Raw genomic sequence first — 576,716 nt, forward strand, 5'->3', positions numbered from 1 at the left:
TGGAAAGGAGGAAAAAATTATTAAAAGAGATTAGGCCTTCTCTCCTAGTTTTTTTGATAAAAGCATTTCTAAAACATTTTTAGAGAACAATCATTGTTTCTTCTTGAAGTACATGGTGGAATGAGCCTTTCACTTTTTAAAAGAATCCTTGGCAAAATAGTTTAACTGAAGGATTTTAAATTGCCATCATCTTGAATGCTCAGAATTCCTTCTGTTATCTTCTGAGAACTCTGACATCTATAAATATATATATATATATATTTTTTTTTTTTTAAGGCATAGCAGTTGAGAGCTGCTGCTGAAGAGACATTCCTTTATTTTCTGATGATCCTCCAAAGCCGCCTGTGCTGTAAGTCAACGATGGAATAATTGTAGTCTGGATAAAGCTTTTAGTGCTGAGCATGAAAAAATAAGCAATAGGAATGGGGCTAATTTGTCTCTCCTCTTGGAGAAGGAAGACTCTTGTGGCCCAGTTGCCATAGTGTCAGCCAGAACTGATTTGCAAATGAAGGGTCTGAAACTCTAGATGAGCGTATGGCTGCTCCAAGAGTTCATCCCATAATTTTCTCTGTGCTTTTGTCTGTTTTACTGCTCAGGGCTATGGCTAGGTGCCAGCAATATGACAGCAAGGGGTGAAAACTGCCAGCAAATCCATTTTGGGCTTAGCTATGAGTCTCCCAGGTGAAAAGTGTTAGCTAACTGAGTCTGACTGAAGTGTCAGGCTCCTTCTCCAGAAGGTGACTCTACCTGGGATGTCATTGAGGAAGGGAAGGATCTGCCCTGGATTTTTCTGCCCATTTGCAGTGGGATGTTGCCTTCAGCTTTTGAGCCTCCATTACCAGAGCAATCCATGCTCCATGTTTTTCTTTAGAAAGACATTCTTGACAGATGGAGTTGGATGGTTGGGGTGTGGAGGGAGAGGAACATTTTGGCCATCTGTGATGAGTCTCTGTTTTGCCTTCTGCCAAGGTGCCCTGATGTGCCAGCAGCAGGGATTGGTGGTCCATCAGGACAGCAGTGCCTGGCTATAAACCTCTCATGGATTGTGAGGTAAGGAGAAGCTTTGTTTCCCAGGAAGAAGCTCCACCAGCTATGCAGCCACTTGATCCTTGTGACCTTGTGTGTCACCATCTGCCATGGGCTCACAGGTGAGAACTGTTTGCTTTTCTTGGAGAGATGAGTTTAAAGGTGAAGCTGATTGTTGTCATAAGTTTATTGCTATTGGTTTGTTGTACCCCTTTGGGGCTTATTGCAGTGTTATCCTATTCATACCTATTCACAATTCTCCTTTGGTGTTTCAAAAATTCCTTCTGGCTAAGTTCTCTGTGGTGCTGCTTAGGGCAACTCTGTCCCTTTCTAATGAGCAGCAATCCTCTAGGTTTGAGGACTGAGATGTGACATGGATGGCAGTTACTTTGATTTATATTGTCAAAGGGAAGGTTAAAAAGCTGTTTTGATGTATTTTGTAAACAATATTCCAATTCCCTGATGGGAATGTGTTTTTTTTTTTTTTTTTTTTTTTCTGAAAAGATATGTTCTTTTGTTTTGCTACATTGTGCAGACCTTTAACGAAAAGTCTTTGGAAGCCTTCTGAAGAGAAGGGGCTGGATGTATTTGTGTTGTCAGCTGTCCCATGTAGTAGTGCAGGCTGGTGTGATGGGAGAAGGTCACTGCAGAATCTCAGGTTTCACAATGAACAAACCAGCTGAGCCACACCTGTGAGTCTGTGATTTGCTTGCAGAGATCCAGAGTAGCAGAAGGAACATTTCATAGGATGTGAGCCTGCTTTTGAAGATTCATTTTTTCAGTTTTTCTTATCCAGACATGCTGTTTTAGGACAAGTGTTTAGCTGCATGTGTTCTTTGTGGGGTGGTGAGTGAGCAGTGAAGGGGATCAGGTGTAGCTGGGAGTGCAACCAAATACCAGTCCAATAAACCAGGTCTTTTGGTTCTGTGAAACCATGCTAAAATTATTTCTTTTCCTCTTGGGAAAGGATGTTTGCAAAATGTGGGATTTCTGGGAATTCTCCCTTCTTCATGGGTTAAACCACAAGTAGAGCAGCAGCTGTGCTCATCTAATGTGCTGTCCATGCAGCTCCACCCTTCACAGGGTGTTCCCTGCATGTGAAACCAAGTCCTGGACTGAGCAGTGTCTAATGGCACTATAAAAAAAATCAGTTTTAGACTGAAGCTGCTAAAGTTGGGGAATACATCTGCGCCTCCTGTTAGCTTCATATCCTCACTCTGTTGTTCATCAGACTCTCTGGACAAGACATTGGGCATTTTTTTTTTTTTTAATAAGAAGTGAAGATGCATCAGTGGGACTGAAGCAAGCCTGGAAGAAATTTGGGAATGATATGGTTTCTGTGTTTTCTAAATTTTTGTAGGGTTTTTTTTTTTTGTTTTGTTTTTTTTTCCCCTTGGTGACTGGCCTCCTTTAATAACTGAGGGTCAAGACAAGTCTGCTCAACTTTATATTGAGATGGTTTGGGGTATCATTTAACCCTGCATAATTTATATTCTATATATAAAATAGGTATTTATAGTTAACAAGTTTCATATTAATACAGAGACAGTAATCCTAACAAATCCCTTTTCTTTCAATTACTAAGCAAAATACAGGCTAAAATCCTTACTGATTCGGGGGAAAAAAAATCCTGCAGATATTTCTTGGCTTTATGTCCTGGTGTTTGTTACCAGTCATTGGCACAATCAAAGAGCTTCATTACAACAGCTGAAACCAGAGTCTCTAAAATGTGCAGTGGTATGTTTGACCTGGTGTTAATTGTACTTGTCAGTGGTCTTTAAGTGGCAGAGTGAGGGCAGATGTGTTATAGATAGCTTTCCTGAGCCAAGATTCAGTAGCAGAACAGGATGTGGTTTTCATAAAGGGAATTCCTGCATCTGACAAATCAACTTCAGGTCCTGGAAACCAGCACCCACAAAAATGGACAGTCCTGGGGTTTGCTTGGATGCTGGAAGGCAGCAGCAGATCAGGTATTGTGGGGCTGGGGGAGGAGGGGGTGTGAGCACCAACCTGGTGCATTTAGCTTGGAAGCAGGAGTGCTGAGAGGATGCCTTGTCCTTAGGCAGGATGTCTTCTGCTGGGAATGGGGTCAGCTGCCTCACAATCTCCTGACCGTGTGAGCTCCAGATTGCAACCTGGAAATGTGCAGCTTAAACAGCAAGGCTTCTTGTTTCTGATATTTTTCCCAAAATGTAAGAAAATTCTGCTGTGATGAAGGAAAATGAGGCTTTTATGAGCCGTGGATCCAAGGTAATCATGGCTGCAACCTCCACTGTCGTGTTTTTTTTCCAAAATGCATTCACATTTCCCTGGTCTCCTAATGATTATCTGGGCAGCAGTGTGCACGAGATGCATCTGGTTCTGAGCTCCTTGTGGGGTTTAGCTGGTCATATTTCCATGATTGTGGGACAGTTGAATAGTTTTTGCTTCCCTTGTCTTGATGAACATAAACTAGACTTTATTCTTTTTCTCCTTTTTTTTTTTTTTTTTTTTTTGTGCCCCCAGCCTACCCAATTGACAGCAGCTTTATTTTTTAAGCTCAGTTGAGTCTGATCAAGGGGTATAAAAAGTGGGAGATGGGCTTTGATCTTTTTACAGGGATGGAGAAATCAACAATCACCATTATCTTTGGAGTTAGGTCTTGAGGTTAAGAGAATAAAGGTCAATATTCTCATCTCAGAAAGATGAAATTAATATTACTTTGTCAGTATGTGGACTGCTATTGCCAGGAGGAAATACAATTATTAATCTCCTTTGGGGGTGTGTGAATAAAAACAGCACCTGATTACAACATCTATATTCAAATTAGAATTCAAGCACGCTCCTATTTTGAGTAGTGTGGAGCAAACTGCACAGAGAAATCTGGAAGTTACTGGGCTCAATGCACAGGTAACTGAGTTAAATTCTGTTCTAGGTGTTACCTTGGAGGTTCTTGCCTGCCCCTCCACATCTCTGAAATACAACACACAAGCCAGAGCACTTTGCAGTAACATTGGGGCAGGTTCCTGTAGTGGCTGATCTATTAATCTGCACGTGTAGCAACCCAAAACCAGAGATCAAGGGAATTACAGGGACCCATTCAGGGCTGTTCCTGCCTGGAAAAAGTGAATTTGGTCTTGTAGGGACTCATACCAGTTCATGTATGAGTGTCTCTGGAGCACTGGGGGGGTTGAAGCCAAGCTGGCTGCAGGGAGGGGCACAGCTTGCTTGAGCTGCCTGGGTTTCCTTTTAGATTCCTTGTCTAAGGTTTTGTCTTCATTCTGGAGTCTCTTCACATATTTTGTAAGTCAATAATAAAGCTTGTAAGAAAAGGTGTATTGGGAGAAGGAATATGCTGTACAAACCTGGATCTTGTATTTTTTCTGTGGTCCCATGGCTCCTGCTGGCCAACAGATAGGACTCTGTAGCTGCTCCAGTGTCACAGAATGAGCTGTGCCTTTCATTTGGCTTGTCTTGGGTTTCAGGGGAGTAGATGTTGATCCTGTGTTTGCTCTGCACCCCATGCATAGCTTGAAGTTCTCCTAGATGCCTTGTGACCACAAGTTTTTCCTGAAAAATGGAATAGGACACCTTTTTGGCAGCCTGTAAACCATGGAAATTTTGCTGAGATTTTTCTGTGAAAGAGGAACAATACAATCTCAACATAGAAGTTAATTATAGCAATGGAAATTTTTCTTAAAGACTTTCTGATGTGAGGCTGGTATTGCTTTTCAGCAGGATAGAACGCTCAGAAATGCCACTTCTAATGAAAAATGCTTTAGTGGCAAATACTTTCCACAGTGTAATGGTTATTCTTGGGTTTGTCTGAAGCATATTGAACCTCTGTATTTCTTTGTGGAGTTGTGTAACATGGTTTGGCTCTGCCTCTTCACTCTTGCTCAAGTGCAGTGCTGGTCTAGGTAAGGTGGGTGCCAGAGAAGTCATGGGAACTGAACATGCTAATGTGTGCTCAGGCTGTTTTATACTGAGCTGCTGTATGGAGTTAGACAATTCTGAACCTTGGAATAAGGGATATTTGCTTCTGCTACCTTGGCCCCTCTGAAATCATATCCCTTATTTTCATCTCTGTCTTAAACTCCATCTAGATTGAGCTACTCCTGATATACCTGGGTTTAAATAGGTGATAATTCTGCTAAGACTTGATCCTGTAGGCTGATTGCCAGGGGAAGATTGCCAAGCAACAGGTCTTGTCTTTCACAGATACAAACCTAAAGCAGTGTTCTGGCAACAGAGCACTTTTGTTTTTTCTCTCTGTAATGATGATGTTATTGAGGAGAGGGCAGAAATCTTCATACAGCTGAGGTATCCCATCTGTTCCTATCCTGTTCTATCTCTGAAGAGTCCAAACAGTACTTCATTTTGTGTGAAACTTGCTGATTTCCCTCTCTTCTCTGGAAATCTCTGTAGCTATGGATAAGGAAGGCTTATGCTGGCTTGGGGGGTGTGAAGCAAGTGGCCAGCCTGGGACAAGGTATCAGGTTGCCACTGGCACTAATAAAAGGACTGATAATCTTGTCATGTTTTTGAATACTCAGGCAACTTCTGTCCTTAATAGAGAGGGGAAGGGAGTGAAGAAGGGGCTGGCCATAAGTAAGTTCACCTGTAAAATAAAAGAACTCAAGGGTTTTGAGGTCACTATGATGCTCTCTTTGGGATCTCACAGTATTGTGGGAATTTAGAGGCTGTGGCCAGAGCTGGCACAACTCTAGCACTGTGCTGTGCCTGGCAGGCACCTGCCCTTGCTACCCCAGAGGGAGGGAGGTGGTGGGATTCTGCCATTTGGTGCCATGACTGTAAGTGTCAATGGGGTCAAAGGGGGGTAGATACAGTGATGAAGAAGTTCAGCAGTGGCTGTTGATCATTCAAAACTTTACTGCATAGGAAGTTGTTCAGAAAGTGACTCTGGACTCAGATGGACCTTTGCTCTTTAGTGTTGTGGTGCCTAGTCTGGGTCCTGCTACAGCACTGAGGCAGCCCCTTTTTGGCAGCTGAGACCTCATCAAAGGGTGGGTTTTGGTTCACAGCCAAGTCTCTCATCTGCATCTCCTGGAGGACCACTAGATGTGCTCTAGGTGTGTCTAGGATCACTGTAATGGCCAGGGTGTTGAGAGACATCCTCTTCCTTCTGAGCATCTTCATGGCTGGACATGAATGTGAGAGACCTGGGCTTTCAATGGCCTGTGGCTTCTATTTCCAACACTACTGTTCATGTTGACTAGTCTGACGTTTAGCCCTAGAACCAGAGCCCAGCACTTCTCAGACCACAGCACCAAATCTGAGCCCTGTTTGCTTTTCTCTTCTGGGCCCTGTGAGTCTGGTGTGGTCTGAGGGAACCCTTTGCTTCTGGAGGGTGTGGATGGACAGTCCAGGCTTCAGTCCCTCCTGGCTCTGTCACCAAGTGTCTCTGCAGAGTCTGGGGTGCCTCTCTCTCTGCTGAACTTTGGTGGGGAAAAAGAGTTTATCCATGCCTGAAGAATTGTGTCAAGCTCCTGCTGCAGGAACAAATTAAGGGTGAATCCACCAGTTGGAGGCCTGTTGTGGCAGAGGCTTCTGTTTACTGCCTGAGAAGTTATAGGCTCAGCAACATGAGTTATGGAGCCTTCTCTAGCACCCATAAATCTTGCAGGAGAATCAGAGTCCTCAACCATGTACCCACCCAGGCTAATACCATTCCTTGCAGCTGGAATTAATCATGGCATTAGGCAAACAACGGGGGTTCATTAGGACCAAAGGTGACTTTAATTTAATTGAAATATAACTTGGCAAGTAAGGAGGAGATCCAGTTCACAACACCTAATGGGAGGTCTGGGTTATATATGGAAAAGTTAATGGCCGTAAAAATATCCAAACAACATATTTGTGCACGTGTTCCAGTAAAAGTCTGAGCCAACTACTTTTTAATGGTTTGGGTTTTCAGATGTATATATTCATGTTCTTAAAATAAGAATAAGACTATATGAGTGTGCACAGCATAGAAATATGAGGTGAGGGCATGAGGGAGAGGAGCCTCATGGTCAGGACAGCATTGGTGAAAGCCACCTTCCTCCCTGTGCTGGAGGAGGCTGCTGAACATCTTCAGTCCCCAGAGGCTTTGTCTGTGCCATGGATGTTACAGCCTGGCTCTTGGAGGCTGGGGAATACAGGTTCTCACCTGGTTTTTGTGGTGCTTTGGGTAAAGGCACCATACAAGCATCCCCAAAAATGGATGTTTGGAGTTTTTGGCAGTTTCGTGTATTTAGATTTCATACAACTACATGAGCCCAAGAAAGAAATGAAAACCCGTTAAATAATGATATTAGCCTTCCCTTGTGAATGACCACCCACATCCCCCAAAATAATCATATTTAAATACCTGTAAAATCAGCCTGTAAATCAGCATGACAACACGGGTCTTTTAACCTTCCCTCCCTCCTGTAAAACAGGTCCTCCCATTTCTGCATACACACAGCCTCATAAATTGACTCCTCCATAAAATATTATTTATATTTTATTAGGTAAATATATGACACTATGCACACATCGGTGGGCTGTGACTTCATAGGACCAGCCTGCAGATTTTCTACTATGTAGCTTTATACCAATTTTATACCCCAGGCTGTTTTTCATAGAGAAGGGGCCATCTATATTTTCATGGGCATGAAGTCTGTATATCCAGCAATGAATGTGAATCTCTCCTTTGGAACAGACCGCTGGAAATAAAACTATATGCCCACAGGTTTTTATTATTTTTTTAATTCCCCTTCTCACTGGTATTTTTCCTTCCCCTCAATTGCTCATGAAAGAGCTCATCTGATGCACCATGATGGAATATTTTCTTGTAGTTGATTTCTCAAGAGCTGGCCAGTGCTGGCAGTGTGATGACAGCATTGTGGAAGCTTGTGAGGTGCTTGGGTTGAGAACCACAGAACATTAAGGTTGGAAAAGACCCTTCAAGGTCACAGAGTCCAACCTTTACCATAACACTGCCAGGCTCACCACTCAGCCATGCCCCTAAGCACCACCTGAACATCTTTGTGTTTTTTGAACACTTCCAGGAACAATGATTCCACCACTTTCCTGGGCAGCCTGTCTTTATGCTTGACCACCTTTCAAGTGAAGAAGTTTTTCCCAGTGGGTTAGGAGTGACTAGTGAAAGAGTATTTAGGAATGGAAAGAAAAAAAAAGGTGGAGTGGGGGGAAAACAGAAGCAAGATAGAGGACAGAGGAATAAAAGGGTCATGCAGGAGATTTTAGCTCGGTGTTGTTGCTTTGGGCAGGTCACTTGGGATGCTCCTATGCTGGAAGGGACTGCAGTGAGGCGCTTGGAGAGTGCACAGGCAGGCGCCGGGTAGGAAAAGAATCCATCTCTTGATGGCTAGGCTGAGATTGCCATGTGGTTCTGCTTAGATGGTGCCTCTTGGGGTTTACTCTGTCTTGCCTGTGTGCCTGTTTCTCATTTCAGCAGTTTCTCTGATGGTTTTATCTCCACGTCCTTTGGGTTTTGGACTACTGGGGGAAAGACAGCATTTTCACCAGCTGACTTGAGCCTTCAGCAGGGCTCACCTTGTAGTCAAGCTGGCTTTAAGAATTTCCTTTTTGGTAAAGCAGCTCTCTCAGAAGTTTTCTAAAACCCCACACTTTGTAAGCAGGAAAAGAAAACTGAGATAAAGTGACAAATGAAAAACTCACTGCAGACAGGAGATGGTGAACTTCCAAGCCCCAAGGGGAAGAGAGGGAGTGAATGTTCACAGTGAACCCCTTTCATTCTTGCCACAGCAGATGAGAGATAGGCAGTCACTTCTACTCTTATCTCTGGTTTTAGCACGGAAATGTGTCTGCCAGACACCTCCTCCCTGTGCTGGAGCTGTCTCCAAAGGGATCTCCCCAAAAGGGGGAGCTTTTAGCCCACCATATGGTGTGTCCCCCACTGGCTGCCTGTTTCCCTGGGCTGGAGACCCTGCTGGACAAAAAGTGTGTTCTGCACCTGGAGGTTACCCCCAAAACTTGCCCATTCTCTCTGGCATGGGGGAAATGAGGTGTCAAAGCAGCCACATTTCACCTTGAAAGCCATGGCTTGGGTTCCTTCTTATCAGACCTCTGCCACCCCTTAAGACCTGGAAAATTTTCCCCCAGAGGAGGTTACTTTTCTTCTGTTCCTGCAGGGAAACAGCAGCACGGGGAGGTGAACTGACTTTAGGTGTCTGTAGGGTCCCACATGACAGCTCTTCCCACGCCTCCTCCTCCTGACATCTGTTAACATCCCTGTCTGTATGGTGCCTCAAAAGGCCAAAATGCCAAAAGAAGTGTGTTTATTTTTAACTGCGGATGGCATATTTGACCTTCCCCAGCACTTTTTGGCACCTTTGTCTTGACTACCTTCACATGTGTGACCCAGCATCTGTGAAGCAACCTTACAGGACTTGACTTGAGCTGTCAATCAGTGTGTGGGAGCCTGGTTCTGTCACCTTTCCTGGCCTGGAGCTGCCCATGCCAGCCCTGCCCTCTGTCCCTGTGCCAGCTGGTGCCTGGCACAGCCCCCTCTGCAGCACACTGGCTCCATGCAGCCTCTGTGCTTGGTGCATGGCAGAGGGGGAAAGCAGAACAACCTGTGCAAAACCTCTGTAGTGGGGGTGTGCTGTGGGTTCAGTGCTGTGGTGGCCTGGTGGTGGCTTGGTGTCCTTCAGCTTGGCCAAGAGGCCAGGGAGAGTCAAAGTGAGCCAGCTGGTTGTTCTTAGAAATTGCCTTGGAGGAAATCTAGGTTTCAGCCCTGGTGTGCTCCCCCAGAACTCCTTTGTGCTGTCACTGGAAGTGTGGTTCTCCCCACAGGCATTGCTCTGACTCCCTGCAGCCTCCAGGGTTAAATCCTGGTTTTTCCTGAGCCACTGGGCAGACAAGGCTGTGAGAGGCACCACAGCCCAGGCAGGGATGGAGTGAGGAGTGGATTGAATGAGATGCTGAGATCCCAAATGTACCCTGGCTCCTCCAGTCTTCACCCTCAGCTTTCTCACAAGGATGGATGTGACTATTGTTGCAGGCTTGTTTCTGTGCAGGTCTGGGGGCACTGAAGGGTGCTGGGCTCAAGCCCAAGCTCTTGCTCACATTCTGGGGGCTGAACATTTCTGTCCTCACCCCTTTCTCACTCCCCAGCCTGGACTGGCTACTCACTGAGCAAAGCCAGCAGTGAGGCTGAAAACCAAGGAGTTGATGTGGCTCAATTTGCTTTCCTGGGCTTCTGTGCAAAGCAGCATTTGTCAGAAGGTAAATGAGGTAAACTGGTTCCTAATTAGTCTGCACAAAGGGTCTAATGCTATAAATGTGGAGTGAGCACTATAAATCCAGCTTGGAGCTGGCTGCACAGTAATTTCCCTGTATAGACAAGCCTCAAGTCACAATTCATTATGGCTCTGCTTCATAGACCCTACGATGTTGTGCTTCCCCTTTGCTGAGGGCAGATTGTCAAGCTGTGACCCTGCCTTAGTTAATTAACCTTCAAATGGGATTTATTTTCCCTTAGTTACTTGTGCGTGCACACATTTGGTAATAATGACTGTCTGCTTTCCTTGCACTCGCTAAAAGGGGAGTCATTTGTTACAGTTTTTTACCAGGGGTAAAAAAATAAAATAAAAAAAAAATAAAAATCCAGGCCTCAACTTTCATGGAAAATTGATAGCTTTATGCCAGAAAGAGACAGTTCCATCACAGCCACTTCTTCAGCTGTCTGCAAATATTTGAAACCCTGAGATATTTAATGTTTTTCAGATGGCGATAAATCTGCAATAGTGTGGGCTCGCTCGAGCTTAGTGAGAGATGAAGTGAGATAGGAGAAAATGCATGAGCCAGCACGGGAGAGGTATTGCTGCTCACACTTCTGCTGATGTCAGGACAGGTTTTCAGGACCTTCCAACATACCAGCTGGCTTCTCTTCACCAGGGAAAAATATACACAAATGTGAGCTTCCAGTTCATTTCCCATCCAGTTGTGAGCTAAATGTTTGCTTTTCTTTGTCTTCTCCCCCCCTCCCCTTTTATTATTTTTGCAATCTGACATTAAAAATATGAACCTACAGCTGGGGAAGAAGAAATGTTACTGGCTGAAACGGAAAGCTTTTTTTTTTTTTTTTCATCTGTCAAGCCTGAGATATTGCTCAGGGTTTGTTTGTTTAACCTTTTGTTTGCTGTTCAGAACCTTGGTGGCAAGTTGCAGAATGTGATTTGTTTGCAGATGTGTTGGTGTCTAACATTGGGGTTTTTTTTAAGGAGGAAAAAATAGTCACATCATCTCCATGTGCTTTGCTGGAAGCATTGCCTCTGCCTGGGGTAAGCTTGAATATCTTTCCCTGTTCCTCTCACACACCTGATGTGCCTGGGGGTTGGTCTGTAGGGAGCTGCATGGTCCAGGAGAAGGCTCTGGGATTGGCAGAGATCTTGAGGGCAGGAATGAAGTCTTATCTGTGGCACATCCATCAGGAATGAGTGCTGAGAAGGAACAGGAGAAGATTCTGTCTGGCTTTTGAAATGCTGGGGCTTTGTGTGTCTCAAGCATAGCAGAGTGGTGTCAAGCTGGGGAAATATGGTGAGGTGCAGATGCTTTACTGAGCAAATTGTCATAATCCCCCAGAAATATGGATGACAAGCTGCAGCAGAGCCTGGTAGCACTGGAACAGGAGGCCACCTGAATATTTTCTTATTTATTTTCCTTTAAAAGTATGGAGTAAAGCAGTTATTGCAGAAAATGCTGCTTAATTTGTTGGGAGAAATCAAAGAGCAGTGTAGTTCTCCAGATACCAGCACCTTTCACAGCAAGTGAAGGAGTTGTGGGTGATGCCAGTGGGATTGTGTGTTCTGAGCAGCCTGGAGTGGCAGAGGGACTGGCAGAGTTTGGGTTTCTTGCTTTCAGCCTGCCATGGCTAAATGCAGCTGCGATTCACTGATGGGTTTTGTCCAAGTGTCTGTTCGTGAAGTTTTAAAGAGACAGAAACACCTCAGCAATTTGATTTTGGCAAACAGCTGGGAGCCAAGTGTGGAACAACAACAAAAAAAATCCCTGTAAAAATCAGGGAAAATGCCTGCAAATTTCCACACATTTCACAGAGGCGGTGTGGTCTCGGAGGCAGCAGGGTGGTCTGGATGTTTTAGCACTGGTGTAGAAAACAGGCGCTCCTGTGCTCAAATGCCAGCTCCACCACTGCCGGGCCATTTCACCTTGGCAAAGGCACTTGACCTTTCCAAGTCTTGGTTCCTCTCTTCTTCCCTTTCCCCATTTTTTTTTTTCACTTCAAACATGAGAATTAGTGGCCCCAAATCTGGGTGGTGGCCAGCGTGGGGCTGGCACAGCCAGGGAAGGTGGGGAGAAGGTGGCTGAGTTCCCAGGTTCCAAGGGGGGCCAGGGGCTGGGGATGTTCCAGGAATGAAGAGCATTTTGACCTCGATGGAGCCCCTGACCCTGCAGCACAAGCTGTTAATGCTTTGCTGCCTCCTGCCTCCCTGCTCTGCTCAAGGATCCCAGGGAAGGGAAGAGGTTTTTCCAGCACCCGGGCAGCCTGGGTTTGGCAAAGCCCCTGCAGTCTCCACACCCTGCTTTTACATATTCATGCCTATCCAAAATGTTCCCTTCTGGGCTGGACTTTCCCAGGCTTCACCTCTGCTCTGTGAGCTCATGAATCATGGGGAAGGAAACTCTTTTGAAAAGGGTGAAATTTTTTTGGGCAGAGCTGCAGCAGCTAAAATGGCACAATGCTGTCTGCAAAGGTGGGGTGGAAGGGGAACAGTTGTGGGGAGGTGCAGGGGCTGGTTGGGCTATGAATTTGGGCAAGGGAGATGAGAAAGCAGCCCAGGCATCCTGCCTGTCCTCTTTCCTATGCAGTTGCCTCCTCTGCCTGTCTTCTTACTGACAATCCCAATTTCTTTGCTGTTGAATGAATGGAAAAGCTCCAATAGGAATTGATTCAGGCCCTAAATTTTGAGCTCTCTGAGGACATCCAGAGCCTACTGCCAAGTTCAGCACAGCTTTGTAAAATGTGCATTTCAGTTACTTTTTCTTTTTTTCTCTTCTGGCGTTTCAAGAACAGGATTAGGAATTTAGGTGAGATAACCTAGGAGAAACAAGAATAGTTGGTAGCTCAGGTGTGCCAAAATTGAGGATAAGTTGAATACTTTTTTTCTCCTGCTTATTGTCCTGCTGGTGCTTATGGCACAAAATCTGCAGCTAAGAAGGACCTGCTGTGCTGAGGATTTTATTCCCTTTCTGCCAGTGAGCATCCCTGAGTGGTTGCTGGCAGAGAGCTGCCAGGCCCCTGAACAATTGTAAATCAGAGCCCCTCTAGGGACAGTTCAGATTTGCATCCAGAGCTGCTTTTGGTGTCACTGAGTCCAAAGGATGTGAGGTGCTGTCTGTCCCTCCTCTCTTCTCCTGGGCTTGCCCCCATTGCAGTTACTGCAGAACAAACAGGGTGTGTGGTGGAGGGAACACTGCTCTTTTGACTGAGTCCATCTGAAGTGGAAACACCAACATAAATTAAGGCTTCTGACTTTTTAAAACTTGCATTGGTTTGAATCTGGACTTAACTTTCCCTTCTTCCATTATTCAGTGTAACACTGACCTAGCCACAAGTCAGGCTGCCTTATTTCAGTGTTGGCTCCTGCCAACTCCACTGAAAAGTGAATATCTGGAGACCTACCTAGCAGAATAGTCAACGAATGCTCCATGTAGCTCTTTTGGGAACAAATATTATTTGCTTTCCTAGATCCACCCAAATAATGTTGTTTGTTCTGCATAATTGGCTTAAAAAGAACTAACTGTGTATCATCCTAATGCTATGAAAATGTACTATAAGTAACTATGGAAAGTTCTTGCCTGTTGGATTCAGAGTATGAGCTGCATGACTTGAATTTTAATAATGATCTTTGCTCAACAAAAGTGCCTTTTTCTCTGATGAGGAATCCAACACGTCTGTATTTCCCAATTAATGCATTTCCTGGAAATTTCCACTTTCTTGTAGCTTGCTGTTCTAGGGCAGTTAAGCAGAAAGCAATAATGAAGTATTTTTTTGCAAGATGATGTTATTTTTACAGGCTGTAGCCACAATGCTTTTCTTGAAGTTTTATGATATATAATTAATAGCAATGGGAACCAAAATACTTTTCCCAAGGATTGAAATGATTCTAATATGTTTCGTAGCATGCTTTTTATCCTTTCTCTTATTTCTTTGTATCCAGGTCCAGCAAAGCACTTAAAGAAAGCACTATGAGAATTTTTTGACAACCCATTTCCCCCTTGCTGTCCCCTAACCCCTGTTTGAAAACTGAAGCCTTTGTCAAAAACGAAATTTTTAACAGAAAGTTCCTGCTTTCACTGTGTTTTCTGTGAGAAGTGTTTTCTTCCAGCAGCACTTTGGTAAAGAGATGAAAATGGGATAAGGGGGTGGCTCCAGGCTTTACTGTGTTGGGAGAAGTGTGGGGTTTTGGCCAAGGAGCTGGGGATCTGGTTCTCTTGCAAGCCTTGGTTTGGGCTGCTCAGGTTTTCTGAAGAGCACAGGAGTGGGTGGAGCAGGGCTGTAACACCCAAGTCCTTGTAAAAGGCAATGCTGGTTTGGTATGCATGGGTTCTAGCACAGAGCTCTGGTTCCCTCTGCAGTAGCCCTGGGGTTATCTACCATGGGATGATCCACAGTGTGCCAGATTGGTGTTGGAGAATGCCATGGAGCCAGGATCCACTTTTTGGCCCCTTTGTAGAGTCAGCAGGGGCTGGCACATCTCTCATCCTTGGCTTTCCTCCTTGTTTGTTGCAGAAAGAAATTTCCAGTAGATGAAAAAAATAGTTCTTGAGATGGGAAATTGACTGGAGGTCTGCTCTTGTGTGTAATCACAGGCTTAATTTTCAGCCATGGGACCCCACTGCTTTGAGGTCTGACTTGCTCCACTCTTTATAGCAGCCTTTAGTTCTAGGTGAGGTGCTTGCACCTCATCTTGGACATGTTTGAAACCAGTCAGCAGCAAATGTATCTGAATACATGTGACATCTTTCCATTTCCTTGGGTGTAGGGAAACCCCACTATCTAGTGAGCTTTATAGGCTTTTAGCCTGAGGGTTAGGGGTTTAAAATTCCTTTAAGCTACCAGACCCCTCTTTCTGGAGAGGAGCATCAAATGCTGATGCTACTTAAGATGGGAAATACATGGTTTTGCTCTAGGCATTTAAAGGAGTGGCTGAGCCTGGCAGCACTGCTGAAGGAACAAGAACCTTGCACTGGAGAGGCAAAGAGTTTCCACTGAAAGCCTGTCCCACTGTGCTGAGCAGCCCCTTCTCCATCTCGTGGAGCTGCAGCCCCTGGGGACACTGTCCATGTTATAAATGGACTCTGTGGCCTCTCGTGTGCACCCAAGGGAAGCACAAGCAGGGCTGTATGAGTATTTTGACAACTTTAAATTAACACACCATAGCTGCTTAAGTGTTATGACAATGTTCTGTGATGACAGGTCTCAAGGGACGTTTAATGCTTTGGAACAAGCCAGTCTCTGGCCCGAGGTGTCCCAGGTTAGCTGGGGTTGCACCTTTGATGGATTTGACCCTGTAAGTTCAGTGGTTCCAGCTGGCTGTTTGCAGGAGTTAAACTCTGGCAAATGATCGACTCTGAGCTCAGTTGGAAAAGCTTGTGAAATGAAATCACAGTGCTTTGCCCATTAGGCTTGGGATGAAAAGCGAGCCTGAGAGCTGCCAGTGGCTCATATTTCATGTGCAGAGATTTACTTGTATTAGTTAAGATTGCGATGAGTTTGAGAAAGAGAGAGGGAGACAATTTGTAAGCCAACACAGAAATAATACTTCCCTATAGTAAGTATGTAATGAGAACTGGTGCTTTTATTGGATTGAATAAGTTCAGATTGTTTTTAAGATATACATGTTTTGAACAGTGAACTGTATCACTTGTGATTGACCTCCTGTGTTATTTTTACATCACTTCTTATTTCTCTACATCTTGAGTTTGCTTCTGAGACTTTTGTTCCTATTCCTCTGCTCTTTTCCTTTCACACCTCTTCCCTTAATCTTTCCTGCTCTGGCTTTGGAAGTCTGTTTCCTTTTAATGGACATCTAATATTTGTCATAGTGAGTGCACACTTTGCACTAAGCAGGTCTCTAGGATGTGATTACAGCTCATGTAAGCAAACTTGAGCTGGTTTTAATCAGACAGCAATGTACCCACGGCATCAAAGAGCCCTAAAGATCCTTGCCTGTGCTGTGGTTTGCAGCAGATACATTGACCACTGTCCTTCATTGCCTTGGTGCTTGCTGTGGAGCTCAGGTCATCTGGCAATTAGATCTGGTAGAAAGAGCAAATTCATCTACAATGCTGGGTCTGGCAGAGTCCCCACCACAGTTGCATGCCACAGCCCTGCCTGGCTGCTGACAGATTTCCCTGTAACTTCGAGGTTTTGGCTCTTGAATCTAATGGTTGAGGTCAAGAATTTAATTAAACTGTGGATAGAAGAGAGCTGCCCATCTACTGGATTCCTTCCAGAGCAAGTGAGCTCTCTCACAGTCAGCAAGGGAGGCTATTTCAACTTATTTAATACTCCTTGGCTTTGGATGTTACTTCCTCTTTGGTATGGGATTTTATTTTTTCCATGCTTTGCATTTGGTGACTAGAACAAGACACAGATCCTTCCAGTTTCTTTGGGAAATGGTAGATATATCTCAAAGCAGGGAGCCAGCTGTTGGGCTTGGGCAGGTGATTTCAGACCCACTTGCTGTGAAATCAGGGCTTGGGTACTTTAATTTTGGCCTCATTTTCTGAATGAGCATTCATCCACACCTATAGTGGATATGCTGGTGGTATACCTGTAGATGGAGCATTAAGAGATCAGAAAATTCCTCAAATCTCCTTCACAGCAGGACCAGGTACCAAACTGGTTTTAAAGAAGGTTAAATTGAAACTGTTGAAAAGCTGTTGAAGAACTTCTGACAGAAAACTGGGATTTCAACCAAGAGGATTTGGTTCCCCTGAGTAATTTCTGGTTTTCATCAGACTCTGATCATGCAGTCTAGTTTCCACATACCTCCATTGTTCATCAAACTGGGCAAGCATGGAATATTTTTTGCCCCAACAGCTTTTGCCAAAATTTCTGTTTTACATATATGTATGTAAAAAAAAGAAAGTGGGTTATTCTTTTAGCCAGCTCTCCCTTTTCTCCCTTTGTGTGCACACAGCCTCTATGACACACCATGTTTAGCTAGGATATCTCTAGGTGAGCTCATTCCTGTGCTGGATAACCACAGAAAGTGAGAGGAAAGCAGCAGTGTCCCTCTAGCAGAGTGCCCCTCCAAGGATTTGGAGAACAGTTAAGAAGCAATCAGCTACAAGAGGAAGAGCCCAGGAGAAATGAGAGTAGAGGGGGTAAAATTTGCCTTTGACTGTGACTGTGGCAGCAAAGCCATACACTTAGATCTGCTGGGAAATTGCTGCCAATGGGTGAAGAAGTGGAATGAAACTCCCTTCAGGGAGCAGAGCTGCTGTTCCCAGCATGAGGGACCTGAGTGTTCCAAGGCAGAGGTTCTGATCTGATCCCTTGTGTTTGGGCCACACTTGTATCCACATGAGCAGCTCACATCCCTGTGCTGCCTGTTTTGGGGGAATACCCTCTGCTCAGCTGGAATCTGGAGGTAGTAGGTAAAAACACACTTCCCTGTGTTTCTTAGGTTGAAGTCTTCATTAGGAATCTCTTCCACAAACATCTCTTGCAGGCTGTTTTCAGACAAAGATGCTGCCAGGGGTTTGTGGTGCAGGTCACTCCAGACCTGGTGATGTTACCCTCGTCCCTGCCCCTCGCTTTGCAAATGTTTTTCTCATTTGTTCCATGGTGACTTTTGAACTGCCCCTGTTTTAAGACTGAAATGAGAGAGATAAAATGTTTTTAATTTTAATTAAAACAAAGTTTATTTTATTTCATTAGCTAGCCATGTTATTTCAGGGCTTGACAGTAAAGTTATATGTTACCCTGTGGGTACTTCTAATTGTGTTACGAGGTTTCTAGTTCATTCTGTCCAGAACAGTTTGACTCCTGTACTGAGCTCCATCCTCCTGCAGCCTTGAACCAGCACAGCTAATGAAAAACACTCCAGTAATAACACAGGGCTCTCAAGGGCTCCAGATAATTAGGGAAAGGTACTATTAATTTTACTGGAAGGCAAGCTGGCTGAGCTCTGAGAGCCTACTGCTAAAGATACCAAGAAATAGGGCCTGATCACTTTGGAGGAAAGATAAGAATGTGGAAGCTGGTCAAAGTAAACCTACAGATCTAGAGAAAACATTCTGTTAGTAAATGTCAGTGTAGGACTGGTCAGACTGAGGCAGCCTTGGTCTATGAATTCCTGTGAGTGAGGCAGGAGGTGAGATCCTCTCCTGCCATGCTGTTGGGAGGAGCATTCCCAATGGTGCAGCTTCTGAGAGACCAGTGAGAAAATACCAAGCTCAGAGCAGAAATTGGGACTGTCAAGGCTTGTTTTTTTTTTTCCCTTCTGTATGTTAAAATAGTTCCTGCTCTATTTGGGCCATTCCTGGACACCTGGTCCCTCTGTTGCCTGTGGCAGCATCAGCACAATACTCTTGGCAAAGAGAGATAGGAAACCAAGAGGAGGCTGCTGGGGGTCATGCTCCCTGCAAAAGCCTTTTCCCATTCATTAGGAGTTACAGATTTGCTTAAATCCCCATCGTAAATCCTGGTATCTCGTGCAGTGTGAACCCAGGGTGGCTGTAAAACACTTCTGCAGGAGGACCTGAATGGAGAATTACACCGATTTAGAGGTGTTTTGTCTGCTGTCCCTGGTATAGCTGCTGCAATCTGCTGCTGAGGCTTTGGTGCCTGGAATTTATTTGCTCCAGCAGAGAAGGTGCAAAGGGAGAGGCGTGACAGTTTAATTCTTCTCTTGTGTTCCTTGCACAGTTATAATGTTTTCAAGAAAATGTTTAATAGGCGTTTAAGGCTAAATGAATCATGTGTGAAATGGAAGGGTGTTTTAAAGATAGTTGGTGAAGCAGGATAGAGGAGGTTCTTGTTCCCTTACTTTGTTCCCTTACTAGGGATCAGGACTACAGAAGGCAGATAGGAGCCTAATTTCCAGTGAGCCAGCCAACTATCTCTGACTCAGTGGGTCAAATCTCTTTGTTTCCCTTCTGTCCTGTTTGGTAATGCATGGGGAGGTATTATCTCAAGCTTAGGTAGTGCATCAGCTGTCTTGCTAATTTCCCTCCTTGCTTTTCTTGTTGGTTGGCATTGCAGACTTACATAATTTTGTAAAAATATGAAATTCTTTTAAGTTGTTTGATCCAGTTTGGATTTCCAACTGGATTGCACTGTGCTTAACCTTCAGTATGTTATTGTTTTAGTAGTTTTGTCCAATATGAATAACACCTTATACCATAACATCCTCAGTGGATGTAGAAGGAAGTTCCAGAAAGAACTGGAAAGGGTTCCAGGAAAGTCAAGCTGTATGGCTTGTTTGATTTTTCAGTTTAGCCTCTTAAAGTAGCCAGAGAAGGGGGAATAAAAACATTACAAAGGATACGTTGCTGGATAAAAGATATTCCATTACAAACCCTGTCAACATTAATAACTTGCATCTCTTCAACAGTGCTCCGAGCTGTCAATAAGAAACAGGAATCAACCAAGATTAAAACTGATCTGTCAGAAAGCAGATTGTATCAGAAAGATAATAGAATCAAATTAATTTATGATGAGGAGATTTCACAACAGACAACGAGGCAATACTGAAAACCACAGTCCAATGTAATCCCTTTGAAGAAACGTTGTACTTATTACAGCTGTGATGATTGCAAATGTTTGGTTTAAAAGTCTGTGTTGCAGTCTGGAGGAAAAAACCCAGGCTATTTATGGTCTCCAGTTTTTAAAGATGGGAGCTAAAGAAAATAAGCCTGGAGAAATATGAGCTGAAGCTTAATATTTCCGTCTTCATTTAAGAAGGGGTGGTTAGAAAATAGACCTGCCAGCCTGAAGGAAATTTGGATGTGTCAACATTTTGTTGGGTTTTTGAAATTTTTGGTTCCTGGTTAAGATTAAAAAGTCAAAATAACCTGTTTCCACTGAATAAGAATTTTTGATGTAATAGTGTCAAAATATTTAACTCTGTCATTCTCTTCACAAAGTTAAACTGCTTCAAAACAATTATTTCATTTGCAAAGACCATTTTGACTTGGAAAAGCATAATTTTAGACTCAGCTTGGTCCAGGATACCTCACTTCTGAGTGGAAAGTGAAACACCTTGTTTTGAAAGGATGCTTTTGATTTTATAACTCTGTTTTCCTAGAATTTGCCATTTTCTCTTGTTTGGAGAATGGGAGGAGGAAGAAGTCAGCTGGAGTAAACAATAGTTTATGGTGGCGGGAGGAAAGAAAAGAGATCTTCTGGTAATGCAAAATTAGGGTTATATCTGTACCCCTACTTTAAATTTTCTCAGTGGTTAATGCACATGAAGAAGCCAATCCCCCATGGTTTGAGATCTCCCTTTGTTACTCCCCTTGATCCTGATCTTCCCTTCCCAGTCCATGACACTAGAGAGGGCACAGAGTGGGGCTGCCTTTGGAGTGGGATCAGTTGGTGCTGTCCAGTATGATTGGGAAGGTCTATGACTCATTTTTATTAGTCCTGGGCTTGCCTTCATAAACCTGACAGAAGGGCTTGCAGGGTGAGCACAGTGATAGACTCAGTCCTGCCCTCTTTGCTGAGCCAAAGCAAGTGAGGTACAACCAAAGCAGGCCTTGGATGTGCCTTGCCTTTTTGCACATCCTGCATCATCCTGTTTGGCAGAGGACAGATATCCCCTTTGCTGTACCTGAGTGGGACCCTGAGTTCTCAAACAGCCCAACACTGACTTTGAAGCCTGAGATGTGCCAGCACTGCCCTCTCCCAAAGGGGAAGGGGCTGGGTGCTATTGTGGCAAGGGCTGTTCCCACACCTGCATGCCTGGAGGCAGGTGAGAAGCAGGCAGGTGGTGGGGATGGGGTCTTGGTTTTGCTCTGATTGGCACCATGACCCAAGGAAGTCCAGATCTGTGGTTTAGGGAACAAGAGGATGGAGGTCTGGAGCTGCCCTTCCCATGCCAGTGATGTGTCTGTTGATGTGAGAAGCCCTGCTTGCTGCTTTGGAGCAGGTGCTGTGTGGGGGGAGGCAAAGCTCCCTCCCCTTCCTCCTCCACCCTCTTTCATCACCCTCAAAGGGACCTGTGCTCCAGCTGAATTGAACTTCCTCCAGTGGCTCCAGATATGTTTGAGGAGCCTGTCTCTTCTCACCACCCCATCCTCTTTCTGCTGCAAGTTTCTGCCATCAGTGTTGCTGGATGTGAAAAATCTGCGGCTGCAATCAAACTGAGACGTGGGAGCACCCAGGACAGAAATCAGAGGGGGAAAATGTGTCCCTTCTCCCTCCCCCCCTGTGTTGCTAACAAATCAAAATAAGCAACCTGAATTTAAACTGTGCTTTTAAAGGGATAAACCCCTTGGTTGCCTGTGCGTGTGCTGGTGCCTGCCAGGCTGTGTGTGGGCACTGTCCGCAGTGCACTTAGCACCAACTCCCCTCCGGCTTAATGACAAGTTCTCACTTTGTTTGTTGCTGTTTGTTTTGTTTTGTTTTTTCTCCTTCCAGCCAAGCTGACATTTAATTCTGCCTCAGCCAGTTAAATATAACCCTGAAACCTGTGGGTGAGAAAATGTGGCTCTCTGTCACGCTCATTTCAGAGGAGCCAATTAGCAATGGTGATCCTTGGGACTTGGCAGCCTCTTCCCAGGCACCTGGCAGCCCTGGCCCTGCCTGTCATTCTTGGGGTAATGTGCTAGGAAATGGTCTTGTGGTTTACTAAGAAAAGCAAAACAAACTCCCTCTTCCCCGCCTTTGCAACCCAACAACCTGTGGGCATAATTGATTTGCAAGATTTGCAGTCAGGATGTGGCTTTGTTGCAGATGAAGCTGGTGAATAGCCTGCTCCTTGCTGGCTCTTTGCCTGATTCTCCTCGGTCCAGCAATTTTCCACTTTCAAAGCCATCCAGTTTGGAGGTGCTCTTCCACCTCACCCCTTCTTTTACCAGCTTAATTCCCCTTCCCTCTTTCTCTACTGCAGTGCTGGTATTCTTCCTTTGCCCCTGTGAGCTCTTTACCAGGAACTGCTGTCCTCCCAGGTGGAAATACACCTCACTCTGTGCTGGGTCAGCCCACAGGTGTCCAGCCCAGTGCTGTGTGTGGGTCTGCTTGCTGAAGTTGGGAAAAATGAGGTGAGAGTGATTCTTCTCCTGATGCTTCCTCTGTGCTGGAAGTTTAGCAGTATGGTGGGGTGGAGTCAGTGATGGGCCTGGTATTGAATTTGTCTTGTCTTCTTTATATTTTTTATTATTTTAACTCAACTCTGAAAGGGTTCTTGGTCTCCACAATGCCCTAGTTAAGACTTCTGATGCTCGTGTCCATTTTCCTGGTTTCTTCAGCAGTGACTCTTTTCTTTCAGCACTGTGAGAAGCTGGTTGATTTTGTTCCCCAGTGTACTGTGTGGTTTGCTCTCTCTGCATGGAAAACATCAGAAGCTATGTCAGTGCAAATGCTCTTTTCTGAGTTTGCAGGTAACAGGATTTAAAAAAAAAAAAAAAAAAAAAAAAGGCAGGAAAGCTGGGCTAGTTTAAGCTGTTTATGGCTGGTTTATGCAGATCCTTGCCATGTCTGAGCCAGGGCTCTCTATTTCCTGCCCAGAAATGCTCCTCCCTCACTCCCTTATGCTTTCAGGATCTGCAGTTTCATACTTCTGGCGTGACTCCTGCCTTCTCCCCCTGCTGCCAAGCTGAGTATGGTGCAAGGTGAACCTCCAGGGTGAGGACACCTGTGTTGTCCATTAGGTGCTGGTGAATGGGGACAGCTGGGGCTGCCATCAGCCCTCTGACCCGTGTGCAGTTGGCTCCTGGTGGTGATCACAGAGCAGGCAACACAATGGCAATCCAGCAAACAGATGAACATGTGATATTCATAAAAGAGCAGGGGTGATTCCCTGTCTGCTGCAGCAGGAATCAAGGATTAACTCCATGCTGTTCTCTGGGGTTGAGCTGCTGTCTGTTATCACTTCTTATCTGGCAGTACCGTGTGCTGCCACATAATATCTATTCTTGTGTCTTGCTGGTACCTGGCTATGAAGTGGTGTGATCCAAAAACCTCTGCAGGTGAGGGAGATGGAAAGGGCTGCCTGAAACCACCTGGATACACAGAGTGCCCACAGGCATTAATCGGTGTGGAGACAGAGATGGTTTGAGGGCTCTCTGAACCCATCTCCAGTTTTTAATGCACATATGGAGAATGGCCCAGCTTTGGTTTTCTGACTTAAAATGAGGCATGATGGATATCTTGTGCATGGTGCTTAGCCATCATCATCACTTCTGTGTTTTACATTTGGCTGTGGATTGTCTTCAAAACACTTGCAGCAAAATAGATCTTCAAAACAATGTTTCCTTTTAGTGCTGAGACTTATTTTCCTTGTGCTCCTTTGATTTTTATCTTCTCCACATTCTCTGTACGTCACCCTAACAAGTCGTAGAGGCTGGACAGTGTCCATATCACATCAATACTGAATTTCATTATATACAAACATCAATCTGGCTCTGGGCTGCCTTTTTAAACTGTCATCCAACCTGGTGGTATTCAGTTTCTGTTTAGGTCTGACCGTGGAAAAGCATCGCTTCAAAGCTTGTTCCCCATAATGTTCAGATCAAAACAGTTCCTCTGTGTGTTTATAATAAAAATATATTTTCACCAGCTCTTGGGAGCATTGACATTTTCATCAAGGCAATTTTCTATGGCCCCAATCCATCACAGCACACGAGCTGTTCCATTGGTTCCAATACGACTACTCATTGCTTAAAGTAAATTGTTTGCTTAAAAGCTTGTTGGATCAGGGCCTATAAGCGAGAAAAGATTGCTGATTAGCAAGCACATTTGTTTCTGTTGTGGGATTTGATGGCAAATTAAGGACACTAGGAGGATTCAAAGATTAATACCTCTGTATTTTGGGAAAGAAATACTTTAATACTTTCACATTATCGAGGCCCTGTAATAAACAGAGATTATGCAAATGGGACACTAAACACCAAATCCCAGACATTAATGGGGTTCAGTGAGAGCAAACTGAAGGCAGAATTAATCTCTGAGAGAACTAAATGGCTATTTTCATGCTTATGAACTTAGCATACTTTCAACTCCACCTTAATGAAAGACACACTCGGCTCACTGTTAAAAGAGGCACTTAAAAGGTATTAGAGGCATAAGTCCAGCTGTTACAAACTCCAATAAATTTGGATTAGGTCTCCACTGTTTGAATTGCGTGTGTGGGTGCCTGACCTCAAAGCAAGTTGCTGGTTTTTTAACTTATTGATATATAGCATTACATCAGGTTAATTACGGCTCGCTGTATTTCATGTCGTCTCGGCACAGACCCGTGTGCATCGTGCCACGGAGAGCAGGGATTCGGGAGCCCAGGGAGGGCTGGGGTGTGCTGGCCACCCGCCCACAGCAGCCCTCCCTGGAGATGGATGCTTTGCAGAGGCGGTGCTTGGTTTTACAGTACACAACTGGCTCCCTGCCCTCCCTTCTCCACCCCACCCCATCCCATATTTTCATTCCCTGGGGTGACTTCCCTTCACCTCTCTTGATAACAGAGCATACTTTAAAATTTTTATTTTGGTGTGTTGGGGCAAAATGCCCGTTGTTGTAAGGCAGAATGAAGGGCTTGAATTGATGGGGCTTTATGAATTTTGTCTCACTGGATCAAATATTTGGTCCTTGTGCTGTTTTGCTATGAATTCCTGGCCACCCATGAAAGGGATCGTGGATGGGTAGAGCACGTTCAGATTTATGGCTGCATCTGTGTAGATGGGTTGAGATAACAGCAAACCTTTTGCTCTGAAGGCACTGCAGCCACCACGACAAAAGAGATGGCTTAAAATTGCATTTCCATTTAAAGTAACACCAAGCAGCCAGCCCAGCCATGTGAGGGAAATATAAAGCTCTGCGATAGGGAGCGAATGAGGAGAGGGGGGGAAAAAACCTGGGTAGCAAGTAACTAAAATAGATGAAGTGGAACAGTTGGAAGTCCCAACTTGAGTGACAAGGGAGAAAGAAGAGATCCAAAGTCAGCAGCAGATGACTCCAGTCTCACATCCCATCTCTCACCCCCCTCCTCCTTTGCCACTGTTGCCGCCGCTTTCCCACCGAAGGCAAGGAAAAAAAAAAAAACACCCAGAACGTCTTTTCCAGATTTGGGGGCTGAGCGGCCTCACATGTTGACACAGCAATAATTTTTAATGAGAAATTTTTAGTATTTGTGTGGGAGAAGTTAGTGTTGTGTACACAGATGCCTCTCCGGCCACCACGCCGCGGCCCAGCCCGGCCGCGTCCCCTCCGGCACGGCCCGCGGGGTCCCGAGGCAGATTCCTTTCAGGCAAAGGGAAACATTTAGGCTTGCTCACCTTTGAACTGCATGCGATGGTGTTTACCTTGGCAAGACAAAGTGGCAGTTTTACAGATATTAAAAACAGTCCTGAGGGGAATCTGGAGGCCTTCCTATATTTTAATCACCTAATTTAGCCAGCCTGAGGACTCGGCTGGAGGGAAAATGTGTGGCAAATCTTGCTTTGTTTTATCTTTTAAAGAGGAGATTTAACAGAAAATAGCCCAATGCTAAAACAAGAAGGGAGAAAAATAATGTGCATTCTAGTTTTTATTCCCTTCCCTCTGAAACAAAAAAAAAGTGGGAATTCTCATATTAATCCATAGCACTTCCACGCTCCATATGGTTTCTTTTTTGGCATTTCCTGCTGGGCTGTGCTCTACCTCAGCTAACCCCGCTCCCCTTGCCCTCCCCGGGTGCGTTCCTCTTCTAATTTGATTTCTACCTGTCAGAAAAGATGGGTGCAAATGGCTTTTGCCCCTATCTTGAGGCAAGATATCCCTTCCCTGCCAGCACTCCCTCTGGTGTGCACGATTAAAAAGAAAATTGGGTTTTTGTGGGGGAAGAGATTCAAAGGAGTCATGAGTGATGTCTGAAGTTATGCTGAGGTCAGGACCTTGCTTATTGATTTTCTAACACAGCAGAACCACGTACAAAAGGAAGAGACCTCCTTGCCTCCCCCTGATCCAAGATACTCCTCCAGCTTGTAAAAAAAAAAAAAAAAAAAAAATTAAAAAGGAAAAAAAAAATAATCTGGCTGCAAGCAGTCAGGCTTCAACCGGCCTGTCAGACAGCTCTCTGCAGGAACACAATCCATGTTGATTTTACAGAGAAGGTTGTTATCCACATTTCACCACTGATTTATTGTTTTTTAACCAGCTCCTTATGCTAGACTTTTTTTTTTTTTTGTTTTTTCTAAAAAGGTCCTTTTGCACTTTGTGAGTGAGGACATTCACTGGTGGTGGGATGGAGGTGGAGGTGCTGGTGCCCTGCTCTTGCCAAGCTGTACAGGGGGAGCGCTGCCATCCTCCAACCCCTGCCACCAGCCACCTGTGATGCTCTCCTGAATTTATAAATGCTGTGGCTGAGGTCCAGTAACACACTCTTGGGTCGCTCTGCCCGTGGGGCAGCCTGGCTTTGAGATGCTGAGAGCTCCTCAGTTGCTTCAGGAGTAGGATGGGTATGTTGGAGACAGGTCTGAGGAAGCCCTGCAGAATTAAAATGGCCAAACACGTCCTGTTGCCTACATCTGCAGAATTCATTAGGCGAGCTTGATTGGCCTTTGTTAAACAAAGATGGGATAAGGTTTCATACTTTTTCTGTGGGAGTCGAGCTAGAGTTTCAGGCTGATGATTTAGTCAGGTGTAAGCATGAAGTTTCCAATTTAGAGAAATAAATCTAAAGTGATTTTATTATCCTCTGTTTTACCCTGACACCCTGCTTCACCCCGACTCCCTGTCAGAGCATGCATGACGTGTTTATACAGGCTGCACTGTAATCGACTGGCAGCCAATATAACACGAGACACAAAATGCATCTTCTGCCTCACACAGGCTTTGGTAGCTTCTATATTTCATCATCTTCCTGCTCTTCTGCTGAAAACTCTTCTTTTCTCTGAATCCCTTGTATTCTGCCTGGCAAGAATTGTGTGCCCCAGCTCCACGGAAAGAGCTGTCAGTGAGCTGAGGCATGGAGTTCTGGATCTCCTTGTGTAGCCACAGCTTTGTTTTGCTTCATTCCATGCATCTTCCAGGGAGATCCTTGGATCAGACTAGGCATCCTGTGGCTGGAGTAATTTTAACAAATGCGTGTGCTTGAAACACCCCCCAAAATATTTTTTTAATGGCAATCGGTAGAATTTGAAATATAAATTTTCTTGTTTACTTATTTTGTGTGTTAGGAGCAAATATTCTAAGAGAACTCTGTGGTAAGATGTTGACAGAGTATACTCATGAAAAAAAAATTATTATTAAATTGGCTGAAAATACCTGTTTTCAAAAGTTATTTACAGTGGAAGCAATTTAAAAGTACAGATAGCAATGCTGGGGGGAAGAAAGCAAACTGCTTTGGCCAGGTTCTCTGATCCTGTTGATTAGGAGCCTGTGCAATTTAGTTATTAGTTAGAACATAAGGACACAAAAAGCAATAGGTCAAATTCATTTCTTCATCTCAGATATATCCCTGTTGACTTCAGTGAAGTTCCTTTAATGATGAATTTGTCCTGCTGGCTCAAAGATAAAAAGAGAAGTTATTTTTGTTTAATATTTCAACAAGGGGAAGAGGTTAGCGAGGGAATTCGGTTTGCACAAGTTGTGTTTTTCCATGAAGTTTAGCAAGGGCAGCCACCACCTAGCCAGCTCTGTTGTATATTTGTCTTTTTGAGGGCTGAGTGCTTTCTCTATGGACTCTCCCAAGCCCTTGCAAGGCAATTTTTGCCAGACACAGCCCGCAAAGGACACTTGCAGCCATGGTTTGTTTGTGTTCCTGCGAGCAGGGTAGGGAGCTGCCCTCCTTCAGGTGCCTGCTGATCTGATTTCATTTCTGGGCAGAGGCAGAGCTCTGTCTATCTGTCTGTTGTCCCTGGCACCGCAGCAACTGAGTGCCACCACCTGGTGCTCCCAGCAACGTGCCTAACCCTGGTCCCAGTGTGGTTGAGCTTTTCCTGGGTGAGTCTCTTGTTGCTGGGCTTGTGTTTGCCTTAATGCACAGTTTTGACTGATACGATGTCCTTGGCTGTCCAATCCTTTTCTCTTGTGCTTTAGCAGGAGTGAGTTCAGGTTTTTTCCACCTCCTGGCTGAGGGCAGAATAGTGAGAGAGGCCAGGATTCCACAAAACTTGGGAATGCCTTTGGAGGCTGTGTGAGGCAAAAGCCAGCTCCAGCCAGGCTGCTTCTGCTTGTACCTAGACTGTGTGGAAGAGCAGGATTCCACACTCCAAGCCAGGCCAGGACTCTCATGTATGACAGGCAGATGTCTGAGGAGGCTTGGCTTTCTTGTGGGACCAGACTCTGGGTGAACTTGGTGATGTGAGAATCCCTGCTCTGTCTTCCCCGGAGCAGACAACTCGTGCTGTGGTGTTTGGCTGTTGAGGTGTGTCTGCACGGCTGCTGAGCAGCGTGGGCTGAGTTTATGGGTGTTGGACAGGTGTTCATGGAGACTTGTTTCACCACCTCATTCTTGCTCCAGAGAAAATGGCCTCTTGCCCAGGCAAGAAGTCAAAAGCTCCACTGGTCACTCTCCATCCTGGGGTTCAAGGAACCTGGCAGGCTTCCTGAAGACTTGGCCAACAGTGGCCTCTCTGCTGTGAGCAGTATTGCTTTTAAACCTGGGAGGAAAATGTTTTTATGAAAAAGAAGGAAACCTTTCCCGTGCTCTTCTCATTATTGCATCCCTGGGTGCTTTCCAGAGTCATTCAAAACCGTTGCAACTCAACAAATGGAAACACCAAGTAGCGCAGTGTGTGGTTTGGCAAACTTCTCAATCTAAAGTAACTTCTAGGGAGACCCCAGCTTTCTCCAAGGAAAAAGGACTTTTAAATAATAATGTTTCTGGAAAAGGGCTGCCATTTTTTGAGATGCTAACCTGAGTGTGGTTAGTGACACAGCAGTGTCACTTTATTTCCCTCGTGGCTCACTGTCCCCCGTGTTGGCCATTGTCCATGGCTACCTGTGAGAAGGGCCTCAGTGGTGGGGAAACTGGGAGAAAGTTTCTTAGGAGAACAAGCTCAGGTTTTGGCTGTGCTTGCATTTACCCATGATGAATGCTGCTATTCATCCCTCAGTTCCTGTAGCATGTGGAATTCTGGATGTAGGATGAGGGTCTTCAGGCATGGGATTTCATTTTGCCCTCGTTCCTTGATATGAGGATTGACAACCATTCCTGGATCTGCTAGTTGTGTGGGCCTCATGGCTGCCTCTGCCCAGGACAAAAGACTTTTGGGATAGAAAAGGGGAGAGCAAGAAAGCCTAGAGAAAACAGATGTGAGGAGTTGAATGAGAAGTTAGAGGTTAAAACCATGATGTAGCCACATGGCTGTAAGGGAGAGGGTGGAGATAAGAGCTGGCAGCATATTCATGTGGTGCTCCCCTGCACTGACCCAGTGTCACTGCCCTCAGCATCTCCTGCTGTCCTGCTTCCTCCTGCCTTACCCAGTAGCCTCATGCCAGCATGTCCCTGCTGCCACTCAAGTGGACGAGCACTGGGCTGGGAGACCACACGTGAACTTCTTGTGAGGTACAGATGTTACAGAGTCAAAGCCTGGCCACCCTTGGTCTAGGAGGGACTTGGGTTTCCAGTGCCCCAGAGAAGCAGGAAGTGCAGGAGACATGGATATCATGAGAAAAGAATCGATAGTCCCCCCTCAGCCTGACCAAATATTGATTTTGCCATTCAGTTCGTATCGTTTTTCAGCGCCTCGCCAGCCCTCGGGGTGGGAGCTCCTCTCACAGCCCCACCAGGGGTGTTTTGGGAAGGGAGGGGGGCAGAGGGACCAGACCCCTCACTGGGCAGTGTGAGGACAAGGATCAGTCACCTCCTAAGCTGCCCTTGGCTGGGGGAATGGCAGTGATGGGGAGGGAGCTTTGCTCACCCACTTGTCCCCAAAATCTCCAGCGCCATCCTGTTACTAACGCTATTGAGGGAGCTTATGTTGGAAGAGATTTACAGTCTTGCCTTCCCTGTCAAGTGCCCCCCACTGTGCTATGACTCTACTCTGTGTTTAAGGCTTGATATAAAATCCAGGGAATGCAAAGGATCTTCCTAGCTTTCGTCAGTTTTGGAGCAGACACTTAATTTCCAAATCCAATCATTAATAAATGCAGCGATTGGCAACCACAATTCAGCCTTCCCCAGCAATTCCTGCTACCACAACTTTGCAGGAGTGCTGCTATCCAAACACTCACAAATTATGATTTTTAACTCAAAATTGTATCTTCCACTGCTGGAGGTAAAACTATTAATATATAAATAAAGGCTAATTCTGTCCTGGTTGTTTTTCTTCATGAGGTCACCAGTCCCTGAGGAATTATAAGCAAAATAGCAGAGTGCCTAACAAGAAATAGAAAAAAATCATCTCTCATGGCATGAAAAAGAAAGATGTTTGGAATGTTTTTAAAGGATGTTCTTTAGCTTTCTTTGGTTGCAGCTTCTACCACATATATTATGTTTTCCTGGGATTGAAAATGACAGTCTTCTGTTGCTGTTGCTAAAAGCTGGACTTGCTGGGAATTATGTAGCCAGTTGATTTTTTTTTTTTTTAAATTGTAGCTGATTTATATGTTGATATAATGACGCAAACCCACTTTGAATCCCCATTAAAACAATAATTTTCAACAATTCTGTGGTCTCAAGGAAATATTGACTTGTCATCTTCACAAATCTTTGGCTTAATTATTAGTTATGTTACCTGATGGGAAAGTAGTCTGTAAAACAGGAAAAATGGTGCATGGACTTTTTTCAGACAGCTTTGGGTAGTATTTCTGTACAAACCAAAAACCAACCAGCCTTGAAAAAACTATCAAAACACCAATAAGTATCAGAGTTTTGTGTGCGTTCATATGATGTAAGCCACCTGTTGCAAGGAAAAACTGGGCTAATTTTCAAATTCCCATCTGGATGCATTGGTCTTTTCTTAGCAATGCTGCATGTTAAGGCAAGGTGCTTCATTCAGGGAGTGGTGCAGGTACCAGGGAGGGCTGTAGGATCCCCACACCTGAAAGTTTCCAATTCATGCTCTGCTGTTGGCCATAATCCTCCTGAAAGGGGGAAATGGGACCAGGCAATCTGCTTTTACCCTTTCCAGAAAACATATCAATCCTTCTGTGGTCCTTTAGGGCATTTTCCAGGCTGTCTTCTGCTGTCAATTAGCTGGCCCTAGGGAATGGGGGATTGAGCTGCCCCTGGGTACTGTTGCTGTCTGTCCATGGCTAAGAAAGCACCCACAGTGGTCATTGCTGTGATTTATGGTATGACAGAAGAAAATTAGAGTGTGAATCCTGGCCTTGGACTGATCTTCTCATTCCATGCCCCTTTTGATGTATGCTGGCAGAGTGAGGAGTGAGAAAGTCCTAAGCCACACTGTTCTTGGCTATCACAGTGCCTGTGACCAGGCATGGGGACAGCTGAACTGTACCAGCTCCTGTGGTCAGCTTTTATTTGCCTGCCTGAGTTTTAACCCCCCTGTAGACAGAGCCCATATTCCAGGATAATCCTCAGCATCATAAATTACCTGTGCAGATGGGACCCAAAGGGAATATTAGAACAGAGCAGGGGGAAAAAAATCAAGGGAAAAAATGTACCTGTTAGGCAATGTGAACCTTTGTGCAGCCTTCATTAGTACCAGCAGGGTTATAGTTACTTCTAATCATTCAACTAACTGTACTAGTGCAAACTTTCAACTTTTCACCCATTTAAATTGGAAAGGTCTTTAAAATATTTACTATTACTTTAAATCATGCCATTTAAGGTCAAAGCAGAAGCATTTGTTGGGTTCATGCAGGATCCCGAGTTGTTTTCTTACCTGGAGGTTGAGACCTGGTGGAAAGGCCTGTGTTTCTAATTTTGCTGTGCTATTTGGTTACTATGAGATGATGGGAACACCATTATGGCTCTGCTATTTTCTATTTCTTAATTGGTTGCTCATACACAGGTCTGGCTGGAGCTGAAAATCTCAGGGAAAAAGCCATTAACACCTGCATGTTTGACCTGCAGTTTATAAATCAGAACATATGTTTTCATATTTCTAACCCCCAAAACACAGAGAAATGTGTTAGTGGATATTTGCAGCACACTCTGATGCATGTTGTCTTCCCAGTGTCAGCAGGCCAGAGTGTCAAAAGGTATAAATCACTGTAATTGCATGGATTTTGCCTGGGGTCTAGCACTGATTGATGTCTCTCCTAAGTAAGATATTATTGGGGATGTGAAACATGCACACCTCTTAACCTGCTGTATTAGGGCTGCAAAATGCCACTCTTGCTCTCTGTGTGTGTGGAGTGCATTTAGCAGTCTTGGTGGATTTCTCTGTGTTATTTGAGTGATGACTGCCATCCTGGATGGTTTATTTAGCTTGCTATTGTGACAAACACTTCAGCAGATAGTTTTATCCTGTTGCAATCCCTGTTGAAATTGGCAAGGCTGACTTTTGCACTAGCAGTTCATCCCAGTTTAGCTGAATGGGGTCATTTACAAATCCTGTGAAAGCATGGTGGGAGAAACGCTCTCCTCTTTCCAACCCAAAGCAGACCTACCTAAGCATTGCTCTGAGCTGCCTAACCCATCCTGTCCTTCCCTCTTGTGATGCAAACACCTTCTGCAAATGAACTCCCTGCTCCACTTTTATCATCCCTTGGAGTTGCTCCTGGTGCTCACTGATACTGTGAGAAATCCAAAAACTCCTGCAGGCTTTCAGTCTTTTTAACACTGGTGGGTTTTTCATATGAGGTGGCCCAAGGAAAATGTGGAAAATATGCTTGTAGGGCTGGACTGAAAAAATAAGGGTGGCAATTGCTGTAACTTGGATCAGAGCTGGAGAAGTGGGATGACTTCTTCAGGGTGATGTCTTGAGATCACACCACCTTCCAGAGAGGAAAGATTGGGTCACATCTCTGAGCTGAAAACTTTCATCTGGAAGAAAATAGCAATTTGCATTACATTCAGATTTGGTTTTGTATTTAGGTTGTACATATCAAAAATATCCCCTATTAGTGGATCTGTGTATCACAATTTAAAAAAAAGAGTATATATTTTTGTGTATAAAAAAAGACATTAACAATCTGCTTGAGAGTATTATACCTTTAAAAAGTTTCTACCCCCATTATCTTGTTATTTTAGATAACAAAGATGTTAGGGGATTCTTGAGCAAGGATTTAAACAAACAAACAAAAAAAAAGTAGAAACTTTAGGTTGGTGGGTTTTTTCCTGCTTTTTCCTACTGTAATGGTACTTGAAAATCATTTTAATGGTTAACTTACCCTTTAAGACCAAAAGTTCCAACTTGAGTCAATGTACTTAGCTCAAAATCCCTGTAGAGATTCAGGTTTCTTGCTCGAGCTGCCTGGAGTGGTGAGTTCAGGCCTTTGCAGTGATTGTCAGCAAGGAGAACATTAATGGAGTATTAGAAAAATGAAGTCCTCGACCCCTCCTCCCCTTCTGGCTGGTTGTTTCTACATGGTGGGAAGGAAAACATTTTCCCCGTCAGCCATTTACTGTGCAACAGGGGGAAACTGTCAGCTTGCTATGAGCAAACCCCTGCAAGATAAGTCAAAATGATTTACCCTGTAAATAAAGTGGGCTGTTTTCTTTACTTGGAAGAATCGCCCATGTGGCGAGACTTCCTATGGGAGGGGATGTGGTTGGCCCTTCACATTTATCCACTGTGTTTGTCTTTTTTGAAAAAGCAACATTGGAAAGATTAACAAGTCTGTCACTGAAGGAACTGATATATCAAAGCTGTGCAGACAAAGCAGGCCATTCATTCCTTACGTTTCTGAAATCTCACTTCCAGTGCAAACCAGGTCTTCCCATTTAGATGCAGATGAAAGGAGGGATTTCCCTCTTCCTCCTTCTCCCCAAAGTCTCAGGGATTTTTATGTATTTATGTGTGCACATATATATTAAAATGTGTGTGTGTCCATGTGGACATGCTCACTCTGTGCTTTGCATTGGAGCCCTCCCAGGCTGGGGAGTTATTTGCCACTCTGGGAGAGGCCACAGGGGTGCAGGGGATGGGAGCAGCCAGAGTGTAGTACTAGACTTGAGGGACCACTATTCCCATGGACAGCCAAAGAAATTTAAGGTCTCTCAATATATATTTTTAAATTTAACCCTGAGAGGGCTTGGGGGTGAGGAGGGATATAAGAGAGGAACATTGATGTAGAAAGGGACTGGATGTCTTAAGAGTCCCCCAGGATTTATGGTACACGGAACATGTGCACGCAGATCATATTGATTAGGGTGTATGCACTGGAGAGGAAAAATTCACTTATCAGGCTGCAGGATGTTCTGAGATTTCTGATGTGGTGTTGGGTCCACATCATCATTTCTAGGGAGGAAAAAGGAGTATATAAAGGACAACCTGGAGATGTGGCAGTCCCAGCTTGCAATCATTGCTTAGCAGATGGACATGCTTTCTACAGGCATGGCTTCAGATATTTTCATTTGTTCACTTTAGCTGCTCACCTGTGTGTATATGTTCTTCCACCTAAGGCAAAGAAACACATGAATGTGGTTTTGCTCTCAATGCCAGAAATGGTGTTTTTTCAACTCTCATGTGCATAAACAGCTGGTGTCCAGAGAAGGATCTCAGCCCTGAAAAATAAACCAACAACCCTATTTAAAATTGCCATATGCTTGTGAGCATATTCAGCAGAGGCAAGAGGATGAGTGCAGCCTGCTTTTCAGGGTGTCACTTCTGTCACTTTCTGGGAAAAAACCCTCTGCTGAGAGGTGCTGCATCCCCAGGTGTGCTTGACTCCATCTGGAAAGCAAAACTCTGCTTTCCACGGACTCTTTTTTCCATTGGCCTGCAGAGCTTCAGCCAACTTCCCCTACACCCTTGTTTATGCCTCAGGCAGGGCAATGCACGTGTCCCAGGCTGGGGAGGTGTTTCTTTGATGGTTGTTGCTGCTGGAGAATGTCACCCAAACAGGAACGTTCTGTGTGTGGTGCTGCAGCAGGTACTGACCCTTCTCTGTCCCAGTCAGGTAGGAAAGCCCTCTCTACAGGGACAGCTCACACACAGCACAAAAATATTCAATGCTGTGTCAACACTGGACCTTTATTTATTGCACCTCAGTCAGTGCAAACTTCAGTGACAGGCTTTTATATGACCTTGGGCTATATTCTTACCTGAATAAATGGAAAGTGTTTCTCTTTGGAACACCTGGGGTTGTATTTTATATAAAATATGTACATTCTGGAGAAAACAGTAAATATGGCCATGAACTCCTGAGATCGAGTTTCTTCATCAAACATGCACCACTTCCCCAAGGTAAAAAAAAAAAAAAAAAAAAAAAAAAAAAAAAAAAGCCCAGAAAAAATGCTGAAGCTTCCCTGTACAAATGACAATAAAATATGATTGCCAGGCACAATTCCATCAAGTTTTACAACAATTGCTTTTGAGCTGTTAAGTATGCTGTGCTTTAGTCAAGGATCTTGTGCTTTTGTACACAAGCCTCATGTTTGGTGACATTGAACCTTCACATGCAGATACCGATTATTCAAAAAGGGGGGGAAGAAAGAAAACATGGGAAAGCTACTTTACATTTGTACTGCAGATTGTTCCCTTTAATCTGCAATCAGAACAAAGACTCACTCAGTTTTTATTACAGTCCTCTTGGAGGCTGTTAGCTACAGTGTGAACCTCTCTGGGGTTAAAGTGTAGAAAAATTGGGAGATGCTTGTGGTTTTGACAGAGAAGTGGAAGATTCCACTGAGAGAAAGGTTGGTACCTCTGTTGGAGAGTAACAGGAGACAGTGTTAAGTGAAAGATGTTAGCTCATTTACAATCACTTAAGTTCAATTTACTCCCTGAGGTCACCATCCTGTGGAGTTCTGTGCAGGCTTTATGCTTTTCTGTATGAATAGTTCTGCTGGAGTCCTCAGCTTAACCAAATCATTATCCATGAGGATGAGCCAGGGCAGGGTGAGGGAGGTGCTGCTATTGTTAGCCAGGTATACATAATACATACCCTGCTTGTATTGTCCAGAGCTGTGGCTGAATACCATGGGTTTCACTTGGAAGTACTTCTGGGTTGTTTTGGTTTTTCTTCTGAGCTTTTCCATTAGACCTTTTATATTGCCCTCCATATCCAGCACTTTGGCACCTGCCTATGGGAGCAGGTTTCTGCAACAGGTGCCTCTGTTACTGGGTTAATACAGCAGTGGTTTTGGCCAAAACACCTGTTGATGAGTCAGGAGAAATGACACAGAGCTCATTTTTAGGTTTGCTCTAAATTTTCTGGCTCAGAGAAGTTTTTCTCGAGTAAGAAGAGAGTGGGAAGTCATTGCTGGATGCTGTTCCTGTGTGGCAGGGAGCTGACCTGTGTTACTGGCACAGTGAGTGGGCACAAAGCATCCTTGCACCTTTTTATGAAGCCTATCTGCATGGGGTGGGGGAGAGCAGTCAGCTTCCAGGGGCTGGGCTGGAGGAAAGGCATTGCTAGTGCCTGCATCCCTCTTCCCAGCAACAAGAGCACAGCCATGGAATAAATTCCATGGGAGTGTCTGAGAGCGCTCAGAGGAAGGCTGCTGTTGGCTGAGGAGCACCAGAAGCTGTTACAGTCACATGTGGGCCCACACTGGATGTGGGAATGTCTATCCATGGTAAGTGGGACCTTCCAGACCAGGCTGGCAGCTGAAGGGTGGGACCAGGAGAGTGAGCCCCTCTGCACTGGGAGCTACCTGGGTCACAGAAGGGTTTGAATGGCAGGGTTACTTTGAGTGACACTTTTTATAGTTCCTATTTCCTTCTTAATTCTGTCAATCATGAGGGGCAGAGGATAAGCAATTATTTTTCTTACCGTGCCTCAGTTTCCCTTGATCATGTTTAACATGCACATGCTTTCCCCATCTGAAGCTCAGGGTATAATGACATTGTTAATTAGTCCCACTGTTTGTGGCACTGATTCATGTACCATATTTCAGACAAGAGTAGCTAATAATCCATTCTGGACTTCTGTTAATGAGCTGCATTTTGTTGCAAGAAAGGGTTAAAACCATCCAGAAAAAAATCCCCTCCTTTGTAACCTTTGTTTCAAAATCTTGACAACCCAAGGATGTTTGCTTTTCTCCCTGAAGGTTAAGTTGTCCTAACAGGTGCTAATTTTGTGTTTTCTTATGGAGATTTGTCCATATTAGAAGCAACTGTGAGCAAACAAAAAAGCCAATTAGAGTGCAAGGGTATTCTTCCTCCTCCTTGTTTCCGTGTAGTCCCCAGCTATCTTTATTGGTCACCTTAAGCCATAGACTTATCCTTTCAAACCTTCTTGAGATTCAGTAGACTTGTGCCCTCTTTGGGGAAAAAAACATCCTTTTAATGTCATGGGAAAAATACTGTCATGGGCAAGTAGATGATCCATGCTAACTGGGGTTTGTCATCAGCTTTGGCAATCTGTGTAGCAGGGTTTGAGATTAATGGAGCCAAAGACTTTAAGCAAATATTGTTGGCGTGTAGTTAAACTGTCAAGAGAGCAAGAAAAAGACTTGCTCTGCAGCCACTAAATAAAGATTTGTATTCACCAAACACAGTGAACCTTTTATTAGCAATTATTTGCAGCTCACTACCTTCCAAAAAGGAAACAATTCGGTGTAACTTATTGTCAAGGGTTTATTTGCAGTTTGGTGCTTTTTTTCCCCCTCCTTTTCTTGCTCTCTATTTTGAGACTTTAATTTGAGCAGCACTGAAGCTTTATCATCTCTGTTTTCAAAACTCTATGGGCCAAATCTTTTGTGTCATAAAGAGTTCATTTAATTTCAGAAAGATTTGAGTCTTTGGCCAAATTTGTAGACTGTAAAAATAATAAATCCCCTCCCCCGCCAAAACCCCAAAAAACAAAACCTCACACTGAAATTCTCCAAATCCAAATAATGGCTATTAATTATTACAACATGCTAACATAAGGTCCAGAATGTTTTCTTCCATGTATTCAGCTATCTAGTTTGTGAGATGTAATAAACCAGAACAGCGCATCAATTATAATATTTTATGATTATTTTATACTCTTGGCAAAACACTTGTGCTGTTATCTCAAACCTTATTAAAGCTCAGCTGATTAGAGGTTGAAGTTTTTACATAAGTTATTGATGTTGTTTCTTTTATTCAAACATTTTCATAACAAACTAGCTAGGAAAATATTTTTTTTGGCCAGAACCTTAAGATGAGAGACTTGTGTTGAAGGTAAGAGTATGCAACTGTTTGTTTGGATTAAGAATGCTGAACAAACAACTCCCTGCATCTGTCTTTGAAACTGTTCTCTAGCACAACACACTTAGAGTTTCTGAAAAGAGACCAACCTCTTGTGCTCAGAAAATGGGCTGTTTAAAAATCACCTGTGTAGATTGCTCATGGCTATCAGACTCCTTGGTTGTACAGTGGCTGTTTAGCTTCTCTTTCACAGAAGTTTCTAATATATCTGCTGTCTTAAAAATCCAATGATTCTGCTCTTTCCCTGAAGTAAAACCAACCTGCAGTGGTGTGGCTTATCTGCTTTTTTGGCACTTCTGCCTCCCTGTTTCCCCTTGCCCACTGGGTCTGCTTTATATGGGAAAATGGGTGTAGGGATGGAGAGATGTCACACAGCTTTCCTAAAGTCCTACAGGCAGCTTGTGACAAAAGAGAATTGGATCCAGGTCTCCTGGACTTCTTGGCCACCCTCTCAGGAGTGCTTGGTTAACAAGGAACAGGAGACAAAACTGTTGGAAAACTGGTGGTTGAAGAAGTACAAGTGTTGGCATCAAAGCTATGCAAGGAAAGGCGCCCTTCCTGTGAACAGAATTAGAAAACTCTGTGTGCCCAAAGCTTGTTTTCTTTAGCTGTATCAGCTGATCCAGGAAAAGATTATTGTTTAGAAACCTTGTCCCTCTATTTTCAGACCATCATAGCTACAACAACACAACTCACTGGGAGAAACTATTCTCTGCAGAATTATTTTTGGGTCAGTATGTAAATTTCTGGTTCTGCCTTTGAATGTTTCTCTACATTCTGGGAAAAATCTAGAGCCAGCCTATTACAGAAATGCCACTTAATTTTCCTTCATCCTTTTGACATGGAAAATGCATATCTGATGGAGGTTATTTGTTTTCACTTGCCATGTGCTAAGAAAGTTTATACATTGCAAGTATTACCAATCTAAACAACACAGGCAAATTGGTGTCCTTGTGAAAACAGAACAACATGGTTGTTTGAAGGATTGTCATGTGTTTCAGAGTGGAAATGTTTAAATGTCAAAAAGATTCAGTGTCTGTGATTGAACTTTCATCTGTCTTCTGTGTCTATAGCTATAGGAAGCCCTTCAACTCTGTGTTGTCTTCAAGCACGACTCCATGCTAAGATTTGGATTCTGTATACTTAAAGGATTCTTTTTTAATAGACAAAAGGTCTTTGTATGTAGTCATTAATGATCCTGGTTGCACGTGTAGTGATCTGTATTGACAAGGTGATGGAGGATATTTGAAAAGTGTTTCTTAACACTTCAGAGGGAAGTCACAACAGCACAAGTGAAGAAAGACGAATGGCTGCTGAACAGCCTCCCACAACACGTGGTGTGCTGTGTATTAAACATGTCTTGGAAGGAGTTCAGTGCTGTGGAAGGTCCCATGTGTCAGCTTCTCCACAGTAAATGTTTGCAGCTAAAAGATCTGCTGTCAGTTCCTTGGTGGTGCCCAGAGTATCTTTGTAGGTGCCAAAGGACTTGGCTGTACCAGTATTTTATCTCTGCAGTCCTGCTGGGTCTTTGAGGTGGTGCAGTGCCCTATTTATGTACTAGTGCCAGGATAGAAATTCCTGTTCACATGGGCTGTTGTGAGCCAGCAGCAGAAGTAGCTGCTCTGCAATCAGGTGTCACCAAAACAACCAGTGACCCAGACACACTTTTTGTTGAGCTGTACTCTGGGCTTGTTATATGCTGCTAGGCATAAAAAAGGGAATCTGAGCATAAACACCAGGTCATTTCACTTCCCTCTTTGCCACTGGCTGAAGAAACCACTACACACAATGTCCATTAGGCAAAGAGGCTGAATCTGTAGCAGAGAAAAAGTTCCTTCACACAGGATGCTTCTCTTCTCACATCTTGAGTCCCTCAGAAGCCCTGGGCACTTTAGCATGAGGAAGCAGAGCCCTGTTGTGCACTCTGTGTTTGGAGATTTTGGTGTAATAGGCAATACTTGTGGTTTAGACCTTCCTCAATACATGACAAGTTGGGATGCCCAGAAAGTGCAGAAACCCCTAAGGAGCAGCACAAAGGCTTGGCAGCAGTGATGGTAACTGCAGATAGTTCTTCTGCTGGATTATCTTCCTTTATCATAGGATTTCCCCTTGTCTTTGGAAATGTTCATGGTTCTTACTGATGTCTTGCTGCCATCTGCCCTAAACTCTCTCCTAAAGAAGGAGGAAGAGCAGTATAGCCAGAAATGTTCTGGAAAATGTCTGAAGGTGTAACTGGATAGTTGGATCATGTAAAAAGCTGAGTGGAATTGGAAAAATGGTTTTGTGTGTTTAACTTCCAGGAGAAAATTCTTCTGAGGCATCAGGTCCTGACCAGTGCAATTCAAGCAGTGAGATGGATTCTGGTCTTAAGTACTGGCTCCGGTACAGAGCTCAGCCTTAATTGCTTGGGAGACTTAATGTGTGCTTATCAGCTGTTTCTGAAGCTGTTCTCTGGGTTCAAGAGTGCAGATCTACCTGTGAAAATGTCACCTGTTCCCACACCTTGAGGAGCTGTGATGAGGCTCACACTGACCTGAGTGAATCCGGTAGCAGCTGCAGCTGTGAGGAGCTGGGAGCTCACCCAGCAGCAGCAGTGCAGGGTGGAGCTGCAGTCCTGGGCTTGGGGAACCCCGAGGCAGAGCCCTGCAGTGCCAAGGAGTGTCAGCATCTGCAGAAAGGAGGGATTTGGTGGTGGGGGAGCAGGGGGAGAAGGCTGAGGTGGTTCCAGCAGAAGCTCACATCACATAAGCTATTTCCTCTCCAGCCCATCTCAGGACACTCCTTGTTGACATATGTGTTTCCATTTACACTGCAGTATGTTTGCCAGAGGGCAATTGCTCCTTTAACCCCAACCCTTCTCTTTATGCCTTCTCTGTTTGCTCATTTTAACCCTGTTCCCTTTATCACTGCCTATCCCTCCCCTTCTCTCTCCTCCACCTCTGATTCCTATTTCTTAATCTGCCTTGGTTTCTCACCCTTTGGGTTTTTTCCACACTTCCTCCCTCCCTCTGAATTCCCCACCATCTGTCCCCTCCACTTGACTGCTCTCTTCCATCTTTCCCCTCATTCTTTCTATTCTTTTTTTCTTTGCTCATAGTGGACTAAAGGTCATTCTCACATGGAAAGAGATGTCATTTCTAGGGTCATACATCTGTCTTTGGTTCCATTTCACCATATATGAGGTTCTAGGAGCCTAGAATTTCCTTTTTTCCCTCTATTTTTATTATTTTTGTTTGTTTGTTTGTTTTGTGTTTTTGTGGGGGGGGGGGTGTGTGTTGATTTTTTTGTTTTGGTAACAACTGAATATACTCCAGGAGTTCCCAGAGATAGCAGGTAGCTTCTGTCCAAACTCCAAAACAAACCCCCAAATGGGAAAACTGAGGGCTGTGTGCACACCAATAAACCATGTCTGGTTTGGTGGAGCTATGCCAGTCACACCAGTTAAGGGCTTAGTTCAGGACTGGGTTACTTCCCTTGTTCAAAGAAATGGCTTGAAGTATTTGCAACATTTTCCTGGATTGTGTACATGAGTTAGATTTTCAGCATTTCCTATTTTCAATTACTTTGACTGAGCTTGGAACCAGTCCCCAGTCTCATATAATAATGCCTTTTGTATCTGCACTTGGCATTTCCAGCCAAATCTGTGCAAAGAATCATTTCTGGTGGAACAGCATTGCAGAGAGGAATGGCTTTTCACAAAAAATTTAAAATATATGTATGTATATATATGTGTGTTGGCAAATGCTGCATAAATGTTATAGCTTATCCTGGCAAAACAGCACTTTTGCTGTTAGAGGGGATTTCCTTAGGGAAACTGGTATAAATTATCCCAGCAGAAGCATCCTTTTTGCTGGTTGTGAGGAAGGTGGGTCCAAGAGCCTTGCCAGTAAGGCATTACTAGCACAGCTTTGGCCTTGGAACTGACTCAGCATTGTTCAGACTTGTGCTGAGGAGGTTGGTGTGCTTCAAATTGGAGCCAGAGCATCTGTGCAGCTTCTTACATGTGAGTTTCTTCATAACGACAATTTTTTTTTATTAGCATCTTTTTTTCAGGGAAAAACATAAATAGTCTCTGTGAGTAAATCTGTGCTAAAATGAAAGTAGCCAAGATTGGGTTTAATGGTGATCCAGGCTCTTTTTGACTCTTTCTTTCACTAGGAGTTTAGGGATTAGTATCACCCCCTCCAAAAGACATTTTGGTATCAGTACTGCCTAGACTAAAGACTGTTGTATTTTAAAGGCTTCACTGCATGCAGAAGTTCTAGAAAATCATGTTGGAAATGCCTGCATTCTCGTGGCTGTGGGATCTGAGGGCTGGTGGAACAGCTCCACGTGCGGCGGCGCCGTCGCTTCCCAGTGCGGAGGAATCGTCATAGAGTAAGAATCGCTCCCCATGGGCTGTGGCTGGAGAGGTCAAAGTCATCTCCCACTTTGGGAGGTGGGGTTTGAGCCTGTGTGTGCCCTGGATCTGTACTTTGGACCCCAATCTGCTGCTTGTTGTATCAGGGTTGTGTTAAGCCCGAGCAAAAATAATTCGAGCCGCGGCGTACGAGCTCATTGTGCCTTAATAAAGAAAACACCACCACATTCACTCATCACACTTTGAAATTAAAGCTGTAATGTCATAAAAGGCAACTTTTATTGTTTTCAGAGAACATAAAAGCCCTTGGAACAAAGTCAGAAGGGTATTTTGATGAATAAGGTCAAAGTCTGGTGTACATAAAGTGAGCATTGTACAGCATTATAGGTTGGACTGAGTGTCAGCAAGTTACCAGAAGCCCTGATCCTGTCAACACTCAAATGTGTGCGTGAGTTTGCCCTTGTAAATACCCTCATTCAAGTACAACTGCAGCAAAGTTATGCTCATACATGAGTGCTGTAAGAATCAGCATTTTCCTAGCAAAATGTTAAGGAATCAAGATTCCAAAATCCTCAAATTGGCCAAAATGTGGATTTTTCAATTACACTAAATTTTCAAAGCTCTCTTAAGCTTTTCTATAGGCAACCTAAACTTGATGTTCATTTTTTTTTATGACATCCATTATTAGTTTGAAATAACAAATATTGTAACTGTAAAAAAAACACCCACGTAATGACATTCCAGAAGTGTTTTCTTTTAATTTTTTACCCATTCAGTAAAATTTCCTTATAAATTACCATGTTTGCAGAGAAAGACTTAATTTTGGCACAAATATCCTTCCTCAATATTTTTATTATGAGTTCTAATATTCAAGACAACTGAAAATCTACTTTCCTGGCAAAAAAGTTGTAATGTTGAAATTGTTTTTGAGCCCTTTCTTGACTAGATTAAATGATTAAAAAAAAAAATCTGCTTTCTGTACCCTTCCCCACCACTCCTGTCATAAAAACTTGTAGGTTTGGAGTGTAAAAAATCTTTTTGTAGCTATTTTTGTATGCTTTTCCAAATTATTTTGAAATTTTAAAAGAGGTGAAATAGCACTTCTGTGGAAGAGAAGGCAGTTCAATCACAAGAAAATATATTTTGTTGCTGTAAGGACAAAAAAATGCATTTAATTGTCTAAATTTCAGGAGAGACTAATATCAAACCTTTGAAAAGTTCCTTGCTTTGGCTTTATCTGGTGGAGGGTGAGGTGCATCTCTCTGTGCCTCTGTTGCTCTCTGATGGCTGGTCCCCTTCGTGCTGGGTGACATGCAGCTCCATTCCCCAGCAGTTGTAGTTATTCCTGTCTCTTAGATAGGCAGTATTTAACTGGTGGTACCTCACCATGGCCCAGATTTCCAGCCAAAGCTAGGATGGCCTTGGGTATGGATCCTCCCCATCCAGAGGATCTGAGAGATGCAGCAGGAGAAGAAGAAGGGGAGAAGCAAAGGTTGGAAGCTGTGCTGCCATCCAGCTCCATCTCGGCTGTTGAAGCTTTAAACAATTTGAATAATGTCTCTGGAGGGCAGAATAAAAGGTGGCAAGGAGAGCTTGTTGAAACAAATAAGTTTTTTTCTTTTTTTTTTTTTTTTTTTTTTTTCCCCCTCTCCACATGAGAGAAGGCAGACTGCAGCTTACAATGAGTGCTGTGAGTCACTGAGACAGAAAAAACCCACCAAGCCACAGCCTGTTTGCTCGTGCAATGGCTGTGCTGCTGCCCTCCTCCATGCCTTCCCTGTTCTGCTCCCACATGGCAGGCATTATGTGCTGATCTATTCTTGAACTGTTTCTGGTTTCTGCGTGGCACCAGCTGCAGGGCCGCGGAGTCACGCCGGCAAACGCGCCGTGGCGGGTGCCTCTACCAGCCTGGCCCAGTCTGCTGGCCCCACAGCCTGGCACAAAATATGGGGGCAGCCTCATCCACCACATTTCTCAACACCTCCCAAAGACAGTGTGTCTGCGTTCGTCCCTGGGTGAGGAGGGAAAAAAAAAAAAAAAAAAACCAAACAAAAATACAAAGAGGAAAAAGGAAAGAACAAGAAAGGATCAAAGTGTTAATTGTAAAACATCTTGTGGTGCCAGGTGGAAATGAAAGAAGGGTGATCAGTGAGATAATCGATGGGGATGTAACTGAAGTGCATTTTCCAGCAGCTCATTAGAATAACGAGGAACCCACAAAGGACATGGGAGACGCAAACAAGCTTTGTTGCCCTGTCATTATTTTTAGGAGCAATGTGATACCACTGAGTACTGGGTTAATAACAGATAATTGCTGGCTTTATTCTTGCTTTTCTCTCTTTTTTTCCCCCCTCCCCTCTTCCCTGAATGGTTTTATGGGATATGGACTTAGTAATGTTGTGGCAAAGTGTCATTTCCTGTTTTATTGGAATGACTCAAGTGTGTGCGCTGTGGCGGAGGTCAGGAGCACGTTTATGAAGTTTGCACTGTGGTTAATTAGTAGGAGTGGGCAAGTTTCCTTCTCCCTGTCTCTTTGCTCCTGTGGGGGGACAGAACAAACTCTCCATAAATTTGCCTGGACTGTGCTGATCTCTCACACAAGTTTGATCCTGAAATGTTGCCCAGTAAATCAGCCTGTGGCTTCTCCCTATCCCTGGGCTCCACAGGAATTGCAAACCTGCCGGTGTGAAGCTTACTGAAACCCTTGGATTTTGGACTGCAGAGGGATCTGAGCAATCAGCTGCTCTTCCTTCTTTGCCCTTTCACTTGAGTAACTTTTCTGCATGTGGCCAATTTTCTCTCTTGCTCTGGATTTGCCTTCTTAGGCTGAACTGAATGCTGCTGGTCCCAGGACAGCCACAGGTGTAAGGAACTTCTTTCCATGACTTGTGTCCTGGCTGTTCAGGCCCAATGCAGAGGCAGCTGTTGGGCAAACACAGATCCAGGATAGGGCAGTGGAAAGGAAAAGTGCCTTTGTGGTGGGTGGTACTGCAATAAAACAGACTTGCTGTTTCTGACGAGTTTAGGTCGCTATTTCAATAAAACCTTCATATTATTGTATTAGTTGATATAATTCATTTTTATTTTATGTTTTTATTATCTTAAGGCCAGCTCTTGGCTTTATTTTATAGCCTTGATTTAGCTGTCTGACTTCCTGGGACGGCAGAGAGATTCTCAGCTGTCATCGAAGAGCTCTCAATTGCTCATGGGTTTGTACTTGCTGACCTCATGTGAGGCTCAGGGGCTGTATTTGCAAGGGTCTGCAGCCCTGGTCAGGCAGCCAAGCTCATCACACTCCTTCTGAACTTCCACAGCAGTGTTGAAGGACTCCACGAGGAAAATATGGGCATTGACGGCTCTTGGGTGCTAATGGGGACCCAGAAAGGGAAATATTCAACAGCAAAGCAAATTGAAGTGTTCAGCTGCTTGGAGAAGAATTCAAAATGCTTAAATTTGGTGGAGATGAACAGGAGACAATAGCAGAATGATCAAGGAGAAACGGGACTTTCCACAAATTAAAAGAAGAAAGCTCATTAAATTAGAAAGATTTTTCATTTTTGACCCAGAGATTTTCAAGAGACTTGTGTGCAGAAAAGCTGAGAGAGAGAGTTTTATGCTTATTTTAAATTATATGACTTGGCCTGAGCATGTATAAATTAAGGCTGAAAATAAAAAATAATTTTTGTTGTATTTCAATGCCCCACCTCTTTAAGAAATAATCAGAGTACAGATTGAAAAAAAAAAAAAAACGCCTCTGGAAGTACAGTTGTTCAGATCTGATCTGGTTACACTAATAGAAAATCCAGAATCCACTCATAAAATGTCTTAATACCCATCAAAAGAAAATTAATGAAGATATTTGCTCTTTCTAATAAAATATATCAAGCAGAAAACTTTATAGTGAAGGGGAGGTAAGCACCCAGTTGAACTTTATAGCTATCTATGTGGGTAAAAAATTTATAGCCATGATGTGGGGCTGCAAAATGCAGAGCTTGAGGTCAGGATTCAGTCTCTTATTTCAGCTGCTCCATAGTCTGATGGTGTTGGACAAAACAGCTGCTGGAGCTCCCTTCAGGCCATGTGGTCACAGATGAGGTCAGAAATATTTCACAGGGTGGTTCTGATGGGATGTCCAGCCCCATGTTTGGCTTCCTCATGTTCTTCAGAGCAATGCTGCAGGCAATGAATGTATCAGAAGAACTGAAATGTTTGACACTGCTGGTTTGGGAAGCAGCAGAGAAGGGTCATCTGAAGGGATGCAGATGGAGAAAGTGGCATGGAAAAGGCCAGGAAATGTTTGGAGCAGCAGAAAGTCAACAAAGCTGATGCTGGCTTGTTGGCTCCTTGCTGGTTCCTTGGCTGTCAGGACTTCTTTGAGATAAACTCAGTGGAGCACAGACACTGTTTCCCTGCTGCAACCCTACAGTTTCCCCCATCCTTTTATGCCACTTTTGATTTATAGAGGCACTTAGTGGCCAGATGTGAGGGTATAAGCATCAGTCAGGGGGACGCTAATGTATTTCTCTTCTCTGTTTCTAATGGATGTCCAAGTACTTAGTCTCAATTTCAGAGTTGTGTATTGTGAATGTGGGTTAAATTAATCAGCAACTGGTCAGCAGAGGTGTTTGGAGGAGCCTAAAAACCAAAAAAGCAACTCATGTTCAAATCATATTAAGAGTGGGGTGGAGCCATCAAAAGGAAGGAAATGAAAATTGAAAGCAATCTTAACTTGTGCTGTTAGAGATGGGGGACCTGGAAACCCAATATGTCTGAAAGTGACCTCAAGGTGGTGGTGAACAGCAGATGAAATCCAAGATCTTAGCACAATGCCAAAGGCAGGGAACAGAATAGCTGTTCTAAGACCTCCCACCACTAAGCTTCTGTACCTATGATTACAGCACTGACATCTTGGTGCTGGACAAAGATACCAATGAGTCAGGTTTTAGAGAACAGGTGATGTTTAAAGAGCTCAGAGGACTGAACCATGGGGAAAGCAGAGGCAGTGCTTATGAAGAAAATGAATGTCAAAGGGACAATCACTGCTGTTGAGAAACACTGGGTGAATTACAAACAGAGGAAGAAAAGGAATCATTAAAGGTGAACTTGATGTCGGTTTAAGGAATGAAATTCCTATGGATGCAGATATATGAAAGGATAAAAAGAAAACTTTTGGAGCAGGCAGCAGCATAAACAGTAGATGAATTTCAGCTGGTGGCACTCTGAAGCTCAGCCTTAGATCAAAGGCCTAACTTTTGATCTGTGGTCATTCTGAGCAAGGGACCTGAAGTGAAACCAGACTTTACCAAAAATCCAGATCGCCTCCAGGATGTAACTTCCTGCAGTGCTACAACTCCAGGATCATCTCTGTTTTGAAAAACAAGAAATGTTGGCATGGAGTGATTATGGGGATGCTGTAACAGCAGATGGGCACCAGAGTGGAAGTTCTAGCATGGGAAGGCAACACGGGGTATGGACTACATGCAGTGTTCTGCCTACTCAGCTTATGGTAGGTGGTCCAGGTTTCTTCACCATCCCAGGCATAGTTGAGTCTCCCAGAAAAAAAAAAAAAAAAAAATTGAAAAGTTGTTTGTGCATTTAATAATTGAGCCACCCTTGGTGGCACATGGCGGAGAGCATGCATTTCAAATTACTGGGAAAAAAAGAAGTGGTTCACAATCTTATCCCAGTTTGTAAACCCACCAAAGTGTCTGAGAGCCTTGAACAGCCTCCAGCATCACAATGTTTGCCTATCCCAACTTTGTCTCATTATTTTCCTTCCCTTGCACCTCGGTGCGTCTGGAGCCCAGCTGAGAATGAAACGAGCAGCGCCGAAGGACTGTGAGAAAGACGATTTGTGTGGTAAACCCAGCACAGCCAGAAGCAGGAAGTACCAGATTTATCATGGGAAATCCTCTTCTTGTTAGATGTTTCCAGCCTACTTCTCCAGGCTTAAGCTATCTCAGTGCTGTGCGTAGGCCCTGGTTCAACAGGGATGCTCTGCATTTGCCAGACTTGAAATGCATGAAGTTAATTAGCACCCTGTTAAATCAGGGCTCTGTCACTGTGTCAGACAATCCCCATTGACTCAGAGCTGCTTGAAAATTTCCTGTCTCCTGGGATAGCATAATAAAGCTACAGAGGGAGTTTAAGTTACTCAAGATGGGGTTGCATTCCCCATGCTCTGCTTTGGAAATGTCCTTTCTGCCCCACTCCACTCTGGCCCTGTGTAATACACGTGGCTTTGGGGCTCCAGGCCACCTCCTGAGGAGCAGGTCCTCTGCTTGCCATCACTGTGGCAGCCCTGCAGTCAGTCCCAACCTCCCTGAGGCTGGACCTCACTTTTCCCATCACATCCAGACTTAGGAGCCCATTTTCTTGCTTCCTCATGTGCTGAGTAGTGCTGAATCAGTGGTGCCTTCAGGCCAGACTGTGGACAATACCTTTGTGTGTCCATTTTCTGTGCTGCTGTGGACAAAGAGAAGCCCAGCCCTCCCTCCCTGTCTTCTGCTCTGGCTGCCCTCAAAGTTGGGCTGTCACACCTTGGCCATGGAGATGGAGCTCTTAGGAGCCTTCTGTATGTGCAGCAATGGGGACCTGCACAGCTTCCCTATGCACCACATGGAGGAGGATGTTTGTCTGTTTTCCCTTTATTCTGCTTCCTGCTGGGTCTCTTTGATGATTATTAAGTAGGAAGAGATGGTTAGATCATTCCCTGTGTTATTTCTCTGTTATTCACGATTTATGGCTCTCCCATCATAGTCCATCCGTCTGCCTTTGTGTTTCAGGGTACCTGCTGCACTGGTCTGAGTTGTATGCAAATTAGCACTAATCAAGAGGAATAAGCCAACCAACAGCTAGGACATAGCAGGGTGTCATGAATGATTTATAATTATTTCCTCCTAAAACCACTTGACATTTGCCATTACTTGAAGTCTGTTTGCTGTGCTTGAATCAGGCAGAAACAGATCTCCCATTGAACATAATGGGGGTCATTCCAGCAAGCAAAACTGTATGTACTGTCTATGGCTACAGTATAATTTTATTGATTTAAAGTGTTTTAAGTAAAGGCATGATTTCAAGCCTGGAGATAAAGGTGGCTCGTTGGTGTAATTGCACAGTAATCTTGTTCAGTGCCCCAAATAACACTGTGATGTGTCCTAATTTATGGACAGCGTGTACATGAAGTGATTAGAGGTCTGGGATGATGAGGCTGCAGTATGGAGGGCATGAATGAGTGGGAGGAGATGGCAGAGTCCTAGGCAGAGGCACTTCCCGAGGCCAGCCAGCTCCGCTTTGCACTTGGCTGTGTTCTGCCCGCGGCTGCTGCTCGTCTCGGGGGAGCAGAGGTCAAAAACAAGGACTGTGAGCCATGCAGCTTGGATGTCAGTCTCTCACGGGGGGTCCACAAAAATTTTGGGGGTGCCTAGAGCTGGATTTTTGAGCCAGGCTTGTTTCCAAGCTCTTTTGTTAATAACAAAGCAGTCTGTTTTCACTGTGGATGGCGTGAATTTTTGTTGGAGCTGTTTCCTGACAAAATGGAGCCAAAGGGAGGCTGAAGGTTGTTGTAAGCACTATGTTAATGACTTGCTTTCTTAAGCTTTGATGATTCTTTATTCAAATTGGGATCTTTAGCAGCGTTGCTTCTCAAAGCATCCACCTGGATGCTGGTCTGGAGCCTGTGGGAATAGATGCATTCTATTTTATGGGAGTCAAGCCATGCATCACATTGACTGTAGGATTCTCATGGCAGTGAGACCCCAAATCTGGGAGAGGGCAACAAAGGAGAAGTCCTGAAGGTCAGTGTCAGCCTTTTTAGACCAAGAAATTTTAAACCACATGAGCTGAGTGTGAGGGGACTCAGCACAGCAGGTTGAGGATGCTGAGCAGGATCAAGCTGGCCTGTGACCCTGCATTTCCATACTGTTGTATTTTGCTTTGATACCATAGTGACTATTAAAAAAAAAAGTGAGAAGTGATAGATTACAGCAGAACTCATGCAAATCTCTCGTGTTATTTTAGCAAGTTAATATGTGCCTAGCACATCCCAGTGGGATGGCAGTGGCTTCCATGGAATTTTACTGGAAATGAACTGGGTATATCTGGTCAGAGAGGGAAGCCTCAGGCTGCTGGCAAACTTTTGCTCCCTCTCTGATTATTTTATTTAGATACATATATGTATGTATGTATATACAGTAATTTAAGGCTAAGACTATTATACTGACTATCATTTTCAAAAGGTTTTGAAAGAAAACAGGAGTTTTGTTGCTTTGCAACTGAGCTAGGGAAGCTGAGGTGAATCTTCTCTAACATGACTGTAAGGCTGGCTTGAGAGAATATTCAGGACTGATTATCATAATTTCATTGTCAAACTTTCACATTACAGGCTGGGAGATCTTGAGGGCTCTATTCTGGATGGTTCTATCATTCTTTCCTTACCATCTGGGATGGTGGAAGGACAACATACCTGTTAATTTTGGAGTTTTCCCTGAAGAGCTGTTGAGGCCAGCTTTAAGGCATAAGTGAGTTTGGCAAATCACAACCTGAAAAGAAAAGGGCAAGGTATGATAGAAGAAATCAGCTGCATGAGGAGACCTTAGACAGCAGCTCTGGAAGGGTGGGAGGAAATTGATTGTTCAGTTTAGTAAAAAAAAGAAGAATGGTGAGATATTATACAAACAAAATTCCAATATGCTGAGGTTGCTGTAGTAGCAAGAAATAATCTGTTGTCTACTTTCATTAGTGTTCAGACAGGGATCAAATATAATCAGGGAAACCAGTGGAGATCTTCATCAGGTTCTCATTGCTCCTGTTTCCTCTTCAGCATGAAGCCTCTTACCTTCTGGGGTGGAAGGTTTCAAGGTCTGTATAGGTCTGTTTGCTACCTGCCTCCCCATGGGTGAAAAAATAAGGATTCTCTCTGCCAAGAGGCTGGGCTGCAGGTGGTAGGATAATATTTTTTTTTTTTTTTACTTGGTGCTTTGTAGACAGAGAGCTGGCTGAACAAGGAGGTGCTGTGCACTATTGCTGTCTCAGCACCAAGCACAGACAGAACGTGGTTCCATTTGTCTGGAAGTGACTGTGAAGACACCACAGTGCCCTCTGAGATGGCAGCTGCTTGCATACACCATGTGAAAAAAGGTGATGTGCCTTAATGGAATTTGCCCTGTCTGGATTCAAACCTCTCCTAATGAGAACATCCCTGCCATGAATGACTGGAGCCATTGCAGCCTTCTCCCTCTCATTTTCTGTGACAGTGATGAGACAGTAAGAGCAGTCCCCTCTTAGGGTTTTGACTTTATTACATTTTGGCTTTGGAAGATTTTTGGAATCTGACTAGGCAGAAATAGAAAGAAAAGCCTCTAGAGTGGCATGCAGGGCATATGAAAATGTCCATCAATTCCTCACTGCTTGGGTGTGTGCTTCAAGGGCAAAGATGGCTGTGGTCGAAGCATAATCGATTATGAGGCCTTAATTGCTATTGAAATGACCACAATCTTTTTATTACCACAGCCAAACGTGCTTTGGACTCCACTGTGGTCAGTGTTTAGATTGAGGCAGACCACAGGATGAAAAGAGCATGACCCTGCTACTCAGTTCCCCACGCTCCTGTCTAAAAACAGATAGACAAAAAAAGAAAAAAAGGAATTTTCCACATATCCTAGTCCTTGGAGCTCGGCAAGCTGCATGTAGCTGGAGGCTGCAGTGTTTGAGGTCTTGTGTTGCTAATTTTGTGGAGCAGAGGATTTGCATTTCTTCACTCATCCATGCAGTCTGGAGGCAGTTTGCTGGTCATTTTATGTCCTCAGAATATTCTTGCCCATTTCCTCAAGAGGAGGGAGCTCTTTAGCCTGTTTTAGAGGCAGGACCAAAGGAAAGCCTTCACATGCAACAGACAGTGTTGAAGACCCTCTTCTGGGGATTGAGTCAATGCCCTGGACATTGCCCACCTGGGTGGTGAGTATCTCCAGGGAGGGACCTTTCTGGTCAACCTGTTTAGTGCTTGACCACCCTCACCAAAAAACAGAAAAGTCTTTGGTTTCTCTCTGGGTTAAATTGAGGAGGGTGAAACATGGACTCAGGTTTTGGCTCATGTAGCTCTGTGCTGTCTGCATTGCATACCTTGGCTTCTCTTTGTGGAAGCCAAATTGAAAATGACAGTCTCACACTTCTGTGGCTGATGTTAATGCCTGAAATCTGACTCCCTGGGACACAGGTTTTGACTTACCTCTGGCATTTCAGGCATCTCACATTCCTTATTCTCCAACATTTTTAGCCTCCACTGGGCCAGTTTCACAGATGGCTCCTTTACAGCAGAGAGGAATCATTCCCATTTCTTCTCACCTGAAGCATGCTCCAGTTGTTTTATGAAGTTACAACAAGTCTTCATGTGGTGGAGGGTGTTTGTGGGCCCTACCCAAGCCTTTCATGTTGCCTAGAAAGAATTTTCTCCTTCACTCACTCCCTTTTCCTCTGTCATGCTCTTGGGAATTCAGTGGGATTGTGACAAGGCCATGGTGAGCAGGGCCTGGCTACAGAGGGTTGCACTTGTGAAATATCTCCATTTTAATCCACATGTTTGTTCCAGCTAGACTATTTTCACAGCTGCTTATGGAGGAAAAAAGGGACACTAACAAATCTTGTGAGAGACCTCTTCAGTGCTTCAGTTTCTCATTTCCAAACATCCTTGTAAAAGAAATTACATCCACTTACTTACACAAATGCCCCAAATAGACTTTTCTGTAAACTGAGGGAGAAAAAAAATATCCAGTCTCTAGTTGGAATTTAATTCAACAAAGGGCTGAACCCTCCCAGCACTGGAGCTGTTCCACGTTTGCATCCGTTGAGGATGTGACCCCAACCCTCAGCCCTAACTGAACTTTCTCAGTAGTTTTATACAGCAGTAGGACACACAAGCTAAAAAATAAATGAAGATTTCAGTGGGAAGCATTTACAAATCTGTATTGTTTCCTTAGTTCCACTGCAACTCTAATTTTAATCTTAATGATAAAAGCTGTAGTATTACTAAGATATAGTTCTGTTTTTTTTATTTTTCCCTTTCTGGTCTTGGGTGGTCTAGAATGTGCAGTAATTCATGTTCTCAGCTGGATTTCCACCACATTTCTGATTGACCTGATTACTTTCCCAATGACAGAATCCAAAATTGAAACCACATCAGAACTCACTGGAGTTGGTTATGTTTTTGATGTTCCTGGAGCTTCTCTGGTGGCTCAGCAGGATATGTGTCTTCATGAGGGTTTTTAACCCCTTCTTTTTCTTTCTTTATTTTTTTTAACTTTTGTTCTTATGGTGGGCTTACGCTTGGGACATGAATTATTTAGGGAAGTCCTGACAGGAGGGCAACAAGGAAGGAGAGAATTCAATGGAGATATATTTTAGGGCTCAATTCTGGACATTAGCACGTATGGCTTGAGGGATCTACACTGAGAAAAGGGCTTTTTCTGCAGAAAAAAAGGATGTCTCATGACATTTTATGTTGTTGCACTAACCCCTTGTTTCCTTCCTCTGCCCCATTTTCTGGAAAGATGGACACATATTACAGAAGTCTAGAACTTAATTTTTATCACCTTTGCTGTAAAAGGAAAGATGGGACAAGCTGAGCTGAATGTATTATGGTGAAGAGTGTTTGTGATGGCTCCTCTGAAAGCCATGGTGCCTCACAGGAGTCCTGGATCTGACTGTAATTGTCTGGGAGCTTTGTTTGCTCCTTTTCCTTCCTATCCCAGCTTCTTCTTGGCAGAGCAGAGGAACAGAGCAAAGTGTAATGGGCTCTTCCCTCACACTGGGACTGGTTCCCCTCCTCTTTTTCTCGTTCCCAATGAGACATAAAGTCATTAGGGCAGTATGTGATGTGGGACTGGAGCCAGTCCAACTTACACTGAGGACTTCCTCGTGCCCCAGCACTCACAGCTTTGAACAGTTAATATCCACGTTTGCATGACATGGGTAAGGTTGCACTGAGGGGAACGTGTGCTGTATTAGGTGGTGTTAATGGTACTTTCTCCTGTTTCCTCTGCTCCCTAAAAGAGCTTGGAGGTGAGAAAACTGACCTGTGTGCACTGTACTTCCATGTGGCCATGGAAAACGGGGATCCAGGACATCTAGTTCGTGCTCAGCTCAGTAGCTCCTCCTAGCAGAAAATTCTCACTCTGAGGTGTATTGTTTTCTGAGCCCTTTTCAGAAGGTGGAAAAAGCATTTTGCAAAACAATAGGAAGTGGATAGTGTCGTGAAAACACGCTCCAGCTGAGTTTTGGCACCAGCAACACAAAACTTAAAGAATCTCGTCCAACTCTTCGTGGCTTTCAAAATGAACATCACGATGCTGTAAGTCAAATAACATTGTCCAACCCTTTTCATCCTGTTTGTAATTCCACCAGGGACATCATTACCGTAACCAGCTGCTCTGGGATTCTCTAATGAAAACTTTGTTTCTGAATAGAATAATTAAACCTTCATATTCAATTGTCAAACAGCTCCATCTTTGCTCAGTGCATGGATGTGATTAGCCACAGCAAACCATTCTGCAGCTTAAACTCACAATTGCATCTAGTATAAAAATGATTAATTAGGCGACGTGCTGTTTGGGAAGTTTACAAGCAGATCAATGAATAATGTTTAAGTGAAAATTTTATAGAGACGTTACGGGCGCTGCAGGTTTTGTGGAAGCCGTGCTGACGGCTTACGGATGTGTTCATGTTCCATAAAGAAATTCTGCATCATGGAGACAGGTTCAGAAGCTGCACGTGGGAAGGGGAACCCTGAGGTTTTTGGAGTTTTCTCTCTATAAATGTTTTTGACAGAAACTCAGTCCTTTTCCCTCTCTCAAAGCAAGGTTTCTAGTGTAAGCAGTACTTTCCCAGTTCTGTTAAAATATATTTTTTTGTTCTTGTGCTGAATGGGAGTACAAAAGGGAAAGATTGAATATGCCTGGGAAAATTATCTGTGAACTGCAGCTAATCCACTATCAGTGTTTGAGGCCTTAAGAAAAATAATTGATCGATTCAAATGAAGTAATCCCCACCCTTAATTTTTATTTTTTATTTTTGCACATGCAGAGAAATACATAATAATGCACAGTTGTATTTTGGTATTGCAACTAATTTCATTATGTCATTCTTAAAAATTTTCCAGTTTCTTTTGAAATGTATATTTCCCATGCCCATCCTCCTTGTGGCTTACTGACTTCTTATATCAAAGATGAATCAGGGCTTTTAACTGTACTCACAGCTAAATATTATCTTAGTTGTTCTCTATAGCTGTTTTGGATAATTTCTTTAGAAAAAGTTGTTAATGCTTTTAATTCAATAGAGTGGTCCCTTGTAGTGTAGGAATATCCCAGTGGAGCAGTTCTTGATATGTCTTTGTCACCCTTTGTTTTAGTTCCCATCAGAGTATCACAGTTTTCTGCTCCTTGCAGCAGCAGCCACTCCTTCAGCTCTGGTCATGGAGATTGTCAGGTTTGATGCTGGGTTTTCTGAGCTCTTTTCCTACAGAAAGCTCAGAAGGGACCTGGGATGGAGGCAAAAATGAATTCTCAAAGATTAATTCTGTCTTGTGTGCGTGGTCCACAGATGGCCCTATGTAAAGACTTCTGATTTGCACCTTAGTCATCTTTACATTGACAGTCACAGGCTTTCTCTGAATTGCTTCCAATATATCTTTCTCCCCATTTGAAGCCTTAAGGATAAAGACAAATAAACAAAGGCGAGCAAGCGCATTTCTATCCTGTACCGTATGTTGCCAAAAATAGTAGTCAGATGGAAAAGATTTTTCCAGAAGTCTTCTGCTGCATAATCTGTTTCAAATAAAGATAATAAAATAAACAACTGTTTATAAAGAGAATGTGAATGAGCAGGGCTCCCCTGCTGCCTGTTGCGAGGGCGCTCAGTGCAGACGTTGTCTGCAAGAATTCCTGATCTGGCGTACAAAATTCTGGTTTTTATCTCCAAACCCCCTGCTCTGAAGCACTAGGGACAGATTTCAGGAAACCTATGTTAAATGCAGCACCCCAGGAAACTCCCAAGCTCTGGTGTGAACAGGGAAGTTTTGTGATGCAGACCCCTGGATCCTCATCTCCATCATCTGCAGGCAAGGTATTTGAATGGTCCCTCTCTGCCTGTTTGGCTCAGTGGTGAGAAATGTGGACTGGGAGACTTATCAGCTAACTTTGCTTACAGACACTGCAGAGCAAGCTGTGATCCATGTAAGTACTGATGCAGCCAGAACTGTCACTTTGATGGAGCTGCTCCTCAGCTCCCCTTTACCATGGATGTTCACGGGCTCCTGGAGACAGGAATATGCCCACTTTCCAGAGCTCTGTGTTTCCCCTCCAACACTGCTGTTGAAGTCTCTGAGAGTTAGCTCTATCTGGAGATTTCCAACTCATCTTGCATTGAGAGTGCTGGCCAGAAATCCATACAGAGCAGCCTTTCACACACAATATGTTTAAGAAGGTCTGCCTCCGATCCTGGCCACATAGCTTGAAAAGCAGAGGAGCAACAAATGAACAAATGCCAGGGCATGTGAGAAAGGAAAAAGTGACCTAAACTTGAGATTGCTTTTTCTTTCTTTGGTGGTATTTTTTTTGTTGTTATTGTTTTGTTTTGTTTTTTTTCTGGAAGTATTTGATTCAAATTTTGCTTTGGACCCATTTTCCTATTAAAAATTAAAAAAAAAAAAGAAAATAAACCCTAAACCTAAGTACGCAAAGAAACAGATTTCCCGTCACAGGAAAAGAGGAGAGCAGACCTACATGGCAAGCACAGGGGAGAAGATTGCCAGAGGTGGAAATTTTCTGGGATCTGCAAGTTGGGTTCAGCTGGTTACGAGTAAGAGGGGCTAGATGTGAATATTGGATCCCTCTCTAATTTGATTCTTATGGCAGTGATTATATTTATATACAGCCTGCAGACTCCAACCAAGTGTGGTGTCTCCAGGGATGGCACAGCCACACGCAAAAGTGTTCCTACCCTAAATTGTCTGTAGTCTAAGCCAACAACAACTGAGAAGGGAAATGGAAGAAGAGAAAAAGGGGTGGTCACCAGGAAGGTTTGGACATGAGGTTTTGATTCAGGCTCCTCTCCTGCCAGAGAATCTGCCTCAATCTCTGCAAATCTCATCCCTTTTTCACCTTGCCCTTGGCTCTGCTGCCTCTGTGCTGATCCTGCTGCCTGGTCTCCAGGCTTCAAGGTTTTAATGAGATTTGGGGTGACAAGCTCTTGGTGGCACCCTGTGACTCTGTGTTATGGGAATGATGCAGGAGCAGGAGGACAGACAACTGTCTTTTCCCTTGGAAACCCAGAACCTGGGCCCCTTGCCTGGATGAGGGCCTGAAAATGTGAATCTCTTTATAAACTTGGGTTATCCAGTTTATAGTACAATTCCCTGGCAATGTGTCTTTCAATGGGCTTTTTTCCCCTCTGTTTATCACAACTTTTCATTATTCATTGTATAGTTCTGTTCTATTAGGGTAAGTTTAAATGTTATGGGCAGTGTAGGGTTGGATAAAACAGAAATAAAGGGTTGCTTTTTTAAATTAAGAGATTACTGCCTGAAACCATGCATATGGGAAGATCAGTATTTGCAGCTTGTGCCTTTTGCTGGATTTATTTAAGCCAATTATTTTGGAATTAGGATAGTATTTGCTCTCTCCTCTCCCTCTCTTCTCACCTCTCCTAAATATTTTATTTATCTGTGGCCTGGTTCTGCAAACTGGTTCCTTTTCACCCATCCATTTCAACTGCACCCAAGGTTTCCTTTCAGGAACAAGGAAGAGAGGCAAGCTTGGCTTTTCTTTTCCCATCCAGCCATTTCTGGGCTTTATTTAATTTTTAGCTGTTTTATTTAAACGTTCATAAACTTGGGGCCTAAGCTGGGCTTAAGAGTGCACCGGGAAAGCGTTAAAAAAACACATCTTGAGCAAGGCTTGAGAAGAATTCATGGATGCCAGGGCAATGTGTGTTTGATAAACATATGGACTTGAAGGCAGATAGGAGCAAGGAGGCACTTTGCCTGCATATAGCTGTATTATTTATGGATGTCTTTGCTGCGCAGCGAGGACCAGGTTCTGTTTAGCTCCTCTCTTTGGGTGGTCCGCCAGAGATTCTGAGTAGCCCTCAGTAGCCTTCAGGCATAATTGCCAGGCATGCTCTTGTATCTGAGATAGCTTAATAAAGCATTACATATCTTACTGCTTCTATATTTTATTACCTAACCCAGTGCATGCGGTCAGCGGGTAATTAAATTCAGCTGTGTTTTTACTCTCTGCTTTAAGGTCGAAGTATGAATTTCTCCACGAATTCTTTGAAACGGACTAATACGATGCATGCATGATAAAGGCAAGGCTAATCAGAGCCAGACTGTTAGTGCAATATAAGGTTGCCCCAGGTGTAATTTATTTTCATATTATTGGTGGTTTTACTGTTGAACATATTAGAAGACGAAGAAGAAATAATAATTCTTTTCCGTGTATGGCCAGAAAGCTACAGGCTTGAGAAGCTGGGTTTTCTTTTCATTTCTATTTTATGCCACGTTTCAGCTCGACCGCTTGTGCTCAGTACTGAAGTCGATTTCAATTAACCTATTCCTTCATTAGCTCACTCTCTAAGTGCAGGAGGATATTGCTAGATTGCTCCGTGCCACTATGAAAAGGATTGTGGTGCAGCCTTTATTAAAAGCAATGTCTGCAGTGGAATGTATGCTGGAAAAAGCTTAAACAAATCTTTTTCTTGGATTTGACCAGCTGGGGCTGGAGTGGCTGCGTGGGCTCCAGGAGGTGGAGTATTTTCACAGGGGGTGAGAGTGGCTTGGGGGCTCAGGGTGGAGAGGAGGAAAGGGGCAACTGGCCCCAGTCTTTGGCTCAAATCAGAGAGCTGGGCAAGACCACTTGTGTTTGGGTCTGTGTGACTGTCGTGTCAGAAGTGAGGGCTGGCTGGGTGAGAGGGAGAGGCAGCAAAACCATGAATGCAGGATCCAATCCTGCTGCTCTCAGAGCTCACTGCAGGAGGGAAAGTAGATGTCTGTAAAGTTCTCTGGGAATATCCAGAGCTACAATGGAGTTGCTGTGGGTTTTTTTTCACTCTAGTCAAATCTATTTTACAACTGATGTTCTCTCCCTTCAAAACTGGCCTTGCTTATCTCTTTAGACCACCCCATGTGCAATCTTGCCGTTGCTGCAGCATACCAGTTTTCAGTGCCAGAAAATTGTTTCATGAGCAGCAAAAACAGAGACCTAAATTCCTGGAGATGGTGCCCCAGGGTCAGCACACAAAAGGCATCTCAGGTGCCTGCTGGTGGCTGAGCCTTAACCTCACAGAGGCTCTCTTTCCTTGGTGAATATTCTTCTGAAACTTACAGGAACTCGAGGTGTGATTCATCTCTGTGCCAGAGGAATAAAAAGAAAAACAAGTCAGCACTACTTTTTTTTGGTGGGGAATTATGAGCACACTCAGGATGCCCTCATCTGACTCAGTTTCTTTAAAAAATGCCCAATACTATCTGTTTACATTAAGGGATTAAAAACAGGAGAAGGCATCACAACAGGTATGATGGACCTGTATGGTCTTCTTGCATGGGTAAAGATGTGTTTCAGATTAACCACTGGACTGAAATCCACTGGAGATGATCCCATCTGTGCACATAAGGCTACACAGACATCATGGAAGGGAGCTCCAAAAACCTGTAACTTTTGAGGGGGTGGACTGAAGTATAAACCCCAGACCAAATGTGACAAAGCTGTGGCAAGTTTGCCAGACGAAATGCTGCAGTTTACCACAATGTTGTCCTTGTTCACACCTGCCTGGTGACCCAATGCAATGGATCAAATCCTCCTTTGCTGAAGTTCTACTCCAGAGCTGGGGGAAACCATCCTGCAAGTAAAGGGCCCCCCCACACCACTTCCAGGGCATTTCTTTCAACATTGTCCTTTCAGACAGGTGACTTTTGATCCCAGTCAGGGCAGAGGGCTGGACAAAGGGTGGGCACACACAGCTGCTTGTGAATCTGCCCTGATCACTTGGGCAAAGCTCTGGGGGCTGTTATCTGGCTTTGCCCAGGTGAGGTCCAGAAGCAGCAGAAAGCCTTCTTTAACACGCAGGAACTCAGGTTGTTTGCCTTTTGCTTCTTCAGCTGCAAAGCAGTGAAAGAAATGTCCCCTCTCTCACAGCTAACTTTTGCCTTTGAATTAATGTTTGCAAAATGCTCAGAGCTCCCATGCTGATGGGTTGAAAACCACACAGCTTGACTCTGCTGTCACCAATTGGAAGGAGCCATGCTGGCTTTGGGATTTCGTCCTATAGAATTAAGATTATTTTATTGTTCTAGGAGCGATAGGGTGGTCTGTCTGCTAAATTACAGTACTCCCTGGGCTGGGCCAGTGCTTTCCCTGCCTGTTTGGGGTCAGGATTTGGCCCTTTCTGGTTTCATGTTTTCCTACTGAACTCATGAACCTGTATCAAATGTCGAAGCAGCAAGAACTTGATGGTGATCCTCTGCCAGCAAGAAAGGGCTTCCCAAAAAATCAGAGCTTTCCTTCCACTGAACTCAGTCCCTTTCTCCCTCTCTTTCCTTGCTATCTCCCCCATCCTATCCCAATCAACCCAATAGAAAACCATCCCCTGAAGCTGGTGAGCCCAAGAGCTGCCTGGGATCCAGGAAAACTTGATAGTGTGCAGATGCTGCTCTGTCTCTTGGCAATATTTACTTTTCAGATAGATCTTAAGTAAGCGTGAGGCCAGGAGACACTGGAGCGTTTCTCAACATGATGAAACGGTCATCACCTCGTCCAGCTGGAGGTGGGAAGCCCTTCCCTAAATTTTCTCACCCTCCTTGGCCTTGCTTGGGGAGCGGGTGGAGCTGGACCAGCACCCCTGTTCCCTGGCCCCTGACTCACTCAGTGACCTGGGTGGGGAGGAGAAAAAAAATCTGCTTGTCTTGTCCAGCCCCCCCCTCCCCAAACAGAGCCTGGCTTTATTCAGGCACTGTGAGACTGGGATTAACTTTTCTCTGTCTCTTCAGCCTGCATCCCACAGGCAGTGCTGAGGGTATGGAAATGCCTTCCTGCTGCTGGAGCAGGAAGAGGGGGATGCCCTCCCTGTGGAGGGCACCAAGGGGATGAGTCTGGGGGAATGAGGAGCCAGAGGGCTGCCTGAGCCTGTGCTTCCCAGGCATGGTTCTGGGCATGTGCCCAGCCCTTGCCGTGCAAAGGCATGTCCCGGGGCCCCGGCGAGCTCTTGGGGGATTTGAGGTTTTCTGCGAGCCCATCTCTGATGTTGGGATCTGACTGGAACACATGCGGCAAGCTAATCGCGTGCATCTGTGCCTTTTAAAAGAGCGGTCGCCTGCTGATTGGGTTTAATTCTTTATCTTATTCCTGCTAATCCCTTTTCCAATCTGCTTCCCATTTGGAGACAAATTCCCCCAAACCCCAGCCACTGGTGGGATGGATGTGTGGCAGCAGAGGCGAGGAGGGGAGAGAGCAGAGCAGTGCTTTTTGTGGGGCACTACAGGCTGAGGAGAGGACACACTGCCCTGCTGGATGCTGGATAACAAAACCCCACCCGACTTGTGCCCCACAACTGCCTCCACTCGGGATCCCACCTCCTGCAGGCTGCTATTGCCATGAAAACGTGACAGCAGCACTCTGCCAAGCATCCGAGGAGTAATGGCCCGAGGATTTTACTGTGTGGAAAGATTCCCTTCAAACACACCCTGGGACTGGCCTGGTGGTCCAGCAGCAGTGGAACAACCTGGGCTGCTGGGGGTTTTACAGCTCAGGGGCAGTGCCCTGGAATTTGCTGTAGGGCTGGTGAGTCCCTGGAGGCTGTGCTGGCCCCTTGGCAGCAGCCAGTGCTTCCCAGCCAGGGAAAGATGTGCTGGATGTCTCAGCTGTCCTCCTTTCTCTCCTTGCCCTGGCCTCCAATGTTTTCATGCTCAGAAGCTGCCAGCAAGGGGGAAAAGGGCAGGTTTCCTCTGCCAAGGGAGAGAGGGGAGATCTGAGGTCTTAGGGCTGGGAAACCTTGACCCTGTTACTCCTCTACCCCTTGAAAAATCATTAACTGTTGCGCCTCTGTTTCTCCTCCTTTTTCCTCTTGGTTAGCCTCTATTCCACCTCAAATCTCCTCCTTACTGCTGCAGATTGTGGTTCTCCTCAACTGCAAGTTTTCTGGGGGCAGAAGCCCCTGTGATGGACTCTCAGGGCTGGTTTTCCCTAGGGAAAAGTGTATGTTGTTAATATGATGGACTTAGTACCAGGTGAAATCCATGAGACCAGCTGCTTGTGCCTCCAGATCTTCAGCTTGTCCTGCTGCTTTGATCAAAACTCAGTTTCCTATGCTTTTAAGCTCCTGAGCTGTTTTCTAGTACAGATCAAACCCAACCAGCAGAAAAAGCCCTTCCAATATCTCAGTATTAAAAATCAGCAGAAAAAACTTAGATCCACAAAGAAAAAAAAAATCAAATTGTGCAATCAAGGAATTGATGCCTGGGGTAGAGTATTTCAGGAGCTGTGTTTCCCCAGGTGCATGTAGTGGCTGTGATTCCTTGCTTTGTGTCCAAGTATGGGCTCTGTTCTCCCAGCATCCCTAACCACACAGGGTGTAAGGAGCAGATTCTTTTGTCTTGAAAAATACACTCTCCTGTAAAATTACCTTGAAATTTGCAGAAAGATAGAAAGGTTATGGTTGGGAAGTAATAGGAAAGTACAGGAGACAAATGAGAAATGGCTGATTTATTCTGCTGTAAGAAAGGTCCAGAAGATGTGGCTCTTGTTCCCAGAGTTATCACTGGTTTGCTCTGTGGCCTTGAATGAGCCATTTCATTTCCTTCTCTGCTTCTCCTCCTGCTCTTTGGCCCTTGAGCTTATGAACTCTCCAAGGCGAGTGGGCTCTGCCTTGCTCTTGTTCATCAGGATCAGCTCCCACAGCCCTAAACTCCTGCTTGGGAATTGTTGGGACCAACAGCATCTCATGTGCAGAGAGCTGGGACCCTCAGGAGCTAGGTAATAAATAAGGGATTAAAAAAAAAATGCAGAAATGTAGCAAAAACAAAGGAATGGAAGGAAAGAACCATTTCAGAGCCCTCAGAGGACTAACAGAAAAACCAGCAACCTTATATTTTTTCTTGATCCTGCAGCATTAGCAAACTGTGGGATCGATGGGTGATGAGTTTGAAAGAACTGTGTATTTTTAATCTGTCTCCAAGTGTATGTGTGTGCACATGCATAAAATCCACAGTGCATTTTATAGGCTGGCCAAAAGGCACATGAGTGAAGCAGCACGTGATGCAGCCGTCGAAAGAAGCCGTCACCCAGCCCAGGAAAAAAATTATGGCTGTGGCTCTAACCATTTTTTATCATTTCCATCTCTATTGACTGACATGTATTTTCTTCCTTCCCTGACCCAGAACACCAGGACTCTGAAACTACTGAAATGTTTGCACAATCTTGAAGCATTTATTTAAAAGTTGCTTTTCCCTGAAGGGTAGGTACTACAGCCAGATTCAAAGTCAGATCAAAAAAACCAAACAAATACTATCTTTACAAGCCCTTCATATCGGTATGTACCAAAGGACCTATCAGCTTCCTTTTCTTTTTGGCATGCTGACAACAGCCCAGTGCCTCAGGCAGAGAGCTGGAGTACGTGTTTACAACCCTTTCAAATTCACAGGCCAAACAGGAAAAGAAGGAAAATGTCAAAAATTACAAATAAAACAGTTGATCTTCAAAAGCAACGAGGCCTGCAAATGAATAATTTTTAGGCATGCTGTATCGGATTTCTTAAATATTTGTCACAGCTGTGAGTTGCATAGTGCAGTGTTTGTTAACCTTAGAACTTGTCTTAAGTGCTCTCACGAATAAATTTATTTATACTGAAAAATCCAAGTGTCTTAATAACTAAAACGTTTTTCAGAGGAGCTTTTCCTCTTTTTTTTTTTTTTTTTTTAATGCTGCTTCAGAAAATCCTTCCCCATGTGCTCAACATATTGCAGCTTTCCTTCAGCAGAGAGCAGGGGTGATGATAGAGATAATGAGAAGAGGAAAATTAAAAAAATGGGATAGCAAGAGGTGGAAAAATGATGGGACTTGCCAATTCCTTGGGTTTTTGGCATGGTCCCACTGTTATGTGACGTCCTTTGGGCTGCAGGTACATCATGGCCTTGGGTGTGTTGATTTTCTAAACCTTTCTGGTCTTTGTGGAGGTTGTCTGAGGAACTGAGGCACAGAAGGGTTTGCAGTGGGAATATGTTTAGAGACATTAGAGGCACCTGGCCCTGGTTATTTTAGATTTCCCCTATAGTCAGTGGGGAAAGACTGCAGCTCCACAGGGTCATCCTGCTTCTCCTATGTCCTGAAGTTTCTCTGAGGAATGTATTTCCCCCCCCGGCTTTTTTGGGATCCCAAATGACTCATTTGGATTAGACAACTCTGGAGTGACTGGAGATGAATCCTGCTTTTCCAAGTTTCCAGGGGAAAGTGATGAAAAGCAGAAGCTTCTCGGTCCAAGTGCTTGGTCAGGTACTGAGGGCAGTGTGTGTGAGTGTTTTGGGTTTACCCCAACCTCCCCTGACTGCAGAGATATTATTTGGCAATCTGCTCCATGCAAAAGAGAACACTGATATTTCTGCTCAGCCTGGGCAGGCAGATGTGATTTGAACAAGCCACTTCTTAGCTCCAAGTTTTGTCAGTTTGAAGGGAGAAAGAAAATGTTAAAGCCTATCAGATATGGTTTGGAAAATCAGCACAGCTTGTTTGCCCAAGAAACCTTGGAAAGAGGCTGAAAGCAGAGTACAGCTAGTGCCTGTCAGGATAGCTGGGGAGGAGATGGAGTGGTCATCACTGGAAGTCTTCAAGAATAAGTGTTCCTCCACCCCCATGCTTTTTGATAGTGAAACATGTCCTAAAATATCGTCTCATTTGCACTCTGTGAATCTGTAGGTCTTGGTGGACCCTACAGATGGCAATTTTGGGTCCAGCTAAAGGGTGAAATTCCAAAGTGGGATCACCATCAATCGTTTGCTGCTGTGGTCTAGCCCACTGCCAGTGTGTATCTGTGCTAGCCAGCATGGTACTGATTAAAAAATCCCTACTGTGATGCACAGAGTAAAAAGAGATGTATTTAAAACCGCTCTTTTGGCAGGACTTGCGAACTTTTTTTTGTTTTGTTTTGTTGAGAAAAGCAATCCAATGTGAATAATCTTTTCCTGTAAACGCGTAGAAAACCTTTAATCAAATACAAATTAGTTCTAGGCATGAGAAATAAATGTTTGATGAAAACCTATCTTAGTCATGGTGCATAAATAGCTCTTCACAGTCAATATATAATCTTGCATCATTATGAAAGGAAGTGATCATTAAAAATATAATTTGGAGAGCAATATTTTACCTCCTAGTTGTCACAAGACCCCCCCCCCCTTCCCTTTCTACACACAGTTCTGGACAGGGTTAATTCCCAAATGACTTGCACCACTCTAAATCAGAAGTAACAAACCCTGACTTCAAGCAAAGGTTCTTGGTATAAAACACAGGAGGATCTAATCCTGTTGCCTGAGAAAAAAAATGAAAATGTCTTAGGAAAATACAACTGCATTGGCACTGCAGAGAGAAAAAAAAAAAGCAAAATACTTTAAACTTCTAAAGTAATATTTCTTTTCAGCTTCACCTGTGCTTTTAGTCCTCTAAATCAGTAAGCTGTTGTAAAGGAAAATTATATGTTCCAATCTCCTGATGAATTGTGTACTGAGATTTTGCATTAGTAACCATGAGCATTTACACTTTCCTAAGATTAAAGGCAGTTTTCCAAAGCTGTGTCTGCTTATTAATTAGTGTCTGATGAAGACAGATTGCAGACAGAAATAGTGGTTAGAAAATGGAGCTAACCTTTAAGACTAAATTAATCTCAGTTTTAATGGGTTTTAATATGATTTACAGGTTTTGTACATTTTCTGGTAAGTTTCCAATAGAAATGAAAGTGGGTACAAGCACAAAAAAAGAAGGCTGAGTAAACACGGTGAGAGGAGATCCTTAAGAATGGCAGATCCATCATAATCAGCTGCAATGGCCTTTAAAATCTTTTCAAGTGCACAATGAGGCCAGAGGTTTTGAAGGTTCAGATCTTCAGCCCAGCCCCACTTGGAGAGGATCTGTTGCTCTTCCAGGGCAGTCCCAGCTGGTACCAGTATGGACCAACCTCTCTCATGGCAACATCCTCCAGGGAGATGGGAACAGCACCAGGGCCAAAAAGGGGTATCCTCAGGGATATCTTTATAAGGAGAGATTTCTCTCTAACAAATAACTGTTTTGGGGTTTTACTGCCTTACTCCTCAGAGATGTACCTGGAGCAATTGAGTGGATTGTCTGAGCCTGGGAGAAAGTGAAAGCTGAGTTAACAGCAGTGTGACCCCACTGCTGTCTCTTAAACAGAGGCCATGAATTTTTTTTCAGAGCTCTCCTAAAATCAGCAGCTGTTTTATTTTCTAGCATTTAATTTTTATATTGTGCTGTCAGGCATCATGTGACATTAAAAGCAATGGTAACAAAGCATGAGGGAGAGTTGGCTTTGGGGGAAAACCTGTTCTTGTACAACTAGTTAACATATGTTTCCATAAATCTGCAAATCTGCTTCAGTGGGCTTTGAACATAATCTGGGCCTAGTAAAATGCAGTCAATTATACATCTATTTTAATAGTAAACCAAGTTTCAGAATGCTTGTATTGTTACATAAGTGCTTATAATTCTCCTACTTCTATCATATTTCCTTGGCACCTCATTTGAATTTACATGTATCTGAGGTCATAACTGGAATGGAGGTTCTGCTTTTGGTTAACTTTGGAGCATAGATCAGCTATCATGAGTTTAATGGAAACATTCTCATTTTAGTGGCTTGCAACAAAAAACGTCAGTGACAGTTCCCTTCTGCCAGTGCAGACTGTTGTGTCATAATATACCATGGAACAACTGCTGCTGCAGATAGGCTTCTCTGTTACCCTAAATCAGTGTGATTTCATGGGTCTGTGCCATGGTGCTCTTGGCTTTTCTCCTTGAGGGTCTGGCCCAGCAGGGATGGGCAGGTGGAGTTTGCTTGTAGATGACGGAAAAAGCAGGTGGAATGGCAGTAGGGAGTGAGATCAGAAACGTGCACCAGCTTGGGAGTACCCAGATCAATGAGCCCTTTACACTTAGGATTTTGACAAGCACTTTTCTAGTTCCATCAGAATCTGCTGTTTTTTATTTCTAGTGAGGTCACTCTAAGCTCTGTATTGAGACAGTAGGGAAAGTCACCTCCAAACATCCCCACAGGTGATGGTTGGAAGCATGATTTCAGTCCATGCTTTCCCAGCCTCTGGCACCTCCAGTGATGGTGCAGACAGCACAAACTGCAAATCAGGGCTCCAAACTGCACTCTATTTCCAGCTCTGGAAACACACTAAAAGGCAAATAGCTCTGGTCTTTTCCTTCACCTTGATTGATTTGATGTTGCTGCCAGAGGAAAAAAGCAATCCTTTTTCTTTCTTTCTTTTTTTTTTTTTTTTTTTTTTTTAATTTATTAAAATAAAATCTCCTTTAAATAATTTCAGAGTTCTGAGATAACAAACAGCAAGACAAAGATCACAGTGGAAGGCTTTTATACCATCAGAATTGTTAGTCATTGTCTTTGAGCTTTGTATAAATAAATGATTGATGCCTCAAAACAAGACCCTTGAAGGTGTTTTTATAAGGCCACAAATGTGTCAAGCAGACTTATTAGATGTGAAGGGAATGATTATTTGTACAAAGTGAAATGAACATGTGCAATAATATTGTAAAATGTTTATTAGTCTAGAGTGTGCTGAATTTTCCTAAAATATATCAGGTTCTCAGTTTGCACTTAATGTAGTGTTAGGTATGACGCTATATCCTTCCTAGGCTATTTTCAGTGAGCGTTGTGCTTTTTGCAGAGTAAATCATGGGTTGGTGTCCTTTATAACAAGGGTATTATCAAAGGCTGGGCAATGCTACCTGTCTAGAAATCCAGCATGAAGGAAAACATGCATGGATCAAAGGGTGGTTGATCAGATCGTGTCTATTGAGCAAATCTTTGCAGAGCAAGTGGGATGCAAAGCCCTGGGAATACTGGAACATCTTTCCTCTTAGGTGACTGTCCAAAAGATGAAGATGAGCTCCCTTGCTGGTAACTCTGTCCCAACGTGGCTCCAGCATCACACATTACATTTCCAGTCAAAGAGGGGATTCTGCCCAGTGATGTTTTTGAGGTGAGCAGAGCTGTAAAGGGGTGTTTAGTTACACATTTCTGAGTCCCCTCCTTTGCACTTATGCTCTGCCATCAAGGCTTGATCTGCTAGTGGAGGGTAAGAACAGCAATGCCATGACATTGTCCAACCAGTTCCCCACTACCCTCCAGTCCCTCTGTCTGCAGGGAAGATGGGACACCTGCATGTGCTGTGCAGTTAGGAATTAATCTCTGAGGACCTGGTTTAAATACTCAGTGATGGTCTGGGGCTCTCTGAATCTTCTCTAGAAATCTTGTGGGGGCATTGAAGGTGGGGCATCAGTGGTTCATTGCACTGTTCTTAGGATGGATAGATTTTGCTGGGTGTTATTGTCTCTCTTTTCAATAGGGATATTGCCTCTGCAGCTGAGTTTTTCATTGGTTCAGTGCTCTGTCCCCTGACTCTTTTAGAGGTTTAATGACACACTTGTGGGGGGATGGCAAGTTAAGTCATGCAGATCCATTTTGTCTTCTCTTCAGAGACATACCCAGTTAATGGGCTTCAGCTAGACAGGACCTGTCAGTCCTTCCTCAGGGAGGAGATCTGGGGAGTCTTTGCTAGCAGACAACCTGAAACAGAGCTTCCCACATTAATGGCACAAAGCCTACCCCAGATTTGGGGTTTTCTACAAAAGCCCTTCTGCAGACCATCACTGTCCTAGTGGGATTAACTTTCAAGATTATTGATGCCTGTACTTTTTTCATCCCTTACTGTGCCTTGCTCAAGGGTACAACTTAGAGATGCTGTTGGTTGCAGAAACTTTTACATGAAAGTCTAGCACAAGTGTTATCCTTTTAATTTTTTTTAAGGCATGTGATTTTGAAAAGTCATGTCTTGAAAGTTCCTCGGGGAGCTCTATGGAAGGCATCCACTTCAAGCTTGTATACTTACACAAATTTTAATGCATTTCAGATAATTGTCACAAGGTTGCTTTTTGGTTCTGTCAGTTCAAAGAAATGGTTGGATTTAACAAAGAAATTAGGGGATCACACCTAGGGAATAAAGCTTGCTGTGAAATGTTTTCTGTGAAAGCCAGAACCAGGTGAAAATCACTTAGTTTCAGGTTTCATTACAAATTTGAAAACCATATCTCAGGTTCACTGAAAGGTTGGTTAAGGGTCATGCTGCAGGGCCTGGTTTGGAATGAATGTGGCTGATTTATGTCGTTTGCAGCAGAACTTGGTTTCATTCATTACTTTGACCCAGGTTCAGGGGTCTGCTCCTCTAAGCTCTCCTTGTGCGTTGAAGTCAATGGGAATTCCCTCCACAGAGGCCTTGGAGGATCCATCTCCATGAGAAACTCAAGTTTTTGATTGCTTTAAATGCCGGCTTTATTTCAAGCCCTCACCACCTCCTCTGGTGGAAGTCAGCCTGATTCCACATTCACCAGATGAACTGCTCTGTTGCCCCCAGGTGCAGATCCAACCTGCATTGCAGAACCCAGGAGTCAAGTAATCTAACCAGAAATTTGCACAAATCCATCTGTGCTGAAATCCCTGACTCCCACACAGCCCTGCTAGAGGGTCCCTCTGCCATTCTGCAGTTAGACCCACAGGTTAAAAGCTCAACCAGTGTGCTGTTGGCTGAGTATTAGCCACACCTTTGACTAATGAGCATCTGGTTCCCCTTTACCATTAAGAATATCCATGTGACTCGCAGACAAGGTCTCTCAGACCTGGCTGTTGATACTGAAGGATCAGCCACCTCATTTCCATTCCCTAGGGCTGCTGATCTTTCCCACTCATGCTTCCAGGCATTTCTTCATGTCCATGTACTGAAAAGGCAAGCAAAGAATGAGAAGAAGACTGAACATCTTCTTGACACCCCAGAAGCATCCATTGGAGCCTCATCACCAACTGGAACCTTTTTGTCTTGCTCTTTTCTAGTTATTAATCACTTGCAGATGCTCCCACAGCAGCATTCCTGTGGGAGACTATCGACGTCAGTGTGGATTCCTTGCCTCAGTGTTACCAGAGTAAGAAAAAAAGCTGCCCTGAAGCTCTGATTAATCCCTAAAAAGCAAGAACATTTACTCATGTGGCAAACCTAGAAGGCTAGGCTAGCAATTTGCCTTTGAGAAGCTGCAGCAATGCTGAGAGTTCATCTCGAAACCAGAGACTGGGCTTGCTAAACCTGGTGCCTGAGCTGGGATCTCTGAACATTACACTGGAAATTAACCTGGAAATCTGATTGGTTTGCTCAACCAACAAGGCAAAATTGAATTGCTCCACTTGATTTCTGCTTTTACCTCCCTGGGAAAGTCTTTGCTTCCCAAACCAGTGGTGTAGACAAGACACGAACTCGTCAGAACCTTCTCAGCATTGGCTGGGATATCTGTGTGACCTCTTGGCTGGAAGGTGCACCCCAAAGACCAGATTATGACTGAAACATTGTCACTTGGGTGGGCAGCTCAGACAGAAAAGTCTTGTCCTGTGGGGCTGAGGTGAACCCTGTAACACACAGTCATTGGTCCCTGCCACAGGGCTCAGCAGCACCTTGGCTCCCAGTGACTACCTGTGAGATAACTTTGTGCCTATGTATTCTGGCCACTGGCAAACATGAGACAATTCAGCTTATTTTAAACCTCCTTCTGGGTGGGTTAGATTAATCCAAATTACCTCATGCTGCAGGCTGTGAACACACACGGGCTGTTCCTGTGGTGTTTCACATAATGTCAGGTTGGTCGTGCTAGGTAGTGCCAAAGATCTCTCCAACATGGTCAGACACTGGTGGTGGTCAACAGGGCACTCCAAAAAAAAACTTACAGCAACAGGGTGAGCCTCTGGTGACATTTTTCCAGTATCACTCTTTCGACCTTCAGTATTTTAAGGCTTAAACACACATCAGACAAAGGTTGTGTTTTGTATTTAAGGGAGTAGGATTTTTTCTCTGAGAAGTTTGGCTGATTACTTTTTGAACCCACATACATTTTGCAGCATCTCATGCAAGGAATTCTTTAGCTTCACTAAATGCTCTGGGAAGAGCTGTTTGCTTTCATTTCTTCTTGGGCTGCTCTTTGTTGTTTTCTCCAGTTTCCCAGGATATGCTGGAAAGGAGAGTAAACAACTCATCCTTTCTCATTGTGGCTGGGATCCCACTGATCTCTGTCACATCCCATTTCAGTCATATCTTCTAATTTGAGAAGTGCTTCTATTGAATCATGCCTCATGCAGCAGCCATTCAAGACTTTGGATCGTGCTTGTTATGTTGGTCTAAATTCTTCAATTCTCCGTGTGTCTGAGCCTTTGGAATGAAGGACAGGGTGACAAAATGTGGTATTGAGAAGTTCTCTACAAGGGTAATGGAGGAAATGAGATTGTTCTTTTAGAAAATGTGGTTGGTTCCTGCCTTTTATCAGGGGTTAATTTACTTAAAAGGCTTGGACTCTTTGGCACATGAAGGTTGCAGGGTGGGGTGGGAAGATGTTCAGAATGTCTGTGCAGTGTTATTGAGACACACTGAGCAGTAACCCAACACCCAGCCTCTGTGTGGCCTTTCTGTTTTACATGCTATGGACAAGTACATTTCTGTTTTAACAGTCGACTTCCTGTGAAAGGGAAAGCTGGATTTTTATTGATCTTGTGCTGTTTCAAATCCACCTACTCTCAGCTGCATGGTGTTCACTTGGAAAGCATCTGATGGGATGTTCCTGGAAAAACCTCACTCTGTGGAACAAGACAATGCTTCTTTGTTTGTCGTCTTCTCGCTGAGCCAGTCAGCCCTATTGAATGAACCTCAGATGTTTTGATTTGTTCTTTGGTGAAAGTTTATATGACTTCAGCTATCTTTTTAGCCTTCCCGCCTTCCCCTTTGGGTTTCTTCTAAAGAACAAAGCCATTTGAATTAAATTGCTCTGTATTGGGATTTCAAACATTAATGAATGTTGTTTCAAAGTGTTATCTCATTTGGAGCATGAAATGATGCTGGGCCACCATTCTTGTGCCAGTAGAAGAATCTCTGTGGCTTTGGGATTGTTTGCTATTTCTTTAAACAGATCGGCACTTTGAAAGGTTCATTTGTTTCCGTACATTTCTTATTATAAAAGCAAAAATAATGAACAGCTAGAAGGCCAACATAAAGCAGCTGTATTATATGTGCTGGGAGATGCAATGTGTAGTCTAGCTATTGAAACAGTAGACTGAGTATTATTAAAAAAAGAACCCTTACTAGTATTTTTGAGACCCACAGGCATTGCAACTGTTTATTTTATGTAGGTAAGAAGCCAAATTCTTTGCAGTGGAGCACCTCCACTTCTCTGGAATTGCAGAGATGAGGATGGCCTTCTGATATGGTGCATTAAAGACCTTTATTGAAATAATGTGTCCCTAGGTAAAAACCTTGAAGGGAGCCTTTCAGGCTTCCTTTGAAATCAGTGTGTGAAGGCTGTATGTAAAAGCAGATGTTTGCAGTATATATATTTCCAGTGGAGTTTAATGGCAACAAATATTATGGTAAAAAAGTATTTTTTCCTTTAATTAATTTTGTTACTAGAAGAAGCTGTTGAGTAGCATTCATAGTAATGGATGACTATGGTCAAGTCAGGTCTTTTATTGATAATAATCCCTGGTCCCTGTGTCATTGAGAACAGTTTCTATAGGTACAAATGAGTCAGGATAAAGGAAGGCAGTATAATACATCAGGGCTGGGTGGGAGATTGCTTCATTTAACTTCCGCCTTCCTTTCTTTGAGGTCCTATTAAGCTAAATAATGGCAGTCTATAAAATGAAGGAATGATTGAAGTGTGCCTGCAAACCAATTATATCATTCTGGACGTGGTCTCCAGCACTCTTTGTCTATGTATATGTACATGGATGTGTGTCTTGTCTCTCCTGGCTGGGATTCTGACTCTTGAAACTGCTGTTTTATGTGCACCAGTTAATTGTGAGAGTCGCTGGTTTGCAGAATTGTTGCTTTTATTCTTTCCCCCGCCCGCCCTTAACTGCCGGTTGCATTTTGTGTCACAAAAGGTTTTCTAAAGGGTGGTACTCTGACTGTATAGTTTAGAACTGCAACTTGCATTTTGGTCCTCCAGCAAAATCCCTGTTAGCTCCATCTGAAAAGGTGGGGGAAAAAATAGATGGAAGAGATGCTTTGATGAATGTGTACCTTATTTCAATTGCCTCTGTGGGAAAGTCATGGGTGAAAGGGATATCCGAGGTCAAGCCTGGGAGGGAAAACAAGAAAAGATACTTCACACCAAAGCCAAATATTGGTTTCTTGCATGAGAGAGGGCACGTTGGTGAGGCCTGTCATATCAGGTCATGACCCATTTAGTCCTTTCTTTGACTGAGACCAATAATAGAGCTAAATTTCAAAAATCCATAGCAGAAGGTTTGTGAGTTGGCTCCTTGCTTGCTTTACACTACCATTGCTAATTTTGTCTTGCACAGAACCCCAAGATTATGCGTGTATGTTGCTTTTTATGAAAATTCCACTTAGAAGTGTTGGCTAAGGATTACCAGGTGATTTATAGATGTTTTTTAAAAAATCATAAACTGTTAGGGAAGCCAAGAAATTGTGTAGAATCACAGCTTAGAACTGACTTTTCTAAGGGCTATGTAATGGTATATGCCTCATGGTACTTGTGTTCATCACCACATTACCACATATAATAATCTCTTGGCTCCTTATAAAAAGCTTCTGAGTCTAACCTTTGCAGGAAGTGAGATAGACACGTCTGTGTATTTGTCTGTTTTATAATGGGAATGTTGCTGTAGCTGTGATGATATAAAAATATATTAGAATTAAACCACCCTTTTGTAGTTTATGGTATTATATTATGGGAGAAGTGAGATTGTCACTGAGATGAAGTGGAAACTTATATTTAAACCTCTGTTTTGCTTCATTAAAAAGTTGAGTTGAAAACGGTCTTTGGAGGCCATATTTTTGTCTAATATATCTATATATATTTCTTTTAACATCTAAGATGATCCCATGTCCAGACATTCCTTTGGGCACATGGAAGGTTAGGTCAGCTATTTGTCGTGCTGTCATTTGGGAAAAATGTAGTAGCAAAGGTAATTTCAGGATGATGAACATCCACTGTTTCAAAGTTATTGCTGTGAGGGTCTGTAGGCACTGTCAGTCTGCTGGACTAGGATGCACAAACTCTCTTTCTTTCTCACACCTCCTTGCCATTAGAGGTTATTCTCTCTTTGTATGTATAAAGATGCACTTTATGTGCTAACCTCCCAGTGTCTTTAATTGCTACTAAAGTATTTTGTGCTCATCAGCTGGTCCATTTAGTAGGGTTTTCCTGATCATCTGCAGCCACCTCCTTGGAGAAATAGATTGGTGATCTTTTAGTCCCTGAAGCAGCCAGGATTGATTGTTTTTATAACTTGTTTTTAACTGTCTAAACTTACTGCAAAATTGTAGTGACAGTAGAGTGCTCTGAGACTGTTTAACAAGTCATGAAGAGATTACAGTATTTCCATGTTTACCCTTGGCTAGTTGTCCTCAAAACCTTCTGCAAATGATTGCTTTAGGAGGTCTTGTGTGCTGGGACATCTTCAGTCTCATCATCCTCATGGTCCTGTACCTAGCTTGCTTTCTTCTCTGATGCCATATGGCTTTGTTCTTAGTTCATCCCATCCCTCTGCACCCTGTCTGACATGTGTCCAAGCTAAAGTGTTAACTTTGCTTAGCAGCACTTTAAGATCCTCTGAAAGATGAGTGGGAGAAAAGCAGGCTTGCACTCCCTCTGGGATGCAGAGTTTGGGAAACACGTTGTAAAGGAGGCTTGGGCCAAGCATCTTCCCTCAGCTTCTTCCCCCCTAAAATTAAAGAATCCCAGTACCCTGAGCTGTTCCTCATAGGACTAATGTCCCAGCCCATCTATCCAGCAAACACCATCCATTCTGGACCGTGACTGAAACAGGAATTGTGTGAAAAAAAAACCTGATAGAGTGTGCTGTACTTAAAGACTTTAAAATATAGACAGGAATAATGCAAAAGTTACACAGCCATTCTCAATTCTGCCATTGCCTGACTTCAGATCACTTGACCTGTGCAAGTTTAATATTCTCTCTATATAAGTTATTTTTTAGTGCAATAGGTGCTTATATTCTTGATTGATGTATAACTCATAAAAGTTTCCATGCCAGTATCAGTATTTATATACAGAGATAACTGTTGCTATGGTTATGTGGTGTCCTGAAAATGTTGGTCTTTTTTTTTCTTATTTATTTTTCAAACAGGGCTTGGTCAAGTAAAGTAAATATCTTGCCATAATTTAGGTTTTATGTTTGCTGTAAAACTTGTTTAAAAAAAAAAAAAAAAAGAAAAGAAACATTAGCATTTCACAGCAGAAACACAAAAATTTTACATTACCAGGCAAGTCTACTTTGGCATTTTTCCTTTCAGTCAGTTTGTTTTTCTAATATAAAACTAATATGACATAATGTATAATCTAATTTGGAAATTACAATTTACTTGGAAGGATTATGCTGCCAGCCAATACCAACAAAGAAAGAAATTATTCGAGAATGTTTCTTTCCTTCTTAACGTGGTCGATAATTTATTTTTCCTTCAGAAGATTACTTTTTTCTTTACGACATTTCCTGCTGGTGTGATTTGCATTAGGATTAAATAATATGTTCCATGCTTAACTTATGCACCAAAAAAAGTGAATTATTCCTCAAATTAAAAAACAGAAAAGGTGCAAATTACTATCTTGTTATGGACTTTACTTTGCTTAGTTCACAGTGAAGGGTGTTGATCATTTTCAGATGGCTTGGCAGTAATTACTTTATTTGTCCTGACAGTATTTACATGAAGGGACAATTTGAAATGGGTAGGTCTGTGTCTTTTATGAATAAAGGCCACTAAGATGGCTTAGGAACAGGAGAAGTTGAAAAATGGGTAATCCAGCTGTGGTAATTCCGACAAACACTGAATTATCGTGTTGACTCTTGTTAACCACAAAAGTTTAAATGTTCATCCAGCATGTTGTGTTCCAGGGCTGTGGCATTTCTTCAGGAGCTCCCCATTCACAGCAACGTGCTGGGAGTGTATTAAGTTGTATTAAATGTTCCCATATCTGCTGTGGATGCTGCAGAGGGAGCAGCTTTGTTCCCTTGAGCATGCAAAGGAGCCTTAGGAAAAAGTTCTACTGAGTTCTGCTGGAACAAGTTTGTGCCTGGCACATCAACTAAAAGTGCAGCCTCTATGTTAAGCAGAGAAAATTAGACACAATGGAGCCATTTAATGATGAATTCATAGTCAAAATGTGCTGTGGTCTTAATAAGAGTGCTCCTAAAAAAAAAGAAAGAAATATGTACCTACTTCTGGCTTCTACAGTTCAATTACAAGTGAGATCCAACTGTAACATTATTAAGACTAATTTGAAGGGATGTCTTCTATTGGATTTGGGTGGTATTGGAGTGGGATTTGGAAAATCTGGACCCAGTTATGGCTCTGCCACAGACTTTTAATTTCAGCTTCTGGCAAGTCACTTATCCTTGGTGTTCCTCAGTTTCCCATCTCTAAAAGCAGGGTCATGTAATTTCCCCCCATTCTTTCCTTCTTGCCTATTTAGTCTTGAGTTTCTTTAGGGTGGTTTCTTGCAGTGCATTTCTAATTGTTTTTTACAAGTGTCCTGCACAATGAGACCTTATTCTCAGTTGGGATCTCTGCTGTAATACAGATAATATTATTGTTGACAGCTGTTGTTGTATCTGTGTAATGTAGTAGCATAAAGCAATAAAGCTTCCTCCCCTCCTGGTATTTAAAACTTAGAGAACAGTTTTGTTGACTCTTCTTCTTGTTTGCTCTTCAGTGAAGTTAGCTCAAAGCTATTTTCTGGAAGGCTATCTGAGTGCTCATGGTAGTAAACCAGGACTTTGAATGAACTCAGGGTACTGTCATCCTGCTGTAAAGATCTACCTTGTGTTGTATTTCCTTATCTCGAAACCTTGAAGATATGCTGATATCATAGCAGATCATCTGCAAAGTAGGTAACTGGGATCATAATTTTATGCAGCTTTTTTTAGTTTTTAATTTTTTTTTCCTGCTGTAAGTTAATCTGTTCTTCTGAGGTTGAAAATTAAACTGTGTGAATTTTTAGTTTGTTTACCTTATTTCAGTATGTAGTCTGTTTGTCCTCATTTCCACTGACCTGTTGGATTTGGTGGAAAAACTGACACCTAGCTGAAGGCCTTGAAAATACCATAAGAAAACTGCTTACCAGATGCATGAAAACCTGAATTTGGGTGAAGGAAAGAGACTCTGAACTTCCCCTAAAAGACTTTCAGCTTGAGTGCTAGACACTGGAGAATCTAAAGCACAAACATCTCAGGACAATGTATTTCATAGGCTCTGCCTCTTGTAAAACATCCTGATGTGGCAGGGTTTGCTGTGAGTGAAATATCTGGGGTATCTTCCCAAACACAGAATGGTTCTGACTGTGTCCAAGGTGTCTTTGTGTTTAACCCAGCCCTCTCTTCTCCTGCCCTCTGTCTCAGGATAGGCCACAGAGTGTTCAGGTAGCACCAGGACTTGGCTGTGACAGGCACCATGCAAACCTGCCCCTTCCCCAAGGGATCTGCTGTGTAAATAGGTGCAGGAACCGCAAACCATCTTGGAATAACTTGAATTCCAGCCAGAATAAGCACAGAAAAAATCCTGTTGTTTGGACATAAATATCATTGACCTTCTACTGTGGTTGCTGGTGTCAAGTTTAGTGCCAAAGTCCAAGGGCAGTTGATATGGCAGCAGCAGACAGCGAAGTTCAGGGCAGGCTGTAAAGATCTGTGTTTTGTTGCTGCTGTTTCCAGCCCTCATTGCTAGACTTGAAGACAGAAAACAACACAGAGATAAAGCAAGAGATCTCATTTTTATTGAGTGAGTTTGGCCTTGAGGATTGTCCACTCCACAGCTTCACCTAAAAGTTGATCTTTGAGAGATTCATGAAGTCTTAATGAAGCTGTGAAATGTATTTGGAAAATGAGTATGGACATGCTGAAACACCCTCCAGTATATCCCACCATAAAGGATGCAGATCAGGCTCCTTGTGTGGCATTTGAAGACTAGAAACATGTTGCCATGATTTGCTATGTTTCCTGAGGGTTTACAAAAAAAGTGGTCCTTTTAGGGGATTGCCATATTGAGATTGACAATTTGATGTAAACCATGGGCCAGCATCGAATGTTCTGTTTAATGCAATTCTGTGTTTGTCAGCTGTAACCAATTATGCTTTTCATTGTGCTCAGTGACACTGACATGGCTCCTTTTTACCCATTAATACCATTTTGTACACCTTCCATGGCCTAGCCCTCTTGGAAGCTGTGCTATGTGTATAACCTGCTGCTCCTTTCCCCATGTGCTAGCAAAGTGTGAGGTACCCAGAGCAGCTTTGAGTTCTAGGGAGTCTTTTGTGTGGCTTGAAGAATGGGGTCCTGAGGAAAGCACCGTGACCTGGAGCTGAGTAGCAATGGGATAATAATTTGTGGCTAAAAACTGCAGCTGAGATGTTTCTGGAGGGTTGTGCCTCTATATCCAGGCTGCTAATCCTGGTTTGCGACTGCTGTAGGAAGCTGAACTGGAAACAAGTCAAAACTTTAATATCATCTGGTTTTCCCTCCAACCCATGAACACAAAGGCTGTGAAAACCTTAATCCTCATGGTCCCCAGTGTAGTCCTGCATGGTTTTGCAGTGAAGTGCAGGACCTGAAAGGACCCTGGAGAGGCAGACATGTGCATGCCTGTGGAGAGAGTTTTCTGGCACAGACTGTTCCTACGGGATGAGTGTCTTTACACTCAGGGCTGTTTTCTTGCTGTCATTTCCCCCAGAAAAGGTACTTCTACTATAGGAGGAGGTCAGTAGTTGGTGTGGTTGATTTTAAATGGCTTGTTGTTTGTGAAGCTGTCAGTCAGGAGTCTGGTGACTGCTCTGTGCAGGTCCATGTCTGTCAGAGCAGGGCATGGGGCAGCTCTGCATCTTCAACACATCAACTCCCAGTGCCCTTCCTCTGGAGCTGGTGGGAGATTTCCAGGTGTGAGGGCAGCCTGGGCATGCCTCCATGGAGCATCTCAGCACTTTGACCTCATACCTAGAGGTGAACACCTGAATGTTCACCTAATAAAGAACCTTGTTTCTGGCTGAGGCTGCAAGGGGGTACAAACAGAAGAGGAAAGGTGCAGGGCAAGCTTGCAGGACACTTCCAAATACTGTGCATCTCCCAATGACCTCCTGGATTTGAGGCAGTTTAATTTTTTAACGAATCTCAGGGTTTGTTTCTTTTTCCTTCAAGTTTTTTTCCTTGAATTTGTGCTGGTCTCCATTTTCTGTTGATTGTACATCCTGGGATAGAGTGCCACATCTTAACTCCAAGCTGCATTTGAACCATCCAACCTATTTCTTTGTGTTTGCTTTTAACCTGCCACCTCTGAACCTTTGAAAGTGTAATTTGATGTTCCTGCTCTAAGAACTCAAATTTTGGTGTGGGAAGAGATCGTGAACAACTGCATCTTGTCCAACCCAGGATTTTCTTCAAACAATTAATATTTCATCTTAGGTATGTTTTTCCCAGCCAGAGGCCTGCTTAACCATTCTTGATATAAAGACCATTGGCTATTTAGCTCTCTTCTCCTTGGGCAAAACAGGCACCAGGACCTCAGACTGAGTCCCTGAGGCTCAGAAGCTTTGCATGAGAGTCTGCAAACTCTCTCACCCAAATGGAAATGTCCTGGGTGTCTCTCCCGTCTTTTCTTTTCCCAGTGTCAGCCAGCAGCCATGGTATAAACTTGATTACATTGCAACCAGAGTTGGAATTACTACACTTCTTATAGGAGGTCTTGTTGCAGTTCCCCATTTGTTCACAGTCTGTTTGAAAGTTTTATAAGGCAGTGGGTTTGGAGTTGCTGCAACTGGAAAACGGATTTAATTTGGAAAACATTATTAATTTTGACCTTCAGTTCTACCTGGACAGTGAGTGTGGATTTCCCCAAGGAGCTTGGGTGGTGTCTTCACCCAAACATGGCTGCAGAAAGCCTGGGACTATGGGGCAAAGCTGCTACCATTTCACCCAGGTAATCCTGGGAAGAGCTGGGAAGAAACCAGGTTGCCTTCACACTGCAGCCAGGGCTCTGCTTGTCCTTGTAATAAATGAAAATACTTCACTTCTTCATATTGTAAATAAATCATTAAATCCAAGCTTGGAGGGAGGAAGCAGAATAGCACTTTACAAAAGTGGTGTTGTTTCCTCTGGGATTGTCTATCAGCTGGCTTCAAACCCAGGATTTAGTTGCAGCTTGTTTAAAAACAGTGTCAGCCTTGCTGCAGTGCCATATACTTTCAGAAAATTGGAAAGACCCCTCATAGTATGAGCAAGATTTTTTTTTTTATCTGCTGAGTTTACAGCAAGCTCCTGAGTTGTCTGGATGAGTGACTCAACAATTGGTTTTAATTTTAATCACTTTCCCAGTAGAAAGTAATTTTTTAAGCAGAATAAATAGCAGGGGAAAAACTGTATTTAAAATTTTCATTTTTCCCCCATGAGGCTTTGGTTTTAAAAAGCTGTAAAAACATCCTTTGCTTCCTTTGCTTTTGGCAAGCAAGAACTTAAAATGGCTGGTTTCTAGAATAATGACATAACATCTTGGCCAGAATGTCATAAAATGACAAAAACCATTAAAACAAAGATCAAATTTCTTTTAATTCAGGCAAAAAACCCAAACCATACCCCACCCATATTTTCCCTTTTATCCATATTTTTCACTGTGGAAGGTTCTTCAGTTGAGACCTAGACCCAGGTTGCTGTGGCATGGAGGTTCCCACTTTCCCATCATGGACTGTGCTCTTTGAGCCATGCACTGCTGGCTGTGAAATGATATTTCAAAGCCATTAGTACCAAAACATCAGAGCTGGCTCTACACTCCATCACATGAAGCAGTTTTTTCAGCCAGCAAACAGCCCTGGATGATGGCAGAGCCTGGCAGGAGCATGGCCATGTCCCCCAGCTCAGCCCAGAGGCTCCTCAGCCTCTGCTCAGTAAAGGCACAGCCTCAAAGCTGTTCAACAGTAATAGTCATCTTTGGTCTTCTTTTCTCCTTTTATTTGCTGCTGAGTTTGGCTCTCTTCTCTCTGAGCAGCCCCAGTACTATTTTTTGGCTTTCACCCTGGTGTCAGTGAATTAGCTCTTTGTTCCTCCAGAAGAGGTGGATCTCCAGCACTCACAGGGAGACCACCATCTGACTTGTGCCTTGGTTCTCCTTCCTGAGGGGTGGCCACTGCTTGGGGTCCCTTGTCAGGTCTGGTGGGCACAAAGCACAGCTTTGTGTGATGTGGGGACTTGCAGTCACTCTGTGTGCCAGGAGAGAGCAGGTGGCTGCAGCCAGGACTGGGCTTCCCTGGAGCACAGGTGCTGTGAGGTCACACCTGGGCATTTCCAGGTGATAATGGGAGAGGGGCTGCTCCCCACAAAGGTTCAGCAGCTGGGAGCAGCTGAACTGATGAGGCTGGAGGGAGATTTGGTGCTTTTGACTCCCATTTCAACCTCCTGTGGTCTTCACAGAGCTCCTCACCTAGGAGAGCACAGTCTCTGAAAAAACAAGCAGTAAATGCACCAAGGATGCTGAAGGGCTCAGCCTAGCTAGGTGAGGTTTCATCCCCCAGTCTGGGCACTTTGGCTCATGAAGTTCTTCAGGGAGTCTCAAGATAAATAAATCTATTTAGGAGAACACCACCTCCTGCTTTATCTGCCCAAATGTCCTGGTAAGGTGTCTAAGACTGGCCCTTATCCCCAGCCAGAGCCCTAGTACAGGGTGCCTGGCCCCAGCAAGCCCTGCAGGCCAGGTGAGATGTGGCTGGTGAGATCTCTGCCCCGTGGAGGCATCTGGAGGGGTTCATGGTGCCAGGCTGGAGGTGTGAAATGGGAGCATGCTCCTCCCATCTCTCCAAGGCACCCTGTGCCATCAGCCAGCCAGGCTCTGCTCTTCCCCCCAGGCAGCTGTCACAGGATTTCCAAGTGCTTTTAGGGGAAAAAAGGAAGAAAATGTGCATGGAGTTTTACCAAGTGTGACCTCTAACAGACCATTAGCTGAAAGCTAATTTTCCAGATAATGGATGTTGCTTTAGAGATTATTGCTGGAATCTTATGCTTGCCCATAAAAAACATCAAGATTACACTTTATGATGATAATGCTTTGTCTCTCTGAGAGTGCCCTTCATCTTATTTCTACTAGAGCTCTTCAAATGCTCATTTAAGCTTTGAACAATCCTATGAAGCAGATTTTTTTTTTTTTTAAAGCAGCAGATTGACTCAAACTGAGGCATTCTGAAGTATGGACTCTTATTTTCAAGACCTGCAAGCAAGCTTGTGGCAGAGTTGGGAGCTGAATTACCCCTTCTTCCACCCTGAGCTGTTAAAATGCCACTATAGACTTTGGATGGGGTCATTTTTAGGAGGAAGGCACTTTGTTGTCCCCCATAAACAAGTCCTGTGTTTCTTTCCTGTCATGGTTTATATTTCTCTTCTCCCCTTTCCCACCTACTTCTTTATTCCTCTCTTCCTGTCTTGAAAGAAAAAGAAAGAAAACAGCACACATGTAGCAGATTATCCCACTGGGCAAAGAAATCTTGTTCTCTGCAGTTTGGCAGCACAGCAGAGGGGATGGGGAGCTTGGATCACAACTGGAGAGACAGGGGAGAAAAGCTTTCTGTTGGGAAGGTGAGTGGAACTATGACTTCTATCACCATAGGAGGATTCTGAAAGCAGATCTGTCAGATATCTGCCATGTGATGTTTGCCTGCACTCAGAAGGATGGACCAGAAGTGACCAGGTACAACCATATGGGGGAGGTGAGGCTGTATAAAATGTTACCTCTCTTCTCTGCCAGCAGGGGATGCATTTAAAGGCTGGTAGCCTGTTTTTCAAGTGAAGGGAAAAAAAAAAAAAAAAAAAAAAAGATAGAGGAGTTTCTTGGGGACCTTTGCTTGTTTGATAATCCAGTGACTGAAAACAGAAGTCAGGGAGAAAAAACAGCAACAAAGGGCAAACTTCCTCCCAAATCTTAGCTTGGTTTGAAGTTCTGGTTCCTGAGAAGCAGCTCTGCCCTGAAAGACGTGGTAGGGATTCATGGGCTCCTATCCTGGTCTCTGCCCTCCCTGCAGATTTACCTGTATGGGGTAAACATCACTCCAGGAGGGAAATGCCTGGTTATTTGTTTGCCTAATGAGAATTGCTCTGAGTCATCAAGTTATAGGGACAAATTCAGTTAAAATGGCTGGGCTCATCTGAAATAAACTCATATTGCCTCGGAAAATAGTGATTCTCTTTTCTCACCCTGGGTATATGCTCTAGTCCTCTGCCTTTTATACAAAATCTTCTCTTATCCAGGTCAGGAAGCTGACCCAGCTAAAAACAAATCCCACAGGAAAGAAAAGTTAGCTTGAAGTGCCTTCAATTTCTGTAGCATCCCATCTTCTGTCTGCCTTCTGTTTTCTTCTACAGTCCTGCCTGGGCTCCTATGCTCAGTGCCAGGTGTTTGAGCCAAACACAGCTCATGGAGACCCCCAAGCATTAGGCCAGCAAAACACTGCTTCTCCACCTGCCTCTCACCTTCTCAGCACTGTGAATCTCAGCTGGCAAAAGGATTTAAGTGACATGATCCTGCTGGGCTGAAATGCCCATATTTACCCAACACACTGGGCTCTCTGATCCCTATTCCAACAATTTAATCACTAAGCTACACTTCACACGGTTTTGGCCCAGCTTAAATCCCATCTGAATCCTTCTGCCAGCTGGTGTGACCCCTCTGAAGAACCAGAAGAATCCTGTGTGAAACCTCAAGGTGTAGGAAAATCAGTAAAGTTTAGGTTTTATCAATCCAGGCCATTTATTCTTAGCCAAACAGACAGGGAAAACATAGGAAAAAAATTATGACTGATTGCACCTACAGCTCCTCAGTGACTTGTAAGAGGAAATGGAAAATTTCCAGCTCTGCTTTCAGATTGGCTTCACCCCATTCCTGCTTGGGCTCAGGAGAGCACTGGACTTGGGGAGCAAAGGGGTGACATTGTTCTCTGAGCAATTTCCAGCGTGTCTGGGGCCTGGGTTGGTTTGCTCATAGCAGGGCAAATGTCCACTTGATACAACTAAAGTGTCCCTTGCTGGCTATTAGTAATTTGAGCTGATGGCCTGGAAAAATCCACTGCAAGTGACTGGGCAGGGCCATAACACAAAGACTTATGTGACTGGGCTGGCTGGGACACTCCTGCCATCAGCACCTTGTCCTCACCATTCTAGTGCAATCCAGCATTTCCTTCTGCTTTCCTGCTCAAAGCAGCCTTTGAAAGGCTTTGCTGTGGCAGGCAGTGTTGTGGAACACTCTTCTTGTCCTTCCTGGCAAATGCAGTTTGAGTTCTGCCTTAGCTTGACAGAGCCTCGCCTCGTACAAGTGAATTTTGGGCAGTGCAGTTTGTGGGACTCGTGAAGAAATGTGACCTCATCCTCACTCTCTGCTTTTAAACTTTGTACAGCAGGAGGCAGAGAGCATGTGTGACTGTAATATGCTCTTATGAGCATAAATAATAGACATGAAGGAATCTGTTACATTTTTTGCAGAATTTTGGTGGCCTAGAGGGCTTGAATAAGCTTTGATTTCCTTTTTCCTTGTTTTCTGTTCCATCTCCTAGCAGTGGTTATACTCTTGGGAAAGTGTTTTCCGTTTTCTTGATGTCTTTTATCACCCACAGTGTGCATGTAAGCAGAATAGCACTAATCAGAGGAATAACCAGAGAGCAGTGTAAGCCAGGCAACTGAGAAGAAACTTTGCTTATTTGTCAAAGGAGTCACTTCTGTGCCTGTAAGGCTGGAACACTGCTGGAGACTGTCTGAAAATAATGCATGTTAATGAAGCACGGAAATACATGGCAGAGCCTGTGCTTCCCTGCAGCACCTGTGATCTGTGGAGTGCATAGAACAATCTTTGTTAGCCTCTTAAAACAAACTCCTTATTTGAGAGAAACTCTTCTTTGTTTTTACTAGGTGAGATAAATGCGTTTCTTGTTCAGACACATGGTAGAAATGATTCTTAGCAATCTTGTCCCCCCCCTTTTTTTTTTTCTAAAAATAAGCTGTGACGCTCAAATCATCTGCCCCCAATTTACTCCTGTGTGACCCTAAGACCCTGATCTGTCAGATCTGTCCACATCTGTGCCCACCACCGAAGAATGTGGCAGATTCAGCACAACATATGGCTGGAGCAGTGCATATGATATTCATGGGAAATGGAAGGAGCATCACCATTTCCTTGGTAGCAAACACCTCCCTGAGCTGTTTGTGCCCTGCGCTCACAGAGATTCCAGGGTTTCGCTCTGCCGTGAATTACACTCGGCAATTGAAATTTCGCTGCAACTGTTTGCAGATGCCTTTCTAGGGATTTCTTTAAGGCATCCTAGTGGCTGAGTTTTCCTAGCAAATAAATGAGCTTAGAAACAAGGCATGTTTTCAAGCCGTGACACTGTTCCGAGGATGTGGCAAGACCCTTCTGGTTAGGGAATTCATTTTGCATGCTGTGAGGTTTAACTTATTTCCCTTTAAATCCTCACTCTCTCTTCTCCACTTCTTTGGATGAGGAGTGGGAAATCCTAGAGACTCAGGCTTTTGCAAAGCCAGGATTGAAAAATAACTTAGTGTTGCGTGTTTCAAGCCCGGGGTTACCTGACCCTCAACACCAGCTGTGATTTTCAGAGTTTGGCATCACAAAAATGTCAACAGACTTGGAAACTTGTCGGGGCTGCTCTCCTCCCCAGAGTTACCCTCATTAGGGTCTGAGTGCAGCATAAGCTGTGCCAGCCTTAGGCTAGCACTGCTTGGGGTGAGCTCTGTGGCAGTGCACTGTCACACCTTCCCACCCTCTCCTGAGCCAGGTAATTGCTGCAGGGTCTGAGCCCACCTCAGACACAAGCCAGACCCCAGCCTCTCTACAAAGAGCCAAGGGCAAATCGTTTTGGCTCTTACTCCTCTCCTTTGAAGGACACCCACGTGGCTGTTTATTGTCATTCCACTGACACATGGTAGTCTGTTAAAATGCAGGAATTCAAATGTGTTTTTAAACTTGGGGCACAAGGAAGATGTTTGCCAGTTTCCCAAGAAGAGCTGTCATAGTGCAGTGTAACTGCATCCACACTAAGGACTGGCACTAGTGGGAAGGGGTTGGTTAAAATTCCCTTTACCTCCAATGGAAATCAGTTTATGCTACAGAAATTGTGTAGCCTAAACTCTACAAGAAGTGGTCATGAGTCATCAACTCTATAATCCCAGGACAGAGAATTGTTTTGCACTTTTCTTAGGTAAGTTGGGTGTAATTCATGGTTCTCATTTATTCTACCAGTGGGAAAAAAGCCTTATATAGTTACAACAAATGCCTCAAAATAGAAAAGCATGACTTAACAATTTATTTTTTCAGTTCTTTCTTTTAGTAAATGAAGAGAAAGACAATGCTGCCAGGAGAAGTGGAATGAAAAGGTGTCAAATAATTTTTCAGTTCTGCAGGCAGCTTCTTACCCAGTTAATTGCTGCTTAATCGTTCACAAAACAAATGTTTTTGTGGATTTTTAGGTGGGAGGGAGTCTGAGAGTCTTACTCTTTTAGTCTCCCATGGAATGGGAAGAGTTCACGGGGACACTTGTGTCCTGTGAGACACATGAATGTGCTTAGTGTTGGAGTGTGCAAACTGATGGTGCTTGACAGATAAAAGCAGACTCAGCCTGTGAGGTGGATGATTTGCACAATTGAAGTCTGGATGTAGGTCTGGCTCTGATGTTTTGTGTGGCTGATACCAATCCTGAGCAGAGAAATCTGGATGTCTGCTCCCGAGCAGGGCATGTCCCCCCCGGGTGAGGGACGTGATCATGTCCCCAGGGCTGGATGGATGTTTTCAGGAAGGCTCAGATGCAGCTCCCTGCTTCCCTGTGCCTCAGATGAGATGGGCCCCCGGGCACAGGCTCCCAGTGCCCCAGCCCTTGCTGCTTTGTTTGTGCACTGCTCTCGGGGCAGAGATAATGGGACTGATCCAAAGCCAGCTCCAAAGCAATCACAAGTCTTTCCTTTGTCTTCAGTGGCGTTTGGATCAGGCCCAAAGCTCATAAGCAGTTTTCCACCAAGAGTTCCCGGCACTTATGTCAGTCACTGGCAACAAGGGAAGGGATAAATCCAGCATCAGCTGCTTCAGATGCCAGGCACATTCTGTGTGTGTGTGTGTCACAGGGTGGATATAAACTCACACAGTCTGCCTGGGCTCCTGCTAAACTGCATGGCAGCTTGCAAAGGACAGGCAGCTACAGGGCTGCTTCCAGGACCAACCTCCAGAGATTTCAGTCTGCAAAGAGCTGGGATGTCCCGTGCAGTGCCCAAGGAAACTTTTCTCAGGAGCAGCTGCCTGGGCATGGGGAAGGAGTGGGATGGCTGCCTGCTCAGGCTGAGGAGCAGTGAGGATTTCCTCAGCATCCCTCCAGCAAGGCAGGGGGAAGGTAAGCACTGGAGAGATGCTTCTGCTCCCACGGGGCTCCCTGTGCTCCCCAAACCTGTTTGTTTTCTCTCCACAGCATTAAAGCTGCTCTTGGCCCGGGGGTGGGTGGTCAGTGGGGGGCTCATGAGCTCGCCCACACCAGTGGGAGTCTCTCGACAGCCTCTGGTAGCCTTTGGATGCTGTCCCGGGTGTGTTTGGGACTGGGTGTTCATTTAACATGAACCTTAGCCAGCCCCAACTGTGTGCGGGAGGAAGAGCCATGGGGGGACACGGGGAGGGAGAGGGGGAGGTGTTTTTCTTAGGAAAAAGGCAAGCAGAAATAGACACCCCTTGTCATTTTTTTTGGCAGGCGAGGGGAGTTTGGGGAGGGCTGGAGGTCAGAGGAGCTAGATCTTCGCCTGGGTCTCTAATTGTTATTTTGGCAACCCAATTGTTTTAATCCCCTCATTTCAGGGGGAATAGGGGAGCCCTGCTGCCCCCTTCCTGTGCTGGGAGCTCCTTTGTCACCTGCAGAGCCCTTTTCAGAGCAAGGTGCGGGCAGCTGGGATTTCCTGATGCAAAATGCAGCAGGAAAGCTGGGCTCTCCAGGCCAAGGAATTAATGACACTGTTAGGGGGGAATTTGAGTTTCCACATCACTAAGAAAAGGAACTGGATACCCGAGGCAATAGACCAAAGTCAAGCTATAAAGTAATTACATTTCTCCCTGCGTTTCATGTGTTTGTTTAATTTTAGTGTTTAAAGGGAAAGGTTTCCTGAAAGCACTGTGCCAGCAACTCTAAAAAATAATTGTGTGTCTTTCTTTAACATATATTCTGGCAGGAATGTCCTGCTTATATTTTTTGGCAGAGGCTTTTGCTTTATCATTAGTCTTTTGACTATGGTTTTAAGTTAGATTCGAGGTTGGTATGATGGCAAAAACTACTATTTCTGGGTTGTCACCTCCATCTCTCACCCTTTACCTGTAGGATTCTGGGGCACTTTGCTGTCTTGTGCTGTGTTAATTCCAGTTCCTCCATCCAGCAGGGAAGAGGAGTCTGCATAGCCATCTTTTGGCATTGCTGCCTGCCTGGCTGGATTGAGGTGTGAAAAACTGCAGACCTTCAAAACAAATCTTGTGAAGACACCAGGCCAGCACTTTGCTCTGCACTCTGACCCTGTTTCTGAGCTGAGCCAGTGCTGCACCTGCTGTGGGCTGGTCCCTCCTGCAGCCCTCCCTGTGCCTGAAACACGGTGCTGGGTGTGAAGTGGGGGTACCCCATACCCACACAGGAGTCCTTTGAAAGGAGGGAGGGGTTTTCTCTAAGACTTGCATATTTTTTGGTGCTCCTTTTTATGAATGACTTTTCGGTTTCCTTAGTCTCTGAGGGGCTCTAGTGCCAGGAGAGCAACCACTCTGCAGGATCTCATCTTGCCAAAGTCACGGCTTTGTGAGGGCATTTTGCAGTGACACACCTTTCTGCCTTGCCCTGCTGAAGCACACCTGGCTGTGGTTCATGTGCCACTTCTGAGAGTTCTTTTCTATTAGATGATTTATAAATCCTATCCCTCTGCCTTTTGACAGAGCTGCTCTTCACAGGGTCATGACAACCACGGCCTGATGCTAGACTTGGAAGCATCAGGTGAACCACCCCAAATTGCCACTTGGCACCTGTGAGAGAAGCCCCAGCCCCTGGCAGAAGGAAGGGAATGTGTGCCTGGAGCACCCAGCAGCTGGGGACAGGGCAGATTGTCTCTCACCCTGTCATAATGAGAAGCATGTCATCCCCATAGCTTGCAAGGCGAGCAATTCCTACTCTCACATGCAAAACCACTCCTAAATCCCAACCTGTGGAATTGCACTGACATGCTGTGCATGTTAACACACCCTTCAGCCAACTGGGTAGCACAGAGGAGAGGTCAATAAATGGGGAAAATAAAAGGAATATGGTAGAACCTGCTCATATGTTCATGCAGGAGTCACTCGTTTTGGGATTTGGTTCTTTATTTTTTTTTTTAATTAGAAATATCTTTTATTTGGTGCAACAGAGAAAGAGGAGAAAGCATATTCAGGCATACAATGAAATGGAACCATTTCAAAAGCACGTGGCTGAGTGCAATGACATGGAAAAATGGCACAGCTGTTTTCATACACTCAGTGTGTGTAAGCTGAAGGTGTGAGTGACTGTGCAGAGCCCTGTGCAGAGTGAGATCTAGCCCAAGCCTTATTTACAGTAGCCTAATTTGTGCTTCAGGAGAGAGTGAGCTTTTTTATTTCATGGTCAAGTCAGTGTGAGTGGAAAGGTTCACCCCAGCATCTCTAAAGATGGAAATCCAGTACTCCCAGAGCTGCATGGTTAATTTGGGATATAAGGAAGCTGCTTAATTAATGCAATTGAAATAATTTGATAATATTTAAAGCCAGTCACTTCTCACAGCTAAACCCACGCACCACCAGCTATGTAGAACATCTGTGCTGCTGAGAGATGTGTAAAGGTCCCATTCAAGAATGAGATGTGATCACCCAAACCAGGGAATTACAAGTGCTTTGTAATGCCAAGTTTGCTGTCACGCCTGCTTTTGTGTAGAATGCAGATCATCCTAAAGTGTTCTTGAGATAAGTGGGATAGACTAAACCAGAGTGTATTGCTAAATGTATATCTTTGTATTTCTGGAGTAGCTGCAGATTAGATATTAAACCTTATCCATAATGTGTTTGTGTATTCTGCACTGTGCTAGTTTCCCTCCACAAAGCTACTTAGTCTGTTCTGTTGGAAAGTCTGTGGTGTAGCTGTTTTTCTGTGATTTTCCAGTAGAAATTGGCTCCACTGCCATCCCTGGTTTGATAAGGTTAGAGAAAAATAGTTTTCTGAAGCTGTTGAGAGGATGCAATAACATTTTGATGCCTGTCATATTTTAAGATTTGCAGTTCCCTTCAATCATGTTTTCTTTCATGACTCATGCATGCAGACACAAAGCAGGTGTCCTGTGCAGTAACAAACCCGTCACCTTTGAGAAGTTTTGGCACTAGGGTTGAACTCAATAAAACACATGGGCTTTCCATGTTAGGGGGGAGCTAGGCAGAACTAGGAACAAAACTTGCTGCAGTCATCCTTTAGCAGCACTGGCAGGGAAATCATGTAGTTTCCCCTTATTGGTATGATGTACCCAAAAAGAATTCTCCCTTTTTTTTCAATAAAGTCTTTCTCCTTTTTCTTCCCCTTCCACTTGGTCAATTATCACTGCTTGAAATTTAAGATAATTCCTGATCTCTTGTCTAGACAGTGGGTTTTAATTTTCTGATGTGTAAGGATTTTTCTCCTTTTTCATGCTGTTTTTCCTGCAGTCACAAGCTTTGTAGTAGTGGTAGGGGAGGTGCATTGATTTGCAGCCAAATTCTCTGAGGCTCTATCTGTGCTGGGTGACGCTGCAGAGAGCAAGGGGGTTGTGACAAATACATCCCCAAACCAGAGCAGCCAAGGTGGGGCCATCTCAGGGAAGGCAGTGGCTGTTCTCCCTCACAGGCAGGAGAGTTTTGGCACCAAGTGATGGCACCAAGCTGTGAGTCCCAAGAGCTAAGGGCTGGTCATGCCAGATCCAGGCTGTGACAAAGAGCTCAGCTGTGGGCTGCCCTTGTAGAGAGTAGAAAAACTGCTCTGATGGAGAGGTCCCAGACCCAGTTGCCAGCAATAGTCCTCCTGCATCCTCCAGCAATTGCACCTGATGCAGTTTGTGCTTAGACCTCAGTGTTTAGCAGCTGCAGATAGAGCTGTCCTCTCCAAATGTGCCCTGTCACATCCTGAACATATTCATCCTCCCAGCCCCACTGCATGCTTCAGAGTGGGTACTGCCACTTTACAAAGTGTTAGTGATGCCCATGACTTCAGCAGGAGTTTCTCCAACTGGGATTTCTTTTCTGAAAGCCTCAGCCTAAGGTGTGGAATGCAACAAGCAAGAACAGATTTCACAAAGGAAAGGTAGAAATCCTGCTGCTCAAGTCTGCCAGGAGAAGTGATTCTTAAGGGTTAAAAACTTCCTAGATTTTGTATAGTTAAAATCACATGAATATTTATGTTATACCCATGATTTTGTGGGGAAATGATTTCCAGCCAGAGGGTCTCTGGATAGCAGCTGTGTGAGAGTTTTGAGAGCAGACTTTGATTTACTGCTGCAGTTCACTACACCTCATGCATACCATCAGCATACTCAAAATTATGGTGTTTTCTAATCTGACTATCTCTGCCCTCTCATTACATCCTCCTGCCATTCTTTTTAGCCTGTCAGCTGTTGCAGTGGGTGTTTGGTGTAGCAGTGAAATGCTTTGCTGTTTGGTTTCCTGGTCTGTTTGGTGGAGGGCTTGGGGCACTCCAGAAATGATAACAGGCACAAGCTGTTTTACATGAGAAATTAAAACTGAAATTCAGAAGCCTTGAAACATAAGAATTAAGGCCTTATCTGTAGCCTTCATCACCTTCCTTGTGCTTGTGTTTTATCTATGCTTTTGTTGAATATTGATGCCAGACTATCCTGGCTCATTTTTCTGCCTCATCCCAATTTCCTGATGTCATATCAAGCATCCCTATGGGATCCATCTCTCTCCTCAGGTGTTTGTTTCTGGCTTCTCCCTTGTCCTTGCCCCATTTCTCCTGCTTTTTTTTTTTTCCTTTCCTCTTTGCTTGCTTTGGGTGGTGAGGGACTTGGTGGGAGTCCAGGCCCTGAGATGACAGGGATGGCTTTTCTTGCTCTCTCTTCTGGTGCCCAGAGCCGCAGTCATGTCCAGCAGCCAAGAAGGGAATTATAGCAAGGAAAGTCCTGAGCAATCCCCAGAAGAAGCAAGACCTAGAAGCCCCAAAATGGAGTGAGATCAAGGCAGACAGAATCTGTAGAGGTTTTTCTCCCAAAGGCTAATAAATCTTCAGTGGGACACATTCAAAGGCTTTTCACTTTGCCAAATTTGGGTGTAAAAGTCACATCCCTGGTCCCAGGGTGACACCAAATTTCCAGTCTCCAGAAGATGGCGGCGTGAGAGCGACTCCAAAAAAATAATTATTAGAATTTTTATATCGAGCAAGCACTTTTCTGTAATCTTGTGCTGGAAAACTGCCAGGCCTTCCCCTCTCCCACCCTGCTTGTGGTTTCCTAGAAAACTCTGCTGGAGGCAGACACCTGGCAGAGCAGAATTTCAGCCCCAGAAGTTTCCATGTGGTGAAACAGGGGCTGGGTGGCACAGGGTATGTAGCCTAACACGCTTCTGCATCCCACTGCTGTGCTGCACCACACCTCCCACCAGCTCCAGCTCAGGGCCTCGTGCTGGAAAATCCACTCCTTGTCACTTTGAGCAGGGTAAATGGGAGATGTAAAAGCACTTTGCAGTGTTCAGGGAGTATCAGGCATGAGTGCAAACGGGAAGACCATGGCAAGTGCTCCCTGCCTGTGCTTCAAGGTAACCCCTGCCAGCGTGTGCTGCCTCCTTGCAAATGCCATACAACGTTTTTCACTCTCTGCTGGAGGAAAAAGCTGCCCTAAGAAAAGCAGAATGAGGGCTGATGTTTTGAAAGGTGTCCAAGAGTAACAAAACTCAACTCTCCAGGGCTGAGTTTTGCCTCTTGTGTTTCTCAACTAGGGTGGTTGAATGTGTTACAGACCTATCAGAAATTTTGCTACAAATGCACAAATATTAATCTACAGCCATTTCCTTTGCTTTCTTAAACATGAATGAGGATTTTTGTCTCTTTCTCCCTCCATAAATTGTTCATGGTCAGAGGGGGCATGTTCCGTGTCAAAGTCTTGACCGCCAGGATCAAACAAAAAACCCTTGTGAACTCAGAAGTGGAGACAAATAAATGACTATTACTTTTTTTTTTTCCCTTTTGCCTGGAGTTAAACCTTTTCTCTGTCAACAATATTGACTTTGTTCACTTGGAAGGAAACAGAGGGAGAGAGAGAGAGAGAGAGAGGGAGATTTCTCTAGATGCTGCACAGAAAAAAAACATTTTGGAAGGAGGAATGAAAAAAGACAGAGGTTACAGGAAATGGTAGACATTTTTTGTTGAATTAAACCATTAGGAGTGACCCAAAAACCAACGGGAAAGAAAGGAAACAACTGGATACATTTAGGTCACAAGAACCAGCCAAACGGGGAGCTGAAACCAATTATCATAAATGAATGTTTCTCTTTTATTCATGACCACCGTGTATGCTCCCATGATGCTCTTTGTCTTATTATAAAAACAGATGAAACTATTTCGTTTTGTTCTTATACTTATTAGCTAATGCAACTTTTGGGCAATTTATCAAACACTAACACATGTTGTGATTAATAAGCTCAGAGAATTAATCACAGCTAAAGCCCCTTAAAAAACAGAGGATGTCGGGTCCTTCTTAAATATATGTTTGTGCAGGATTATGTAACTTAAGCAGTGACATCGAGTTTTGATGCATATTCATGCATTTTACACGGAGAGATCCCTGAAACCATATGTTCAGGCAAGCTATAATTACAGTAACTTCCATTTCTGTGAGAGTTTGCCCTGCAGCATGGGCAGAGCAAGCCCTGCTTGCCCCAGATGTGGGTGTGCACAGAGCCCACCCCCTCTGTGCCATCAGGAGAAGGGATCAGATTTGGGGTTTGGACTGCTCTGCTGGGCTTCAAAGGGGAGATGTCACAGTTGCTGTGCACCACAGAAGAAAACCCATCTGCTCCTTTTTAGATTCTTTCCCAGAGATCTTGCTGCCCACTTAAATTAGATACTATTCAGGTGGGGAGGAGGAAAATGCCACTAGACCTGGTCATAGCAGCTCTCAGCATCTTCCTCCCTCCCACTAACCCAGTGCAGCCTCTAATGAGCCATAACTGGCTCTTAAGTGCCCCTAACCACTTCACTGAGGTTAGAATGAGTTTCTAAATGGGGAAGAGGAAAGACAGAGGCAGCCAGCATATCCTGCAGCCTCACTGAGGTGCAGAGAAGCTGGTTTGTGCTGTGAGACAGCTCCAGGGCTGGGGGAGCCTCCATGGGGGCAGTGGGACAAAGAGCTGGAGCTTTACTTCAGGGTGGTTTTCTTGATAAGCAGACAACCATCAGACATAGAGGGAACCAGGGGGAGTACTTGTCACTGGGGCATTTGGTGTTGTGGAAGCAGATGTTTTGGGAGTTTGGGTGTCCTTTGCCACTGGCAGGTCTGAGTGTCTGCAGTGAGGGATGAGGAGAAGTGATCACCTGGGCACTGGCAGAGGCTGAGCTGCTTATAAATATCTCCCAGCAGAAGCACTGAAGAGGTTTGCTTGTGGCCTGGCTGAGGGACACTGTCAAAAGAGTGACATGAAGCTTTTGAGAATATTTATTCTTCACTGAAGTATACACTCATATACCTACTTTTGACTTTGCACCTCAGCTCCAGGCAAGACCACATCTTAACATCCTTGAGTATCACAATGGATGGAAAGTCTATTGTTTGGTTGCTATAAAAATGAAGAAGTGCATCCCTGTTTCTAGGCTCCAAAGTACAGTAATGCAGCTCCCTGAGGCTCCCCTGCTCTGCTCAGCGAGGTACTTGCTGTGTCAACATCCAGTTGACTCCAGCAGGAACAAAGTGTTTGTTTAAGTACGTTTATTGACTAGGGAGGGACTTAAGCATGTGTTTAAATGCTTTCTAGAACTAAGGCATAAATGCTTGAATCTCACAGCCCAGCAAAATAATGGGGCTGGTCTTCAGTCAAGCATAAATTCTACACTCCTGTTCTACAGGAGTAGCTGAGTAAAATTCTATAGTATGTGTCAGATTTTCATAATGATCCTAAAATATCTGTATCTCTCCATTGACTGCAGTGAGATTTAGATCTCAGTCTTTTAAAAAAAAAAAGGGGAAAGGAAAGTGAAGTTATCCTCTGTGGTCAAGGCATCTGAATAAACTCTTACTCATTAATGGCTGCAAAATGGAACTTGCACAAGTTTATGCAGCTAATTTGTCAAACATTCAACAAAATATGCAAGAGGATGCTGCCAAGCCTGCTTGTGTGGAACTACTCTGGCATTTAAAAAGAAAGAAACATCCCTAGACAACACCTGCTGGCATTTTCACAAGAAAAGGATCTTTTTCTGTGCCTGTCACGTGTTAGCAAATTAAAATATTTTTCCTCTCTACTTAATCCCAGTGAAGTGTATTTATTTTTTTTTTTTTTCTAAAATAGATGCATTCCCCCAAAATGTTTTTGGTGTGTGTTAACAACATGCTGGCCCTATGGGCTACATTTCTTCTGGGGAAGACAGACGACCTTCTTTTACTTTGAGTTTCCAACCGAGATGGCCAGCAAAAGAAAATTAAAAAGCAGGCTTTTCGTTTTGGTCTCTCGGCAAGCCTGATGTGGCTGCCGAGGCATTGCTTAGAAACACAAACATTACAGCACATATGGAAGTCTACTGTCGAGTGGAACCCAGTCCTAAAGCAACATGTTAAGTCGGAAAAATTTATGTTCATGCTAAAGCGGCAGTGTGGTAATCGGTTTCAATGGAGGCAAAAGGAATGCATCAGAGATGGAAATGGCTCGCTCCCCTGGATGCAAGTGCAGGAATTCAGACCCATGCTCTGGGATGACTGTGTGAAGAGGAAGTTGCTTTTGTTAGTCAGGGCGAATCAGGCTTGTGGCAACCCTACTTCTCTCCATGCGTGTGTATCTGTCTGCATAGAAGCAGCTTTATTTTGGATAATTGTTTAGTATTAAAAGACTTTTAAGGCCATCAAGTTACATATGCCCATTTATATATACTCAAAACACTGATTTTTCCCCTTTATTTGGAGGTAAATGAAGTAGTTTCAGGCTTGCTGAGGGCAAATTTTTGCTTTGCCAAGTCAAGCCATTCAACTCTTTCCAGGGGCCTTATCAGGGTTGCTTCTTTAGGTACCTTTGTATTAGGGAAAAGGGAGATAGGAATGTCCAGGAAGGGATTCATCATGGCTCTTTTGGGATGGTCTCAATAATCTCCTGTTGTGCATTCTTCAATTGATTCAAAAGAGAGCCTGGAAAACTTGCTTGGACAAGATGTGGTACCTTAAATCAAATAGATCACAGTAAATACTTCCTCTCTGGATCCTATGGTTTGCACTTCTGGTCACAAAAAGCTCTTGGCATATTGACTGCATGTCTGGTTCAATATCTAAATATCTTCAAAAAGCCCAAATCCCCCTCGTTTCTCATAATTATGTCCCTTGATTTCTTGTCTGTGAACTTGAACGTTACCTAATGAGAATGGTGTAATTCTAAATAATGATGGCTGTGAATTTTTTAGATATTGGGAAGAGTCATGGTTTAAAAATATTTCAGAGACAGAGCTTCTAGTACTATCAGGAATAAAAAAAAATAGGACAGTGTTTATTGCTGCTTGAGTTGTGTACTTCCAGTCTCAGCATTTTCTAGTCAATGGGCTAAAGCATTTTTGCAAATATAATTGCCTTGAAAATTAGTGTTTGCCTTTCTCCATTCCCAGGGAGGCTGCCTGCCTTGACACTCCTGCATTTTGGAGCCTAGAGGTTGATCTAGTGTGGTAATGGTGGTGGTCAAAAATGGTTTTGAGGGTGAAAGGTGTTGGGGAAAGGCACCTGCCCTGCCCTTCACCTGGTGCCTGAGCTCCTTCGTCACCACTGCAGCACCATAGCCTGGATAAAGTGCTGAGCCCCAGCTGCTTCTTTTCCCCACGGGTATCATACCCCTGGCCTCAGCAGAGCTAAAATTTTGTGTTTTTTGGGTTAGACATGCAGGTAGCCCAGGGCTGGGCTAAGCCCAACTCAGAGGAGCTGCTGGGGCAAAGGCACCAAGTGTCTTGAGGGACAGAAGGAGAGTTTGAGGACCTAGCACACAAATCCTTTGTATCTCAGTTTTCTCATCTTGCCTGCTGAAGGAATAGCTTGCTTTTTAAGTTGCTTATTGTTTCAGGCCTACAGCTAATCCTCTAAGAAAGTAATTTTTATTGCTCATGGCTAATACCCCATCCTGCATTGAGAGTTATATCAGAGCAAAATTGCTGCTTAGTCACTGGCTGCTTTTCAGCCAAAGAAACATCATGGGTTCTGGATTATTGTGATTTTTTTACATTTTTCCCTCTTTTTTTTCCTGGTTTTTTTTTTTTTTTTTTTTTTTTTGTGAATCCAGATGAATATTTAGACGTCATTTTCGATGTTCAATTCCTTGATTTTGCCCCATTTGAAAAAGCCACCTATTTATTTGAAAAGTATTTTGGAAGCCTGAAGATAACCACGTCGCTCCCATGGTTAAAATGTTTTATATAAAACTTGTTATTACCATAGATCAATGGGATATGTACAGAATATGTTACAATGGGGCCTGTGTTAAGGATTTGTCAAGATTTCCATTATAAACCACTATTTTCGAGGGTTTATAACTCAGTCATAAAAATTCATTCCAAGCTAAAACTTGGCAAACAAAATGTCAACCCAGGAGAGATTTTCTTTTACCAGATTTGCTTTAATGCTTTAAACTGATTTGTCTATTTTAAAATTATACGAGTGCCCTGTTTTATAGACTTTCTGCCTATACAGGGTGCGTGTGTGATAATATAACACACATACCAAGGAAAAAACAACGTTAAAAGCACATTAGCACAGCAAATCAGAGCTCCAAAAAAACCCACAAGGTTAAAAATGAGGCTGGATTTGCAGTTTGTGGAATCTTAAGCACTGGGATGCCAACTTTGAGCTAAATCTTCAGCTGGTGGATTTCTGGTCGGGGCTGATTTGCACCAGCTGAGCTGCTGTCCTGTCATGACGCCACCCAGTGTGTGACAACCCTAGCATCTGAAAAAGCTGCTGTTGAAAATTGGTGGAAATCATGACACTAAGGTGAGGGGTGGCTAGAGAGGGCTGGGGACCTTCTCAGGGCAGCTGGTGTGACAGGGAGCAGATGTTCAGCTGATCTCCCACCCAGTGATTCCAGGTCCTGGCTGCTCTTGATGGTCACATGGAAGAGGTGGGTGTGACAATGAGGTGCAAAACTCAGAGGATTAAAGTACAGCCCTCTGTCTCTTCCCTGTGGTTAAGGAGCCAGAATCTGGCATCACCATGTAGTAGGTGGCCTGAGCTGTTCATCACTCTTGAACACAAATGTCATTGTCAACACCTACATTTGTCCTAGGTGCCATAGCTCCTAATCAAAGTATTCCTTTCCCAGTGCTCTGTCTTTGGCTGGGATAGATGAAGTGTGGCTCATCCTGCTCACAGCCCAAAGCCCTGCCTTGCAGCAGGGTCTGGTGCAGAGGAGGACATGAGCTGGGCTTGCAAAAACCCAGCTTGAGCCAATGAGGTTGGGCAGGCAGCAGAGAAGCACAAAAACCTCCAACTGATGTTGAGATGTTGGAGAGGAGTTCTAAGGCCTGAGAAAGCTCATTTCTGTCCTTAGACCTCAGCAGGGTCTCAGGTAACCTGCTCCCAGCTTGTGGGCTTTAGCTGCCTGCCCAAAACCTTGAGGTGAGCCCAAGCCTTGGCTCTTTGCAGGACTGAGCTTTAGGCATAGAGGGTCAGACCAGCTATTCCCTGTCTGGGAGGAGATGTACAAGACTGCAGTTTGGCATCCTTCCCTGGTGCACTGGCTCCCTTTCTCCTGGAATCTTGGGCTGTGAACTCTTTTTTGCTGATAAGGTTGGGGTGTTTGTCATCTCCAAGCACCACTAGGCTGTATCACACTCTGCTCCAGCAACCCCCTCCTGGGATCTTTGGTGTTGAGTCCCTCTTGCTCATGGGTTTTATAAACTGAGGGCAGAAGTAGGTTCCCCTCTCTGCTGTAAATCCAGTGTGCACACACACACACACTCTTGTAAGATATTTAGAAAAACTCTACTCTGAGTATCTTAAATGTGTGTGTGGGGGGTGTGGGGAGTAAAGAAAAGCAATAAAGAGCCTACATTATACCACATGTGTGAGCAAAGGGCTGTGGTTAACTCCCTTCAGATAGGTTTAAACCAGGGCCCCTCTGTAACAGCCCCCAGAAGACTACTGAAAAGTCGGCATCCATAGCTTTAAATAGGTTAATTTAAAAAATAAATTGTATTAGGCACTTTTCCTCCCCCCACCTCTGCAAACCAAATACACAAGTGACACAAATAGGGAAAAATGCAGCTGGTTGTGGCTTACATGGGGTAGCCAGCTTCTCCTGGCATGCTGGGGACATTGGCTGTGGACAGGAGGGAAGAGCACCATGAGTACCTCTACCTGGCATTCTTTCTGTGCTGGGAGGAATGGATGCTCATTTTGTGGTCAGTCCTCTGGAGAGGGATGATTTGGAATAGGTTGGTGAACTTGCATATGGGATTAAGAAAGGGAGAGTGGAGTACTACAACCCCTATATCCTTTTTCCTCCCTGCCCTGCCTCACCTTCCCTTCACTTAGGAGTGGTGACAAGCTATTGCTTTTTCTACTGCTTGTATTGCTGCTGGTTGTGGGGTCCTCTGCCTGTCCTGATGTGCCTGTGCTGCCTCCAGCCCCACTTATCCCCACGGTGTGCCCACAGCCAGCTGTGGCACAGTGACACACAGTGACACACAGTGACACACAGTGACACACAGTGACACAGCGCCGTGATGGCTGAGCACACGGAGATTAAGGGACATTAATAAGAATCAGATTGAGAATAAAGTGAGCTGACAACAGAGCTTTGATTTTCCAAAGTGCTTTTTGGATGAAAATGCTTCTCTCTCTCTCTCTTTTTTTTTTTTTCTCTGAATGTTGTTTGGCACAAAAGATGACATTATTTGCATTGGCACCTTTTCCAGATCAGCTCCCAAAACGCTTCCAATCGAGGATTGCTGATTTTTCACTTGTCAAGAAAACAAAACAAACCAGAGTAGAAATGAGGGGTTTGGCTTTTGCTTTGTGTGTTGTGAAAAACAAATAAGCAAAACAAATATTTTTCCAAGTTTTTAATGGAAAATCAAATTCCCATGCTTACCAGAGTTGCTACACCCAGGGACATGCAGCATTTCCTCACAGCTGGTCAAACTGTTTATAAGAAATGTACCTCAAACATGACTCTTCATAATTTTATTATTCATCATTGATTCTAAAAATTAAACTATTGGATCAATGGAAGTGAGATCTCACTTTTCAACTGAACTCTAAGCCAGAAATAAAACAGCTTCTCAGAGAACAATATAGCCACAGTGGAGGGATCCGGGTCACCTTGTGGTGAATTTAAATGAGTTCTTAATGAAAAGGGGAATAAATTTTTCACACATTCCTCTGCATTAAAGAGGGGTCAGAGTCTAGCATCAAGGTGAGCCTAAACTCAGGAAAGACACAAAGGGAATTCCTGAGCTGCCGACAGAAATGTCTCTCCAGTCTGCCAGGAGCCAAAATGCTACTGCTGGAAAAACAGCAGGCAGGGTGGAAATCTGGGTCCAATGAAGGAGCAGCCAGGGAAGCTGCAGAGTGGGGTCGCAGAGCGGGGAAGATAAACAGCATCCCCCCACCACAGAGGTCAGGCTTGTTACAGAGATGAGGCTGGTGGTGGGTGTGAATAGGTTCAGCCAGATGGCAGGGACCAGCAGTTCTGTCCCCCATTAATGGAACTTTGCAGCATCCAGTCCTTATTGTAAAGATGTGATGCATTTGAACACTGGCTGTCAGGGTTTATTAAAAACGTGTAACCTCAGGCAAGTTACCAAGTTCTCCATGCCTCAGATCTGGTCTCTGTAAAATGGGCTGTTACTCCAAGGGAATTACTGTGAGGATTAGCAATGGAGGTGGACAGGACAACTTTTTTTTTTTTTCCTGAGAGTTAATTTATATTTATCTATCTGATGAAAACCTTAAATGCCTATGTAATGGGCTATTTTTTAATATATGGGTCATCTCAAAAGCAATAATCCTGAGCTGTTGTTTGTATAGTGTTCTGCTGCTCTGTGGTGTTCCTCAAAGATGCTGCCAGTCAGATTTGAGAATGATCTTGCAAAGATGGATTTCCCTCATTACTCAGGTGGGAAGGCTGTGGGAGGACCATGCAGGGGCCTGCTGGGCTGTGCTGGGGTTTCTGTCAGCACTGCAGACACACCTGCCGTGCCCAGATTCTCTGCTCTGGGAGTGGTGCCTTTGCTGGGTGTCCCTGGTGTGTCTCTGCTCCTCTCCAGGAGTGGAGGAGTGAATTGCAGTGCCATGAGTAGCCAGGAGCTGAAGCCCTGCTGTCAGGAGCCCCATGCACACCTGGGCTGGACAGTGACATGATGATGTCCCTTCTCAGTTGGACCTGTGGCAGATCAGCCCCACTGTGTGGGGACAGGGTGGCAGAGCTGTGGGCAGCCCTCCTGGGCCTCCAGCAGGGACTGGTGCTGGGTACAGAGTAGGGAGAATCTCCAGGAATAGGGTCTGGCTTTGCTTTGTGTCTTATTCCTAAATTAGACACGTAATTACTCAAGTCTTTCCAGCACTAATAAGGGACAGGCATCTCCAGAGGGAAATTCAGACCTGAGTTGTGGGAAGCCCCCCTTGATTGGAGTAGGGGCCCAGTTAGGTTCCCAATTTAAGCTTCTTTTTGGTGCAAAGACTCTAAGTCTTCAGGGATAAGTCTTTGGGTAAGCATAAGAAGACATGTTAAATCCTGCAAACATCCCCTATTGCTGATAGTGCCCAGGAGAGTTATCTCCTCTGGGAATGGCAGCCATCCTCCTTCCCTGCATCTTCTGGGGGGACATCAGGGGTCCACTGGAGGTGGACAGTGCTGAGCTGCCTTCCCTGTCTGAGTACCCAGTTCTTTTTCTATTATAACTTTATTTAAAAGGAGGGGCAGGGAGCAGTGGGGAGACAAGGAAAATATTTGTGTAAGAAAACTCCACTTTAAAAGACAGCTTAAAACTGGGATTAATAAGTCTGCTTTTATGGAAGCATTTCTACATGTTGTAAAACATTTTTAAAAACATTGTAAAAACTACAGAGTTTCACGTTAAATATGGCTGATTTTCTTTATAGAGGTGACCTACTTCCCAGAGGTGATGTATACACACCATATGACATAGGGTTGCTAGGGTAGGCAGTGTTTTTACATTGATTACTGTAGTAAATAATAATGTAAAACTGTGTATAAATAGGGAGTTCAATCCAGAGCTACCCCTGGGGTCTGCAGTTCTTTACACATGGCCCATTTTTCATCACTTCTGTGATTATTTTATTTTATTTTTCTGGAGGAAGAAGGAAAAGGGGGAGGGAGTGTACTGGGTTATTTTTTTCCTTACTTTTTTTTTTATTTCTCTCAGAAGAATATCTCCTCTTGGGTCAGCTGTTGAGCAGATGCCAAAAATACTGGTCAACACTATGGGGAATTTGTTCCCTCAGCAATTCAGGAGTTCCAAAGAAAAACAACAAGGAGCTGAGGTGGCCAAAGAGGAGTGGGCAGATGAAGTGCATGCTGCAGTTTAGAGACTGGGGAAGACATGAGAATATTATCCAGATATCCCACAGGAGCAGCAGCCAAGTGAATAACTTCTCCCTGCCTGGGTAAAATATGGAATGCTGGGTTTAGGTGGCTTCATATCCCTTGGAAAAGCTTGATAACTGCATGGATGGAGAAGTGCTGGGAGCAGATCTCTGGCTGCTCAGGGATGACCCCCACTGCTGGGATCTACCCATTGCCACGAGCAGCTCTGGGCAGACAGATTTCAGCTCCCCTTTGATGGAGACACAATTAATCACCCCTTAAACACATGCTTTGATGGCATTGCCCCTCAGACAGGGCTTGTCCCAGCTGGAGGAGAGTGGAGGGGAAACGAGGACCTTCCTGGCTGGTCTAATAGCCCTGGTGTCCCTGGTGGAATTATTGGCCGCCACTTAACGCAATTTGTTTCATTTTGCAATTATTCTTCAGGGGGATTTTATAAGCTGCTGTAATAAGTCACTTCTGCTGGGATCCGGAGAGGAAGTGACCTGCATTAGAGGCAGAGGCATTAGCCCAGCCTCCCTTCCTCACTGCCCTGGGATCCCAGCACAGTGCTTTCCACAGTCCCCTGTGCAAAGTCCTGTGTGGATACATGTATAGTTCTGTATATATGACTTTTTATAGAGAGAAATGTGTGTGTGCTGCATGTGGAAGCAGGGTGCTCAGGTTTTAGGGCCTGAGAAGCACAAAAACCAGCTGAGCTCTCTGATGTTTCTGCTACAGAGAGGTGTGCCAGTAGAAAAGAGTTGCCTGCTGGTTTTCCTTGGCCAGGATTGGAGGTGCTTGAGCACAGGTGCTCCTGCTCCTGGTCATGGCTGAGGTCCTGCTCTCCAGTCTGTGTTTTCCCTTCAAGGTGTGCTGTGAGCTGCCTTCCCCAGGGGAGGCTTTCAGGTTATGGTGGTGGAGCTGGGCCATACTTCAGTCAGCTGCTCTCCTGGGCTTTCCCGTGTGGACAGAAACGCCAGGCTTGGGCAGCGTCCCACGGATGTAAGGCAGGCCCAGGCCACAAGCAATGCACCATTTCCACATGAGCAGAAGCCCCATGTGTGCACACTCACCATAAAGATGTCACCCTGTCCCATCCACACACAATGAGCGCCCCTATAACCACACACACAGAGACACACACGCTCCTCTTCCAGATTCCAGCGGGGCTGAGAGTTTTAACTACCTAAATTAAAAACAGATTCTATCCTCCAGTGGGGAGCTGCCAGGAACTCGTCTTCTCCCCCTCCCTGACTTTTCTCTCCCAAATGCACTGGGGACAAAATACATGCAGTTCTCCAAAGGGGCAAATGGTTTCTCAGCATGCAGAGAGGTTGAGGGTGGGGGCAGAGGGACACACAGAGGAGGAAAAGGGAATGCACAGAATTACTTTCTAGTAGCAGAAGAATAAACAGCTTAAGTTAATAAAGTTGGGGCCGAGGAGAACTATTTGGAGAGCGTGGAGGAAGTCAAGGATTAGTGAGAAAATAGGAGTGCAACAGCAGGAAATAGTGTGGCAGCACAGTGGACCTGAAGGGAGAGCGGAGGATGGAGGGATGGAGAGACCTGGCCAGCACAGCAGGGATGAGAGTGGGAAACTGAGGGGCTGGGAGCTCTAAGTCACAGCCCTGCTGAACACACATCACCTTGTGCTCATCAAAATCTGCCTTGGGAACCAAGACCTCTACCAAAAATGATGCAACCTATTTTTAGGAGAGGGTTTACTGCTGGACATACCTTCTTTGTCATGAGGCATGTGTAAGAGAAATTAAAAGGAAAAAAAACTAAAAGAAAGAGGAACTCTGGGGTGAGAGGACAGCACCAGCCCTATGGGAGGACACCAAGGCTGCCAGCCCTGCAGTCCCTGCCTGTCCCCAGCCCCTCTGGCAGTCCCAGCAGGGACTGTGAGTGACAGCCCCGGGCTCTAGGCGCATTGCTGACTCCATGACTTTTTGCAACTGTCGGAGGAGCTTAGCAGATAAGCACACAACAGTTTTTATTATTCCAAGAGGCAGAAGCCTTGCCTTAGCGAGCGGTAACAAATACGGACATTCACGACCAGGATTAGAACAAACTGCACTGGTGGGCAAGGGCCAAAGGCAGCACGGAGCTGCAGTGTAACCCAAAACCTCCACAGCTGTTTTCATTTTCCTCCCTTCAACACAGTCCCTGTGTGGTACTTCAGGGAGAATTATGAAAGTGGCGTGTAATTCAGAGAAGTAATGTCTTTCTTTTTTTTTCCTCCTCCCTTCTCTCTCGCTCTCTTTTTCTTGGAGTAATGAAAATTGCTGTGGTAGATCATTTTGGATTCAAGGGAAATATCAGACTGTATTTTCTGCAGCATCTTACTCATCCCTCATCAGTGCAAACTATAAATTTGATGAAAAAAGATAATTAAAAAGAAAGAGGTGAGCAGCTTAGAAGTGCTGGACGTTGTGCAAATGAATGCAGCGACTTCAGGGACCTTGGTGGCCTGAGAGAGACTCGCTGCTTTCATTCCAGTACAAAGCCTGATCTGTACAAATCCCCACTCTGGAGAAGGGGATTCTTACGGCCGTGAAGCCCCGCTGGCTGCCGCCGGCATTTTGATGGGAATTGTTTAAAAAGCGTGAGGCCACATCCTCTGCTGCATCCTGGTGATTCACACCAGCCTGGGGGATGCTCTGCCTCTAAGAAAAAATTGTGATTTTCTTTCTGGAGGACAAATCCTCACCTGATCTAATGCTCTTTGCTCTGCCGGGCTCAGGCCAGAAGGGAATTTAGCCTTCTTATTTTTAAACAGAAATAACAACATTGTGGGTCCTCTGCTCTGTTGCTGGCACAGTTTTCCAAGAGGTTCTGCATTTTCTCATTAAAATCTCTAATTTTTTCACATGTACAAAAAATGTGAAAAAATTTCCTCCTTTCAGTCAATTAAAATATTTTGTTTACAGCATTTCAAGGCTTCTCCTTTCAATTTTGCAACTTAAAAAGAACCATTTAAATGTATTTGTCGGAAAAAATACATATCTTAATTGTCTAAATATTTCAATCCAGCTTTATCAAAGACCTTAAATAAAAGGAATTTTTTTATCTTCTCTTGATATTCTTTAAAAAAATCCCAACAAACCAAGCTAATATGGTGGTATTTAAAAAAAACCCAACTAAACAAACCAACAAAACAACCTCCTCAAAGCCCTCAGCTGCACTCCAGGAAATACTTCACCTCTAGTGAATATTAGGAGGAAGTGCTGAAAAGTTATGTTTCTCGCCTGAAATTGTTGGGATTGTTCAAAAACCTTAGATAGCTGTTGCATCTTGTTATCAAATTCTGTTGGTCTTTCTTTTAATGGGTTTCACATGATTTTTATTCAACAGGAAAGTAACTCAGAGAGCGACTGGAAACACTTAACGTGTGTACCCTGACACATCTGCACATACCATAATAGACACATGAATTTAATGCTCGGTTGATTCAACGCAGGGAGTGGAATTTAGTGTCAAGTCAATTAAAATATCCTGTTCCCACCCCCCAACCCCCTCCCTTTTTGTTTTTTTTCTTTCTTTCCCCCCCTGAAGTATTTATCAGGGCTGCTGCATGGGAGGTATGTGGTGTGGAAGTTGTGGGAAGTTGTGACGTGGTGTTGGTGCAGCACAGCCGTGAGTGTCCTGGCTCTGCTGCTGTAACCCAATGCAGAGCCAATGCAGAGCTCTGCTGAGCCACACAGGAGAGGGGCAGGGGTGGCAGAAGGTTTCCCACATGCAGTGGTGCCCACACTGCCCTGGCTGGGCAGCAAACAGCAAATTTGGCTGCATGAGCAAGGCAGACACAACCCACATTCTCGCTGCCCTGTGCGAGTCTGGAAGGCTACTGGAGCTAAACAAGCGCTGTAAAACAAACTGTTATGAGCAGCAGATAAATACAGCGTGAAAAAGATTAATGGTTAGGCAGCTGGGGTGGAGAAATGTACTGCTTTCCATCCTGATGTGAGTTGTTTTGGTTTTTCCAGAAGCTTATCCATGGGTCTGCTGCGTCCTGTCTGGGATTTCATACCCGCAATCCAAAGACTTCAGGATGAGGGCTGTGTGTGCCATGCTGTCCATGGAATGTGTGGCACTGTCATGGCACTGGGAGGCACTGAGCAGTGTGGGGAATATGCAGAATACACAAGTCCTTTATTTTCCAGCGATAATGCTGGAGATGCTACAAAAGCAGCACCATCTCTGCAGTGATTTTAGAATCCGTTTTGGTTTCAGTTTGGAAGATCGGCAGAGCTGGATTCCTGGGCTGCTACAACCTCTCTTTTTTGTCTATAAGTTTTCCTCCACTGATATGTGTGAATTTTGGGTACAGAGATTTATTGTTAACACCTGCACCTTGTACATCAGAAAAAGCATGGGGCAAAGCCTAAGTGTATATAAAGATAAATGTATTTGGATGCACACATAATTTTTTTTAACCAAGGGGATAAACAATTATCCTGTTTTCTATTGTTTCAGCATTTCTTCCGGTGTAGACAACCTCTGCAGAACAAAGCTGTCTTTGTAAAACTGAGTCCTTCAGCATGTGAATACTTACACATGTCCTTCACTGTTTAACTGGAGGCAGAAGGAGCTTAAACCTTGGAGATAAAGCCTGTCTGTGAGTCTTTGTAGAAGTGGAAGTGATCCTGCACTGTGCCAGTGCAGTGATCCCAGCACACCATACCGTGTCTGGTTCACGTTTGGGGCCAGTCCTGATGTATAATTCATACACAACATTTTATTAACTGGCAAATTTCCCCCTGAACCCACCCCCGCAAATTCTCCAGACTGTAAGGAAGGAATTTGTTGTGTGGTGGCCTCTTCCCCCTCTCCCTGCCCATTTTTTTATGACTGAGGAAACCCTTTTATTGTATGCGAAATAAAAGCTTGATGTGGTCTGCCATTTTTTAATTTACCGTGGTATTAAATACAAAATGTATCCGCTTACAGAAGGTGGCTCATAGCTTGTGGTCTGGGGTTGATCCAGTTCTTGTTGTGACTGGTTGTAGGGGACAGGGAGAAGGTAAAATCTTCTCCAAGGTCTGAGCAGAAATCAGTGGGGTAAAGGCATAAGAAAGAGCCTCATCCCTTTTTGCAGAGTTTATCACCCCTATATTTTTTCTTGTGTTATGTAATGGCTGCCTGGCAATGCTGCAGGGTTAATGTCACTCCCCTGGGCTGAGGGTGACAAAGTGACCCTGAGTACCAGCATAATGAAACCAGCAGGTCAAATTCTGCTTTTCCAGTGGAGTAAAGTGCAAAAGCCCAGATCAACTGGGGCGGTGGGTGGTAAGAAGATGCTGTGAGTGACTGCACAGAGACAGCACAACCTGGTAAATAATGAATATGAGATAGCTCTGGTAAATAATCTGTGGTTCCTCAGAGGGAGGAGGGCTACAGGGTGCTTGTGTGGGGGTTGAGAAGGCACAGGCTCATTTTGAGGCAGTTCTGTTGTGCTTCCTTGTCTTGGTTTTGCATTTGCTGAATGTTATGGGCTTGTTGTACAGTACTAACAAAAATCGGATGGAGAGGTCTGGACAGCCTGGGTGCTGATGGCTCTGTCTCCATAAAGTGCTATAAATAATATTTGGGGCTTTGAATACGAAGTTCTCTGACTCCAGAAGGCAGAATAAAAGACATGAAAGCATCTGAAATACAAAATATAAGGGCTTTTGCTTTTGAACAATCTTCCTTTATACTGCTCCATTGTCATGAAACCCCTTTCTGCCCATGGTTGGACTATGTTAGAGATGGCAAACTGCCTTTTCTGGGAAAGGGAAGTCTTAATGAAGACAGATTGGGGCTCTTTTCTGCTACTGTTATTGCTGGATTCCAGTTTTCTTTCTGGAAGGAGAAAGCAAAGCCTAGTCCCAAAGACAAACACATATGAAAAGGAAAGAGAAAAGAAGATCAGTGCCAGGAAACAGCTTCTGAAGCTGAGTCATGGCAGGATCTCCAGGGAGAGGGGGCAGCTCCCTGCCTTGGCAGCACCAGGCAAGCTCCACCACAGACAAGCTACTCAAGGCATTGCTTTTTCTTGCCTTTTGGTTGCAGGCTCACAGAAACACAGCTATGTAAATAAATAGAAATAGTAATGTGACCTTGGCTGACTGGTGATATATGTATATGTATTTTAATATATAGCAGGCTAGAGAGAGAAGGATTAATTATGGAAGGAATAGAAGACATGGGAGAGCAAAGAGGATCAGGAATGGGAATCAGGCAGCACATGGCATGGGCCCAGAGCTGATGGCGAGGGAAATACCATCTGGTCCTTTCCAGGGTGGGTCTGGTCAGCTCTCAGGATGTAGGTGCTGCAGCAGTGGGATCTCAGGAGAAGAGTTCAGGAAGCTGTAACATTTAGTACAGACTGAAATGTTGTCTTCAAGTCTCTCTGGAGTGATAGGTTCTGCAAGGGGAAAGAATGAACAAATCAGATTCTTTACATTTTTCATCATATAATCCTGATTATGTTTATTTTTACCCAGCTCTGAAAATGGTTATTTATTACAGGATCAGAGGCTCAGACTCTGAAGCTTACACTGACATAATTACTCTGTGTAACTACTCTACAGCCATGATTTTCATTAAGTTCTTATGTATGGACAATCTTCAAAATACATATTTTGGCAAGGCTATTAATAATGAAGTATCAAAAGAAAAAATTCAGGTGTCTTGTCTGGTTGATATAATATGTTTAGCACTAAACCATTGCTTTGTTAGTTAAAAATGTGTTTCAGGCAGCATGGCCAGTCTCTACTTTCTGCCCATTGAGAGTGCTCCAAAACTTTCACCAAGACATTGAGATAAATACTGAGTGCTGAGACCATCTTCTCTTTGCTGTAACTCTTTGAAGCAACAATCAGGTAAAGAAGATCAAGAGTTGATGGGAAATAATTAGAAGCTGTTACCTTGGCCCATGGATGCTCTGCTGTTCATGTCATTTCACTTTGGAAGGTTAGACTCACCAAAATAATTGCAAGCCAGTCTCAGGGGCAATTATTGTAACAAAGATTCAGGCCTGTAATTTTCTTCATGAAGGGAAAGCTAAAAACACCATTTTGACTTTTTGCTGGTAAGAGCATTTAATGGCACACAGGCAGTTTTTGAGGCAGTTTCTCCCTCCCTCTCTGGTCTTTCCCCACTGTTTCACAGACCATGAGATCTCCTGGACTTATCCTCAGTTGGTTTACATCTATAGCAGGAGCCAGCCCAAATCTATAATTTTTCTGGTCATGGGCATAAGTGTGGCCCTTACTCACCTAGGGTGAGATGGTCCAAACGCTCACCTAGATGAAGGTGTAAGTGTCTACCATCCAGCTCTCTGTAAACTCTGCTGGGGTTCAGCCCACCCATGGCTTGGGTTCCCTCATGTGGGAGGAGGTGCTGGTGCTGTCAGTGCCCACCAGCTCATGGACCAGCCCATCCCAGGCTGTGGAATGGGATCACAGGTCCCTCTGCTCGGCAGGGGCTGCTGGAGGCTGGGCTACAGAGGGTTTGGGGTTTGTATCCCCTCCAGCCACCCCATCCTGAGTGGCTTCCTTGGGGACAGCCCTTGTTTGGGGACAGCTCGTCCCCTGGAGGTGATGTGGGCGAGCTCAGGTCATGGAAACAACTGCTCCATCCATGTAACTATTGTATCCCATTACCCACATCACAGGGAAAGTTTTCAAAGCTGAGCATACCCAGGCATGTGCAGGAGCTGTTTCTAAAACATAAATAGTGTAGCCATTAACTGAGGCTTTCCCTTTTTTTGTGTTGCTGTTGCTTAAAGACAGTTTGTATTATGTACTCAATGTTTTTCAAATTAAACCGTTATTTATCCAGAGGTAGCCAAAAATGTAGCCCAAAAACCACCTCTGATTATTTTTGACCTCTCTAAGGCTAATAATCTGCTAAAACGTCTTTAAACCATCTTAAAGAAAACAGAAACACCACTGCTGACAACTCACATACCTACTTTTTAATGCAGTGTTATTTTAAATGGCTGCGTTTATAAACCTCCAAAGACTGAGGTTTGTAATAGAAATGCTGACAGATCCTTAACACTCCATCCCATAATAACAAAGTTTTGAGAAAGAATGGGAATGTGGACACCACTGTCCCTGTTATGGGGCTGGGAATTTATTCCCCTTTTATTGATTTAACTCTTGTAGCCAGAAAACTGTTTTTCCTGTGGATTTGGGGTGAGGATGGAATCGAGATGGCAGCACCAGATGTTGTTATGGGGTGGCTGAGAAGCTCAGCCCTGCCTCCACCATGGACTGAGCCCACCAGAATTTTTCCTTCTACATTCCTATTGCAAAAAAACCCTCAGAAATAAGTCTCAGTGACAGGGGTGGGGTTTGAGGGGCTCTACAGAAAAGGGACCACATTCCCAGGTGGTGCACTCAGCCTCCCCAGTCCTCTGTCTGTAGCCTGGCACAGGGGGTTTAGGGAAAGATATTAATTACATTAATTAATTTCTCAGGAATGGGTGCTTTTCAGAGTCACTGCTGCATAAGAAGCTCCTTACATGCATCCAGGTGGATATCTTTATCCTGTTCTCTGGCCTGTAAAACTCCCTGAAGAGGAAGAAAACTAAATGAGATTTATGTCCCCAGAAAGCAATGTGGTAATTTGTGCTGTGCAGTGGAGAGGGGATGCTACCATATCATCATTAAATTAGGATGAGCAGACCAGATGTGAAATCTTGATAAGGAGCTTTATAGGGCAGTGTGGCTCAGCTTGTGGTTGGCTTTACTGGCAGAGCAAGGAGAGCTGCAGGCAGCACAAAATGCCCTCATGTCCTCAAGTGATTATCTGGCTCTGATGGTGGCTTGTTTGATCTCTGCACCCTGTGATCTCACCCTTGCTCACCCAGCTCTCCCTTAAAGAGCACCCATGTGCTGCTTGGGAACACAGATGGTGTGGCTTTGTCCATCCCACCACTGCCAGGTTTTTTCTGAGGAAAAGAGGGCTTTTTGAATATTATTTTTCTTTCATTTTATTTTTAAATCTGGCCATCTGGTTCTGTCTCTTTCCTCTGCTGAACTGATGGATGTACACTGAATTTTTATTGGCTTTATTGCTGGACTTTCAGCGTCATAAAAAATAAAGGCAGTGGCTCAGAGAGTGCAGGGAGGTATCTACACCTTGTCCAGCCCCCTGGTTATTTCCAATGAGGTCAGGGCTTTGATGAACAATGGGTGGCACAAATCAGGACAGACCAAGTTTTGGAGGTTTTTATGCCTTTGAAGATCACAGCCTCAGCTTTCTCCTTGTGTTTTCCATGAAAAGTGAAGCAGCCCTGAAAGCTGCAATCTAGCCCTTGGATTTGTTCATTCCAGGCTTTACAATGAAGGGAGTGGCAAAACATGATGTATTAGTTGCCCCCCAAAAAAAAATGAGACACAGGAAGAGTTTATTCAATATAAGCTTGAGTCATTCTCTTATCTGCCAGGAAAGCACAGCCCCCTAAGACCTTCTCATGGAAACCACAACACTGGGGCAAACTACACATCACCAGTGTTTAAATGCAAGTTTTCCCTTTACCATAAGCCTTTAAGCACCAAAGGGCAGGGGGCTGCTTTTAGCTTGTTTTCCTGTCAACAGTGTTAGCATCTCTGTTGCTGGTGTGGGATGCCTAGCTATAATATTAAGGGCCTTGTTTATAATTTTGCAAAGATTTCAGCAGCAGGACTGTATTTTTGCCTATGTCTTCAGCTTGGCTTGCCACAGTCAAACAGCTGGGATCACTGTATGTGTGTGTGGTCAAATTTACTGTGAACCGATTAGGATATTAAACAAAATGAAATAAACATGTAAATCTCAAAAACCATCTTGGAGTTGAGGTTTACTTCTATGGAAAGAATACAGATGGAAAAAGTAACATAAAATTAAAGACATTCCTAATGGCAGGCTTTTTTTCTTTTTTTTCCTGTTGCCACTATTTTATTTTCAAGGAAAATAAATAGGAGGAAAATAATTCCGAGGAAAATAAATAGAAATTACACTTTTTATAGAAAATGTCTTGTGTCTCTAAGGAAAATGTTGTGGAGTAGAAAAGCTTGTTTTAAATAATTATGATGCTGTATGTATTTATGTACTCTTCCTTGTGACTGAATATATTTAGGCAGGAGAAGAAAAGAGAAGGAAGCTTTTATTGATTTGGTTTTTTCATCTTTTTGTTACCAAAAGTCATCAGCTACATTCTTGGCTGGCCAAAAGCGATTTCAGCAGACTACCAGGGATCTGATATGATCTAATCTAATCGATCTGTGGATGAGAAAAGCTTTTCTTTTCATGCCAGTTTGTTTGCTTAGCAAAAATGTGACTCCAAGAATGGCAGGGACCACCAGGAATAAAGGAAATATCCTTGAAAAGTCAAATCCGTGGATTTTTTTTTTTTTTCTGTTTTGGGTGGCCTGTTAATGGTTCAGGTTTAACGAAGAGATTGGATTTTTCCTAGGACAGCTTAATTGGAATATTAATTATTTGTGACTCTTGCTGTTCCATAGAGGAGAGATCTCCTGCCTGGCAAAAATTTCACACTCAGTTTGGCTTTATTCTGCTTCTGAAAAAGAAGTTCTCAGCTTTCAAATTTACCACTAAAGGAGGTTTCTAAATCCTTTTTGATCTCAGTTGTCATTTTTTAGCTCAAGCTTCTTTTAAAGAAGGAAATTAAAGTGTGGGTGTTTTAAATTTTTGTTCTTAGTTTATTTGGTGTTGGGCAAGTAATCTAATGAGTAAACACATTTTAAAAGGACAGTTAGGGTTTCTCCAAAAACAAAAATCAAAGCATTTTATTAAAAATTGCTGACATTAAGGTTTTTAATTTCCTCACAACTTTTTCTGTTTTGGTTTCTCCAAAATAAAATTCCAGCTAATTTGGAAGTAGGTACGTACTTTCCTCCTTTCAGTTCTATGTCCATGGATTAAAGTTTCTGGAAATTGATAAAGATTGAAACTTTTTCCTTTGGTAACATCTTTTTCTCTGTTATGAACCTCAGGGATCTCAAAATTCTTCCAAGCTGTGGCTTTTCAAAGCAAGCCAGTCCTTTCTCTTCTGCCTAGTCAGTTATCTGGGGTGTAGATTTTCCCAGATTCTTTTTTTTTTTTGGGAACAAATTTCTGCCTCAACACTTTTCCCTACTTTTTCTGCCAGATCTCATACTTGCATCAGTGTTGTGTTTTTTGTGAAGTAATTTTATTGGTTTTTTTTTTGCCTAGAAGTGTCAATGATGGGCTCAGAAGACAATTTTGGATCTAGTCTACTGCTTTTTTCTTTTCATCTTCATGGTAATCCCTCCTTGTTGCCACCCAACAAAAGAAGGGACACCTTTAGTAGTATGAAGGTATGATGGAATTAAAAAAAGACTGAACTGTTTTTCCCATATATGGAACAACACATTAGAACTTCCTAGAGTATTTTCTTTTATAAAAAAAAAAGAAAATTATTACATTTCTTCACTTTAAACCCATTGTTAGTGTTGGATCATAACATGCCTGTAAGAGAAGTGCATAAAATAGATATTAAATTTCATCTTGCTGGATATGAGCTTGTTTATAGGAGTTACTTTCCACAGATCCTTTGAAGGGAAATCTACAAAACTCCAGCTTCTACTCTGGCTCCTTTATGTTCTTGCTGTGTTCTATCTTATATAGATGGGTTTGGTCAAAAGGTCAGCAATTCTGACAAGTATGTGCTACTAAATAAGTTGGATTTTCTGGTGCTTGAAAATATGCAACCTAAACTTTTATCACAATTTTGATATTTTGAGATTGAGATTTTTAAAGATGAACAGTCAATAAAAAGACAGAAGATAGAATTTCTTTTGCTATTTTGGTCTGATGGAAAATAGCCTGACGTGTCAAATATGTGTGTGAATTCTTTTTGAGTTATCTTGGGCCTCACACCCAGCCTTTGGTGGTTCTTTTGCCTTTCTCATTTTCTTTAAAAAAATATTTTAACACCTGACATTTCTATTGCTTAGCCACTGAGACAGGGCAACTTTTGAACTTTTCAATATGTCAGACAGAGGGAATTCTTTAAATTTCTTCAGTCTTCAAGGCATTTCATCACTACTGTCTGCCCATCTCAAGAAGATTTTAGGTCACAGCTGTAGCAGTCAGAGTCCAGGAAAAGGAAAGAAGAGAAAACCTGGTGAGCTTGAAGCACACCAATGTCTTAATAGGTCTGAATCCCACTTTTCCTCTGGTATTGACCCAGCCTTATTTCCATAATATCCCTTTCACCCCTGCTTTATCAACAGGAATATTTTGAGTGTGAATATTTACATGTGTATGCAGTAACACTTGTAAATTAAAGAAATCAAACTGACATAATAGAAAGTAAAGACAATGTCTTTTTTTCCGGAGAAAAGTAGCTCCCCCTTTCTTCAGCCTTGAATATGAATTTTGTGATCTTGTGGCAATTTGGGAGTTATTTAAAATGGTCTCATTCAGTTATTAGGCTTTGTTTTTTCCTTCTTTTTTCTCCTATTGCCTGTGCTGCTTTGTTCTCTGAGAACCACTTGCACTGCAGTGACTTTTTTCAGGCATTAATGTGAAAAAATGATACAATTTACATTAACAACGGAGAGAATCCCTTGGGGAACCTGATCTCCTGAAACTTCTGGTTAAACTGATCTGGATACACTTGTATAGGTACCCATCCATCTCTCCAAGGAGCTGCATCCCCAGGGGAATTCTCAAGGAGTGTAGCATGTCCTCTGCAGGACATTTTTGCCAGAAGCTGAAGCTCCCTGGTGCTATTTTGGGATTTTGTTACAAGCTCCAGTGCAGGTGCACAGGTCAGCAGATGCTGACAAATGGATTAACTTTGCTTCATGTGAGGTTTTTTCAAGGGAATGCAACAAGCAGATCTCCAATACCTGTGTGTGAACTGGGGGTAAGACATGAAGAACAAGATTATTATGTCTAAAATCGAGTTTCATATTTAGTTTGCTGGAAGTTAAAATTTGTGCTGACATCCTGGGTGATTGATGGCCAGATAAATCAAAAGAGGGGCCAGGTTTATTTTCTGTGAATGCCCCAGTTTTGTTTTGTTCTGTCATGGGCTCCTCCCTTACCAGGTCTGCTCCAGGAAAGAGATTTAAAATAAACACCAAGTTTATTATTTTCAGGAATAAACCAAGTGCTGTTTCCATTCTGTTTAAGTCCATTACATATTCAGTATCTAGTGAACTAACCCGTGGATGAGAGTTAAAATTAAATATGAGAAGGCTTTCCAATGAAATATATTAAATATCTAAAAAATATTGCATAGTAATTATTTCATGTAGAGACACGCTGGTCATTCAGATTAATTAAGCAGATAATTAATTAAGATTAATTAATCAAGCAGATAATTAATTTTGTTGTTTATCCTCTGTGCTCCCACCATCCAGATTTGTGTTCCTGCAGAAGACAATCCTGTAATAAAAACAGGACCTTAATACACATAAATATATCTTTACCACTAGAGAAATCAGGTTATCTCTAGTCTCACACAGATCTCTGTTTCCTCTTTCTCTCTCCAACTATTCATTCAGATGGAAGAGTGAAAAAGAACTTAAAATTAATTAATTGTTCACGGGAATTACTGAGAATTGTGAAAAACGCTCCTTGTAAAAAAAATTGAATTTTTTTCTACCTTTTGTGCTATAGGCATGTGAACATATGTGTCAGGTTATTTCAGGGAAACTCAAACTGGATGAGCCAACATGGAGAATACAAGCTGCTACTTCTGCAAATCCAGAATCACTCTTGTGTGGTGTTGGTCACATTCAGGATAGACTTGGTCCTCACCTGTTAAAAATTTTATTAAAAAGAACAGTGACAGTAAAACCAGTAAGACAAGCAAGACCAGACCTCTGCCTTCCCAGGCACCTCCTAACCCGTTTAACCCAGGAGGATGCCGTTCTCCCGCAGCACAGAAGCCGGGCACACCCAGAGCAGAGGAAAAATCTCTGCTCTGTGCTGTCCCTGCACCTTGTGACCCTGGCACGGACCAGGCTCCCGCTGCCTCCATTGTGCCCTGCTCCGCTCCCCATTGTTCCCCTGCAACCCGAGATGCTGCGCACAGCGTGGGCTGGCGGTGCTCGCTGCGTGACATAATTTAGGTCAATCAGCATCAGTTACACCATCTGGAAAGGGAATGGCTTCTTAATGCTTCCTCACTGGAGGTCTCAGTTCCCTGCCTACAGTGGTCTTCCTCCAACTGGGGTATGGCAGGGGTAGCAAACATCTACCAGGGAGTGCTAGTCGTGCCTCAGGGTTGGTTTTGTGGTCTTAGAAGCCCCAAAGAGCCACTCTGCCAATGGACATCCTTGTTTTCTGGGCTTTACATGTTCAGCGTGCGTCCCCCACCCTGACTCTGTAAGCTCAAACCTTTCTTTCCTCTCCCACAACCCCTTTGTAGAATTTATTTGACAGTCCTTGTGTCACTTAATTTTGTTAGTAAATTGGGATGGAAAGTTTATAAGACAGCAATAAAAACAAGGAGATTATTCCTTTCAGGCAGAGCAGGAACTTTAAGTGATTTAACTGAGAAGGGATCCAAGCCCTGGCTCGTGTGCCTTATGCAGATGCTAAAATCATTACTGCCATGTAAAAATATATCTATAAGTTTCCACTTTTGCATTTCCTCACTGCAGTGGACTGTGGGCTGTGATGCCATTTTCCACCTATTTCTAAGCCCAGCAGCTGTTTCATCTCACCCCCCACTCCCTCCCCAGACCTTTCCACAGCTTTTTTGCTGACATTGTGCTGTGCTGGGTGTCTGCAGGAGGCCAGGCTGGACTTTCCTCTCCAGCTCTGTCAGCAATTCATCATCCAGCTGAGGAATGAGTTATCCCAAGTGAGGATAATCCTGCTCATCTCTGCTTTCTTCTCACTGTCTGCATGGTGGTTTCTTAGCAGAATTGATTAACCAGCAGACTGAATTAAGGAGAGCTGTGCAGTGCAGGCAGTGGTACCTTCGCCAGTTATTGCTCTCATGGCATGAAAACATGTGGAGAGGAGAGGGCTGCTCTGCCAACCAGGGCAGGCAGAGCTGAGGGGCCTGTGGGAATAATGAAACCTTGAATAAGGGGTTGGAAAATGAAGATGCTTTGCAGATAAGTATTTGCTTAGGGTTGCTTTGGTTATTTTTTGGATGGGAGAATTGAAAAAAGTGCTCTCTTTCCCTTGATTTTCCCTTCATTCTGTCTCTTTTTTCCTAATATCCATATGAGACAGGAGACAAAAAGGCATCCTTAGTCTGCTTCCCTCCTCTGCTTTTTTGTTTTCTCAAAAAAGTAAACATAGAAAAGACTAAAGAGTATTAAAAAGGGAAGGGGCATTCAGAAAATAAAAAATTGAGAAATTCAAGCAACTTAGTAGTAATTGCTGGAACAGTAACATTAAACTGTGTCTCTGTAGTGTCCCTTAGCTCTGGTCTCATAATTCTGTGTAGGAAACAAAAGGTGTAACTGCAGCCAATGGATTTTCTTTTCTATAGCTATGATCCCTGCAAGGAAGTTCAGTTTTTCAATAACATGGCTCCTGTTTTACCTATAAAGTGCCTATTATGCTGTTGGCCTTGTAAGATGCTTAGATCAGGAGCAAGCCAGTGGTCCCCCTGAGGAACCAGAATGGATGCCAGTACTTTAAAAACCTTTTGTAAAAAAAAAAAAAAGAAGAAAAAGGCAGTAAGTACTGCTTGGCATAAGTTCATTGCCTTGGAAAAATTTTATTTTGTAGCTCTCCAATGAATCCTCCTGCCATAGCCCATCAAAGTCTATGGTAAAAAGACCCAAACACACAGAGTTTCTCCCTCAAGACAGATGTGATGCTTGGAAAGACATTCTTCCATTGTCATTTTAAAAATGCTTTCAATTACCTGGGCAAACATCCATTCCAAAGTATCTGGTTTATCACCCAAGAGTATCACTGAGGGAAATGCTGTCTCACATCTGTGGAGTTGCTGGTGAACCACCTTGCTAATCACAGATTTGTGCTCTGTGCACATGCAGGACATGCAGGGATATTCTGCTAATAATACATGAAGAAAAACAAGATAAATGCCTTGTTACTCACATTGGTGGCATGTGTATGGTTCACCTCTTTGCCACACCTAACAGAGTACCTTAGGAGTTACTAAAATCAGACCAACTTTTATTTTTCATTTACCAACCCTGTATTTCATTGAACAGAAGCTTTCTGTTAAACTGAAACAGATGATGTTTTAAACTAATACTAATTGATTCCATTCCTGGAGTTCACAGTGGTAGGAAGTAAAATAGCTCCCTGACCCTGCCGTGAATTCAGATCTCAGGCTGTGCCACACATTTGGACTTCTCTTTTCCTTTTGCCATGTCCACACAAGTCTGTGTTGGCTCCCAGCATCACTCCCCAAAGCACCCTGCTGCTTAAGGACCAGGTTGTACCCAAGGAATGAGATGTAGGCAGGTTCCCAGCACCATGGGACACCCTTGGGGAGTCACTTCATTATTGCTGGAGTTCCCTCTTGGTGCAGTGAGGATAAATATGCACTGCCTTATATATAGGTAGGATGAAATCCACCAGTGATTATAAGGAGCTTTGTTACAGTGAGGCTTGCATGAGAGTCACCTCATATATCTCATTAATAACTGAGGTTCCCTGTTCCACAAGGAAAAGAATCAGGTGCTATTTCTTCTTTTCTTTGCTGCCAGTAACATAAACTATAGCCAACAGTCCAAAAAAATACCACCTAAGCCCTCTCAAAAATATAAATATTGGGGATGCTTGCCTTGGTCTGCAGAAATAACCTCTAATTCTTTTAGCCAACCACATCATAAAAACATGAACACTAATTCTGAGAACAAAATCTCCTTGTATTATTGAGGTAGGAATGTTGAATGTCTCATGCTGAGACCGAGGGCTTTGCACACTCTAAGGGCTGTGCACTTGCAGTCTTTAAATCAGCATCTCTCCAGAAGCCCCTGTGCTTGGGTTGGGTTGGGCAGCCTCCCACTGAGCCCTCATTCCCAGCCTGGCTGTGGGAGCAGCCCAGTCACTCAGCAGTGCATTCAGGATGTCACCAGGACAGCCTGGGTTGGACACCTTCTCTTCTCAGAGAGGTCAGGTGTCATCTGGGACAGCAGGAGATAATACAGAACTTCCCCCTCAGCAGCAGCTGATGGTTTACTGGGAGCTGTCTGTCTGTGCATCCCTGAATCTTTCTGTTTGCATCCAAACCTGCAGTAACATCTGCCTTCTATTGCAAGGCAAATGCTCTCCAAGCTGTCAGCATGTCCAGCTCCCCAAGCAGGGCTCTTTAATGGAAATGCTGACAGCTTACTAGGGGCTCTGATGGCAAAACACTGGGCTCTGGAATTGTGCTGGCTATTTTTTAACTATGTAAATGAAAACAGATAAATGCTGTAATGGTCACCATTGGTTCTTTGTGATAAACACCATGCAGATCTTAGCCAGGGAGATCTCTTTGAAAAGCCTTGGTTTTATTACTGTTACAAATGAATCCCCAAATTATTCTTTGCTCCAAAAGGGGCAAAAACATTTTTCCTTTGTGTCTTCACTTTCACACACTTTTTAACTCACAACCTCTGGAACTACTTGAATTGGTTTCTATAGCAAAGAATGAAAGTTTTAGTTGAAGATGTTTGACAGAAGCAAAAGGCCTGGCCTTTATTTGAAACAGGTTTGAAAGGGAGGCATGGGAATGTGGTACCACAACAGGAGCATCTGTTGTTGCAGGTGTGTGTCTGGGTTGAGTTCTCTGCTTGAGGAGTTTGTGGAGACAAGAAGATGCCTTGTCTCTTCAGAATGGCTCATCTTTGGCAGGCAAGGAGTTGTGTTCTGTTCATTAGAGGAACCAAGTATCTTTTTCCAGGGAAATGAGTGAATTCTGCTGCCCAAGGAATTGACTTTCCTAAGGGACTGAATTGGATAGTCCATCCATGTGGGCTCACAGGAGTGGGATACCACTGGGCAAGGCTTGGGGAAGCACCCTGGGGATCAGGCAAGGAAGCATCAGGACACTGTGACAGCACAACATGGCTTGTTTTCATGCTGCCCAGCACCAGCCCCACCACTCAGAGACCTCCCTCACCCCTGAGGATGCCTCAGCTCCCACCACAGAGAAGGGGAAGTGCCTTTCTGCTGGGTAATAAGGGAGCTTGAGTGATTACAGCCCTGCCAGTTGTGTCCACAGCTGGGTGGCACAAATCCCATTGAAACTGTCTTAATTATATTATAAACTTACAGGCAATTAACTTCCCCACTTTGACACACAGAGATTTAATTGACAAGCCATTACTATTTTTTTAAATGCTCCCTTGGTGTTTGCTTTTGTTCCCTTTCCAGAATGGAGCCCACATCAGGCCCTTTGGTATTAAATATGTCTGGCTAGAAAATCCTCAAATGGATCAAAACAATCTTGATCAGTGGAAAGTTTTTGACGTGGAGCTGGATTTTACAGTGTGCTTGTGTGCCTGAAGTGTTTCTTCATGTTCAAATAGAGGGTTCATTTCACTTTAAGACCATAAAAAGTGGAGTTATTTAATAGGGCCCTTGGTTGGGTAATTACGAAGCAAAGGAAAAGCAGACAATCCACCCAGGGGGTGTGTGTGTTTTTTCTTCAGTGGTGTTAAATACTATTTGGATTATTCACTGAATAAACATTAAATAATGTAATTTGGAAACCAGGTCCCGTTAGGGATTTAAATGTGTAGTCTGTCACTGGTAAAGGATTAAGATATTAGTGTATTAATGTAATATCAAAAGCTGTGGATTCCTTCTGTGTTGCTTAAGTGCTTTCTGATCAAACATGTTTGAACAGTTTGTTGGTTTCTTTTTTTTTTTTTTTTAATTGCTTGTTTCATGGTGTAGTGAAAGTGAGGATGGATATAGCACAGTGTTTGAGTTTGCCTGGTTAGCCTGAAACTCTACAAAAGAAAGAGCCTGTGGGTCTAATCCACCATAGCCTGAGACTGGAGAAACTTGGCAGAGCCAAACTTTCACCTTTGTTTGCAAAGGGCCCATCATGCTTTGGCATTGTAAAAACTCCCTTTCCCTGCATCTCCCCCTCCATTCCTGCTCCTTTCCCCAGTGCCATGCAAATAATGCTTTGGGTATTTCTGCTACATTTCATCTTAGAGGTTCCTTGGGACAATGTGGTTCTACAAGGCATGAGCAAGGATGAGTAGACACAGCTTTTCAGAGATCCAGGGCTCTTGAGACTGACTCAATCCTATATTGAGGCCAAGACTGGAAGAAGTTGAGTCCTGGATGACCCTTTGGAGTTTTCCCCCTTTCCCCCCTACAGTCCCTTTTGGAAATGGGTCTTGTATGAGTTCAATGTGTGAGGCTATTTCCATCCCTGTGCAGAAGCATTCAGCAGGTTGACTGTGTTTGTGCTGTTAGAGGTGGAGAGCACAGCTTGATTTTGCAATAAGCCCTAACATTTACACCTTGGAGAGTTTGCAGGTGTTGGTTTCCATTGAGCAGCAAGTCCTAGGTGTCTACAACAGCAGCACCAGAAGCATGCTCTGCTAAAATGGTTTAAAAGTGCTTCCTTCTTTTGTGTGTTTATGAAGTTCACGTGAAATGGCCATTGTTGTTGCTAGGAAAACCTCAAGATCATATATTTTGGAGATGAGTCCAGAGACAGGAGCATATCAAGCCTTTCTTAAGCAATCCCTTAAAGATTTGAGTGCTTTGGATTCCTTTTCAAGTGACAGACACTTTGCTGCTGAAGGAGAGTGAAACTGTGGGTTTAGCTGGTTGGATTGGCTTTCATCCACTCAGGATCCAGGCTGAAGAGTGTATTACCAGGGCAAATATGAAAAAATAAAATTGCTTTTATTCTGAGCTGAGCACATCCTATTGGCTTCTGAAGAAACACAAGGCTTAAAATAAAATGTGTGTGTTTTTTTAAGCTGTGTCAGTGGTGAATATAAATCAACAGCTCATCCAAGTCAATAATTGTGTGCTTCAAATCTGTAAACAATCAAACATTTTATTTTTGATAACCAGTCACTGCTTATTGTAGTACACAGCAATGTTTTAAAAAGAACAAGAGTGTTCCTGCTCACTGGGTCAATTCCAAGTACTGCATTTCAGCAAATGAAGCAGGAAGTGAAGTTGATGAAATTTGCAAACAAATCCCCATGGAACTCCGTCCATTAAAAATTAGCACTAAATTAGATATTACAAACAACACTGGAAAATGGTCTCTGTAGCTATTGTCTTGAAAATCCTTGGTGTAATAAAAATTTCCCATTTTCTGTAAACGAGGGAAAAAAACAGAGCTGCTGGAAAACACTTCAGTTCACCTAATTGGAAAATATAATTCAAATATTCATAATGATACCTCTTAAAAATGGACAAAAAGAACATTCTTGAATATTATTTTGGAAGCAAGTCAAAATATGCACTTGTCGTTACTATGGTAATATGCAAAAAGCAGAGAAAAACCCCCAACAACAGTAAAAAACCCCTCAGGTTTGAAAGGAACTTGCCATGTATGATTATTTTTATGATCACAAACCCCTTGCAGCAACCAATTTGCTGAGTATAAGTGATCTAATTGAGGGCAATCGTTGTCAGAGGGACCAAAAATATACTAGGCCTCCATTTTCATATTAAAATGCCATGCCTTGGTTTAACATTTCCAAGTGGTTATTTTAGTCCTTTTTTAAAAAACAAAAGCCTGTTGAGGATAGGGTAACTCTGTTGACCAGTATATTATTGAACTTGTTTATCTCTGGGAAATGGGACCACCTGATCTCAATAGAGTTTTTCTCTTTTTTTCTTTTCCCCCCTCTCTCTTTCCCCATCCCCCTTGGCCCCCCTCGCCACCTCCCACCCCCCCTCCAATTGCTCGAAACATTTCACAATTAAAGCAGAAGAGGCTTGTTCTGTGGTTCTCACCTTTTGTCCTGAATAGCCTGGAAACAGAGGGACACTTTCCCCGTTGAAGTCTGGTGTAATTTCCCCTTGAATGGGCTCTCATGATAAGAACAGGGGTCACTGGATGGGATGGTATGCAATAAAGCTTGTGATTGCATGGTTCTTCATCGTCACAAAACAGCCCAACACTCTGCTTTATGATAGCACAATTGGTGCACACAATGGCTTGGGTAGAAAGCTAGAGAAACAGAGAGACGGGTATAGATACTGAGATGGAGATATCAGTCAAGCGATTGTCCCTCTTGGTGTGTTTCAAGTGCTGAAGTGCACAAGTGGCTGAGAACAGGGTCCCCAAACATTATGCTGAAAAGCGGTGAATGAATAAAAAGGGATGGCAGGAGTGGATGAATCTTGCCTATAGAATGCACCTTTGTGGTCAAATGTATAAGATAATATATAGCAGCTGTGTTACAAGCCAGCAAAGGGAATTGAACTTACAAAGCACAGGCTTTCAATAGCTTCCCTTGTGGGAACACCACAAGTTTAAGAGGTGGAGGAGGGCTTACTGCTGACTAACGCCCACACTCAGTAAGAGCTGCCTTGCTGTGGAACCCATCCTTTGGGCCAGTTGCTGAAGTCCTTATTTACTGCCCCTAAGAGAGAGCTTTGGTTGAGTAAAGGCTGAGTAAAACCTGGATGAAGGCCCAGGAGCTGGCTGGATGTGAAGTTGGTTGCCATTTAGGGCACCCATTTCTGGAAGGGCTGACAGTTCCCATGGACTTAATCAGGAGCTGCAAGGCCTTAGTGTGAGAGGAGGTTTTAACAAACACTGGGACTTTTTAATGATAATACCAAAACCTGGAAACGTTCACTCTCGCTCCTTCTTTCCAAAAGTTTTATTAAAAGCAAACCCAAGCATCATAAAGCAGGCCCTCGGTTCTGCAGGAGAAATCTCTCCTTCTCCTCTCAGTTCCATAAATCAGTGAGAAACAGTTTTTTATGAGCTCAGTCAGTACTGTGTGCGTTTTGGCCCCACTAAGAGTCAGAAATTGCCTTCTAGTGGTGCAGGATGAGAATCATACACCATTTTTGTTTTTCAAATTCCCATTCCAGCCTTTCTGTAAACCTTGTGTGGATGGTGAGGGTGGCAGTGAGGTCAAGGGAAGTGTTGGTTAGAAGAGGAGTTACAAAACTCTTAAGGGGAGCTAAAACACTCAGTCTTTGAGTCAAATAGTGGGATATTCATAAAGGACCAGCTGCTTTTCAACATAAACAATATGGAAGAAAAATAGTAATGGAGCATACTGCTTTCCCACCAAGGTCATGGACAAAAAGAGCTTTTAAAGTAAGTGTGGGGTACTGAGCAAATTTGATTGCAGTACATTTCTACAAAGATTAGCTGAAGACTCTTTAGTTTTAGAAGTGAGCTGATAGAATAGATTTGTCCTGGGTTAATCTCAAGACCAAAGACAAGGTCTTACACATAAGAACAGAATGATAAAATTGCTACGTCCTCCCAACAACTGTGCATAAAAAGAGACTGCAAGGGTTTAAAGGTGTCATCTTTGTGTAAAATCTGGTTGTATTGTAGTAAAGATGCTCGGTATTCAGTAATCCAACAACCCATAATATCTGGTTAAAACTCCCAATTTGTCTTACAGCACAGTAGCTTTTCTACATATCTACAGTTGGGTACAGATGTAACTGCATCTTTCTAATTCTTAATCCTCTTTTCTGGCCTTTAGGAGAAAATATATTGCCAGTTATACAAATTACAGGTCACTGTTTAGCAATTATCATTTTTGATTGGGTGAATGTTTCATGTATCCACAGAATTTTTTTGGGATGGTCAGTTTGAATAGGTTGATTTCCCACTTGATTCTGTGGATGCTGAGGCCCTCTGGTAATTCTTCATCCTTGGGGAGAAGATTTTCATAGTCTAGATTTGGCTTCTAAGAGAAGAGGATGTGGAGTGAGGAGAGTGCAAGGTTCATAAAACTCAGGATTTGTCTTTCTCTGGAATACCAGGGAGAACATGGTGATGGATTTTTTAAGAGATGGTCATGTGATCAACAATCATGGCAATATATTAATGCTTTCTACTTTATAATCATAAAGGGACTTATAAATTGCAACAATTGTGCAGTGTGTGCTTGGATTAATATAACTGGAGGTGAATGTGAATGTATGTGTGATGGACACATGCTATAGTCTGTGTCTCTAGGAATAAATATTTGAAACTGGATGGGGAAATCCTTAAACAATACAAAGGCAGGCCACTGCTCTGGTTTCTGCTGGCTTCTTCTAGCAACAACTATTTGACTAATATAAACCAAGCAAGGAATCAAACATATGTAGCATCAATGATTCTCACTTTTTTTGGAAAGACTTCAAATTAAGGGAATCCTCTGTGATGTGATAGTTTGTACAACTTAATCTTGGAAGTCCTTTTTTGTAGCTATCAATTTAAATGCACCTTTTCAAGGAAAGGATCCATTAACCTCAATTGAGTACATTTTAAAAAATCTGCCTTGAATTCTCTTGGTTGAGGAGGGAATTTTTAGCCTGGTCATTGTTGTTTATGGGCTGCTTTGTAACTGGAGAAAAATAATATGTTCTTCTGGAAAAATAAAAGCTATCTTTTAGTGGAAAGTGCTACAGAAAATAGTTTTTAGATGAGGGGAAAATTTCATAGGATACAATATAATCTTTACCATAGTACACATGGGGAACCAGTCATTCACACTTTTTGCAGTCAGAGTAGCTGGAAATAGATTTCTGAAAACATACTCAGCTAAAAAGGAACCATAATGTCCCAGAGCACATGTAGTGTCTTAGGCTCTAAAAATCCTGCTGTCTGGAAAAGCTGTGTTTTCACCCCTTCCCATACATTTATTCTCTGTGGATGTGGCCAGAGCTGGCTGGGCAGGGTTGACTCCCAGAGCACAGGTTGTGCTCACAGCATCGTGTGGAGTCAGGGCACGTCACGCTGATCCCTGCACCTCTGAGGGCTGCTGTCAAAGCAAATTTTTACCCGTGCAACATTCTGAAAATGAACAGTTCTGAAAATTCTGTTTGCCAAGGCAGTCTGTGGCCAAAATAAGCTGGAAAACTTCATGCTTTCTCAAGACACAGAAGGACTTTGGACCAGACTCTGACTATGATTCAGTGGAGAAATTACTACTGGACATGGGTACTGCTCATCTGTGATTTTTAGAGATAAGTTTGACCTGTGGAAGTTGGCTTCAGATTTAAAATCTTCCAAAAAAGAAGAACATTTATATCCATTCCAAATCAGTATCTGATTCTTCTTTAGTATTGCATACTTTTTATCACGGTGGAATTTAATTATTACAGGAGGACTTTGATCTTGTGGAGGACAGTCCTTGAAACAACATCAATGTGATCACACATTTAATTAACTGCCATGCTACAAAGTGGTAGAATAAATACAGATGCACATAGATACACAAAACCAGCATGTTTTGTTTCATGCAATATACATATTTTGTACCCAAAATATGTGTCTCAGCTTGAATCTTAAATAGTACAAAAAACTACAAAAATGAGTTCCTCAAAAATATTTGGTTTCAGTAGAGCCATTTTTCACAGAGGATTAGGGCAAGCAATGAAAAAAAGTACTTTGACCTTCATGGGCTGAACACAAGAGGAGCCATTGCTGGAGAATGCAATTTGAATGGAAGATTTGGGGGCTCGATATAAAATAAGAGCAGAGGAATAAAATATGGAACAAAGCAAATGAAAACGTCCGCTTGGGAGAGCAGAGTGCTCCCAGCCAGACCACACTGCTGGCCAGACATCATCTTAAATAGATTATTCAAACAAATATTAATTTGAGTTGCTAGGATGGAATATCTGGTTTAACTGCTATAAAGCACTGTATTAATGTGCAAGCCAGTGATTAATAACAAATGTACTCCCAGAGAACAAAATGTAAGATTAAGGAATGTTGTACAAAACGCTTGCAAGGAGTGGGATGTGCTTGCTCCAAAGAGTTTCAAAGCCAGCCCAGGACTCACTGACTGTGTGGTCACTGGGTTTGCTTCAGTGCTGGCAGCATATCCAAGGCTGGGCTAGTCACCAAAATAGCCATTTTAACTGGCTCAGTGATGAGGAAATCCAATCTTCTGCCTTCCTACATTGCCAGGGCCTCAGCATGAAAGGAAAAAAAGGAAAGCAAGAGATAAAGGCATGGGGAAAGGTGGAGGAGGGGGTACAGGGGGGAGAAAGTTCTGTCATGATAAAAGGTGACTGTGAAGGATAAAGCCAGTGCCCTTGGAGGAAGATTGTGGTTTTTCACTAAACTTCCAGGCACTGGCTCTTGAGCAACAGCTTAAGCCCAGAGACAGGGTTTGGTTGTTGGTAGCAGCAGAGCTTCACTCAGCCCTTGCTCTCTAGGCATTGAAATTTTCTGCTGGCACAACTAAAGGTGACTCCTGTAGTCCTCATGAGTGATGCAGACTACTTGAAGAACCTAAAGTCTCCAGACAGGCTATTGAAGTTACTATGGTATATCTGCTTTTGGCTCTTTACTCCAAATTCACAGGATCATGGAATGGTTTGGATTTGAAGGGACCTTAAGGATTATCTTATTCCAGCACTCCCCATATTCTTACCTCAAAGCTCACACCCTGTCCCCTGATAATGTTACATTACCAGATAATCCTTCCTAATAGGTTAATTTGGGACAGTTAATAGTGAGGTTCCAGTTGGTGCCTTTGGACCAATTGGAAACCCTCTCAACCACTCTGCCACTCTAGTTCCTTGCTAAGGAGGAGAAAAAGTGCCACTGGGCTGTTCTGACCTAGTTCTGAGACCTCAGATTGGGTGACAGGAGACAGCAGGAACCTGTCAAATCCTTCTCCAGTCTTGGGATTTGGACCTCTTCTCCTTGCTGCTCCAGATCTGGATTCTCTTGTGTGTTTTGTGAGGGATGGAGACCATCCTAAGGTCTCTAAAGTGAAGCCATCAAACAGGCTGGTGAAAAAAATTGAATTACCATTGAAATGATCAAATCTGTGTGTGCAAAAAAGAGAAAGCCCTCTTTCCAAACAGAAACCCCCTTTCAAAGCCAAATTCCTCAGCTGAGGCATTTGGTATGAAAAGAGCATTTTAGGTAATAGTCCTTAGCAGGAAAAGAAGTGTTTGGTTTTAAGTTGTGCATCCCCCAAGCATTACCTGATGCTTCTAATTTTTCTGCCTCCCAATGAAAGATCTGAGCAGCTTCACGTCAGCTTAAAAGAAAGAAGCTGATGAAATAAGCTCAAGAGACACCATGGGTTTTTTTCTATGTGATGTTTTATCTGAAGGGTCCAACAAAGATATCCAATTTTTTTTTTCTTTTTTTTTTTTTTTTTAAGCTGGAAAGAAACCTTGATTGTATTTCAGTTCCTTTAATTATTTTGTCTAGCAGTGAGATCAAAGACCTGGGTCTCAAAAGGAATCAGTCCTGGGCCAAGCACTCCAAAGTGGGTCCTCCAAGTTCATAAAAAAATACCATATTTAGTCATCTAACTTAGTCTGCTATTCAGAAATGTTTGGGCTTGCTGCTCTCTAGCCAGACGTGGTAAGCTGCCCCAAGATTATCAGATGACTTGTGCTGAATGAGCACCGAGTACTTATGAGCCTGTTTTCTGTGGGTTTATTTGGGGTAGTCCCAGATAATCCTGAGGAAAGGCTATTTTCTGTTTTTCAGTATCAACTCACTCTCCTTCTGGTCAGGTCTCTGTTGGGGTGGCTGTGAGTGAAGGACTGGAGGGAGGTGAGGGAGGTTTTCTCTGCCCCCTTTGACACAGCTTCACTTGGCTGTGTGGTGATGCAGTTTTCAGAGAATGCTTTTGTCTGGCTCCCTTTTCCATCCCTCTGTCCCTGCACATGTTACTGGAAGGACCTTGTGGGAGAACAGCAACAGTTTAGGAAATGGAGGCTCAAAGAATCAGGGCCAACTTCCCTATTTACATAGCAGGCCCTGTAAGTTGTAGGAGGAATTCCTACAACCAGCTCTGGGGCTGACCAGGACTGGGTGCACTGAGCTTCAGGCTGCCACACTTGGAAGGTGTGCACCTCACTAAGGAAAATCCACAGCAGAGTCAAGAGACAAGAATCCAGGTCTCCAGACTCCCAGCCCTGGAAAACAAGCTGTAAATCTAATACCCAAATCACCAGCATCCATCACAAAGAGCTTATCTCTTGAGTTGCACAAGATACAAGGAGGACTGCCTTAGAAATGAAGTAAAGGAGCTGAACTCATCTTATTTGGGATCCAATATTCCTATCTATTCCACATCCCAGATCTCTTCTAACTGGGCTGGGTATTTCCCAGATCCCTATTATTTCTGTGGCCATCACAGAAATTTCTATTTCAGTAAATTCTATTCAGTAAATTCAGTGATTTCTATTTCATACCTGTCTGTCCAGGGTGACATGGCATCTGCAGCCTGTACTGTTCCTTCACCACCTTCATGCTAAGCTCCTCCTGGAAACCCCATGGGTTTTGCAATGCTTCAGCATCAGCTGTCAGACCACAGTGTAATGAATCTCCTGCAGCACTTCCTTCCCTAAGCAGCTGGTTACAAACCCATCACATTTGGCCCATATTTAAAGACTTAATTCAAAGTGGAGACAGGAGGGCTGTAGTCTGTGTGCCATGATTGACACTGGGAATGCCCCATAGAGGCTGGAAGGAATCTCTCTGCACATCCTCTGTGGGTTGGATGAAACCTAAGTGATGAGTGTGATTGTACAAAACCTCTGCCCTAGGAATGCTTGTCTGGCTGTAGAGAGAGGAACCATCTTCCTTTGTCACCTGCAGAGCTGAGGTTACACAGTAAGAGGGGAAACATGACTGCATAAATTCAAAACTTTTCTTCCTTGTATGCCTTAAAAACCACCACATTGTGATCATGACCTCCAGCATCTGGGAGATGATGTTCTCTGGCAGCACTTGGAGCAGCCAGCAGCTCCAGAGCCTCCAGAGGAGCTGTGGGCAGAAGTTAGGACTGATTTGGGCAGCAGAAAACCCTTGCCCAGGAGCATCCTGCAGTAGATCTGTTCTGCTGCAGCTCCCAGCCTGATGTTTTAATTGAATCTGTAACATTACAGTGCCAAGTGGGAAGTGCTGGAGGTATGAAAGCAAACAGGTCTCCTGTCCATCGAGCTCTGCTGGAAGGAGCTCAGCATCCAGGGAAGAGCTGGGGTCAGAGCTTGGGTCTGGGTACCTGGGCAGGTACCAAAGCCCTCAGCCTACTCTAGCAGTAAGAAGCCTTGGCACAGACCCCAGGGAAGGCAGCTTTTGTAGGTGTAAAGCTTCCCAGTTCCAGTGAGAACATCCATATAATCAGTGACCATGGCTTGGAGGGGTGCTTGGTAGCTCCTTGAGCCACACTAATTAATCATAGGGTCACAGAATGGTTTGTGTTGGAAAAGACCTTAGAGATTATCATTCCAAAGCCCCAGCCAAGGGCAGGGATGCCACTTTCTCAATCTGGTTGCTCAAAGTCCCATCCAGCCTGGCTTTGAACACTTCCAGGAGTGTGGCACCCACAATTTCCCCAAGCAACCTGTGCCAGTTCCTCACCACACTCTGAGCAAAGAATTTTTTCCCAGCATCAAATCTAAATCTCTCTCAGTTGGAAGCTGTTCCTTGCCCCATCACTCTCTGCCTGTGTAAGCCCTGTACCAGCCTGTGTGAGCTTCTTGACACCACAATAGCTCCCTTGCAGCACTTTCTTCTCAGACACCCTCCCTGCCATGTGCTGTGCTATCTGCAAATTATGTCCTTGGAGTTTTAATGCCAGGCTGGGACAGCAGGGAGCTGCTGTATCTGGGTGATTTGGGGAAACTCTTCCACCATGCCATGCTCTGCTAGTCCAGAGCTGAAGTTTTTTACCTCCTGGTTAGTAAGACTGAATCAATATTTTCCTGTCTCTTTCCTTCTCCTCTCAGCCATTTCTGCATCTGTTTAATCTGTGGTCTCTTCAGGTCAGATCTACAGCTCACTGAGCCACAGTGGCATTTTGATCTTGCCTGGGTCACCTCAGGTCTCCTGTGTTACCCTTGATGGTGATGGACTGGGGTTTGATGTACCTCCTGTGACTGGGATAATCCAGCTCCTGTGCTAAGCAACTCTTTCTCCTCTCTGTTCTCTAGGGTGAAACTGTAAATTGAAAGTTTTTTGAGGCAAGGACAGTATCTCAAATAAACATCAGTAAAATAGCCAGCACATGGGTCTCTGGTAGACATTCTTAGGCTTTAGTGGATACAAGTATTTTATTAGTACTGGCAATAACAAGAGCATAATAATAACAGCCACAATCTAATACAAAACCACTTTCTGTCGCTTTGAAGTCAAATGAAAAAGTCCCCTTCTAATGTTTATTTGAAATATCTTTCACTTTTGTTCATCTGTAGTTTATTTACATTTTGAGATTCTTAGGTTTTTATTTCAAAATTTTTTTAGATTGATAGTTAAAAAAAAAAAGTGAAGAAATGGGAACACTTTATTTTTAAAATCTAGAATTTCACTAAAATCTGAAAAGAGGATGTCCAGCTGTTCTCTGCTTGAACTTTCTTATGTGTAGGATTTGAATGCCATGTGTTTAGTGTGAGAACTAATATTTTAAACACTAAAAATTTCTCTTTATTACAGAATGTACATTCTCAGTCCATTTCTTTCTACAATAACTGCACCCCAGGGTTTCTTCAAGCGAAGCTAAGACCCCAATGCACACAAATTTCACTTACTAGCAGGAGGAGAGCATGGTCATGTGCATGTGACTTTTTCAGGATGGCTGTGATTGAGTAAGTGTGTTAGAACACATTAAGTGATGCAAGAGTCAGCGCCGGTGCAATTGCTTTTCTTCAGGCACTGGGGTTGTGCTCTGTATCTCAATTTTTACCAGCATAGTGGCTTGTGTTATTGCTGTGCTGTTTTATCCCGAGCTGTAACTCATGCTTAAACTTCCCAGATGGCCCTGGGCCAGACCTCTGCTTCTTGGGTGTTTCAACCAAAGTTTGCACAACAGGGACCCGGGCTATGACTGAATCCTCTCATCACGTAAAGAAATATTGTTGTAGTTAACAAAAGAGGAAGGAGCTGTCCCAGAGAGATTTGAAACATTTACAGCAACCTATGGCACTGAATTACAAGTTGTGTGGAAGTGTTGCTGCTCTGGTTGGGCACTGGTAACTTATGAACCACTGGCATAAGTGTCCCTGAAGAGTTAAAAGCTATTTAGGAGATTCCACTCTACTGCTCATTGCTACAATAACAACTGAACCTTCAACATCTTCCCCAAAAAATTATTTTTCCATGTTGTTTAATCATGAGCATACAAAGCTGAGACTTCATGCTAACACACACATAAGTGTTGTGCTTCCACATATGAGGATCTTCCACTCCTTTCTGTTCCATTCTTGAGGGCACTGTAATAATTTATTCTCTCTGGCTTCTTCTTGTTTTTGTGTAATTATTACTCTTTAAGTTAATCACTTGCTGAAAGTAAATAAATTCCTCTCAAAGTCCTGAGCTGCAATTTTGTCACATGGAGGGCAATGGGTTTCCACGTTACTCACTCAGAGTGAGAGTACTTCTAATTCAAATCTGTGACGCTGCATGTTCATTTTCCTTCAGCACCCTTTGACCAAAACTTGTTGAAATTAATTGTGCTGCACTGATTTCATGTCATGGAAATATGAAGGAGAAATATTAATCAGTTTATTAAAAATCCAGCAAATGTCAGGGTATTACCAGCCTTAATTAATATGTGTTTAAATTCTCTGCCCTGGGCCCTCTAGTCTTTTATTTTGTTTAAACTGAAGCTTGACATTTTCAGTCAGCGCATTATTGTCTAACAGCGGGAGAGTGAAAGCTATACCCCTTTCCTTAAACACACCAGGCTGTGGAATGTGCTCTGTCTCTCTGCCATTCCCCTTCCATTTGTTAGGTACTGGACATGAGACCCTGACTCTGTTTGAGGGATTGCTTTCCTTTGGACTAAAAGGAAAGAGACAAGCATCAAACCACCCCTGTAGCCAGAGCAAAAAACTTTATTTCAGGGCTTCAGTAACTGCAGTGGGTAAAATCTCTAAGTGCTCTCAGGAAGGATTTTTTTTTTTTCTGTACCAAACCAATAATGCTGTGTGTTTATTAGTTCAGAGGTTTTTTTAACTTACACCATAAATCATACTTAAACAAACTGAGCAAAAATTCCCAGGTCATAGCAACTGATGGTTCTGTCAATAAAAATGGACAAAAGCCAGAGAGAATATTTTCATGCTACCCACAAAATATTTCTGCTGGGAGCAATCTGAGTTTCTCACTGTGGTGCCATCCTGACATCATGTCTCTATTATCATGTGCTCTCTCCTCCATGTCAGTTCTTCTAATTAGTCCCAAAACCATGGAGCAGTGGCCCAGTGCTGGCATCAGGCAGCAGTTACCCATGTGGACACACATTTCTCTCCTAAGCCTGCTCTCAAATGGCTTAGCTTAGCCCTGCTTTGGAGATGGGCTGGAGAGGGAAGTTTTTCAGGAGTATGTAGTGACAGAAAAAAGGGTAATGGCTTTAAACTGAAAGAGGGCAGAGAGTTTAGATTAGATATTAGGAATGAATTCTTTTCTGTGGGGATGGTGAGGAACTGGCAAAGGTTGCCCAGAGAAGTTGTGGATGCCCCATCCCTGGAAGTGCTCAAGGCCAGGCTGGATGGGATTCTGAGCAACCTAATCAAGTGGAAGGTGTCCCTGCTCATGACTGGAGGAATTGGTCTTTGAGGTCCCTTCCAATCCAAACCATTCCCTGATTCTATGTTTCAAAGCCAGAATAGGGAACATCCCACCTGAGGCACTGATGAGGAATTGTTACTGAGCCAGCACTCCTATCCTGGCTCTGCTCTGTGGAGATACATGTATGTGTCATTTGCCAGGGTGAAATAGAAGACACATACTGTATATAGGAAACACACTGAAAATAGAACACAGGCAAGTGGGTACATTGGTACATGATGTCTGTTACTTAATAGACCTCTTTTTTGGCCAGTCCTCATTTGCATCAGCAGTTTTATTTGCTCTCACCAATTTGTCAACCTACATTTACCTTGGGGAATCGTGGATTAATCCTGCCAGGCAATCCAAAGCAGCATCCCATAGCTCATTCTTCAGCTGTGCCTTCATGTTTGTTCCAGTCAGAACTAAACCATTCTATAGGCTGCATATGGATAGTTTCTTGTGATCCTGGCTCTGTGTATGGAAGTGGATTGGTCCTTTCTGGTCAGGTGGGCTATGAGAATTCCACCTGTCTCTTCAGGCAATGGTTGAACCTTTCTCCCAACCTCTCTACAGCAGGAAAACCTGGGTCTAGTTTGGCAAGTGTGCTCCCACCTGCACATATTTTACCCCACAAGGCTCATGATCTGGGCTGTTCTCTGCCTTCCAAGTCTGGTTTTCCTTGGCTTCTCTTCCTGCACTGGATGATGTGGAAAGAAGTCTCCAGTGATTCCATGTAGCTGGAGATGGTGCCCATGACCAAAATATGTTCAAGCACCTTTCCCTTCTGAGCTGGATGCCTTTGATCTTCTTTAAACCTCCCGAAATGTTTTCCAGCTTTGTTCTAACATTCCATAATCCATCCTTTTTTGTCTCACCTGGCTCTAACACATGATCAAATTGTCCCTGTCCTCTGTCCATGTGCCTGTCTGGATCCCCATGGATCCCAGCTATCCAGTTTTTACCAGCAGAGCTCCAAGCTGCCTCCTGCTCTCAGAGCCTCACAGCCACATGAAAGGTTTCTCTTCCAACAAAGCAGAAATGTTATGGTGGAGACTGGTTTTCTAGGCAGTGGGTGAGCCACATAACCACAAACCCATCCTTCCTGGCACTCTGCTGTGCCTCTGCTTATCACCCCACAGGGGTGTGGGGATCACATCCACCCCACATCAAGGGCTCTGAGTGCAGGGGGTGGCAGCAGAAGGAAAAGCAAGTCCAGAACATGTAGCATCAGCTGCTCAGTGAGCAGTGGGGCCTCAGGAGTCAGATGTTCTGCAGCTTTGTGTCTTGTGGTTGGGCTCACTGTTGTCCAGGATTGGAGCACTGTGGGCTGCTTCTGTGCCACAGTTTCTATGAGAAACTTTATATTTCAGGGGGTCAGACAGGCTGAAAATCTTACTCTGTCTGTCCAGTCATTTCATGTTTTGGAACTGGTAGATGTGTCAGAACACAACACTTAACAGTGTTCAGATAATAGACAACTAAAAGGTTCACTGCTGGCTTAAAGACCTCTCAGATTTCTTTGTGGGTTTCTTGTTTCAGAGGAAAGGATTATTTTTCTTATGCTGATGCTCTCATCTACATAGTATACTTTTTGTGATCCCTGGAAGTACTGTACTTGGTTAGGTTTCCTTAGCAATATAAGCTACCAAATAAAAAACCTCCATGGATCCAAAAACTCAGAATTTTGAGGAGCTCCAAGTCCAAATATGAACTGGTCACCTTGTACTGTTTTCTAGGAACAAACCTCAAGAGAAAAATTACCTTTGTGGTTAAAGTCACCCCATCTATCAATTCTGCCTGCCTTGGATGGCAGGCTCTTGGAGCACAACAAGAAATCAGCTTCTTTATTTGTGCTTAGCAAAAAAAGGCTCCTAGTCTGAGTCTTTAGGTCATTAAAAAAACAGAAATACAGTTTAAGTATTGCTTTCTTCTAGAGGGTTTGACTCAGCCAGCTCTGGGAAAACCCACCTTATTTCCTTCTCTCTGCTGATGTTGGCTTGGGTAGTTTCCCTTCCCTCCCTCTTCACTTGGATGAGGAGTGACCTCCCTTCCCCCAGAGCCTAGGATGTCCCAGATCATGCTTTCCCAGCCTACATGAAGCCCATGGCAGCAGAAAAGTGCTGCTTCTTGCACAGAATTGCTCAGGGAAAAAAAGAGAAAATTAAGTATCCACCTGTCAATCCCATTTTCTCTGCTAGCCTGTAAACAGGCTAAAAAGTGCTTTCAGGAAACACAGTGGCATTGTTCAGATCTGTTGCTACACTGAGTAATTAAACTGGGGCTTGTAAACAAACATCACCAATGGTTTCACTGCAAAAACCCTCTTGAGAAACACACTTAACATTTGGTCAACATGGCAGAGAGAAACTCTTCCCCACAGCTTTGTAAAGGAGATGAGTCATTTCCACCACTGCCTGGGACAGAAGAAGAGTTTACTTAGCATAGCTCCATTGGATGGTTTTCTGCTTTGTGAGTCACTGGGACTTTCTTTTCAGCTGGTCACCGACAGAGAGTGGCTTTGCTGATGAGTGGGCTGTGTACCAGCTCTGGCCATGGGCAGCCAGCTTTCTCCTCTGCCCCGTTGGAGCAGGGGAGCCCAAGCTAGGAAAGCCCTGTGCAACAGTCTTGTCACACATCTGGTGGTAGATGTGGGATTTATGGAGGGATGGCAACTTGCTTATTTGAGTTAACCATGGTTTTAAGACATGTAATCCCTCTGCTCCGTGATTGGTGTCCCTCCAGCTCCATCTGGCTCTACAGCACGCAGACCTGAGTGGCACATGGGAATGGCCTGCAAGCCAGATGCTTAACATTTATTTTTAGTGATGAATAAACTTTGTAAGCATCTCATTATATAGTCGCCTGCCCTAATTAGTAACATTCAGACAAGCATTAATCTGCAGAAGCGCTTAGCGGTGCTGAGAGTTCTCAGTGGAGCTCTGAGGAGGCATCTCTGTGGTGGGATGGAGGGGAGGGCATTAGCAGAAACAAATGGAAGCCTGGGGATTTGGTGGGGTCTAGTTAGATGTTCCAGGAGTTTTCAATGTATTGGGGTCTCCTGATTAAGTGCAACTCTTTGCTGAACTGCATTGAACGTCCAGTGGATTCCCCTAACAAAAAGGAAAGGGAATTTGATTTTGGCCTTGTGATTTCCATCATCATCCTGAAAAGGACAGACCATCAAATGATCTTGTACTAATCTGCAGTGATGTTGGCCCTCCCCCTGCTGCCCTCACCCTGCTGCTTTGGAAGTGTGAGCAGAGAGTGAAGGTAGGACAGAATTGCCTGTCTTTGGGTTCCTGGTCCTCTCCTAACACCTGGGTCTCATTGCATCCTGTCCTGTGTCTGTGAAGGAAACCTGGGTCCTGTGAGGAGCTCCATGCTGACAAAGCCCTGGTGCCACACAAAACCACTCTTCCAGGAGGAAGTTCCTCTTGAATGTCCATCAAAACAGAAGTTTCCCATGCTGTTGGCTAAAAGATGAACAGCCTGTTATCTCTTCATTGTATTACAGTAGACCCACAGCCCCTCAATGTACACATTATCCTGAGAGGTAAAGCAATAACTCCAGTGCAAGACAGAAGACATAACAAGCAAGTGGAAATTTTTTGCATAAAAGAAAATATCTGAGACTACAACAGATATTAATGAACTGAGAAAACAGACAGATGTACATTAGGGATTTGAGTGATACCTGGGAGCATATTTTACTTTATTTCGTTCATATTTTTACATCTGGCACTTTCACCATATTAATGATTTAAGGAATAATTATTGTAAGGTTGAGTTTCCTTTTAAAAACTTTCAGTGTTCCATCCTGGAATTTGTTCCAGATGCTGGTAACTAAAACTGAAGAAACATGCTTCAAAATGATAGTCTTCTCCAAGTCAGGATGACAGCAAAATATGTAAACGACCAATGGCTCTTCTAGCTGCTCGGTTCTTTATGAGCTATCTGATTCCCCTCCAGTTTGTTTAAAATTTTTACCATGCAGATGTTCCTTTGGGTGACCAATTTTTATAGTTTTGAAAAGATTATATCAGTTTTCCATGGTATTGTGTTACTGTATTTCTTGGATTTTTTTATAGCACTTGAAAGGCTAATTTCTTAATCAGACATTACTAGTGGAATGTAGAAAGAGAGGTTAAAAAGCCAAACTGGCACTGAGAATTAAACACAGGTTCATAATAATATGAAAGGAAAACAAAAAGCATCAACTTGAGGACGTTGTTATTGAATGAAAGTTGAGAAAACTGCTAGGAACATGCATTTTTTATTATTATCAAAGGTGTTAAAATATATACATAGCATATGTTTGGCACCGAATTGTTGTTACACAGTTCTGTAGTATTCAGCTGTCTTGGATAAAAACTATCACTTTGATACTGGAAAATTATTATGAAAATGTTAGTTTTGGGCCTACTAGTAAAAAGTAAAGATTGTTTTGCATGCCAGTGAGGTTTCAGTGAAAGGCTTGCACTGCTTCCAGAAACTTTGGCAGCCACCAACTTTCACCTCCGTCAACAAGCCTGCATAACATTTTGTCCTTTTTTATCCTTGTCAGGAGAGCTGATGGGGAGACAAGAGATTCAGCTTGGCTTCACACCCTGAAATTCAGAGACAGATTTCAAACACCACTTTAGGATTATAAGTAGCAACTGAAAGGGGATTTAAGGAATGCTGGTACAAACATTAAGAAATACTCAGAAAGAAGGAAAAAACCATTTGCCACCGTAGGTAATTCTGTTTTGTTTCAAAGTAAACACGAGTGCTGTCATATTGACACACAGCTGACGTAGATGCATGGTTTGGGTCCAGTCCAGTGCTACCATAATTGCCACAGCCACACCAGAGGCAGGTTGTTTTTTTTGTCAACCCTTCCCAAATTCCAGGTTTCTTCAGCTCAAGGACTTGAGCTAGGCTCATCCCTCCAACAGGTATGCTGTTTCCAAATTCTTTAGAGAGCATCTTATTTCTGGAAGCTCAGGACTCGGAATGTGCCGCCTGTTTCCCGCGGAGGAGTTTCCATTGAGTCATATCATGTTCATGGGAACAAAAAAACAAACCAGACCTGCGTTAGTTTATAAGGCTGTGCAAATGTTACGTAGCTTGGCTTCTGCAAGTTTTCTTTACCTTCTTCTGGAGCGCTGGAGATTGGCCCCAGCCAGCGGCAGGACGCAGAGCGGGTTGTGTTGGCGCTCCAGCTGGTGTGTGCATTTTCTCTGGAGCCTGTTCAGGGAGTTCTGCTCACACAACCAGCACTAAATCATCAAGCTCAGGGTCAGGCATAAGTTTTTCGTCAGATGACAGAGTCAGGGACCTGTCACTCCTTCTTTGCCTCCAGCCACAGCACGGAGCACAGCCCACTGCTGAGGATCACCCAGGAATTAGCACCTCACAAATTCCCTTGCTGCTTGCAGGAGCCCTAGGCATCTCTCTGCCTGTTAGCTTTCCTGCTCTCCTCCTGTTTAATGTTGTAGTTTGTGGCTTTGGATCTTTTCTGCAGCTTGTTCTAAGCTTGTTACATGTTTGGGGGAAATGTTTTGTGATTTCCTCTGTATGAGCAGGGAAACAGAAGCAGAAATGCTCTATATCTTACATTTCTGTCACTTTTGCAGTTGCTGGGGACTTGGTCTCATTTTGGTCCTCCATTCCTGGGTGGAGATGTACTTTGCAGCAGGAAATGTGTAAGTGTGATAAACACTGATCTTCTCTGTGCTGGGGTTTTAGTGCCTGTTGTGTGTGAAAAGCCAACCACCTGCTCTGCTCATTGGATTAGAGATGAGTACAAGTCCTCAGACAGGATGATTTTTCTGTGTCACTGGGAAACAACTTATTTCTGTCCCCTGCTTTTCTAAACACTCAGTGCTGGATGCTTGTGCTGTTGCCCAAAGATCTCTGCCTGCAATACCATGCAGAGAATTTTGGAGCAGAGGTGCAAGGAGATGTGAGATTTCCTGGGGGAAAGCTGCCCAGAGAGGGCCAGCACTAGCCAAGGTTCCTAAGTGCCTCATTTGCACTGCTAGAAAATCCATGCACACACAACAGCCAAACCACAGGTCACAAATCAGATTTTCCTCTAAAAATCACCAGCAGCCCAAGCTGGCGTTTTCTTTTTGATGCATTTTATTTCTCAAGCTCTCAAGGAAGTGGGTGGCTATCTTGCCTTCTGCTCAGTAGCCTTTGGGGTCAGAGCAGCTGCCTGACCACATCCCAAAGGCTGTGCCTGCACAGACCTTGTACTGAGAGAGAGGAATGCTGAGAAGGCCATTAAGAGCTGAATTCTATCCAGTACAATTAAAAATAAGCCAAGCATTTCTAAGCCTTCCAGCAAACTTGATCAAATCATAACAAATCTCTTTCCTCAGCAGTTGTCTTCCACCCCTTTTCCTCCCACTTCATCCTGAATTAAGTGAGGCTATCCATAGATTTACATGAGGAGGGGCCTGTGCAGTTTCCATGCCAGTCATATGGACTCTCACTAGATTTACCTGGAACTGACTTGTTTGGTTTGGAAAAGTGTAAATATTTTGATCAGTTTTAAGAAAACAAATGGATTTTGAAGAACCAAAACCTGATGTTCTGTAGTTCTGGCACATTTGCTCTCCTAGGTGCTATTAAGATTCCCATGTATTTATGCCAGGTTAGAATTGACCTTGTACAATGCTCATCTCTGTTCCAAGCATGCTGGAAGGGAAGAGAAATGGAGATGCTTTAGGTCACATTTTGTTTCCTACATCTGCCCACTTAAGTGAGAAATCAAGGAGCTGGCTAAGGAAAATACAGTGAAGAGAAATATAGATATTTATTTAAAAGTGATGTATGCTGCAAGAAAAAAAATTAATTGGGAATTAATGTAATTTTCTCAAAAATACAAAATAATTTGGATTGTGAGAGGGTTATTAGGGTTGAGAAAATAAACATTTCCTGTTGTGGTTTCTGCAAAATATCCCCGGTGGCAGTTTTAGAGTCATCTGTAATTTGTGTTCTCTGGGGAAATATTTCTGTGATTACATATAGGTCTGAAAGTTACAGTGAGTATGTCTCTCCTGGATCAATGAGCCCTGGAAATCTTTATCTTCATTAGTTATAGCCTCTGTCATTCCAGGGCTCTGAAGAATACATTTAAAGTATCAAGCGTAGTCATTATAATGCAATAGGAAATAGTCTAATAAATTATCTGTCCTGTTATTGTTTCTAGGACAAATATTGGATGTAGGAAAGATTTATTAGCGGATATATTTGTGAATTTATCTTATAAATTAAACTTTTTGGAAACGGAGTCTATTATTAACACTAAGACCCCACAAGGATTTAATTAAAGGCCTATTAGTCAAACTAATTCCTGACATGACATAGGTTTGTATTACACAAACATATTTGACTTTCCAAACATGCTTGTGAGATTTGGCATTTTGCTGAGAGATACTTATTGATAAACATAACTGGGAGAAATTACTGAAAAGAAATTCTGGCTTCCACTGGACGTATAAATTACCTCCTATTACTGGTGCCTGGGAAAAAAATGAACATATTGTAGAATAATCCACTGTTATAAAATCACTTCTAGTGAGACAGACTCAGAATATTGGACATGACCCCGTATTTAGAGAGCAAAAGGATAAGGGCCACACACACTTCCAAACATTTTCAAGATGTGAGCACGAACACTCGGTCTGTGCTGTAACAGAGCAAAGTGTCAGGAGGAGCTCAGCACCACTGCCAGCAGCACAGACCTGGGAGCTGGGACATCTGAGCTCCCCTCCCATCTCTGTCACAGGCTGGATCATAAAACCACAGGATGGTTTGGGTTGGAAGGGACCTTGAAGATCATCTGGTTCCAGCCCTCTGCCCTGGCCAAGGACACCTTCCACCAGACCAGGTTGCTCCTTTCCATATGATGTTGGGATTTAAGCCAGAGTCCTGTTTGGATCTTGCTTAGGACCTTGTAATTGCATGTTTCCAGGGCTGTAGAGAAACCAGGCATGGTCTGAATCTTTCATCACTCTTTTAAATGCAGAAGGCACTGGCCATGATATCTCCATGGAGCAATTGCTGGGATAATTGTGCCATTTCAGCTCACCTGTAGAATAGATATAACAGCATTTCCAAGCTTCTCTCTGGATGGATTTTAGAGCAGAGACTGGGAAAGGTGAAGTCATAACGGAGCTTTGGTCCTGGCTTTGCTTCTGTATCAATCCCTGCACCACTGGTTGCAGTCAGGGATGGTAAATGGGGCTGTGCATGAGGACATTGATGGAGGTCAGACCTGGAAGAAGTTCACAGGAGCAAATGTAATCACAGCTCTTCTTCTTTCAGTCAGGGGATTTGTACAGTGTGAGTGGATGCTTCTTAGCCTAGTTTAGGTTTAGGCAGCTGATCTGGGGTCTCTTGCAGTGCTGGTTTCTTTGACTCCCTTAGATGTTTTCACACAGAGGCTTTACAGTCATTGCTGATATATCATATCTCAGCTACTTCAGCAGACACCTTGGTACAATTAGTAAGAAGATATTCCCCTATCACATCTAAAATGAAGCTTATTTTACAGCCTCTTGGCACAGAAAGTGTTTTGCTAACCTCTTACACCAGAGCCATAGAGGTAGAATTCATCAGATTAACATTTTAGCATTGTGGCTTCATCAGAAGAGTCTGTTGTGGTCTGCATCTCCTGAAAGGGCAGCAATCCCCTTCTAACACCCAAGTATTAGCTCATCAGCACATCAGATGTCACAGCCAGCCTCAGTCAACCAGAGGATAAATAAGGGAGGATTTTCACACCAGTTCCCAGCTATAATCCTGTGGGGTTTAAGCCATGGTGTCTCAGTTTTGGTGAGTATGACACAGGCAGAAGTGACTCTTGTCCTCCCACTGCTGGTGCATGGATCATGCTGACAGCGGGCAAAGGTGCCACATGTCACCCATGGTGTGGCTCAGGCCCAGCCTGGTGACAAACTGCTCATGGAGGGGGATGGCTCTGAGCCAGCACACTGGGCTTGATGTTTTAAAAATTTATCCAAAGATGTTTTCAAAAAAATCCTGCACGTTTATTCAAGCCACTTTTTTCCTTTACCAAAATCTATATGGAAAATAAAATGTGTAGTTTGGAGGATTTTTGGTGGACAAAGAAACCAAAGCCCTCCTCTCCTCTTGTGCCCCAAAAAATCTCGATGCAGAAGTCTGTGGAATTTTGTATTCAATTTAGGGGGAGTTTTTCACGTCAGTTAGAGGAGGACTGGCTTTACAAACAGCTAACAAAAATTATGGGCTGAATTCTTGTTTGTGCTGCCACAAGACCTATTGGTGAGACTTCAGTATGGAAAATATAGGGGGAGCAGAGTAGAAACTGAAAAAGTATCCACACTTTAGAGAGCTACAGAGATGAATAAAGTCATTGTCCATCATCTTAGCTCTTCCCTGGACAAAGTAATCCTAGGTAACTACCCCCCATCAGACAAAGATTATCCTCATCTCTTTCAGCAGGGCCAAGTGGATGGAGGCAACTCCAAATACTTTGAAAAAGGTGAGGACTGGAACATGAGTAGCCTGGATAGATGTGAAGACATCAAAGGAGAAATAATTGCACAGAAATTGGGAACTCTGTGTGGTTTTTAAGCCTGATTTAAGGCAGAAGAAGGAAGCAGATGATGTTGGCTCTAGTCCTGGCAGTGGTGGTGAAAGTGGAGTCTGTTTCAAGCCCTGCAATCCTCTGTGAGAAACGAAAGGAAATTTCTTTGCAGACTTTAATGGAAAATGTTCTCTGCTTTTCAGTCTCATTCTTGTTGAAAGTGGAAAAATTTTCTAGAAATTAAACTTCAATGGAAAACAGGGGTTTTGAAACTTTGAACTTGTCTGTTTTCCAGGAAACCCTTCATTAATAGCCAACATTATTAGAGAGGACACATGAGTCATGAAAACCTCAAGAAATTTTCAGTATGAACTAGCAAATAATGAAAAAGAAATAAATTGTCTAAAAATGTGATAGAATTTTGTAGGATTTTTATCTTCTCTCTAAATGGCAATGATATGGAAGATTTGAGCCAATATTAATCACCTCTCCCAACCTAGAAAATGAGACTGAATTCTGCTGCCAGCCCACTGAGTGACAGTGCTTTGCAGTCACCAGCAGTGAGCCAGTTCACACCAGCCTGCCATTTGGCCCTGAATCTCCTGCCCATGTGGTATTTGAATATCATCTCCCCCTGCACCCTGATCAGATTAAGAGCAGGACTTCACGAGATTAGAGTCATCACAAAATCAAGGCAGAATTTATATTATGTGCTTGCAATGCACTGGAAAGAAAATTAGTTAAGCTAATAAAAGCAAAAAAGTCTTATTAATTTCTTTATTTTCCCCTGGCTTCAGCTGGAGGACTAGAATTAACTTGTGGCAAATGCATATAAATCTCAGACTTAACTACAATTCATCCTCCTGATCTCATTTCTGAAGGGTTACAAATCCTCAATGAAAAGCCTCAGAAGGCCACTAAATATTGCTAATGCAGCACTAGATGCTGCTCTCAGTCCATCAGTTGTCAGTTCTTCATCTCTAGACCTGAAGAGATCAAGGTGTTGTAAAATGGGAGAGGTCTTTGCAGCAGCAGTCCTGGTCACTCAGAATGCTGAGGGGAATACACTGATTACAGAAGGTGCTCAAGCACCTTTAAGATCACATTCATTTTAATATATTTAATGATTGTCATCCCTTCTTAGGGGTCGATTCATTAAAATACCTCTTTTGTCCTTTGCAGATAGTTGTGTCATAATTATTTTTTACCCCTGGATCTGCTGGATCCAAAATCTGCTCAATCCAAAGTGATTTTGACTTTCTCTCCTCATTTTGACTGTCATGAGTATTGTCAATAATTAGCTTTTCCTGCCAGAGGCCAGGGTCTTGAGGGCAGCATTAATGCAAGTCAGTGCAGAAGACTGATCCATGTAACCCAGAGAAAGATTGCTCCTCCCAAACTCCTCTAGAAATACCAATCAATGTTGCCATCTGGAGGACACACGGCTTTACAGTAGACCCTGTTTCCATTTTATGCTGCTGCTGTGATACCCCCATCATGAAAGCCCAGCTCACCACAAACAGTTGTTACTCTGCTTTTCATGTCCCAGATTTTTTCAGTTCCTTCTGCAATTGATTATATCTGTTAGTCTTTTTTTGGATGTTTTGTGAAGCCTATCATTATTGTATTACTTTTACATCTGAGAAATTGTTGCTATTATCATTATTAAATAATAACAACCATATCTGATATCTTGATTTGTCAGAAAAGCAGAAAACCCAACCAAATCCTGTGTTTCCTTTACAAGTGATTTCTGGTGTCTTGGAAAAGCATTTTTTCCTCTAAAGCAAGGACTGTGCAGAGTGGCAGACTCAGAGCAGGCAGAGCTCTGGCTTGCTCTCTTTAGGGAAGTCAAAGAGCAAATTTCTCATGAATGGATATAAAGTGCAGAGACAGAAGGGGCTTTTACACAGGTCAATTTAACCCCTTCATTTGAAATATTCCTAAGGGCAGGATACATCTGTCCTATGAGACAGCTATACATAATAGATGTCTAATATCATCTATAACCTTTTATAACCTGTATGGTGAGTGTGGTATCTCCATGGGATGGTTCATGTGCCTTACCCAGACATCTGCTGTAGGAGGAATTAAGAGCTCTCCTTTTCCCACTGACTTTAGAGGGGGGTCTAGAGCAGTCTTTTTGAATACATGTTCAGTTTTTAGATATCTAAAGGGGACTGAAGTGAACATATATGGCTGACAAAGCTGGGTTTAATCTCTTGGATATCTGGAGACACTGACTTCACCAATCTAGACCAAGGCAGGTGCTCCCTGTTCTAGTCCAAGACAGTGGATCTTTTGTGATATAAAGATGATATTAACCTTTATAAAACTAGAGTTTATGTAATTGATTTTGCAATTATTTTATAAACAGTTGCAAGGATGAAAGAAGCAATCCAGGCATCTCTGGGTTTAATGCCAGGTACTCCAAAGAAATTCACTACTGTGGTTCACCAGTAATTTATATTAACTTGTATCACAGAAGTGATTCTGCAGCTGCACCCCAACATGCACCTGATATTCTGATTTATGTTGAAAACTAAAACAACTATTAAAAAGAAACCCTCTGAATTTTCTGCTTCTGACCTACTTTCTCATCACTCAGGCTATTTTATATTTGACCTGAGGTCCATTGGTCTAAGAGAAGATTTCTTCACACCTCCACGAACTCTGGATGTGATTCCATTTCTTGTGCTTTAGTTGAGATTATGTGGGGTATCTGTGATTGGTATGACCATTCCAGCTGCTTGGGTCTGAATTAATTAGTTCTAGGCAGCAGTTGAAGTCAGCACCTTCTAGGAAAGACACTCAACTTAAAGTACCACAGGTTGCATGAACATTACATGTTCTAGAAACAGAAATAGTGCTGGGAATTACCTTCAGAGGTCATCTTTGCCCTCTTCATGCTCCAAGCTCTGCCCAAGCCTCTTGGTCAGAAGTTCACTGTTCTTCCTGTTTAAAAGAGCTGTTCTTCTTCCCTGGTATTTTATCCAAACTTTCCCTGCAGTGTCACACTCTCACTCCCCATCTTATCCTCCGCAGACACAAAGTTAGGAATTGCAGAGCCAAGAAAACAGAACAGTGATTTTTCTTTAGCAGTTGAGACAGAGACATCAAACACAGTTGTCAGCATCAATTTGGGCAGCACAGATGGCCCCTCTTCCAACATCAGTCAGATCAGAAAGTGATTTCTGGTTCTCAGTGGAAACAGCATCCCCAAGTTGTCAGATCCTGTGAGCTCCCTGGGATAATAGCTTCCAGCAACATTCACCATGTACAAACTTTGGTGTGCCAAAGCTCCCATGACCTGAGGGCAATAACTCCAGCAGACAGTGGCAGAGGATGGATATTGCAAGGTTCAGCGGGAGTGGTCCCTGTAAAAATTAATTGATTTTAGGACAAATTGCATCCCAGAAGATCTTGACAGTAGGATCCCAGGAGGAAATGGGCAGCCATCTATTCTGTAACCTCCACAGCTTTTGTCAGCTGGCAAGTTAGGTTCCCTGCTCCATAGGGTGTTTATAAATCGAATGTGGGAGCCTGTATGGACACATATAGAGACATATGGAGACCTTGTGTTCTCAGGCCCAGGCTCTCCTATACTTCTAATTTAAAGGAATGCCTCTGTTCCTTGCTGGCCTCTTAGTGATTCATGGAGTACTCCTTCAGTATTCCTGTTTTAAAATTGGAATGCAGGTTTAGCAGGGACAGTTTTGTAAGCAGAAGGACATTAACTTCATAGAAATGAATTTATGAATTTATTTTAAAAGCAACATGATTTCTTACTTGATGTCCTGCCAAGTGATCTTGTAAATAATTTTATTCTCTACTTGGTATAGTGGAGTTGAGTACAGCCCTAATTAGGTACTTAATTTTCTACTTTGATGTATTAGCAGCCTTCTTGGTAATACCTGTTTGTAAACAGTGTGAGGTTGGAAATCATGTTATGCTCACATATTTTCAGCAACATTGTGATACAACATCCCTTGTAAATCTCTGTACAGGCTATTAAAGGGCTTCCCCATGGCTTGAGCCAGAGCACTGATGGAAACTGAGGCACAGTACAGTGATGGGATTTGGTCCAACTCTTCAAGCCCTCCTGTGCCCCTCTCTGTGCTGGTGTCTTTACCAAAGGTAAAGGTGTTTAAAGATGCCTGTCCCAGTTTTGTGCTTTGTCTCCACCACTGAATCATGTGTTAAATTCAGTTAAAACTTCCCAGTGGCCTGGAAGGGCATGGAGAGGACCTTTGTGTGTATCTCCAGGCAGATGTCTGGACAGGCTGGCACACTGTGACCACATTAACAGAACCCTTGGTGGAACCACTTTCTGCTGTCTTGGAGGCTGCTGCGTTTAAGGGAATCATTTTGCTATAGCAACTGTTTTCTTTTGTATCCCTCCCCCAAAACTGAGCAATATCTCAGCCCAAACTAAATGGGCTGTCGCTTTCAGAGCAGCACATTTGACTCCTGTGTGTGACTTTGCCATTTTTGTCTTGTTGAATACTCTCTGTCGGACTGTGATGAATGGCTGCAGAGCAAAGTAAAAAAAATAGGCTGAAATCAAAATGTTTCAGCTTCGTTGAAAAAACACATTCCAATTGAGCCAAAGTGGGTTTTTCAAGGAAGTTTCCTAATGGGGAAATTGTAATTGTGAGCACGGGGAATTGTAAGCTGCTCCTGGGATTTAGTAAAAATATTTATTTTTGCAAAGGATCTTGAAGGAATCTTTTCCATAAACGACCCCCAACAGAGATGCACTAGCCCCTCTCCTCATCCTTTTGAGGATCAGAATGCTTCTTGTGACTTTGGGGATTGGGACTGGGTTTGGGAGCCTTTGGAGAGGAGCATGCAGTTCTCACTATGCCCTACCACAATATATTGCATTTATCCCACTTCAATGGGCAAAGCGTGTCTTTAATTTCCAGTGAACAACGGTTTGGTTTCTTGTTCTGCCTTGTTTTCACCATATATTTTCCAAACCCACTTTTTTTCCCATTAATGTTCACCTTTAACCTATTGATTGGTTATAAAAACAAGCCATTTTATAAAGGAAAGGTAAAAGGAAATGAGGGAAAACATAAACACATTGCAAAAGCAAGGATTTCCCAGAATAAACTCACATATAAAACAAATATATGATGTAGCTTCTTTTATTAGCACTGTAAAAAAGAAGGCAGGGAAAAATGTGAAAATACATTAGGGATTTTAAAGGCAAGCAAATCAATTAGTCATTACTGACATAAATTTCCCTTTCTTGGGGACGTTCAACCTTCTCATATCCCGTGGATGAACTCTAAAGCACCTGTGGCAGATCTGTTTTCAGTGAAGAGATTTAAACTACTGTAGATGTTTTTCCAAGGAAAATACAATGATGACAGAATAATGCGTGGAAGAAGAGGCTACTAAGGCAGCTGCTATAAATTGCCAGCCTTGTAATCCCTCTTGCAACACGCCCAGCTTCACAGGATGTGCATTTGTTGATGCTCTGCATATGGTTTTGAGCAGCAGTAATTGCCCCAGCAACATGACGAAAGCTGAGCATGCCCTACAATTACAAAAAGAGGATCCTCCCCTCACTTCCCTCCCTGAGCACTGGGACAAGGATGCTCCTTTTGGGAGTGTTTTCACATATATGTCCATGACCTGGATAGATGTCTGTAGCACTGGCAGCCTTTCTCCTCCAACATTCCTCTCCACAAAGGAATTTTAGCATTTTAGCCTTAGACACAATAAGGTGCTTATAGACCCTTCGTGTAGTCAAAGCTGATTCTGTGCTATTACATATACATAATTATTATTTTCCCCCCAAATTTTTTAATTTAAGCATTCCCAGCCCTTTCTCCTGGTAGAGGCACCCCTAAACTCCACTCTTTGTAGCTGCATTAATTGTCTGACAGATCATTTTCCCTGTCTTCTTTTTGTGTGGCCACAGAAAGAGCTGCCCATTGCTGGTGGAGACCAACTGCTGCTGCTCAGGAAAACCCTGCTCAGGGCTTCCTTATCTGGGATGGGTTTTGGATCCCTCAGGGATGATCTGTGCATGCTCATGCATGAATGCTCTGGATCCCTGAGCTCACAAAAATATCCCTGGAGCAGAACTGTAAAACAGGCAGGGGAAAAGATTTTTGGGAGAGCCCACACCACAGGAGTGCCTGATCCTGAGAGCAAGAGTAGGAGCATGAGGAGTACCCTCTCCCAGCTGCTGTCCTCTGCAGAAGCCTTGCTCTGTCTCCTCCTCATCAGCTCTTCTGGTCTCAGCTCCAAGAATTGTTTCTACCACATCTTGTTATCCAGTAACTTTTCCATGTAAAATGCTTCAGCAGTGCAGCAGTGATCAGCACCCAGGACCCCTCTGCAGCAGCCGTGAGCAGATGCATGAAGCCAAACCCCCTCATCCCATCCCTTACTCCCAGCAGCTTTTGAGCTGCCTCCTGCAGGAACACATGGGGAGGGCTCAGGATGCTCCCACCCTGTCCCTGCTCGTGGGACTTTGGGGGCCAGAGTCAGAGCCTCTCCAGGATGAGCTGCAAACACCATCTCCCTTCTCCAGCCTAAACCCAGGCTGGGGTGAGAGATCTGGGCTGTGCAATTTGTGGGAGCAGTTCAGAAGCAGCTCCCACGCTGGTGCTGCTGCATGGAAGAATCCAATTCCCATCCATGGCAGTGAGTGAGCAGCCAGGGCTGTGTGTCAGCAGGGCACTGCTGAACCCCATGAGAGAGGTGAGAATAGGAGGATAAATAAACTGCCACTGGCATCAGGCATCGGGAGGGTTTCACTGCTCGGCAGGGGAATTTGCATTTTTTTCTAAGTCAGGCAAATTTCTTTTCTGTTTGTGTTTTTTGGTTTCTTGGGGTTTTTTTGAATTCACTCTAAATAAAGAGGAATGTTTCCTATAGAAATTAATTTCTATAGAAAAAAAATAGATGTGTTTCACACGCACACAGAGACACAAACCATGCAGTTTAGTAGGAATCCCATTGTCTGTGGAAAATCAGCATAGATGGATGTTTCTGGTTGTTGTGAGCCCCCAGGCTGATGGCTCTGGTCTGACCCTCCCCAGCACGAAAGTCTCAGGAGGAAAAGGCCTCCCCACATTCTTAAATTTTGAGTTCTGCTGTCTCCTGAGAGTTCCTGTGGACTGTGGGATGCCCATGAGGAGGGACAAAAAGCTGGTGGGACCCGGGTGTGGGAGCTTGAGAATCAAATCCACTTTAGGCTGGCAAACTGTGGATGGCCACAGGGCTCCTGGGCGCTGCCTTTTGGCCCCGGGGTGGATATTTACCGGTTCGCACTTGCTCTATGGGTCCGTGACCTCTTTTTGAAACTTCTTCTTTACGAGTTTATTTTGGCTGGGCTCAGGCATTCATAAAATTCCTAGGGAACGGGAGGCTTGAAGCATGGCTTGTAAAAGGAGGAGTGGGGAGGTGGGAGAATGGATTGAGGAGGAGAGTTTTCCATTACCCTGTCATAGCCTCCCTAGCGCAGGTCTTACGCCTCTGAGCTCCTTTGCAAAGCTGCAGGCTTCTGAAAAGGGGAGAGAGAAAGGGAGGAGAGAGGGGGGAAAGCTGCCTTCCCCATTTGGGAGGCAGGATCCATCCCTAAGTACATAGGTCTTTCTCCAGTTTCCCTTGTCAGTCATCCTTCTGCAGCTTTTGGTCTTCGCAGCAGGTCAGCAGAGTTGGTGAATAGCTCGGCAAGCACAAGGCATCTGAAACAAATTAGATCTCTTATAGCCACCCAGAGACTGATGATGGATGGAGGTCTGTATTTACAGCAAAACTAATTGGCAACATACACAGACATCCAAAAAAGTATATTATTTTGCCAGACTTTGGAGTCACTAGGCCCTTTATTTTTTATTGCAGAACATTATACAGCTAGAGATAAAAAAGAACAGTGAAAGTTTTAAATCTAATAAAAGCATTTGACTGCAGAGTAAAAATAACATACACAGAGAAGTTTGATTTGGAATCGAATTTTATTAATGGTCTTTTCTCCACAAAATGTTTCCAATTAAAAAACAATTCTGAAGTGATGCATTAATAAACTGCTCCCCCCTCTCCTTTGGAGGGACTAAGAGTTTTAAAGGCTGAGGTGGATAAAAAAATCCGATGGATGTTATTAAAACATAATTTAATATAACCTAAATATAGTGCTTGCATACCACAGAGAGAGAACCGGCTGTATAATTGAATTCGAAACAATGATAGTATGTTGACTTTTCAAAGAGAAATATTATCAGATTATAAGCTGCTGTTCAAAAGAGGGGTCTTCTTTAAACACCGAGGCATGCAAGAAGCAATAAAGAGCAAAATCAGCCACATTTCCCTGGACAGCATGTGGCAGATTTAGATTTCTCAAAGGCATGAATATATGTGAAATTGGGAGCATGCGGTAGATGAACAGTCTGGATTCCAACAAGTCATTTGTTTGATTTTTAGATGAGTGATGTCTTTGCTTAGAAAAGAGGAGAGAAGGGAAAATACAGAGAGAGACAGAAAAATGGGTCTTGCAGATCTTGTCTTCCCAAAAGCATTTGAGAAAATTGTGTGTTTCTATCTGTCGATGTCATTGGGCAGAGCCTGGCTCTGAGTGATGAAAGCTCCTGTAAAGTGCTTTCCCTGGGCTGGGAGCATTGTTCCCTGATGGACATATTTGCATGAGAAATAGGTGAGCTCTAGAGAAGGTCAAATGCATGCATGATGAGGGGGCTTTGGGCTGGGGAGGGAACTCTGATTCCCCTGACCACCTACACTTCTGTAGCTTTCCTTAATTTTGTTTTGAAGTGGGAATGAGTGGAGAGCGAGCAGATGATCTGCATTAGCATCTTGCTGTGCTAAAAATCCAACTTTCTCTTTGCTGATGCAGAAGGCAAAAGAGCAAGTTGCCTTGCCTACCCCAAACACCAAAATCTCCATCATCAGGAATCCTCCTCCTCAAGCCAGGGGCTGCAACAGCCACGGGGGATCGGGGAGCACCCACAGCCTGTGGCACCCTCAGCTGGCACAGATCCTGAGTGAAAGGGTCCTCTCGCCTCACCAGGCGGGGTGAAGACTCTCTACAACCAACCATATCATTTGCATCCACTTCAACGCCCCTTTTCCCAGCAGCACTGTGTGAAGGGATCTAAGTGCAAATAAGAATTAAACCCATGATCTTCCTCCGGAGGATTATCCCTGATCGCCCATTATTACTATTATTACTGTGTTTGCTGGGGCGGGTTTTCTTATTCTAAGCTTTTTTTCTTCTTCTTTTTTTTTTTTTTTTTTTTTTTTTGGGCTGCATCTGGGAAGCCGTTCTTTGTGTAAACAGCTATCAGAGCGAGCAGGAGTATGTGATCCATTAGCTCCGCTGAAAACACAATCATTGTGTTATTCCAAGCTGATGAAAACGTCCTCTGTAGTTTTCTCTCCCAATATCCACATGCCAATCAGCGTTTGTCAGTGATATAATTTTCTCGCATAAACACATCCGTTGTGCAACTTCCACCCCGAGTAAATAGACATAATTCCAAAACCAAATAACACACTTGGAGGGGAGCAGGAGATTAGACAGACAAGGAGGTGGAGGGGGAGCAGAGGGCAGTGAAACTGCAAGGAGAGATCAGCTTTAATTGCAAAGGGAGAAGATGGAAAATTCTCAGGAACAGGCAATACGACTGGTTTATTTCTTCATGGAGCAAAAAAGGCTGGGAAGGCAAATAGTTTGGGATCTATTTTTTTAATGAACGTTTGTGAACGAGGACCACCATGAATTGCTGAAAGAAGGATGGCTGTTGTTTATGGAATTGGGAAAACAATTTTTTTTTCCCAATTTGAAACAGAATAGACAATACACTATAAGTGGGGAGGTGCCATTTCCCCGTTTTCACCAGAAGGCCTGCTCAGACATGCTACATTTTTCCCCTCCTCGTTCAAAGCTTACATAACCTCCGGGTAATTGTATCTTTGAATCCAATATTGCAGACTTATGCAAAAGAATGTTTTCCATCCCATATGTTTCCAGTGTGTTTGGTGTGTCTGTGTTTGTGTGTAAGGAAATTTGTAAAATAAATCCTTTATTTACATGAGTCTCCAGACTTGGCAGACCATGGCTGTGCCATGTGCGTTCATACAGGATTGGTCTGTGGCTGTATGCAGTGTTTATTTAAATATATACTCTGCTTACTCACTGTAAAAAAGGCGTATGTGTACATCAGAAAATACTGTATGGTACTAGAAAATATGTCTGTTTTTTAGAGGAATGTCTTATTCTGTAGGAGAATAATGCAAGAAAACAGGCTAGTGTAGGAGGAGAGGATAAAAAAAGTATAACTGTGTGTGTTTGTGTGCATATATTTACATTTTGTGTGCGTGTACATGCACCCTTGCGTGTCTCTCCAGGTCAAAGCCCTTGCAAAATTGATGTTTGAGAGGGCTCCTACATGAAATAGGATCTCCCTCTTGTCCTGAGGCAGAATTAAACCTATTAACCATTTTTCAAACCAATTCAAATTGCCGAAAACACGGTTCTCTGCTCGTATTTGCTGGTGCACTCCTCTAGGAAGACACGAACTTTAAATTGTGCTCTGCCTTAGAGAATGATGTTGGGGCGATTTCAGGGGCACCCTGGGCATGGGGGACCAGTAGAACAATCCCATGCCTCCCTCCCTGGGCAGGCAGCTTGCAGGCAGTGCTGTACCACGAACCACGCTGGCTGGAGATGCTTTCCATCCATCCCTTTTCCATGTGCACAGCGGCCTCTCTGGAGATATTTCCCATCCCTTTTCCATGTGCACACTGGCCTCTCTGGAGATATTTCCCATCCCTTTCCCATGTGCCTCTCCTCCGCCGGCGGTGCGCGCTGCAGGACAGCTGTGCCGTGGCTCTCGGGCCGAGCATCTCCCGCGTGGGAGGGCTGAATCAGCATCCCCCCCAGGTTTTACAGAGCTCCTCCACTCACTGGGAAGGACCAACATCCCTCAATGCCTCCCAGCTGCCGTGCTCTCAACCTGCACTGCCCTGCCAAGGGCAATCTCAGTTGTCACTCTCCGTGCCTGGAGCAGCAGCTGTCCCAAAGCCACTCGTGTCCCCCAGTGCCAGTGCCCTGTGCAGGGACCTGCCTGGCTGCTCCGCACAGGGACAACGACACAAACTTTTATGTGATCCCATGGGAACTGATCTGGTTTCAAGCAGAAGCGCTGGATCACCTGATTTGCATTTTTCCCCTTTCGGGGGTCCCAGGCTAGGGGAGAGGGGAGCTGAAACTCTAAACCGCTTTGTGCTTATTTGCTTTATGATCCTGTTGGGTGCAGTGTTTACTCAAATCCAGCAAGCATCTGGATTAGATAATTTGTTGGAAATTAGCAGTGTTTGATGGTTATCGGCCGTTGCGTGATTAAAACCCGGCTGTCAGCGTCGTGTTTGGGTTTCAGGAAGGCAGGGACAGCAGCTGCAGGAATCCCCCTGCTCAGAGCTCTGGGGAGCAGCAGGGCTCACACCACCCTGAAGAGATCCATCCAAGAGCCCCTGCACCAGTAGGGACTTTGCAGGAGAGACAGAGAGACAGAAGTGCTGAAAAAAATTCTGTTCATCTCCCACTTACACATAGATGAGAAAGGAGGGAATGAGTGCAGGGAGCTGTGGGCTGTGTCTTCTGTCTTAAAAATATTTCAGCTGATTCTACCATGCCTGTGCTTTGCCCTTCATATTTACACCGAAGGTGGGCACAGCATGAGTGCAGGAAAGCTTTGCTCGCTTTCTACTCTTTGTTTTTGATTTTTCCTACCTAGGGAAGTATTTGTGGATCCCTCCCCACCTCTGCACTCCCACATCCAAGCACAAAGAACATTTACTCTCTTTCCTTCTCTTTCCCCTGCCTTCCTCCACTCTTCCCTTTGGGGTTGGATCTTGCTCCCTTTAAGTTACCTGGGGTTTTAAGGCTGGATTAAATGGTGACAAGCCCAAACACCGCAGGAGGGGTTTTGCCATCATTGTATTAATATGCACTTTTTTCCACAAGACTTCAAGGAGCAGTTCAGCAAAACATTCATGGTATAGCAGATGTTTTGCTGGTCACAGGTAGAGGAAAGTATTAAAGATATTGCTTCATCCACTTGGAGCCAGTGGAGCTCAGTGAGTGCAGTGCCCAAGTGATTTTTGTGGAAGAGGGTCAGATATGTCAGTACCCTGTGCTGGGGCAGCACCTGGACTGCCAGACAGGTGCTGTGTGCATGTTCTTCCTGGTGGGATGCTCACCAGCAGGAAAAGCCAAGAGAATGCTTAGGAAGTTAAATAATTACAGTTCCTTTCTCAGCTATATGAGGCAGATAAATAATTAAGAGCAAACTGCAAGGATACTTTGCAGGATGGTGAGAGATGTGCATGTATAAACATATTTAAAATACAACATATAGGCTTTTAAAGCATGCTTCATGTCACAGTGACTTAAGAATTAATATTTTCAGCTGTGCAGGTATAGATATATTCACCATATAGTATGAACCACATAAGATTGACTTAGTCATAGTAAATGAGCAGAGCTGAAATATAAAGTACTTGTTAGTTCTATTTTTTAATATAGTGTATTATGCTGTCTTAAGAAAGGGTACCAAATGATAAATAGTCTCTGCAGTTAATTCTAAAAATGGTCCCACCCCAAACAGTTTGCCACAGCAGTGCCTGCCAGCTCCCCTTTACACAAGAGGGGTGGGAGGTTATTTGGTCATCTTTGCATCAGCACAGCAGCACTGCCAGGAATGTGCCAGTGCTGTGGTGGGGAGCCTGCACTGGCAAACCTCAGGCAGACCTTCAGGCTGGTCCCACCTGGGCTGCCAGCCTCATCCAAGCAAGATCTTAGCACTGTAAATTTATGAAGGCAAACCCAGAAGGAGTTGTGGTATCATACAGGAATGGGTGTTATCTTTCAACCCCTCATTTTCCAACTGCTGTTATGCATTTAAAAGCTGTTTCTCTAGTTTTCAGTAGTCAGCTGTGGGACATGGGTCTGTCTGCAGATATCCCTGCCTGGGATGCTCCTAGGTTTGATCTGTTCCATGTCAGTATATCCATAAGGCCCAATGCATGGTCCTGCAGTACCTGCATCCAGGGCAGTGGGATATGGGGCACCTCTAGACCAGACTCTGTATGTGTGTGTTCTCTGCAGGCTTCTGGACTAGGGAAATTATCAAATCATCACCCTTTAAACCTTTCCAATCACTTCCCGCCCACAGCTTGATTTCTGGTGCCTTCAGATCTCCAGGCAAGTTTGCTGCCTCTCACTAATGAATACTGTGTGCTGAGTGAAAACTCTATCTGCACATCTTTAAATTAAACCACACACACACACACACAGAGAAACCATCTCAGCCTACCCAGTGGGTTTTTGCCTTGCTGCATGTGCAGGATTTCTTATTGATGTGGGAGCTGTGCAGCAGAAGAAACTCCTTAAATATGCATGAGGAGTAGTAATTTCTCCCTGTTGCCTGCAGCATGGGTTCAGACGATATGATCATGAAAAGGGAATGATTTCCTGCCCTGTTAATTTTATGAATGGAGCCATGTAATGCAGCAGAGTAGCTTTTAAAAAGACACCATAAAAGACATGAGAGGAGAAAACAAGTTATACACCACTCTGTCGTAGGGAAAACAAAGCTGACTTACATGGATTGACTTCCTTGTTTGCCCTTTCATTGTTCCTTGATGGTAAAACTCTTGCATTATGATTTTCAGAAGCACATAGCACTGAATGGTTTATGATGTTTGCTTAGCATATAGGACAATAGATGGAAAAACGCCATAATTTGTGACGCTGACTGCAAAATAAACGTACCATCATTCACACAGAGTGCTGTTCTCTGGATAAACAGCCACGTTGCTGCTTGGCAGGAGCAGACCATCGTCTCCTGGGTCCTTCTTGCTGGAGCTGCACATCTTGGGGCCTCGAGCCACTGGTGTTTGAACAGAGAGGCCTTTTGAGTCTGGTGGGGCAGTGCTGGCACTGCACAAGCTCTTTGTCCCTGTTTAGATAAAATAAAGATCCCTGAAAGGCCCCTGGCTCAAAAACCCCTCATGTGTTGCTCCACAATAGCTGCTGACATGGTAAAGTTGCAGAGAGGCCCCAGCCAACAGCTCAGATATAATATCCTGGGGCCAGTTCACATGTGGAGCAGGGACCCCATTGTAGCCCTGGTCACAACTCTGTATTTGATTTACTAGGATAAGAAAGCTCCTCATCCCCACTTTGATTTATGAAACCATCTCCAGCGCATCGAGGTGGGTTGGAGCCCAAATTACTGAACTTTGGAGCTTTTCCTGTGAGATTTTGAGTAAGGCCTTGTCTCAAGACTGGAGTCTGAATCAAGAGTGTGTCTGAGCAAGTGTGTCCAGTGAATTTTATATATGCTTGAATTAATAAATCCTAGAAGACAAATGGGAAAGGACCTTGAGGAGGTACTGATATTTTTCCTCATCCAGGACCTAAACAGTCTGCTCTAACCCATTCCTGCACATCAAACCTCTTCTTAAAACTCCCTAATGATGGAGGTACCATAAACTCCATCAGTAAACTCACAAGGCTCTTCCTGTTCTTCCTACAGGACACACAAAGGTCTGTAACCTCCCTCCTCTCACTCAGGACTGTCACACTGGGGTCCTTTTGCATTTCTTAGACTGAACAAACCCACTAATTTCCAACCATTTCTCCTCTTAAGTTTTCTAGATTTCTGATCCACTTTTTGTGGCTGTTGTGCTCCCCTGAATTCAAGCTGCTCTGTGCCTTACTTAAGAATCTCCCCCAAGGTCTGACTGTTTCTGGATTTGATCAGCTCTGATCAAAAGTTGGTTATGGACCATCTTAGTGGTTTTGACTTGAACTGGATCCAAAGCAAATGAAACCCATGGCATTTTTTCCCATTGGTCTCTTGGGATATGGCAGTTTTAAAGCAGTTGCAGAAGACAAACACAAGGAAGGCCTTCCTGGCAGTGAGCAGTGGGACAGGCTTAGCTCATGTGTCTTGCATAAGATGCCCTGGGTTATTAATTTCAGTGTGAGGCTGAGATTTTCTCTTTGGTGTGTCACATGGGCTTTTGATCAGTCAGGAGCTGTGGCACAGAGGAGGGGGAGAAACTGTACAGGTGCTGAACTTTGCCCACAACCACGCTGAAATAACTCACCTGGTTTGCTTTGTCATGCATCATCCAGCTCACCACCAGCAACCTGCCAGAGTCCAGACAGACTCCACAAAACCCCATTCAATATTTCCTGTTCCACATAGGTGTCCACTCTGGAAATGTCTTTTAGCTGGTTGTAGCTTAGGTAGTGTAACAGGTTATCAGCCAGACTGCATGCATGTGGTTGATAAGGAGCAGACAGCATGGATTTATCTGATCTCATGTCACATCAGCCTAGACTTTTCTCCTAAAGGAGTAATAAGTTCCTGTGGGCAGGGAAGCTGCAGTTGGGGTATTTTATCTTGACTCCAGAATCAGTGTCATTCCCATAAACATAACAGTCCAGTCAATACTAGTCAAGCTGTTCTGTTGTGCTGGGTGTGGAGAGAAGTACAGCTAAACTGGCTGCTCTATACAAACCATTCTGAGAAAAACAGACATTGTTTGCCTTTTGCATCCTACAATTAAATTATTATTATTGCCATTATTATCATCATCATTATTCAAAGAACGTGTCTTCTGAGGGAAGGAACTTTCTAGTTGCACTTCAGAAAAAAAAAATATTATAACCCCTCTAATAAAATAACCAGGAAAGTTTCCTCTGAGAGCATGTCATTATGTCAACTCTGTTCAGTGGAGAAGCATTGCATTCAGTAAATATATATTCGGGAGCTACTTGGTGATCATTGACATTTGGCACTGTTCTTACATCTCTCCCTATTAGCATGTTTATGTTTGGAGTGTACTTGACCTATTTCAGAAATATTCCTCATCTTTTCCCATTATTTACTGAGCAGAAATAACCCCATCTAGAACTGCTGCATTTTACAGGCTGCAAAGTTCCACAGAAACAAGAGGCCCCTCTTGTGTTGCTTAAGTAGCTCATCTGTGAAGGTAAATATATTCCTGGATTTAATTAGGAGTTGCAGCATTAATATTTATGCAGATGAAGCTAAGTTGGGAGGGAGGCAAAAGAAGGGGAGTAATGGTGTGTTCATCACTGCTGACATGAACTGACCAATTCATTCTTCCTGAGGGGTCACAGACAAATATCTGAGATCTCTTACATGAAAATGAATGTTTCACTCCTCACTCCTAACTGAGGACTGGGAGTAGAGATCCAAGGGCACAGCTTGCACCAAAACCTGGTTTTGTTTCCTATTTAAATGCTATTTTTCATGCCAAGACAAATTTGAAGGCCAAACGACAGTGTTTTGAAGACAGATCCTCTAGGGAGCATGGAAAAGGGAATTTCAGAAGTTGGAGAAACAGGAGAGATCTGATCCATTCTGGCTCATGTTGGGTATGATTTTCATGAGCTGCAATACTTTTCTGGATATTAGTGTGTTTTGAGACAGGAAATGAAAATTCAGAATCTTCCACTATTTTGTGACTGATAATGGAAGATTCAGCCACAATGCTTGACATTCATATTTTGAAGCTGTACCATTTTAAAGTACCTCTTCATTGTAGTTATCAAATACCTTTTCATTTCCCAAGTGTTAAGCTGGAACATATTGTCCACTTTCAAATTCTCATACACAAGAAAAGTATTCAAGTCTGCACTGACCCTTGAAACTCAGAGACAATTCAGGTCTTTCTGATCTTGCCTTTTCAACACAGATGAGATAGGAGAAACCTCCTGGCTTGGACCTGACTTGGTTTTTTTCACTCTTGCTCTGACCTTGCACCCCTTACAGAGCTTGGTTTGGAAAAGTTTGGAGGTACACAAAACAAGGGAACTGGAGATCCATCCTACATGAATGGTATCACTGTAAGATAAATATGAGCACACATTGTTCAAAGGTGGCATCTTCATGTTGATATAATGTGTGATGGAGAGTCCTGGCACATCAGAAGTTATAAATCTCTTGGGAACACAAAGCTGTCAAAGGCAACAGGGAAAATATGCTTTTTCTTGCTCAAAGAGCAGTTCACCTCTTTGTTCTCCCTTTTGTACCCGAGCTGCACCTGCCCTCTTTGATTTTAATTATCAGGTACTGGGGAACATGGGGATGACTGTGTTAGAAAGCATCACCTTCCCTTCAGGCACAGCTTCAGCTCTTTGTTCTGCTCTTATAAGGTAATTGGATGCTAATAAATCTGCTCTCTGGTTCACCGTATTTAAGATGCTTCTAGTGACTGGAAAAACAATCACAGTTTTGTCTATTTATTCCCTGTCCTTGGTTTTTTCTGTGCTTTTCTTTCATTCTTTCTGTCAAGACCAACACTGCTACCTCCATGCTGGAGATCAGCTTTTGCTCCTGTACAATTCAATTTTTTTTTTTTTTGGACAGTAAAGGAGAAAGGACTTCGGTCCCAGCCCTTTGGTTCTGCTTTCTGCTCTGCTGTGGAAGTCCCTTATATCCAGCATGATGCCACAAGTTTGCCCCACTCCAAGGTGTTATGTGTCAGATTAGAAAGCTGGAGACAGCCACCAGCTCTGCACAAGCCTGAAGCAGTCCCAGGCCCCATGTCTGCCAAGGGACAAGGGGTGTCCTTCCCTCATGTGGCAGGACATATTGCAGTCAGTCACCACCTCCTCCCCACTTAGGGACTTCCATCTTCCAGTTAAAATACAATAGACCATAATGTCACCCTGCCACTCTGCAAAATTTGCTGTCAATAGAGTTACCTGCCTCAGGCAGAGACTGTTACTGGGGCTGGGAAATGAAGTTGTGTCTATAATTAAAAATAGACCAAGCCTGGATGGTCCAGATCTCAGAGGAGGCAGCCTTGACTCCACAGGAATGGCAGAATCTGGCCATAAATAGTGAGCACCACAAAGACATGCAGGAAAAAAGAAAACAACAAAAACCACTTAGCAACAACAGCAACAGTTGCCACTGCAATTATTCCAGCAAATGACAATAATTTGTGCTGACCACACTGTGGTCTGCCTACACCTTGCCAACTTGTTCCTGCTCCAGCCATTAATATCAGTTTATTTTGCACACAAAGAGAATAGCTCTCATTTAAAGCTCCCTGTGCACTTTGTGAGATGTTAATGAAGTCTCATGATATCTATGGCCTAAAAAGAGCACTGTGAGCTACTTTTTCTTAAGCAAGAATCATGATCCACTGGTTGTCAGAAGAACTCATTTGTCACTTTTTGTCCCTCATATTTGTGGCCCTGTTCTTTAGAATAATAAGGGCTTGGCTTGAGGAATGGGCATGAAATGTGGTTGTGTTTAAAATTTGTTTATTTTCATTGTTTTTCTTTAGCTTTGTTCTTGGAGCTTGTACAATAAAGGCAAATAATTTAAAAGACACAGAGGACTGGAGTTTGGTTTTGTACAGAATGTGGGAGGCTGACAGAAAAGCCAAGTGAAGGGACTGCATTCAGGGAAGCCAAGGTGAACTGAAACATTTAAAGAGTCTGGAGGACTTGGACTTAGAGTAACTTCCATCTTCCCTTTCAGCTTGTAACTCACACCTGGCTACTGGTAGGGAAATTACACCTATTAAGTCATTGGCTGCAAAACTGGCTCAAGAGGCCAAAAGGAGCTCAGCGTGGGCAAACTCACAACTCACCTGTTGAATCACACAGCCAGGAAGCAACAAGGAAGAGACATTAAGCCACTATGAATCAATGTTAATTACTCTCACGAGCTAATTGATGCATTCCTAAAATTCCTCTCGGGGTTCTTGGCACTCTGGGCTCCTCATAGGTGCCTGAGAAAGTATTTTTTTTTTTTAAATGAGCAGACTCCACTGCTGTGTGTGAGGGCTCCAGGACTGGCATGACAGCAGCTTTAACCCAGAAGGATTTGTGAGACTTGAGGGTGATCCCCCACTCCCCACAGCTGCTCCTTCAAGACCTGCTTGTCTCAGAAGTGGGACATACCTCCACCACAGGCTGTTTCCAAGCTGCTGATTAACCTGTACCTTTAGTGGCATTCAGATCAGCTCAGCTCATCTGTAGAGTTAATGGGACGATGACAACCAGCAAGTGCAAGGACTGTCCTTGTCTGAGGGTATGTCCTTGTCTCAGGTTTCAGTGTGAAACCTCTGGCTGCTGGGCAAGGAGTCCTCTTTCCCTTGTGGTTCTCAACCCACAACATGAAGATTCCAGAGGCTACTTTGAGGTGCTTCTTAACACCATCTGAGAGAGGCTGGCCCATCCTCAGGAGGCCTGACATTATTGATCTGTCAATCTGCGAGTTCAAAACATGTCAGAAGCTGCTTGAGTGATGTCAGGCAGTTTGACTCCCTCTAAAGTCACTGAAGACAGGGCTTCTCCTCCAGACAGAGAGAGAAAAATTTGGTTTGGAGATGATAACTTAGGCACTCATTTCTATGGCAAAGTTTTACTTAGGTGCCACAATCTCCTCTGCAAATACTAAAGACATCCTGAAATTAAGTTCAGTGTTGCCTGTATGCCTTTTCAATGAGGTCTGAGGATGTGTATTACTGTAAGCACACAGTCAAAAATAATTGCTACTAATAGCTTTAATTTGGTGTTTTCCCTTCCTTTCCCTTCCATTTCCTTCTCCCCACATAAATTAATTAGGAGAAATAGGAAATGGTCTAAGTGAGTTTTTAAGAAACACTTGTGGATTAAGTTCTATCTAGATTTTCTGCATTGGAGTCACACTGATAAACTGAAAAAACTGGGTTACATCAGGCACCCTCCTTCCAAAGCAGTGGACAAATTAAAGCTGCTATATTCCCATAGTTTTTCTAACAGCATATTTCTCTCAATGAAACAATTGCTATGGCTACATTTCAGCTGAATGAGTTCTGTATTGTCCTTTCTAAAAAGCGCTGAGCTCAGCACACTGTGCTGCAGAGCTGCTGGGTTTGTTTTTGTCTCGTTTCAGTTTAGACATATGGCTAATCATGCTTGAAAACCACGTAATCTTATCCAGGGCAAAATTCATATCATTATGTAGGAAGAGTTTAAGTGTTTCCCCCTTATTTTAAAATAATGTTAAACTGGGATTACGCTGTATTATATTCCTTTTGGACCTTAGATGTCCATGTGCATTCATATCAGCCGTCTGGCTGTCACATCCATGCTTGCTGCCTCAGTGAGTAACAGTGAAGGAAACCAGCATATTAGCTCCTGGAACAAATGAGGCCTTTTCTTTGTAAGAAGATAGCTTGGACATAACTTAATATAACTGCTCCCTGTTCTTCTTAATGGAAAGCTCAGTGACATGACAGATGTCATGTCAGGGGACAGATAAATGAGTATTAATGGTCTCCCAGGCTGCTGAAGTTTTGGAGTATATAAACACAACCCACACTCTTAAGAAAATTCTCATTTGTGCATTTTTGAGAAAAAAGATAGTGTTTTTGAACAGCGTGATTTTTTGTTAGATGCAAATGTAACCCATGTCAAACAATAATAAACACACTGCTCTACATGCCTGCTGCACCCAGGATCAATTTTGCATTTTTGCAATTCGCACAGAGCTACGTGAATAGGTAACATGAACATCTAAACGTGGGTTTTTCTTTTATCAGACATGCTGGGCTATATGTGATGTACACACACATATTTTGTGTATGCAGCATTATTCACGTGGTTGTAAACTCACTCATCTCTGCAGGCACCTGAGGGTAAAGGTTTTTTTATCCAATTCTCTTGCAGGGATTTATTTATAGCTTGTGTGGTGTGTGTGGCAGATTTCTGTGCTGCACTTTGCCCGCACACACACCTATGTGTGCCAGGGCAGTAGGGCAGGTAGGGGAATATCTATATAATATACATATCAGTGCATTCTGAGCAGCTCATTGAGTTCAGCACAGTCCTCCTCCTGCTGCTTTTGTGCAGTTCATTATAGAAACATACTTGAGTTTGCTCAGTTGCTTATCCCAAAGGCCAACTTTTGATCTTCTCTTGGGAACCTGTCGCACTGCCTTGGTCTCTAGGTACCACAGCCAATGTGTTTACCAACTCTTTTTCTCTTTCTCGCCCTTTCTATTGTGCGTCCCCTTTTCTGCGCGGCACAAAAGCCCTGCGCGGTGCTTGTGTGTGGTCCCCGGAGCTGCGGGCCGGCAGAGCGGGGCTCGGGCGCTGCAGAGCCCCCGCAATTAGCGGTTTAGCTCCGGGACCCCACGTGTGGAGCGGGGCCGCGCCTGTGCCCCGCCGTGGGGACTGCCGCCCCCGGGGCGAGCGCACCGACCCCTGGCACACGGGTCACGCCTCGCCGCAGACAGCCCCGAGCTCAGGAAAAACCCCGGGATCAGGGAAAGAACCCCGGGATCAGGAAAAAACCCGCCGGGATCAGCGCCGCAATCTGCGCTGGGGTGTCCCCCCCGCCCCGCCGCGCCGCCCCCTGCGCAGCACATGGGTTCGGAAAGGGATCATTTGGAAAGCATTTGCAAACATATGGCTCGTTTTTAAGTCAAGATTTCTTTAATTCGCTGTGTTTCCTAGTTTTGGTTTGGGGTTTTTTGTTTGTTTTGTTTTTGTTTTTTGGGTTTTTTTGAGGGAGGAGTTTGGTGCGGGTTTTGAGGCGGGGGGTGGGTGTTTTGTTTTGTTTTGTTTGGGGAACGGAGGGGGATGTAGGCTCTTGCTGCAAAAAGCCTGGCTGGGAAAAAAAACAAAAAGAGGAGGGCCGAGTGGTGGAATAAAGAGCACAGCAAAGCAGCTTGTTCCCAACTCATGTCCCTTACAGAGAGATTAAAAGAACAAACACTCTGCTCTTCTTAATGATGGCATTACCAAGTATAATTAATTAGAAGGGTAGCAAAAGGAATCAGATCCCTGATGCTAATTACTTTCCTAAAAGGATAATATGCTCTTATGTTACCAGTCTAGATCTGACAGAAATATGTCTATTACTGCTACCGCTGCTACTAATCAAGCAGTAAAATAAAAATACCCAAGGGACACTCGTGCCTGGGTTTATTTATATGGATGTATGTATGCATATAGTGATACACTCACTAAATTATATGTATTTAATGCTATGTTATATCTATAGCATGTGTACAAATACACATATGTTATCAGTTCATGGAATCATAGAACCATTTAGGGTGGAAAAGACCTTTAAGATCATTGAGTCCAACTGTTAACCAGCACTGCCAAGTCCAGGATAAGCCATGTTTATATATTTATAGTTAGAGTGGATTTTAGACATGTGTATTGACAGACAGCCAGGCAGAAAGACAAATATTTATGACACCACTTCTCTGCAGTGCTACCACCAAAGGAGGGGAGCAATAAACAAAAGCTCCCCCACCTTTGCCAACCTTGGCCTGTGCACTTAAGTCTGGGAAGGAGCAGGGCTGTGTTTTCCTTTCCTTGGATGGAGATGTGATGGCCCATTAGGCTGGGTTGTGAAGAACTAATGACTGGATGGCATTGATTTGCAGAAGATGATCAATGCCTTTCAGCAAAAGATTTGTCTCAGCAGGCTGGACATGTTTTGGGTAGCCTGCTCTGGTTACTGTGAAGGATTGCTGAATAAATGGTGGGTTAGCAGCTGAAAATCACAGGCTTTGGGTATGCAGTGGGAGTCTGGGTGCTGGAGTTGTTATTATCATCACTTTGAGAGACTGGGGGGAAGTCTAACGCAGCCCACGTAAAATCCCAGCTCTCAAATGACTTTACCATATCCATGTATAGTACAGGGGCTGTTTTACAAGTTTTACTACCTGTTTATCTACATCCTTGTGTGGATGAGCCCAGAGGTGTGATGGACCTGTGGATGTGCACATACACGTGTGGATGTGAACACACATGCACATCCCTCCACGAGTGTGTGTGATACCCGTGTGCACACTTGTGTCTCAGTCCCTTTTCTGGCCCAAATTTACACATTTGTGTGCATATATATATATATATATGTATAGAGCTGCATGTGTGTATGCAGGTGTGTGCCACATGTATTAGCACAGACTTCATGTGTTGTTTTTAGGCATTTCCCATCCTTCCAAACAAGTTCCCAAAATACCACTCTGTCTCCCCACTCCTGCCTCCCAGTCCTGCCATTGCCCCAGACTGTGAATTTTCTTCAGGACTTGAGGCCTTTGCCCAGTGCTCCTCAGTGAGCAGAAAGCAGTAAGTGCAATTTAATGTATTATTTATGAGTGGTGGGAAAGTCTAAGGGGGTTTTAATCTCTGCTTCTCCACTTCCTTCCCAGATGAAAACCATTTCACCTCCCTTCCCAGATATTCAGCTCCAGTGTGCTCCCCCACCCCACTCCCATCTGCGCCTTATTTGTACAAATGTTCCCGTGTCTTTAGAAATCATCTTCAAAAAAAAAAAAAAAAAGAAAAAAGAAAAGAAAACCCCTTGGCAAACCCATATTGTACTTAAACATTTGTGAAGATTTTGTTTCTCTCAATATGGAAGCGAGAGGGGGCTCTGGGAGGGGCTTTGGTGGAGAAATGTCTCATTCAGTCTGCTGAGCCCCCTCCTTGAAGTTTCTTTTCAAGGCTGTTGGAAAGTTGGGCAAACTGAAAAGCAAAACAATAATTAGAGATAATTGCTTGTGTCCAAACACAGGCATCAAAGCCTCGGGGGTCTCATTTGTGATGGGCCTTAGTGTGTGATCCAAAAAAAAAAAAAAAAATATAAAAAAAAAAAAAAAAAAAAGGTGACCCTTATTTTATTTATTGAGTGGGGGAACAGAGAGAAAGTGCCAGATGGAAGGACCTCAGAGCAATCTCCAACGGCTCAGCCCTGCCTGCTTGGGCGAACAGGCACTGAGGCCAGGATAAAAGGGATAGAAAGCAGGGTCAGGAGAGGTTGCATAATTACTAGGGTGGAGGTAAAAGGGGTGAGGGGGAGACAAGGGTCTCTCCGGCCCCACTGTGGGGATCTGTGCAGCCCCCAGCTCTGTGTAGCTGGTGACATCCCTTGCACTCAGGATAGGTAGCAGGGAGGCTGCAGGATGTCACACCACGGGTGGCACAGGAGTGCTGGTTATCAGGGGGCTTTCCCTCCTTCCAAACGGATCCAAACGGATGCAGACCCAAGACACTCTTCCCCACATTCCTCCCTGGTGGGATGCATTCCCAGCAAGAACACGGCAGCCTCTGGGTTACCCACAGCACAGACAGCCCTGAATCCCTGGTGTTTTTATAAAAAAAGAGTCAGTGAGGGGCACTGGGAAAAGAAAAAAGGGGGCAAGTCGGAAAAAGGAGGGGTGATATTAAAAAAACCCACCAAAACCAGTGAAATGGTCTCAATCCCCTCAGCCTTTCTGGGAAGATGCATTGCTCGAGCTGCAAATGATGTGGGAATGTTTCAGGTAAGGACGGAGGGTGTCAGATTTAGGGGAACTGAACCCCTTTCGAGGGGACCACAGGAGTCTGAAGGAAAGCAGTAAGTGAGAGAAACGTCCAGAGGACATCCCTGTAGGAGAGGGATAACGAGGGACTCTGGGGAACCCTTGTTTCATTCCCTGTTTTTCAGAGGCTATGATAAGACGTGGCCAAGGTTTGTCCTCACCCCGCCTGTCCCTCGGTAATGGGCTTGTAATGACCTAAACGATTTGCTGATTAGGGACAATAAATCTGCCTTTCCGTGCGGGATGTCGCTCGCCGCGGGGCGGGGGGAGGCGGCGGGGACAAGCGGGGCAGGGACACTCTCCCGTCCCCTTCAGGAACATGACAGTGTTTGTTCTTTTAGCCTGTTGGGAGTTTGGCTGCAGAGCTGAAGTTACTCATCCCAGCATCTGCCCCCCACCTTTCCAGAGGGGCAATTCCGGGGCTCAGGAGGAGAGGAAGGAGCGATGCGGGGCTGGGTCCTGGTTCCCATGAACCGGTGTGGGGGAAGGCGGGCGGCGGCTTTGCTGGGCTCGCTCCTCCGGGGACAGGTGAAGAAGAGAAAGGTGTGTGTGTGCGTGTGTGTGTGCAGTAAATAAGTAGCAAATAAAACCAGGAAAGGAAGCGCCGCCGGCTCATCCTCGGCCCCGGTCCGACCCGCGGCGCGGTCCCGCGGCACCCCCTGCTCCCCGCCGAGGGAAGTGCACCGGCCCCGCAGGAAAAAAAGAGATAATTATTAAAAATTAAAACAAAAAACAAAACAAAACAAAACAAACAAACAAAAAAACAGCAGCAAAAACAAACACCTCACTGCATTAGCTCAAAAGAACCGCATCCTGCGGGGCTTGCTCAAGCGCATCGCCCAGCTCGGGAGCGCAGTGCCGGGAGGTAGCCGCAGGTTTTGGGAGGAAGAAAGAAGGGAAATGGGTTGTTTGCCGTGCCCCCCCAGCCCCGGTGCAGGTGGGAAGGTGGCTCCCTCGGTGGCACCTCGACATGTCCCAAACGGGGTGGTCCCGGCGGAGCGGGTGGCCGTGCCCTCCCGGCGGAGCGCTCAGGCGCCGGCATAGCCAGGCACTTCTAATTAGCAAAAAAAGATGTTGATCATTAGCGAGCCACAAGGCTCCGAGGCAGGCGGGCTGTCCCCGGAACCGGGCTGCGGGGCCGAGGGCTGTGTCCCGCCGCCGTCCCGAGCCGCTTCCCGGCCGCCGGGCGCTCCGGCCCCATCACCTGGCGCACAGCTGCTGCTCCCCTGCACTGCTCTCGTGCTTCACAGCTCTTTTTTCTTTCCCCGCGTTAGGGCTGCTGTAGTCGAGGGGAAATCCGCCTCATCCCGAAGCCCCCCTCAACACCCCGACCCTTCACACTGCTAACCGCCGCTGCCGTAATTTCTATTTTTATCCCGCTCATTCTTTTTTAGCATCTCTCAGTCTTCCTCCATCTTTCGATTCAGCAGCACCCCCGCATGCCGCTTGTAGCTTCTCCATCCTCCCTCCAGCCACCCCTCCTCTCCCGCTCCCGTGGGAGCGCAGAGCTGCGCAGCTCCTCTCGGGCTGCATCCCTGAGCGCTTTTTACACAGCCAATGCAAAATCATCTTCGAAAAATATCGGAAAACGCTTTTCCCGAAACAGCCCAAACCAAACCAAGCCAGGTTTCCCCTCTCCCCCCACTGATTTTTGCTAAAAACGACGAGTGGTTTTGGGTCGGGCTGGCTCTGCCGGGAGATGCTGTTAGGGTCCGTTTCGCTGCGATTTTAAATTTATTTTCTTTTTTTTTTTTTTTTTTTTTTTTTTTGTTTTGCTATTGTTGCATCTTTATCTAATTTTTTCTGCAGTGATTTCTATGTGGGTAGCGGGTGTTCCTTCTGAGAACATGAGGGTGGAAACGTTTTGAGTCCCGCAGCCATCATCACCTGCCGCGGGGCGATTGCGCCAAGGGCTGACCCCGCTTGCGAATTGATATTTTCCCTAGTGAGCCGAGCCAGGGAAAATCCGAAACAAAATCAGCGTATTTGTATTCCCCGGGTGGTTTTTTTTCTGAAATATGGCTGCCCGGGGCTTCTGCCTTCTGCTTCGTCCTATTCATCACTGACAATTTACAAGTTCAGCGCACACACTTATACCTGTGCATATGTAGATGACATATAGGGCAGTTTCGTAATTAAATTCATGATACCTTTGTGAAACATGCCGTGAAATACACCTCGTACTCATGAGGTACATTATAGACACCTTATTTGTAATTCGAAATTGTGTATGCAGTTCCACATCCTGTAGAACGTATTTCGAAGTAAATTTATGTACATCTTAATGTAAACATACCTTTTCAACTAAATTTGGCGTATATATCGAGGCGAATTACGTTCTCAAATGAGAATTGGGATTACAAAAGTGGCATGTTCGTATGACAGACAATTGGACTGACAGAGTAGGTGAATATATAAATACGTGGCATTTGGGGGAAACTTTATCAAATATTCGTCTGTTTGCAAGTGTGTGTCCATAAGGAGAGAAATGGCTTCTAAATGCATACATATGAATATTTTTTCACCTCTAAACGACTTTTGAGCTGTACCTAACTACCCAAACGACCATTTAGACACAGACCCGCACGTCCTTAAGTGAACCGTGTGCGGGCGGGTGCGCACCGTGGGCAGCTGAGGGAGGTGCGAGGGGGCTGGGGAGGAGAGGACGGGACCCCGACACTCTCCAGCCGTGATTTCCGACCTGCTTGCACCGAAATGCTCCTCCTCCTCCTCCTCCTCGCTCTCTGCTGCTGCCGGCCCGCCGGGGTGGGCAGGGCGGGCTCCGCGCTGCTCTGCGCTCCCGATGCTCCCCATCCCCGGTGCTTCCCTTTGCCCCAGCCCAGCCCGACCCTCTCCTTGCGGGGAGGTGCTGCTGGGAGCCCCCCGATGGTGCCCCCCGAGCCCGGCTGATGCCAGTCCCCCCACACCGACACCTGCCCTGGCAAAGGAGAAGGGAGAAAACGTGAGCAAAGGGAAATTTCCAGGCTAATATAAATAGAGCCGCCTTCAGCTATTTTAGGGACGGGGGTTGGTTCCAAATTAAGAAGCACCGGCTCCCCTTGTGCTGGTCACCCAAAATGTGAGCGCACGGGGGAGGGAGGGGGCGGAGGGTGGCTGCACCCCATCCCCCGGCTGCTGCCTGGGTTTGGGCACACACCTTGTGTCCCTCCTACTGACTCAGACACCCTTTGGAGCAGCGGAGAGCTGAAAGTCGCTTGTCACTTTTAACACCTTGATGGGTGAAATACAGAAAATTTGAGGTGTGACCTGTGTGTAGCCCAGAGATTTAGCCAGAAACCCTCCTTGTAACCCCACCTTCTCCTTCTGCAGACAGGGGAAATGCTTCTCCACTCAGCAGCATCGTGCCCCCCCAGGCTGCAGTGCCAGCTGTACCTGCCCCACTGCTGGGTTTTTGCTGTGAGCAGATATTGTCTGCTGCTCACCAGTGTGGGTTGGCACCTGGTCCTGGCTTCTGTACAAATTTACACAATGTAAAATGCATCCTAGTCAATATGCAATATATATGTTTATGTAAGAAACACTACACAGCATAAAGCATACACAATATTCTGTGTAACACTGAATTTGCAACAACAGGAGACATACAGCAATGCAGGGGATTTTGCAAGCTGCTGTGTCTTGTACGTGTCTTGTATGTAAAGCTCAAATTACCAGCCATTGGTTAGATTGTTTGGTGATCTTAAGATCATTCATAGTCAATTAACCCATGGGACTAAATTATCCCACACTACTCCTGCCTCAGGTCGATATCTACATAATCTTTCAGCTCTAATACATTCTGGGTCTGAGTCACACAAAAATGCTCTATCTTATCTCTAATTTTACATAAGTGTGTGTGTGTGGTCACAATATATAATGGATGTTTCTGCAAAGCTGTGTTGTGTGTGTAGGATTGCATATGTATGGATGCTATTTCTTTGTAAAGCTGTTACAATTTGAGGTTGCCTTTGTTAGGAACGTGTATGATTTTGATATATACCCAAAACTGCCCACATTGAAAGCCAGGAAGAAAACAAAAATCATTATGGTGCTGAGCCTGAGGAAGGCTGGTTTGCTGGGTGCTGTTCTGGGCTGTGATGCCCATGAAGCAAAAAAAGCAGAAGGGTTCATTTTCCAGCTGCTTTAGTGACCCAACCCACTTGGAGGAGCCAGCTGTGGGAGCAGAGCCAGTGAAGGGAAGAGCTGGCATGTCTTTTGGTATGTGGCTAAAGCAACTGTGATCTGGGATGCACATTACAGCTGTCCTGAGGAGCTGGGTTTTCTCTGTTTTAGCTGTTCTGGGCTGTGGGGAAAAGAAGTCTTGTGAACTCAGAAGCTAAAGTGCTGCTTGAGAGAAGGATTTTCTTCTCTGCTACCATTTCTTATGTGATTTTTGAAGAAATCACTAAAACTTAGGATTTCCAACAGGGTCAATACCAAGTGCATATGTGCCTGCATGTGTGTGTTTAGAAGTCAGGAACACCCACATGAATCCCACAGCTGCCAACAGGAAACACATGTATGTCCACAGAAAACCAGTTTGTGTTTTGGGGAGGAAACCTATGTCAAATGCAGATAAACAGAGTAGGGGTAGACACAGACACATCAACTGCTCACAGCTTTTAAAAAAATAATTTGTGAAGAGAGGAAGGGAGATTTTTCTCAGATGCTGATCTATGCAAATGGGCAGGATAAAACTGTTAATGTTCACGGAGTAGAAAGCTGTGAAAGCACATGCAGAGTGGAGTTTATTTTCTGTGAGGGTTACATGATGTAATATTTTGATCTCTAATCCTTTGGTCACTAAAGAAGTCTATTGCTGGGCCATGGCTCAGGGATTCCATTTTGATCTCTGGCTTTGGAAACTTAGTCTTCTGCTCATGGTAATATTGCCTAATTTAAAAAATGCATTAATTATGTGATAAACTTTTTTTCCCTGCCTTCTCCTCTAAATTTAAAACCAGATTTTTTTGTGGTTAGTTTGTACTGAAAATGACTCATACTCATCAGGCCAGGCCTATTAATTTACTTGAATTGTTGTTCTTGAAAGGAAAGATGTTTCTTTAAAGTACCATCAAGAGTGTTTCTCTTCTCCCTTTCTAGTGAAATAAGACACCTTTTTTTTCTCCTTGTGATCTGTGCAAAATAATCAGAAACAAACTGGTGAGAGGAGAGGGAAGGGTTGTTCCAACCTTTGACTTTTCTGTCTTACAGAGGGGTTTATGAGAGGGTTTGTACAGCACCTTTCCTGTAGCTTTACAAACATTTTGGGTTCTATTCTGGCAGGTAGTGATCCCCAAGGAGCCCAGCTCATCCACACAGAGTAAAGTATTCCATGCTATCTGTCTGATGGGCCACTTGTTGGATTGACACCTTCCAGCCAATAAAGGGCTTAAAGAGTAGGATCAGGAAGGCTGATTTGTCCTACAAACTGCTGTCACCTATCTGTATGGAGTGCAAGTGCCAAGTGCAAGCAATCCCAGCTCTGTAGATTTCTATTTCTTTCTCTAGCCCCTTGTAGTGAAGAAACTGATGCTTTGATCTTGAGGGAAATGTTCATATCTAGTCTGTGTTCATTACCTCTCATCACTGCCCCCACCCCCTTTTTAAGAGTAAAACACTCAGGGTCACAGAGCAGCCAGAAGTTGAGGACATTTGCTTGCACTCAGCCTGGGGTGCAGGGGCTCAGCTCTGCCTACAGGCTCAAGGGTTTGCTCCATGTGGGATGAGGAACCTCTATGGAGGCAAGATGATGCAGTGGCTGTATTACAATGACATCATTAATATTCCAGCATGATATAGCCTCATCTGAACCCAAATCTTTGCTTTAACCATTTAACCATCAGCTATTACACTGCAGGTTAGGGAGCCTGTTGAAAAGCAGAGACCTGACATCATTCTGTTGCCCTTAGTCTTGGTTTACTGATCATCAGATTAGAGAGGGCACATCAGGCTGGGCTGGAGTCTGATCAGGACACCAGAAACAGTTCCCATGTCATGGCTCTACCCAACACCATGAATCACTGCTAGGGCCAGTGCATATCACAAAAATGTCCCCAGGGACAGGGCCCTTCACTGGGGTGGTGCAGTTCCCCTAGCTGGAATTTGGCTCCTGCCTTCCTCCAGCCCTAGAAGCATTGCTGCTGAGCTTTATCTGACATGGAAGTGCCACTGGCCAATCCCTTAGGCAATTACTAATCCCAGGGAAATGCTCTGCACCCTTGTTTAATCCAAGTCTCTGCTGGTTTGTTTCCTAAATCCCATCTGAGCAGTGTGGCTGGATAAACCAGCAGTTACTGACCCAGCTGGGAGCTCTGCAGAGCCCTGGGCAAGCCAAGAATGTGTTTGAGAGATCTGGACTTCTGGGCTTTGCTGCTTTTTCTCTTGGAAATTACTTTCATTTCTGCATCTTGGAGCATGAATTTCCTCAACCTTTTCTTCCTTCATGGACATTGCCATGGTGAAAGCACAGTTGGCAAATGTGTCCTCCTGGCCCTGGCAGCCCCTGGTTCTTCTTTGGACTAATCAGGGACTGTAACCTACTGCAAAGGGGGTGTGTGCACCACAAACTGGGATGTCCCTGGTTAAAACCTTTCCAAGCTTCCAGCAGAGGCACAGCAAACCATCCCACTGATTTTAGTGACAGCATGGGACCAGTTTCCAAGAAATTTAGGGATCCTGAATTGCCTTGTGGCTTCTGGGAGGGATTTGAACCAATGACTGAAATTAGAAAGCTGCCTGGAGTGAGTTGGTTTCATTCCCACCCCATCCCAATTTTAGATTTTCATCTCAAATCTCCTTTTCATTGTGATTATATATAATACATAATCATCATCTGTTTGACAAGCTGGGGTTCTGACTCCAAGCTTTGCTGCCAAAGAGCCATGGATGGAAATAACCAGAAAACTGTATGTACTTTGGGCACAAAGTGTGCACATAGTGTGCAAGCACAGCACAAACACCCCAAATCTGTTCTTCTGTCTCTGAATCTGGTTGACTTCGAAGAATCATTAAGAATGATAATGAGAAGCTGATGACATCTCAGCCTGAGGAACACACCACTGCTAGAGAACAGATGGTGCAAAGACTTTTTTTTAAACTTTTTTTAAAAATCAACTTGGCACCTTGGTCTTTCTTAGGCTAAATGCTGAAACTTGGAGCAACCACAGCACTTGGCAGTTGGGATCCTTTAAAACCATTGATTTTGCTGCAGAAGAATGCAAATTTAGCAAGATACATATTTCTTTCTCAGTGATCAATAGTATTTCTTCTTTCATGTTTGAGAGGGCCCATCTTTTTTTTTCCTCTGTTATAACTGGAAGAATTTAATTTCACAGCTCTAAAAATGTTCTGGTTTTTGAGATAATTGACTGGGCTTTGAAGTAAATAAATAATTGTGAAGAGAAGGGATCATTAGTCTGTCCTCCAGCTCTGTGTTTTATTAAGTTCAGTGCTTTCTGCTCTAATTTTTTATTTAGCAGTCCCATAAGTATTTTCAAGTGGAAGATAAATCAATCTGGAGTAAATTTAGTCCTATTGATAGCACAGTGGCTTTTCTCAATCTTAATTTACTGGCTTCTTATAAAGAGTCACAGCCTCTTAGAAAACATTAAGTTCAACAGCTGATGTTGTTACTGCTATATTGAACCCACCAAGATATCCTAGAAGAAAGAATTTTGTGGGGAAAAGCATCTGCCCTTGGTGTGAAGACTTTTAATGGTAGAGTCCACTTTATCCTTTGATCAATGATTCCATGTTTAAAAAATCCACGCTTTATCATGCATTCAAATTTGTCTGGTGTTTATTTTCAAGCAATGAATCTTGTGTGGCATTTCTCAGCTGGAATAAAGAACCATTCCATACTGGGTATTTCCTTTCTCCATCTGTACTTGGACACCCTATTGAAGCCACCTCTTAATCCTCTTTGTGATAGAATAATCAGATTGAGCTGCGTGAGTCTCTCACTAGAAGGCATGGTTGGCTGTTAGATTTTTTTACAGCCCTCAAATCATATGGATTTCCATATGGCTTGACATCAGCAGAGATTTATGCTAGCTTGGAATTTGGCTGTATATTTCAATTACTGTGAACATTTTGTGGCCTGGGGTGGAACGCGCCTCAGAGCATGACAAATTATTTGTAACATGCATGTCTGTTGAGCTCGATCTAGCAATCAAATGGAGTAAAATTCAGTTGCATGCAGATGATCAACAGAAAGCCCATGTCCCATTAAACTGTTTTCATGGGTTTATGTTCATCTTAAGTGCAATTGAGGCCATGGGAGCAAAGATAAACATCAGCCATTGAGACAGATGCTTAACTTATGCACCTCATTTTTCATGGCCTCGGTGGAGCTGGGCTGATTTACACCAGCTGAAGACCTTGGCCCACAGTAAGCAGCACTAACTGATAAAGGAGTCCAATCCTCAGCTGGTTTCTTATATGAGAGCTAGAATGCAACCTCAGTGCTTGGTAACATCTCATTAGAGCCTGAGTCAATATGGCAAGGGGACAGAGCTGTAACAGAGCAAAGCTGCACAGAATCCTAATTGCTGTAGGGCTTCCGAGGGGGAATTTGCTCCATCAATTTGGTTACTAGCTCCAGGCAGGAGTTTTCTCCTTAAAATAGATACAGAGGTAAGTGAAATCCAGATCCATGTTTGGCTAGTGGAAGCTCTTTGGATCCCACCCAAACACATTCCCTAGGCTGTAGGAACCACACAGCAAGGTCCTAGGCAGCCATGGAATCAGTGGCATGTGTTAGTGCTCTTTGCAGTCCTAGTTTTCCACATGTGTGCATTTTCACATGTGTACCTTGTATAAATAGGTGCACACACAAACCATAGACATTAATGTTCTTCTACGTCTTATAAATACAGGAATGTACACATCTGTATTTCCTGCAGGGGGCTGTAGCTAGGGATGGTGGCATGGGTGGGGATGCCTGTGTGCTTGTGCTAAGCTGCTGTCTGGTTGTGTCCAGCAGTGTGATCAAGGGAATGTGGAGAGAAGGGTGTGTTTATGTATGCATGTGTGGGGAAGGACCATTGGGAAATAAATGATATGAAACGTCTGTACATTCCAGGGAAATGTTCGGATCCCTGAGGTTAAGGGATATGCTCTAGTCATGAAAATAAACACATTGGTAGAGCATGCCATTGATATGTGGATAAACTCACCAAGGAGGGGTAAAGTTTCAGCTGTCACCTCCTCCTGATGGTGAGCTTGCTGCTTCCCTCGCTGCCTCTTTTGGCAGTTCAAAGTAAAATGACATTTTAAATAAGAGGTTAAAGAGCAGAGGAAAACAGAGGTTTTCTGCTTGAACCAGGGGAAATTTGATAAACCAGTCTTCCAGAGATGCCAGCAATTTCAAAAGGCTCCATTTCCTTTTGATAAGGCTTTGAGAGAGTAATTCAGAGTAGGATCTGTTAGCCAGAGCTCTTAGCTGCTAAAATGTCAGATCAGAGGCTGAGCTATTTTATCCCAAGACTAATGGTTAGTTATTGCAATCTATAGCCCATTGTGCTGAGCCCTTTACAAAATCTTTGCACCACTTCTATCCTGCCTTTAAAATCACACTCAGATTTGCAAAGGGCAGAGGGTTTTAATTAGGCAAAATCTGAAGAAAGGCTCATGTGCTTTAAAGCTTAACCTACTTTTTCCAACCCAGTGTGTTCTAATAAAAGATGCTACCTCCTCTTGCACACAGTGCCTTGTACCTCCCTCCAGACCACAACAGCTGCACCAAAAGTCCCTCAAGAAGAGCAGGGAGCACAGAAGCACCCAGAACTGTAGAGGGTGGAAGTTCTAACCTGCCATTAGCTGTGCTGGAAGTTCAACCCACTGTTCTTCAGGTTTCTATTGTGGCTGATCAGTGGTAGAGGGATGCAACATTTCTGTTCAGATGTGAGTGAGGTGTTTCATCAGTGGTTATATTCATAGGAATGGATGAGGATTGCTAAATATGTAAAAAGGGAATTAAACCCATCCTACTGGTCTGTATGAACCAAGACCATTCCATACTTGCACCAGCTCAAATTCTGCCTTAAAAAAATTTAGCAGCATGGGACTGACTCAGATTTTAATTCAGATCTAACAGTGGTGTAGGCACAACTGATTCAAGCCATTTTCATCTGTGCACTGACACCTGCAGCTCTAACCCCATGCTGGCAATGTGAAGAACTTATGTTTCCAAATCAGCCATGGACAAATCCTGATTCATGTTCAACTGCACCCTGGCTGAAAAACTCCTTCCCAAATTACTGAGAAACTCATCAGCTCCTGGGAGCTACTTAGCCCTATCTAAGCAACAAAGCCAATTTCTACATATGAATGAAACACAATCTGGTTTATTTTCCTTGACTCTAAGAAGTTTCAGTGAGGGCTTTGCAGCTGTCTTTGCTTTGAAACCTGGGATAGATTTTCTCTTTTAGTGGTACCCCTGCAGCTCCATGGAAACTCTTCTGTATTATTTGTAGGAATTTCTGGTTAATTATGGATGTTCCACAGGACACAGTACAGATATTTTTGCCATCAGGCATCTAATTCATCAATCTTTGGGCATAAGTCTGGGCACTGAGGAGCAGACCTCTTTTGTAGTCAACCCTGTGGACAGTGACACTGGAAGAACAAATGTGTGGGAAGCTTCTTTCACTGATTTTTTGTCTTTAGGAAAAAAAAAAAAAGAGGACAGCAATGGTATTACGAACAGAATTTTACTTGCTGTAGCAAGCTCGGTTTGGAGGAAGGAAAATGCCTGTCCCATGGGCTGCTGCCTCCCAGGTTTCTTGCACTATGCAAGCCAATGGCTTCACATCTCTCTGACCCAATTTCTCCCAGTGCAAACAAAATTTTACTAAGCCACTGGGTGCTCCAGTGATGTCTGACAACTTGAATACGTAGAAAAGCTGAAAAACCAGAACATCCAAAAAACTGTCATGAAAGAATTAATCAAACATAGAGGTACAAACCCACCAACCTTAAACCACCCAATCTAATTTTGGCCAGTTTGACTTGACAAAAATATCAATAGGACTGTGCTGATTCACATCAGCTGTAAATCTGGCCCAGCATTCACCTGTAGGAACTGTGAGTAAGAGATATGAAGGCTGTATAAATCTGGATCCTACAGATGTGCAAGCGTGCAAATAGCATAGATCAAAAGATAGAAGCAGGCATCTGTCTAGGGAAAAAATGTAGTTACCTTTCTGTAACAAACTGGACTGTGACACGCTTAAGATTCCTGTTATGGGCGTGCTGCACAGCAAAACCCCTGATTTTCATTCAGGCTTCCACAATCACTGCTATCTTAACTCCAAAGCCTCGTTAAATCAACCCTGTCTGAACTGTGGTGCAATGTTACGGTGCAGATCCTCCTGCTCCCCAATGGGAAACTACCTTGGACTCAGGAGCCATCATTTAACCTTGGAGTCTCTGAATCAACAAGGCAGTTTCTGCAGAGACACCTGGCAGCACATGCATTTTATGCTTTAACATGGCTGGTAAATCCTGGGTGGTTAAGTAAACTTAACCTTCATTTATGAAACTTGCGAGCCAAAGGGTAAAATGTGCCTTGTGCAAGTAATTACATAAAGGTCTTAGAGAGTGGAGTTATCACTTAAAGACGCCGGGCATTGCTAATGAGTTGACTGAGAATTGATCTCTCTGTAATTTAGTTATTTATATGCAGTTCCTGTTTTCCATGCTCAGCTATAGGTCAAGCCCACTTTGAACTGCTCAGAGACCCCCAAGTTTGTCAAGCAAAGTCCCAAAGCCGTGGCACAATGATATTTTAGAAAAGTAAATATTGTCCTGAGGGGCTTTAAAAAGGAGGCAAAGCTGTTTGCTTTCTAGCTGGTTCTTTAAACTGGACAACTGCTTCCTGTTACTAAGGGGTCTCTCAGCAACGTGACTTTGCTTCTGTTAAATAGAAAAGAGCCTCAGGAAAAATGTCAGTACTACCTTCCAGGTATTTTCATATCCTAGCAAGCTGGGCAGCAACAGCCTTGGCTTTCTGAACAGAAATACATTGACATTATTCTGCAAAAAATATAGCATAGAGATAATGAATCTGGGGCTGGGGAAAGCAGTAAAAAGCTCAGGCTGGTAAAGATTACCCTCAGGACAGATTTTATTCCAAAGGGCTGTGAGCAATGTTCAAAAATCTTCTTGCTGCTTTCTATATTCATGTCTAGGCATACCTCAACTCATCACTATGTGTGTGTTATCTCATATTTGTAAACTCAGGTGTGAAGTTACTGGTGCTGCTGCCTGGAGGTTAATGCAGATGGGCTTTCATTTTCATGACAGCATCTCACAGGGAGGAATAGGGGATGTTCCATTATGTACAGGGACATTTTGGATGCTTGAGCTGGCATCTGTGTGCCATGACCACCACACACACTGGGAGAGCACACACCACAGGTTCACACTGGGCTGGGCTGACAGAGAAGGTGCAAATTTAAACACACCTAGCATGAAGTTGCCAGCATCACTGAGAAGGAGCTGTTTGCAAATAGCTGGGGCTCTGTAAGGGAATCTGGCTAAAATGCAGAATTTGCTTTGTAAACACTTATGGCTTCCAAGAGCAGGACATTTCTGGGACCCAGTTGCTGCAAAAACGTGGCTGAAATTACTCTCCTCTAACTCACTGCCATAGCTGCTCTGTTGGTTTATGACTCACTAGTGCAGTTGAACACTTTCAAAACAATCTTGCTTGGCTCACAACTTTGTCTCACAACTTTGTCTCACTTGAGCATTTTAAATTTATGTGTTTCTTTGGGGATTTTGTTTTGTTTTATTTGTTTGAGAGTGACAGGTTTGCATATAGCCAAGCACCTTAGATAGAGCACTGTCCTTTCTTGTTCTTTCACTGTGCTTTCTTGTGCCTTAGATGTGGTTGAGACACTTGAAGGTACCTGGAGCATCCAGGTCTCCCAGCCTGGAAAATCATGAGGTTTTCTTTAGGTCAAACAAACACAGCCTCTGTGGAAGGATTTAAATCTGGCTCTGACACACTTCTGTCCCTGCTGTTACAACCCCAATCCCCTGGGACAGCAGAGGAATGGTGTTGTGGAGGTGACACACCTTGCCTACAGGTTTGTCTCAAATCAAACATGTCACACCATCTCTTCAGGGAGAGCTGTTCCACTCCTCCACCCTTCCTTCTCCCGTGGCTGTAGCAGGCTCCAGATGTCTCCTGTACCTCTCAGTGATCCCAGCCCTTTCTCCATCCCTCCTTGCTGCTGCAGCTCTGCAGGGAGGAAGGCATCCTTCGCCATCTAGTGAGCAACACTCACCATCACCACCACCGGTCCTGCTCTGCAGGAGGGGCTGATGGAGAATCCTTCCCTCACCTCTGGCACACCGAGCTGGAACCTGCCCTGTGCTCTCCCACCCACCACCAATAGCACCTTGCTGACAAGTTTTTGCAGGCAGAAAATTACTCTTAGCTCGAGTTTGCTCTGCTGCTCTGCTGGGGATTGCAGCCAGAGCAGTGGGAGCACCAAGGGAAAGGGGAGTCAGCTCTGTGCAATATGGTCATTTGGCTACAGATGGACTGCAAAGTCCACAGCTGGTCTGGGGCTGTGTTAGAAACAGAAAACTTTCTGTGAGATATGATACATGCTCTGAGAAAAGTATTTTTTTCTATATTTGCAATTTTTCTTATTATTTTTCTTTCTTTTTTTTCTTTTTTTTTTTTTTTTTTTTTTTTTTTTCAATTTTTCCCCCTTCTGGGTTGCCCATAATTGTACAGGGTCCAGATTCCCTTTATCTTAATTTAAGAAATGTCTGATAAATGGCCACTGCTCTAGGGGGTTTCTAAAGGTTACCTGACATCTGCTGAGATACACTAACGAGCAGGATGCAAGGCAGGAGCTATTGATAGATCCATTCCTGCCTTCCTGTCTCGTTTTCTACTGCCTGGCCCCTATTTTTAGCCTGGTTTCCAAAGGAAGTGGGGAGTTGTGTGATTGCTCTGCCCACACTGGTCTATCAGTCTCTGCCTAATCACTCAAAACAGGCAGGTTTCAGCCAGGTGTGTGTGTGGAGTAGACTCCTATTAGAACCTTTAGTGTTTTGTGGAGATAAATAACCAAGGAATAGGGAAGGATCCCAGATCACTGCTCTGGCTGAAGGGAAGGTTGTTAAATGAGCCCAGCACTTGATAAAGTCCAAGTGAAGCCACATAAAAATTGGATTTAGATAATGAAGTTTCATGCATTCAACTATACAGATACTCGTTATTATCATGGCTAATTAGTAGATTAAATATATAAAGCATTTTATATAATGTTATATTATTACAAACAGCATCTTAACATCCCCTGATTAGGAAGGAGATTCAGTGTGTCAAGTGTTGTACAAGCTCATAACCCACAGATGATCCTGGCCCCTCCACTGTGGTGTTTATTCAGTCATCCTGATGCCTTGGATTTTATCTTTTATATTCTTCAGATTCTCTGCTGCTTAGTGTGTAACTCTGAAACTTCACAATCACTGCACATTGTTAAGGATACTGTAAAACTCAGGATTTGGACACTTTTAGAAGGCCTGTTTTAGAAAAATAGGGAAGGATTTTCTCTGTTTTATATTAAATCTGAGGGACATCATGAATTGGAGGTTTGGCAGGGCTAGAGAAAAGCTCATTTCAGCAGAGGATGATGCTACAGCACTCTCCAAATGTCTGTCAGTCAGTGTCACTCCCCAAAATGAGCTGTTGCAAAGCAGACATCATGAGCTGGGCTTATCCCTCCAACTGCTGTAAACCAGCTTTTGTCACTGTGACTCTTTCCTGCATTTATTCTGTGTGTTTCAGGGCTGGGGGAGAGGTCAGGGGCTATCTTGGAGGTTAGGAGATGTGCTCACAGCCCAGGGCCATTCCTGAGCAGTGTCAATATTTGGTCTTGCACAGAAGATATGAGCAGGAGATAGGAGAGCACTGAGACACATCCTCTGGGAAGGTGAGGCCAGGCATCTGATGAGGAGGATGAAGGTGAGGGCAGAGGGGCAGAGGATTTCACACAGCCCCATGTGGCAGGGGTGGCACTGCCTTGCAGCTCTCTGATATTTCTCTTTGCTGTGTGTAGATGGAGGAGCCTTGTCAGCCCTTAGAGGAACGAATAAGCAGCTTGGCCAAGGTCAAAGTATAAATTCTTGCTAAAAGCCAGAGCCCCTGAACTTCAAAACCAAGTGCAACCCTTTTCCTCCCAGTGTTATAAATGTGGACCCCATGTTTGCAGCTGCACAACACAGAGTTCTGAGGGTGCAGTGTGGCAGCTGGTTGCTCAGGTACCCTGCAAAGCAGAGATGTGATATTTTGGAACCTAATCACTCCTGTATTTTGTGGTCACTGTGGGATGAGGGCAGTAGTTTGAGCAATCTCAGGACTATTTCACTGGGAGCTGAAAGGAGAGCTCAAAGGATGTGGAGGAGGGGATGTAATCTTGAGTGTTAATATGGGGTTAAAATCCTGATAATTTTTAAATCATTAGAAGAAATGTCTCTGAAGGCTTTTCCTTTATCCAGGAGTCTCACCCTGCTGTCTATTAAATAGCTATTACCTAATTATGGTATATACTGCCTTCTTTAATGCCTTCTGTCATCTGATTCACACGACTGGGCTATTCATTCTCCCCCTTTCCACCTGTTCCTTTGTGCTCCAAAGCAGCAGTACACAGAGGAATGACTGCAGCCCACAGCAAAACAACCCCCAGGGGCTGCAAATGGCAAGTGGATTTAGGGTGCTCAGTGCTTTGCAGTGACACCTGGGCTTGGGGAGACCAGCTCCTCCTGAAGGCAAAGTTCAGCATGCTGGAAAACTTTGCTAAGGTTTGTTGCCAGAGGAATGCTGTCCCTGCACCTTGGCTGTGGCTCAGGGGGTGCTGAGGACTGGTGGGCACTGGCTTGGTCTCTGCACAAAGAAGCAGGAGGGCTGGAAAGCTCCTTTTACAGTTCAGACGGATGTTTCCCCAGGCTCGTAAAATACACAGTTTAAGTAGTAGCTATATTTCTAAGGCTGGTCCCACACCTGCAACAACCTTGTAAAAGGTGCTGGGATATATGGCTTTAAGACTCCTTGTAAAAAGTAAGATCAACACAAGATTTACACGGTTTTATGGAATTGTTTTATAAGCTATTTTGACAATGAATCCTGCTATCAGCATCACCTCTGGTGTTAATCATGGAGGAAGCATTTAGCAGGAGCCAACAAAGGTTAATTTAAACCCCTTTCCTAGCTAGCTGTGGGTCTGAGCTGGTTATTTCTCGAGTTCTGGGACACCACTCATGCAGTATTCATGCCTTTGTCAGGGGCAGCCTTGTCACTCCTTAAAGGAAGGAATAAGCAGCTTGGACAAGGTCAAAGAACAAATATTTGTAAAAGTCCAGAGGCTCTGGATGAGAGGCCAGGTCCTCCAACCCTGGAAAGTGAATGTGTTTTGGGTTGTTTCAGCCCACACAGAAGGGGATGTCAGGGAATAAAGGAGGTACAGGCTGACCTCAGCCTCCTGTCCTCCCCTACCAGAGATGGGGGACTTCAGGATGAGGTCCAGGCAGGCAGGGGAGCAGGAGGGGATGCTTCACAGCAAGCCAAGACTAATGTTTTTGGGGTAGGTAGGGATGGTGCAGTACCAGGAGTGTTTCCCTTGAGAAACTTCTCTCAGTTCACCCCAAAACCCCAGTGCAGAGCCTGACCTCACCCACCTTAAACTGGGAGCTCCCCACTGCTGATGTGCTCTCACTGCTCCCCTTCCACGTGGCTCTCAAAGACAGGAAACCAGGATCAAACTGGCCCTTGCTCCATGCTCCCAGGATGCTCCCAGTTGTCTCTGGAGCTGCAGCTGTGAGTGTAAAACCCACAAGAGCTGGGTGACCCCTGGGCCTGCCCTGCCCTGTGTGTAGGACTCCTGTGGTAGCCATGGGCCATGCCTTGGAGAAAGGGCATTGTATTCCTGAGTGCCTTCCCAGAGCTGCAGCACAGGGCATTTCCAGCACTGCTGCACCTTTGTGCTACTTGTCTCTGGTGGAGCTCTGTTTTCCTGAGGTTTGTGCAATTTTTCCTTTAACCCTGCTGGACTTCATACATTCCCAGGCTCCTACAGCAAGGAGCCTCCCTTGGATTCTCTATTGCCCAAGATAAATCTTTCTGCCTCAGCGTGGCTACCAAAACCTTCACCTGGTGGCTCTGAGTCCTGTGCCTGTCACTGGTTTCTCCCAGTGACTCAGTTGTAGCTCTCTGCCATCCCCTGCCAAGCTGTTTCTTTTTTATGTACTTACAAGTCTGAGCAAAAAGCACAGAGACAGAATATGCATGCATTTCAAATTTCCTCGTGCTCTGAAGGCACCCAGGGGGAATGGCTGGAGGCTGAATCAGGTGCACAGTATTTTGGCATCCCCTGCTGCTTGGCCCAATGGAGTCAATGCTCATCACAGGCAGTTCTTGGCCCTCTGCATGCAAGGGATGCTCCATGCACAAAATAACTCCTTTGCAGTATAAGCTGTGGCCACGAGATGTCTCCTTGACTCCAGCCTGGGAAGCAGGAGCCCCAGTGGATCACAAGCTCTGCAGAAGCTTTTGGGCCCCCTGGATGGTACCAGCCCTGGAGAGCACCCCCCTGCTGCAGTTAACAGGATTGGGGAGCAAAGCCTTTTGTGTAGGCAGAGGTGATACCTGTTATCAGGCCTGCAGGTGTAGGTGGGAGAGGGAAAAACACTCCTTAAGCCCAAACAGCCAAGCTTTCAAACACACAAGGTGTTTTTCACTCCAAAACAAAAAATTACCATCTTCAAGCTGAGTCTTAGCTGAGAGCAATCTCTCTGAGTGTAATTAGGTTTTGTTAGTTATTCAGAATTGTGGAGGAGAAAAGTGTGATTGATACCTGTGGAGAAAAGGCAATGGATTGAGAGAGGAGAGGATTTTGGCCAAAGGGAGAGAGAAAGAGAGAAACAAAGGTTACTGGCTGTGGAATGATGAAGGCTTTACTGGTTTTAAGGAAATACATGTGCCATAGTAACAAGTGAGTCTATGAGCTCTAATGTGCAGCAGATCTGGGGATTTAATCTTATAATTTAGCTGTGTCTTGTATGTTTCCCATGAAGCTCTGGACCAAAAAGTCTGAAATTGTGTGACTGTTTTCTGAAAACACTCTCCAGCTGGCAACTGATTATCTCAGATGAGGGGTAATACCATATAATTTCCAAATATTAATTTTTGGTACATTATCTCTAGCACCATAAATTGACAGCAAATTCCCAGCACAGAATTTACCCTGAGCAAGACCTCATCCCTGTCAAGTGATCATTTTCCAGATGAGAAAGTGCTGATGGCCATGCTGGGAAAAAGTTACCCACCAGCCAGCCTTCAGCTGGTTACCACCCCAACTTGGGACCAGAACCATTGCTGCAAATAAGTGGCAAAATGTTTGTTTGATCTGGTAGCAGGAACCCTTCATTGGGAGCACTGGGAACAATTGGAAGTGTGAAAAAAAGAAGAGAAGAAAAGCTGTGGCTGTAATGCAGCTGGAATGAATGCTTTGCTTGCCTGCCCATCAGAGCAGATTATAGCTCACCTGCTGTGCACTAATCTCTCAGGGAGAGGGTCAGTTGTTTGGATAGTGTTGCTAATGGAAGGCAAAACCTTTCTCCACATTCCCTCCTTCAGTGCTGGGTCTGTTCAGGAGCTGAGTCAGCCCTGGGTTATTCATCAGCTTCCTTAGGAGCCATCCACCCAAGTTCACAAGTACCTCTAAAGCACTTTACAATTGCAGGAAATTATACTCAGGAGCTAATGTTAAAACACAGCTCTGCTCACTTCTCCAGCACCAGAGGCAGTGTCAGATCCATGGCCTGCATTAGCTCCTTGTGCTGGAGAAATTACATGGCAGGAATTTAATCCTTACCACACTTTTCTTTGTGGGTCTGAGTGCCAGTGGTGCTGGGGGGATGTTTCCCCAGGGGAGCTGGGGAGGAGGTGATGCAGAACCTTTCTGGGGCTGCAGCAGGTCCTTGCCTGGCTGCAGGAGGTGTGAGGATGGGGCAGAGCCTGTCTGGGGCTGCAGCAGGTCCTTGCCTGGCTGCAGGAGATGTGAGGATGGGGCAGAGCCTGTCTGTGGCTGCAGCAGGTCCTTGCCTGGCTGCAGGAGGTGTGAGGAATGGGCAGAGCCTTTCTGGGGCTGCAGCAGGTCCTTGCCTGGCTGCAGGAGATGTGAGGATGGGGCAGAGCCTGTCTGTGGCTGCAGCAGGTCCTTGCCTGGCTGCAGGAGCTGTGAGGATGGGGCAGAGCCTGTCTGGGGCTGCAGCAGGTCCTTGCCTGGCTGCAGGAGGTGTGAGGATGGGGCAGAGCCTGTCTGTGGCTGCAGCAGGTCCTTGCCTGGCTGCAGGAGGTGTGAGGATGGGGCAGAGCCTGTCTGGGGCTGCAGCAGGTCCTTGCCTGGCTGCAGGAGGTGTGGGAGCAGTGCTGTGAGCAGGGGCCCTGCCTGGTCACCAGGGACAGTGTGACAGCTCTTCTCAGAGCTCAGACCACCAGGGAAGAGGGTGGTGACAGTCCCCCTCTGACTGTGCTGTGCTTCCACTCCCTCCAGGTCCCTCATCCTCATTCCTGGGCTCTTCACCCCAGAGGATTTAATGGCCAGTACATTGTGTTTGTTTAATTCACAGCCCTCCTCTTGTAGGGCTCATGAATAGCACAGAATCATAGAATGGTTTGGGACAGATGGGACCTCTAAAGCTCATCTCATCCCAGGCCCCTGTGAGGAGTAGGAACATCTTCAGCTGGATGTTCTTTGTGGATCACCTGTCTGCACACACAGGGAAGTATTGTTTGGTTGATTTCTTACATTTGTAAAATTTGCAGTGTGGGTTTTGGAACAAAGTCAATGCATGTACACATGGAGGTCAATAACTCACATTTCTGTCTAAGACACAGACCAGACCCTCTGTTTAGAGAGTGGTTTTTAACCACACTTTAACCCACACAGTCCTAAGCAAATGATAATTTAAAGTCTTCTTTACAGTCTTTGTTACTGCTAAGTAGAAGGTTTGTACTATTGAATTTTAGTGAGAGATGTTTCCAAAAGGAGTATTTGTTCAGCTAGGGCTTGCAAGATGTGGTTAAAATAAGAAAAGTGTTGAAAAGGAAAACATTTAATGCTGTTGCTTTTAGCCTTTTGTTGCTTTCCTGCAGAATCCACAGCACCAGCACTACCAGCCAAGGGCTCTCAGGAGGGTGATTTGGCACTGTCAGCCCCAGCCACCTTCAGCTGCCCAGCTCTGGAGGTCCAAGATGCCAGATCTACAGCAGGGTGCACCCATGTGGGGCTCACAAGCTCAAAAATCACATCTCCAGGTGTTTATACCATGTTCCCATGTACTCTGACTACAGAGATGCAGAGGTGCTTAGCTGTGGATCTCTTTTTGTAAGACAAAACACCAGCTCTAGAACAGCTCTCCCTCTTCTTGGCAAAACCAGCATCAGTAGGATTTTGATCATGATGTTATTGTCCTTTCTTTCAAGTGAGCAACAAGATATTTTCCATTCAAAGCCCTACTACAAGCAAGTTTATAACCCTGGGTAATTAGAAACCTTTTAGGGATGTACAAAAGATGCATATTTTGTCTCAGGCAGCCACTGAATGAGGTCTGTATTTCACTGCCCTCTGTTTAATCCAGCTTTCTCCTGGGGACATCCAGCTGGAGTGAAATATAGATATTTTGCCATCAGAGGCCACTTGCTTTATGATTAAGAAGAGGTTTTTCAGTGGTAGCCAGATGATAATCAATTTTATATCCTGTAATTTCTCTGTCCTTAGCTTTATGACATTTTAATAATTTGCCTTTGATTCAGTAGCTTAAATTTGTCTGTAAATCTGTTCTCCAGGGAGTATAAAAAATATTTAAAGAATTGTTATATGGAGAGAGACACTTGCATATTTTTTATTAATATTATTCATTACTTTTATGACAATTGAAAGCCATGGCTGAGATACTGAGCAGCCACACAGAGATCTGAAAAGAGAGAAATAAAATAAGAGAGATAAGGAGAGGGTGTAGGAATCACTGTCAGCTTTCTGTACACCCCAGATTCAGCAGAGTATACAGCTGGAAATCTGGATTTAAACCTGCATCTTCCTTACCAGGCCAGTGTTTTAAATGCCAGCATGGCTATTTTCCCCTCCTATGTGACTGAATTTTAAATTTGCACTTCTGTGAAACCCAGTTTTTGGCTCCTTCAAAGTACTTAGACTCATAGAGTCATAGATTCTTGCTTTTATTCATGTTGTCACAGGAACATGAGGATGCTGAAATACCAGTACAAGTGTTGGTGCTCTCTATCTCTGCCTACACTGGCTTTTAAGGAAAAGACAGAAGTAGTTCCAATGTTAATTTTGTGGGGCACCACTGCCCCTGGAGTCACACACACACATGCCCAGAGCTGTTTGCTGTGCTGGATGCTCTGTTAGTACTTTCATCTTAATAAAGAGCTAATCATGGTGAAATCCTCCTCCTGGGGAAGTGGGACAAGACAAATCCTGGCTAGTGCTGAACCCAGCACTGGGCTCTGTGGGGTTTGGTGTTGGAGCCCAAGGTTGTAATTCAGGGCTGCCAGAATAACAAGCAGTAATCCTTGCTGGGCTTTGACCCCACAGACCCTCACACAGGTTTCAGAGCAAGCCCTGTTTAATTTCTGTGGCTGTCTCTAGATGGCACCATGGCTGTAGAGTTCTGCAAGGAGCTCTGAGGGGATGAGGCAGAGGCTGCAGGCTCTGCCCTGTGCCAGGGTGTTCCTCTGCTGCAGGGGAATGACATCCCATCCATTTCTTTTAGTGCCCTGCAAAATATCAATCAAAACAAGTCAACTTACTTCTCTCTCAGGGGTTAAAACTAGTTTTATGATCCAGAGGAGATTAATTTCTTACAGCCTCTCTATGTGCTTCTTAGGTGGGAGTACAGTAGTGAATGCATTTCACCTTCATCATCCTTTACAAATTTTCCATGAACTACTGCCCACAGGGAAGGATACATTTTTGTATACTTCTCACATTACATCAGGTTTTCTGTGTTATTTTTCGTTTTCTCTGTGACATTCCCACTTAAATCCTCAAGAGTATGGAAATATCACTGAAGCCTGAATTCCTTACATTAAAAATTGGCTTAATTAGAGTTCTGGTGGGAGAAAATATTCTTCTTTAAGACAAAAAGATTGCTGGCAAATCATGTTAATGAAGTTTTTAAAAGCCTAAGAGACACAATACTTAAAGGGCTAACAATAAGAGGATGACAGTGGAACACAGGGTGTACAAATAGCAGGGTGGCACTGCATTTTCAGTTTACATATTGTTTCATGTAATTGCAGCGTTGTTATTTCATCTATCAGGGAATCACTTGTTCCTGCCAGGGCAATTCTAATGCTCTGTGAGTTCAAGCTAGCCTTATTGTCTTGCTTTTCAAATGCTGTTTGATTTTTCAGTAGTTAGACTCTAAGGATATTCTCCCCAGAACAATGAATTGTTTTACTTCCTTCTTAATAATTAAAATTAAAAAAAGGAAGCAGTCTTGCTTCACAGCTGCTGGCTTCAGTTGCGGATAAATGGAGAAGCTGAAGCAGAGCCCTGGCTCTGGGGAAGGAGCAGACCTGTCCCAGGATGTTTGCTGGGTGTTTGCTACCCTGGGTCCTTTAGCAGCAGGGGAGGAAACAGCTTCATTTGACAGCAGCAAGGCTGGGTTTAGTTTCAGCATCCTGTGATGAGCTTTGGGATGCTGAACTTTCCCCAAGGTGCTCAGCCCAGCTTTAGGGATCCAGTTGAAGCATGGCCATCACTGTCCACAGGTGGGTGCTTCCAGAGAGTGGGTGGAAGCAGAGAAATCCAGTGGGTTTAGGTAGAAATGGCTTATCCTCCTCATGGAGACCCTCACAAGTAATTTTGGTGCCTCCCATCCCTTGCACTTCACTGGGAGCACAGACCTGGGTCCATCTGAGGGGGTGAGCCTTGGCCAGGGCAGGGCTGTGCCCATAAGCTCAGCTTCAGCTGAGCCATCAATCTGCCTGAAGAAGTCAACAGGCACATGCTGAAGCTGGCATGAAACCCATGATTACCAGGGAAAAGAAACAGGAGCATTTCTTTACTGGGAACAGTGATGGAAGATACAGACTCAGCTAACTTCCAGGAATTACCTTTCCACCAGTTTCTTGATTTTAGATTTTGAAAGGCATTTTCTTTCCATAATGAAACACGTGCAATAAGCAGCTTCCCTTTCCAGATGTGTTAGTTGAATTTTCCAAGGAAAATGAGGTTCTCCATCCCCCCTTTCAGTGGTGTTGCACTTCCAACACTCAGTTGCCCCTCCAGAGCAAGGAGGCTTCTGCTACAATGGGGACAGCTGAAGAAAATTAAGAAGACAGCCCTAAACAATTGAAGAGCATGTGCAGAGCATGTGTGGAAGTGGCTGATGCTCTGGGATGTGTGTCCTTGTAAGCCCCCAGCCTGTCCCCACCACCACCCTGCTCTGTGCCCTGATGTGTGTCAGCCCCTGGCAGCTGCACTGCAGGTTGTGCCTGTAGAATCCCTTTGTGTACATGAGTTAAGGTTTGGGGTTCTGTTCTCGTGGGGATGTCCCAGAGCACCCAAATCCTCTGCTTCCCCCACTTTACCTTCACACCCAGCTGCTGCTGCTCCTCAGCCTGGCCATCACCCAGGGCAGAGCTCAGCCCCAGCCAGGGTCTCTGCTGCTCTTGTCCCTCCCTGTGCCCTCAGTGCACCAACGTGCTCCATGCCTAAAGCTACACATGATTTCAGTCACCTGGGAGCCAGGTCCAGGGTGCCACAAGTGCCTCATGCAAGGCAATTGGAGTGATCAAAAGGTTGCATGGCACCTCTGGGGCAGAGTGGCTTTGCCCTCAGGTCAGCTGCAGTGAGAATTCCTGCTCTGGAGCTGAGCCCTGGGGAGCTGGGACACTGTGCCCTCCTGACAGCAAGGTGTGAGGAGGGGTGAATCGTGCATGGAGGGAAAACTGATGATGCCTTCCAACCACTGGGCTTTGGGAACTGCCTGTCCAGTGTGAGCCTGCAGCAGCTTCAGGCAGCCAGCCAGCTGCACTGAAATAATAATAATAAAACCAACAATAACAACAACAATAATAATAGTAATTTTTAAATATTATTGTTATTATTATTATTATTGTTATATATAACTGCAGGGCTGTAAGACAACATGTTCTTCACTTCTGCCAAGCAGCCACTGTTTGGGATGTAAGCAGAATGTTGTGGGGCCTTTCCATTAAGTGATGAGCAAAACCAAAAGAGAAAATTATGCTTTGTACTAAAAATCCATTTAGCCACTAGTTCACAGTATTGAAAGCATAAAGGAAGGATTATTTTAGTTTTCAGCTGGCCAGAAAATGACAGTCAGAAGACAACAGGAGGCTCCCTTTCACAATGTAAGAGCTCTTTCTTTCCTGGATGAAGGGAGTGCTTCTGGCTGTGGCATCATGCTGCTTGTGTGTGTTTCTTTCTTACTCTGGGCTGAAATGCTTCTGTCAAAAAGTAGAAAACAAATCTAATTGCACATGACATAAATAAAGTCTTGCTGTACATCAGCACTGTATTTTTTGGGGGAAAATTTTGGAGTTATTTAACTGGTTTTGCTGTAACCTAAAGCAATTTCTTTGCAACAGCCAAGTCCCATCCTTGCACAAAGCACGAGGTTTTAGGGAGAATTAATCTCAAAGCAGTCACTGATAGCCTAAAGGATAAATAACCTGTCACATGTGGGCCTGACCTGCTGCAGCCCTGGTGCCAGAGCAGAGCATGTGGGAATGCAGAGCTGGTATCTCTGTGGGAGTGCTGCTGCTGCTTGGACTCTGCAGCACGAGTGAAAAATGAGAGATGCAGAGGTTAAAGGCTGCCCTCAGGGCAGTGCTCTGGGTTCCAACCTTGTTACCTGGGCTGGGGGTCCGTGTGCTGTCCCCATCAGCTCTCTCTGCTCCCTTTGTGCCCCAAGGACCCCGTTCCCTGGGGCAGCAGCTCTGCTCAGCCCTCCCAGCTGCAGCCCTTGACCTGTCTTTGAGCAGCACAGGCTCACAGAGCAGCACTGGGCTGCCTGGGGAATTAGGCTTGAGGAACAATGTGGTTTTGGGGTGGAGAATGATCAATTTTCTGTTATTTTTGCAGAGGACAATGGGTGTTTGGGATAGCTTTTCTCACAGTGTTTGGCTCTGGACTTAGCAGGAATTTCTGACAAAGCCACCCACCTACGGAAATCCCTGATGCCAGAATGCATTTGTGAGAGGATATTTAGTCTACAGGACAGAGCTGCTCAGTGTAACCCTTAATCTAAAGGCAGGATGACTGAACTGAGGGCTACTACTTTTATTTTGGAGTTGCAATACCTGACAGCAATTATGGACCCAGAGTGAGACCTCCAGGCTTTCAGCAGTGTGGAAATATTTCCCAGCGTGGTTTTGAAATGTGCCATTCCTGAAGACTGTGTTGGTTGGGTGAGATTTTATTCACTTGTTCATCTGGTAACAGAGCTCTGGGTGCCTGGCTCATGAGTCTGCCCTTAAAAATCTGAGTGCTGGTCAGTGCCAGCAGCAGGACTTCAGCAGACTCTGAGATGACTCACATCAGTCTTCTCTCAAGCTCCCTTAGTCACTAGCAAGGCTCCTAACACAAAGATTTTACATGTTAAGTGTTAAATACATACTGGCACCCCCAATCCTTGCTTTAAACTGTATCCATCTATACTCAGCATATTGGACCATCTGGAATCACCACCACAATCCCTCCACTGACCGTGCTTTTGGCAGTTGGGAGACTTTATTTTAAACATAGCACCTCCTTTTCTTCCTCCTACCTCTCTTCCATGGCCCTGTTCTAGCTGCCAACATCAATAAGTTAAACTTCTAAATTTAAAGTTAATCTGAAGTCATCCATTGAATTCAGAGAGCTGTTTGCAAGAAGAAGCATTCAGTCATCATTCATGGGAACAGAAGGATTCCCATGGCAGTGAAAGAGAAGTGGGGTCTGGCAGACTGATGATGTAGTTCCAGACAGGAATCTGCTTGCTTGTTTGTTTGTTAATTTCTAATATAATCCCTTCCCTTTTTCCTTGCATATATCAGTAAGGTTTTGCAGCAAAACATTTCCATCTTTTTTTTGGCCAGATTTTTGCACGCAGCTCCAGTGCTCCAGTGTCACAGAGCATCTGTGTGACCTGTTGCCTCACAGTTGTCTGAAAATCTGGGCATTCTCTGCATTTTGTGAGATATCCACCCCTCCAAGCCTGGTCTGTATGGTTTTTGCACTCTCTCAGCTTGTCCCAGCTGGCATCAGAAAGTTTTCCCAGGGGCAGGAAGTAGCATGAAACAGAATTGAGCTGTATCTGCTCATGCTTGAACTCCACTTACCCCACAAAAAGTCTGATCTACATCGGGTTTGCACAGCACCCTACTTTTTAAAGGAGTCTTTTGCTAATGAGTTCATTCACCTCACCAGAAACTACTCTGCAGAGCTGGGCACTGGCTTTTATCTGCCCTCTGAGCCCACCAGCAAAGCACACAATCTCTCCTAAAGCAAACACATTCCAGTGTGAGTACCAGCAGATGGAATAACAGGCTCTGTTGGCATGGATAAGGTTATTGCCTGAGAAAAAATTGCAGGATTGGACCCCTAAGGAGGAAAAGTCAGCAGAAGACAGGGCTGACAGGATGTTATGTGTGCTCTGCAGTGCTGCTGTGTCCCCTACCCACCCCATGGCCTGCTAACATCTCACCCTTGCTTTTATGAAGCAATCCCTATGATTTCAGCTCAGAAATAGATCTCTTTTGAAGTTTAAAAGCAGTTATGTCATAGCTGAAACAGCTGTTCAGCAGCCACCCAAGCAAGCAGCAGTTGCCTGTGCTCCTTTCCAGAGATGAGCTGGCTTGGTGCATCTGTGTGTCCCAGCACAGAGGAGGAGCATCAGGAAGCATGACCAGCTCAGAAGGAATTTCAGGGAATGCCTTGGATGGGTTTAAGCTCCACAGCAAGGCACTGCCTGAGAGCTGGTGCACAGTGCACCTTTTCTGCCTGTCTTTCAAGGTGGGAAGAAATAGCACATTTGACCATTTCATGGATTTCAGAACATTGTTCTAACACAAGCATATAACCCTCTGCACCTGGGAATCCAGGGAATTCAGGGTGAGGTTTCAGCCATTTCCCCACAACTGTGGCCCAGGGCTTGTGCCTTGCTGGTGTCAGCCATGAGCTGACAGCCCCAGTGAGGTCACCCACAGCCCTTCACATGGCCCCTCAAAATGCTCATGTCAGCCTGCAGAGCCCTCAGAGTAAAACAAGAGAGATGTTCTGCAGCTGACAGATCCCACCACAGCTCCCCCATCCACTGGTGTGCCATTCTGAGAGGTGCTGTGCTGCCACTGCACCAGCCAGGCACTTGTAATTTCACCAGCTGATGCTCTGGTTGTGACCACAGACCTCTGTCATGAGAGAAATCATGGGTAGAAAGAGTACAGTTTACAGAGCTGAAAGTGGAGATGGTGCCTCATCTCTCACAATAAACAGGGGGTGTATACAACTTCATTTCAAAGCTGGGTCTTGCTCATTAACCCAGTTTTTCAAAACGTGGTGTGTGCATGCCACACGATGTGAATGACAGCATGAGTGCATTGCTGCAGCCTCCTCATGGCCATTCCTCATAATGCCTCAGAACAGCTCAGCAGACCACACTGGATATGAAGTTTCCATGATTAACCAATGGATTTCAGTGCTGTGATTATGGTTTGACCCAAGATTATTGCTCTGGTTCAGTATTTCAGCATCATCATCATCAAATTATCACATTGCAGTGACATTTTTCTTCACACAGGGATTTCATTCAAAGCAATATTTTCTAAGAGAGAGAGCTGAGTTGAGGTCTTCAGCACTTCTGAAGTATGGGAGGACTGCAGGAATTTTGGTTTAGATAGAGCCCATACAATATTTTAGTAAAAGGCCTTATAAACTCTGAATGAAGGAATAATAAAAAAAAAGGTATTCCATGCAAAAGCATGGACCTCAAAGTCTATTTGAGCTAATTAAAATCCAGTTCCTGACCTCAAAACCAGGATAAGAAGAGGAATGATGCTGTCAGGAGAGAGGAGAGGTGCAGGTCAACAATGAACCTATAGTTTCAATTATCAGTGTAAGCAAAACTTTCATTTAGAGCAGAAATATTGATTTTTTTCCCATTTATTGATATTTAAACATTACAGCTGTTTCTCAATGGCATGTATTATTGGTATTTGGGAACTTAAAAAAATTTAAAATTTGGTTGTTTCGTGTTTTGTACAAAACACGTGATTTTTTTTTTAAGTTTTGAGCTTGCAGTGAGAAAGCACATTGTAACAAAAAGTCATTTCAAGTTGAAGTGAAAACCTGCACATTTCTTTTTCATAGTGGACTATTTAGTGTTTACCTGAGATATAGGTATCAGCTAGATATAGAAAATAGAGATGCCAGCCAAGGTTCAGGACATTTACTGAATGTCACAGCATCACTCAGTCCTGCAGTTTTGACTAAAATACATGATGATGATGATGATGATGGGCTGCAACTCTGTGAAATGGTAATTTTTGAAATGGTCAAGCAGTGGAGGCATTTTAGGTGGAGATTACAGCTCATTTTTCACCTTGTCCAATTCACAGCTTGACTGGCAAAGCATCCTGTCACCTGCCTGCCACATCAGAGATATTTTCTGTGGTCACAGCAAGCAGTGGATGTGAGTCAGTGTTGAGTTTTGGCTTTGTTTTAAAATGATTTTGAAGCTGGTTGTCCTTTACAGGAGACAAACTGAAATGCCTTTGCAAACATCACATGTGTAAATGCATTCTGAGGGCAGGAACTGACTGGGACCAAGCACAAGAGCCTCTGTTAAAATTGCTGGCAAGTCACATAAGCTGGAAATGTTTCTCTGAGGGCTGAGCCAGTCTGGGTGGCACCACTGGAGGAGGCAAGTTTGGGTGGCAGCTTTCAGACAGTGCCTGCTACTTGAACTGAATCCTACCTGCATGTTCTTGAAGAGAGAAAATGGGGACACAGTGGGCTGCATGCATTAGCTTTACACTTTTTAAAGAATTTCATCTTGTGGTTGGAGAAGCCCCTAATCCTGCAACCCTTGAGTGGATGTTGTGACAGGAGCCAGGCCTGCTTGAGCCACTTGAGTGGCATTACACAGAGAAGACACTCCAGAGCTGAACTGTCAGGTCAGGCTTTTCTAAGAAGAGATTTTCAAGACATCTATTTTTCACTTCTAATCCTTTATGTTATTCCTAAGTTTACACTTCTGGGCAAATTTCACATAGTTTGGTTTTATGGAAACAGCTTCTTTAAACTCTAAAAGAAAATGATGCCCTTTGGTGCTTTTAATTCACTGTCTTTGCAGTAATTCATGCCAAAAAAAGGTGGCAGGGGAGCCCTTATAAAGCTCTATTAATTGAAATAAATGAGCCATGCTTTGGAGAACAGTGTAGCATAGAGGAAGGTTTGCCTTCTGAGTCCTGCTCCATAGATGTCCCTCGTGATTTCAGGCATGTCATAAAAGCCACTGTCTGCCTCATTTTCCCACCTTATTAAGAGGGGGCTGAGGTTGTTCTTTACCAGAAACCTCTGGGTCTTGTGAAGCCCAACTCAGTGCTTCAGAAGTACTTGGAGGACCTGGAATTTTATTTTGAAAACTATAGCAAATGCTAGTGTTTCCCAGGGAATGGTGTTTATGAGCATGCTTTCATTAGTCCCTTAGCATTTTCTTTTTCATTTGAGTCTGGAAAAATGTGTGGAAAATCATTTCATGGGGGCCTCAGGGAGAAATGAAGCTTCTTGCTGAGTGGGAGCTCTGGGCACTGAAGAGTAGTGGCAAAGTTAGCTCACTGAATTCACCATACAGAAATAGAAAAAACCCCAACTGACCTGAGGATGGACTTAAAGCCCCCAGTGGCATTAGGCTGGACCCAAACACTTGGCTTTTTCCCAGATCTTTCATTTGTATGTTCAGTCTCAGAGGAAGGGGAAGGTGAGCAAGGCAGGCAGAGAAGTAAATGTCTGCTCCCTTCCTCCTCTCCTTCTCCCCAAAAATCATTTCCATCCACCTGACTTCTTTCCCAGATATGGTGTCATTTGCTTCTGTGACTAATCTCTGGGTGGGAGAGAAAATTATTTTGAAAGTTGAAGAGAAACATAAGCTTGCACATTTATGTGTGTTTTTCTCCTCTTCCCTGTCTCTGAATGAGCAGAGGTTTATTATTCCCCTTGACTGCGTGCTGAGATAGGTACAGGCAACAGAGGCTCCAAACCTGGGATACTCTTTTAATGTCTGAGTCTTCCATTAACACCAATACTTTAACCTTCTCCTCACCTCCCACCCCCCTGGGTGCTAATGTTTTTGGATAAAGATGGTCCAGGAAGTGTGAGGTTCCAGGGAAAGTATTTTTAAGAGAAACCAAGCAGGGCTCAGAATTCTGCTCTCTTCACATGCATCATGACCTCCCTGACTTCACCTGTCTTTTTTTCAGGCCTGCTCAGCCACAGGAGGGATCCAGGTGTTGATGCCATCTCTAAACCCTCAGCCATGGGGAGCCAAGCTTCTCCTCCAGCCCCAGGCTCTGCACACTGAGATGACCCAGCAGTGACAAGTCAGACTCAGTGCACAAACAGGGTCTAGAACAAATGGCTGGCTGTCCATGAACTGCTTGGAGGAACAGGCAGCAGCAGGATAAGGTTATTACATGGGTTGGCTGTGCCACAGCCAGAGAACTCAGCCAGCATTGTCCATCCTTCAGTCCACAGCCTGTGTTGGTGAACTAATGGCTCCTGATAGGATCCTTCTGGTTGAGAGATGATATCACAGGTTATATCTGTGTCCACTTTAGCTCTGGACTGTTGCTAAGAGAAAAACAATTCTTGGCAAATTCCTGGGAGTGCTTGCCTCCTCCAGTTTGGATGAGGACTGCTCAACACAGATGGGTAGGTGTGAGCTTCTGTCTCTTCGCCTTCTGAGAATTGTTTTCGCCAGTGGAAAACTGAAGATGATAGTGCTACCATTAAAAATGAGGTGAATGCTCAGGCTAACATGAGTGGGTGGAAAGGACTTCAAACAGGATGAATCTGGGGACAAACCTACCCTTGCCAAGACAAACAGCTGCAGAGAGCTGCAGGAAAGGAAAAGGGCACTGCTGTTTAAAATGATTCAGTCACACAGGGCTGATTGAGGCCGTGTATCCATCAATTTATAACAAAAATCAATGGCTGTCATATGGAGAAAGAAAAGGAACATCACCTGTCACACAGGAGGACTGGAGAACTGATATCATCAGGACAACAAACTGATATTCCATAGGACAATAGAGATTTAGGATGAGCGCAAAGCAGAAAGCTCTCACTCTCTTTGCTACATCTGTCTTTGATTTTCTCTGCCTCTATCTGCCTGCTGTTGATGTTTTCTCACATTATCTTGGTCCCTTAGTTCAAGGTGCATTTCATTCCAAGCAGGCAGGGAGCTCCAGGTGTGAACGAGGGCTGTGAGCATGAACTCCCTGTCGCAGTTATTATTGTTACCATTCCTCTGAAACCAGCCTGGTGGAGGTTTGGCTCTGTGGAATTTGTTCTGCCGTTTTAGTATCCTTGTTAAATGTGGAAAATGGAATGCAAGTGGAATGAAAATGTGGGAAGTGGAATGAAGTGCAGTGCTTTGCACGATGGCTTGCACCCAAAGGTGCAGCCTTAGCTAATGAAGTGCTGGCATGCTGTGGAGCAAGATGTTTGAGATTGCAGGAGTGGGACCTGCTGCTCAAATGAATCAGGTGTTCAGGACTCACTGATCTTCTTTGTAATGGGAGAAACTGTATATTAAAAAAGTCAATACAGAATTTTCAGTGCTCTGTATAGTTTCAATGTTGTTCATTTTAAGACCCCAGTGATATTCAGTAATTGTATCCCCACCATCCAGCTATTTAGCAATCTGGACACATACAATTTTTCCTATTACTATTGTTTCCATTACTGGCAGTACACTTGTGGATGTCTGGCTATTTTTGTCTTTGACACCCCCTGCATACATCTAACTGGGCACAGATATTTTAATACACTTTTCAGTGGTTCCCTGTGCTCCAGCTGAGCCCCTGGAGATGTTATGGAGCCCCTTTGTGTGTGTTGGATGAACACACCTCTGGGATGAGTCTGGAGCAGACAACTGCCATGACATTAAGCTGAACTCCAGCTTTCCCCCAGTCTGGCAGGATGTGTTCAGTCCGTCCACAAATCAGGTGCAGCTCGTTCCTTCTCCAGTGGCATTCATTGCACAAGCAATGGTGTGTTTTCTCTCAGATGTGCTGCCTCAAATACATTTGCCAGGGCCAGGAATAGCCCATGGCTGGACCACACAGACTCTCCAGATGGGCTGACGCTCCAAAGATAGGATGGCAAGCAGCCTTGGCATTCTGGTTGGTATTTCAATAGATGAACTCTTTTTAGCTTTGTTTTTCAAAAGTTGCCCTTCTGTTTTGCAACAGGCCCTTCCTGTGCCATGTTTAGCTCATTCAAACCAGCTCCAATTTTTATACCTCCCACTGCATTTCCTACAGTGGATATTTCTAAACCAGCTTTGCTGGTGGAGTCCTCTCCAAATGGTGTGTGAAAGACCAAATGATTTAGCACATAATTAAGAAGTAAACAATGATCAGCAAGAAGTCTGCAGTGTCAGTTACAAGGCATGGCTTGTAGGATGCAAGAAAAAGCAGTATGCCAAGAAAAATGAATGAATCTGTGTGTCTGTATCTTGATGTGGAGAGGCAGCTTCTGCTCCATCCCCAATGGAGACACAGTTCAGTGGGAATTTTTTTTTTTTTTTAAATTTTGCCAGTGGCAACAACAGAGGTTCAAAGGACACCAATGGAGAAAAGTTTCCTGCAGCCACCAGGAGTGAGCATGGATGCTCCACCTGGGTTTTTGCACACACTCCAGCTGGTTTGTGTGGAAGGGCTCATTTCCTGGCCCTACTGCCCCTTGTGCCAGAGCAGAGATGGTTCTGTGCTTCCCAGCACTAGGGCTTGAGGTCTAACACCAGTGACAGGAACTCCAAGGCCTGCAGTGCTGTTTCACAGTACCCAGGCAAATGGAAAGAATCGAGACACACAAGATTATTGTGCTATGGATTTATAATAACATTTTATTAATATATTATGCTACAAAAATATTTTGATAAAATAATATTAGAAAGCATCTTTTTATTACACTCTTCAAAACAGTTCACAAAAGCAGGAGGCGGAACAGGAAAAAATATCTGAAATATATCTGAATTGAAAACTGACAAAAATGCAATTTGAATTTCAATGTAAGCACGGATCTGCAGAATGGTTCATCAGTCCTGTAGAAGGAAAGTATTGCCTACTTATTGCAAAGACCTCTCTGCCTGTAGCTAGATTAAGGTGCCTCCTGAAATGTTAGTCACAGGAAAGGCTGAATTTGAGTTGGGACAGCACACAGGCACCACACACACGTAAATGCACACACACACACACACCCACACACACACACCCCACCATCTCAAACTTCAGCAAATTATCTTTCTGCTTCAGTTAAGCTGAAACATGCTTAAATTGAAGCTGAGTTTTAGCATACTCCATGGAACATTGATCACTTCAGAGATATGACAAGACCATATAATTTTTGGATATAATACAGAAATACGGTACTAAGCAAAGTTTGGCATGGTAACACTTATGCTGAGATAATAACTTTGGCACTTTGGTTTCTCTAACATAAATATAATGGGAAATTCCTCCCTAACAGTGGTATATGGTAATGACTGAGTCATATCATTTGACTAATCAATGCACTAAACATAGATTAAGTTCTCCCTCTTTCCATCTCTCTCTTTCTCCACAATTGTATATTGAAGAACTTAGATAAATATACAACTCTGTACCTTGGGTGTTCCTAAATTACAGTGGAGCTTGGAGGAATGGGAAGTTGAACAAAGCAGATTTTTGACACCTGTAGAAAGCATGGTTATCATAAATCATGTTCATCATTTATTGCCAGAAGACGTATTGCATTATTCAACAGCTCGAGGGACTGAAGAGAAACTACATCAGTCATAAAATATAAAATACCTTCAGTCCCAGCTTACTGACTGGTTCTTCAAGTGGCAGTGCATGTTAACATAGTATCTGTAGTTAAGCAAGAAAAGGATTAAAACACTGAAAGAGGAGATTGGATTTGTTGCTGATGATATGAAATTATTTATTCCACCAGGGCAAGATCTTGGCATATACTCGACATTTGTTTGCAATGCTAGTTACATTTAATGTGAACTGTGTTGGTGTCTCTTGTAGCTGAGTTGAATCAGTGGCCATTGAGCTTTGGACTCATCCAAAGTGGTGTCCTAGACTGCCAGACACTGGGTGGCTCTCCTGATTCTCTTCCTCAGAGACAAACAGGATCAGCAGAGTTGGCTACTATTTGTGGTGGCCATGAATGTTTTTGCTAAATCTGCTGCTCTTGGAATCTCGTGATAACAAGGGAATCTGTGCTTTCCTTTGGAAGAAAGAGTTGAGTCAGTTTTTAGTTTTCTGAGAAACCCACAGAGGAAACTGAAGCCCCCTGAAGCTGGTAGTCAGTGTTGCTTCCAGAGCATGTATCAGATCTGGTGCAGATTTTAAACTGATGGTTTAGAAAATTATTATGAATTCAGAAATCATGATCCATTGTGACAGGGTGCATGTCTGTGCTAACCACTACTACTGTGTTTTAATTAATTCTGGGCTGCCATAGCTGATTAGTGAACAACTAACAGTGAGGGTTCATCATCCAGCTCTGCTCTGCAAACAGATCCTGTATTGAAGAAAGTGACCCTAAATCACATTGTAGGGTAAGACAAGAAAATAAGTGTTTGGTTAGAGATCTGTGCTGAAGCCATTCATGTGGGGTTCCTGAGCTGAAATCTACAGAAACCTACTTAACCTTTAAGCCATGTTTCCTCCCTGAGCTGGAGAGAGCTCAGATTGCTGGGAGAGCTGCTTTTAGGAGGCAAAAATCAGGTGTGCAGACCCCAAATCCAAGAGACACCTTGCTCTGACATCTGCACTGCACAAATGTGGGGTACCAGCACAAGGCTTCCAGTAAAATTCATTAATTTCCCAAAATTACAGACAAAATGCCAGGAAATGCAAAGATGTTAAAACACATATACAACTTTGATGTCCAAGCCATTTACATCCTGTGATAGCCAAAACATACCAGAGTATCTGAGTTAATGAATATTGAATATTACTGTCCAGTGCAGGAGCGACTCAGAAAACCTCACTGGTGATAAAAGTGACTATTCTGTGCAGCACAATGGCAGCTGGGAGAGATTTGTGTACTCCTAATATTAAAAAAAAAAAACAAACAAAAAAAAAAAAAAAACAAAAAAAAAAACCCCAAATCCCCAGAGGTTTATGGAGAAAGCCACAGATTTGGAAACTTCAGACTCGTGATTTCTAGTCTTGGTCCTGTCATTGGGTTTTCCTTACACTCTTGGACAAGTTATTTCTGTTTTCTGCTCTTTTTTCTTTCCCTTACCTTTACATGGTTTTGGCTATTTCTACTGTAGGTTTTCCAACACCTGGAATTATTCCTGGGATAGTACCACAGTATAATTTCTGGACATGATCCGGTTACAACAAATAAAATTCAATGGGTTCTGGTTTGTTGGCTGTTCACTTTTACTATGTAACTTATCATCACTCTTAATATTTATCTACCTTATTTCCAGTTACATTCTTGTAAATAAGACATTATAATTCAGTTTTCATCTCTGCCTTGAACACATCAAGAGAACCAATAATCTTTTTAAAATGCATTAATGTTGAATTTGAAGGTCTCTTAAACCATTCTATTCAAATGAAAGCATTTCTAGAGTAATAGCTCAAATAAAACCAAAATGAAAGTTCTCAAAATATGTTTCCAATATCCATCTCTGTGCAATAAATATTATGCAAGGTGAATGGCTTATGTCCAAAACTAACATCTCTAATCTTTTGCTAGCCAAAATACACAATATGAAAGTATGCATGGGGTCTGTTTGAATCTCACATTTGGGGCAAAGCTCAAAGTTTTCTATTCAGCCTTATCAAACTGTTGTACTAAAAAAAAAAAAAAAATGAAAAAGTCTTATAGCACTCTGGGCTATTCCCCACTTAAATTGACCAGAAACCTACACACTCTGCTGTCAAAAATAGAGCAAAGTTGGAAGGAAGTTACCTGTATTATCCCTGGCCTTTGCAAGGCAATAGGCTGGCATGCATGATGGAAATGCTCAGTATTTCATCCTGAAATCCTGTGAATTTTGTAGCCTAGTTACTTTCTAACTTACTTTCCTGAAATAACTGGTATGACAACAAGCAAACAGTGAATTCTGAACTCTCTCTCACTGCAGAGTCTTGCATGGAATCATCAGCAGCTCCAGAGACCAGGCTGTAGGGCTGCTGGGAAACTTAGAAGTTTGTTTTCAGCCAGAATTTTATCAGTAATGTTATTATAATTATCACCATTATCTTTTTTCCAGGGTAGAAGCACTGTTTTTGCATGAAGAAAAGTATTGCATTTTTCTGATTTTAAGACTTCTTTTCTAAATAAGATGTTTTTATCACATAGCTTTAATTTTTGTAGATGACTTAGCAAAAAACTCCACTATTTCAACCAAAACTCATTTTCTAAACTCTTGTATCCAAGAGATTTTTTCATCATGTTCTGGTGGTGAAAAAACATCTACATACTTTTAAAATGCAATAATTTTTAAGATGGCACTGTTTTTTTTCCCCCATAGATGTTGTAAATCTCATTGCTCAAAACCAGGTGTTTGGATAGGGAGCACATTTGTCAGTGAGGGTAAGGTGTCATGACTTTTCCATCTCAGTCAGGCACCATAGTCTAAAAATGGAAAAATGTTCTGCATGTCTCCATAACATGGAGGTTAGTTTGATTCCCGTAGTATTGAGCAGATTTTGGATAAGACATAATTATTTCAGCACAGAGATATCAGCTCTATCATGGTAGTAAGAGAAAGAGGAATTTGTAGATGTTTTTTGCCTCCAGGTTGTCCATGGGAATTAATACAACAGGACACTACATGTTTATAATCTAGAGACAGACCAATTTCTCTTCTCATTTATGCTCAAATAGGTTGTAGGCTTATGCTTATATAAAATGAGAGACAGAAAAAAATAATTCCAAGTAGGATTATTCCAGACTTTAAAAGCATTTTTTTATTAAGAAAAAGGCGTCTTAATTTATGTTAGCTGGTGAATTAATCTCAGGGCAAAGAAGGAAACTGGTAATTTCCAAAGAAGTTAAATAGTTTAGTTAAAGAAAACAGGGGGAATGTAGAGGATTATCCTGACTAATGACTTACTAAGTCATGTAAAAATAACTGGCATTTTAGATTGTGGCAGCTAAAGAGTTAAGAATGCATTTATTTTCCTAATGGGCACATGCCCCAGAGAGCAGGATCTGCTTTATTCAATGTAAGCTATGCTAATGAGATAAAAGAAGTAAAATAAAGAATTTCAGCAGAAATGTACTTATTGGACAGTTGCTGTAAAATGTTATGGTTAAAGAAACAAAGAAAGCATTCATTGGTGTCAGTTCAGACTATTGCAGAGTTGTCAGAAAACAAATATAGAAAATATTAATTTATCTGTTTCACCATCGCTACTGATTAATAGGGATGTTATTAACATATACAACAAGAAAAATAAGTTTACCGGTCGAATAAATACATTTTTTCTTTTTCTTTTTTTTTCTTTATATGAACATGTCTATTTTACAAAACCCCATAGCACTATGGGAAATAAAGATCCTTCTACAAAAAGAAGATGTAAGTCAGTGTTACAATAAAGCTTTAGAGTTTCAAAATGTATCTGGGCAAAGAGACAAATTCAGCTAGAAGGCACTACTGAGTCACTGAGAAGGTCCAGCTTGTAACTGTTGTTGTCTTAAACTCCAATTCGTTCATAAATTATCTCTCTTCTCTGTTTCAAGGGGTTGCATGTGACACTAAGGTGGTCAGGAGGGCTGCAGCAGGTTCAGGAGGAAAGAAGCTATGGCCATGCAGAGAGGAAATGTTACTGATGGCCAAGGAAGGCTGGCTGGGGCTGAGCTCGTGGGCTGGGGCTGGGCTGGGCGCTCGGGACGTGGCCTCTGATCCAGCTGGTTGGAAATCCAGATGGGAGGTTTGACTGTGATGTACCCATTGGTTATCCTGATATAGGAAGGCAACGTGGTGGTGCTGGAAGAAAACACAAGAGAAGGAAATTAAACAGAACCCTTATCTTTGCTTTGTGAACTGCCATCTCAAGCGGTAGCAACCACAACGGCAATTCCAATTATATTATTTATTATTATTATTATTATTATTATTATTATTATTATTATTATTATTATTATTATTATTATTATTATTATTATTATTTACACACATCAGACACCAAGGACAGAGCCAGAGACTGATAACTGCAATGATGTGGAAACACTACAGATCCAGGATGTCCCTCAGCTTCTGGCTGCTGACAAAATACAGCCAAATGAGGAACTGCTCTCAATGTAACTGACTTACTGCACTCCATTTTGAAGCATCCATTGCTGGCCAGCATCAGAGATTGTGCCAAATGTATCCTTGTGCTGATACAGATGACCTTGTTTTTATGTCCTTTCTTCCCACCAAAGGTCTGAAAATTTGCCATGTCTCAGTGATGTCTCTTATTCACCACGGATCACATACTGAGTCCAGGAGGCTCCAGAATACATCCCTTCCCTTTTGCACAAGCCTTAAAGAACTTCTCAGGATCCCCTTACACAACTGATAACCTTGAGCAAGGGACACTGAGCAGGTTCATTTCTTTCCCTGGCTTGAAGCCATTTTGGATCAAATCACAAAGCCAAAACCAGACTCAGTCACTGTAAGGTTCCCTGACTGTGGATTTGACTCAATAGCAGTGTGATTGCTTATTGATTGTAGCTTGAGTTAGTACTTTGATTTGAATTTGCAGGTTGGAATTCATCATGAATCCCATGACACTGGAGGTCAAAAAGGTCCATTTCCAATTGATTTGGAAGTTTAAGTTGTAATCTCCATTTCATAAAATGCCCCCATTGAATCCATTACTGGATGATCCATAATCCACCAGTTGTCAGGGAGCAGCACAACCAAGCATGCAAACTGCACAGGGTGGATTTTGGACTTAAACCCAAGACATTCTGCTTAGAAGTGAGGAGAAAAATGGCAAGCTCCTCTTAAAAAAATGTGACACTAATACTTGTAGATTCTCTAAATCTTCCATAAAGGAGATTTGGAGGCACTGAAAATGACCCTCAGATAATTTTTAATGGGGTAAGAAGCTATGCAGTCCTATAAATATTTAGCTACAGTATCCAAGGTCTTGACCTTGGAAGAAAAAGGATGTGTCTTGCATAATTTCAGATAAAAGGAATAACATCTTATTTCAGATTCATTCACAGAAACAGAATTTAGAAGAACTAAAGTTTTTTTGTTTTTTCTGTCTAAGCAATACCAAGATAGATTTTAGCTCAGATGCTTCCTACTGAGAAGATCAGAGCCCACCCTGAAGAGGGCATTGGTCAACATCAAATCCCATGGACAATCCCTGAACATGACACTTCACCCTGAGCTTTGGGAGAATCACTTCATTTCTTGCCTCATCCTTTATACTGTCACCACAGCTTCTGGGTGGGATAGTCATTCTGCTAGAAGTGATCTTAACTAATGTGCAACAAATTAGAGTGAAAAGAGAAGGCAGTTGAATTAAAGACATAGGAATTGCTTCATGGGAGCAGATAATCCATCTAACCAGTATTAGTATTCTTACACTGAGGAGCACTGCTTGTTCCAGAGCAGCAATCTGCTGTGAACACAGAACTTTGAAATCAAGGCTTGTTGGAGGAAGTTCTCTGAATTCCCATGGTGAGTGGTTGGTTTATTCTTGAAGTGATGATACAAGACACCCACTTTAGAGTTCCTGCTACATTGCAGAACTGCTGCAGTCACTGGATGCAGAGAGCTGATCTGCAATAACTAATGCTGCTGTTTCCAATCTGCCTGGCAGGAATGGCACTGGGCTAGGCACTGTGTGGCCACTGTGACATCAGCACGAGCAGCCTTCCCACAGTGAACACAATGCACCATTGAAGCAAACTTCTGACAAAAAGAGGTACTACAAGCTCTGAGGAATCCAACACAAATGCAGTCATGCTTCAATTTCTGATCTAGATCTCATTTATCCTGCTGAGTGATGATATGGTGCACGGGTCTGGTAGCACTGACAGTGGGATCACAACTCAGGTTCTTCCCTTATACCTGGTTTCCCTCAGGTAAGCATAGGCAGGTGTTTGTCCTCATCTTTTGGTACTGATTGTCACGTTAAAGAACTACAAAATTTTGCCCTAAATTAAATTTTAAACTACAAGGAGGGTATGATTTTAAATTTTAGTAAAAAAAATTATCACCAAAATGCCATTCAGACTTCCTGTTTTGTGTGTATCCTCTTGACACATTCTATGGGCTTAATCCTCCAGTGAGATTAAAGCTTCCCTTGCACAAACTCTCTTTCTACTCCTCAGGGATGTTCTGTGCACACAGGCTGGCCAGGGAACCTGTAAAAGCATCACAAGCCCACTCATCAGCCAGCCACATCTAAGGGATTCATAAAGCAGCCTTAAATCAACATTTTATGTTTCTGTAGGATGTTTCTGTGTTCAAGTCAACTTCCATAAGTGTTATGGTTTTTTTTGTTTTTTTTTTTTTTTTTTGGTGGGATGGGGTTTTTTGTTGTTGTTTGGTTGTTTTTGTTGATTTTCTTTTCTCCATTATTCAAAGACCTGAGAATTGTTGACCACTTCTCCTTAGTTAATGCGATTATTTTCTGTTTTCAAGACATTACATTTGTATAAAAGCATTCTTGTTAAGATAAATTCTGTTAGGCGGGGTTGTTTGTTTTCAGAACTTCTTGAGTACTTTACAAGAGAAAAACAGTGTATTTCCACTAATGTGTACAAAGCATTTGCTGATAGCAAATGAATCACACTTTATCCATACCAAACGTTTTCTTAATGTACTTTTAGCTGACTGCCAAGGTGCTTTAGAGATATTTAAAGAGAATGATCCCTTTTGCTAAATGCTGCAAAACCTCTGGTCCCAGTTTGTAAAGAGGCTGTTTCTGCAGTGCATGGGGAGAGAAACCTTTCCAGAAGCTGGACCACCTCATTCCAGGGCAGGTCTCTAGGGGGCCTTACTCTTGCTCAGGGTCTTTCACTTCTTAGGCATTACAGAGGGGCCCTGGAGAGCCAGGTTGGATTATAGCCTAATCTTAGAGGTGGCCCTGGTGTCAGGAGATGACTTCTGCAAACTCCCTCTGAGCACGTTTGCATGTGCACGTAGGATCTCACTGACCCTTGGACATTCCCTAAGGATGAAGCTGAGTCCCCTGAACTCAACCAGAAACCTTCCTTGGGGAGGATTTGAGCGTTCCTGAAATGAACACAGAAAATAATAAAAATGAATCACAGATCTATGGGATAATAATCTAAATTATTATCACGTCTTCTCTTGCCAGACCAGGATATTCTGTATTTCAGCCTTTTGTGTCTGATAAAAATATCTTTAATACAACATTCCACATGATCTGTGGTTAACAGGCAAGCACTGGCTCTGCTGTTCATACCTCTCTTTTTTGCTTCTGTGTATGGGATTGCTTTAAAAACTTGGAAGACTCCAGGTACGTTTTAGCCAAATGACCTGCGGTATCATATTCATGAGCTTGTTCTTTTGATCAGATAATAGGGCAGTTTTTCAAATCAGTGCATTACTCATACATTGTCTTACCATCATTAGAATGTGTAAAACTTTCCCCAAATATGGGGCCTCAGGCACAGGCTTTGTGCACATATTCTACTGAATGCAATTACATGATTTAAATCCTCTAAGCTGGGGGTGTGCTGAAGCACCTTGATGATTTGGAAGCATCTGAAAGCTGAAAAATAAAGCAAATGCACAAGTAGCCAATTGAGGGAATTTCTGCTCTGGTTTGTCTTGTGAGGACTTCGAAGGGAGCTCACAAATTGATTTTTAGCATGACTCAGTTCATCCATGTAAGCAGGGTTCATCTGACCACAGCAGAAGGACACAGGTTAGGACCAGGAGAGTCTTTCTGGCCCATCTGCCCCAGACACAGGAACAAGATCTGAACCCCTCCTGACATGTATGTCTCATCTAGTCTCAAAAAAACCAGTGATAATGATGGCAATTATCACTGATAATTCCAGAGTCTATCCAGACATCACCATTCTGATGCCCAGAATTACTGCCTTATATCTCACCCAATCTCCCTTGTTACAGTGTAAGGTCATGACTTGTCCTGTCCCCATGGACAGGTTTGTTCCTTTCCTCTTCTCAGCAGCCTTTCACGTATTTTGAAGATTTAACCATGTTTCACCTCACCTTTCTCTTTTTAAACAAACAATTACTTCCAGCTTTCTTTGCAAGTCCTCAAGTGCTTTCCCTCTATCTTTTCCTCTGCTCTGCCCTGGCTCTGATCCATGTTTTTTCTGGAATGAGATGCTCCAAACAGGAAACAGTAGGCTTAGGTGAGATCCCACCAGCCCTGTGCTTGGCGCAGTAGGTACCACTGCCTCTATATCTGCAAAGTGCATGAAAAACAGGCAGTCTCCAAGAGGACAGACAGTATTGGCACTGCTTTTGCCCCCAAAGTCCAAACCACCATTATGATCCCAGGAACTGTTCTGAAGCTCATGGAAAACTGATGGTTCTCTGAGGGGGTGAGCACCAACCCAATTATTGTGATATTTCTATCCATTTTCAATCTGCTCCCGTGCCTTGGTCCCAACGTGGTTCTGTTCAGGGTAACTCTTTCAAGTATTACTTACAAAGTGTTTAGGGATTTTTCTGGATCAAAGGAGCTATGTAAACACAAGACAACTATTTTTAATAAATGTAAGCAAATGTTGACTCAGAGAGCCTTTCTTACAATAGCATCTGATGAAAGAAGCTAGATTGAAACCTGAAAAATGCATGTTTCAATTGAAAACCTAAAAAGCTAGTAAAGTGAAAGAAAATTTTTGAGTAAATACAATAATGACTGTTTTGCATTTGTGATTTGATGTTAACCTTATGATGGCTAGGGGTTTTCTTAAGTGATATTAAGCATATGCTTCCTGTTTCTTTTCAAACAAGATTTGCCCTACTTTTTTTTTTTTTTTCCTTTTTATTTAATGAACAGATGTGAAAGGACTGATCACATTATTTTTCTGGTGATCAGAAATAATGTTCTGCAAGTGAAGACAATTATTCTTGGAACTAACCAGGCCTATTTATGTCACCAAAATTTATTCATCAAGATTTGAAAAATACATCTGCTTGAAGTGCTGGGACCAACCCGTTGCAGTCTGTAAATGAGCTGGCTGGCAAGAAGTCTGACCACACATTTTAAGGAAAAGAATAGATGCTCAATCAAGAGTTAAAAAAAGTATGTTGGGGGGTAAAAAATCCACTACAAAAATATCATAAAGATTTAACTTTGAAGACAACTAGAGTAGCCTCAAAAAGGGAACATGAAGTCCCCATCTCCCGAAATGTTCATATTGTTATTTAATGTGTTTCTGGAAGGGATTCCTTAGATCAACACAGGCTCTCTTCCCCCCATCTATCTCTTCATCATTGCCTTCCTTACAGACACTATTCTTGCAGTCTGAGGGATAAATCCTGCAGGAGTCCTGTGGTCCCAGACGAGCAGGACTGTGAGCACACGAGTTCTTCCAGCACAAGTATTCACATACCTACAACTCAGCACATCCTAAAGCCCTTGGTGGGACCAAGGCCAAGAGGCTCATGCTTTCACAAGGTTCAGTTCATTAAAAAAAAAATAAAAATAATCCAACCTGGATCTGATTAGAGAATCCAGTTTTTGTCCAGAGAAGGCCACTGCTTATTTGCAGTAGTGTAGTAAACTGCCTTAGCATGTCTGAGTAAGCACTATCACACACTGGTTTGGGGCCAGCAGAGAAGATCTGGCATGAGCCAAAGAAGAGCCTTCTCCCTGCTATTTTTTGGTTACCTCAGCATCAATGGGAGCCTGGATTTCTGGCTGTGTCCCCCAGTGCAAGCAGCACAGCCCCAGCCACATGGGACAGAGGGGTCAGCAACAGCACAGGGAGCATTTCCACAGCCCTTCACTGGGAAGGCACAATTTTCACCAGGCAGTGGCTCTGAAAGCTGTGAGCAGCATGCCATGGTCACGAGCCACAGTCACCAGGCACTGAAATGCAGCTGGGGAGCAGGACACTGCACACAAGGATGGGACACTTAAATGTGCCACTAAGGAGAAACACAGGCAGTTCTTCAGCTGACCCAGCCCTCAGTAGGATCTAAAAGGTGGCATTGATTGTGGTCATGTCATGCAGGCTTGTAGCCAGAGCTATTCAGCTGTGTCCCTGCTACAGCTTGTAGGGAACAAGACATCTCCAGAGGAAGTCCTTTCCCCACTAAGGCATGTCTCCAAGGTTGGTGAGATGAGCTGCTTCTAAAGATCTCTGTCTCTGGAATTCAGGTCTCCTGAATCCCAACCAAGCTCTGTCTCACTGGGGGCTCTGAGTGGTAGGGATGGGTTCCCAAACTGGGTTGGGACAGCAGGGTGGGGGAGAGGAAAACTGCTGATTCTGCAGTGCACAAAGCAGCTGGTGCTGGGACACAGCTCCCCTCTGCAGCCCTGCAGCTGCTCTCCCTTCTGTGGGTCCTGCCTCTGGAGTTTGACACGAAGGAGGAAAAGGTGGCTCCCTTGGATCAGGGGCTCCAGGGGGGCCATGGTGGTGTAAGCAGCAGCAGGCTCAGTGCTGAAATGCAGCTGAGATTCCTCTGGTGCAGTTTTGGGGCCCCCTCAGGATGGGCTGTGGGCTGGAAGCCAGGAGATTTGGTTTTTATCCCCGAGTCACCGCTGAGGAACCATCAAAAGCTCGTTAAATCACTTTACTGCTACGGCTCCCCTGACTGTGCTCTGAGGCAGGACCTTGGAGCCTTGGTGTGACACCACCAGCATTAACACAACCTGAAGTGTTTTGCAGGCTCTCGCTCTGATTTGCAGGTCCCAATGACTCAGGCCACCTGCAAAACATCTCTGTGATGACAAATTCAGCCCTGGAGAGACACTGACCTGCAGAGAGGCTGAGCAGAGGCGTCCTAAAGCCACAGGTGGGTCATGTTGTTAAAGCAAAGTGGATCATCTGCTGTGGGCCCACGGGGGGGACAGGGATGGATGGGACAGGCTGTGTCTGAGACAGGGAAAGGGGAGTTTGCTGTCACAGCAATGCAGCCTGAGGGATCAGGAACACAGTGAGGCAGAGGTGCATCCAGCAGGTAGGGAATGAGCAGGTGAGAAACAACTCCAGCACAGCCCAAGGACCCTTTTCTGAGATGAACTTCCAGTCTGTGGGAAGGATTCCTGTACCTCATGTTCATATTTAACTTTCCCCACCCCCAGAGGAGACTGTGCATGGCTCTTCTCAATGTCCTGCCCCAAAGTCCTTTAGGAAAACCCAGTGAATACAAATCCTGCACCCACACCTGTGGCAGAATCAGGCCTGCTGCTCCTTTCCAGACAACTGCAGAATGGTGTAAAAACACAGAATGTTGTAAAAACCAACAACCTTTGAAGCACACCCTCTGAGTAATTACCCCATTCCCATCTAATGACTAAAAGATGTTATATTCCTCTCTGATATAGCAACAACAAAGATTTTGACCTTATTAAAACCAGCCCATCAGGAAACTGCATGTCATCCTTAAAAAAAAAAAAAAAGCCAAAAAAGAGGTAAAAAAAAGAAATTAAATTCTTTAAAATCCCTGTGAACAGTAATTCAAGATATTGTAGCTGAAGACCCATGATTTGTAGTAGTGTCTGGGTGGTCCTGAGACAGGAGATGACAGCATTAGCTCTTTCCTTTGCCCTTCTCAGAAATGCTTTGATGATTCTCTAATATCCTAAGAATATCCCCTGTGCTCTGCAGCGGGACGAGGCAATCACAGAGCCAGGATAATGCATCCCAGTTTTACCCAGGCCCTTGCTAAGAGGGATAGCTCAGAGCCCTTTGTTCCACCAGCTCTGCACTGACATCTGAGCCAGGGTGTGCTCACCACAGTCTGAGGAGTGATGTGGGCTCCAAACCATGCCCAAGTTCACCCCACCCACTGCACACATCTGGCTGTGTACCTGATTTGTGTGTGTGATTAAGGCACTCATCATCACAGCTCCAATAACCATGGGCTTGTTCCACTGCTCCTTGGACAGATAATGACTGCATTATTGCAGCCAAAGTAAGCAAGAACATCAAGGGCACAAACACAGATGGGCTTAGTATTGGAAAATTCAGCCAGTGAAGATTTTTGGGCAACCTGCTGATACACAACACATAAGGAGTTAATTTGATGGAGCTGCAACCAGGTGGTTTTGAACCAAATCCCAAGCATGAGCAGAGTATCTGTTTTTTGCCTGTATTTTGCAAACTGCCTGCTCTCACCAATACAGCCCCAGATGCAAAATAATTTATATTTTTGGGGTGGTCAAAACTGTAATCCATATTTTACATCTCAAGCTCAACCTTTCAATTAATTAAAACCAGAGTGACTCGCTCTGCCCTTTCCTCTGTGTACTCAAGTGTTTGTTTGGCATTGTGTGGGCCCTATGGCTCAAATATTTTTTGCAGATGCACAGAATTAACCATACATGTTTAGATGTGCTTGGGGAACACATTCATTTGTAGAGATGTATATACTTGACCCTGTCACTTTTTTGTTAAACACTGTAAAAGATATCAACTTTCCCCTCCAGATTTTAAAATGATTTAGAATAGGTGGTAGTGGGGAAATACCTAACACATCCTGTCAAATTAAGTATTTTTTCGGAGACTGTTCTCTAAGATAAAATTATTTCAGCTATAGAGATGTCTGTGCAATGTATTAAGGAACAGAATGAACAATCAAAATATAAACTAGCTTAAATGGATGTCCAATATACTGCATTTTTCCACTTGATTTTAATTTTCTTTTTCCTTCTCCCTGTTCTTTTTCCATCTCCACATAATGTTTTTTTTCTTTGCTTAGTCTGTATCACATTTTTCTTTCTAATTCACTGAGCTCACTTTCTTGCTCACTGCTTGTATTTTTCCAATGTCTCTGTTAGTAAGAATAATTAAGGTTGGGTCAGATCTTTGAACCTGTTATTTGGAGCAGTATTGAATTCAAGCTTATACCACTGAATAAAAGCACTGGCCTCTTTTTCTTGCAAATAGACTCACACATAAAATAAAAAAAAGGTTCACAGAGCACATCTACCAGGCACATTGAAGTCTGCATTGGCCACAAGGTTTGTGTTCCTCCTGCTGCTGGCAAAGCAAATATGGTGAGAGCAGTCACAGCACAAGCTCCTTCTTCTCAAGAAGGTACAAACCCTCTGAAAGCCTGGAGATGCCATCAGTGGCTCATAAAAAGCTGCTTGCTGGCCTGCAGGGCTGCAAGGACTGAAAAACCTTTCCCTGCCAGGTGTCACAGCCCAGACCCTGGAGTGTCTCTGCAGACCTGAGCTTCAGAGAGCTGGTGTGCAGCACATCTCTCCATGGCTCTGCCACATCCTGGCACCCAGCAGCTCCCAGGCACTAAGCCTGGCTCCCTCAGCCTGGGCTTGGGCCCCAGGTATAAAGCTCACTTTGTTCACTTAAGTTATTCAGGAATTGTGAAGAGGCGATCTGAGCGAAACCTGAATTTGGCCTGGCATTTTCATAATTGCAGGAACCCGGCTTTTACAGCATTAAAACCATATGAATTCAAATAAATCCTATTTCTCATTCATCCCAGTGAGTCACTGGACTTAGACCAAAGCTGCCCTTTGGGATCCTGCTGGGTTTCCACTCCTGGGAGTGTAAGGGAATTCAATTTCCTCCTGATTCACTCCACAATGAATCTTATTAGATACCACAATAGAACTGTGCTTAAACCCCTCCCATAAAGCAGCTGCCCACCATAATAGTACTGTGGCCTTACTCCCTGTCATACTTTTCCTCACTTCATTTTCCAGGGCATGAAACTCACTAGTCAGAAGGGGAACAGCAGAATCAGAAATAAATCCCACATCCTTTACCTTTTTCCTCTGGACTTTTTCCCCTGACAGTGTTGTGTGTTTGCACTTCCACTGAATTTTAAAAACATTTCTCTTTCTTTACGGTAACTCACTGGAAGATGAATTTTTTTGTATTTTATGGATTTTATATAACTTTGCTAAGAGGAACAGCAGATTTGCAGTTTTCAGGGCTTAGGTACTGCTAGATATGTAGGGCACTCAAATAAAAAATTCCAGCTTGGGGTTGTAGAATTTGAGAAGATTTATTTTGGCATTTTTTCCCTTGCTAAAGGAAAAACCTCTGTATTCAGAACTGCAATACAGGAGTGCAGGTGCTTTACTACCCATTCATGTGTTTGAGGAATCCAACTCAGTCTGGGCATGAGCCCATTCAGCACTTTTTAGTGTCTGCAACTGCAGTCAACCTTGAGTTAACACAAAACACACTCCTCACCCACCCTAAATTCAGGGTACATGTGCTACTGGGTATTGAATTTTCTCTGCCTGTTAAACCAGACAACTGATTTTTCAGCTGAGTGAATATAAAGACTTTGTAGAGCTGTTTTAAAATGCAGCTCAGGTTTAGAGGAATTACCTGAGGGTACTGAGTGCACTTTCCCATCCTATCTGTTTGATAAGAGCCAGATAATTTTTGTGTGTGTGTATGCAAAGATAACATGCCATGAGGAGTCATTGTGAAAGATTCCAAGAAGCCAATGCTCAGAACATCTGGCTAGTGAAAGCCCTGGACATGGAAAATATAAATGTCAAGGCTCATATTTATAAATTGGAAGGGCCATGATGACATCTGCTAACAAGGATTCTTCCAGAGCCCCTTTGGTTCTTCAGAGGCAACAACAAAAACGTGCATGGATCACATGCATGGCCTGCCCTTCCTTTCAGGAACACACACTCCAATAACACACAAATGCTCTGTTCTCACAGCACAGAAATACAAGTGTTTGCAAACCTCACAGCAAAGCTCTTGCATACCAGACCACAGTGGGACACACACTGCTGGAACAGGCTAAAAATAGCTGGGGAAAAAGCCTTGCATTAACACAGAAGACAGTCAAACTCACTTAGTGTTAACCCTTTCAGTGAAATAAGCACCCTTCCTCTCTGCCTCACTTTACAGGAGTTACTTTGTACTATAAATCTAATCCTGAAGCCTTGCTTTTATGACTGAGTAGTTGTGGATGTGAATCTCAAGACTTTAAACAAAGTCTAACCTATTTGACCATGGTAGCTCAACTCTAACATTAAAACAAACTACAGGTAAAAGAAATGCGATCCTATATTTGTAACCACAGGCACATTTTCTTCAGCTTAGTGCCAAATAAGTTCATTTCTGATGTCTGAGAAATATAAAACTGATCCAATGCATGAGCATAAAGGTTTTGCTAATGACTTATTATTGTAGGAGTAGAGACCACAGTTCACCCCAATGCTCTTGGCACTGGCCACCACCACAGAGGCTTCCCACAAGGCTGCCAAGTTGTCAAGAGAAGGAAAAGCATCAGCAGAAAGAGCCTGGGCTGCTTTATGATAGCCATGAATTTAGCAATGAATGGATTCCATGCTGTCTGTCCAGCCTGCAGTACAGCTGGACACACATACACCTGTATGAAAATGGTAGGAAAAGCAAAGATGATGAAGTAACATGGAGGAGATGCATCTCCTGGTCAAAAAATGAAGGAGAAGGATGCCTAGCTCTGCCTCCCACATAATGCAGTCTGCATTAATGCCAGGTGACAGGGATATATGAGATACAAGTGAGACATGTCTCCATCTCAAAGAGAGTCTGCTGAAGGCTGCAGGCTCCAAAATACCCCACTTTAATGGGCATGGACAGACTGCAGAGTGAAATGAGGTGTTTGTGTGATCACAGCCTCCTGCAAAGTGAGCTCAGAGAGGTGGAGGTGAGTGCAGCAGATCAAGATGCAGGAGGGGTCCCTCCCTAATCCTTCCTCCAGGGCCCACACAAGCATGTGCAGCCAGAGTTTAAAAAGGCAGACACAAAGAGCACTAGAGAAAGAGAATATTTAAGCAGGAAATGGAGAAAGATGGAACTGAAAAGTTAACAGGTTGTAGAAGTCCTGGCAGAGGATGAGGAAATGAGGCTACACTGGCAGAGAAACAGCACAACAAGTGGAGATCACAGAGGAAGGAATAACCTAAACTCAGCTGCTGCTGCTTCTTGAAACTGAATCCTAAGAAAACATTTTGTTTGTTCTGCATAAGACAGATCTTAGGCAGCTTAACAAAGTCAGCAGTTGTAGGGCTGTGTCCAGCCCCAGTCAGAAATACATCAAGCTGGGACAGATATAAATAGATATTATGGACTATCTTTACTCAACACATATCAAACTAGAATTAGAAAACAGGAAGGGAAAATAAAGCTCTTCATAGGCTCCATAAAACATCTTGCACTGTATTTTCAATCTTAATCAGCATTGAGGAGGAAAGAGCAGAAAGTGCTCTTGGATATCCAGTGCTGAAAAATACCTCATCGTTCAAAAATCCTAACTTGTGTGCTCCAATTTTGTTACTCATTCGCCTTCAGAAATATGGATTTAATATTCATGATGGATTTAAATTTCACTAAAATAAAATACCTAACGCATTACCAATAGAGAATTTAGTTTAATGAAACAAAACTGAAATCTATACACAAATTATGTTTCCAAAAGGCTTCTGTGTTCTTTAATGATTTTACTCTCAGGTATTTATAGCTTTCATTAAAACAGTGTTTGCATACAGCTTCATATGAATTTGTCATACTGGTGCTGAGACACTTAAGTAATAGTGAAAGTAAACATGCAAGGCTTTTGCTTGTTTTTCTCTAATTTTATCTGCTTTTGTTTCATCCCAGAGTGACAGCACATTATTAAGAACAACAGAACAAAGTAAAACACACGGATCTTTTTGTGTGTTTAGCAGGTAGAAGTGAGGCTGTACATCTTTTCAGCCCCATCTGGAGGATAACAAATGAACTCTTTGACTTTACGAGGGGAAAGGAGTTATCAGTCACAGCCAGCTGACAGGGAAGGTCTATTAGCACAGAGATGCTACAGGTTTGGACATGAATGTCAGGACTTCCCCTTGTTACTGAAATGCTTTAGAGAGCTGAGGCCAGGTTCCCCAGCTTTAATTAATATATTCTGTGCACTCTGACCAACCTGATAATCCAAGAAGCCTCAATGAAAACCATCTTGGGAGGGAGGATATGTCATCACCGTATCATTTGTTACAGTTGGGAGATTTACTTCGTTTTTACTGTGCTGAGTTACACTGTGCTCCTATTTTACTTTCACTGGAGGGCTCGTGTACCTGGGCTGTGCAAAGGGCTTGGTGACAGAACTGCCAGAGCCAGTGCTTGTTTAAAGGAGGCATTGAGCCATCTGCTCACCTTCAGGGGGAATCAAATGGAAACAGGAAAAAACTAAGAGGGGGAACATGCAGTATTCCGTACACTTGGCTCTCTGCTCAGGAGGAGATGAGGATGCCTTCACAGAAGCAAGATGGCATGGCTGAGAGAGGCAGGCAGTGCTGGGACACTGTATATCCACCAGGGTTCAAAAAAATTGGGCAAACTCAAAGCAGAATTTAGGCCAGTACAAAATATAAAGGTTCACCTTCCACAAAGGAACCAGGAGAGAGCATTTGTCCAGGAGGTGTTTTGGGACCACTCAGTGCTCTTGCACCCAAACTGACTGACCCAGAAGCTCTTCTGATGATTGCAGATATTTGTATGCCAAGCCCTGGATCCTGGGGGCACTCACTGTGATCAGGGAAGATTCCCAAGAAGGAAATCCTGTGGGAGAACAGTGAAGGAAACAGAAGTGCTGGAAGAAAGTCAAGGGGCCACACAACCCAGTGAAGCCCCAGTTTCAGTGAGGTGGGACAAGGGAGGGAAGGTGGGGCTCCTTCACACCCACACTCCTGCTGCTGGAGCAATCCCACAGGGACACAGGTTCACTAAAAGATGGAGAGGTCCTGAAGCTGTGTCCTCACCCCTGGCTGGACACAGGGAAATCAGTGCAAAGGTGACACTGCTCCCTTGTCTGCACAGGCTGGAGGAGCCAGTGATCCCCCTCCCCATGAGCATCAGGAGCCACTCCCTGAGCAGTGTCCTGACCAGGGAGGCAGACAGGGTAATTTAAACAAACAAGGCCCCAGTGATGGAAATTTCAAGCTCAAAGCTACCATATGGAGGGAAATCATCTGACCACAATTTACCTGTTAGACTTCAAAGGTGTCTAGGTCTCCTCTAAATAAAAGCAGTCTTTTCTTTAATGAAGTTAAGTACTGTATTTCAGCACCATGTGTTGTGAAAAGGAAGCAATTTGGATTAATTTACTGAAATTTACCTTTCAGATGCAGTTAAGTGGAATTAAAAGTTTGTCTGAGCTGACAGAGTTCTGTTTTCCATCACTGCATTGTCTTGAAAGAAAGGATAACAGGCTAAGTGCTTAAATTCCATCCAAACTGATAAGGTTCACTCTGTACAGGCAAACTCAGTGTAGTTTATTACATATTGTCTCCCTTCATCCATCACTGCTATACATTTTTTCTCCCCCTAAAACAACTGCTTCTTCCAAAATAAATTGATATTTGTGATGTTATTGCATTCATCTGAGGTTGAATAGTCTGCAAAGGGCTATCAGAGAGCTGCCATTTCTACTTACAGGGAGAATTAATTTCATTTCCCACTAATGGCAGCTTCTGCAGGGCTGAGCTTACATCTGGGACTGGAATTTCTTTTCTTCTCTTCTGAGAACAATTCCTTTCCCTTAATTTCTTTCCTGTTGAAGTATGTGTGTCCTTAGCCTCTTTCCAAACCCCACCTTCACCCAGATCTCCTCATCAGTGGGAATTAACTTGTCCATTACACCCTCTCATCTTTTTTTCTTCCCACCACTGTACTTCTCCCTTTCACACCCCCCAGCTGCCATTGCTCCTTCCAAACCTCACCCCTCCCACAACACCCTCCCAGTTAATAACTCCCCTCCCTCCTTTTTCCCAGTAGCTTTCCTCCCCCATTGCCTTAGGTCCCAGGATAACTCCCCCCAGCAGCTGGGAGAGGTTCTCTTCTCCTGGGCTGGTTTTGTTGGTAGCCTTGAACCACTTACCTGCTACAACAAAGCTGCAATCCTGACCTGCCCTTCACTCTGAAACCTCCCAGGCACTTCTCTATTCTTTCAATTAACTGAGCATCTCGTCATGAAAAGCCAGTGAATGATCTGTAATTAATTATTTATATTACATGGGGGAGCCTAGCTAACACAGTGTCAACAGGAACAATGACACTCTGTATGCCAAACTGCAGCCTTGCAGCCTGAGGGTTTTGCCTCCCTGCTACCCCAGCTCGATTTTGGCTATGGGAGATAGCCTGGGTTTGACTTTTGTCTAAGTTCAAACATCTCCCAAGGACAGACTTCAGATCTGCACATTTCTGCAAAATCAAGTAGTTGAAGAAAAAAAATCTCGCTACTTGAAATCTCCATTTAATTTTGATTCTTGACAAGCCATTTCAAACAGAAACTGCAGTCAGGCAGGACTTTTTCAGTTTGTTTAGATTTTGGGGGAAGGAGGCAGAAGGGAGAGGAAACCACACATTTCATCAGCATTTTTTATTTTTTAATAGCCTTCAGTGCAGCCGATTACCCAGGAGATCAGCAAATCTCAGCTCTGTCAAAGACAGAGAGGAGACAGAGGAGAAGCTTTCTCATCCTCCACAGCAGTACTAACCCTCCAACACACAAATCTAAACACTGTCCACCCAACTCAAATGGTGGGGGTGCCAACTCAAATGCCTCAGCTGTTAAGACAGAACAAAAAGAAAAGGACAATCTCCAAGGTATAACTGAAAGTAAATACTAATAATGATGTGTGGCATTAAATGATGACTCATTTTTCACGAGGCCAGTTCAGATTGTAGCCATAACCTTGGATCAGACCCGAATGACTGTGAGAGCTGAAGTCTTAGTGGAACCATTAATTATGGATTTCCTGGCATTTCTAGGTTGGAGTCAGGTCTTTGATGTTCCTTTAAGATTGTTCTCCTGTGTTCATTTCCTTTGTTTCTGTGTTGGTAGCTTAAGAAAACACCCCAAGATTTCCATGGAAGTGTATGAAATCGGCTAGAAATACACAGTCCATAAAAGCCCTGCAATTCATGGCTCATAAAGTCCTCTAATCCATGGTCAATAAAGCTTTGGAAAAGAGCTGTATGAACCACAGTCATTTCACAGTTCAATGAGGTTCATACAGGAATCAATAACCTGGTTTAAATTTGCCTGGATTTGTCCTCCACCTGTATATTTCTCTTTGACTTTTCAGGTTGAAAGGCAGCTCCAAGAGCTGAATTCTGGGGACCTCGCATGGAAACAATGAGCTTTATGCAGCTTTCCCCTGAAAGCCACAACAAAGACCTAAATCCCTCTACTTTGTCTCAAAGGTGAACAATTCAAGTTTCAGGTGACAACTGGTGAGTCAGTTGGAAGAACTGCCATTTGGAAATATGGGACCATAGCTCAAGTTAATACTAAATACAGAGACCAAAGTCCATACAGAACACAGGGGACTCCAACTGAAGCATATGCAAATGCACAATGGATTTTTGGGACAGGCTAGAGTGAGAACTACCTAGTACACCAATTACCCTTCAAAAATGAGTGCTGAGTCTCACTGCTGAAACATTATTGAGGCAACACAAAGAAGTTCACGTTTCTCTCCTGCACAGGTAACACTCTATTGCCTGTATGATCAGCCACACTGCTTGTTTCCTCCCAAAAATTATCACCATACAAGGTCTGGTCACAGACACACATTTCTGCTCTTTTCTTGCCAATCAGAAAGAAACCAGTTGGAGAGAACTCACTGTTTATTGCTTTGTGCAGGGTCCAGCTTGCAATTAATGCTGATGAAACCCAACTGCCAAAAGCACAATATGCAGCAGCTGGTTTATGAAAGTTGAGACCCCATCCAATTTATGGGAAACCAGAGCTGGTTGTGAGTCTCTGATTTAGTAAATTTCTATTTTTTTTGTGTTTTGTATTTTTTTGTTTTGCTTTGTTTCCAGGAAAACACCAGAAGTTACTCCAGAACTGTAGAAGCACTAAAACCATCTGAAAGCACTAAGGCAGGCTTCCCTTCTTCCAGCCTTTCCTCATTTCTAGGCCTGTGATCTCCCACTATTATCTCCCTGGGATCTTTCAGCAAGGCAGGCAACACACAGTGTCTGGTTCATCAGCAGCGTGGTGGGAGCGGAAACTCGTGTTTCCTCAGCCCAATCTCCACCCTTGTGAAATGGAAATAGAGGGATAAAAGGCTTTGATTCAGATGAAATCTTACAGGAGCACAGAGCAAATAATTTAACTCTAACCTTAGGAACAACCTCTTAAATACCTTTTCTAGGAACATTTAATAAAACCAGCAAAAGGTGCAAAAATCCCTAAGCACCACTATAAGCTCCCAACTGCACATTTCCACTGCCAATATCCAATACCCTTTCTGGATAGATGGGATAGGGGTAGGAGGATTGTGCCCAAGTGCCTGGCTCCCACCAGATCTATTTAAGGATCTCAGGAGGAGCTGGACTACAACCCCTGTGAAATGTTGGAACATTGGACACCACAAGTCAGCAGCCCCCAGGCAGAAGGACAGAAAAGTCCCTTGTACTTGAGACAATCATCTATGGTGAGCTAAATGACACTTAGTTCATGCTTAAACATCCTCTGTGTAGGGAATCCAACCACTGAACACACTTTGAAAAGAAAATACATTAATCCTTCTTACAAGGCTGGCACTGACCTCAGAAACAGACTTATTACATTAAGATTAATATGCACCACCTTAATAGTAACCCTTACATCATGCAGCCTGAGAAAACAATAAACTACAAAAAAATGAGGTAACTGCTCCATTAAAAAGAATGAATGAAAATAATAGTAATAGTAATAAAAATCTGAAAACACAAATATGTGGAACTTTTTTTCTTAGCAATAGGAGAAACCTCTGAGAGACTTGCAAGGAATTTAGGTGCTATGAAAATGGGAATACGTAATGCTCAAAGACAATTATTATATATGTAGGTGACCAGTCAGTTCCCAACATATTACTTAGTTCCTTCTACTTGTTAGAAGATCAATAAACATTGTGGCTGTTTATCTGCCCATGACTTGGCCTGGATAAAGGCACTAAGAGCTTTAGAGGTGGGAGAATAAATTGCCCAGGAATCCTAAAAGCACACACTGAGAAGCCCTGGTCAAACATGAAGGCTCTTATTCAAACACTGAATGGGAGTTTTTAACCTCAGACCAAGATTGGAATAGCCACGGAAAAGTGCCTACCTCCATTCTCTTCACATAGAGGATTTAGTTAAGTACTTCATTTTGCTTTAGTTTGCTATTTTCAATGCAGTCTGAGATGTTAAAACATTTCAGCCCCACAACACAGTTAAGAAGGTTGAAAGTCACATTTGTCAGAATCTTAAAAACTCTTAGGAATATTCTGTCTGGTTGGAAAATAGGCAAGACTTTGGGCTGAAAACTGCTGTTACAGATAAGAAAATAATCATTGGAAGAAAAAGGACAAGCACAGAGTGTTTTCTATTGTTGTTTTTTTTTTCCCTGTTTTTTAATCTGACAAGTCATTGTTTCTGTATATTTAAAATATTTTAAGCATTAAAGTTTTTTTTTCCTCTTTACTTTATGATCAAACATGCCTATAACCATGCCTGTTTTCCTCCCAGCTCTTCATTAGGCTACAAAAACATCATCTCACTCCCTGTGTCTCCCAGTTAGCCTTTGCCCAACCCTTCCTATGATCTAGACAACAAGAGCTGGGATGTGCAAAGAGCATGGAGTTAGGAGGCAGCAGGAGGAGGACAGGGAGCACAGCAGCCATGACTCACCTGTCCTCTATCCGAACCCAGAGGTCATTGAACTGCCTCTGGCGATGGTGCTTGTGCTGCTTCTTGTGCCATTTCTTCTGCCTGCCAAACTCCTCCAGCTGGCTGATGCTGTCAGGCAACAGGAGGTGAGGAGACAGGCTGTCCTCTTCCTCCATCTGCTGTGGCTTCAGGGAAGGAGATGCCAGTGGCACCTGCTCAGAAAGCTGGACAGGGGGCAGGGCTGTCACCGAGGGTCCCTCCAAGGCTGGGCTTGTCTTTGTCGTCCTTGAACTGCAAAACACAACGTAGAAATATGAGTAAAGGAGGAAGGGTGCCCAAACCAAGGTGAAAGCAGAAGATTGCACTGCTTGGTGGGTGCCCCTGGCTGCTGAGAAGCTGCACAAGGCTTTTGCTCTAGGGCAGCGAGTAAAGATAGCATTGGCATTTCCTAGGAAACTTTTGAGTAAGCACTTAAACAAAAAACGGGGAAATGCCAACAGATACTCTATTGCTGTTTTCTGGCATTTTAATGACTTCTTAGAGGCCTTAGAGTCTGTGGAAGGGGTCAATGTTGCCACCCCTGTTGTGCTGAAGGCTGAATGACAAAACTTTCTCCAAGCTGGGAAATTATCCTATTTGAGGAAAAAAGATTCCTGAACAGAAGCCAATCTTAAATTAACGAGACAGCTCAAGATATCTCATTATCTTTTTATTTTTTATCCCAACTTTGCATTTGCTTTTGTAGAAAGCAAGTCATTGTTTTAACTGCAACAAGAATTATGTCTCCTCATCCAGTCAGGATTGGGGACAAGGAAGCCTAGGCTGATGACAGAAACATGGAAGCTTAGCAGGTGGGATGGGATATGTGAGACCTGAACTCCAGAAGAAAAAAGGGGTAAATGACCTGTCCAAAGCCACCTTGAAACAATTCTGCCAGAGCTCTTTAATCCTATCAGAAGTGTTATCACTGGAATGATGCAGAAAAAGACCTTTTATTTTCATCTTCTAGAGTTTCACTGATTTTAGAAGAAAGTCAATATAAACTCTCTCCTTTGGTATGTAGCCATGTGAACTCTTTGTGAGCTAAGATAGCTGAAACAAAAATCTAATAAACCAGGATTGACATGAAGTTATTTTTCCCCCCTAACTTCAGCAGAAGTTCATATTGAGTCTTAATTGCAAGAAATTTTCCTGTCCCTGGGATGGGCAAATGAGTTGTACATACAGAAAATGGGAGAGAATTAATAGGCAATATGAAGCTGTGGTCTGCAAAACTATTTCTATTACATGGATGCTATGACTTTTATGACAGAAACAATTAAAGCCACGTGAAAGATTTTGCCTCCTGAGTGAAACCAGTAAGACATTTTAATGAAAAAGTAATAAAAAATCCTAAACTTCATTGGTGACAATGTACAAAATGTGCCGCAAGTGAAACCACATGTTTCATTTATGGAACATTTTGTTCCCTTCCAAAAGAGTCACATCTACTACTAATGGAAGCTTTTTTTCTTTTTGACTTTCTTGAAGTCTGTTACAACACCAGTCTTGATGGCCACCTCTATTTCCACTGCATTGTGTTTCATCCAAAAGTCCTTCCAATACCTACTGATAATTAATTATTGTTACCACAAGACTCATTGGCAGATACTACAGTAACTTTGTCACTTTTAACCAACATTCATGAAGTTCTTCAGAGATCATACAACAGATAGAGAAAAAAAGAAAGCTTTCTAAAACTAATTCTAAAATTCTTCAGGGTTGGTTTTATTAATAAAACACACAAGAAAATCCCCTTTTTTTTCTTCTTTTCCCCAGCATTCAGACTCCCAGTGAGTCCTTTCCAAACTCATTCACACTCACTCCATGCTCTATTTCATATCACAGATAGATCTGCTGGTTCCGAATTTTTTTCCCCCATTAAGATTTTCTTTCATGTTTCATGTTGAGGGCGAATTTTCCCCAGTGCAGCAATTTCCTTTGAGAGCTCTTGGTGCTCTCCAAAGCCATTAAGAATTCCTCAGCTGTGGCACAGGCTCTTGGCTGAAGCAAAGCCACTCCAAACTCATGTAAATGAAGAGGTGCTCACAGGGCTGCACTGGTGGGGTCTCTCAGGCCACATTGGAGAGTTCTTAGTTTTTATCCAACCATGATGGTGGATCAGTGAAGTACCAACATCCAAATGCAGCTGTTTAGCAGCTTGGAGGAACACAGTGTGAAGCTGGACAGGAGAGTTTAGTCAGTAGGAAGTTCCTGGACCAAGCACCTACAGACACCACTGGGGGCTGAGAGGGCAGCAGAGACCAGTGGTGGCAGGAAGCCACTGGAACAGAGCTGTAGCCAAAATTTCTGCTTCCACTGACTTCCTTCTCCATGCCTCATGCTCTGATCAGTCACTAACTCCCTGAGATGCTGCAGGCAGGAGCAGCCCCCATGTGCCAGCTCAAGGCTGGGGCTGCCCTTTGGTTCCCTGAATGGTCTCAGGGATATCTGAACATGCACTTTCCCCCTTTTAACACCTACTATTTTCTTACACGTGTTTACCTTGCTCTGAGCTGCCCGTAAACTGGAACCAGTAGAGAGGTGTTTTTATGGCTTGAGATTTTACAAACCACTTAAGACGACTAGCAGCTCCCTTCTTATTAAAATTAATGACTTTGGGCATCAAAATCCCAGTGGTGGCTTTGAAAGTTTCTGGCTTAATTGTTTCCACTACCATCTCATGAGCCACAGGTTGTAAACTTGATATTTCAGAACATTCTTTGGGAAGAGAATAAATAAACACTGGAGAAATGTTAAAATGCTGTAACCTAAAGAGGGTTATAAACTAACCACCAGCATGTTAGAGTCGAGTCAGGGGGAACAGATCCACTGTGGCAACTGCATATTACATTTGGTTGATATTTGTTCCATTACGCCTGCACTAATATTTTTTTAATTATTAGTAACTGTTAATAATTTCACCAAGACCTAAGAGGGATTTTTGAAAGCTGTATGTTGATGCATGCTTGCTCCTTTAAAAGAAGAGAAAGTTTAGTTTTAAACTGATTTAATAAACCAGCTGCAATAATTATACTGTATTAGATATAAAAATAATAATTACAATAAAAATAAATGACAAACATTATAAAAATACAATTAATTAATTATCAACCTGGTTCCTTTCAAATATGACTGTCATCCTACAGACATTCTATGAGAAGGAAAATCAAAACAGAATAAGGGTACTTCATCCAAATATATTGCAAGAATATTTAAAGATGTTAATCTTTAAATTAGTGTAAAAAAGTTTCCTTTAGTGTAAGAAAGATTTCCTATGAGATGATAATTTCCCCATTGATTTCAGTAAAAAATTTAATTCATACAAAAGGCTCGAATTTATTAATATTCTGGATATTTTCCCCTAAGAAATGAAGGCAAACCCTGCCATCTGCAATCAGATACCTGGACAATCGATCTCTGCATTACGTGAAGCTTTACTGTTAAATTCAACTGCTCATTTCATGGACTATTTCGTGCCTTTCCCCTTTCTTAGTCTCTGTGCACTCTGTTAGCACAGCTGCACTGTATGAAACCATGGGGATATAATGGACTTTTTTTTCCATTCCTTCACTACTGCTGAGACAGCTTTTCAAGATACATAGTTATTTTTAAAGTCAGGGAAAAAGCAAGGCTAGTTTTCAGTTTGTGAGGCCACAGCGTCTTTTCTGAAGAAAGAGTGAGAAAGTACCACCCAAATATCTTGGTCCACACAAAGATCTCAGAGATTTTTTCATGAATAACTTGATACAATTCCAGGCTTAGAGGTTCCACCCATTTTTAAATGTATCATTCCCACACAGGGTGGTCTTGGAGAAATGAAAATTATTTCAGGCCCTTAGGTGGGTTTTTCTCATCTCTGACCTTAATTTCCTTCCCTGAGATGCAAAACAAGTTCTCCAAAACAACCAAGTCCAAATAAGAAAACTTTGGAGTCTCAAGGAATATCCTATGTGGCTTGGTCCTAAGGTACAGAGAACAGTGAAAACAGGAAAACATTTATTCCTGTTAGTTCTTGAAAATGCTTAATCCACAGACAAAGACCTCTGTGGTTTTCTTTCACTTCTGGTGAAATCTGCCATCCTTTTCTAATTCTTTTCAAGAATTAAAAGAACAAAAACAAAACATGCAAGTTGTTTGGACTGAGCTGGATGCGCCATTAGGCTGTCTCAGCATTTATCTCTCTGCCTTGTGGTCTGCAGTGTCACTCTGTGCTGGCACTGACCACTGAAAACTGACTCATCGCGGGGATTTGTTAGGGCTATTGAGTGGATCTGCTCAGAAAAATGACAGTGACACCATGATGCCCTGCAATATATTATTTTTATAATTCCCAGGCTTAAAACTGCACAGGTCAGGCAGGGCAGACCCCAGAAATGCCTCTACACTGATTTGCCAGAGTAACACCAGCAAGGTTTGGACTGAGTCCCATCAAAGCTCCCCATGGGCTTCCATGGCCAGGGAGGGACTTGCCCTTGCTGTATGCCTTTGCTGATGATACACATCTTCCAGACAACGCAATCATCCATCTAATTCTTTTCAGCAATCCTGTGGTAACATCTCTGTTCCCTCAGATATGTGCAGAATCTCCAGAAACCCCAGCCTGCCAATTTGTTATTTGCATCCTGAACTCTGCAGCAGGAGCAATGGAAAAGCTTTGCTCAGGACACTGCCATGCTTTGCAGGGGCTTCCAAGCACAGCAACATCACTGAGGTTTTGTTGCTTCAGTTCTCAGAAGTGTCAGGCAAGGGGAGATTTTGTTTCATCAGGAGAGAGGCTGCGGTGCTAGCAAGGAATGTGTGATGTGGCAGCTCCGTCCTCGTGCCACCGCTGCGGGGATGCAGCCGGCCGAGGGCCAGGCAGCCAGTTCAAAGTGTTTTATTGCTGATGGATTCTCATAAATTCCATTTGGGGTGTCTTTGTGAAGGCAGGAATTCGTCAGCCCCTCGCACGCACCCTCGCCCAGGCCTGGAGACATCTGCTCCTGGCTCTGCTTTCCCTGCAGCTCTCTGACACAGCCATGCACACCACAAGATGGGCACCACAATGTCCTGTCCCACCAGCGGTTTGGCTTTTTTTCCCCTCTTCCACGCCAGGATGAAGCTCAGACATTGAAAGCTCTTGGGAGAGAAGCAAACAAAAGAACAGAACAGCAGGCAGAAATCCCAACCCAGCCCAGCACAGCTTATAGGGCCCCTTTCCAGTGATGGGAATGTGGATTGAGAGCACAGACTCAAAAAACCAGGTGACACCATGGACACAATGCTCTCCAAGATGAAAAGCATAAATATATTTTACTGCAAAAGAGAGTAACTGCAAAGCAGTGATCAGAGTTAGATTCTCCCCATATTTAAACTTTATCTGAGCTGCTCCAGGCTAAGTTCTGTAAATTACTCAGGATGTATTTGGGCTCAAGAGACAGCAAAAGAGAAATCCCTGATTACTCCTGTGAAATCCCTGATTATTCGCTCACCTGATCAGCTTAATTATAACGAGGTTATTTTATTTAGGATGTAGTTGCCTAAGGCCTGTACACTAAAGTTAAAACTTCTTAACAGAATTTTGGAAACAAAGTTGTTTTTTCATTTTTTTGCACCATAGTCAACTACATCTCATGAGCACTTAAATTAGGTTAAGTAGCTAAATTAGATTACAGTCCACCCCAAACTTGGATGGTATCTCTGTGCTCTGAATCCACGTCAGACAATTTCTCTGGGAAGAATCACTGTTGCTCAAGAACTGTAACCTTAGTTTGAAAGTGAATTTAGCCCTCAGCACACATACATATATAACTCTGCATAAATGAAATGAAAAGTTTGTGATATCAAGATATTCACATGGGCCGTAATGTTTTCCTTCCCACTTTGAGAAACTACAAAGTAAGAGGAACAAGTAAAACTTCTGTTATCTATTCTGTTTCATTAGAAATGGAGCTGGTCTAAGGCACAGGAGAAGAAATGCAAGCTTTCTGCCTTGAGAGGCTGAATTTGCTGAAAAAAGAGAGGGCAGCTGTAACATTTGTAACGTGTCATTTCCACATTTTCATGTGAATTCTTTCAGAAAAACTCAAAATGTTTCATTTCAGCATTTTCTGAACAAAGCTTCTAATTTTTTTTAGTTGTCTGTTTTCAAAGACTTACATGCTACAAAGTGCCCTTTTTTGTTCAGAAATTGATCTCAATTAAAAAGAAAAACCCAACTAATACATAAAACTGACAAAACCCAACAAAACTCAATTCCTGCCTTCAAAAGCATCCTCAAAATGTTCCATTTCAAATTGCTCTGAACTTATTTTCCCTTCTCGATTTTTTGGTTCAGTTATTGAACTCAATAATCCTTTGTTTATGAATCTTTCATGAAAACTCTGAGAGCTGCACACTCCAGCCCCAGAGGATGGGCTGTGCCCTCACAGGAAGGATGGGTTGACCCTCCAGTCTTGTTTCCATTTTCCACATAAATAGCAAATAAGAACCTTCTCTGCTCATGGTGCACAAACCTCACCTCAGGCTCTACTCTCTAAATCTCCACAGCCAATTTATTACCAACTTAAGAATTTAGTGCTAAACTATTTCTGCCTGGGTAGTTCAGCTTAAGCAAAATATTCACCATATAGAAACCTTTGGTGCCTTGATGTCTTATGGAGCTTAAAGCTCCTTGGATAGAATCCCTAGCCCATAGGTCTGGATGGGTTTTTTTCCTGCTCAGACATCCTGGTTCAACATAGGAGCACAGAGATGCAGCTGTTCTGGGACACTGGAAGTCTCCTGCACAGAGGAGAGAGAGGTCTTTACATTCAAATTACAGCTCTGTATGTCCATGCAGCACCCCAATGCCTGCTACACAAAGTTAACTAAAATGTTTTATTGTCTTATAATAAACTTTTGCAACGATTTTAAGAAGTTGACTGACAAAATCCAAACCAAACTGGCTGCTTGATTTTATTCCACAGTAGAATTACAGCTAATATAAACTGTTTGTACCTTGCTCATGTACAATCCAAATTGAGTTCTGCTTCTAGATTGTTTCCACTGGGAATTAGTTTCCCTTCTTTGCTGGATCCTCCAGAGAGAACATCTATCTGCAAAAGTCCATATTCTCTATAATATCTTAAAAATAAAAACTGTCTCCAGAGACACAGCAGAGCAAGGCACCAAATGCTTAGCTTGAGAGACTACAACATTTTCACTGACTCCAGACTGAAACTAAAGGCAGATATTCACTGTTTGCCTGGTGCTGTTTCTTGCACTTCCCTCTGATGCTCTGGAAGTTGAGTCCTGGCTGAAGTGAGGTATTGGGTGGATCACAGATCTGTGCAAGCAAGCAACTTGAGTTCCTGAAGTACCTTGTTCAGTCAAGGCTTTTACAACTGCAAGACACAGATAACGTGGGTTCACAAAGCTGCTATCACCAGAAGGAGAGACACAGACCACTTAAATCCGGCTTAAGTGTGGAACCAAAGAGCCACAAGATGACCATGTCTGCAAGAGACTCCACATTTCTGTGATATTAAATCCACTTTCCTTCTCTGTAGCCAACACTGCAAAACATCTGATCTGCTCAGCCACTCATGGCTGCTGGGCTAAAAAAAGGAACACAGAGACACTCTGACTTTCTCCAAAATATTGTTAGAGCCCATTGGCCTTGCCCATATCACAGTGCCTGAGTGTTTCCAAGAAAAGAACAAGACTGTTGTCAGAGCCCCTATTCAGGCAACACTCCAGCCTGTCTGTGGGCATTTTCACTGCACATGAATGGACAGAGCCCTCAAAACGTGATGAAGGCAGAAGAGTCCTCCCTCCAAACCCCACTTGCTTTAATGTCTAATGCTGTTCTGTCAACTCTAATGCTAATGGACTTCACATACTGTCTCTCTGTGTAACAGCCTCATGTCACAGAGGGTTCCCTCTCTGTATCAAGTCATGCTGATGAAACTGCTTGTATCAAATGCTCATTTCTGTCTGACAAAGCCATCCTTCACTAAAATTCTTCATTAACAAAGCATGCACATTGCTGCTGAAACCTAAAGGAAGAAAAGAAGGTTTTACATTCTCTTTTTGAGTTTGCTAATTGAAACTTATGAGACCAGACCTTGAATATCTAGGAGGCATGTGAGGCCATAGCAGAGACTGATTTTTAATGAACTCAGGCAAATCTCACTGTCTAGTTATCAAGAAGGGGCTCCTGGTCTTCCTTCCTTAAAACAGAAAAACTTGCACTGACCCCAGAAAATATCTCTCCTTCACTGAAACGTCTATGATTATTATTTTTATGGGTGCACTTAATAATCCAATAATTAAATTATGCATTATCATTAATTTTATTGGAACACTTAAGAATCCCAGAACTAGATTATGCATTCATTAAAGAGCTCCATTTCAGCATGCTGACAGGTAAAGGGTGTGAGACAATGACAAACAGTACAAAGGTGACAATCCCTGCAGCCTCCTTCCCTAAATCTGTTGGAGACCTCATTGCACAGGAGCTCTAGGGGCTCACCCACCTCCATTATATGAGCATATCTGTTTATTTGTTTGCCTTGAAATGCTTTATCTAATTGCCAGTTGTCTGAGAGGGTATCACAGCTGAGTATTTGTGGCTATGGAAAAACACGAATATAACAAGTGTAACAGATGTCAGAGACTCCTCAGAATTATGCCTGGCCTCTGGCACAGGTTCCAGCAGTCATGTTAGCTTCTTATCACTGCACAAAGCTGAACACTGAGAGTGCCCAAACTAGGACTTCTCATGAGGTGGTGCAGTAATGCAGCTCCAGCTGCAGGGAACTCAGTGCTGTTGAAATGATGGCCACTTGAGATGATTTAATTTAAACTGCAGGACAACTCATCTTGCTCTCTTTCTACAATGAGAGTGAGTGCTTGGGGCTGCCCCACAACCCTGTAAATTCTGAACAGAAGGGGAGGCTACTCTGTCCCTCTGGTGCCTTCCTTTTCTAGTAAGAATTCATCTGACAGCCAGTCAGAACTGAATTATCCCAAGGAGCACACAGATCAAAAAAGAGTTTATGTTCTTATTTAGGTGAAAATAAGCATGATGGAGTCAGGCTTTATGAGGAGAGGTTCATCCCTTTTCTATACAGCTCAAATTAGGGAATCTATAGGACTACTAGACCTCATCAGGTCTGTTTTTCAGACTGACCAGGGCTTCCTGGAAAGGCAGGAGAGGTAAAGAAGGAGGCAAGTGCAACAGTGCACCCCAGTAATGAAACAAAATCAGTCTTCAACTCCATCACTTCATTTAAACCACTTCTGGTTGCCTGTGGATTTCATTTGATGCCTTTCTCTGACATGAGTGGGAATTGCTGACCATTTAGCAATGACTGCAATCAGTATGAATGCTTGAATACATAGAAATTGCCCTAAATTCATGGCTGCATTTGTGAAACAAACAAACGAAACCCTTGTTACCTCTGCTTTTTTCAAGTCTATGTCCTTTCTCCTTAAGGGAAATGTTTCTAAAATTGCCTCAGTGATTTAAAACCTCAGTGCCTGCTAAATGTCAACAGAAGCTGCAATTCCCACCTTAATCTACATACAAATCTGATACAAGTGCAAAATTACCATTTAACATTAGCAAGAAACCCCATGCCTCTAGGGAAGAAAGATGATTCCTTTGTCACAAACTCAAAGCAAGGTTTATTTTGACAAAATGGTGGCAAAAAGTGAATTTGTATGTACTGCAGTCACTGACTGTAGATCAACAAGTGGAACCACAAGCTGCTCCTGGGAAAAGGTCTTCAGCCTAGGAGACACCATGGAGGAAGGATGGAGGCACCCACAGAACCAAAGTGGAGTCAGAGGTGAGGACACAATGAGGTCCTTCAGACTGGCACCTGCCAGGACAAGAGAAGCAGAGGGAGAGCCACCACTGACCTGGACCAAACCACCACCACTGTGACTCCACTGTTACCACTGTTGGTTATCAGCATTGCCAATTTCAAAAATCTTTTTCTCTCCAAAGTTCATGGAGGGACTTCTGGATCTTCCTTGTGATGGAATATGATGCCTTGGCTCTGTGGGTATTAGGAATAATTCCTTAAAATGACTTAAAATGCCACAAATGCAGACAATGTTACAACCTAAACCCACTGCAGCAGCAGAGATTTACTGCTCTCTTTGGAGATTCACAGAATTGTTTAGGTTGGAAAAGACCTTTAAGATCTTGGAGTCCAACTGTTAACCCAGCACAGCAATATTCACCATGTCCCCAGGTGCCACATGTAAACGCCCTTTAAATCCCTTTAGTGATGGTGACTCCACCACTTCCCTGGGCAGCCTGTTCCAATGTGTGGCAACCCTTTCTGTGAAGAAATTTTTCCTAATATCCAATCTTAACCTCCCTGGCACAACTTGAGGTCCTTTCTTGTTCTCCTACTGCTTGCTATTGGGATGAAAGACCAACTCACACCTCAGTAAAACCCTTTTGTGTAGCTTTAGAAGGCGATAAGGTCTCCCTTGAGCCTCCTGTTCTCTGGGCCAAACAATGCCAGCCAGTTTATTTCTAGCAATGTTTTCTTTCCCTTTCAGAAATCAGGAGCAGACAATACCACAAAAGTATTTGAGATCCATGTGAACCTTGTTTATCCACTGTGGATTGGGATTTACATTCCAGGGGTATAAATGAACCCAGAGACGCAAAGATGTGGGCGCAGAACGTTATTGAACCCTTGAAGATTATCCCAGTCTCACTCAATAACAGAATCTTTCCTTAATGACTCTGGCATGGATATGAACTACAGCCTTTAACAGAGCTCAATGCCAACAGAAACCAGCAACTCTGCCGAGGCTCTATCGTTCTTCAGCGGAGGGGGAAAGTGTTTATCTGGGAAGCATTTCACATCACAGACAATAGGAAACTGTTCAGCTTTCCACAAATAGGCTGGTGTGCAGCTCCCAAGCACTCTCCAAGGAAAACTTTGGAACACTGGCCATGCCTTTCCAGCGGGGATTTCATGTAAAGTAGGTAATGCCCTACATCCTTCATCCTGATTTATTCCCGCTTCATCCACCTTTCACTGCACTCACTTCAAACACAGCAGAGGCTCACCTCTGAACGTGCACTTTGATCACTGGGGACTCCAGATTGGTATCAGCCCTTCAGACACAAACAGGGATGTGCTGTCCTGACAGAGGAATTTCTGGGATTGCCTTCATTTTTGCAAGAGTAATTTGGAAATATGAAGCTGGGGTCATATGACAGGAGATGCAAATCTAGTTGCCAGACAGGGCACTGGGTACTAAAGCACTTGGTGCTTGTCTATGATTTTGCTGCTGAAGTGCTACAGCTTAGCAGGAAAATGTTATTACTCCTGAGTTGACTGGAAGTCAATGGAGAAAGACTTCAGTGTGCTCTTTCCCACAAGTGAGAGAACCAAATTGGGTCTCTACCTCTGCAAGCCGCCACCAGCAGAGAGGGGCACTGTGGAATTGTGAACTGCTCTGATGTCCCATGCAGCAGTAGGAACAGGAAATATCCCAAATCTACTCCTTCTGTCTACTCTGGCTCCCAGTAGAACCAAATGTTTTCTTGATGAAGTGACAAAAGTTATTATGAACATGGTGCGTGTAAATTTACACTTAATTCTTGATGCTGATGAAAAATCTTGTACTACATTGAGGCTACATGAGGCAGACAGATGGGTACAGCCAGGTCCACAGTGGCCATGAGGGGGTGAATCCCCCAGGTGCTTCTCCTGACCAACAAGAGCCTCTGACAGTGGCAGAAGATCCAGTTTCACAAGCAGAACAACTGCATTATGTGTAGCTGCCTGCCTAAGCAAGAGGTCAGTGAGGAGACCCAGAAAGTTCAGCTTTTACCAGGCACTCCCTGTGCCCCAAACTTCCTAAATTTGCACCTCACCTATGAATCCCCAAACTGGATTACTGTAGTGGTGTGTTCTTAGCAATCACAATTGCAAGAAACTGTCTTTATTCAGGAAGTTCTTCCACCCTATCACTTGACAGCCACTGTACCTATATCCATCCACAGCATCTGATCCATTTTTCCTCCCTCCTGTTTCTGTTCACAGGTCCATTTTTCATTATTCCTGGAATGTAGAGCATTTGGGAGTATAGATGGGAAACCAAAATCTTTCAACACCCACTAATAGAAATTTGTTTTATTAATTAACTTTGTGGGAACAAAAAAAAAAAAAAAAAAGAGCTGATCCTCTGTTCTGAAATCATGAATCACTGTGGAAGAGAAAACATGTCCTCTGAGGCACCTGAGGCCACTTCAGACAGAATGAGTGACTGAGCTGCTTCCTTGGAAAGTCCTGACTCATCAAACACAGCAGTTTAATCCCCAGGAAATGGGAAACACATTGGCATGATGTTCACTCGCATGGAGCATGAGGTCCAGAGAAGGGTGAGACTCCAAAGATTCTGGAGATCAGTTTAGCTTGTGGAAGGACTTTAAAACCTAAATGCCTCTCTGAAGTATATCTGATCTGGATCTGGGTACTGTATTCCCAACACATGATTTCCTTGATGAATTAAACTCTACAAACTGTACAGATTGCATATGAATTTACTTTGACTTCTCATAAAAATGATTCAGTGATCATGACACAAAAATGCATTCTGGCTCCTAAGGTATTTACTGTGACAAGTGCTTCATAAATTCACCATCCTTAATTTACTGTTACAAGAACTTACTCTTCTTGGCATTCCTGCTCCTTCTACTAGCACCTAACTAGGAGGAGGGGCTGATGTACATGGATCTCAGCCTGACCCTTCACCATGCTCTCCTAAAGGGACACACACACAGAACCAAACCAAGTTGTGGCCAGCATGAAGTCACCTGGCTTGGCTGAGATACTGTGAGTTGTTAAAAGTGAGATTATTTTTGCACCAAAATGGGCAAGAAATGCTACAGAATCACACCCCATAAGTACATTAGAGTGACTTTCTACTTGTTGGGGCAATTCATAAAGGTTTCAGTAAATTTCACAGCTTGCCACAAAAAGATCCACCCACAGGAGTCATTTGGTCATGCCACCAGCCACATGAGAGCATTCTGGAGGGCTTTTAACTACATTTAAACTCCAAAGAATGTCCTTACTAACACCTGATCACACATAAAAGAGTATTTCTCAGTAAAATTCACTGTAGAACACTGTATCCTTGACTGTTTAGGACTATTACTGAAGGAACTTTAGGTAAAATTGTCAGTGAGAAAAGTCACTGACTTCCTTTCTTCCTGATCCATTTTTAGGAACCTGTGCATTGTAAAGAGCTCCCTGAAAGCTAAATTACCCCACTCATGCTGAATCAAGCAGCTCTATTGATTGCAGCACAGTCACAGAGCTCTTGCTGAAGGAAAACAAGTCAGCCCTGGATGTGGAAAAGCTCTCTGTCCTGATGTGTGAGGTCTCTTTGCCTGACAACGTGACAGTGAAGGTAAGGGCAGTCGGCACTGCAAAGGCAGAGTGACAGCAAACAGAGCACAAACTTCCTCAGATAAACAACGTCTTTCCAAGCACACCACAGCACTTGATACCTTTGTGCCCCTCGAGCTGTTACAAAGTGCAGCTGCACTTCAGCCCAGATTGATATCACCAGGGTGGAGGCCATCAATCCACAGGACAAGTGCAGGCTGGAAACACAAACAAAGTCACACAACCTCACTGTTCCAGCGCTGGGGAGGGGATGCTGCAGCTTTCCAAAGGCTTAGATGAGCCTAGTGACACATCTCACAAAATGACTAACCATCTAAAATTAACAACCATTAATAACCATCTTGGTGAGCCACCTAAAGCCAGCCAGACACCAGCAAGCAAGCTGGGCCAGTTGTCTGAAGATGCCCATGAGCCTACTTTGGAAAAGCCAGTGTTTTTACTTGGAGTGTAGAAGGCATCTGCACAACTGTGTGAACATACTCTGAGTTTTCCACCAACTCCCTCAGGCTCCTCACAACTGAAGATGGGAGAGGATCAGCAACCATCTCATATTAACAATGACCTCTAAAAGCTACTGGCACTGATGGAAGCCAACAACTTCAGTGCAAGTTGGATCAGCTTTATCTCCAATAACTATAAACCAAAATTTTCATCTCATACTCATGACCTGAGGTGAAAAGATCTGCGTTAGCGTTGGCTGGAAGCAGAAAGAGGATGAAAAATCAGCTTCTCCTGTGGAAACAAGAACTCTGAAATTTGGCTTGGAAATAAGGTAAGAACTAGCTCTGAACTTTTGAAGTCTCCAAGGCTCTGTAAGTTTACTATTAGAGAGTTTATGGAGTATGAGATACAGATCTCCTAAAACTGATAGGCTGCAGATCAGCAAAAAAAAAAGCTTAGAAACCTTAGCACTGGCTTCAGGACAGCTCAGCAAGCAAGCTGCCCTTGAGCAAAAAAAAGAAGCAAGCCCAGGTTTCCCCAGAGGCCCCGTTCCCAAAGAACAGAATTATAGAGAATATGAAACAATTTTTTCAAAAGAAACCAGAAATTTTGCCAAGGATAAAATCTGATTATATAGCAAAGTGAATGTCCCACTGGGAGAACTAGTCAAGCATGAAATTCCTGAGAAGTTGTGTTCTATATTCTTACTCCAACACCATGAATTATCTCGTTTTTTCCCAGATTTTTTTTTGTAACAAGTTTCTAAATTCCATTCTCTCAGAAGGTGTTAGTGTCTAAAGGTGGCCTAAAGCACACACAGATACACTGTCCCTAAGTAATGTGCTACTCAGGAAGTGACAGGATAATTAAATTTCTGTTGCTGAGAATTTTTAAGTTGATTTTGCTTCTCTACCACGTTTTGGGGACTTTCTTCCATGTTTTCCCCCTTAAGAGCTACTTTAGCTGGCTCAGACTTTGTGGCTATAAGGTAGACACAGAGACAAGTTCCAAGGGAGGATATTTTAAAGACACACAGGAACATGAAAATGTAATGTGCATATTTTCATGGCTAAGTATTTTAAGCATTGAGTAGTCATATTCTTCAATGCTAGATGAGGCAATAAATTCACCAATTCATGCAGTTGAACCTCATTTAATCCCTATGCACCTCTTACTGTAAATGATGCTGTCAGAGAACCCCCCTGAATAATGGACTCACTTTTCTTCTCATGGAAGACAGCTAGTGATGGGAGTCTGATCTCTGGCTCAGATCAAGTGAAAGATCCAAAGGTTTACAAGAGGTTTAAGAAAAACTGCCATTTCCCAATGGGGAGATTATTCCACCCACATTAAAAAAAAAAAGGGTGCATTTTCCCTGTATCAGAAAAGATGGGATGCAGAATCTACCTCTCTCAGTTCTTTTTATCCTCAATTAATCCAGTTGTTTCCAATTAAAGTGTCCAGCTCTTGTAATATTTTTTTCCCACTTGTGTATTTTCTAAATGAACTTTTACTTATTTCACAACAACTTTGACATTCTCCCTAACACATCCCAAAAATTAACAGCTATGCAGAGTGGAGCAACACTGACCAGCATGAGAAAGCTGAAGCTGTGTAGGCATCCCAAGGAACTTGGCAACTACTGGGAGATTCCTCAGAGCTCTGAGGGCATCTGTAATTTTCTGGGATCTCCTGGGTTTACCAAATTTGGGCTGTGGGGAATGTTATATCAAATATTTTTCTAATTCTGTCCATCACCTTGAGAGGGTTAGGGATCCTGATGGAGTGAAATGGCAGCACCACTGTGTGCATGGAGTGCTTTCATGCCATGGGGAAGGAGAGAGCATTCTAGAGGAGCAGAGACCTCCATCCTGAGACAACAGGGAGTAGCAAAGCCAGGGTCACACCTGCAGGATGCAACAGGAGAAGGGAGGGAGGAAGCTCTTTGCTTCAGACAGAAGGGCAGGAGTAAGTTACAACAGCAAAGACATGTTGCTTCAACTGGGACAGGAAGTGCAGGGGTAATTATTTTCTCCAGCAGAGCCCTGACAGTTTACAATGAACTCTCAAACTCTCACACAAGCAGACAGAAAACTTGTGCTGAATTCTTTGATTCATCTTGAGCTCCCTGATTCAGGGAAGGCAGCTCTGATCCCATCCTCAGAGAGCAGCCTGCTGGAAGTGAGCACTGTGCATGCTCTCCTGGCCCAGAGGACGGTGTGCTGCACGGCAGGGCTTGGCACGGGGCAGAAGGTCAGAGCTGGCTCTGAGAACCCAGCAGAACACAGTCATCATGGACACAGGTGCTTCCTGCACTGATCTTGCAGTTTGGCTGCTTCCAGTTAAATGTGAAGCAGCTGTGGCCCTTTATCTGCTCAAGTCACTGGAATCCATCTAAGGGGAAACTTTCTCCCATCTCCTTCTCCCAACCCCAAGCATGCAGCTCTGTTTTCTGAAGGCAGAGAGGAGCAAGGACAGCCAGTTGGCAAAACTCCACAAAAAAAGAAGTTGCCTTTCTTATCTCAGGGCAAAGCAATGAGATATTGATTCAACCACTAATATTCCAATGCCTTTATCTGGGGACAAGGATGACAGCCAGCAAAATAAGAGACAAATATGAACAGTGCTGAAGGCTGTCACACAAACAGATCCAGGACACTTCCCTCAGGCAGCAAAATGAACAAATTAAGCCAATGTGAGAATAAGTTCTCATGTGTTTATGGCATTGTTCTGCATGATGAATAGAAGAGGGTTTCTTTTACAGAAAGGGATTGAGCTTTAAAGAAGGTGTTTTCAATAGTCAGCTGGTGGAATTCTGGAAGAGGCACAGGAAGGTCAACACTGGGCCACCAGTCAGATCAACAGGAGGAGCCAGGAGATTTCAGAAATCCAGTCAGTAAGAGCTCCCAAACAGCTCCACATCAGCTAAATGTACTTTATATAAACTTTCTTTGCCAGTTGACTGATTCTGGAGCCATCAGACCCCTCTATCAGACAAGATCTCACTTCATTTTTCCCCACTACCTGAGGAAAGGGAGGATTTGGCTCAAATTTGTGCTTTTCACTAGACAACAGAAATGTGAGACTCTAGGTATTCAGTTTGGTTGGCTTAAAGAGCAGCCATTTCACAATGCTTAGCATTTTGGACAGAGGAAGCCAACAGTATTCTGGCTTTACCTAGTCTGTATGCAACTGAAAGCATAAACAGCTTTAGTCTTTGCCCTGTTTCACTCTTCCCAAGGCTTTTCTTTTTCTGATACATAGGAACAGTGCTAGCTATTTTCTACAAAAGGGATTCTCTTGTCCTTTCTAAAACCAAAATGGGTGACAGAGTTTAAACATCATACCAGACTACACTCCACCTATTCATGGTAAAGCTGCTGAATTATTGTTGAACAATAAAGATCAGACTACTAATCATGTCAATAATAGCAATAATCATACTGTTCTGGGAACAGAGAGATTAAAGAAAATGACCATTTGCTTTTTTGGCAAGGTAGTAAGCAGGACATAGCATGAGCATTTTGCTAAAGTTAATTTCATATAATGTGGCTTCTTACTTAACCTGAGAAAAATTGTCCTGCAAATCACTGTCAAGGAATCATTGATATTCATCCAAAACCACCCTCAAATTCAATCTGATATACTTTCAAACATTCTTATGTGCCAGCTCAAACTGTTCCTCTTCATTCTTCTGCATACAGTCTGTCCACAACACTTTTTTTGAGTTCCCTTTGCCAAGACATAAGCATGCAGCTGCTTCAGGTTTTTTTCCAACCCTTGCATTTTTTCCATGTGCTGTCTACCCCCCCAAACTCCACATTAGAATCCAGCTGATCTTCCTTGAACACTATCCAATTTTTCAATTGTCAATGCCAGAATGCAATACAGTGGGCTTGACTCCCTTATACAACTTGATTGGAAGTAAAGCAGAAATGTCTCTTTTGGGCTTGAGCACAGGAGAAATACCTCTTCATGTATGGCTCCACAAGAATTAAGATTAAAATACCTGCACCTCTGTAATCTCTGTAACCAAGAAAACAATTTCTGCTTTTCAAGCAGCTGAAAATTTGTTGAGCTTCTATTTGTTTATCCTATGTATATGTTGTGTATGTCAAAATGGCTCCTCTTCTGGGTCTTTCAAATATTTTTATTTTATCTTTTAAAAAGGAAAGAGAAGATAAAAAAAGGAAGGCTAGACAAAAATCCAAGGCTCCTTAAGACTCTCAATTACAGCAACATGGCAATATAACATAAACATAAACAACACAACAACTATTAAGCTGTTGTGCTATCATGATGTCATACTGTGTTTGGCTAGACTTTTTTTGCAGCTCACCCAGAAATCATAAAATACAAGCTATTCTATAAAAAAAGAGACAAAATGTTTTGCAGCAGCCTCCTCATTTCTCAGAGGGAGCCCCAAGCACTTCTGATAGCTACAGCCCCAGCTACAGGGAAATGACAATACAGTCCCTGATGTGCAGTTTAGAGAGTCTTTTTTTCTTCTAAAGGCAGAAAGCTGTTTCCTGTGAATATATTTAAATGCTCTTTATTCACAATTTCTACAGTTTTCTGCTGCTTTTGCACATTGAGTAATTCAGTCTTGTGGCAACTCTGGACTTTTTTGCTAGGCAATTTATTTTTCTTCCTTTACTTTCATCTAGAACGGCAGATCCACCTTATCATCAGACCACAGGAGGCAGAGCATCTAATCACAGAGCATCATCACAGAGCATCTTGTGATGATCCTTGTGGGGGGCAACCATAACTTTAACAAAGTTCTGCATGTTCACTGTTTAGAGCAGACCCCACTGGAATCAGGGTTCTAGTCCAGACAAACCTGCCCAACATGATGTTCTGGAGCTGGGAACACACACATTGATCTAGGCAGCGCCCAAGCCCTCTTGCTTTCAGGTGCATTTCCCCCAGGAACTGAGAATTTTAGGGAAGGCATGAACAAGAGACACTGCTGCCAAGGTAGGGGAATGTGCACACAGAGGTGCCCTACTCTGCAAATAAGTGAACATTAAGCACTGGCTTTGAGTCAAGTTTCCTGCCCCATCCTTTATTTAAAGTCTGTGATGATGTGTACAGACATAGCCTAACACCAGAGAGCAGAGACTATTCTTGGACTTCTCTCACACTACTGCATCTTTAGTTCTTCTCAAGGGCTTGCAACAGCCAATAAATTAATAGTTTCACAATTTCCAGTTGAAACACTTTTCATGGGAAGATGATACTTTTAACTAAATGAAAATTGCTGAAGAAAGCATCTGCTTCCCTGAGTGGAAAGTTTCTTTGTCAGAAAACTAGGAATGGTACAGCTTGGCTCTTCTGCCATAGTTTGCTTGGTTTTTCTGTTTTGCTAATTTTTTTTTGTTTGGTTTTAGCAAAAAATTTCCAGCTCCAGACTATTATAGTGTTTACTGCTCTTCCCTACACCATGTTGACTTTTCTCCCCCTGCCAAAATGCTTCTTAAATCTCCTCTGAATATAAGCTCATGCTGGTGGTGTTTAACAGCCTTTTCTTCCTCTTCCCCCCATTGTTATTTAAGACGATGCTTTTATTGCTCAACAGATTCCAAGAAGCATTTAGGATAAATGCTCTGTCAAAGAACACTTATGTACAGTTGAGCCATATTATATTCTATATGAATCACTGCGGATGTTTCCCAAACAAGGTTAGATCAGCCAGATTTTCCAACTAGATTACACACAGCTTTTTCAGACATGCTCTGCTACCTCTGCCATTAATCCTCCTCATTGAGACTCACCTCGGTTTTGGACCATGTCATGTCTGCCCACCAGGGACAGGAGCATGCTGCTAACACTTTCTCCTAATGAGGATAACAATCCTATGACAGAGTAGCCTTGGCCAAATTTTATCTGCAGAATGTAGGGGAAAAGCTGATTTTGCAAAGCTAGAAGGTCTCTCACCAGCTCTCATAGTTTTATTGTCTGTGATTTCTTCAGACAGAGACCTCATTTAAACAGCCAGGAAAAAGAAAAGTCTATGAGATGAAGAAAGTCTGTTTTGCCAGCTAAGGATAATTTTGTGCCATATTTTATTTTATACTAATGAAGATTGCCAAGAGCCTGTTGATCAGTCCTTCTTGCTTGCTTTACTTGACCAGATAGATGGAGAAGCTCAGGGAATACTGAATTGCTCTCTACCTGCCCAACACACTTTCAAAGGTGCATCTGCTACAATAAATGTGGTCCTTCTGGAAAAACTGAAATTCCACCTGAAGAACAGCAGCCTGACAGAGAGGCCTGCAATGGAGAAGCAACAAAAACCCCACGGAGAGCAAAAGGAGAAACAGCTCTGGGGGAAAATGAGCTGAATGAGATGTTTCTTTAAAGAAAACATGGCACTTCTGAGCTGGTATAATGAAGCAACTGTGATATAAATAATGTCCCCAAGCGGAAAAAACCCACAAAAACACCAGCCATTCAGACTCCATATGTTTCCAAACTCACACAATGGATGCTTTACAATGAACTTTTTGTCTGGAAATTGGGTGGGAAAGGGAGGTTCCTCACCCACCTCCTATACTAATGCAATAATCTTGCTTAGTCACAGAAAAAGGGAGAGAAAAAAGGAGAGAAAGTGATTAATAATCTGTGGGCAGCTGCTTACTTTCCAATTGGTTGTCCAGGAGGGGTGTGCTCCACTTCAAATCCTGCTTGTCTCAGTACATCAATCACAGTGTTGTTACCCAGGAAGTGACCTAAAATACAGGTAGAAAATAGCACTGTCAATCAAACCACTACTCTCACTCACTCGAGTTTCTCCTGTTGGAACAGCAGTTTTTGGAGACAAGGGTACCAAAAATTAGACCAGAGGAAGGGAGAGCATACAGCCCAAACACTTTCTTCTTCCACCTTATTTATCCCTCCCTCCCCTCAAATGGCCAAGGGACTGGGTGCATAATAGGAAACCTAGATGGATTGCTAGTCTTCCCTTCCATTGTGACCATTTTTAGTATGCACACTGATTAAATAAATTTCCAGCATGGAGATCAGAATGACCCTGCAGTGGCAAAGGGATATTCGTAGGGCTGTGACTCACAGAACAGAACAACTTACAACCTCAACCATCACTGCTTATGGACATCTGCTAATGAAGAGACTCTGAAGCTGCTATACTGCATGTTGAGCACTTGTCTGACTAAAACCACAGTGATTCAGGAATTGGCTCATCAGCCATTCAGCCACCTGCACAGCAGGGCTGGGAGGAGCTGGGATGGTAACCTTATCTCTCTCAAAACACGAAGATTTAGTCCTGTAATTCAGGGCTCTTTGTTAGAAGTGTAAAGGTCACATTCCTATTCACAGAAGTAACAAGGAGCCCAGTAAGTATTGCAGTGTGTACAGGCCTTGAAAGAGTTTACTTAAGGGAGTCCCATACACTTGAAGTCTGAACCAAATCCCAGCAGAGTCAATGGGAGCCCTCAAAGGGCTTTGGGCACAGACTCAATAAGGCAGTGTAATCCAGCCAAAGCTTTCCACTTATTGTCAAAGTCCCACACTGTTTGCAGGATGGGTTGGAAATACAAAGTAAGGAAGCAAGAAGTCTATAAACAGATTTATTAAAATCCACATAGCACTGTAACCTGTCTCCAACAGCAGCCATGACTGACACTGAGGAAGGACAGAACAATCCTCCTCCATTATATCCATTATTATCCACTAGCTTGCAGCTCTGCAGGGCTGGGTGACCCCCATTTACAGCCAGGTCATTGCATCTCACTGCCAGCCCTGAACAGACCGAGCATCAGGAATGTGCTCAAGCCTCCATGTGCCCTGTGGCATCTCTGAGGAGGGAGTTCCACCACAGTGTGGGCTGTAAGAACCCATTCCCCTGGTTTGCTGCTGCTGCTTGGAGAGTGTGTGCTTGCCTGAAGCACAGAGAAAGTGTTTGCAGGAGCTGTGTCTGACTGCCTGCCCCGCAGCAGAGCCAAATGCCTTGCACTGAAAAAAGCCAAAGATGTGCCCCTTGGAGTCCCCCTCCAAGGACACCACTGTGCATGGAGCCACCAGCAGAGTCACCCTGGGGATTCTTCACCCACACTGCACGAGGTCCTGATGAATTTGAGAGCATTCAGCCCCCAGGATTTGCTCAGCCTGCACCCCGTGCTCCTGCTGCCAACAAGGGCGCTAACTTGCCTCAGTTGTTGGAACGATGGAGCTCTATGGCTTTGAGTGCAACTTGCAAGTGCTGGTAAGAGCTTTTAGCCAAAAGACATTTCTTTAAATGATTAAATGTACATTTGCAGAGTCCTAGTGTGTTCCAGGATTCCTCCACTTCCTTTTAAGAAAACTCAAAATTTGATTTTCCCCTTTCTAACTTACTTATAACAAAAGCCAAAGCAGCAAAGAACAGTCCCAAAAATGTGTTATACACCCTCAGAGATTCAAGAAATGAGACATTTGTGAATGATTAACTGGATTTGATCATATCCTGTTTTTTTATGCAGTGGCCAAGGCAAACAAAGGTCCCCATTCTGTCACTGGCAAAGTGACACTGAGGAACCAAAGTCAAAGGTATCAGAGTCTGAGATGTTTCCGAGTCCACTTTATTTTCCCAGAGCCAGAGCCTTAAATGCCAAAAGATTTCTTAATGTAAATAATTGTCCTGAATCCAGCAAATCTTTGACAACATGACAGCACAAGAAAAACCAATTTTAACTCTTTTAAACCCAGGGAAGAAAGTAACTATACAAAAGCTCTGACTCCTCATCCCCACAATGGTAGGTCTGTCACCAATGCCAGCTCCTCAGTAGAGCCTGCACGTCCCTTCAAGTGATGGATGAAGCCAAAAGATGGCAATTCCCATTCCTGCCCTCTGTGTGGATGCCATGCTGAAAGCTGCCAGCCTCTGGGACTGGTGATCTGCTGTGCAGCATGGCAATGGGGCTTTTAATGTTGCCTTTCCTAACTGGAAGGAATGCCAGCTTCCATTTAAAACCCCTAAACTTCAAATTCCCAAATAAATTAAAATCTAAATTACAAATATCCATGTGAACATCATAGTTATTTCATTGTATGTCCACAATCCAACACATACTGAAATATTTTGAATGCTCCAGTTCAACCAAGAGAACAGAAATAAAAATAAATAAAAAAAATCAAAACCAAAATCCAGCTTTGGGCTGACCACCAAATAATTCTCCATTCCACATATATCAACAGAGCCCAAAATTTTAACAACTCCTAGGAAATGGCATGAGCAAATCTTTGCAAAACTTAACCCTTAGACTCTGCTTAAAATTTACCTGTTTGTATTATCCCACATACATCTGGGTAAATTATTGCTCATATGTGCAGAGTATGCAGTAACTGTCATACACTTTATAACATCAGTGGATTTAATTTTTATTTATAAATATAAAATAAATGAGCTTTATATATGTGTGTGTGTGTGTGTGTGTGTGTGTGTGTGTGTGTGCATCTATGCTTCTGCTTAAATATTTTAAAAACTTCTCTTCTTGGCCTCAGAAAAACCTCAAGAAAGTATAACTACTGAAAATTTAGTGCATCTAGAGACATATCAGACAGGTTAGAGAGGCAAGGGAATGATCTTGCATTTCCATCACTATTCCCTCTTCAGTCTAAACCTGAATAAACCATTCCTGGAGTATTAACCAAATTTATCTTGACAGCTGATGAAAACTGGATCCGAGAGGTCAGAACATCAGCTGCCTTGGGAAATTCATGGAAGTGGAAAAGGAGAGAAAGCAGACATAAAAGGTTTTCTACAGAGGGACCTGAAGAGAAAGTCTGTGCTTGGGCATGGAGATATGCAGAGCAGCCACCCTTAACAGTTTAAGATTAAAAATGCCCAGGTGTGGATGCAATCCTTCCACCCTCTGAGGAAAGGGAGATACTCATGGGGTTTGCTTGAGGACAAGACTCAGTGCTAAACACAGTCATTTTGTAGTCTGAACACAAACACAAACACAATGGAGTGGTCAGTGTGGCTGCTGCACTTAAGAGGGGGTTTCTTACTAAATTTGATGAGGTTAAGATTATTCTCCTTTCACTCACATCTTGTTTTTTCGAGACAAGGATCCAGAGACATTGGAGGAACACATTATACACCATGGCTGCTAACATTAATCATAGACCTTCCACCCTTGGTTTGCTTTTTTATTTTTAATTAAGAACTGTGCTTTGGACTACACAAAGCAGATCCATGTAATGTGTTCCCTTATCTCCCCAAGGTTTCATTTTTCACTGGAAGAAAGAAAGAATAAAACATCAATTTGGGTTTTTTAACTAAAAAAAATGTAAAAAATACGTGAAATATATGTGGTTTCCTTAAAGCATGTCCATGCACAAACACACTGCTGAAAGAATGCACTTTCTTCCTTTCTTAGTGGAATATCCTGAAGCAGACAGAGAAAGACACTTCTCAGCCAACTCTTGACAGCCATGCATTTTCTAATTGACCACATAAACTAAAGCTCTCCTTTTCCATTTCAGGCATCCTAGTGACCCTCATCAATAACCTAAGCATCAGGTTGCATCCCTTAAAAGTTAGATGACCTTGGGTGTTCCTACACAGAAAAATTATAACCGTTGTTTTGATGACAGAAGCAGAAAAGATGTTTTTAAGCAAATGTTATGTACTTTATCTAGGTTTAGAGATCTACTACAAATTACTTTGTCTATTCGCTTCGCAATTCTTTGTTCCTTGGCTTAGAAGGATAACGGGGTACAAAGGAGCAGGAGATAATTCCCTCACAAAGGACCTCCATTGCCAGAGCCTTTGAAGTCGTGCTAAAAAAGCCTTGCTAGCCATTAGCTGACACACAGCAGAAATCTGAACTGTTTCCATGCACACTACAAGCAGAGCTATTTTCTGCACAATTAGTCATAAAAAGGGCCAATGTAAACTGTGTCGGGAGGTCTCAATTCTTTACATTCTCCACGCAGTGAATCAGACATTATGTATAACGTTTTGTTGCCATTTAGACCTTGGGCTGCTCTGCAATCAGGCAGCCTCTATTCCTCCTTCTCCCTCGATGCTGATTCTCAAGCCCCTTGGCAGCACCACAGTGTTTATGGTAGGAGGGCTTCACAAGAGTTAGTGTAGGGAAAAATGCAAAGGGCTGAGAGCTGCCCCTGCACAGTCAGGGTACTTCATGGTTCCTTTACCCGCTGCCTCCAAAACTGCATCTCCATTTCTCTTACTCTACAATGGTCAATGCTGAGTATTTTGGAAACTGAAAGATGAATTTGTCAAGATGACACTGTAGTAAGGAGCAAAACCAAACACTCCAGGCAATGATTTTTATCTGAATTTGCTAATTTCTCCACTATAACATTCCAATCTGACCCAGAGGTCTCTGGGTAACAGCAGGAATTTACTGGGAACCACATGCCATCCCACATTACTCTCTTCTGACATGATAGATGGTCCAGACCCATGGTGGGCAATCAGTTTTGTGGATAAAACCCTCCAAATTTTTAATTCCCTTTCGCTCCTTGTCCATCATCTTCCTTTGCTAATGAATAACATGCTTTAAAAACTGGAGGCTCTTCAGTCTTCTTCATGATGACCCTCACTTTGTTCTTGAACCACTTTCTTCCTTGAAATCTCACTCCAGTGGTAAGGATGTCTTGAATAAGTATCTTGAAAGCACTTTGACACTGAGCCAATGCTGGCTTTGTGCAGATCTTGCTTTTGCAAGTTGGATCTTGATGTATCTGAAAGATTCCCCCCAGCCTGACTACCCCTCTGATATGATGTTATCTTATCAAGGAATGACACCAGGTAATGGATTAGGTGGGTGATGTGCAGCACCTAGGCATGAGTATAATGTTAAGAAAGCCTGAATTTGTTGATTTTAAATTTTACTGATAAGGAGAACAAAATTCATGCTTGTGGGGATCCAACAGGAGAATTTTCTGGAAATGGCTTGAAGGACCCCAGTTGGTATGAAATAATGTGAGCCATACCATGCCAGAGGATGGGACATGCAGCCCTGCCACAGCAGACCAGATCTAACAAAACAGAGGCTGGAGTTCAGGTTTGAAACACGAGCTCTGCGGGTTTTCCAAAGAGAAAGGGACTATCAAAGCCCCACCTTCCAGAAAAGTCTGTCACCCCAGGTTTCTGGCTTTTTCTCTGCTTCAGGACACGGTTTTGCACTTGGAAATTGCAGCATTATGCAAAAAGCTGTGAAGGAGAGCTGGAGATGCAGGGAATGAACTTTCCTCCTCCCCTGTTTGGCAGGAGTACCCGAGCCCAAAGCATGCCTTAAAAATACTCTGCACAATCACATGCAATGGTCTTGTAAAGCAGGCTTTCATCACAGACTCCTTACATCATGCCACCCGTTCTCCAAGCAGATGGAGAAATCATTTTCCCTCCTGTTTGATGTTATTCTATGCAGTTGTGAGGAACTGACTCACAGCCACTTCTGGACAGTCACGGGAATCAGAGCAATAACACATAAAAAGCCAAAGCGTGCAGCACATCCAACGTCCAGCCATCCTCCCATGGCTCCCCTTCATTCTTTTCTTGCATGTAATCACCTCTCTCCCCTCTCACCCAGTGCACTTACAGAACAGGCTCTGGAGGGAGAACGGAGAGATGAGGGGCCAAAAGTTGAGGAGGTTATTCCAGATTGACGCCAGGCTAATAGAGCACAGATTTGTGCTTCCCTGGGGTGTCTCTGAGATCTGCTGTGCAATTCTATACTTGGAGCATCTCAATCTGAAGGACAGGCAGATTCCCACAGACTTCTATTTCCTTGTTGCCCCCAAGTATAATCAACTCCTCCATGTCTCTCTGATCTCCCTTTCTGAGCAGCCCTTCTGTTATCGGTATGGAGATATTGTTGAGGCACTCAAATGTCACACCATGGAAATCCTTCTCCAGAAGCACCCTGGTGTGCAATGCACACTCCTCAACAACTCCTCCCTCTGTTTCCAGTCTCAATGCAGTGCCATAATGTGAGCTCAGCAACTCAGTTCTCTGCTGTCTTTGAAGTCTTGGAGCACTTTCCCTAGTAGACTTGCCCTAAACATATGTGGTAAATAATAAATGATTTTTTTTGGGGAAAAAAAAGTGCTCCGTTTTCTTCCAAGTCTAAACCAGCTGTTTCACTTGTGTTAAGAAAAACAACACAAGCAAGAGACAAAGTGAGGTCACCTCCTAAGCATCTCCTCTGGCCTCTGTGTCAGCTTGTAGCTCCCTCAGACATTTCCACATGAAGTGACTGGTCTGTGCTAATGAGTCTCACAGGAGATGATGGCACCTCCACAGAGCAATTCAATCCAACATCTCAAATACTAGGTCTGGGAAGAACATGAGCCCTCTGTGCAAGTCTCTTTCCATCGACCATGTGAGCCTAAGGATCTCCTTTAGCCCTGGTGTCTGTCAGACACGGCATGGTGACCCACCAAGCCACCCTGCCACTGCCCAAAGCTCCTGAGCACTGCACACAGCTCATCCCTATTCCCCTTTTCTGTCTTGTCCCCCACCTTTCTTGTCATACTGGAATTTGAACAGGACAGGGAGCTGTGCTGATCAGGCCTTTGGCTGATTATAGGGCTATTGGGGCTTATTCATATTTTTGCTTCACTTATGTGGCATTAGAGGAGTTTTCACAGAGAGAAGGTCCAACACAGGGTGACTATTTCAGCACGTATTCTTAATGAAAACATAAGATCCCTTGAGAGTCAAACAACAAAGCCTGAATATGTGAAGTGTTTATTCTGCAAAATCTATTGGTTGTGTTTGCTGGTATAAGCTGCACCAACTTACTAGGGCAAAAATGTGGAGGAGGCAAATTATGTGGGCAGGGCTGAAATAGAAGTTTGATTTACTTAGTCTCCAAATTTTACTGTGAGTAAAGGCAGGGCTTACTCAGTCTGAGATGCACAGAGAATGGTTACTGAAGGAATGCAGCCTCTTTTTTTACCCAAGGTGCCTTATTAGTGGCTGTACAGCCTTGCTGGAGTGGACAACCCTCTCCCACCTGAACCACAGTTATCAGCTCCTTCCACAAAAGCTGCTGCCAGCCCCCTGGACAGACAGTGCAGGGCAAGCAGCCCCTGAGAGAAGTGTTTCATATCCCATCACAAATCCTCTGAGCCATCCCCAGTTAGTCTGGAATGCACGTGGACCTGCCTGCCAAAGCCAGGCAAAGGTCAGGATACGGGGGAGAAACTGGATTCCCTAACTCCTGCCTTCCTTGCCAAGGAGGAAACTGTGAACACAGCACTAAAACACCTCAAGGACTTGGTGCAGTCTGAGCTCAGGGCAGTTTTGGGCCTTGGAAAAGCTCCTCAATCAGGAAGACAGCTTTTTGCAAGCAGGGTATCTCACTGAACTTGTGGAGGCACCTCTGAGGCCAAGCAAGAGCAGACCACGTGGGACCTCAGCTGCTCTCAGCACACAGCCAGAGTTATGAAATGCAGCACCTTTGCTTGGCTTTGACAAAGCCTTCTGGCAGCTAATAAGGATGTACTAAATGGCTTCTTACAATATGGCTCCTACAATATACTGTGTCCACAATGTAATCAAGTCTGGTGTGAAGCTGCACTTCACTGTGTTTGCTTTGAACCTGCTTCCCCCAGTTCCCCTAGTTTGCACAAGACAGCTCTAAACTGAATTGAACAAAACTGTAATCTGCTCTAGTATGAGATCAAACCATCCCAGGAAAGTTAGTTGGGGGCAATGTCTGTCGAATCTGTGAAATTACTTCAAAAGACTACAAGAAGAGCTGTCATTTTCTGTTTGAAAAGCACAAATCAAAGCTCCCAGTTGGCAGGACACGGATCCCCGCTTGTTCTTTCTGGTTTTGACCTCTCAGTCAATTATTCGACAGACTACTTTGCTTTCTTCATCCATTCCAGGAGCCCCTTTCTGGTGCTTTATTTGGATTGTGGATGTCTCATAAGTGAAAAACGTGGTGATGCCTTGGCACAAAACAGAGTGATTCCTCAGCAAATTGCCAGTTTATGGATACAGGACAAACTCCTTGCTGGAGCAGACAGCACTGATGGTTTCTACCTGAAGACATGGAAAAACAGAAACTATTTCACCAAACTTTTTTTTAAAAGGGAAACTCTTCAAGGAAACCAAAACTGAGCCTCCTTAGTCAGGATTCTTATATCTATAAAAAACTTCACAGTGTTAGGACTGTCTGCGGCTCGGTCTTTTCCAGCTGGCCACTGGATGTCACTGTTGTTGCAGAAAAACATCCCTGAAAGTTCACAAATGAGGCTGTGAATAAGGTGAGGCGTCACCCCAACCTGGAAATGGCCTTTTCTTCCAGGTTAATCAGCACAGTACTGATGGTAACATCTGGAGGCTGCCCAGCCAGTGAAACACCTGGAGGCAGGACACCCTCGATGGTCCCCATCAGCAGCTGAGGGCAGGTCCTCCAGGGAGCTCATGGACCTTGACTCACCTGTGCCCAGGTGTGTGTCCCCTCCTCTTGCTGGATGCCCTCTGGTTTTGCTGAGACATGTCCCTGCTGAGCACAGCAAATGTGACCTGGTCTCCAGTTTGGACTCAACCTTTTCCCTTGTGCCATCCAGAGGAGCACACTGCAGCAGGCATGATTCCAGGCTTGTCCTTGATCATGGATTAAAGGCAATTACACGTAGTGCTGCTCTGTGGTTTCAGCTGGCGCTGCTCTAAAGGCAGTTTGGTGCAGCTGTATGACTTGCTAGCGTTGAGCTAATTGCTCCATGAAAACTGCTCTGTGCTATGTAGATCATTTGCCACTTCACAAGCTACACCAGGCATCTCCAAATCCATTCAATGCCACAGTGCAAACCTGCCCCAAAAGACCATCCTCAGCCTTATAATTCAGCTAAGGATTCCTTTGCAGCACCTTTGCAGTGAGCCTTGCCAGTGCAGACAAGGGGCTTTTCCAAGGAGTGCTGTGAGGCCCTAGCCTGAAGTCCTTCCCACAGAGGGAAAGCAGGAGAAACAAGCCCCAGGAGTCCACAAAACACACTCAGATTGGGGTCAGATGCTGCTGCTGTGGCATTCCAGGAGTTGAAAACTCAGAATTGTTTCCCACCTTGCACTCCAAGCCCAAGGCTTGCTACTTGCCTGTCCTGACATTGGGAAGCAAACCCCAAAAAAGGGCAGATCACACCAACAAACTTTTGCCATGAGGAGAAAAGGAAGGCAGGAAGACACTACAGACATTTGTGAAGCTGCTGAATATGATATTACACCCTGAGATACACGTGGTGTTGGAAGAGATCTGGAGCACCCACATCTGGAGCTCTGTCTCTTTTGAAATGCAAAGCATGCCAAGGATGTGGAATAATAGAAAACTGGGCTAGAAAGTACCCATTTTAGTGTATCTAAATGTCATAAACCAGAATCAGCTCTGCCTGGGCATGATGGATCAGATCAGCTTTGACACTAAGGATGTTGGCATAAATCAGAAAAAGGATCTCCAGAGGACACTGACAGCGTTAGGAGATTCCATGGCTGTGTATTTTCTTAATTACTTTTTCATTCTATAAAAGCAAAACAGAAGAAAGAAATGCTTTGTGAAGGACTCACAGTCCTTTGGCTAAAGGTCCTGTGGTGGGAGGACAGGGAATTTCCAGTAAGCAATGGCAAATGCTTTACCAGAAGGGTCAGTAAATCTTATCTGTCAGAGAGACCATCTGTGTAGTGGGAAAGGAACAGAACACAGTCCTGCAGCAGTCAGAGATTCTCAGCTGCAAAGGTGCTGTATGAACACCTATCATAACCCAGCAGACATGAGCTTCTTCCTGCAAATACTTCCATTTGTAAGCTACTCTGGGCATGCAAACAGCTGCATCAAGCCCCCACATCCCCAAGGACAAAGGATATCTTGCTCAAAAATGTAAAATTTAACTGACTAAAAGTCTTGGAAAGCTCTATTTCTCAAGTACTAATTTGTATATGCTATGTTTATGGAGAAGTTCTTATTACAAATACATTCTGTATTAGACTATCAAATGTGTCTCTACATTCCACTCATTACTAGTTATTTTTGTGAGTTTCACCTACACAGATCTATTCTCAGCCACATGGCCAAACATCCTGACTAGTTTCAATTTAGGGTTTTTTCTATATAAATACACAGAATTTCTATATACATCCATGTTTTCAGCAAGCAGAAATATTTGATTTGAGTCCCCACTGCTGTACTCTGGTTTTACACTAGTGTAAACAGCAGTGGTTTCCACTGTTATCTCCTGCTTCCCAGCTGTTAACACTGGGGAAAAGGAGCAACAATGAAGGCAAGCACAATTTATCTGAACATCCCCTCATAATATTGGCCCAGGGAGGAGACTTCTAGTGAAACCAAAAAGAGGGAGATTCAGTGCTCCTGTGAAGTTTTCCTGATACAGCTGTCCACTCCGACACATGGTCACATTCAAAAGCTGACTAAGTTATTATGGAAGTTCTGAAACCTCAAAATATACACAACAGATTTCGAAAAACATTGTGGTTGTGTGGGTTCCAGCGTGCTTGAGGAACATGTCAAAACCCAAACAAACAATCCCCACCTTCACCCCTTTCTGCTAACACACGAGTGTGTGAGCACATCACCAAGCTTGCAATTTGTACCTCTGTTATTCACAGCCTTCATTAAAGAATAACAGCCCCTGCTTCAGTATCACGAGGCAAAATTGTTCGCACATGTGGATCAAACAGACACACCAAGGCTGCACCCTTATGGTTTGTGAGTGACAAGCTTAATAAGATTATGCTTGATCTTTCTCTTAATAAAGCTGGATGACATTCAAGCAAAGCCTGTGTTGTTTTTTTTTTAATGGTACATTAAGGGAACCCAGAGTTTGGCACAGCTGGAGGCTTGAACCATCGAACAAAACTTGGCACTGCCAGCATTCCCTTTCGATCTCAGACCCCACATAATGAATATTTATATCTATATATACAGACACACACATATATTAAATACCTATCATTAGCTGGTCAAGGTCAATGCTCTAGGTAACAGAGCTGGATGTAATACCAAGAATGATGATGGGTCTTTTTTTTTTTTTTCCTGTGTTATGAATCACACAAATTAAGCAACCCACAGTTTATAGAGTCTGCAACATGATGGACTGCTTTTAAACCACACATACCGAAGGGAAGGAGAACAACTCCAAGAAATTACAAAAGCGAAAGAGAAGTGTCATCACCTTACTGTTTAAACTTGAGCACAGCAGAACACGGAGACTCCTGCTTAACTTTAATAACACCAGCAGCCTCAGCCGGCTCCAGGGAAGCAGTCATTTGCTTGAGATAAGTCAGGGCTCGTGTGTTTGAAGCTTTATGGGTTAGCAGCTAAATAGTGTTAGCTGAGTCACACTGATTTAAACCATCACTGCAACTGGCCCGAAGATTACAGAAGACAGTTCACGAAGAAATCACTCAGAGGAAGAGGAATTACTGAATTTATATTGGGGGACAAAATCATCTATCTAATAGAAAAATAATCCCTCTCCAAGTATGACTTTATTTTTTAAAAAGGAAAGCTTCCATAAGGACAAGTGGAACACTCCCATCTTCTCTTTCCCTCATCTCTGTTGGCTGTGCCCTCAAGCTGAGTGTCTGTGTATTAAGTACCAGCTCTACAGATAAATCAGCAGGTCTCAGGATTAAACAGAGAATTTATGATGGAGCTGGTATCTAGATGTACACAGGGTGGGGATGGTCTAGACTCTGTAATTCATCTGCCAAAAAAAAATTTTTTTTGCTAGCCAAAATATTTCCCAAATTACATTAGGAATACTGATGAGGAATTTAAGAGTACTGGAATACTGTCCTTTGCTGTTTCCAAAACAAAACAAAAATTTTAAATCCCAGTTTTATTTCAAAGCATGCAGCAATGATTTACTGAAATGGAATATGCATACATATAATTTCAAAAAGAACACAAACATGGACATTAAATTAAACACTTTGCAGAGCCTGAATTTTCTTCCAGGATTTTGTTTTGGTGAGAGAATGAAAACGTTTTTGTTCAGCATTGACCCAATATAATTTTTCCTTCAATCATCTGGTTCAGCCGACAAAACATGACTTAAATCATTCCCACTGCTCCAGACTGAGTCCAGGTCTTGTTAATGTGGATGAATTCCTGATCCTCAGCATCTCTTTTTCTTGAGATCTGCTTGCAATACCTTAAAGCCTGAACATGGTGGTGGGACCTTCCCTGGCTGTTAAAGTCAGATCCAGGGACAACAGGTTCAGAGCCAAAATACCACTTTGCAGAGTCCCATCTTCTTCCCTTAAAGTCACTAACAAGACTCCCATTGAATCCAAGGAAGCTGATCAGAGATTTAAGCTACAGAAAACTACATGAGGAAACAGTGCTTCTTTCCTCTTCAACTCACAGCACTCCATTTGCTTCTGGGGCTGCAAACCTGTCCAGTCTAGTTCTTTACTTTCATTTACAATGCTTTAAAGTTTCTCCTTGTGTGCAACCTGACCAGAAGCTCATTGAATTCAATGAAAAATGCCTAGAAGGTATCTGCTTACTTCCAGCTGGTTTGAAGACACCAGAGCTCCAGAGCACTAAGCACACGCAATTACAGGTGAGCAGAACGTGAACAACAGACAAGATCCTCTTGCCACTTGCCTCTGGTGGCAAAAGTGTGCCTTCTTGAAGGCACCAGCCCATAATTATCCAGATAAATAATTATCAGCTCCTTTCAGTGGATCAAACTGAGATAAGCCTGACTGAAGTAAGAAATTCATTGCTGGCCCTACTGGCATTTATGCGCCTAAACCTTGCAGAATTTTCATTCAACTGAACTCCACCTATGATCTCCTCACACTATATTTTGGCTGACTATTCTGGGCTGTTATATAAGCCTTTTGGCACTGGCCTATCCTAGATTTCTCCCAACCTCCACACTTCTTTTGACAGCCAAGTTTCTGCAGGAAACAACACACTTTTCATTGAGGCCAATTAGCCCAAGAACGTCAAAAGAAAAAAAAAATCAAAAGGCTTTGGGTCAGTGACAAGAGCAATAGAGAGGCCAACAAAATGAAAGGGACTCATTCTGAAAATGTTTTTAACTAGTCAGAGCCAATTCCCAATGGAGTGAAACAAGAAAAACATTCCTTGAGAGATTTGAGATCTGTCATGAATTCCCAAGGCACATGAAGAAGTCTCACTCTCCCCTCTGTCTCTCATTCCTCTCTGAGTACATCATGGGCTCCAGAAGGAGGGTGATAAGTCTGTACATCACCCACCCACTGTCATACAGAGGATGATAAGAGATCTGTACAGTGGCCCCAGACATATGAAGACAATGAACCAAGGGTTAGGGAGTCCTACAGTAATGTTCCACCGTTTCTCATATTTTTGGGGGAAAACCATCAGAAATTGAAATTCTATTTGATAATATTTTCTTTGTGTATGAGATCCTGGGACTCCTTCTCTCAAGAAACACTCACTTGGAGTCCTTGCTAAGTAAGTTTGTGTCCCTGCTGCTCCATCCTTAAAAGAAGCATAATCTGTTTTCCTCCCAGAAGGACATATTTGTCCCATTACGTGCCTATATAATGATAAATTTGGTGATGACTGAACTTTGGAATGAACTTCAGGATACTGTAACCTCTGTCTTTCCCACCATCACCACAATGCTCATCACTGACTCCACATCCAGGATGAGGAGCCCCAACAGAGAAGCAGACACCTCTTTTTCCAGACTTGGAGACATCAGACTCAGACTTGTCAGTACTAGAACCAAAGCTCACCTTTCAAGTTGTTTGAAGTATGAATTCAAAGGATTACTAAATATCAATCTTAGAAGGAATAAGGCTTCTATAGGGGGGAAAAACATTGGTTTCCAGCTGAGCTTTATTTAATGACAGACTTTGCACTTCCTAATCTGTTTGGAAAATAAATGCCACATGGCATGTTAATATACTGAGCAAGGGACAGTCAGGGTCACAGCAAATAATTCATAATGACATCTTTTGGGTTAGATTTTATGACACTCTTTGTAGGACAATGCCACGAGCTGGTCTTGAGTATTTCACCATGAGAACAAAATATTCCTCCTGACATCTAGCTCTGTGTTCATGGGTTCATTTTTTCTGATGATTAATTCTGAGTTCATGTAGAGTGTGTTCAAGATTACACGGATTCATATTCAGTTGACCATATCTGAGAGGATTATTTTAGTGTGCCCCAGTTTATGGCCCATGAAACATGATCCCTCTTGTCTCTCCATGTCTCTCACTGTGCCAGCAGTACTATTCTAACCACCAGTGCTGGGAACTTGTATTATCAGAATAAAAGCAGAAAACAGCTATTTTTCTCTATGAAAACCAGCTCTCATTCAGTGCTTTACATTTGCTTTGCTCTCAGAGCCAACAGCCAAGCAGAAGACATCAACATATCAAAATGTTTTGAAGGAAACGCCCTTAAGAACAAATCTTCATTTTGGGTTTGCCACAGTCTTGACCACTTTTGGTGCAACTAGCTCATATTTCTGCTGTTACTAGGGATACTAACCTGAACAAGATGAAAGAGTAGAAACACCCTGATGCCACCTGAAGCCATTGTTTGTGACTCTGAAGAGCTGTGACATATGGATTACACTGGAAGGTGTTTCCATCTCTACCCAAGAGATTGGTGCTGGCAGCTCTGTGCTGATCCTGGCAGCCAACAGGCAGATGTGCTGTCTAATAGTTTTGGCAACTTCTGACTATCTTTCCTATCATGGCATCATTATCTTGAGCTGACTGCCAGCTGGCCTGAACGGTGCTAGATACATGAAACGCAGAGAAGCTTTCAACTGACAACACCCTGTAAATTATACATAGCACTGTTATTTCATGTGCAGCCCCCAAAGATCTCAGAGCAGTTTAAGGACAGGAATCAGGTCCAAAGCTGTGACCCTTGCTTAACAAGTGTTAGCTAATTAGAAAGCTGTCCTATTGAAATAAGCAGAGTTCCTCAAAGAAGTCTGTTTAATGCGCAGCTGCACAATTTAAAAAATGAAAATAAAAGTATTACTTACACTGGGGTTGTTTCTCAAAGCCACAGTTCTACTATATCCCCTTGGTGCTGTACCAAAGTAACAGAAATATGGAGCATTCCTATTCAAGGAAACCCCATTCCTGGTCAGTAACACAGTTACTTTGGAACCAACAAATAATCATTTCTCCAGATCTTCAGCCAACCTACAATACACTTATGTTTTGGTAAGTGGCCTAAGTTCCCACAACTCAATAGCTGAACCAGAACTTCTGCTGCACACAACCTCGCCTGAACCAACAGGCAACACAACCTGCTCGTGAGAAAGAGATGGATTTGAAGTAAAACCTTTTAAGTAAGATCCCTGCAGCAATGAGCCGTAGTAAGCTGCTGCTGCTCAGTATCATTGCTGCCGTGCCCAGGGCTGCTGGGGTTTTCTGTGGGGATTATCAGGCATCCCTTCCCTCACGTGTCACTGCGGCGGCTCGCAGAAAGCAGAGGTTACATACACGGTTCTGCTGGAACAGAGAGCGCCTTTCACAGCCCCTCGGCAATTTTATTTTCCTTTGACTGATGCTGTCAGCGCGTTATCTGAAGTCTGTCTCAGAGCAAGGGCTCGGTGAGAGTGTTTGCATTGCACTTGTGCATTACACTGCACCCTGCTCGGGCACCCTCTGCCCATCACTCAGCGAGCCCCCTTCCTGATCGCTCCACTGCCTTTTGGACAAAGCCCAACTCCAGCCCTCTGAGCACAGCACACTCACAGAAGGAAAGATAAGTCTTTTTCACTTCAGTTTTCAGCTGAAAGTCAGTGAGTTGTGCGGTTATTGGCTATTTTTTAAAAATAGAGATTTTCTGTAAATACGAGGCTTGCAGGAAAGATCAGAACCTACTTTTTTTTCCCATTCATTTCAAGGAACTTCAATATGCAGCCTGAAGAATGCTTCTTTTGCAGATAGGAATGAGACTACTTTTCTAACTAATAAATACAACACAAACACTTTATATGTGTATGTGTTTTACATCAGAAGATCCTGAGTACAGTACTGCTATGCAGTAGCAAATCAAGCTTCCTTTTTGTTCTTGTCTCTGAACATTATTACTGTGGTTGATATATTCATGGAATTCCTTAGCTGATCACAGAAAAGAAAGCACACCTTTACATTGACTAACTGACAGTCTATGACAGTGAACAGCAAGGAATACTTTGTGCATCTGGAATCAAAGTGGAAATGCATCTCATCCAATTTTCCAGGAAAGAAATTGGCCAGGACATCAGAGTACAGAGTCTCTTTGCTAAGTGTGCTACTGGAGCATTACTCACAGCAACTCCTGCCCAGGGTTTGTGAGTCACCACCAAAGGGAGGAGGGACCTCACCGTCCCCTGACAGCGCAGGGGGGACGGCCAGTGCAGATGTACAAGGTAAAGAATTACTCCTGAGCTGCCAAGAGCTCCACCAGCACTTGGTTTTCCCTGCCATGGCTTGCTTCCATCTGTGGCTTGTGCCAACTGAGAGCAGTTAATGGACAGCATGAAAGAGATTTGCCAGCCCGTGGCACTGGAGTGGCAGAAGTCAGAGGCAAGGACAGCACTGCCACAATAAGAATTTGTTTCCTTTCCATTGCCAAGCTCCTTTTCCATAACACTGCTTTGCTTTATTCAGCATCCAATACCTGGGCCCTGAAAACTAATAATACTAACAATTCCACATCCACACAAATGCAGATGTACTACATATACAGGTACAAAAAGCATGTATATATTTTCCTGTAGAGGAAATATGGTATTTATGCTTTGTAAGATGAACAAGGAGAAAAGAAAACCAAGAATTCTGGGCTATTGCCCAAACCACACAGCTTTGAAATCAGCGGTGCATTGAAAAAAAACCCCACACAACAAAAAAATCCCTATGCTTCCTTCCAAGAAAAGTGTCTAAGTTTTCCAATTTGTTTACGACTGATGTCTACCCACAAGAGACTAAATTCTGGGCTGGATGAGACTGGACTGGCATACAACACCAAAAACCTCTCCTTCCTGAACTGGGGAACAATATCTTAAGTGTTTGTACATGGAGGCAAACCTGGTGTTGCAGAACTTTTTCCCCAAACTGCTCTATCTGCTTTTAATTTCCAATGAATCAGCAAACACATCTGTAGGCTACTACTCTTCCAGACCAATGCTCTTAATTTTTTTATTCTCAGAACTCATCTCTCTTTTCCTGACACCTGCTCACTGCTCCCTCTGAAATACAGCCCAGAAGTATTCAAGTACTCAGAAGTATTCAAGTTTCTTTCTCTGGAAGTCTCTTAGCTCTGATTTTAATTAAATTGTATTGTGTGTGATGTAGAAACAAGTGAAGTTAAAAATGTAGTAATTAAGGTAACTTGACTCTCTAACAGAGAAAGACAGGATCTACAGCAATCTCTAAATGCTTCATGTAGGTGAGGAATGTGATACAGTTCTGCACAGAAACAATATCCAGATGATGCAAATACAACTGCATTATCCCTAATTGCCCCAATCTTTAAGCAGTACCTAACTCTAAGAGTCTGTACTAATATTAGTGTCATTTCTCTGGAAAGCTCAGTTATTGTCTACCACAATGGAAACAATCCTTAGTATCAGCTATATCTTTGCTCAGCTTTGAGCCAAGGAATCACTTTGGTGAATCCTCCCATAAGTCCCTAGGTCCCAGATTTGTTGAGATATTGAAAATAGACCTAAATTGCAAATACTATCACTTCCCACTTCCAGACTGCAGGCTCCAGCCCAGAGGCTGGGTTTGGAAAAATCCTTGTCTGTACCCAAGGAGCTCTGAGGGAACGTCACCTACTCTTCACATCCCACTACTATTTTCCACTTTAAGCCATCAGGCAGTTGTTTTTCCTCTGAGCCAACACCAGAGGTGTTGGATTTGGCTAATGATGCTACTGCAAACTCTTCTTTGGTCAGGACACCAGGGCCAGGCTCCATCTGAAGAAAGGACGTGGCCTTCCACCTGCCAGTCACCGCTGGGGACATTGCCCAAGACCTTGCAACCTCCAGATCAGAGGTGGGACTTGCTGGTGGGGAGGTCTCCATAACAGGACAGCAGCTTTATGTAGCTCCCTGCCATCCTCCTGAATACAGTCTCCAAACATTACTGTGCCATTCATGTTGGTTTTTTTTTTCATTTTACAGCAGAGGAAAGAATTGAACTATCCTCATTTACCCAAGGCATAAAGAAGATAAAAAACTTGGCCCAGGACCAATAGGTGGCCAGTAGCAGATAGGAATAGGAACACAGCTCTCCTGAGACTGATGTCCTGAGCTCTCAGAGGATGCTCTGCACACTCAGATGAAGCATGGCCTGATAACATTATGTATGACCATTTCCCTGCTTATGCTGGGGCCTTTCATCTCTGAGACTTCACAGCTCTCGCTGTCCCGTGTTTAACCTTGAGCTAAGCAGATAATTTATGGCCAAACCAATTCCAAAAAAGAAAAGGAAAGGCTGCAGTACTATTTTTGAAGTGAAGTCTGGCAAGACGTCCTGCTCTCTCTCCACAAGTACTTTATGGCAAAGCCTGAAATGGTTTCCCGGGTTGTCGTATATCTGGCATGAATCCCTGCCAGGCAAAAATCTTGTCTTGTTTAATTAGCTCTCACAAATTTTCACCATCCAGCTTTCTCACTGAGGTCTGAACCACAGCTCCTGCTGTCCAGACACCATGGGGAGCGAGACACCACGTCCAAGGCCACTGCTGGTGGCCTGGCTGTGAAAACGCCTGATGGAAACTCATCTCATTAAACTTTCGAAAGATGGATGCTCTGGCATTGGACCAGCTCCGAGCTCTCAGCTGGAGTTTCTGCTGGCCTCCAACTCTCTCTTTGTAATATTTTAGGGTTTGCCTGCTGGAAAATGACTTGTAAGAATGCTCTCTAGTGCCAGTGTTTGGAACCAGAGCAGTTTCCAGCATTCCCGAATCCTGGGATGCTCAGGGCTGATGTGCTGACTCAGACCACTCGAGACAAGCAAGTTAGTGAAAAGTTCAATCCAGTGGTAATGAGATCTGGTGGAATTAGACATCGGTATGATTTATTCTGTGTTTTGTAATCAGTGTAGAGTGTTAATGTCATCCATTTGCTCCCAAACTCCAGCTTAGAAAAGAGCAAGGCTAGTCAAAGCAAATGGCTCTAAACCTTCTGATGTCAGCCTCTTTTCTTTGTGAAATGAGTGGTTCCAGATCTCTGCAGAGCTATCCGCTCAATAAGTATTTCTTATTCACATTGATTGTTAATTGGTTCAGCCACATAATGTTTCCCAGCTCCCTGCTAGAGAGACTGACATTTTTTATCGAGCGTATCTCAACAGGTGTTGAGATGAAAGCTGTGATCAGGAAATACAGACATTTTGTGAAAAATTCACCAAGTTAAAAGGGTTTTGAAGATTCACTGATAGTAAATGATAGGATTTGGTGAATCCAAAAATCATCAGGGTTTCCCAGGGCCCTCTGCCTTCTCAGCTGCCCTCTGCACACCACAGAATCTTCACCAATAATTCCTGGAAAATATGTTCTTGTCTCTTGAGATCTGTGGTCTCCATTACATAGCTTTTTTAAGACCCAATCTGTCATGTTTATAACCTAGAGAGAATATGTGATGGAACAAGAAAGCTTATGGCTGTGGTAATCTGGAAAGCCCTCTGGCACACAGCAAAACCAGGGGAGTAACACAACACCAGGGCTTGCCACAAGCATGCAAGGAGCTGGATGTGTCTGTGCATCAGGGAATGGAGACTTTGCTTTGTTTCCTGCAACTCAATTGGAACAAGAGCTCTTCAAAGCACATCTTCTTTCTCTTCAGTTTTCATAGAAAGGCAAAATTAACGCTAAACAACAATCACTCCAACTACTCATCAGGCTTGTCTTCTCCATCAAGGCAAAGATTTGGGGCTTCTGAAGTGATTTATCTTTTTTCTTTAACTGAATCCTACATGTCATGCCCCCGTTTTTGATATAAATACTTTTATTTTTCCCCCATACTGCTTGTGATCAAGTGGGAATCTTTCCTTATTTCTGCCTGTACTGTTAGATATTTCCCTTGGATTTTTTTTTTAAACTGTGTCCTGCACTTTCATAGGAAAAGAATGACTGCTAAAAAATCCATTAGCATGGTTTGGCCAGAGTCCAAAATTTCAGCTACCAAGAATGTTAAATCCTCCATCTGTTTGCTAGTTAGATAATGTTACCTTTGAGCTTTCCTTTGGCTGCTAAAGACACTTTATCTGCCTTAAATGTTGCAGAAAATTACACTTCAGGTCAAAGCCTGTGTGCCATTAAATAAGGTGGGGGAGGGAAAGGTTCTTGCTATAAATTTCCACCTTTAGTTCCTCCTAGCTCTTGGTACATTCAGACACAGAAGAGTCCTGAGCTGAGTGTAATCATACTAATGGCCTGGGTAATTGATGGTGAATGATGGATATGTTGAGCTAGACTCTAATCCACTCTTAAATATTTGCTTGACTTTTTAAAAATCAAGGGAATACCCCAAAGGGAAGGAAGTTCTTTTGCACAGGAGAAGCTAAGCAGCCAGGGTGTGCTCAGGCGAACATTTGGCTAAGACATTACTCAGTGCCTCAGCTGGGGATGCAGCCTGGGCAGCTCGCTCCTCAGTGCCAAGTCCTGGCTGTAACATCCATCAGACACCTCCAGGGAGAGGTGACTCAACTGCTTTCACTGTGATCCCGCTGAGGGCAGGCCAGGAGGTGAGCTTGCCCAGCCCTGCCTCCCCCATTTATCTCCTCACTTCTCATTGCAGCTGATGGGACGCACAGCCAGCCACCTTCTCCCTGAGGAGCGTGCTGGATGTGGAACTCACACAATTGACACGCACAGGAGCTTTCCTTATGGCTTCAGCCACAGCCTCCTCCCACCCACTATTTCACCAGAGAACAGGGGCTGCTCCTAAATCCCATCACAACTTTCCATCTGTCCATGACCCTGCTCCAGCACTGTCACATCAGGTGCCTTCCAGATGAGCACTGGAGGTTGTCCAAGCTGCCTCCTGTGCTCCCCAAGGAGGCAGCAGCCCCTGCTGAGAAAAGCTAACAAGGAACCACTAAGCACAACTGCGTGGGACACTGACAGCTACTCATCAGGAAGGATTAAAACCCACAGAGCCCAAACCCACAGAAATGCAGGCACCGCCTGCAGCAGATCCAGCGCGTATCTGTCTCTGGTTAGGTCTCCACACTCCCCAGGGGTGGGTGGCTGGACAGGATTGGTCAAAACCAGGAATAAATGGTTGACCAGAACATAAAAACCTGAGATTCAATTGGCCAAGACCAGAGGCAACTGTTTTAAGCCAGCACAAGCATCCTTGCACCCCTGGTCAGGAGGACAGCGGTGTGAGGCTGGTCCTGCCAGTCACCAATTCCTCCCGGGTAGCAGGAGGAGCAGGGATGGGGCTCCACGCCTGCAACAGGAGGTACAAACCAGCCTGCTGCCTCTCTGCAGCTGGGAGAAAGGTTTCCATCCAGCCCTGACAGGAGTTTCCCACCATCCAGCCAAGTTTCCTTAGCAGCAGCTGTGGGACTTAACTTTTAGGGCTAGAGAGAAATTTCTAGGCACAGAGCCCCATCTGCAGCAAAGTCAAAGTGACCCTGACAGCCACTGTGGGAGGTCAAGAGAAAAATGCCTGGAATACATGGAGTTGTCACTCCATCTTCCCCATCAAAGAATGAGCTGGCAGGGAAGAAGACTGGCCTGGCTGAACAGAGAGCTTTGGCTGGAATTCAGGAAAAAAAAGAAGAGTTTATGACCTTTGGAAGAAGGGACAGGCAACTCAGGAGAACTACAAGAATATTGTGAGGTAATGCAGAGAGAAAATTAGGAGTGCCAAAGCCTAACTAGAAATTAATCTGCCTACTGCAATAAAAGACAATTAAAAAGGCTTTCTATAAATGCATTTGCAGCAACAGGAGGGCTGTGGCCTTTATTGGATGTGAGGGGAAATGTGTGACTAAGGGAAAACCTGATGGACTCAACGCCTTCTTTGCCTCAGTCTTTAGTGGCAAGATCAATTGTTCTGTAGGTACCAGACCCTTGAGCTGGAGGACAGGGATGGAGAGCACAATGAAGCCTCCTTAATGCAAGGGGAATGGTCAGTGACCTCCCACACCACTTCAACACACACAAGTGCTTAAATGACCTTGTCAGCTCTCTGGAAGAAGGTTGAAGTCTGGTGGAGACCAAGCCTTCTCCCAAGTGGGAAGGAATGGAACATGAACAAATGGGCTCAAATGTGGCAGGGGAGGTTTAGATTGGATACTGGAAAAAATTTCTTCACCACAAGAATTGTAAAACCCTGGCACAGGCTGCCCAGGGCAGTGATGGAGTTATCATCCTGAAGGTATTTTAAAGATGTGTAAATGTGGCCCTTGGGGTTTAGTGCTGGACTTGGCACTGATGGATTAACAGGTATACTGGTTGATCTTAAAGGACTTTTCCAACCAAAACAATTCTAAGATTCATTAAGGACTAAGAAAGCACCAATATAAGCACAAAAGGCATAGAGGTGGGAAGACTGGCAAGATACTAAAAAGGTCATCCTGCAGCTCAAAGTGACAGCTCCAAATCTGGCCTTACACAGGGCAACCACAATTCATTAGCCATTGCTGCAGTTGTGAGTGCCTTAGGGAAAAGCTCCTGAATAATTTGTAATGGAGAAACATGTGCAGAAGAATTGTGCAAGAAAGGCAGCTCCCCAATCTGCATGATTCCCAGGTATTCCCAGGGTCTCAGGAATTACCAGTCCTCTAGAGCATATGAAATGCATGAAAAGAGGAGCAAAGATAACAAGTGCCTGGATTGTGCAAATCCTTTCTTCAGTAATACACCAGCATTGTGTAAATGACCACAAGCAGTCCTGCTCCTTCCATGGAGAAACCAAGCCTGGTTGCTGCCACTGACCTAGGAAGTGTGAATGAACCGTTTGTTTGGAGAGAGATGAAAGGAAGTGTGCAAATGAAGCTTGTCTCCATCACCACGACAGATTTACTTCTTCAAGTGGCCTCAAGTAGCCTTGGAAAGGAAATCTGGAATGTTGTAACGTTCATAAATATTTGACTGTTCTGTCTTACCTTGAAAACAGGCAGAAACTCTATCCTAAAGAAAGCACTCCCAGATTGAACAGTCATTTTGTTAAGCAGGCCATGACCTGGGGAACTAGGTATTGGTGACATTTAATCTGTATCTATATCTATGCACATGTACAAACACACACAATAAAACGCAGTGGTTGTCCCAAGGAAAGCCTGGCAAGCATTTGAAAACAGAGTTAAATCTAAGCTTGGCTACTTAGACTTACAAATGAAGTCTTGTAAGTTTTAGAAACAAATCAGAAATATTTTAAACATGTTAGAGGCAATAAATCATTATTTCTCCTTTATTTTAGTTGCTCCCAGAAATCTAAAGTATTTTATTATTTTCATTAGAGCACAATATCCAGTGTTTTAAGTGTCTCCTATCTGATCTAACACCGATCAGTTATGGCAAACTCCCACCTTTCATTCAGACTTCCCACCTCGTCACCACAGCTGAATTTGAGAAGAAACAAACAAGAAGTGCTTGTGGAGAGAATAGTGAATGGGTATTTTAAGATGCACCATGTAATGTGATCTACAATTTAAAATTTGCACCGCTGAGCAGATCCAACACAAACCCCTTCTGCTCCTGTTGGGATGGAGCAATTCAGTACCTGTGGTGCTGCTGGCAGCTACAGAAAAGGAGAATAAATAAATAAACTCAAGGAGTTTCCTTTTTGAGATACTAAAGAATCTGAACACACTCACCCAATACAAACTCTCCTACTTTCAATGGGTATGAACTGTATTTAAAACAGTTTGGTTGCTCAGCTAATGAAAGATGCTGATTCTTTAACTGAAAAAGATGTAATTTGGATCCACAGGAGATTTCCCCTACCAGCTGGTTTTGAATGCTGTGGTACTCTCTCCTCTGGGTATAATTAGATTGCTGTAACCTAAACAGCCCTTCCACTCCCATCACTTTAATGTCCCCCAAGATGATAAACAGCATTAAGGTCTCATTTCTGCAGCCTCTAGATCAAGCAATGTATGATTATATGTATATCTTAAATGCTTTTCCTTGTGACCACAGAATGAGCAATAATTATTTCACTGAAATGAATTGCAAAATGTGACACACTCTGCTTTAAGTCTTTCAAAACCATATTAACACAGGAGCCACATCTTATTCAGCATAGTGGGATACCAAGCTCAATGGAGCCAGCAAACAGTCTGGCCTACATGTCAATCAATAAGAATAATAAAGAAGAATTCCAAGAAGGAAAAGCATTTGTCATATCCCAATTGCTTCTTCTAGGAGAAAATACACTGTGCATTGAGTACCCTGACAGATGTGCAGACACTGATTCTGTTTTTTCTAGTTTACGAATATTTTAGTAAATCAATTAAAAAACCCAAACAAGCAAACAATTAAAAGAAGAAATAAAGCAGAAAACTTGTTTTGTTTCTCCAGGACAAATGTTTTGAAATGTATTTGCAAAATTATTTTTCATTAGTCAAATCACAGTTCTTGGGTTTCCATATTCTTCTGTAATATACTCAGAAATTTTCTTTTGTAAAATAATAAAAATCAAATTCACTTTTAATACAATATAAGGCATATTTAAATTTTCTGAGATGCAGAAAATACTGGAAAAGGAAGACACTTCCATGATTTTTTTTGAAACTTGACCCAAATTACGCATTATTATGTGGCATTGCAAAACAATATTTTTAGGCAAGAGAACTAGTTCTACTTTTAGCATAATTATGTTGATTGAGTAGCACTGTAATTGAATCTGATTGCTTTCAGGAATTCTCTCAGGAAAAAAGGGAAAATATAAGTTACCTAAAATACTGACACTGTGTATCAAGAATAAAACATAATGAGCACCTTAAATCTCTAACTGATGGGAATCAGTTAAAGACACTATGGAACAAAACCCCTAACATATTAAAAAGTGAACAAGCGCGCTACTGCATTAGGAACTTCAACAGGGTTGCCTGAAAATTTTAGGATTATGTTTTGCTGTTCTGTAGAAAAGCTTTGCTATTGCTTTCTGTTTGAAAGACAAGCAGCAAACTCTTCAGATGCTTTTGAAAAGGAGCAAAATAGCAAAGGAGTAATAAGAGCAGGAGATAAGAACTTCTTCTTTTGGACTTTTTTTTTTGGGGAGGGGTGAGATAACTGACAAGGCTGACACATATAAATGTGGGAGGATTATTCTACATGGTTTTGCATGGACATATATTTTACACAAACTATTTATATTTAAGTATAGACACATATATTTTATATACATGTATGTGCACACCCACAGTTTATAGAAAGGGTGCCTCTGAATTTTAACAGCTATTTTTCAGGTATTTCCCTTTGCTATAATTTCACTAATGAAAGAGAAAACAAGCTCTCTTTTCTGTTATTTCTAAGACACACAAGGCAGGGGAGGAGAATGAAGTAGAGGTGGAAAAGTTTCAGATGAAGATTAGAGAATATCCTATGATTCTCCCATCTGAGCAGGAAAACCTTTAAAAAATGGGCTTAATTTCAAGGGGAATAAGCCTCTCAGATTAGCAAAACTGTTTTATTTTTTTACCACCAAGGAATTACCTTAGTGGTCTTTTAGGTCTTCAGAGTGCTATCCATCAGAACATGCTCTTGGTTGAGTGTTTGAACCCTTCACAAACACTGGACAAGCAGCACAGGCTACACTGCAGGGTTGCAGAGACAAAGTGCAAGTTCTCCACCAAGATGCAAAGATTATTCTGAGAAAAGAGCAAAGACAGATGAAGATGGAAATTTGCTCCAGCCAGAGCTGTAGCCCATCACAGAGATGTTTCTTATTTACTAGAAGGGAACATAAGATTTATCAACAATGCTATTGATGGGACATACAGTAAATTTCACATGAGATTAAAGAAAGTTGGTTCATTAAGTAGATTTAGGTAGAGAGAGAACCAAAATGATTAATCAGAGGAAGACAAAAAGGAAATCACATTTAGCCCAGGGAACACGTACATATCCTGAAGGCATATGTTTGCTCACTTAACTAATTTTGCTAAACACTCAAAAAATTTAATTGAGCAAGTGAGAGACTCTGCAATAAATCAGGCATGGAATCAGAAAAGAAGATTAAATCTGGATCTGAGAAAAGGAAATACATTTAAGTTTCAGTTTCCTTCTGCTGTTAAAGTACTTGGCATTGCAAACACTCTTTTCTCCCCTTTTTTTTCCAGTGCCATCTATGGCATTATAGAGTGCTCAGGATACAGGAGAAAAATAGTAAAAGTTCAAGTTAAAGTCAGTTGTTTTATCAGGTTAGGTGACTTTGGTTGAAAGAGTTTGATATAGATCCTTGAAGAACAGGATATGCTATAGAACATTCACTGAGTAGAGAAGAACCTTAGGAAAGGAGTAAGATAATGTGTGGTGGTCAATATGACATTAGAGAAAATAATCATGTCAAAAAAGAGTTGTTTCCTCTCTGACATTATTCAGCATTAGTTGGTAAAATGGCTATTTACAGTAGTAAGCCAAGGGAGATTAAGTTCCTGCTTATAGAACTAGAAATATGCAATAGAAATATTAGAAATCATAGAAAACACCTCAAACAGTTTGAAAATTGGCTATACTGAAAGATGTCAAAAAGTAGCTGTAACAATGGAGAACCACCTGTGATGGGAGCTTTTTATAGCAAAAAAAAAAATTATAGGGATTGGTAGGGAGCCCAACACTAGTCAACATTTTCATCCATGATTTGGAAGTTCTCAAAATGCTGCCAATAAAATCCACACTCATGAGACAGACTGTCAGCATGATGAATTCTGAAGACATGGAGCCATCTGAACAGATCTGCCTCTTGAAATGAAGCAGGCAGGAACACACCAACACTCAGAGAGACTTTTGCAGATGGGGATACAGAGGTAGAGCTCTTGGAAGGCGAATGTGACTCAAGAAAAGCTGTGGCAGGTGACTCCAGTGTGGATTTTTTTGATGTCTAAGGGCAGTACCAGGATTTCCCTCCTCTCTCTGGCTGTGTGTCTCCAGGTAAAGTGCAGCTTAAAGACTTTTAAGACTCTTCCTGCCTTTATGAAATTAATGTGGAGGGAGAGGAGGGGGACCAGGCAGACACAAATGCACTTTCAGAATGTAAGCCTAGTTTTCTTAAGAACCACAAACAGAAAGAAGACCAACAGGATAATTCAAGGACCAGAAAACAAGCCTTGCAGCAGAAGGTTTAAGTGTAGTGCGAGATGGAGATGGACTGACTGCAGTTATGCACTAGGAAAACTTGTGGAAATGGACAGATTCCTAAGTTTAGCAGAGAAAGGCATGACTCAGTCAGAAGTGACATGAGACACATGCCAAACAGAAAGATGGTACTTCATCTATTTGTTTATTTAGCCAGTTGCAAGTAAAAACTACTGGAAGAGCTCATCAAAAGTGAGGTGGAGAGAGATCACCCCATGTCCTTAAGATGACTCCAGATGCCATGAAGGCAGATTTTAATGCACTCCACACTAGTTATCTGCAGGGCAGGAGCAGATGCCACTGTCCCACCCAGTTCTGGTATTTGCTGTGACATCTGTTCTCAGGGCCACACCGATTCACACAGGAGGCAACTCCACATGGACTCCTATGGTCTCCTTGTGGGCTGGACTGGGGGTGAAGAAAGTGGGATAATCTCTACAGTGCCTCTCTGAACACAGCAGCTCAAGGTGGTTCAGCAGGAGAGCTGGAACTTCTCTGGAGCTGAAGGCACCCAGCACCCTCCAACATTTGGTCTTTGAAGTCTTTTTTTCCTTCCTTCTTCATCCTCCAGACAAGCTGAAGTGTGAAGCATCATCCTGGGGATGGAAGGCAGCTGAGAAACATCCCCACTCCCATAAACACAGCCTAACACTTAGTGCTGCTCCTGTCAATACCATTACCTCTTTTCCTGATGTTTCAGAGGGAGGAAGATCAAGTCTACATTTTTCCAGAGTCACATTGCAGAAACACAGCCCTGCTAAAGGATGGCTCTGATTTGTCACAGAAAAGGCCTCACAAACTGACAGTTTTTGTCAGATTTTCTCTGGGCAGTGGGGGAAGGAACATATTTTCTCCTCCAAAAAGCATTCAGCAAATTTGTACTGCGGTCAGCTAATTTTATTACTTCTCATAAATGTCTGTTCCTGTAATGCTCTCAAGGTATTTTCATAATTCTACCCTGGGAATTACAAATCAACTTTCTCTTTGATAAAGTAACCTGCAGTATTTTATTTTATTTTTTATGCTATGAACAGCTGAAAATGTATGACATCCCATAAAATGTCTGGGTTAGGCCTTTGAATATTGCTTCTTTTAAGGAGTCTTTTAGCATTGAAGCAGAGAAATACAGTCCTAGGATTGGAGTCTATTAAGCAAAAAGAGGAAAGGAAATCCTTAAAGCCCATGTCTAGAGTGTCTTTAAAGTTGCTTTTCTGTATTCCAAAGGGATCTAACTTCCATTTAATTAAATTCTTGTTTAAAAAAAAAGGAACCTGGATTATTTTATTTATTTATACATTTTTGCAGAAGTTTATGATGAAGTGTATTAGGGAGGGGAGAGGAGAGACATGCTCCCCAAAGACAATACATATTTAAGTAATGAAGTATTTTACTAGAGAGCCTAAAAATTGGCCTCATGGCCTCAGAGGCAGAGCCACAGCATCTCTCACATAGCAACAACTGCAAGCAGAGGAAAGAGCCCCCTACACTTAAACAAGCCAGGCTGCATTTTCATTTAATCACTTCTGAAATCACAGGCTGGGGAGCACTGCTGAGGTACTCGGCCAGTTTTCTGTCATGCAATTGTTATGAGAATTTTACAAGGCTAATTTTGACCTTTTTTGATCATTTTATATCAAATTCTGACTTCAGGCAGTACCACATCTGTTTGTAAACATGGGAGGCTGTATACAGAGATAGCCAGCATTTCTTTTACTACATTTAGGGATATAAATGACACCCAAAGGATTTTATATTTTAAATTCAACAAGCAAGCCATTTTCCCCAGTAGTAACTCTGGCTCATGATTGATTCAGTATCTGTGCACTTAGAGAAATAATAGAAAAAGACATATGTCCCAGAGGAGCATTTCTCAGCAAATCCTTCTACTCTCCCTGCTTCAGGGAATTGCTGAACCAGGGGTTACACTTCAATCATAACTTTAATGAGCCACTGGTGAATTTATCTTCTGTGCATGTATCAGAATCTTCTGTGGAACCACTAGAATCAACAGGAGAGGGTTCACCAGCTCCCTCCCTTCTTGACACAACTGTCCCAAAGCAGCCATGGTCTGTGACTGCATGTTCTCCTCTTTTGCTGAGGTTTGAATCAACAGTGTAAGAGGTAAAACTTCTTCAGATTCCCTTAAAAGATTCTCTTCTGTTTAAGACTCAAGATGTTTCATGATATCAGATCTAGCAATAACTCCCTCTGTCACCTACATTCAGGGGGATGGTGGTCACCTGGTTCCTCACAACACAGTCCCACAACTATAGCAAAGTCAAAGGATGCCTCACCACCCTGCTCTAATGAATGTACTACAGACCCAGTTCTTCAATTATAAATACCTTCATTGATCATTTCTGGTGCAGCACCTACTTAAAAGTTCACAACACCATGAGAATAATTGTCTTTAAAAATGCCACAGATCCAATCAAGCCTCCTTGGTTTGGCATCATCACCATCAGTTGCATGAACCATATCAGAAGAGAAAAAATACTCATTTGTCACATGCTGAGAGTGGAGACACTCTGTCATCAAGCAAATCTTTGACTGAAGGATGATTGGAAAATTTCTGAAAGCCTTTGGACTAAAAGGAAAACTAAGGATACACACACACACACACACACAGAGTTTTGAGGAAAGGCAGAGAATGCTTTCCACACTCCTGTTGGGAGGCTTCCTCTCTGAGGCTGCAGACACGCCTGCACATGCCAGGCAGATTAACAGGGCAGTTAACAGGACATCAGGTACTCAGCACCACGACCTGCTCAGGGAGACCTCGGGGAGACTGAGAAGCCAACATGCTCTCCACTGCTCTCTGCTTGCTTTTTAAGAGTGATGTAGACATTTCCTATAAATCTGAGTTAACCCTATAAGCCTGGGGAGCCAGAGTCCCAGACTCAGCTCAGGAGTAAGAAGGTCTTTGCAGCATTAGCTCATTCTAAACAATCAAACCTGTTTCTTGAAACATTTGTGTAGATTTATGAGGCTCTGGTGGGTGGGAACCTGAAATAGATACCGTGCTCTTCTCTTCAGTGCAAGGAAGATTTATGCTGCCAGGCAGCTCCTTGGCATGAAGCCAGAACAGATCTATCAGATGTGACTAACAAATGTTGTAAAACTGAGTAAACCAACTGCAACATGAGCATTGGCTCCCCGAGCACGTGGGCCCCGATGGGGAACAGCAGGTGCACAACATAATTACAAGCAAGGAGGAAAACAAGAGGTATGTACACAGACAAACCTCCCAAAGTTACATTCATTCCCATAAATCACTGTGACGACTACAATACCAACCAGGAAAAAGAAAAAAAAAAAAGAGGAAAGAAAAGAAAAAAGAAAAAAAAAAGAAGGAGATACATGCATGGAAAAAATGTCATAGCAAATTGGAACAACAGAACAACAGAATTGGAAGCAGCCGTGTTAATCCCTCATGGACTATCTCACCATAATGATTATTTATTCCTTACAAATGGGAATTCTAATCTGCTGATTTTGTGGTTGCATTTTTGTGGCTTAACATTCCACATGTCAGAAGAAACATCGGCCTCCCCACCCTGCCTAAATCCTCCCCTGGTTAAATTGATCACATGTGTGGCACACAAACTGAACGGCCACATGCAAACATCTCATCTCTGATGAGCTGAATCCTGTTTATCCTTAAAATAAAAGAGAGTCTAATCATCCTATCCTCACTTCTGCAATGTGACTTTCTTTCTAAAATGCCACTGGAATAATTTTGTCCACCACAAAAAGATCCCACGGAAAAAAACCAAAGAAAACACCATAACATTATCCTGAATCCCAGCAGCTATTTACTAAACATTCCTTTAGCTAACCAAACAAAAAACCCCAAAACCACTCCCTCCCTGAACACACACATGTAAAATATTTGGATGTGATTTGAAATGGAGTGATGTTCTACTGCCCACTGGTTTGTAGCCCGGACACCACCCTGGAGCTCAATCCTTCAGACTTGCTTTCAAGTGAATCCAGAATTTTCCTGTCTACAACTGGCTTATTTGATTCCAAAATTATGGGAACCAGAGGATCAGCACCATTCAAAACCTTTTTTGCAGCTCATGACACCGAGTCCCACCAACCTCACCAAGGCCTACAAGACCACAGATTATTCCATGGTAATTTCTCCTACCAGGAGTAGCCAGGCTTGTCTCAGCATAGGCTGGAGGGTGCTCAGTGCCCCGGGAGGAACATTACAGATACATTAACACTCTCTGGAGCTTGTTTGGGCGGGGAAGGCTTCCATACATTTTGATGATGATGATGCAGAGCAAAGCTCAGATATCCTGCTGCTGGACAGTGTCTTGTCCTTCTGGGATGAGCAATGCAATGCCTGGCTCTGCTTTTTCACACCCTCTCAAGTATAAAAGAAAAAATATCTCTATTGCTCTCAGGTTTGGCAGTGTAGCACAATAAAAACCATTTTAATAGAAAGCAGCCTCCCAAGAATCACAGAAGATCCATGAACTGACTTCCCCACACATGCTGCTCACACTTCTGGTCTTCACCACACAGTCTGGTGGCTTTTCCTGAGCTCTGAGCCACATCAGCTGCACAAAAGCCACAGAAAAGCTCCAGCTCTGTGCTTCCCTGGTGTCATCTTGTGAACCTGCCTTCCCTGAGACAAAAAGCTGCCAAACTGATGGAGAGGTCTGATGGAATTGGCACCAGATGCCTCCCCTGCCCAGGTCAGGCAGGACAGGCTGATGGGATTGCTGTCCCACACGTCTCACAGCTGGAGGCTCCATCAGCATGTGATACTAAAGAACATCTGATGGTACAGAAGGGTGTGCCAAATAGCTGAGTTGCAGCCTTCCTCTAACATCCCAAATAACAAGGCGAACTCAAACTAAATTAGAAGGCAAACGGTGGATTAAGTAATATAACAATCGTCATATGTATTAAATTTGGTATTTTACTACACCAGGATGTTAGTAATGAAAACAATCCTTTCACTGCTCAGCCTCATAAACCCACAAAGGAAAGTGTGTTCGTCAGATCCCTCTGTCCTGTCATCCAGGGGATGGTTTGTAGCAGGAGGCCACATGAAAATGAGAGTAAAGATGTAGAGACAAGTACAAAGTAGGTTAAAACACTCCCAAAATTAGCTGTCTGCATCCAGTTATATCAATGAGAGCATTTCCAGCCCAGCTGGTACTCAGCTGCTGGAGGACGTGGAGAAAGATGGTGAACCAGAATAACAGTAATTTATTGATTAGAACTTGCACTTCATTAGAACAATTTGCTATTAAATTCCACAGTGCTTTTCTCTTGCAGACCTAAACAGCTATTAATTTTCCCAATGCACATTGAATCTGCCTAATTATATAATTTTTAAAGCAATATTTTTCTTCTGGGAAATGCTGTCACAGCTCCAGAACATTTTGCAGATGATGTTGGTTTTGACAAAATTATTGAAAGGGAAAATTAAATTTCAATCAGTTGAACACCATAATGTCACTGTTAGAATTTTCATAACTTCTAATATCTAGCATTCATTTACTTTTTGAATAGCACCACTTTTGAATGATATGCTATTTTAGAATATTAATATCAATGTTAATTCCACAGATCATACTGTTACATGATGGACAATCTGCTACCTTCAGTGCTTGGCAGTGTTTGGTCATCATCAAGAGTGAAACAAAGTCAGGTTTCCACAGAGATTCATTTTGGAGCAGGCTGGAATTTCTGTTCCAAAACCTTTTAAGCATTGTTTTTTTTGATTCATCTTAGAGTACAAACATATTTCTTTCCTGGGAAAAAGCAGGAAGAGAAATCCTGGTTTTCAACATCCTGTGCGTGTGGTGATGATAACAGCATTCACTTCCACTGATTTTCAACCACTGTTTTGGAAAGAGTTGTAAAAAACCCATAAGGAGAATTCTCCTCTGGTGCCACAGCCATTGATATTCCTGCAGAATACACTGAACAGTAAAGCACACCTGCAGTTTTACCTCCTTTAATAGGCACAGCCTGGGGGTTTGCCCAAAACACAGGAACCCTGCCTACATCTCCTGCTGACTAAACCATCTCTCCATGGAGGAGCATCCCCTTCTGCAGCTGGGCACAGGAATCCCAGCACCAGGCATGTGGGAATTATGGTTGCTTCTTCACACTGAATATTTGCATCATGTCTTAGATGTTTCAAAGTGAGATTCCTCAGGCTGTGCAGCCCCTGAAGGAGAGCTCAACCATGGGCACCTCAGCAGAGATTTCAGCTACAGGCAGTGAAGGACAAACAGACAGAAGAATGAGGCTTTGCCTCTTGGTGAAGCAGTTTCCCTTCATGTACTACTGACAGTCACCAGGTCATGAACTCTCCTTGCCTTCAGTGCTGAGGAAAGCACAGTGACCATCTCAAAGCTGGCAACAAGAAAGAGTAAATGAACAGGGGCAGCACTTCTAATTCAAACAGCCAAAAATTCAAAAAACCAAGGCAGAGATTACCAATTTCTTTATTTGCCCTGACATTCTCTTCTACCACTTCATGTAGTAAAGTTGTTTCATAAATGTAAAGAAAGGGTCTGTGAGTGAACCTGAAAGCTGCTACCCTGAGTGTCAGTAGATAAGTAAACTCCAGACCAACTCCAAGAAAACTTTCTGTAATGTTGCCTTCATATTGCAAATATATCAATCATAGAAATTATGTTGTGACATGACACCTGCTTTATTCTCTTTATAGTGCTTCTCTTTTCATATTGCTTCTATTTTTGATAATTCATATCATTGGTGGGAAAGAAATGCCCCTGAACACCCTACCCACTGCAAAAATCACACTGCTTGACTATGCAGGAGGAAAATAAAATACCTGTGGTGAATACAGCAAAAGTAAGGACCCATTTACAAATGGCCCCTTTGAGAGGTAAAAGGGTGATAAAATTTACTATCAGCCATAGCACCACAGGAAAAAACTCAGTATAATGCCTGTGTTTCAAAATGGGAATGGTGGAAGGGGAACTGATGCAGACTGAGCAAATTATGAGTTACAATTGAAGACTAGATACTTGCAGAGGGTAATTTAATACAGCTACAGTCAGGTGACTCAAAGCTCAATAAACAACCCTATCTGGTTTATTGTTAACTTATTTTCTTTTTTTTTTTTCAGCCCAGGTGTTTTTGTTCACCCGCTCAGCCTCCAGCAATCAGGCAAGAAAACTTAAAAAAAAACCAAAAAACAAAAAACAAACTAGTCAAAATACCATGTAAAATTGTTAAAAAAAAAAAAAAAGAAATAAAAAAAAGTCCAGAGAGTTCACTGAGTTCGTGGGAAAAAGGTGAAACACATGTAGAGACACTGTGGAGATGTGCAGGAGTAAACTGGCCATCACCTACAAAATTAGATCCAGGCAGCTCCCACTGCAGAACCTTTTGTCAGAGTGTGGAGCAGATGTTGGGAGGAACTCAACTGGTGTGGTGCAGCAGTGAGGGAGAAGCTGCAGAAAGGAAAATAAGTCTACAGCAAAGAAACAACAAGAGGGAAAAACCACAAACAACTAAACCCCAAATCCCAACCTTTAATCTGTAGCTGGCCAGAAAATGATTTTTCCAAGCATTCTTTAAACAAACAAATATTCGTGTCCAGTTCCAGGCACAGGTGTTACTGAGTAGGCCATTTTTTAGGAAAACATTTTAGAGCTATTCCCTGCCCCCTCATGAAAGCTTCCCCAAGAATCTCCCCCCCAAGTTTCTGTTTAATGAGTCATAGGACTTTCCATTTTCAGAAAGGGGAGTGGGGGAAAAATGTAAATTATTTGTAAAAAGAGGTTTTTATTACTCATTTAGAAAATAGTATTTTTGTTTATAAATTAAAAAAAAAAATTTAAAGCCTCTTTCTCTTCTTGTTTCCTGATATTGTAAGTTCAAAACATCAACTGACAGCACAGACAAGCTGCAGTATGATTTCCACAGAAAGCTTTGGCTTTATGCTAATGGGGCCACAGGATCTGGAAGAGCAGAAGCAGGAATCCCAGAGCAAAACAAGGTATCTGCTCAGTGTCTTACATCCCCATGATGGGCTGCCTGGCAGGTAAGTGGCTTTTTAAAGCAAATTTTCCACTAACTACCTGTTAGCAAGAAAATAAAACCATCCAAAAGGATTTTCATGAGGCCTGAAAAAATTGCTTTTAAGCTCTTCTTTTCTAGGATTTCCAAGCATTTATATATTTATATATTGTATGTTAGACTGGGAGAGGCTGGAGTCACTCATGGCAGGCTCCACTGAAGGCCATCAAGGCAGACTAACTGGTTTGGGCAGTGACTGCCAGTGCCAGGGCAGTACCACAGGGCTGGAATTTTGTGGCTAAGCTATAAAATGTGATCACTGTTCAGGATGTGATCCTGTGCCTGATCCAGCTCTCAGCACGGTGATGGGAATTGGAGGCTTTGGGAAACCCTGCCAAGCCCAGAGCACGCTGCTCAGACCACTGCAGGGCTTCCCATTCCCTCCAGGAGGAGGTTCCAAGCTCACCCCAAGAACCCCAGGATGCTGTGGCCAGCAGAGCTGTGGTTACTCCCTCCCTCACAGCACAGCCTGCTGAAAAGGGAGCCCTCAGCTGCTGCCAGAGATAAGAACATAATCCATGTTCAAGTGTGGCTAAGACATTTCTTCCTGGCAGGATTTGCTCCTTGATTTGCACACAACAGGACAGACCAGCTCGGAGAGGCTGGGGCATGGGTGATGTGCACAAAGTAAAAAACTCAAATGTGATGAATGCCACATGTCCTTACAACGTCATTGGGACATCTTCCTCTCTGGCAAAGGCTCATACAGTGGGGCTGCTCCCTGGGGAGAGGAAACTCCTTCCTGAACCACCACACCTGGGGTCAGGGTCCACAAACAGAGGACAGCACAGCAGGTCCAAAACAAAGCCCAGAAAGTCTTCAGCCCCACAGTCCAGATCCCTGATTTTCACCAAATGCTCATTTGCAATGGTAAGGAAGGAAGGGAGGATTTAAAAAAAAAGCAAGAACTCTATTAACACATGCAAATGTCAGTGAACTAATGAGATTCCAAAACTACCTCCCTCCCAGAAAGAAATTACCCAAATCAGGTCAATCTGAATAATAATGAGATGACATTTTCTCCTCCTACACACGTGAAGCCATTTACAGCCCTCTTGTCTGAATGACCACATCAACCTAATAAACTTCTGTTACATCAATATTGTTCCTGTCACTGCACTTAGCATAATTAATGCAGATGCAATCAGGATGGAGAGCAAAACACTCTCGGCAAGCTTCCCCCCAGTGCTGCAGTCAGGCTGGCATTTTAAAAGTGGATTTAATCAAATGTTAATCAGAAGAGAAAAAGTTCAGGCAGGTGCAGCCACAAATAATCCAAAAGGATTAAGGATGTCTGGGTGGCTGATTACCATGCAGCACAGGAAATGCACATTGTGAGGAGGATGACAATATGTTTCCATCTCCTCCTTTAACAAGGGCCGCTGTAATTACTTGAATATTTATTTTTCCAACGGGAAGCATTTGAAACATTTTGCAACATGTGACCTTCCACCTCTCTTCTCCTTGTCTGTGCAAAACAACCTGAATTTGGAGTGACCTGTTCAACATGAATTTGTATGAGTATTTTCTCCTGCAGTCACCTGTTTGCATTATCATTTAATGAAATTCTATTATTAAATGCATGTTATTTCCCCCTTCAGTAACTTACTATCAGTAATGTTAAGGTACAGCCACATTTCAAGAGTCTCCCTGCAAATCTGGCACTCCAGGGAACATCATGGATGCTGCCATGGTTTTGTTGGCACCCAGGGAGAAGTTTTTAACAAGTCTGAGCTCCAACAGAGACCAGGGCGAGTGGAGTGGTAGGTGCAAAGCCCAACATTTGGGTCTGGGGCAGGCTCTGGGTCCCTGCCCAGTGTTTATCTGCTGCACAAGGCAGGGCCTGGGGACCTTTTAGCTCCTGGACACCACTGGGGCTGGTCTATGTCACCAGCTTTACAGCCTGCTCCTTGGGCTCGTTATCAGTGCAGGAGGGAAATGCCAATGGAATAACTCTGGCTGGAGCTGAAACTGAGCAAGAAAAGCTCATTTAGCAAAAGCGCCAAGGGAGGGAGGGAGCGGGGCTGGTGGGGGCACACAGACAAGTTTCCCATTCAGATGCCAAAACACATGTGGACAGACAATTTATTTACACTAGCCATTTTTTGGAAGAAGAAATGGGAAGGGGGAGAGGCTGGCTCCACTGTGCATTCTCATGTTCTGTCTCAGCAGATGGAAGCTGCTGGGCCCTGTGCTGTGTATCCCCTTGGCACCACACCCCTGCCTGATGGAGAGGGAACAGAGCATCCTGAACAGCTCAACAGCTCCATGGACTGTTTGCTGTTGGTCCAACCAGTCCCATCCATGTCCTTTCACTGCCAGCCCCACCACTGGCCTCTCCATGGCTGGGCAGGCAGCTGCTGGAGGACAGCACAGCCTTCAGCTCAGGTGGAGCTTGGCTGCAGCCTCTGCTTGCAAAGCTACCAGGCTTCATCCCAGAGGGCTTTTAGATGATTCCAGTGCATCTCTCCAGGCCATGGACAAGGGGAGAAGAAAGGAAGTCCTGCAGTTGGAGGATGCAGCACTTGCTGAATGGGAAGCCACAGACCCCAGAGGGTGTCAGCATCTCCCCCAGCTACACATCCTGCACCTGAATGAGCACCTGCAAATGGTCCCAAAACACACCTGGGCCTCAGTTTCAGACACTTCTCCCAGGGCAAGGAGACACTGTACAGCAAAGTTACAACCTGGAGTACTCATTGCATCCCTCAAGGACCTCCTATGAAATTAGGACTTGGCTCTAGAGCTCAGCTTCCAGCTTCTCTCAGCTTGAGGGTGCTTGCAGCTCCAAGGTTAGGACTATCCTAAAGCAAAGGTAAGGCAAAGATCACCCTATTAGAGCTCACACAAGTGGGATGCAGATGAGTCTTTGAAAAGGAAAAAAGAGCCAGAAAGCTCTTGGTGGGATCTGGATAAACGTGCAGTGGCTACATTTATGGAAAAACTCCTCACACAAACTTTGAGGACACTGCCCAGTAGAGCCAAGAGAAGTTCAGATTAAAAGAACAAGCTGCATTTCAAAGATGGTGGGAATTCATGCTATTTCACCTTTCCAAGGCACGAGCTTATCTTGGATGTATCACAGAAGGGAACAGCTAAACAGTGCCATGTGGCTGATAATGAAAAGCCAAGAAACCAGACTGATGTCTGGATGCCAAGCATCTCACAGGCCCCAAAGGATGAAAAATAGCTTTTCATGTGGACTTGTAACTAATTCTTTTATATGTGATATTGTAAAATTGAAGTTTAGGATTAAAAAAAACACATTATGTAATAATAAACTAGGCCTGCTCATGTTGATATTCCAGTAAAGGAATGTAAAACTCTTAACTGAACTTCCTTCATAAAATACCTTTTTTACCTATAAATAATTTTAATTTTAAACAAATGAAGTTTTCCTAGAGAAAATTATTACCTGAAATTTTATGCACCAGGTCTTGTTTTCAGTTTGCAAAAAATATTTTTTTTAGAAGGAAAAAAAAAAAAGACCAAAAACTCCCAAGTTCCCCATTAGACTTTAAATTTAGTATCTGAAACAAATTCAGAACTTAGTGCTCCCTGTCTGATCTCACAAACTGCTGAACTCAGCTCCATAAAAACCAGGATGTCTATTCCTGGGAGAGCTTCTTGTAAATCCTTAAACCTGCTGGGGACTGGACAGGTGAGGTAAGTAATGAGCATGGGCTTTTTTCATGTAATTTTTCTCCATGTTTCCCAAACTCCAAATACCTCAGGGTTCCCAATCTTCTTAGTTAGTTCAAACACACAAAAAGGTGCAGAAACAGCTGACTGGAGAGAATGGGAACCAGAACAAATTGGACTGGAACCAGATGCCATGAGGAATCCCATGATCCATGGCTGTGGTGAACCCTGTGAGCATCCCTGGGCCATGCTGGCTCACACCAAGCTGCCCCATAGAGCCAGCAGCACAGAACTGAACCTGGCTCAGAACCTGGTCCCTGGCAATAATGCACATCATCAATGTGAAATATTTACTAGGGTGACCAGCTGAGAAGGGGCCATACTTCCAGCACACTCAGCCCCTTATAAAATCAAGATCAGCAAGTCCAACAGCTGCAGTTCTCTCTTACAGGAAACCATTTAAAATTGCAATTTAAGGAAGTTTTAGATGCACACCCATGTCCATCCCTGGAAGTGTTCAAGGCCAGGTTGGATGGGGCTCTGAGACTGGTCTATTGAAAGGTGTCCCTGCCCATGGCAGGGGAGGTTGGGACAAGATTATCTTCAAGGTTCCTTTCAACCTCAACCACCCTGTGACTCTATGATCCATCTTATCCAGCAAAGCCCATGAGCACATTTTCAACTTTAAGCAATGTTTATGTCAAAATGAAGCCAAGTTGAAGGTAAGCATATGTCTAAAGTGCAGCAGGTGTTGAGGAGAGCCAGCAAAGGGGAAAGGACATCTGTCCTGGGAGTGGAATGTTTCTCATTTTATAGTCCCTCCCAACATCCAGAGTTGTAGGTCTTGTCTATGATTTTAGCTGCTCCTCTATACTGCTTAGCTACAGTTTATAAATGAGTAATTGCTACTAAAATAGAACTGCTGGGGTATTTTTAAAATTTCTTTTTCTTTTGCTACAGCTGCATCTATTACCCAAGTGTACAAACATTGTGCTAACAAGATCACCTCACTCAGGTCTGTTTTTTATCACAGCAAACATGCTCCAGATCTATAATCACAACCATGCCTCTCAACATGATTTGTGGGAACTCTGTTAACTGTTCATACTAAAAATAGTCTTATTCTTTTAAATTTAGCAGCATCACAATATCCCACGAGATTGTCAGTGCTGGATTCTTGAGCATTTGGGGCACTGCAGTTACTGGGAAGTTGAATAGAAGTTTGGGCTCATATTCCTTGATGCACTCCAAGAGCCCACCCAAGCTCTTCTCTCCCTTTCTGGGCTAAGTTGTGTTGGCAGCTTGTAGCTGATTTTGGGTACATGGGAAGGGTCCATCAGGAATAGGCTGAGCCCACCAGAAAAACACCAGGGCAGCTCTGTAGGGATCCTTCCCCTTGATCCCCTCCCAGCCTCCAGCCTTTTGCAGCTTAGAGGCTTCCTGAGCCAAGTGAAATCTTTGAATCCAGTAATTCTCAGTGGATTTACTTCCAATCCAACTCCAGCCTGGGTTGGACCTAACAGCTTTTATTGTACAGTTTAATAATAGTGGTAACTGTGGTATTAGGAAATGCAGGTGTATCTTAATTTTTATGTAGATACACACACACACACACAGAGAAATACCATACAGTATGCTAGAAATATGTGTTTTGTTTGGAGGGGTGCAAATCCTCAGCTGTGAGCAGCACAAATGGCATGGAAACAGTTAAGGCCATAACTGGACTTCAGAACACCCACGATCAGTTCCTAAATCTGCCACAGATTTTCTGGTTTGCTTTGGGCATATTAATTGAGTATCTCATCTGTCAACTAGGAAAAATTATGCTGGTTTGCTCCCCTCATAAGGTCCATGGGGTGTACCAATTCCCAGCCCAGATTTTGCCTAACTTTAGCTACCTAAGGCTCCATTAAAGTCAATGCAGAGAGACAGATGCTGTGAGAGTGAGACCAATCTCCTAAGAGAGCTGTAGTTTTCTCTGGAGAGGCTTACTTCCTACCTGACATATTCAGGAGAAATCCTATAATGTCTGAAAAACTAATATAATTTGCTGAAGTACCTGGAGTCAGCTACCATGAATATGCAGGTCTCAGCTTTTCAAACAATGAGCTGATATAATGAAAATTTCCACTAACAGCATGGAAGGACTGCATCCCACCTGCTGAGCCACAGCCCAGGGTAACTATCACTTGGATATGAATTCATGGCAGTGCTTGAGGGTAGCAGATGTGAAACCCACAGACCAAATACATCCAGATGCAAAGCACTGGCCTTTCCAGATCACACTGACTTTCCCATTGAAAGTTCCATCAAACTTTTGCCCTACATAGAGGTTATAACCTGCAGTTTTCATATCAGTTATATTAAAATAACTCAACTTCTGAAAGATTTTTGCTGGTTTAATAATACTTCTAAATAAGCACTTAGGTGCAGCTTAGGTTCATTCCAGCTGACATATACAGTCAAATCCTATACATACAATCTAAGTGTTTATTTTTTTTTTAATTGTCACACTCACACACATCCTTATACACCCTTACACACTTTTACACACTCTTGCACAAACTCTTGCTCTAACAAGAGCCCAGGTACTTTCTGTAAAGTCTGTGGCTAAGACACAGATTGATGTTACATTCTCCTCTGCTGTTCAACTATGGCATAGCTTGTTTATCTCCCAGAGTATGTTTTGCAACAGCCATAAACCTCACCTCAGCAAGAAGCATCTGAGCAATGCTTGGATGGGGAATTGTAAGCAGCCATGGCAAACAGCAGCCACCTGGCTCACGTCCCAGTGCTCTTCCATTCGAGCAGCTCAGTTCTTTGGTGGCCACTTAGAGTTGTATTTTATTTATATAGTGCTGCTAAACCTCATCTTTATTTGTTCATGTAAATTGCCTGAGTAGCCCTGGACTTGGAAGGGAAACACATTTTCTTCCCTGACAAAGAAACAGATGATCTCACTGTCGAATGGGACACATACAGCATTGTGTTTACTTTAGAGTAAGCTCGCTTACCAATCAAGCCACTTGACTTATCAAGCTTTCCCCCCACCTTCTCTATTATGAGGAAGTCTCCTGTCAATGAGAAGAGGATGTCCCTTCTCCATTCCCCTGCAGCAGGGCTGCTGCCCTGGTTGCCATGGCAGAGCTTTTAAGTGTGGTGCTGACAGGTCACACGCTGAAGGGGTCTGATCCCACCATAATGCACATGGAAATCAATAGGATTCAGTTCCTCCTAATGAAGGCATGAACTTTCAAGACAGACTGTCCCTTTGTGCTCAACGAGCATGTAAAAGGTCTCTAAAGCCAGGCTTGCACTGAAATTCAGCCAGGTTTTCCAAACTGCTGTCTAAGGGCTCAAGCCTTTTGAAAATCCAGTCCTCAGCACAGCCTCTGGTTATGGAGCACTTAACATCTATTTGACCAAAAAGTCAAATTGTTTCAAGATTTTGGATGCATGGAAATCTGTCCTTGGTACTGCATGTACTGCATCCTATGCGCAAAATCCTCAACTAAATTTGCTGCAACAGATAATGTACAGTAATCTGCTATTGGAAAATGCTTCTGGAATAACTCTTCCTGGGCATGCTCCAGCCATCACCATCCTCCTGCAGAAAGAACTCCAAAAGCAAGTGGTAAACTTAATTCCTTGTTGAATCCTTCTGATTCCTGGGAATCAGAAATGGACATGAGTTCCTGTTTTCCACATCCCAAATGGATCTAGCCACCCCCAGCAAACAGCTATTTGCAAAGGCCAAAGTGTGAAGTCCCATGGTATAAAATACTGCTATCACTGTTGTGATTGGCACTGAACAGGCTGCCCTGGAGGAGGTGGAGTCACTATCTCTGGAAGGTGACTCAAGGAAAGACTGGATGTGGCACTCAGTGCCATGGTCTGGTTAACAAGGTGGTGTTAGACCATTGGACTCAATGATCTCAAAGGTCTTTTCCAATCTAGTTAATTTTGTGATTTTGTGTTTCTTTTTTCTGCTGGGGGACCTGTCCCTTATATTACTACAGAAAGACACCATGGATTGGCATTCTGGAGTGAAGGATCATCTTGTCACATGGCTGTCTGTCAGCTCTTCCCAGGAGACTCTGGTCCTTAATGGACAAGTAGCCACCCATGACTTCCCAAACTTCCCAAAGGCTCATCCTGCCATTTAACTTCACAACTTTTCTCAGCTACTCTTTTTAGGTTTGGACAATCTATGTGCACAAAACATAAGGTAACCTTACAAGCCTTCTTTGCTGAATGTTCTCTGTTGCAGCTGATATTCACCTGACTTAAAAAGGACTGCAAGTCAATTGAATGACAGAGTGAAAGAAATCATGGAATCATCACTAGTCTGAGCCCTGATTATCCAAAATGCACGATCACACAGAGGGAATAATTTCAGATGCAGTTCTCTGTTTACAGAACATGTGACCAGCAGTGCTCCTCTCCTAATTCACGACCTGTTGCTGTGACACTCCACACAACCTCTGTTCCTTGCTGTTATTAATTAGCAGGACAGTTTTCAGCCCAGGGACTGCTGCCATGAGTGTTACCACAGCTATGAGCTAACACATTTGGAGACTCATAGTTAAATGAATTGCACATGCTACCTGGTAGTGCCATTAGAGTCCAGTGCTTTTTACAGCTTTTTCTCCCTTTTATTTCCTCTTCTCAAGAACAGACTTTCTGGCAGTTGTAGACCTGTTGATAAAACCATGTGAAGTCTATTCATGAGGAGGAGTGCAGAAAGGCATCTTTTGTAAGAGCTTGCACAGTTGAGTACACAGTGTTATCTCTTTCCATGTGCTGATTCACTTGTTTATCTGGGTTATCCCAGCCATAAAAATATCTGTGAACACACAGGAATCTTGTGCTCATTTAAATAGCAGCATGAAAAACCTACTAGAGAGAGAACAGGACCCACGGCTCCCCAAAGCACACACCATGTTCCAGCTCTCCTGAAGGTACTGAAAGTAATTCTGCATATCTATGTAAACACCAGCACAAAATCTCCACTGCAGCTGTTCTTCTGCAACACTGGGAAGCATCACCCCCAAATATCTTTCTGACAGACAGTGTTAAGGTCCCTGAAATTCATCCCACTGTCCTTTATTATGCTACAGTGTTCAACAGAAAAGTAAAGAGCAAAGCTCCCCACTCCTCTGCCCATGAGTTATTGTGCAATGTCTCGGAGGCAGAGCTCATAACATTCCTTTTATACATCCGCCTCAGCTTAAACCTGTTCCTGGGGTTATCTGTGCAATGCAGGGAGGAGCAGTGGGAAAACAGCTGTAGGATAGGGTTGGGTGCAGAGGGATGAAGGCTTTCCTTCCCTGGCATCACAACCAGTTGTGCTGTGCATGCATGTGAGCCCTGGACAAAGCAACAGCCAAGTCTTCTCAGCCACACAGTTCACCCACCATATCAAAAGGGCAATCGACTGAGGACACATTCTGCTGCACTATTTCGGCTGCATGCTTCAGCAATCCTGACTGATCTTCCACCCAGGGGAAAAGGAAGGAAAAAAATGGAGTAAGAAATTCCTACAACATCTGAACTAAATATATAGCTGTTGGCAGCTTTTGGTTTTGTGTTTTACCCCGAGCTTTCACTGGCAAGAGACAGTAAATTCACGAGCTTTTTCCAAGGAACCCAAGAGAGGAGGGAGTCTGCTTGACAGAGTTATATCTCTGGCAAGGAGCAGTGCTGATAATCACTTTCACTGGAGATGCTGTAAAGTGGCTCATAACTCATTTCTTTTGTACAATAAATGCAGGACAATTAAATCCAGCACTCTTCGATACTGTGCACAGAACTGTGGGACAATCCATCACTGCCTGCTTATACACAGCATAGAATGAACCCACCCAAAACAAAGAAGAAAAAAGCAAATGTGCTTGGGTAAACTGTCTCATCACATTTTCCCACAGTCACAGTGATCCAAGGCTGTAACTAGACTGTACTTAACACAGCCCCTTGCCTTTTAAAACTCAGATTTTATTTTCCTGTGTTCATTTCCCTTTCTCACCCAGCAGGAAGAGATTTTGAACACAAGTGTGTTTGTATTTCATTAATACAAGACCTGTGCCCATGCCATACTGGACTGGTACCCAGCCTCCTCCCTGCTGGTCCCCTGCTGAGAATCTCCTTCATTTCAGCCAAATTTTGGCAAAGCCTCCTTGTCTCGCCCTCCATATCCAGTGGAAGCTGATGAGGAGCTGAGAGCCTGGCTGGCCTGAGAATCCTCAACACTTAATTTTAGTAGAAAATATCATTAAAATCCAATTCTTTTTTTCCTGATCAGGGCAGCCAGCAAAGTGTGTTTTTCCTACAGATCCATGCTTGAAGAACGAGCTCCTTTTCCAATACCAAGGAAAGAGTGAGTTTCAGTTTATATCACAGCATTTTCCTGAATGGCAACATTACCAGAAGTTTCCTCCTCTTGCCAAAGTCACCTCCTTCCAAGTAGGAACATAACCACAGGAACTTCCACCTTCAATCAAAATTCCAGGGAAAGCAGCCTATGGGTTGCAGAGTTCCTAGCAGAGATGAGTAGAGCTAGGCTAGTACCTCTGATGGAAACTGGAACCAAGTTTCCTCCCTGATTACACCAAGTTTGAGGGCTCTCACCCCACTGCTGTTACAATTCCCATCCTGTCATCACTGACCTCCCCTGAAGCTGCCCAGGGCACTTTGGTACCCAGATCTGTGCAAGAAACCTCCCAAAATTAACACATGGTCCTTAACAGCTTTTTGAGGAAATCACAGACTTTAACTACAAATCAGTCTAATGCAGCAGTCCTTGTCCAGGATAAGAGCTTGTCGAGACCTCAGCCAGCATTGCCACAGGCAATGGTCTCCAAACAGATCTCAAACCTGACCTTTTCAAGTGAGACTTTTTTGTCAGATCCAAAGAGGAGAAATAAACGATTCAGGGCCATACAAGGCTCTGTCACACAGGTCTGAAACCAGGCTGACAGGACACGATAACCTGGGGATGAAAAACAGTAATGGGAAACATACAGCACTTCTGCTTGCAAACATTAAAACAAGAGAAAAAGAAGTTTATGCAAACATATTTCAGTCTGCCTTGTTTGCAAGCTTTGTGCTGTTTGCAATTCTTGAGATGCAATTAGACAGCATCCTTTGGCTTGTTCATACAGTGACTAAGATTAAGAACAAAATCAAAAAGAATAACAAATAGGACAGGAACTAATGAGCAATAAAAGCACATACACAAGCCAGTATCTTTTTGCTCTGACTGATATTGAAGAATAATTGCTTTCCAACGAAGTGACATAATCAAACTCTCTTTATGGATGGCAAAGACCAAAAGAAGAAAAAATATTTTTTTTAATGTTGCTTCCTACACAAAAGAAATTTTTCAAGATGTGTTTCCATGTCAGATCTATAAAAATGAAAAAAAAAAGCATTTGAGAAAGTCAGATTTTGTTTAATTAAATATTCTACAGGAAGAAATTAGTAAAGAAGTGATTGAAACCATTTGGTATCCTCAAGTTGTGCAATATTTACACTGCATAAATATGGCAATTTCATTTTAACCTTGCTTCCAAAAACAATGATGCTTACAGGATCCTGCTGTCTCTTTCTGTCTATGTTTTTGTTTTTATGATCTCCCTTGAAATATTCTGAACCCACGGGCAAATTTCAAATCTATTAGACAGAAAAGCAGCTGTCTCCAAGAGAGCCTTTTCTGATATATTTTATGAATACAGATGGCTGGATAGAGACTCACTGATCTCTCCAGTGGAAAGAAAAGTTGCAGAGTGAGACTTTTTAGGGACATCAGAGACCCATAAAGATAATACAAATGCCCTAATTAATAGAAATGACTCAGCTACAGTTCAAACCTTATTAGACTGCTGGGAATCCAAGCAAATTACCTAAATCCATAGGAAACCAGGCTTCATTAATGCTGCTCCTCACAGTAAGTGTTTGAGGAACAGAGGTCTAAGTCCAAGTGGCTCCACGTGAACCGAAGTTTAGGTAGTTAATGGCCTCAGCCTGGGATCTCACTCCATCTGTGCATCTGCTGCATCCAACCCAGCTAAGTCCTACCTGGGGGTCCCTCCTGGGGCTTCTCCACCTGATGCATGCCACCACCCTAACAAAGTGCAACCTTGGCTGTATTGTAGGAAAGTTCTGAGTCCTCATGGGCAGTACAGCAGCACTTATTTAATGCCATTTATTAGGACTGTCCTGCACACAGAGCTTTAACAGAAATGTTCAAGGCAAAACTGAGGGCTTTCCTGCAAGGGGAAAAACAGACTCCTCTGGCCATCTTCAGCCTTCAGTAAAACCCAACTTACACAAGTAAAAGCCAATCTTTCATTATTTAACTTTTTGCGATTTTATATTCTAGTTCTTTGTTTCTCATGCCCACACTCAACACTGAAGGAGTTAAAAATTAGTACTTCTGGCCCATGGCTTGAAGCTCACAGTTAAACATATGGTGTTAGGGTCTAGAAAAGAACAGGATGAAATTCCAGGAGACCAAACCAATTAATCTAACAGTCTCTTCTGGCAGTAAAAGTTTTGAGGCTATCTCTTGAGGGTTTTTAATTGATTATTTCAATTTTTCAAATACTTATAACCATCTAAAATATCATTAATTTTTCTCCTCTTACTAAATAAAAAGGCAAGTGAATATAGGAATAAGGAAATTAATCCTGGATTCTACTAAAATATCAAGAGGAATTTTACCAAATGTCACTCTCCTCAAGCTGCGTGTATTTATTCAAACCATTTTGGTTAACAGCAGACTGAGAGGGTAACTTTCAGGCGAGGAGTTTTGCAAATATTTTAAGTAGAGTTTTAATTGACCCAGTTTGACATTAAAAGCACTTTTTAAACTCTTGATATTGTTAGCCATTTAGGATAAGTGGCAATAAATACAGATTAATTGTAGCAGATGAAATGAAACCTGGGGGCTGCGGCGGGCTGCTGAAAAGGCCCTTTGTGAGGCAGGGAGGTGGAGGATCCTGCGCTGGGCTTAGGCTGACAGAATCCCCCGGCAGGCTCAGCCAGGCTTTTGGTAGCTCACGCTGGGACCAACTGCAAAGACAACAAACTCTGGGCAAAGGCAAGCAGGGTGATTGGCAGGGCTGAAGGAAAACAAAAGCGCCAGGACCGAGGGCTCCCTTTGGACGGGAGCGCTGTGCAGAGCAGGGCTTAAAGCAAAGCCAACACTGGGGCTTTTATTGTGTGGGGGATGATTGAACTGGGAATGTAAATTCAGGAAGACAACTTCTAAGATGCTGGTGTTTTGGAGAAATGCTGTGTAAACACTACAAACCTGGTGAGTGACCCCACAGGGGAGAATTTCTGGTGAGTCTCTCCATAATGCTAAAATAACAAAACAGAAAACCCACCCACACGCCCTCTTATTTGCCTCTAAGCCTTGCATGCAAAAAACCAAGAGACATCAGAAGGCTTTTCCAAAGGGTCTCCAGGTCTGAAACACTCCTCACTGACAGTGCTTACATGGATTTGGCCTGGCTGTAAGAGAACAGTGAAAGATCAGATATATGGGATGACAAAATCTATTTTTTTTATTTTGACTGTTTGCTTCTTCCCTTGCAAAAGGAAGATGAACAGAATGAGATCCTGCTCTCCTGTCTGCAGTTCTGTCTCCAGGCAGACCAGGCTGTGAATGACTGTGCTGGCACTGAAGTGGCTTTTGTTCCCTCAAGCCAAGAGGAAAGACAGAAACTCTTCTCATTTCTGCATGTCCAGACTCACCTCTTCCATGCAATCACAGAGATAGAGAGTTTGGTCTGAGCACTGGGGCTCACAGGGACATCTGCACAGTGGACAAAATGTCTGGTGAACCTTGAGCTCCAACCATATCACACGACAGGATGGGGAAGCTGCACATGGTTGGGTGTTACAGCTCCTTGTCCCACCCCAAAGAAACCCAGCCCTGGATTAGTTTTCCAGAGCTGGAGGCAGAGGATTTTCTTCTCTCCTTGACACCACACCAACATGCTCTCCAAGGCATGACAGAAAGCAATCCTGTGTCAGTTTTCTGCTTGCAGATTTGTCTCAGGACTAACAATGCTCTACCATTGGCAGCAATGCAAAACATGATCAGGGAGCTCTCAGTGCATCGAGCAGCTTGTTCAAGGTCAGGTAGAGGTAAGGACAGAACACCCTGAATTCCTGACTCCTGCTCTCAGGGTTCAACAAATCCCACTCATCTGAAAGTCAGGCATCTGTTGAGGCCAGTTTTTTAGGTTTCCTCTGTGGTCAGTGGAAAGATATCTCCAGAGGGCAATTCCTTCCATCTTAAAATATGCATCTGAGGTAAGTGGGAGGATTTGTCCTCTGAGGGTTTCAAAGGAACTGATGGTCTTATACAGAACACACAGTGAACTTTCAGACACCTAGAGTTCAAGAGGGAGAGTCCCACCCCAACAGCTGCCACTGTTACCAAGACACTAAATACATAATTTTTAATCTCAAGCAAAAAAAAAAAAAAAAAAGAGTAAATTTAAGCACTAACCCTGGCTTGGCTTTTCTGATCCCCATCTGTATTTTTCTTTGGAAAGGTTTCAAGTACTCTCCTCATCACAATGTTTTCAGAGCATCTCCTCCAACTGCTACGTGACAACCATCCCCTTATCTGATAAGCTGAAGTTGCAAACCCCATTTCTTCTGGTCATGCCTTACTCTTTCCTTTGTTTCTTAGTTTTGTTCCCCACTGCCAGTGAGCTGCTCCAGCTCTCAAGGGAATGACCTTGGTTCTGGGGAAAGTGTTCTTGAACTCTGCACACAGGAATGCTGCCCCAGGCTGCCTCTTGGACTCACAGGAGTTTCTGATGCTCTTTTCACCCCTTGTCCACTTAAGAACATTTTTGGGCATGGTTGATGGCACACTTGGCCAATTAGCAGTAGTGAGGCTGCACAGTTTGAGTGCCCACGACTCATTAGGTTTATGGAGTCCTGGAGCCATGCCTCGGTCACATTTATTAACTTGCTCCCTGCTACTGCTCTGGCCTTGAGAACGAGCACCTCATTAGAGGGTAGCCCAAAGGTAATGTGGCTCCTCAAATATTCTAAATAACAACTATTTGCTGTAAGCATCATCATTACATTTAAACTATGCTATGTCTGACCTATTCACTACACACCAAACCCTCCCCTGTGCAGAGGAACTAGAAAAATGCTGTTGTCTATGGGGACATGGCTCACCTCCCTCTCCCACTGGGATTTTCTGAACTCTAATAAAAGTTGAGCTCATGCTGTGCCCCTTCAGTGGACGCACACTATGAATGTCTTTTTCTTCTATCCAATCACTTATTTTCATGAAGCATGCAAGAACTTATTATCTTGGAGACTCAGCCATCTGTCAGGTTTGGTTATAATCAGCCAACAGATGAAAAATTTACGAGGGTGAAGGACATAGTCACACACACCTATATACACACACACACATACTCACAAACACTGCCGTGGCCTAAGCCTCATTTCCTTAGGAAACCAGATTAAAAATAGCATTGATGTCAATAATAAAGTCTTTATTTCTTTGGCAGATCTCTGTTCCTTATAAACCAATCCTCCCAGTGAGAGGTACTGCAGAATTTTCAACTGGAACCAGACCAGATCGCTAAGTGATAAGAACCTCACAGCAGTTTCACTGTACCTCAAACACCTCAAGGAAAAACACAAAGTGAATGTGAATTCTGTATAAATACTGAAAACTGGTGCTGAATTTCATACTGGGTTAACCCAGTGGTGGCATTTGATTTTTCTCTCCATTTACCTTCAGTGTATAAATACTATTTTAAAAAGTTTGCAAACCTCAGTATTTAAGGTATTTCCCATAATAAAGTACAGAAAAATACTCAAAAAGACTTAAGTTATTAATTTAAATACAAGTCACATAGGTTTCAGTCCTGCAATACTGTTCCAGGAAAATGATGGGAGATTTCACTTTTCTGACAAAGAGTTCCAAAGGTGAATTCCACCAAAATGTTGTGTTTAGATTAAAAAGGTGTTTGCAAGTTCTCTGGCAGAGTAATTGTCAGGCATTAGCAAAATTTTATCTAAATCTAAGCATTTGGTAGGTCTCATTGATTATTTCTTGCAAACTGGAACTTCCAAGGTAGATTGATCTGGCTTTTTGTTTATTCACCTATCTCTTCATCCCCACTGCCTGCCTGGAGGTTGACTGGGAGCAAAGCCTGGTAGTTCTGTAATCATATTTTGCCATATTTCAGTTCACCACTCTTTAGCAAACTTTTCTAGGAAGAAGGGCTTGTCTACCTGCAAGTCAGTCCATTTTTGCAAAGAACTACCATATTTTCCAGTTTTGTGAGCAATCTCTTCAAAAACCAATTTGAAACAGCAACGCTTTTCCACAGATTGAAGTTTCTTCTCACTCCCCATCAGTCCAGTCCAGATTCAGGGTTTCTACTGAAGAGAGCAGAAAGGCAGCTGAGATTCAGGCACGAACCCGAACGTTTTCCAGTTTCAGATGGCAGCTCAGCTATTGGACTTGGGCTTGAGCCCAGTTTCAGTTGCCACCAGAGCAATTTTGTCCAAGAGAGCTCTGTTGCTTTCTGCAGGCCTCTATAAAATGCCTGAACAGTGGCAGAGTTTGTGTTTTGAATGTCTAAGAGAGGTGAATAACTGAAGTTTACGACATCTCGTCTTGCCGGCTGGAGCTTTAATTATTTCCCTTATGCCCCTCTAAGTAATTCTACCTTCACTTTACATTTCTGATGTTTAAATATTGTTTTTGGGCAGAGGTATACTGCGCATACATTTTCTTTTCCTTGACACATCTCTTCTGATCTACCAGAGAAAATAACAATGGAACTGGGATTTAATAGGCTTATAAAGAGGGTATTGATGTGAAAGTAGCAGCCTAGATTAAAGACCTGGAATGACAAATAAATAATGTCTCATCCAGGTGCACATGCCAGTCACCTTGATGTCAGTTGCAGAACTACCATTAATTCCGTGAGAATAGGATCTGATCCCAAATCCATAAATCCTTTCTCAGCAAGTTTTCTCTGATGATATTCCTGGCACAACCATGACTAAGAAAACCTGAAACTCTCACAAGAACGCCCAGTTTAATGAGATTTCCAGTCCCAGTTTCCATACCAGTAAAAATCCTCAAGAAATCCACATAAATTACAGCCAGGCTTTCTAAAGCTTTCAGCTTCAAATCCACTTTTGCAAAACAACTGACTCCAGCCAACAGTTGTGCCCTGCCTTTCCAAGGCACCAAGACTACCACTGGTTCTTCTCCATATGCAGTCCTCCTGCAACTTGGCTCTGAAACTGGTCAGAAATGGCGTGAACCTCTAAGAGACCAACACCACAAGCAGTACAAACTGGTTCCTTAATGTCTGGCTTTACTAAATTCCCTTTCCAGCTTCTGCTCCAACAGCTGGAGGCTCCAGGAGTGGAGCTGCAGGGAATTCAGCTATGGTGGTCCAGGATGCCTTGGGACATCCCTGCTCCTCCTCCGGAGTACGAACCCAGGCAGGAGGGGCAGAAGAAAGGAACGTGAACCCAGGCCAACCTCATCAACTTGCATTAATTTGAAACACCACTGAAGGATCTTTGCATGCACTCCAGGCTCTGAATTCAAGGAAGAGGAGTAACCAGATTTCCTTCTGCTCTGGGACAACACCAGACAGCAGGGGGACTAGAAGTACACTTGGGTGCAGAGTTATTTTCATCAGTGCAGGCAGCACACAAAGGTAACCCAGCTGTGACAAGATGTTTGGATCCTTTGCAATCTGCTTGCCTTTCACAGGAGCATCCCACAGAAACCTCAGTGTTAGAGGAAGGTTGCCAGTCCTTGGGTTCACCTCACTGCTCTCATAAAATCTTCCCAACAACACTGTTAGAGCTGGATGGGAATTTTCAGCTGAGTTTTGGGATGGGAAGTGATGAATTGTCTGGCATCCATATATTGATTTCAACACTCCCATTATGAAATCTAGAGTTATATGGGAGCTCTGCCTGGTCTCCTGAGAGCCTACAGGGTGGCCTGTGGATCCACAGCAAGCTCTTGCGTGTGTGTGTGTGGGGGTGAAGAAGTATTTCATCCCATGCTTAAGCCCATTCCTGTTCAGCAGACTGCCTAAGCCTCTCATGCTTCTTCAGTTCTGAAGAGAAAATTTCCCAAATTATGTCTACATTTTTTACATCTCAGATGTTGAAGAGAAATAAAGTAAGGACATAGCCAAAATCTCTCTATTATAGGGCAGGAGGGGCCAATAGAGTTTTCTTTCCTTTGTGAACAGAGAGGCAGCATTAGGCTTATACAGTAGAACTTGGCACAGGCATAATAATAAATATGATATGAAAATGTGAGGGACCCAAATGAGCTGACATTAATGTTATGTGATTCTTTAAACCCAAATCCTACAATGTACAGGCAACTTCCCCCATTCACATTGGCAAAATTACACTAGAGGTGGTGACTGGACACCCTGTAGTTTGCAATGCCCATTTGGTCACTTTCAGCGTTTCTTTGAATATCTGCAACTAGCAAACAAAGATCTGGATTTGGGGTTGCACATACTTTCAGTGGAGCAATAGTGAAAGTAAAGGTGGGCAGTGGCGTGGCAGGACTGCCTGCTGAGCACAATGAATTCTCCACCAGACCACCAAACACAGTCCAGGGCTTGTCCAGCTTACCTCAACAGTTTAGGAGATGACATACCAGGAGAAAAAAACAAATTGCAACCTCAAATACTAAAGCCTTTTCTTTCACCTGCTGTGTGTCTTGCCTTCCTTGGTTGGTACAGGTGACTGAGGTCTCAAGACAGCTCTCACCATTGCATAGGCTATGTTATGTTTCTACGATTAATATCTTGCTATACAACAGGAGTTTCTCAAATCAGAATTACAGGAATCAGCCTTCAGAACAGAAGCTCCCTTTTCACAAAAGGGTGGTGCAGGCAGGTTTATTTTGGCCTCCCTAACTGAGGTACTCTTTGCCGATTTAAGCTTCAGGTGAAAAGCAAATATTCAGGGACTTCAAAACCCCTGTATTATACAAGATCAATGCACATTAAAAAAGTTCCCGTGATTTTTTTTTTTTTTTTTAAGGCTGCAGGCTGTATTTGCACTTGGAACAAGCTTTTCCCCAGTGGAGTATCTCCTGATTTACAACAGAGTGTCTGAAAAGCGAATCAGGCATTGCCTGTTTAATGAAGACTTTTAAATGAATCAGTTGCATGGTTTTGGTCAAAATTAGCATGCAAGTCTATTTCTAAAAGCAAAGTGATACTTTGCCTTAAAAACTAATGGTAAAAGAAGTCTGTACACAAAAACAGGCTGACCTCACTACAAGCATCTGGATGCCCAAATAAACATGAGCAGAGGGAATTCTAGCATCTGCAAACTGTTAATTCACCCTTTTCTTCCCTTTTGTAGGCTGGCCAAGTTCAATCTCCTGGTCGCCAACTTCTTGCTCCACTGAGACAACCCCGCTGATGAACTGTGCTGGTGATGTCAGTAGCACCACTAATCAGCATTGGATCAGGATGCCTGACCTGGGGGATAAAGTCTCTTTATATTCCAGCCTGCAAGTGCTTTCTTTTTTCTTTTCCCCCCCTCCTTTTTTTCCTTTTGTGCTCCACACAGGATCTGAGATGACGAGTGAAAATCATAAAGAGCTCCACAACCCTGGTGGAGGGAGGACTGGACTTCCAATGAGTTGGTTCCCAGTGACACAACAGTGGTGTTGGTGCCTGATTTGCACTCAATGCTGCCTCAGTTGGGAGTGCAAAGCAGCTATTTGCATAACCAACATCTGTAAATCCCCATTCCTCAGTGTGCAGTTGGACAGAGGCCTCAAGGCACTTCCCACCTGAAAAAAAACTTCCAAGTAACACATGTGAACCCCAGTGCCAAATCCCATGGCAGGTGCTAATGGCTTTCACAAAGGCTCTCAGGATTTTAATTAGTTGAGTTTCAGTTGCTCATAGTATCCATCACTTCCTTTCCTTTTCCAAACTACTGAGTAGAAATATGGTTCTCCAACAAAATCCCACTGCCACCTCTCCTCTGGCCCCTTCCCCCAAAAATGAACATCCGTAACGTTCCAGCTCAGATGTGGCCAGCTCGCTACCTGTTGATGAAGCATGTTTGAGCTATATCATCTGGATATCTCCTCAGGCATGCTTTAGTTTCCAGAGAACAGTACAAACATCCCAGTGATGATCACAGTATCCACCACTGCAGACTTGAGTCACCTTGGAGATGTCCATAACTCCTGCTCATTGCAGAAGGTGAAGGGTGAGGTGCTCCTGTCTTTGGTACACCAAGTATCTAAAATGCTGTGTGCTGAAATTCCCTTGGGAATCCTCTGCAGAGAGGACAAAAGGGAAGGAGCTGAGGACTATAAGAATGAGATTTTAAATTCTTGTTGTACTCTTGTACCAGTCTCATCCCATAGAAAAGTTGCACGATTCTCTCTTTCCCTACTGAAAACAGAGTGCAACCCACTTCTGTGTCCCATTATGAAGAACCACCAGAGAACATTTACTTTGGAAGCATGTTACTGCTGTTTGAGAGCTTGGATTGGATGAGCTTTCAGGGTTTCTTTCAACCCAAACTATTCAATGGTTCCTGCTAACAGTCTTATTTATGAGAATCAGAATCATTCCTGATGACGCTGCCCATCCAGTGATGACTGACAGAACTCTGAAGGATGGGCAGGGAATTCCCCTCTTCTGAGCATGGAAATGATCAAATTCTGCTGTTGCTACTCTGTGATGGACTCTTGTCCTTTCATCTACATGGACTCTTCTCCTTTTCATCTACAGCAGAGGGTCCATTTATTTTCTTGCAGAACATCTCAGAAATCTAAATCTAATCCATCAACAAATATGTACCTAAACTCAGCCACCTAACCTGCAGATAAGCAAGAGTGCTCTGACTTTCACACAAACAGATCTCTGTTATCACCAGCTTCATCAGGAGCTGTGGGCAACCTGGCTTCTACCACACCACAGACAACAGCTGGGTCCTCTCTGACCTCTCAGATGCTGTGGGGACTGGTGGGATGGTTTAACATGTGCTTTCCTCTACCCCAGAATAGTGGTCCAGAGACAATTTGCTTCTCCTCTTGCCGTGGGAGATGCTATGGTACTTGCATTTCAACTCTGTCTCAGTAAAAGAATACTCTCTATGATATATTTATTATTTTAAAAAACAAAACCCACTGCCTTAAAGCCTACTGATTTGGCTGCTAATAAACACTGTGAACTGGAGCAGCATCTGAATTTCTGAAGCAGTAAATCCAGCTCTCAGCTACAAAACTGACAGCTCTCATAAAAGAAAGAAAGAAAAAAAAAGCAAGTAAAACATCCTAAGGAAATTATCATTCAAATTAACTGCAGACATAAATTTATCCATCTGTTATCATAAGTGTTACTTGAAAATTATTTGTCCATAAAAATGAAATAAACCAGGGTGTTTTTTTTCTTAAACATTGACTTCATGTATATGGTCTTAGCTGCCAAAATATTAACTCTTTTTAACAGCCCATGTGCTCTTGGCAGTGTGTCTCTTTCCAGACTGTAAATGGACCTTTATAAATTGTCTGTGCAAATGATGTCTAAGGCACTTCACTGTTATTACAGATCAATAATTCCAAGTAAACCATCATGATTTTCAAAACACAAAACCCAAGCAAATGCCCAAATTTTACTTAGAAGTACTCTATTTAGTACTTATTCAAAGGGAAAAGTTACCCTGCCCATTACATAAAAAATATCATTTAACTGCCCAAACAACAACTGCTGTTTCATTCCTAGGGTGCAGTTACTGTGAATACAGGTATGGTAAAATTTTCACATTAAATCTGAACATGGTAAATGCTGGCAGGAGTGGAACAAAGTCTATAGAACTGGGTACAGAGCTGGGTCTCTTTTACCCAGGGCCTGTATTTTTCTTGGAGAAGAGAAAGAAATGCAAGTAGAAAGAATAAATGGCTATTTTCACTTCTACGTGTTTTATAAAGGAATAAATTAAAAGTCTGAATTACTCCAACACATTGAAATAGTAAGCAAAGTCATGGAAGACAGAAAAGGCAGAAATCTATTGAAAAGTCTATTTTTTGTTTTTAAGAATGACAGAAGACTAAAAAGTTGCTTTTAGAATTGTGTAATTTTTTTTGTTGTTGTTTTAATACTTTTGACTGGAACAAACCCCCCATCTTTCAACAGCATAATAAAACTCTGCTTTACTTTATGAAAAACTGTTTTATCTCAGCTTGCTTGAATATTCAAATGCCTGTCCCCTGCCCTCTCCTTTGTCCCCAGGATTTGTCTGCTGGATGTTTCACAGCCTCGTGCTGTTACAGGCCAGACTCAGATCAGCTCTCCTGTGATGCACCACAAGGTCTGTGCAGCACAGCTCTAAGTGGCACACAGTGAAACTTTTAGTGGGAATCCCAGTTTGCAGGAGAGCAATGACACCCAAGCACCTGGGATTTTGACTGACATCTGCAAAAATGGATTTGTTTTTCCAGAAGAAAACATAAAATTCTGTTTTCCACAAATGCCCAAAAAACTATCAGCTGAAAGATTTTGATTAGCCTTCTTTTTAACAGGAAGGTAGGATGAAGAAGGGAGAAAATCTAGGTATAAAATAGGTAATAGACAGCCTGTAAACATGCAACTAAATTAATCTGCCTGCTGTATTCCAATCAGTTCAATGGCCACATCTTCCACCTGAGAGCTGAGTGGTGACCTGGCCTCCAGATCTGCTGGGACCAGGGTGTGGAATCTGTCCCTACAGGAAGATTATTTAGATCTGGTCAGAGGGGTTGCCACATCTCCCTACACCTGGGTGAGCTATGTTTTTTTCTGATGGTAAAGTGCATTTTTTATTATAGGGATAGGGCTTTACACTCTGCCATGTTTCAGCCCAGGAGGGATTTGTGGCTACACAGGATATCATCATCTTGTTTTTAATCTGAAGCCACTCACTGTATTTATTTGAGGTTTTTTGTGGGTTGTTTTTGGTTCTACAGTCATGGAGCAGGATACACTGAGCCAAACATGACTGCAGTCTGCAAAGTCACCTGCATGGTGCCTTCTGCCTTAGTCAAGCTTATTATACAAACTCATTATTAGATGCTACAGAACTACCATCCATGGCACTGGAATCTTAAAATAAATTGAGGATGATGCCCTAACAGAGCAAGAGAGCCTCAGTTGCTGCATGCAGCAGGCAAAAGCCAGGTAAAACTTGCTGACAGCAGCACCCCCAAGGTACAGCTCCCTGCAGGAGGAACAGGCAGGGCTCTGCCTCGGGAGGGCTGTTTTCTGGGAGAGATCCTATTTCCCAGCCCCTTGGCTGCAGCCATACCTGGGAGTAACAGGATACCTCTGAGTCCAGGGGAATCATCCTGCAGGGCTTGGGGCTCCCTCCTAGAGCAGCCCTGGTCTGTAAAACTGCATTTGTTGAAGTGTTTCCAAGGTACTTTTCTCATAACAGGCTTATTTGCTTACTTAGGAAAATACTTATTTTCCTAATTTTATTTGGCAGCACAATTTTATCTGATTCTTCCCTTCCCAGAAACTATGATGATGATTATGAAATTTGGAAAACAATTCATAATACACATATATAATTTAATTACTATTCATTCATTAGTTTCAATATCTTCAGAATTAAGGGTTTAATGCAGAGACCATGCTTGGCATGAAGGGCAATATCTTCCAAAGCACATTGTCCAGAATATTTTTTCCAAATTATTTCCCCTTCATCATGCTGGTCTTAGAGATGCAGGATCTTAAATTGCACTGTTCTGGGAGCAAATAAACTCCCACAAATTCTATCATGCTTATCCCTAACCAAAAGTGCATTCCTAAAATTTTGTACTTCAGAATTCATGAGAATATGTGAAAGCCTCAACTTTCATCAAAAACATCCCTTACTTTTATAAAAGGCAAAACCAAACCTTCAAAGTTTTATAAAACCATGTGAATTCATGAGCCAAGCACATACCAAAGAAATCCCTCAAAATTAAAGAACTAGATATAAGGATGCAAAATAAAAGACTTATCAGTAAAACCCACTCTTCTAATTTAGTGCATGGGGGAAAAGAGGAAACAAAAATCCTTCAGGAAAAAAAAAATCTGCATTTAAATTGTAAGAGGAAATGAACTTGCCTGCACTTTGTTCACATAAAAATTCTGGCATTGAAAAAAATTTATAATTTTCTTAGTGTTTGCTACATGAATAAAAAAAAACACCCAGAGAAGAAGGCAGGAATTAATTGTACTTAAAGTAGGGATAGCCTGCAGGGATGGCCCAATTTGGTGAGAAAAGCCAATGGGAAGCTAGAACAAAGAACCCAAAACAAAAAGCATCTCCCCCATCCCAGTTTTCAGTAAATCCGGCTGCGTGTTCTGTTCTGTCCTGCCACGCTCAGTGCTGGGGAAACAAAACAACCCAGCAACAAAAGCAGTTTTCAACATCACCAGAAATGAGACTTGCTCTCTATGAGCCAGCCTTCCCAAGGGATGCTCCCTGGGAGTTTCAGGTAGGTGCTCTCTGATGGGGACAGGGAAAGAAAGCTCAAACCTCCCAGGAGTTAAAAGCGCCTTTTTAAAAATGCAACATGGAATTAGCATCCATTTATTTAATTTCACTTCTGTTATTAGCACTTCTGTTATTACCACAAAGAGCTGCAGTGGGTTGGATCCATGACCCACCTAGTTCATAGCCTTTTCCTGATGCCCTGGAGAAATGTGTAGAGCATGACAAGTGGGCAGGGATGCCCAGTTTATCCTCTCAGCTCCATTTATGTACTGGCTAAAGGATTTCCAAAACTGGAAGCTGTTACCTAAACCATCATGTTTGATAATCTCAGATAAACTTGCCCCTTGGGTTAGACAGGCTGGTTTTTATGAATGCCTCTCCAATTATGGGCCATCATGATATATTCTCCTACTGTAAAAACAGTTAAGCAGAACTCCTGGGCCAGAAATATCAGCCAAGCCTGAGATTAAATAAGCTTGGGAAAATTCAGTCCGGATACACTCAAAAAATAAATACATCAAAATGCACGTGTCTCTGCTAAAACCCACAGTCTTTAATCAAAATTCCCACTGAAGTGAGTAGCGAAAGGTGAGTTGTTGCCAAAGTTCATAGTGAGAGCCATGGGATGAGAAGCAGTTCTGTCAAAAATGAGAAATTGCCAAGGAGAGGGAGCAGGAGGAGCAGATCGGTTCTCAACACAGCAATCTCAGGCTGCCTTGAAGTCCAGGGAGCTCAGAGACACTTAAGCTGGTGCTCAGGATTCTGCTGAGCTGGGGCCTCAATGGTTATTATTTATACTCTTATCATACAGAAATGTGAATTCCATTGGAAGAGGGAAAAGAAATAAAAAAGAGAAAGGACAGTAGCACGTACTGTCACAGGCTCACAGAAGTACTGCAGACACCTTTGTTCTGCAGACTTCAGGGGAGCACTTAAACAGGAAGAGGGACACTTTGGATCTGTTACTTAATGGTTTAAAATGCTGGTGTTTAGCTACACACACAAGTCATGTGCTTGTGCAAAGCCCCAAACCAGCCAGTCTGTACAGACACACCACCAAGCAGCTCAGTCACCCATCGAGAAGGTTTAACTGCAGCAATCCCAGAAGGTTTGAAATCCTGGGCCAGCCACACACACATGCTTGTTCAACCAAAGGGTTTGTGTTCTGCCACTCACTGCCACCAGCACCTGGGCTGGCAAATTGAGAGCCACCTGAACCATTTTCTACACCTGTGGCCAAGTAGCCCACAGGTCTGGGAAGGGAACAGAAAAAACAGCATGAAAAAAAACCAGCCAGATGTAAGTGCAAAGTAAGTGCAGCCTGGCTGGACCTAGACCACCTCCTACAACAACTCACTCCATTTTAGAAGTGAGTCTGGACAAACAAAAGCCTTTCTGCTGCAAAGGGAAGCCTCGTAAGAAATCTTCCTGCAGGCTCAGAGACATGAACCATTCCAAACATTTCACTTCCAATCATGGTGCCAGAGCAAAACAGAAAAAATCATTCCATACCTGCTCCAAAGGCAAAGAAGAAGCTCTTGTCTCTGTTCTCCCTTAAAAGTGACATCACTCTTCTCCCCATCCTCTCATTCCTCTTGTAGATGAGCTCCTGTCTGAAGTAGCTGTCTATTTCCTGAGCTGTCACCTGCTCGTGGGGTGGGAGTGTTGTGTTGATGAAATTTGGGACCTGAAACAGAGAGAGAGAGAGGCCATAGCCCAGGTGGCATTGGTTAAGGAACTCACAAAACACTGCAAGCTTTAATCCAGCCTTCTTCAGGCCACCTGAGCACCACTATCACCCAAAAAATCAGCACAGGGTCAGAGCATGGGAAGCTGATAGTTGCAAAAACAAACAAACAAACAAACAAACAAACAAAAAGAAAGAAATTTCCAATTAATATACTTTCTTTAAAAAAAGTGAAACTAGTATTTTACTAAAGGAAATTTTATTTAATTTTTATTTTTCTCTGTCCCTTCGTCAAAATGTAGTTTCAGGTGTGACATTTGGGTGAGTTACTTGGACTTTTATTCTCTGCTTGTTCAAAAAAAATCATTGGCTGTTTAATACCAAATTTCTGTGATCTGTTCAGAGCTGAGGTCACCATGAACTAAGTAAGGACTGTAAGATTTGGCTTGTATATGTGGCTTTTTAAGAACCTAACAATTTAAAAGGAGGACAGGATAGCACATGCAGACACAGGAAGATGTACAAATCTTATCCTTATGTGCTATTAGGTCTCACCAGAGAAAACCATGCATTGCAGCACATAAATCCCTGGAATATTCCTGATATATCTAAGCAAGAACTGCTCCTTCAGACCCTGCTTTTGTGAGGAGAGATGATCACCGACACAGCAGAAAGACTGAAAGGACTTTGGTCAGGGCAGCAGATCCAGGAATGAGCCAAGAACCAAGCTGTAATGGACAGATAAACCAAAAGTCTCTGATTATTAGGACAAGTTGTTTTGACACAGTGCAAGTCCCAGGTGTACCACAAGGGTTTGGGAGCCCACGTGCCCTGCAGACAGAAGAGCTGTAAGGGGCAGTGTTTGGTGAGTGCTAACAGGACCCAAGCACATGCTGCTCATTTTCTGTGCCTCATCACTGGAAAGCAGCTTAAGCTGCAAACCCCAGATTCAGATTTCTGAGTCCCTAGGTACATGTAAAGCTGCCAGGATTTCCAGTGTTAATCTGTGTCGGTGGTAATGACATTGCATGCACAGCCCATGAGGGGAACATCCCTCACTCTCTGTGCTAAAACACTCAGTGCAGTGACTCTGTTACTTGGGTTAATTCCATCTCTGGTTTTCTACTATACAAAATTCCTGTACTCATTTTCTAAAACTTGCTTTCAGCTTTTGTTTTTCAGCCCACTTCTTCCTGTTCCACTTGGTCACACGGTTTTATCACAATTTTTGTCTCTTCCCTTCCTCTTTGCTCATAATGCTTCTACAAAAGTTTTCAGTAAGTCTTAGGGAGAAAAAACTGATTTCTATTTTCCCAGTAACTCTCCTTAAAGCTTTTTCACTGCAGCCCCATCTGCATCACTCTTAATATATGTGAAGGGCCAAGCAGCAGAGATTTCTCACCATGCATTATGCAGGACGAGTCTGCATCTCACTCTGGATTCACACTAAAGGCTGTTCCCAGCTGAGTGAGGCAGAAAAGGGGACCACATCTCCTGAACCAGGGGATCTCATGGGGATGGAGATAGAACTGCACATAAGGAACCTGGCCCCAGCCTATTGGGTCTCACAGCATGTCCTTTCTTAAAGGCTCACTCACATTACCCTGAGTCATTCCTTCCTCCAGGCTTTCCAGCACAGCTTGGCATCATTTGTGAACTCCTCAGAGCATGCAAATACCTTGCACCTTGTCCTGAGTTTAGCTCTGAGCCAGCACTCAACAAGTAGTTAGTCCCATTAAGTCAGACCTATTGGAGACACCAGTTTCCTGTGAAAACCCAAGGAAGTTGCCTCCATGTCTGGCAAGAATACGTGTTTGTCTCAAAGGGATGGAGGAGCAGACTGATGTTGTCAAAGAGATAAAATGCTGCTGGCTACAACAGCAAAGGACACAGTGGTTTCCATTTCTGGTGAAAAACAGGGAGAGATTTATATTGTAGGAATAAAGTCTGAGGAATGAGTAGCAATTTTACACTTGCAGTAACCTCTGTAATGCAAAGCTGCAAATCAATTGGTCCATGGAGATATCACAAACCTTTGTATCTCCTCTATGCTGGGGCTCTCAAGCAGGGGCCAGGGAAGCCTTTAGGCACTGAAGTGGAAGGTGACATTTTCTGGAAGTATCTGAAGGCTCAACACTCACACAAGAGAAGCCTCTTCTTCCCTGCTTCTGGCTGAAGTGAAAGCTGGGACCTGGTTTTGAATCACTTGAGATGCTTTGGGGAAAGCAAGGTACAGCCATGAGCACAGCCTGCTCCTACACAAAGCAAGAGCAGCAATGCTGGGAGACCAAGCAGCTTTGTGCATCCCACTGGTGATGGAGGTCTAGACAGCCAAAAACAGATGTTGTGTAAGGTCTTTGCCAAGAAGGGAAGCACCTTTCACTTCCTTGTCCAATTCCATCACTTGCAACCCTACCTATAATTTGTTCCTTCTCTTTATCTAACTAAAATACAGTATACAAAACAGAGCATTCACTTGCCTTTCCCCCACTTCCCCTTCTTTCCTTCTCTTTTGTGGGAAAAAGTTTGCCAATAGTAGAGAGATAAAACCAAGGACTGGATTTTGTCAATCTTTTGCTTGCCCAAGGAACAAGACAAAGGAAGGCATCACCTGGAGAGGCACAGCATCAGCTACAGGTCCTGCTGCACTGGGTGCATTCCTGCATTTCTGATGCCTGGCAAAAATAAAATCTGCACGTGTGTTTCAGCATGTGTGTGGCAGAGGACAGAAGATAAATGACTGCAGTAAGTTTGTCCCTACACAGTAGTGCAACCACACTCTGAGCTGTGACACTTGCCCCATTAATCACCTCTGCTCCTCCAGGTCCTTTCCACAGTGACACACACCATGCCTGGCTTCAGGGAGACAGCTGCCCCTGTTGATTTAAGAAACCCTTAAACCAGACAGGGATCAGGAAGTCAAGAAACAGTCACATGCAATTAGGAAACTCTTAACTGGAGCCAGAATTTGAGTTTGGGTGTTTTTTTGTTTTTTTGTTTTTTTTTGAAAAGAGATCTGTTACTTTAAAAGGATGGGCTAAATATGCACTAAAAGGATGCACTTTCCCCCTTCTACTACTGTTTTGCTTTCATTCTAAGAAAAAAATTTTTTTTTCATTTTAGTGATATGTATCTGTTGTTTTTGAGCTGAGAGTGAATGGATGAGACGTTTGCTGTGCCCCTGGGTGAGGGACTGATCTAATAACAGCTGAATATTGCTACCAGTATTTAAATGTACAATGGAGAGGATGATGTGTCTGTTGAAAAATCCAAACATCTAGTTTTGCTGTTCACCTAGGAGAGTGGAGAGTGCTGGATCAGCAGAAAAACACATCACCTGGGGTGTGCCAACTTCTAGTGGATACACATGACAAGAGATAAATAGATTCTTTATATCCAGTCTCTGCAAGCTGTACAGTTTACTGAGAACCAAACCAACTCATATATAATTCTAGAGGAAACTCAATAATGTATCTCACTGAGGTGTTCAAGATAAAGAATATTTTGTTTTACTTAATAAAGTAACACTCCTCCTTTTTTCTATTCCTATTTCCTTTAGGTTACAGCTCTCCTAAGGACAGTACAGATGGACCACAAGCTCAGTCATTAGGTACTCCCTGCACTTCTCAGTTAAACTTTTGAGGTTAAAGAAAGTCACTATGAGAACAAAAGAGAAATCCCAGCCTTGCAAAAATTTCTTCCCCTCCCCACTGTCTGTGTAGTTTTACTTGAGTCAGTATCCCTGATGGAATATATGTGTGGATAAAGCTCTGTACACACATCTGAGCTCACAGTGCTGTGGGATGCAGGCCATAATTCTTCACCTTTGAAGTCAGTAGGAGCTTTAGGGAGAAGAAAGAGGAAGGATTGTGGAGTGGTTATGACACTACCCTGAAAAAATGGTTCTGCTCCCATGGGTGATACAAATCTCTTACATGATCACAAGCATGTCATTTGGGTTTAAACCTTCAAAGGAAACTCAGCACTTAACCTCCACTAAGTGTCTTTGAAGCATTTGGCTTTATTCCTCCTGTCTCTCAAAAGTCCATCTGTAAAATGGGGACAGCAAGACTTTCTACCTTGATGTTACATACAAGGCACTGGCTCAGTCTGGCTCTGGAGGGACCCAAAGGAAGATCCAAAGTCCAACACGATGCTCAGCAGTAACCTCTCTTGCCATAAATTTCCACAGAGGCTTGGATTCTGCTGCAATCATTAGCATAACAGCTAACAAGATACTTTAGCTTAGAAAAATGCATCAGCCATAACTCAAGATGTATGCTATGCTTTCAGCTGTGGCTTTAGAGACAGAGAAAAAAAAAAAAAAAAAAAAAAAGGAAAGCAAAATATATTGGTGCAGAGTCTTTTATCACATTTAGGGCTTACTGCCAAAGTTCAGCTGAAAATGCATAGACACGGGACTACATTAAAAGTACATCTTTTTTATTTACTATTTTTTAATATTTGGACAAATATTCTAGGCAGAGGCACAATGCCAGAGTTGTGAATATCTATCTGCAAATAATTTCTTTGGACACACATAAGCACCATAATCTTTGATTACATTTTTTTCCCCTACTTTGGATTTATTGGCTACAGTGGAACTGCTCTAGACTCAGTCCAGTATCAAATCACTATCATGTGTGGAGTAACAGTGTTATCACTCCTACTCCTATGCACTACATTTTCCAATCCTCTGATAACCTTGTTTACCCTTGTTCTGTTCCAGTGATGAGAGTGTATTTCTGGAATGTGCATTCAAATTGTAATATTACGTCCATCAGAAAACAGCATTCCAACACTGGAATAAAGAGATGTATGCCTTTCCTCATCTTCTTCTGGGTAAAGGTGATCTTCAACCATAATGCCACTTGCAGATGGAGAAGAGGAAGCTGAGGTAGGGAAATGGGAAGCCAACACCTGCCATGAAATATACAGTGATCCTAAAACCTCTCCAGCTATTATCTTCTTGTGTCTTGATCAACCCTCTTGGCTTTTGAGACTCCTCTCTCCCACTGTCCTAGCAGATTAGGATCAAGGATTTCCTGCCTCATCTCCTGAGAAATATCCAAACTCCAGACTGCTGCAGGTACAGCATCATCACTGACAGTTGAAGGAATATCTCTTAATAACACAAACACCTTATTTCCTTATTTCTCCTTCTCTCCCCAGAGGGTTCACAGGCTAAATAGAGAAAACAGAAGGCAGAACACCCAGGGTCAAAAGGGACAACCACGGCAAGACAGGGAGATGGCCATCAGCTTCCAGAGTTCCAGTCCAGCACCTCAACACAAACCCCATCCATCCCTCCCTGACAAGAGGGCTCTGCCTCCACACTCCTAATCCTTATCTCCAGTTGTGAGCAGGGAGTTGTTCCCAGATCACGACAACTACATTAATTTTTTGAAAACATGATAAAGATTGGATTCCCTTTATTAGTCTTCTGGTTTATGAGCTTTACGTGGGCAGAGGCCAGAAGACAAGTCAGGGATCCTGCTTTGAAGGATTTTCCCTGCACCATGCAGGTCAGGAACCTTTACACAGTTGACAGCACTGGGCAAGATAAGGATCTCAAGAGCTGACAGGCAGCTTATGGGGCTGCCAGGGAGCCAGAGCAGCATCCCAAAACCCTGGCTCCCTCCAGCAAACCGAACGGCCCTAAATTCACACCAGCCCTTCCTGGGTCACAGGCTGACATCTGAGCTCTAGTTATCATTCCTTTATGAAGGGAGGATACCCTCCTGTTAACCAGCCCTGACAAGGCATTGTGGCTTTTACTGCAGGGCTGCAAAATATACTGCTCTGGTCTTGGAAGACACCTGTTTTCCTCTGATTTATGGACCCTTCTGGCATCTGGGAGAGCAATATCCTCTTACTGCAGCCTCTGATAGGAAGGATTGAAATAGTGCAAAGTGAACGGGCTGTGAGAACAAGTATCTCCACGAGGAGGATGTGGCTGCCACAAAAGAAAAAGATGCTGCCAACTCAACTGGTTTTCCTCCAGCACTCCCAAGCTTCCATCATGAGGGAGACCAGCAATGGTCAAGGAGGGAGTTTTGGGTTAAACTGATTTAACACAAAGCCCAAAGTTGGCAGCTGTCAAGAAGATAAGCTTCCAGTTTGTTATGGAAAAGGGAAACCAGAAAGGAGCAGTGTCCAATTTGAGCATGTAATTAACCCATTATGGCTTTCTTTAAAGCACCAAAATTTAAAGTAATATATTAGAAGTCTGAGTGGACTGTAAAAGGAGTCTTTCATCTTTGGAGTAAACTTCAGTTCCATCATTCCTTTCCCTTTTCCAGAGTTGGAAGAGGGAAAAAGGCAAAAATACTTTTTGCTTGAAGGGAGTGAAGAACACAAGCAAGAACATTTCTTGGGACCAATTCTGGGGAGCCACTCCTGGCCATGAGCTAATCCCTGCCCATCTCCCATCAGGTCCATAGATGCTGCAGTTAGAGCACAGTTTAGTGAGATTTCTGTAACTGGCCTCTGATTTAAAGCTAGTGGGATAACCCTCAGCATGCCATGGCAACTTGAGTGTGAAAACAGAGGTCTTTGAGTTTCAAACTGGCTATCTCAGATCTAGGAGCATCTAAACTTGTAAATGCAGAAAAATTACAAATAGGAGAAGATGTGGAGGGGAAAAGAAGGCAGAATGCCAGTGAAGTCTCTATGTACAGTGAATGACACTTTTAAAAACCAGCTCTGCAGGTGACACAAAAGCTGTAGAGTCACTGCAGGCCTGGCTGTAAAGCTGCCTGCAGGCAGGGTGGGCTGCAGCCCTTGGACACTCCTGCATCTGCAGTGTCAGCCCTACTGCACCTGCAGGAACACCCTCCCTGGGAGCACCAAACCCATCCTGCCAGGGCTGCTCTTCCAGGTGGCACCTGGCCAAACAACAGCTGTGTGTCCTGCCTAGTTCCACCTTCTCTGTCCATTTGGGCCAAAAGAAAACATGTTTAAAAAAAAAAAAAAAAAAAAAAGGGCAGAAAGGCCACAGGGATGGGCTGTGCATCTCACACACTCACAGCTTGGGGGGTGATACTTCTATCTCTGCTAAAAAAATTACTTTCAGCAAATCCCTGAGAAGTCATGACTTCCATGTATGTTTTCTATTTGTTTTTCCACACCAGTTAAATAGTTGCTTTCCAAGCACTTGGGAAAAAAAAAGGAAAAGAAGAAGCAAGCAACACCAACCCCTCCTCCAAGGCCTCCCCACCCCAACCCTGTCCCTGCTCCCCTTGGTCATGATGCCAAAATATGCAGCCGGCCTCTCTATCTGAATGAATGTTTTGATTAAAGAAGTCTTAACAAAACAGAGTCAGAACAATCATCCCGGCCCCCCTTCTGCAAGCTTCACCCAACTATGTGGAGTATATTTAGGACCAGATTACAGGGACCTGCTCATTAATTGACTAAGGATGACAAGTCTGCAGTGTATGCAAATAAAGGTTTGGGTTTTGGAGGGGAGGGTAAATCTTAACAACCTAATGATACTCCTGCCACACTTAAAACCCTTTTAACATTGGGATTTTTTCGAGGCCAGCTTTCATGAGCTTGCAAACATATGGAAAAGTTCAAGTTTTTCTATTTCCCTTCCAAGTGCTTTCTTTTCTTTGACAAAGAGTATTTTTTTTTTGTGCTCTGACACTAAAACCATCACCTATTATATTGCCATGACACCCAAGTAAAGATACTGATCAAAGGGCAAAGCAGGGCAATAAAGTGAAAAAACTGGGCCAGAAGGGCTGGGTTTGGGGTTGGTTTATTAAAGAACTGCAATTCTTTTTCCAAAGGTATTTTTCATTTTGTCTTCTGTTACACAGTGGGAGAACAGCTGGTTAGTAGTGGGTACAAACCCAGGCTTGGTTGTCTTGGATATGTATTGTTCAGGGCTCTTCAGTGAATTTCTTTCCATTCCTGTTGAGTGAGATTCTAGGAAAAGCCCAAATGTGAAATTTTCAATATTATTTTAACCTGAGTCGAGTTTGATCCAAAATATATGATTTGCACAATATCACATAACTTAGCAAGGAGCAGAAATCTGGTTCATAACACAGCAGCAGCTGGGCTGGACATGGGACCTCCAGAGCTGACCCTCAAGGGAGTGCCTTGCAGTGCTGGCTCTGCCTTCCTGTTTGGTCCTGGAAAAAGTCCAGGCTGTTCCAAATCCAGCCAGCTGTCTAGTTATGCTGGCACCTGAAACAAACTGGATGATAGCTTTTGAACTGAGCTTAACTTTCTTTAAGGTGGGGTTACTTGAGAGGTCTAGTACCAGATGAAAAGATGGAGAACATCTCCAAGAAAGCCTTTAGAAATGCAACAAGGACCAGTGAGGAGAAAAGTAAGGAATTATCCAGATTAAATTAAATGCATTTCTTTGCTTTCAAGGTGGTGGAACTCTACAAGCCTCTGGGTTTATCAGCATCAGCTCTCTCAGAGGACAGGAGATCTAGGTCTGAAGTCACCATCAGAGAGCTCAGCCAGTTTGCCTGGAGATACCTGACCTACAGCATTCACCATTTGCCAAAGCACACCAACAGTGCCAGGTCAGGAAATGCTGTGGGCAGGAGTACCCAAGAACACAATTTTTTCAATAACATCTAACACTAACCCTGCCAAGTCCTGCCAAACCAACCAAGTTGCCCCCTTGTCCCACTTTTCTCCCCCCTCATTCATAATGAGGAGCAAATATATCTTCTAGATAAAACAAGAAGAAATAAAAAGCACTTCTTATATTCAACCAACAAGATACTATTAAAAATACAAACAAGTCTTTTTCATTTCTCTTTAACAAGTATTTCCAAGAAACACTTCATAAAAATGGCTCTTTAAAAAGAAGGGAAAGTAAATGCTTTACAGCAAACACACAGCACTGCACAGAAAGCAGCACCTTCAATTCCAAATATTTTTTACCAATCACTCTTTCATACTCATTTATAGTCCATTCCTGTACTAATAAATACAGATAGTCAACAGTACTTAAATGTTTTAATGTAAACCAGGCCTCTTCTGTAGGTGAATGTGTTTCTTTTCTAACAATGCAGCAGTCTGAAAGAAAAATCTTAGCTTTTAAATGTCTTGTTCCAATTTCTCCATGACTCTCTCTTCTCTCACATTGCTTTCCTCATGGAAAGAGAAGGGAAAAAACTTCCAAGGTAAAACAACTCCAAATGCAAAGATGTCATGAAAATTTTCAAGCAAGAACAACCTATTTTCAAATCTTGCAGCATGAAAATTATCTGGGCATGTTCCAGATTATTAATAAAAAAACAATCTCTGCAATGTTTTCCCCAGCACTGTCATCAACAAGTAGACTTCACTCTCAGTCTGGATCTGCAACCAATTTTCTGAAACACATAAGCCAAAATACAATATTGCTCCAATCTGGAATCCTGTTCTGACATAATATGAAAATTAGACTCTGAAAATTTTGGCTACACTTCTGTTTTTTCGTTCACTTCCAAATGCTCACAGTGTACCAAAACACTGAGCTGCAACTCAGGTGCAAGAGGAAAGAAATTATGATCCCACCAGAGCAGAGCAGAGCAGTTCTGAGCACTCATGTCACCAAGCACTGGGCTGGCATCAGCGCCCTCCTGACCGACCCTCTGCCTGCACCCACAGTGGGAAACCCCTGGCATGGCTCCCCTCGAGGCAGCCTTGCACTCACTCTTCTGGAGAGCCCACAATCATTTTCCCTGGAAGAACGAGAGGCTGTGCCAGCTCTCCTGCACTTTGTTACGGCTGAGAATGATAAGATGCTTCCAGAGCACTGCTTGCAATTGCTGTGCCTTCAGTTCATGGATTTATCTTCCTCTGCCCGAGATAACACTCCATTCCTTGGACAAATTAGGTCTGCTTGTCATTCAACACTCTACCTAATGGTCTCAGCTGTGTGTTTCTGCAGTTACTGAAGCTGGAGCATTCCACAGATAGTTCTCATTGATTTGAGAAGTGATCCAGAAATCCAGTTGTATTTTATCCAAAATGACAATGGAGAAAGTTAATGATGTAATTAGAATTATCAGGACCCTTAAATCTTAAAGGCCAGGTTTCAGTGAAGGATGATAACATTTTTAAAGGGATATGTAACACAACCTGGTGAATTATAAAGAGCAAGTGCCTTGTGAAGTGAGCCACTAAACATTTTCTTCTTTAATTTAGGGAGGCTGATACTGACATGGGCTTAGTTTATGAATCTCTAATTTTATGTTATCAAGATCATCATAGACTTTTCAGAAGGCAACACCCACTATCTCAATCCACCCATTTCGAAATGCAGAGGCAACTTGAGATATGGATGGCATCATTCGAGTAAGATGTCCAAAAAACTCGGTTGTTTCTGATGGAGCTTGAAGGAGGAGGCATCTGAAAGGGGTTGAGACCTCTCTGCAAGCTGTGGTGACCACCAAACAACTTCACTGCACAGCTTGTTTAACTGTGTGGGATGAAGTCCACAATGCTGTCAATGAATAGATCCTTATGCTGAGCTGAGCACAGTGCCTGTAAACTTCGTCACTTGATTAATTCACTTTGATATCCAGTGATGGCTGGGCCTGCTGGGATGAATACAAAGCCTGCTGAAGGCATGGAAATGTTCTCCATGGGTCTCTCAGTACAGTCTAACACACAAATCATAAAGGGTCCCTGGATGAAAGATGCTTTGGAAGTGTCAGGTGTGACTCTTGCTCCACACTGTTTACCCTAAATGGGACAGGTAAATAACAAGTTTGAAACGTGGGTAGTTGGTCCAGTAGAAATTGTCTACAAAGTGATCAGCAATGAGAGAGGAAAAACCATCCTCTCCTGGGACAGAAGCCTCTCCTCAGGTCAGGGCAATGGCTGGGGACAGAAGATGAGAGAAAATAGCTGGAGACCACAGCTACAATTTTTGGGAATGGCTGAAGGACAAAAATAGCAGCCTTGGATTTTCAATTTTCCTCTTAATAAAGAGTACATAGGGGTCCAAGGAAACATAGAACCAGCTAATTCAATGCTGACAAAGATGAATTTGCTTTACAGAACTGTCCTTAAAAAACTGAATAGATCACAACTCACCACAGAAAGCAACTGGTGCAAAAAACCCTACCCAATAAATTGTTCTGCACCCTACTTTTTCTTCATGGAGGCTTCGGGTCATTACACAATTTCTCAGCTGTCTCAGGTAAAAATAAATCATCTGGGGACAAATAATTTTCTAATTTTGGACTAATAGATTTTTTGCATTTTAATACTTCTGCAAACACTGACCTCAATTCCCTAATGAGAGCTTCAGACAGAATACAGAAGTTAAAACCACTGATCTAATCCAACCCATTTTTGCTTTTAGGGAACATTTACAAAAGCAGAGAAAGAAAGTGACCTCTTTGAGGGGAAAAATAGTCTGGAGAAAGAGCAGAAAATACACTCATCCTATCTTTAGCTTAGAATACTTTCTCTTCAGTATCACTTTGACTGTCTGCCCAGAAGCCTCAGCATAAGCCTCTTGATTGCAAAAGTCACAAGAGAATCAAGTGTTTGAAGAAGGCTATTGAAAAAAGAGAGATGTTTCCTACTGCACTTTTGGGTGATAGTCTAACTTATTAAACTCACCCCTTTAAAATTTTACTAAGTTTAAATAAGGATTTTTACATTTGGAAAAATGCTGCTTGCAAACAAAGTTTAAAAAAAAGGAGAGGCAGAGGAATGATGAATGTAATATAACCACAGGAAAGCAGAGGTGTTTCCTCTTTCACTGTTCTTAATTAAAATAAAATTTAAAAAACCCACTGAAACTGAGAAGGATTTGTTTACTCCTCTGCTCTCATCAGGGCTGATGGCTCTGGGAAAGGAAAGAGTCAGGGACATGGGGACATGCTCACACCATTCTGGGCACCCTGCTAAGCTGCACTTCCCAAGCCCAAGGTGAGCAGCATCTCCCTGGGGTGGTCCTGTCCCTGCCCAGGGCTGACAAAGGAGCTGTCCTCTGACCTAAAACTGCTTTGGACTAGGAAGTGCCTTTCCTTGCACCTTTCCTCCCAGCACCACGCTGGCTGTGCACCCCCTTGGCACAGTCTTGGTCCCAGAAGGACTCTGCCCTCCCCTCCCAAATGCTGCAGGACTCAGGAATCTGCAAGAAACCACACACTTCCCAAACTCTCTTGGGGAGGCTGAAGAGGCTCAAGGAACTGATCTGCAGTGTCAGGTCAACAGTGCTGGTATTTCCTCTTCTGGTCCTTTCTGCTCCAAGATGATTTTTTTCTAAAGGCACCTCAGCATCTTGCAGACAGCTACTGAGGCTGCTTCATCTCTGAAGAGTCACACTGGAGGCATTTAGCAAATCACTGCACTCACATAAATATTCCCCCTCTCCCTGCCACTGTCCCCACAGTGACCTTGGACTTCACCACCTCCTTCCCAGGCCATGACAGCTCCCTCAACCATCAGCTCTGAGCTGAGCCAACTGATGGACACTTTACCTTTATTCTGCAGCTCCTGATAACCTTCAAGGGACAAGCAGGCATGAATAACCTTAAACAGCCCCCAAATTAGTAAATCCCTGTGCCCACATTTAGTGTCTCCAGAGAGAGATCCCATGGGGGGCCTTTCATGTGTAATATCTGAGCCAGGCTAATCTAATTTGGTAACCAAATGGCAAAAACTCTCCATGACAGACAGTCTTTCATCCTTGCAAAAAAAATCCACACAGAACAAACTTTGGAATGACCCCAACTGGCAAAACCTGACCTGAATGGAGAGTTTATTTTAGGTTTTAATTTTCTATTTTGTTCTGCTTGCAGTTAAAATAAATGGTATAGAGCTGGTTTATAAAAACACTACCAAACAAAAAAACTCTTTACCCAACAGTACTGCACAATATTTAGAATTCTGCAGGGACCAGTATACATAGAGGGATTTTAATTGTCCATGGCCTGTATGTGTTATAATCTCCATCAACTCTGTGCACTCTGGGACCATGACTAACACCCATGCTTGAACCCTGGCTGGTTGTTGGCTTCTTTCTTCTGTCTTTAACACTGTTTTGAAACTCACACTTGCTCCAATAATTTGCAGGAATAAAGAAGTTTTTATAGCAAATGGTTCCTCTCAAGTCTAACCCCCTGGTCTGCTATAGGACAATGTGTCAATAAATCAGAGGTGTCTGTGAGTCCATGCAACTGCTATGAATGACCACAACTGGTCTTAGGGACAAAGGCTTTACTTATTAGGAGAAATTACACTGGTGGAGATTAAAAGGTGACACAGGACATTCAGACATCAGGATGTCTTCATGGTCTTGGCTACCAGCAGTCCTTTCAAAGCATCCATGGCAAATATTCCACTACATCTTGCTTGTTTATTCCCTGTTTATCATGTGTGCTGTGCCCCAACATTCCAGGAATAGTTACAACCACTGACTTCTCCAGGATCCTCCATGAGCTCTGTACCTTTTCTAACTCATATTCCCCATCTTTAAAGATTCCTACCTGAGCTGCTTTCTCCCTTTCTCCCCTTAGTTTCCAATGCAAGACTGACCAGAATGAACAGCTCTGGCAGCTTTGGTATGAGACACTCTTGCATTTCAGTGTTCCCACGTTAACCACCCTGGTAGGTCCTGCTCAGGCATGCTAAAACATGCTTTGTTTCCTAGGACTGAGTTAACTGGGACACCAAAGGGGTTTTATCCCATGTCAGGGCCCCACTTGCTTGCTCAGCTGTTCTGCTGAGGAACAAGTGACCCACAGAGCTCTGTGCAACCCAAGATAGTGATGATAAGATAAAAATGTCTCAGAGACCTCTGCCCCAATCCACAGAGTGAGTGGATTCTCAGTTCTCTCTGGAAGTCACTAAGTTTTCCTTGATTTGCATTTGCTAATAGTAGACTGCTATCATGATTTAATTCTTTCAGGACACATACAATACTGTCAAATTTACACAGGTTTGTCCCAAGTGAGTCACTGCACCTGAGACTGCAATCTGAGAATACTGATCAAATAAAGGGGATGTTGGAGATGACATCCAAAGACCAAGTTTTCATAGAATGAACTGGAAAGGAGAAAGAGGAATCTCAGTTTTCCATGAAGCATCAAACTGGTCTGCAAAGCAGATTTCTGCTCCCTGGAGAGTTTTTAATAGCTTTGGATAACTAAGATAAACAGAGACCGAAGGGCTGCCTGAGACACATACAAAATTATTGAATTATGACATGTTTGAGAGGTTATTTACTTTATAGAGTATTTACATAAGGTCCATTTCCTCTTCATATATAAGCTCAAACATTACAAATATTCTCCCTCCCCCTTAATGAGGGGTCTGCATTCAACAGCCCCAAACATCCAGAGTAAACCTTTTTTCAAGAACATCCCTAGTAAAGTCTTCCAGGCAGCCCATTCCTTGTTCCTAGTAACAAGCAACAGGACAAGAGGAAACAGCCTCAAGTGGTGCTAGCGGGGGTTTGGATTGGACACTAGGAAAAATTTATTCATCAAAAGGGCTGTCAAGCATTGGAACAGGCTGCTCAGGGAAGTGCTGGAGTCACCATCCCTGGAGGTGTTTAAAAGAAGTGTGGATGTGGTGCTTGGGCACATGGTTTAGCTGCAGACTTGGCAGTGCTGGGTTAGCAGTTAACTCAATGATCTTGGAGGTCTTTTTGAACCCAAACCATTCTATGATTCCCCAGAGCCTGAGCAAAACCAGGGAAATTCCACTCTCTCACCAGGCAAATGAGGCACGTGTGGAAAGAAAACACAGGGCATGGAAAGGAAGAGGGGGAAGAGTAGTCAGAATATGAAGTGATGACTGGGATATTGCTATTAAAGCAGCTGATTTTCCTCAATTCTCTGGCCCATCTGGAACAATTCTGCTCACCTGAGAAGTGTCATGGTTGAATATCACAGCATTCAGGTCTCCACAGTTGTAGTGCTTGATGAGATCCTCAGTGGTGTAAGGGGCCTGCAGGCTCCCAGCCCGGAGGCTTTCGTGTTGGAGCAGAGTTTGGTTCAGGGCAAACAGCACCTGCAGAAACACAGGCAGGAAAGACAAAGTTTGAGACAGTAGGAATCAAAACAACAAGGACTGAAGGACAAAACTGAAAGACTTTCCTGCACCTGAAGTCTATTCCCTTGATCCACTCTGGCCCACAGTAACAAGGAGTGGTCTTTAGGCATTCCCAAATGGAAAAGCATCCAGGTGCAGGACCCTATTATATTGTCCATGGAGATAACCTCACAAGAGATACACACTGCTCAGAGGTCACAGTCAGAGCTCTTGGGCTCTCTGTGCTGGCTAATTTGCTTTTTGACAGACAATAGAATGGAAATGCCCCTAAATGAGAAAATTTCTCTTGCCTCTGACTGTTTCCTGCCCAAACTCAGTTGAAAAGTTTTTGAGAACAAAAAATCAAAATCTTCTGAACTTCTGAAGTCAAAGGTGTGGTATTGGGACTTTGTGCACGCTTGTAATAAGAGAAACTTCAGGAAATTCATTAGAAGTCTCCCTCCTTTTGTCTCTCCTCCTTCACCCACCCATTTGCAAAGTGAGAGCAGAGATACATCTCTGCAACACAGATCCCAACAGACTGGTCTAATATCCCCATCCCAAACATGAAAAAACCCAAAAAAGCAGAAGCACTTTTTTATATTTACTGTATATATTTATATTTTTTTATATTTACTGTATAATTTTGGGTAACCAAAAAAAAAAAAAATGCCCTTAAATATTGGATTTTTTCCCTTGAATTACCAAACAAAAATCAAAAAATCCCAATCAAACAAACAAAACCCCTACCACAAAAAAATCCCTACACCCCCCAGCAAAAAAAAAAAACAAACCAACAAATAAAGCTAAACAGAAAAAGGACCACTAAATTTCACATGAAATACCAAAAATCTTTTTAGATTTGTGACAGACTGTGGGAGTAATATATACCAGTTATTGAACCACTAAGTCTGGGCTTTACATGTTCTGCTTTCCAAGAACCTTCTGAAGAAAATTGATAAAAAGTAGATGAATAAATCAGAAGAACCGCAGTGAAAACTCTTGTCATTAACTATATGAATAAACAAACACAATTCTTCCTAAAATAAAGCGGAATGTGGTGACTGCAAAACCAGAGTTCTGAAAAATTATATTGATGTGTCATTTTTCATGAAAAGACTCCTTAGTTTCATATTTCACCACTTCTTGAGCTTTTCTCATTTATAACAGCAGTGCTCCATCCTTCCCAGAGAACAACAATGATCCCAAAATCGGGGTAAGGTAATCCCTGCTGAGCTGCAGTCTGGGACCTGAATTCTTACCTTCTTAAATTTTAGCAACTGAACCCACTTCAAGGAGTGAACCCAGGAAGAGTTTAAAATCAGTAATTTACATATGTATTTGCAGGATGGAAGTTTTTCTTTAAAATTGTGATTCCCATTGAAGTTTATCTGAAGGAAAGGAAGTTGCAAAATCTCATGTATATAAAAAAGAGTATTAGATATTTAATTATTAATAATAACACTGATAATGTTAATAATAGTAATAATAACAAAGGATCTTCAGGGCACTAACAACCTCAATAAAAAGCTGTTACATGCTGACTAACATACACAAATTAGGTTGAGGAAAAGCAAATGCTATTTTTTAATTTACTTAGAAAAAGAAAAAGATGGTTTTTCAACTGAACCTGTTGTACCTCAATTCAGCAATCGGTTCCTCATTAACAGCCAAGCCTAAAAGATTTCCTTGCCCAGATCTAAGGGTCTCTTCAGGCTTTTCTACAAAGAGATCAAACTTTCCCAGGACCACAGCTTGAAGTTAAGCATCTTCCTAACTTAGTTTTTCTCTAATTTAAAAAATATGCAAAAGACACAGTTTGAAAAATTTCTAATGTTTGAAAGGATCTGAGCTTTTAGTTTTTCCCCTAAGGGCTACAGCTCGAAGAGGAAATGGTTCATCCCAGGATTTCCTGGGGATTCTAAACATTTTGACTAATAAAAATAAAAGCTTAGAAAAACATTGACAGGAAAAATGAGAGCAGAGGTTTTCCCAAAATGCTTTTAGCAAAATCCTTCTCATTTTTGATTTTTTAAACAATGGATGTTACTGGATTTTTATATACAAAAATATGTATACACACAGGCACACACACACACACACACACACACACACACACACACACATACAAACCACCAGCAAGCCCTGAGGGCAAGACTGTGCGTTTTATGATAAAATATTAAGAAGGCAATAAATAAATCCTTACTTACTTTACTCCCAATGCTTCACCCCCCTTTTTTTTCCTTCTTTTTTTTTTTTTTTTTTTTGTTTGTTTGTTTGTTTGTTTGTTTGTTTGTTTGTCTGTGTTTTTCTTTTGTTTTGTTTTGTTTCGTTTTTCTGGGGAAACCAGTCCTGTGCATTAATGCTGTGGGTCTTTCTCCTCTGAATAAGTTTGGAACCTATTATATTTTTTAGTCACATTTGCAGGGGGTTAGAGATCTCGAAGAAAATTGTCTATATATTCCTCAAAAATCAGGCTGCAGGGAAGTTCACAGTCCAAGTTCACTTCTTATAAGACACCAAATACTCAAAATGAGAAAGAATGAGTATTTTGCAGCTTTTGGCAGATGGTCCCCCATGGTCTCTTTAGTGCCAGGACGTTCATGTCCCTGCTTTCTGCCTCAGAGCAGTTTTGGGACCTAGAGGTGATGCTGGCCACCAGCTGAACCCCTCCAGCACGCTGCTGTCAGTGGGGAGCTCAGCACGGAGTTCAAACTGCTGCCCCAAAAGCTACTCCAGAGATTTTATTTTAGGAAGCAAATGAATATTAGAAACTTGAACAGATGAATTTGCTAAAGGAAAAACTGTAACTAACCGATTTCTAGAGAAGTCTTGCTTAACCAAGCCATAACCACCATGGATTCTGGTTGGGTGGCTCAAAACAAATTTAAAGAGAAGTGGGGTCTCATCACAGTTGACTGCTTTCTAGCTGGATTTGTACACCATTTCCTTCAGAGTCAGGTTAAAGCCAGCTTAAAACCTGAATTTATTTTTCCTTACTGTTCAGATAATGCCACAAAAACAACGCTGTTTCCTTCCCTTCTCTCTGTCTTAATATCAGTGACCCCACGACCCCCAGCCTAATCCTCTATCTGAGTTAAATCTCCCAGAGCTGCCTGAGATTACTGAACAACTGATGACTTCAAAATAAACACACTTAGAGTGACTGCCTATACACAGTCCCACCTAATAAACAGAGCAGACAGGATTTGTTCTGGGAAGCAATGGGAAGTTATGACTTTGGCTCTTGGGAAGTGCATTTTCATTCACAGAATTTATGGTCCTCACCCTAGTGTGCTTTGAAGACATTTTTGCATGTCTGTCTCTGGCCCCACCGTTTGTGACTGACCAGCCTTTTAATCTGGGTGGTGTCACTCTCCCAGCACAGAGATTTTATTTGGGTGTTTGGAGGCACCAGCTCAGCCCTCAGGGCAGTCCTGTTTTACTGTCAGTGGGAGTGGGTCCCACTACCCCTACACAGTGCCAGGGACCACTGCCCCAGACATTTTTGGAATTGTTTTGCACAGCCTTTGGACCTCTCAAGGAAAAGGGGCTGGACCAGTGAGGACCTTCCCTAACAGCTTTACTGATCACCTTGACACCCAAACAGTATTCCCCCTCTCCATGCTTCTGGATTACAGAGCCAGCAATCACACTAGAACAGAAGGAATGGGTTACAAAAGCAAACCTCCCATATAAATCAACTTGAAAGTTTATGGTGTTTAACTTTCACCTTCAAAAAGATAAAGCATTATAAAACCTCCAAACCACACATAAAGCAAGCAGACACAACTGCAGTGGGTCCTGAGGTCTTGAGGCTGGCACTGCCCAGAAGTGTTGGTATCAGCAGCTATCCTTGGGACAGTTTGAGTTTTGTTTTGCAAGCACATTGGTGAGGTTGGAGGTTTGATGTAATGTGATAATTTAATAGGAGTTGTTTTTTAGGGAAGTAAACCTAATCTACAGAAAAAGATCTAGAGAACCACTGCCACCTTTTTAAAGAGGGAGGAGAAGTGAGTAAGTGTGGGCTTAGGAACACTCCAGCCTTTCCACCAGAAACAATTTTCTTCATTGAACTTGGGTTTGGGAGTAAAGCTAGATAAAAATCCTATTTGTTCCAAGGTACTCTCACAGCCATTCACATATTGTGTTTTATTGTGCCAGGCCAGCAACTCCAAACTGGACACTTGAATGGTCCTGAAGGCCAGCACCATGTTAGTGCTGTATGTGACAGCTAAGGAGGAGAAATCACAGCCTCTGTGCCAGAGAGATTCCTCCTTGTCCATGTTCTGTACATTTGTCTCTAGCTGAAGAGCATAAGGAGGCCCAGAAAACAAAAACCAAGCTAACCCTTATCAAATACATCACCATTCCTGGTTATGGAATCAAGTGCAAAGGTTGCCAAGGTCCACCTCTTAAATTTTTCTAACTAAGGCCCCAAATAATGCCAAAATGGGGAAAAAAACCTTTGTGGGAACATCTAAGAAGCAACTGTAAAATAAGACAAGAAACCTTATTCCCAGATAAAATGCTTGAGTGGTCCCAAACATTCCTATGAAATATATTGTTAATAAAAGAGACAACAAATTCAGGAATTGCAATAGAAGAGACACATTTTTTGTTACGTTTAAGACAAATTGGAGCTGTGTTCTTCTGGTGTGTTTGCTGTACCGGAGTCTTGAAGATGAAAGGCAACCCTAGGAAAACTCTCAGGCCAAGCTTTGCATTCACAGGACTCCAGTAGCTGGAATTACAGGATGACCCCTGCACAGACCCATGATTAATAACAATACCACAAAAACAAGTACTTAAATTTCACACTATGATGTCAGCTCTTGAGCAGGCAACTTATTGTTTTCCTTTGCTCTCTCTTTTGGACACGTGCCACCACAATGCAAACACTAAATAAGCATTACTGGAAGTGTTTGAGTGACTATATCCTGTCAGTGCCCAGATTGCAACTCCAGAAAACAAATATCCACTCTCCTACTTGGTTCAAAACAAACTGCAACATAAATATTGAGATAATACAGTTCTGCAGGGGTTCTCCTTTTGTCGTTATCCTAATCTGTAATCAAATAGAAAACCAAATATACAGTTTCAGGTCAAAATAGTTACTTGGGAGAAAAGAAAAATAGAAGAAAAGAAATGCAAGTTCCTGATTTTCCAGATTAATGAAAAGCAATAAACGTGCTTGCCCAAATCTGTTCAGTTCCATTGGCTTCCAGAAGACAGGTTTCCCCTTTCCTTGAATCTCTTGTGCTATTGCTAGGAATTAGTGAGCTGTGAAACTCACCTAATGAGGTCAGCATCAGGAAATAGCTCTGGAAAAATGGGTCCTGGGGGATCTACTAAAGGACTCCCCCAGTGTCCAAACGAAATCCTGGATGCATCGGCACATTGTACGGCCGGGGCTGTGGGAGGAACGTGCCCAGCTTTGTTGTTGTTTTTCCTATAAAGGGACAGCTAAGGAAAGTGAAACTATTAACTCATCCACTGGAATTTCTCCTCACAAACCGTGCCCCCTGTTAAAGCTGCTCATAAAAGCCTTTCGGCTAGTTAGTTCCATATGTTCCCCAAATCCGCAGTTATTGCTTCTGAAAGGAGGAGTAGTTAACAGTCTGCGGCTTGGCACTGACCAGGGAGACCCACGGACCTCGCCTTCCCCCTCCCTTCCAAACTGCCAATTAACCACTTTAATAAACCACTCTGAATCCGACTGAGGACATGGAGAAACCCCAAACCACCACCCATCCCACAGCTCAGCTGTGACAGTGACACAGGGGTACGGCCCAGGGCAGAGCAGTCACGAGCATTGATGTGTGGCCACAGGACTAAGATCGGTTTTCTTGATGCTGGGAAAGCTGCAGGGACATTGAGGCCACAGTTTTCAGCCCTACATGCCCAAAGCTCCAGCTGAAGTTGACTCCAACAGCTTGACTTTAGCCTCCTGACTTTTCTCCTTATGCAGATATTCCATGATGAACTTGAACAGGCGAAAGTAATTTTTTTTATTTTCTCTGCATTTTGACTGAATCAAAAACCAACAGAAAATTTCTAGACATCAAACACTGCAGAGTGCCAGAGAACCCCATTCTCTCAGCCTTAAGTTCCCCAAGCCAGAAAAGGAGTCTCCTGGCTGACGGCAGCTCACACATTCCCTGGGCTGACCCTACTACACTGTTGCTTCTGCTCCAAGTTCCTGGCTTCAGGCACAGGGTTCAGTGAGACCCTGGAGAGCAGCCATTTGGGGGTTTGGTGGGTTATGGAACAGAACAGGAAAGACAACAACAGTTGGGCTCTTAGATGCATGTCTTCTCTTGCACAAGGCCATTAGACAACAAAGACATGGAATCAATTTCTGTCCTGAGAGCACTTCTACAGCTTACACTATAATACACTATAAATACCACACCCACTCTAAATAGGTCAATAAAAACCCAAAAAGGGTCTTAAATATGAAACCTGAAGTCAGCAGCAGCTGTAGCAAGGGCAGTATTGGAACAAGGGTAAGATCTGAAAACTTTTCTTCTAATGGCAGTGATCTCTGTTACTTGCTAAAGGTGCTTAGAGTCCAGATTAACATAAAAGAAAGAGTGGGGGGAAAAGAGCTTTGATATGGAATTTCCATCCTTTCCCCTTTTGTGAACCACCACACTGATGGAAGGATGTTTTAGTTTCAATGCCCTCACCACATCATCAGCACAGTCTCTTTTGCCAGTAACTCAGCTTGATGTCCAACCAGGCACAGTGTGAGTGAGCAGTGACTGTAGGATAAACTCTGCTTTGGTCAATGCCCACATTCAAGCTTAGGGAAAGAAATGAAGAAACAACAGGAAGACAGATTTGCATTTTAATCAGAGCTGAAACTCTGGAAGGGACAGAATTACTTCTGTTAAATTTGCAATCTAAATGTAGGACTTGTGTGGATTTCATATGCAGGATTTACTCGCATCCAGTACTTCTGCATAGCTCTTGTTTCTCAGCTGTGCTAAGCTCAGCAGATTTACTTTGATAAGTAAACCTATCTAAAAGGTTAAATATTTTCACCAAATAAGTTACACTCTGAGCAGTCTAATTCTGCAAATGTTTTTACAGTGAAGTGCAACCAGTTCCAGTAACTAACACCCTGCCCAGCAGTGATGGCTTGCAGGTCCAAGTGTCATTTTTAGACTTCTGCACTGGAATCTCAGATCTTGTAAACAAAAAAGTAAACACTCAGTAAAATCAGTTCATACTTCTGGCATGAGAGAGCTCTCTTGAAGGAAGGTTGAACTCAGAGTGGTTCTAAAGCAAATTCTTTCTCCCTACAACTAGCAATTTCCCTAGAACTCACCTCAGCTATTCAGTGATATGACTCAAGGAAAGGACATACTAGACAACAAAACACTGCACATGAAATGCTGACCAGTAATCTAAAAATCCCATATTAGCTTTAATCAAGTCATACATGACGGTGTAAATTGCTTTGGCTTCTTTCTTTACACCCTTCATGTTAATTTTTGGCAAAGCAGTAACAGGTCTTTAGACTGAGGATCTGGCAACTGGATTTGATTTTGAACAACCCATAAAATATATCAGAAAGTCCATTATGAAGGCAAAAGGCAGGAGTGCTCAATAGGTGTGAATGGACCCAACTCCACAAAGAGAAAGGAGATGAGCTGTGTGACACTGGATGACTAAAGCAGCAGCCCTGGATCATGTGAAACACACAGGCTCAGAGGAATGCAGAGACAGAAATTTCCCACCCAATCAAAGCAGGCAGCATTCCAGTGGGAAAAACTGGACAGGACCTGCTGCCTATCTGGTGCTGCCCCGGGCTGGCTGCCAGCCTGGCCCTGCACACCTCTGGGTCCCCACAATTTCCCCCTGTGCCAGCAAGCCTTGCTCGGCCTCCAGCTCCACTTCGTCATTCCTGACCTGGGGGTATCTCACCTTACTAGAGCAAACCCCCTGTGTTCAGAAACCCCAAATGCTGCCCCACTGTCAGGGTACCCCCCAGACACACACTCCATGTAACACAAGAGCTCTGGGGGCACTGCAGGTTAGCGAGGAGGTTTCTGGAGAAGAGCAGTGTTCCAGGAGAGGTGCTGCAGCGTCTGCAGCACGCTGCTCAAAGGTGTCACTGAAACAAGAACAGTCAGCCCAGATAAGCCCAGCATCCCCAAAAGTGTCTGGTAGCAGATACTTTAGGAAAGCATGTAAGAAATGAGGTGAGCAGAGTGTGAACTCTTCTCAGACAACACTTCCCATCTTCTGGAAATCTGCCAGTTGGGTGACTTTGTGGATGAAAATACCTCTCCTCCTGTCGCTCCTTCCCACCCACCTCCCTGCTCCCCATGCCTTCACCTCAAAATTACCCCCGTGCTTGTTGCACCAGTCTCCAGAAGAGCAGCCGTGTGCCTGCCCTACGCAGAGAGGAGCTCTCAGCCTGCTGCTCTGCTCCGTGATTCACTCCCAAATGGAAGGCTGGCAGGACGCCCCAAGGGCAGCTCCCACCATCACTTTTCTGCACCTTAAATGGGCACATTGTCCCTTCACCTTCAGAGGGGGCACATGAAATCCTTCCCAAGAACCTGAAACCACATTTACGCTCGGCTCACGGGTAAAATTGTTAGCGGGCCCTTCTGGGGTTTCGATTTTTCTTTTTTTGTCTCCCCTGTAACAGAAGGAATGTGGGAACATGCCCTGAGTGGAGCAGTTGGCCCCAGTGACGAGTGAGCTGCAGTGAAAGGGGCACCCTCATGGAAAAAAGCAAAGCTCTGGGGTGGTTTGGGGAACTCCCAGCTTTAGACACCCAGCCTGAGACTTTTTTTTAAAAAGTCTAGTTTCATGATATGCTAAGCATCCACCCACTGAAAAATGCAACCTGTCCTGGGTATACTTAATTTGGGGTTTATTCATATTACTGCTTAATTTTGAACTGCTGCTTTTTAATTACCAGCTGAAGCTACATAGTAAAATGGACTAGCCCCACAGGCATGTTTTTCTTTCTATTATATTACAGTGAGGCAGCAGATTAACTCCTTCAGCCATCCCAGCTTAACACCTCTTGATGCCAGCACGGCCCCTTTCCAGACTGCTGCTCCTGCAGATCTTTATGTCCTGAGTTTCCAACTCCCAGCCTGGGGTATCAGCACAAGCAGGTGCCAATTTCAACATGCATCCATCCTGGAGAGTAAATCACAGCCCATTGGGAAATGGAGCACTTCCCAGGGAGCCAGATGGAGCAGCAACCTCTGGCCAAGGACAAACACTTTGGGGCAACAACTGTCTCAGCTTTCTAGTCTCCATGTGAGCACCACTGAGTTGACAGCTGTAGAAAAGGGAATGTTTCCTAAGCTTGAAGGGGGCTGAATCATCATGAGGTCCAGCAGGGAAAGGGATAAAAAAAAAATAGAAATTACAATTCAGAGCAGCATAAGAATAGGAGAACTTCAAGAGGAAGCAGGAAGCTGAACTCATCAGGGATAAGCACTTGTTTTGAACTGTTGTTTTTTCCTTTAACTTAGCATTATCTCAAGATGAAATAATTGTATTATGCAAGATGTTTCTGCCATTGGGGTACATAGTGGCCAGGCATGGAGTGCCCCATGTATGTTAAGAAACGCAGGCAGCTGCTGTCTTTGGGTCTCCCCACCTGGAGAAAACCTAAACCAGGACAGATGATGGGACCTCATCTGTTACAGGGCACAGAGCTCCCTTACCAGGGTGGCCTGACCAGAACAGCCCCTCTTTGCTCCTGGGAATTCACAGTTACATCCTCAGGTCAGGGTTCCAGTGCAGACCTTGTAAAGCACAGGAGATGGGCAGTGCACTGCTCACCCCTGGTGCTGCCTCCCTCTCCCAGAGCTGCTGCATCAAAGCATGAAAATGGCTGAAACTGCTGTTTTCCTCGAGAATGTTGCAGTCCTGGTGCAGTCTGCATAAAAATTACTCAAAATTCAGTTACCCAGGGAAAGAAGGTGACCCACCCATCAAATCACAGCAGCTCAGATTTCTAATATCATCTACTTGAAGCCAAGCACTTGCCTTCAAATTACGCAGAGGCCAAGAATAATTACTTACTATTCACTGAGATATTTACATCAATTATTCAGCAAATAAATTCAGCTAACAAATAGCTTCAAGGAAACTGCAATCTATTCACAATCAAGTTGCCAAGCCAGAAAAAAATTATAAAATTAATTATTTGCAACAACTTCTCTGTTAGCTTTCAAAGTCAGAATGATAAATTCAGACACTTTATCTTCTACTATATATTGGCTCCCTCAATCTAATACTCCTGTTTATGAATTAAGGGAGGTTATAGCTGTCTCTTGAAAGATAGCTATTATACTTTTATTATCATTGGAATTAAAAGATCTTTTTGCTTTAAGCTTTTTTAAGCCTAGCCTAAACAGTCTCCACTCCAGTCAGAGAACACCTATGAAATCAGCTACCAGTGAGGATATGCTGCTAAAGAACCAAGAAGAGTGTTCTCAGATTTTTACTCTTCTGGCTAGAGCCAGGAACCAGATGCTGCTGCAAAACATTTATTTAAATTGGCAAATTCTGAAGAAAGCACTTCATTCAAGTAATGTTTTCATTTTCTTTTTCCTTCCAACTAAGAAAGGATGTAGAAGAATATCCTTTGCACATCTTCATATATTACTGAAGATGGGATATTTCCTCATATAAACAAATAGTAAAAAGAGTAATTAATACTGTTTTCAGGCACCATTCTGGTCTATGCATATAAACAGCAGAGAGAATACATGACAGAGATCTGCCCCAGGCCTTCTGCCTCTTTATCTCCTCACTCCTTACGTGTACTCACACAAGTTGAGCCAAACTCCTTTTCCCCCCTCTCCTCTTTTTCCTTGCCTGTTTAATACTGATGCTCTGTAAATACACCCACAACTAAGCAAGCACTCACTGACAACCCCTGAAACACTCCATAAATTTCCAGGAGGTTTTTCACTCTCCAGCTGTGCTTCAGCAGGAAGATTCCCAGAAATCCTACAGCCACTGAAGGCGTTGAACGTGAGGACACAGCCCAGACAAGTCCTAAAAATCCCAAAGGGAGAAAAAGCAACTCCCAAAAGCAAAAAAAAACCAAAAAACCTGTGGGGGATCAGATAATTTTGAAGATATCTCATCTGCATTTCTTCCCTGCTCCTGGTCTTTTTACCTTCCATAAACCAGGTAGGATGGGGAGTAGGTTTAGGTGGCTTTATAGGCCAATTTCTTTGCAGATGAGAGTTGATCAGATTAATCTGCCCCAACCACCCTATACTAATTCACTTGCCAGAGAATTTTGCCCTGTGTTTATATTTTGTGCAAGGGCAGTTATGCTTTCCATTTAATTGTTCCTCAAATTTGAAATATAACTATAAAGTTCTTAAAAATTTAGCTTGGATTTTGAGTAGCAAATGTTCTGGACCACTTAAGAGATGAGGTGAAGCTCTGAAATTATTCAGTGAAGGCACAAACAATGAAGACATCTGAGAAAAATGTCAGAGAGTTTATATAGAGAGGAAAAAATTGAATAGATTGCAAAAGAAGTTGCTCAGGAAACATGGCTTTACTGAGCTCTGGTAACTAGAACTTACTGGATTCAAAGCATTAGGATACAAGCATTACTAAGCCAAAGACTGTGGAGTCTTGTTTAAATTGCAAATTCTGACTCTTTTTTCTGATGGGGTGACCTCTCCTCTTTGCTTTTAGGAAGCTAAATTACACTTTAGTTTTCCTGTTTTCATCACATTTCGCTTTGGGCACAAATGACCACAAGCTCTGCTCTTTCTATGCTGATAGAAACTGAAAAGGGATTAACCAAAGAGCAATAAACTATTGCCTCCAAATTATTTGACCTACATTTTCTTATTAGTGTCCACCCATACTAACTTGAAACTTAGCAATGCTGGTTTTCTCCAGAGCTGTCAGCTGAAGTAAGCTGGTTCTGTTCCTTGCAGGCTGCATTTGCCAATGATCTTTCTGCTTTTAAAGCAAGCCTCCTTCACCAAACACAGCAAGAACATTGCCCTTTTCAGAATTTCCCACAGGTACATGGCGACGTTAAGGAGGGAACAAAACCAGCATGGCATTTTCCAAGCTATTATCATGGGAATGCTTTGTACACAAGAATGTCAGAGGAAAGCCAAGCCTGTGCAGAGCTCTGAAGGTAGATGGAGTATACAAGCCTTGCAAAGATTACAGACCAGAGCCATTAGAGTCTTGAGAGGAGGGGAAGGACTCCTGATGCAAGAAGACAGTGGGATCTGAAAAGATCCACAAAATCCCTTTCAGTTACAATGGGAGTTGCTCAAGAAAAGCAATCCCATTGTCTATTCTTTGGACTTTTCATAAGAGCATTGGGAATGGCAGAGCAGATGTCCCTGTAGCACGGAATGAAGGCTCCAGCCCAGCCCTAGACATCTTAAGGCCTTTTTGCCAGCCTCTTCTCTAATAAATTTAGAAGCTCTGGCACCTAAAAGTTTCCAGATGATACTGCAAGCCACCTATTGAGGACTGACTCAAGTGCCCTTGCCTCTGTTATACAGCTGGACCAAGAGACCAAGTCCTGGCTGGCAGCAGCACTCTTCAGAACTGGGTCTGCTGCCTACTCTGCAGGCTTGGGCAGAGTTTGACCCTTTGTATTCACAACTAAATGCTACCAGATGGATGCAACAGTTCAAAGGCTGGTGGAAACAATTAAGATTACAGGAAGCCACATTTATCCTTCCACCTATAGCACTGAATTAATCACGGCTGATAGGGATCTAAGCAGAGCCCACTCAAGGCTCTGATTTATATCACTACCTGTCAAGAGATGGCAGAAGATTGCCCAGTAGCTGCTGAATGCTTTTCTCCCACCCTCTCTCTCTCCTGGGGAGACAAATATAAGCCAGGACATTCCTGCTTTGCTCAGGATGCCATGAAACCTAACCTCCTGTTGACACAAGCATTAGGCCCCAGGACTGTATAACAGGTCACTGGCAGAAAGATTTAAGATAGAGCTTCCAAATTTGGCTGGCCACACACAGGCAGGCAATGGGACATGCATGTTCCTGGCTCCCAGGAACTGATGGACTCCCAGAGGCTGATGGACTTCACAGGATGCTCACCAAACCATTTCTCAGCTGTGTCTTCTGGCAAGTCCAGTGGCTGATGCTGCCTGAGACTCCTATGAATCCTGTTTCCTTACTAGGTAGCAAAAGTTTTTGTTCTAAACACAGGAAAGACCCAGGGAGCACTGGACAGCTGTGCCTCAATAGTTGCCAGAACCCATCCACACTGGGTGGGACTGGAAGTCTGAGTGTCCACATGTAAACCTGAATATTTGTGCTCAAATAAATTAAACCCTCAGTGCTCGAAGTGCAGTGTCAAGGACTGAGAGAGGACTCTCAGTAAGTGTGAGCTCAGTGCTTTCTTTGGAAGCAAATCTCCTGAAGTCTGGATGCTCCCTTTCCCAGGGACTCACTGATGAGCACCTTTCATGTCCACCATGAAATGGGAAGGGATCTGTAACCATATGCTAAGCTTTTCTCCATCCGTGGGAGGCAAAACAAAGACAAACAAGGAGGCTTGAGTCAACACAAGGGTTAATTTAAGAACTGAGCTTGCTTAAAAGAAAAGTTGTCACCAACCAAAAAGAACAAGTAGCCATTGAAGAGAAAACTGTTGAAATTTATGGGCCCCATTCTAAAGACATAAAAGGGGAGTCAATCATCATTTGAAGTTTATTTTTTTAATAAGAGCTCCTCAAATATTCCCCCCACTTTTCACTGCCAGAAATGTAAGCTTGTGGCTGTGAAAAAGTTAAAAATTAGGGGTTTCCTAAGTGGGAGCAGAATGCATGGTCGCTCTGTATGACCCCAGCTACTCTAACAGCTACTGCTAATTCCCAGTGGAAGCATCAATAGCTTGTGAAATAGACTCCTTTCTTTTCTTGTACAAATTATTCCTTTATATTTTTGAACTTCTGAACCTCCTGGCTTAATAACAACTCCACAAGAAAGAAGGAAAATAATTGAGTGTTTATAACAGCACGCATCTTTTTTTATTATCATCCCAGGCTGTGGCACTTTCAGTTCAGCAAAGCTTTAGTCAAAGCTGCTCTGCAAAGCTATTTGGCACTGGGAGAAAGAGAGGGATGAGGAGGACATCTCCTACATAGGAGCTGTGGTCAGTGGACATTTTTACAATTTCTCAAACATACAGTTTCACTATCTTACACCTACTCCCTAAATTATAACCCACCCACTCACTACCTATTTGAGTTACAAGCAGAAATTAAAACATTGCTCCAGCCTCACAGCCTGTGAGCTGCAGTGCATCAGAATGTGGGCCATAAAAAATTGCAAAACAAAGCAAGACAAAAACCTTAACCCACCCACACATGCAAAGAAAGAAAGAAACAAATAAAGGGAAAATAACAGGAATAAACTGTCTTTAGCCTCTTTTTCCAGTTTTAAATGGAAAGCAATGTGACAGTGCTGCAACAGATGACAGTCTATTTATTTTCTCTAACAGATCTACAGTTGGTGGATTCCCCTCTACCTCCCAAAAGACTTACATGGCTTGAATTAAGAAAGGCTAACAGCAGAAAGTGTGTTTACTCAATAGGAAATGGCCATGCCAGGCTCAGGAAGTGCTCATCCTCCTGCAGCAGTTGGTTTAAGAAGCACTAAATCACTGAGTATTACATTCTAGATAATTTTCTTCCCAGTATCATCACTTTGTTGATTAATATGCTAACTCATAATAATGACAGATTCATAATTGTGCACTTGGCAACTCATATTCTAAACTAGACACACAGGCAGGGAACAATCCTGTGCCCTCCCAGGTAAGTGGTGCAGCACAACTCAACCCTTTTAAAGGAAGATTACAAGGTCAGATGAGCATTGTAAGGACTTGGCACATAAAACCCAGCAGCATTTCCTTGAAGAGGCTCAAGAAATGCCACTATCCACAGAGCCCTCTGCTCAAGGACACACCTTCACTTTGCTGTCAGCAAGGACAATTGAAACCTGCTTCACTGGAGCAGCTCCTTGTCAATAAAACTCACCTCAGACCAATACTGGCTTGGTTGAAATTGAGCTGTGTAAATCAGAGCTCAGCATCCTTGAGGTTTTCAAACATTTGCCTTTCTAGAAGTTATTTGCAAGTGGTATTTTTTTGGCTTTTCACTGGTATAATCCAGCAGTAACTCTTTCAAGCTGATGGATTTGCACCAAGCTCCACCACTCAATTAATTACACCACAAAATAAGGGCCTCCTACCTTCTTTGCCTATATACTACAAAGATCAACTGAAGGGACAAAAAGATAACTAATTTTAACAATTTCCTAATGGGCATTGGAGGTATTTCCTTCAATCATGTTTACCTAGATATCTTTCTCCTTAGTGAGGGTTCTTAAATGTAGCTTCTGAGGCCAGGCTAAGCCCCCACTAAATTTTCTCCATAAAATGAGGTCCCCTGCAGCTGGAATATGTGGATGGTGTAGGATTCAAGTGACAGCCACCACCTGCTGCTCTCCCAACCACTGGCATTTCAACTGAAGTCCATCTATCACAGGCTTATGGTCACATCTAACCATAAATGAGCCACTCCATGACTGTGATCTAAAATATTTATTACTTCTGAGTTAGTATGTTAAGATGGAAAATAAAAATTCAAACCCTAAACCCAAACCAAGAAACAACACTGGCATCTCAGTGAAAGGCTGAGCAGAAGTCCCTGGGGTTACTGTTCACATTTGTACAGGATATGTAAAGGTTCCCTCTCACTTCCATCACTGGGCATTCATCCTGCAGGCAATAAGTAGGTGATTTCAGTCATACTTCTTTACCCTTGAAAATAAAGTGTATGAGGCAGTGGAAGGTTGAAGGGATGAGAATGTATTTGTCCCCGTGTTAGTTTTGCAGCCTTCTTATTCCATGTATTTATTGCCTGTTCCTACAACAGGTGTTGGACAGGATACAGCTCTCCAAACAATTATGTTTCTACAAGATCTGCAGAAAAAGCTGACGGGGCAGAGACGATGTGAAGGGAACCCTAAAGGAATCCATATAGGACTTCATCCTTGAGATGCAAACCCCGGAGAGATGATGCTTCCCCTTGCTCTTCCTCACACAGAAAAGTTGTTTGTGCCTCAGCTGGATTGGGGATAAATTAGAAGTGTGGTCAGGCAGGTTTCTGGCTGCTTGCAAAACCCTCCTTTGCTCCCTTCACCTCCTGCTCTTTCCAAGCACCACTATTCCTCGACCTCATCCCAGCCAAGCCCAGCTGAGCGAGGGCACACAGCTCGTTGTGCAGCACAGGGAGAGCAGCTCCAGCCAGCCCTACACTACAGGCTTTTCCTGACTCCCTGACACTTCTGATCTGATGGATTTTGTAGTGCTCTTGTAAATGGGAATTAGTCATGCCTGGAGGGTCAAGGTTGTCAGACCTCATGCTGAAGTGCACATGTATTCCTCAAAGGAAAACTAACAAAAGCAGGTTCTGTGCCAGGCTAGGAGGGAAAGAAGATATCAACAAATTGACAGAAAACAGCTCCTGTGACTTTTCAGCCCAGCAAGGACCAGGAAGCTGGGCTGGGGGGGAAGAAAGAAAAGGGAAGATAGGGCAAGTAAGGAAGGGGAAAGTAAAAAAACAAAAGGGAGGAAAGGGAAAGCGAAAGGGAAGGGGAAGAGGAAGGGGAAAGGGAAAGAAGAGAAAAGACAAAAGAAAGGAAAAAGCTCTACCACCACTCAGTGTACGAACTAATGTCAGAGAAAGAACTCTTACTTTGGCCATGGCAACCACATTCTAGCTAATCACTCAGGATCCTTTACTAATGAGGAAGGAATTAAAAACATTGCAAGATGTGATGAATTCAGACAGCCTGGATAATATAATCCCTTGGCCTTACAATAATGCTATTAGGACAAAATATACTGATAGATAAATAGGAGTGAACACAAAAATACAGCTAATGAAATTACAATAGATTTAGCTGGTAGAAGTCAGTCTAGGTCAGCTAAAAACAGTCAAAAGAGTCAACAAAGACAATTTTCCACAGCTCACGGTCCAACTTCCCAGCTTCTCATCAAGAGAGTAGAACCCATTCCTGTGAGCTGCACCAATTCACATGGACCACAGGGAAACTAGTGAAAAAAGGTTTCTTGTAAGGAGTGAGATGGAGTAGGGGTTGAGGGAAATTGCTAAAAAATCAAAGTCTGAATTGGCTAAATTGGCAAGTAGTGTGGCCCAACAGGAATGGATCAGGGGAGAGGTAGGGACTGACATAAACATTACATACATTTCAGGAGGTTTATTTTGGCTTAGTACTACGCTGGTCTCATGGACTGAATGTCTGTTGAATCCACAATAAGCACCAAGGTGCAACAGGGGTAACACTGAGGGATATATTTCAAAAGCAAGCTCCTAATCCAAACTAAATGCTGATGTGGACAACTCCAAATTTATTTTCATGTGGGGACTACATTAAATCCTGCTATCATTTATAGGCATTTTGGGGAGGAATGGAGTAGAAGTCTTGTGCTAGGCATGCAAACCACAGTTGAAATTACTGTGCTGAAGCAAGTTAGATGTCAGATAAAGTGTCAAGAGCTGTCCACATGCCAGCCCTTGGCCTGCCACAATGGCACGAGGAGGTAACTTGACTTAATCATCATTTAAGAGCATTTGTGCAGAGTTAGGGGGCTCTGCAGGCAGGCAGGAATTCAGTGAGCTCCCAAAGGTCCCATATACCTGAACTCCTAGATGTTACTTTTGGGTGGGTTGCCAATGCTGAAGGAAAGATTAATATGAGAGATCCTGACCCTGCAATAAACACTCAACAATACTTCTTCCTATTAGCACTTAAACTTCTGCTGGTGTATCTGCTGAACCACCTCATCTGGTGGGTCCTCTCTTGATCTGAGAAGATCAAGTCTGATCATGACAGGAGATACAAGAAGGTTTTTCAGATAGATGCAAGTTATTCACTTCCAGACAGCAAGTTGGAGAAACTGCTAACATGGGAGAACTGTCCCACCTGGAGATCTCCTTCAGCCTTTGGGGAGGCTGCAAAGCCCTCCCTGCACAAATGGTGCAGAATCTCAGGGCTGACACACAGCACCAAGGACACAGCAATAGGGCACAAGCTCTTATCTAGTGAAGATACAGAACTAAACCAACACTGCAGAAGCTCAGGCTGTCAGCCTTGTTTGTCTATGGTGCTTACATGACCTTCACTATCAGAGTTTTCCTCACTGCCTGGCTGATACTGCCCTAAGGGGCTTCACTGGCTCTGCCCAGTGCACTCATGATCAGCAAGAACCAGCCCACTGTCACTTCAGCTATCCCATACACCCTTCTGGTGACAACATGAGGCTGGAAACACAATCTGGGGGTCCCTTCTCACAGAAGAGAGACATACTGCAACCCACTTACCCAGAACCACACAGCAAGTCCATGACAAACCAAAATCCTTCAGCACAGAACTGGAAAATCTTTATTTTCAAACTAGAGTCTCAGTGTATCTCATTATTCATTTACTCTTGGTTTTCCTTGTGCAGGAGGATCTATCAACTTCATCCTTGGAGAGGCTGCCACTTCAATGGGAGAGATGCTGCATTTTATCTACAGATTGGGAGAATGGGGCCAGTTCTGAGCAGAAAGGGTTTTCAAGGAGGAGGCAAAGCTATGCAGGAGCTTGATGCTTCTGTGATAACAGCAGGATACTCAGCTGAGTTTGCTTTGAATGTCTTCCTAGTCATGAGCCACCCAAAGAGCTGTCAGAAAAAAGGTGTTGTGTCCTGAGAGAAATCCCAGTCCTCTGACACTTGCTTTCATGTTGATATGAGCCCAAAAAGTTGAAAGAGCAGAATTTTCAACTCTCAAGTGTGACAAAACAGAGACCATCACCTTCTTTGGTGCCAACAAAAGAGAAAAATTCAAAACAGTCTCCTGACAGTTCTCAAAGATTTTCCCTGGACAAGCAGGGTTTCCTGGATTACTGCTTTTATTCTGGAAAAAGTTGAGCCTAATCTAAACCCATCCCCAACAAGAAGACACAACAGATTGAAAGAGTGAGATGGAGGCACACAATGGAATCCTCTCAATGTGAACAATAACCAGCTGTGATCCACTACCCCAGAAAGCACCACCCTGCCCTGCTGAGCTGTCACCCTCCCTTTGCTTACAGCCAGACAGAAAGGACTCCATGAGCTGAGCAATAATCCCAAGCAGAGACATGAAATGAGAGAGTCCACCTGTATCTGTAAAGTACATTGAGGCAAAGCCACTCGTGCTTATCAGTGGTGATAGACAGAAATGTGAGAGCTGTCCCTGAATGGCACAAGTGTTCCTGCCTCAGTCACAAAGACATCATTTCCCTACTTTTTTTTACAAGTATGCTTTTATTTAAACAGCCCTTTTATAAGCCTGTAGGCTAAGATGGCCTTGCTTCCCCAGGGGTCTCACTAAAAGCCAAACTGCACCCGACTCACCAATGTAACTTAAAAAGTTAAGCAGTGGTTAGGGACAAGCCACCTCATTCTTTCCAGCCCTGGAATCTTAGTGCATATGAATTTTGGATACTGCTGCAAAAGTGGCACATTACAAATTAGCAACAGTTTAGTTTATTAGTCCCCAAGTGGATTTATTTATGGCACAGAATATATTGCTGTAGGTTCTCTGAGACTGAGACTGTGACGTTACTGAAATTAAAGGGGATTTCATGTGCAAGACTGTGCCAAAACGGACTTACTCCTATTGTGATTTCAACATGTGGTATTGTTTTACCTTATACTTCTTGAGCTTGATGCCTTCACACCTTTCAAAGATCTCCTGTTGGAGCAGCTGATGGTGCATTCTGCTGAGCTCAGTGCCACAGGCGTGGAGAGAGCCAAGCAGAACAGGAACCTGGATCCTTCAGCCCTCAGTCCACTCTTCAGGGAGCAGCAGCACCATCTGCTACTCACAGCAGGAATTCAGGAATTCTGGTGCCCTTGGCTGCTCAAACAACAGGGACACATATGTTTGTAGTGGTGACACAGAGGGAAAGAAGTTTCCTTCTAGAAATGTAGCTTAGGCAAAGTCTAAGCTACAGTAATTCATCCCTCCTCATTACAGCAATGAAAAAATACCTTCACTTTTACAGCTGGGGAAACGCAGGCACAAAACTCAGCATATGCAGCCCTTCTCATCATCTCAAGGAAACCATGATGTCTCTGATTAAGCTGGATGTTCAGAGCCTGTCTCAACAAAGTTTAGTTTCCCTGAATTTCCTGAGTGAGGGAACAGCCAGATTCTAATAACATTTTCCCCAACACTACAGTGTGCAGCTCCAACATCCAAGGGTCCTTCACCATCACTCAGTACATCCCCAGTACCAGAACCAGCTCTGGACAGAGCCCCTGAAGTAGGTTAACCTCTGAGCATTGCAGAGACAGGAAGGGGAAGCCAAGGAGCTTCATTCCCTTTATTCTCACACTGTATTAATGTAACACTTTTCTATCAGTTGGATCAGCCCTAAGCCTGCCCTGAAAGAAATATGCCAATATATGAACTTTCAGTGACTGGTGCAATTTGATGGTACACCTTCTTTTCAAAGAACTGGCAAAGAACAACTCCTTCTTTGTGTCTGGGATAGAAAGTAACTGCTGCAGTAATATTCACTTTATTTTAGTGTCTTTCCTCTTAGCTCCTAGTGTAAGAGGTTCTGCTCCTCAGCAGGATGCTACTGTTTGTCTCAGCTGCGGCTTGGCAGGTGTCACTTCCCCATCCAACAGAAGGAAAAGCTGCTGTGCTGCAGAGCTAAGTGAGTCTTCCAAGGCCACACACTGAGCAAAGAGCAGCTCCAGGACTAGAAATCAGGAATCCCAAATGCCTCACCACAAACACAATCCGCTGAGACCACAGTTGCCTGACAGCCAATGCCCGCTCTCATGTACTGGAAGGCAGGAAGTGAAAAAGCAGAGTTTGGTTTTAGTACTGGCTGGCCTTGTTGGAGCAGCTCTTGGCTCCTGGGGAGGGAGTGGGGAGGACATCAGTGCTTACAGGGGGTGCAGGGACAGTGCCATCCCTGGGTGACAGCAGCTTTCCTGACAGCCATCACTGCCCATGCAGACTGAGCCCAAGCTGTGAGCCTCTGCATGAATCCAGCAGCAGGAGAAATGCAGGGACACCATCAAATCTGGATCCCTTTTCAGGCTTTTCTCCAGGACTGATATATGCATGAGGCTGGCTAGTGTGAATTCCTGTTGCTGCAGATGTTTTGGGGCTGATTTCTCTTCAAGAAAGGAGAAGATGTTGAACAGGATGGGAAGGTGGCGCTTGTACTTCTTCTTCCACTCTCTCTCCTCAGTGAGGTGAAGCTAATGACAATCAGACTTTCTCCCAAGGAAACAAAATCTCCTCAGTGCTTCCTCTCCTACTGCTGAACTGCAGAAGAGTTAAATGAAAGGTGACTTGAGCAGCAGAAGGTGGCTTGCACTGTGTGTGGCTTGGTGGCTTCATTCATCTCCATGGACAGATTGCAGGACCTTGATCAGATGTTACTCATAGAATTTCAGGCCAAGCTATGACAAAGTTCACACAATCTGTTACCTTCTGCCAGGGACAACATGTGACAAGCACTGACTGAAATGTTTGGCTATATCCCCTCCCACGAGTCAACTGGATGCACTGAATTCAGCAGGGTTGCCTCAGCACAGCTCCCCACATCAGCCTGCTTTGGTTTAAAACAACTTTTGGAATTATTTAGTACAGCTGTTTCTAGTGCCCAAGGCTAAGATACTGATTACCAGATTGCTAATTTTAATTATTACCTGGCATGTAGAAAACAAAACCAGCTACATGTGCCATTTACCCCAAGGAGAAAAAAAAAAGAGTCAAAACTAACCAACAAAATAGAGAACACTGCATAGGAAGAGAAATCCAACCTCCTTCTAACAAAACAGTTTCTGTGGCATTCCTCCCTTCCTGTGTTTGTGTTTCTCTTTTTCCTAAGGGCTATAAAATTTAGCATACTAGGAACTGTGGGCTGCTTTATAGACCGAGCGGTTGGGCTTGTTAGAAGTTGGCTTGAAAGGAGTACTTCTTTCTGACGGCTACCTGGCTGCCCTAACTAGTCTGACACCTGCAAATTATTCATCTTTTTCTTCCCAGAACACATGCCAGTCAAAAGCAGCAAACCTAATTCCTCTGGAACACGCCGTTCTCTCTACTGAAAGCAACATGAAAATAAAGCTCTGCAACCTTCAGCACCTGCCAAGGAACATCAACTCAACCTTTTCTGAATTGTTTTGGACCAACATTTTTTTCTCACCCACCTCTTGACTTCTTCATTGACCTAATCTTTGGCACAAAGGGCAGTTTAATCTCTAGAGTTGGACTTTGACAACACTGCAGTAACAATTTCCTATAGCATCCCATGTCACTATTCCATAGAAATTATGAATTAATTATTCTTCTGCATGGGACATAATTAGCTACATAAGAAGTAGCACCTCAGCAGTTCAAACCTTGCTGTTCTCACCGAGGTGCTGACTGAGGTTCATCACAGTGCAGTCAGTCAACACCACTGCTCATTATCCACAACACTGGGATTCATTCCACCTCCTTTCCCAGACATGAGTTTCACCAGAGAGAGACTGGGGATGTTAGTTAAGCACTTGTATTGAGTTGAATGGGTCTACTTGGATGATGGAGGAATGACAGAATCAGTCATCAAACAGACAAAATTCCCACTGGTAGCATAAAAATGTCAGGGCTGTATCATACTGTAAATGTCACCCGTTTCTGCCGACGAATTTTTATTTGCATTGTTTCTATATAAATATTCTTTCCTAAAAATGTCAGCCAGAAATGCCAGTTAGTTTCTGACAATGATGACAAAGAGAAGATACATGGGAAGCTAAGTACCAGAGTTTCCCAGAAAATCGGAGGGGATTTTTCTAATGGAAAATATTGCACTTTTGTTGAAAAATCCCTAATCCTTTTGGCCACCTGCCAAAGGCTCCTGGAATGAACAATATTAGGTTTGGCCAATGGGCGTTCAATATGGATCCACAGCAAACAGACAGATTTGGTTAAAGAGAGAAAATCCCAACAAATTATACTGTCAAGCAGTCAGCTGATCACCAGAAAAGATCTGATAGCATTTTTAAAATGAGCAGTATTGAGTATGTCACTGGTATTGACACTAAAGTGAATGAATTCACTCCACTGCAAAGCATTTAGCACAGAGAACACCAGGGATCTTTCCTGATCCATAATTCAGCCTGGCATTCTGCTGATGGGGATTTTCCAGACAATGCTGCAACCCATACTGCTTGCTGCAATGTTGCTGATTTCATATATGCACACATATATACACATATATTACATAACAGACTTTTATATATCTCTGTTTTCATATATATTACATTTATTTATATACTTTGATGTGTTTGATTTATTGTTTATAAAGAAGTGTTCTAGTTCTAGTTTAATGTGATTATAAATTTTAATTGAGGATCTCCATGCTTTTACAAGCAACTGTATATGAGATTAGCACTTTAGAGACTAAAAGACAGCTTTATGAAGAGCTGGATCATCCCTGGTCACTGCAAAGTCTGAATTATGAAGCTTCCAATATTTCCTGCCTGTGGTAATTAAAGATGCAAACTATATTTACAGAACTTTCAAAAATTCTTTAAGACATAACTTTTTCTTTTAGAGGAGATATAGACTAAAAGTGTGTAGAAATGAAAAAAAAAAAAAAAAAAAAAAAAAAAAAAGGCACTTTAAACTGCATTTATACAGTACTTTATCTCTAAGATCTTTCTTTTTCTCTTTTCCATCAGGCTGGGAGCAGCTGACAGTAATATAGTCTATAGGTCAGGTGAGCAGAAGCAGAGTCAGAAGCCCTTCATGACCACAGAAACCCCACTGATTCACTACTACAAATCTTGGCATCATGTAAGAAGGTGTCCTGGAAACAAGGTATAAACCAATGTGTGAATGTGTCTCAGCCCCCAAGAGAAAAACAACTGCTCCTAGGTTTTACCCAAGCATGGATGTAAAAGCCAACAGACAGGGATTATACTTGAAAACCCTCTCAGCTCCTCCAAAGCTCCAGTATCGTCTTTGAAAATTCTTCCATTTCTTTGGAAGAAGGCCCACAATTCTGTTCAGCTCAGTCTCAGTAGCACCTCCTAAAGTACCCTAGCTCCTAGGAAAGCATGCTTCACTTTTCTACTTTATTTCAGGCTCTGAATGTGGCAAAAGAGGGATGCCTACACTTCCAATGGCAAAGGGGAGTCACTGCCACGCCGCCGTGCATGGGGAAACCTCCAGTGCTTGGAATCACTCCCCACTGAGGTTCCTCTGGAGCTGACCCCACAACAGACCTGAAGTTCCCACTGGAGAAAGGTAACTCTGGCAAGGTGAGAGCTGAAATTCCCCCTCCTGGTGAAGCTGTGCTGTCCACACCTGCCGATTAGCTGGGGGCCTGTTGCGGTGCCATATTCCCCCAACGTGCACGCCTGCCAGGCTTTGACACAACCGTGCTCCAAAACCAACTCTTCATCAAAGATGTCTTACATTCAGCTGAAATCAAAGAGCCTGAACAGATGTCTCTAAATATATTTCCTCCTTGTAATGATGGCAAATAAAAGCACTGTCCTCTAACATGTTCTGCACAGCATCTGTAACGCAAGTGCCGCAAAGGGAAATCAAAAGGAACGGGGTAGGATGTTATGTATGCTGTGTGCTCCCAGAGTATTTTAAACTCCCTTAGCCTCTGTAATGAAAACCACACTGTCTGAAAGTGAAACACTGCTGATTGTTAACTGCAGGTCTGTTGGAAATAAAGTGAGGGACACAGGGAAAGGGAATTTCACGTAAATCTAATTTCTTCTGTGTCAAACAGCGCTACTGTATTTCCTCCCATCTGCAAGGATACCCTGTGAAATGTGGATGAATGTTATTACAGTCTGCAATAAGGAGAGTTCAAAGTGGGGAAAATTTGGTTCAGATTTGGATTCGGCAGTTCAGAAGTTTCTTCACACTTTCTTCAAACAACCCAGAAAAAAAAAGTCTCAAGCTCTGACTTGCCAGTCATATATAAAAACTTTTAAATTAATCAGATTGCTATGCAAAGTAGGTAGATTTAAGCAAATATTTATATATTTTGCTTTTTCAGCAGAACTAAACTAGATTATTTTGCGGGTAGAATGCTGACTGGGATGAAAGAGAGAGCTACATCACAGTTCCCAGTTCTGTCTGTGGCTCCCTGCATGACTTTGAGCAACTTATTGCTTCCCTTTGTGCTTCATCCCCTTTCTGTAAAACAAAGAGCTTGCTTTGCCTCCACTCTTCCTTAACTAGAAGTAGCCTGTGCTGCATGAGCAGTCAGCAGAAACCAGATGGGGATGGTGGGCTGGGGTGCTCTGATAGCAGTGAGACCTCCTGGTGCCATTGTGATGGACATTAATAACAGAAGCTGTGTAAGAAGAGCTCTTCGAAACAATTTCCACCAATTCTGACTCTCTGAGGAGCCAGACAACTTATGTTCACTGTGCCTAACAGAACATCCAAGTTAAAAGCAGGGCTGTTAGTTCCTGCAATATGTGCTTTTCTGTCCCTCTCTAACAGACTGTGCTGCAGTTCAGATGCTCTCAGCTGCTCCGGACAGCAAGGCTGCACCCACACCCACAGCTCTGGGCTCCTTGTCCTCCTTGGCTCGTCTCCTCCCTGGATGCCCAGTGGCAAAGCCCATACAAACACCCCAAAAAGTGCATTAGCAAAACTCAACACCAAGCCCTGATGTACCTCTTGGAGTTTCTTTCCTTTTTATGTCCCCGTCAGTGTTCCAGACTCCTTCCCACAACACAGCTCTGGCACAGACAGCAAAATGGGTAGGGGTTTTGCCACCAAGGACAAACTGCTGACACCTCTATGTTCATGAGCCAGCCTGGCTGACAGAACAGAGGGATTTGGAGCCAGCCTGCTGTCCTTGCTCCCAGACTCACAGCCCTGTTGGCTGTGGCTCCCAGGAGACCTCTCCTCCCTACATCCCAAAGCCCTCACCTTGGATGTTGGACCTACTCACCTCCTGAGTTCCCTCCAGAGACCATTAACCTTTCTTTCAGTTATTACTTTCTTTGTCAGCTGGGTGGAATAAAGATCCCTAACACATACACAGATCTGTTCAGTCCTGAAGGGATTTGGAGCTCCCTGCTCAGTCTTGAAGGGACCAACATATCCCATTACAAAGTCCCAGACTAAATTCACTACCAACAAAAAGTCATCTCCCTTTGGACGGGTAAAGTCTACCTTTTGAAATGTCCACATGTTGTCTCAGCAACTCCCCTTTATGGCTGTTTACATTGGATAAGAAGTGCAACACAAAGCAACATTCAGACGAAGAAAGCGCTCAGAAGTAGTAAAATACAGTGTTATCTATTTTTTTAGCTGAATAAATTGAGCTTGCTTTGCATTATTGCTGGCTGTCTTAGCCCAGCTCTGAAAGTGAGAAAGAGAAAGGGAATCTTGAAAGGCAGCTCCCGAAAGGACACTAATATTTTTAATAGTTTGTGGGTTATGAAACAAATCTGTGTTAGCAGTATTATATATCTCAGCCTGAACCACTGGGGTGTTTCCAGGCTCTTTAATGAAACTAAAGCGCTCACACAGCATTGCCAAGAAAGTAGATTTATTCACAAAGAAATGTTTGCTAGCAGAAATGAAAGCGTAGGCATGAGCGGGGCTGTAGCATACTAATGCATGGTCTTGTCACTCACATTGCCCCTTATCTCACCAGCTAAACTCTGTTGTTGCTGCTGGATCACAGGTCAAACCTTTTCCCCCTTTTTCTACCTTCCAGCCTTGCCTCTCCTCTGATTTTTGGGGCCCACAGCAAAACAACACATCAACATAGGCTGAAACCTGTGCTAAGAGCAAAACTTGATCTATAGCCGAGGAGAGCTGAACATAAAAGAAAAAAACATACACAAACACTAGGGACTTTTTTTTTTTTTTTCATTTTACAGTGTGAAATAGGACCCAAACTAATCAATGGAGCTCAGTGGGAGTGCATAATTATTAATAGGCCCTACATGGGGCCTCAGAAAATATGCAGTTCTCTTGGAAGTTTAAAAGGTCACTGTGAATAACTAAAACATACTTTTCTTGGTAGTTATTTTGCAGTAAAAAAATAATTCATAAGGAAATCAGTTTAGGAAAAAAAAATTCTCATGTTCTAGCAGGGTGGTTTAGGAGTCATTCCTATATCTTCCATGTATCTTTTCTGGCAGGTTAATGGGCCATGTTTTATTCTCTGCCTTACTTCCTAAAGCTCACAAAGCCCAGTGCTCTTTCAGCATTTGTTATTCCAGAACTTGCCTGTGTGCTGCCCAGCTGAGAGAAAGGATGAAAAATGGAGTGCCCCTGGAACAACCCACCCTGGTGGGGAGCAAGGCCAGGTGAACACCCCTGTGTGGTGCTACTGGTCAGCATCACTAATTACAGAGCAGCCTGAAGGGCTGGGCATGCACGGGCTGCTGGCCAGGCTGATCCTGGTGGGCTCAGCCCTTTGAAGGGGCTCTGCACCATGCCTGGGCATCAGCAGGTATTTCAATGAGGAACACTGAACAAACCCCCCAAGTCCTCCTCCTAACAGGAGGTGTTCAGTGCTGGCACCAAAGAAGTTGTGCTCCTTCAAGAAACCCTGGGAGGTTGTAAAGAAGCACCAGGAGAGCCTGGCAGCACTCCTGGGACACACTTCAGGCACACAAGTGACCGGTATGAGAAATTCCCAGCATCGAAATTCCTCCTGGCAGGATGGAGGATGACATGAGCAGAGATCCCACACTGAATGGCTCAAACATGCAGCAAGGCAGTGACTCTGGAAAGGATCCTGATGGAAGCAACAGCTGCTGCCATGAGGCAGAGCCCAGGCAGGAATCACCTTCAGGCATCCTCCCATTTTCTGTATTCAAGTGCAACATCCACTCGAGTGATGTTGGAATACAACTTACAGAGTTCAGCACCTGTGAATTCTGAATTTGTATTCATTTCAAACAACAGCAGAAACTGCAAGTGAGGATGTGTGAGATGGACAAACCAAGTTTGCCCTTACCTCCCACCAGGGGATGACAGCTGAGCCTGTGTGATGTGCCAGAGGGCTGCCAGCACTCATGGACACAGGACAGCTGAACACAACCCCACAGTGCAGTGCTGGAGCACAGTGTCAGCATGGCCTGGGAGGCTGAGCAAATATCTTAGCTGCCAGATCTAGGAAAAAGCCATCCAGCCTTATTTAAGTACCATCATGGCCTTCATCTGAGGTAGCTGCTCACCATCAGAGGGTGGGTGGGGATGAGGACACTGTCTGTGTATCTGCCTAGATATGTGGTTCTGGCCACTGGGAGCTGAACCAGACCTGGTTTGATAAATTTTATCTTGTTTTTATACTGTCATCAGCTCTGCCCAACAGCACCCAGAGGTGCACACAGCAAATGCTGCCACTTGGGGCAGAAATACCCACCAACTGGCCAGGTTTCAGCATGAGCACTTTTCTCAGCAGTGAAGTCATTTTATTACTATGCTCTACCCAGGCATGTGCAGCATCTGGTTAATATATTTCTGGGTAGTTCCTAGCTCTCCAAACACTCCATCCCTGCCATACTGCAACACACACAAAAGGCAAATTTTCCAACAGTTCACTTGGGTACCTGTTCCAGGCACTTACAGACCTGGTTAGGAAAATTTTCCAAGGAGCTAGCCTGCATTTTCCCATGCTTAATTTAGTTATTGGAATGTCTGCCATTTATATGTGTTCTCCTTGGCTCTTGCACAGGTCAGCTACTATAAATCAGCCCAGTATCACTGACTGTAATGGAGCTACAGTAACTTACAACAGCTGAGTATCTGCTTTGTGAATGCAGTTCCCAGAGCTTCATGTTAAATACAGCCCAAGGCTGGGACATTGAAAGAAAATGAAGAGGTTATGAAAGGTACATATGCCAGTTCCAGTTCAGTATTGTTTGCCCTGGATACTTACTAGGTGATGAAGGGATAAATAAACAGACCCCAGGCACTGTGATGTCAGACACTGCTTATGCCAGTGATATTTTCTCTGCAAAAGGAGTGCACGTGAAACAAATGAAGAAGCAGGTGAGAGCAAATGTTTGGCTGCCAAACTTGGCCACAGATAAAACATGATGAAGATATTAAGCCTGTGGACTGGAATGTGACTGGAAGAATACCTGGGGAGGGAAAGGAAATCACCATGGCCATTGAGAGCCCTGCCTAAGTACCTGATGGCAGCTAATGAGGAGGTGTGCAAGGAAATTCACTTCTAAAGCCACATCAAGCATGATCCTTAAAGCTCTGATCCCATCTGGTGAAGCAAAGAATTTACTTCACAAATTCAGTTTACTATGCTCTTCCCTGATCCTGCTCTTCTCTAATTCTGTGTAGGCACATCCAAATCAGGTTGCACATTATGGGAGCTCCATATTCTTCATTCTAACCCTTTTTCTGCCAGCAGCAACAAAAAAAAAGAACAGATTACTTCCCACTGAAATGGAAACTGCATGGAAAGCATCTCCATCTGATAGAGCTCTGGTAGTATTTGGTTTTGCTTTGGGGGAAGGTGTGGTTTTAAAACACTGGGAACAAGGATTTCTTGAAACTGAATAATTCTGCCCAAACTAAAACCCTTTTCTGATTTGTGCCAAGGACTGGTACAAGGCTCCACTGCACATTTGTGAGCCAGCTCTGCTCCCCTACCCAGGAAAGCACCAGGATCTCCTCCATCTGCTCAAGATCTTCACACCCTCACCAAGCCTGACCCAACCCCACCATTCCAGGGAGCTTTCTCTGAGAAACAGGACAAAAGAATAAACCCCACAAGCTGTGCCAGCAGTCTGCGATCAGCCAGATTTGACAGAGCTAACCTGAGCCAGGAGAGACCCCAGCTGGCAGCTCTGCCCATCCTCTCACTGCAGCAGGCAGCTCTCTGCTCCCTGGCCATGCTTTAGGGAGGGGAACCAAACGAGCAGCACAGCCAGAGATGGCTCTGCAGCGAGCAGGGCAGCTCCCATGGGAACTGAAAATTCTGTGTGAACTTGCATCAAACACACCGAGGAACGGATTCTTCCCCCAGAATTTACTATATATTAATTAGGGAGCAACTTGACATATATCTGGCTAGCACACATTAAAACAACTCCTCAAGTATTTATCAGCTGAGGTCTATGAATACAGGGGCCAAAAAGAAATGCAGAAGATTAAAAAGAAATTCAGCTAAGTGGGGCCATGGCAAATTGCCCTGCTGAGCTCTCTGAGAAGAAGCTCCTTTTCTCTTCTCCCCCATGCACAGTTCTCCACCACTTACAAAGGTGCAAAGGGCAACCTGTGCAGGCTGGAATGATGCCATATAGGGAGAATAGACCTTTACACTGGTGATCAAGAAAGAAAATGTTGATATGCGTGGCTCAAACACTCTGGTACCTGACATTTTTGGGAATAAAAGGTAGCAGGGCAGAATTTCTCAGTGGAATTGAACATTAAAACATGAGCTGTTTCTTCTCTATTAAAGCAATATCATCAGTGATTTCACTTCCTAATTTACTGCTTCTGTCACTGTAATATGGACAGCATTCAGCATCTCAGAAGCTTCTCAGAAAAGAAAATGCCAAAGTTACTTTGACAAATGTAACCACAAAGATTCTCGTATGTTTTCATATGGGTAAGAATAAAAGGCTTTTTTCTAAATTCAATGATTTTCCTTCAAAAGACAAGCGTGAGTCTAATTAAAGCTATTTTCTGACATCAAGCAAAACTCCTACAATAATCTTATTATTTATATTACATCATTTAGATTACATTGCAGTATATTATTTGCAGTCTTCTCTCTCCCGTTTCTGATTCCAGAAAGGGCTTTAATGATGGTGAAAAAGTTGAATTATTTACTGGCAGATGGAGTTTAGGCACGACAGGCACAGAAGATGCTGTCTCTGAGTTTAAGTTCTTGGCAAAGGAACTGGGTCTTTGCATGGTTTGGGCCCACTACCTAGGGATGCATTTTCTGTTGGTTTCTCAGCTGTCCTGGAGTCACCAGTCTGATTTACAGCACATCCCTAGCATGGGCAGGACAGGAGGAGATGGGAACAATGCTGCCATGGCATATGTGGAGAGGGCAGAGACGCTGGCAGCAAGTGCATGGGCACAGCCCTGCCTCCTCCATTGCCATTCCCAGGGTACTTAAAAGCTTTGTCCCTTGATACATTTGAACAGTTACTCATTATTTTTGCAAAGAGGGTGATAAATTTCCAAGGCTGATTGATTTATACATCAAGGTAGCAGCAAGTGATTTCCCCCAGAGCAGCTGCTCTGCCGAAACACCAGCAGAGCCCCAGAAAGGCACATGCCTTTGGAAGGCAGAGCACCAGAGGCTCCTTTTCCAGAGCTATTTCAGACTCCTGATGACTGTATAATGGAGGCAGAACCAAAGTCATCTGCTTTCCTATTTTATGCAAGGTGACTAAGAAAGTCTTATTTGGTTTGAATAGATTTCAAAAGTGTGCACATATATTTTATATACACACACATGAATAAGCCCCTTTCATAGGAAAGGCTTCATGAATATTTCATGGCTTGCCCCTCGGGTTTGTAGGTATCTGGGTTGCAGGCTTTGCTAAGTACAATTTACTGCCACCTGGGTTCAGGAACAGAAGATTTCCCTGGGATTCTGCCGTGTTATCAGTGGCCTCAATGTCAGGAGTACCTCAATTCCAACAAGCCCCAGCATCCTCTCCAATCAGAGCCATCTTCAGTTCTTATTGAAGCAGCCAGATGACAAAACAACCTCCTGAAGTTTTGCAGCCCAGTTAGCTACAAGCCAGTGTTGCCCAGTGGGTCTTTCTTTCCCTGCCTGGCTTTTAAATAATGTTTTCTTTAACCCTCATGCTTGCAAGATGCTGTTCAAAGGGAAAGAAAAGTACAGGGTCACCCATGGAATTCATCTCTCATCACATCCCACCACTTTCCACATAGTTTTTAAAAATGTAAGCTTGGATGGCCAGGCCAGTTTGCTGTCATGTCTCCCCCTTGCAACTGCTGACAGTCAGATGTTCTTGCTTACTTTAGGGTTTGATTTATTGTCTGCAATTAGGCTAAAATGGATATTTTAAAAAATACAAAGGAAATCTATGATTAGTTGCAAATTGGGAGCAAAAATAGAGACAGAAAGAATGATTTCTTTATCCAACTTGCTAGGCATGAACTCATTTGTGTTTTCATCTCCGTAAACCTGTCGCAGAGCTCTCTCCACTCATGTAAGGGGTACTCATCCTACTGAGCACCTCATCAAGATGAATGAATTTCAGTTCAAACCACTGTGAACTGAACTTTCTGCTGACCACTGCCCTCCCTGGAAACACCCTCAACTCTAAGCACCACATTCAAAATGCCAGCACAAGTTCGGGGTTTTGACAGGGCTCAGAATCTGCAGAAATCCAGGTCTGGAGTGAGGTGCTGACAAGATCAGCCAACAAGTGGCATGGACCACTGTGAAAATGAAAATTCAGCACCACAGAGCCATCTGCTAAGAAATGCCATGACTGAACAAGGCAGCCCAGGAACACGAGTCCAAACCAAAAGCTGTAATGAGATTCCTCCAGTTTCCACCAGCTCATCAACTCTACCTCAACTCACCAGCCCATCCCACAAGCACAGGACATCTTACATTAGCCAAAGGGTGTTTTTGTGCAAGCAGTGTCTGTTTTTTTTTTTTGAGGGAGCAGATGAATCTAACAAAGTCACCTTCTTTGGGCTTCTTTTGAGCACATTCCAGCAGAGCAAAAATGAGGACAGGCACTGTCTAGTGTAAGGCAGCCCATGGCCTTCACATGCTCCACCTGCCCGAGTGCTTGGCAAAGGCTGAGGCTCAAATGCCAAAGGGCTGCAGTGCATAAAGGCCTTCTAAAAATGAGGCTGGGCTTAAGTAGCCAGGCAAAACCTTTGCATATAATAAGGGGCATGAGAAAGGTTATGCCTACTTCATGGAGCAGATTCCAGCACATAGATCCCTTTTCTTGGCCACCAAAGATGCAGAACTCTCTGCAATTTGGTGTTTATTTATACGAAAATAGCCTTCATTTTTGTTCCATGCCTTGAGGCTGTGCAAACCACGATAGGAGAGGCATGTTTCCAGCAGTGATAAGCAGCAGTACTCTGTCCAGCAACTGTTATCACACCCCTCCCATCCTGAACAGAGCAAATTAAAATTAGCAAGATATTAAAGAATTAACACTATAAGCATTTACGACCAGCGTCAATCATTCACTCTCTCCTGGACCATGCAGCAGAGAGTGAACAAGCAATGCTGTGCTCCAGGGATTAATGGTACATGACTGAAGCCCTGATTGCTGTGGGCTGTTTAGTGGTGAAGCACATTTGCCCTCAGCCAGGCAAAAGGAAGTAATGAGCTGAAATAAAGAATTGGGAAATATGAGTTGGGTCGGAGAAGAAAACATCCTAACAAGCTGCCAGGGGAAGTGCTGGTTCACCACTTGGGTCATTTCAAATTGGACTGGATAATGCACTGGAAAGCATCCTGCTTTCTGGGAGGCTGTGCACTGAATTTCAAGGATGAAGGGATACAGCACATTTCTGCCTCTTTGACTGGGTATCTTCCATGACCTGCTTTCCAAGTAACTCATGGTTCAAATCAAGGCTTATCTTTCACCTACAGCACAGGGCAATTACTGGAGAAAATAAATATGCTCACCATCCATACCTGCATTAACCATCCACACCTCCCTGGGTAGCCTTCATCTCTTCCCTTTGGCTGCAGCATTTCACAGCCCTCCATAGCAATTCCTACTAACCCATTTTAATCCCCACTTATCAAAGACTGGCAGTGACTGTCACTGGTCACTGACTCAGTCACTGGTGTCCACCATAAATAACCATGAGACAACACAAAACACCTACTCAGAGCTTCTTCACAGGCTCAGCTGCCTCCAGGATTTTCTTCTCCACATGGCTCAAACTCTCCTTTAGGATCAGCAATATCCAAACTAAAGCTCAGACCCCATGGGGGGCAAGCACAGTTATTAACGGCCTTATGAGCCCCACAGAATTTAATTACTTAGACATGTATTCAGGGATCACACATATTTTCTACGTGGAGGTCGTCTGGCAATCAGAATACAAAATTGGGGAGGTGGGGGTGTCTGCTATTTTATAACCCTTTTTTCCCCACAGAGAACAAGGAGGTAATATCCAGCAAGGTATGCCCCCCCCCCAGCCTCCACAGGCAATGAGAACTCATTTATTTCTATGGTGATAGAGGGAATGGTGGTGATTTGGGAATGAACCTCAGCCAACTTGTTACATTACATGCTCTTTTCAAACAGGAGCGATACTGCTTTCACGTCTGACATGCATCATTAAAAAGCAATCACTTTAACCAGGGCTCTTTTTATTTATCACGAAAAGAAAGGGAATGGGAAAAAGCAAGAGATAATCATCACTCAACCCTTTCCCTGCTGAAAAGCAGCAAAAGCCTGTGTCCAACAAGGCAAGACCACCCATCTTGAAAGGGTTTGGTAAGATTTACTTTTGGCCGGTGTTTTAAGAAGCAGTGATTCCTATGCCTTGCATACACATTCAGGGTGATAGTCCTGGGAGCCCCATGTACTAACCCAGAGAGTAATAAAAATCAGATGCTTCTGCATAATAGATATAGATGGAACAGTGTGTCTGCTGAGAGTGCTCTGTCCTACCTGCAGACAGTTTGGATTTGGCTCATGTCCTGGACAAAGTGTTTATACCACTTGCAAACGTTTACTCAATGTCATGGAAGCGAGCAGAGCTGTGTAAATGTCCAACTTCCCTCATATCTTCCTGTGTTCTCAGAGTGCACTTTTGATGGTATCTTGTGGACACAGCCTGGAAATGCCAAAGCCATCAGTGATATTCACCTTTCTGGCAAAAGAAGAGGGAAGTTTGCAGGCTGGCCATGGGAAAAACTTGGCTACCTCAGAAAATGATCTTTATGTTAATTTGAGATGTAATTTATATTTCTGCTCATGTGAAAGGGTTAAGTTAATGTTGTATCGGGGAAAAAATCCCTAATATAAGAACCTGAAAATATTTTTTCCATGATCAGTTAGGAGTTTTGATCTAATCTGTTTTAGCAGACAGAGAAAGTATTTTGACAGCAGCAATGCAGTGCAAGTGTTGCAAATCTGAGTGCAGAGAATGAAAAGATACTTCCTCATTAATTTTCATGGTTTCTCCTTCTTTTTAATGCCTGAAGCCTGGGAACTGATTCCCATGAGTCCTAAGCCATCTACACCACATGACAAGGGAAAGCAGGATAAGAATGCCTAGAGGTGACCCAAGCAGCTTCCCAAGGACTTCAGCAATTGATTTCCATTTGTTTCCAGGTGTGAAACTAGAGAGTCAAAGATAGGAAACGATTTTATAGGTGCTGTGTGAATTAATTTCACAAGCCACTTTAAGTTCTTTTTATCAAAGAGAGACAACTGAACAAATTGGAAATGTTGGCAAAGGGCTGATCTTGACTGGCAGACCGAGAACATCCTCCCTAGTGCTGTTCTCGTAAAAGCTTCAGTCCTACCTTGCACACTGAATTAGCTCTGAATAAAGTGCACCACCTCTGCTGGAGGGATCCTGGTCTGAAGGTGAAAGCAAACAGTGGAGCAGGAGGGTGAAACAACCAGGTCTGCCAGCAGGAACAGTAGCAGGGTCCTAAATTCAGAGGCTTAGTCTGACCTATTCAAATAGCATTTTCTCTGCCCAAATAACTGATCCTTAATGAAGTTATTTATGTAAGGAAATTAAATTAAAAAGGAATGTTAGTCACCTGGGTGTTGCCACATGGCTGTAATGTGTGTCTGGGAGACCTGAGACTCATAAATTGTATACAACACACTGAATGGAGGACTTTAGCCTGTAGAATTAAGTGGCAACTAGTTTCATATTAAAGATATTACACATACACAGAGGCACAAACAAAATGTCATATTCTCCATTTCCTGTGTATAAATCTCTGCTCACAGAAAAGTCAGAGTGTGGGGTAGGAGCAAGGGGGTTAGGATATCAAAGAAAAAGGTTTCAGACTAAAAAGTGACCTACAACTCTGCACCCACAACATTTGGGGTGAGAGGTAAGAGGCACACACCAATCCCGACGCTGCTGTGGCCACAGTTACAGATTGAGTCTTCAGGCACTCGAGATGAAGCAGAGTGCACAGGATCTCTGAAAAATGAATCATCAGTTGTCCATTGCTGAACAGGGCAGGCAATCACATCACATTAACAGAGAAGGAAGAGTCCAAGGCCAGGTTACGCCCTTTTTCAAACACCTGTGACAATGATCCTGATAAGAGAAGGTCAAGAGCTACTGACTGTCATGCCATGTTTGACACTGAGCTGGCTGCCACAGCCAGAGCTCAAGGTGTGCACGGCTTACCTGGCACCCTGAAATAGAGAAGGTAAATCTCTCTATCAGAGCAGCTCAGATAACTCAAAAAACCTGTCTGTGTCTTACAGACCTTCACTGTGGCTCTGCAAATGCATCTTGACTGAGGTCTGGGACAGCTATGAAACACATAAACCCACACAGTCAGTTCCTGAGCACTCCTACAGTGCCAGGCTGGAGAGCTTCTGAATTTCTGAACCACAGGCACATAAACACAACCTGGACACACAGGATTAGCTGTCCAGACCTCACCTGTATTCACCAAAGAGCAACAATACCCTCAAGCCTGAGCTACAGCAAGGCTTCCAGGCACCTCTGTGACCAGCAAACCTTGAGCCCAGGCTTTCCCTCCTTCAGCACACCGAGGGATCTGCTCCTCATCCTGCAAACAGCCACAGCTATTGCTAATCCCCAGGGGATACATCCTCACTCAGCAGCCAGTCCTGAGCTTGCACAGCATCCCAGTTCAGCCCCAGCTAACACAGCAGTGCCAGGCTCCAAGTGCCCCAGGAAAGGTGGTTCTGCTGTTTGAAAGGGTTTGTAAGACACAGGACTGCATCGAGCCACTCGCCCTCCCAGCACTCTGCTGGCACGTGGAGCTAATGCTTAATTATCCTGAGTGATTTATTAACATATAAAGTCAGATTAAATGGGTATTTGGAGCTGAGTGGCTGAAAGGCTTTGAAAGGGAAAAGTGATTCACGCTATTTATCCAGCTGAGACAGAAGCCACGTGGCATGAACCCGCAATACTGATTCCTCCAGATAAAAAGAAATAAATTTCTAGCAAAAGAACCTCATTAGCATCCGGCAGATGTGACAATTAGGAAGAATCCCTGATTTAGACAGGCACACTGTCCACACCTCTAAATAGAGCAGAGATAATTTCTCAGGACTCTGTATTTTCTCTAAGGCACTTGTGCTTTTACTCACCCATCACACAGGGTCTGTTGGGGCTCCAGATCTGCTCAAGCACAATTGGAGCTCCACTGGCTTCCAGAGCACACCACCATCACTGTGTGACCACATCCATGCCCAAAAGGTGGCTCTTAGCTTTCTCCTTCGCTGAATAAACAACCTTATAGTAAGAACCTGAATTAAAATCTTCCCTCTTACAAATGAAACTTTGGAAACAAAAAATGGAGACAGCAACAGGAAGCAATATTTATGTGTACTTGTCTGCCACAATCATAACTTGTTTTCTGTGGTACTTGTTGGTGTGGGCAAAACTTGAATTATCTGATGCATTAAATGTAGAGTTTCTTAACTTCTACCTGTGACATTATCAGATTGCAGTCCTGGTAGGGTACACTTTTGATATACAGTCACTAGGACCTGGGGAGTTGTACAAACTTCAAATAACTTATAAGAAAAATAACTTCAAACTTTTTTTTTTTTTTTTTTTTTTTCCTAGCCCAACTGTATGTGAACATGCTTGTCAAGTTAAGAGAGAAAAGAAGTGAACTCTCAAGCTGACCTTGGTGGAAGATATGCAAAGATATGAAGGACAGAGATCAAAGAATGTAATGTCACAGTTTAATAAAACTGGTGTTTCTTAAACTTCCCTATCTGCCTGTACCCTCTTCCACTTAATTCCTCAGCATCCTCCTGAACAAGGATAGAGAGATCGGGCAAAAGACCTGCATCAGCTAATCAAGCTGCTGCAAAGGAATTAAGACATAAGCAAAATTTTCACTGGGGTCAAACTACACTTTTTGTTCAAGCCTAAAATGAAGTATTTCAGTGTTGAAGGATTTCCTTTTAAAAATTTGCTTAAATTAAAACTCCACCTAAACTGGAAACAAAAACTGAAAGGATATTGTCTTGAAATGGCTGGGATGAAAATTCTGAGGTTTGCCCCTTCTTCTCCTATATTATTCTCTCTATAAATAAAAGGATGCCCTCTGACAAGCAGGTGAGCTTTTATAGCTAAATTGTCTCACCTGTCTAAAACTGGTGGATTTGTACCCACTAACCCCAAGATGCTCACAAAGTGATGAGAGCAGGAGACAGGAGCAGGTACCCTCACCTCCCACCCACCCCAGCCACTGATGTAGCACAAAAAAGACAATCTGCCTCCTGTACTCCTGAATTAACAGCACTCAGCAAAGCTACACAGCAAACAGCATCTTCAACCCCACTGTAAGACTCAGCTGCTTTTACAGTTTATTTTTATCTATGACAGGAGATGAAGTCCAGCTGAAGAGCAGGGCATGTACTCTCACTTCTGGCTCCGCACTGAGCTTTCCCAGCCACTTCATCAACACAGCCTCAGATTGGCTTAAAGCAGGAGTAAATTTCTATTCCTCCCTGTTGGCCAGTGAATGAGCAGAGGTAGCCAAGATCCCCCTTTCCTGCAGGCCAGCAGTCCCCGCTCGCCCGTGTCCCGCAGCAATCAGCCTGGTGTGAAAGGCTGGCGCTGTCAAGGCGGTTGGGAATGCAGGCTGCTGCTTCCTGGCATGGCCCAAAATCCAAGGCACAATCAAACCCACAGAGAGCCACTAGCAAATCGCTCCAGCTACTTTTTTATGAGACACTTTAGCCAGCCCTCTTTTCATATCCTTTACGAGGCTGCCTTCAGCTGTACTTGTAGTAAAAACTCCCGAGTTATGGAAATCATAAGAAAGAAATTATGTATGGAAAAATCATTACATTATAAATTGGTTCCACTGTTCAGAACATGTAGGAAATGGGGCATATAAAACTCAGATGGTGTTGCAGGCTTTGATACAAGGTTCATTATTACACCATGACACAAGTGAAATATGTGCTAACACACTGCCAGCTAATTTGCCTTTACTCACAATGCAGACCCATCGCTGGGCAGCTTCACAAATTTCATCGACCTGGGTGATTTCTCTGATGGGACGTTGCAGCCCCCATGGAAACCCCACAGCAAAGAGCAGATCTTGTATCTTCAGGGCTGGGAATGTGTTCCCCCACCTCATTCAAAAATAACAGCCATCTCCCTGTTTTCTCCTAATCTTTTTCAGATTTCATCTGTGTACTAGACTATTGAAATGCTGTTATCCAGTTATACAGGTGTTGTGTCTCTGGTTTTTAATGACCTAAGCGAGGTAGGAGGCAGGAAAACTGGACAGGAACGGCTTTGACAAAATGCTCTTTGTCAGAAAATACCAATTGGTTGAAATTGGAAAATTTCCATAAAAATGCATCAGTTTTCATTTAATTTTCATCACAAAATATTCTGAAGCCAACCAGGGAATTTCAACAGTCACAGGCTGATGCCTGTCCCTCAGAAAAAGGGAAAACTAAGGAGATATTCCTCACTGTGCTGGACACAACATGCTTCCCTGGGGGAAAAAAAAGGAAAACCATGGGATTGCACTTAGCCATGGTAGTTAATTGAATAAGAAAGGGAACAGCCTGAGAAGTCAAGAAATCTACAGAGCTTACACCAGGTATCCACTGGATTTCTAGTTTTCTTTAGAAACGCTCTTGTTTTAATAAAACAGTTTAAAAATAAAATCATAGTCATTATGAAAATATTTCTTTACTGGAAAAATTCGGGGAAATATTTTTTTTTAAGATTCAAATGGTCTGTTTCCATATATTCACTGAGAAGTTTGGTTTCTTCCTGCAAAATTACTTTCTTTAAAATAGACTCTACTTTCTATTACATTATAAGGGGTTGAAATCTGAATGAAGTGCTTTGAATATATTGAAAACGTTTCAAACGGCCCAACAACAATTCTGCTTTTTTTTTTTTTTGTTCCAACATAGAACAAAATTTCTTTTGCTTGCTTCCCAAAACCTCAACAAATTGGAAAATCCATTTGCTATGTAGCTCTACTCAGAGCAATAATGTCAAGAGGTCCAATTTTTAATGCCTAGATGGTGTCAGAATTGAAGAAGTGCTGTCAAAATGTAAAGCATTATGAACCTCTTCAGATTTCCAGCTGGTTTTGCAGAAGGAGGGAGCCTGATTTGGGCTGGGCCAAGATCTCAGTGCTGCCATCATCAGGGAGCAAAAACCTTGGATCACCATCCAAGCCCTTCTCTGCCCACCAAAGCTAACCCCTCATTTTGAAGATACTGAATTTAACTCTCAGGTTACAACACTCCTGCCCGTGGGGGGTTGGTTTTTCTCCCTGAGGCATGCTGACAGACTGGAGGGGTTTACATCTTGCTGTGTGTATCTTCTTTCACATCTTTCAGCATCGTTTTAAATGGAACCACGTATGGAGTGAGAGGGAGGAGGGGAGGCAGCACAGGGCAGCTGAGGAAATCCATCCAGGCTCAGGAGATGCTTGGTGTACGATCGACCTGCTTGTGAAATGTTTTTTTCATTGTGGTCCCACAGGCAAGGACTTACAAAACCATTACTTACAGTCTGCAAATTGGTGTGGAAAGTCTTTAAGACCCACAGGCTCACATGGACTAATGGCCTTCCACGTCAGATTAAAATTACAAAAAGGCCACTTGAGGTGGGTGGAATGAGAGTCTGGGGGTTTTGCTCACCACAGGGACTTGAGGCCACACTTCCAGTTCAAGAAGCCCAGATGCCTGGCTCCTACAGATGCAAAGATAAAGCATCCTTCATTGCTAACACAACATCAGGGATTGCCTAAAAGAAAGGCTTCTGGCCACCTCTGCTCATCACTTAAGAGTCTTGTCATGGGCAGAGGCTCAAGGCAGCTCACTCAGCTGTGAGAGAGCAGTGCCTGCCTGCCATGAGGGATGGAGAGCTCATGTTCACAGAGGAAAACCAGCCAGGCAACAGCTCCATTGCCTTCAGTGCTCAGCACAGTCCCAATGGTAACCACCCCTCTCCCAAACCCATCCTGGTACCTGTCTGCTGCTGCCAGCAATACCTGAGGGATTCTTCATGGGGCACGTTTCACCAAATGGGCAATTCTCTGGGGAGAGGAGATCAACTTGCTGCAATTCAGGTGATGGTGAAGGCCTTGCAATAGATGCAAAGCGACAGCTCTGGAACTGCTCAAGTCCAGCAATTCCTGCACTGAGCACATACCCTGAATTCATGCAATTCCCCTTTAGATTATACAGCACCATTTAAGCTACAACTTTTTTTTTTTTTTTTTTTTTTTTTTTTAAATAAGGAAATTGCATATTTAACGGAAATTAATCTTCCAGTCCCTCTCAATAAACCTTTTGAAGGTCTGCATGACTATGACAGGGGTAGGTATTTTTAGAAGGACTGTACAGTAATTTTCTCTTCAGCATTCAATAATTTACAGTATCATAGCTGAACGTAAAGATTACCCCTAAGTATAATTTGGCATTAACTGGGCCTTCATTGCAGACAGGGCACCAGTGAACACAACTTTACCCTAAGGATGCTGGGGAACTGCCAAGCTGAATAAGCCAGCCTAATGCAAATTCACAGCCAGGTAAAGGCTGGACAAAAGGCCCACATCAGACATAGTGCTCTGTCACCACTGGCCAGCACCTCTCCAGGTGTGCCCAGGCAGCACAGGGAGATGTGTGCAAGCAGGGAAGAGCTTTGTCTCACCCAGACTGCCATTATCACCAGAAGCATCCCTCCTGAGAGGGAAGGCACAGGGAGGAGCTGGCCCACAGCCCAGCAAACACAGCTGATGGATAGTGAGCCCAAATGGTGCATGATGCACAGGTTCATGAGGTTCTTCACGACAGCTCTGGGTCCCTTCCCTTCTTTTCCCATATTACTGTCATGGGTGATGTTTTGCAGCAAGACTGGGAGGGATTAAATATAAGCACTGCAAGGCTGTGTGCTGGGTCGTGGCAAGAACAAAATGCTATATAGGGTATGAAAGAAATGCAAGGCAGAAGATGTCTGATTTACAGGCTGCTCCAAAATGTGTGTCCTGTGCATGATTGCACACATTTCTTCACCAGAATGGCTCTGTCTCAAGCTACTCAGTGCTTTGAGGAAAAGCCATCTGACAACACTACACCCACAAGGGAATAACATTTTTATTACCTGGGCACTAGGTCATGGCAGCTTTTTTAAAAACAAAGTTAAATTCAATATAGATGTACACAAGTAATGTATAGAATGTGGTTTTTTTCTCTGTGTCTTCCCTTGGCTACAGTATCGGGAGTTTCTTATTTGAAGTTTAAATAAATAATTTTTTTACAAGTTAAAGAATAACTTGCTAAAGAATAGCACCAAAAAGCCTGACTAAGGGACAAAAATCCAAGAAACTCCCTTATTTAATGAACCACTGAACATCAATGTGAAGAGAGGAGGTTGAAGCTGGCTCTTGCACCTTATCACCTATTCCCAAGCACCCTGTTAGCAGATCTGCACGCAGTGGTGGCTACCACTAGAATTGCCAGAACAGCAAATTGTGTGGGAAATGTCAACATCTCGGGGCCTGCATTCCCAGCAACCAAAATTTCTCAAGAACAGCAGTTCTGGAAGGATTTTTTTTGCTACAAATGTGTATAGAATTATGGGCTGTTAAAACACACAATAAAATATTACTGGTAGAGATGTATAGAAAAAAATCTAGACAAAAAATGTAGAAAATAATTTTTAAAGGAATAATGTTAAAGCTGATATTTTTCAATGAACTTTTCTCCTGCAGAACCAACCATAACAATTGCAATGAAAATTTCCCAACTAGCTTATTTCCTTCTGACAAATCTTGTCAAAATGAGCGTGGCGGGGAGGAAAAAAAACCTTGGGTTTGTAACAAGAAATAAAACCAGATAAACATTAAATAATACTTAGTGTTTGGCTCCATGCAAGCTGCTGGGAGACACGCTGCTGTTTATTATGGACACACACGGATCTGCAGAGCTGGGATCCCTCTGCACTCAGCCCTTTTCCAACCACAGAGAGCATCTTAAAGCAGCCAATATCCTCCTGCTTTCATGTTAGGTATGTATAACTTAATACCTGATTACATGGGCCTTCAAAGTAATGACTTGTGGACACACAAGACCTTGGGTGGTGGCTGGCAAGCATCCAGGCAGAAAACATGGGAACAGAGGGCTCCTAAACCTGAGGGTGGGTGCCTGTGTGGTGGAAACACTCCCAGCTCTCCTGCCCCCATCTAGCTCAGGATCTCATCACAAAGACTGTCCTTTTAATAACTTTATTATGGACCTCCTGGGGAAAGCCAGCTCCCAGCAAGGGGTTTGCTGCAGCAGACAGGAAACTCGTTTGCTCCCCGCTAGAGTAAAGCCCTTTATAATTAATAGTGGGTAAATAAAGCGCTCATCTGTAAACACTTTTAATTAGAAATTGGTTAAAGCTAAACCCCCGTGACCACCCTGGCCAGGGGGATTAGATGCATGTCAAGCTTTGTCCGATCAGCAAATAAGAGGCTCTTTAGTATCCTCAATTCCTGTGCTGTGGGACCTCTTTCAGCTCCGATCACACGTCACTGAGCTGCTCCAGCCTGCTCTCCAGGCTCAATAGAGGATCAATATTTGTCTGTACTTTGTAAGAAAAGCCTCCTTGACACAGGCAGCATCTGTGTTTGCACAGTCACTTGCTAACACATAGCAGACTTTAACCAAAGACATCTCGAGCTCCCGGGTCAAGCACAGCCAGGGTCGGTGCTGGTGGTTTCTGGGTTTGCTCGGGGCACTGCTCGCAGCACAGCCATCAGCAAGGGCTGCTGTGAACACTGCTCAGTGCTCCCAGCACAGAACAGGCATTGCAGAGAAACAGCACGTGGAGAGAGAAAAATTAAAAAACCCTGAACCACCTGTATTTCCATTTCTTAATCCCTGTAGGTGCCTGATGTCTCTACTCTTACGGTAATATTGAAGGTTTTCCATCAGTGGGACTGGTAATATGTTATCAGATTTCAGAGAAAAGGGACTTTCTTTTCTGATTGCTGCCACCCCTCCTAGTTCCAGGTGTCACCTGTGCATAAGAAGAGCAGCAAAAGCATTCAGGAATGAGGGTAGTGCTTCCAGCAGAGATGGTTCTTGCTTTGGCCGGAGCATGCCAGCCTGGCAAAATGTGTGCACTGCAGTGGTTTGTCTCCACTATGGAAAAATAACAATCTGGCTGTGCTGGAAATGGCACCAATTTGCCCTCCCCAAGACAGCCAGCACAGCACTGACCAGCAGACATGTGTCCTCTCCTTTCCACCTGCAGGAATGCTGATCACTTCTGGTGCACCCTCTCCTCTCCATGCTGTGTCCTAGCCCAAAGTCATTCCTCATGGAGGAAAACTCCCAAAAAACTCATCTTCATTCACCTGTATTGCTGTCAATGTCTATCAGACAACTGAACCAGTGACTGTAAGTCAACACCAACACCAAGATTTATGAGATTCTTCTCTGCCTCTGCTGCCCAGGGCCAACTCGGGTACTGCAGGGGAGCTGAGGGGTCCTACATGTCATAAAATGTGAGGCCCTGGCACAGTGTTAGTGAATATGAACACACCTGAGTGGTATTTTAAGAGTTAGGGAAAGTGAGGCACGGGAGGTCAAGGGAATGTGCCCATGCCTGGTCAGAGTCAAAACCACTTCTGCTGAGCCCAGCCAGTGCTGCTCCAGATAATGTTCTCCCACGCCTCCCATCTTCTTTGTTCAATCTTGTCAGCCTCTTCCTAAAGAAAAGGAAGAATCTTGTGGAGCACAAGATGGGATTTCTCCAGCAGAAGTGCCTCCCTTCTCCCTGAAGGCCCACTGACTGAAGCCATCAAGCTGTGTGTTGAAATGCAGATGGGCATGGGCAGGATGATCATCAGGGCAGGGCTCATGCAGAACACCACAGCCAGAACATGCCACACTGCAGAGGCAACCTTGCCAACTGGGTAATTCCTGGCCCATAACTCCAAAACCTGGGTTTCTTTCTATTCACAGCTCTCTTGTGGATTCTGTGTATGTTGACCTCTTTTTTGTGTGTTGGAGTCCCTGCAGGACACTGTGCTCACTTTCTCCCTTCCAGCTGCAGCTGCTGCAGCACAGTGACCTCCTTGCAGATGCAGAGCCATGCTGAACAGTGCTGGGCTGGCCAGCCCTGCCACACCTTAGAGCACTCCCAAAGCCATTGTTCTCCAAACATATGGAGCCAGCTCACATCCACAGCTCACTTGGCCAGCGAGGAACTCAGACACTCCTGGGAGTACACAGAGGGGCTCTAACTTCAAAGCTGTCCTGTTCTCACTAACAGGCTGGACTGCAGACCTCTGGAAATGCCTTCCAAGCTGAACTGAGCTGGGATGCAGAGGGGATTTCCACCTTTGTCTAACAGATGGATCATCTCCAGCCAGCCTGGCTGCAGCCTGAACTAGACTTCAGCCCAAGCCTCTGCTGCAACAGTAGCTGACAAGCAGCTCTTCTCCCCTGACACATTTCATGGAGACAAATTGCTTCAAGTCTGTCCCGAAGTAACTTCTGTCTTGCCACCATCATCACCTGTGTTTTTCCTTTCTCCCACATCCAGCTGGAGGCAAGGTCCAGCTCTAGCACTGGACAGACCTTTTGTTAATGATGCCTCAGAAAAGAAAGCCAAAACTACTCTATAGATCCCCAGCTGGCTCCTGATCAGACGGCACTTGGTGGCAGCACATCAAATACACCCACGTGCAGCGTAGCTGTCTGGACAGACATCCTTCCCACCCAGGGACGCATCAGGAGCCAGGAAGTGGTGTTGGCTAAGGGCATCTTGTGGGATGGAAAGATTTTTGGAGACGTGGAATATGCCAGGCTTTCATCAGATACTTCATTGCAGTTCCCAAGAAATTTCTGGAAGACAAGAAGCCTGGCTACAAATGCAAAGGAGCCTGAAATGCCAATCCCAACCCTCTCCCCATCCACACTGAGGTGAGGTCTCCTCCAGTGACTAAGCCTTGTCTTTGAAGCAACTGAATTTCCTGAAACATTAATTCCTGACATTTCCAAATTCAGCCTAACACCATCTGTCATCCCCAAGTGGCCTGAATGTAAATGGGCACATGTGATGTGTGGCTGCTGGAGTGACCTTCATTTGGGAGGTGAAGCCCATCACCGTGTGTAGGAAGAACAAACAATCCAAGAACAACACCTCCAGCTTGTTATGGAGCTCCAGTAATTCAGGATTTGGATCTTCATTCAGAAATGGCCTCAAGCAACCTCCTAAGTGGGGGTGGTAGCATGGATGTGTCCTCCAGGGATGGCTTTAAGTCCTCCTCCCAGCCCCAAGTGAGATTTGGGGTTTTAACAGACAGCCACCCATTGCTGCAGTGAAGGGAAGGATGAGTTGCTGGGATTCTTGTGGTTTCTGCACTCCTCTTTCCTAGCAGGAAACACTTTAATTTTTATTTCAAATACATAAACTATCCTTCAAAAAACTGAAAGGCAACATAGAAATTTTCACATGGGCAAGAGCCCTACTCAAAAACCATTCAGTCTCTTAAATCATGACATAGTGTCCAGATGTGTTATTAGTATATCTATTATTAGTTCTTTTTAAACCCTGTCCAGTAAAATAATTGAGCTTTGGCCTCCTCTGGCCTGTTGGTGAACAAAAGGGAATGGTGCCCATTTGGATTACCTACACCCAGAGAAAGCTTTGATTCCACACCCCAGGCCTGAAGCTCCCAGCTGCCACTCTGCTGCCCCGGGATACAGTGTCACCACTGCTCCCTGCTAGAGGGATCAGGGGCTTAATGGGATTTAGGGTGGAAAATCCAAGCTCAGACAGAGGTGTCTGTAACACAGGATTTTGCAGAGAAAGGGGAAAAGAGCCAGGTCTGTTCTTTCCCTTCTCTTCCATCCAGGACCTGCTTAATTTCTCTCAACCAGGCGTGGAAGGGGAGATGGCAGTGTTATAGTGTCTGCTATTAATGTCATTACTATCCTAATTGCACAATTATATATCCCACACGCTTAAATTATAATAATAACAACTTCAACAGCCATTATGAAAAAAATAATTAGTCTGCTGGCTGAAGAAAGCAGGAGTCTGAATGCAGTGATGGAGCAAATCTCTGCCACTACTGGATGCCTTGGTCCTACCCCAGAAAGAGGGACATGGAAGAGGAGGTAAAACTTCCTTCAGAAGGAAGGAAGGCAAGAAGGCAGACAGGCAGGAAGGAAGGAAGGATCACTCATACCCCTCCTTGGTTCACGAGGACAAGTGAAACCATTCCATATAAATGGGAGTAAGATTTGGAGGGGAAAAGCTGTTCCTTTTACTGCTCATTATTCTGATGTGTCTTATTCAAGGAGCATACATTGCACAGAGCACACCCCATATGTGCTGTCTTCAGCATTTGTCCAAAGGCAAATGCTTTTGATCTGACCATATTTTTACAGCTCTGCAAATACACAGGGGTGCTTGTATTAAAATTAATTAGCATGAAAGCTCTACAAATTCACAGGATTATTCCCAGGCGAACCTCTCTCATAAAACAGAGGTTCAGGATGTCAGGCATCCTTCCCAAAGACACAGAAGAGAGATCTGGCTGGTAGAAAGCTGACGCTATAAGACCTCTGCTGGCAACACTTCCAAAACTCAGTGATTGCCCTGCAGTGCAAAATTCTGTTCCCATTTGTGTTATCCAAAGGAGAAACTCCATGTACGTGACAGGCACAAAAGCCAGGCCAAATTCTCCACAGGAGTGATTTTGGGTTATGCCAGTTAAAGAGAGGATGACCATGGACTCTACAGACGAACACTTTCAGAGAAAATATCTCAAGTCTGCATTATTCATGAAATATGCAGCTAATCTGAATTGTCAGGAGTTACTGTCTTGTGCATTTAACATCAAAAAATAAATCTGGGAGCAGGTACCTTCTCAAGAAAGCACATGTTTAACCATCTCCAGTACATGAGGCTGGATGATTGTCATGGCCCCTCTAGCAAATGAGTGTCCCTGTTTTCCTTTTCACCTTTCATGAGGCTGAGGAGAATGGGGTTATTTGGACTTACTCTGACATACTCAGTCTTAATCCTGGCCCTGATTGCAGGGAATGGAAATAATAAACTCTTCTGTTTCAGGACTTCAGATGTGTTCAGGATGAGGAATAATTTCATACACACAAAGGCCTAGAGGCTATTTTCACTCCAGACTTCCTGCAGCAACACCAAAAGCTGTAACACGGGTAGAGCAGAGTTTGAGCAGCCTGCACAGTGCTGCAGGCTGAGTATAGAAAATTTGTATCTGACTTCCTCTGAAAAATGTCTTATGGTGGAAGCACCACATCTTGCCCAATCTGTTCCCACTCGAGTGCTGGAAAAGACCTTACCAAGGTCAAACCTGGCTCTCCTGGTCTGTGCTTAAGGCATAGCACTTCAAGTCCTGTACAGGGGACAATTTGCCTCCTGTCTTGGTTCTGTTTGGGGGTTTTGGAGAGTTCCACAGTTGAAAATGGATATACCTGGAATGAGGTTTATAAACAGGCTTTTTCTGGGCAAAACACTCTACAAAGTGACTGCTGACTTCTCCCTGCTCTGTGCCTCTCTCTCCAGTTCAGGGCACGAATTGGAGGCTTGAAGGAGCTCATCTGTACACCACACCTGAATGTCTCCATCTTCCCTCATGGCACCTGAAGCATTCTCTCAAATTCCCATCCTCTTTTGTGCTTTGCTCCCTGGCCAGACCTGTGCTGCAGTATTGGAACAGTGTGATGAGCTGCCAAGAGCAGTAACAAAGGACTCATAAACTTTCCCTCTCAGCCAGGAATAATACCCAAGGACAAGGAGTCCATCTGAATTGCAGACAGGAGGAGGGAAGGAGAGGGGAACCTATTCGCTTGTTTTGCTGTTTAAACAAAAACGTGTTCTCCAACCTATATACACACTGCTTGGCAAGCACAGGAATATTAACTGGCTCTGTTGGAAATGCTGACAGAACGACCCTGAAAGACATTCCTGAACATGTGAAGAGTGCAAGACAGGGATCTGGAAATCTGCATGTATATCTTTGTGTCTGTAACTGAAGAGATGCCCTTTGGGAAATTTTGGGAAGACACAAGAACAGATTTGGATTCGCTCCTGTTTCTTCCTGAGAACAGCTCAAGGTGAAAGGGGCGGCTCAGCAGCATCCAGAGAGCAAAAGAGGTTCATGCCTCTCTTTGAGCCTTATGGTATTTCCATCTTGCCTTCCCTGTTTGTGCTCACTTCCCTCCTTTGCCTGTCCCTCTCTCCAGGACGGAGCATTTTGGAGGCTCTGTTCCAGCTGGAACAACGTTCATCTGAGCTCCGCGGTTTCCCAACCAGGCAGAAGCCAGGTCCAAGAGGACTTAGGGCTTTCCTCTAAGCCATTACCCAAGTGTTAATATTACCACCCAGAAGCTCTTAGATCCGAGTTCTGCTGCTGGATGCTCGTTAGGCCTGAACCTTCTCTCTGTGGGGAAGCAATGGCTTCACACCAGCACACCAGCTGGCTGCCCCATTAACTTCAGCTTCCCCAGAGGAGAAGATGGAGGGCATCAGCATCTTGCTCAGGCAGTTTAATGTATCAACATTTCATGGTGGTCATGAGAGCAGGGAATCTGCAGGATCATTACCATTCCACACAGGGAGACATGTGGAAACAAAGAACCATATAAATATATACAAACAAATATATACATGTTCGAACCCTAAATCTCAAGTGTCCTAGAATCTTGGCATTCCTTTAAAGAGATTTATTTCATCCATAAAATTCCCTGCAAGCTTGTATTCTTGTAAATCTGTACTATAGACTGTCAAATCCCTTCTATGTGATTAAGAGAAGGAAATCTGCCAATGTCATCTGAGGGCAGTCATTAGAGGCAGACAGAACCTAAACAGTCCACCTGGCTTTCTCCAAGAGGAAAAGCCTCTGGTGTGGCTGAGGGTGTAATGCTGCTCCCCCTGGCCATGGCACAACCTGTCAGGACACAAAGCTGGGAGAGGAACAGGCATGTTTCCTTTCCTGCAATAAACCAAGGAAATCACAATATGCCACCCTTAGAGGAAAGTCCCAATGTAATCTATTTCAATAAGTTTCAGCTAGAGATCTTAATTTACTGAGTAACAGAAAGAAAAAACCATCAGGCTTTTTATTAGGTGGGGAAACTGAGGCAGAAATTTGCACTAAACTTAGAATTATAAAATCAAAGAATTATTTGGGTTGGAAGGGACCTTACAGATCATCCAGTACCAACACTGTACCACAAGCAGGGACACCTTTCACTACAGCAGCTTGCTCAAAGCTCCATCCAAACTGGCTTTGAACATTCACAGGGATGATCCACAACTCAGCAAACCACAAGCAATAGGAAATCCTCACTCTGGCTTCGTGGTCCTGGGAATTTGTGCACTGGAACACACATTGCACCATTCTCTGCTACCCAAGGAAACCCCTCTGGGATGCTCTCATTAAAACCACTTTGTATATGTGTGTGACAGAAAGCTGGTCTTAGCTCCTCTGCCTGTGACTGGGTAAGGCTGCTGGGTTCTTAATTCTGGCTGTACCACACATTTCCTGTGTGACCAAGTCTTGCTACAACTGCCTGCACAGCCAAGAATGAAAATCATCAGTGCTGGTCATGTAAGCTTGGTTTCCCAAGGCAGAAACACATAGTAAGCACAATATTCAGGAGTGGAAAAGCCTCCTGTTCTTGATCATAGCAGGATTTGGTCCAGTAGGGTTATTGCCCTGCTTCCAGCAGCTGCTGTTGCTTCCAGATGCTACAGGAGAAGGTGTCAAAGCATCCATCTGCTTTGAGTGGTGTGATTCCTTCCTGACCTCAGCTCTTGTGAACTTATGCCTGGAGCAGGGGAACTGATGGGCCATGTGATTTTATTTTCCCCGGCGTAACTGCAGATGGTATTTGCCTTGCTAGAAAATAATTGACCACAATATGAGAGATGTGTTGAAAACCAAAGGTTAGCATGGCTAAAATGTGTCAAATTCAATTACTTGGGACAGAAAGAACTATTGCTACAGGAAGAAAAGGTGAGGTGCTTATGAAAGTTATGGATAGTGGTTTTCTGCTCTCTCTCCATTCTTTCCTTTCGGGTTTCATTGCTTTCAGGTGGTGTAATTTCACTAGCAGCTGCTGGGAAAGCTGACCTGGGCTACTCAGAGACTCTTCAGGATGAAGTTGTCTAGTTTTTGTACTGTTGGGAGTGGCCTGACCTATCTGCTGCAGATGTAGCCTCCAACTCAGGAAGTTCTCACAATGCCTGTCTGCCCCAAACCAGCCAGAAACACGTGGGAAAAAGTCACTACACTATGCTGAATATTCACTACCAACCCTGTCTGATGCCTGGGTGGGATCTGAATCAGCTCTTATGGACTAACTCCATGATAGTGGCAACATTCCCACGTCTGGGAAGCAGCTGTGGGTTAATGAGGGATGTGGTTTGCCCATGGGGAAGGATGGGTGCAGGATGGACCCACAGCTAGAAGAGATTGAGGCTGGACAGTGAATGTGTGGGACACACTTGTGTTTCGTGGCAGTCTCACCTGCTTCTCTCCTCGAAGGTCATAAAGGTGCTCTGAGACAGGAACACTACAGGAAAACCACCACACGCCCTGAGACAGGCTGCCCCATCGTTCATGACCTACTGCTCAGTCTGCTGAATGTTAAAAAGAGAAAAATGGGAATGTTTCAGGAGCTTACCAAGGAAACAAGGGAATTTAAGAGGGGAAAAAAGATCAAAAAACACAGTCCATGCAAACTTCAGATTCTATAATGCACTAGCTAAGCCAAATTCAATCTGGGCTGGTTCACTGGCATTGAGGCCAATAACAGTGCCTGTAATCAATCCATCTCACCATAAAATTCATCCCAAATGCTGCAAAATACCTGGTGTCATTCCCTGAGTTTCTTTATCTGCCACTTCATCATTTCCCCTGCTCATAGAGGAGTAGGGTTCCCCTTCAAGCCCATTAGCCGTGTGGTGAGGGTGGCTGGCTGGGTCTGTGCTGCAGCATTTGTATATATATTGGCTGATGTGGAGGGGCTGCATTTCTGTTTCTTCAGCTACATGAACCGTACCCAGAATCAAATGCTCCATCAAAATCTTAATTTCACTTCAAACCATTAGGAATTTCTTTCCTGGCGTTGTTAGTGATGGCCTTGTTTCAACCCAAAAAGCAGATTTTTGATGGAAACAAAGACAGCACTTATGCAACTTCAGCATTGTGGGGAGCATTCCTCTGCAAATACCAGCCCTCTCTCTCTTTATTTTTTTTTTTTTCTATTTGTTTTCATTTCAAACATGTCTTTCTCCTTCTTTCCCACTTCATACAGGAGAGGCTCACGAGGTCTGCAGAGATGTAGCTGGAAACCACCGCAGCCCTCCTGGTTAGAAAACAACAATAACAATAAAAATAAAACATAGTAAAATAAACCCTGGAATGGATGTGGGTAACCAGCTGTTGAAACCTGAGGTTGTGCTTGACTGAGCCATGATAGGAGAGAGAGCCCCAGCTACTGAGCACGCTAAACAGCTCCATATCCACCCCGCCTTTCCCCAGCATCCTTGTCCCACAGCCCCATTCACAAAACAGGAGCAGCAGATCATTAGCCCGAGGGCTGTTTGTTTTCACTGGGGTTTTATTTTGCTTGTAAAGCCCCAGCCCACAGCGTTAAGAGGACCTCTGCAGTGCTGTGGTTACTCCCCTCACAGCCATCTGGGGATGATGGAGCGATGCTTTCCCAGCCTGCACGCACATGCACACACAGATCATTAGCACGCTCCCATCCTGGCTGTGGATGATGTTCATACACCCTGGCTCTTCATGATGTTCTTATTCTACTTATTTCAAGCTGAAAGAAAAGTGCTCCCTGAATGTCTGAAGGAATATGGACATGCCTTGTGCAAACCTCCAAAGGATCATTCCAATGAATCTATACCTGGAGGGATAAATCCTCTATAAGCAGCTATGTCCCCAGCACTTTGTCTTGTGGAGTGGAATAACAACTCCTTGACTCCAGTTAAACTGCAAATAATTAAAGAACAATTATGTGTGGCTGAAAGCACCTCTGTGTCAGGAGAGGAAAGGCCTTTGGATTTCCAGGCTAAAGTCTCAGCTTAGGGAGGTGCTGAACTTCATTACTCCTGCAGACTTACTGCTCCAGTGAACTCTAAGCACACAGAACAAGGTCCAAGGAAAGCTAACAAATCAGATGTTTCTTTGTTGGGCATGTATGGCCAGGATCTCACAGGTGTAGCATGGGTTGGGGCTTTATTAGAGTCACTGGTGTGTGTGAGGAGCAAATCTGTCCCCAGCAGCAGCCACACTGCCCTGGCACCCCTTGACTGCCCATTTCACTCGGGTTTCATGAGCTTTTGCTCCATTCCATGGACTATGAACATGTGCAGTTATCCTGGAGAGATGTCAGCACTCCAGACTTCCGTGGCTTTAACATTTATTACCAAGGACAGCAAAGCACTGATCCTAATCCAGTGATGAGATTCCTCTTGAGATTCAGTGCAATTCCCACCAGCACACAGCATCCCCTCAGCACCTTTCAGTTCTCCAGACAAGTTCACCTTTACCAAGTCTGTTTCTACACAAGGGCCTGCAGATCTCATGGTGATCTGATCTCAAGCCATACTCTCACTCTTGCCCATCTCACTGTAACTGGGAAAAAGTCCCCAGCAACAGCCTCTCCCTCGCTACCCAAGATGGATTTCATTAAAATCCTTTACTGGCCACGGGTCTTGTAAGTCCCCCTGAATTACAGAAAAGAGATGTTTCAGCAGACAGTAAGTGAAAGTGAACCATATTTGGAGAGGAAAATGCATTCTTTGAGAGTGTAATAAAATACATATTGACTGGGGATTTCATTTATAAGGGGAACCATTGTGCCTTGGGCTGGAAGCCTTGTGAACACTCACTATGGCCTGCAGGGCATTGCTGACATGTCATAAACCTCAGCTCTCCTCAATAAACAGCACATGCACACGTGTAGCCATGTAAATAACTGCACACAGAGCTGCACAGAGTGTGGGTCACACACTTCAACATGGCCTTGGAAGCCCTGGAACAATAGGCTGAGCCAGATGGTGGAGCAGTCCCACAGGAGAACCTCGTGCACTAATGCAGAACTTCTGGCAGAATCAGCACAGTTCTAAGAGAAGGATAAATCTCTTACATTTAGGCATGATGCCTAGGCATTAACTTTCCTTTCTTAAGTCAATAGCCTAAGTAATATTTATTTTCTGAGGTAATCTTCTTGTTTCCTCTCCCAAATGTAGGACCAGGGCTGCTATTGTCATTACATTCTCCCAGACTGCCTTCTCCAGTGTGTTGCCCTCCTTCATTCAGAGGCCCTGGACCTGGCAGTGCCCTGCACAGCTCTGGAATCACCTGTACAGTTTGCACTGCTTGACCTCACAGAGGCTGAAGTTGCCCCTTCTCTAACATGGATTTGTCATCTTCTTGCTAACTCCTGTTGAGACCTTGTGAGAAGAAACTCAGGTCCCTTTCCAGCCAATTTCAGATATCTTGGGACCATTCACTTTTGCAATCATAATTTCAGCTTATTTGTGCTTTTCCCTTGATCACTTGTACAAGGAGAAGATGTCAGTGTGTCCCAACCACCTCAGCTGCAATAAGGGTGCACAATAAGTACATGCTGTGGCTGGCTTCCACTTCACAGTCTCTGGGCATTCAGAGGTATGTGGAATTCATTAAAGCCTCTACTCAAAGAATTTTATCATCCTTTTACACAGTTTCTAGTAAATAAGGAAAAAATTTGTGTTTCCTTGTCTGACTAGAAATTTCAGAAACCATGAATATAGTGTATGTTGTATGGATCTACTTATGTACTTTGTTTAAATTAACACCTAGGAGATGAATAAATTTAGAATATTTGCTGAGGTGTTTCAATGGAAAAAGTAAATTATTTAAAACATTTTAATACAAAGGTTTCAGAATAAATCATTATACATTTTTTCTTCTTAAAATGACACAACATAAGAATGTGTTGAGCTTTAAATAAAGATAATTTTGGTTAAATTAATCCACAATATAAAAACATTTTCTTTTGGAGTTTACCCCTAAATGACTTAATTTTCAGCGCTGGTAGCAACACCACAAGAAATTACTTGCTTTAATTCAAGCTAATTCAACCCCTAGGAAGGAGCACTAAAAAGATCAAATTCTAGTTCTAAGTTTGGGACTTCAGAGATCTTCAGAGAACTTCAGAGATCCTAAGGGAAAAAAAAGCTATTATGCATTTTAAATATAACGATTTCCCCCAAGACAGAGAAATAATCAAGCATTATATCTCCCATCAATGTTGTTTGTGTAGCTAACCAGACTCAGAGATGCTTAGAGAATCTCAGAATCTTTTTAAGAGTCATAAAGCTGAAGTAAATGAAAATACCACTTTTTTTTAAGCTCTCATGCATATCTGCAGCCAGGCTCTGGCCTTCAAGGCTTTTAGAGCCAACAGTATCCACACGGGATGCTGGTGGATCACAGACCAGCAACAGACACAGTACAGTGAAGGTGTTGCACACATATGAAAATTGCTAAGCCTTGTCCCCAAAGCATTTCATGAAGCATATCCTATGACATAATGGGTGAGCTAATAATAAAACCTGTGGCAAGTTCTGGACAGTGTTTTAGACAACAAGATGTGTTTTCTTGTGACGGCCCCATGGAGGAGAGCACTGAGATGTGATAGCACTGCAGCCTCACCCAGCTCACTTTGTAAGGACCACAATGTTGTTTTACTGGGGTTTAGTGATCCCTTGTGCAGATCTGAGATCAGACTGAACTCCATAAACTTGCCTTCTGGTGCAGCTCAGTGCTACACCATACAATGCTCAGGAAAATTAATGCCTTATTCCTTGGTACGCGGCTACCGGGAGGTATTTCAGCACTGGTGAGGTTTGGAAACACGTGCCCTGACAGACTCTCTGCAGCCCTGTTCAGCAGCCACAAAGCTGCTGAATTTCACATCACAGTATTTGCAAACACGGAAAAAGGGGATCCTGCCAACCTTCCCAGTGTTCCCTGTAAAATATGTCTGATTTTCACTCACGGCATCGCAGCCTGCTGACAATAATCAACACCTCTGCCACAGTGTAAAGGAGCACTTATGGGAATGTGCATCAGGCTCCCAGGCTTTGCTAAACCCAACCCAGGGGCTGTTCTGTCCTTCCAGACAGGGTATTGTCATAACTTCCCTCCCAGAAGCAACTGTGCCTGGACTTATTCCAGCCCTGCCGAACAGCACAAGGGCCTTAGCTCATTCTTTGCTGCTTAAAACATCTAAATCTATTGCAATTCCTTAACCAAAATTAATTGTAGGTTTCCAGTTCTTAAAGCCTTGGAACCTCCAGACTGTCCCACACCTTTTCCCAGTGCTCTACTCACACATGTAATAAACTGAATACATCTACACAGAAGAAACTGGAGGGGGAAAAAAGCTCACAATGCAGCTGGGTTCTGGGATTATCACTGTGCAGACTGCTTTCCCAATATTGGGTATACCAGTAACTCCTGATGACTCCTGGAAGTGACTCCCAACATTTGAGAAGAATAGATACACTGCTGATAAACTTTTCTGCACTTGCTCCTGGTACCACTTGTCTCCTCCTCCTTGGCACATCTCAGTCACTGATGGCACCTACTCTGGACCAAGTTTCCAGCCAGGCTCCTCAGGACTAGCAGAAATAAGGCTGGGGAGTTCTGCAAACCAACAGAGCATCTGACCCTTCTTTGAATTTTATTTCAATTGTATTTTGGTAGTAAAAAGTGATTTAAAAGAAAATCAAGGATTAGAGGGTGAGCTTTGGAAGGGGCTGGTACATATGCCATGCCAAATACCACATGGTCACTAGAGTGGCATCTTTTCACAGACAGATTCAACAAGCTCTCTGTCCTCAGTCTGTCCCTGAATGCAAGTGCAATTCATAATGCCCATGCACACTTCAGGCCTTGTTTAGGCCCTTGACATCTGCTCACTCAAAAATAGCTTTGGCACAGACTTACTCAACAGCAAATCTACTTACACTAGGAAAACATGTTGTTTGTTGTTATGGTGCATTACAAGTATAATTCAGAAATATTCACAGGGAAAAAAGAGAATGATTTAGGTCTGGCTTTCTGGCATCAGTCTCTTTTTCCTCCTTCTTTTTGTTTTTTTTAAACCACAACATTTTTCTAAGCAGGTTTTATCTTGATCGAAAACCATATATACACATACAGAGTCTGCAGACTGCAGACATGCAAAAGTAGTTAATAACTGCAGCATCTTTTTAAGTTTTTTTTCCTGTAACCCCTGCACAAAAAGCATACATCAGCAAACAAGGAAAGTTAACATCAAGGAGTAAAACAAGAAAGGCCAGACAAACTCTGCAGTAATTTTCTTTTGACATTTATGCTTTAATAGATTCCAGAACCTCATAATTTCTAGGAAGTCTGAAATGGCCATTTGACAGATTTTCACCCTGATGAAAAAGTCATATACTTCAGAGTAAAAATGCAAAATAAAAACAAACAACCTTCCCCACACACAACAGAGTGTCCCTGAAGTTTGCACAATAAAGACTGAATACCCCAAATCCAATTCACCACCACTTACAGCTCTCCCTAGGCTGTTACGTGAAGAGGAAAATTTGGGCAATAGGCTGGATGCTCTGCTCTTAATAGCATGAATTCCCTGACTCCCTGCAGGCACCACACCCATATCCAGAAAGATGCAAAGCTATCACTCTGACATCCATCCACTTCTGTTTCATTGAATTGGTGACTTAAATGACTTCTTAGTAAGCATAAACCTCCCTGTTTTGGCTTTCTCCCCCCTCCCTTACTCCCTGCTCCCCTCAGCAGGGTGGCTTGGCAGTGAGAGTGGCACAGAGAAATGCAAACACACCACTGAGCTCTGAGCACTGCAGCTCTGGCCAGAACTGTGCTCTCTGAAATCCCCCTGGATGAGGCTGGGGCAGAGAGTCTGTCCCTGCCAAACTACTTGCAATGATTCCTTTGGATCTCAGGGAGGCATTCCACATTAATCCTGACTGTGCCACATCTGCACGCTGGATTAAGAGAGGCTTTCATTTTCCAGAGTTGTCAATCTGGTATTTTTCCATGCTCAATAAATTCACTTTTTCTCTAAACAAAAAAATAACAAAGGAAGAAGATGAACTACAAGGCAATTTAATCCTGAAATTTCTGGCTGCTTTTCCTTTCCTAGTGAGGGATCAAGACAAACTGCTACAGCTTCATTCAGAAAAGTCTTATGGAAATCTCATTTTGATACTAAAATGATGTTTCCAAATGCATGTTTTACTCATTGAAAAATCCACCCTTATTTATCTCTCCTATTGGACAGAAAAGGAACAATAAATTATTCCAGCTCAGAAAGCAAATAGCCAGTGACAAAGAAAAAAAAAAAAGGGAAAGAGAGAAGTTTGCCACTTTCTTTCCACTTATCTGCCTAAACATTTCAAAATATCTTTGTATTATGTAAAATATGTCTGGCTCAGCTTTGGATGGGGGCTTACTGTGGCTGCATCTCCATGGCAGTAGTAATTAGAGATGGCAGCCAGACCTGTACAGCCTCAAATTTTTCTCCTTTTCTTGTGATTTCAATAGTTTTCTTGCCACAAGACTTGATAACAGAGTGGTATTAGGTAACCTGTTCTGGTTTTCAAGTGGTGATTAAAGGTGGAGTTGCCTTTCTTTTAGATGAAGCTGGTAACCAAAGATTCACATGAAAATCCAGAAGTACTTCAAGACTTCACTACAAGTAAAGCTGGCATAAGCAATGCAACTAGGGGCTAAAAAAGATTTTTCAGGCTATTGGCCAGAAAATGCACTTGCAGAAGGTGATGCAATCACCACAAAAGGCAAACCCATGCCTTTTGTTTTGCAAATATTTCTTCACCAAAATACTCTTCAGGTCTGTGCACTGGCTGGCAAACCCCGCCAGGGTGCATGATGTGATTTGGCAGTGCAGATGAAAAAAGACACCAGCAGAAGGGAAATCAGGACAAGGGATTTGTAATGGAGACTGGCAAGTTCCAGGGACTCAACTTTTAATGACATAATTTTAAGGAAATTCCACACTGGATATCATAAGATCACAGAAATGCTGGTTGGAAGCGATCTCTCTGAAAGTCTCCAGTCCAGCCTTCCCCTCACAGCAGGACTGTTGCTGACAGCAGGTCAGGTCAGCCAAGGCTTTGTCTAGCCAAGCCTTGAAAGCCTCCAGGGACAGAGATACCATGACAGCCTGGGTAACCAGAAGTGCTTCCAGTGCTGCTCCACCTTCCTCGTGGAAAGTTTTTCCTCATTGTCTAATTCAAACCTCCCAAGCTGCAATTTGTTATTGCTCACGGGTCACTGCTTTATCCTGTGGCTTTCCTCAGATTCATGCTGACATCCTTGTGATGACTTTCAAACAGCTTTAGGAGGCTACTCCAACACCCCTGCACCTCCTCCTCCCAGTCTGGACAGGCTGCACCCCTCATCCCTCTCCAAAAATCATGCTCAACGCTCTTGAGTGCCCTGGCTGCAGATGCAGAGGGCTCAGAGCAGCACTGCAGTGTGACAGCCCTTGGGTACATCCTGGTGTGGCCATACTGGTCTCTGCAACCCCCCAGCTCATGGCATGTCCCAGCTGCCCTCCTACAGCAATGGGCTCTGCTGCTTAATGATGACATTCTACATGCAAAGGCAACTCTCCCTTATTTTTCATTCCAGTCTTGCTTTTCCCGAATATTCCTAGAGCTTAATAAAGAGACTGAGCAGACCTTCAGCAGCTCTCACCCCAGCATACATATTTCACTGTATTTCATCATGGCTTCCCTTGCTCATCTAAGATACCTATCAGCAAACCAAACATTTACTTAAGACCAAGGTCTGCTTTTTGGTTTTGTTTCTTGTTTTGGTTTTAATTCACTACATCCTTTTGATATTGAGCAGAAACAGCAGATTACTCATAGCCACAGAGGCAATGTGCCACCCCCAGAAACAGGGCTCACTTAGTGGCTCTGCACTGACTCAGAGGGAGAAAACCCTCCTGGGGAGCCTCAGCATTCCATCCTCTGGCACCCTGTGCTCTCCCTGGCAGTTCCCAGTGCAAGGGCTGCTCCTGCCCGAGCCTGATCAGCCGGTGAGATAAGGTGAGCACACACCCCAGCAGCGATGGCTCTAGTCCAGGGAGAAGTCACACAAGCTGGCAAAACCAGCACAAGGGATTTCAAGAAGAGTGGCAAAATGTGTTACTCCTTACCAAAAACACAAATAATGTCTACTGCAAAAACAAGTCTAAGTTGCTCCTCAAGGTTGTGTAACTATTTCAAGAAATTATTTTAGTTTGGGTTGAAATCTGTATTCTTGACTTGTCCTGTAAGTAGGAGAAGAGAGCAGCAACAAGGAGAACAGAGTTCAGGGTCCTGGTCTGGGCTCTCTCACTCACTAACACAGCAAACTTCTGCAGTCCCTAACTTTGGTTTCTCCTAACTCCAGCTCTTTATTTAACAGTGTTCAAATCCCTTAGAGGACATCCCTTACTGTGTCCTCTGCAGCGAGTCCTGATCTCATTTCAAACTTGAGACTGCTGCTAATCAAAGTGATTCTCAGGACAGTAGTACTTCCAGACTATTTGTAAATGCTGAAGATTTGTTTGTGTCCTGTCCTCCTCCTTATGTATGTGGGGCTCGCTGCTTTTTGGATTAATAGAGGACGTATTGCATTAAAATTTTTTTCTATTATACTTGAAATTATTTAAACTAAAGTTCTGGTTTTGATTCCCTATTGTACTTTCAATGCCCTTCAAGTGCCAAGTAATTAATCTGAGTCTTTCTTGCACCATAAGTTAGCTGCACAGGGATCAAAAGAGGTAGGACTGATTTGATCTGAATTTAGCTGATAGTTGGCTGTCTCATCTCTGCAGTTCAGCTCCTTCCATCCTACTGAGCCAAAGGAGATGGGAACTGCTCTCCAAAGGTGTCCCTGTTAGCCTCTGACAAAAAAGTCATTTTAGATGATGAGATACCAACCCTGAGATTGTTAACACAGGATGAGTATCACCACATCGGTCTGATTCAAAGCCTAGAGAAATAAATTTGGAAATTCCTGCTGAATGCCAGGAATCAGGTTCCACCCTGTAGTAGGATTATTAGCTAGTACATGAAACTGTCTCTGGGCCTGCTCCAAAGCCCACTGGAGTCAACAGTGTCTCACTAACCCATGCTAACAGGCACTGGATTAGGGCTTTCCTGGCAGATCAACAGCATATTAGTGCAGTATCTTTTACATTAGACATGTCTGGGTTTGTTTGTTCCAAGCTCAAGCTCAAGATACAGTGAACAAAATAACTTTACCCTTTAGAAAAATGAACTCAAAAGCCTGAGCAGGGTTGGGTTTGGCTCTTTTTTTTTGTTGGTTTTTTTTTTTGGTTTTTGTTTTGGTTTTTTTGGTTCTCTTTTACCAACCAAATAGCCACTACCAGCACTGTGGAATGGAATTTATTTGGAGGACAATTGCTCAAAATCAAATTAATTATTCCTTCTCTCTTTACTTAGGAATGCAAAAACTTAAATGTAAGTCCAAGCAGTTTGAATTTCAGTAGTGGTGGAGAGTCACTGGAAAATGAGTACTCTTTTCTGGTATATTGTTACATATGATATGTGATTAATTCCTTTGCCGTAATATTTTAACATAATAGTGTTTTTCTTGGGAAGGCATCTTTTCATTAACAGATAATAAAGCATAAACCTCTATCTTTACTGTGGTGTAGAATTATTTGACTTAAACAATAGACTCTTTCCCTGGTTCTACATTCAGGAAATATTTATTGGGAAAAATGACAGTAAGTTACAGAAGGCATAGCTGAGCTGAAGATGAGCTGATAGCTTTTCCTGCTGGCTAAAACCAAGCAGATAATGTCACTTTTGTCATCCTGCTTTCCCAGTCCCCATGTTTCTCTTACACACGATCCCACATTAGAAATGAATGGTCTCTCACCACTACAGCAACTGTGGGCTGTCAGCTGAGCTGCCATGCAGACTCCTGCACGCTCTCAGCACATTGGGAAGTGTTGGTTCAAAACCATTTCTGGCACCTCCCTGGTGGTAACAAGGGTACCACAGTTCAGAGTAGTGGTGGCTCAGAGGTCCTTTTCAAATCCAGTGGTCTGCTGGGCTTCTCCAGCAGAGCTTTGTATGCCTGGAGGACAAGCCTTAGGAGAAGCAGTTGAGTGAACTGTTTATCCTGCAGAAAAGGAGGCTAAGGGGACCCTACAGTTTACTACAATTACCCAAAAGGAGGTTGTAGTGAAGTGTGGGTTGGTGTCTTCACCCAGGTAACAAGTTGTAGGGTAAGAGGAAATGGCCTCTAGGTGCACCAGGGAAGTTTAGGTATCAGGAAAAATTTCTTCACCAATAGAATGGAACAGGTTGTGCAGGGAAGTGGCAGAGTCATCATCCCTGGAAGTGTCAAAAAACCTTGTAGATGTGGTGCTAAATGGTGGCCTGGCAGTATTAGGTTAACTGGTGGATTCAATGATCTTGGAGGTCTTTTCAGACCTTAATGATTCTCTGATTCTGTAATCAGGCTTCAGTAGATATGTCAGTGACTTCCATTCCTTTGTGTAGCATGCCTGCTTACATTCCAAGACTTCCAGGACTCTCACCCTCCCATCAGTTAAAAGAACCTGTCAGGCCCAAACCACAAACCTGCCCTGATGCTCCCAGGCAGCAGGAACAGGGCAGTCTGCAGTGGAGGACAGGGGAACCACGAGCTGCAGCTCCTGCAGTGCCAGCCAGCCACCCACACCCTTCCCAATGTCCAAGGAACACTGTCACCTCTCCCACACAGAGGGACTTCAGTGGGGCAATTTAGTGGCTGTTACTGGCTGATCAAAGGCCCTCAGTGAGACTGACTCAGTGCCCAGTGAAGTCAATGGAAAGCCCTCCCATAGACTTCAGTGGGCTGTGGATGAGACTCTGTGTTCATAGACTATTATGGCTATAATTGATTTATATGAATGCCATGTGTGCTGAAACAATACAAAAGAGCAGAGCATTCAGAAAATAAATAAATCTTAATCACGTCTCTCCCAAGTAACATGTCACAAATTTCTGTTAATCTGAAAAAATGATAGTCCAGATGTCCTCTCCCTCTCCCTTGTGTCAGCCTCATTCCATACAATATCTGGGGTGCAACTGGAGAGAAATTACTGCATTATTCATCGTCCCTCTCCACAAATGTATCTTTCTCCCTTTACTTCCCTTTTCTCTCAGTGCTTTTTTTTCCCCCTGAATTGCTGGAATAATTTAAGCAAAGAAGCCAGATGTTTCTGTTGTAAAGACAAGCTCAGTACCTGAAAGCCATGGAGAGGGCTTAATAAACATGAAGTGCCTATTCTTTAAAACGTTCCAGAGTTTTGCATTCAATTTTCATTTTTAAATCCACCAGAGGTCTTCAAAGATTTTGCTACTTTTCAACATCATGATGTTCCTATCAAAGAAGGAACTCATCAAACCTATTCAGTAACAAAGCTACTAATCCCAGTCTTTTCTTCCAAGACTTTTCTTTCCATGTAATTTCATAGCATCAGGATGTCCTGCCACAGTTTAAGAAAGCAAGCCAAAAATTCCATGTGATATACTTTTTCAAAGTATGCTTTACCCCAGCTTGCCAGTTACAGAAAGATCAATTGATTTCTAGCCATTGAAAAATATAATAAAATTAAATGTTTCAAAAAAAGAGGAGGACCAGAAACAACACATAATTCTAAAACCAGTCACCTTTTGAGGGATCTGTAAGAACTTTGCCAGACCAGCATATTCATAGAATAGTAAAAACACATGGAACTTTATAGAATAAAGATGAATAAATAGCAGTTTCATGACAGATACTGTTGAATGGCTCGAACCTTCTCCTGTATTACTGGCCAACCAGCAGATACTGAGAATATTTTGCTGTCTGTGCTGCTTTGAATGTGCATTGCCCAACTAAAGAACCCAACTGTTGCTTCCTAATCAAGTTGAATTTCTTAGGATAAATATTTTCATTACAGGCATTTCAAGGACTATAACCACCCTGATCCCACATCCTCACACACAAGATGAAGGAAAGGTGCAAAGTCAGAAAACCTTCACATTTATCTTCACACCTGCACATTATGCATGGCAAATCAGCCTCAAGCTGAGCAGTGCCGGGGAGGACATCACCAGCTTTGGTTTTCTGGCATTTGTATCGAAATTGACCCTGTACCACCACCCTCTCTGAATTCTCAGACAACAGCCTGAACTGAATGATCTCCCTAAATCATTGAGATACCTCTAAGTGCTGTTATTATTTTTTTTTTTTTCTCTTCTCTCTACCCCTCCTCCCATTTCCTTACAGCTCTCTACCTCACATTTACTGTTCAGTAAAATCTGTACTTCTGTTGACTTCAGCATATGTTTTGTTTGCACCTTAGTTCAGGCAGAGACACCTTCTATAATGGGATCATAACAGGTATCACAGGTTTAATTTACATTTCCAGCTGTCCCACCATTCCTTCCACACCCCTGGCTACATTTTCAAAGTCACTCTCTCAGTCTCTCCTGTCCTCTCCTTCACCTCATTGCCTTTGGTGACTGTCTTAAACTCCCCTTCACCTAAAATGAAACTGGACAGAGCTTTGGCTGACAGGACACCAAGGGCACTGCAGTGGTGGCAAAGTCCACTTCCCTTATCCTTTTCTGCATGGACTCATCATCTCAGCAGATGATCTGCTGGAAGGCCTTTGGGGCAAGGACTGCCCTTCTCATTTACAAATGCTTATATGCACTTGTGATGGATGATGCTGGACTTCAAATCTGAATTTACAACTCATTAGTCTTCTATTCATCACACTTCTGATGTCCAATCAAAAAAAAAAAAACCCAGAGTCAACATCAGATGATTCAAGCAATGAATTGCAAATTAATCAATAATGAAAAGCATGTCCTAGCAGTTTATAAATTAACTGTAGCATGGCCTACAATGCCATAAATTATCCACTGAACAGGTATGAGGAGAATTAATGTCATTACAAACCAGTATTTTTTGTAATGAATAATTTCACCAGCTTAAGTCAACAGTTACATCTGGGCATTTATTGCATTAAATACACTTATTTAGAAAGAAGACATCCAAAACCACCTCATAATTTGCAATATGGCAAAGAGCAGCTGGTGGTTATCTATCCAAACAAATTCTTTTCTTTAACAAAGGAGGGAATTTCTTAGAAAGGAGAACTTGGAGAGCTCTTATGCATTGATAACATACATTGCTTCATATTTCCTAAATACATAAAGTGAAAAAATACGACCATATAATAAAAAAAAACCATCAGTCCTATGCAATGTATTTAAGAAAATGAGGTATCTGTTTTTTAAAGACACATTCCGGATATTTGAGGATTTTGTTAACTTAAACTGTCAACTCCAATACTTGATTACAGACAAGACAAGTTTTACATGACCACTGCCTATCTGTAGAGTTCAATATATATGTTAAATTCCTTTTTGATGTATGTAAAAAAAAAAAAAATCTTCAAGCATATTACAATGATTTTAAGTTGATTTGAACCATAAAACAAGAATGTTTACTGCCCATCTGCCAACCCCACCATTGTGTCTTCAAAAGACCCAAAAATTCAAAAAGCAGTAAGAAAATACTACCAGAGAGTGCTAAACTCCTGGTATTTGAACTTGGTTGTCTGTGAAGGGCTGGCTGAACACAGCATGATAAAAGCAAGAGGGTACCAGCTGGAAGGAAGTACTGAAGTGGCAGCAGAATGAAACGGAATGAGTTAGAATAGAAACAGATTTTCTGGGCTTGGTCTGAGAAACACCACATGGGCGATAAGATAAATATGCAAAAAGGCTGCCAATTTTCTAAGAAGCAGAACTAGCAAAAATGTTTAAAATACTAACATCCTGCATGTTGCTGCATTTTTGAAAAACAGGTGTTATCAGTTCTAAGAAACCAGGATAAATATTTCTGCTGCAAAAAATGTTTGTTTAATCACTTCTAGGATTTCTGAAAAACAAAATCTTGAAGAAATCTGCCAGGGAGGAAGGAAAGAGGCCATTCTACAACCATTCTGTCAGCATTTCAGGAACTCATCCTTCTGTATTCCCAGATTGGCATAAAATGTTAGGAGAAACATGTCCTGAATTTTTGGGTGGATCTAGATAGTAACATGAAGCTCTATCACTGGGGATACCTACTTAGGATCCCAAGAGTGTTCATATTTTAATTACTAACCTGAATTTTCCCTGCAAGTGTTAACCATGAATAGCTCCCAACCTCACAGTAACTTCAGTGAAACACCACGAAGGGCAAGACAGTGCTCATGAGCAACAAGGGTGGACAAATCTTGCTCAGAGACTGTGCACTCTCCAGGCAGGGCTTATCTTTGGGGTTTTAGCTTGGATGGCATCTAGGCCATTTGGATTCTGGCCATGACTGCCTCAGGAATTCGTTAACACAAATAAATGGCAGTAGTCAGGTAACACAGCCATGACTTCAATCGGCACCCTGTGAAGCTTGGTAGCTGAAAGCTGGTCACCACCCCAGATTTTAGAAATGGTGATGCTACTTCCTTCATAATGTAACTTCCACAGGCACAGTAACCTGCCCTTCCATTCTTTCAAACTCATACCATCCTTTAGCCCTTCACCCTTGTGCTGGTCTAGGGGAGTTTTTTCCCTTCATCTTCCTTCGCCTGGATCAGGCCTCAACTTGGCAAGGGAAACACTGAGCACACACAAAAAATGTACATTTGGGAAGAATCCTGAGTTGTTTTCCTAAAGAAGAAAATTCTGCAGAGCACAGAACAGGAAATAATGTGCTCATGGGTGGTTTCCTCCTCCAGAGCAGCTCGTACGCTGCAGCTGAGACAACACACGTGGTGGCACTGGAGTGGAGTTTGCCCAGATCCCTCAAATGGGGTTCCACAGCACTATAAGAGTGCTACAGAGGGAGGTAAAGATGGTTTTTCAACATGTGCCTACAGAAGGTGGAAGAATTCAGTCATCTTCTTCACAAGCCAGAGCTGTTTTTCTCAATGGGATGTGCTAGTGCTTGCTCTCTGCTTTGAGCAGTGATAAGTCTGCCTTTCAGTAAACTTTGACACATTCCCATTCTCTGTGGTTTCCTCACAGAAACCATGATGGATAGCCCGCGCCAGAAGGACATTTCAGCAGTGATGCCATACAGAGAGGAGGATGCTCGGCCCATGAAGTCAAACACAGTGCTGAAGATTGATCTCTTCTGGAATTCCTGTCTGATGCACTGACCATTAAGTTATGCAAACATGCTAATTCGCAACGCAGAATAAAGCAACTGCCTCCTGCCTTCCCAGGAATGTTTCATTTGGGGCCCAGCAGGGAGAAGACATTCTGTTAAAATGAACATTTTGTTAGTTTTAGCAACAGGGAATGTAAACTACAATGGAAAAGTAATGAATGAGCATTGAGAAAGAAGCTCAAGGTTAAAATTTGTATCCTCCAATAAATTAAAATGTGTCTGAGGGGGTTAGAAATGCAGGCACATAGGCTTTTAGAATTATTTTATTCTTTTGCAAAAATATGAAGTGTGTCAAGAGTGTTATTTGTAGACCACTGTAGGCTAAGCCAAACCACTGAAGGAAGCAGGAGCTCTTCCTGTACAGAAATTTGGCACTGAAGTATCTCCTAAGATCAGAGCCTCTGCTCACAACTTGCTGTGGCATTGTACCTATTGGCAGGTACTCTACAAACTCATACAGAAAACAATGCCTACTCAGAAGACTTCATCATTTAAATAAGGAGTGGATGAAAGGAAGGATTAGCACTTTGGGGATGCACTCAGAACTCTGAAGGTGGGCCAAGTTGATGCAGGAATTTCCAGAGGTCGTATGGAGAGTCTATGGCAGACCTTGGAAAAACTCCTAGAGATGTTTAATCACCATTTTCCTTGCACTCGTTCCTTCCCCTGATTCAGTCTGTAGTGCTCTGTCCATTTATAAAAGTCTTGTTCCTAAAACTATTTGCCATATTGTATGACCACAGTTCTTGTCCTGGAACCTAATCAGAGCTCCAAGAGAAACAGGCAGAGGGAACACAGAAAGAGAAGGGACACCTAACACAGCAACAGGACATCCATCCATTCAGGTTTCAGTGAGAACAACTCACTCCCCAGCCCCTGTGTTCCTTGAATCTATTCTGCCATGAACTCTCCAGCCACACGATGATTTGCCAGCATGTCTCCAGTGCCCCTCAAATCCTCTATTTCCCAGAACCAAACTGCACCCCAGGGCTCATCCTTCACACTCCCTGAATTAGCACCCCACCTTCTTCTCCACCTGCAGAGGCTGAATGCTGATCCATGCCTGAGAAGATGGACTCAGTCCTGTTCCTTACCTCCCTCTGCCTGCACCAGCAGCACGATGCCAGCACAGCCCATGGCACTCTGCTTACACAACACAGCCCAGCTGGAAGGGGTTTTCCCATCTTCCCTCTCCCAAAAGTGTCAAGTGCCTTCTGCTAGATCAAAGCAGAGGCAAATTAGTCAATCACACCCCTAATGCAGCAGTGGCACGTCAGCTTCCCAGAACCGCAGGTGTAACCTCCTCCTTCAAGCACAGTTATCCATCATCCCTGGCAGAAAACACCAAGATTCAGCAAAGAGGCCCCTCTGGGCCAGCCCTGGAGTCCCCAAGCAGAAAAACTGCAGCGGAGTGACACCCTGACAGCAGGGTGGAGCACGCAGCAGGTGCCCAGCACAGTTTGGATAGCTCATGTTGCAGAAACGTGGATAGAAAGCACAGCAGCCCTGCAGCGTGATGGTATCACAAAGTACCTTGGCATCCCTGCACCTTTCCCATCCTATCTGGACTTCTGGCTTCACTGGGAGTGCTGGGAGCCCTCTGGAGCAGCTGCTCTGGGAAGTGGTGCAGCTGGTGAGTCCTGGCACTGCTGCTGCTGCCCAAGCCCCAAGACCACATAATCAGCCAGGGCACGAATTCCACACGCCTATGTACACCTCTCCAGCCAAAAATATTTGCCTCCCTCTCCCCTTGTCTCCCTCTAAAGCTTCACAGGCTTGATGATTTGGTTTTGGTTAAACTTTATAAATAATTTTGTTATTTCTCTAGCATGTGTGTGAAATAACGTGATGTGAGGAGCAGGAAATTCTTTTGGTTTACATCTTCGGTGTTCAGCTGGATGTGCAAAGTGGGTGAGAAGGAACTTAATCATGGTGGTTTTGAGGTTTTGAGACTATGGGGAGCAGAGTAAACTGCTTCCTGACCCTGATTTACGTTAAGAGTTGAATCTAATGGAACAAGTATCTCTATAATAATGAACCCCCTCTGAAGCTACACCAACAATCAGTTTTGGCATCATCTCCTCTCCTTTCCCCAACTGCTTTTATAGCAAGGAATCAGTAACAAAACAGACATCTTTTTTTCATGAGCAGCCCTTGTTACTACACGATAACCAGCCCCAGGATGTTAGCAAAACAGACAACACATCTTGCTAGCAGCAGGCACACCAGCTCCAGCCCTGTGCTCTAGCACTACCAAACTCCCTTCTTTGGAGGTAGCAAAGAGCACAAACCACTCCTGACCAGCCCGTGTCCCCAGCTCACACTGGCAAGCCTAAAAATAAACAAGTTGCAGCCTGAGGAGTAATTACATCTCATTGGCACCCAGCACTGTTCTCACAGGGAGGGGAGGCAGGAAGCCAAGGCGAGGAGATCAGCTACCAGTCCATCTTCCTGCAGCTCCTGGAAGCAGCAGTGAGGAGGGGAATCCATGTTCTGCCAGTGTTGAGCACAAATTCTTAGCTCTCTGCTTTTTCAGCATGAGTTTAAAAAACGCTTTGTCATCCTCAAGATGGAAGAGATCGCTGAGGCCAAATGAGCCCCTGAAATTGCACTCTGGTGCTTAAAACAGGTATGCAAGAAAAATAAATCCCTCATGGCCCCTGGTTTCCTTACAAGCAGTTCAGGACACTGCTCCTGCATGGATGCTCAGGTGGTGGAGTTTGTGCCTCAAGAGCACAACAGAATAAAAAAATGTGAATTCTCCTACAAACACGTCTCTGCTGCATGTCACCAACTGCTGTTGGCCAAGAATTATTGTGAGTGGAAAGCTCAAGTGAAGTTTGGTTCAGGCTTAATGAATCATGTTCATTTTCCAGTTTTGGCTGATAAATCACAACTTCATGCACCATTAGCATGTAATGATTGGAATATTTAATCAAAGGCCAGCTTCTTCTATCATTTACCTTTGAGAAACCAGATTTGCTCCCTGGAACAGTTTTGAATGATTACACACGCTTATCAGCAAAAATCTTTGCTTTATGTCAAGTGTTGCAATATTTAAAGCCCTTGCAGGCAAGCAAGGATTGGGAAAAATTAGTGGCTCACTTAGCTTGACAAATGCAAATGGCTTTGTGATGTTATTTGAAAGAATTGCAGGAAAAGAACAGAAAAATTAGAAGGAGAACAAACAATTCTCCATTTATAATCAATTATTATAAACGCTGCTTTGTTTTGGGTTTGGATCTCCAAGCAAAATGAGGACCCTTTTGTTCTGGATGATGTAAGACATTGTTTGGAAGACAGAGCATCATTGTTTTTGCTGTTTGTTTTTCTTTCTCAGAGGATGCCTCTCTGAGAGCAGCCGCCTCTCCACCCAAGAGTCACCCCTGAAGTTCACAAAAGGCTCCCTTGATGCAAGTAAGAGCTCCCTAGGGAAGGTGTTTTGGTGCCAGAGGAGAAACCCAGTCCTTGCCTGAGTGATCAGGATGGTTCATCAGCATAGTCCATCAGCAGAGACCCTAAACTCTGCCCTGCCTGAGAGAGGCAGAGGACAGAGAGCATCTTTTTCATGCCCTCTTTACCTCTCCATGGAGCTGCCATGAAACAGCTGGAGAGAAGGCTTTCTGCACCTCAACATACTTTCCTTCTCTATCTATATACATTTGAAAAGGAGGAGGCAAAAACCTCACTTGTTTCTGAGGAAAACTGTTAGGAAATGGTTTGTCCACAAAACTACAGAGCTATCAAATGCTAAAAATTAAAAACGCCTCCTACAGAAGGGTGAATCAAAGGTATGCAAAACTGAATACAAATCTGAGCTTAAAGAGGGTTTCACAACTCCCTCCTGAGTACAGTTTGTGCTCCTGGATGGGAATGAAGTCTTGTGTTTCCCAAAGCAGTGGGTGCTTTTGTTTGCTTCTTGAAATGCTTGGTTGAACAGCAGTGCAGAGCTGTAAAAATAGGTTTATTTTTATGTGCTTTATGGGTCTGATTGTTAACAGAAAAGGCCCGAGGGCTGTGTGAGTCTGTGCTCGTGCACTTCTGCACTAGACTTTTATGTGTGTGATCTCCCACACTGTGTAAGTGGTGTCTGTGGCCACATGAACCACTTGTTCTGCCCCAAACAAGCTTCTGTTCAGGCACAGTGACAGCAGCCACAGTGTCAGTGTGGTGGCCACCAGCTGCCACGTGCTAGTGGAACTCCACCTCCCAAATACTAAAATCTAGGGATTAGCATCACAAGGGAGGTTGTACACATGTGGGATATACAGGTACAACTGGAACAACACTGTGCAAAGAAAGAGTGTGAATCTTTCACTCTCCAAGTTGATTTTTCCTTGATCTTGTCTTTCCCCCAGTTGCTAAGCAGTGTCTTCTCTTCAATTTTTTCATAGTTTCCAATCTATGCTGAGAACTCCAGATGTGAATTCCCAAAGTTTTGGGGTTTCCAAATCCATGTGCAGATCCAGTCTGGATCCAATTAAGTCAGCTCTTCTGCTGTGAGTCAGAACAAGAACGACAGGACTCAGCTTTCTGATGACAGCAGTGCTGTTAATCTGGCCCTGGACCTGATTTCTCTGCTTCAGTCCACTCTGCTTGTAAACATTCGCCTTCCAAGGCAGATGCAAGGAGATTTCTCCCCAAATGAAGAAAAGGAGGTGAAACCCACTTGACATCAGAAATTGCCACACCAGACCGTAGACCTTCAGCCAACAGCTGCATGTTGCAAATGTGCCACCAAAGGGCCTTCGTCACCAGGGGGTCTGTAGGTCCCCAAAGTGCCACATGTGGCTCGAGACACCAAGAGAATAGCCAAAAACCAGCATCCATCTCATGCTTTCTTCATCCTTTACATCAGCCAAACTGTGCTCAGAACAGTAAACAGATTTGTTTGAAATGAATGGTGCTTGGCACACAGAGAGAAATGAAAATATAATTTCATTTTTTCCATGGTGACAGTTCTCCAGCTCACCCAAGTTGCATTTTCCAGAAAGCTCAGTGCTTTCTACCATCACTGTTCTTGTTGCACTAGAGGATGGCAATGCCTTTCTTTTCTTATTCAAAGAAAAAGGAACGGAATTAGTTTGCTATATCCTTCCAGTTCCTAAAGGACAGGCATGCTGATCTACTTTCCACATCTTGGTGCAGTTTCCTCATACTTTCCTTGGAAAATGTTTTTCCCCTGACAAAATCTTCTGGTTTTGCACCCTTGCAGCAAGGTTTGACAGAACCCAGAAGCCACCTCCAGAGCAGAGACCTGACTTGTGCTCTGAACTCAAAGAGTCGTGGAAACACACAAACATCCATGTCCTATGTCTCCAGGGTTTCTGATCACAGGTCTAGGAGTCACTCTCCAATTGTCCTCTCTGTCCTCTTGAGGGGCCAATCATCACCTTTGCCTATCTAATCAGTTTGTCCTTTCTTCCAAATCCCCTGTCAAGGACACCACAGGCAGGAGCTTAGGCAGAAAGCCAATGGTGACACAGCCTCTCATGTGAGATAGTCAATGACAGGTGACATGAGGGTCACATTTTACTGAGTCTGGCAATCTCTTTATTTGTTTTGACAACAGTTTTATTGGGAAGGTTCCTTAGGGCCAGGAGAAAGGTTTTTCACAGTCAGAGATGGGGCAGCTCATTCTTCAGGATCACAAACAAATCAGACACCTTAGTTTGAATCTGTGTGGTTCACAGGAGGTGGCAAAAGAGCCCTACAGGTTTTGTGTTCCCCTTTGATTTTGTGCAGGGTCAAGTCTCTCCTTCCAACTCATCAAAAATTTTGCCTGAACCAGAGTAGTTTTTCCCAGAGATTTATCCAAACCAACATATCTCTCCCAAAAGTTTCTCTGTCAAAGGATGAGCAATTTGCAGAAACATCAACAAAAACATTTTTCAGTGAGCTCCCTCCCATCCTTCATGTTGAGTGCATTTCACTCCCATATTCCTATGAGAGAAGCAAAGAGGTTTGTGTCTCATTTTGTGGGACAGCTGGCGAGCTCAGGCAGATTGCTCTGTGACCCACTTGGTGGCAATAGCCATGAACTTGTGTCCTCACCTCACATTACTCGCTCTGAGTTCTTCAATGCACTCATTCCCTGGGGAATGTTAGCCTGAACTGTCTAACCACAGACATGGAAATGATTTCAAATATACTATAACGACTGTTGTTAATCACACCCACTCTCTTACAGCAAGGCCTGGAAAATAAGAATAGTGAGGAGGTCTTCCTGCTCCCCATACCCTGGCAGCAGATGCATTTCCTGTGCTCCAGAGCTATACATTTCACTGGGAAGGGATGCTCTCTAGTGGTTAGATTATGAGATGGGAAAATTAGATCCTAAAAGTTTCACTTCCTGTCTCTCCTTGTTATCCTGTGTATGATGAGGCAACTCATCCCATCCCACTGTGCCCTGGTGTGTCCCTTCATGCCTGTGGGTGACAACAATCCCTCTGCTATGTGGGAAGGCTTAAAGGACACATCCAAATGTTTGGAGGGGAGGTTTTAGGGTAGAGACAAGCACTCTGGCCAAGTTGCATTAGGTTGGAGTGAAGATAGGAAAAAGTGAAAAGTGGTGCATGGAAAGGCAGAAGGGTCTGAAACGCCCCTGTTAAATCTTCCCCACCTTTTTATTTTAAGTCAGGGAAACTGCTCTTTAACTTGACTGCTCCTTATCTTTACCTAAGGCGTCACAAAATTTTATATAATTAAAATTTCCTTGACAATTGCCAAGGATTTACAATGTGAAATGTTTCAATTTTTCTTATATTATGTCTTGGCATCAAAGAATCTGCATTCATTTCCTAAGTATGGGATAAAGATGATTTCTAGTGGGAGACAAATGAATCAGGACCTTGACACCCCCATTTTTTTTCTTTCTCTCTCCTTTTCTTTTCCTTTCCTTCTTCTTTTTTTTTTTTTTTTTTTTTTTTTTTAATACATCTGGTTATTATTGAACAGAGGCTTTCATGTTTTAATGATAAATTGTCTTCTCCCGCTGTAACAATGTCCCCAGACGGCTTGTCTTGGCTGAAATGTCTTCTAAGAGCATCTGCTTTTGATCTATAGGGGTTTTAAATCTTTGGATCTAATCTCTAGCCTGGCTGACTTGAAAGCTGATTTCCACAAAAGCAGAGTGTGAAACTTGTAGAAACCCTTTAGTAGAATCACTTGAAATTGTTTAAAAGACTGTATTGACAATACTCAGTATGTCCTCGTGACTTTTTTTCTTCATATTTACATATATACACATGGATATAAAAATATAAGAAAGAGACATAAGAAAGGAATTTCTTTTAACAAATGCTCCAGTGGTATTTCCATGTATTCTGCATGTGTTGTGGCTTAATACTCTAATAAAGAAGGACTGGAAGCTTTCCAGAGCACAGTATTTATGCCATGTATATCAATTAAGATAATTGCCAATTATAATGATATGTCAATTAAAGTCAAGTGACTTTTAAAAGAGTTATGCCTGCTATTAATTTAGTTCTACACACACACTGTAAGTGTATTTATAAGGGTTGATCTTAAAATTTCTCAGTGTTGCTCCCATCTGGTCCATCCAGTACGTAATCCCTGTGTTCATTTTGCTCTCCCTGGTCCACTTCAGGCTGCAGGACAAACGCAGAGAAGACAAAACCCAGCAGAGAGCTGTCTCCCTTGGTGGCACAGTGTTGGCACGCTGCCTGCTGTCATCTGAAGCATGCCAAGTCGATTTTGATTTCACCCCAACACAAATGAAAATAGGAGCTGCCTTGTGAACTCATGGGATTTCTGTGGCTAAGGAGAAACCACTGTGGTCAAACTAAAGAGAACCTCGTGATGCTGCAGTATATATATGGACATATACACATTTGTGTGTGTTTGTGTGATAAATACCCTCTCCAGGTTCATTTGTCTATCAAACCCCACGCAGAACTTTGTAACACACTGACAACAATGACAGACAGACCATAAAAGATCAAGAGTTTAGGTTTTGCTGCGATTAAACTGAATTTAGAACAAATTCAGGAGGGTTTTGAGTACAAAAGCTCTTCTGCATGAACTTTCTGGTTAGGATATAATGGAAGCCAGACCCCAACCTCCCTGGTTGGAGGTTTGCAAAACCAAATCATAACAACTGATGAGGTTTTGCTAAACCAAAGCACCCTCTGTTTTCTCATCACAATGATGAGATAAAAGAGGAATCTTTTTCCAACCATTTACTCCTTACACCTTAGCAGCGGTGCTGAAATATAACCTATAAGATATTTTGCCATTATCTCCCACTATCTGCAAAGCAATAATTTTGCTAGTCAGCTTTTAAAGCCTCAGAATGCAGCCTCTCCCAGGCCATCCATAGATTCCCCCAAAGTTCATGGTTGAAGATTAATTTTCGAGGCTCCACCAAAACTTTAAAGTATTTCTGTGGCTGACTGGGCCAGAGACACGACGGAAACAACCATTTCATAACCTTTCAACACTGCTGCTTCTATCCAAACCCAAACTCCAAAGCTGGGATGGGATGTGAGAAGCAATCAAAAACAACACTGGAAAAGCACGAATCCATCCTAGTAGTAAGGCTCAACTTGGCTTTGGGTTTGATCCCAGGCATGAGGAAATATTCAGGGAAAGTGGAGTTATTTCCTTAGATTCATTTGCCCATTTCTCATTAGCACAGTATTTTGATATTCTGCAAGAAAGAAAATAGAGTGAATTATTCCTAGTTTGTTATAAAATTGGACTGATAGAATATCTGGGCAAGAAGCCTCAAATTGAGCCAAGAGGCTCATTCACCCTCAGAAATGAGCACTGTGCAGCACAGAATTCTTCTTTCTTGCAAGATGATTACTGAGTGATAAGATTCTCCCTGGATTTGAGTGTTAACTGAAGCATCTTGCCTTAAGTGAATGTTTTATGAGGAACTTACTACACTGAGCCATTATCTACAAATACTTCTGTTGTCACAATTGTTGTTGCTTTGACCTCAAAAATGTATGAGCTAACTGGGGAGTGAAGAGTTCAGTCCAGAGTCCCTTCCCCAGGCACACTTTCTATCAGTTTTGCTACAGCTACTGAAGGGTTTGGTTTGTGGGGTGATAAAGGAACCCCAGTATGAAGAAACCCCAGCTGCCAACCAGAAATGATGACACAGCCCAGCGTTCCCAGGCTGGTTTCTGGCAGAGGCTTTAGAAACTGTAACTTGCTGTTGCTTTGCTCCAGCCAAACCTTTTCAAAGGAGAAATTAAACTGCACATGGTCCTAAACTTCCTCTAAATTCAATTTGAGCCGCTGAGCTGTCAGTTTAATTGCCCTGCTGTGGATGCTGCTATTTTATCTGTGTAAATCTCCCTGTCACTCAGGGTATCATGTCAAGTATTTTTGATGAGGCATGCAGAGTGTCTGCTCTTAAATGCTCCAGCAGGGAAGAGGCCCAAGGGTCTCAGATTACCCCAGGGACAGACAGCTCACACAGAGATAAAGAAGGAGACAGGATGCAAAGGGGCTCCCTGGGATGCAGGGACAGCAGAGGATGAGACACTTGGTGTTTCCCCATTGCAAGGAAATGCCTGGAAAGTCTGTCCATGGTGACAGGGAAGAGCCCAGTGCTTTCCTGACTCTGCCAGGTGAGTTTAGGACCCTCTTCCACCCTAAGGACAGGTCAGCTAGGGTGGGTGTCCACAGCCACGGGACACAAGAGGTGCCTGGGTGCAGCACTGGGTCAGCACAGGGCACCAACAGCTTGGGCAGGAGCATGGAGCTGAACATCTGGCCACAGCTGGCAGCAGGCTTATCCCCTCTGCACTGCAGTATCACTGCAGATTTGCTAACTCTCCTGTTGAGTGCAGTTATGCATTAGAACTGCTAATATGCAGTGATTTTGCCTTAAGCTTGAAAGCACCAGAGGTTAAACAGATTTTGATATAAGAGCCTACAAGGAACACTCTATTTAAAAAGCCTATGCATCACTGGCTCCGACTGAAAGGATGATGAGTGGTAGGAGGAGATGAAAGGTGGTTCAGACATGGGTATGATGACAACAGTAAAGGGAAATTAAATACACTGCAGGGAAATAGAAGTCATAATCATCTTGGGTTTGCAGCTCATGAACAGTGAAAAGCTTATGTGATGAAACAGCAGGTAGAAGTGCCTTGAGACTCAAGTTTTAAGGCCCCAAGAGTTTAAACTTGACATTCAAGCCTTTTAAAGTTTTATGAGGGCATCCAATAATTCCTCCTGCTTGGCCCCCACCCCCTGCCTGATGTACTGGTTGTTTGATTTACACACCTTCCTGAATGTACAATGAATTCCAGGGAAAGCATGCAGAAACCATTGCAGGTCTGTAATTAAATAGCCTTCATGCAGCTTAACCTCTCCAATAACAAATGTCCAAACCAATGCAAAAGGTCAGCTCACCTTTGCTGGTGAAAACTGACACAGTCCCACCAAAGACTGCAGGATCTTACCCAGGGAAGTACAGCATGGCTATTCCCAAAATCTGCTCTCTGCTGGATGCAGGCAGGAAAATCTTGCTAATCCACACAGGGCTAATTTATATGCTTGAGCATCCTCCCATGAAAATTATTAGCCTGACAACACACTCTCCATCAGCAAAGAATTCCCAGCAGAGAACTCCAGCTGGATCAATTCCACTGCCAAGCTCTATCAGTTCCTCTGCCATGCAAGTGCACAAACCACCCACCAGAAATCACCTGAAATGCAGAGTGACAACAGCTGTGCTGACCAGGCCAGGTTCATGAACAGTACAACAGACCCTACACTTAAAATACCTTTCTGCTAATTTTATACATGTTCTAATTATACTAATGATGTTTCTAACTACAGCATGCTAATTATACTGAAATTAGACTGATTATGTTAATTATCTGGCTCTGCACTAAAGCCACTTCTATTAGATACAAATCTCTTCTGTTAGTCTTAAGTAAAACTGATTATTCCTTAAAAATTATCAAAAGCAATGAGTGCCCCTTCTTTCCTTTTTCCCACTTTAACTATTGTTTCCTTTGCTGTAACTTCAGGAAATGTCAGTGCTTTTAATCATGGCCATTACTAACCATACCTTGGAGCATGCTTGACATTTGGATGGACACAAGCACATCTCATCCATTATGGGTTAGGAGCACACAGGGCTGGGGAGAGAAACCTGAGCTCTGGGTTGGGACAAAGAAAGAGCATTTTGCAACAGATCACTTTTGAAGAATGGGAATATTTGAAACAGCACACATGGATTATTAGGTAGAAGGAGAGATGAAGTGCATGTTGGGCCTGAATTCCTAACACGCTTCCACAGATGTTGCATCAGCCTACAGTCAACAGTCAACATTGTCAGACACGTCCCAGCATAAGACCTCAATCGTGTTTTGGCAACACTCTGCCAGCTTTTAACAAATCATAATGCAATTTTTTTTTTGTGTAAGATTCTTTTTTTCCCAGGCAACTTGAACTTTTCATTCAATGCTCTTTATAGCCAAATTTCCTTTGCCCTATCTAACTGTGCTTCCTTTGGATCTACCTGTCACAGTAGCTCTCCATTACCTTTTAACTCCCTAGGTCCATTTCCATCAAAATGATGGGAGCATAAGGCCACTAAATCCTACATCTTTCATGAAGAGAAATAACCAAAGGACAAAAAAAAATCTGCTAAAAATCACTGAAGAAACAGCATGGCTGCAGCACAAAATCAACCCCTACGAGCACTGAGAATCCAGCCAAAAATAACTTCCAGCAGAAATTTGGTTCCAATGGGTCAAACCTTTAAAGAATAAAATCTTGATACAGAACAAAAAGGGTGATAAGGATTCTGTTCAGCATCTACAAACACAGTCCTGGATGGCTATGTGTAAATGTACCATGCCCAGGGGAGAAATCTTAACAACTTGTAATAGCCACATGGCTCTGAGTATCAGCTCTGATTTCTGTACAATCTATTGAAAATACACTTTCCTGGGGGTTTTTCTGTTCGTTTTTCTTTCTCTTTTTTTTTTTTTTTTTTTTTTTTTTTTTTTTTTTTTTTTTTTTGTTTTTTTGTTTTTGTTTTGTTTTTGTTTTGTTTTGTTTTGTTTTGTTTTTTTTGGTTTTTTTTTGGTTTTTTAATGTATCTTTGTCATGGCTCCAGGTACTCAGGATGTCCCAAGAAACCTATTTCTGGCATCTCAGCTGCCTACCAGGCTCATTGCACCTATGAGACACAGGTTGTTCCTTACAGGGTCAGCACACTCTTAACATGCCCATAAGCTTTCAAGCACACAAAACTGGGAGAAAATCAACAAACAATATGGGCCACGCTTGTGCTCTTCAAAGTGTGAGCCAATGCTGCCTTTGATGCTACACACAAAGCTTCCTTGTTCTTGTTTTCCTAATTCCTGCACATATGATTGCAACATATGGCAAATTTCAGCAATTGACAAAATATTTTCTTTCTATTCTGTTTGCATCACAACTTTCTGGAGCCACAGATTGCTGTGACTTAGCAAATGACAACTGAGAAACAGTGATATGCCCTCTGTGTTTAAAAACAAACCACAACAGCAGCAGCAGCAACTCAGCTTCTCTCACCCACAAACCCCCATCCCTTCATGCTGGATGGCTGCTGTGCTGTTTTATTCCAATTTTGATGATCCCCTTTTCACTTGTAATCTGTCCAAGATTTAGACAGATACTGAGAGTATCTGAGACCAAACACATTGTCTGCTGCTCTATAAGAGGCTCCAGACAACTGACAGACAGGCCAGAGGAAAGGGGTGAAACGATACACCACTCATTAACAGCTTGAATATTCATATGGTTGTCTATTTAAATCACATAGTGTTAAAATTTGGCACTGACTCCCCCACTGAGCTAAAACTCCCCAAAGAGAGGTCCAACCTGAACTCCTTGTTATCATCACTTCCTAACTCTGATAATATATTTTCCTCAGTAGAACTCAGAAAGTAAGAAAGAAAGAAAGTTTTCTTTGTGCTCACCACAGAGGGAATTTGCCCCGGGCTGCACGTGGCAGACTGCAAACACAACCCAGATCTACTGGGGCAGTACTAACATGACCTGGACATCTCAAACATGAATGAGCATCACCAGCTGGTTGGTGACCATAAACTGATGTTTTGTGCACACACACACACACGTTGCACATCAGTGATCCCACTGATCCCACTGGCAGCATTCAGAGACTCCAGCAGGACAAACTGGAAACTTGATGGACAATCTGCAAGCACAGAATTGAAGACTCTTCCTGTCAAAAAAACAACAAGTCCCTATTGACCTTAATTTCATGTCCCTTCAAACAAAAAGCCAAACACAGTGTAGTGGCCTGGGGATGAATCAAAGGAACAGAACGTTAATTCCGTATAGAGTTAATCAGAAACTAAAAACTCTTCCTGCAAAATTAACAATGAAAATTAAAAAAAAAAAAAAAATCAGAGTGCTATGATTGCTTGGGTGTGTTCCATTCCCTTTTTCTCCAGAGACTAAATTCCCTCCTTAAATCTTTCTCACAGCACCAGGGTGGTGGTTGTTTCCTGAGGCTCCCTGGCCAGCGAGCCTGAGGAGAGGTTCCTGCAGCCAGGAGCTCGACCCACAGAGGTTAACCAAACTACAGCTCCAGAGGGGATATTATACAAATGTACCCAAATTGAAACACAACCTTTTTATTTCCCTGCCTTCTTCCTGAAACATCTTCTTTTCCAGGATTTTGAAGACAAACAATCTTTTCCCCCTGCTTTCCAGGAGACGTTTTCCACACTAAAAAAAGCAAAATAATGTGCCTTTAGTTGTGCCATTTTCAGGGTCTCTTGCTGGCTCAGGGGAGAGGGGGGAGGCCCCTTGGCTGGGTCCTGGCTCACCCATCTCCAGAGAAGAGAGGAAGAAGAGCCCAGGCTGGGGAAGCCAAAGCTGCTGCTCCTCCGAGCTTCCCTTCCCATCCAGGGCTCGGCGAGGAATGCAGCAGCTCTGGACTCAGTGTGGGTTGCCTGCATTAATCTGGCAGAGTATTTGGGCAGCATATTTGCACATGAATCCTATTTTTTAAACATTTTTTAATTCAGGAAAAATACAGAAAATTTTACTTGACAAAGCAGCAAGCCTTAACACTGTAGAGGTTTTATTTTTCTTACTCCCATTAATTTTCCCCTGCTGTGGCAATACGTGGGATAAAGGAAGAAGAAAGTTACTTTCCAAAATTGCAGCAAGATCTGTCCAGATTCCATCACTCCATTTATTCCCTTGGCATCCTGAAAATGAGAGCCTGTGCAAAGGGTTTGCATTGCAGGAAGGACTTCAATTGGATTTGCTAATGAAAGCCATGGAAGTTTCTTAGATGGGGGAAAAAAGTGATTTTTCAATTGTGCTTGACTTTTTGTTTTTCTCTTCAGGCTGGAATACAGAAACTTACTCATTCTCAAGACATTCCCTGGAACTTTTTGAGATATAAAAGACTAGGACAAGCACTAGGCCTCTGTTCATAAAGTAGAAAAAGAAATGAGCAGCAATTTGTTGGAGAAATGTACTGGAATAATCTCATTCCAAAATCTTGGGGACTCTTCTCCCCAAGTGACAGCACCTGTGGTTTTGTTGTCTGTTTGGAGAGCACTATGTCCAGGCATTTTCCAGATCCAGTTCCAGGGAAGCAGATTTCGTCAGGGAAGTCTAGAATTCAGTGGAGTTTTAGGAGCTGCCAATGATTTCTTGCCAGCATCTTTTAAATTTTTAGTGATTTTTTTTTTGCTTGCTTTTCTATTGGATGGAATTTCCTACTTTTTCCTCCCACTGTTTTTTCCTTTCCACTTAAAACACAGATGTATTTTTTCACAATATCTTACTTGAAATGCATTTCTCTCTTCCAAAGAAACACTAATAGTCTGTTTTTTCCTACCAGCTGTAATAAGGACAGACCACATCAAACTTCCAGAGTTCAAGTATTAGCTGACATTGTTGAAATCCAAAGCCGTTTTTCAACTGGATAAATCCCCCTGATTTTTGATATGAAGCCATATCACGAAACTCACTGCCTTTAAGATCCTATTGCTGAAAATATTAGTTCTGCATCACTAAAAATCAAAGAAACTACTAGATCTGTGTTTTGGGGCACTTTTTAAAAATTTTTCATGGTCAGCTCATAACATGTTATTACATAAACTCACTATTCCCTTCACCTTGGATGACTTTATATTTTGGCTGAGGCTCGTTCCAGGTAACCATTGCTGCTGAGTACTTGGGTATTAAATCTGAGGGGGACATCTGTGCTCTTCCCAGGTTCAGTGGAGAGAGACAGACCTTGCCAGAAATAATTCAGACCAAGGGTGGTCTCAGCCTCTCATCTTTAAATGAAAGGAACTCCATCAGGACTTGTATTTTTCTCCTTTGATTACAGAAGGAAGAAAAAAAATTTCTGTGACTGGAGAGACTCCACCTTTCTGCAGCTCAAGATGGGTGTTCTACATGTGTCAGTCTCACTGAAGCTGCTGGAAATTCCTCATGGAGGAATGGACAGAGCAGTGGCCAAGTTCCTACCCATGGAGATTTTCAAAGCTGAACTGGGCAAGTCCTTTGCACAATCTGACTGACTTTGAAGCCAGCCTTGCCTGGAGCAGGGTGTTGGACTGAGATCTGCAGAGCACCCTGCCAACCTAAATCATTCCATGCATTTATGAAAGAAGCTTTACAGGAGCTGGCATTTGAGAGAGAAGTGCCCCAGCAGAGCCTTTTCCAAACCACATAAAACAGGTATCATTACAGAATTCGCAGAAGAGCACATGAGCTCCCAAATCAGGCCCTTCCAGACAGTCAATCAAATTCATCATCCTCTTCCTGCAGTGGCCAGTGGCAGAGGCTTCAGGGAGAAGCGTGTGGACCCCACAATAAAGGGCTTTAGAACAACACAAAGGAGAAATTCCTCCCTAATCCCATGCAGCCAGTAATGGGTTGGTGCCCTGGAGCACATGGGTTATTATCCTCATTAGATTTGCACCTCTGCAGCGTCACTGGGGATGTTCTCATTGCTCATGCCAAGAACATGTTTTCTTGGCACACATCTGAGGTGATACAGAGCTTGCTCAGGCCTTTGCTACTCAAGCTAAGCTACTGCATGCCAATAAAATCTTTACACCACACCATCTTGCATTAGGCAATATATATTTACACAGTCTGTGTGGTAACAGTAAGGGTTGTTGGTTTTTTTAAAGGCAGAAGTATGTAATAAATGACATCCCTTCAAACACACACAGACTTTACATTTCAGCACCTTCTGCCTTGCAGTCCTCCTACAACCTCAGCTCCTATATTTTGTTATGAAATTTATAGGTTTATGCATACCAAAATTGTGTGTGTGTGTGCACTGTTACTGCCAGGGTGGTCTTTGAGAAAAGAAGCAAGTAAGATGCTCAAATTTGATTACAGGATATAATAAAAGTCAAAGACTTCTTCCTGCTCATTCTCATATAGACCCTTTAAAGAAGAAGAAGAAGAAGAAAAAAAAAGTCTTTCCTTTTCTCCCTTTTTCTATAAAGGAACTTTTTTCTCCCCACCCAACAGAGTCAGCAGTGATAGCCAATTTTCCTGTGTTTGAACCTTTGAGTACGCACTTCAGAACCTCACGTGGTGAAAACTAACCCCAGAATACCCAGGAGACAGCTGAAAAACCCATTTCAAGGGCAATGCTTTGATTTCTTCACATACACAAAATTGGACTTTTTTTATTTTTTTCTTTTCTTTTTTTTCTTTTTTTTTTTTCTTTTTTTTTTCTTTTTTAGTCAGGAAAAATCTCCAGGCTCTGAGTGAAGGGAAAACTGCAGTGATTACTCCTGCCTTTAGATGGCTGGATAAATATTTACTCTATAAGACTGTATATTAAGGAATGAGGCTTTTTTCTTTTTTTTCCTCCCCAAAATACTGTTTCACTGTCTCAGCAACTATGAATGGTGCTGGTGTCTCTCCCAGTGTGGGCAGTCATTTTGCTGATGCATCATCTCACCTTTGCTGGAAAAGGATTAGAGACCAACACCATTAGCATCAGTGGCAGAATTCCCAGGCCTTGCTTCACTGCACCCCACATCTTGTGTTGTCGCTCATGTCAGGGCAAAATAAACACACAGGGCTCTAAATGCACCACTAGAACAAAACCAGATCTTTCTGCAGCCACCTTGCACCTATTTTTCACAGTTATAAATGACTAACCAAGGGGCCAGGCTGTGATGGCTGAGAGCTGTCCAGTTTTGGTTGTGTAGGACCAACCTCTCTCCCTCCTGCATCAGCCCTCAGAGTTAGTCCAGGAAACTCCACTCCCCATTTGAAACTACCACATTTCTATAGAAAAAAAAAAGCATTTTAAAGTTGTTATTTAGCAGATTCTCTAATTTTCTTAGTCCCTAAAGGAGTGGGCTTTTATTATCTCTTTGCACAGGGAGAGCCAGATAGATTGCAATAACGTCACTGATGTTATACCCCACAAAAAGTCCCACTGGAAGGAGTGAGTAAGAAACCCATCTGGTATAGGGAGAACAAAAGCTAAAAGAATGGAGCTGCCAAATCACACTGGTTGGCTTCCCCCAAAATTTTTCCCAAATCCCCAAAAAAATCCTTCATAATGACAAAAGTTCTTTACAACAGTATTGTCTGGCTGTTGCTGAAATAAATAATGTGATAAATACAAGCAAAATGTATAAGAAAAATGCAAAGCAGTGAATTAAGCATTGTTGTCTTGGGGAAGATTGCTGTGTGGAACAAAAATATCCAATATGCTTATGTATTGGTGACAGCTTGAACTAATTTAGATTAAAATAAAAAGTTTTGAAAAGCAAAACCCAAAGAGGAAATAATAATTTGCAAGAGTAAATATACAGTGAATGTTGCCATTTCTGCAAGCTTTTGAAAAAAAACCCAAAACAACAAACTGAAGTTTAATTGAAATGCTGTACAACTAATTTTGTGGTATCTGCTTCTTCCCTAAGAAATTCCCTGGCAATGGTGGATATAGCATCACACAGCACTGATCTGAGAGGTCATTTCCACAGCAACCTTTACTGGTAAGAACCATTAATGGAACATAAATTTCTATGATCAGTCATAGAAATAATGAAAACCTGAAATAAATAACATATTGTTTAATCATGGAACTGTCACTACAATACTAAAGTAGTGCCAACAACAGCATTTACTAATGATGAAATTATTATTTGTTTTACAAGAGAAGTTATATATTGTGCATGAAAGAGAAAATTCTTCAATTTCTGGGGATTTTATCCCGAGATATAAATTATGTTTTCCTGCATTTTAAGCCTTATTTAGAAAGCAGTATAGATTTCAGCAGAGTGTCCTCCTTTTGAGTCCATTCAAGCAGCAGTGATGCCACATGACAGAATGGCATTACCCAGGTTACTGGAATGACAGAGAGGGAATTTTACCTAAGCTTGCTTTCAGTTTTCTCCAATACAATGGGCATTCAGCAGAAAGGTACTGTGAGACAGACAGAGCATTCTTCCTTCTTTTGGCCAACAAAGTCTCTGCAATATGTGTTGTTCCCAGCATAACATCTTTCACTCATTAAGGAAACCTGGGTTTTCTCAAGGTGAATTTTCCTCCTTTCCTTACTTCCACTCCCACTGCCCGCCTCAACCCCAGCTTCATTCATCAAGTGAGGGAAAAATGAAGCAACTTTGGTTCACCATGAAGTGCCCCAGGTCTCCAGTAAGAACATAGTATAGCTACTATGTTCAGCAGGAGGGAGTGAGAGAGAGAGACGACAGAGCGATCCAGCTCCTTCCAAGCACAACAAACATGACGTTGAGAAATGCGGTCGGAATAACTCTGGATAAGCCTCACCTCAGCTTGGCAGCCAGCTCTCCAGAATTTCTGGATAACAAATACAGCACTGGATGAATAGATAAGGCAGGAGGTTTGTCATCCCTTTTGCCTGAACTCTCCCCTCCAGAAGCTAAGCCAGCGCTTTGGCCTCTAGACCTTGCATCAGAAATAGTCGTCCATTAGCTCAAAACAACATCCAAAAAGAATTAAATCAAACACACAGATTGTGCTCATCTTGAAAATGGGCTGTTGCCCACAACATGCTTGGAACACATCTTCAAACCGAGGGAATTTAAATTTCATTTTTTTTATCTGTCAATCATCTTGAACTCCAGCGTGTTTGGGAGTGATGGTGAGACAAAATTGCTGAGTGAAATGAGGATTGCAGAAGGCCATTAACCTGCACTCTCCTCTGCCAACAGAGATGCAATTCCCATAAAGTGGCCATGTGTAAACTGGTTTTGAGCCACTCACACCTTGCCTGATGCCAGTTCCTAGCATGTTCACTACAACTGAACACAGAGAAGGTTATGTCTGTACCTCAGGACCCTTCCCCATTTGCTATTAGCACCCTTCCACATAATACCACGCTTCTCACTACACTCTGTGGCATTTAAGAGTAAAATAAAATTATTAGGTGGCTACAGTTATACCACAGAATTGGTTTTCAGGGAAGACATCGAAAGCCCCATGCAGCATAATGCAGGAAACACAGAACAGCTTTATAGGCCTTCCCCTGCCCCCACAGGGGCTGAGGATCTTGGAGCGTCCCTGCATCTGTCAAGGGTGATGTTTATTTCCTCCGTGGAACAAGCTATCTTTATGGAATGAAATGACTGCCCTTCATATATTAAAATAACACCTCCTTAGGAGAGGCTTCCATGGGCACTGGCTATGGCCCACTTCATAAAGGGAACATTTACACTGCAGAAAACTTAAAAGTAGCTCAGGATTGGAGCAAGACCAATTGGGAAGCATTGGGACGTGGACATTTCGTCTTTGCTATGAAATTATGGACCAAGCAGAGGCTATAGAGTTTGCTTGTTTATTGCTGGGGATTTTTTAACTGACCTTTCAGTCTTTCAAAGCCTCATTTCTAGAAACAAAGAAAGCTTAAATGTGGATTTTTAATAGTACTGTTAAATTTAATAGACATTTTGTGCAGCTTTGCGCTGAAATTGTTTAATGGTTTATATACATGGCTGGCTTCATACCCTGGTGCTTTTATTTCATACTAAACTATGTAAACCTTCTGCTGGGAACACAACTACTTTTGTATCCAGGAAGCAGGGCTTTGAAGCACAATGTGTAAAAGTGAGTGGGATTTCAACACACGATACTTAAATGCCATTCTTCGCCCCATATGGACAATGTATTTCTTGTCGGTGCAACAAGGTTTGCAGAGAAAACAAGCAGACAAGGTCTTTAGGTATTAGTCAGCTAGTAAAACCTGACATTTTGGAGCTCTGCATTAGGTAAGCAGCTGTGTAAAACAAAAGCATTTCTTAAAACTTCAGTTGCACATCACAGACTTTTTCTCAAAAGCATTCCAAGTGAAATGCCCATTTTTCCATAGAACCTTTCCAGCACTTGGTCTTTAAACTTTGGTTTCCTACCACGAAATGCTCCCTTTGTCCATGTACAGATGATGTTACCAGCTCATAAACTACATTAGATTGGCCTGTTTTTCCAACTTTTTTTTAGAAACTACTTACAAAACATGGGTTAGAGGTGTAACTGTATCTTAATTCCCCATTAGGATACAAGAAATTAGTTTAATTCTTGGTTTTGTCAAAATAACTCCTTAGTAATCTGAGCAACATTAGCTTCAGTGTTGAATTTGACTTTGAAGCTGTAATTTGAGTGGCAGTCTGGAGTAGAGAACCTCCAGAGATGCTTCCAACCTAAATCATTCTATCATTTTATTATTAGATGGTGCCTATTGGTCTAAATGAGGATTACACCTCCCTGCTGCCATGAATATTGCTGAGGAGAAATCATAAAGTGACTGAGAAGAGATTGGTCTTCATGATAATGGAAGCCATAGAGATAGATATTCAAATTTCTCACTCTTCTCTTCTTGATTTCCACTATGCATTTAACTAAAATTACAAACATCACACAGCTTCTGCTAAAGTATTTTTACCTCAATAAAGCAACAAAATCTGGGCAATATATGCTGAAAGCAAGTAGTACCCTCTGAGTATCTGGATTTTTTAAGACAGTGTCAAAATATGACCTAAAAGCACTAATCAATTCTGAAAATGCTTAACTTGCAAAAGAAAATATGTTCCTCAAAATCCTGCCATTCTCTTTTGCAGATTCAATGAGCTTTGATACAACAGGGCTGAGTTTTGGCCCCACAGATGTTCCTGTTTGCAGCTTGTGAGTATTGCTAGGGCAGAACTGTGGGGCACATCAGGAATACAAGAATACAGGAGAGAATCTGGAATTTCTGCAGTTCAGCACTAGTTATCAATGTATCAGTACAGGAGCACTTTCTCATGGTAATGATCTATTCAAGAACTATTACCCAATGCATGGCACATAATCTCTTCAAAAATCTTCTGTGGTGAAAAACTGGAGATTGGTAGATCCCTCCACAGCTACCAGAATGTATACAGTTGAGTTAAGGAGTCATAAGCCCCCTCAATTGAAGTTGCTTACTCAAAGGTTATTTATACCTACAGGCACAATAAAAATTGATGCAATAAGATGAAGAGTATACATGGGTGGTAAAAGTCCTTCCTACTTACACTAATCACCCACTCTGGATGTGACCTTTGTGCCCCACACACTGCTGAGACTGCCCACACTATTTCTAAAATACCTGTTATTAAATCACCCTTAATACTCTCAGTAGCATGACAGCATTTCAGAAATCTTCCTCCACTTCCACTGACAAGACAAACACTTAGCCCTGGTAAGTCACTCATTCTTTTCTTACTGCATGGGCCAGTCATTTGAGAATTTTATTTTACTTTTTCTTTTGTGGAGATACTAACAAATACACATTTATCAAGTCAATATATGCTCTTCTTAAGTATTCCTTGAGACACTGAGAGATTAAAATCCGTATATGGGAGAGCAGTGACCAAGTTTGGGCTCCTCCACATGGAAGGGAAATGCAGGCACAGAGTTCTGCTTTCCAACCATTCCACCAAAGTTATATAAACATGCCTACCTACCTATGTACACTACATTCTTTCCCTTATAACCATGGGATCACTATCAATACAAGCCAAGGGTTAGGACTTGTAATATAATTCCTCATTTCCTAGTATGAAACATGGGGAAAACTAGCATTATAATGCTATAGTTTATAGAGAACACTGTTTCTAAGAGGTTCAAAGAGCATGGAACTTGAATACCCATAAATCAGGACTTTTCAGTTCATGAATTCCTAGAAATTCCAAAAGCAAGCATAAAAAAAAGAGTATATATCCAAGAAGGGGCTTTCAGGAAAATTCACCTTGTCAGAATGTTAAGATCTTTTAGGAAACAGAGATGCAGAACAAGTCCACATCCTTCTTCTCAGGTCTCCCACTCATGATGCTCACCCTACATCTCACCTGGCCCATGATGCCAGCATGCACTCCCTTTATACTTTACTTAATGTGTAAATTTAAGCCAAGAGTCTCCTTTTCTCTGAATACTGTGAAACCAATGTCTTGCCTAGAAACTTCTGCATTCCCATGCCTGAAAGAATTAACCAATTCCCTTGTGATTCCTATCTTACATTCCTATCATACACCTAGATATCTGCTGTTTCCATCCATAGCACAGAATACACCATTCTTCTCCTAAATCATTGCTGGAAATCTGATTTCTTTCTGAAATCCATTACAGCCACTTTGGCAAGGAGAATTGAAGCTGGATTTCACAGACTGCCCATATGCATTCAAGGGTTTCAAAGCTTCAGTTTCCTGCTCACAGAAGAAACATTTTCTTTTTAACTCCCTCTCAAGAATGCTGGAGAAAGCCAGGGGTATCTGACATATTTTGGCTTGCTGTAACTAATACTTCATGGTCTGATGATGAACATAATAGTCCATAAGTTGGTTATTGTGCCGAAATTGTGTGTCAGGCATTAATTGTTGGGAGCTGGAATCTAAATCAGATGGCCCATTTTGGACTGCCATAACGCAAGGGGCTGTTCTTCACACCTGAGTGACAAATAAACCAGTGTTGGCTGAGAGCACGTGACCTTGCACTGTTTATTACAGCACCAGCACAAACAGATTGGGAAAGAAAGATCCACACATGTGAGCATGCACATCCATAAATACATGGAAATTATTCAGGCTTCGTGTTGCTGCAGCAAACACACGGAAATTATTCAGGCTCTGTGTTGCTGCAGCTGCTAAGCTTTTACATTAGGGACTATTTTAAAGCTCTTTAAAGAGAAACGTTTCTGTCTCAGCTTTAATGTGACCAAGCGATTGCACTTTCCTTGCGTGCCAATTCTCTTCTCCTTTCTCAGGATGTCTCCCTGAGTCAGGAGGAGCACTTCCAAACCCTGTTGTACAATTCAGAAGCTTTACTATCACAACCAGAACAATACCACACTGTCAAATGCTGGAGCCTTTATGTGAGCCCTTCACCTGGACAGCTGAGGAAATTAGTCCTGGCTGGAGCCAACTGGTCTGTGCACAGCTCGGGGAAGAAGGGAGCAAAGGTACAGGACTGAAAGGGAGCAGGGGGAGAGAGAATTGCTGCTGAAAAATTATTTTTGGTAGAAGCAGCAAATTTGTATTTTTGCTACAACAGAGTTCCAGTGTTAGAAAAGGCATCGTGAAGTGGAACATACTTTTGGAAGCAAAGGAACTCGGGCAATTAAGATGGTTGTAAGAGTTCAAATGTTGTGTGGGAGGAGGTATCACTTGATTGACATTAATTGCTTCTATTAGGGCTGTGTGTACTATACTTCAGCCAGGCACCAATAGAGATACTATCCACGGATTAAGCAGAGGACAGTGGCTCTTTTGTAGCTCCTGGAGTGCATTTGGAGCTGAGTGACAGTCCCTGAAGCATGGAGTCGGACTGCCAAGAAATCCCAGTGGAGCTTAACATCACAGGTGGAAATAGTCTCCTGAAAGGTCTTGTCACCTGCTCTAATTGCTGACTTTAAATGTTTCAAGGCTTTTGCATCTGTAAGCAACCTCTCTCCTCAATGTGCCCATAGGGAAAGGCCCATCTCAGCCTCTCTGGCCTCTTGGTCACCTTAGCAAACATCTCCCAGCCTAAAAGATTCCCAAAGACAGTAACTGGAGGCTGGCTTCCCTTCCAGCACTCATGGCTCCCCAGTGTCATCCACCACACTGAAAGCAGATGGCCAGAGGAGCAGCATTTCTCACAGCTGCACCACGAAGGAAGGCACTTGGAGCACTACCATACTAGAAACAAATCAATTCCTTTCTTTTCTTCCTCCCCTGATAATATGGCTCAGAAATCTCCTAAAGGCAAAACCAGCCTCCCTGCCCACATTCCACAGTCCCGATGAGAAGATCTAACAGTGGGAGAAAATCAACTACAATGCGGCTCTAGACAAGCAGCTTAGATGAGATGTTTCATTTTTAGATAACTAGAATTATATGAGATAAATCAGTCTCTCATCATTTTCCATTGAAAAAATAGAGCTATTAGCACTTCCCTGATGAAAACATTGTGAAATGCTTAGATGCTTTGTCATAGTAAGGCATGACAGAATTTTCAGAGATGTTCTTCAGGGAACAGATCTGTAATTGCAGTTGAAGGAAGAGCTTGACAAAGATACACAACATGTCATCCCACAGTGGGCAAATAGTTGACTTTTTTTTTAACTCATTTTCAGCAGTAATGAAAAATACTGCTTTAGGTTGCCTTGAGTATACTTTTATTTTTCCTTTTTAGTTTTCTTAGTTTTAGTCAAGTAAAACTTTTTGTTTCAAAATTCTGAAACTCATGTCTCACTTCATCTCTCAGAGATTTTCCATCCCATAAACAAAGTCCTTTTAAAGGCAAGTATGTATACACAACCTCAACAAATTTCAAAATTAATTTTGTGTTGAAATAAGAAATCTAAATGTTTCTTTCAGAAATTTTCAAAACAGACAAGGAGTGGAGTATGCAAGGGGAGGGCAGGGATGTCACCACTTAGCACAGATTTCCAAACACTCTCAATTAACTCAAAACTTACTTTTCCCAGGAAAGAATCCATTTGTTCCCATACATCTGACCTCTGTTGGTGGGCAGGGGGAACCCAGGCCTGATCCTGCTCTTCTCTGGGACAAGAGCCTCGTGCTGGACCTATCATCAAACCATCACAGGGATGGTTTTAACTGCCTGCTCTGTAATGCTTACAGACAGTCATAAAAACGGAATTGTAATTCTTGCAATTACATTTGAGGAGTAGTTTTAATGAATATTAAACAGCTTTAAACATCAAAGTATTGACTGAAGTGGAAAAATGGTATCTTTACTAGCAGCCCTTTCCCCTTGCTCAAAGGAGACGCAGGGAGGAAGGGAGAGCATGGGTTTTATCAGGGATGTCAGGAACAATTTATAGGAGCTCAGTGGCCTGCACTTTGAACTGGGCTCTTCACCTACACTCTGTATCATCTTATAAAAAGATAGGCTGTTATCTCCTTTGCTGCAGCCAGCCATCCCAACAGGAAGGGCAGGCTGCCTGCAATGCCTGAGGAAACACTCGGACTATTATAGGCAGACAAAGGTCCTCCTTTTTATTTTTTATTTTATGTGCACTGTTTGCTGCACAGGATTTCTTTACAGTATCTCAAGTATAGCAATCTGGGCCTTTTAAAAGTCAGCTCTGTCCATAAAAGCTATCTAGGAGAAAATCTGAACAGGACTGTCAGCACTGATGCTGCTGTGATTTATTCTGGCCCTTGTGGATGGGAGCAGAAAGAAGCCACAGTTGCCTCCCCAGTGGTACCCTGCCTGAGGCTGGGGATGCTCAGAGAAATACTGCCTCTCCTGCTGCTGAGCCAGCCCAGCAGCCACTCCTTCCCTCAGCTCTCTGAGATGTGCAATCCATCCTGTGGCTTATGGAGAAAATGTGGGGATCCTGCAGGACTGACCACTGGTACCTCTAACCCTTTCTAGACCATGTGCACACTGGCAATCAGTGACAGGGTCAGCAGTTCAGCTGGCAGCACACCATCATCGTGGCTAAATTGTGACACACCCCTGTGAGATCAAGGCTCCTTCTGCACATGATTATTATTTATGTATAGCATGCGATAAAAATTTACAATATCACAGGGAGGATAAAGCTGAGACCAGGATAGGAACTGTAAAAAGATTTTATCACTGAGAATAGTCAGTTTTGCATAAGGAACAGTTTTATATGAGAAAATACCAACACAAGAGCATTTCTCAGAAGTATGCTGATATTGGCAAAATTTCTAGCAGGGAAAATTACCAAAATCTTTTCAGCAAAGCCAGAGTGCTTTATTTCAAGTGTCTTATGGACAAGAAGAGAGTGGGACACTGCAAGGTCAGTCAGTCTTGAACAACTTGATGCCACAGAAACAAACCTGACAAGTTCACTTCTCAATTTCCTGAACACAATCTTCCTTTTTTTTTTTTTCTTAACCATTTTCACTGTGAGTAGTGAGGAAAAGCCTGGCTCCATGGTGCTCCCAGTGGGAGAGGGGTCAGAGCCCTTGACAAGTTTCACCTACAATGCCCATGCATGAGCAAGACTGACAGCAGGGAGCAGATCAAACCATTTCACCCACTCAAGCCCAGCCTTTCCACCCACACCAGCCTCTCTCCAGGGCCTGGTGGCAACCTCCAGAGGAAGAAAATGGGCCAGGTGAACTCAGCAACCAGGCTGCAGCTCTCTGCACAGTGATGGCAGGAGGTGAAGCACTGGCCGTGGGCTGGATGCCCTAAACTGCACGTGAGCTCTCACCAGCATTTCCTTTCCTACAGTAAATATATGTTTGGCTCAAGGATGAAATCATTCAGCATGTTTCATATGGTTTCTGCTGTTTAGTTCCCCAGTCCCACTATAAAATCTATGATAAAAGGACATAAATAACCAAGCTGGAAACAGCTTCTCTAGGAATCATCCAGAATATTTCTGAGCCGTAAATATTCTGTCACTGCTGATTTAATTTGTCATACTCAGGAAAATGCATTTACAAGAGACAAATGGTGATGAATGCTGAAACCAAGGGTATGTTTTTGACAATGGGTGATAGGACTGGCTCTCTGTGAGCTGGAGTCAGAGGAATGCCAATAGCCATCCATGTTTTAGCACTGCCAGCTTTTGAAATGCCTCGCTTGCACTGAACCCCCTACAAGACATAAATCTATGCAACTGTTTCACTCAGTCATTGCATTGCCCATTTGAAAGGGTGGATGTCAGAAGCCCAAATTCTGGGATGACATTTATAAAGAAATTTGTCAATTAAATTGGTAAGAATAAAAGTAGGCAGGCTAGCTCTGATTCACAAAAGCACCCAAGAGGGGTTTCCTTTGAACCAGCACACCCTAAATACCACACTGAATGAAGACAACCATCTCACACCTCCTGAACAGCTCCCAAGACCCAGATTGTTATTTACTTGCCCCAGCTGAGAGAAACTGCTGACTGAGGAGCCCAACACTATCCTCTTCCCTGAGGCCCAGCTCCAATGACAGGAATGCTGTCATCCTTCATGGATATCAAGCAAGAGCTTGAGGGCTTTGCTGGAGCCATAGCCATGGCACAGCACGCTCACTGCCCACCTTCTGCATGAGCCATTCCATTTGCATGACACTATCTTTTGGGTTTTAGATCAGCAAAATGAGCCTCTGATGAAAATATGAAAGGGTGGGAAATAAATGCTGACATTTCGAAGTGAGTCTGTAAGCTAAAAAGCTTTCTCTTAGCATTTCCCCCTGGGAGGTATCTCACCGAGTATTACCATGTCATTTCTTTGCTGTCAGGTAACTTCCACTGTGTATTTAGACCATGCAAAACACCTTGCTATGCTGAACATAATCCCAGGGCTCTGAGTTTGCCCAGACACTGCGTTCCTCACCTCACCTGTGTAGCTGACTGAGAGCTTCCTGCACAGTAAATACTCCTTCATGGTGCATGGCACTGATAAAATCCCTCTTTCCCACACCTGGCTGCTGTGTGGTAGCTGCGGGGTAACGTCAGGCACTTTGGTTAGAGACTCATCCATTTGGTTAGAGAACTGATCCATCTCCCCTTAGGGGACAATGCTGCTAATTATTGAGCAAATAACCAGACTCTGCTCTTTAATGTTCCTGCGTGCTGAAACACAATACAAATCCTTTACAGGGTCTGATCCAAAACCAATCTGATTTTGTGGGTTGTGAATCAGGCTCGCTGCAAGTATTCCCCACATACCTCCAATAAGATAACTGCATGAAAGGCAGGTAACCACAGGGAGAGAGCACAGCTTCAGAGAGCTGGAACCACGGAAAGAAAACCTCTGTGTGCTGATCTCAAGTCTTGAGGGTGTCTTCTCTCCTGGGGCTGAGCCAGTGCCATGGCTTGCCCCCTGGCAGAGGATCTGCCTGATGTACTGCCAGGAGGGACAAGGAGGGACAAGGGCTGCTCTTGGAGAATGTGACTTTTGACTGTCTTTTTCTGAGTGGGGACCACCCAGAGGATGATCCTTCATCTCGCCTCCTAATTCCAGTTTCTGGTGGGAAAGAGGCTGAGAAACCAGAGCTGTGTTGAGAGCCAAGGAGCTTGTGAGGGAGCTTGAGGTGGGAGAGTGCTGGGAAGCATCGTGATCATGTCCAGCTTTAGGCAGAGGAGCTGGCTGAGATCACAGCCCCAGGGCCACCCCAGGGGGATGGAGCCCACGCTGTGCTCCCTCAGGAGGACTCACTCACACTGCAGATGTCCTCGCTGTGCAGCAGAGATTGGATCAGCCACCTTGAGCTGTGCTGCAACATCCTGCAGAAAGAACCCATAAACCCCCTTTTCTTCAGCTGTCACTGATGACCCTCAGCCTGGTCCACAACAGAAACCTCAGGGAGGCCAGAGGACCCCAGGAATCTTGGGAGAAAATGTTCTGCCGAGACCCCACACACTCCGTTTTCCCCTAGATTAATTCAATCTGCCTCAGCTTCCAGCCAAATCAAGACATGGGCTCATCTTGCTTAATATAGCTCTCAAGTAATTTCCTGCATATTGGGACCGAGTCATTTGGCAACTGCCAGACCATGTGTAAGAAAAACATGGGGCAGGGGCGGCCGCCTGTGGCTGCCCATAAACCATTAGCGGCAAGGTCAGCAGCCCGCGACCTGATTGTGTAACCCCGGGCATTACCAGCCCTCCGTTTGTTTTCTCTTCCTCTCAGGAGGATGGTGGAAACTTTAGGAACAGGGAAAGGGCATCCAGCACTACTTGCCTGCCATTTCCCAGCAATCTTCTTAATCCTACTCCGTTCTGTAACACTGCTCTTTTCCCAAGCCCCTCCTCAAAAGAGAGATGGAGGTGTCCCCTGAACTTAGAACATATTGCCTTAAAGTATCATCTTAAAGTCTTAGTGTAATGTCTTTACATTGCTTGCCATTCCCCAGTAACTTATTCCATATGCTTAAGTACTCCTTGAGCATAATATGTGTCCCTTATTCCCATCTAGCTTCCCAGGGTTTTCAGACTATCCCCCAATTTCTGAACCTCTTGCCAATGTGATTCATCCGCCCTTCAGGAATTTCTAAGTCCTTTTAAATAATAAAGATAAAATTGAAAGACAAATCAGAACCTACATCTATCAAGTTAAATGTTTTGTCTTCCAAGTTGACTGAAAAGGGAAGAGTATAAAAGAAAGGTCACATGGAAAATGGTCGCTTTTCATGGCACATCCTCCTGGTGTCAGGAAATCATCACTTCAAGGACTGCCAGGAGGTCACACCAGGACCAGGAGTTACTCACAGACTTACCTTCCATGAACGTGTCTACTCCTCTCTCAAATCCAGCTGTACTCTTGGCCTTCACAATATCCTGTAGCAATGAGCTATTTAATTACGTGGTATGTGCCACAGCTCTGCAGTCCCTCCTCACTAGGTGAGATTAACATCCTTTAAGCATTTCTCATGGAGACTGTCTGTCACCTCATTATCCCAGAACACCACCTCCAAAAGCAATAATGTTTGTCTGTGGTCCAGTGGCCCCAGTCAGAACAATGTTCCTGATGAGGGCAGAACAAGAGCCAGACACCTCAAAAGCATCTCCCAGGGATCCTGCAGCACCTCAGCAGTCAGCCATGTCCCCTGCTCTGTGCCTGGCTCCTGTGATGCCAGCACTTCCAGAGAAACGCTGGGAGCAGTCAGCACTTCCAGTACCCTTGTCAGACGAACAGAGCATTAACCCTGACGAGTCAGAGATGAATTTATGTACTGAAGCAGAACTGTTGACAAAACTGGATATTCTTGTTATCCATGGAAATATCTCAGGTTTGGGGTTTAGTGTTTGTTTATTTTTAATTTCTGCTAGGTTCTTGATCTCAAGGCATCTTGAAGCAACAAGCTCCCCTTTTTAATTATGTACCCTGTGAAGAAGTACGCTTTTATCAGCATTTCTTTCATCACCTTTCTATTTTAATCAGATGTCCCCTTCTCCTTTCATTATGAAGGCAGAGCAAATATAAGTTTTTGGTCTCCAAACTATGCATTTTCTTCTACGTACTCATTCCAGCTCTTACAATCTACCCTAGGAGGTCAGCAGCCATTTCTGTTCTGCAGCTTCGCCCTGGGCTGTTTCAACAATAATTTCCAGATTCATTTCCTGAGGACTGTTGCTCTTAGCTCACATTCCCTATGCTGGCTCCACCATAGCCTTGACTCTGCCATGACTCTGCATGTTTGCCACCTGCAGCTTCACTCATCTCAGTGATCTGTGACAACTTGAAGTCGGTCACACTGACCATGGGCTCTGTCTCCACTTGGAGATGCAGATGGGCTTTTGCTCCATTCACAGATAATCCCATGGATATTAAACCAGCATAAATCCACACTTACTGACTTCCACCATGGGCATGTCAGGTCCACCCACTCCCACCAGAATCCTGAGCTGGGAACTCTATACGTGGAACCACCCATTCTTCTGATTTATCACTGCAACTTCCAAGGAAGTTTAACTCTGGTAAATTCAGTCAATTAAATTAATCAAACTGACTTGTATTAACTCAAATTGTATCAAATGAGATCAAACTGAACCTCTGTTCTTCATTAAAGCCACTAATTCATGCCATTAAGAGTTGTTACCCCCAAAGAGTGATTGGACGAGCTTCAGGAAGCACTGGAAGGCAGTTTGGAGGAAACATTTGCATCTTCAGGTGCTGAATTCAAATGCTACAATCCTGCTGGGATTAAGGTCATATCCAGAGACATATGAAACCCTCACACTTGGCATGGTTTCCAGCTGGAGACACTAACTCATTCCAGGCCAATTGCAGGTCAAACTCATTCCAGTATTCATACATCCAAATGGATGCAGGTTTGCTGAGAGGTTCATGGGACCCTGAGGAACTTCACCTGAATTCACGTTAGCAAGAGAGGATTTCTCTACTACAATGCACCTAAAATACTCTATGAACTAATGAAATGAAAAATGATTGTCTCTTCATTTCCTGACCAAGCAGATTTTTCTTTTCCTACAGTTGTCTCTTGTCTGATTTTGGACTGGGAAACCCTCTTTGTGTAACATAAGCACCTTTCCAGTAGAAGTAAATCAAGGCTACATCTCTCTCCCCTCAAGTGTCAAAATAAAGTCCAGGGAAGCTGGTGTTTGTACTTCTCAAAGTCCACATTTTTCTCATTAATTTCACAGAACTTGAGTAACAAACTTCGCTAGTAGCTTTTAAAAAAAACACATCCCACTTATCTATCAAAAAAATCTTGTGATCATTAAATGACATATTAAATTAAATAGAACAAACATGGATGAGCCAAGAAGGAGCTAGGCAATGTATTTTCACTAAAGTATTTCTGTGAAAAGGAGCAGTTTCTCACTAAAACCTCATACATTGTGAAAAAGTTACTGTGACAATTAAAATCAGTAATGAAGAATCTTGTAAAAATGAGGTTCGGGTTTTCATAATTGTAAACCAAACTATTTTGGAAGAAAAGAAAGCAGGAGTTTCTTTTTAACTGAAAGGACAAACTAGAAGAATTTAAATAGCAACATTTTAGACTAAATAAAAATTATACAGTATTTTTCACAATAAGTAAATGAGCATGTTTTGGTCATCAGCTGGCAAAGATGGCATCAGCTTTGGCACTTCAAGATTAAGTAAAGCTTTTCCTTGTGCTTCCCCTCTAACTGCTTCTTGACATGCATAAGATACATTCTCTCAAGTGCTGTATAATAATTTGGCCTTTTCCCACAATATGGGACAAAAAGTACACCCCTTCAACAGATTATGACACTGTATTAAGGTACTTTGAGATTTTTAATAGATAATAAATATCTCTGAAACACCCTAACCTAAGACAAGGCTCTTTGCCATCTTCTTCTTTGAGATGATGAGTTCAGTTCTCTGAGCATCCCTGTCTGATCTCAGGGAGTTGCACTGCTGCAACAACACACTGCTGGCTTTTTACTGCACGTTACTACAATATGTGAGTTACCATGAGTAAAAACACAGCCCATTATGCAGTGAAAATGCAGTAAAAAATACTGTCATACCACTTTTAGGGTGAGAAACTAGGAAGGGCCTGAAAAAACTGAGTTTGCAACCCCACCCTCAAACACTTGGAAAGAGTTCAGATACTACAAAGATGGGGCCAGACAGACTTTCCTTCGATACTTCAATAAACAAAATTCCCAAGCCAAATCCCTGGTCTTAAACAAATGAAAAGAGAATAAAACTTCCCCTTCAGTGTTTTGGTGGAACATTGTCTTTCAATGAACACTGTGTTTCTGTGAATGGCAAAACTCTTCAGTAACCTTGGAGGGATTGCTCTCCAGATACACAGCCCAGACCAGACCTCAGGCTTGGCTTGGAACTACTCCTTATACTCTTCCTGCTGGCAGGGATTTGGGAGTTGGACACCACTAATGCAGGACCACAAGGTCTGAGGAGCTTGAGGATGTAAAGACCCCTTTAAATAGAAAAGGACTCTGGAAAGGTATTGCTAAACAGCTCTGGAGTGCTATAAAACTTCCCACAGGAATTGAACAAAGATTATTCACAGGCTTTTCTGCTGAATTCCTCTTTGTTGCTTAAATCAATGTGAAGATACCAGGTACTCTTTTCTGTCTCCAGCAATATTGCAAAGCTCTTCTTCTATGGCTTGTGCTAAGCTCACTCTTCAGGAACTTCTGCCACTGCTGTATAGTGTTTATTTAGCATTTTGAGAAAGGAGATTTCAAGACATAGCAGCAAAAGAAATAAAGGGTGAGGCAAGGCAACAGCTGCATGTTCTACACTGGCAACAAAGTCGTGATGGCAGAGCAGGTGAATGTCTTTCTCACAAATAACGCCCCAAGATTTGGGAGCTGGTCCTCCAAGATTCCTTTGGGATGCCTAAAATAAATGCCCAGTTTGTGGAACTGCTGGTCCAAGTCCCCCAGTGCAGGAGTTATGTGACAGCCCGTTGATCCAGCCTGAATGACTGGCAGAGACCCATCAGAGGCAGCAGAAGTCAATTAAGTCTCTGCTTACACATAGCCTTTCTGAGCCAAGCTAAATTTTTATAACCCCAAACGTTCTGTTTCAAATTCTAAACTCACACTTTCACATCCCTTCCAGTAGAAAATATGTGAATTAAACACATGTGTAACAGTCAGAGACACACTCAGAGCACCTTAGGAGACCCTGACAGTGAGGGGGAGAAAAGGGGTTGATTTTTGGGCAGGGGGAGGAAGCATATTTTGTTTTTTACAATAAGGAAGCAGGGATTGGTGTGAAAAGCTGAAAGCCCAGTGGGAAAGGAAGAATTCACTGCCATTTAAAACACCCAGAGGTGAAATCAATGCAAGGGCTCTTCCTATCTCAAGCAGTTAATAAGCAGAAGTGGTGGCTACCCCATCTCAGTTCTCCAGGGCCACATCCTGAAGGGCTGCCTTCGCTCACATGTCACCTTTTTAGGCATTGCTTCCACTAATTCCAAACAACTACTTGTGGCTGGCCCCAGCACAGAAATGGGGGGATCCACCTGGTAACAGCTACCCTCAGAAAAGTTCAGGCTCCAGGCTCTTTTCCACAAGCAGGCAAATGTTCAAACACTTATCCAAAAATACAGGTACAATCTGGCAGTACAGCTCACAGGAAACATCCCTCACGTGGGAGTTTCAGCACTTGCCGTTTCTAGAGGTGCCAGAAATACTAGGGGTGGAGGGAGTGCTTTTCTAATAGTATTTGGAATATTTCTCACATCATTATGAGTGTAGCTGGGAGAATAATTTATAATGAATCATTTTATTTTAATTAATTTCCCTGTTTATTCTTTGGGTGACTAACACACTCCCTCAACTGCCTTACAAGTATTTAAAATTTCTTTTTCAGTAAGGGCCAGGAATAATGGGGAGGGGAGGCTTGATTAGATGCAATTTTGGGGTTCATTTCAACTTTGAGAACTGGGATTTTTTGATGGGTACTTCTTGTGATTCATGTACTGTGATTCTGCACCATGATGTTTGTCACATTTTGGCTCGCATTTCAACACCAGCAGGTGCCACTTCAAATCTGGAAGTGGTTATCCACAAGCATCTTTTAGCTGTCACAAACTTTGCTGTTTTAACAAAGAGACTTGCTGCTAATCAGAGTGAACCCAAAAGTGATTCACACATTCAGAAGAGTTCATCTTCAACTCTAACAAGAGGGCACATACTATTTACAGTCTCACAAAAACAATGCATAAAAGAAAAAATACTTCCTCATGGATGTGGCTTATTTTGTTGCATGTGTTTATGAAGGAGGCAGTTTCACACCAAGAAGCAGGGACACAAAGACATCTGTGGCTAATTCTTCCTTCATGGAACTCAGAGAAAACAAGTATTTTTCAATACGCTGAAATACCTGTGCTATAAGGACAAATCCTTTATGGGTGAGGGGTCCAAGGCCTCTAATTACAAGTTGTTTTCCTTAAAAAAAAATAAAAAATAAAAAATCAGCTCTGTCCATCTGTTCATCAGAGCTTGGCTCTCTTTCTGCTCCAAGAGAACAGACTCGGCCCTGCTGCAGCCTTCTGAATGTTTCACCAGGGTGGTGACAACCCTTTCTGCTGTTTCCTCAGAAGAGGACCATGATACTTGAACCAGATGTCATCACTTGAAGCCCACATGAGTTGTAGGACTTCCTCTCTGTGTTAAGTGGAAGATATATTCTTTAGAAAAGTCTTTTATCTGCCTGAATGCAATTCAGCCAGCATGAGTTTCTTTTAAATGCCTTCCATCTGCTTTTGATTTGACTCGAGCAGGCTTTCAAGGTAGATACATTCCTTTGTTTTGTTTAATTACTTCATCACAGAGATACCTTGCTGCCCCAGGTTTTCTCTGCCCCTCTAACTGTGGTCCACAGATGCTGATATGCAGGGCATACCCTGTCTGTGAAGCTGACTCCTGTTAGTCAGCATTTCAGCAAGATACAAAGACCAATGTGGAGGCACCACATTCAGCCAGTAGGTAATTATAGCTGACTCTGCACACATTGTAGGAGAGGACTGCATTTTTTTGGTTTCTTCCTAGCCTGTGGAACTGACAAATATTCTACAACAGTGGTGCCTCTAAATCCAGTATCCTGTCACCAGTACTATCAGCTGCTTCAGAGGAAAAGCAGGGATTTCTGCAGTTCTCAGCTAACAGAGAGTATTACCTGAATCAAAACTGTAATTCTCCAACAGTCCACTAATTGCCATGCTCCAAACCAGGTCACAAAAACCAAAGGGTATCTCAGTCAAGCAGAAGGAGGAGATAGAATTTTCACCCAAAAAATGTTTTAAATTTAAGTTTGATGCCTTGAGGTCATCTATAAAATCCTATCCCAGCTTGTGGATTTAAGGGTTTTCCATGAAGCAGGACAATTTTTTTATTCAAGTTATCTTCCCATTTGCCAATTGCAAACAAATCCATCCACCTTTTCCATCTTTATCAGTCCTACCTATGACAGTTTGCTGTGCTGGGTATTCAGCTCAATTTCTTACGTTTTCACTCAGTAAATGTGATCTGCCAGCTGGTATAAATGGAAAACACACTGCAACCCTTGGAATTGTGCCTACACATATTAGTGGTTTGGATTTTTATTTTTTTTTAATTTGGGAGGAAAACTTGATGAGACCTTGACATCATAAAGGGTGCACTGTGTGAAAGAACTCCTCAAAAGGAAGTTTTTGCAGGAAAATGGATGAGATCACTTGATGTGGAAGAGAATGGATCTAATGGTCAAGAGATGTCCTACATAATAGAAAGAGTCCTGTGAGGCTGAGGCTCAGGAGACATGGAGAACAGTTGTCATGGATGAAGAGCGATTGTTAAAGAAAAATGTGCCTTTCTCATAGGTGTTTATGGGCAACATCTGCTCATAAGCATTTGAGAAGAGATAGCCAAAAAAGATGCCCCAAAGTCAAAGACAACACAGGCATCAGAATCCAGCCTGTCAAGGGGGACTAAGAAAAAAACCAAACCAGTCTCTTAATCGACATATTTTTACCCCTGCCACAAAATGTAAGTCAATCTATTTAGTTAGAAAAACATGGCTTATTGCAATCTAAGTAATTTTTATTTCTTTATATACCACAGGATGTAAACTAATCTAGTTAAGGAAACATGGTTTCACTGCATTTTGAGTAACAGCCCCTGCTTTTCTACACTCTGATATGCTTTATGCTGCTTTTACCACTTTCTCTGCAGGCCTAATGGGTTTCACAATGCCCTGAAAACTCTTGGCCACTCCCTTCTGGAGACCACTTGGATTTCAGAGCATATGTTGGGGGTGGCATGAAAAACCCTCAACGCACTGCAGTGGAAAAACAATTTGTAACAACATTTCCTGAAGCAATAGGTTCCAACCCATTGAAAGTCTATTTACCATATGCTTGAAAGACTCCAGGAACAACAGAAAGTCGTGCATGGATGCCTCTGTGCAAACACAAGGCAAGTAAAAATAGATCCTTCTGACCACCATCCAGCTGCACTTGAGGAAACCATTTTTAGCTTCTCTGAGTACCTCAGCACTCCTCAGTGCTCATCATTCCATACCTAGGAAATACTTGCTCTTGCCCCATGGAAAGCCAATGGAAAACAGGAGGGCAAGTTCATGTCTGATTTCCCTGGGGTGTGCAAGCGCATTTGCCAGCGGAGGAGCTGAGAGCACAGGGCAGCAGGGTGAAGCCTGCCTGCAGGAAACACACACATGAGCACACAAACACTGCAGTGCCACATGCCAGGAGGGTAAACATCCCCACCCAGCAACCTCCCACATCTGTGCAAGTGTCTGGCTGCCCCGGCTGGGTTCTCCTGGCTGGGCCATCTCACGAGTACCAAGTGCCATTTGTGTTTGCCATACACAGACCCGAATGTGTGCCTGGTTTCTGTAAGTTTGTCCCCAGAAAAGGGGAAGGCTGACCACCAAAAGCTCACATTTTGTTGTCATTTGTAAGACAGCAACTCAAGCAAGTTTCCCAAAACCAAAAGTGTCCAACAGAGAGTTGTGGCCAATGTCTGCATGGCAGCTGACCACTAACGTTTACCAACACCTCACATCTCTGGTCAGACAGCTTTGTTTTGCAAATATTGACCTTAGAGGTCACAGCTTAGAGAGGTCAGAACTTCTGTTTGGTTAGGATGAGTATTAGGGAGCATTTAATCTTTTTTGGTTTGGAAAGTGCACTAAAAACATGCAGGAAAGGACTCATGAAAGGATTTATTATTGGGCTAACTCTGCTCTCCTGGAAATTACTGATAAAACTGCCAACACTGTTTAATAAGTTGTGTTTGAATTTTGTTTTTTGGGATTTTTTTTTGTTATTTTTTAAACCAACACAAGGTGCTTCAGTCAGATTTTTTTAACTTTTTCTCAGTCAAGGAGTAAAGGCAAAGGGAGAGAGCTAAATACTGTCTAGAAAGGAGTTACAGAGAAGATAGAATTGAGCTCTTTTCAGAGGTGCCTGGAAAAAAACTACAAAAAGCGTAAGATAGGCTGAAACTAGGTATTACAAAACAAAACTGTTCAGAGGGAGAGTGGTCCAGCACTGAAGCCAGGATCCAGAGAGGTCCTGTGAATTATCTTTTTTCAGATCTCCAAACTTCAACTGGACCAGCTTGGAGCAACCAGACCTGACTTTGAGGACTTTTCTGAGGAAAAGCAAACCACAACACAATTGCACTCTACATCATTACTTTCAAGGTGCTTGTCCAAGACTCTCATATTCAAGTGTATTTCAGCATATTGTGCCAGTGAACAGCTTTTACTCAATCAAAAAACTGTTTTAAAAACAAATATAGCAACTTGAATACTTCACAGGATATAAACCCATGGGTTCTAGATACCATGGTCAAATGCAAGTCACATCACTGCTGCTCCAAGGTTTTTACATCTGATACCTGCTCAGAGAATTCCAGGAAATAATCTGTTGTGTATACATATGCCATGATTTTTACCAGTTAATATTTTGTGCCTGGAGTCCAGTACAGATATCTGAAATGTTTTAAAACAAAATTCTGTAGTAGGAAAAGTTTCTTCATTGAAAAGGCGATCAGGCATTGAACAGACTGCAAAAGGTGGAGTCACCATCCCTGGAGGTATTTAAAGGACATGTAGATGTGGTATTCAGGGACAGGTTTTGTGGTGGACTTGGCAGTGCTGAATTAATGGCTGGACTCAGTCTCAGAGGTCTTTTCAAACCTGAATCATTCTGTGATTCTGCTTGATGAAAAGTGGGGGATTGTCAAAATTAACACTTCATGGGATTAAAGTTTTTTTTTTTTAATCAGAATTGTCCAATCCATCAAAAAAGGGGCTGAAACCAAAATATTTACTCTAAAGAGAAAGGCAGGAGGAGGGTGCAGAATGGAAATATCTTAGTACTTACAATATAATATGTATACACAGAAGACATACAACATATTTTTTCCTTCTTAATAAATAAAACTATATTTTTCCAAGAGTACAAATACTTTTATTTTAATTTTCTGTGAAAAAAAAATGTGTTCTTGGCCCAGTTCTACCCAATGGAAAAGCTGAGGGAAGAGATACATGGGAAAAGAAAGGCTTCTTTTCAGAGGTGACCTTCTAGGTAAGAACTGAAGCTTGTTATAACGTTGCCAATGAGTTGCTTGACCCATTAATAAGGAATGAGAGAACACCAATGTCTAAGGCTGCCTGGTGAGTTAGCACCTCTGGACAGTTTGAATTCCCCATAAATATAAAGATTAAGGCAGTTTTTGAAAGAAAGTGCAGTAACATTTACTTGCATGCGCCCAAATGAGTGGAGAATCCCTGGACTCAAACACAAATCTCTGGTTCATCACATGCAGCCCATTGCAGCCAATGTGTAACAACATTTATTCAGAAAGGTCCACCAAACTTGACTCCACATAACTCGACACACCACAAGCCACAGAACACTCCACATAATCTATAACAACTTAAAATCTCTAATTTGAAAAACCAAAAGCCACAAGAAAAAAATTACAATCCACTACAGGCAGAAAGAAGAAACCCTGATCCTTGCAAGAACAGGTAATTTGTTAGGTGATAATGCCTACCGGTCAGAGAAGAGTGGCCCATACCTAATGCTGCTTAGCAAACACAAAAAACTAAGGAAAAGAAGGCCTTCTGTCACTCCTAGGAATTTTTCCTAAGTCAAACACAGGTTTTACCCTGATTGCATGAGCAAGATACAGCCACAAGGCAACTGAGCATATTTAATACACCAAAGGGAGCCATGGATGGGGTCACATATATTCACTTCTCTCCAGGGAATCAAGAGAAAGAGAACAAACAAAAGTAATTTAAACTTAAAAGGGAATAATATTCAACAAATAAATAAAACCCTGCCCTTTGTAGGCATCTTATAGAACCAATGCACATCAAATGAGGGCAAGTGACGACAGTGAGACCCCACAAGTTCTCCCCATTCTGGTAGAGTCAGGGAACACTTCCTTTCACAAGGAGCTGCCCAGCACTCCTACCTGAATTTGTGTTTTCTCAGGTAGTGACTACAATGAGAAATGAATACATAATCAGAGCAGTTTCTGAAAAAGGAAGAAGAAAGGTGTGGGAACCTAAAAGCCTAAGGTGTTTTACTTGTCTTCAAGTAGGTTCTTGCTCCTCCGCTGACAGTAGTGAAGAAAAAAGTGGGTGTAATCTCTGTTGCTAAGGGCAAAGTCATGTACAGTCAAGGTGGATAAATGTTGAAAGCTTTGGTTTGGATAAGTGCTTGGGAGCTGTGGTGCTTATCTACATCTCAGTTTATCTGGAGCACTTCGATCAGCAGCACTGAGTCAGGAATCATGCCACGTCTTTGGGCTCTTCCCAGAAGGTTCCCAGCACTGACTCTCACCATCCTGGTGAAGTTAGGGATGTCCAGAGATGGGTCACTGACAGCATCCTAAGGCTATGGCACCTCCATCCCTGTGTGAAACAAGAAAGCAGCCTGCTGGGCAGAACCAGAGTTACATAAAGATTGGAGAGTGAAGGAGATTTTCATCAAACCCAAAAGCAGATTCTGTTCAAGTTTGGGCAGGAAATTCACCAATGCTCAGATTTCTATCTAATTGATTTGCATGCCCCTGTTTATAAGGAGATTCCAGACGTGGAACCATACAGACTGTTTATTATTGCTTGCACAACTGTCATTTTCAGACAGCTTGAATTCCACCCGAAGCTCCCGGGGGTGAAATTCACCTCCCATACCATGGAATGCCTAAAACGTAGGCGCCGAGCCTCAACTCCTTGGCCAAGCTCCACTGAGAGCCAGAGCAGAGGGGCTGGCACCTCCAGGGAGCGATTCCTGCGCCCTATCTCAGCCATCTCTGCTCTGTGCAGATGAGTCACCCACCAGAAGGGCCTGTCCCCCCCAGCACTGCAGAGAGGAGCGGGGTGACCTGCCAAGACCAGCCCCGCTGTCTGGAGCCCCAGACAAATGCACTCCTGCTCCCACCAAAGCGGGCAAACACTGCACTCCATCTCCCAAGAAGCCAAGGGAAGAATGAGGTGGGAAGTGTTTTATCATAAAGACCTTTAGATGTGCAACTCCAAAGGGAACACGAGGCACCTAAGCAGCAATAAGAGACTTAAATCAACTTGTGGATTTAGGCCTAGGTGACCTCCCCCAAGCTTTTACACTAATTTAAAACACTACTTTCCCAGTCATGCCTATGATTTTCCCCTGGCTGTGGTCCCCTTTGAAGATTCTCTCATGAATCTTTTACTGAAAACATCTCCAAACTCCTGGATAACCAGGAGAAGAGGAAAAAAAAAAAAAAAAAAAAGAAACAGAAATTAGCATGAAGGAAGGTCTCCAGCAGCACTCACAAGGCATCCTGCTGCACAGCGTTTTGCCAACAAAGCAAACAAAAGCTGTGAGGCCTTTTCTCAGCCCCAGGCTGGAGAAGTGAATGCTCACACCAATTTTCTGTACAGTGCCCTGAGTGTGTGAGTCCCACCAAGTGACCCCAAAAACCAGCCCTGCCCTCCACACTGACCCCCTGCCGTGCCTCTCCCCATCACATCCCACTTAACTCGGCACAGTAGCCCCTAAGAATTGCTGGGTTCATTCTCAAGTTCCTTGCTGAGAATGAAACATTTTTATTGACATGGAAAGATTGCGCCATGTGCATAATTGCTGCATACGACAAGATGGAAACCACAAGCAATAAAACACTCCATGGGCGATGACTCGTGTTTACAGTAAATAGGAACGATGCTGCCAGATGTCAGCAGCACCAAATCATGTGTTGCTATCCCAGGTCTCCAGAAGAAGGAAATAAAATCCCACCACGGATATTTTTATTTCTGGCGAGGGGATGACTGCTGGGTTGATTGCATCTCTGAGGCTCTGGGTAAGTGGCAGAGACAGGATCTTATTTTTGTTTCAGGAATTCTTGTACATAGTAGTGGGAAAACAGATTGTAATAGTTTTTTGAGTCTCGAAATTTAGAAATACCATGTTCCCTTGTCTAGATCTGCTAGTGTGATGAGCCTGCATTGAAGCCCAGGGGAGCAATTGAATGCAGAACATTTGTTCCATATGCCACCCCTCCCCCAGGCCACAAAACAGATCCCAAAATCCTACAGGTTGAGCCTCTGGTGATAGACCAAATGTCACAATTGCAGCTTGCCAGGAGAAGGAAGTAGGGGAGATCAAATGTGTCACTGTCATCACTGGAACCAGGGTACATCCTCTTTCTAGCAGAGTCTTTCAAATCAAGTCTTTCCAAACACCCTGCTAAATCTCAAGAAAAAAGTGATGAGCTGAATTCCTGAGTAAAGCACACCAGATATGCAGAAGGCTGGACCAGAGAGTTCTTTGTGGATTATAAAACTATGTATTTGTGCAGCTCCAAACACTCATTCAGGACCCACGGGATGGCTTTTAGGACTACTTTCTTGAAAAGAGTCTAGCCATTTTGAAGTGCTCCCTTTAGGATACCTCAGAAGTTTTGACCTGAAAGAAGTGCCAGGAATCAGCCATTAAAAAAAAAAAAAAAAAAAAAAAAAAAAAGTCAGGACTTCTCTAAAAAGGATTCAAGTTGTCTGTTACAGCTGTAGCAGTCAGTTCAACTGGCAGGTTTTGCTTCAACTGCACAGAGCTTGGGCATCCAATTTTCAGTCTCCTTGCTCCCAATTGAAGAATAAATCCCAAACTTGACTTTTCAGACTGCAGTGTCACAATCTAAAAAAGCACAATTGTCTCAGTGTGTCTAGATGGAACCTGCCACCAGATCCGGTCTTTATACTCCCAATTGTCTAGAAATGAGCCAGCTCCAGAACAAGTGCTGGCTCTGAGGGTAGATCTAGGTGTACCACACTGAAAGCCACCATGTGCTGCCTCAAGATCACAGAGGAGCCTGTTGGAGTGTCTGTTGGTGGATCCAGGAAAAGGACCAAGACTGTTTGTCCTAAATGAATAGCATCCAATTAAACCAGTTAGATTTGATCATTAATGTCAGGATCAGAGATAGCTGCATTTGGACATCAGGCCATTAAGAAAAGAAAAAGATATAGAAAATATCCCAGAAATGGGATGTCTGTAGACCATCATTTTTAGCTAGATAGCCCACTGACTGCAAAATCTCTGCCTGTCCATCACAGGGTTCAAACTGTCCTCTGAGCCTTCCCTGTCAATTCTCATAACTCCTGGTAATGGTCTCTTGGCAGCTTCACTCTGGAAACTAGTAAGCCAGCAAATTACACAGTCTTGGACTTATTTCAGAAATACAAGTACCTGATCTAATTCAATAATGCATGATGCTAACAGTCCTTCTTGCAGATGTGATTATGCTGGTAATGATGTATTGTGGAGACCACAATCTGGCATATGACCTCATCCTTATCTGCAGCTGCAAAGCACTACTGAATTCAAGGTTTAGGCTGCAAGTGGCCTCAATTCAAATATGTCCAGTGCTCTGAGGCTCTCAGTCCTAAACACCCCCATAAGACCAGACATGACCTGCTGTCTGAGCCAAATTCTCACCTAGTGTAAGTAAGCAGGAAAAATGTACATTTCCAAATGGCTGGGTTCTTTTTCTAATTTATTTTTCCTATCCACAGTTCTGAAACTAGAATAGTTCCAAATCTGCTAGTCCCAGAAGACTGGCATGTTTCATTAGGAATTGTTGTCCATGTAAGAATAATGTTGTCCTGTCAAATCTAAGTGTTTTACTTAGGTTGAATACACTGAGCACAACTTTTCTAACTCAAAACGCTCCTGAAATTTTCATTTCACTGCATCTTCCACCTCCTTGGCAACCATTCTGATTTCCTGTGCTTATTAGGAGAGTTACTTAGGAATACTGATATTCCCTATGCAAGGGAAAAAAAAAAAAAAACAGTTGTGAAGCTGAGCATAAAGCACCCATAACTAGCCAAAATATGGTGTGTAGGACACAGCACACTAGAAGAGTCATGACCCTAATGCTCACACCCAGAGATGACCCTCTCAACTTTCTTGCTCTGCAGCTTTTTTTTCAGCTTCAGGTCTGTGTCCATTTCACAACTCCTGCACATGTGTTCCCACTGCATGACCCCTGGATAAATACCCCACATCCCATGGCTGAAACCCCTGGCTTATTCTAGTGCAGTAATCTATTTTCCTGCTGCATCCTACAGACCTAAAAACTTGTTTGTCTTCTGTTAGTTCACCATGTGCAGATAAAAACATCCTCCCAGTTGTGGCTTTCTCAGGTCTGAGGAGCACCTGTTACACATCACAAAAGCTTCTCATACCATTGGCAGCCTTTCCCTGTTTGGAAATGGCTCTCTTCATAAAAAAACACCCTGCTCTCGGTTTCATACTGCCAGAAAACATGGATTTTTTTCCCCTAAGCACAATATTTGCCTTGTATTCCGCTGACCTTCACTGACTGTCCTGTCTAACCGCAATTTTGGTACAATGGGGTTTTCTCCACATGTCTGTGGCTTCAGGGTGACGTTTCAGCACACTTAGGAGCTCCAAGCTGGTTACAGCAAAACCTCAGTCACCCCAGATCTCAAATACCTACAGCACTCTGCTACTCTAAATGAGCTTGTGTTCCCTCAAGGTCAGTAAACAACACTGAGCATTCCCTCAGTCAGCCCAGACCTTGGCAGAGCAGCCTGTTTATTGGTCCTAACCCACACAGCTGGAGTTCACAGGGATGGCAGCACCCGAGTTTACCTTTAGTAAAGGAACATTTCTCCTTGAAAGTCAGCTGCTGGTATTTTTCCACCTTCAAGGAAACTCTCCATGCCATTAGCTGTTCTCAACCTGCCTCTATCTGCCTGAGGTTCTCCAAAGAAGCCACCCCATAGCTTCTAATGCCTGCAAAATCCAAACAGGCATAGAAGGGCAAATCTGAAAAGGAGGTTGCAATTAAACATTCAAGTCCCAAGAGAAAAAGTAGATCATCCTTTTCTTTTTCTCTTTTCAGAGAGACTCTGGCCAATCCTGTGGAAAATATGCTTCAGCCACCCAGCCATTATGGGTTTCTCTGCTGGAATAATAAATTGCCCTCCTCTGTGACCTGTGATAAACAAGAAACTGGATTTGTTGATTAATGGTCCTTTGAGCTGAATGTAGAAACCTTCCCACACACAAAGATCTGTAATCAGAGCTCCTCACACCTCCAAACATCCTTGCCAAGTGATCTTAATGGCAAAGTCTTTCCTGCAAATCCAGCTGATGTACATCTCATTCACCAGCATCTCCATTGGTTCCTTTCAGCACTAATTAATACAGTCCTGAACACCAGTCAGTGCCACAGCAAGTGCTTTCTCCAACATTTTCTCCTATTTATCTTGATTTCCTCAATTCCCGATTCTTCTCATCTCACTATATATTTTATGCTTGCTCATCCAGATATCCTCTTTTCCCTTCTCTCTGTCAGGATGTATATGCATCTAGAGCCAAACCAGTCCAGTTTGGCCTTCCAACCATTCAGCAGGAGCCATTTACTCGAGGAGAATTCCTATGATAATGCAAGAACCAACTCCTTTAGGGCTTTGATTTCCTTGCCTAAGTGAACCACAGTAAGATTTTCATACTCCTTCCTCAATCTATAATGGCATGTTTATTGCTCATGATGGCGAAGATAAATTGCCAGGATACACAGGGTTCTTCTGGGGGGTTTTCCAAGAATAAAAATACAAATCTTCACCTAAATTACAATTAAATGAACAACAGCACTCTCTGGCTGTATTTCCAGGGCACAGCATGCACCAAGGACATGTTGCATCCATGGCTGGGGTCCCTGGAACAGGCTCAGCCTGTACATCAAATCACTACATTGTGGATGAGCCACTTTCTGCCTTGTGCCTGAGCTGAGCTTGTAAATCCACTTCGGTCATTCCTAACCAGAAACAGCATCAGCCAAGAGAAGGCAGCCTGGACACTCACACTGGCCATGAACATGGGCTTGAAGCTGGAAGTGTCCCATAAGGCCATCCTAGAAAGAAATAACTCTTACTTTTGAGCACCAGAGCAGCTGGCTGTGGCGACAGTTCAAAAGTGGGACCTTGGGGAAGATTCTCCTAATTTAACAGCTGTAGCCTTCCCCAAATGTCTGTCCCCTGAAGGCAGAGCGTCAGCCAGAGGATCCTGCATTTCTGTCCTCTCGCCAGCTGCCCAGGGAGGATCCATCCCTCCACAAGGAGTCTGTCTGCACAAGATCCCAGTGAACAAGGGCCCAGCCTGTTCTGGCCGTCACTGGGGGCCGGCAGGGAAGCGCGGAGTCACCGCCGAGCCTTGTGTCAATAAGCACCGGCAGAAAGTCCTCTCTGTTTCCCTCTAGCACAATAAACTGTGCCTCCCCCTTCCCTCAGCTCCTTCCTCTGCATCCAGACATGCACCACAGGGATGGACCCCTGCTCCCTCTCATCACCTCCAGTCCCTCCCCCGTTTTCCTGTCTCCACTCCTGAGGAAGTGTCTCTTACAGACAAGGGCAGGACGCAAGTAGCTTTGACTAATTTTGCATGGACTACAGATAACGGAGGTATGAAATTCCAGCTACATCCCAGAGGACAAGCAAAGGATCCCTGCAACTGCTGAAGTGGACAAAGCTGTGAACCCTGTTTACAGACCCCAAAGCTAGCTAAAGAAATGGAGGAGGCACAACACATTAATCCAGAAACCCTGGTTTTATCCAGGAAAATATCTGATAGAAAAAGAATGAAAATGAAACGTCTTGAGTCAATGAGTAAGGATTTGTATAGTACTAAAAAGAAATCTGTTTTTAGACCAGGAGGTGAAAAAGACATTACAGTCTTTCATCATAGAGGAAGTAGCTGTGAGAAGAGATTGTGGAGCTGTCCCTTTGGCTTTCTCCTTGTCCTACACGCTAGATACAAAACTCCTTCCCTCTTGGACTTCAAAGCTGGATGAAAGCTGGGGATGAAGTTTGCCAAGGCTGACATTTGCCTTGATCTCAAACCAAATGGAACTTGGCTTTTTTTTTTTTTTTTTTTTTTTTTTTTTGTAGCAAACAAATAGCTTGTTAGCATGCAACAAACAGGGATGTTCAAGGCTTTCCCTGCCCAAGTAACACAGTTGCTGTACTTTCACTACTCTTGGAGTACAAGGCTACCTCTTAACCCTGAATCACAGATCCTTGCTCTCCATGTGCTTTCTTCTGAAAGGGAAATAACAGGGTGAGAAAGGGGCTTGATCCTTGGTTTGAGTTTCTTTACACAAACCTGCAGAGCTATTTCTTTTGCCCAGTACATTCAGCACACCCAGGCCCTTTGTGTCCTTCCCAAATGAAAGGCACCTTGCAGTACAGTGCTGATCCCCAGGCTGAGGAGCAGTGCCAGCACTGAAGAGGTGAGTAGGGAATTCCTGCTGCTGTGGCCACATCCCAGCTGGGAGGGAGACTACAGCACCTGTGGCTTCCTGAGCAGCCATTCCCTACCTGACTCTTCTCCAGCACACCCGTGAGGCATCCCAGCAGTCAGCCTAGTCTGGTCAGGGCTGCTGGACCCAGGCTGGCTCCAGACAGGCTCAGCTGGACCACGACTCTTTTGGGTGGGTCTGACCACCATGGGCTCACAGGAGGTGACCCTGTGGTGGCCCTGGGATCCAGGGGCTCTCCTCACTGGGCATCTCTGTTGTTAGGTCACAGGAGAAAGCACTTGCTGCTACTAGGACGTGCCTTGATGGAGAGTCTTGGCTGATGGAGCTGCAACTTTAACACTCTATAGCTCTTTAAAATGGTAGCCCTTATGGAAGCTACAGCCTTTCCTACTGATCCCATACAATCTATTCTTAAGGGGTTCTTTACATGCCTTAATACACTATATAAACCTTATACCTTCTATACAAAAGAATGTCTCCTGAATAAAATTATATTCTATAGCTGACCTCAGGTGTCAGATAGCTTGAGATCAGAAAGGAATAGTGAACTGAGACTTCCACCTTCCTGTTTGGTGTCTTCCTTAAAGGATTTTTCAGTGAGCTACTGAAGCCTGTAACAAAAATAGACTTAAAAGAAAAAAAGAAGATCTGAAGTTCCTTCCAAATTTAAATTAAATAATGAGCACAGGAATAGTTAAGTTCTCTAAAGCCAAGGGAGATGTAAAGTAAAACCTGAAATACCAAACATGGAAGCAAATGGTACTGGACAATGGATATCTAACACTAACAAGCCAAGAGGAGCATTTTGTCAGTAAATATAAAATTAAAATAACATGCCAAATATCTAGGGAAACTAGAACATATATAAAGCTTAAATATGAAATTAGATTTTAGATGGGCTGCCCAAAACTTGCATTTGCTTTCTGAAGTGCAACCTTTTGCCCACTGGATGTTTTACAACACTCTACAGTAAGAAATAAAAGGAGATATTTTGATTTGTGGTACAGTGTCTGGAACTACAATCTCAAGTAACAGCCCTGATCATTTACAGTGCATTTTTTTAAAATCCATGGATCACAAAGCATTTTAATGTTCCTAACTAACACCACATGCATCAACAGAGAGTAGCACAACTTGCCTCTGATGTAGGCGGTATTATTCCCATCAGACAGGTGAGTAAACAAAGTCACAAAGAATTAAGTGTTAGGGTCTGAGAGGAAGTCTGTGGCTGAGCTGGGAACAGAACTTGTCCCTTGATACCATCCTCTTCCTTAACCGCAGGGTAATCCTTCCCTGACCTATGCATGCAACAGTAGATCACAACCGGGATAATTTTTCCTATCCAAAACATGAGGGTTTTCAATTCTTCCTCTTCTCCCACATGTGCCCATGATGGCAAGCTGAGCCCTTCCTTCAACAAGCAACTGTCTTGCACCACGTGGTTAAAGCCTTACAAGGTGAAAAGGGGAACCAAGCACAACTGTCCCAAGGTTAGATGGCCTATTCAGGGCAGAGAGCAGCTGGATTTCTTCCCTCAGAACAATATTTCACCCACTGCCTTGCAGAACAGTGACTGTCCCAAGACAGATGGATTTAGACAGTGCCTCACTACAACAGGAATCTTAATATTCTATAAGGGTATATAGCTCTGTAACGTGCAAGGAAAAAAATCCCAAATGACTACTCCTAGGAAAGAAATGCCTTTCAGGCTTTCTAAAACCTTAGGAACAGCAGCATGAGAAGTCCTTCAGCCTATGTGTGACACCTCATTTTAGCTGCCAGAGCTTCCATCTCTGGAAAGTGCAGGGAGCATCTGTGACAATGATGCACATGGAAATGGAGCTCAAAGCTTTGAGCACTGATGAAGTTCTTAGTCTCTGTTTTTACTGTAGATTACCCAGAATACAAGATCCTATTGTTTTTGGCAGTTACTATGCATGTTTGTGATCCACATATCCCTTTTCAGACCTTGGATTTTTCTTTCTCATCACTCCAACCTCCAAAGAAACTGGACTCATGACAAGAAAAAACTCTACATCAAATTTTCTGTCCTGCTTACCTGCCCAGAGGACAGCTCCTTAGTACAGAATCTCTCTGGAGTCTACCTGTTTCCTCTGAACCTTTTCCAACCAGAGGCAGTGCAGCCTTGACAACACCAAGAAGGGGATGCCAACATCAAGCTGCCATGGCCAGAATGAGGGATGGGGGGATGGAGGCTTTCAGCCCTTCAGGACAGCCCTGCATGCACCCAGCTGTATTACACAAGCTGAGTCTAGAGCTGAGCCAAGTCATCACTGGCAGATAGAGGGTAGTGGATTTATAAGGATAAGTGATTTGATCCGTTACAACAAACCTTTATGTTCTTTGGCAAATCTTGTGAAAAGACTTCTTTAAAAAAAATTGTAATAAATGCGGGTATTAAAAAACAAACCCCAGTAAATTGTACTTAGGAGCAATTCTCAGCTATGAAGCTCACTCATCCCTCAGATTACTGGGAGATTTAAGAAAGTGAAACAGTTGTTATCACTTGGTCTGTGGGATTTTGTTGGCTTTTGCAGGCTGATTGCTGTGTTTAAGGTAAAGATTTTGTGTCAGACTCCCCGTGGGCCAAGAACAATATATTCCAATTATTGACATCCCAAATGTATCTTTTTTGAGGGATAGGGTATTTTGACAAGTTTCAAAGACAGAAGAGGCATGGTACCCTGAAGAGCTTAGCAAATCTGGCAGGCACAGCACTGCAGAGGCACTTGGATGGAAGTGATTAGAAGACGTGATCTCCTTGCCCACAATCTCCCCACAGGGAGGGGATATAATCACCATCCATTACAATTCAGAGTGTCCCATTCAATAAACAAAATCTGGAGGGGCTGAAGTGACTTGCCCTGGGTCAGTGAGCCCACCAGAGACAATGATGAACCACTGCTGAAAAGCTTAAGCCCCAAACTAGCACTGGTTCCAAGCCAACTCATACCTCCATCCTAGAGAGTTATGACATTAGAAGTAAGGTCCTCCAGGTTTCAGTGTTGAGATCTCTCAAAAACCACTAAGGTTCTATCACAAAAATCAAACTTATTTAATGGAACTCCCTTCCAATTTGCAGTGAACCTCAAATCATCACAGAGACTCATTTTTATAAGGTTTGAGGAACTCTTTATGATGTTCTCTTCAGCATGGATTCTACTCATTCTGATTTTTTTCCTAGAGATGTTTTTATCTTAGCTTGTGCTGATGGCCAGCTTGCTTGCATTCCCCATACATTTATTAAACTTACAGAAGGATTCTCAGATTCTTGGATGCAGATACATTCTGAGTTGTCTTACAGGATAACCAGCAGATCTTGTAGCTGTAACTCATTAGGTTTTGCATACTCTCCATCTCTTTGGAAGTTTTCTTTCCAAACTGGAGTATTATTCCTAATGGTTGCAGAAATCAGCTGTGATAACAAAACATCTTCTAACTTTGTCCTCTCTTAGAAGCTACACTCCAACAACTGGTTTGCCTAAAGAGCCTCCTTACAACCACTGCTTTTCTTCATTGCTTAACAGCTGGCACTGACCCCTCTTCTTAGTGCAGAAACATCAAGCACCAAAATAATTCAGAAAACAAACACCAGCCCAAAACTCATCCTAGTAATGCCCAGAAGCTCTTGAAATACATCTCAGAACATGAAGCCAAGCCAAATATTGGGCTCCACATCCCAGACATGCTTTTAAATTTGTACAGAACAAAAGCCTTTAATTTATATTTGAGTTTAAAATTCTAAGAGCAACAATAAATTAGGCAAATAAACCTGTTGCCCAGGATCAAAAAAGCTCTGAGAGTGCCTAACTGGGAACATGACCAGCAGTTAATCTTGTAATGATCAGTGGAAAATAGACCACTGAAATACCCCCCGCTCAGAAGCTTTCTTTAGTTTCTCTCCTTCTACCATTTTTTCCTGGCCAAATCACTTAGTGAGAGCCTCGTTTTCTCATGGTGTGAGGTCAGTGCAGCTCTGCTCCTCACACTGAGCTGCCTCTGGGGAGGAGTCGTGCTCCAAACCCCCAGCTCAGAGGAGAGCCGCCTGCCCCTTGGAAACCCCCAGCCACGCACGAATCCCAGCTGTGCTCACACGCGGCAGGAGGAAAACAAAGAGCCAGATAAATAACTCCTTGTGTCGAGCTCTGCTCTTCTGCTGTCCCTCAGCATGCGTGTTTCTGTGTCTACAGATGCGAGCAAGCTGTGGCTGTTAGCAACTGACTTCTGAATTTCCTATCACCCAAAGCTGAAACCTGGCAGAGCCTGACTTACCTTAGCGATAGGAAATCGGAACCTGCAAATTTGAAGAACTCATTTACGGCTACCACAAATCTACCTGGTAGGCTATTTCTTAAATAGATCAAAAGCAAACCTCAAGTCAGGATTATACTTTTATTTACACTTCTGTGATGACCTTAAAAGTAGCTGCCACCCTGATATGGACAGCCAGTAGCTGAAATGCTGAGAAGCACCTGCTCAGTGCCACAACCAGCTTTGTTTCCCAAAGGTAAGTTATCATAAAACACACAGTAAGAAAAGTAGAGGAAAAGATAATATTGAGCTAAAAGCAAGTAGGTTTTCTGTGGAAAGACTTGGAGTAACTGTAACTGAATTTTCATGTTCAGATGCTGATCTGAGATTGCTTCAGATGTTAAGAGGGTACAAATGAGAGGACATCCAAGAGCAGCAATACTGCCCAGCCTATCTCAGGGCTTAGTGGAAACACTGTTCAAGCACATGCAAAAAATATCTGTCACTCACTGCGGGTCTTTCTTTTAGCATTCCTTTTTTAGGAATGACTGACTAAGCAGATTAAAGGTGTTGCCTCTGTGATTGCTTACCAATTACAATTACACACTACTAACAACAGCAGAAATTAAGCATTTCCTGAATGAGCTCCAATGCTCAATGGATTATACATGGTAGTTTATACCTGCACTTGAGAAGAGACACAGAAATATGTGGCATTGCAAGCTCTTTGCCCCTGGTGTGAGCTGGACAAGACCATGCAACCCACAATGAGAACACACAAATCCTTGTCCTAAAAACAACAGCTATAGCTGTCCATTCTGAAGAGAAGTATTCTGTTTCCTTCCAAGAGTGTGTTTCAATGCAGTTCTCCATAATGGCATAGATAAAAAGCACCCTCATTAGAAAACAGCAGTTCACGTGCTCCATGAATGTACCTCTCTCTGTCAGGACCTGGTGGAACAGGACATGTCAAAGCTCAACCAGTCAAGTGCAGGGAAGACAAAATCATCATCCTGCAGTGTTGGCTATTCTCTGCTTCAGGCCTGTAGTGGGCATGGTACAGCATCTAAATCAGAGCATCCCTGCAGGAGCTCCAAGCAGTGACAGGAACCCTCACAAGGACCCAGGCAGCTGCAGGTTACAGAATTACACTCTTGGCTCAACTAGAGAACTGGTCCTTGCTGTCCCAAAACCCAGTGTAAAGCCCTAAGCACAACACCATTCTTTCCCCCTGATGTGCCTGCTCTCTAGCTAGCTGGAAAGAAGGGGGTTTTGTCCTGCACAACTCCAAGAAGCCCCTCGGAGCCCTGGCTCCACCTTCCCCATGTGCAGTCAGTGTACTCCAGCCTTGCAGGTCGGCTCCTGAGTTTGGCCCTTTATGAATAGATCACTATGCTGCTGCTCCCAGACGTACACAGCCAGTTGTATGTGATGGAGAATCATAAGCAAGGGCAGGAATGCTTGTTTGGCAGCCTTTCCCAGCCTCTGAGTGTCTACTGACTTCTTTCTTTTTTTCTTTCTTTTTTTTTTTTTTTTTTTTTTTTTTTTTTTTTTTTTTTTTTTTTTTTTTTTTATGTCTCTGTCACCTAATTTTTAAGCTGGGTTTTGATCTTCTCTGCCAATGTAAATCAGAGAGAGAGTCCCACCAGACTGACATCGAGTGGGCATGTGCAAGCTTCAGGGTGCTGTGTCCAAACATTTGTACATCTTGCAGCAGATGGGAGCTGGGATAGGTGGCCACACATTTCAACCTGCTGCCTCACCCCTCGGGATCAGCTGGGGCCGTTCCCTGTCTGTTAAATCAGCAGCCAGGTAAGGGAAGACAGGTGACTGGTGAAGAAAAGAAACAGCTAAGAAGCCCTGCTATTTATATACAACCTGCATGCTCTCACCCACTCTTTCCATATATATATATATTATATCTTGCTTCTGCAATTAAAACACATTACTTAAGGAGAATATAATATTTCAAGCTTGAAGAGTAAATTGGAAAGCTGTGGTTTTCATTTACATGTGTTAAACTCACAAGGGACAGCTGGAATGGCAGTTACAATTAGGCTACCCATTAGGATGCATTAGATGACATTAACCCAAGACCTCTCAGGTCCACCACAAAGCTGTCAGGCTGCAAGGCAGTTTAAGAGCAACCCAGAGCTTTATGGTGACGCTCATGTTCAGTGCAAACATTGGAAGGGAGTTATTTTCCCTCTCTGTGACATGGCACATGGTCAGCGTTGCTGCTTCCAGACTACAGGGGCTTGGCACTTGTTTTAAAGCTTTTATAAGGCTGAAATCAAATGCTGCAATAACCCTTTCACTTCAACAGAAAAGTATTCCAGAAATGCTATGCAAAATGCACCAGGAAGCACAGCCACACAAGGGTATGACCAATCAGACTCCATTCCCAAATACTGCTTATTCATCCTTCCCATGCGTGGTCGTTAAGATTGGAAATTATCCATCTTCCTTGTAAAGAAAGAAACAAAAATATACTGAGGCATCAAGCCACTGAAGTGCTACACAAGCACTACTGCTTTTGCAATATCTACCATGGCTGCTTATCTAGGCTATGATTTTTCTCCTGGGATCCAGCTTCATGAGTCGTCAAAGACAGACCATGAAACACCATTCAAGTATTAAAAGACTCATAGGAAGCTTGAAATGAACTTAAACGGCAGAGTGCCTGCAACTGGGAGCACCTCCTGAGATTTCACTCACATAATAACTGAATTATTAACTAAAAAAAGAGCAGTGTGTGGAAAAATGAAGCCACTTGCTTGTATGTGGCTTGAGTTCTACAGGGATTAAGAAGATATTTAAAAACACCAACTTTTTTCCAAATGTCTCCTTAGTTATGAGAGGAGACTTGCCAATTGGAGATGATGAATGCTCTAAGGGAAAACACTCACAACTAGATGCACTGCTGAGACATGTTTGAAGTCCCAGAGTCCTGACCCAGTCTCACTTGCATCAAACTACCTGATCCTCTTGAAATCACCAGCATGCTCCTGTTTGTAAAGCTGCAGAAAATCAGTCATAGCTTTTCACAAAAATGCTGAGTTGTCCATGTCAAGAAAATTATGGAAAGTCAGGCTATGGGCAGGAGGGGGAGAGAGTTAGAAAAAGAGAGCATTGTTTATGGGACATGAAAAGCTCCAGCGACACAATATATGGAATTCGGAGGGAAACAGGCCCTCCTTTCTTTCTGTACAATTCAAATAATTCCAATGGCAGACTGGATATTCCCCAAAACGAGTTAAAAAAGCACAGGGCTGTCAAAGCAATTTAGAAAGGGAAAGTTGAAGTAAACATGGTGACTTTTTTTTAAGCCTTAATGCTTGGAAGACCTGAATGTTACCCTACCTAGTGCATGCTTTCCATAGAATAGAAAGAAGTAATAGCTGGATGCACAACCCAGTGCAAGGAGACTGCATGGGCATTTATGGAAAATATGTGGAAGTACCCCTAGTAACAATCTCAGCCCAAGCATGATAACACACACCCCTAACTCTAACCCTTTCTAGGTGGTTCTAGGTTCTGATTAAGGAAAAAAAGTCCTTATGAAGTCCTACTACTGACTTGGAATTGTTATCTTCAGTAATGAGAGTCTCCTACTCAACCAGGATGTTTTAAAAACCAGCAAAGCATACAGGTTTTTTTTGCTTTCATGTTTCTGCATTCATGAAGATGGGGATTTGTCATTAAGAGCAAAACACTCTGAATTCATATTTTCTGTAACTTTATTCTTCTTGCTACTGTTTTACCTCCTTATTCCAGCTTCAACTAGGAACTAACCCCTGAATTTGAGGGACTTTGCACTTCTAATTTCAGGCAAAGCCTTTTGCAAACCATATGCAGGACACTATTCTCCTTTGCTATGGAAAGATGGTTTTCATCTTTTTGCATGATTCGGTTTTCACTGAGAAAAGGAGAGGTAACACTATTTACACCTCCCACCTATCATTTTAATTTATACATATATACATGAAATTGTGATTAGATTATGTTAAGTATAATCTTGAATAATTGGATCAAAACACATAAGACTAATGTAATCACAAGACCTCTATTCAGCTGGATCTAAAGCAATCACACCCAGTAAAACTACTTGGTTTATATATAAACTTTATTCCTCTAACAACTTTTTTAAAATATCATTTTCATAGAGTTTGTATCAAACACAAGAAAGGCTGCACACTTTGCCAGTTCTGAGAGATAGTGATTTTGAGGTCTTGCTCACTTTACCATTAGAAAGCAATCTCACCAGGACTCAACTTGTTTAAATTTCTACATTAATGGATGACCTGAAACCTAAAAAAGTCAGTCTGTCTTTCCCTTGCACAAAGCTTATCATCTAACTCACTCTGGATTCGTGTGTTTGAAGCAATGGGGTTTGCTTTGTTACCTTTCTAAACTGACTAGTGTGGTTCTGACTGAGAAGCTAAGAATCCCAGCAAAAAACTGCATCCATGTAGTCTGAGATGCCTGTTGTACTTCTAACAGAAAGAGAGTATAAACTCGAGTATGGGAATCTAGGAACTAACCAAGAGTTTCTTTCATCTTGGAATAGAAAATTTCCTTCGATAGTTTTAATTATCCTGAGGCAGACAACATATTGCTGCTGGGTTTGGGGGGTAATTCCACTTTAGAACAGATTTGTTTAATTGTTTCCATCAGAGGAGAACTTGAAAATATTTCTAGCTTTTAATTAGCAGGTTGGCAGCCTCACTCTTAACTCTTTCTCGAATAACTCTGGATGTTGAGGCTTAGAATAAATTAATTTGACATGAGCATGATGCGCTCTATAGAACTCCTGACAGCCACGAGGTGTCTCTAGGAACTGTCCCAGAAGGGGTGTGAATCCTGGTTAACCAACAAGACAAAACCTGAAATTCAATCTCTGCAGAAGCCTGTTTTTTGTCTGCAGTTGTAAAAACTTTCTTTAATAAATGACTCCTTAAAGAGAGAGCATGATCTTGTCCATCAAATAACTGTGCAGTACTAGAACCAGAGAAAATATATTTACAGAGTCAAGGAATTGTAAAACAAGGGTCTACATCTGGAAGCAGTAAAGGAAAACCTTAAATATGTTAGGAAAAAGTTCCAACAGTGGAAGTCACTTAGACAAAGGAATACGTTGCTAGTTGAGAATGCATGAGGCAACGCTAGAAAGAGGTGCTTCAGAGATGAATTTTGAACTTTATCATAACAACACTATTTGGCTGTGTCATCAAGGGCCTTAAAACCCACGCTGGTTCTCAGAACTTGAAATCTCATAATCCAAAACCTACATCTGCATTTGCGCAGCAGCAAAGCACACAGCGAATGCTCTCTGCACACAGCAAGTGGTTAGGACCTAGAATACTGCTGAAATACAGGAAACAGAGCCTTTGTCAGGGAGAGGTCATTGTCCTGATAGTCACTGTGTCCAAGGAATTAGCCAACATGGCCTTTACTGACTGAATCTCTTAAACATTACTCTGCACTGGCCAGTCAAACAGAAATAAGCATAGCAGAATGGGAACAAAGACAAAAATTGTTTAGAACCAAACAGCAAAGCCAAACAAAATTGCAAGCAGGAGGCTAAACTTTTGACTCAAAAGCTGAACTAGGCAGCTCATCTCCTTAATGATACAAAGGAGACATTTCTTAGGAGAAAAGAAAAAGATGAACCCTCAGAGTCCAAACCATGGCCACCTCTTCTATCTGTCTCATCAAGTGAAAGTGTAAGTTGGTTGTTTGGTGAGGTCTGGGTCATCTGAGCTACAATGAATGAAGTTCTGGAGCTGCAAGAGATGCAGCTAGTATTTAAAACCCAGTATTTGTACTACAGTTCAAGTGGTTTCCATGTACATTATTTTTATTTCTGAAATGAAGTTCAAGCTAAGACAATCCAAGAAAGACCTCCTTGATGAAATATTGAGAAGAAACTGTCATGTCCTGCCTCTTATGCCATTCAACTGTATTGCAAGAACTTCAATGACCATGCACAGCATGACATTACTGATGTGAGAAGGAACCTGACCTGTGGCAATCAGGTGCAATTACATATTAAGTAAGCTGTAAAGTGCTATTACTCTCCTGATGTTTGTAATGAATTTTCTGTATTCTACATAAAGAAAATTCTATATTCTAGGTAAAGTCACCCTATTTCAAACCTGCCAGTCAGGCATCCTGGAGCTGTGTTAGAGAGCTCCCACCAAGGAGGCACAAGAGGACTTTCTTCTCCCTTGGAAAGTTCATCCAAAACTGCTTCAAGATTTCCACTTGTATTGCTATCTATGGTTCAGTGGGGAAAAACAATAATATCTCAATAAAAAGTTATAAATTCAGCCTTTTCTATCTTTAATGTGTTGTTACACATTAATAGCACAAAAATTTCCAACTGGGTCACTCACCAGATTGTTCTTTTGCTGCTGAGACTCATGGGTTTTTCTAACTTCTCTTTAAATTTGAAATTGAGACATTTCAAGGAACGTTTCTATCCTCAAATACAAAAAAAAATTACATGAGCACTGTTTCTGTTTAAAAAAACAAAAAAGCATTTTCCAAAAATAAATAACTCTAATATCTTGCCCATCTTGCACGCAGAGAACTAAAACACAAAAGACCACGTCAGGATTGTCTCTGAGGGCCCAGAAAAATCCTGCCTCCTAATACAGCTCTCCTGATAAGCTTGGAATAAAACACATAGAGCTCATGGAGTCCAGCTGGCCTAGAATGTTTCATGGATCATGGACAGGTATATCCCACATATGGAGAATGAGCAGAAGAAATAGTGAGGGGCTGCTGCTATTTCAGAGCCTCATAAACCCACCAAGGCTTTGTCCCATCCCACGTTTTCAGACACTTGATGTTTATTCTCCCTGGACTCTGAATACTCCAGGCTGCATCCAGCTGCTGCTGAAGGGGCTCTGCAGTGTGTACTGCACAGCAGGCAGAGCAGCCACAGGAGGTGACAGGAGTCTGGCACAACTGTCCCTGATTTCCATTCCCCCTGCCTTGCAGCACTGTCCATTGCACCCCACTCCTGCATGTTGGACTGCCACTCCAGTCCTTGCCTTGAGCTGGCAGCTCTCCACTGCAGCACATTCCAGTGGAGATGGTCCTGTTGTGCTGTGGATGATTGGAGGCACCACAGGATGAGAGACACCAGCTGAGTGTAAGGCACAGCCCAAAAGGAACCCCACAGACTCAATGGGGCTCGCTGGCCACACCAAATGCCAGCCTTTGCCTAGTGCAGAAGGCTCCCAAGAAAGGGATAGAGTTTGAGCAAACACAATGGCACCTCTTACATGTGGACAAACTGAGGTACCCCAAGTCAGCTCCTCAATCCTCTGTTTTACCCTTTGCTCTTTACAGACTCCTCATAAAGTGTCATGAGTTACACTTCAAATGCACAGGGCATGTTACTGTCTTCTCTCAAACCAGGGGTCCTGTTTAGGGCTGCCTGTCAAACTGGTGGATGAACCTGGTCGCCCCTGAGGCGTATAAGGTCATGTGAAGAGTAGGAGAACTGGACAACAAGACCAAGGACATACTCTTCCATTGATCCCAAATGTGGTTGGGAAATCAAAGGCAAGAGGGAAGGTACACTTGATGAAACAAAACCAGTATTTTTACTGTTTTGATAGGCACGATGGATGATAAAAAAACCTTGGAAGGCATTAACTCTACTTCACACTGGAGTGCTGTTAAAGCCAGCATGGCAAGAGACTATAACCCTGTAAACATATGTTGTGTATTAGATTTTGATCTGGCAGCTTGCCTTAATTTTGTTTTTTTAAGGCTCCAGCTAGTTCCAAATACACTTCCATGTTTGTGTTCCAGCAAATGAGCAAAAGGCAGAATGCTTGAGCGACGGGGACAAAGGAATGCACTGGACTACACGATCATTTAAAAAAAAAAAAGTCTCCATTAGTATTGGCACATAAGATAGAAGATGACAAAAATATCAGCAAATTCTTTTTTCTATTCCTTTCTCCTAGCTTTTTTTTTCCACTGTGCACTTCACAGCTGCTGAGAACTCTAACGATTTTAGTCTCTTTTATCTGAACTATCAATATGGACAGAAGTGACAAAAGAACACCTTTCCAGACAATTCTGTGACTCCCAACTCCTCACCAAAAAAGCAGCCCAGAGAGCATCCTCTGAATAGCAATTAGCCTGGGTCCCAGTAGGTGCAGATGAAGAAATTCTTTCGAGAGGCATTTCAGACTGCTCAGGATTGAGAGTTCCGGCTCATATAAACAAACACTGTTACAAGAGGCAAAGTTGATATGGATTTATGCAAGGAATGCATACACTGAATAAGCAATTTGATAATTAATGGAGTTGACAGGCACTTTCTAATAGTACTCAAGTATGTGCAGACTGAATGGTTTCATATACAAGCTGAACCAAAGACAGTATTAATTTTTAACCCATTTTATACCTAATCACTCAGATGAAGGAAACACATGCGTTTTTTTCCTCTTGGGTATTAGTCTTGACCTCCCAAAGCCTGACTATTGGGACATAAATCCTTTGCACTAAGTACTATTGCACACAACAAATCTGCAGATGTCTTGTACAGGATGATTTTTCTCTTAAAGACCTTTTGAAGAATGAATTTTTGATTACTTTCTGGGTATTGATTACTTCTTTTATGTCCCATGGCTTAAATGCAGCAGTTTTGATCTTAACAAAGAGTAAAGATCTTAGTTGCATGAGTTCAGAGAATTTCTGAAGAGCCTCTCATGACTAGAAAAAAATTTCTTTTATTACTGGCATCCAAGCAAGCCAAACCACTGCTCCTACAAGCCCAGCTGCAGAAACCAAAGATGCTTAGTAAAGGCTTAAGCAAAGCACTGTCCCACCTGGCAGGAGATGATGGTAATTTATTGTGCATGGAAGACATTGTGACATTTTGAACTGCACAGGGAGAATGGAGCAGTAATATAACTGCTCCCACACAGGAATGAGATACTTAATATTTTCTCAGTCTGGAACAGGTTCAGGGATGATGCCTTGATCTGTTTCACAACTTCACCCCTCTTAGGATCAGGAAACAGGCTTTTAATACATTTGGTTTATGTTCTCATAGCCTAGACAACAGAATAATCTAAAGGTTCTGTCCACAGAAACCACCTATGGAAACAAGATTTGGTCAGTCTTTTCTTATCCCAAACTCTCCTTCTCCTTTAGTGACAAAATCAAAAGCAAGACCAAGACAACCACTTTCTAGGGCCTCCATTAAAGGCACTGAAAGATCCAGTCACTGAAGCTGTAGGTAATTGGAAAATACCTATTGAATGGCCCCAGTTCTCCAGCAAGAGGTAGATGAACTGTCAAATGGAGTTAGATTTAAGGTGCTTCAGACCCATTATTCTGTCCAGCTCAACAGCAGACGCCTCACAAAGTATATATTAAATATATCCTCTGTTAAAAGCCTTGTAGACAGGGCAGAATTCTGGCAGCCTGCTGGGAACCAGCAGCAAGGCAACTTGCTATGACTGCTCGAAATCAAATGACACAGTGCTGCCTGCTAAGTGCCCCCCACTCCAACTCCAGCTGCACTGCCTTTGAAGAAAGGTGCAATGCCTTCTGCATAGATGTACAAGCCGAATAAAGTCTTTTAAAGCACGTGAGAAAGAAAACTGTCATCAAAATGTACCGAGCAATTACGGGTTGAAGGTTGAACTATTATTACTTCATGCCCTCCCATTCCCCTCCCCTCCAGGGTGGGAAGAAAGGGGGAGGATTATTCATTTGTATTCAAGCACTTCATTAATGTTTATAAGAGAATCCAAACACGCAAGCAAAACAAGGACGAAACACTCGCGCCAGACGTGTGATGCGATAAATGTCACTGGAGCAAATATTTAGATCTGTTTACAGAGAGGCCTATTAAGTCCTTTTTGAAAAGCTGTGCAGTGTTGTGGCTTGGTCTCTGCCTAGCAGCTCCAGCGTAAACACATGGAAGATGGCTAAGTCTCTCTCTCTCACTTTGTTATGACATCTGGAAACCTAAGGAGGTTGGGAGAAGCCAACTGGCTGCTCTACTGCGATGTCTAGCTAGAGGGTCTGCCTGTTGAATGATGGCAGGACATACAAAGTGGAGCTGCTGAGTTCTTCAGCTTGTGCCAAAATCAGAGGATTTTCAACACAACAATCCCTCAACAAAGGTTGTTGCAACACACAAGCCCTTGGTTCACTGCTAATGATGCAAGTCTATGTTCTCTGCCATTTTTCAAGACCATTTGCATTTGAGAAAATCAGTTCCATTAGGGGCTCAAATAGCAAAGAGGGGTGGAGCCACTCTATTCACCAAGGGATGAAGATGTGTCCCATAGTTCCTTGCCCAAAGTGCTGTGGGTTCTGGAGCTCACAATCAGCCTGGACTTCTCCAGATGTCCCCTTCACATCACCATTTCATCAACTCTAGCCCCTCCGCATACAAATACTTCTTTTTCTAAGAGTACTAAATAAGTTGAAAGGTGTAAGAGAAATTTATAGATAGAAAAATCATTATCTTAGACCCAGATGTAGTAACATAAATGGGGTATTTCAGCCTCTGAAGTCATGCCTCAGTTTCCAACATGTTATGTAAGGCTACAGGTATAAAACTGTTGGTATTGTGTATACAAAGACTCAGGGTTCCTTATCCACATGCCCAGCTCGCTTCCCTTCTGTTTGGAAGGAATGGTGCTCAGGCCATACAGATGTACAGGACTCTGCAGAGTGACCTCAAGTGGCGCCGGCTGAATCAAAGCACTTTTAGTTTGAAATTCTCCTTCTGACTTAGAGTTTAGTTCACTTCTTTACTTCTTTTCAGGGCATCAAAAATTCAACATGAAATCACGAGTAACTCCACTCAGTCTGGTTTTAAAGCCTATCAAAATCACAAAAACGTTAGAAGAATATTGACTAACATTTCTTTTCTTCCTCATTCTCTTAATAAATTATTTGTCTACATGAAACTCCTTTCTGCATAAACCAGGAGGAAAGACACCTTGCCTGGTTTAAAGAGATACATTTCTGGGTTCCCAGTACAAGGATTGCCAACTTGTTTGATTTATTTTAACGGGAACTACACTGAGCTTTGCCCCAGAGAACAGAGGAACAGGTGCCAAGTCTTTTTGGATTCTCCCATAGTTATATTCCAAGCTATAGCTGCAAGTCTAAGCACTCTTGGGAAAGCACACCTCTTCCTTCCCTGACTGATAATGATGGATTATTGATGTGACAGTTGCTAAACTTGTTGTTCTCTTCAGAAGTGTAAGAAGGTTGTGATATTTCATGTTTCAGAAGAACAGAAAAATTCATGCGACCAGTCAGCTGAACAGTAAATAAACACTGGTTGTCCCTACTACATAACAGGGATTAATCTTTTCAGACTTAAGCATCCAAGAGAATTTTTTTTTTCTGCTGAAGTTTTCCTTTCTAATTAGTGTCCCTGATTAATTCTTGCAGAAAATGCACGACAGCTTAGTGGCTTAGTCTCAAACCACGGTCCCTTCCATGATGTTACAAATAGCTGTTATTCTCTGCTTCTGCTGTGTTATACTGCTCTGAATATATACCAGACTCGTCAGGAGTGCCAGGCCTCAAAACGTTGTCAGTAGCATGCCAAACATCCACAGGGAAGAGAGAGGAATCCCTTCCCATACTCTTGTTCAGCTACCTCCTGCTTTGGAGCTAACCCTTGGGTTATTTACGTTGCGTGACCTTGAGATAAATGGCATTTGGCAGGCCGCCGGATGACTTTGTGTTTCAAATCAAACACTCTCAGTTTCTCCCACACTGACAATGGGAATAATCCCTGAATGCTTTTTTGGGGGTGGCTCTTCCCATCTCACGCCACGGAGCTCTTTGGTAGCTACGTCAGGGTTGGTGAACTTTAGCTTGACTTTCTTGTTAGACTCAAGTACCAAGTGGTGTGTGTGGTTTTCTTCTGTGGTTTGGTGTTGTATGTGTGTGTGTGTATTTTCTCTTTGTCCCAGAGTGTCTGCACTGCTGGTATTAGAGCTACAATTGTTCTATACATAAAGCAAAGATCCCTTGAATGATCTGCCAAAGGCTTTATCTGTGAACAATCTCTGTCTGTACTTGCTTTGCCGTTAACCAGTTTTGACTCTACTCCATAATGGCTGGAGTTGCTTTGCCTTAACTGATATGTATCAAAGAGAACTGCTAAAATTAACTGTTCATGAACTGTGTCCAGGATGTTAGATTAACTCATGTGGAATCCTTCAGTGAACAAACTGATTTATGATGTGTTATGACATTGTTATTTGATGTGTTGCACAACAACTCAATTTAAAAAAATGAAGAGTGCTCCATTAATAAGAGATAAATCTTTCCAGTGTAATTCAAATGAATCTGCAACAACTTTAGAGAGAGTGTGATAAGAGATCTTGTGTGGGTTTAGTGATTGTGTTTTGCATTCTTAGGAATATCTTCCACTGGGATCTCTTTGTCAGTAATGACAAAACCCATCCAAAATGTGCCAAAATACGACACCTTTTGGGAGATTTTAGCTCTTTGTACTTCCTAAAACACAAAAGGGTATTACTACAAGTGATTCCCAACAACTAATACTTCCAGCTTTGAGAATGTACAAGTGCATCAATGATGCTTTCTTTCCACTTCAGAACCATAATATGCTAAAGTCTCTATAGGGTACATCCATTCCAAGCTTATCCAGCCACAGTTAACACATAGTAAGTTCTCAGAGCACTCAGTTTCACTTTCAGAAAAAAGCCCATCTTTATACATTTAGATATAAATCTAGCATTTTTTTAAAAGCAAGCACTATTCCATTACTGGAATATGAACCAGTGCAAATGCTGACTTTAAATTACCAAGTTTGTAGAGTGTGTTTCAGATGAATACATGTTACAGGCTCAGATCTCTCTGGATACCCAGCTTCAACAAAAATGCCTTTGAAAGCGAGCTTGAGTTATATACTGTACAGCATGTCTCATTTCACAGCCAAGCCACTCAAGTTAATAAAGAAAATCCTCTCTGGCCTCACACAATTAGCTGGGTAAAAAGCTGGCCAGTGCCAGTCTGCAGACAGGGAAAAGGCTGATCATAAAGCTGGACAGTGTTTCATGCCTGCAAAGGCATGCTGCCTTGAGCCTCTGAACTTCATCTTGCCACCAAAACACCTGGATTATTTCAGGATGGGATAACCTGGGCTCATGGACTGAGAAGGTATTTTCTCACTGGTATTCTGTAAATGGAAAGGAGAAATGCTGAAGGAGCTGAACTGCTTCCCAATTGTTTGAAGGCTCAGACATATTAGAATTGTTTTGGCCATAACTTCATATTAGAAACTTGACTTTGTTCAGTTCTGGGTGTCAGTGAGTTACCTTTCCAGCAAGCAGATAATGAGCTTTTTTGAGAATGTTCTTTCTAGCCTTTTCCTGTCTTAATCAGGAAATTCATTATGAAAAAGAAGGGCTTTTTGTATCATTAACTCTTATGTAAACAATATTTTTGGGCCCTTTCTGCACACTTGCACCTCTCCTGCCTCTTTGATATCCCCAAAATAAAGAATTACCTCAGCTTGAAAGCGAACTACAAGTTAGCATCCCATTTGATTCCCAGTATGCCAGGACCAGTTCCTCTCATGATATAAGGCTTAGCATTTTCACAATTAATAGTGCTGTGATGATTTTACCAGTGCTTTAGAGCCAATGAGACACACTGGGACATCCCATAACACTTCTTTTTGGAATAACATTTATCTCAGTGATCATTTCTAAAACTGTAAATCAAGCACACGCCAGGAATACAAAGACCTTCAAAAATTTGGGCATGTTTCTCAAATCACCCTTTTGCCCCCTCCCTCTTTGCTGACTCTGCAAACTCCTGCACTGTGAGCATTTGGTCTCACATTTAAATAAATATTCCCCATCACTATTATGCTGTCACCTGTAATAGGAAAAGGCTGCAAGAAATCAAAGGAGAGCTAAATTTGTGTGGTGGCAGAAAGCATACAGAGAATAATCAGTCTTCATTGTGATTGTTAGCAAAAGTGAGGGAGTCTAATGGAGACCTTGGATTTAGTACAGTCTCTAAAATACTGAGGGGATACTTTCAAGACACAACCGCCTACTTGAAAGAAATACTTTTCCTGTGTTCCTCATAACTTGACTTTTATTAAAATGGAAAGAGGTTAGAAAATAACTGTAAGATTTGTTTCCTTTTTCTCATTCCTTGGCTTACTGAGGGAGTCTGATGAATATTGCTTTGCTCTCTGATGGCATCTTCTTCTCTGTTTTATGTATCGGAGATATATATATTGGAGGTATCTGTGTCTCCCAACAAGTACCCCAATGGAAGAGGTAGAGTAGAAACAGCAAGTAAGTTTAATCAAATTTAATTAAAGCATTTGTTGCTATTTCCTTAATTAAGTTGATACAGATAACATGCTGCCTATGACTGAATTTCTAGCTTTTTGTCCCATCTTAACTAACTCCTATTACCCAAGAATGGAGAACCTCTGAACTGGAATTCATTGGGGAAGTCTTCATAACTTCCACAATAACTGAGCCTAGGAAAAGAATAAATCAGATTAGTTTCTTTTTCTTGTTTTATAATCCTTTCTCTATGTGCTACTGAGAGTTTCTGGGAATAGTTCAGTGTTTTCCCTGGCTTCAAGGGACTCTCTGGAATGGGTACAACATACAGGATTTGGTCTATCACTTCTAACACTGCTACCCACTGATATGGGCTGCAATCCTCATTTTGAAGAAGTCAGGAATAAAACTCACTTTTGACATCTGCAAGACTTCAACCCCTCAGCATTGCTGCAGTGCCTGGACAGAGGTGGTCAGCAGTGGTCCACTGATAATAAATCTAATTACAATATTTCAGGGATGATGATTTCTTCAGGTATAACTGGCCTATGGGAGTCTATGTATGATGAGAAATGGGGTGTCCAGGACTATGCTAAATGACCCTCAGAGTGGAAAATCTTGGGTCTTTGATCTTATTCGAACTAAAAATACTTTTGCTAATGAGCCTCCTCAAGTCATACAACATCCACTTCAAAATGCTGAGCACATGGTTTTCATTTACAGTTTTTAGCAACTTTCATTTATATTGTGCTAGAAGTCCTGAAATTACTTGCATCAGAAGCTCTAAAATATTGGAAATCCAAATGTGAAGGATTGCTGTTAGAATAACTAGTGAAAAAAGCAACAGACATGAGTGTGAATTCCTGCTTGAGCTTCTGACAGGTATTAACCAGATCACTTTTCATTCTCTGTGCCTTTAAATGACAATTAGATCCAATAAGCAATAACAATAATACCAGGTAGCTGTATTGTTCTCTTGAGCACCAGAAAAAGCAAATTCATGGAGGGGTTGAGACACCATAACTACCAGTTGTTGTGATGGATATAACCAGTCTTACAGTTCACTTGCATGTCTGCTCCCACTCTGCAGAGGGCATAGTCTTGCTCCAATTCCAGCCCAAGAACTAAGGTATTAAGTTCAAACACTAATATCTGCTGTTTTAAGCTCTGCAGGCACCAGTTTAATTTCTGGTGTCTGGAGTGAGCTGGAAACTATAATGCTTTGGGGTTACAAAAGGAGTATTATGTTCAAAAATTGTTGCAATGTTCAGAAAAAAATGTCATAGTAATTGCAACCTAGAAATCATTTGAGAGCTTCACAAAGATACTGAAATTTTGTCATCAAACCTCAGTGCTTTCTGCAGATTTTAAGTATAGTGGCATTGAGATCTGTACTGGTTGTCTGCTTGGAAGAGGGACTTTGGAAAGTGTGAGAACACAAGGCAGATATGTTTCCCTGCAAAATGGGGCCCTTCTAACACAAACCTTTGAAAGTTAAAAACAATTAAGTTTCTAAAATACCAGTCATTGCTGAAAGTCTCTATTTTTGTGCTACAACTTAAAAATTGTGCTCTGAGGATGTCAGCTTACAGTCATTCATTCAAGCAGGCAGGGAACCTTGTTAATAAGACCAGAAGATGAAAGAAATTCACATGGCTCAAGCAGTAACACTGTGATTTCTTCTGCCTTTTACCTGTCTCATCAATTCCTAACAACAGTAAAAATATTAATAAGGGTTTGCAGTGTAAAGCCTAGCACAGGGGAAACCTGTTATTTTACAGTATGTCTCTCTGAAGTGCCCAAGAATGCTTTGCCAGGAGCTCTGCCACTGATCTCCTCCCTGCAGGAGTGCAAGGTGAGTGAGTGCCCTTGCTTGAGATCATTTCTGGCCTTTGCAATCCAGGAACCTCTGCCTTGCCCAAATGATGTGGGCTGGCTTTATAACGTGGATTGCTACTCACTAGGGAACTGAGGGGAGGCTGTTAAAGAATTTCTGAGGACTGTAGGTTGCACTATACTTGAAGTTGAGGTTTTTAAGGTCAATGGTTCATTCTGTTTATAAGCAAAGCACTCTGGGCCTGGGGAGAATCCTGACTGCTGCTACAACAGCATCACAAAGTGACAGCAAATAACAAACATTGAAAATCATCACTGTGAAAATACCATTTACTAAACAGGGGCTTTTGTACCTACTGGGTTAGCAGCTCTGAGGTGGCAAACACACACAGGAAAAAAATGGCACAATTCTGCTATTTGACTTCTATACACTGGTAAAGTTAAGCTGCCTCAGGTACAGTAGGGACTCCCTTGAGTATCTGCCAGCCTGAGGATTCTTCCCTTTCAAGACCCACCTTACAAAGATGTAATTCCTACCTAATACCAATCACAGGCAGCACCCATAATTTTGCAAACAAATCAACCAGCAGAATCCTCCAGACCTGCTCGTGGGAGGCAGGTACACCTGCCTTGGGCTTGGATGTTACCAAAGGAGGTGTGAAGGATCAGAGGGAAAGGAAGGGCTCATACCTGACCTGTTGTACAAACACTTCTGGCAGTTATATACACAATAAATAAAACAGATGAATTGCCAGCTGCCCCTCGAGCCATCATTAGTGACTGGCTGTTTTCTTAATAGGCATCAAATGCCTGGGTGAGCGTTCCAAGGGGCTGTGGGGCAGGAGCACACAGTCACTGACTGCACAGAGCAACACCTACAGGTGGGTACAGCCATAAAACATCAGCTGCTGATCCTTCCAGGTGTTGCTGCCACCACTGTAGTTTAAATATTTGCATAGTTTCATCCTCAACAGTTCCCCTGGTGGAGACATAAAGCAGCTCCCACTAGTATTTAAAGGGAATTAAATGAAAGGATTTCTATTTTTGTTGTATGAATTTCTACCCTGAGGTTAATTTTGCTGGGGGAATTTCTTTACCCTGGGGCTCAAGGGGGTGAAGGGAGTGATAGTTTAACAAAAGCCATCAAGCTGAAAACTATGTGTGCTATGTATAGCTACATTTCTTTCAAGAACATTCAGCAATCAAAACAGGTAATGCTGTTTTTGATGACTTCTGCTCTCTTCACAAAGCCTGAAATTCTATAAAAGCAAGAAGGTGCCATTTCTACTAGGCAAAAACCAGTTTTATTTCAAAAATTAAAAAAAAAATCAGTAATACTCTCTCATATAAACTATACAGACTATCAAAACTGAACCCTTTAATTCAGTTCAGAAAACTTTGAGCCTGGATCTTTCATTAGGACAAACAAGTAAATTTTTCTCCAAGTCAGTTACACTGGTCCTGTCAGCTTGGAGAATCCCAGTTTTGTGATCACAGAAATGTTTAGTTTTTCAAGGGGACAGGGAAGATGGAATAAAGAGTCCAGGACATGGCCCTGCCTATATATTACTGTATATATTACTGTTTTGCCACAGAAGGTCCAGCTTCGAGGCTGCAGAGCTGTCAGTGACCAAACATGATGGACCACCCATCGGCCTTTTATTAACCAGCACTTGTTCCCCCCTCTAATCCTATCACCAGAGTAATCAAAGCTGCCATGTCCCAGGGTTTGATGGAACAGCAGGACCTGGGAAATGAAGACTGATTTTGTTAACAAAGTCATTCCTGCCCCATGAATGCTGTCTCATTGGTAGAAAGAGGGGAGATGAGGTTTATTTGTGCAGAGAACGAGGCGGCAAAGAAATGAAAGGGAGAGAATAGTGAAGTGTGAAGTTTAATCTGGCACAGTCTGACGTTTCTTTCTTTGAGGCTGTCTCTGATCCAATCAACACTGGTTTGATATTTAACATCTCCCCCTGCAGTTGGAAATGATACCAGCCGGAGGAGACCAGAGTCAGGGCTTCCCAAACAGCCAAAGGGGAAAAAAGGGGGTGCTGGCAGCTCCCCACCAGCCTGACAGCTTTCCCACCAACAGGCTGGCATGAAGCTGGACCCTGACACACAAAACCTCCCTATGAACCTTGGGATTCAGGGCATCTGCAATGAGCTGAATGCAGACTGTCCCTGAGTAGAGCAAGCTCAGGATGGGATGGGAAAGGGATTTTAGCTCTAATGTGGAGGAAGGGCTATGAACACTGTCTGGGATTGGGGAACCTGTTGAGAAACAGGACAAAACACAAGCAAGAGATGCCACCCATCTCCCCAGAGAACAGCAGTTTGGGTAGAGGAGTAAGACCTTCCTTCTCCCTGCTGACTGTACAGACCTTCAGTGGGGACACGCTGCAATCACTCTGGGGTGATGGGGGTCCCATGACAGCCCTGGGCCAGCAGGGAGGATGAACAGACCTGAGCAGCTGCAGAAGCCACCATCACAATTCTCCTTACTCCAGCAACAGCCTGGGAAAAGCTTCCCATCATAGACCCACACGGGAGTCCCAAAGGAGAGAGAAAGCTTAGCCCTATTCCCTCAGAGCACACCTAGATGAGTCCTCACAGCCAGTAGTGGCTGCAGTGCCCCTGCCAGGATTCTGCAAAAAGGCCTGGAATGTTATCTGCCCCTCACCAGATCTCAGCCCTGGCCAACTTGATTTTGCCCTTTACTGGCCACTCTCTACATAAACATCAGTGCTGTCAGTATCTGCTTCCTCTCCTTCACTCACCTCAGCTCTTTCTGTCCCACCTTCCAAGAAAACCCTGAAACTTCAAATACCAAGGAGCAGTGAAATTTCAACCTGACCCAAACCTGCTATGAACTGCCCTGCATCCAGGCTCCCAACACTGCCTTCTGCTGGGATTCAGACACCTTGACATCAGCTCTACCATACCTGGGGCTGGACTTTGAGTGACCAGCAGCTGCCAGAGTCCCAGGAGGTGGGAAACACTTCCCCCCAGGATCCAAGCAGGAGAGCAGCCGGTCAGCAGGAGGCAGGAGGATGGGAGTGATGTGGAAAAGCAGCAGGAAACACTGTGCAAGGGTTTTAGGGGGAGAAGAGCACTAAACTACAAAGTTTTGGGGTTTACAATAGAAAACAATGCTCCCTGCCCTACCTGAAGGAGCTGGCTCTCCAGGAAGCAGCTAATTATATGAGCCACCTTAATCTTTTTATCCAGCTAAGACAATCAACATTTCAAAGCCACGAACAGAACGTTTCAAAGATCGTTCCTGGTCAAAAATGCAAGTGTATCCACTTTCTTTCAGAGCAGATCAAAACCAAGTACCACACCGGGACCACTCCTAGATTTCCTCCTCCTCACGGTATCAGATTAACAGATTTGGTGTATGTAGTCAGATTAAATATTTGCAGTAGCACAAAGCTGCCTTTGAGGAAAAGAAGTAGGGTAAAAAAAGCTTTTTTTGTTTTTTGTTTTTTTTTTTTTAAATTTGCTTTGGGCAAAAATACTGGACCTTGGGGATGTGGGAAACAAAAGCATTGACATGATTCAGCAAGGCACAGTCCTAAAACCTGAATTCTAAATGCAGAAATAATATGCAGTGTTCCTGTAATAGTAATGCTGAAAACAGGTAAAAAACCACTGATGCCCTTAGCAGATTTGGGACTATAATTTATCACAGATGTTCTCATCAAACTGTGCAAACACCCTGCGAGACAAAAGCTGCTCAATTTCTGATTTCCATTTTAGTGTGTTTTAATTATGTGTTGCTTAAGGAAGGCTCCAAGACCTGGAATTGGGAGGTGAAACCTTGCAATAGTAATCCACTCCACTAAATTAGCACAGTAATACACCAAGCAGTAGGACTGCCAGACGGTGTGATAACATTACAAATTACTATTGTTAAACAACTACCCAGGTGTCAGGATGCATAGAAATTTAGAGGAAGCAAGAAAATAAATATCTGGTTTGTTTTGTTTAATTTTGTCTCCTGTTGTTCTGGTGGCCTTGTTCCCAGAAAAAGCTTCAATCTAGGAAAATTCCTCCTGAACATTGATCTATTTCAGCAACTTTGTCAATTCTCTCTAACAATTAAAATGGAATGTATTCTTTTAATCAGCACAAATGTTTTGCATAAATGACTGTCCTTTGCTTGCCAATAGCAGTAATACCTTTACTGTTCCTTTTTAGATTATTTTTGGATCAAAATGAATGGGAAATTTTTGCTTCTATTTAAAAGTTGGACAGGGAAACAATTATGGTTAAAACCAGCAGTGAGTTTTGTACTCTGTCCCTTTTCCTTTCTCTGTTGCTCACTCTCTCTAGAAAGAAAAAATGTAGTATGATTCACATTTAAAAGGCTTCCAAGTGGTATATTTTTAACCAGGTGATTTCTTGTGCTTGATTCTAACTGCCATTTTTCACCTAATACAACCAAACACTATAGGATGTCTGGAATGGTTAATTATTTTTACCTCACCTTAAAGAAGGGGTTCAACAGAGAGTATAGGCACTTAAATCTCTCAGACAGAACAGTGTAAAACTAATTCCTTGATTTGGATGTGTATAAAATAGTGCAAAGGTCCTGAAGGACTTTCTTTTAATTATTTTTGTTGATAAACAAGAAAATACATTCAAAAGTATATGCAACAAATCTTCTCTGAAGGCTGTATGCAGTTAAGACTCCTAGTTGAAATATTGGATGAAGCAAATGTTAGTGAAAGCCAGACTTTTTTCCCTTCAAATGGTTCCTACTGGACTTCACGGGAGCAGGGGGTGAAGGCACTCTAAGGGCATTTTAATCACACCCAAGATTAGTCCTTTAATCCTTATTCCCACATCACCAAGAACTTTTTTGGTCAAAGCAGGACAGTCAGATAAGGCTGGAAACAGACTGATCCAAAACTAATGACAAAAAGCAGGTTAAAAATGAAATATCATAGCAGTAACTGACACCATCTTAAATCTCTCCTGGATTATTTGTTTTCTTCCACACACATTCATTTCCTCAATTTCTAGTAAATCTCATTTCACATAAACAGTTTCACAAAGCAAAGTCAATAGCTGTTACTGTGTTCCTGATTAATCCACTGAAATGAAATAGATCTCATGGCTTAGTATTTGGTTGTTTAAAGCTAAATCCATTGAAAGAATTCCGGAGTCCAGTTACACCAATAACTTTTGTTTCTTAACCGACATCCTTTTCTGTTTGCTGAAATTTACCTGCTCTAAAATGCAATAAACCTTTGCATATTGCACAGTCAATTTCCCCCAGTACAAGGGCAACATGAGCCACTTTGTTTTGACCCGGAGTGACCACTAAAAAGACGACTGACAGTTTGCATGAACACAAATCAATTTGAACAATGTCGAAATTTCTATTTTCATTGTTCATGCTTCATCCTCTTCCTGACAAATACCACAAAGCTGCTTTACTTCAAAACAAACAAACAACAAAAAAAAAAAAAATTCACTTTTTACCCAGCTCTGGGACAGGATGGGAAGCATGTAAGTTTCCCTCGCAAGTGGCAAGTAAGCAGACACACACATTCACACATTTGCCCCTCAAATAAATTATACACATACACGTGCAGCGCTCACCACGCACATCACGGGGTTTCTGCAGGCAGCACGGATCGGTGTGATGGAGAACAGGCAGCCCAACACAAAAGCTGCTGGGGCCCATGAGTGACCACCCCGCTGCAGCAGGTTTGGGGTGCTAGGAGAACGGGCCCCATATCCTGGGATAAGACACGAGGCCCAGAAGCCTCCTTACCTGGGAGAAGTTGAGCCCGTTCAGCGGGTGACACTGCTCCTCCACCCGCTCCACCGCACCCGTCTTCTTCTTCATCCTCTCTGCCTCCTGGGCGAGGTAGAGATCGAGCACGGGCACCCCTCGGGAGCGGATGTCCGTCTCCGTCAAGGAGTTCACCATCAGCATCACCCACACGGGCCTCTTGCGCTCCCAGTTGCCGGCGATGGCGTTGAAGAGGTAGTCGGCGTAGAGCCCTTTGCCCCGCTGGTCCGGGGTCATCCAGTGGGGCAGCATCAGCTTGATGTAGTCCAGGTGGCGCTTGAGGCGGCGGTACAGCTCCCGGGGCAGCACGTCCTGCAGGTTCTCCCCGTGGGGCAGCATCTGGCAGCTGGCCAGCCCCGAGATGGTGTACGGGTCCGTGAGGTCCAGCTCGAAGTAGACGCTGGAGCTGGCGTGGAAGGCGGCCTTGGAGTTGTCAGGGATGAAGTCCCAAACTCGCGTGTAGGGCACGTGGATGGTGCCGAAGAGATAAGCGGGGGGGTCACGGCGAATGGTCCAGAGGAAGGAGTTGAGCTCTCCTTGCTGCGGGGAGCACAGAGGGGCCGGTCAGTGATGAGGGGCACAAAGGCAGCGATGCCACCCTCGGGGCTGCCCACAGGGCAGCAGGAGCGGGGGTCCCGCTCGCTGCCCCCTCTCCTCGCACAAGCCCCGCGCGGGCTCGCATTAAGCAAAGCCCACGGGCACATGAGGCCCGCGCGGGGCTGGGTGCCGCCGTGACCCGCCGCTCGCCCCGCATCCCTCCGGCGCCGCGGCAGCCCCGGGCCGCTCCGCGGGGCCGCCACACCTGCGGGGCCACGCGCGCGGCGCGGGGGGGGGGGGGGTCGGTCCCTGCGCGCGCCCCCGGCCCGCCCGCGCCCCGCGGCCCCCGCGCGCATCCCCCGCGGACACGCGCGCATCCCCCGCGGGCCGGCGCGCCCCCGGCCCGGCCCGGCCCGGCCCGGCTCACCGAGCGGGGCAGGTCGCACTGCCCCGTGTCCATCTGCTCCCGCCGGGCCGCGGCGTCGGGCAGGAACCCCCCGAAGACGAAGCAAATCAGCGTCAGGTTGAGTTGCATCCCGCTTCCTCTCGGTCTCCTCTCTCTCCTTCCCAGATGAGCCTTTTTGGATTTCTAGGATCTTTTTTTTTTCCTCCCCCTCCTCCTGCTCTTCCCCCTTTTTTTTTTTCTTTTTTTTTAGCCTTTTTTTTTTTTTTTTTATTCAAACAAACTTTGCCAGTCCCATCTGCATCTGACAAGTGCAGGGGGAAGGACTGGCTGCCCCCTCCCTCCCATGCTCTCCCCCCTCCCGCCCTTTCCCACCCCCACCCCCTCTGGCTCCGGGCTTGTCAGAGGCGCTGGATGCTTTGGGGAGGACGGTTCTCATCGCCAGCCTCCGCCATGCTTTGGTGTTGCAGACCGGAGACGCTCCTTCCCGCCCCGCCGCTTCGGGAGGAGGTTGGGAGGAGAGGGGCGGGGGGGGGAGGAAGAGGAGGGAAGGGGGAGAGAGCAGCCAGAAAGTAAAAAAGTTTAAAACCACGATTTTTGGACTGTTTTTTTTCTTTAATTCGGCGGTGGAGGAGGGGGTCCCGCGGCGCCCTGCGGAAGGCGGCGGCGCTCCGCGCAGCCGGCCCCGCTCCGCGCTCCCCGCTCCGCAGGCCGGACCCGCGCCGGCGGAAAGTTCCGCGCAGCCGCCCCGGCCCGCCCGCGCCTCCCGCCGCCAGCGGCCGCCGCCAGGGGGCGATAGAGCCCCAGCGGCGCCGCGGCTGAGGGGCGGCGGCGCTTCCCCGGCGCCCGCCCGTCCCGCGGCACCTGCGCGGCGCGCCCCGCGCCTTCAGCGCGGAACCGAGAGCTTCCCGCATCCCCAGGCTCACTCCGTTAGCAGTCAGTCCGGCGGGGCTTGTCACGGGCAGCCCCCGAGGGCAGCCGGCTCCCCGAGGGATGCCCTGAGGCGGCCCCGCTCAGCCCTCGCCGCGCGGTCGGGACATGTCCGGCTCGGCAGGACATGGCGCGGGCAGCGCCGTACCCCGTACCTCAGCTGTCCTACCGGGACCCCCGCCTCCCGAGCTTCACGGCAGGATGCAAGGAAGGAAACTTGTGTAGTTTTCAAACATGCACCATTAGCGATCCAGCTTGCGCTGGGAAAAAGCCTCAGCAACACGACCTGAGGTTATTGTTGGTGACGGGAGCACTTCAGGGTCCCTGGGGTGTGGAGCACTCTGTTGAGGTCGTTGCAAAAGGCGTTTGCGTTCAGCAGCTCCAACTCCCACCATTTACTGTCTGTTTAAAGGGTTTCAGAGCAGAGCACAGGCTGACAGTGCCTGTCCTACACAGAACTCCTGCCTCTCCAGATCCGTTCTGGGCAGGGATGGAGCCCATTCTCCCTGCAGGACACTGCCCAGCCCCGGTATCGCCCTCATCCTGCTGTGTGCAGCAGAGCCCGTCTGTATCCTGGCTTTCCATCACCTCCCGACTGCAAACCCTGTCCAGAACTGGGGAGTTCCTCACTGTATTGACAATGACCGAAAGTACCGAAATTTACATGGTGAAAGTTATTACTGTTACGATGCACGGAGCCAGCAGAGTTTTGCCAAGGACAGCGAGAGACTCAGGCCCACCTGGATGTAAACGTGGCTTCCAGAGAGCCCTGTGTGCACTGTGAGGGACAGCAGTTCTGTGGTGGTTGATGGACCAAAGCAGCCACACAGGCTGCTGGAAGACACTTTGGAACTGCTGTGTGTGCACCCCCTGCACGCTGCTCCTGCCAGGACAGCGTCCTCCTCACCACAGTGTTGGAACCAGCAGCTGCTTTCTAAGTGATGCCGCTCATCCTCTTCTGTCCTCCCAGATCTCCCAGACAGGTAAAAATATCAGGCGGAGTAAGGAACTAATTTTTCCTCATTGTGTTTCTAGTTCTTTAATATTTTAAATATTTCATTTTCTGGTTCCACCCTGAGAAGTATGGTTAAGATAAAGGAAAAATAGAGAAGGACAGAGAGGCAGAAGGTTTTTTAGCACACAAGGTGTCCTGTTGCTGCAGCTGTGTCAAGTGAGACAACTGAGTCATGGCCACACTGAGTGCTGGTGGCCTGGAGCCACCTGTGGCTCCGTGCTGTTGGGATTTGGAGTGGCAGCAGCTGTGTGTGTGTTAAGGCTCATGTGCCCTCCCCACCAGCTCACTTCCCTGGCATTGCTGGGCGATGGCACAATCCCACAAGGATGGGGAGGGCAGGGCCTGGCTTTGTGTGCCCACGGCATCTTTCCCTCTGCAGCAGCCCCACCTTTCTCCCAAATCTGCCTCATCACACACTCGCAGCCCACCCACCCCAAATGTGCAGGGTGCTGCCTGGTCACTGTAGCTGGCTGTGCCCAGACCTGAAATGAAGGTCCAGGGCAGGAAAGTTGTGCAGGCCATGTCCCAGCAGATGTCACACAACAAGGGCTGAGTAGAGTCACAATACAGGATCCAGTTGCTCTTCCCTAAGCTGCCACAAACCATTTCAAAGCTACAGATCTGATGCTGTCACAGCACTGTAACACACAGCTGCATTTGCTGCACCTGGAACAAGCTCTCCTTGCATTCAGCAAGTGCCACTTCCAAAGTGACTTGGCTGCACTTGCCTGGCTTAGTGGCTTTGACTTGGTCTACCCTTTCTCTAGCTCCTTCCCAAATCTCCTCCCAAGCCATGAGAGAACAGAGGGGCCTGGTGGGGCCATCAGGAGTGCCGTGACCCAGGATGTGACGCCCTGGGGACGCCTGGGAGGTCTGTGAGGATGTGAGGCCCTGCTCAGAGCCGGGCGCTGTGCTGTGAGGGAGGCGATTGCCCTCATCGATAGCGTACATATCAAAGCACCAGGGCAAGAACAAACAAACATCTTTGGCACTGTGCTCGTCTTCCATGAGCCAAAAGGCAGGTGTGTGTGTGTGTGTGTGTGTGTGTGGATAGCAAGTTTTCCAGCCGTTTCCCTGAACTCAGCCCTGATGTTGCAAGAACTGTCTAGCTGTGAAAACACGGCCTCGCCTTGATTTATGCCACTTGTGGATAAGATGACTAAGAAGAAGGGGGAAAAAAAAAAAAGAGCAGAACAGGAACAGAAATCCCAGTGGGAGCACGATGAGGGTGTGTATGGATTTGGTGGGACAGTCAGGTTGGGGAAACTGCAGTCAGAGCTTCAGGCAGTAGGAAGAGGAGACCACAAAACCACATGATGTGTGTCATGATGTTCCACCTAAGATACAAAAGCATGCCACGAGTTTTATGAAGGCAACTCTTTGGTAACAGTAAAGAAATTAATTCTTTTGAGAAATCGTAACCTTTTTTTTTCTCCTTCAGATGAGTTCCATATGTCCTCGTGATTTTTTACTTTTAAACACAGCAGTTTAGAGCAAATCTTAAGTAACATTTAGCCTGCGTCTAAAGTAAATATTTACAACAACATTAAATAATGGTGCTGATCTTTGGGAAATGTGTACCTGCTACCGTTTTGTGCCTATGTGGAGGAACAGAGAAGCTTTGTAATAAAGCCCAAGGCTGTAAAAGCAGTATAACAGTGTGATTAGAAGTAATCAGATGGAAAATACTGACTATTAAAAACTGTCAAGAGAAAAGAGGACTAAACTGCAAATGGAAGGCTACATTAGTTTGGTTTAACAAATTTTATGAAAATTAATGGGAGAATTGGCTTTTAATCTTACAAAAGCTGTATTATTTTTGTGGAAGCATAATAAATAGTTATAGCTGTTATTTATGTCATGTATCATTTTCAAAGAACCTCACTAAATAAATATTAATCATTTCACCAGCCACTTAAAGGCAACCACTTTTGGGGTGCAGTGAGGCAACAACTTACCAAGTGAGTTGTGCTAAAAGGAAGTGAAGACAGCCAGATTCAATAAGGAGTCCGTGTGGGTATAAAAAATATTTGTGGAGGCATTAACAATATCTTTAATGAGGCAAAACAAAACCCTAAGGAATAGAGGGTAGATTTCTTTGTTAATGAGAAGCTTGCATTGGAGCTTGTAATTACAGTGAGTTTCCAACAGGTAAAGAAGATTATTAGATCAGAGAGAAAACAGCTTGTGAGGGATCAGTATATGCATGCAGGGAAGTGTAACTTTTTGTTTTTAAAGAATGTGCTCTCTGCTCACTTTCCTCACAGGAAAAACACCATATTGTTGGGCTGTGATGTAGCAGTATTTCCCTATCTCCACTGTGGTGTATTTTCATTTGAAGGTATCCAGTGGGTTTCAGTCTCTGCATTTCTTAAAACCTTCCTGCAGTAAGGAATTCTGCAGGCCAATGGCTCTCTCCAAACCTCTACTGTGTCAAAACTGGAAGAGTAAGAACCCACCTTTTCTTTTTGCCGTAAACAAAGCTGAAGGTGTCTTCTCTTCCTGCCAGAGATGGCAGATGAGATTCAGTCTTGTATGCTACAGATCACAGAGCAGTTTAGGTTGGAAGGAACTTCCTGAGGTTTCTGGTCCAACCACTCTGAGCAGGGTTCATTTCAATGTTAGGTCATGCTGCTGAAGTTCAATTAAAGATGCTAATTAGATTTCTTTACTCTTATGCACAGGTGGCATTCTCTGTAGTTGTCCTGGACTCAAAAAAATATTGAGCCTAAAGCAGTTGAACCACTAGCTGTCATGCCATGACTTGTTATTTGCTGTGACACCTGTGCTGTGATGTATCTGGCAAATAGATTTTCCTGCAGAAGATTGATTTTGATGTTGTAGTCACATAAAACATTGTTGCTCGGTGGTGAAGTTCATGATTTGAAACATCCAGTTGTCAGATGAACAAGCTGACTACTTAAGGCTGCCATGCTGAAACTGCTGAATTATTGTGACTGTTTCAATGTTTCACATCTTTATTTTCATGTGCGTTGCAAGCAATAAAATGTAATCATTGTAGCTGATCTTACATTTTATTGCCTGTTTGTCCTTCTGTGTTCAACTCAGTGTCTTTTGTGTCAGTGTAGCAAAAACAACCAGTCTAGTTCTTGAAGAAAATCCCCTCTCAATCCTGACATCCTCCCTTCTAAGAATGAAGTATGAATTTTGCAGACCAACCAGCATTAATAGCTTGTATTACATTTTGCAAAGTCTCACCTTGTGCTGTGGCCTCTGCAATGACAGACCACATCCTGCCTGAGACTAGGCGTGTAAATAGCTGAAGAAAACCTTTCCCAGTGTCAGACTCTGGAATGCATTCTCCCTCTGTATAAAGTTTAGTCTGCGCTTGTGTGTGTCTATATTATTACCTATGCACACCTCTAAGAAAATGTATGTAGCTGTGTGTGTGTGTTTATGTATATTAGTGCATTCATATATAGGTGTGTGTGTATATATATATATATATATATATATATATATATATATGTATATATATGCATACACACACACAAGATGATGGGATAGGTGAGTGCTGTTAATGCTCTTTTATATGCCTTTCAGTCCTTTTTCCCTTCCTCTCAAAAATACCCTGAATTTTAGCCTATAGAGGCAGGAGCCTCTTCTTCTCTGATGTCCTACCACAAGTATGATGGAGCCTGTCTTTTCAAGATCTTCTGTCTGCACCTGAGACAGAACACTGCTGTTCCGTTCCTAAAGCATATTAAATCAGAGAGATTGTGAAAAAAAGATCTGAAAGCAGCTCATCCAGCTGAACAGAAATAATCTCCCTGCTGCATAGAAAAGGCTGTAGCTGTTTCCATAGCACTACAGATTACCTCCTTGAGGCTTAATAAGCAAAGAGATTTCTTCCTGTTCAACATAGTTCACTGTTCAGTTCCAGAAGCTCCACTTAATTTCATAAACAGTTGAAGCCTCTTTCATGTTTGGAGAATGATTGTGAGTTCAGCTGCTCAAGAGTCCTCTAAACGCTCCACTCTTTATTGTTATTCACTCTATTTTCTTTTCCTGGTTTCTAGATTGCCATTGATCTGTACAACCTGGGTATCATATTATGTTCATTGGCATTTATTAATGAGAAATCTCAGAGGATTTTTTAAGGGAATGAGTCTTTATAATAAGGCAGCTAAACCAGCCCTCCAAAGCAGCACTTCTGAAAGAGAATCTCTGTGTCTTTGGCCGAACCTGGAGCAGAATGTTCCAATCTAATAATTTTGTGTGTATGTCTGATGTAGCTCATTTGCCGACAGCATTCCTATTCTGGTGGCTTGGAACACATAATAGACATGCAAAACGTGCCAATATTTTGGTAATTTGGTGTAAAAACTGCTGCTTTTTTTCTTTTGGAGCTGGTAGAATATGGCTCACATTTGTTGTGTGTGTGTGGGCCTGCTCCTTATTAAACTAGAGGTCCTCTTTTCCAGTAACCACTTCAGTGCTGTGAATCAATATAACCAGTTCAGAAAAACACCATCTGTTGATTGGATAACCAAAAGTCTAGTTAGCTGGAAGTTTAATAGATCACGAAGTCTCACTGAGTCCATTTTTATGTTAATAAATTCCACCATGGAATATTTTCTGATGTCACATGGTAAAAGTGCCCCAAATAAATAGCAGCTGAAGCATTTTCCATTATTTATCGCAGTGTTTTGTGAGCTTAACAATAGAAATTGGCCAGGATCTAAACTTTCCTAATCTCAGAATGCCATATAGTGTATATATTTGGTTTCATGAATCTTAGACAAGTAGGTTTAGAAGGGATCTCATGTAGCCTGGCCAGAGCTGGGTGGACCTCCACTATCCCAACCAGATGCTCATCTCACTTAGGAGAGAAGGCTGAGGGTAGCACTCTGTAATAGCTACTGACCTCATTTCATCATCCTGTGCTGTCCATTCTTTTACTTCAGGTCACTTGCATTACTGGTTTTTAATAGTGGGCCAGCACAAAGCTACTGCTCTGCTGGACCAATGTGCAAATACTTGGTGGGACCTTCCAAGTCATCCTGAGTCCATTAAAAAGTGTAAAGAACAAATTTGCCTGCAAAGTTTAAAATTACTTCTAAGTAAGGCTAAAGAGGAGGACTCTACCTTAGTGCTAGTGGTGCTGAGAGACCCTGAGGCTCAAAGTTCATGCCAGCACTGCAGCAATGCTTTTGCAGGTCATCACAGGGATGGTCTTCTCTCAGGATTTCAACACAGCCTGTGATAGTGTTTCCTGATAAATGAGCTACTGGGGATGCCACAGCCAGTGTGTGCTACCCACTCATGGCCTTCTAGGGCACCTGCTGCAGGAGAAACCTGGCTGCCTCCTTTTATGAGAAATCTGGTTGTGGTTATTAGAAGGGAATCCAAACCATCTCTATGCTGTATCCCTTGTCCTCTCCTCCAGGAGGAAAATGACAGGGAGCTTTTTCAGTACCTGCAGTTTTCTTGTAACACTGCCAGTTCTCTCTCCAAATCATGATTTTCTTCTGCTTTCAGGAACTCTCAGGTGAGGAGCAGTGCATGTGTATGTTGTACAGCCACATACCTGATGTTGAGTCTTACTCATTTCTTTCTGTTGCCTGGAAACAACTTTTGCTTGTTTCAGTAGAACATGTAAATGCACTTAATCATGTGGAAGAAGCTTTGACATTTCAGATCATAGTAATCTTCCCCTTTCCTTCCTCATGTGCAAGTCAAAATTGCTTATGCATTTGAAATCCAGCTGTGCATGCTTGGATCTGTGATACTCAGCCCATACTTTGAAGTTACTCCTGCCTTGAACTCACACTGTGTATATCCATTACAAGCTGTAGAGAAGAATTAATCGAATAAACCCTGATGCTCTGCTGTGCTAAGGCATATCACAATTTACCTATCTCTTCTTACATATCTTCTGATTATTGCAGAACTATAAAGCTCTTCTGTTGTTTCTTTGAAACAAAGTTAAAATAGTCCCAGTAATCCTTTTGGACTTGAGAAAAAAATGCATTTCACACTATGGCAAGTCCCTGAAATGCCTACAAGGGCTCTGCTGAGCTGTCCTAGGGATATCAAGTTTGCTGTGATCTGGAAGGCTATGGCCAGGTCACCTTTTATTTAATCAGTAGGATCCCATTATCAGTTTATCACAGAAGTTACTATTTTCAGGGCTTTTTTTCAGTGCACTCTTTTCCAAACAGTTTGAGCAGACAAAGAGAGAAAACTGTTTTGGAAGTGTGTCTGTAGTGCATATTGGTCAGTCCCAGTTTATGTCTAATCACTTTTAGTCTGTCTGCATGAGGAGTTAAGGACTAGTCTCTCCTCTTGTTAGCACTGATCATGTGGAAAGTACCAAGAAAGCAGGGGAAAAAAGCATCAAATAAAAGAAATGTCATAATTTGGCAAGAAGAATGAGCTCTCCTCCCTTGTTAGAAAGTAGCCTTGTTTTCATGTGGAAGTGGATCTTGCAGGCACTGTGCTTTCTGAGAACATCTTGCATCTCTGTATACATGCCTAGCCCTGTGATGATAACTAGTCTCTAAACATGAAACAAAAGGATGAATTATGTCTGTATTTCTGTCAAGAGCAGAGAAATAGAGCCAAAATAAACCTAGAAGTTTGTAGGGTGAAGGAAAAAGAGAGACTTTTTTTGAGAAGCAAAAAGTTACAACTATTTAGATCTCATTGGGATGATGTTCATTGGGATCATCAGTCACACTTTTTGTTGTTGTTGCTAACTTACACATGCACATAGAAACTGCCTTTCATGGGTGGAAAATGTCTTGCTTATTCACAAGCCCTGTAGAAATAAACATCATTTTATATATATCTGTACTGCTGGCAGCGAGGATTTCATTTGTCATGCCATGTGCCAAGCTTTCATTAGTCAAAGTGTGAAAAATCCCATTTGCTGTGTTTTGGAGACGTCCCATTGGAAGCATTTAGAGAGCAATTCACTGATCTTTCAATCTCTGGAAAGGAGAAGGGATCCCCTGGGCACTGGCCAACAATGTGGGACTCAGGGGTTCTCTTTCAGTCCTCAACCTTGTAACCCATCCTCTTTTTGACTCTGAGCAAATTGCTTCATCTGTCCACATCTTGAATCCCCAGTGACAAGGATCAGGCTTTCAAGTCATAAATTTGTTCAGTAGCATAAACTGAATATCTCAGATGCTAATATGGTGGTAACCACATGGTCAGACTCTTCAGGCTAAGTAAGTTTGATAAATGGAGGCAAGTCTGGGTCTGAACATAAGTTTTGGAGAAGCTCCAGAGCGCAAACAGCGCGACTCTTTGATGTCACTCTACACTGTCACAAAAAACCAAGCACACTTTTCTGCATGCTTGGATCTCTGCCACTGCTGAAGTCCAGGTCCTGCTCTCTGAATCCCAAGCCTACCTCATGTGGGGGCTGATACAGGGAGGTAAGATCCCTGCAGTGTCCTCTCTGAATGAGGTCACTGTGAAGATAGTAAAAAGTCATGGAATAAGTAGAGCTGCCAAGGAAGTGGCTTTGGCTTGATGGATTTAACTTTGTGAAACTGTGCATATACCCACAAATCTGCAAACTTCTGAAGAGTTTAAGGTCTTGCTCCTACCTGTGCTGGTGAACTGTCTCTATGGCCCCTATTCATCTGTGTGAAATAGGAAGCATCTAAAAGCAAACATGAGTAAGATCAAACCCTGCTTATTCAGATGGAAAGTATTGCTCTAGTCCCCTGGGAGTTTGTTTTCTTTTTTTTAGGAATGGTGTTGCCAAGTTCTGGACAGAATTTACAGAACAAATCTCTTGACATTGTAATTCATTGCAAAGGAGATCTAAGTTTATCAACTGAATTATAGCTGATGGAGCCTTATATCAATTCTTTAAGTGTCCTTTTGGCTTCTTTTTATGTTCCTTCTCTGCCCTCATCAAGATGCTCAATGAAAGACTTAAATCTATTTTCACCTTCTTTAGAGGCACCAACGATAAAGCAAATGAAATATTATTCTTTCTGAGTAGTAAATTTGTAGCAGGCAATAACAAATCCATGAGAATTTATATGGCCTTTTGCCAAAGAAACCAAGGGTTTGAATCCATATACTGAAAAATATATGCATATCTATTCTGGTGTTTAAAGAGCTGTGAGAAATCCTTTTCTTAAGTGAAATGAGAGAAAAGTCCCCCAAATCACCTATGACCTTCCTTTTAAATCCTGAGTGTTGTCAGAAGTTTAAAACTTTATTAAGACTTTCTCATGCTTTTAGCTCCATGACATATCTTAAGAGGATGCAGGTATGAGAAGAATGAAGGCATTGTAGGATCAAACAGCCGAGCTCCCATTATCCGTGCATGGGATAATGTGACTCAAGGCTCAGTGTCCATGTCTGCCCATGGAGATAAGGTCTGGAAGCCTGACCAGATCTTCCCCTGAAGGAGCCATGGGAGATGGCAAGATACTCCCTTTGAACTGGAACAGCACCTTTGTTCCTAAGCCAAACTGCCCCAGGTCTCCATCATCCTCTGTTCATTATCTGTTGGTAGCTGTGTCCTTGCTGCCATTATCTCAGCCAGCTTCCCACAAAAGGCACTGTGCTCTTCTCCCAGGAAGCCCTGTGTTCACGGGCTAAACGCTCTGTTCTCCTCCATTGCTTCTCTTGTGATTCAGTCATGTTGGAGGATAAATGAGGTATCAGTATCAAACCAGCCTGGACCCCACTGAGATTTCTTCCTCTAGTCTTGGATTTGAACTCTCTGTTCTGAGAATCCTCTCAAGAATGACTGACTGTGGCAGTGTCTTGCTTGCTTGGACAGCTCAGATCTTCGTGGCTCAGTAGTTAAGGGAATCCACCACATCTCTAGATGGACATTTCCCAGGCTGCCTGCTAGGGCACGGCTGGGGATCATGTGCCTGCAAAGCTTTAATATTGCTGGCAAATCCCACCATGTCCTCACCAGTCCTCGTTTGACTACGCATGTGGAAGTCTTCAGACATGTCTGCAGTCAGATGCTTGCCGTGTTTTCAATCAACACAATTCAGTTTTAAATTATAGCTCTAAGAGCTTTTCAGGCTGTGCCGACAAGCCTGGTCCTTAAAAAAAAAAAAAAAACAAACAACAAACAACCAAGCTCCAAACCAGTGTGCTTTGAGGAGAAGAACGGAGGGAAAGTGACATCCATTCTGGGAAGGAAGAAGCAAGAATAACAAAATCTGGCACCCTGCTCTGTGTTTGCTCTAATGATGCATCTCCATGTGCTTTGTGTCCTTTGGTAACACTGCCCTTTCCGTGCCACGTTGTGGATCGTCAGATGAGGAAGCTTGGCCCAAAATAAACGCCAGGCTGCTTTTCATCTCGGGGATTTGTTTGTGCCAAGCGCACAAAGTAACTTCTTTGTGGCTGTTTGCATTTGTCGTTCCAAGTTGTCTGAGCACTGGGTTATAAATACACACCACCGATTGATAGCCTCAATATGTCCAGTCGGACGAGCTTTGCGTGCTGGCAAGGAAAGGATTTGGCTTGCCTTAATTATTTTTGTTTTAATACTTTTTAAAAATGTTTTATATAAATCAAAGATACTGTAAATATAACACAGGAGGAGCGGGTTCCTTCCTTACCCATATTTTACACTGGGTTTCTGTCCAGTGATATTAGGTAAATTTTGTTTTATATGTGTATTCTTTACAGTCATGTATGTAAAGGGGTGATGTCAAGTTACATATGTAATTTAATGCTATTGGCATTTTTAATGCAGAAATCAAACGAAGTCAGAATTTTATCAATTTACCTCCTCTTAGAGGAAATGCAAAGTATGAGAAGAACATGAAAAGCTGAGTTGTTCTGAGCTCTCTGCCTTAGGAGTGCTGTCCTGGGCCTGTGACAAGGCCAGTTAATCACCGGTGACTCTGAGCAGCCTGAGCTAAGCCCTGAGTCTGGGGGACTCTCAGCCAAATCCTGACTCCTTCATCAAGGAATGTTCAGCCTTCTAGATTTGCTTTATTTCTGTGCCCACCCCCAGCCCCTACCACTGAAAAACAATGCTGGTGAAAAATGCCTCTTTGGGAATTTAGTTTGTATGGAAAACATTTTATTTTTGTATCCAAATCTTCCAGTCTGTGTAGGGTTTTCCATTCGCTTTCAGCAAAGACACTTTTTCACTGTTTTTCTCATCCAAAATTCTTATTAAGAAACTGAATGCTTTTACCAAAAATGGGCATCTTTTCCTTCTCCTTTACCCCTTTCTCCATTCACTACATCCCCTGAAAGCAAGCTAAATTAAAGAAAGCACATTTCTCTTAAAAAATTCCCATGGAATTGATTTTGTTGTGGTTAATGTCTGCTTTGTCTGTCTTCTGTCTGGAAGAAAATTCCTTGAAACATTATCAGGCAGTGCATCTCTACAGCCCAAATGAGGTTCTAAACATCTCATTTATTCATTTATATGATAATCCAGTAACCATAATCGTGGTCACTGGCTATATTGAAACAGTTGTGCAACAGTCGTTTGAAAACTGGATCCCTTTCCAAAGGTCTCAGCCTCCTGCACACTTCAGGAAGAATGTGCTTACTGGATGCAGTGAGATGCCATGTGTTGTTATGTATACATGCACATGTATGTTTTTATTAATGTATACATATCTGTTGATGAAATATGTGCATGTGGTTGGAAGTGAAAAATCACAATGTCTTGTGCCTGATTTTAGTTTTGCTGTGAACCAAACTTTTCCAGGGTGACCTGGAAACAATCTCCATGCAGAGTAGAAGACAGATAGACCCAAGGCAATTTTACATGGTGATGACTCAGTTTTCCTCTCAGGTTCTGGTGCAAAAGGAGAATATGAGGCTATGTCCATGCGTGGCAATGTGGGAAGGCACGTGCTGGATCTGTGTGGACTGAACTGGCCAGCATCAGTCAGTTCCAGACAGTCTAATAGTGAAAGAGCCTTCACAGAGTGTGGTTCACACTGAAAAAGCTTGAAAGAAAATGGATCTGTGGGTCTGTGTCCCTTTGTAAATCCAGTCTGCAGAAGTGGGCTTCTTACTTGCACTTATTCCTGTGTGTGTAAGTTAAGGGGAGAGTAATATAAATTGAAGCCGAATTTTTTTCTTTGAAGTCATTAACACCCACCCACAAGCAACAGGAAACAGACTTCAACTTTAATTAGTACCAACACATTCAAAATTCACCGTATATTTGCCTTCAAGTGCAGCAAAGCAGCTTCAAAGCTAAAAGCTTCTTCACTTTCTAAGTAATAATGAGGTATTAATGAGGTAATTAGGGGCTTGTAAACATGGTGTCAAAGAGATATGAACTAATCACCAGCAACAGGAAAAAGACAGATCCCTCTGACTTCAGTGCTCTGCGCTCTCCCTAGGCCCCTGAGGCATTCTGTGCTTGTAAACTAATCCACAAAAATGTTCTAGATTAATTCAAAACACTATCCTCTTTTTAATTCCCTTACTGTCTTCAGGCTTGTTTCTGAATAGATGCTCTGTGTGAAGGCTTTTAAATATGCACTTTTGTTATTGCAGTAAAACCCAGATTGAAGTTCTCTTGCACTAAGCTGTCAATTTATATTTGGCTTTCTTCTTAGATACATATGAAATACTTTTAAATAATTTGTTGGAGTATTTCTTGCAGTTTATTTCCTTTTAGGCTATTTAATTAAAAAAATAAAGCATGTAATTTAATTAGAACTGACAAACAGCATGAATTTGCCCCTAGAATTTGAAATGTTTGCATTGAAAATGAAGGATTAAACACACCAGTTAAATCTTGGAGTGATGCAGAGAGGGCAGGGACAAACATTTCCCCTCACAGATTTGTTAGCTTGAATGTTGGACTGGGATTAGTGCAATGTGATTATATGAGAGTAGAATGTCTTTTTCAATTCTCATTTCCTTGTAGCAATAGAGTTCCGAGCTCATCTAGCTAATGCTGAATTCAACCTGTCATGCTGCTTTCTGTTGCTAAAGGAAAACTCACAGCAGGTTTATCCACGGTAAGATATCAAATGCTGTTCTGCTGTCGTGACAGATTTTGAGGTTACCCCTATTAGAAAACCATAGAATCATAAAGCCACTTGTATTGGAAGGAACCTTAAAGATCATTTTGTTCCAGCCCCACTGCCACCTTCCACTAGACTGAGTTTTTCAAAGTCCCATCCTTGGCCTTGAGCACTTCCAGGGATGGGGCATTCACAGCTTCTCTGGACAACCTGTGTCAGTGTCTCACCACCCTCACAGGGAACAATTTTTTCTTAATGATTTCAAATAATTTTGTATATTCTAAGTGCTTGTAGAGAAAAAAGAAAAAGAAAAAACCCTACAATATAAAAAATGTCACAGATATTCACAAGACAGGTAAAGGAAGCTTTAGTATAACATAGGCTGAAGAATTTCATAAGCTGGGAGCAAACACATCCTCACAATATCCCTGACATGTACACTTGAAATCTTCACATGACAGTTGAAATTCTGCCCTCTCTGCTTCCTTCAAATTATCTCCACAGATGGTATTGCTCCACAACTGGAAGTACTACTGATTTGAGTGAGGATTTTTGGGTATGGCATGTTGTCTCCTGGAGATTAGTGTAAAACTCCATATCCTTTCTCTGTGTGATCTCATTACATTCAGCTCTCTAGGGGTGAAAAGTGAGTTCACTAAACCAACTTATTGTGAAAAAATATTTTGAAACATAACACATTGTGGTTTGATCCTGCATTCTCACAGGTATATGTTGGAAATCACTTGGTTGAAGTCAGTAACGTGTGTTAAGCTCTCAGAAGTAAAAACAGAATGGAGGCTCTAATAGTTTTTTCCTACAGCAGGAATTTGATCTAATCCACGGGAAAATTGTACATGAGTTCAGCACTTTGCCTAGTAGTGTGCAGCTGATTGTAACTCTGAACTTGTCCCTCCACAGACCAGTCAAAAATAAGAAGAATTCTTATAAAGATTCATGTCTGCAAATGTGAAAGCCAGTACTGGAGCCTCCAGAAATTCAGTTTATGGTTTGATTTTTCAGCAGTGTTTTCTTCTGAATATTACTCACCTGTCACAGCAGCTGGTTCTTGTTGCAGAAGAGATTAATGAGTTTTCAATGCTGTCACAATTGGCTGTTCTAGAGGTTAGCTTGCAGAACTTCATAGAGCTTCTCCTTCACCTATGCCCATCTAATTTATGGCTGATTTAGAAAACTTCATTATTTATTAAAACATTTGGACATTGAAGAATCAGCCTCCCTGTGTGGTCCTGTGCAGTCTAATAATGGCTCTGCCCTCAATATTGATACTTGCAAAGCTTTAGCTTGTACTTGGATATGACCAAACCTTTTTTCTGGATATGAAATTTTGCAACATGGAAAAGTGAAGCAGCCCTCAGGTATCCCGTTGTTTTTGTGGCAGGTTTTGGGGAAGACACCACACCTTCCATGCTGCATGTAAATTCCCAGATCAGAAGCACACATACTCCTGGCTTTCACCCAGAGCTTTGTGCCTGGGATGTCATAGCCACATCAAGATTTTGGTGTATGGTTGTGGGGCCAGGAAGGTTAACACTTGGGTGAAGATTTCATCAGCTCTCATTAAGCAAACACACATAGGCCAGTGTCACAGCCTTTCCAATATTTCTTCCCTCGAGCACAAGAGCCATTGATATCTGTGATGCTATCAAGAAGAGACCACAGCTACAGATAGCAGCTGCAAACACATCTTGGGTGGTTCCTCCCAGGCAGACCAAGTGCCTGAAACCTCTGACTCCTACTGTGAGTTGAAAGGAGTTTGGGACTGGTCATCAAATCACAGCTCTGGCCTGGAGTCCCAAAGAGGAGGGAATCCCCAGCATCCTGCAGTAAGTGCATGGAGCAGAGGCCGACGTGTGGAAGGGGGGGCAGCCACAGCATCCCCATTTCAATGTGTGAGACAGCAGACTTGCCTTGATAGCTCAGAGCTGCAGTGCTGGGGACATTCCCTTTCCTTCACCTCTTTCCTTCCTCTCCTCCTGTGTTAATCCTACGTAACTCTCTCTGCTCTTTCCATCCGGGCGGGGATCTAAAAAGACCCCTACAGTTCTGCAGGGCCTCTCCTGTTTGTGTGTAATAATACAGGATGGCTGGACCATTAACACCTTCTCTAAGCACAGCATGTTGGAGCTGCAACATTTTCCAGCTTGGGCTCCTTAGCCAAAGGGTATTGTGTGTGCATGCTCAACTTTTCTTTTAAAATCCCAAATAGGGTTTTCTTTTCTCTCTTCCTTCCAGGTTGTGTGTGTTTTTGCTATTGGTATCCATGGGACTTTTCCTCTTGTGTTTCCTTAAGAGGTAACTGCCTGGGGTCGTTTTTTTCTTGTTTCTCCTTCTCCCCACCAAACCACAGTTTCTGGGAGGGTGGTAACTGAGAAGGAGGGGCCGAGTGAGTCTGCAGAGCCATAAGTGAACCCTTAAGCGGAGCACTTTGCTTGGAGATCATTAGTTCAGAGATCTGAAGTGACATCTGCAGTGTTCCACCATCTGAGAGGTGGTAGATAGGCATCCATCACAAAAACATGATGCAGGCAGGTTACTAGGGATTTATGACTGACTTGGATTCCCTGGAATATAATAAAGAGAGTTGCCACTGAAACCTTTTTCAAGCTTGAGACATTTCTAGTAGCTCTGTCACGTACATACTTTGGAGAATCTAAGAAGGGCCAGCTCAAATCCCAGCTGTGCTCCTGGACTGGCAACTCAGGGGTATGGGAGAGGATCTTTGTGAAGAAGGTAGGCAGGTAGAGAAAATGAGTTTTCACTCCAAGGACACACCTTCCTGCATTGACACAAAGGTATTGTAAGCATATAACCAAAGCTTTGTGTCTCAGAGATACATGGCAAAGAATGACTTGTAAGTGCATGTGAGGTTGGTCTGAAATGCAGGTAAGCAGTGAGCAAAAAGCAGTCTGAGGGGGAGGGTTCTCTACAATAGCAGAGGTGGCTGCTCCCTCCCTTCACATTAAACCCCTGCCAGCAAAACTGAGGGGAGGAACTTCAGATGGATCAGTATGTGTCTTGTGGTTACTGACAACCCAGCTTTTCTAAGTGGATAGGCACATCTTTATAAGAATTGAAATTTTACTGTCTACATGTAGCTTTCTGGGGTAAATTCTTGCTTCATCAAAACTGAGAGTCATCCTTCTCACCTGGGTGGGTGCAGTTCTGTCTCCTGCCTTGAATAAGGGAGATTATACAAGAAACTGGGATAGGCCAAAAGCATCTGTAATATAACACTAGCGAGAGAGAGCAGTTGCCAGAGTGATTTTGTCACCTGCACTGCAGAGATGATGTGACCAGAAATAGGTCAAGCCAGTGACCCTCCACCTGAGCTTGGACCTGCCCTAAATCACACAAATTACTGTGGGAGCTGTAAAGCTGGAGCAGTGTCTGGCTATGAGGTGAGCTGTGAGCTAAAGTGCAGAAGCCATTGATGGCTCTCCTGTGAGTGGAGAGTCTCTTGAAGATCTCCTTGTGTCAGAGTGGTCACCTGAGGCACAGTGAGAAATGACCAGTGCCAGTTAAGAGCTTTGTTCCCTTCTGTCCTGGGCTCTGCAGGGCTGTTGCTGAACTGCTGGCATTTTCCATGCTGCAGTTCCCTGGCATGGGAATGTGTTAACAGTCTGTTTAGCTGGTCTTTGTAGACTACAAGCTTTGTGTATGCATATGCTGTGAGAGATTTGTCAGAGCCTTTCCTGGAATGGGGTGCTGATTAGCCAGGGCCTCCTGAGAGCTTGTAATGGAAATCAATATAATAGTTGTAATAACTAACGATAACAAAGTCAAGAATGGCAACAAAAAGCTTCAGAGCACAGTGTCCTTTGATTTTGAGGCTTTTGAAGGGGAGCAGAAAAGAATTATTTGAGGACATAATAAAGGAACCCCCTCCCTTTCATAGCACTCCTCATGGGAAAAATATTTTATTGAAAGAGGGTATGTTAGCCAAAGCAAGACATAAATATTTTACTTATTAGAGCACAGGCTGTTTCTCTTCTTGTTGGCTCCTTTGCCAAGGCTGGCCTCAGACAGAAATTTGCAGTGTCCATTTCTGTACTGTGTGGAGGGGGAACAGGGGGCATGGAGACCCAGGCCATGAACTGAAAGCCTGCCAAAAAAAAAAAGCCTTTCTTAGAGAAATTGTCTTGCTCATAAAATGTGACATTTGCATGGCAGTTGCTAAGATTGTTTTTTCTTCATAAACAGAGCTTTGGAGTAAAGACATGGAAAGCCCACTGTGGATTGAACTCGGCAAAGGTATCAGATCTCAGCAGCCAACTTGACAACAAAACTAATTACCCTGTAAGGGCAGAACAGATACTGCCACCTTTCCAATACACACTGCCCTGTGTGAGCTCTCTGATGTCTAATAGGGCTTAGGCTGAGCACGATCTCTCTCCCTGGGAGAGCTAATAAGTTTTCATTCTCTTCTACCTGACTATTTCCACAAGATGTGGAGAAATGTGGGATTACTGAGCTCTCCATCATCGTTGCACTTCATTGTGTCAGATCATCTTAAGAAAGGAGATAGACAGGAAGGCAGAAATGCTCAGGCAGCTCAACTCACATAACGAGTGAAATCATAGGTACATTTCCTTCCCATTAGAGCTGTTCAATCACTTTGAAAATCTGTCAAGGAAAACACCTCTAAGTTTCCATCTCAGAGTGTCCTTACACTGGAGGTTGTGAGACTCTGAGTGTAGGGGGCACTTGCTCAGAGAAGTGGTGCTTTCATATGCTCCCTCCTGTAGGATGTGTAAGTGTCTGGTTCTGAGCACAGATGGATCCCGGGTGGCAGTCTTTATCTTGCTATGTCCAGTTTTTAAGGGTGCTGTCTGCACTGGTAGTTTGTGGCACATGTCCAGGGAAAAGCATAAAGACAAGATGATATGCATAGTTTCCCAAAGTCTTCTCTCTCAGCCTCTGGAAAATTGTCATTCAGACACATTGAGCCAGAAGTGCTATCTGTTGTGTATCTCTGTAATTGATTTATTGATTTTTCTTCTATGCCTTTGTCTAACTAACTTTTGAGCCCATATAAAGGGCTGACATGTGGCAGAGAGCTCCAGAGTTTAACAAACTCTCTGAGGATGTAAAAACCTCTCTCCCTTCTTCTGCTCTATACATACCTCCAGCTTATTCTAGCTGGCATCAAACACCTCTTGGAATCTGCAAGGTGCTGTCTATCCCTCACTGCTCACACAATTCTCCCTCAAGGCTTGAGCATACATGTTTTCTACCCTCAAGCACCTTAGTGCAGTCTCACACAAAAGTTCTCTAGCCCTTTTCTCCCATATCTCCTATTCCAGTTTTACTATATCCTTGGCTGTTCAGGATGAAAACTGCCAGTTTCCCAGGGCCAAGCCAAGGGTTGTTTGGCTTGTAGCATCACTTAGAGAAGTTTAGCGTTTGTTCCATGCTTGAATTCTTACTGGTGAGCTGAAAGAGGGCAAGAAAAGGTGATCCAGAACCTGATATGGCTGGTTTCTGCTCTATCATGTTTACTCTCCAGCTGCACTGTCTGGAATGAAAGCAGGTTCAATTGAATTAGAAGTGGAGAAAGTTTGTCAGTGAGTTGGCAGATAAATTTTGCTTTACACCATGGAAACAGATATGGTAGTAGAAATCCTCACTAGTCAGGGTGCATTCTCTCCAGCTCTCTCTGCCAATGAGGAGATACAGCAAAAGCCAATTTTTTGCTTGCCTGGTACTGCAGTGTGAATCTGCTTAACCACGTGTTTATCCCCTGGTCTGCAAATGCTTTTCAGATTGAATTTCTGTTGGTGAAAATAGTTCAGAGGTGACTGGTTACTTTTTAACCCCTGGAAACTGCTTTCACAAAGCTTTTTTTTCTTTTTTTTTTTTTTTCAAATGCTGCATTTTGTAGCCCCCTGTTTCTCATCCAGGGAATTCAGTCTGGGTACAGAGTATCTGCAAGGGGCTTGCAAAAGGTTACGCTCCAAAACTGAGCATGTGTTTTTATGAAATGCATGAATAGCTTTGACCACACTGAGGGAAAATACCCTCTGTAAAACTTCAGCCATTGCAAGGCTGTGAAGCTGGAAATGTGGTGCTGTCAAGAAAAAAGAGTTTCTACAGTCTTCCAAGGTGAAATCCTAGCCTTCATCTAACTATACAAAGCTGGTGGCAGATTTCCCAGATTTGAACAGGCCATGATTTCACCTACAGTTGTCATAGACTGGAGGAGCTGAATTGGACTGGACAGAGTTAACTCTGATGTCATCCAGGCAGTGGGATTTTTCCCAGTGTTTTCTGCATGTGGGTCTAGGAACTTGGTATTGAATTAGAATCTGTCTAGGAGGAGTGCTGGTAATTGCAGAAACAAATCCCAGGGGTTGCTATTTAATCTACAAGCTCAGTTTTGTTTCAATTAGCTGTAAAGTTGGCAGTGAGCACAAATGGGTAACCATGAAATGAAAGCTCCTCCAGTGAACACTGTGTCCACAAACTCTCCAAATTGCTGACTCTCATTAGAAAGCAAAGGGAGGGGAGAAAATAAAACCACAAACAGTGAGATCCAATTATGGTCTTTCTTCTTTGTTCTTCCACCATCTGAAAATGGCTGGTTTATGTTCTAGAAAAAGAACATGTTCTAGGCCTGGGTGTGCAGTCCCTCTGCAGCAATGTCCTCTACCTGGACTGAGAGAAAGTGCTAACATTTCATTTACATGGGGCAGAGGAGCTCTCCCATTTTATTGCTCAGGATTTCTGTGCCCACTCAGGCCTAACAACAGATTGTGCTGTTCCTATGTGTGGAATTAGCTTTAAAACAGAACTTAAGCATGTTAATATTGTTAATATTCTTCCAAAGAGCAGAGCCTGCCCTCAAGTACCTACTATCAAGTAGAATTCAGGTAAACACCTCCTAAAAACTAAAAATGCTTCTTCTCTGGCAACTTTCACCAGACTTTGTTTAAAGAAAACGTTATGTTTTCCTGACTTTCAAAATCAAGCATTCAGTTAGTCAAACTAAATATACCCTCAATTATTAGAGTAACTTTTATCTTCAATGTTCACTCATGGAGGTCTTCATCAGAACATTTCAAAGGACATCCTGCAGACGAGAGGAAAAGGAGGACACAGAAGTAAATTGTCTGAGGTAACAGAGCAATCCAGGATCAGAGCTGCAATCAGGATTCCTGACTCCTGGAAAGTTTCTTATCCAGCTAACACAGATCTGTGTTACTACTGTTGAAGAGGATAATAGCATTTTCATTAGGCAATTCAAAAAGAACAGTTGTTTTATTCAGTATATACAGCAAAAGAATGAAGATTAAAAACAGAGCCAATACCTGTTAATACCTTTTTGCCAGCCCACTGGATGCTGATGTCTTATGAAGACTCCCTTAGTAATTTCCCTAACAGGAAAAGCAATAAAACAATCCTAATCATCAAAGATGTTGCTATTTGCAGTTTCCAGAGCTATCTCCATCACATTATCTTTCCTTTTCCTCCAGACAGGTTCTGGTGGAACTCATCAAAGCCTTGTGGTGTGAATCGAACCAGAAACCACCAAAGGTGCTGTTGGTTCTAAATTATGCTCTGATTTTTTAGGCTAAAGGTCATCTAATCAGCCTCTGTGAGAAATTTGCTGGGCCTCAAAATACTTGTTTCAGAATACTTAAATCTGCAGGGGCAAGGTTTATCTTCAAATAATACAACTGCCAAAAACTTGGCTAGAAACAGTTCACCACTATGGCTTTTTTAAAGCTTCTCCCAGGATCCTTTGCAACCATAAGTCCTTTTTTATTTTTTATTTTTTTTTTATTTTTTTTTATTTTAAATTCCATTTGCAGGCTGTTTACTCAGTGAAAAAGTGGTGGGTGAACTCATGTCATTCCCATACCAGGTTTTCAGAATGAGAAAGCTGTATGTTACCTCATGTTCCTGTGGCTTTGACCAAAGCAGCAGTTCTGACAGATGTTAGTTCAGAGATCACAGGGTACAGAGTGACTAAAAAAATGTGGTTCAGGGCAGATTTAACATGTAGTATTTGAGATGTAGTAGTAGGAGTTTGGAGCCAAAGAACAAGTGGCAAGATTTGAGGGACTGGTAAAAAATAGTGCACCTTTCATGTGCCTTCAGCCATTAATGCAGGTAATGCTCAGAGGGAAGTAAAGAAACACAGAGAATTCCCAGAGTTTTGTTTCAATTGATTATAAGCTCTTCCATGTTATGTTATCTTTACCAGGACAGTAGAGACAATCTAATGTCTAACACTTTCTCCTTGCTGCATTCCTGTGGTGGAACTCTGTGATACCCTGCCCATTTTACAAATGAAACACCACAGGGTTGAGGGACAGCCTCAGGGTCATGCAGGGAACCAGTCTTAGAGCAGAGAATTAAACAAAACCCTTCCAAATCCTCATGAGTGCCTTAACCATGTTTACCTCCCTATCTAGTCGGTTTTAACACAGAATAAATTTTAATTTGATGCTGAGATAGGCAAAAGCACCTCAGGCACTGCATGAAATGGAGCATGGGAGTCCTTTCAGAAAAGTCTCTTCTCTGGTGATATTTACTTTTTCAGTCTTGTTGACTTCCAAAAGTCCCTGGTTAAGGATGGTTCAGCATTGGACCTTCTCCATAAGCAGTCTCAGTATAGAGAGAACTATTGAAGTCAAAATGCTCTGGAGAGTAATTCATGGAACCAGAATCTGGCCCAAGAAAAGAGAAAAAGTGTATCAGTGCTTGTCAGGGAAACTCATCTGAACACCTCTAGCAATTGAAGGGAAGTCCTACAGACACACCAGCAAAGCATTTTGCTGGCTTTCATTAAATAGTTATCACAGATCCTGCTTGCAAGCAGATCCATTTCTTAATATATAAAGCAGTTTAGTCCCAACCATTATACATTAAAAAAAAAAAAAAAATCTGTGAGTTCAGGAGCACTTGAGCAAGGCAATAAATTCTCCTTTGAACTATTAAAATTTTTGTTAGGCAACATCATTGCAAGAACATCACCTTGTCTTGTGATGGTGGGTTAGTCCCACGAGCCCTCCTATGCTCTTCAGGTCACTAATGAGCTATTCAGCCCTCACTAAATAAACACTATGGCAGTCCTCACCCAGGAACTTCCACATCCCTTTCATAAATACATTTATTCCCATGTTATAAGCCTGATAACACAGGTCAAGCTGTAAATGGGATTCTTGTTTCATTAATCTGATTGGACAGCAAGGTGGATTAAAAGATTAAACTAATAAATGGAGATAACAGACTTTTCAGCTGTTTTGGACTGGAGGAGCAAGTTCATTCTTATGTGGTTTAACCCTATAAGCCACATTTTTACCACCTTGCGCCCCTCTGAGATGATGGTTCTCTGACATCCTGCAATGCTCTGCTAATTCCCATGCCAAAATATTCACTGCCATCCTTTGCCCTCTGTGAGTTCCTGGGTCTGAGCCAAGAATCTGTCAGCATAAGAGAAGCAAAGTCAGATGGTGCAAGCCTGATTACAGTCCATTGCTGTCTCACACAGGCATCCCACTGGTCGTTTCTCACCAGACTCACTGCTCCACCAGATTGTTCTCCTGCCAGTTCATCAGTCAACAACATTAATAAATGGTTATAAAGATAAGTTCCATCTTATCCTGAAGGTAATAGAAAAGATCCCAGCAAAGAGAAAGAGATGCAGGAGTACTCTTGGCTTGGGACTTTTTTGGTAGAGCAGGGGTAGGCAAGACCTACCTGGGAAGCAGTATTACTCCACAGTCAGTGAGACTGTGATTTGTGAGCTCAGTAAAACCCTTCTGTCTATGATTCTTCTCTAATTCTGGTACCTGCATCCAGTAAATGAAAACTGTCTCACACTGCATAGCTCCCATTTCCCTCCTAAGGTCTTTGCTGCAGGTCTGGAGCAGACACAAGTACTTTTTTACTTTGCCATATCCAATCCAAGTTATTTACATATTATTACAGAATTTGCACATTTAAGCAGAATTTGAAAGTCTTCATCCTTTGAGTAGGGTCCCTGTGTGTTAAAGTTTATGAGATGCTTACAGGTTAAAGATAGTGGGGTTCTTGAATTACCAGCATTCTCACAGTTTCCTCTAAAACAGGACTATGCTTTTTTCTAATGGTGGCTGTGGTAAAAGAGTAAATGATGTTGCTGACAACCTGGCTTTTCATCACAAGCTCTTTTGAGTATGGATGATCTCTTTTTAGGACACAAATTTCAGTAAGTTAACCTTATAATTCCTATAGACTGTCTTCTTCATCCTACCCCTGTAATTTGTTCTGGATAGTATTAATCTCATCTCCTACAGTGGCCTTTCTCTGCTGTTCCTAGGAGGACCCTTAGGCTCATAGCTGCCTTTCCTGACTGAATGTTGATCCTTGGGCACAAGAGTCAATATTTTGGCCTATGAAACAATTTCATCTTGGCTCCTGGAGCAAAGCATGTGCCTTGTAGCATTCTCCCTCTCTGCACAGCCAGTCACCAAGGCTGGGAATGTGAGAGGAAAGCTGGTGTTCCTGCACCACATCATGTACATGCAGCTCCACATTCACTCACTCTTAGATTGGGCCAGTGGCCAATCCTCCTCCCTGTAAGCCAAAGAGTTTTGGATCTGTCTCATTTCTGGGTGGGACCAGATAATGAAGATACCATCCAAGGTGTCATGTCCTAATGCCAGACCACAGGCATAGAGTAAGTCTTAATTTAGTTCAATTGTCATCACAGAGCTGTCAGACTAGGAATAGTTCTGCTTACAGACAACACATGGGAAGCTTCCTGTGAATCCATACAGGAAATATTTTCCCAGGCAGGACCCATTTCAGCCAAGCCATTTCTAAATGAGTGCCTCAGGAAAAGGCTGTGGTCAAAGGCAAAACCTCCCCTGGCTCACCATAAGACTGGGGAGATCTGAGCAGACTTTTTCTCCCATCTGGCAGAGACACCACCACAATTTTCTCTCCAGCTTCTGGGGTAGAACAGAACAGGAGCCAGAATATGGTGAATGTGAACTCTCTCTGGGACCTGGGCAGAGAAGAAAAACTCCTTTGTCAACTTATCAAAACTTGTAGTGGAAATGACCTATTAAACCTCTTTGCTCTTCCTACTGTCTTCACCCTGAGTTCTTCCTTTCATAGGTCTGTTAATGCTTTGTCAAAATGCAGAAACACAGCTTTGACATAAAAAGCTGCTGTTTACAGTTAACAGAAAGCTTACATTAGACTGGGCCACCTGAACCCCCTCACCCAACATAAACAGAATCTATCAACACTGCTTAAGCCATTAACCCTGACAACTGAGGTTTTCCAGGGAAAGCCCTTATCAAAAGGGAGCTGCAAATGAAACCCAATGAGAAAAATCCTCATTGCCCCAAATGAACCCAAATAACTTCCATGAGAAGATGTGGATGAGTCTTGTTAGGCTCACCCTAATCCCTCTGACAAGCCAAGGATTCCTTCAGGTTGGAACACAAATCCTCCAGGAATCTGCATCTTCATCTTCCTCTACTCTCCATTTGTTTGGGATGGCAGCTACAATTTTTTGAAGATCATTATCTGATCAACATGGGATAGGAATGTTTGGGTTTGAGCATCTGAGTCATTAGTGGAGAGGCCCTTCCATACCCAATGAATTCTGTTCAGAGAAAGCTCCCCTTGTGTGCTCCCCACAAGGTTTGTGACTCCTCTCTTGCATTTGCCCAGACACCAATAATGTCCTGGTGAAGCTCTGAGAAAAGGCTGTCTGAGGGAGCCAGCTTGGAGAATGTCTCCTGAAACTCTTCCTTCTCATCAGTGTTTAAAGCTGAGGCCAGGGGAAGAAGCCTGTAAAGAAAGCTTCACACAGGCTTTCCAGATGTAATCAGGCTCTCACCTCAAACATTTGGCCCTTGTTGGTAAGGCAGAAGGCTTCTGGAAAAAGGCATTTTCCAGCACCGTGCTGACTTTCCGTCTTCGAATTGAGACTCTGGAAAAAATTGAATTAGAGGAAACAAATAAAGGGTAATAGGAACTTTTTCAACTTTGTGATGAGTTTTTAATTTTATCCACACAGGATTTTTAAAGTTTCAAGGAAGACAAGACATTTTCACATTCCAAATGCAGAAATATTTTTTCCTTTTAATTCCCTCAATTTCTTCTTTTGAGAAGAAAACAAAAGGGATCCATAGGTAAAGGGATAATATAGGAGATATTGCAAACAGTTGTTTAGATGCACATAAATTGCTTTCTGAGCTATAGATCTCTTGTTTCCCAAAGGAAAATCTAACACACATCTACCTCCACCTGCTGGAAGGAGATTAAAAATGTTAACAATTATAATTTTCAGTTTATGGTCCAAAGATCTTCTACATACTGTGTCAGGTTTGAGATGGGAAAAAGATCAAAGTGATCCCTCATAGTGAGGATAGTGAATTTCTGGATTTTGCAAGCCTTTAATACATATTAAATGTTTAGCACTGTAGGGCGGGGGAGACTTTTTTTGTACTGAGTAAATTTTTGACTGACTTTTTTCCATGTTGGATAGATATTTAGGGAACAATATTAGCCTCACTGGACAGTAGTGGAAATCCAATGGAATTTAGTTTGAGGCAGAAGCAGGCCATTGGTATGCCTGTGAAGACAACTGGGCCTTTTCCTCTCTGCAGATGGTAAATTCACAGACATTCAGGACAGAAATATTCTTATTTTAATCCTTTCACTGCTGGCTGCAAAAATGCAATACGTTTAAATCACAGAGTAATCTTTTTGATCTGGGTTTGAAAACAAAAAGGAAAAAAAAAGCCTTTTGTAGTTTTAAAAAAGATTGGAATTTTCCTTTTTTTTTTTTTTTTTTTTTTTTTTTTAACTTTTATGGCAGTTATAAAGAATATCAGGCTGGTCCTGAGGAAGGGATTCTTCATGACAGTACGCTAGCTTGGACTTTGGAAGGTTCAGTTTTGGGTCTGTATTTCACCACTGATTTCCCTTGTGATGGCAGTGGTGGCTGTAAAGCATTTTGTGAGATTAGTGACACTTCTAGCAGAAATATAATTTTCTCCTAAGTTTTCCACAGGCATTTTAACTAAAGATGCAGAATGGCAAAAAGACATTATCCAGACGATTAAGAAAATAGCCTAAAAATAGATTTGCTAGCACTGTCCATAAAATTAGGATTTTACAACTCTGGGAACATGTTTTCAACTTTTGGAATTTGAACATGGCCAGAAAGGCAGGCCAACTGTATGGGGATATCATTTGAGTTTATGCCTTGTACCATGACAGTAACCCCAGCAACAGGAAAATCCAGACTCAAGGGAGAAGGAGAAGGGGCTGGTGGGACAACAGAGCTGCCAAGTATAATTTCTAAATCTTTTCTCTTCTCTCCGTGGATGGACTTCACCATGAGCATTATCAATGAAATGCTGCATTTTTGCACAAAGCCTCCATGGGTTGTCAACATCTTTCTTTCCTGATCCCAGGGGGAGCATGGAGAAACCAATAATCTGAGGCATCCTCCTGAATCCAGGGACTCTCCCAGCAGATGGCTGGTCCACAAAGTGCATCACCCAACCACAACTGCTGAGCAGTTCTGAACGCCTGTCGAGGGAATGCCGGTATTTTATTGCCGCCACATCCCGCCCCTGTTTTCTTTCCAATCAGTTAAACATCGCATCTGTCAAAGCCCAGCTTAGGTGACCTTGAGTATCCGTTCGAAATTGAGGTTTAAAATTAGACAGAAAGTGGGCATACATTTTTTTCATGCAAGTCTCCAGAGAACCTTCCCCAAACCAGAATATGTTTTTTATTATGGTTTATATCAACAGGCTGATCTTGGGGACTTCTGTCTGTGTGTGTTTCTGTTACTGATTTTTTTTGGAGGGGATGTGTGTGTGTGGACGTGTGTGTTGTGTGTCTATCGTGGCCCTTGTTTCCTCCAGAGAAAGGAGACAGTAAAACCCACTTGAAAATTTATACACACAGTGTCAGGAGCCCAGCTCATTCATCTAAAGACGCTCCTGCTGTGTTGGGTAAAATGCCCAGAAATATTCAGGGCTGTGTTAACCACAATTCTCCACTTCCATGTTGTGCCTGCTGTCATATTTGGAAGCTGTGATTCCTTTATTCCATGTGGCTGACTCAGAATTTGCATTTGCTTGATACCAGCATTGATTTCCTGTCCCTTTAGGTAGCTGTAATGGATGGAGTGGCCATGAAAAGTCCAGCAGAGCAAGTAGTGAGAGTTAGTAAGCTCAGTGGAGCAGTATCAAATGTCAGCCAGTGGCTGCTCAGATGTCAGGGATGCAGATTCAGATGCTGGAGTCTGGCAGACACATGACCCATGGGCTGCAATGCATTGTTAAAGAAATGAAACCTACCCAAGTTTTTCGTACGAACTCCGACAATTGGCAGCCTCATGCTGGGTCTGCCCTAATCACCTGCCAGCATAAGTTAAGAATGTGATTTCACATCTAATGATATTTCTAGACTAGCAAAAGACTTCTTTGAGGGAGTGGCCTACTTTTCCAACCTTCTCTGCCTCACAGCAAAATTTTCATGTAGCCAAGAGCCACAAGACTCAAAGTAGACCTCTCAGGAAACAAGGATTGCTTCTCAGCAAGAGACAGTGGCTCCCTTCAGAGTCACACTGGGAAGTGTCTTGAAGTAACCCATCTTTTTCAGACTCAGCTATCCCTGCTGGCTCATTTCCTGCCACAGCTAGGAATTTGGATTACCTATCAGCTGTCACATGGAAAGCCGCACTTGGACCACTTGCAGCCTACAAGGATGTTGAGTCACAGGATGCCATCCTTGTCCTGGGACAGAACTAGTGGAAAACTTTCACCTGCTTTGGGTGGGTAGTATTTCATTAAGAGTAGAAGGTACAGGACATTCTGATGCTGATGCTGAAGGGAGTTTGCCATCATGGTAAAACTTGTCATAACATCAGAAACATTTTCCGGGGCAGACTGTGAGTGTAACAGAAATAAAAGCTGTGACTTTGGCTGCCTTTGAAGCACTGGTGCTTGCCAGCAGCTACCACATAGCTTGTATAATTTTGTCTGCTTTCAGCACTTCTGAGGGTTTATGAGTGCTGGTGGGTGCAGGATGCAATGCAGAAGGCCAGAGGTGGTAGGAGAGAGGTCACATGTAATTTTTGTTTGCCTTGCTGGGACTCTCAGAAGCCTTTGTCCTGGAGAAAAGCTAACTGCTGCTGTGATATGATGTGATAGAGGCAGTGTGCATAAATGCAGTTCCTGCTCAAGAGTGAGATGAGAGACAACAGCAGATACAGCTGATGAAATAAACTTTCTTTGTTGCCTCATCATAAGCGGCACCAGTCTCAGTCTGTTATCAAAGCTTTTTCATGCATTGCAGTTTTGAAGGAAAGCAACAAGTTGTCTCTATGGCTTCTTGGGAATGCCTTCCCTAACATGGTGGCAACACACTGAAAACCCATGCCAATAAAAATTCTGTGCCACTGAATGCGAGGAAGGGTGCAGATGGGATGTTAAAAAGTCAGAAAACTGTTTAAAGTTAACACAACAAAGGAGGGCACTAAGTGAACACAAAAAGAAGGGCTACATTTTTTAGAGTATATGCTAAGAGAACAGTTGTGTCTGTCAGACTGCTGCCACAGGGCTGGTAGTTCTCTTTCATTCTAGGACAAGTTTGAAGGTTCAGTGTCAAGCCATGTTTTTCCTGTACCTTTTAGTACCACAATGTATACATTGCACTCTTCACCCAAGTGTCTTCCTCACAACATCCATTCCACTTAGCAAAATTGTATACAGGTTGTCATGGTAATTGGTATCCAGATCTCATTCTGGGTCTCAAAATAAATTGGAAATACATGTCATAACATTTTTAGGCTCACCCAAGAGTAGAAAGAACCTCTGGAAAAGAAATCCTGAAACAAAGGGAAAAGCAACATTTTATGACTCTTGGCAGAGAAAATTCCAACTGTACAATGGCCTTTATCCCAGTGTGATAAAGAAGAGAGCAAGAGACCAGGAAAATGGCTAGTGTGTCACAAACACAGAAAACCTTCTGGAGCAGATTGTCTTGAAAACTTCTCACTGCATTTTGCACAAGTCTCAAATCTCTCAGCTGCTCTCTCACATTCATGTCATCTATAGGAAATATAACATATAAAACACTTTTGTTTTAACTAATTAATATGTTTTTTCATCCAACACTTAAATAAGCTTAACCAGCCATCCTGTAGTGTGTGATATAATTCAGGCTCTGCTATCCTATGCAGATGCAAATGTTTGCAGCCATGTTGATGGATGTCTCTCCAGATAGTTTTCAAGAGCAGTGTCTAGACTTGAAGAGTGAGCACAGTGCACTTCTGACTGTCAGAGTAATTGCAGCATTTCGTAGAGACTCTCTTGTCTCTTCAAGATGACAGCAGGACAGTCAAGCAAATATCCTTTCTTCTGTAGCTCTGCATAGAGCTTTAGATCACAGGTTGTACAGGGAAGAAAAAGGTTGTATAGGAAAAGGGAGGAAAGTGTCTGAAAGCTGTTGGGAGCCACCTCTTCCATTCAGTTGTCAAATTTCCAGCTCTTTGTCGCACTTTGTCTTTGCATTTATGTCTGTTTAATGAATTCTTTCTCTTTCTTTTTGCTATTTCTGTGCTGCTTCAGATGATGAGGACAAAGCTAAGCTGAGTCATTGACAGCTAACAGAAGAAATTATATTTCCATTGATATCTGTAGAGTCCATAAAGCATAAAAACTCAGTGTTTTTGAGAACAGTCAGGAGTTCCAAAGAATTTGCATGGCAGATCCTTCCAAACCTGGGCATGTGGATCTGTATCATTTATTAGAAAAGATTTGAAGTACATGAAGAAATAGCTCTTCTCTGAGAGGAAAACCTTGTCCTCCTGCAAAGAACAAAGATAAAGTGTACCGCATTGACAGTCCTCTAATGGTTTAAGAATTCAACTTCAATAGCAGATAAATGTCTCAGTTCTTCTGAAAAACATTATGGAACTCAGAAAGAAATGGGCCTTTGCAGAGTGCAGTTTATCCCACCCAAAATTGCTCAGGAAAGTCACTGCTATAAGTGTTCATTTTACCTTGTGGAAAAAGTGCAAATAAGTATTTTTGGTATTTTACTCTGTAGCTCTCTGCAGCTCTCTGCAGCTCATTCTCAGTGTTTGTCAATATTAAATATTTAAATAGAATACAAGTCTGAATAAGCTTTTTAGATTAGGAGAGCAAAAGGGATGTTTTGGCAACCTGACTGCTGAGCAATTACAATCTTTGTTGCAATCCTTTAAAAAACAAAAAAAAAATTGGGACATTCATCAAATGGCATTCATCATAAAGGAATGAAGTTTATGTATGAAGATTTACACACTCTAATCTCAGCCAGCCAGATCCTGATTCTGCAATAGGTGCAGCTTCCTAGCCTTGAAATCAGATTTCTCCACTGTAATAAGGGGCAACTGGGAAAAGTGGTTGTCCTTGGTGGTTTATGCAGCAGTCTTGAGTTCTTGTCTTTCCGTTCCCTGTGGAATTCTAGATGGTCATCGACAGGATGGAGGTGTCTGAGTGTCACCTGAGCTTTCCCACTTTAAGCAGTCTTTAGAAATCAATATATCTGTACAATTTAAACCAGTCAGCAGACTTGCCCCAAAGGTTGATGAGCAAAATACTCTCATAGTTTCTCTCATCATAATATATTTACTAATGTATTCTCCATGGTTGATTTGCTGTCATTCATAAACTGCACAGGGAAGATCTATGGACAAAAGACCTGCTTTTTAAAGTCATTCCCCATAAGGGGAAACCTGGTGATCCTTTCCAAACAGCAGCTGGAAAAACGGGACCAGAAAATGGCTGTCACGTTCCTGCTGGCTGAGAGCAGGGCTTGTCCTCTCTGACTCCTTAATTCCAGTCTGCCAGAACAATACTACAGAGAAATGTCTTACTCCAGAAGCTGTTTGTGCATTTAATGAGAAGCCACCACAGTCCCAGTAGCCAGCACTGCCTTCCTTAAGGTGACACCCTGGCAGGTTTCCCACGGTAGTTCAGTAGCTTGGCAATTTCTTTTCTAAATTTACAAGCAATCTCCTGTTACATAGTGGGGCCAGCTTCTGGGATATCAAGTGGTTTTTCAGGTGTTGTATTACAGGGGGCTGGAAGCTTTTATTCACCAGGCAATGTACGTAACCAGTGTGTGTTCAGATGACTGTGTCTCCAGTGTTTCTGCTCTAATTTGTGGCTCAGCTTTGCATCTTCCCTGGTCCCTTTCTCTACTTCTGGTTCCCACCTATTAAAAAATTAAAACTATGGGGAAGAATAAGGCTTAGCTCAAACAAGTGATGCCTCATTTAATCAAAAATCCCATGAGCACCTCAAAGGGACAGTGTTACAGAAGGTTTTAAAACTAGTGGCATATTCAAACTCCAATTTATGACAAGGAAACTCAGAGTGTAAATGTAGTTCACAGGACTGCAGATCAGTGACTGGTCCAGTGATGAAGAGATTCTGGCTCTAAAATGTTTAGGATTGTTCTTGTGTTGTTAGTATCTGTCTAACTGCTTAGTTGAATTAAGCAAAACATCTGAAAATGATCATTCCCCCCCTGTAAACGTCACTGTTTCATAAAAGAGGACTCTGACTTACCAAAGATTATAATATATACACATGTGTTTTATCTCTGCAAGATGTTTTCAAGAGGTTGAATAAGCCAGTCTATGTGCTGACATGAACTGTAAGCAGAAGATCAGCTTGAAATATTAGGCCAATAATATGGATAATATACATCCAGTTGCACTGCAATCCATCTCACTAGGTTACTCGGGTCGTGGTTTTGCCAACTGAAGTTAAAGTGCAACATCTGGGATAATCCCACATTTCACATGTTCTTGCTTTGTTTTCTCAGTGCTTTGGAGTTATTTGTAACCCCAAATGTTGACAAAGCTCCACCAGCACTGTCTTTGAGAGGAAGACATTAACTGGGCTTTTTCCCAACTTGGCCATTCCAGTGCTATCTAAGGGTCAAGAACAGCTGCAGAAAGCTCTCCCTGGAGCTCTGTCTCTACACGGGTGGCAGATCCTTCTGTGAGGGTCAGTGGCTATCCCAGCCTGGACTTTGTATTTACCAAGTCATTGTTTAGAAGAAGACCATTTCTTTCAAAGGCCAGATCATTTTAAGACCTGTCAGAGTTCCACTCCCCAGGTGCTGCTCACTGTTCCTGTAGTCCTGCATTTCTTCTGCTACAATCATGCAGGGTGAATTCTGTGGCCCAACACTATCCTCATTGCAATTTATAGGAAAGATCAGATAAATCAGTATAGACTGGACTTCATTCTTGGGAACTCTTGAAGATAAGCCTAATTGTGCACTACATTTTTTTTCCACGAGTTCATGATAGCAAGCCTGTGAAATAGTTCATGACCTGGCATCCACATTCAGTATATCTATTGTACTGAGAAAAATGAAGTGTTATACCCATGACCTCTAACATGGTAGATAATTCAGATAGAACTTGTAGTGAGCAGAAAAATCTAATTTGTCATAATTCTGGCACAGATTCCATAGCAGCAGAGAGGCTGATGGGTACAACGTTTAAAATCTAATAAATCGTAGCAAGGAAATAGTTGAGTCATGTGTAATTTCCCCCCCACTTTACTGTCAGGAACAGTCTTTATTTCTTAAGCATATCTTATTAATGTGATGTTCAGCAACCAGTTGCAGAAGGAATTTTTAGTTTGACCAGAAAAGCAGAGAGTATTGTAGCATCTTTCCTTGGGTTGCCATTTCTCAAGATTTCCAGTTACTCTTGTTTTCTAGCAAAGCTCCCTACAGAACTGAACAAGGCATTTTTGACAGAACTGTAGGCTATTTGCAGCCACTTAATGGTTGTTGGTTTGCAATCAACACCAAGCTGATTGAATTAAAGGCGTGATTATTCCTCTAATGGATTTAATGTAAAGCTTGTGTGAACAGGTTTACATAAACAAATTTCTGGTAATGCCAATCTTAAGAGGTTAGGAAGAGGTTTCAGATCGACAAAAGTAATTTTTAATTAAACCAAGTTCTCATTTTAGATGGTTTTCTGCTCATTTAAAAGTCAGCTTAAGAATTCAAATAAAGCTCAAGGTTTCATTCAAGGCAGGGAGGAAGCATTAACTGCTGGACAATCTACAAAACCATTTGCTTCTGACATCACCTCAAAATAGAGATTTGGAACAACCAAGACATTTTTTACCATCATCAGTGTGCAATATTAATCTCATTTAAATCCACTGATCCTTCTGTTAAGATTTCTGCCCTAAATGTTTTGGGACACATGCAAACAGAGCAGCTCCTGGGAAAGTCACCCCACAAAACTCAACAAACTTCTTCAGCTTCTTAGTCAGGGCTTTTGGTGAATTGTTTGTCCATAGAAAGCTTTGACAGTCAAACTGAGAGGGGGTGTCCCTCAGCTTGGACTATATCATCTGTTCTTAGTGAGCATCTTTAGAATCCTTCCCTTGCTGAGACAGTTGTATTTCAATATTTTACATTAACAGACTGGGAAGCAAAACAGTCCTCATGCCTTCCTGGTGCTGCTGGCAAATCCATCTGGAACTTCATGAAAAGATATTGTCCTTGAAGGAGTTTCCTGGGTCAGTTTAGAAATCTAAGTGAAGCTACAGGTTGAATCTTACCAGCTTCATAACTCAGTGAAGAGTTACCACTGATGCAAAGTGTGCAGGAGTAGAAGGACTTGTCCAGTATTGAATCTTTATTGTGTGAGGCCTCATGTGCCACAACTGACCCCAGACCCTGAGCAGCCACTGTTTGTTGGGCATCTGGATAAAGTGAAACATGCCTGGGTCAGCCCAAGCATAGGAAGAGAACAGATCTGTCCAAAGCCACAAACAAGGCCAGTCAGAGAAGAAAGGTTTGAAATGCTACTGACCAAATTCCCACCTCAGTAGAACAGTCCCTTGGGTTGATGCTGCCATTCCCAAGCATCATGCAACAGCATGAACCTTTTGTGACCTATCATAGGCAGACAGGGGTAAGGAATAAACACACAAAGGGCTCCTCAGTAGTAAAACTGACCTAAGATAAAACATCTTAAAAGGGTGTGGGCTATTGGTGTTGGTATGTCTCAGCACTTGTGTCATCCATGGATTGGGTGGCAGGAGGAACCATCCTCTCCTCTGGACACAGTAATATTTAGGAATCCCGTATGGGTATGAAGGACTCATCAGTGTTATTGATGAAAGTAAAAGACAATAATTATTTGTATGGGTGCAAGGAGCATTTTAGGTAGCAGTTGCTAAAGAAGCTTCATCTCCAATGGCAGTGGTGGATCAGGGAGAGCCCTAAGGCTGTCCATCTATCATTCAGAATTAATGGTAATGCAGACAGCATGGGCTGGACAATTCTTTCCCCTCAGTCCCTTACAGCAGAGATCTAAGAGCAGAGGTCACTGTTTTTGGTTAATAGCTGGGGATGGATTTCTCTTCCCTGAAATTGTCCAGTCCCTTTCTGTACCTGTCTGTGTTTTTGTCAGATTCCTTCTGTTGAAGTCTGGGCTTCTGTCCTGTCCCCTGATGGTGAATTTTCTGGTGCTGCATCACTCTCCTTTTCTTCAGGAGCACAGGGTTTCATTTCCCTGAGCTGCCACAATGACATAAACCTTGAAGGAAAAAACCCACAATTTTTAAAAAGCGAGGAGGAAGAGGAAGAAACTTGAACTGGAGAAGCAATAATATGATTTAACAACCAGCAGCTTTTCCCTATTTGGTGTCCCAAAAATTGTAGGAGTAGATGAAAACCACAGCATGCAGGTGATCAAACGGAGTACTTTGCCTCCTAAATCAGTGTGGGGAAGAAGGACTAGCTGGCATTTGTCACGCCCGCCAATTTGGTTGAAGTGGAATTTGAACCACGCTGCTGGAGATATTGGACAGTTTTCTTTCATCTGGTTGTGGGTCGTGTCACATGGTCACCATATGTGTTGTTCCCCAGCACGCACACACACACCTCTCACTCTGCACAGCTGTCAAAACAAACATCAGCTGCCTTTTTTCAATCCAGGAGAGTTTCAGCTCTGGAAGCAGTGGAAACCCCTTTTCTAACAGGATTTCACATTGCAGATTATCTTTAATCCAATTCATCTCTGACTGATACACTTTTTGGAAGCCTGTGACCCATCTGCAGTTTGCTAGATGGAAACTTCTGTCAGCTGTGCTGAAACTGCTTTCTCTGCTGGGCTGTAATAACAAGGAAAATCCTGTAATGATCTTCCTCAACCATTGAGGGGCTTTGTTGTGGTCATGAACAAATCTGAATTTATGACAAGAGCATTAGGTTGTATACAAGGAATAGATTTTACTGGACCTATTGATGTCATGCATATTAAATTGGGCTCTTCTCATTTCTTTTAGAAATGAATGCCAGAAAAATATGGTTTTGTTGTTGCTGTTTTTAAAGTAGTGCTTAGCCTTAGGATTGCACCAACAACCCAGAAAGTCTAAGGCAAAATGTTCTGTCACAATGCAAAGAAATTGAGATCTTTCTAATCCCTCAGAAAGAGGAGCCAGTCACAAACTGCAGTCTTATCTTAGTATCTCTAGGCAAGGGATCAGTGCCACAATACAGTACTGAGAGAAGGGCTGGAATGTTGGAAAATGCTGTTCCAATTCAGACCATTGTGGGATGTAAAATGCAAGAAATGTTGGGGGTTTTGGGGGTGTTTTTTGGTGGGGGTTTTTTTGTTGTTGTTGGTTGGCTGGGGTTTTTTTTTGAGGGTACAGCCAGCTCCCCTAAAAAGAAGCCTGACCCAAAAAAGTGAAAAATGCTGTGGCTAGAAGTTTCCAGTCATGCTGCAGTCCAAGCCTGGGCTGATGGATAAGGTAAGATGCTCTTGGGCAGGAACAGAAGTGGTCTGTGCCGTTGTGCAGTGGCCACAGTAACTCTTCTTATACCCCACTGGCTGAGTTCAGGGGCAGAGTTTCTTTGCTTCATTCCTTACTGGTGTTTCCAGACTGGCTACAGAATTCCTCCTACCTTCAGTGGGCCTGTGAGTAAAACCACAGCAGCTGTGGGAGTGCTGGGGAAGGAAGCAGTGCCAGTAAATGACACATTTCCCCCTGCCTGATACCCCACCTCCTGTTTTCCAGCAAAGTATTCAAGTAGGAGGCAGGGAAGGCAGAAGCATTTGTCCTGAGATGCCACAGTCCCTTTCAAATCTTCTAAAGGCCAGAATTTCCTTTATGCTTTTTCATCCCTGTTGCCATTTAACATTGACTGTTCCTTCTTTAGCCACATTAGCCATGCAAATGCCCTTGCTTCCAAATGCATGCTTTATAGCCATGTTTTTATGCCATCCTTATGACCACAAAATTTTAGACTTCTGGTAGTAGGCATGACTTGTGTCCCTGACACTGTTTGTTCTTTTCATCTTCTTACGGAGGTGAATTCTCTGCGAGCAGTGGACTCCTTGTTTTGGTAGGTTTTATTAAAATGATGTATGGGGTTTGTGTGTGCAGGAGGGTGTATACATATGTGCTGATTTATGTTTGCTTTAGAAGAGGCCCCCCAGTTCAAAACCACCCAAAACTGCTGACTTCCAAAAACCAGCATGTAATCGATGAATTTCTTAAGGGTTTGGAAGGGATGAGGAGTGGGGGTCCTTGGCAAGAGGGCTGAACTCATGCTGCTGGATTTTGTATTACTGCTTCTGTTTGTCTAAAAGGGAAGCCCACAAACCTCAGACAAGCTCCAGCACTGAGCAAGCTGCTGTACAAACCCATCCCAAGCAGAGATAACTGTGCCCAGATGATCTGGAAACATGATAGTGACATCTACCTTTTTACTAGCTCATTGTATCATGACTTCAGAGATTTTCTTGCAAGCCACAATCATATTTCTACTTAAATTTTTGTTTTCTTTAGAATGAAATAAGATAGCAATGGATAAAAACAGTGAACATTTTAAAATGAAAATGTGTTTTGAAAAAAGAAAAAATTCTTCCATAGAAAACAAATACTGGAAAATATAAACAGTAACAGAGAGAATAATGGCATAAGGGAATTCAGCAGTTTACTGCAGAACTGTGCTAACAACCCAAGAATTCAATTTTTAACAACTATAACATTTAGACTTCAAGAGACCCTCCTGGTGTGATTATTTATCCTGCTTCTTACAATCTCAGGGACTATGGGAGTCTTCCAGAGGGTAAAAGTTTCCCCTATAGAGTAAATCACAGGCAAGACAGGCAATTCCATTTATACTGGAGGAGCAGAAGCTCAGAGACATTAAAGGTGAGACATCTGAAAGTGCTCAAACAATGCCCCCTTTGAAATATTCTTTGACACCATCAGAGTTAGGACTAGTAACATACCCTTTGAAGATACCACTTAAAATTTTTCCAAAATCTGCCAGTAATTTGAACCTCTTCTGTCCCTATCTCAGAGTACAGAATCCATCCCTTCCCTCTCTGGCAGCACCAGCAAGGCAGGAGCTACTTTCTCTGTCCTATTCCTAAGGCCATGGCCCACAGCATATACTCTACTGCCCTGTAAAAAGCCCAGAAAGGTTTTTTTCAGAGCAAATGTAGAGTCCTCAGGCCAGCAGATGTGCTATCCCTTTTGCAGCATTGGGCAGCGAGATACTCCAGGGTGGTGGCTGGAGGATGCTGGGGCTCAGCCCTGCTGACACAGAGGCCTCCAGCTGGCAGCAGCTCTGAACCAACATATTTGGCTTTTGTGTGATCACCCCTTCGTTCCAGAGATATCTCAAAAGCTGGAATGGCATGGGAAGCCTTCTTCCCCCAGCTGCCTCCCTCCCCCAGCCCATCTGAGGAGGGCTTCACATTCTTTGGTTGCTAAAGTGCTGTGTGGATATGTGTGTGCAGATATTCCTGTGCTAACAGATATGTCAGGAAAGGAACCTCCTGTTAAGTTAAAATGCAACTGGGAGAGGCTTCCCTGTGAGATCACCTATGTTTTCCTTAAGATAAGGCTTTAGAAGGATAATGTCATTCCCTGCAAAAAGATTTTTCAGCTCCCATGACACCTGAAGCAAACAAACGTCTTGTGGCCCAGCATTGATAGATGCAACATTAAAAGCAATTTGATATCCTCTCCAAGGCTGCAAGGAAAGAGCCTTCTCACATGCTGTACCTAGGGACCCATGATGAAGGAGTTTTCTTCTTCCAGCCCTGGGATTCGTTCTGCTGCCTTCCATTAATGCAAGTTTGCTGATGTAGAGGGAGTTGTACCACTGAGAACACGAAGAGAATGAAGCTTTCTGTTGTGACCAAACCTGGAGGAATAGGAGGTGAAAAATGTTCCCTGAAAGAGTCAAAAATTTCCTTCAGACACAAAGAAATCACTTCCGTCAACCTTCTGCTCCTTTTCCCCTCACTGAATGTTAGTAGCTCCCCACATCCCTTTATCTCATGTCTTTATCTTGCCCTTTCAGCCACTCCATGCTCCCAGGCTTCACTTGTTGCTGCTTTGTGGGAAGAGAGCCTAAGGCACAGATTATTCTCCATTCTCATATCACTGCTGCATTTGTAGATGTGATCTCATGCCAATTCATCGCTTTCTATGGATATATGAAGTGTCTGGAAATGGCCTCCAGCTCCAGAAGCTTTACTTGTGTACTCTGCTCTCTAGAATGCTCTTGTTCCTGTCATCATGAAGAACTTCTATTCTTCTTCCCTGAACTTTCCAGTCCCTGGAAGTCACTGTAGCCCTTTTTTCTTGGTTTTCCAGAATCAAAAGATCATTGAGTTCTCCCAGACAGCCCCCACAACTCCTCTTGGATCTTGCAGGATCTGGCCAAAGCGCCATTCCTAGGTGAGGGAGCACCTCTGCTTAATTAAATGTTTGATTAAATAATAAAATGCCTTGCCATATGATTCCATAGAAAGGAAAGGTTTGTATAAGGGCAAAAAATTTTCATGGAAGAAAAATCCACCAAGTCCTTTTAAACCCAAAGACATTATCACTAACTCCAGAATCATCTGGTCTTATGATTTCTGATATTTAGATAAATGCTTTAGAAAATCAGGCCTGTGTTTGTTTTGTTCCATGACTACCAGGTAGCTCTCTGTACATGGGTGCCAAGTATTGGTAGATTGGCATCAGCCCTGAGCAGCTCCAGGTGTGATATCCACTTACAGTTCCTTTTGCACTAATCCTGCCCAAATCCTGCTCTTGCTCTCTTTACCCCACTGACTTTCAATCTCTTCTGTCAATGTATTGCAAGAATCTTCTTTCCCTACAGCCTCCTTCCAGCTTTCTGCTTCTGCTTTTCTTCTTTCCTACCCACTCAATCTCTCCCCCACATCATGCTTAATAGTTGGGGGAGAAAACAGTTCCTTATCATGTAAATCTGCAAAACCTCTTAGGGTTCAAGACAATTTACATCACAGAGGCCGTGCACCTTAAAGCAATCCCGACCCCTCCGGGGGAGCTCACGGAGGAAGTTACTCATTTTGTGGTTCAGTCAGTTTGCCCAATGATTTCACATTTCAATCCACAGTTTGCTAACCTCTCCTTTGGAAACCCTGATGAAAATCTTGTGGGGTTCAGTCTGGGGTTTCGGGACTGTAGTCCCTGCAGGTGACTTTTACTTTTCAGGCTGTTTGGCTGCTCCTTTTCCCCGGGAGCGCTATTCCTGCCTGCCCAGAAGCGCGTTGTGAATAGGGTGCCGTGATTTACAGTCTGCCTTTGCACTGACTCACCCAGGGCTGGATGCAGGACACTCCTCCTTGTTTGCCAGGGAAGCCAATCCTTTCCTACAGTTGCAATGCGCCGAGGGAGGGCTGATAAAAATCGCGGTATTGTTCTTCCCTGGGATCCCTAAGGACAATGTGTTGGGGAGGAGCTCCTGGAGGTATCGTTTACCAGTGAGCAAAGCAACTACAATAAAAGAGCCATGGAAGCCTCTCTCGACAGCTCAGATTGAAGCTTGCTTCCATCCTGCTTTGTTTTGGAGGCAATTAAATATTTGCTTTTGATTTCTTGCTGTTCACTATACTGGGGGATGAGGAGAGGGGTCAGTCAGTTAAATGTAAACTTGAGCCCTCTTTATTCCCTTTTATTTTCTTTATGCTTTCATTTTGTTGCCTAATTTGTGGTGGAGCTTTCTGGAACTGGATTTGTCCTGTAATTTTCTCAGGGTATAGACTGGACCTCTAAAACTTTCTCTGAGTACCTAATACCTGTTGATGTCGATTCAAGCCAATAGACTTTTAAAATGTTATCACTTCTTATAAACACACGTAATTTTCCTTCAGATGATTAAAAAAATATTACTAATACAGACATCAGTAATTACATTTAGGTGAACTTTCACCTGAAATATCTTACAGCAGGAGTTCAGGATACAGGTTCTGGATCCTACTTATAGTGTGCATATTAGATCTATCAGAGTCTACCAGGAATTCAGCTGCTAAACATTTGAGAAGTGTAATATGGCATTAGGAGATCTTTTCAAAAATAGCCAGTTCACAGGAAAGGTCTGGAATACTTTGTTGGAGGAAATTGTGCTTTCTAAAAACCTCTAAGGGTTCAAAGGATGAGTGGACAAGTCCATGGGAAAAAAACATCTAACAAGAGCTATTAAATACAAAGGAACCAAGCCTGGTTCAGGGAATCCTTGCAGGCTGGGGGCCTTCAGAAGTGTTGCTGTATTTGTTCTTTGTTCTCATTTTCCTCAAGACATCTATTGTTTCCATTTAGAACTGTCACCCTTCACTCCCATCCCTACAAAACCTATGACTGATACTTTACAAAGAAAGTTCAAAGAAGAAGAAACTGAGGAGAAATAATCAATTACAGAGATAGTAAATTAAAGCATGGATCAAAAAATAATTTTTTAAGAAACACTAAGAACAAGAATGCAGAGTAGGATGCTTCTTATGCAGCAGCAATCACTCCCTGACATTGTCCAAGGAGTTACAGCAGCAATCTAAGACTGGAGACGGGTGGGACTTCATAGAAAACACTGGTCTGACAAGGTGAGTCTTCTGTGTCCATCCTGCTGAGCCCATTGTCACGTATATTTCATGAGATTGCAGACTTCAAAACCTTTACTGGGGGGGGAGTGTGGCTGCAGGACTGATTGTGACTGAATAACCTATTTCAATCTCATGACTCATAGACTGTTTTTGCCTTGGTGTTTTTTTCCTTCTGCTTTTCCTAGAAGATGAGCTTTTGTCTGATACCAGTTCAAAAGTGTTTAACTTTAGTTTTGTTAAGACTGACCTCATCCTATACTTGTCCAGCACTGGCTGCTGAATTAAAGACCCTTATTCTGAACATATTCATATGTAATATGCATTACAGACATCTCTTAGCCTAGAGCAGGAACCTCATTATTGGCAGGAAAAGTCTATGGGCTTTCAGGGAGCCATTTTCAGAAGAAATGTTTGCCTGAAACTTTTTATCTGCTTAAGGTCTTTTTGTCTATCTGCCTGTGTCCTGGGTTTGAAAGCACAGCCCTGAATGTAGGTCTTTATGTGGCCCTTTTGATGTGTGCTGCTGACCTGTGGGCCTCACCTCTTGCAGTGAGGGGATCCTGCACCTGCACTCGTGGCAGACCTGTTCTGTAGGTGAGGGAAGGCAAAGGGAAGGCACCACACCTTGGAAATAGAGCTGGTTTATCCCAGCACTGGTTCAGTGGGACAGCTTTGCAGGCAGTGGGGACATGACCCAGCTAGAGAGACCCACTGCAAGGCTGGGAGAAGGATGAGTGTTCCTTGCACTCAGTCAAGCCAGCACTGGAGAGGAGCTGTGTGACAGGGTGCTGGGGGATGCAGCTGAGCCATGCTGGCCTGAATGCAGTGTCTGTGGCTGTGGTGGACTGGGAACAAAAGGATGTGCTGAGCGTGGATAAATCAGGAAAGCAAGGCTACCTGCATCTCTCTCCACCCATGCTTGAGAGTCTGTAGCTGAGCAAAACCAAGAAAACTCCTGATTGAGGCCAAAACAAAACAAGTGGAAACAAGGAAAGCAATGGAAGGCAGATGAGTCATCTCTTTTGAGGGATGTCATAGCATGGTGGTTCCCAACATGGAGTGCCAGCAGCAAGTTAAATTGGACAAGTCTCCCAAATCTGAGTTTTGAATGGCTGTAAAGTGTTCCTGGGTGTGCAGAGAACGTGCTGCATGTAAGAGAGCATCTGACTGCTCTCTTCATATCTGGGCACTGAAGTGCAGGTCATAAGAGGCTGTAATGCCTGTCCACTACTGGTTTAAAATTAGGATTCCTGTGTTGTTTCCCATTGTCCTCAACTAACCCTATATACAAAAAAAAGGTAGAGCTGTTTCAGGATACAGGTAGGAACAGCCTAAATGGAAAAGAAGTCAAGGAAGCCAAATTAGAAATAGAGAGCTTTGGAATTTCAGCCAAGTTCCAGAGAAATCCCTGGCAAAAGGTTTGGTATTGGCTCCCTTAGAAAGGTCTGAATATCTCGAAGTTGAACAGTCTGAAAAAGTGATCCAGAATATCTTGGTGCAGAGCAAGGTGACAAAATGAAGGATGCATCACTCTGTAATTACCTCATAAAAATGCTTTTAAATGACTGTGGCCTTAGTTGCACTTCCAAAGCTGAAGGAGGAATTAGGACCTCTGTTTGCTTGGATTTTGTGCTACAGGAGGAGTCTCTGCCCTGCAAATCCACTATACAGGGACTGGACTTCTGTAAGAGTACTGGGGAAAGGTCAGCCCAATACCAGGCAAGATTCTTCCAACCAGTGGGAGCAAAACCAAACCCTCTCATGGGAGCTGAGTTACACAACAGGGACCTGTGAGAAGGTACTGAAATTGAATCCCTGAGACTTTTGCTCATCAGCCTTAGAAAAACACTTGTGTTGGAAGGCTCCGCATTTAATTGCTGGGGAAACTTGATCAGAGCAGAAAGGAGATTCCCAGCCTCTGGCTAAACTGTTGGCTTTACTCAGTGGTTTCTATCAGCCATGTGCTTCTCAGAAAGTTCCTTTCAGGTGCATCTTTCCTGAAAGATTAAATGCCTCTGTGCAGATTACAGTGCTGGGGATTAATTGCCCCCTGAGGCAGAGCAACTGATCTCTTAGGCCATGTGCACAGAATGCAAACCATGTACAAAGCAGGAAGCAGAGAGGGTTTGCTACACAAAACAATTGGGAAACATATTATTTAAGGATAATCTAATCTCTTGAGGAGAAATAGGGAAGGAGCACAGAGTAAAGTCTGTCCTAGGCAATAAGAAATAAGTGGTCTTAGAAAGACACCCGAATTCCAGTTGCTGCAGGAATTTGGGCTTAATCCAACTCCACTAAAGTTGACTGAAAACTTGTGAATGTTGCATCCTCCATGCTGCAAGAAATGAAAAGCTGTTTTAAAAATGAGAGACAAGTGGGAGTAAAGGTTGGAAAATAAGAGAGAAGCCTGAACTAAGAAAGTCTTCAAACTTGAGGAGACGTGAAGGGTCTGGAATTGAGAATACTAGTTTGGACAGTTATCAAGAGATAGTAATTGCCTCAATATTTTGGTCATAATCTTACTTCCAAGTCTGTTGTGCCTGCCCTCCCTTTCCCGAATTTATTTAGGTTTACTGAGAGCACCTCCCTAGATCCCATCTGTTACCTGGCCACATCCACTGTTGTGCAAGCCCTTGTGCAGTGTTTCAGCCTCGGTAGGTGCTTCAGGTGCCCTGTCCCTTGGGGTGCACCAGGCTGCTGCTGGGGTGGGACTGCCTGAGCCCCTTTATCCAGATGTGGAGGTGAACCAGAAAAGGCTCTTCCTGCAGGACAGAGATCCATGGGCAGGAAGATGGGAGCAGATGTGTTAGATGGTATCAAGAGTTCACTCACAATTTAATAAACCACGGTGATAATACAGCAGGACTGTGGTTCTGTCAGACAGCTCTGTTGTCACATGACACTGAGTCACTTTCGGGGGCTGTTTTCTTCCCGTTCATTTAGCTCTCATTTAGCGCTGCCGGTGAGTAAATAGTGAAATGGGATTCTCAGGGTGTGATCTTTACAAAGGCCACTGAAACACTTCCTCCAGAGAGCCCTGATTGGAGACAACTGGGGCTAGAGGGGGAGGAAGTGTCCCGTTTGAACTCTTTGGTGAAAAACGCAGATTCAGTGACACCAAACTGTAAATTAATTTCATTTTCTGTTGTAGAAGGGGAAAAAAAGGAGAAGTCAAAACAGTCCTTTTTGTTTTCAAATTGAATGCTTGAGTTTTCCCATGTGAAGAGACTTTTCATGTCAAAGATTATTTTTTATTTCTTGTTTGAAATCTTGCAATAGAAAAGAAAATATTTTAGATTATTTTTTCCCCATTTCATCAGATACTTGAGAAAGTAATTTCAGATCAAGCCAACATTTTATTTCAATATTTAATTTGGAAGAGGCAGGAAACTGAAATAGCCACCATTCCAACAGTTCAGATTAGAATGCAAATATTCTATTTCCATGGAGCTCCCACTCCTCATCCCAGGAGTCCGGAGTTCTCTGCACAGTTTCTGGGGAGGACAGGATAAGCACCTGGCCAGTGCACTGAAAAATGAGTGTCTGGTGCCCTCTACGGGTCCATCGAACCGGTGGGCCTGAGTCTGACCCCCGATTTCCAGATTTTGTGCCTGAATAACAGATTTAGGAGATTGTGAACGAAACAGATTACCTCTCTGAACAAGAAAAATCGATGAATGATTTGTAAGTTCTTCTTGAAACAAAATTTGCAACTGGATTTTAAAAATGTGTTTTTTGCCCCAGAATGCAGGATCATTTTTTTGGAAGACAAGAGCTAAAAAAAAAGATTAAATTATTGTCTCTTAATCGGGTTTAATATGGCATGAGTGAAATGAGGCAGGTTTCTCACGGGGCAACAAAGCAGCAGGGTCTTTCTCAGGATATTCCTCTTAAACTAGACCTGTGAGGAAGGTGAGAAGTCCCTCTATCTGCATGCCTGAGCTGGGTTATTTTCCTCCTTTGGGCAGAGCCAGTGACAAAACCAGCTGTCTGAGCAGGCTGTGCCCAGGAGCAGCCTTTTGTATTTAGCAGCTGGAGCTCGTGTGTCAGTGCTGCCTGTCCCTGAGAGCTGCTGCAACCTGACAGTGTAGGAGCAGCGCTGGTTCGCAGCAAAATACTCGAGCTGAGAGATACCGAGGGACTCACGAGGGTTTTTTTGCAAATCAATTTACAAAGGTGCCAGAAATAACATGGAGTGCTGGCTGGGATGAGAGTGATTTTTGGGGCTGAGACTTCCTCTACAGTGCTGATAAAATAAACTCTACTTACCTTTGCCTGCTTCCATACACCGATGTGGCTTTTTACAAAGTTCATCTCTCCCAGCCCTTCCTTCTCATTTATTTCCTCCAGTGAATATGGAGCTGGCATGGGAAATTTAATGGGCAGACTGGAAAACTGGTGGTCCTTGTGCTCAGATCTGGCAAAGCCCAAATTAGGAGCAAATATAAAATCTTCTCTGTTCAGATTTCAAGCTGTGGGTCTAAGACCTGTGAATCTCACTGGTTCCCAGCCACATTCAGGGTCCGTGGGACAACCAGGCTCTTCCAAAACATGGGTTGTGGAAAGATAATGAATAGGAAGCCATGGGCAGAGTGTGGACCTGAGCTTGGGCAGCAGAAGGGATAAGACAGTGACAGTGGTGAGCCCAGAGTCCCTTGCAAGCAGAGGGTTCCCTGACTGGGCTCAAAGTGGCTGCTCTTTGCTGACTGAGCAGTAGCAAACCTTCCACAGCAAAGTGGCCCAAATCCCAAACTCTTGATGGCATCTAAGCTCTGTCAGCGTGTGGGAATCCCGTTGAATTTCTGTGGCTGCAGCCCATCTTCATGTTGCCAGCAGCAGCTTCCCATCATCCCATGCTGTGCCAGCACCAGTCCTGAATGGAAGAGATTGTATATTCACCTAGAATTGAATTTTTTTAATTTGACAGAAAGCAAGAGAGGTGCATATGGAGTCAAACTTACAGGGCCTGATTGATTTGAAAAGAGAGGGAAGGGAAAAAAGTCTTAGGTGCGGTTTGCCTTGTAAAGTATGTGTTTCCCTGCTGGTAAGGTATGTATATGAGTTTCCCTCCAATTCAAAGCAAGCTCTGTTCATCTCTTAAGCTCCTGTGTTGCCAGGATGGGCACTTTAGGAGGGAGCAATCCATTCTGTGAGAGGGAGCAAGGAAGAGTGAGGCTGCCACGTGCAGCTGACCAGAGACATTTCCCTGTCACAGGTTACTGGGTCAGATAGTGCAGCTCAGCCCTGGGCTCCTTCAGCAGGGCACAGACCTCAGTGCTGGAATGGTTTGCAGATGGTGTAATCACATCCCTCGAGTGAGTGGATCTCACCTTCTGCTCACACAAATCATTTTTTCCAGTCAATTTGTCTCAATACATTTTGATAACCAATCAGGCTGTAAATTAATTGTTAAGAAGGGTTTCATCTATCCCTTTACTTCTGGTATTGTGTTTTATCCTCCCCAAAAACCCCTCCAAACTGATGCATCTTAATTATTCACACAAGAATTGGTCTTGGTGTTGTACAAAGACCACACCAAGAGAGAACCACCTGCCTTCATGGCTGTCTGTTCCTCTGTTGATCTAGTGAGGTAAAAGTGATACATTTAGTTTCTTTCTGTTTTGTCAGTGCATCCTCTCTAGACTCTTCTACAGATCTCTATAACTAAGCTTTGCCTAAAACATGCCTTTATTGATGTGTTATAATGGCAGTTTGTATGTGGAATGTTGCATTTTGCAAATGCAAATACATACATGGAGTCTGCACATTGAATTTGCCAACCATCTCTCCAGCTGATAGGAGGTTTGCTAATCAAACTCTCTTTTCCATAAAGCATTCTTGATTGGCATTAGTTTCATTTCCAGACTTCAGTTCTTTCTTTGCCTTTCAGCTGAATCATCTATCAACTTCTCCATTCTTTTTGCCTGTGCTGATTTCAGACTCCCTGGATGAAAGTTGGCAGGGTAAGCCAGTTTTTCTTTCTGAAACTCCCCCTGTGTTTACCATGTCAGTCCTCTTGAATTTCTTAGCTTTTTAGGACATGCTAATCATGTACTGACATTTGACTAAGTCTTTGGGAGTTTACATGTGCACATAGACCAGGCAGGAGGTGAATCCTCCTTCTCCATATTGCTGTGCTCCTTCTGAAGTGTTCCAAATCCAGAACTAAACTACTTGCTGAACATTTTTTCCTTCTCTCAGTTGTCTCTTATCAGCAATTTTACACTCTGCAGTCAGGTAACAGACAACTTTTAAAAATTCTGTTATCACATTCTCGCTTAAGCATTTGTCTTTGGCTTCCAATATGCCAGCAGTAACTTTCCTGATAACTTTTGCTTCCTTTATCAGTTACCTGCAGTTCACAGCTTCTAACTGGTATTTAATGCTGATATTCTTTTTTCTAAAAATGGCTTCATGTAGCTATTTCTATTACTGCTGAGTTTTTGTCTGAATTTGGCATGTAGCCAAAAGCTGACCTTGTTCCTTGATTGGTAAATTAGTGGTTTATTAAAATATAAATAAATAGAGAGGAGGAGGTGGTTAATGATGCAAAAATTGGCTGAAATAGTGATCCCCTTAAAAAACAAATCTGGTGCCAAGAAAAATATGTGGAGTCAGGTCAGAAAGACCCAGTCTCAGTAACTCTGTTAGGAGAATGTGAACATGCAGAGATAAGAAGGTACTGCACATCCCAGATTGTTTAGGGAATAGCTTAATGAACATAAGTCTTTGATAGGAGGCAGTGAAGGAGCAGAGGAAAGCAGCACAGTCCATCTTCAAGTTCAACAAAAGAATTGCAAGTGTTGCAATTGCAACAACTGATCTGTTCCAGGCTTGTCCTACCTGAAGTGGGTCTTCTTCTTGGGTTTTTACTTTTATTTTAATAATGCAAATCAGCAGCACAGGTTTATAAAACATTCATCTTGTCTGGCAAGCCTGTACTTTTTTATCAGAATTTTTAGATTTTAGCTGTGCCATGGGAAAGTTTCCTGACAGCATGATGAATTCAGGGGATGGATGATCCTGGAAATGAAGGGGTAGGAGTAAATGCCATCATTAAAATGGCATGATAAGGATTCTGAGTTACCAGGATTGGTGGTGGATCTGCTCCCTCTATTTCAGAAGCTGTGCCTTGGCACTGCTCGATCTGCAGATCCCTAGAGAGGCTGATGGTTTGTTCTCCCTGACTACTGTGCAAGGGCTGGAGAGTCAGTATGGAGTGCCCTTATAGGCAGGAAGCAGGACTGAGTTTTATCATCTCCCAAGAGAGCAAATATTTATTTCTGACCTACACTTTCTTTCCTGATTTTGTTATATTTGATTGCCTGTTCATACTGCACTGCATCATTTCTCTTAGCCTGGGACAGCTTGGGATGTTCTGAACTAGCCAAAGTTGTCAACATTGTGCCCCACAGCTGATGTCTGCCTTAGGAACGGGTGTATAGAATTTCTTCAGAGTCTTTCAGCTCTACTGTGTCACAGTGGGCCATCAGAGATGGCTTTGAATTTGCTGTTAATTGACACATGCCTAGATTTTCTGAAGAGCAGAGGAGGATTTGCCAACGCTCTGGGATCTCAGTTGTGGAGATCTCATCATGCCCTTCTGTGCCAGCCAAGACTCAGAGGCATTGCAAGAAGGATTGACCAGACCACTTGCCATGACAGCTATAAATTGTCCTGTCTTTTCAGGCAGACAAAAGAGCAGTGACAACTGTATTGTAGGCATTGGCTTTTGTGTGCAGTCGGATGTTGCCTTCATTCCAGACAACTGAATTCCTCTCCCCAGGGCTGTCCTGGCTGGTGCTCAGCACTCATGCCTTTCCAAGGCAGCACACTGCCAGGGTAGCAGTTTCTTTACCCATGTCAGTACAACATTGTCAACTGCCTTTATACCCTTGCCACCAGGACCTTTCCTCCCCTGCTGCTGGCATTCAGCCTACTTAAGCAACTAGTAATGATCAGAACATTTCTGAGTGTGTGTACAACCAACAATTGATTGTTAGAAGATGACAGATTGCAGGGCAGCAGCTCTGTGATTTTTTTGTCCCATGAGAATGGCTGCAATGGACCAGACCACAGTTCCATCAGTTCCAGGAGTCTGTTTCCAGTCGTGGCTCAGAGAAGGGAACTAGTAAAGGATATGAGAAAAGGCTGAGTGCATAATACAGCTCTCCCTAATGCATTCCTGCCCTCCAACTGTTATCATTTAGATCTTGCTAAGGCAGGCACAGGCTGGTGGCAATCTCTGTGGATTTCTCTTCTACAAAGTTGTTCACCCTTGAGTCTCTGTAAATTCCTGGTATCTTCAATGCCTTGTAGTTCATCTATCTTCTGTATGCAGAGAAACCTTTTTTGACATTTTTCTCTTAGCCTCTACTAATGACATTTACTGTGCTTTAGTGTTTGTAGTGTTGTACTCCACTGGGTAACAAGTCAGAGTGACACACCAGTGATGTGCACCTGCACAGAAATCTACTCTGGGGTATCAGTGTTTACTCCTCCAGCTCACCCACCCAGAAGAAAAGACTACTGACTTCATATTTGCTAAGTGATATTTGCTGCCTATAATAGATCTGCAAGACACTTGTGTAGCACATTTACCACATTTACTCTCCAGCTTCAGATGTGCCTTAAATATTCCCTTTTTGCTGATTCTCTCTGAAGTGTGCATCATTCTGAAAGGAAGTAAATCAGAAGGGCTTCCCAGGATTGTGCTGAAACACCAGAAAGAGAACTGCACAAGGCATTGTCTCTTTTTTTTTTTTGTTTTTTTTTTTTTTTTTTGTTTTTTTTTTTTTTTTTTTTTGGTGTAATCTTGAGAACACTTTGTAATTTTCTTTCAAACAAACAAGAGGAAATGAATGGAAATGGGAATTATGCATATGGTGTTATACATTTCCTTGGTTGAAGCATTCATAGCAATAGATGGGACCTATAAGTGCCATGCTCTTTTCAGTAGAAAATTCTCACCAGCAGTTTTCTGTATCATTTTCCTGAGTTATCTTTAAAGAAGCAGAGAGTAACAGATCTTTACCTTGGCTGTGTGGATGCTGGTGGATCTCTGCCAAGCTGTATCTGTTGGGAATCTAGGCCAACTCTTTTTATCATTAGGTATCAGTTACTTGTGGCCTTGAATGAATAGGTCAAGTTAGAAATAGACCTTTTTCAAGGAGAAAACATGAACTTTTATTTCGTGGCCTGTAGATGTATTGATCTATTCAGGGCCCCTTCACAAGGAGTTCAAGGAAGCACAGTACAGCACAAGCAATAGAAACACTGGGAGGACATTTATCTGTAAATTCTATCAAGTGACAATAAATGTATGTTTATATGGGACTCATGGAAATACACCTTGTGCTAGTGTACCTAATAATAATTTAGATTTGGACTGTGGAGCTCAATCCAAGGTACATTTACTGTGTTACTTCCTTTCATGATCACAGTGTAGCTGTACTCTTGTGTTTGTTTTTTCTGTGTGTGCATATGTGGATGTGTTGGGCCTATAACTTTTCCAGAGAGAAATACTTAATTTAATGAATCCCATCATCTTCTTTATAGGCAGGATCCTCATGGATTTTTTAGATGTCGCTTTCAGTCCTGAAGATCTTATATGTTCACTCAGCTGGATTTCTCCTAGCAGTGCAATATTGGAAATTTGAGCTGTGCTGTGATAAGCATATGATGTCACTTCTTTTCCCTGATTAAAGGACTGTAATTCTCATTATTTGATTTCTGGAGTGCATAATACATTCAAAATTCACTTTTAGGGTCAAAGTCTTAGCTGGTATAAAATGATGAGGCTATGTTATCTTAAATATATAATAGACAGGCAGGAAATACCAGATAAATACAGCACTGACAACTAAAATAACAATAACTCTGTGAGTTTTAAGCCTCCTTTTAATCCACAGCACTAGTCCAACATTTTGCTGAGACTTTTTCAAAGCCATATGGGTCTCATTTTCTTCTCACATATCCTGCTCACATACAGATGCAACACCACTGAGTTCAGTGGAGCTGTGTTTTGATTTAAACAGGTGTCAGATCTCAGCCTAGAAAGGCACTTAAGCACGTGCTTAACTTGAAAGCAGGAATGTGCTAATACAACTTCTGATCTGACCTTGAAAATGTTGACTATCTGCTTGAACGCTTGCTATCGTAAATGAGAATCAGAAAATAATTACTGTGTTTCAACCACTCAAGAAATCAAATAATTGCTCTAAAATTGTTGCCATCAATCCATAAGGAAAACTGTTGTTTCAGCAAACAATAGTAATATTTGGAGTTAAGGTAAACTGGTTTATATCAATTTAAAAAACACTCTTCAGGAAGAAGGAAATGTATTCAGTGCAATTTCTTGAATGGCACGTTTTATCTTTTTTGATCTTTTAGAAATGACATTTCAGCTTGGAATTTAATGAAACTTGCAATTTTTTAAAAAAAACCCTGTTGCTCTCCTTCTTTGGCAAATTAATTTATCATATGACAGATTGTCATGGAAAGATTTTAAACTTAGCTGAGTAGTGAAAAATCACACAACTAGAATAAAGTACAACTAATAGGTGTTTTCTCCAGAGCATCTCCAAAATATTCAGCAATACCTAGCCAAAACCTGCATTTTGATAAAAATCCATAAATTAGCCATTCAGATTGTGTCTTCCTTTTAGTTACTGCAGTGTACAGGGTGCAGGCTAAAGGTATTTGGTGATTCAGTCTCCACATACCATTAGCAAATCCTCTGTGCTAATATGAATGTAAAATATTGAACAAATACAAAATACTGCAATTATGTAAATCTATAAAGCATAATTGAGTGTCAATGTAGAATTCAGAACTGAGGTGGATTTTTCAAACAGAAAATCTATGAATTAAACAAACCAACCTTTGTCTTCTTTTTTTAAAAAATATGCTTAATGTGAAAGAGTTTCTAAAAAATGTTTCCCATGTGTCTAAAATTAAAACATTAATGGTTTTATGAGAACAGGTTTTTGGGGGGGGTTGTTTAGTTATATTATTATTTGTTTGGTTTTTTTTAATATTTTGTTTGTGAGTTCCTCTGTGGATAAAGACAAGATGGTCTCATAAATTTTGGGTGATGAAGGTTAAATTCAAGCTGGTAGCACCAGCCTGGTGTTCTGCAAAGCTCTCCATGAGGATCATTTTCCTCACTTGTCTCTTTCCACTGGAAATATGTTTTGCTCCTTGTTCTGTTCCAGGTATTCCATGCACCCACATCCATACCCAGCAGGATCTGAGGGGTGCCCTTGTGGAAGAAATTCAGACAAGCAAGAGAGGCCATTTTGCCTGAGTGCCATGTTTCATATTGATGGGAGATGCTTTTACAAACAGTTTATGAACATATAAACAGGGAGGATAAATTCTCCAAATTCTTCCTCCATCTTGGCTTAGGATGTCTTATTTTTTGAGGTTTTAGGAACATCTTACCTCTTTGAAGGCTATATACCACAGTGTTAAAGGATACTTCTTTCAAACCAATAGTTGATTGGCACTTGAATTTGCATATGCAAATCCTGTTTGTGCAGAAATTCAAAGATTCCTTGTACATGTGAAAACAGGTGAGGAAATACCAAACTGACTCTGCAAATCCTTGTTTCAGTTGGCCCAGTGCCAGCTGTTTTACTGCATTGTACAATATTTCATGCAGTTCTGATTGTCCAATGAAAGAGCCTAGACTGAGCCCACAAAGCTGGATAACATAAAATACAAGTTCAAAGTTTTGATGGAAGTCTTAGAAGCATGTTCAGTGCCTTAGTTCATCATCTGAGACTTCATAACTCTGATATGCCAGTTTATGGTCCTGACCATAATTCCCTAGAGAAAGCAAAATTAAAGCTTTGCTCTGGAAGAAACCAAACACCTTGAAATCATGAGATCACTAAGGCTTTGCTTGAGTTCTGTGGGTGAGGATGCTCCTAGTGCTCCATAGTATTTTGGTGTGGGATGAAGTATGAGGAAGAAGGGCAATTTAAATGCATCACCACATTCAGAGAGCTTGTTTACATAGGCACTGTCTTTAGTATCTGAAGAGGGAGGAGTTAAAGGGAGCAATAATTTAAATATCTCATCAGAGCTCACTGCTAGGAGCTAAGACTGTAGAACTATTACATGAGGGGGTGCCCTTTGCTGATGGGAATATCCCTGCTGCTCAAAAGGCTCCCCCAAAATAACTATTACTTGTAAAGCCTTCTGGTTTACCGTGATGGGTGTATTTTTGAACTTCTAGAAGGCAATTTGCTAACTGGGGGAATGGATGCCCAACAGTCACTGCTGTGCAGGTTGGACATATCCTTGCAGCAGGATACCCTGCTGGAATGCTGTCCCCTGTCCTCAGGCTGGGGAGCAGTGTCCAGGTGGGAGTTGACAAGTGGGCACAAAAGCAACTGCAAACATTGTTATGTCTCAGTGCAAGCTTCTGTCTCAACTGCTGTGAACACAGCTGTGCTCATCTGGCCTCCAAAGTGCTCTTAGGTGCAGCAGTTCAGTCACAGGAAATGGGGAAGGAGTGGATGCTGTATTTTGTAGTTTGTGCACAGCCTCATGGCAGGATAGACTTTGGTGTTCATACATCAGTTCTGTATGAACATCTATCAATGGACATGTCTCTGCTTCCATATCTTAGAGTCCAAATGACACAACACAAGCAATATTTTAGGTGTGGCTCAATGCTGTCAGTACCTTTGGGACCTTCTGGTTGGTTGCCTGTTGGCAAGCCCACAGTCTCTGGCCTTTTCACCTTTGGTCTTCCCCCTAGAAAGGCAAGAAGGCATCTCCATGTGCCAGGCATTAACCTGGGAGCCTGACTGGAGGAGAACACGTCCCATTTGTGCAGTTCAGTGCAACAGGAAAACATCTGTCTGTCATGGCATGCAAGATAAGGTGATTTGTGAGTCTACCTACCTCAGGTGGATTCAATTTTTGATCTTGGAAGGAACCCAAGCTCGAGAAAACTGTGTGTATACTCATCTGTCCAGCCTGCAGAGCATGCACTGAGCAACTGGCTGTTGCAGAGATCCTGTCTCTTGGATGCTTTCTGGAGGTGCTTGGAGAGTCCCAGCACCTCCCCACCCTCTTTTCATCACTAACAATAACCAGATACCCCTGTTTGCCTGCAGTATCTAAAAGGAGATACCTCAATTAAACTGAATGTTTCCCATTATTTCGGCTGATATGAAAGTTTCTGTTGTTTCAACCTCATAGTGATTCATGTGTGCATTATTTTGTTTCTCAGCATGGATTTGTTTGGTTGGGTTTCCTATATGCAAAACTTGCTTTAATTCTGTAATAGATCTCTGTTTTTAGGGGAGCTATATGGAAAAAGTGAGTCAGAGTAAAGCTAGTTCCAGCCCCAGCCTCACACACGGCAACCAGACAGGGATGAAGTGCTGCCATAAACTGCTGATGGCCAGAAGACCTTGCAGGTGAAGTGTTCAAGTGTGCTTTGCTCCCTGCTTTGGCCTGGCTTAGCTTCTGTGGAAGCCAATGATAGTTTTATCCCTGACTCCATGCCAGCAGTGTTAGGCTGCTCTGTGGAATAGTGCAGGCTCATAATCCCAAAATGTGAGTTTCTGGACTGCAGCTGACAGTGAAGCACTTGAATTCTTTCAAGTCCTGTCCCAGAGTTTCTTGAAGAGCAACAGAAATATGAATGGGGAAAGGGAACTGGGGTGTGCTGGGGGCAGCCAAACATCTCTGGAAGAGGCTGGTTAGGTCTGAGATGTACTGGGGGCTCACTGAGAGGCAGAAACAGGAATAGGGAGTTGGACTTCAATGATCCTTGGGGGCCCCTTCCAACTGAGCATATTCTATAAATGTGTTTGCAACTCTACATAAAACCTGAATCCTCCTACTCAGAAAGGAGTTCTTCAAATGGAGGCCTGGAACTCTCAACACCTTAATTCATCTACAGGTTCCTTTCCTTCAGTTGCTCAGTGGCCTGCCTTGCCATGCTGACAGGAGATAAATGAAAGAGGACTACATGTGATATGTCTATATACATGTGATATGTATGATTTTAGAAATTTAAATATCAAGATGCCTGGGCAACTTATGGAATCAACAAAACAAAATTATGTGGGAAGAAGTTCAGCCAATACAGAAGAAAATTTGATGCAGTACATTAGACCTTGCATGTTAAGTGTCACCTGTGTAGGAGGGGATTTTCCATTCCCTGTTACAAACCTTAGCCTCTCTCCTAAACATGCCAGACTGATGTGCCACAGCTCTCTGGTGTGATTTTAGTATTCCTATACATCTACTTGTCCTGAAATCCCTCTCAGGGTTGCATGCATAGCAAAGGAGGGTGTGTTTGCTTGTTTAAGGACAGGAAGATGATCTCTCTAAGAAGAGGGGGAGACTGTGTAAAATATGAATAGACCCCATCTCTTCAGAGCAGGAACAATCTGTATCATCTCGTTGGAAAGCACATAAGACAGCAGGATGTCAGTTGTTTACTGGGACCAAAGCAAGTCAGTAATTGTATAGTCATGTTCAGGGGATAGAGGTAACGTGTTTTTTTAGCTCCACCCAATGTGCAATTGTAATTATCATTGCTCCTTTGCAAATTTGTGTTGACAGATTTTAATTGGGACAGATTTTTCTGGCAAATCCCCATCATGCTGTAATTAATTAGTTCTCAGTATCTACTCCAGTGCCAGAGGATTGGACCATGTCTGCCATGCTTCTGTGGTGAGTGAGAGAAAGGAAGATTTGCTGGTTTTATCTCACTTTCTGAAGTTGACAGAATTTCCAAAAAGAACTCAGCTTTGCTGACCTGAAAGGAGAAGACCAAATACAATAAAGCTGCTGAGAGCTGCCTTCCCTATGGTGCTCCCTCTGAAAGCTCAAACCCTACCCATACAGGAGCAATACAGCAATACCCATAAAACCTGATAAACTTTGAATTATCTTTTCAGCCTCCAGGTTTTGGGCCACTCTGGAGGTCCAAAGCACTCTCTGGCATGGTTTTTACCCATCAGGTAGAAGAATACAGCACTTCAGTATCAGAAATTGATATCTTAGCATCACACTCCTTATCATAGTGCTGGCTTCAGCTCTGGGGGCTTGTGTGTGGAGAGATTCAGGGGAAGACCATGTAGGTCAGAGATCTTCAGCCTGTGGAGCAGAAATATTGTATGATGCAGGATCCTACAAGTGAAAGTTCTGAACATTCTCCATCCTTACTAGAAAATTATTCAGAGTCTTAAGGAAGGAAAAGGTTGAAAGATTCTGTCTAATAGAATGGAAACAATTCAGATGTTTGTTCCTGTTTCTACCAAACCTGAACAGAACTATTTCTACAGCAATAATTCAAATTACACTTGATCATGATAATGCCAATGCAGCTCTCTACCCCTTCTCTAAGTAATGAGTAAAGATCTGTGATTATTTAAAATTTGCATTGTTGGTTAAAGTAAGATGCTATGGTGACAATAAGAGATTTTACCCAAGGGTCTTTTATTTTTCCTTTTTAATATACAGACCAAAATGGAAGCCCTGTTTATAGCTTAGAAAACAGAGAAGTAGAAAAAAAGGGTGAGAAAAAAGGCATTTGAACATTTATTTCAAATGCAGGTTCAGTTGTCATCCTTCCATCAAAGGATCTCAGAACATCTTTAAACTGCTGATAACTACACCATGACTTACCTTTTCTGTAGGCAGTGTTAAGTCCTTGAGGAGCTGGTGAAGGCAGTGCAGGAAGTTTCACTCAAGGTCATTCTGTATGTGAGGAGCAGGGATGGACAGACTTTTCTGTACCTGCTGCATATTTTGGAGAAGCATTCAGCTACATGGCAATGTGTGTGAGGGGAGAGAGGCAGAGCACCTGTGAACTTCACCACAGGAAAGTATCCTGACATCCTGGCACCCCAGGCAACACAAAATGAATTCCTGATCCCACACAAATAATTAGAAATACCAAATCATGAAGTTGTCTTGTGATAAAATAATGTTTTCTCTGCCATGTGTTCACTCCTTGTATCAGATATTCTGATTTGTCTGAGCTTCTAAATCATTATTTTGATTTGATTTCTAATGAACTTTCTCCACCCCTTGTATCTCTCTTTCAGTGTGGATTGAACATATTTGTGCAATGTCAGTGTAAGTTGTAATGGGCAGATGTTATTGTCACTGTGTTATTATAAAATATGGACATGTAGATGTCTGAAAAAGTGGGCTTTGATTTCAGATCCCTAACATTGGCTCCACTCATACCTCTGAAAATGAACAACTTGGAAATCAGGAACCTCAGCTTCTAGTGGCTTGGAATTTTACTTACCATTTGTTTTTTATGAGAAAACATGAGAAAATGTTCATTTCTGTCCAGATCCCCTGTAAAAATCTCAGAGGTAAAGAAGAAGGAGTGCCAGTGCTGAAACATCTTCAAAGTTGAAATGTATGTTTGAAGTTTTTTTTAAAAAATCACAATGCCCTTAATTCAGCCACTGGTTTTTAATAATAATACTTAATAAAATAATTTTTCTTTTTTTTTTTTTTTTCAAATATTAAAAAAAAAATATGGTTTTGCAATGCAGAATGGCAGCAAGTTGTAGACAAGATTAGAAGCCATTTATGGTAGCTGGGAGATGAGAGTCTCTGCAAGGCCAGCAGAAGATCCTGCCGGAAGACACTTGGCTATCCAAGTTCCCAAGCATCCAAAGCCTTCATCAGAAGGGAGTAATTTATCACATGGGAAGATGAAGGGTAAATATCCCATTTCACCAGCACAATTCCTTCTCTCATCCCCAAGAATCTATCATTTTGCTAATTACAGGCCTTCCATTAACATCTGCAATATAGAAAGTGATTATATGTGCATCCAATCCAACAAAAGCAGCTTTTCTGAAAAAAAATCTGTTTTTTACAAGAGCTTGTGTGATGTAACTTCCATGTAAGAATCACAAAGACATGTAGAAAGCAGTTGTTCTACAGCTGTCTCCTCATTGCCCACATAACACCACTTTCTGCAAGTTATGCAGAGGATTCAGCACTCAGGGCAACAGTACAAATCCAGGTGTAATGTTTTTCTGCTCACCTACAGATCACAGAACATCATGTTCCCTTTTTCAGAGGTGTCAACTTGCTAAAAAATGTCTTTTCCTCAGCACAAACTGATGCCTCTGTGTGCTGAATGCTGAGACCTGCCCACAACATGGGGAGGGTGAAGCAAGTTGTCCCAGAGTAATTCTGATCTTTGTCTGCCTCAGGGGTTGTTGTGAAAGGGGCTTATTCTCACTTCTTCTCCAAGTGGGCTCCCCACCCATCCTCCTGACAGCTCAACTTGAAAGGGCTCACCCGCAGGAAACTATTAAACTGATGATCATTCTTGTGGTTTATGCATTGATACAAAAATGTTTCATTGCAAAAAGAAAAAAAAAATAGGTGGTAATTTTCATAATAACTTTCTCCTTCTCTTAAATAAACTTGGGCAGGATCCCAACGAAGGAGGTTGACTGTGTTGGATAATTAAAGGATAGATCTTTTTCAGCATAACAGATTTGTGAACATTGTGTTAAATATGCATTGAGGCAATTGAAGGATTGTGCTTCATAGCATAGGCAAGCTCATGGACATCTGCATGGGATAAGGCCAAAAGGAGTGTTAGAAGTCAATGCAGAACACTTTCTGCCTGAGCAGCATGTCCAACACAGCTGAGGCATTTTGCTGAAATCTTCCTGGAGCCAGTGTTATCTCACCTCATCAAAAAGCTGTGCATTGTTTGTGTTTTCCCAAGATTTTTCTAGGGGAATAGCAAGCCAGCAAGGTTATGCTGAAAAATTGGGAACTTCTCCCAAGGGCAGAGAAGATGGGAGAATGTTTGGGAATGTGTTTGGTGGTGTTTGAAGTGTGGCAGTGGCATGGAATCAGAGGCAGGATGCTCTGAGAGGGAAAAGATGGTCCTTTCACCAAGCATATTTGGCTTAAAAATAAAAGCTGATTCCAAATTGAACCTCTGTGGTCTAAGAAATGAGCTGGACTGCTCCCAGAAATTTCCCTGGAAGTTTCCCACCTACCTCTGAACTAGAGGTCAGAGACAGCCACAGATCAGTCAGTACCTCACCCTTATTTCCTACTTCTGTTAAGGAGGGACCTGGCTTTGAGACTGGACCCAGACCAGTTCAGGTGAGAGCTCAAAGGGTGTTTGACAATGCTTACAGCAGTATTAGACTGACAGCAACAGCAAGCCCAGGAGGATGGGAAATCACTGATTGGACCACTGAGTTATCAGAAACTCCTTGTGACCTTATTTTCCCCTCTTGATTTCCTGTTGGTTGCTCCTTTTCGTCTCCACCGGCAAAAATGGGGCTCTGCCCATTTATGGCTGAATCATTCCCTAGCAAATGATTTGGGAATAGATTGGGGCTCCACTCAGGAACACACACAGCCCACATGTTTTCTGTTGACTTGAATCCTGATCTTTGCTTTGCCTCTGCTCCTTTGGGTGTACAGATCCCACAGGTGCTGGCACCAGGATGACAGTGATCCACTACTGACACCAAATAGTGGAAGTGATCCCACAACAGTGAGGTAGGAGCTGCCCAGGAGCATTGGTCAACATGGGAATTGATATGATGGTGTCTGTGGAAATAAAGTCCCCTAGCCAGAGTTTGTGGTCCCTGCAGAGGCTGATCAAAGCATTGCTTGGGTAATAAATGGGTGATAAATGAAACAGCCAGCAGCTGTCTTGCTGCTAGCCCTGTCCCCTTGCACTCTGGCTGTCTTTTCCAAGGACTTCCAAAGAAAGGATGAAACAATCTGGTGATTTGCCTTTCTAGTAATGTGCAATCTTTTTTATGTTTTGATGTTAAAGTGCCAGAGGGTATAAAGTCTGTGTGAAACCTTTCTCTGTTAGTTTGCTCTTTTCAGAGTTGAACTTCCTCCTTTGATTAGGGAAAGAAAACACTTAAGAAGTTTTGGGGTCAGGACTGAGCTTGGGGATAAACAGTTGACCCAGAAGAAGGTAGAGCTCAACAACCACATTTGCATTGTAAGAGTGCTCAAACGATGCCCTAAGATTCAGCAGCTCACCCAGACCAGAGTCTTAGAAGAAAAGAAACTTAAAAATCAAACAGAACCCTACAGCAAGGTCTCCTAAATGTCATGTGAATGTCTAGCATCCACAGACAGATACCATGAAATGTGAGAGTAAAGAAATAAATATTATCAATATGATTATGGAGCCACTGTGCTGCTTGACCAATTAATAATGCTCACATCACACTTAGAAGTATTCTGCAATGCTAAGAATCATTTGTTGTTCCTGATTTTTTTCCTTTGTTTCTTCTTGAGTTGGAGAAATTTAATCTTTGAAAAGTGTATGCAAATTCAGTTTGAACTGTAAGTCACAACCTATTTTCATTGAACCAGTTGACAAGCCTCTGATATATATCTTACTGTTAACTTATTGATAAAACCCATACTATCTGAGGTGGCTTTTGTTTTCTTTTCTTCTCTCCAAACCAAAGAGCTCCCTAGGAAAGTGTTGCCGTGTAAATGACTAACGTGTGTCTTGTGGTGACAATTTCAGGAATGTTCCAATTCCTGTTTTCCTTTTCTGTGTTCTCAGTAATTTTGTCAAAAGATGACTTGAAGAGGTGGAGTCTGAGATAAAAGAGAATATAAATCAGATTATGAAAGTAATGCAGGGACCTTTCCTTAACTGTTCCAATTCTGTAATATGTTTAACCCCAGGAAGTAACTTGATGGGTAAACCTTACATCATACTCATAGCCACTAATTTTGCCTGAATCCCATGTTGAAAAGGGGAATTACCCACTCTAATGCTTTATCCTCATCATCTGACTTGCATTTTAAGAGCTAATTCATCTTTTCCTTAGTCTGCCTCCAACAAAGGTGTTACCTGTTGTGTAGTTTAAGGGGCTGTTTAGAGATGACTCAGAACAATAAGCTCTTTTTCTTGCAATTCTTTAGAAAGGGGATTTTCTTAACACTCATCCCACCAATTAAAACTCCACTCTAGCAGAATGTGGTAGGGCTTTGCCATCTTTATCTTTTCAGATTGCTTTCCTAAGAAAGTGAGAAATGTGACATTACATGCTCCATATGTCTGTTTTTCTCTGTCATCCCCTCCTGCCCCCCGCCTGCCCCAATAGTGTTAAAATCTGCTGATTTATTTTAACCACAAGTACAACAGTGGGGTCCTCCTTCCAAAAATATCAAGCTGCTAGAAATGTCATGGAACTCAGAGGCTGCATAACAATTTACAGCACAAACTTACTCTTGTTAGACAGCAAAGAAATTTAGTCTCAGATGTTCATCTGTAGGAAACTAAGCTTCACTAATGCTGCCTGCTCCTAGAAATACATGTTTGTATCATGGAGAACAATTATGTCCAGAGATCACATTTTGCTATCATGCTTGTGTTTAAAAGTTAATTCCAACTGTCGACACTTCAATTTGCAGCCAGCAACCAGGAGTGCTAAGACTTCCCCTCAATGTCAATCTGCCCCAAATCCTGGTGGGTGTTTCTTCATTTTTGGCTACAACACTGTGCAGGTTTTCATGCAACTTTCATCATTCACAGCCTTAGTCTAGTTCTGCACATTGTGTTTAACTATTTGGCTTATTGATCCTAGAGAACATGCAGAAACTTGGACTTATGTGGCTCCAGTACTTTCACTAAATTCCAGGTTTTAAAATCAAGTTCTTTCAGCTATGTCTCCAAATGGAGTCCTGGGCTTTTCTTGTCATGTAGGGCACTGAATTAAAAAAAAAATAAATAAATAAAAAGCATGTTCTCTCTGTTAATTCAAAGAAACACAGAGAAAGGATTTTGTCCAAGCAGATGCTGTGACAAAATGGAACAGACAAATCATGCTAGACTCTATCTAACATTATTCTGATTCAGGCTTTGTCTGTTTTCTCAAAGCTGGCATACTGCCAGGTTAAACATCCCTTTCGTGCCTGTGCAATGGTGAACTTGTATCTGCTCTCCATCAGAAGTATTGTTTATAGGAAACCTAGTAGTGGGCATCAAGATAGATGGAGTCATGATCCTACTAAGTTTTTCTTCAATTATTTCTCTGCTTCTAATGGCTTTCACTCCAAAGAGTGACTCCTGGCACTGCAGAGAGAAAAGTGGTTTGCATCCACCAAGCTCAAATCTATCCTTCTCCTAAGTCAGTGGGCCTTGTTTAGTGCTTCACAATAATTTCTTGGTCCCTTCTGAGCCACATGTAAGCTCTCTATAACTTTGAGATACAATAATTCCTTTATTTTCTTATTTCAGGTAGTTTTGCATGAAGAAAGCTACAGATTGTGTGGTACCCAGTAACAGTCACCATGTTTTTTTCATTAAGGATGTTTCATCTTGGGGCTTGGAATGAATGAAAGGTTTCCCTGGAGAGTGTTCAGGGAGCTGGACAGCATGGTCCTACTTTCTTAATGGCAGGGGTTGCTGCAACAAGCTGCTTCTAGAGATGCACTGAGATTTTTCTTAAGGAATTAGCCAGTCCAGTTCCAAAGGGATCCCAAGGGAAAGCACCACAGACAACTGAAGAATCAGGATCTGACAATAAACCAGGGAGCTCAGCTATTTGGCAGCATAGATGTTCCTACTGCTGTTATTTTCAAACCAAATCTGTTCTGTGTTGTGGAGCAGTGGGAGATGACTCTGGGCATGCTGCTCCCGTTCACAGCAGGGCTGTCTCGTAAGTACAGCAAGGGGAATGTTAAGTGATCTGCAGGATTATTCAGTTAATTTTTGGTGAGGACAGCTGGGTGACTTAGGTCCTCTCAGCAGGGAGCAATGTATGATTTCACTCTGCTCGTAAGACAGGCACTTTGCACTCGTGGTGAGACTGCAGTGATTCCATGACTGTGTTTCCAAAAGGCTGCAGAAAAATGGTAGGGAATATGAGATTTTCTGCAATAATGCAGGGGATGTACAGATGGGAGTTTCACTGACATCAGGGCACAGTATTCCTTGGGACCTGAGCTGAAATCAGATGCCATGATGGAGAGGTCTTGACCTGTAAACTTCATCTTGGAACTGAAGAGGTTATTTGGCCCAAAGTGCACTGGAGTTCAAAAAGGAATCGTACAGGATAATTGTACTTAAACAAAATCAGGTTGTTGTCACTCAGAGCCAGAGCAAGTGGACTTCTATGTCACAGACTTCTCATCCCCTCATACAATGAACTGCCCTCTTCACCACTTCTTAGGAGAATTGGCAGTTGAATTTCCTTTGGATTGCATGTACAATGCAGCAAACAACTATTAGAAAATTAGAGGCTAGGTTTAGGACATTAGAATGCTCAGAACCAGCATGGCTCTGTGGCAAATTCAAATGCAGCATCATACCAAAAGGTTGGGACCTGTTCCCTTAGACCAAGTCAAGTCATGTCGTAACACAGAGCATTTCCTTATCTTTTACTTGGAGGTGTGGGGGTGAAAAAACACACCCTGCTGTCTCACACAGCAGCATAAATGCCCTGAGAGCTTACTGAACACTGATGCTATACATTAAAGCCAGCAAAAACCTCGCAGAAGAATTCCAGCCTCATGGGAAATATTATATACAAGGATGTTTGAGAACTAGGGCTGAAGGGTTTAGTTTGATGTCTTAATTGGGACCTGATGCACAGCTGCCACTGGGTTTCTTTGCTCCCTAATGTTCATTTCTTTTGCTTGGCAGACACTCTGCAGAGAAGCAAGCCTTCAAAAGCTGAGGAAATGTGTTCTAGGTGAGGGTCTAACAGGTTACATCCCAGAAACCTCTGAAGGATGCACACAGTTAAACAGACTTTCCCACTGAGCTATTAGCAGTCTAAAGTCAGGCAGAGTTTTCTTTGGATGAGACATACATTTCTGTCCCTCTCCTGATCTCCAGGCCCAGTCCAAGAATGCTTGGGTAACTTTTTCTCCTTTTAGAGAGTCCTGTGACCTGCAGGAGATTTATAGCTGCTGCAGAGAAGTGGGTGCCAAAATGACCATGGCATATTGGGAAATTCCATTCCACTGAGAGAGTGCAGATTTTTCAGGAGATGGTCAGAGCTGGTCCAGGACTTTGAAGAGAGCACAATCAACTTGAATGCCAACTTCTTTATTTCCTTTTTTTTTTTTTTCTCTCCTTTTTCCTGAAAGCCTAGGAATTTATTTTCAGAGCTCTGTATGTCTACATGTTGATGATAGGAGAAGGAATACAGAGAATTCCTTGTGCTTACTATTAGTGGAAAATTGTTTGCATCATGAATAATCAATACCTGTCATATGAGAGAGGGTTTTTTAAGGCTGGCTTTCAATCTTCCTTCAAAATTCTTCCCCTTGCCAGATTCACCACTGAGCCCAGCACCATGTGGATGTCTGAATGATAAATATGGAGTGTGGAAATTCACCTGCTCCAAAGTCATTGTGTCTAAGTGACAAGTAAGTGCAAAAAAAGACATTGTCAGACAGAATAAACCTTCAAAATGGAAAAGGAAAGCGAGGAATTTAGGGGAAAATCTCTCTGCCTATGAGTTAGACTTACCCTAGAGAGATTCTCCGCCTGCAGACTCAACATCTGGCTGCTCTAAAATGTTGGTTTGGGGCCATTTTAGAAGTTGTCATCCTCACATTGTGTATTCCTTATTTCCACAGAAACATTCTTCTGTCTTGACTATTTTGGTTTTACTGCTTCCTGGGGTCATAATTTCCCATATGACTTGTGGCCTGGTCTCCTCTTGGTTCCTCAGTGACAAAAAGGAGATCAGAGCTTGGGCATACACCAAGTCTCCCCACAGTACTCTTGGCTTTGTGTCCCTTGGAGCAGTTTCATTCACCCAAGAGGTAGTGATATTTGCTTTTGCCTTTGCTACCACAAAAAAAATGACCACCCCAGAGTCAGCTTCTTCTCCAAAAGAACCAGACTGTTTTATGAAGTCCTAGAAATATAGATCTGAAAATGCCAGCTGGCTTAATCAGCTGGAGTTTTCTCTAAATCTATTTTGTTCTTCTATACCATATCTATAGTAATGTGTCCAGCCTCATTCTCTGTTTCTTGGCATCCTGTTGTAATGGGAAAAAGAAATTTACCAGAGCACACTCTCCAAAGCATGGAATTTCTTTTAAATTTATTCTTTTAATAAAGTTGGAGATAAAAATTTGGGGAAACAATGGTGAAACATGTCCAAAATATCAAACCATGGAGCAGGCTGAGATGCTGAGATCCAGCTGTGAAATTCCACAATGGATCTCCTCTCAGAGGTCTGCCAGAGAGGAGCTGGGCTGTGCTACTTACAGCTTCAAGTTAACTCTACACTGAAATTTGGCACAAAAGGAGAAATGTCCCTTTTTCTTGCATTTCTAGCATTTTCCCAGCAGGGACCAGTGGCCAGTAGCCAGTTTTCAAAGAGAGCTATGATTGATGGGTGAATATGTAATTGGGAAAATATCTTGCTGCTTCCTCATGTCTAATTCCCACTGCTTGTGAAGGCTGTATCCCAAAGTACTGCTGGGAATAAACAAATGGGTTTCCTTTCTTGGACATGTGGGTGCTTATGAGATGGACAGTTCAATGTGAAATCACGTCATGCTCATTAAGTGCTGATTTGACATTTGTATACACGGGTACGTAAGCAGAGCTTCCCAAATAATCAGAATTCATAAAGACTCATTGTTAAAAGAGGAAAATAGTGGCTTCCAGGGATCAGGTCTGCTGTGGGTAGAGATCCATGTAATCCTGGATGGTTCTCCTGGTGTCACTGAAAGTGGGTCTTTTTGGATTCCTGCTGTGGCAACTCCCCAGTGAGCTTAAATCCTGCAGGCAGAATCCAGGGAGGTGTTTGAATATTGTTTGCCAGTGACAGAAAGTGCTTGATATGTAAAGGATGGTTCTGTTGCATTCTGCAATTGTTTTTAGTGTGTGGTTAAGGCTTCTGTAAGGTTGGGCAGTATTTTATACATCAGGATTCTACAGGGGATGGCATCAGCATGGATGAGTGAAGCACCTGAACAGCTGAATGAGTGGTAAAAGACAGACCCAGAAGTAATGAAAATTTCTTGATGTCCGTCTGTTTTTTAAGGCAGTTGGTTGATGGGTTCTCTCTTGCTAAAAGGAACAAATTTGGATGATTTCTCCCAAATCATTACATCTTCCATTACTTTAAATGAAATGTCAAGACCATATGAATAAATGAAAAAAATACACCAGTGTCAGGAAGGAGCTGTTAAGGGTTTTTCCTCCCCATTCTAATTTCACTATTTCTGCAGTGAGTATTTGGGCATGCAAGTCCTTTTTGACCTTCAGATTCATTGAGTGCCAGTGATTAGTTGCAAAGCAAGAAAATATTCAGATAGCCAGTGTTTTGCAGATGTTATCTATTGTTGGTGATGCTGTCTTGAGGTTAACTACAAAATAATAAAAAAAGCAACCTCAGAGAGAGTCAGAGAGCCCTTGGGAATGGTAATGCAGTACAGAGCCTTTCACCCCAAGGTCAGCAGGTCAAACCCATTCCAGATCAGGAGTGACCAGCAGTGATTACGTGTCTGCTTTCAGATTCACAGAGAGGATTTGCAAAATGCTACTTTTATTAGTGCTACTGGAAGGCCATCCAGGCACTTATATTACAAATCCTGCTGCTCTGTGTGATTCTATCTTGACAAAATGGCAGTGAATGAATAGTTTATAAATGTCCCCAAATATGGGCTTATTTGCAGTACAAAAATCATCAGTGTTGTCATCATTTGCCCTTTTGTGGGCCAGCACAGTAGAAAGATCAAGGATGCAATTGACTACAATTAAAGACTTTATTCTTGCCCTTGGGGTCAAACTCAGAACATTCATAGCTCCTGCCACAAAGTTAAGTCACTCTTCCTGGGTATTTCATTAGACATATTTATCATCAAAAAGTGTCTAAGCATCTTAAATCAATGCAAATTAAACTGAACACAGATGGAAAGAACAAATGTAAGAAATGGATTAAAAGAGAAAAACAAGAAACTGCAATTAAAAAATGAAAAAGCTGATAACATAAGAAAAACTTGTCAGTCTCTCTAAGTTTATTAGGGACAATGCTGACACACACAGTCACCTTCCATAGCTGCAGGCAGTACATCAGACATGTGGAAGGAGTACTGCATGAAGTCAAAGAATATCTAAGATTCTCTTCCTCTGCCATAAATCATAGTGCGTGGGGATTTTTTTTTTCCCAAGGAAAGGTGGAAGATTGATTTTTGCAGTGTAGAGCTGCATAAATTAGCTGCTGATTTTCAAGAAATGTCCCCATCTCTGCATTACATGACACACATTATATTGTCGTTTTCAACATGGGCAGTAATACCTAAACCTACTCGATCTCGTGACCCTGCTCTCCTCTTTTGTGCCTCATCCCTTCTCCCTGCTTCTTACTTTTCAAGCAATTTCTCCAAAGCAGCTTCTGTTCTTGCTTTTCAACTGGATTTTGAAGCTGTGAAAGATATTAACTTCTCTGAGGTGGCAGATAAATGAAATTCACCCCCAAAATGGCCACAAATTTAAGAGGCCAAATATTTTGGTCTCATTAAATGTACCAATACAAGGCAACACTACATGGTGGTACTGGTGTACCACTCCTGAGTTAATTTCATCCACTTTTCCACCTCTGCATAAGCCCCACTGTAAGCCAAGCTTCACTATGGCTGCAGTTTGCACTAGGCAATGGTCTGAAACACTTAGGGACTTTCAGGTGGTTTCCATTAAAGTTGGCTTTCTTTGAATCCACACCAGCTAGGAGCTGGCTGTGCCACAGCAATGGTAAACAAGAAATTGTTTAAGAGTAATGTATTTCCCTTCCTGATCTTAAATGAATTGTGTTTTTTCAAATCTTCAGTTCTTCAGAGTAGTGGATCTGCCTCTGCCATGAAACTGGGCAGAATCCAGTGTGCAGGCACAGAAGAGCCTTGCTGTCAGCATTTAGTCTGACATTTCCCTCTTCCTGCTTCCTGGCCCACCCAACCTGCAGCTCTGCTGAATCAACCATGGAAGCACTGCCCTTTCTCTCAAACTCTGCAAGCCAGTGCTGCCTCTTAAAATCTGGCAGGACAAAGTGGTTATGCCCATGTGGTTATTTCACAGCTCCAGCCTCAGCTTTGCTCATCTTCCCTTCCTCTGCTGCAGAATGAGCAGCTCTTTAAAGACCTTTTTAAATCCTGAGTTTAAAGATGCACAGACGAGGTAGAAACAAGATAGCAAGGTTGCAGAAGTGAGGGGAGTTGACCCCATCTGAGAATGAAGGAGATAGAGTTCAGAGAAGGTGTGTCTGGTGCTCTGGGCTGCTGACCCTGCTCTGGGAGCTGTGTGACACTGGGCTGACCAAAAATATCCATTGCAGCTGATTTCCCATCCCATCTCTCAGGAGCCAGTGCTATGAAAGACTTACATGTTTTCTTGTTGAATGCTACTCAGCTCCGAGATTCTCTGCTTTCTGATGGAGGGCTCCTATGGGCTGTAGTAAATGGGAAGCAAAATTTTTTGGAGATCTGCTTCTTTGGGGCTGTTTACTTTAATAGCTGGGGATTTAGATCTGCATTGTGTGGTAATGGTTGTGTTTGGTTGTTGTGTTGGTTTTTTTCCTGTGAGGCTTAGAGCAAGGAATATCTGAAACCCCCTTAGCAGGAAAACATGCTCTGCTTGGGTGAAAAATCTCATGAAAACATTTGTGTTTACACACGAGGTGGGGAACAAGGGTAAGCCTTAATTTGTATCTCAGCTAATGATAAAATGTATCTGAACTGAGAATTACAGTTAAGTGATGACTACTTGCTGTCCTGACTTTTTCCACAGTAGCACATTCTCCCTTAACTGTCCATTCAATGAAACTCTTCACAAGGAGAACAATTCAATTTAGGAGAACAGCCATCCTCCAAGAAATTGAACTCGTTTTTCTTTTAAACTCTATCTGTTCTGCAGAAAGAAGTTCCTCTGAGCCCAGCATGGAGAAGATATCATTAGAGAAATGAAAATTTGTGGAAGTGCTACAATAAAATTATATTGCATAACCATAAACCTCCACGCTGCCATTTCTGTTCAAAGGCTTGTCCCCTATCCTAAAACTCTTTAAAAGAGAAGATATTCAATTAAATTGAAGGTTATTTCCATTATTCTGGTTATGCATTACTCTTCTCATTTTGATTACAGTAATATTGCTTCAGAAGGGGGTTAGAGAAATTAATTCTTGATGTAATATAAGAGAGGTGTAGTTGAGGTCAGGGTGACCTGATGAGTTCCTTCCCCCACACAATAAACATTCATTTTATGCTCAGAGGGAACTAAGACTTGGGTGGATCCCAAAGATGCAAATGGAAAACAATGTCCCAGCCCCTTAGGCTGGGCTCTTGAGAACTTTTTGGTTTTTAAAAACAACAGAACTTGCTTAGTAGTTTCTGGCTTTGAGAGCACGTGGCTGTTGGTGATTAATTTCTCTGGGCAACCTGAGATCTGTACTATAAATTTCTGTCCATTAATGGGTACAGCTGGCATCTACTGAGTGTAATTCAAGACTGTAAACTAACTATTTTACTGATACAGGTGTTCTTTTGAAAACTTCCCAGTGGTTTAAAATACCTTCTTGGCTGTGAACTTGAGTAGGCAATATTATTTCCTTCTCTTCTGCTCTAATATATGTGGCAGAGATAGCTCCATTTCTCTTCACTGCAAATTGGTAAACATCCTCTCCTTTGCAATAAAACTGCCTTGAGGTGGTCCTTTTTGTGTCTTTGGGTGACCAGCTCTCCATATTTTTACCCTTTCCCAAACAAATATTTTTTTATACTTTGGATTATTATTTCTCTGAATTATGCTGATGTTGAGGGACTTTCAGCTTGTAAGGATTTAATTTTTCCCCTTTCCCCATTTATGCCCAAATATTTGGATAAATTGGACCTGAAACTATTCTTTTAATTCTTCATGTACCAGAAGTTCCCTAGTCCCTCAAGTACTGTGGGAAATTACCATCTCTCTATTTTCTGATCAAATGGCAGCAGCAGTTGTCTGCAATAGCTGAGAGATGTCTCATTTTACAGAGCAGCTTCTTTGGGGCTCTCCTGATCCCCTGTCTGTAGGACTGACCCATTAACAGAAAGGCTACAGCCAAGGATCAGCACATTGAAGGTCTCCAGCCTCAGCAGGGACCCCCAGGAATCTGGGCAGATTTCCATTGGAAGCTTGCCTTGGAATCAATAAAATTTCATTAAACCAATGCTGTGCCAAATGTAGCATATAAGGCTCAATGAAAAAAAAAAAAAAAAAATTGCTGGCTCTCATAGTTCTCCCAGTACAATTCTTTGGACCATACTCTCTATTTCTATTGCCTCCTTGCCCTTCACAGTAAAATTAGTTATTGCAGACAACAGTTGTAAACAAAAGTACAGCTAAACCATTACCCCAAAAACCAGTAACTACTGCAGTGAACCTAAGCAATTCACAAATAATTTCAAAGAATTTATAGCTTAACAAATTTTTCCATAGTTTTCAATTATCTATTGCAGACTTCTCTGCACTACTATTTTTAAGAAAGATCAGCCTATGATAGTTTTCTTTTTATGACTTACAGTGCTAAAAGTGGTTATGGAACATGCTGTCTTCAAAGGATGACTACTATTTTGGGAGATTCCATCATAGTCCTTATTTGTGTCAGCCACCTTAGACAAACCACTGAAGCCACAAATGTTCATAGCAGAAATGCAGGTATAGAAGGATGAAGGAACCATATTGATCTGAATCAAGAGAATATTCTTTACAGAGGGGAGAGAAAGGGTTGGCTCTTCTCTGAGCCAACATCTATTTTCCCAAAATAGATTATCTGATCTATAAACTATCTAAACTTTCTCTTTTATTAACAACATGGAATAACTGCTTTACTCTACAGCAACCACACTATCAAAACCCCTTACTAGATTCCATGACTGAAAGCTGTAACTTGTTAAATTCAGTCTAAAAATAAAATGCAGAACTTCAGTTTTGCAGGTGATTGCAGAACTGGAATAATGTATCTGAAAGCACTGGGAATTGTCTCTAGTTTGGTGTATAGGTACTAGGGTTGCAATGTTTTGGGTTTTTTCCTCTCAATTCAGATAAAAATTATAATTACAGTACAAGAAATCTTGAACAACATGGGATTTTTGTTTGGCTGGTGCTTTGTAGAAAGGGCAGATTAGAACAGTCTCTTTCAAATCAAATATTTAAAGTCTATGAAATGTTTGCAGCACCCATGTTATTATGCAAACTGTTGGTTCTTGCATTTATCAAAGCCCTGGGGGAATTCAGTCATAACATTTCCTCACCTATTTGTTGAAAGGATCACTATGATCACACCAAGAGAGGTATACAGGGATAAAATAAGAAAGAAGATATAATGCATAAAAAGCAGCAGTAATTACTTTCCCCCTGAGTTTGACTGAATAAAAGTAATGGATCTTTTATTTTTTTACCAGTGGATTTTTTTATTTTACAAATAGACTTAAAATATTTCTTTTTAGATTTGTGGCTCCAACAGCTGCAGCTGAAACCAGAAATCAACAAAGCCCCTTGTTTTTATTGGCGCTGAAGTGGCTTGTTGAAAATGGATTGGATTACAGGGATCAATCAGCAGCAGGTCGAGGATGCAGAGGGAGCTCTGCCAATGCAGCGGGCTGCCAGGAGCAGTGAAAATCCTTGGGCTAGTGGCAAGTCCTAATGTACTGGAAAATCCATTGTTTTATAAAGAGCTTTGGAGATAGGAAGAAGATTGAGTTGCAGAAGAATGCAGAAATAACAATAATACTATCCCAAGTTCCTGTTGTTCCTTTGCACGTGACTGAAAGGAAAACAAACTCCATGGAGATGTTACTTGAGTGTCAGTCTAGGCTGTGCCAAGAGGGGATCAGAAATAGGACAGATGCTAAATCATGACCTTCCCTGAGTCATAATTTAGGAAACAGAACATTTCAATAGCAGTAAAATAGAAATTTGCAAGCTGCTGTATGGTTCTGTCCTGGACAGTTCTGGATTCTCCCAGAATGGTGTTGATTGTTGTTGCTTTCTGTTAAATGAGCTGAATAATCTTGTCATTGTTCTGGAGATAGTCAGTTCAAAAAATATTAAGCCTTAGTTAATGTTGGGATGAGCTGACACTCCTTTGTGTCCCTGGTTACACAGTAGATTCATTACACAACTTACTTGGAATATTACTAAATAGGCTAAAATCAGAGTAATTAATAACTTCTGCATTCAGCTGTGATGGTTCTGTCATATACTAATTAGCCTCCTCATTGAGCAGAAGATGCCTCATAACCATCTGAGTTCTAAAGCCACACATGGCAGATAGATGGTCGTGAATCTTGTCTGTCCTGTTGACTAAGGAATCAGATTTTCTAGATGAAAGACAGGCATTTGCTGACCTACACTCCAGAGTATTTGGGAATATCCACCTCCAGCTGGATGCTGAATAGAACAGTAGTTTGCAATTCCAAGAAATGTTTGCAGCATGTGGCTTGAACTTTGGTCACATGGAGAGTAACACAGATGTTTTCCCCAAATATCATCATTATTAAAAACAGGTAGCTCTGGTAGAAGCATAGAGGAGGAATGGATCTATCTGATGACAACATCTATTCCTGTCTCACTGTCTCAGTGGCTGGATATGGTTCCCATGGGACTGTGTGTCAGATATCAAACCAATTCTATGCTTAAATTTGGCCAAACGTCTGGCATGAAAGGATCAGAAAATCCACTTAACGAGCGTAGTTTATAACAAAAATAAAAATTCTCCAAACTTGGAAGCCTAATGAAAATCCACATAACAATCTAAGAAAAGCTGAACAGTGGAGAAAAAGTGAGGCATTTGAATGTTGTCCCTCTTTCTGTATTGTACTCTGGTACTCTTGGTAGGGCTGACTCCTAGGTCAATGGATGAGCTGCAGTTCCCCTTAGAGAAATGTTCTCCTTGTCTTCTTGCAAGAGAACAGATTTTACATTGTAAAATCAGGCAAAGAAAAGAAAGTTTCAGAGGTTTGTTAATTCTGGTTTGAAATAGCAAACTCTTTGTGAAAGCATTTGAGAAGAAAGGTTTTTAGGGACAAATTGAAGTTTTTACTTCACAATTTCTTATCATTGCTGACTCTTAAAACCTGGTAGGATGTAAGATTTTTTAAATATCAAGAAACCTGTTATTTGAAAGGAAGATGTGGAATCTTTCTCTCTCAGATCTGAAGGCTTATGAATATATTCCTCTCCAGAATAAAGTTCCAGCAGACTAGAAGAGAGATTTTGTTCCTTTCCTTGTTCTTTCTATCACCTGGCTGGTTTTTATGCTATATCTGGGACAAAGATGTTAGGTGATTTGGGAAAGTAATGTCTATTTCTAGTTACTCTGGAATGCCTGAAAAACTTTTAAACATTATTGGACAGTAAAATAATATAATGTAGTTCAGACATCTTTGGATAGAAGGTTTAGAGTAGAAGGGGTTATTTATATTTTTTGTAATGTCAGTCTTCTAAGGCTGTCAGTATCTCTTCCAAAGTACAAAATATACATGGGACTGTGTTCTGTTGCTTGTTAAGTGGAGGATAACCAGAAAATTATTTTTTTCCAAAGTTTTGTGGTAATGCTGCCAGAAAGAGGGGCATTGTGAGGGATCTGTGTGCTGGTTTTGGAGGACTCTCAGACCATATTTCATTTGAACTGCTTTCTCATCCCAAATACTCAGAGACACTTTCTGGAAGGGACTCACTTGCAAACAGTGAAGTGTCTCACATACCCTCCTATGATAAAGTGCAGAAACAGTGAACTCTGCTGCCAGGATTGATCTTTTATTTTTCATGTTCATAATACACTGTGGGCATCACTCGCTGTCAGAGAATGGAACAAGACCTCACAGGTCAAAGCAAAAATGTTTCTTCTTAAGCTGGCAGAAGTGCTAATTTTTTGTCCCTCAGAAAGGAGTTAGGAATATAAAGCATATTCTATTTTAGGCCCCGAGTGAGCCATCTGTCAGGGTGCAGGTAAGTAGCCCAGCCCTATTTATACCTACTGAAGCAAAAACATTGTGTACCTGTATCCCATTTAGAAATCCAGTGTATGTGGATTCCATCAGTTACTATTCCCTTTGCATTTCAGGCCTGAATAGCTGAACAGCAGTGATTTGGCAATCCTTCTGAAAGAGTCTGTGAACATGTAAAATACATATACATACTATTTTAATTTTGCAAACAAAGGCCACTCTATATTTAAAGATTTGATTCACAAAGCAAAGCTTCAGATGGAAACACAACTTGTCTATGTGTGGTGGACAAATGGCATTTTTAGTGACTCTTCAATGGCTCCCATGACATCCTCTTAAACAATCAGTGGCACAATAAACCAGTGATTTAGATGAAGAAGCTTCTTGTTGGAGAAATAGATCAATAGGATTTAATGGAAAAAGTCACTGGTTTTTACTCCAGAGTCAACACTGATGATGTGACTGGAAACTTGATAGTTCCTAGGTTGGATTCTCAAGCATCAGACATATTCACATGCAAGATATTAATCTTTGCTCTGACATGGGTCTTCCTTTTGCATTTCCCTCCTCTCTCCTAGGACTCAGGTTTAACCAGCAGAAATCTACCATTACCAATTCCATCTACTATAGAATCTTGCATTTCATATATATCTTGCTCCAAAGCAAGTCAGCTTTGTTTACAGTGACCAATTGATAAAATGAGTTTACCAGGGCATTTGCCAAAGAATAAAGATCCTGGAGATTTCATGATGGTGAATACTCTGTGTGGGATGTGCCCACAATTTTTCATATTCTTTCCTAGGTGATGGAAGCCTCTGATTTTCAAATTAATTCAAAGTAATAAGGTCAGATGGGATGGTCACACAGGAGCTGAGGATATGAAGAGTTCAGTTTGCAGTCCCTACCCTGAGCTGAGCATCTCCAGCAAGAATGACAAGACTTTTGTTGCTGTTCCCTGAAAGGGAGCTTTGCTGGTTCCCTTTCACTCAGCAGTAAAGGGAATTCTGAGGTTCCCAGATTTTACATTTTAAGATGTATGTTTTAACAGTTCGCTCATATAAAGCACAAACCTGGAAGGAAAGAAAAACATTGCAATCTATTATTTGCTCTGTTAATTGTTTCAGACAGCCAGCAGAGACCTCATGTAGAGGGAGAACCAATCTAAATCACTTTTATGAGCAGAGATAGTCGGTGGGGAATTTTGGTTTTACTGTGCTGCAGTTGGATGTTTGGTATCAGGCTTCCTAAATGGACTTAATATCAGATTATGATTCTCTGTGGAGCCATTTGGGTCGTTCTGCAATTGCCCAGCTTTCCACACTTCAGGTGATGAGAAGGACGTGCCCTGCAGCAATATTCTTGTACTCATTTGGTTAAAAGAGGGCCCTTTCCAGAGATGGAGGAGGTGCCAGCTTGCCAGGATTTGGGTTAGGAAGAAAGGCCAGAGCACAGAAAACCAAACATTTTTAGAAATCCTGCTAGTGATCCCTGGGAATGGGGATATGCACTATGAAGTTGTGTTTCCTCTGGGTGTATCACTGTGGTCTGGTTGGTGTAATTACAGCCATGACTTCCTCTCTTAAAGCCATCACTCCTAAGGCATGGACAGGAGAGATAGATCATAAAGCAAATTTTTGGCTGACTGTGATCACCTAGCCTCAAGATTTATTCCTGGGAAAGGATGTCAGCAAGTGAGACTGCAACCAGAAGGAACATCCAGGATACCTGCTTTGCAATCTAGCTTTATTCCTGTGGCTTAGAAACTTTGCTGAACCCTGAAGTAGTCTTCAGGATGACAAACAAAAAACGCCAGAGAAAAAAACAAAATAACAATGGAAAAAAAACAAAGAAGAGTTTGGATCATGATTTCCAGTAAAACAGACAAAAAAGATGGAAGTTCAGTTGTACAGGCAAAAATTAAGAAGAAATAAATCTTTTTGGCCTCATAACTCATAGGGAAGCTGCATATGGAGTTTTATTTTTTTAGCTTTAAGAATCTAGCTCTCTAAACGCTCAGGTTTTCTTTTCTTTTTCTTGTGTCCCATGATGCCTGTGAACATGAGAAATGGTTTGGGAGGCTGTAAGCCAAGCACCAGTGATGTTAGATTTGTTTTCACATGGACCAAAATAGACCAAGGAAGAGAACTAAACAAACTTGCCCTTTCCAGAAGTAGGAAGGCTCCTCCTGCATGTTTAATAGTGGTGTGTGTGGGCATCATGCAATTCACTTGTGTTTATTGGGATGAAGAAAAAAACTCCATGAGCTGATGTTGGAGGGTGTTCTGTCAACCTGCCCCTGTCATTCACCTGGCTGCACACACAGTTCTCAAGGATAAACATCTCCAAAAGGCTGTGGGCAAGTTAGCAGAGAAGTCCAGCACAGGCTGTTAAACATGTAGTAGGCAGCTTTTGCTTAAGAAGACCATGAACTGCTGCTTTCTGAGGGCTGGAAGGGCAGAAGGAAAACGTTATAGTAGTTGGCTTTTTCTGCCTTGTTTGAGCACTGGCTACTGGTTGCTGTAAAGGCAGAGCACTGGCCCAAAGGACCTCCTTTTGTGACTCAGTATAGTGGCTCGTATCCTCTGTATTTGGCCTCTGTCAGATTTTTTGGCTGACATAGAACGAAAAAAAAATCCTCAGTTAATTTCATTCTACTTTTTTCTAAGTGAAACTCTTCTGTTGCTGACTCTGAATACTTTCAAATTAAATTTGTTGGACTTGAATATTAGAAAAATTAATATGGAAGAAAATTGATGTCTGAGATGGATTAAATATATTGTTCATTGTTAGTCTTTTCAACAAAGCTAAAAAAGCAGCTAGCACTCTTGTCACTTCTGTGAATAAGCAGTATTTAGGTAGCATATGTTATATAATTAAACACATTAATTGAACTTTATCTGTTAATATCTATTAAAGTGTATTGCATGTGTTAAAAATACATGCATTTGTGTGGTTAGGTAAATCAAAAGGTTAGCTGCATGGTTTATTCCCATGTAAAGAGTGTTCTCACACCAGATAGAACTTCGGCCTTCAGCAAGGCTTTCCCTGCTGTTATGCTGCAGATCTTCCAATACTTCCAATGAGTGATCTGCATTCCTGGAGGGAAGGTTTCTGAGTCTTGTCCTTAGCAGTGTGTGGATGTTACATTGCCACTGAGCTGTGGAGAAGAGCTCCATGGAAGGCTGTTTGCTGGGTGGGATACAACCTCTCCAGTGAGTCTGTAAACCAGGGGCAAGATCTCTTCATACATGCCCTGTTCCACTCGTCACTGAACATCCACTGCCACATGCATTTGGTGCTGGGTGGACTTTTGCTCTGACCTGCTGTGGCTGTCTCTGTGCTCTGCTGCAATCCATGAAAAGCATGACTGCAAGTGAGGTAGTGTTGTTCCTAAACAGTTCTTGGAATGGCAAACCTGTCAGCAATTTTTAGAGCAAAATTTTTACAGAAACCTTTTGAATTTCATTCTGTTTTGGAAGAAAATGAGTCCCCAGGTCAGTCTGTGAGGTCACTCAATCACTCAGCACTTGGATGAGGAGAGCCTTCCAGAACACATTGCAAAAAGACCTAGCAGAAAACTGGCTACTCGTTTGTGTTTCACACCTCTTTAATTACCCACCTGTGTTCCTTTTATTATCAAAGCTTGAATAGGATTGCTCATAAAACAGAGGCCAAGAGGAAATTGCTGGTTTGCTCAGATTGCATCAGCAGCATAAAGTGGAATAACTTAATATCAGAACACTCTGCCCCTTTCATTTTCGTTTTCATTTTTCTTTTCCTTTGTCCCTTCCACATCACTGTGGATTCTGCCCACCTAACACCTGAGCAACACATACCTGTTGCATTTTCTCAGTCTAACAAATAGACTTCATACAAATTGCCACTTCATTCTCATAAGTGATTGCAAAACTGGTGAGAAGTCTCTTCAGCTGCAAGGAACTGCCCATATACTCATCACCAGTCAAGCTGCTCTGAGAGAGGTTTGATCAAAAGCACATCTTGGATTAGGAGGTATGAGGAGTGCTTTGTTTGTTCCATGTTTGTTTGGAAGTGCAGGAGTGCCTCAGTTTATATCAAGGTGGTGTTCCACTTCTCTGTGTTGACTGCACACCTAACCCTTGTCTTGCCCAGACATTTTTATCATCCTGTTTCTCTTCTTCATACCAGAATGTTTTATCCCAGGAGCAGCAGGACCTGACATTTGCATTTCTTCCAAGTAGCATGGTTTCTGTGTTTGATGGAGGGAAACACTGAAGATATAAAAATGTCTTGTTTAACAATTCTTAACCCTTGCCTCTGAAAACCGTAGTTCAGCAGAATCAATAACATGATCATGCCATCTATGTCTATGACAGGACAGGAATAATCACCTTTAGGGTGTAATAGTTGTTCATGAATCTGGCTCTGGATGTTAAGTGAAAGTTTTTTCTTAAAAAATAAAAAAAGAAAAGAAAAGAAAAGAAAAGAAAAGAAAAGAAAAGAAAAGAAAAGAAAAGAAAAGAAAAGAAAAGAAAAGAAAAGAAAAGAAAAGAAAAGAAAAGAAAAGAAAAGAAAAGAAAAGAAAAGAAAAGAAAAGAAAAGAAAAGAAAAGAAAAGAAAAGAAAAGAAAAGACAAACCATGCTTTACTGGCACAGAAAGTGATGAGCTTGAAGCTTTAGTCTGTAGCAGAACCATAAGGCTGTTGCCTACTTTGGTTTTTGCTCCTGTTTTTCTCGCCCAGGCTGCTGTATCTGGTGATAGGTCAGGGAGGGAACACAGAAGTTCAGGCTATGCCTCCACTGGAAGAAAACATCGTGTTCCTCCTTGGGGTTCACTGTCATGAGGCCTGAGGTGAAAACCTAGTGGAGACAAGTTTGTTATGTGAACAAGTGTGAGCAGGCCACAATAAAGGTTATGGGGAGAAGCCAACATTTACCTCTCACCACATACTTTTACGACTGCTGCTCCATCTTCTCTGGTTTTGTAATTTTCTTTCCCATACCATCAAACTCAAAAAGACATGAGTCTCTTCCCTCAGTGAAAAAAAACTCTCTGGCTGTGACAAAACACTTGTGCAACATAAATCCTTGCAATCCTTCCCTTTGATATTACTTTTGCTTTTGGTAAAGCCAATTCTTTTCCTTCTCAGCTGACATCCTTTCAAAATTATCTAAGGTACAATCTAAGCACTGAAAATGATGACTGATTTTCAGCACAATGACATAAATGCCAGATTGCATCAGTCTAGGTAGCTGAAAAGGTCAGATTTTGTGATTTTTAATTGTATGGTTGTGTAGATTCCTTACACTTGGCTACTTTATTGAGCAACTTGTACTTTCTGCTGTGAACAGTTTGACTTGATGATCTTAAAGGTCTATTCCAACTTAAATGATTCTGTGATTTTATGAAAGGCAGAACAAGGGATCTGACAAATTGTGAAGGACAAAGCTCTGGTAATGGAGGGTGGAGATAAGAATTTAACTCTGTGCAGGTTTTGGCAGGTTTGTGTCATTTTATCCATGAAGGGCAAAGGAAGAAAATCACAAACATGCAGCAACAGGGAAAAACTGTTTTCTCTCTCAGACTCTTCCTGTGCTATTCTTCTTGGCCATTTTAACCTCCCACTTTCGTGAAACAAAAATGATGGAAACAGATAAGAAGTGACTTCAATTAAGGCGGATTCTTTCTTCACCTTAAAGAGGAATCCAGGAAGCTCCCCACAGCCTTCTTTCTCCCTTTGAAGTGTTGACTTACCATCCTCCTGCCATTAAAATATAATGGGTTAGCAGTGGGTGTGCTGGGATTTGACACCCGGTGGGGAACCGCACCTAATCCTGCATCATCACCTGATCCGGTTTGGATTATTTTCCCAAGACACTGACCCCATCTCCACCATTCAAAGCAGAAGAGGGGGAGGACCAGAGAGTTATTGTAGAAGACTTAGTCCAAGCCAGCCAGTCTCCACGTAGGTGTCACAGAAGATGGTTTCAAACACGACCACATAAGCAGGCGCCTGCAGGAGAGACTGCCTGCAGACCCCCATGAGGAGGAGAGAGGGAGGGAGGATTTTATCAGGTGTTTGGGTGCATTTGATCACAGGGGACCTTTATCTTCCCCACACAGTGGGTTGTGGTGGCTCAGCAGTCAGTGGAGTGGAAACAGCTTACGGGTCATGGCAACAAACAAACAAGGATGGGAGCCAGAGAGACAGAAGACATCTGCTCCAGCATCATCAGCCTTATCTCTGTCACTTGACTGTGTGCAGAGCACTTTGGGGCTGGTCTGTCAGCCCTGTACAAAGCAGAGGTTTGGCTGCCATGGAGCTGTGGGATGAAAGGATGTGGGGGAAGATGGGCTTTATGCTTTCAGCAGTGGCTGTGGTTTCCTTGGGAGACAGACAGCTGTTATTGCCTCTACAAACCCATTTCCCAACAACAGTGTCTTGAATGATCTTGTCTGATTGCTTTTCCACCTGAGCCATGAACAACACCACAGCAGGGATTCACCTCCAGTCAGTCTTCTCTTTCTTCAGCAGTGGGAATGGAAATGAACTTGTGTTGTCATGTCGTGCACACATGCACTCTGCGTGTCTCTTCTGGCACAGCAAAACAAACCATAACAGTGCTCACAAAGGGCAGTCCATTAAGTGCTTCCTGTAGAAAAAAGGCTGCTCCCTCTTTACCTGCTCTGTGGTGGGCAATGTGTTTGACAGCCCCATCTAGGGGAAAAAATCTCAAATATTACTGAGGAGTTAATCTATGCAGGAACACATCTGCTTCACTGCTCCTGACCTGCTGGTGCCTTGTCACATCATCCAGACACTTGGTCTGGTGGCTGCAAAAGGCTCAGATAGGGCTGGCACTGCAGATGTTCCTGAGAGGTGTGAGAGTAAGAATGAAGAAGATAAGAGGATTTTTGGCTGTTTTCCCCTCTCCCCACTTCTCCTGCTTTTGCTTAATTTTGCTGGCCTAGCCCTGAATGTTTGGGAACATATTTTTCCGACTAAAATGGAATTAATTCATCTGAGCTGTAGATTAACAGCTCCAGTCATTGCAGTCACCCATCACTGCTTGTTCATAGATGGTGAAAAGAAGGGTAGAGGCAGGTAATTGCAGGTAATTGGCATACCTGGGCTTTTCCCAGGCCTGTTTCTTCTCTCTCCTTTTCTCTCTGTGTCCAGTCAAAACCAAGGCTGTCCTGTTCACTCAACACAGCCTCAATTTTAGGGCTATGAAAACAGCAGCAGACAGAAGATTTCAAGAAGATCAGCACTGCATGCACGCCTCTGTTGTGTGAGATGATCTGTAATGATTTTGGCTTCTGACAGTGGCTGTCTGCAGTTGCACAGATCAAAGACCATAAAGAAACAGTACCTAAATACACAAGACTGACTGGTAAGTAGCACCAACACCTCATGAAAATCAAAGTAAAATGTTTAGATTCTTCATTTTTTGCAGGGCTTTTCATTTAAAAGTTAAACCTAGAAAACCAGAAGACAAAATATAATGTATAGTTTAAGCTGGATCATGAGACTTGGTCAAAAAGTTTTACTGAACTGAGGGAAGAAATTCCAAGTTCTATTGTATCTGCTCAGCTCACTGTCTGGAACACAGCATCCCAACCACCCCTTTACCTTTTTTTTTAAATCAAAAGAGAAGAGAAGCATTCAAGTCCAAGCACAGCAATTTAGTCACATCAGCAGCCAGAACTGAGCTGGAAAATCAGATCCAAACACCATTTCTGTCAGGTTGACCTTTGTTATTTTTATCTCTTTTGGTGGTTTCAGATAAGTGCTTCCACCATGACTTGTTTCTTGGTTTAGTTGCTCTTTCTCTCCAATCAGTTGATCAAAGTTTTCTAAATGGAAGATTGGCTACAAGTGACCATGACATTTCGTAACAAGTTTCTACCAAATAACCATACATGCCAAGACTTTAAAGCTTTCAGGAACTATTAATTTTTACACAAATAATGGTGCATTTCCTAATAACTTCAGCTAACATGACATGATGAATTACAGGGAACTGAAATCATCAAGGAAGTAAATCTGTTATGGACTCAAACCAGTCATTTTTTAGTCAAGTTTTGGTCCAGCTACAAAGAAAATTTTGCTCTGTTGGTTGGGATTTTTTTGAGTCCCACGTAGTCTTCAAAGTAAGAGTGTAGGTTCAGTTCTGGGTTTGAAAAGGAATAACAATTTAAATCAGTTTTCAATTTGGGTTTGGGTTTGATTCAAAGCTGTCAAGCATATTCACAGAGTGATTAAAACTGTTCCAACAGTTCTGGCCATGAGGAAGGTAAGGCAAACCCAGAGGACATGCAGATCTGGACAAGTACTCTTGCTATTAGCTAAATTTTTCTATTACTTAATGTTCTTACAGACCAAAGCCCCATTGTTTTAGGCAGGGCAAGAAACAGGTAGTAAGAAATTACCCTGGCCTAAAAAATCTTCCTGTCTACAGACACAAAGCTAGAGATGAGACAAAGCTACAAGATGAGGAAAAAGAAGCGATGTTGTCTTTCTCATTTGAGGAATGGAGGTGCAGGGAGGTGAAGTGGCTTGGCAGAGGCAGTGCAGGAAGACTGGAGCAGAGCTGGGAGCTGGAGCTGGGCTGGGAGCCACAGCCACAGCCTGTCCTTCCTGCCTGTCCCTCCCTGCACGCCTTGTGTGGCACCACACGGAGCTGCTGGGAGCGAGGCACAGCACTGACCCCAGCGCTGGGCAAAGAGGGGACCAAGGAGCCACGTTTGTTTTTCTTTCTGCTACTTTATCTCACTTCAATGGGAGCAGTCAAGGATAAATGAAAACAACTGTTGGGCATCAGTCCAAGTGGTTAGCAAAGAACCCCAAACTCTTTTAAGTCCTACATCTAAAAGGTGCTGGCATAAAAAGAATAGCATTTTTCTTTGCAGAAATCATTTGTTTAACTCTCTAGTTCTGAATAGGATTCCTTGCCTTCTCTTCCTTTTTTTCCCCCCAGAATTTAAAAACAAATCAAATAAAAATACCATATTCCTTCATTATATGCCATATTGGATGTTTCCTAAGAAACCCTGCAGTGTTGTCCCCATGTGACATCAGTGTAAAGTCCTGCCTTGGATGACATTCATTAGAAACCCAGTATTATTATCCTCCTCCCCCTTCCAAAATCAAACTCTGGAGTTGGGTCATATGCCAGGACAGGTACCTATTTTCATCCTCAGCTGGACAGAAGTTTTCCTGCCTTCTGTGGCTCTGTGGTGCATCTGAAGGCACCTGTCCATCCTCGACAGGGAGGAATGCAGCCCTGGAGAGGGAACATGGGCGGGTTCAGTATGAAGTTTCTCCTGATAGCAGGGTGGAAATTCTTTGGAAAATTCAATAAGAAGCCAAGGGAAAAGGCAGGATTTTTGAAAGGAAATTGCTGATGCAATAAAGCAGAACAGACAACCAGAATATCTAGTAACCCAGTAAAGAGGCTGACCTGTGTAACTTGGGCTGTGGAAGAGTTTTAGCCTGGAGAGAGAGACTGTGCTTTCTGCAGCACTAGGAGCATATCAGTGCCAGGGTGGGAGCATGCAGGGGAAATTTGGCCTTAAGGCTTTGATGCCTGCAGTGGGGAGATTTTTTTAAATGAGCCTGCAGCTGTGAATTCCCTGTCAGTTTGCATGGCAAGGCTGAAATTGTGTTTGAGACTTCAATATTGCTTGAGTACAGCAGACTTTCACCTACCCTGTGCTTAGTACAGATCAAGGAGGGGAGCCCAGCTGTATTATTAGCATGGGCCAGACCTTGTTGTTATAAAATTCTGTACTGTAGTTGAACTTTGGGTTGAAATCTAACAAGTCAGGTGCCAACAGTGGTCTTATTGCACTAAAAGAAAACAAGGAAAAAAACCAAACAAATAGAATGTATGTACAGAGGAAAAGTATATTATTTTGCTTAGTAAAACCCACAAATATTCATCTCAAAAAATTTGAAAAGCATAAACTTTGGTCCAGTTTTTGGAGGTGATACATTATGGCCTGTGAATACCTTTGCCATCTCCTCCCTGCCTCCCTTTAAAGCTTCCCCTGTCTAGTTACAGCATGATGAAAGAAACAGCTAACTTGATGCTTCCAATTTCTCCTTTCTTCTGAACTTCTGTTGTGGGAACAGAATAAAGGAAATGGAGATCCCTGGAAAGACTGTGAAGAAGAATTTGTACTACCTTACTCATATACAACCTCAAAACAGGGCCTGTAATAGCTGGCTCTTTCCAATCCTCAGCCATCAGCAGAGACCTTAGTCCCAGGGACAAAGTGCCTTTATTCATGTGCACAGCTGATGTGATAACTTATGGAACTGGCTAATCTGGTCTTTGTTCAGGTGGCTGAAGTCCATCCCATCCAGGCCATCCAGTTTCCCTATTTCATTTTTTTTTTTAGCTATTTAATAGTGAAGCCCCTGAAAACATTAATTCAGCCACTTTCTATGACAGTTTTTACTGTTTCAGTTAATATACATTGGCTTTTCCAACCCTAAACTCTTGTCTTTTCTTCATGCACAGGAAAGTCTCACTCTGCAGACTGAAATAAGTTATCATCAAGATACATCTGCCTCTGCTGCCAGCAAAGCCCTAAGTGGGAAGGTCAAAAAGTCCACCAAAACCACAGGCTTGTTCCCTCCTGGGTGCCAGGCACTACTTGCATTAGAAGGATGAAGTGGTGAAAGAGCAAAAAAACTAAAATCTTGATGAGGTCAGAGGTTCAGTGAGTTCTTAGCACAGGAAAGTGGTCCACATCCAGTGCTCCCTAGGAGGCCCTGGGGAATCAGCAGATGGGTCCTGTAAAGCAGGCATCAGTTGTCTTCTCTGCAGTGCTGGAGCTGCCTGTTGTGGCTGTGCTGATGCAGAGGTCTGGTAAGGTGTAGTGTGAGAAGGGGCAGAGGAAAGTGCAGCCAGAAGCTCATCTGGCTGTTCTGAAGAAAGCAGGATGCACTGTCAGCCGGAAAAAACAAGTCACAAGCCCTTGAATTTCTCAGGCTTGGGAGAAATGTGGGATTTAATGCATCTTTTTATCCTTTACCCATCCATAAGGCAGCAGTGACACCAGCTAAACTAACTCCTCACCAGCAAGTTGGGAAAATAAATCCATTTTCATCATCATTTACGAAATGCTTGGATTCCTTTGTGATAAATGACATAGAGGAGGCCACAAGGAAATGAATAATTCCAACTTCAGAAGAGAGTTTGAGTAGTGTGATGAAAAGATATGACCTTGGGACCACATGCTGATTGTGGATGTTAGAGTAAAATATTCAGTATCTCCATATTAAACTAGTACTATTCACAGGCTGTTACATGAGGCAAAGTTGTCACCAAAACCAAAACCATGCAAAACCCAAATGAATAAGGATATCTTTCAGACACTGGCAACTCCATAGCTGCCAGAATATCCTTGTTCAGATTTTCTGGACTGGCATATAATCAGAGAATATCTAATGGTGTCAGAAAACTTAGAGGGTGAACAAAAAACTCCATGTGAGGATTTGCATGATAATGTTCTCAGTGTAGGAAAACCCTGTAGTAGAATCTCACTTGCTGTCTCCTCTTTGTGCAAACCCAGAATATCTCATATGGGTCTGAGTGCTTCTTTTCACTTTGCTGTGCAGGAGGAAGGGAAAGAAAAACCAGCAGAATCAGCTGGCCTGATTTCACTTTCTGATTTCTCAGACCACAGTAATTCCACCACAGTGAGCAAGATCAGAATTAGTCTCTAAATATTTATTTAGAACTCCTTGAGGATGACAGAAAGGAAAAAGTGGGGTTGTGCTGGAACATTGCCCCGGGCACATTCAGCAGTTATTAAAAAGAATTCACTTCCATGCAAATTGTATTTCGTCAGCTAATTAAGAAGGTATTTATCCTCTGCTTTAATTAATATCTTGTATCTTCCTTCCGAAATAGTTAATCATGGAATGAAATCATCACAGAAATATTGCCCTGAAGTTAGTATCAGCATTTTGTACCTCAGCAAATCTGACATGTGTGTGTGTATGCATATATATATGTGTGTGTGTGTGTGTGTATGCTTTAATAGCAGTAATTATAAACTACTCTGCCAACTTACAGAGCTGCTTTACATTTCTGGCTTGCTGCCAGGCTTTTTTTTTCCCCAGTGCCTGATGAATAGCAACTGTTGTGCACTCTGGATCTGTGCTCCATTTAAGCAATATCCCCACAGAAATCGGCCTCCTTAGCCGTTAAGCACAACTTTGTTAGGCAGCGCCTGGGGCGATTGACAAAACCTATTTGTTAAATAAAAACTGTAATCAGTGGTTTGTGTATCAGCAGCATAATACTCTCAGTAAGGCTACAATATAATGGATGGAAAATCAGTTATTTCCTGAGCATCAACAACCAATTTTCCACCAGTTAGGCTAGAGATGGTATTCTGATCCCAGAGGTATGATCAGAATTAACTAGTGCCAGCTTAAGCATGGGAAAGATACTAGCAAGGCATATGAGAGTGGGCTCTCTAAACAAACTGGATAAATTATGCTGGAATATATTTATTGCTGCCTGTAATTCAAGTTTAAGTACAAATCTTGCTGGACTATTGATGTTGGATTGAAATGGAATGCATTTTCTGGGAGAAGGTGTATTGCCTTTAATTTGTAATATCCAGACTGTTTACAAAAGTGTTAAACAGAAGGTATGAGCTTGTGGGAGGTGCTGCAGAAACTTTACCACAAAAGAGAACAGCTTGAAAATAAAAATCCAATCTGGGCTTAAAAAAAAAAAATACATGAGATTTTGAGATGAAGCCTCAATTCCTTAAGCAAATCTCACTCTTGCCATTAAACCAGTAGACAACCTTCAGTCTGTTCTGAGCATCACTCCCATGAGTGTTGTCTTCCCATTCATCTTGGAGACATTCCTCACCCAGAATCCTTGATTCAGCTCAGCTAATCCATTAATACAAATAAAAACAAAGACCAGCAGGATGTAGCTTATCAGTTATTCCTGAAATGTTCTTATCTCTTCTAGAGTTTCTCACTGGGAAATAATGTGCAGACATTCCCCGCACCTCCCTTTCTGTCAAACCTATGGCTAGACTGCTCCACAGTTGCTAAACTGCAAACCAACAGTCATAATCCTAATTGGAACAATTCACTCACTGCAGCACTCTTAGAGATTTTGGGGGCTTTTGGAGTTTCCCTGATGAGTCAAGAGCTGGAAAGCCAAGTCCCAGAGGCAAGTGACTGCACGTGTCATCAGCCAATAGCACAGAGAGGTCACAGGACCCAGGCTTCAAGCTCTTAAGTGTGTGTGGGAAATCTCACTGTGTTAACAATTCCCTTCTTTATTTCTCCTCTTAAGTGGTAAATTATTTGAACATTATTAGGTGAACACTTTGTTAGAGAGCATGACAAATCCCCAGCTAAGTGGAAGTGTGATGCTGCTGGACTGAGTGGATCTTGCTGCTCTAAAGAGAATGATTGCAATTCCTTGTGACATTTTGCACTGAAATGATGGATTAGTAGGCAGGCATGTGCTGTGGCTGTAAGTTGCAACTTATCTCAGAAAGTTTTAACTTTATGCCTTTGCATGCCTAAGAAGTCATTTTTAAAGGCAGCTTTAGCCTTTATGAGTCCCTATGGATCTCTGCACAAATCTGTAGCTACAAAGACTCTCCAGGATTTTTGATGAGAGCCTGGGAGTCCAGACAGGACAACAGGAATCATGACTCAGTTTCTGTTGCTGAGAGTGTCACCAACTCTCATTGTGTCACTAAAGCTCTCCAGGCTCTAGGTTTCCTTGTAAAGCAGGTGTAGAAAGATCTGGAATATTTTAATGTTTTGTTAATAGTTAGAGAAAGGCTTGGCTGAATGGCAAGGAAGTGTTTCAGACCAATGCTGAGCTATGGAACACTGGTGTCTACACCTTTGTCTCCCTAGGCTTGTTACTGCCAATGACACAGTGAAGGGCTCAGAGTCCTGGTGGGATTGTTTGAGGTTTGATGCAAGGAAACTCAGGGGCTCCCACTGTCTAATTCACCCACATCTATCCCTTGGCCCTCTCCTTCCTCCCCTTCAGAGCTCAGTCCATGGTGTCCTCTGGTCAGTGGATCCTACACCTTTAATGCTGACTAGACAGTTAAGAAATCTGTGCTTCTAATTCTGTGTCCATTAGTTCCATTTTCAGTCAATACAATCAGGTTTTCTGTAATTCCCACATTTTGGGATTTATATTTATTATACAGAAACAGTCAGAGCAGTGAGAGATTCATTTTCTTGCCTAGGACAGATGGGAACTATCTAAACATTTTCATCTGCCAAAGTTAATAAAAAAATATGAGAATAAGACCAAAAATAAGGCTTCTTAGGATTTATCCTGAGGAGACATATTGACAGATCACCAGAAAAAGCCCATGACCTCCCAGCCCTGAAACAATAGAGTGCTTTAGACATTTTAAAGGCTTTCTTGATTTGTTCAGGAGTCTTTCCAGATTTGTCTCAGTTTTTGTATTTTCTGATCTGCTTCACCCAATCAGTGCCCTTATTAAGCAGTGGAGGAGGATGCTGCTGGGAATTTTAGTAGGAGTTTAGAATGAGGCAGACATTGATTGTTCTTCCCTTCCTTTTTCAATCACTAAAATGTCATTCAGGTTCCAGGGATGAACAGATATGTACACTCAACCATGTGATTAAAAGGGCTGAAGGAGAATCTGCATGTGTATACAGAATATATCTGTAGACTGGGCTGTGATTTACTATGAGGCTTAAACATGCTTTAAAGACTTCTAAGCACAGGAAGAAATATGCTGTTAGTAAAGCTTCCGTGTTATCAGCCCAGCTAAATAATGATGTGCAATGTGTCATGTGCAAAGAATATATTAATGCTTGGGTAAATATTTTCCTAATGTCTGCTTGGTTGATATCTCCTTGGCATATAACCAGGGGATAGTAAATAACACTCATGACTCTGTTTACTTAAGGTCTGTTTTCTCTCTTGTCTTTTACACTGGAAATAATTTTGGGGGCTTCAGGGAAGGAAAAGGCAGAGGGAACTGGAGCCTTGTAAAATGTTTGTTTTCCTTACTAATTTCACAAGAAATAAACTGTTTATGCTTTAGTGTTTCACTGTCATGGAAATGTTAGATGATTTTGTGTGACTGTCAAAGTGTTTAATGTGTAGCCAAGCAGTAGCATTATAGAGAGTGGGAGGGGAGGAAAAGGAGAAACAGGAGGAACACAATAAAAAAAAAAAAGAGTCCACTTTACCTCGTAGTTTCTAACACATTATTTTCCCTTGCTTGTGGGCATGACTTAATGCTAGTTACTCCCCTTGGCTGCAAACTGCATCCATTTTAATCATCTGTTTTGACAGCTTCTTTCCCCCTCAGGCTCATCTCTAATTGAATTTGTCATGCAATCTCACCTCCCTGAAATTGTTTGTTCGAGAGGGAGCCTGGTAAGCAGCTGCACCCAGGGTTTCTCTAGTGTTACCTGCAGAAATCAGCCTGTTTCAGTGCTGCCTTTGCAGCTGAGAGCTCTGGCATTGTCTGGGATCTGTGGGATGTGGCAGTCATACTTCCAGATCTAATGTGATGCCTTCACACAGTGAACTTCCAGTTCAGATCCCTACCAGCTCCAGCCCTTCTCTGCCATCTTCCATGGGAAGAGACATGCTCATAAAGAACTATCCACTATGAGATTAAATTTCTCCCTGCAACCCTAAAAATGCAGCTCCTCAGCTAAATTCTGTCCTTTCTGACGACCTTGAAGGGTGTTGGTAGATTGAGCAGAGTGGATTTAGAGTTTCCAAGCAAAGATGCAACCCTGAAAAATGACAGTTTTCAGGGATACAGGCATCACAGATTTTGACATGTGATATTTAGTGAGGCTGTGATTTGTCCTAGTGGTTGAGAAGCACCTTAATAATAGCACTTCTTAATTTTTCTCTCTCCAAATGTGTTCAAGCCTATCAGTCTCAAATAGTGTGTTTTTATTCTTAACAAAGGAAAAATAACACTTTTGAAAAAAACAACCCGAAGGCAAGTTTCCCATGTGGGTACACGTGTTCTGTGGAAAAGAACTGGCTTACCTTTTGCTCTCTGATCCCACAATAACATAATGAAGTTCTTCTCATTCCTAAAACAAAGTGTGGTGTTTTTTTAACATTTCTGTTGTTGAATTCATCTGAGTCATTCCACAGTGAGAGCCCAAGATGACAGAGTTAGGCATGGGGGGAGACAAAAGCATTAACATAAGACCACTCATCCTGTTCCTGAGCATAAGTGGAGCCATCATGTTGTCTACATCTCCTCAAAAGTGCTGTGTCAACATGTCCCTGCAACAAAAGTGTTCATGGTGTACAGATAACACGTGTCACGTGTTTGACACACCAGCCTGTTATCTCAGCTGGCCAAACACTGAAGATAAACAGAGTCATGGAAGTGCACACGTGCTTTAGACAAGGTTTGTGATCAACTCAAATTTACAACCTTTATATCTGACTGCAGCATAAACAAAAATATGACAGACTTACATTTTCTACATCTGTAAGATAACCTGTAGGAGAAGTTTCATTGTAAAATCAGAAGTGTTACTCTTTGGAAGTCAGAGCATTTCCCAGCAGAATCTACAAAATTTCCTATCTCTCCCTACCAGGACCCTAAGTACAACAGAGATACTTGTTGGCATTTTAATTAAATGCTAGTTAAGTATTTGTTTTACTTTCTAAAGACATACACTTTCTAAAGTGCATGTCTAAAACTCATCAAACCCTACTTATTCCTTTTTTTTTTTTTTTTTTTTTTTTAATCAGACCCTTTACTTCAACCAGAAAACTTCTTTCTCCCCTCTTTGGCCTCTTCTCAGAAACAACTCCTTTTTTCCTTGTTTATTTTGTGTATTTTTCCAGTATGTATTGTCAGAAAAGAAAGGAAATACTTTGAACCCTCCAAAAGACTTTTGTTACACTGATGAATCAGTGGTGGGCTAAAGAGGTTACTATTCCTACACAGTGCAATCTGGAGTAGATGAAAAAATCAAACTTGTTATGGCAATGCCATTATAAAGTGAATAAATATTTCCAGATTCCAATTTGAGACATTATTTTCTTTCTTTCTTATATGCAGATGATGTGCAGGTCTTGTAAATAAAGGATACAATGTCAGGGAGATGGAGGTAGGAAATGAAGATTAGTTTCCTTTTCTTCTATCTTCACCTCCCAGGGAGAAGTTAATTTTGGCTGTGTTCAGTCTGAGTTTGTAGAAGGGAGAACACAAAAAAACCTTACTTCTTGTGTAAGTCCATTGCCAAATTAAATGGAAAGAAGAAGCAAAAATAATAATAATAAAGATCATATTCGGATCGGGGGAAAAAGCTAATATCCTCTCCAGATTTCAGCTCTCACCCCTTTGGCATATGTATTTGCCAGTTCATTAGGAAACATCTCAGTGTTTTGGTCTAATTTAAGTGGACAGATGCTGTTTTTCCACAAAACGAAGTGGTATGAGAAAAGCCTGTCAGATTTAGTTTGGCATTTTCTTTTGTTACATTTCATGTTTATGGGGCACTTTTTTCCTTCCCACAAATAAACTCTCTAAGACAGACATGCCCCTTGGCAGCAAGGAAACAGAAATCCTGCTTGTAGGCATATGCCCTGCTCTGCAGTCTCAGAAAGCTTTGCCAGTGTCCAGGTTTGGCAGATCCATGTTCGTGTTACATATATCTTTTACATGCTGGCAGCAGTTCTTTCCATTTAGGATAAACTGAGTGCTGAATAGGCATAAATATTTGGGCTTAACCGAGATACAGCATGGGAAGGCAAGGCCAGATGATATTATATGTACACCGTGGTGCAAAACATCTGAAGGCTGAGAGGTGCTGTAGCTGTACCTGGCAGGAAGTCCAGCAGAAAGGCAGCCAACCCCCTCTGAAGGCCCAGCCTCATTCCCCACATCTTTCTGGCCCACTTGCAGGAAACTCCGGGTGAGGTTTATGGACTCAGTTTTGCTGCAGGTCAACCAAAAGGCTTGTAAGTCCCTCATGGGCTTGAAATCCAGCAGAGCAGGACTGGATCTGGTTCCCATGGCTCTGCTTATTGGCTGTTCTGAAAATTAAGTCCAGAGTATCCAGAGCAGAGTAAGCAATCAACGTATCCGAGCTGATGTCTAGCCTGGAAAAATATTCACTCAGCCCTGCCAGCTCCAGAACCTGGATACCTCTGAATCCAGGTGGAAACCAAACAGGATTTCCTCATGCAGAGGGGCACACTGAGCAGCAGTCTGAATCCACATCACTGCTGTATCTAATTACCCCAAAGTCACTCCCCATCTATCTCCTCCTTGTCACTTTGATTCAGTCTCCCTGCTAGCACAGCCCCTGTGCTGGAGCATTCCCTGCTGGAATCGCTGGTCTGCATTAGCTGGCTGCTGGAGCATAACAGCCCAGCCCAAAGCCCATCAAAATCAACCTGTGGATTCCCAGGGGCTCTCAAAAATGTGCAGACATCATCTGGCAACTCACAGCCCTAGGAGGCTGCCTTGGGAATCAGCAGAGCCAGGCATTTCTGGCTGGGAGAGAGGCGAGGTGGTGCTCTGGTGCAGCATATTCCAGCCAGTGTGGGCAGAGCAGAGCTCTGTCCTGCACACAGAGTGCCATTCCAGCAGCTCTGTGTGTGTGTGCCCAGACATACAGAGCCAGAGTAAAGGCAGAGAGCATGCTGTGGGGTGTGATGAGGTGATTTGGAGCAAATAAAGCTTAATTAGTGCACAGTGACCCTTAACAGTAATTTCCTGGATGATGAAATATCCACCGCTAGTGATCAAAACATACCACTTAATCATATGCCATTTTTCTTGGAAATATGCATTTACTTTGAGCTTTCATGTTTTCTTCTTTCCTCAGGGAAAGGATAAAACACACCTCTCACACAGATCTGATGCTGAAGTCCCCTTCCTGCTCTTAGCTCTCATGGCCAGCACTGCTTTTTCCTCTCTCTGAGTTACAGGTTTCACCCTGAGTTTTCCAGTGTTAAGGGAAGAAAAAGGACTCAACTCTGGTTCATTTATAGAGACTATTTGAGCCTCAGGAAAGTGTGCTCTGTTCTTCAGAGCATCTGTCTGAGGGACCATGTGGAACTCCTTCAGCCTGGGACTCTGTCCTGACACTGTTCTCTAATTAGATGCAACCTCAAGGTGGTTTTTTTTTGCAGTTGGGGCACTTGCACTCCTCTCAGGAGACAGATGTTGTCTCAGGTACATAGGAGCTGAGATTGCACTGAAAGGATTCTCCCAGGATGGCAGTCTCTTCTGCCCTGATTTAGTGAGATATAGCAACACAATATGGACAGGTTTTCTCCTGTGTCCAGTTTTGTTGATATTGGCTCCTGTATTCAGACATTGTAAGGCATAGGATGGAGTAACAGACGAGGAAAGACAAGCTGTGTGGCATCATTAAAACTCCAGCTGCAAAATAATGTTAATTGCATGGTCCCTTACTGCCATAAGAATTGGGGTTTCTCTTAGCAAATTAAATCCACTCCCAGATGAGGTACACCATAGATGAGATTCAGCCACAGCTTTGCTCTTTCTCTCTCTTGAAAGCTTTTTTTAATATTGCTGTTTTCATTTCCCTTGCTGACAGGACTTCACCCAACAAGGGCTGCAATTGCAGAAGACTCTGCAAGAGCCTGCTGACAGGTGAGTAACAGCTCCTGGATGCTGTGAGCCTGACCACATTTCTGACCACAGCAGCAGTTAAACAAATTATCAGCAGAGCATTTTGTGGTTAACTCACCCTTTCTGGCCTGGCACCCTACACACTTGTGTGCTGGGAGAGACTGTTTCTTGTGTCTACAGACTCCTTAAAAACACAAAACAACAAAGGCAAAAACTGGAAGGCAGAAAGGAATCTGGACTCCCAGTAAAATGAATAGCAAAAACTGAATAAAGGAGTGCATTTTAGTAAACTAGTTCTTTGGAGTCTCTTTCAGCCAGGTGAGGGAGCTGGAAATGTTTTTTCATTTCATTTATTTCATGGCAGTCTTTAGCCAGAGCTTTCTATCAGACTCATTATTCTTTTTATCCCAGCCAGTGCCTGAGATAGTGGGGTAAATCCCTGGCATTTTGAAGGGCTCAGAAGTCAGAATCCAAGAAATTAGCTGGGGTCCTAAACATGGACAGCAATCATGCACATACTTTCCCTTGCTACTTGTCCAAAGCCTTTGCTGTAAATGATCCACAAGGTGAAGAGAGATCACACTGTAGGACCGGGTGGAGGAAAATCCCCTGTGAGCACTGTGAGATGTTGACTGTATGGGAAAAGAAAGGAGGGATCCATCAAGCCCCTCAAGAGTCCCTGTGGGCTTTGTGGGGTGGTGAGTCAGAGAGCCTCACAGTAAGTCTCTGAAGCAGGATTGATCACAACCAAGTCCCTGCTCTGGTAGGTAAAGGACACAGATGAAGTTGGGCAGCAGCATATATAGATTTACAGCAGTATAGAGACAGATTGTTTTCTATCTTGGAAGCCTCCCTGGTGTATTTTGTTCACTCAAACTTATATTTGATCAATGGAGCTAAGGGTGGAAGAGAGCTGAGAATACTGCACACCCTGGTGTGGCTCAAGTGCTCTTGTAGACATTATCTTTGTGACTGTGCAGAGGCTTTGGGTTCTTGCACCTGGATATCTATGAACAAGAGCTTAGTCTCCTCAAGAAAAGGGAATTTTGGGCTAATATCAGTCCTTGCTCTTCTTTAGAGGTGTCTAGAATTGAATGCCTGAGGATAAAGACACAAAAATAACCTTTTAGCTTTAATCTTTTTGTTAAGAATGTGTAGTGATGTTTCAGGACATTCCTGTCATATAATTTGTCTTAGAGTCAGTTTTTAGGAAGCTGTAGTGATCCAAGGTATGGAAGCAGCTCTTAAGCCAGCACTACAGAGGATCCAAGCCAGGAACTCTGGGACTGGGCACTCATTTGTACTCCTCTCCACACACCCTTGGGTTTGTCTTCTGAAACTGATGTGGGAAGACAATATTCCAGAGGTCATCAGATCATGTCATGAGGAACATGCTAGGTGACACCTGATTGTTTTGGGTTTGAGGAGACAGGAGCTACCAGGGGAGACTGAAAGTTGAAGTAACTCAGGTAGTGTGTCCACTTTAATTGTAGCCTCTCCTCTTTTGTCTTTCCTCCTCTTTTGTAGTCAAAGGAATCTTGTAGGCACGGAATCTTTGTCATGGCAATTAATTCAATAGCTCCCCAAGGAATAAAAGCAGAAGGTTCCACACCTTTACAAAATGAATTAAGTGAGAAAAGAGTCCTTAAGAGAGGTATTCAGCTCCAGTATCTCGCTGAGGTGTGCACAGAGAGCTCAGAGAGTGAGGACTTGCTGTACCTATAGGATGGTGTTTGCAGTGAAAACCATTATTTTCCCTTGAAGTGAGTTAGAAGCACATGGCTGTGCAAAGTCCAACCCTGAAGTGCTTTTTCACTTCGAAGACTTCAGGATAAAATGCTTTTTTTTTCCTCCTTGATGCATGAATGAGACGTTAGGTCTGTTCACAACCTGGCCTGGCCTCTGCATACTTAACCCTGCTGAAAATACTGGCTGTGTTTGTTCAGAATTGAGAGGGAGGAAGAAATCAAAGCTGTTGTCATACCCAGGCTCTTCCGAACCTCTTTTGCTGTGCCCTGACATTTTCATTTCAGAGGAAGAGTGTTATGCCTTCTGCATGTCTTGAAATACAGCAAAAAATGTGATTTTTGAAAACATGCAGTGGGATATGCAATTTATGAAACAGTCCACAGAGTTTTTTTCTTTAACAGTATTTTTTATTTCACTTTTTTTGTTCGGGAAAAAGAAGAGTATGAAAGGCAGAAGTCTCATTCTGGGGAAAAGCTGCAAGTAACTTTTGTTGCTTTACCTCAAACAGTGGCAGTTCCTGCTTCAGGGTTAAAGTTGGTGAGTGTTTCTACCTGCAGGATTCACTGTGAACAGCTCTGCCAGAGGATGAAGGAGCATTTTGAGAGAAATTTTACTAGGGCCCTTGATTTCCAAAATGAAGCTTGACTGATCTGAGGGCTCCATTCTGGAGATAGGAAGGGTAACAACCCTTCATTTGCCCCTGAAGTCAAATGATTGCTCTCTCCAGGCCATTGCAAAATTCCACTGGTGGTAATTTAATGTAATGGATGCTTTTTTTTTTTTTTTTTTCCCCCGATGGTGGTTTTTTTAATGTGTTTAAATGAAGAATAAAGTGCAAATGTACAATTACAACCATGCTTTCTTAGTACATGCTTCTTAAAACAAAAAATCATGTTCAGAAGTCTAATATTTTTATTTGAGTTTTCCTGCCCTCTGATGTTTTGTCATGACTCTTGTTTTCACTATGTGGAAGCCATGGGTTAGTTTTGCCAAGAAAACTTTACATGTTCCTTTGTGTCTATATAGCAGTCTGAGCAGGTTTCTGTGATTTTGCTTTCTTTTGCTGACAGATTTGTTAGCAAAAAACTATCTTTGTATAATAGGGAAGGACCATGAACAAACAACATTTCTGGATTAAATTTGCTGCTTTCAAATCAGCCACAGAAAGATGCAGTCACTTGTAGGTGAGCCAGACCTGCACAGTAAATCACTTTTTTTCTTCCCTGTGGTCACAAGGAGAAATTAGGACAGGGAAAAATCACAGTGGTTTGGGCCATTTGGTGAAAAAAAAGAAAAAGAAAAATCAGTCAATTTGGGCCACTCTCTTTCACTTTCAGGTTATTTAACTCTGAAGATAATGACAACAATTTTCAAAGCACAATATAAGAACTGGCAGAGCAGACTTCAAAATGCATCAATACAGAGGGAGGAAACCAACCTGCATGGTTGGTTCAGTTCATAATTATGTGTTGGAGAGACAGCATTTTTAAAGTTTTTCTCCAGTTTTGAAAGCTGAGCCTCCTTCAAAAGAAGGTGAAAGTCTTCTTCCTTCCCCCTTTCCCTGAGTATGTACCTTCAACAAGAGCTTGGACAGCAGCTTTTGTAGCACTTCATGATGGGCTTCTTTTTATGCTGTAAGTGGTGAAACCCATGAAAAACAAACCCTGAGGGCAAGGAACAATTTGGAGTTGCTCAGAGTCTCTGCAAACTCAGGATTCCATTGCTGCCTTATCTATTATAGGTATTTCCTACTGTGTAAGTGTTATATCAAACACTGTTTAAACTCTATAGGATAGATGTAAGCAAACATGCAATGTCTGTGGCACCAGAGATTATGGCTTCCTTTTCAAAGAATATTTTCATAAGTTATTAGTTAGTGCCTAAGGTTCTTCACTTCAGGTGTGTTCAAGCAGCCACTTGTTTCTGAGGATCTGAGTTTCTAAAGGAACTCTTAAGAGGCCTTTCTGTTTTCATCCATTTCTCTTACCTCCCCATACCTAGAATTACAGAGAATTTTGGGAAGCACTGAATTATATTCTTTATGTTGGGAGCTCGTGTTTCAGCTCCAACACTGCCCTTGATCTCTTGTGACCTGGAGATCTGCTCTGCTCAGTGCCTGAGTTTCCACATTTCTGGATAATTAATAATGAAAACGCTTCCTGGCACTGTGGGACCAGTCAGGTTCATGCTGTGTGCTTTCCAAAGGATGCTCTCTGGGGTCATGGCCCCTTCACAGGTCTTCTCCTCACACACCAACCCAAATATTTCCTGGGGTGGTGAGTCCTTATGATAGAAGCTCCTGAACTGCAATACCAGAAAAGAACAGGAGCTACAGCAGGGGAGTTTGCCTCCCCACGTAGTTCAGATTCATCCACATTACATTCTCAATTCCTTTTTATGTACAGTGAGACCATGGGCAACACTTCCTTCATTTGGCCACTCTATCCAGCAATCCACAGCTCCAGCATTGCATGTGTTTATGTTTGACTGCAGCAGATTTAGGTCTTGTTGCAAGTCAATGGCCAGTCTGTTTTCCCAGATATGTTTTCTAGCAATTTTCTTCCTCTCCCCAGCCCTAACACCCCAAAAACCTTTGCAAAATACTCCTTTTTGGCTTTTGACAATCTTGGTTTCAGGCTCCTTTTGCTGGCTAAAGGATTTCTGGGCAGGTTGACAGACATAACATCTCCTTCTTTTAAAAACAGTCCATACACTGGAGTGATGAGCTGGGATCTATATTTGTCTTAACTCAAATTGCAGAGCCATCACTCAAACTGGGAAGATCTCCCTTTCTTAGCTTTGAAATGAAATGAAAGACCCTTTGCCTTCATCTCTGTGCAGGTTGCTTTAAAGTTGTTTCTGCATTTATCAGAATCCCTATTGTATGTATGAGACAATGCTACCATGAGAAGGGACTTTTATAAAACCTACTGATGGCAAAGAAGTCAAAAAAGAACTGAGAATCTGTTATAGGCCTTGAGTCATGAGTGCTGTCTTTGTGGGTGACTTGATCTGAATTAACATGTGTGTTATTTTGCAGCTGCAAAGAGATTTTTGCTCCTTTTGGGGCAACTCAAAGCAGCTTGAAAGGCCTGGTAGATACTGTGACTGTGCATGAAGCATTTCTTAGGAGTTTGATGCTTTAAGGAAAATAGCACCAGGGATGGAATACCAGAAGCGCCTTGTTTCCACTTACTGTAAATGATCATAAATTCTACTGCTACTTTATTGTGGTGGCTGTAGTTCTTGGAAGAGTACAAGGGGTGGGAAACCAGTTCCCAGTCAGTTTTATAAAGTACAAGGTTGCTTGTATTGGTACCAAGTCCAAAGTGCAGTATTTCAACTATGAATGATTGGATGTTTTCCCAGATTCCCATAAAGTCATTAAACACACTGTAAAGGGTCACCCATAACATAACCAAAATATCAGTACAAGCAGGACTGGAGCACATTGTCAAGGCAGTCCTGGTTTTCCTGGAGGTGAATTCACACTGAACTGTGCAGCCTTGGAGGTTGCCCCAACTGGGAAAATGGGTCTTGTAAAGCCAGCCCTGATCATGTCTCATTTACAGCTCGCTCTGGCCAGTCCAGATACATCTCATAAAAGGAGCAGCCAAGAGCTCTTCCATCCCTGGGGAACTCATCTCATGTGGAACTTCCCTTTGGAGAAATCTTCCCTAAGGTGAGATCCAATATTGAACCAATTCCCAGTGATCTTCCAAAACTGAGAAAACAGCAACTCTCACAGTTATTTTTTAAATGTTTTTGTGGCAAAGTCTCATCTAAAAGAATGAAGATGATGCCCAGAGGATCTACATATATTATTTTAGACCTCTCCACAGAAGTAGCAGAGAATTGGGTTGTCACCTATGTTTATTGAACCATTCTGCAGAATTTGATAGCTGTAATGTGATTTTTCTATTACTCTGTATGACTGTTCTGCAACTAGTGGGGAAATCATTATTTTATAGCACACTCTGGTAGAAGGTGAGAGCCCACCGCTGGCAGCAGCTGGAGGTGTTCTGCCTGCAAAAACACTGCTCCGCTGGAGGACTCCTCCAAGAAAAACTGAGAGGGGACTTCAGCCAGCAGAGACACAGCTAAGCCTTGGGATGTGCACAGCACTCAGCAGACAGCTGAAGTTTCAGCTTCCTGATCAGCTCCTCCAGTGGAGGATCTCCCCCAGTGCCTCAGAGGTCCAAGTGTGCTGCCTCAGCACAGTTCTTGGTTTCCAGTGGCGTGGGAAGGAAAAGAGGACATTGGGAATCAGCTCTTCTCTCCCCTCATGGGCACTGGGGAAACGCAGGTCACCACACAGATTTAAATATTCACAAAGAGTTTGTTTTCTCAGGAAATACTGAGTTTAGGATGGAAAATAAACTTTTTAAATTTGGCTTTTGACATCCGCTGTAGAGACAGCTCATTATGAAGCTGCAGCATCAGTGAAGATGCACTTTCAGGCCAAAGAAGGAAATATATTGGTTCATCTGTGACACACAAAAGGCCTTTGCAGCCCATTTCATGCTTGCTCGAGGCAGCAGCAGACATGGAACCAGAGACTGGATACAGGGCTGAACTTTTCACAGTCCTGGGTGTGTTTGGGTAAAGGCTTTGGCTCAGTCATGCCAGAATACAAGCAGGCCATGAATTTGAATTTTCCCAAAGTTCAAATGCAGCTGTATTCAGACTCCTCAGACCCTTGCTTATTTGGCATGTTGTGACATTTACACACACACACACACACACACAGGGACTCATTTAAACCATCCAAGTCAAATCCTCCTACAGCCACAAACGCATAAAATCCGAATGGTTTTTTTTCAGACAGTTCAGCTGAAATTAGACCTTTTTTACAGTAATAAATAACAGAATAATTATTTTTACTTCCTACACAGGAACTCAAATGTTTGATTCATTTTGCTCTTTTTGGCAGAGCTGATAGTTCTGAAATAGTTTTCCCTGGCATCTCAGCAATAACAGTTCCCATTAACCCTGAAGACTCCTGATGACCTAAACTCAACTTCAGGATATTTAATTTCTCTGTGTCCCTCCTACCCACATGGGAATGTAAGATGAAACATAACACAGCATAGTAGTGATTAGACACTAACTTTTCTTATGACTGTCTCTAGCATATGTACAATGGCTTGAAGTATTTCACATCTGTCTTTACATAAAAGTGTGCTTATTTTTCACTTGGATATCAGTTTTGGTAGAATCTTAAGATTTTTGATATACTTCTAGGATTTCCTTAGCCAACAGGAAGAGCAGAGAGCTACTGAGTATTGCTCAGTGGAAATTAACTGATCATACCTCTACTGCACCTGAAAATCCCAGCCCTTTCTGGAGCCCACAGCTCTGTGCTTCCTGGAAGCTCTGGACTGACTGTGCCTGCACTGAACAGAGCTCTTCAGTGAGCAGTAAGCTGTGTGCAAATCAAAGATGTTGGTGTTAAGAGCCTGCACGGAGTGGCTGTACAGCTTGATGCTTCCCAGAAACCTCAGAGAGAGTGTGTGTGTGCAGCACATACTTCTGCCTGGGAAGTGCCAGGTTCCACTCACCACTGGCAAATGCTGGGGTTTAATGAGAACTACTGTGCTGACAGATCTTTGGCTGCTTCCATTACATGGGAACAGTAAAGACATGATTGTTCTCACTGCTGTGACTAGACCCACATGCTTGCCTGCCCTGGCCTGTCCCAAGCCACTCGAGTTTTGGTGGCCTGTGTGGCACACATTTGTCTCATTGTGTATCTGAACTGGTTCAGCCACCACCAAACAAACCCATACACTGCCTAATCTCAACCTCTGACCAATTTTATTGCCTATGCACCCAAAATGATACAGCAATCTCTGTCTGGGGATTTTTATATATGATATAAAGTGGAAGAGTAGACTTTTCTTAATTTAGCCTCTTTTTAATAATCTATGAAGAGCTCAGAAATTGGGGAGCTCCATGTGATGCACAGTGGGGCGAGACACAACACTACAGGTTTTCCCAATGAACACAGTAGTGATGATACCAGCTCAAACCTGCAGAAAACTACAAGAGGCAGACCAAAATGCTGGGATAATATTTGGAATATCTTTGGTGTCTCTGCATTTCTGGTGGACAACTCTTGGATCTGTTTGACTGCCATTCTACCAGCAAATTGTTCCAGTTTCTGTGGTCTGGAATGATTAAGAAGCAAAAGATCTTCTTCATGTTGGAGAACATCCTTCTTCCTTCCATTACTGCACAGTAATGTACAGCAGAGCTGGTATTTAGCTAAATTATTCTTCCACCTATGACTGTGTTTTCTCAGTCCTCGTCCTGTCAGCCAACACAGTCCCTCTCCTACATTAATCTTTCAAGTCTGAACATTTTTTCTTAAACTCTAGACACCTTTCAAGTGCTCTAAAGAATTTGTTTGGAATGAGGCAATAGCAGGTACAAGTCATACCTGTAGATAGGGATCCTTCTAGAGAAGACAAAGAGGCAAGGAAGTCTGAGTGGAAAGAATCACTAATACTGGTACTTTTAGCTTTCTCTGAACATAGATATGTTGACATCAGCTGCTGAAACTATTGTGCATTGCTGGCTCTGCAGGGAACCAGTACATATTTGTGGAAGTTTCCACCTTCCATGGGTGGTTTAGGTCTTTGGTAGGCTGAGACACCTTCTGAACATACCAGTTTGTCTTTAGGTACCACAAGGACCCCAGGGAGACACCTAAATGTAGGCACTGTCTGCCAGTGCGTCTGTGTATCAGTCTGCCATGGGGAGCTGTCACTGGTTTACACACATGGTGGCTGAGAGGATAAATATATTATCAGAGATATTTCTAAGTGAAGGACTAGAGGAGCACACATGATAGAGATGCTGCTGTGTAAGAATAAGAGATTGTCTCTGTCTGTGTGCATAATCTCAGTCAAATTACCACAGGCACGATCCAGCATCTGAGAATCATTTTCTCTAAGGATCATAATTGTAAAGTTTAACCAAATAAATATTGAAAGACATTATATAAAACTCCCACACAGGGCCCTGCAACCTGAAACATAAAATATACATACAGCAGATTCTGCTCACCACAAAACTATGCCAGGAATATAAGAGTATCTTTTATACAGATTGGCTCCCATCCCATTCTGGGGTCAGAGACATGACATCCCAATAAACATTCACGGATCGCTTGGAAATCACAGGCATCTATGAGCTGTCTTGCCTGCCCTCCCTTTTTCAGCTGAACATTCAGTGCTGAGTTGATAAAGCTTCTCACTCCTTCCTCATCATTCTCATCTTAATTCCACCAAATAATTCATATGGAGCAGTTTCACCAGCTAAATCATTTTTAAATAGTTAAGCCTCTTCTGGGGCTTTTAAAACAGTTGGCTGTAGAACTGACTCAAAGTCTAATCTGTATCTCTCCTGAGAGGATACTTTTTTCTGCCTCCCACCTTCTTGATGACTGCAGGACCCAATAAATACAATACTTCCTAATGTTCTAGCTGCTTGCTTGCCTGCTGTCTCACTGAGGGAGCCACTATACTGAAAAAACAGCAGAAAGAAAACTCTATAAATTCAGTCTTGTGCATTCAGAGCTCGTAAAACCGACCAAGGCATGAATTCCCACAGGCACTGTGTTCCTCTGTAGTGGTGAGAAGAGTGAAGCCCCCTCCATCTGAACCCTGAAGCCACATGATGTGTGCTGGCAGGCTCCCAGTGGCACCCAGAAGAAGCTTTGGCCTTTCTTGGTTTGGAAATTAGTGGGAATTTCTATTCTGTACCAGCTAGTGAGGAGAGAGTGGGGACAACAGCCACACCTAATTGTCCACCCCTTCAATCATGGATCTGGTTGGTACTTGGAAAAGCTGGGCTTTAGACAGCCCTCACATAGTTTCTAGGCCTGCTCTTTCCATGGTAGCTGATAATAGTTCTATATTGCAAACGTATAAATGTTCATCTATCAAGTTTCTCCCAATTGTATCTCCCATGAACAGAGAAACCCAAAACCTCTTCATGGATGTGTCTCTGATTTGGGCAAGTTGCCATTTACTGTGGAGGCAACAAGCTCCAAAGTCTTGTGCTAAAGACAGAGGTTCAGACTCTTCTGTCTCATGCTCTTGTTCTACCTTTGTCCATCATGGATATTAGATAATAAAAATATTATTTCATCCTGAGTTACTCCTGTGGATTTCAGACACATCTATAGGTCCTTCAAGCTACAGCAGCACAGAAAAATCAAAACATTATATAAAAACTTTTCACTGAGGAATGAAAATCTGGATATTTAGAGAATGGATAACTAAAAATTGGAAAAAGTAGAGCTGGAAGACCAGATGATGTTTGATTTATTTATCTGATTTATTTGATTTATTTATTATGGCTTTAGGAGAGTTCACCAGCATACGAAGGGGACAGCTGGATAGACACTTGCACTCACCTAAGTCCATGGTTATGAAATATTTCAGGACTTTTTGTTAAAGAGGTTTCAAGAAATGCATTAGAAGGATTGTTACATCAGTGCCTATGTCTGGTGGTTCTACTGGTATGAAACTATTGTTCTCTCTTGCAGGCAAGCCTCTCCTTCAGAGGGGACAGTGTGGGGACACTTTCTGTAGTGAGCTCCACAGAAATGGAGGGGCTGGTAGAGTTTGCTGAGGAAAAGAGATGAGAAAGGCATCTGTGCTCAGTCTGTAAGGGTGGGCATGACCTGTCTTCATTCACATTTCTGGGAACGTGAACGGTTTCAAAACTTTGGAAAGTGCTCTGCAATCTGAGCATAAAACACATGGGCAGGCAGGTCAGTCAGTTGTCCTGGGCATCATTCCCAGAGCTTTTGGGAATGGGATTTCAGGGACAGAAATTGAATCCTGAACTCTGTGCCTGTAAACATCCTTGATGTGCTTAGATCTGCCTTCTTCTGACTTAACCATGTGCAGATCTGGGCCTAGGGAGGCACTTGGGAGCCCAGAGCTGGGAGGACATGGTTACACAAAGCCAGCAGTAGCCCAGCCAGTACAAAGCAGTGGATGAGTCACAGGCTTTGTGGCACACTGAGGCTGCAGATGGAGATTCTTGTTCACGCCGAGAAATGTGGCCTCGTTCTGTACTCTCTGCCATCTGGAGACACAGAAACCAAATCCAACTGGCATGTGTTAAAACCCCTCCACCCTTTTGTATGGTTTGGTCTTGCAAATTGCATTTGTTTAGCAAAGGAAAAATGTATTAATTGTTCTGCAAGTGTGACTAATGGTAATTAGTTCTATTCTGCTGTCAGGAAAAGGGCCACAGTTGACTGTATTTAAATCCTTCTTGAAGCTGCCTTGTTTCATACAAAGTTTCCAGACTTTTACCAGCTTCAAAGCTAGCATTGCCTGTCCAAAGCACTCTGTGGTTAGCAGAAGGACCTGCAGAGGCAAACTGCAGAAGTCTCAAATTCAAGACTTCTAGCAGCTGAAGAAACCGAGGAAGTCTGAACACAAAAGAGTTCCCTTCTAAACAGAAATATCTGTGTTCCTCATTCAGCCTCTTGCTGACTCCTTTAGCACTGTGGCCCTTCAGTGGCTGGAGACTTCATCATTCTTAGGTTAAATGGCAGTAATGTGGCCTTTATATCCAATCTGAAGCTGGTAGAGAGTGCCACATTTTGTTGCCTAAGCATATAAATATATAAAATAGTCATGTCTTAGAGGTTTCAGAGCTGAAGGTCTGAGCAGAACAAATTATGCTGGGATCCCCTTCATCAAGGGGACTATCCTCCTTTCAGTGCACAGAATTTGGAAAAGGCATTTTCTACACTATTGGAAATGTACAAATAATAAATGTGTGTGCTGAGGGATAAGGAATAGTTGGGATGTCAAATCTATCTACAGTTCCATTTAACATTTGTTTTCTTAATCCTCCTGCTTCCATCTCTGTCAATGTTTTATAATGCATTCAGCACCACAGTTGCATGGTGTGTGGCCAAGAGCACATAAATGTGGCTAAGAAATGCCACATAGAAATATAATGTTATCAACATTAATGGTCTTTGTGTATGTCAAAGAAACCTCTCCACAGAATGAAGATGGGACAAGGTATGGATGCAACTCCTTTTCCTTGCTACAGATGATGTAAAAAAAAAAAAAAAAATCATATTTAAAAGGAATGATTTCACTAAGTCTGAGGTGATAGGACCAGTGCAGTCGAGAGAAAGGAAACTATGGAGACATAGAATAACTTAATAGGGAGATCTGTTAGTGAGAAAGTCTCAGAGAAGTGGAAGGCTCCTTTCTACAGCATTTGATATTGAGGTCATCAAAGCACTGAAGAAAATTCACCAGGACACCAACATCTGTGATGAAAATGGAGGTACATGGGAAGAAAGCTTTCCCCAACAGCCTTCTTAATGGAAAGCAAGGGGACAAACAGCATTTTTTTCTTTTTCTAGGATTCCTCTACCACAAAGTCAACTGACTAATGTGTGTGGAATGTGATCCCATCCTAAAGCCACACTCAGCTTCATTGTATTTGTGCTACTATCTTTATTGCTGCTCCTGTGGCTTATAGAACTGGACTGAGAGCACAGGACTGGTAAATCACAATTGACAGCCTAGGAAGCAAAGTAGTCATGTTTCAGCATCAGTCAAGTGCTTTCTCAGGCAAGAATTTGCAAAGTAATGTTCCACATCTCTTTTTGGCATAGTCATGAAGGAATAAGCAAACAAAAGGAGCAGCATGTCTTCTGTCTACTCAGCAGCCCCTTACACAGAGTTCTCTTTAAAGAGAACAAAGCTGCCAAGGTGGAAGAAAAGTAAAAACCTGAAACAAATTTTGGCCTGCTTTGTCAGTGCCATGGAATTTGGGAATTCTTTGCAGCTATGAGGACTCCAGGATATGTAAGTAACCCTCTGCTATTCTTTCCATGAAATGGCCATGCTCAGAAACACGGGCAGGGTTGTAGCCCCTTTGTTTTCTCCTCAACTTGCCTGGCCTTGCCTTTGTAGCACATGGACTCAGAGTATAAAGACAGCCGAGCTCTCAATGATGAATTTCAAGGGTGTGGCTCCTTTGCCATGGGCAACAAAAGCTCATTGCCAACTTTACTGGATTTTCCAGTGATCTTATGTAGAAATAGCAAATTAGAGACTGATGTGAGTCAAATCACATCATTGGATTTCTTCAGATCCGTGTTGCTCCTGCCATTTGAAACCATGTTCCCTACACTCTAAGGAATGAACTAACTGCTCAGACCTACCTGTATTTTGTCACCCACACAGCTGAGGCCTTGAGCCTAGTCCAGGCCTGAATGCAACCAAATGCTCTTTGTTTCTTCTTCATGAGCATCACTCTGTAGACTCTGCCATTCACTTGTTCTGTATTTTCTCTTACTGTAAAGGGACTAAATTATAGGTGAAGTGATTAGAAACAGAAGGGAACTTGGCTTTAATGATCTATACTCTGTTCACAAAATAACTCACAAACCACTCACTGATACCTTTTGATTTGCAGACCTTCTTTGCAGGCTCTGAGTCAAATCAATGATGGAGAAGAGCTCAGAAAGGAGACATTTTTCCCCCCTCAAAGCAGTGATATTGGAAAAAGATGTGGCCCTCTGCAGCTGTCATGGCCTTTGATATCCAGCTACATGTTGTTTCCATCTTGCATAGTGAACTGTGAGACCAGATGATCTCCATAAATAGTGCAGGCTTGTGATTTCCTCAATTACCATTCCAACAGAAACTTCCAAAGGGTGGATGCACCAGGGAGCATTCATGAGCACACAGGGACACCTAAACTTTCAGAGTGCTCATGGGCATGGATGAGAGATGTCCTAATGTGAGAGGACAACTAGACATAAGCATCCACTTCTGCACAGAGTTTTGACACTTGGAAATAAACCTAGAACAATTTGCATTGTGAAAAAGTCTAGCACTGGGCAGTGAGAGTTCCTGATGACTAGTGTTGTTAAGGTAGTTCTTTTTTTCTCATACAGGACTGTCTTACACATGAGATTTCATTGTCAACATGGTGAATTGTGCACATTGACTATGAAGATTCCTTTATTACCTCTTTCTATAAAGTTCTTCCAACATCTTTCCAGAAAATTCTCATAAAGATTTTTTTTTCCTATTGTGATATCATTGCTGTTCTAACAAAAACTTGTTAGATATTTTTCCAATACATAAGAAAGGTCCTAAGAAGTCCCTTTCTCAAAGAGCACCCAATAAGTCTTTCCCCACCCAGACATTGACCACAGGAATGAGAAGCACATATGACTTACTATCATCTTTATACTAAATAAAATTCAGTATAGTAAACTTCCATTTCCCTGTCACAAATTTACACCTTTGCACTTCCTCCACCAGTGGCTGTAAATTAATTTCCAACAGGAATACTTGTCTGATCTCCAAAAGTTCTCCTTCCCAATGAAAGACTACATAATCTCTAAGCAGAGTCTTTAGTTGGTAAACTGTAGACATCCCTGAAAGACTGAGCCTTCTGAAAGGACCTAACAGGGTGCAGTGAATGTGATGTTTTTAGAGAAACAGCAGAGCAGGATGTTAAGGCAGACAGCACTGGCACAGCTGAGCAGATGGCAAGGTGAGCTGGAACAGATCAGTTATTCACTCAGATCCCAGCTGAAAACTGATTATACGAGAGTTGTGTGTAAAATATTTGTAGTCCAGCCTCAAAACTCAAAATCTTTTCCAAGTGGAATAGTTTACATAGTCAAATGAATTGCCATAAATTACCTGTATTTTAGTTCTAAGATGCTTTGATTAGGTTTGAGGAGGTTAGTGCTTTTTGTTTTCCTTTTTTGTTTTGTTTTTGTTTTTTGCTAATTACTCTTAAATAATATCATGCTGTGAAATGTTCTTACTGAAAGATAAAAGATATGAGAACTGAGAACAGATTTATGTCTAAATTCATCCCTGTCTCTTACTTCCCACAGACAGCTCCCAACAGAAGTGTTTGGGTTTCCTTTTTCCGTTTCTGAGCCCCACATGCACGTAGGTTCTTGTAGTTATGCCTTTAATTTGAGGCCTGACATGTGGTACCACAAAACCCACCAAACACAGGAGCCCAAGGATTGGCTGCAGAAATCACAGAGGCCTGGAGAAGTCTGTGATAGTGACTGTGAGAACCTATAGAACATCTCACTGGAGGGTAGGTGGGTCTTCTCAGAGCAAGACACAAATGCATGGACACACTTTTCCAATTTCTGTGTATGTTCAAAACTGCCTTTTGTAGTCTGCTATTACAGCTGTATTAAAAAGCAGCCTGGGAACATCATAAAAGAGTGATGTGTCAGATCTCTCTATCATACCCTCTGAAGGGTTTTCACTTTGATATTGTCAGTCATGTTTTGTCTGATGTCTATATATATTTATACACTAAAGCATATCTCTGTGTGCATCCAAATATTTTTTTAGAAGGGATGTGTGTCTTCTATATTTTGTTTCTTTCTAACACTACGATCACCAGGATCCTTACATTCCCATGTTTGATTCTTTTATATAGATGAACACATTGGAATGATTCCCATAATTTCCCACTGCCCAGAGCCTAATTTATAATGGTTTAAAATGAGGGGACAGTGCCTTTTTCTTAGTGTGGGTTTTATTGAGCTTTCAGGAAGAACTTTGCTGCCATGCGACCTGAGACAGAGAAAATGTTGATACCAATAAAATTTTAGCAGAGCATGCCAAGAAAATCAGCATTCAGTTTACCTAGGATATCCCAAAGGAAACATACAGTTAATACTGAAGTTTAAAATATCTTAGCCTTGGAATCTTAAAACTCCATCAGCTTTTGGAAGAGGGGGAAGAAAGGGTAACGAAAAATCCTGTAGCAACAAGGAGGTTAAATACACACATATGCAAAATGTAGCACAGCTCAATGGATCACTTTTAGCAGCTACAATTTTGTCTGACATGGGTTTTGCTCTTGATCTCCTCATATTTGTATTATTTCACCAAAAAAATTAATAAAACCTTCCCTTTTCTGAGAGTACCTTATAATGAAAACAAGAATATTTTGAAAGGAAAGAATAGGAAATGTTGACTGGGGTGTCCTGCTGCTTTCTAAGTAGCCCTGCTCCCAAGATTTATGTCAAAAGCAACAGAAGGTTGGAAATGAAAGAATGCCCTTGAAGTTATGCTCTGTAACTCAGCCAAGTGAGATGGATTTTCATTTACCTTGTCGAAAACCCAACATGAAAAAAAAAGGTTGGAGATAAAAATCTTGCAGTATTACTCGAGATTTACAAATGATGTGACAAAATAACATGTGTTCCACTCATGAGAAAAAGTGCTCCATTCAATGATATAATGGCTCCTGGGCTCAGGATAGGTGGTTCTTAGTTTTAAATCTGTGGAGCATTGACTTGAGTTCTGCCCTTTTGGTCTGACACAGTCGTCATAGATGGGGTCTCAGTAGGGACGAGGAACTGGCACAGGGGCCATTGAGTTCTTCCTTTGCTGTCCCTGGTACTCAAAGGTCTTGTGGCATCATTTACCTGTCTGTGTTTGAATTCAACATCATCCCATAGATTCCACTCTTCTGCTGGTGTCAGTATTCCTC

The 576,716-nt window shown here is 43.0% G+C and overlaps 1 protein-coding gene and 1 long non-coding RNA gene across 2 annotated transcripts; one reads left to right on the forward strand and one right to left on the reverse strand.

Annotated features, from left to right (window-relative positions):
* Window positions 1–285: 285 nt before the first annotated feature.
* Window positions 286–200,321, forward strand: LOC130256071 (uncharacterized). The gene is made up of 3 exons (XR_008841053.1): window positions 286–349; window positions 970–1,148; window positions 200,094–200,321. It is a non-coding gene; the product is annotated as an uncharacterized LOC130256071 (long non-coding RNA).
* A 4,684-nt stretch (window positions 200,322–205,005) lies between these two features.
* On the reverse strand, window positions 205,006–466,643 carry TRABD2B (TraB domain containing 2B). The gene is made up of 8 exons (XM_056498084.1): window positions 465,955–466,643; window positions 464,970–465,530; window positions 323,652–323,798; window positions 308,627–308,801; window positions 247,195–247,285; window positions 226,675–226,944; window positions 205,102–207,847; window positions 205,006–205,070 (listed from the first exon to the last, which is right to left on the reverse strand). Exons 1-7 carry the CDS (start codon window positions 466,060–466,062, stop codon window positions 207,625–207,627), a joined length of 1,575 nt encoding a protein of 524 aa, XP_056354059.1. The 5' UTR covers window positions 466,063–466,643; the 3' UTR covers window positions 205,006–205,070; window positions 205,102–207,624.
* Between the last annotated feature and the right edge of the window lie 110,073 nt (window positions 466,644–576,716).

Source organism: Oenanthe melanoleuca, chromosome 8 (genome assembly GCF_029582105.1).
Source record: "Oenanthe melanoleuca isolate GR-GAL-2019-014 chromosome 8, OMel1.0, whole genome shotgun sequence".
NCBI lineage: Eukaryota > Metazoa > Chordata > Aves > Passeriformes > Muscicapidae > Oenanthe > Oenanthe melanoleuca.

Bases quoted from the DNA above. Each gene is read 5' to 3' on its own strand.
- TRABD2B (XM_056498084.1), bottom strand. From the start codon at position 466,062: ATGCAACTCAACCTGACGCTGATTTGCTTCGTCTTCGGGGGGTTCCTG. The intron at 226,945-247,194 runs GTAAGCAGCTGC...TGTGTTTTGCAG, and splicing joins CCTGGACAACCAATTGGAAA to TTCAAGGACGACAAAGACAA. The intron at 207,848-226,674 runs GTGAGTCATGGC...GTTTTCTTCCAG, and splicing joins TGGGTTCGGATAGAGGACAG to CACCACCACGTTGCCTTCCT.